Source organism: Toxotes jaculatrix, chromosome 7 (assembly GCF_017976425.1).
Source record: "Toxotes jaculatrix isolate fToxJac2 chromosome 7, fToxJac2.pri, whole genome shotgun sequence".
Lineage (NCBI taxonomy): Eukaryota > Metazoa > Chordata > Actinopteri > Toxotidae > Toxotes > Toxotes jaculatrix.
In genome coordinates, this window is record NC_054400.1 from 13,846,528 (window position 1) to 14,370,404 (window position 523,877).

Genomic DNA, 523,877 nt, shown 5'->3' on the forward strand with positions numbered 1-523,877 from the left:
GGAATGTTTGTCATTTTTGCTTCATAAATAACTTGCGTGATTAATTGCTTATCAGAATTGTTGTAAATCCATTTCCTGTGGGTTCTATGCATAATTTTTGCACTAATTAAACACAAAATTTAGTGCTCATGTGCACATAGAATTCGTTTCATCCTTTTAATTTGGACGCGTGATTATATGTGAACAGTGTGTTCTTATCAGAGCGGCACTGAACTGAGCAGTCCTGTGGTGTTGCTCGGAGTTGGCTGTGTGCTGCAGTGCAGTGTTGAGCTTTGATGTGTGTGTGTGTTTGTGTGCATATGCTCATTCCAAATCCTGTAAGAGCTGCCTGTGGGGGGCGCTATGATCAATGGTTTAATCAGCATTATGAATTACTCTTAATTCTTCCACACTTGTTGTCTCTGCTTTAATTGTGATGCCATTTTGTCCTGCCAGATTTAATTTAATCTGGTTCTTTCAACTGTTGAATTGTACTGTAAGGTGTTTTATTAAAGGCCCTTGAATGGACAAATTTCCTCGGTAGGTTGTTACCAAGACCCTTCATGTTTTACCTCAGACCAATGTATCCAATGTTCCTGTCCTTGTTTGTCGCAGTACCCCCTAATCATCAATAGGGGGTACTATCTGACCTCTGTTCCTCCCTGCTTCATGTTTCTTGCCTTTCCAATTGATCTTCTGTGACGACCAAGCATAATCTGTTTCACGTGGTTAAAAGGGCAGTATTATGATCCTTTGATCCACTTGAAATCACAAAATGGTCCGCAGTGTTCATCTATACTGTAGTAGTGCAAATACAGCAAGGGTTGTTGTTCATCCCATCATCTCATTTTGGCTGATATTGACTAACGCTGCTGCTAAAATAACTCTGCTATAAGCCACAGTTGATGGTGCAGAGGATGGCACAGGCCTGCAGAATACTGTATCTCACTTTAGACTGTGGACCTCTGCCAGCTAACACACTGGAGACTGGCTGTATTAGAACTGTTGAAGTGGATTCAACATGAGCGGCATAGTAAAAACCAGCAGCACAGTTGGCTGTATCTGCATCTGTACATGAGCTACGGCTGCTCATGTGAATATGACTGATGCAAAGCAATAAGATGCATTATTAGCTTTCCTGTCATTATGACTAATTCTGATCTAATGAAGTCTTTGTTTTAGAAATATTCTCCAGACCCATGCGCCCATGTGATCTGTCCCTGATGAGGAGGATGACTAAATTAGAGAAGGAAATGAGGATTTAGTCTCAAGAGTTTCACCTGTAGCGTGGGGTGTGAATCACTGTAAAACTGACATTTACTTTTGAGGATGACGGGCAAGAAAGTCCAGTTCAAGGACTGTGTAGTTTTCAGTTGTTAACACACACTTGACCTGCAGAATGTGGCATTTGAAGACATGGAAACTAGTAAACTGTTTGGGTTTCAGTTTCAAACTGAGACATGCCTCTGAATCTGGCTACACTTAAACATGTGTTGCATGACTGATTGACTGTATTGCTATCCTGAGGGTCTGGATTCGATGGTGAGATTATATACAGTATGCTTCCATGTGTCGAACTGGCTGTCTCTCCTGTTTCTTTTCACTGTGGTGAGTTTGTGTGTGTGTGTGTGTGTGTGTGTGTGTGTGTGTGTGTGTGTGGTTCTGTCGTGTCCTATCCACTGTTTTTAGAGGAGCAGTGGAGCGGTTAATGTGCTAGTGGGTGCTGGCCATCACGCTGAAGAGAGCTTGGGCAGTAGCTGTGTGTTTTTTTCTCCTTCTAGGTCCACACAACCTGTCCCTTTGTGTCCCAGGCAGGACCACCCCAGGGACTGTCTGTATACACGGGGTGTGCTCTGAAACACAAAAACAGACTTACATGTGGTTTTAAGGTCAGTTCCAGTGGTTTTGAAGGTTTTCGTCTCCTATATTCTAACAAAGAAAATCAGTGCATGTTAAGAAAAGAATCTCAGCACAGTGCTGTTTGTGAAACATGACATTGCCATGATTTGAGATCTATGTATAAACAGTACGCTTAAATCACTTTTGTGAAAAGGGCTTCTGGAGCTTTCAGTTACACCACATGATCTTCGTTAGCAGATGGAATTTGCTGAGTTGTCATTGAATTTAAGCTGTTCTAATTATGTTCGAATTTCTTTCTTTCTTTTTTTTAGTGCTTGAAGGAGGTTCAGTGTTTATTCTTGACCTTGGAGGAAGCAGGTTTTTTGCCAACATGGATGAGTCCTTAAAGTACTAAAACTAGTAGTGGTAAAAAAAAATGGAAATTTTAACATTTAAAATACCATGAGAACAGGGCACCATCTGCTAGATATGTCTGAATTCCAGAGGCCCCTTGCACAAAAGCAGTTGTGAGCACCGTTTACATTCAGATGGTGGCAATGTCACATCTCACAAATGACACACACTCACAAAACATTAATAAATTTGGTTTGACAAGCAGTTGCATATATGGCATTTTGTTTAGATAGGTGAAATGAGTCAAAATGAAGAGGAGAGGCAAATCATAGTTTACATTTAGCGAGTATCATTTTGACTCACTTCTGTTATGTTTGTCTTGTTTTAATTAGACTGTAACAAGCTAAATATCCTTGACGGTTGGCTGATTGGTTGGTTGATCCTCTCGTTAGATGCCACTGGTTCCTATGGCTGACAACAAACAAAATTCCAAGATGCATAAATGCATCATTTTTGTATTTTATATTACTACCCTCCTTTTCCAAATCAAACCATATGTTTTAGATGGATTTACTAGCCACTGATTTCCATTAAATTTCAAGATTGAGCAGTAACTTGCATCACAATACAACGCTAGTTACATCACTCACACATGATATCACAGTTGCAAACAGTGAGTACTTTGAAAACGTATCCTTGCCGGTTCAGCCATAAATCTGACAGGGATTTAAACAGATGTTTGTACCAGGTTGTTCTGTTAAAGTGTCTCTCTGACTATTAAGGTTCCTTGCGGATCAAACCATCAGAGACTGTAGGTTTGTTGGTATGTGATGGGTGTTGGACGCCCTGTTCTCCATAGAGGCTCTCCAGGTTCAGCCCCAGATGATCTTGTTGCAATAAGTGGTCCCACCAGATGTGTTAAAATCCACTGTAAAACTGCCCCTCCATTAGCTCAGCAAGAGCATATCTTAACAAGACCAATTTAGTTGGCTAAGCAAAAACCTTCTTATTACCAGTGCAGTCAGTGCTGCTGGTGATTCATTTAGGCACATTTCCCAGGAGTTCGATATTGTGATGGATCTCTTGCCACAGAGCTGTCAGCCCGTCAGTATTTGTGTTTGTTTGTGTCATAGCTAGGCCACATGAGCAAGTGATTTGTGTAGTAGCATTGCAGACAGAAGGCAATATCACCAGTCCTATTCATTAGTATGCTGCAGTATAGAGAGGGAGCTGCTATCAGATCAGGGGAAGCCTTGGCAAGAGAGCAGAGGAAAAACAGAAAGAGAGAGAGAAAGAAATAAGTACAGCAATATGGACAGGAAGCAGCAGTGGATTATGAGTGAAGTGTACAAAGAATGGCCCAAAAGATGGAAGCAGTCTTAATTTTGTAGCATCATTTTGCCATTACATAATAAACAGCCTAGAATTGCTCTAATTTCATTCACATTTGGCTCAATAAAACAAGTCACTCCACTGATAACTGTCAGAAAAGATTTAACAGTTACTGTAATAATAGGAAAAGAAATTACATATTGAAAATGTGTGATAGGGGACAGTAATATCCTGCTTGTTTTTGTACTTTCTGTAATGAAGTCATCTGAAATAACTAATGAAAGACAGTGAAAATGAGACAGAAATTAAGATGTGACTGCAAAATACTCTGATAACAGGTATTCTCCAACTGTCCCTCTTTGTGTGTACGTGTGTGTGTGTGCGTATACACTGAAGCACGTGTGTTGGCATGCATGTGGACTGTGTGTGTGTGTGTGTGTGTATGTGTGTATGTTTGTGAGTCTACAGTATCAGTATGAACTGTACGTGTGATGTATAGTGAGCCGGGCAAAGAGAGATGTTAAAGGATCTTTTTTGCCTGCGTCAGCAGCATTGCAGGGAGGAGAGAGGGAGGGGAGGGGAGGAGAGAGGGGGAGAGAGGTGGGGGGAGGGGGGTGGTGAGAGAGAGGATACAGGAGAGCAGTACCAGTAAACAGGTGCTGGCTCTATCAGCACCTCCCTTCGTGTGGACCTCTTTTCCCCCTGTGCACACATACATTGTACATGAGTAGTACACACAGAAACCGTTTATATTATAATACATGTATTAATACCACCCAGTGTCTTTTATTGTATTCAAAATTATAACTGGAGGTGAGGGAAAGAGGAGAAAAAGAACGCAGGAAATCAGAGGAAGAAGTTAATTAAGCAAAACCTTTGATGATGTTACTGTATCACACTTTGCAAGAGACGGTCAGGGAGTGATATGGAATAGCCTTTTATTGCTCACAGGCTCACCCTAATATACACAAGCACACTGCACCAACATCCTTGCATGGGTACCAATCCTGTCTGCTGCAGCGCCTGAACAGTAAAGAGGGAGGAGGGCGCAGAGAGAGAGTGAGCGAGAGGGGAAGAGAGAGGGAAAGAGTAAGCGAGAAGAGGGAGTTTTTTTTTTCCCTCATGCATGTTTTAGATTTTTTTTATTTCCTCTGGTATCCTGGCGTGTGTGTGTGTGTGTGTGTGTGTGTGTGTGTGTGTGTGTGTGTGTGTGTGTGTGTGTGTGTGTGTGTGTGTGTGTGTGTGTGTGTGTGTGTGTGTGTGTGTGTGAGAGGAAGTGAGTGATAGCGTGATTGGCTGTGGCGATGACGGGTTCCCTGTGCAGCCTAGCGATCCTCCACAGATGGACACACAGCAGGACTATGAGATACTGAGAAATTAAATACAGGAAAAGGAAACAAAATCAATGCAATGTGAGGAGGGAGAGCTGACTTTGATTTAAAGCTGCTCAGGCTATTCCTCAACTCACTGTCAGTTCATCCCTTTTTAATCTTTGTTGATGGGGAGGTGTGGGGGGGGGGGGTCGAAGCAGTTTTACAGCATGTTTAAGCAGTGAAGGGAAGGATGATGTAGAGAAGGAAGACAACTAAAACAAAAGGAAAAGCAGTTTGTTCACTGTTATTTATCCATTTTCCTCTCCACAGCAAAGGAGGCAGACCAGAGAGCAGAAGAAAAAACTGAACGAAGGAAGTGTACATGAACGACTGAGAAGGAGAGTGTGCATTGGAGAGAGTGAGAGAGAGAGAGCGAAGGAGAGAGAGCGGGAGAGGGAGAGAGAGAGCTGCGCTGCAGTAGCATCTCACAGCAGACGGCTGAGGACTGCCGGTGTGTTTGTGACTGCACTGCTGAAGAGGAGGAGGAGGAGTAGGAGGCAGAGGGTGAGCACGCTCGCAGACTCTGCAGGGCCATAGAGGAACGCACAGCAGCAGCGGCAGCAGCAGCGCTAGTGTTGGCCCGAACCAGGTAGAAGTCCCCCCCAGTCCACTGCCGTAGGATCTGGACACGCCAACGCCGCCCAGACCCCCGCTACCAACACCATGGCACAAGCCGCCAAACATCTCCGCAAGAACAAGGATTTAGAAGCCCAGGCAGAGCAGGAGCGCAAAGAGAAGGAGGAGGAGAGGGTCAAAAAGAGGAGTCGCTCGCGGGATAAAAAGCGCAAGGTACTGGGGCTAATCACAGGTGGGGTAGTCAGGGGTGGGGTGGTAGGGTGGGGAGGGAGGGGCGGCTGGAGAGGGGGGCAGGAAGGTTGAGACGCCCCCCCCCTTCTTTCTCTCTCATGCTAAGCTGTGGTCAGGGGTGCCGGGGCACACATGGAAACCCAGTCATGAGTGTGTTTCTACTGTGTGTACACACAGTCTCCCTGGCACACATGTATGTCCTGCACATACAGACAAACGGTACAACACACTGCATGCTTTCCTACTCCTCTCGACTGCTTTATACCTGCTTTATTGACTGTCCTGTCTAAGCCGTCTGATAAGGCAGCGTAGTACTCTTCCTCTCACTGTGTCTCTGTCCCTCTTCACATCTCTGTCTCGTCCCCTCTCTCTGTCTCCTCTCTTTCTTTGTTTTCACACTGCGGTATGGTGTCAGTGAGAGAAATCTCACTACAGCACAAATCTTCCACGAGGACAGTGAGCTTGCCGGTTTCCGCAACGGTCCATTCTCTTCTCCTCTCAGCTTTTCCTCCGTGCGGCATTGTCATGACCGCAGAGCAGTACCTGCAGGCTTCTTTCTGTCTGACTGAGAAGTCCCAAGCAGAGCTGGAGCGACCGGCGGGGCTCATTGTAAACAATAAATCTCTGGTCCGCCAGTCACCGACTGCAGGGACGTATCATCAAGCTGCCGAGTCTACTTTATTCCTCTGGCTGCTCGTCGCATTTCACTCAAACTCATTAATGAAAATGAGTCATCTGCAGATTGTGCTGTTGTGTATTGGTGGCAAATTGGTCCTCAGCAACCGAGTATGAGTCCAGCCGCCCTGTGAGCCTGCACTGTGCCAGGCTGGCTGTAAACCAATCTGATGCTGATGCAGTAGAGACAGTGTTATGGACAGACACACAGTACAGCCTCCACTCTCCGAGAGAGGGGAGGCAGGGTTGAAAGGCCGATACAGGGATTAGATTTTTCTTTTTCGTGTGCTTGTATGAAGTAGAGTAAGAAGGGTTTAGAGGGTGTGTTTGAGCAAAATCAAAGGAAGAAATGAAAGACAGCAAGAAGAGAGGGAAAGGTGGTATGACTCAGATACACCTGGGATGGTTGTCTCTCAGCAGGGGTTTGCTCTTCAGCTCTTTCTGTCGGAGAGTCAGACCCAATCCTTTCATCACAGACACACACATGCCACCGCTCTGTCTGCGATGACTGACATGAGCCAGCGACTCCAATGAAGTTAAGGTTTCTCCATATTTCTCCTTCTCTAGCCCTCTACCCTCTCTAAGGGACAGATCTTATCAACCTTTTGCTTTTGCTAAAAAAAACCCAGTGTGTGAAAGATGGTGAACATATGCCTGTGAGTAGTATGCATGTGTGTGTGAGTGCAAGTCTGGTAAGATGAGATTCAAGAAGGGAAAACCTGCAGCTCTGACAGTATGAATGTGACCAGGATGAGATTTCTGATGAGGGTACCAATGCAGCCCAACTTTGACTGAAAGTGTATGGTTTCAGAGGATCCCATATCACTTGCGTAACCACGTAAGTCTTTTAAATAAGCTTCCTGACTCCCCTCCAGCTCCCCCTCCCAACCTCTCTTCCTTTTTTAACACCGGCTTACAGCCATTCCTGGTTTCTGGAGCAGATGTTAATACTGGGGGAATTCTCTCTCTTTATCTCTCTTTCTCTCCAGTGCCCTCTTTGTTTCCTCTCTGATGCCTGCAGCTACGATGTCAAAATTTTACAGACTGTAATTCATAAATTGACTGATTGTATCTTCTTATTTATGCATAGAGGTTAACATAGCCACCCTCGCACTTGGTTTGTTTTCTTTGTTTGCCACTCGACACCTGTTTTTCGGTAGTTGTTCCATCAGCTGTCTTGTGTATCGACCTGCACCTCGGGAGTGTCCCTGTCCTCGCAGTGCAGGCAAGGTCAACACTTCCTCTGTGACAGAACCATATTTTTAAATTTAACCACTCTATACATTTTGCTCACACATGTTAACAATCTGGCACACTCACCAGTTTTTTTTTTTTTTTCCTGTATCATTTTGTTACCAGCAAGCCAGGCTTTTGTTATGTAAGCTTCAGTTTCCCTCTTCACTGGAGACATTTCTATCATTTTTCCTGCACAATTGATGTGTTTTGAGTTATTTGAAGAATCACTCGTAACTTGTTTTATTGATCTTTACATGTCTTGTACACTGAATTGTTTCAGCTTACACTGGTTGATTTATTGTTGCTCAGGTATTTTTAGTCACAGTAGCAGGAGTATAGGGCCTTAAAAGGATGGGGGTGTCAGTTGGTCAGCCGGCTATATAGACCTTCATCTGGCTTAGTCTCCTTTGGTCCAGTTTGGTCTAATGAATATTATGGCCTCTAGGGGCTTCTAGCTAGTGTTTTAGATTCAAAATCCTTAGGTTTTTTTTAAAAATTCATTTTAATTTAGGGTCTTTTGAAGACATTGCTCACCCTTTTGCTGAGCCTCTTTATTGTTTTAATCCCTTTAATTTACTGTTTGTGACTAATGTATGTTGGTGTTTTACATGATTATTTCCATCCCTGTGGGGACACGAATCAGTGTCTGCTGATGAATGTCCACGGTCATAAAGGTAACAATTCATCATCAAAGGGTGAAAGTGCCATTTTAATTGGCTTCATGGTGTAGTGGTATTATACAGCACAGGTCAGTTGCTGAGCAGTGGATAATGTTGTCCTCAAATTACTTTTATTGATGAGTTTGCTCCTCTTGAAAAATGAGCATTGTCAGGATCTGAACAAAGCCCTATTGTCCTAGTCAGCACCTATTTTCACCTCATTCTGTATGTGCGTTTGTGTCTACATCTAACGCTGCTTTGGAGTGAAGTTGTTTACCTGGCGGCAATGGCCCTGAAGTATGAAGTAGTGCTTTGCTGTGTGCATCGTTTGTCTCATATCAGCATCAGGAACAAAAAAAAATGGTAAAAAATGTCATCTAGTGCAGTTTTCATTTTAGACTGTTTACTTTATTAAAGATTCAGAACTGTTTCAAGGTCACATGAAATGTACACCTGCTATTTATTTCTAAACAGGCTGTTGGAAAATTGAAGATATGTTACCACTCCAGGGCCACAGTATTTTGTTTATTCTGACTTACTATTGTTATTTTGGCACATGCGTTCTTAACATACTGGTAGCTTAATTTTGGTGGCTGACAAATGAAAGCTTTTTCTTTCATTGCAGTTATTCTTAGCTTCCTCTATTATGATGATCTGCTTTAAATCAAATGTAGAAAGACTAGTTGGATTGTGACCAGAAAACAGAGCCAAGAATTCACCAATATGATCAACGCTTTCTTTTGTTACTCATTATGATGAAAAAAATCAGGACATTTACCAGTTGTTTGCTTTTTAAAGAAAACTAGTCCAACTTAATATTTAGTATCTAATTGCAAATTCTTAACAAAACAATAAACTACAATTGTCTTGTAAGCTGGTATTAAAAGCCATAAAATAATTTCCATTGGCCTCTTTATGACCATATAGAGGTTTGCTTCCTCCTGTTACCATTTGTTTTACTGCTACAATGTGTGATCCTTATTTGGTGAGCCTTCGGGCTATTTAACAAATCCAATAGTCCCATTCAGGATGTATGTTCAGAGCAGTATTTTTGTGTGCAATAATATGGATTTCTCTCCGGTGTCATTTGCCTTTTGCTCATTTGGTGGAATGAGTATATGTAAGTTTTGTGTTTCAGTGTGGTTACATGGGACTGCTTATGCAAATCTCTTTACATGCACCTGTTGTAATTGTTCTTGTATTTGGGATGCAACTAAGGTTTTTTTTTCCATATTTATTAAATTGCTTATGTGATCCAACCAACAGTTTGTTCATTTTACAGTCGCAGAAGATGAATTAAACCAGCAAATTTTAACAGCTAGAACCAGTGAATCTTTGGCATTTTTGCTTTAAAAATGACTTAAACAATTAATTGATTATCAGACTTGTTGCAGATTCATTATTGGTTGATCAACAAAGGCAAAATCATCCAAATATCTTCAAATTGTAATGAATGTAAAGCAGCTTTTTTCTCCCAGCAATTGTAACACTACATGCTCTGAAAAAAGATGATTCTTCCAAAGCATGAGTTAAAATTAAAGTTGTTACTCCTCCGTGAATTGTTATTAATACTGTCAGGCTGCAACTAATGCCTATTTTCAATATTCATTAATATGACTAATATTTTCTTGATTAACTAGTTGATCGTTTGATGTGTAAACAAAATCTAACAAAACATTAGGGCTATAAAATGCCAGAAAACCTGCACGCTTTCTTGGAGCTGTCATGACAAGCAACAGCAAAAGTTACTGAATTGATTGTAATGTCAGAAAAAGCACCAAATCCTCACATCACAAGTTTTTACAATTGACTATTGTTTAATCATAGCTATATAATACTGTATTGATGAAAGTATGTGAAGATTATTGGAGTAAGTCTGTGTGGTCATCATTAGTGTATACATATGGCTATTGATGTGTCAGACTGTTACCTGCAAGGCAGTGAAGTGCAGAGAAAACCAGTCATGGCATGGGCGGACCTATTAGTAGTTCTGGTACTCAGACTCATCAATACAATAAGTCTGGTCAGGATGCACTATGGCTCCTCTGTTGCTGTATATTGTCTGGCACTCAGAGGTGCTGGCTGCAGATCACAGCCCATCAAGCATCTTAAAGGTAAAAATCAGTTGTATAGACGCTCAGGTTTCTAAACAACAACTGTGGTGCAGGACTGTGCAGCTAACATGGCTGCCAGCGAACATTGCAATGGTGAAAGTACTATCTAAGTGCTATCTCCATCTTCATTTAAAGCAGAGGTGGCAGCAGTGGATCAGCATTCCAGCCTCATCTCTGTCTGCCCTCCAAAATCTCTTACCCTCCCTGCCTGAACAGGAAGCAGAGCCTTCACTGAGGTTAATGTGTTGATGTCTGAGACAGATTGGTACTGTAGTGCTGTCAAGGTGTTGTTGCTGTGTTTATGTGTATGTAAGACTGTGTGTGCTTGAGTGTGTGTTCAGGTTTGGTGCAGTGGATTAGGGGTGCTGCAGCAGTGACTAAGCCCATCAGAGCCAACTCTTAGCACCTGTCTGCTGATCAGCCCTGCCTACCTGCTTACCTGCACCCTCGGTGGCTGTGACTAAGGTGTTGAATTTTAAGTTAACCATTCTTCAGGTAGGTGGTAGCTGGTTTCATTATTGGCTAGTACAACATGTAGATAGTTAAAGGTTTTATAGGTGGCGCTCTTTGTCTCTATCTGTTTTGGGCTTAAGACAAATGAATAGTGGCCTCTTTCTTCCCCTCTTGTGTGTGTCAGTTGGATATTGGCTTGTCCTCCCAACTAGGGCGACATTATTCTGATTGTTTGGCTGATAAAGTATTACAAAATGAGACATTGCTTGTTTTGTTTAACCAACAATCCCAAATCTGAGCATATTCAATTTGAGGTGACATAAAACAGAGAAAAGCAACACATTCTCACAGTTGAGAAGATTTACTTAAACTGTTAATCAATTATCAAAAGTCTTGACAATCCATTTTTCTGTCTGACCAATCAATTCATCAACTAACCATTTCACCCCTTCTCCCACCTCCAGCAGCTGAGTTTAACTAAGGAAACATGACCACTCATTGCTGTCTTGACAGATGTTTGGGAAAAAAAAAATCTCAGTTTGGACGACAGAGTGGAGCTGGGGTAGAGCTGACTAAAACATCATGGCTGTGTGAGTGTGATAGGCTACGACACCTGTCAATCAAGGAATCCTAAATGCTCCAGACATACTTCAGTTTGAGCCTTCTTCAAAACCAAGTTACTCATAAGAAATAGAAATGTGCTGTCTTTGTGCTAAGCTAGGCTAACCTGTAAGTGTATCTAAGTGTATTTTCCAAAATGTCAAACTATTCCTCTGAACCTGTGTGTGTGTGTGTGTGTGTGTGTGTGTGTGTGTGTGTGTGTGTGTGTGTCAGCGTGTTGCATCATAACACATCAGCAATTCAACCAGCTAGCACTCTGTTCATCTCACATCTCTCCGCTCAAGCTTCACAGATGTGTATATGTGCTAATGAATCCCACATCATGCATTTGTGTGTGGCTGCAGCCCAGGTGGCCCTGTGGAACCCCTCAGACAGATGACTCAGCAGGCCTGGCCAGGGCACTCACTCATGTTGATCGAGCCTGGGAATGAGGCTCAGTGAGTCCAGCTCCTGGCTCTACAGTAAGTGCTGTTGGGGCATGTTGGCCAGGAGCTGCAGCCTCTACTCCTTTAATTAAAAGCGGGAATGGAAGGCACACGTGAGGCCAGTTCTCCAACCCCCACCCCCCTCCTCCCTTTTACCAGAGCAATAGCAGGTCTTTATTTATGAGCCAGTAGAGACTGAGTGATTTTCTAAAACAGATACCCTACCACACCCTTTTGGGCTCCTTTGATTAGAGAAAAAAAATCAGTTCTTTGTTAAAATAGACAAAATAACGAAATAAACGAGCAGAACATCAAGCATCCAGCAGGCCCTCCCCCTCTGCGGGGGTTAGGCTTCCCCAAAACTCCAAAGCCTGAGGATATTTTTAAATTGTTGATCAGTGATGAAGATGCAGTGATTCATTCTTTCATTTTAAGACTGAAGCCATAAGTATTTGCACCTGCTTATTTCCTGTTCTTATCTCTGTAATAAACAAAAGCATGATGCATGATTTTGATAATCCTCGTAAGCTTGCGAGACACAGACCATTTATCTGGTGTGTTTTCCAGCTGATGATTGTAAATGAAGCTGAACTGACAAGTAGGACTGCAGTGCTTTCAGCAAAGCATTAGGTCTCCAAGACAGGTTTGCGTAAACCACCAAAAATATTAACATTAGCAGCATCTGTCTGTGCTTGTCCTCCCACTGCACAGTTTAATCTTTTCATTTATGAAACAGCACGTGAAATGATGTGTCATATTTAGAGGGGCTTCCTTAGATTTTCCTCCTAGTGCCTCCCTCCCTCCCTTCATCTTCCTCTCTGTCTCTCTCCGTGGACGATTGCGCTAATCTCTCCTCCCAATTGTTATTCTGATAGTGCGGCGGTTACGTAACTCACTGAAACAAGAATTGAGAGATCAGGGTTATTGAAATGGATCCTCATCATGCCCAAATAAAAGAGAGAGAGAGAGAGAGGCAGAGAAAGAAAATGAGAAATGAGGATGAGGCAATATCGTCTTAGAGGAATTTGATAGGTCATTGCTGGACAGCTTGTTGTGAAAAAAGGAAAGCTTTTGGTGTCTGTTACCCAACCTGAGCTCTTTCCCTTTAAGCTCCTTCTGGCCGATGAGCGAGGAGACAGGAAAGGACAGGAGGAGGGATAGGGAGATTAGTGTGGTTTGATGTCCAGGTACTCTGAGTCTTGCCTTGATATCCTCAGACTCTGCAGCATCTCTTGGACTGATATGTACCATAGTTAAGAGCCTCTGCAGTGTTGCAGCTTACCATTTACTGTATTGATTTGCCGTACTTTGCTCTGTAGGAAAGAATGTATTCGTCCTGTGTGTTCGACCTTAAACAATTGGGCATATCACTTGCAGGTGTTTGCAACTGCATTTTCCTTTCATTGACCTAATGATTTTTTTATTTTCATTTACGTTTCAGAATGAGAATAAATGAATAGATTAGTATGAGTGATGACTTTGAATTTGAGGAGATCTGCTGTTTTTTGACCATGTTTGGTTAGGTTTGATGGAATGCCATGAAATTTGGTTCAGACGTTCATGTTTAGGAAGAGTTGCAATAAATGTGGTGATACAGGGACTTCTCATTCATGCTAACACCTTAAACTAAGATGGTGAACATAGTAAACGTCATACATGGATAGCACCAGCATGTTAGCACTGTCATTGTGGGCATGCTAATGTTAGCAAAGCACTGTTGTGTCTTCAGTACAATCTCACAGAGCTGCTAGCATGGCGGTACTCTCTTAGTCTTGTTGTCTTAGGAGGCAAAATACAGACAATTTTGCACTTCAAGTGCAATTCTACATTTCAGAGCATGTATTTTGCAAGTTTGTGTGTGTGCTTGCGTGTTCAAGACGAGTATGCAGTGTAGGACTGCATTTGTATGTGTGTGGGAAGCACCTTATGTGTTGGTGATTGTATGAGAGTGTTTGGTGTGAGGATGAACGCACAAGCTGAAGGAGTATAGCCTAGAGGTAGAGCCGTAGAAGAGGAGAGAGAAAGCAAGAAGGAGTGAAATATCAGAGGAGAGTGGATGACCCCAGGGTGACTCTGCACCCTTCCCCTCTGTTTTGGGTGACGGGTGTCTTATTTACCTGATTGATACGATGATTCCTTTTTTTTTTCTGTCTACCGGAGAGAAGAGGAATAATTCAATTCAAAACTCAGCAATACAGTAGGTCATTACAGCAGCACATCTTCCCGGCTGTAATTCTCAATTCCAGTTCTCTGAGTGCGGACAATAGAGAACGTCTGATTCATTTAATGCGATGGGCAGGAGAAGATTGAGTTCATGATTGGAGTCTGAATTTCCTGACTGAGTAAAACCTGCAAAGTCCAAAGTCGTGTCCTGAAAGGCTGTATATATGTTACAGTAGCTTAGTTATGCTTTTAAGGAGGAGATTCAGATTTAGTTTTTATGACTTGAACAGTCCTTTTGGGTTACATATGATGCCATTACAAAACCAGAAGTTTGGCCTCAGTTGATGCCTTGGAGTATCACTCTGTGCTCCCTGATGACAAATCTTACTTACTGGAGTGCAGATTTCTTGAGTCATCTAATCCTTGTGTCAAGTGTCATCACAGTGTCGTAGCATCATGGGTCTGTTATTAAAAGCTTAGCCATTTGTAAACCCCTTCATCTGAATCCCCTGGAGGGAGAGGTGGTGTCACTTTGATTTGATCCTCTTCACTTCTCATCCCACCCAGCATACACAGCGATGCTCTGCTCTCCGGGAGGACGGCCAATAAAATGTAGATCAGTTAGAGGATAAAACATGGCACAGAACATAGTAAGACCTTCATTTTCATTCATCCATGCCTATGATGAACAGGCAACATCTACAGTCACACATGTAAACATTGGTATTTAATTGCCTTGTCTGAAATATTATGTTGCTTCTTTGCCAAGTATATAACTAACAATTATTTTAGTTAACAATTACTCTGGCAATGTTTTCCCCACTGCAAAATTCAGTCAGCACAGTCAGCCTTTTTTTGGAACAGTTTCAGTTCATTGTACTCAAGTCTCAAACTGGTAATGATTTGTTGATGTTGTTGAATATATAAGAACATCAGCGCAAAGTTCACAGCTATTCTAGAGCTTGTTAGAAAGAGGTTCCAATCATTCAAAGCGAGGTTTGTTATCCACAGTAACATGGACATGGAAAGAAATGTAATTTTCAATGCAGAGTACTGCAAACAAAATACATTACAATACCAGAATTATATGTCTGTTCCATTGGTGTGGAGGCAGGAATTGCAGAAATGCAGATCGTAAAACCAAATCTATGTACATGGCTATGCACAGGCATAGTTGTTTCTGTCAAAGGTTGAATAGTGCCCACAGGAATGGGATATGAGCACTCTTTGGTCATTATGTATGACAGTCATTCCAGTGATGTTTTCTTGCCATTAAATAATTACACAAAAACGAGTGGTTTAACACTTCGGCACATCTTCCACTATAGCAGGTGACCCTTGGTACTCAAATCCGTAACCGTCCACATTTAACAGTCACCGGTGTCACTGTGTTTAATTTTTTTTTCCTGTGTGTGTATGTGTGTGTGTGTGTACCTTCACAATTGTTCTGTGTATGTCTGTGTATGAGCTCACACGTTCATTGAAGAGAGGCACGTGGGTTGTCTTGTGGCGCAGGATTTACTAGCTAGCTGGGAGGATAGTGGTGTCACCCAGCCTCTAATTGGCTGACCCTAGAGATTTTTCTCGAGCAGATGCAGAGCCAGGTGCCCAACCCCTTCCCTTTCTCCCTCCTTGCTAGAGTACATTCCTCCATTCCTCCGATAATCAATTCTCCTGCTTCAATATGGACTACAACTCCTTCCCTCTCCCCCACTCTCTGCCGCAGTTACTTGCGGCACATTGCAACACTGCAAGATCATGCTTTCAATTCTTAACACCTCCCTCTCTTCTCTTCAGCCTCCGACTTTGCACTAAACACCATGGATCCACATTTAGAGAGAGAGAGAGAGAGAGAAACGAGAGAGATTAAGTGAGCAACAGTGAGAGGCAGGAGGGGGGATGGAGCATCAGTCATTTTTACTGTTCCAGAAGCCTAATGTTTTCAGGCAGGAAAAGAAAAGAAAAAAGGAGTGCCGAGTTGTTAGATATGGAATTATCAACTTCCACCACACACACTTGTAAAACCTTTGATGAATTAGACAGACATTTGTTCAGATAATGTTTCAGCTGCGTTTTCCCCCTACGTATGATATCAGTTTGGATCGAAGAGGAGGGGGTCAGTCCTCTGGGACTGGAGCAGTAGCAGCTCAGGATGAAGGAGAATCAGCGTGTATGCAGCAGCTTTACAAGGTCAACTGCACCTCGCGCTCGATCACATGTAAGCACACATGTATGTAGACTTGGCACACGCACGTCTCACTGTCAGCCAGCCCTTAGTCAGCACAGTGTTGGCCTCTTCTGTGGGAGAGTTGGATGTCGCCACCTAGTGTTAACACAGAGGAATCTCTAATCATAATATGAGCACTGACATCATCTCATTTACTCTCTGCTGTGTCCTCTTTCCTCTCCTTCAAATGCTCAGCTTTCTAGACATACGACTACATAATCTCTCTGTGTAATCATATCTTCTGTAACAATAGTCTGAATATGTCTTGTCATGTTTTAAATATACACATATTAATGGTCTTTGTGCATAATTTTCCAGCTGTTTGTGAAAAAAAAATCCTTCTTTAAAAGAGTTCAGCGTCCACTGTAGATGAGTTAGAAGAAAGCAGTGCAATACTTTGATCCGTCTGCCCTTGATCCCTGTGCCACTCTGAGGCCATGTGGAACAGTGCGTGTGTGTGTGTGTGTGTGTGTGTGTGTGTGTGTGTGTGTGTGTGTGTGTGTGTGTGTGTGTGTGTGTGTGTGTGTGTGTGTGTGTGAGAGTGAGTGTAGGGTATACACACTAACCTGACCCCGCTGAGCGCCAACAGCTGGCCCAGTGCTGGCTCTTTTTATCTCCCTCAGAAACACAGAAACGCTTTCCTTTAAATGTAGCCTACACACAAACAGTATACAGTATGCTCTTACGCACACTGAAAATCTATTTTAACATTATGGATCAGGTCACCACATGAGCACCGTGTCCTCTTGTCTTTGGCTTTTCCAACCAAGTTTGGTCAGAGGGGACATGGACAGGCTGAGAAAGATTACTTGGTAAATTATTCATTTTTATTGATGACTGGCGTTAGATCCCGACTACTTTGCATTTGGCTTCATTCATCATGTCGTCATCTATTTTTCTGCCTCTTTTCTAGCCTACTCATACAATAGCACTTCCTCCACCCCTCTCCCTTGCTCTTGTGGCCACTCTTCTTTTCACCCATTTCCCCCACTGTCTCGCTGCATAGTCTAAGTGAAGGAGAATATATAGTGGGGCTTGAGGCAGTGCAGGACAGTTAGTGTGCTGGTAATGGAGAAAATGTTTGTCAGAGCATAGAGCACGGTGAGTTTGGCCTCAGCACCCCCTTAGGCACAGACCTTTAATTGCCTACACACACTGGTGGAACGCTTCTACGTTTGACGCAAATGTGTGTGTGGAGAATGAGTGAGAGAGCATGTATGTGTGCTCATTGTGGGTTCCTCTTTGTATGACCATATTACAGCCTCTGGGTTGTTCTGTGTGCCTGAAATAACTCCTGGATCAATATTTTGCCTGTGTCCCTTTCCTCTTATTTAAAAGAAATCCATGAGAGATTTACAGTAAGTAACTACTTTGTTTATCCTGCACATCTGAATGCTTAGATGATTTTGGTCCATAGCTTGCTCTCAGTCATATAATAGCTGAGTTAACTTGTCAGTGTAAAAAAACAAACAAACAATCTTTTTAAACTCTGGCACTAGTTAAGCAGTGTCCAGTCTGGGGTTCAGCTTTAAGCTTTTCAGTACATATATTGTGCATAAGCTCACATATAAATTGTCAGTGTGTATTTAAAAAGAACTGCAGCTTCATAGCTGATTAGTCAGTCAATAGAAAGATAATTAACAGTTTTGATAACTGATTAATTGTTTAAGTGATGTCTTAAGGAAAAAAAAATATAAATAAATTAACTGATATCAGTGGGGGGTGGGGGCTTATTTGTCCTTGTTCAGGAGGCTGAAGGTCATCATAAAGCAACTTCCTTTAAAAGACTTGCCGTTTTCCCATCATTCATCAATTTTCTTGCCCCACATTCCCTCCTGTCAGTCCATTCTAACCGTTTTTGCATTCTTGCTTCCTGCTGAGTCGATGAAACTGAATCCACTTCAACACTTACTCACTGTTTTTTTTTTATTTCCACCCCCCTTCCATGAGCCCTCATGCTCACTTTGCCCATTTTCCATTCTTAAAGTCATCGTCATCTGATTAACTTGACCATATTTAACAGTAGCAATCAAGATTTAAATGTAAATGTAATTAAAGTAATTAAAGGTTGGGAACTGTAATGTAATCATATAAAAAGCTTTATTTCATACAGTTTAAACGTATTATATAAATATTATATAATAACATTATTATTAAAATTATGTTATTATTATATAAATATAAATGTATACTTTTATAATTATGTGAATTTATACCTATTTTATTTCATTTGCTTGTAAATGTTATCATTCCAGTTAGGACCTACATTTTTCTGACATGGTTGTTTAGCTATCATTCATTTTAACAGGGTTATTTTTGATGTTTCTGCCTGTTTTTACACACTTGTAGTACCCTTAAACTTTACCCTCAGTTGTTATGTAATGTGCTCAGAAATATCCTGACACTCAGCAGAGGTGTATGTGTGAGTGTGAAAATTTGGCTTGTGTGTCCAGCGAAGCGTTCTCTTAAGTGAAAATCGTTTTTTATTGAGCCTTAACAGTTTTAATACATAATAACCACTATGTTAGTTTACGCATTGTTGGCTGTGTCATGTGGAACATTCCTTTTTTCTCTCAATATTTCTCTTAACTTTGCCAAACTCACTAGTATACAGTATATTCCAGCCAGAAAAATCCTTATTTACTGCAAAGTCTATCAAATACATAAACCCACGACAAGGTGACTCTTGTCAAATTGTTCTTTTTTTTAATGTAGTTTAATGTTAAGTGCTTCTTTACAGAGAAGGTTCCACATGGTTCAGCTGAAGCAGGCACTGTATCCTCAGCACAACATTTGTTCTCTCTCAAATTAATGTGGCCTCATTGCCCCTCATCGCCTCTGGATACAAACTGCACACAAACTGGAACTTATTTGGGTGCAAAATTGAGAGTAAAAAAAGATATTTTAAGTTCAATATATGCTGTGTGAATTGGAATTAGCATGCATATTTGTTTTTTCACCCAATGTATGGCTCAGCACAGTCCTCCAGATGTCTGTTTTCTGCAATAGGAAGATTAATGAGAAATGCAAAAAAAAAAAACAAGAAAAAAAAAAAGCTGCATAGCCAAGTGTGAGAACAATAGAATTTGGAAAGAGAACTGTATGGAGATGAATGTGGTGTCAAAACAAAAATGTCCTCTGAGAGACTGGCAAGCCAGCCAGACTTTGCTCTTGGTTGTCTTAAAAAACAGAAATTGGATTGTTAACAGATGACGGATGAGGTGGTCTTAGCTCCCTCTGCTGGTCAGAGCAGGGCCAAATCTCATTTATATTCAACTTCACTGTGACTTCGTCAGCATCTGAGCAGCCTGACAGCACAGCATGATGCAGTCAGTAAGCTGACATTTGGTTCAAAGGTCATCCACAAGACATGGACGTGTCCTGAAGAGAGTCAGAAGAGAGAGGAACAGGAAGTGTAGAGGACGTAGCATTCCTGCTATGTCCTCTACACTGCCTTCACAAGGAATTGGTTGGATCGTGTTGTGTTGTGTGGTACGCCTGGAGGACTCCATCTTTATCCGACACACACAGAGTCACACAATGCCCCAGATACCAGCCGAGTGTGCAGTACATACACAAGCTGTGTTCACACCCGCCTCTCCCTCTGATCCAGTGCAGCAATTCAATGCTGTTCTGCAATACTGTTATGCAGAGTCATCAATTATTCATTAAGGATTTCTGCACTTGTTCAGTGACTGTTTGATAGACAAAGATGGAACTGAATGGTGAAGAGGTAAAAAAAAATTATATTATTTCCCTAAAACCTCAATGAAACAGTATATTTAGTCACAGTTACTCTAGAAAATATCATTATCCCTGATGTGGTTGATTGCACTAATATTATCTTAATGAATCTGTTATGCTCAAGCATAGGTCAGTGTGGGTAGATACATATGATTCAGACCATCTGATTTATTTGTCATGTGGGAAACATCTGTTGCGCTGCCAATGAAGCATCTCTGTCTCTGCGCCTGCCTCATAAACCCAACACATGGCTCCATTTTCTCTGCAGATAGATAACTTGGACTGCACAGAGTATATTATATAGGACTCACCGGGAGTTTTATTAAGTAAAAGTTACAGTGAGAGTCCCCTGATTCCCAAGCTGACTTCTGTTTGCCTAAGGACAAAATTTGGCGAAGCAGCTTTTTGAGGACGGAAAGGAATTTGGAAGTTCATTTATTGTTAATAGGTGGAGGAACATTTTGGTCAGGAGAGGGAGGATGATGTCTGAGGGAACCCCCTCTGCATAGGAATGGTTTCCAATGTGCCCTGTCACACCCTCTGCGGAGCTCATGAATATGGACACGAGGCTGATCGATGGTGCAGGGAGTGCCCTGCAGAGAAAGAGACTATCAGAGAGAGGAGCAGATTTAGACATATTTTATGGATTGATACTGCCACTGAGGGCAGCAGAAGGATACAGGTGTATGGAGCTGGAGCAGGGAGACAGATAAATATGGACTGTCTGAGTGTTTGTGAATGTGTATGCCTGCTTGGATGAGCATTTGTAATTGCTGTTTGCAGAGGCTGATTTTAGTGCAGGGCTTAAAACAGTGAGTCTAGTGGTGTGTGTGTGTGTGTGTGGTGTGTGTGTGTGTGTGTGTGTGTGTGTGTGTGTGTGTGTGTGTGTGTGTGTGTGTGTGTGTGTGTGTGTGTGTGTGTGTGTGTGTGTGTGTGTGTGTGTGTGTGTGTGTGTGTGCATACTGTCAGAGTGGAGACACAGATTGGTGGAGGCAGGTCTGGCACTGTGTGGTCCACAGCACTGCAGGGTCATGAATGATTTAATGGCAGGAGAGGTGAGCTCTGTCCTCCAGCTCTCAAGATGCACACAGGCATTCATGACCCGCAGGAGTGATTCATTTTCATGGCTGAACCAACTATAGTATCGATATTCTGAATAAATTGGATTTCTGTCGGTTATATTTACAATGATATGTGTTTAGACGCAGTTTTGCACACATTACTGTATCTGCTTTTTGCTGCAGTTTATCAAGAGATAGAGTTCACTCCTACAGTCTTGTGTTGATGTTATTCTTGCACATTTTAAGCGTAGAGTTATGTAAGTTTCAAAAAAGAAGAGGAGGATCTGCAGGCCAACTTTCTTGAGTAGTATGTTACAGATATGGTGTTCATATATCAATATTTTCCTACAATATAAAACCACACATGCTGTATTGTTCTTATATGATGGTCAGTGTCAGATGTCCCTGAGCTCATATGGTATATGGTAATACTCAAGCTGCTCTTGGACTGCAACCAGTGAGCATGTTTATATACATTCATGAACACAGCTGTGTTCATGTGAAAGGTTAATTGAACCTCTTATTCCACTTACTAAAAGATTAAGTAAATTCCAGTTTGTCCTCTCACTGAAGGGCCAAAGGTTAAAATACCTCTTTACATCCTTTTCTTACTCAGTCTTCATTTCATCATCCAGTCCTTTACGTTCCTGGCTTTTCCTCTTCTCTCACCCCCATCAGTTTTTGAGTGATACAGGTTATAAAGATCACAGCAACAGTGAAGCAGACCACCAAATGTACATCCAAATGCCACCAAATTGCAAAGAGAAATACCCTCCCACTAAATAATTATCATTCGGCTCTAACTGAGGCATTAATACATATAGATGGAATCTGAATGACCAAACTACCTGCTCACAGGTCATGTCTCTAGACAGTGTTTGATGTTTAATGCATCACATACTTTTCTGCTCACATTGGAAAAGAAATCAACAAACTCCAATATTTGTGCTTTTGATTTTTTTAGTGGCAAACACTATTCAGTACACATCAGCAGAATTTGACATTTGTTAAAGGAGGATGGGAAAATATTCTTACTGACAACAAATCCCGTATAAAGACAAAAACCAAGTCTCACAATACTTCCCCAGTCTCTCTGCAGGTATCTATTCAATCCTACAGACAATGTAAATCTCATGAAATGTGTAACAAATTTATAGTTTCATTTAAAAAGTGGCTAAATAATTTCTTTAAACAGCTGGGCACATTAGATTTTCGTAAAAGTTGCTCAAACCAAATCAGTTCGTTGTTGCTTTTGCTCTTTTCATGGGATTTGCTGACAATAAGAAAAACAGAATATCTCTAGACTTAACCTTTATATTGGATTTAAATATATGCATTGAATATATATTTGTACTGCTGTTGGTGTTTGGTTAGTTGGGACATTTTGTTTTTTGTGTACATGCCACGTCACACAGGCAACAGGACTATTGAAACACGAAGGACACCTTTGTCAGAGCTGAAGTGTACCTGTGAGAACGCAGACACGGCATCACAGGAGGAAGGACGAGTGTGACAGAGAAGGCATTTGAATGTGAGAAAGGAATAAACAGAGAGAGGGCGGTGGAAAGGTGTGTGCGTGTGTGTTTTGTGGCAGATTGAAGAGGACGAAGGGTGGTGGGTATCTAGCTTGGCACTTCCTTGGCTGTTCATCCCTCTTTCATGCTCCATTTATTCAAAATGGGAGCCAATCTGCTGTCTGAGGTTGAAACTATTTTGAGGCATTGCTTCTGGTCATAGACTTTGTTTTTCACATGCTGATAAGGCCATTTTTGAGGCTGTTATATACATTCAGCACTCTTGAAGCTGTGTGTGTCCCCTTGTCCTTTCTGGTAAGAATAGTGCCGCAAACATTTTTACACAATATGGTGTCCTTTGTGGTACTACACTATTGAAGATACTGTACACTAAAGACGGTTTGATGTTTAATTCATTTTTCATGTTCATTGTTTTTTGTGAATTCTAACTGTATTCTCACTCAGCAGCTTTATTGAATGGGACACTCCTGCTTTGATTATTACACAAAAGTGACATTTGTTTTGTGGTACTGTGCTTTTTTTTTTTCCAGAGCGCCCTGTCTTCTCTCGCTGCAGATTACTGAACAAATTGTTGATTTGTCAGTCCTTCTTACTTTGATCCAAAATCTTTGTACTCCGTAGCCCACCTCTCACTGATGATAATTTATTCTCAGTTTTTCCCACACACTCTTCCTCCCAGTACAAACATGTTCCTTCAGTAGAGCCAACAGTGTATCACCTTTTCACTTTCTGCTTTTTTTCTCCCTCTTGACCCCCCTCATCGTGTACAGCTTCAGTTACAATGTTCGCTCTCATCACATCCAAACCTTTCCGCTCTCTCCTCTCCTCTCCTCTTGTGTATGTCTTTTCTCTATTTCTATCCAGCTCTCCAGTTTTCACAACGCTCACATTTTTTTACTCTCTTCTGCTTTTATTTCTCTTTAGTCCTTGAACTGACCTCAACCTCTCCATGTGTGCGTCTTTGTATGTTCTCAGCTTTGACAACCCCCTTGAGCCACTCTCACCCATCAAATCCCGACTCAAGTGCTCTCTTCCTGTTTCAGAGGGCTTCTCTAAGGGTTAGGGACTTCTCTGTGGTTGGTATGTGTCTCATTTGGAGAGAGCACACATGCTTTGGGAGAACAGAGCTGTGTTTTTCTCAGGCCACAGGTGTGCAGCAGTGGAGAGTTCTTATTGTATGTGTCTCCTCTTGCTCGAACAATGCAAGAGGAAAGTTAATTTTGATGTTGAGTGACAATGGGGTCAAGATTTTGCAGGATTTACACCAACTCAGAGACTGTAATATACCACAAAAGAGCTGGAACTGCGATCATCATACACACTATTTGAGGGCTCAAAAAAATAAGGATCCTGAGTGTTTGTTGAAGGGGTTCTTTTTCCTTAAAGCTACCATCCTAAGGACATGTTCCTGCAGGTGTACACACTGTTCAAAAACAGAAAAACAAACATGGACACTACAGAGATAAAAGAATTAAGAGGCCAGAGCAAGAAAGTGTTGATAAACAGTTTGACACAGTTTTCCAGAACATTTCATCCAGCCAGACTACCCTCAGACCTTTCAGACTGTCGCTCTGACAGCATAAAATGGATGCTCTTCATTTTTACGGAAGTAAACTTCTTCAAAAGAGCACCGTCAGCCAACTAGTTTTTTGTCAGATCATTTTTCAACATTAGGTTTACTAACCTACTTTTAAAGCCCATTCACATCTAGGGCCGGTGCTGTGCGTTTAGAAAGTGACTAAAACTTTGTTCCTTCCCTCTGTGCAGGTGTGTATGTGTCGTCATTATAACCTATGTTTAACAAACTGTCCCAAAAATAGGGAAAGGAAAAGGAAAGGAAATCTTCTGTTAGTTTTCTTAATAATCTTATTGAAGACAATGTTTCAAAATATAAAATCATTTCAAAAAGTCATGCATAAGTCTTAGGACTGTGACGTCCTGCATGACTTATTTTTCCATCTGCAGTGCTTCATTCTCAGGTTTAGAGCTGAAAGGATTTGCCAATTAATCCTTTAGCCACTTTTTCAAGCAGCAGTTAACTAGCATTACATAGTTCCAGCTTCTTCAGTTGTGGGCATTTGCTGCTTTTTTGTCTTGCGTGATACGTCTCCTTGGACTCTTGGTAACAATGATGAGCTGACAATTTTCTGACTTACTTAAATTGAGAAAATAAGGTTAGTGGTTAATGGAAATGATTGTCAGTTGCAGGTGCGAATCAGATTGCTGCTAATGGCAGGACTTATAGATCACATATTATAGTGATGCAGACATTACCTCATTAACCAGCTTTTTCCTATAGGAACCCATCTTCTTGATGAAACTGCAGAAATTAAAGCTAGCTATGTTTAATATCCACTGCAGCGGTTTTGACAGCAGCGTGTAAACGATGAGCACTGTGGAGATTCTGCTCTCTCTCACATTTTACTTTTGTTCTTCCCTGTGTTGTTTCATCATCTCATTCCTCCACTTCTTTCATTTTCACTTTCTTAAAAATCTTGTTTCATCTGCTGTTAGTTACGGTTGATGTCATTACATCTTCGGTATCAGTGGGTCTACTCTGCCAAGATAAAGGTTCTCCTCTGGGATGTGTCCTCCTGTCCTCCTCCATCTCTTTATCTTCACACTGTGGTGGGTGTCACTCATCAGCGCTACCCACTAAGCAGGCAGACTGAGAGAAAGAGGAAGAGAGGGGTAGGGACCTAGGGATGCAAGACAGAAATATCAGAGAGTAGAGATGGAGGACAATAATTGAAAAGAGGGTATGAGGAGGGTATGACGGTGTCAGTGTCGATGGGGAGGTGAGGAAAGCTCCATGAAAGCGGCTTGACTGTCCACCAACTGAATGAGCCCCATGCTGCTGATAAGGACGATGAAAGGAATAATGATGGCAGTGGGGGTGCCAGCGGGGTGCTATTTTTAGATGCATTCAGCTTGTCTGCTTTGTATGACTGTGTATGAGAGAGTGAACCTCTCTTTACATGGACCTCTTTGTGTGTGCTTGGGTCATATGTGCAGGCATGTGCAATGTTCTATTAATGAAAGGGTGTATGTGAAGGTATGTCCAAGGGTGTGTGAGTGTGTGTATGTGTGTGAAAATGTGTATGTGTTTATCTTAGCTCCTGTCCTAGCGTGCACATGGGTGTAGGTTTAAGCCACGTGCCTTTAGTGCTGACTACAGAATCAGGGAAGAGCTGCAGTAAGGAACTCAACGTGCCCTCCTCATGCACACACAGAAGATGGCTTTTCAACAGCTGTGTGTGTGTGTGTGTGTGTGAGAGAGAGAGGGAGAGAGATTAAGGTGTATCAGTGCTGTGCGTGTCAATACTGCGGATAGATGGAAATGTAAAAGGACTGCAGAGCTGTGTGTGTGAAAGAAAGTGAAAAGGACATACATATGATTATGTCCTGTTTTCAAGCAAATAGAGGAGAGATGTATCTACAGTGTCACCATTTTCCACCTATTGAAAATTTCTAAATTTTTGATCCAAAATACAAAGCACATAACAAAGCTGCAATAATTTTACTGCTTTTTCATTAGGCCTTTGAAACTCTTAACTTGTTGCAAAGTCTGTGCCTGCTGTAGCATTGTCTTACTGAGTAATAGAAATGGAGGGATGGCAAAGATGTTGATTCAGTCTCTAGTGTTCATCTTGACATCCTCCTCCTTTCTCTCCTCTCACAGTTCGCTGTATTCCTACAGGAAAACACCTGTAAATGTGTGTGTACATTTTTATAAAGTAATCCCATAGCGCTACAGCACATTTGCCTATACACGCAGTGTGTGTATATTCACACACACAAACCTTTACCATTGGCAGCAGAACTCCAGCCCCGCTGAAACCAAGCCAGGGCCAGCCCTCATGGTGGAGTCTCCCTGAGAGCTGAGTCAGCAACAACAGAAGGAGAAGAAAGACAGAAAGACGGAAACTCTTAACATCGGCTTTCCTCTTTTCCTGGCCAGCTAAATAGCATATTTCAAATCAGTCAGCCATAACACTACTATTCTTGTCCATGTCTCTGTGTCTTTAACGACATGACATCTGTGGTACAAGAGAGCTTGCTGCCATCTTTTGTCCTTGTCCTTTACAATACATGCTGCTAACATTAATAAACTAAAATGCATAAACTTCGGCATAGTCATTGGCTTCCTTTGAATCCAATGTATGGTGCGTACAAACCTTCACACCAAGCTTGTAGGCGTTACATTAAAGCTCTTTAAATGTAATTTCCTCTCCTCATCACAATTTCCTCTTGTGAGAACCCCACTCTGTATGCTTTTGGAGGCCTTTCTCTTCCTAAAGGTTTGGAAGACAAATCCATTTTTCTGTGGGATTTTAAAGGCTTAATGCTTTGTCTCTCACCCTCACAGCTCGTTGGCTGCTGTTTTTGTCCCTTACCCTCCTGAGAATATTACCCTTCAGATTCAGTCCCCCCATGGTGAATCTAATCAAGGATGCTTGCAATAAAGTTTTCTCTTAAGAGCTATGCCCTAGCCTTCTATGGTATTTTATTGCCTATCCACATTATGTTCCCACAGTATGAACAGTCTCAGTACTACCTCTTGAAATTTCCATCATTGGGTTAGGGTTTGCTTTAGGTACATCTGAAGGGGAACTTCATCAATGGTACATGTCAAAGTCTCTTTGCTTTACTTCTTTTTTGTATGAATAAACACTTTTGCCTCAAGTGATGACATTTGAGTCAGTGTTGGCCTTGGCTGAAGACCACAAGTTTGAAAATGAAAAATATTTGGAGTTAGAAAGAAGTGAGCTTATCAGGCAACTGTAGCCTGCCCTCATTTATATTTGAAGCTAGCATCCTAGAGTTACATTAGCCACTAATTGCATAGCACACCTGAATCTAGGGCCAAACTGACAACGGTCATGTTCCATTGTGGGCAATGTAGGTAGCAAGGAAGAAAAAAGATATCTCTGGCTCTGCAGCATCAATTTTGATTATCGTCCATCATGAGTCTGACAGTGTGCAGACGTGTAGTGCTAAATTGGGGCAGTACAAAATACAAACATTCTCAAGTACTAAATATAATGCTTGAGAATCTTTGAAACACTTGAAATATGTTTTTCCTAAAAGCCGTGACTCCAAAGCTTATTTTAGAGCAACTGCGTATATGTGTGAATACCTGTGCCAGAGAATGTGTTTACATATGCAGTTGTGATTGTGCCTGTGTAGTGTGTGTGTGTGTGAGTGTAAACGATTACATACAGGTGTGAGTCGGAAGAACACTGACTTACCACAGCAAAGGCGCTTAATGAGCGCTACATGTACAAGGGATAGAGGGGGCATCTGTTTTGGTGTCCCTGGAGGGAGCTGGAGAAAGTGAGAGTACAGCTCTGATAGATGACCACCAGAACCTCCAGCTCTATTCTGCCAACTGCTGAGCACAGACACACACACGAACAGTATACAGTATATACACACAAAAGCAAGCGCACACACTTAAAAGGAATTCTCTTGAACATCGTCCCCTAGTTTGTGTGTGAGATCTAAATGTGTTTGTGTTATTTTGCATATTAAATCTGCATTGGCTGGATTTTTGTTCCCTTTTTTGTTGAAAATAGCTGCCTTTTGTGGTTTCTACATGGACTCAATAGATCTATTGTTAAAGTGAAACTGTTCATTAGAGCAGTTTTAATAAAGGGTTGTTTGTGTGTAATTCTTATGGGTGTTGTACTTTCATGAATAACAGTGACACGAATGAAGTTGAATTTATGTGTCAGAGTAATGGAATGGTTATCAGGACTGTGAGGGTGGCCGAGAAACCCGGTATAAAACAATGAGTTGCAGCAGTCTGGAGCAGTTCCCAATTCCATTTTATTTGTCAAAATGAGAGTCTTGCTCAGACTCCAAGGTAAAAATTCACATTGGGCAACTAGAAAGAGAAAAGTAAGCAAAAAAAAAAGAAAAATAACAAAAAAAACCTCACTTCTCAATCAAAGTAATACACAACAAAAGAATTCACTCTAAACTGCCTTCCTGGCTACACCCTTAAAACTCGGGCCCACGGCAGGAGCTACGTTCGGGAGCTGTGCTTCTCTTCTCTGGCCCCCGGCCACCACAGCCTCCTGACTTTTATACTGTTGGACTACATCTTCCCAAGCAATCAAAATCAATTATGTCGTCCAGCACACTTACAATAATAGCAATATCAAATAACACATTATCACATGGAAGTTCAGTTAAACTTACTTTAAAAACACATTTCTTTTTAAACAGGATACTTATACTGGTTATTTCGGCACAAAAGACAAAACACCCCTTCCACTCTACCACACTTTCTTCCCCTGTGAACCCCCCTATTTAACCAAATGGACTGCTCCAACCCAAGTTTGGCTGTTCCTGGTTTGAAAGAGGAAGACGTGAAACAAAGGAGACAGGTGAATACAATTTAAATTCAATACACAATCACTATGCCTCTTCTCTTGTTCACCCCTTCATCCAAATGTTCATACCACACACATCACCACCAACAATTCACACCAGAATCGACATTCTGATAAAAAGAGTGAGAAAGAGTGTGTAGTGCATGTGTCTTACTTTAGGGCACGGGATCTCCCCGTGACAAGGACTAGGGATGTGCCCGATTCATCGATTCATAGATTAATCGTGACGCGACACTTGACGATTCAGAATCGATTCATAAATGTTCAAAAATCGATTCTTTTAATAACGGAAGGAAAGTGCAGCGGTCGGAACGAAAAAAAGTAGCGCGTGCCCCCCGGACATATTATGGGGCCCTATGATTTCCGCGATCACTGAATCGCAGAATTGGCCGACTAAAACGGAATCTATTTTTAACGCGGAATATCGCGGAATTTGACATAATTTGAGTGCAATGCTGTTTTCGTGTGGAATAGGAACGTGCGTCAGGGGAAAACTGCACGGAGGGAAGCAAATCTGGGTGGCACAACAAGCCCCTTCCACAGACTAAGCCCCTCCGCCTTCAAAACAATGCAAGCATGGCGAAGCGGCTGCGTACGGCTTTGTGTTAGTCGGCGAAAAAACTGCGAAACTCGACGCGAACTGCTCGGCTCTGTACTGAGGGGTTAGCGCGGAGTGTCGCATATTCTGTCAACACTCCGTTGACTGGAAACGTAAGAATACGCGCAGTGACCACATAGTGTCCAAAATCCATATGAGAAACAATCTGGCTGACATGCACATATAAAAAGATTTAAAAGGATTACTTTCTGGACATGTAAATCAAGATATCAGATTGTAATAGAAGTGGAAATATTGTCAATTTCCTTTCCCTATTTTTTTCTTTTCTGACAGATATTTTTTTCATGTACATGTTCATAATAAAATAATCAAATCAGAATCATGTCAGTACAGCCACACAATATATATTTTTAGTATTATTATTATTGTTTTTTATCTACATCAATAAATGAAACAGGCATTACATGTGCAAGCTAATGTTTTTTTTCTTCTTTTATCAGAGGAGTTTGAAAAGAAAAGAGAGAAAGGTGTTTTACTTCAATGAATGGATATTTAAAAATATACATTATTTTACAAGTAACTACAGAGTGAGAAAAGAAACATTCTGTGTGGGAAAAAAAGGTTAATCGAGATGCATCGAAAATCGGGGAATCATCGAATCGTAGCACTGTGAATCGTAATCGAATCGAATCGTGAGGTGACTTAGATGGCACACCCCTAACAAGGACTATTTCTTTCTGCATGTAATGAGTATTTTAATGGGTGAAAAGAACATTTTTTTTTAAACCTTTGCATTCTATAGCAATTTTGGACTTTACATTCTTCACCAGGTGTGTTTATCAGAATCCTTTCTTAATCTTCAGAATGCACGCAGATCTCTGTATTGTTTGAAAATGTATTAGTACAGGTCTAATGTTCAGCAAAGAGACATCACATGTAGTGTTTGTGTTTCAAAAGCACACGGTGACCTCAGGCTTTTCAATGACAAAAGAATTACTTGTATCACTTCTAAACGTCTAATCTTATTGGCGTTCAGTTTTTGAGACATGATGCTCTGTGTGGCTAGACTATACACTGCATGCTGATTAACAGTGGATAGTAATATATTTTGTCCAGTACTACTATGCCCTGGTTTAAAGACCTAGATGTATTGTCCACACTGATGTCTGGGGCACAGCAGCTGTTCCTGTTGGTTTAGTCTTGGCATGGCTCTTTGGCTACACTTAATAAAGCATGTAATGTTCATGCTACACTTGGCAGGGGCGTTTGCTGGACTGGTTGGTGGTTCTGTCGAAGTGTTGACGTGAGTCTGGGTAATCCACCGGCTGCTCTGTTATGCCTGTGCACAGCTCTGGGCTGGCCCCATACAAAAGAGCAGACCTGAAAAGCACCATAATGAGGCACAGGCTGAAAGAAAAGGCATGTCTCTTTCCATTTCTCTGAGCGAAAAGAAAAGAGCAACATAAAAGAATAAAAGACAAGAAAGAAAGATGAAAATAAGCCTCTCAAATCCAGGTTTTTGGCTGCGCTGTCTCTTTGAGTTTATCTTTTTTTTCATGCATGTGTTTTATTATGGTAATGAAATCTTGGATAAAAATAGTCTGGGATGGAAGAGCAACGGTATTCAATGGAGGGAAGAGAAAAATAGGAGGGAGGGGTGCCGGGGGGGTGCACCTAAATGTCATTGATAAAATGCATAAAGAAATTTCAGCTGGCTTCCCTCTCTCTCTCATACTGTCCATTTCTGTGTCTTCTCTTTCTTTTCATCTCTTCTTTCTTTTACAGCACTTAAGTCCACACATCACACAAGTCCCAGGGTTCACACAAAACATTAAAACAATGTTCACTCGGTGTCATGTTGTAGTTGAGCTTCACAGTGCTCCCACCACAGTAAACACTGAAATTTCATTGTAGCACTCTCATAGAATCACATCATCCTTTGTTGGTTTATCTGAGTTTCTTCTCTTTCATCTCCTGGTCTATTTAAACTGAGTAACATAACATGACTTGTGATTCCTCACAGAAACTTTGCCACATCCCCATAAACTTTTATATTAAGTATACTGGTGGCAGTAGGCACTCATATCCATGCTCTCAAAAAGTCCTTTTGTTAAAACAAACTCTTCCACTCACTGCCTCGACAATCCCTCGATAAGTATTCTCTGAGGAAGACGAAAAAAGGTACAAACAGAGCTAAAGATCAGAAGAGGCTGTACTTTCTCTCCACTGCAGAGAACATCAAAGCGGTCTGTCCTTTGTGTGCAGTGATGTTAATCTTTCTGCTTTAATGACCTCTGACCTCCACAGGCTCAGAGCACAGGATGGGGACTAGGATTATCCAGAAGGGAGTGACAAAATAACAGGAACACCTTAATATGTAATACCATCCAGTTCCTTGGCCCCTGCGTAATTTGTTGTAAATTCAGTTATTGAAATGATTGAGGTTTGCAGTTTGTGGTGTTTTTAAACAGACAGCGTGTAAGAATTGTTGAATTCATGCTCCAAACAAATAGGGGGCAGCATTTTACCAGAAAGTTGGGGGCGTCCACCCCAATCGTAAGAAACAAAGGAATGCACTCTTTGGTCCCTCCTCTCCCCTCCCCTTCCCCGTGTCATAGTTGGACCGGCCAACAGGCAGGACGAATCCCAGTGGGCCATCACATTGTTGGTCCAGTGGCGCGTCAAAAAATCCATAGTCTTTTACCGGCCCTGTCTGTGTACCTGTCATTCAGGGTGCGCATGAGACTGAATGCTACAGTGACCAGCTATCGCCTCTTGAGGACCAAGGTGGTATTACAAGATGGGACGGGCTGGGGCCAGCTGGTTTTCTCCACGTTCTATTGACAATCTTAGTTCATTTTTGAATATTTTAAACTAAAATACTTATTGCCCCTTTAAGCAAATATCCTGTTGAGGTTGCTACTTGGCTGTCTGTGGTTTGGTGCTGGGAAGTTAGCGTACAGTGTACAGAGGTTTTTTGTTTTTTTTTTGCTGAAAACAGCTGCCTGTTGCTGCTGAAAAGCTGTGAGAGGTGAGAGTAAACAGAAATAGTAAAGTTGTGTGCCAGGACACCAGCGGTGAGTGAAAGTGAGCTGAAAGATGCTGTAATGGTCTGTACCTACAGAGTCATGTGACAATGCTCTTTGAGTTTATTTGGCATACGCATAGTACTTTGCTCAATTGTTAAGATAACAATAGAAAAACAACATTACAGTCTTTAAAATAACTATAAAGTTGAGTCAGCATCCTTCAAAAGTTTTAACAATTTGTTTGCACATATTTCAGAATTTTTATGCTGGATTGCATAAGTATAGATTCAAGGCATTCCAGTGATTTGTATGTGTCTCCTAGACATCCTTATTGCTAGTGCACACCACTGCGATGGCCCCCTTACTGTGAATAAAGACTGAACAAGAGTGAAGACACAGGTAAAGGCGGGGTAGACAGTAAAGGATGAAGATGGTGGCTGCACATGCTCATACACAAGCACGTACCGGACATGCAGAGAGAGTTGGACAGGGAGTGAAAGAAAAAGAGGGTAGAGGTGATAGGTGGAGGTGACTGCGCCATCCTTCCCTTTCATCCCAGCTGGCGGTTCCACCTGTGCCCCTCCAGAAACCACCTCTCCTCTGCTGATGGAGCTCAGGCTGGTTGCTGCTGGGCACAGAGCTGGCAGCTCTCAGCCATGCATTATTAATCAGGCTGGGATCTGCAGAGCTCTCCTGTTCATTCTCACTCTCTTTACTCTCCTCTTCCATATCTGCACTCATTTATGCCTGCTTACACATAAAACCTCTCACCCATTTCAGATGTCTCAAGCAGTGATGTTTTATTTATATGTTTTTTTGGGGGGGGGGGGGGGGGGGTTTACATAATGCACTGAAGTTTTTCTAACCTATTTAGCTGAATAACTTTCCACGCAAGGATTAAGTTGTTCTATACTAATATATACCAGAGAGATTTCGCAGTATGAGTTGTGGGTTCAGAGATCAAGATTTTTGGCTCTTCTTCCACATGACACATTCAGTCATGACTTTCCTCGTAAAGACAAGGAAAGATGCAGCTAATACTTCATTCTCACACTCAAACCACCCATAGTGCTGCGAGTGCTATGAAACGTGGCAACATTTTTTTCCTTTAAGTGCATTTTTATTTTAATACTTCGTCTTGTCTTGTGTATGGCTGTGTGGTATGTCTGTAATCATTGAAGATATACCCCATTTGGTGTTTTGATGATGGTAGAGCAGAGCGCTGACTAATACATTGGTCCAAAATCTACCATAGGTGTTTGATAGGGTTGAGATCTGGTGACTGTGAAGGCCACAGCATATGATTCAAACCATTCAGTGACTCCTTGTGCCCTTTATAGAGGCATCTGCATTTGCTGTGTTTCTCCACTCATTTCAGAGTTTTTCTTTAATTTGTCACTCTTCTTTTAAATGGTAATGATGGGGTTAGGTTTAGGGTGGACAACCTTTAACAATATGGGGCTTATAGTTTTTCTTTTTATATTTATATTTCTCAACTTAAGCTATCTGAAAAGTGTTTGTTTGGTACAGATACCATATAGCCCTGCTGCTAAGACATGCAGATACTCCAAGTTCTTTAAGTGCTTGACCTTTCTTAATTTGTTTTTAATGCACTTTTCTAACAGCCTGTTCAGCTAACAGACACCACCATCGTGTGTTCAGTGTGTACTGTTTAGGTCTACACACAAATTTGTCTTCTTTAATCACCCCTGTAGTTTATCACATCAGGCGAACATCCCCTGTGCTTTCCTGATGTGTTCAGTTAAGTTGTGTTGAAATAAGAACCAGAGGCCAGATGAATCAGGTGTTTTATGGGATTCTGAGATGGGCTCTCTACGGTCCAGCACCTCAGTGAAGATGCTATCCTGTTCTAACTCCACTTGATTTTTTTTTTTTTCCTCAGGAGTTGAATAATTTAGTACGGTTCCATTTAGTTTAGATACTGTGTCAGCCTTTCACAAAGAACTAGCCAGGCATTGGCCTAGTTTGACTTATGACATTAGAGCTTGATTACTTGATGCTTGTCCTGCGCTTGATGATAATGGACAGGAAGGTGGACAATCAAGAGAGAAGTTGATGCACTTGAGGACTAAAACAAACTCGACTGATGAATAGGCGTTTTGAGAAAGGTGCTTGGTTCTTAATGCTACAGTCGTTTGTATATCACGGCTCCTCTGACCCTTATTGTTCTCACTGTTCTCATAGAGGGACTGTGAGTTATTGAGGCAGTGCAGGTCCATTGAGCAGCCGAGAGCTCTTCTTCCCCTGTGGAGTGCTTATTCTAATGAAAGCTCTGTGTGCACTATAACAAACACCTTTATGTATTGTGAAGTAAGTGTATTCTTGTCTTATGGTTAACTGAAGGACAACTAAATCCGAACATGTGTGGTGTGTTTTTAGGTGACATTGTTGTGGACTGCTTTGGTATCGTGTTGTTTTATCAGTGCTTACTTATTGTGTGTGCGTTAAATGTGATGGGCTGATCTGGAGAGTACAGTAACCATCTCTGGTGAGCCGCAGCAGATTCTGTTGACTGTCAGCACAGCAGTATGTTAATGCAAAAACTAATTTGATGGTGTTTAATTTCACACATTTGCCTCTTTACGTTTTCTGTGGTTTCATCGAGTCAAAGTTCAAGTCGAAGCTCAGTTTCTTTTCTGTTCCAATACTTTTCTGATTGGAACTTTCTCGCCCATTTCTCTGGTCCATCTGAAGTCATCTGTGTCAACATACAACAAATGATGCTTGTGACAAATGAAACACAGAGACAGCCTTGTTATGTGATGTTTCACCAGTGCCTCTTTCTCAGTGGATTACTCTCTAATCATTCTTCCACTTCTCTCGCTCACACTCCTCTTTCTTTAATATGAGACTTTCTTTAACTTGCACTCCTCTCTCTTTCGACTCTGTCCTCAGTTCTACCCTCAGCGCTGCTTCAGTAGCTGACACTGTGAAGGATAAGCTGCAAATGTCGAGAGGTAGCAGCCTCCAGAGTGGCCCTTCTCCAAAGGCCATCATGGTGGTTTAAAAGCCTATAAAGCAAACGGAGACAAAATGATGTGTCCTTTTTCTGTTCTGCTGTACATGACTCATGCTGGTTGTCTTATGCTTGTCTTGGAGTTTGATGTAATGTATACCCAAATGCCAAGAGGCTGCTAGTTAGTTGTCCAGAGACTATAAGTGTTATCCCTTTATCCCTCTAATCTGCAGTGTAACGGTTTGAGTTCCCTCAGCGTGTCTGTTCACTGCCGAGAGGCTCCCAGAGGCTCCGCAGCAAATGGCCTGTTACTCTTATCAGCACCTCTCTTCCCCTCTGCCTCACTCTGTTTCCCCTCCTCCTCCTCCTCCACCCCGTCACCCCTCTCTCCCTGTCATCACTAGCCGTCTGCTCCTTAATCCAATTATTCTTTTAAGCTGACACGCTCTGTAACTCACCACAAACTCTACGGATGACGCCGCCGTGCATCACGTACACACATCCACACACAAAAACACATGCACACACCACCCGCTTCACCCATGCAAAGACAGTGTTACTAAGTACTGTTACTACAAACATTTCTCACAGATGAAGGTCATGCAAAGTGCAAATTCCTGCTTAGAAAGTTTAAAAAAAGGATCAAATGTTCCACATGCATTACCATTCTCTCTGGTTGTACCTTGTAGTCGCCTTGTTTTGTCTATTTTCGGGTGTCCTAACAGAGGCTTTGGCCTCTGCTGTCACCCTCTGATTCACTGTACCCTTGAGGTGACTCCGTTTGTTTTCTGTGTATTGTCCTCCACTTCCCTGCTATGTGTGTACCAGCTAATGCATCTGTCTTTGCAGACACACCACCTGACATAGAAGGTCCTGCTCCCTCTTTGTGTATGTGTGTGTGTTTCTTCTATCTGTGTCCTCATGAGGATAAAATGTCCTCACAAGTGTAGAAAGATGATGAAAATCCTCAGAGAGGATGTCATTTTATCTTTCCTCACCAGTTTAAAAGGATTTTTCAGGTTGTTTTTACACTTAAAAGTAGAATTGGGGTTAAGTTTGTATTAGGATAAAGTTTAAAGGACCCAGTATACATGGTCGGGCTATGTGTTTCACAAACCTTTTCATGCAGTTAGTCTTGTAGTAAGTGCAGTAGTAGATAAATGTGTGTGTGTGGATGGTTGAATCCTGGAACATGTGCGCAAGTAAAATCCTCATTTTCCCTCATCACATTCTGTGTTAAAGAAGCCAATCTACAGTCTTCTCCTTCACGCAACAATTCACGTGCTAAATGGTCCTTCAGTGTAAAAATAAATGTTATTTTGCAATGTCAACACATGACAGCCCGCATCACTGCATCTTAAAAACATAACACAAGTCCTGTAAGAATGCTGGCGTAATGTAAATAGTAAATGTGCAGTAGCGGCCATGACAGGGTAATTAATCCTTTGGATTCTACGATTTCACCCCAGTGCAAATCTTGACAAGCATTTCTGCCGCAAAGGGGCAGCGAGCGTCACAAAAGGAGCTGTGTTTGGTTTTTTTTGGTGCTGACACAACAACAGTCAAGAGTAACAGATGGGGTTTGTGTGTGTGCGTGCGGGCGCATGGGTATTTGTGTGTTTCAGGGTGACCGGGACTAGAGTCCACAGTATGTATTTGATCTGAATCTCAGCTGAGAGAGTCTGAGCAGACCTGGTCTGCAGCTGTCCCTCTGTCTGTCTGTCTGTCTGTCTGTCTGTCTGGAGAAGTTTGGGAGGTTGTTGTTGTTTTCTTTTAATTGTCTGTCTGATTTGCTGATGGGAGCAGACAGTTGTTTCTGGGAAAAAAAACAAGCGTTACTTGATTATTGTCTGGAGCTGACAGACTTTTGTTGGCTGTTTTTTGTATAAATGACTGTTTAAACCATTCTTGCTGTTTTTCGTGACTATTGTGTATTTATTGCTGTCGCTCTGCATACTGTATTATAAAGAAAATTGTTGTTTCTTTGCTACAAAACAGGTCACACTTGGCCCTCTTGTATGTTTTTATTTTTCTTTCTGTTATTGCATTAACAATATTTTCATGTTGTGTATTTTGTACTGCACGTTTGTGGTTGCACATTTCTATGTATGAATTCTGGGTAAGTACACTACATTTTGTGTCCAGATGCCACTCGGACAAGCGTGGTATGACGGACTCACTCTGACGTGTAGGTGGCAGATTTCCACAGAGACACAGCCGATCCATGTGTGACCCGCAAACCATCAACACCAGATTCTCCTCTATCACCATCAGTGTGGCGTTGCCCAGCGATCACCACTGTATGTGTGATGTCCTCGTGTCGTGCAACATCGTGCTTCCACACTCATTCCACTCATCCTAACCTGACCTGCTTCCTGCAGGGAGATTTCTTTAGGGGGGCGGAGGGAGGCGTTTGCTTGGGATGGGACAGGGTTGGGTGAGGTGGGATGAGGTGGGGTGGGGTGAGGTGGGATGAGGTGGGGTGAGGTGGGGTGGGGTGGGGTGAGGTGAGGTGGGGTGGGATGGGGTGGGGTGGGGTGGTTCCTCTTCCTGCTCTCTTTCCCCTCTCTCTCCCTTCTCCCTTCTCCCTCCTTCCCTCATCCACCTTTTCTACCTGTCTCAATATAATGTTCCCCTTGTTCCTCTTTGAATCTTTCTCATTTCCTTGCCATTGTTTTGTGTTTTCGCTCTGTTGCTCTCCTCTCCCCCGCCTCTGCTTTTCCCCTTTCTGTTCTTTCTCTCCATCTCTCCGCTTCTCACTGTTGCGATTAACTGGGCTCTGTCTTTATGTCGTATGTCCTTTTAGGCCCACGCCGTGCATCGCTGGCTAATCGATCAGGACAGTAGTGTGAGCTCTGAGATGCCGGATGGCCAAGGAGTATGGCACTATGATGATGAAGTAAATATCAGCAACACGTATATCTGGCTTTTCCTATTTCTATCTATATATCTATATGTATATATATTCTGTATTTATGACCATCTTGTATCTGTCACTTAAAGTTTGTGTCACTGTTGTTGCTCTGCTGTTGTTGTTGTTTTTATCTTTATCTCTCTTGTTTTTGTTGTGTGTTGCTTATGGTATTGTAGTTCTGGTTCCTTTGACTTTCTAGTGTTGCTGTTGTGCTGTGAGCTGATTCAGTCAGGTGTCGTGGGATCAGGCTGGAGCTTTTTCTTTGTTCCTGTTCTTGCTTGATGTATCGTACTAACTTGCTGATTTTAATTTTTTTGTTTGGTGGTTTTTCTTGTTTTGCGTTCTTTCTTTTAGTTCCACATATTTATATATAACATGTGTGTATCTGTATCTATATTTACATCTATATCGGTGTCTGTGATTTCTCTGAAATTAATGTTCACAAGCAGCATATTACATGGCAAGAGTCCACGGGCAAAATATAGCTTTGATATAATTTCCATAGAATCGATAAAAGTTTCAAGTACGTCTGCGGTTCCTGCCACACAAAGTATTTCACACAACACAGGTTTACAGTAGTGATAATAGACAACAGTCCAAGTATTTTTCCTGTGGGTTCTTCTGATTTATAAAATATGCTTGTGTCATTTGTACCACTGTGTTCGTGTTTAGGATTAAATTAAGGTGTGTGTGTGTGTTTGTGAGAAAGAGAGAGAGGAAAAACAGAGAAAGAGAAAGAGAAAGAAAAAGTGAGTAAGAAATGTGTGCGTGTGTTTTTGGGGAGGGAGGGGTCGGCCTCTTAATTCTTAGTGTGTTTGTGTGCATGCTTTGTTTCTGTCCTTGCATGGCTTCTGTATGTGTATTAGTATAAAATATGATTTGAATGTCCATCTATGTTGTGTCTGTGTATCAGTCTGTGTTGTGTGTGTGTGTGTGTGTGTGTATTTTCCGTTGTGGTCTTCCTATTGAGTGCAGTAGATGTTGTGGTTCTGCCTTGCCTTTGCCCGTGCCTTTGATGTGCCAGTGTTGTGTATTGTGGCTGTTGCGTATTTCCCGTGTCAGTGGTGTGTCATGTGCTCTGCCTGTGTTTTGTCTGGTTTTATCTGTTTAAACAGTCTGGGATACGTTTGCCAAAGGTTTTATTGCACCTATCCAACAGATGATCTTGAATCCGTTGTCACTCGACAGAGGAGAGATCATCTTAAGTGCAATGCAGCTGCTGGGAAACTTGTTCCAGACGACTCTTGCCCCTGATGATTTCCCCTCAAATCCTAGCCTCCCCCTTGCGCTCATGTCAAATTCCTAAACCTACTCTCCCGATCTCCATATTGCTCCCAAACACTCTGGAGCATTATTGGGTCAACCTTCACTGAGCAGAGTAAACCATTTGAAAGTGCAGACAAAAGAACAAAAGACTAAAAAAGATGGGGTGAACACATTTAGCACAGAATGAAGGTAACAAGCAAGTGGATCATCAATAACAGTTTACCTTGGCCATTGGCCCAACACACAACAATATGGAGTATTGTCTTTCCCTCGGTGATGCTCATGAATGCGTGTGCATTGGGCAATTGTATTTTTGCTTTGTTTTGAATTTTCTTTTTCCTTTTGTGTGAATGGGTGAAAGAGGATATTTTTATTTGTTTATTTGTCTGTCAGGACTGTAAACATCATCCTGTTATTACCACAGACCCAGTCCTTCTGGGACCATAGACGCAGTCTAATGTTCTTCAGGTTTCCAAACAGGTTCATCAACATAAAAGTCAGCAAATGAGTAGATAGAGTAGACTATAGAATAGGATGGTCCTGGGTCATTTTGGAAGGGAAATATGGCGATTGCTGAGTGTGACAAACACTTTGTTTGTGCCCAGAGCACAGAGAAAGGGAGTGGTGCAGTGACAGATCGTCCTGAAGAGCCCAGTCCCCCTCACTGGCCCTTAGCCAACACAGCAGTGGACAACAGCAGCAGCATAAACCAAATCCTGAACAAGGTGTCTGCTTCCCTAACTAGTATTTACTAGAAAGTGATTCAGTATGCCCCTCTGTCTGCAGCTGTCTGTCTCAGCTTTGTCTTTCACTGCTCCAGTCCTGCATCTTTAAAGAAAACTATAGAACATTGTGCCAAAGCCACTGATGAGATCTGGGAATGGAGCAAAATTGCAAAAAGCATGAAATAGTAACAAACATGAACGGTCAGATGATCATACAGGTTGTAAACAAGGTGACAGTTTAGTCTGATTATCCAGATGTCTTAATTTTGAAATAAAATTGCATGCAGCAGTGTCTGCAGAGCCGTTAATAATCCCTCACTTCACAGGAAAACTGCGTGCACAGCTGATAACCACAGCAGTTACAGTAGGTAAAGTCTGAACCAGGAAGGTAGGATATTAACTGCTTGGACGGCTGACACGAGAAAACCGTGTCAGGGTCAAATACGACTCTTTGTATTCTGAATTTGTAATCCATGGAGTTTTAATCAATGGAAACGGTGATAGATGTTTACAGCGGACAGTTTGGGTAATGATTTTATCGTTTACTTTTATTTTCACTTTGAGACAGATTTCACTGACCTGGAAGTTTTTTTTACATCCCGATTGTCTGACTGCTCCTGTTTGTTACCCAGTTGAGGTTGCAGAGTACAAAGATCTTAGCAGTTAATGTTGTGAAGAAAATATTATCATAACCAAGAAGAACCAAATGACCAAAGCTGTGACAGTAAAAATCTGAAACACCATACATGCACTTAATTTTATTGTTCCCAGCTTTGGGAACGGGAAAGGTTCAGAAGCATTTAGTATCATGCAGATTGGCCAGTCAGCATCTTAGTGACTGAAACTCTCACCACCCCTCAAACTGGTCGCACAAACCATGACTCTTTCCCTGAGGGCTGATTTAATTTACACAGAAATCTAACGCTTCATCAAATGCCCCATCCAAGCCCGCCCCCTCCTGTAACACAGCATTGTGAGATGTCAGAGGTCTGTGTAAAGGCGCCATCCCCTTTGCCACCGTTAATACTTAGTGGGCCTGAAGAATATCCCTTATCATCCCACAGCTCTAATTACCCCTCAGTGAGTCCTCGGAGACAGATGCTCAGGGAGCCAAGCCCCATTCGTCACAGTACGGCTGCATGGCAGACTCAATATGAAAAAAAAGCAAACTGTCACACTCTGCACTGTCACATAAATTCTCCCCCGTCTCAGTTTCTCTGTTCCAGCTGCTCCCCAGCCCACTGTAGATGCAGACTACATTAGGAAGCCCATTCATGTCCAGCCACCAGCAGTTGGCTGTAATTTGTTTCGGCTAGGGGGGCAGAGTTTAATTTACATGAGAAAGACCACAGCGTATTCAGATATTGTAACTCATTTTTGTCCCAGGGTTATTGATACCAGCTTCACAGAATTCAGATTAAAGGTAGAAGGGGCTTTACTGCCATTGTGAAACACTGCAGAAGTCGTGTAATAATGTCTTGGTTGGCCAGATACCCAGTACAGGAAGAAGACAGGAGAGCAGGATTCTCCTCGTCTTGCTGACCCATTAGAAACTGATGTTTTCTGGCTTATTGCAACAGTGAGACACCTCAAGGGAACAATATGGCCTACAAAGAATACTTTCAATAGAGCTATCCAAAGTAACTATAACCTAAATGCCTTTATGAATGCAGACCACAACTATTGTGCACTACCGGTTTGTGATACCGGGTTGAAAACTCCTTGAAGAGGGTAGATTAGAATTCACATAGCATTGCAGGTGAACAAAATTGCACAAGCACATTTCACTGATGAGAGCAAGCTGTCTTAGTTAGCACAAGGATAAATATACAAACCTGATCTTGTCACAAATGAACCATGAGAGGGAAAATATAAAGAGAAAAACTTTGCTGCCTTTGTCATATGAACAAACATGTAGTTTGGATATTACAAGTTCAAACTGAACAGCAACATCCATTAAACCTTTTCGTTTCAGGATTATAGTTATGAGTAGAGAGTAGAGAAGAAAATGTTTTTGTGTTATCACAAAGCATTGTGAAGCTGCACTGAACACACTAACACAGGAGGATTTTAAGGAAGCCATGTCCAGACTTTCTCACTTTTCCACAATCAGATTTTAAATTTTTGTTTTTGTTTTTTTATTCATCTGTTACCCTTCTTAAACTCCACCTTAGTCACCATTTTAATTTCACATTTCTAATGTATTTTATTTATTTTCATCATTTTGGTCAGTTTTATTTGCCTTCAGTTCGTTAATGACTTGTGTTCCTTTATCCATATTTTAAACTTCTAAGTTTGTTTACTTGGCAGTTTTTGCTTTGGTTGATCTTTAAATAGCACAATTTCTATTCCATTTAAAAACTAAGGCACTTTTCTTATCATCAGTTTTGTGTGTGTTTAGTTGACAAAAAGAGAGAGAAAGAGAAACTGAGTGACAATCAATGTGCATGCATGCGTGCATGTGCATGTGTTTTAGGTGAATGCTCAGAGTGCATGATAAAGGTGGAAGTATACTCCAAAAGAAGTGCTGGTCGGGAAGTCTGAAAGCTGCAGAAAACTTCCTTTTAATGGACAATCTTTCATGCCCTCTTTCTGCACAGATTGGCCAGGTGTGTGGCAGTAGGTGTAAAAAAGTTCTTTACAGCTTTTGTTCCCCATATTCCTGCTTCCACCCTGTCGGCACTAACACTCATGAAGACCATGCTGACTGTCGGATAATTGAGATAGAAGAGTCTGATCGAATCAAGAAAAAAATCTGGACAATGGCCAGGACAGATCAGCTCAGTGTTTCACGTGTACTTGCAATATTTTCTCATATTTATATTTTTTTAGTTTGATTATTGGCAACGGTTAAAGAAGATGACAGTTTTACATTATCATTATTTTACAGATTTCCTTTTAGATGGTTTAATTTTAAAGATCACACAGAGTTTTCTCGTGTCTCGTATTTTAAACAAAAATCTCCAGAGCCTTTTAGTGTCTTTTAACATGGTAGAATAATGCTTTATTTTCATGCAGCTTTTCACCATTACACCTTAAACGAAAGGTGAATGTTGGTAAACCCTCATGATTTGTGGCGTAGCTATGAATAGCTGTTAAAGCAGAGTAACTGTAAATCCCATTCTGGATTTTAATGCAGCCCAACACCTTGAGCCCCATCAGGCTTGGGCTAAGTTGCGCCTGTTACTCTTCTACTCTTTCAGTGTCTACTATACCTCCAGTTAATAATTTGCCCACCTCACTTTGACGACCAGCTTCTCACATTCTTTTCAAGTGTCCTTAAAAAAAAAAAAAAAATCACAAACCTGGCCTCCCCACATGGTCGGCCGACGAGTTGCACGACCTTGTTCGGTTTGAGTATACCGCTGCCTGACCTGTATGCCTGCATATGGAAGGTTGCTGTGAGCTGCATACATGTGTGTTGACCATGAGCGAGTGTGTGTAATGCACCTGCATGCACTGCACTGTAGGTGAATGCGTGAGTGTGTCGATGAGTACAAGTATGTCTGCATATTTCTGAGTGTGTGTTCGAATCTGTATGTGTGTAAGGCAGCATTAAAGTAACTGAACGGAGGCAGTTGAGTAATTGGCGCCAGTTTTATATCATCTTTATTTTGACTTCCCTTGCCCTGATTGATGAGAGCATCTCCCTTAATTGCTTATATTTAATATTTATTAACATGTCAATCTCAGATACAGCAGGCAGCTCAGCATCTGGCCCCTGAGGCAGCGAATATTAACTGTTCAAGTGGAAAGCGGCGTGGTAGATACATGAAATATGTGTTGATTTGTTAATTAAGAGCTGTTCATACGCCGAAGTCCGAATGGGTCCCTCTTTACTGCAGACAGGTCACTCCGCTTGAGTGTAAATAACATGAGGATAGAAGGTGTGTGTGAGAGAGGAAGGAGGGGATGAGAGCGAAATCAGGTTCTGACTCAGCAAAGCTGTGCAGATGAAGATGCCATCATTCTGTCAACACAGCGGTGGAAAAAGACCCCGTACACACAGCCACTGAGGCACACGCTCAGTGAAGCTCCCCAGGCGTATTTATCTATCATCACAGTTGCCGCTCTGCCCAAGACGTCCAGCCTTCTCTCCGCGGCTCCGTGTACCTCTTGCTTTTTCCATCCATCTCGTCTTTCATCTTTTCATTCGCAGCCTGTTTCCTCGCCTCTTCCGCTCTTTATGGTGAGAAATGAGGCTGGTGCTGCACTGAGGCAAGAAGAAACAGATGTTCGAAAATGCCACTGTCCCCCATAAAGATAGTAGTGACACACTGTAAACTGGAAAATAGACGTAATTTAGTGCACTGAGAACAATAAAAGGGTCATCCACAAGGTTTGTTTAAAAAAAAAAAACAATGGTTTCTTGCAACGAACTTTAGGTTAATTCACTCATGTTTGTATTTGTTGATATTTTTTTCCCTACAGATTGCAGCTGCTGTCTAATTGGATATAACATTGAGATATCTGCAGTAGAGCCAAATCAGTACATCAGCCAGGCCAATATTGTAGACTGATTTTATCACTGATATATTCACATTGGTGTATGAGTACTGTCAAAATATGTTTAATATTCAAATGGAATACAAATGTGCTTTTTGAGTAAGGGGTGCTGAGCTCACGGTGTTGCTATCGCTGTAGCTTTTACATTTCTAAAAGCGTTGTAGAGAGATAATGTGTAATAATTAAACAGCAGGGTGATGTTTTTCTTTTTGCTGTACTTCCTCCTCAAAGAAAACAGTGCACTTCATATTCTCGGAGGACTTGTAGTAGAATTGCATTATGTCCCAGTTTAAGAAAGTCGTACCGTCAGTGGCAGGTGAACTCCTAGTGGAGTTTGAATCTCGTAGTTTCAGGACAGTACATTAGATCTGAATAGAGTCTGAAAACTTGGGCTACTTCAGCTCTGCGCGTATTAACCAGACTGATTGAATTATGGTCTGGCTGCTCAGATCCTGTCTGATGCTGACTCAAGCCCAGTTGTGACTGATGGTTAGAGCCTTTGTTTTAAATTATGGAGTCTGTGCTCTCGGCTAGTGCTCAGATACTCCCAACATACAAGAGAGGGAGACATGGAGAGTTGGGAAAGACAGATTTTCTGCACAGTGATGCTCTCTCTCTCTCTTTCTCTCTCTCTCTCTCTCTCTCTCTCTCTCTCTCTCTCTCACTCTCTCCCCTCTTACACATCTTCACTCTGTATTTTCCCCATCTCTGCCTCTCCACTTATGAAGATTAATGGGAGCCTGGCCCTTTGCAGACATATTACTGCTGTCATTCTTCTCTATTGCCATCATCTTTTCTGCTCTCCTCCCTCATCTGAGTATTTCTAACTCCCTGTTTTTGTCGTCCACAGGTCAGTCTGCCTTTGTCACGCTGAGGCACATGTGCATTTGTTCAGGCTTCTTTATGTACCGTATGTATTATAATGTATATATATGTGAGTGAGCCAGTGTGTGTGCTCTGGCATGTGATATGTAAATTGCCTGAAGGCCCGCTGCTAATACTCAGTTAAACTGCGCCTCTGACAGTTCAGAAGCCAGAAGAGCTTAATGTAGTTTGTGAAGAGGAGCTGAAGCACTGGATAAGGGGTTGAATGTGTGTATGTGTGTGTTGTGTGTGTGTATTTATGTGTCTGTGAGTGTGAGTTTTGTGCCAGGGCTGCAGTAATCAGCCCAGCCCAGCCCATACTCTCTTTGAAGCTGCTGCAGGCCAATACTGCAGAGCATCACACTGCCACTAGAGGGCCATTATGCCAAATTGAACAACCTCACATAGAAACGTCATTAACAGATTTGAACTCAAAACCTGGCAGTGAGGACGTTTACCAGCAGGATGAGCAGCACAGAGTTTCATGCTTCCCTCCCCCATCTTTCCCTCCATTGAACAGTCAAACTGGCCCAGCCTTCATCAGTTTTGCAGCAAGATGGAAATGATCCCCACCTGGCTTACCAAACTGGAACTGTGCTAATGTGATCAGCTGGAGCATCAAGCAAAGCTCGAACTACTGCGTCTTGAACTCGTGCGACGTGTGGTGCACTTTGAGACCGGGGTGCTGGATGAGTGATTTTTGTCTGTGCCTCCCAGATGTTCCTTTTATGTTTGATACTTAAAACCTTAAATTTATGTTTGTTTCATCTGTGTGGTGTTAGGCAGCACGTGGCAGTGAGAATAGGGGCCAAACAAGGGCAAAGAGTGTGACAGGTTGAGGAAAGACAGCTGACACACAACCAGTGTTTATGTTGATTCCTCCCCCATCTTTTCAACTATAGTCTCTGTTCTCTGAGACATCAGGACATGGGCAATAAACCACCACAAGCAGCACACGTGGACAGCTGTAGCCCTTTATCCTGCCAACAAGAGGGGCTCGACACAGGGTGCAGAGGGCATGTCTGTCCCAAACCTAAATCAACCCTGTTACAAAATAGGAGTGTGGCCTGAGCTTTCTAATAGTCTGCAACCACACTGGGCCACAGACAATCAGTTAGACTCCTGTTTATTCAAGGAAATATATGACACAGAGTTGATGTTATGAGCTTTAGTCCAGCCCACCTGCACTATATACTGAATGTTGTTCTCTGTTCCATCTCCCTTGTAATGCCCAATAATTTTCAAACAAAAAGGTGAAAAATTCATTTTTTTTGAGTTTCAGAACTTACAGTCCCCCTCCTAGAGATGTTTTTTTAATGACATATATCCTTTTCCATATTCTGCTTTGAAAGATAATTTGTGCCTAACATTTTTTCAGCAGAAATTACATTGATAAAAGTTATGTTGTGGAAGTGATGGAGAACAAAATCCAGAGTCCTTGTTCTGTTCAAAAATGTATTCCAGAGTTTTCCAGCATTTTGTCCCCTATCACTTACACTGGAAGACTGGTTTTAGGAATGGATCTCTAAATGGCTGGTGTGAACAGAAGGAACAATTACGGCAAGAAGAAACTGTTTTGGTGTGCACATGGGCAAAATCAAAACTATCCTTGCCTATCTAAGATGTCTCCTTCTTCACTTCAATGTTGATTCATTCTTAGTGTACATATACGTTAAACTCAGATTTAAGGTGAGCACTGAGAAACTTCTTCCACAGATGAATGTTAAAACAACCTTCACATGTCAAACACTCAAACATCTAAGTGAAGTAACATTAACCAATGGAGGGGGGCTTTAAGTCCTTGACACTTAGTAAACACCTCCAGAGAAAATCTCCATCATCACTCACTTGATCCTGCCACACCTTAAGAAGGTGTTATCACTAAAGATCTGATAAGTTATCATTCTTCTCCTCACATGAGTTGAGTTAGTCTCTACAGGGTTAGCCAGAGGAGGTGCGTGTCAGAGGGGAAGTCTTGCAGACCCCTTCCATGGAGGACCACAGGATAATTTGTCATGTCTTCATGGACATTAGTGTCCGTAGTCCCCTGCCCCACATTCTTTGGCAGCGGAGCTCTCGTCCCTGTCCAAACTCAATACTGTGGACAGGAGGGACGTCCCACGTGATGTTTTTGCCCAGGTCACGGTCCAGTGGCACTGAGTAGTGCGTAGCCTTCTTTCTACATTGCCCCCTCCTTCCCCTCTCCTACAAGCATTTATCTCTCTGCATGGTTTTGGCAGCGATGTGCTTTTCCCAGCATTTAGCCAGGAGAGGGAGAGAGGAGGGGAGAGGTAGAGAAAAGGAGGCCTTTTCAAGCGGGGAATGACGGACGCTTTATTAAAAGAGGCAGGGCCTTTTGAGAGGCTGGCCCCTCCGTCCTCCCCCCTCCCCGTGTGTCTGGCCCATTGTCACGGGGCGGTGGCAGCAATCCCACCCCCCCCACACCAGGCGCTTTGTCACTGTAAGTCACCTCACAGACTGAAACAGACCCACTCCGCAAAAACACACCCATTCTCCACAGTAACTCTGCGCTATTCTGGTATTGCCTGGTCCGTGAAAAAAAATGATTGTCTTGCTGTCACAAAACATACAGGGCACAGAGACGGGCGTGACGTGTGGGGAAGAAGGGACAGGAGAAAGGAGGGATAAAGTTGGGGTGACACGGAGTGATGGGGTGCAACAAAACCTGAGAGGTGGAGAGGATAGATGAGGTGGAGAGCAGAACATAGAGTGTGATGGAGGATAGAAGAAGAGAAAAATGGAGATGAAGGAGACAAAAATAAAAAGGAGTTTGAGGCTGAGTTAGAAATATCGAGTTAGAGAAAATTTTAAAAAATGATCCAGGATGTAGGCAGGAAACCCTTGGTGAGAGTGTGGGGTACCCATTTGTTTTTGGCTGTGTGTGAAATGTGTGTCTTTAGATACAGGCAGCATTCCTCCAGAGATAAACCCTTGGGCCCCCGTCCCCTCAACCCCCACCCTCTCCAGTCTCTCCACCCACCATGCTTACTCAAGTGTGTGTGTCTGGGCGTGTGTGTATGTGTGGTGTGTGGTGTGCGGTGTGTGTGTGTTCGTGTTTACGTTGGACGGGGGTCTGCGTGCCCTGTACCGCAGAACTTGCAGGGGGCAACAGAAAAGACAGCTGTGTGTTTGAGAGAAACAGAAAACGTAAGAAAGAGAGAGTGGAGGGCCAACAGGCATGCCAGTCAAGACCGTCACTTTTGGAGTGAGTACCACAAACTCTGCTGTTCTCCGTCTCCTCTTCACCTTCCGCCGTCTACACTCTCACTTCAGCTCTTTTCCTGTCACTCTCTCTGGCACTTCACAGTATCTCTCTCTGATTATACCCTTTTCCATCACTCTTATTTTATTACTATCTTCTTCTTTTTTTTTTTTGCAATATTTTGTCCTGTTATAAAATCCTCGATGGCATTTTCTCAGATGTAATGCACCTGCCAATGCTCCCTGTCTTTATCTTTTCACATCAGACTGTGATGGGCCAAGACCTCTGTCACTGGCTTTGTTCCCTGTTTTAAATCCATTTCTTTCATATGTATTTTGTTTCTGACACATGGATATTAATGTATTGGTATTTATTCTTTGTCCATTTTGTTAAAGCTCCTTTTTTATTCAGTGCATGCCTCTCTGTGTTTGCTCTCTGTTTTAAGTAGATTTCTTGTTCTCTGTCCCTTCACATCCACTGTTTTGGAGACTTCTCCCTGCTTCTGCTTTCATCGAGCGTTCTTGTTTTTGGTCCTGAATATGCCCTTGTCTGTCAGAATGACACTAAAAATGAGAGACAAAGAAAAAGACGGAGATGCAGGTCATGGTGATGTAAACATTGGTCCAGCTTAATATGAAAGTGATGTGCCACTTTCTTATTGCAGACTAACTTAGTATGAATGTACTCAAAAGTCTAAAGAAGTAATGGAGCATTAAAAACACATAGCAGGTCATTGCTTTCTGACCCAAACATAAACTCTCTTGATCAAACTCATCAGACGGAGCCTCCCATAGGGAGGGAGCTTGATTGCTTGGGAGTATCTTTGAAAGTTCAGATGCATGTGCATCCAAGATTAGTGTAAGTGCGTATGTGTGTGGGTGTGTGTCATGTTCTGTTTTGCTCCTTAATCTTGTTTTTGACTTTATTTGTCCCTCTGTTTGATGTTCAGATTGTATGATGTCAACCAGGATTAGCCGTGGTAAGTAAACTAGAGATCAGTAAACTGATTAGTAGGTCAATTAATGAGATTTTTTCAGCGCAGCTTCACTGAAGACTATAGACTATTTAATCTACTGAGCTAACAGAGGTAATGGCAACATAGGAGCATAGGAGCACATGATCACGAGGCCCTGCTGTGTGGATGTGTACAAACTGTTTACCTGGGGTAATAGAATAAGTGAGGGTTTGCTTTATATGATGCAACATGTAGAAATGTGCGTATTGTGTTTGTAGTTTATCTGAGGACGAACTACAGTCAGTTTACTTTCAATAGAGTTTATTAATCTCAGAATCCCCTGTCGCCTAAAATGTTTTACTTATTGCAGCATTTCTTCACTGCTTTTTAGTTCCTTCCAAAGATAAGACACATTTGCAAGTAAGCAGACCAGCTTGACAACAGGAAAAATGTGGCCAGTTTTCGATTGAAATATCCAGAACAGCATTTGGTAACTGAGAAGAACAATGAACAGTAGTTGGAGACATACTCTTTATTTAATTCTGAATATTAAAAAGTAAAAGTACCAATACTGCAGTGTAAAAACACTTTAAAGATTTTAAAGATAAGTTCTGCATTCACAGTTTCACTCTAGTATCGTAAAGCATCAAAAGTAACAGTAATGATGCAGTATTTATTATCACAGATGCTTTGACAAGCAAACAACATTTTAATGTTGCAACGGGAGGAGTTGGAGCTAGGTTTAACTACTTTTAATTTTACTGTTGAGTAGTTTCATTTATAACCAAACATATTTAATAAACTAATAACATCTTATGAGGGGAAAATCTAAATCTGAAAAAATAGCGAGTCACTACAGCTGTCAAATAAATAGAGCTGAGTAAAAAGTACAGCGTTTCACCCTGAAATGTAGTGGAGCAGTTGTGTAAATAATGAAAAGCACTCAAAGACGGCAAATTACAAGTACCTTAAAATTTACTAAAGTGCAACACTAGTGCAACTGTACTTAGTTACTTTACACCACTGCAAAAAAAGGTGATCACAATACCTCTGAGCATTCACTGGGTTTTCTTTACTTGCTTTAGCAGCTGCAATACTCAATAACATTGACTAAATAATATTTAATTTACAGCGTAGATATGCCACCAGTTATATGAAGTTCAGATGTTTATTTTTACAGTCCTAGACTTTAATTTTAGAGATTAAGATCAGCACTATCTGGGCAGAAGTTTCTTATATTCTGATATATTACATATTCTTTCTGTCCCTCTAAACGGTTATATTCTGTATAACTACTGTTGTGTTACTGTGCAGTAAAACACAGAATGTTTACCATATCTTGATCCTATCCTCCATAGGTTTCAAACCCTATCTCCACTCTATGGCTTTCACCCTCTTTGTCATTCCCACAAAAGATCACAAAAACCATGACAATCTCATCTACAAGCGCAGAGGCTACAGCAGGGCAAGATATAAAGAGACAATCAATGAGTATGGCCGGGACAAACAGTGGGATACAGAGGGGGGTGAGGCTGGGAGTGTGAGAAAGTAAATAGTAAAAATGGGACAGGGAGCTTCGCCACATACAGGGAAGAGAGGCAGACAGACAACTGGTCCGACAGACAGGCGGATTTACATACAGGCAGACAGTGTTGAGTGGGGGAATGTAACAGCTTCATCCCAGTGCCCCGCTCGCTTTCTTCCTGTAAATGTGTCCATAGCTGAGCGGTCCCTCGGGTCTTGGTCTGACTGAATCTACACTTACTGCATCTCTGTAGCCGGAAACAGCCTGCTGCCTGCTCAGCCTCTTCAGGCAGCCTGAGAGATGAAGGCAGGGATGGAGGCCCAAGAAAAAAAGGACAGAGAAAAAAAAAATCAATTTCTAGAACAAATGCAAGTCAGCAGAAATGGGTGATGAAATAGCTGTTTAAGCACTCTGTAGGAATTTCCATATCCGCTGTTCAGAGTTTCCCTAAAATGTACAGAAACCGCCCTTTCACAGTGTTTAGTTTAAATACCTTAAAATATTGAGTTTAGCAGGGAAAAAACAGCAGACAGAGTTTGGTGCGCTTGCACTATTTATTTTGTTTAAAGTTCAGGCAATTATTGCAAGTAAAGCAGGACTTGTGACATGCTGAACATACATACGTGCGTTATTTTCACCTTTCTGCTGGGTGTACAAAGAGCTGTGGTGGCACGTAAAATATTTATGATTTGCACCTGGTGCTGTGTCTGCAGATTCATGTTGTGTGTGTTTGTGTGTGTGAGAGAGGGAGTGCGAGAAAAGGAGACAGGAGGATTCTCTGTTTTGTGAATTTTATGTTAATTTTAATAGAAATGCTGAGGGTTCTCTGAAGCAGATAATAGTTCCATATCCCCGAAAGATCACCCTGATCTTTGGCAGAGAGATTCTCCCATTGACATTCAGTGGAAGAGTTCCAGGATTTGTCTCTCGATTGCGTTGGTGAAATAGTCCTGGCTTTTCTTTCCCCGGCAATGAGACCTGTTCAGACGTAGACAATCCTGTCTAGACTGGTAGGAAGAACACATTTAAACAAGTGGTTCCCAAAATAAAACTTAGTGGTTAAAAAATAATTAAAGGAATTAGCAATATATGTATCTGTGGCACAAAATTCTGCCATTTTTTATACAATAGGCCTATTTTTCTCTTTCTGCTTTTTTGGAGGTTTTTTTTTTTTTTGTCTTGCATGGTGAAAAAATCTTAGGTCGACCTGCACACGTCCATATGTAGGCCTGAACCTGTTGGCTTATTTGAGGAGTTCAGAAGCAAAACAAACAAAAAAAAAAACTGACTTAAACTATGGCTCCAAGTGCAACAACTCTACTTCTGCTTGATCCATATGAATATAGTAATAGTTTTAAGAAGATAGATCAGCAATTAAATGAGCTAGGAACTGTGAGTAATTGTATTTTTAACAAATTGTAAATTTGTTAAAGCCACAAGAAATGCCCCCTGAAATTTGTTTAATTCCAGCTGACATAATGATAGAAATAGGTAAATGAGTTATCTGTTGCTGAGGTGTAATGACTCTAATGATCCTCTTATTAAGCCAGGTTGTTTTCCACATTGCAATTAGATCAACAAAAGCAGATGAGAAAGAGGTTACTGTGATTGGAAGTAATCTTGCAGCAGCGTGCATATAGCCACTGCAAAGAGATAGAGGGGGAACAGTTTGAACAAAGATTTAATACAGATGGAGAGATAGCATACTGACAACATGTTCTCAAATCCTGATCTTTACAGTTAGATCACAAACACAGTTGTAAGACTGTCAGAGTCTTGTTACTCTCCAGTATCCTGCCTTCCCACTCATGCCTCACATTGTCTTATTTCTCCCCCTTTACACACACGAACACACACACATTCGGTGAGATTATTCAATGCAGAATCATCACAAACACATCATTGATCTCCTGTGAAAATGAGGATTCTCCAGGTCAGGTCGTGTGTTGCAGAGGATCGTCACAGCCGGGATGTTGATCTCAGGCATGTCTCCTCGTGCATACATGCATACATTCGCACACATATGTACACACTGAGTTTTTGAACACTGCAGTCCACCAGCGAGGGGGTGATGTCATTCTGTCTGCTGCAGCACCAGCAGAGGAGGCAAGCGAGGGGGGTGGGGGGATGTAAGAGGCAGGGGATAGAGAGGGAAGAGACGGCAACAGGAAAGAAAAACTGAGATAAAGATGAGAAGAGGATTTTCTGTGATGAGATAGAGGAAGGATTTTACTTGGTAATTCTGAGCTTCATTATGAGGAGTCTTGCACTGTCTTAGCTTGAGGGCAGTTGCATGCACACTGCAGGACAGTGTGTGTTGATATTGCTAATGTTAACTGTGGAGCTGCTGAGCAGGTTATTGTCTAGTTTCTTTTGCTCCAAACCGTATGATTAATGTGCTTGCTCATTTTGTGCTCAGCCTCAGAGTCCAAAGCTTGTCTGCTCTCTATGGGAATAATCAGAGAAGGACTCATTCATCTAAATCATACCAGAGTCCAGCAAAACACAGCAGAGGAATTACCTCAGAACATTTTTAGACTGTTCAGTGTGTGTGTGCTTCCACTGGTATGTGCTGTATGCATGTTCACCGTACCTGTTTACGTCTGACTTAGTGGATGGGTGTGGTCCCCCGCATCCTTATCTCACCACACCACACTCTCACTTCTTGACGCAAGCAGATACACACAGAAACATGCAGACACACACATGAAAATGCAGGAGTGACCACTAGGAAACCCTCACCATGGAGAGGAAGAAAATTTGCCGCAGCCACAGACGTCTCACTGAAGTCTTTTCTGGGGGATTATAGAGCGAGTTTCTGGCGTCTTGTAAACTTGAGCAGGCTGTTTCTGTGGTGCAGAGGATTGAGTCCAGGGGGGTGGGACGCCTGTAGAGGGGCCTCAGACAGGGTCACCATGGTGTTACCATGCTGCCATTTGCTTTGAGACCATGCATATTGTGTTAAGTTGTGGGTGTCTCTGCATCAGCTGTATTTGCTCCATCTTTGATGAAAGGATTTTTCTTGTCTCACCATGGCACTGTCTGCAAACACCTGACACAAGAGTCTACACTCTGCTACACTGTGGGTACACTGTGTCCTCTTTTATTTATATTTATCTTTTGCATACACAATGCATCCAGCAGTTTAACAAATTGAAAGTGGTCTGTATTTTCAACTATGAAAATTAAAATCCATTTATAGATGAGATTCACAGAGTTTTGTGAAAGCATCACTAATATGAGTAATTAAATTGGCCATTTGTATACAGCCCAACATACAGGCTGCAGAATATGGAAATTTTGGTAAAAAACTTATATCATGTGAGTTCTCGCTTGCTATCCGTAATCACATTTAAGCACACATGTACACACACATGTACACACACATGTACACACACACACACACACACACACACACACACAGTTAAACACACTCATAAAGATTAATATGACAAAACAGTGCTGTTGGTTTATTCCAGTGTGGTGATCGTAATTCTTGTGACAGGTGTATGTGTGTGTGTATACTGGGGTCAGTGAGTTGCTCTACAGCAGACCAGAGGGAGGAGGTTTGTAGGTTATCATCTTCTTTGAGTTGAAAGTGAATGAGAAAGTTCATGGGAGGAAGACAATAGAAAGTAATAACACAGCTTAGCAACCGTAAGTAAATAAAACCGAACTGAAACACTGAGACGAACTAGAGAGAGGAGCTCAGAGACTTTACAATATGCACAGAAATGCTCATATATGTTTTTATACCTTTTTTTTTGTTTTGAGTGTTTACCTTAGTATTAAAGCAGTCATCTAAAATTCATATGGTAGGTTTATAAATACAGTTTTTTCCTTTTCAGTACATCAAATGTTCTTATATTTATTTATTTATTTTTGTGTGTGTGTGAATGTTCCCTGTCAGCATTTGTGTATGTGAGTAGTGTGACTCAGAGGCTTTGTACTGCCGAGTAATATGCCTCTCAATTCTCTGTAAGCAAAAGCTAAAAACAAAACCATTTATTGGAGAGAATAACAATGACTCAGAGGCAAGTGGCTTTGCATGAGTCAGTGTACTCACACAAAAGCCCAGGATTTATTACTTTACACACAGGATGCTGCATACTGTATGAAGTTCATCTGATAAGTGGAGACACTGCCATTGTATAAATTTCATCTCTTTACCAGATATGAGTAACAAGAATCACAGACTGTCACTGTTTTGCTATTTCAGTTAGCTGGAAGCAATTGTTCCTTTTAAAGTTTTCTGTTTCCCTGTTGTTGCCCCTACTTTTTTTTTTGTGACCTCTCTCTTTGCACAGCGCTGTGCCACTGGTGTCATGCTGAGTGTGTGTTGTGTCATTTGTTGCTATGCCTTTTCTCCAGGCATGTGGATCTTTACTCTTTTTTTTTTTTTTTTACCCAGGCTCACTCCCTCCCTGTCAAAAGAGGACCAACAACCCTGTCACAACAATAGACAACACAGCCTAAAGCAATGTGTTATGAAGTTGAGAAAAGCAGTTTCTTTGGTGTGTGATGGCAGCATTTAGTGGTTTTTCTTTTGGAACAGAAAATCAGAGGTTTGAAAATGAATTTGTGGGTGAAAACATGCGCTGAATGATTGGATGGCTGTTGATTTTCTTGACCAGCGTTTTGAGATAGCTGGTTCGATGGAGAGAAGGGATGATGTAGGGAGGGGATGGGTATGGGGAGAGAGGACATTATGTAAATGAAATGAAAAGGTGCAGGGTTTGCCGCAGTCGAGTTTCTCCCTGTGGTTCTCCCTCCGACGCTAACGCTTCTCCTCTCCTCTCCCTCGCTCTCCCCCTGTGCCGCATGAGTGATCCTGTTTCAGCAGCACCCCTGGCTGCCTGGGAGAGGCATGAAGCCCTCAGACACAAACAAAACACAGACAAAAACACTAGACGTGCCATGTGCCGGCCCGTGAGCCAGGATTCACCAAACCCTCACACTCTCTCTCTCTCCCTCTCTCTCTCTTTCTCTCTCATTTCTCCATTCACCTTGTGTCTCTTTCTCTCCCTTTCATTCACACAAACATAAACTCATCAGAGACTGACACAGTTAACATAGAGACTGTCGGTATTATCACACTTGCCTTAAGTACTGAGCAGCAGCTAGACTAATGGTAAAATTTTCAGAGGTTTTGTGGAACCAAGAGATCAGTTTTGCACTCGGAGGGGGGTCCATGAGCTCATGGGGAGTCTATTTACTTCACTGGCGTGCCCACCGCACCCTCTAACACAGAAATTTCAAGGTGCAAATGCAGATTTTCAAACTGCACTGTCCATATACCGGGGGAGGAATGAAATGAGAGGAAAACTGATGGGTATCTGCCATCTTGCTACTGAACGTTTTCAGTCCTTAAAATGCTCTTTTTCTTTCTAAAAATAATAACCAAACTCTGTCTCCCTCTCCATTTTCCCTCTCCATTCCTCTACTTTATGTGTCTCTCACTTTCTCTTATACCCCTTATCCCCCTCTCCCTCTTCCCTTTCTCCCTTTTCACTTGTAGGCAGATGCTGGCAACAGTTTTCTCAGAGCGGCCCGTTCTGGTAACTTGGACAAGGCCCTGGAACACATCAAAAATGGCATTGATATAAATACAGCCAATCAGGTGAGAGAGCTGCACATTCCCCACATTGAACTGGTTGAAGTTGTAGCATCTGACTGGCAAAATCCCATCTAACCATCAGCCAGTGGTTTTTATTTATACTGTACTTGCCACTTTTGTCTTTTCACGTTGCACATTTCTGCTTATGTGTAAAAATGAATCTCAGTTGTACTGTATAATAGTGCATGGCAAAAACAGAAACAGAAACATTTGAGTATTCGTTTGCCCACAGTAGAATCCTGCCAGGATTTAGTCTTCTGTCTCCTTATCTGCTCTCTAACTGATTAAATTAAAATTCAGAAGGTGGGTGTGCTGCCCACTTCTTATTCCACAAAAAAAAAGAACAGCAACGTGTGAATGGAAAAGGCAGTACAATTTTGCTAATGGCTTTTCCAGTCAGTGAAATAATTTGCCATTTTCATCGATGTAAACAGAAAAATGACCTGCAGTGCTGTTACATTCATCCAACAGTTTACACAGAAAGGATAAGTTATATAACAAATATATGGTTTCATTTGGGATCTAATTTATAATTATTTTTCATTATGTCCTGCTCAAATATTATCTTTGTATACCGCAATTTGTTGTATCATTATTTCTATATAAATGTGCTTTGAGTGTGCAGTTTGCATGATGTGTGAGTTGATCACTGTGCTGTTATGCACCCATTCATCTGCCTGTGCACCCAGTCATGCACTGGTACTGTATGTACATGCTCAGGTAGACTGTTAATCAGTGGCTGGAGGTGACAGGTAGAGTTTACAGGGTCTCCGGGGAAGGTGATAAATGGGGCACGGTCTTCTCCTTCGCCCTGTCTCTTCCATCCTGCCTTCTTTACTCTGACGGTTGTTCCCAGAGTGTCCAGGAAGAGGCAGCGCTAGTGGGCTAGGACCGCTGCCCTCAGGCTACTGAAACTTGGCCAAAAACTGTATGTGTGTGAGAGAGATTCCTCTGGCTCATTAATCTAACTTAGTCATGGTTTCCCTTCCATTCACTTCTGCTGTTCTCAACATTTTGTAATTATTGCTGGTAATGCTTCTGTCTGTGAGGCCTATTCACCGGCCTCATAACAGACCCCACATAACAATAGATTTATTCATGTAACGTGACACTGTACAGTGGCCATTGCTGGCAAACGCCTTCATGATGATGAAGGGAGACTCCCCATGGATTAAAAATATAATTACATCCAGAAAAACATACCAGAATTTTTTTTTTGACCTTCAAGATGACTTCTCTTGATTTACATTTCATTGTTTTGTTGATATTTGTCCTATGAAACTGGGTTATTATCAGTGTTTGGTGTTAACCGAGTTAAAGTGATGATCTACAACGTACGACTTGTTTTACTTGAACAAGGTGACACACATATTGCTTTCCAGTTTTGCACTTAAAGCTCCTCCATGTGGAACTGTTACGCGATTATAGTTCCAAGTTAGTCCTTTGGCTTATTGTTTAGAGAAAAATACAAACATTTCTTGTGTAAATTTGAACAGTCTATTGTAATATGTTGCTTTTAGTCCAGCTACACTGCCTTTTTCTATACTACCACCAGATGGCAGCAAAATTAGAAATTTTCAGATCACATAGTGGCTTTAATTTTTCCCAAGTTCAGTGCAATAGTAAAGACAATTTATTATGGCATAAAAAACCACTGCAGATTATCAACCAACTAATCATTTCATTGACACTGTTTTTTATAGTGCTACACTAAGTACCATACAAATTTTTGTCTGGTGTTACAGAGTGACGTGAAATAATATTTGAAGACAGTTGTAGGCTGTCACTTTAACGCTGGCAGTGGGAGTATTGTTGTTCTGGTTGTGTGACTGTTTGTCCTGAGGCTGTAAGTAAAGTCTGATGTGTTGCTCTAATGGGAGTTTGGCCAGGTGGAGGGTTGGCTGTGGCAGTTGTGTCTCTGTTTCCTTGTCTGAGTGGATACCTCTGCCATGGTTCGCTCACCGGCACGCTGCCTCACTCCTGCCCTCCCCTTGTTGTGTTTTCCCTCCCCTTCTATCCCTCTCAGCCTAACAACTGCTCCACTATCCTCTCTCCTCCAATTGGTTTACGGGTTTACTAACTCACCTCCCTGTTTTGTTTTTTGTTGTTTTTTTTTCCTCCTCCATCGCCTCCCTCTCTGCCCTCCCTCTTTCTCTCCTCTGTCTGCAGTAGAGTGATGGTGTGCTGTGGTCTCCCCACTCAGAGGAATAATATCAGTGGTGTGGGAAAGGTCCAACCTCACATGTCCTGTGCGGCTGAAGGAAGGCTGTGTGAGGTCAGACCTATTCCACACGGCTTGTATTCTTCCCAGCCACGAGACCAGCGGCCTGCCATCCCCCTCCCGTCCTCCTCTCCCTTCTCCTCTTCCTCCTCTCGCCATCATTAATCAAATGAAAATGTTCACCTCCTGATTTTCATCCCTATAGACGTTGATTTTGCTAATGACCACTTTGATACTGAGAGTTCTGCATGCATGGTGTCTAGTGTAAGTATTTGCCTGCTATGGTTTGTGAGAGCTTCTGTCACTGTGATAACAACCCCAGTTGTTTCATTTGGCATGGCCTACATGTGTTTGTGTGTATACATGTGGTTATTTCTTTAGGATTAGGGAATATTTGTGTTCATAGTGTGTTTAGGACCCTTCAGTATGAGGTCTGCTCTGCTCTCTCACTCAGAATGGGCTCAACGGGCTGCATCTGGCCTCGAAAGAAGGCCATGTCAAAATGGTGCTGGAGCTACTCCACAATGGGATTGTACTGGAGACCACCACAAAGGTAAAGTCCCCTGCAAAAAATCCTACTACGTAACAATTTTTGTACCAACCAAAAAGTGTATCAGAACTTGTGAAGCACAGAAATATACAGTATGTAGTCTTCCTTACCTCTTCTTAGAGATTTCCTAATTTAAATTTATATTTTGGTACTAAAACTATCATCAATAGAAAATTTTCAAATCATACCCACCTTATGCTTTACATGTGAAATGATGCTATTTGTTTAACCCATTAAAAGTGATCACATGTAAATAAAGCACTATAGATCCATGTAATGTCAGAATACACCGTGAAAGATTTGTCCACGTACAAAAACCAGATGCACTTTGAATATGCATGTGGGATTTAGTCCTTGTAGTGACTGTGTATCTGTGTTTAAACAGAAAGGGAACACGGCCTTGCACATTGCAGCCCTGGCAGGGCAGGAGCAGGTGGTCACAGAGCTGGTTAACTACGGGGCCAATGTCAATGCTCAGTCCCAGGTGAGATACAGTGCTGCTCTCACAGCTGTGATCACAGGACACACTGAGGCTCCTCGTCAGTAGTTACTATGTGAACTTTACTGTGAAACCACTGTAGTTAACTATTGCAATTCCATCTGTTAACATGTGTCTTTGTTCCTATATTTCTGTCTGTTGGTGTTACCTTTCTGTGTACATCCTTGTGCGTGCATCTGTGACTGTCTTCCTACCTTTCTGTTACTGTGCTTGTGTCTCCTTTGCTGCTGCTGTTGTGCGTGTGTGTGTGTGTCTGTTGTGCGTCTTTCTGAGACAGAAGGGTTTCACTCCACTCTACATGGCTGCGCAAGAAAACCATCTAGAGGTTGTGAAGTTTCTTCTGGAGAACGGAGCCAATCAGAGCATTCCAACTGAGGTACCAAAGAACTGAGAGAAGTTTTCAAAGAGTAATCTCCCAAATTCCTCAATTCCATACTCGCTGATCCAGACTCGCTGTGTTTCCATTCTGTTTCATTCTCATAAGCCTCTCTCCTTGCATCTCTCCAATTTTCTCTCAGTAAATAAACAATTCTCCTAACCCTCTCCCATGTTCTTCAGGATGGATTTACGCCTCTTGCCGTGGCTCTTCAGCAGGGACATGAAAATGTTGTAGCCCTGCTCATCAACTACGGCACCAAGGGAAAGGTCCGCCTCCCTGCGCTGCACATTGCAGCACGCAACGACGATACACGCACAGCCGCAGTGCTTCTGCAGAACGACCCCAATCCTGATGTACTCAGCAAGGTGTGTGTGTGTGTGTGTGTGTGTGTGTGTGTGTGTGTGTGTGTGTGGTTGTGTGGTTGTGTGGTTGTGTGGTTGTGTGGTTGTGTGTGTGGATGGCTGCAGATGTATTTGTACCCATGTACAGCACATGTACAGTAGGAATGGATGGCACTGTTTGGTGTCCTTGCTTGGTTTGTCTTTGTGTTTCGAGAGTGCAAAGGTAATGAGAGTGACGTGTACTCACCCTGATGTGTCCCTGCAGACTGGATTCACACCCCTCCACATTGCTGCACACTATGAAAACTTGAACGTTGCTCAGCTGCTGCTCAACAGAGGAGCCAATGTCAACTTCACCCCAAAGGTAGGGAATAATAGGAGGTTAATCTCTTGTCCTTGCCCTCTGTTCTCTTTGTGTATGTCTAAGTGCGTCTGTATCTCTCTGCAGAACGGCATCACTCCACTGCACATTGCATCCAGACGGGGGAATGTGATCATGGTCCGACTCCTGCTGGACAGAGGGGCGCAGATCGATGCCAAGACCAAGGTACAGCAGACATCTATCCTACTGTTTCCTGAACTCTTTGATTCACTGACTGTCTTTGATGCATCATTAACAACTAAATCACTAACAATCGTCTCTCTCCAGGATGAGCTGACTCCTCTGCATTGTGCAGCCAGAAATGGTCATGTCAGGATTATAGAGATCCTGCTGGACCACGGGGCCCCCATCCAGGCAAAGACCAAGGTAAACCATTTGATGTAGATACACGTAAAGAAAATTCTTCACTTCACTAATCCACCAGCCAAATACAACCATGTAATTCCTCTTGCTGTTGCTTCTTAATTTGATTGTTTTCACTGCAAGACAATTTGCTTCCTGTTTTGCAAAGGATGAGAGAGTCAACATGTTTTCTATTTTTTTTTGCAGAATGGCTTGTCTCCAATCCACATGGCAGCACAGGGGGACCACATGGACTGCGTCAAGCAGCTTCTGCAGTACAACGCAGAGATTGATGACATCACAATGGACCACCTCACCCCTCTGCATGTGGCGGCGCACTGCGGCCACCACCGCATGGCCAAAGTACTGCTGGACAAAGGAGCCAAACCCAACTCTCGGGCACTGGTCAGTGACAAACTCTTTGATGAACACACAGTTAATTTATCAGTTCAGACAAGCCAGAGTTGCTTGTTTCCTTTGTGGTGATGATAACTGCTCCTTTGTTTTCACAGAATGGCTTCACTCCTTTGCATATTGCTTGTAAAAAGAACCACATGCGTGTGATGGATCTCCTGCTCAAACACTCTGCATCATTAGAGGCTGTGACTGAGGTGAGAGGTCAGGAGGGAATAAAATGAATGAGAACCATTTATCTAAAAAAGGGTTCAAAGTAAAAGCCGCTCAGTCTATTTAGGTTCTTCAGTGCATCTGCTATCGCACAAACGATTCACAAACTTCTAATTCTGCCCTCCTTTTGAACAGTCTGGCCTGACCCCTTTGCATGTGGCTTCATTTATGGGTCATCTCAACATTGTCAAGATCCTGCTGCAGAAAGGAGCTTCCCCCAGCGCCTCCAATGTGGTGAGTTCCCATCTGAAATTCCAAGCAACACAAATAACTCTATTATTATAATATATAATATATAATAACTAATAATATTGTAGTGTTGTTGTTAACATGTTCACTCTGCCTGCGTGGTTTGTCTGTTTGTGTGTGTGTGTGAGAAGAAAGTGGAGACTCCTCTCCATATGGCATCTCGGGCGGGACACTACGAGGTGGCAGAGTTTTTACTGCAGAATGCAGCACCTGTGGACGCCAAGGCCAAGGTAGAGATTTCACACAACACAATCTGCAGACCCGTGGACTCATGGGAAAGAGTTTGGTTATGTCATATACGAAAGCGTTGATTTAAAAAGTGAGTTCAGCAACTGTTTCCTGGCTGATGAAGCAGACAGAGCTTTGATTCTAGAAAGACAGAAATTAAAAATTAAAACAGGAAGTTTCAAAGAGTATGTACATTTCCAAAGTACTCTCTCCTCCCTGACCAGGATGACCAAACACCTTTGCATTGTGCTGCTCGAATGGGCCACAAAGAGCTTGTGAAGCTGCTGCTGGAGCACAAAGCCAATCCCAACTCTACCACAACAGCAGGACACACACCGCTACACATTGCCGCCCGGGAAGGTCATGTACAAACTGTCCGCATACTACTGGACATGGAGGCTCAGCAGACCAAGATGACCAAGGTAAAGCATCTATTCTGCATATTCTAATCTGTTCCCTGATTTGGATTTTAAGCATCAGCACTTTAATTTTGTGTCCCAATTCCTTTTGGTGCCTCTGTAGAAAGGCTTCACTCCGCTGCATGTGGCCTCCAAGTACGGCAAGGTGGATGTAGCAGAGCTACTGCTGGAGAGAGGAGCCAACCCTAATGCTGCAGGGAAGGTAAGAAAAACAAAAATAGATCTTTGATGTATGGGAGGAACAATCAAAAGATTTAAAAAGCAACACATGTTGTTGTAACACATGCTGATGAAGTTTTGATTCTGTTTTTACAGAATGGTCTGACTCCACTGCACGTTGCTGTACATCACAACAACCTGGATGTTGTGAACCTGCTTGTCAGCAAGGGAGGATCACCACATAGTGCAGCCAGGGTACAAGAAAAAGAAGACAAATCCACACGATTAATCCTGAATGATTTATTATATTGTTTTCCTGACCTCTACTCATGTCTGTGCTCCAGAACGGCTACACTGCCCTCCACATAGCATCCAAGCAGAACCAGGTGGAGGTGGCTAACAGCCTGCTGCAGTACGGCGCTTCAGCCAATGCTGAGTCACTGCAGGGAGTGACACCTCTCCACCTGGCCTCGCAGGAAGGAAGGCCAGACATGGTGTCCCTGCTCATCTCCAAACAGGCCAACGTCAACCTCGGCAACAAGGCTAGAACTGCATAAATGATGAAATAATGACCGAAAAAGGGATATATGTTTGCATATATGTGATTTGTGCCATATTTGACATTTGTCCTTTGATTTTTGTTGCCTACAGAGTGGATTAACCCCACTCCACCTGGTGGCACAGGAGGGGCATGTCGGCATCGCTGATATCTTGGTGAAGCAGGGAGCCTCAGTCTATGCTGCCACACGGGTAAAACGTCTTCGGTCTCATGGTCATATAATCAAAAATTTAAAAAGAAATGTTTCCGCTATTCCAGTTGAGAGAGTTTCACCTTGAACTGTAGTCTGGGTTATTGAAGTCTTATCAGTGTAGAAACTACTTGTGCAGTAGCAGATAGTGTCTAAGCTGCGTAGCATAAATAACCTGATGATCTCATGGCAGAGGGTTATATTACCATCAATACAAGGCACAGTTCAGATCACTCAGAGCTCTGGTGCTTTGGTTTTACAGCTGTCTTTTGACATGGAGATATATCAGATTAATAGAGATGATAGTGAAAAGTTCAATTTATGTGTGGAATAATATAATGTGGTCAGTACAACAGCACCACAAACTACAGTCTTAAACAAATCAGTCAATAGAAGTGGTATTATTTGTTGTAAGGCTCTTGTATTTTTTTATTATAATCTTGAGCTGGTGTTGTAATTGGCGGCGTTGTTATTGTTCCCATCCTGTACACAAGAAACAGTGGTTTTGTGTCATTCCTAAATTGCAGCCAGAGTGCAATTTTTATCACTGCTGTCTTTTCAAAATAATTTTACTGTGTGAATTTGAACCATCATCTGATGTAATATTTATGAGACATTCAACCTCAAATAGGATCAAATCTACATAATGTCAGCAAATTAAAAGGTCATTAAGACACTGAAGTTATGCGACTTTGGTGGGGGTTTTTTTCAAAAAATTTTCTCTCTCTTCTCTCAGATGGGTTACACACCCCTCCATGTAGCGTGTCACTATGGCAACATCAAGATGGTGAAGTTCCTCCTGCAGCAACAGGCCAATGTTAACAGCAAAACGAGGGTGAGTGCCTCCCTCTGGTTCTGAATAAAACTACAACAAAATCAGCCTGGGCATGAGTCACAGTTACACTGTGTCTACTGTCTCTGTCTGATTCATCAATAAATACAATTACAGTACATTACACAGTTAAAAGCACAGGTGACTGTAGCAGGATGCCCCAGCTATTAACACAGGCCTTTTTATGTAATGGTTTGTTGGAATGAGGGTACTTTACCTCTCTAAAATGTTATATACGAGCCTGTGTGTTTCAATGCCATATATGAGTCTTAGATGCCATGTTTCCTGTAAATTCTTTTGCACGTTTTGGAGGATCTTGTTTTGGAAACATGATTTTCTGTTCATTGCAGCAACAGTTGCAGTTTGAAACTGGTACTTGTTTATTTATATTTATATGATCATACATGCAAAATGTGTTGTAATTAAAAATAGTTTATTCTAGAAGGGTTGTCTGAGAGATGAGGTCACCTGCCTGTATTCGTGACCTGTAAAAATGTCAGAAAATTTCCCAGAGCCCAAGTTGACACATACATACATGTTGCTTGTTTTGTCTTGTTTCTTGTCCCTCTTCCAGCTTGGATACACTCCTCTACACCAGGGCGCCCAGCAGGGACACACAGACATTGTGACACTGCTGCTGAAGCATGGAGCCCAGCCCAATGAGACCACTACAGTGAGCATGAATATGTCATCTCTTCCCTTAAGCTCATTTAAAAGTTTGGTCCCCAATGATCTCTGAAATCTGCTCCTCTCTCTCTGTTAGAATGGTACTTCGGCCCTAGCCATTGCTAAGAGGTTGGGCTACATCTCTGTGATTGACGTCTTGAAGCTCGTCACCGAGGAGACGGTTTCCATGGTGAGAAGTTAAGAAATGCTATTAAGCCCCTCTTGATACAGTACTGGCATTATGTGGCCATGATAGTCACATGGAAACACTATTAAAAAATTCAAGTTTAAAACTTTTTCTCTTGCTGTCATTGCTGTAATCTGTTCTTTCACTTCCCTCTATGCCCTGCAGACGACCACAGAGAAACATCGCATGAGTTTTCCTGAAACAGTGGATGAGATACTTGATGTTTCTGAGGACGAAGGTAGAGAAACAAAACTATTATTGATCACATAAAACATTAAGAAACAATGTGCAATCGATTGTCAGTGTTACTGAAATATTACTTAATGTTTACTAGGCTGATTTTATGATGTTTGAACTGCTCAGAAAAACATTCCTTTTTTAAATTCTTGTTTTGCCCTTTGCCCTTTTTTTTTAGGAATTGCACAGCTAACCTTAGGTATGAATGTCTCTTTCTCTCTTTGTGCGGCATTCATAGGTCGTTGTAATAAAGTGTGTGGCTCCATTTCAAGCTCACTCTCTCCATCTTTATCTCCCTGCCTCTCTCTATCGTTCCCTCTGTAGTGGTGCTCACTGTGATGGTGGCTCTGGTTTCTCATTGGCATGCACCCATAGCACCCATGTCTGTAACCTCTATATGTCCCTTTAATAACACCCTCGTCCTCTAACTCTCCACTTGTCTTTTTTCCTCCATGTTAGGACAGCAGTCCTTGTTTTTAAAGTTATAGTTATAGTCAGTACATAAAGACCACCCTATAAGTACTAGATCCAGAAGTAATTGTTTTAATATAAAGTAGTGTCTGCATTTAAATATGTCTCCATTGTGCATCGTGTGTTCCTGCCATGTGAACTGTGTTTGTTGGCCAGGAGTTGTCTGGGTCAATGGATCGTGTGACTACTTGTATATGAAAGGAGTTGCACAAAGTCTGATAGCAAAGTTCAGCTAATTGCTTTGGTTTCTTAGCCTGCAATGTTACATTTTTGGTTCACTCACCGTTATCAATACCTTTCAGTCACAACAGAGAGCAGTTTTCAGAGAAAAGCCTCTGTAACCAACCATGTTGCTCTGTATGCACTGAATGTATAAATAAGCAACTGTTTGCTGACAAGTTTGTCAAATCAGCTTTAAAGTGGCATCAGCTCACAGTTCACCGTTTGTTTTTGCTGTCCCCAAGTGGCCAAACACTTTTTGCAGGTTTAACATTTAATACCTAAAGTTTACAACACCACTGACAATGATGTCAGACAACATTATGTCTTGATATTTTTAGTCCCCTGATAATTTAACTGACAGATTGTCACCGTTGCTCTAATTATAGAAAGTAGCTGAGTTGCTGTCTTAAAGACACATCTCATATCCGGAATGGCAAAATGATACTGGCAGGTTATCCGATGCACACGCTTGCATATGGTAACACTTCGCCTACCCGACATGGCACACATGCATGGTACACAAGACAGAGAATATCTAGGACATGAGCTGACTCATATGAACCTGTGGGAAGTGCACTCGCAGAGTCAAGCGTAGTGTAATGACACCTACGACATCACTTTGGCTCTGCAGAGCATACAGACACCCACTCACACAAGCTGTGCTGATACGGTCACAAATTAATACACACAGGGAAGACTTACTTTTGTTGCTGGTCAATTCTTGAAAATTACAGCTGTTTTGGGGGGGTAAGTAACCAAAACCCACCTCCGCTCACATCAAGATATACTGTGCTGTGCGTTCAAAGTGGAGTAAAGAACAGCTTGTACTGTGTGTCGTTGTGTCCTGATGCTGTTGTGATTGTCTCTTGTGTGTGTATCCATGTGTTTTAGAGCAAATCTCCTCACACATCACTCTCTGAGGCAGACCTCTAAAACCTCCAGTTCAGTAACTGTTTATTCACTAGACAACAAATCTCTGGAATGAGATTATACTGATGTATGCTTTCCCCAGAGATAGTGCTCTCTGCACATCTATAATGCTGCTGTCTCTAACTGAGCCTTTATGGGTTTTCTAAAACTCCAGACTACATTTATACAGTGTCCTCTCTTATTTCAATGTAGTAATGTTTAAGGGGGCTGAATCAAAAGTGATGGACTCAGCAGCCTGAAATTACAACGCATTACAGAGACTTGCTTTTATTCTTGTCCTTGTACCCTATTTTTTTAAGTGTTTCCGGCGTTCTGTAGAAGTGGCTACATTTAATTTTTTGCCATTGACTAGCAGTATGTTCAACATTGTCACTAATGTCTCATTTCACCTGTCTAACCCCTAAATCACAGAGCCATCACCTAAATCCTGGGTTATCATGTTGTCTAACCCTTCTAACCTCTGATTAACAATCTTGTTCTTTTCTTTCTCTCTTTCTCTCGTGCTGTTTCACCAACCTGACCACGGTCTGTTCGCTCTCTTTGGCATGTTGTTCTCTGAAGGAGAGGAGCTCTTGGGGACAGAAGGGGCCAGGTACATGAAGATGGATGACATGAAAGACCATGATGACGATTTCCTCTCCCCCAAGAAATCACTGGAGTACGAGAGAGGGCTGGGCACAGCGTAAGGGGGGCTGGGCGGGGAAGCAGGGGAGAGAGCCAAGCTGGTAGCCACATGCTAATAGGTGGATGGATAGAGGGGGATGCACCATAGACACTCACCAAACACCAGGGATGAGCACTTGGGAGGAGGTGAGATGTAAAGAAATTTCTTTAATCTGACTTGTGTTTTTCCTCTTTTCGAACAACAGAAATTACTCGCCAGCCATTCCCAGGATCCCCCGTGTCTCTCCAGAGACCGTTATCCTGAAAGAACATGAGATAGAACAGGTACTGTACTGAGCATTTTTGTAGTTGGACCACTATTTCCAAGGTCAAGAATCAACCCTCACAATCAAGTGATGTGTTTTTAAATGTGATTTTATTTATATGAGGGGTTGTGCATTGAGGACATGTTTTAATCGAAACACACCCAACTGCAACATGATGCAGTTCTTTTAGCTTCACCCTTTTTTTGTAACACAACATCATTGTAAATGAGTAAATGAGAATCCCTCCTTGAAGGTCTTTTGAAGTTTAATGATGTACCTTCTCCATTATCCACTATCCACAAAATAGCACTTTAAAAATGAGTGCGTAGTCATTATCTTTTATCATAGTCCTCTCCATATCCTTTCCATTATAAAGATGATAGTGTAAGTAATACACTTTTGGGTTTAAATAAAACATTATGCTAAACAGTGCTCTTGTGACAATGTCATGACAGTTTTTTTTTTGTCTGTTGTAGCAACATACTCCTCTTCCACTGCCCAAAGAATACGATGAGGACTCACTTATTCCCAGCAGCCCAGCGACTGAGACGTCAGACAATGTCAGCCCAGTGGCCAGTCCCATACACACAGGGTCAGCACAGCAGACAGTGCAGACAAAAATATTTTATTTCATTATCTGATCTGGCAGCTGATTATCACAATCTTTGCCCCATGAAAGGTTCCTGGTCAGTTTTATGGTGGATGCTCGGGGCGGCTCAATGCGAGGCAGCAGGCATAATGGTCTGCGTGTCATCATACCTCCGCGGACCTGTGCGGCCCCCACCCGCATCACCTGCCGTCTGGTGAAGCCGCAGAAGCTGACCAGCCCCCCTCCTCTGGTGGAGGGAGAGGGGCTGGCCAGCAGGATCATCTCCCTGGGTCCAGCTGGCATGCAGTTCCTGGGGTGAGGAAGCCACTGGATAACACTTTACTTGAAGGCCCCCTATTTTATCTTAATTATGCAGCAGCCTCTTCTTATGGGTGTCTGCCTAAATCTGCTTACAACTGCATTATAGCGTGTGATAGACCTTTTCTTACGTGTTCATATACTGTTTATAAATGTTAAATGGGGGATCTTAGTGTTAACAGCAACTGAAACTTTCTTCTCGTAGTTCACCTGGAAATAGTTAAGATTTTTTATTTTGTCTAAATGCAAAAAAAACCCCATTAAAATTCTAAATTCAGTTCAGTTAAATAATAATTCAACTTATTACTACTTAAGGTCATTACTGACAAAAGTAATACCCTTTTACTTTATTTTCTTTTTGATTATTTTATATTTTTCTAGTGATTAACATGATTAACATTTGTTCGTGTGTGCTTCCATTTGTGTGGTGTTGTTCAGACCAGTGATAGTGGAGATCCCTCACTTTGCTGCTCTGGGTCGTGGTGACCGGGAGCTCGTGGTGCTGAGGAGCGAGAATGGCTCCGTCTGGAAAGAACATCGTAATCGCTACGGTGATGAGGTGCTAGAAACAATCCTCAATGGGATGGATGAGGGTAAGAGTTTGAGTGCATCATGCTTGATGTCAGGCTGATGCTCAAAAAATTGTCACTGGGTGGGATCATCCCCTTGAGCAATTTGACCTTCTCTTTCTCTCCCCAGACTTAGAGAGTCAAGAAGAGCTTGGGAAGAAGCGAATTCGCCGTATCATCTCTACCGACTTCCCCCTTTACTTTGCTGTTGTGTCACGCGTCCAGCAAGAGAGCGACTTGATTGGTCCAGAGGGAGGTTCGCTGACAAGTAAACTGGTGCCGATGGTCCAGGCCACATTTCCTGAGACGGCAGTCACCAAACGAGTCCGCCTGGGGCTGCAGGTGAGATGGGACGATGTGGAGAAGGAAGGAGAAGAAAGACAGAATCGTTAATGCCTGTGTTGCCTGAAAAAAAGCATGTTGGATGTATTTTGATTGATCTTGGAATGATCTTGGTCATATCAGCACTTGTGTTGAGTTTCCCTGATTTAGTTTTCTGTTTCTGATTGTTTATTTTGCTTTTCACATTTTTAGTGGACCTTTTTGCCTTTTATTTAACACAGTGCATGCACTTGGCACCTTTATACAATTATGGACTGCTCATTTAGTGCTGATATGCTGTTGTTTGTTTTATCTTTAGTGATGTCTTTCTTACTAATGTATTTATGTCACTGGCAAAGCCCTGTATTTAGTATATTTAACACATTAATTTGAGATACCTAAGTCAAACATTATTTGATGGGAAATCTTCTCAATCCTTGGTATAACAAGGAAAGACTGTGAGTTTATACTTATTATGGTCCGGTGGTTCTGGTATCATGAATGTCTGAAAATGTGCTAAAATGCCTTCCTTTTTTTTAGAAGAACAGAAGTGTTTTGCCACACAAACAGGGATGACACCTGAGCACCTGAGCTTCAAACCTTCTTAATTGTAGTTATATCACTGTTTTTTGACACTTTTAACCCCTTTATGTTCGTACAGCTACACTTCCCAAGTCTCAGGTTCAGGTTTCCTCAAACTCACACACCAAAGACAACAGAATTTTTTTTTTAACCACGCTTAGTTATACAGCAAGTACCTGTTTTTAAGAGGAAATATTTATAAGGATCCTATGAAATAGAAAGATTTTTCAACAGTCTCACCCTTCTGCCTGTCCTATCAGATCAGACTTTACACAAGCATCTATCTATGATTTATCCCTAACTGTTTCACTGGACTATTAGCTGTAAGATCAAAATCAGAACATTTGTATTTGGATTTGTATTTTTGAAGGTTAAATATGCATATAAAAATGCATATTGCACTCTCTAAAATCAACAACCCAGTCATCACCCAGTTTCATCATCCAGTTTCAGTTTCCAGTCATTTCAAACATTTATCAAAGTCTTTAAACTAAAAGTAGATTAGATATCATCCTATATCATTTTGTGCCTTCATAATTCTTTGCAGTATTTGTTATATAAATATGCACCATTTTCTCAGATTTCCTAATTTGGAATTTCAAGGTCCCATTTGCATGTGATTTCATTTTGATAAATATACCCACTGTTAAGAAATCCAGTTCAAGACTCTGCTTGCACTGATTCTTGTTTTTAAGAAACTCTAATTCAAAATCCTTTATGAATATGTAGGTAAGCAACTTGTGAATTTTAATCATCAGAAGGGAACTTGTAATTCCAATGTCAGAATATCTAACAGTAAACCAAAATATGTGTGTCTTGATTCAACACCTGCCATTTAGACACATGAAAGAATTCATGAGCTAAATGCTTCTTGTAAAGTAACACACTACCACACATGCCATAATCTTTAACCTAAAAAAAAATAGTAAATATAACTGAATGTAAATATAAATAAAACTGAATGTAACTAAAATAGACATTTTAATTTTCAGTAATTCCATCCACGGTTCTATTTTAACTATTTAATCATTTCTAATCATCATGTCTAACTAATCATGTCATGAGTGGCCTTAGGTAAAAACCACAGAGCCTTTTTTTTTTGATATCCTTTTTGTATTAATGATTGTAAAAGCTTCTTGTTAACACACATTGTTACATTTCACAATAAAAAATTATTATTAAGTCCTACCAGCCAATTTGTGTTGCTATTGTCTTTTCAGATGTGTTGTTTAAAAAACAGTATTTTATTCACTGTGGGATTCTCTCTCTCTTTTTCTCTTCAACTTTAATTTTTCCCCATTTGGCTGTCCTCTTTTTGACCCTTTTTTGCTCATCCATTGCACCATCATCTACCTCTTATTATCTCATTCTACCCACTGTCCTGTTATTCCAACGTCTCTTTTTAAATCTCCATCACCTGTTTGCGTTTATGTCCTTTGTCCAATTTTCTTTCTTTCTTTCTACCACATCATCAAACCTGTGCCCATGTTACATATCCCCTTTCTCCATCATTTACTTTCAACCTCAGGCTCAGCCAGTTCCAGATGAGCTGGTTGCAAAGCTGCTGGGTAACCAGGCAAACTTTAGCCCTGTTGTCACTGTGGAGCCTCGGCGGCGTAAATTTCACCGACCCATCGGCCTGCGCATTCCCCTGCCCCCGTCCTGGAGGGATAGCCCACGAGACTCTGGGGAGGGTGACACCACCAGTCTGCGTCTGCTTTGCTCTGTCATAGGTACTGCATGCCATGACTGGGAGTTGTGTGGGTGGGTGAGTAAGTGTGTGTGAGTTTGTGTTGATGGGAGAAGGTTCCTTCCCTGGCAAGGAAAGGTTTATGTGGCAAAAATGCTGATTTGCAGTGGTGGTCAGTGTCAGACCCATAGTTGAATGAAAAAAGTTTCTGGTCTTACTTTGTACAAACACTTTTACCACCAGACTTCTTCTTCGTGGCCTTTGCTAAAGCTAGATTAACCAGTTTGACCTTTCTCATCCTGCCTGATTCCCAGGTGGCACAGCCCCAGCCCAATGGGAGGACATCACTGGCACAACCAAGCTTATCTATTCTAATGACTGTGCCAGCTTCACAACCAATGTGTCAGCACGGTAAGTTCAGTTGGCAACACATATAACATATACAATATATCAGCTATAATGCCATAAAAACTAAGTGTAATGCAAATATGTGCCACCACTGGCTTACAAATCGTTTTAGCAATCAACTGAGCTGTGACTTTGAAAGACAAAGATTTATGTACAATACTGTGATAACGTCATTATTTCCTCAGATTCTGGCTCGCAGACTGTCCTCGGACAGCTGAGGCTGTCTCCTTTGCCAACCTGCTCTACAGAGAGCTGTCAGCTGTACCATACATGGCCAAGTTTGTGGTGTTTGCGAAGATGAATGAGCTCCGTGAGGGCCGCCTGCGCTGCTACTGCATGACCGACGATAAGATGGATAAAACCCTAGAACAACATGAGAACTTCACAGAGGTGGCTCGCAGCAGAGACATTGAGGTCAGTAAGGAGACAAGGGCAGTGCATCATACTGATATTATAAAACTGTATTTCTAAGTACTAAGTATTCAGAACAGAGACCACAGGTACATAAGGGGCCCTGCTATGCGTTTCTAATGTAAGTTCATTCCACTTTGGCTAAAGCCTGTTTCACATCTTGCAGGTGATGGAGGGAATGCCACTTCACCTGGAGTGTTCAGGAAATCTTGTGCCAGTGAGGAAGGCCACTCAGCAGCCTCGCTGCTTCAGCTTCCAGGCCTTCAGAGATAACCGACTTCCTGTCTCTGTTAAGGTAAGGTATCACCATTTCCTCCTCTTCTTACAAATCTTTTCTCAGTTTTGTGTTCTTTGTTGCTCATCTTTACACCACCAGTTCTGTCTCCACTGTACCTATGTGTCTTCATTGCTTTCCTGGTGTCTGTGTATCTAAGGTGAGAGACAGCAGTAAAGAGCCCACTGGATTTTTGTCTTTCCTGCGCAAGTCCACCAAGTATGAGGACAGCCAACATGTGCTCTGTAACCTCAACATTACCATGCCTCCATGTATCAAGGTAAAACTCTCAAAGTTAGCTTAAATTAGCAAGACAAATTAGGTTTATTTATTAACAGCCATTTTCTTTGAGATGTCTGACAGTGGTGTTTGCTTGCAACTGGTAGATTGTTGGGAGTGAAGACCGGAGGAGAACTCTGACCCCGCTGGCTTTAAGAGAAAGATACAGCGCCCTAAATGAGCCTGCAATGGGTACGAGGGTCTACGGCTCTATTTCATATATAGAATCCATGAGTGTTGCGTTGCAGGGATAATTTCAACTTTTACATTAAACAGACTCAAATGTTGAAGTTTCAGTTGTGCTCTGGTTTCTGCAGCATCACTCAGTGCCATGGAGAGGACAGAGCTGAAAATGGCAGTGATTGCAGAACAGTTGGGACTGAGCTGGGCTGGTAATATACTAATATATACACACCAATACTGCTATACTATATAGTAACATAAATTCCATATAAACATATACTAAAATCTAATATAGATTCATATACTGAATCAGTTTTTATGTGCTGTAAACCATCCATGTTTACCTTATGTCTGACAAGCTTGCTTGGCTCGTTGCTGATTTAACAAAGTTATAACATGGAAACCAGCCAATGAAACTAATTATTTACTGTTTTCCTGCCAAGAGCCATAGCTATTTTACAGACAGAATATTCCTCCTCTTCTGGTTAGAGCTAATGTTAAGCAGTGTACCATTTCAAGAACAAGACCGTGTTTCAACAGCATGACTCATAGGCTAAATGATGTAAATATTTCCCTTGCTTACTTGATCTTCACCATCTAACTTTCTAAACAGAGTTGGCACGTGAGCTTCAGCTCAGTGTAGATGACATCAATAAGATCCGTGTGGAGAATCCAAACTCCCTGCTGGAGCAGAGCTCTGCACTGCTCAACCTGTGGGCTACCCGTGAGGGCAAGAGGGCCAAGAGTGAGTATATGTGATCTGAGATTGCTGTGAATTTCTCTCATCCCCCCTTAATCCAGTCAAAGTCAGGTTTGTGTTGTAATTGTATCGCTGTTTGTCCTGGGAACCCTTCTCCTCCTTCCCTTTTTCCTTGCCTGCCTTCCATGTGTGTCTCCATCATGTGCCTTCACTGCAGTGGAGAGCTTGTACACAGCTCTGAAGAGTATTGACCGTATGGATATTGTCAGCATGTTGGAGGGCCAGCCGCCTCAGCCTGCGAGACAAGGCTCCCGTGACCTTAGCAGACGCCGACACAACGAGAGAGACCACCTCTCCCCTGGTATGACCAATGGTAAGCTCCCTCCCCAGATCCCACAGTGCAACCCCTTCCCCATGTCCCTTTTGCCCTGAGTCACTTTTCCAATAAAAATACATCCTATTTCCCTAAAATCCCCTGAAGGTAAAGTGAAGTTTGTGTCCCTCTGAATTCTCTGTGTTGTCCCCGTGTCTGTCTTATTTATTCCCCATGATGTTGTTGTGTATGAAAGCTGCCACAAATGTCAAACATTTGCAGGACTTTACCCCGAGCAACATGCAGAGGGACTCAGGACACTCCTACTGTACTACAACCTCTGTAGTGCCTTTGGTCATACATTTTATACTGTATTTACTTACTGTGAAGGTAATAGAGAAATTCAGTGAAGTATGCAAAAAGGTATGCTTAAATGGCGAATACCTGGGGGTCAGTGGTGGTTTTGTAGACTGTCCTTCAGTGGAGTGCTGGAGCTCGAGAGTTTGAAAGCATCCCCTCCTGCTGAAGTGCCATTGAGTACAACACTCAAGCTCTACACGGTATAGTTAGTCCACATAGATAGATAAGATAAATTAAGATAAATAAACACTACCATCATGAAAAGTTATAGATTTATTAGTGTTTTTATTGTTACTTTTGTTGTGTGTTCACTTTGAATTAGATCAGTCAGCCTGTAGTAATAATAATAGTTTAGATATTTATATACAATTTTACATTTAGATGGGCTACATTTTAGCTTGGATATTTTGTATATAAAACAGCACCTTATCATACATGACATATACATGATACATGTCCACGTAGATCATAAGTGTAGCCTAGCACAACTGGCCTTCTTACCAATTGTCAGTCCTCAGTCTTTTACTCCTTTTCCTCATGGTTTCCTTCACACATGCATAACCTACATCTTATTGACTCCATTTTCACCTCTGGACTGGTGTGAACCCCCCCCCCCCCTCCCCCCTCTTACTGGACTGGTTTCTCCTCTTGGTATCAAATGCAGGTGATGAGTCAGTCCAACAGGTGACAGGTCCTCTCTGTGAAAACTGGAGCAATAATTAGAGATGTAACAATGCATACAGACATGACCATGAGGGTCAAAGGGGGGAAAGGGAGACGTTCAGATCACAGCTGCAGTGAATCTGATAACCGTGTATCTGTGTTGTCTGTCTATCTGTCTGGCTACCTGCCTCCCAAAGGCCGTTCCTGCTTTGGCATTTTGCGTAAAAAACATGGTGGCGTTTTGAACACTTGGATATTGTGTCTTCTGCTTATTTCACAATGATCATAGCGACGGGTTTCAAGAGATTTATGACTTTCTGTTACCAACTTAATAATTTAGTGCGTCTAGTTTTTAAGTGGGAGACCAAACTTTTTAGGCCATAAATAAAATAAGTCAACGAATAAAATGGTCAGATATATTGAAAAGTAATCAAATTAAAAATTAAAAATAAATACAGTGGGGAAAGAAATGAAAAATAAGGCAAAGAACCTTAAAATAAATAAATATATGTGAATTTATTTTTGATTCCATTTACTCTTTTCATATTAAAGGAATAATTTGATATTTTTGTGAAAATGCTGATTTGCTCTCTTGCCAAAAGTGTTTGTCTGTTAAATATAAAGCCACAGCCAACAAGTTGCAAACGTAGCTTAGCAAAAAGACTGAAAACAGGGAGAAACAGCTAGCCCAGCTCAGTCTAGGCTCCATTTTTTGGCCAGGTGTAGTACCTTCCAGGAAGTGTTTTGTGGGTTTTCTGGCAAGAAGTTACCATACCAAGAAATAGTAAATAGTCCATCATATAACCTCTGTAAAACCACTGATATAACAGTCTTTATGCTAAGCTAAGTTAACCGGCTGCTTGCCGTAGCTTTATATTTACTATACATACATGAGAGTGGCTTCCATCTTCTCATCTAACTCTTTGCAATGAAAGGAATTATATGTTTTTTCAAAAATGTCAAATTATTACTTTAAGTCAGGTTTAGTCCTCCATGCAAAAGAAGCCACTTCTTATTATCAGCAAAATAATGTTTTTTTTTACTCAAGAAGTTTCACAGAAAAGGCACAAAGAATATTCACTAGTGTAGAGGAATAAGTTAAACTGCAGCCTTGATTCTATCTTTCTGTCTTTACCTGTCTTTCCCTCTATTTTGTCAAAACATTGCCTGTAGGATTTTACTTATCAGTTTTGCTTCATAGTTTTAGTTCATCTCTAATTTCTGAGGTTTATTCAAGATCATTTCCAGGTTAGAAAATAAAAAATACACAAAATGATGGAGTAAGAACACTTCTTTTAGACTTTTTCTGTGAGGGCATTTAAATGCTGTCTGCCTGTGGTTGCATGGGGTAGTTTGAGTCTCTTTAGGGCTAATGTTGGTGCACTGAATGTCCTTTTGGGAGCCCTGTTTTCATTCCCTGTGAATCTGTCCCTCTTTCTGTGTTTCTCTGGACATGTCATCTGCAGCCTAGCCGCCCTTCTCTTCCTCCTACTCACTCCTCTCCGAACTCTGACCTCATGCCGACCTCATGTTGACCTCTGACCCACATCTTTATCTTTTAATTTTTGGCGACTAGTCGTGCATTTTCTTTGTTTTTGTATTCTTGAAAACCCCACCTTTTTAAGTGTCCGCTCTGTGACCAATACCCCTCACACAGACTGCGTACTCAGCACCCACTGGGAGGGGGGAGGTGACCCTCGCTCTCTCTCACTGTTTCTGTCTGTGTTCATCACCCTATTTTATATTCCTCTTTCTCTCTTGCTGCCCTTCTCTTTGTCCCACTCTGTCCTTTCCCTCTTTTCCCATTCCTTCTTTCCCTGCCCTCCTGCCTGATTGCATGTGCATGAAGGCTGACTTTCATCGCTCATCTCCCCCTGTGTTTGCATGTATACACTGGGATGAGGGGCAGGAGTAACACTGGCTTGCTGGAGATTATGTCTCAAATACTGCACTGGCATCTAATGCTGCTTGATGGACACACGTGTCTTTGCATGGCATGCATACTGATAATGACACTACAACCTGTCTCTGTTCCTCCTCAGTGATCTGTCCTATGGGGGGTAAAAAAGGCCACAAACCTTTTTTTGTGAACTGTGACTTCCGTCTGCTCTGTTCATGTATGAATGTTGTGGTTGTTTTGTATGTCACTGATTTTACGTAAACTGTGTCCATCTGATGGTTTATTTTGTGTGAAATATATGTTTTTAATGTCTTTGTGATTGTTGTACAAGGGTCAGTTTGATATTGTCCCTCCCCTTATTGTAAATGTGCTTATTGTTTAACGTGAAACTCATGAGTCTGTGTGAGTGTATCAGTGTGAGTGTCTTTATGTATGTTTTAAGTTGTGTTTTGTGTCTTCCATATATGTGTGCCCATTATAACAGTGTTTAAGTGTAAGGGCGAAATGAGTTAACATATACATGTATTTTTATGTGAGCTTCACTGCTTTGTCTGTATTTATGTCTTTGAATCGGGGGGTCAGGCAACAGCCACATTTTTCATATTTCACTCTTACCCTTCCCTTAATTTCTATCTTTTCCAAAGCTCTTTCTTTCATTGCCATTGCCTCATCTACTAACATGATGAGAGAGGACTGAAAAACTCATTTATTATTTTGCCACAGTCATGACTCAGATTTCCATCTGCAAGTAATCAGCTTGTATAAGGTCTCAAAGGAAAAATAGGACTGATAATATTAAACCTATAACTGTATTTGCTGTAGCTTATATTACTCATATTAAACTCCCAGTGTACTGACAGATATAATTCAGTATTTAAAATGAAGCCAAAGGACAATAAAGCGTTTGTGAATGGGACCTCTAAACTTTAAAGGAACCTGAGAGAAAGCAGATATCTTGACGCAAATAAAGAAGGATTCATCAGCAATTGACATCAAAAGATGCAGTCAGTATTGTTATTTTTGTTTGTTGTTTTTTTAATGATTAACAATTTCTATAGACAAATGACAGTAGTCCAGAGCTGAAAGAGAGAACAGAAAGTAGGACAAGAGGTCTTTTTGGCCGCTTGGTGTCACAAATATCTCCTGCACTCTCAGCAGTAGTCAACAGCAGCACTGCCAACCATGAATCAAGTTACACCCTGCGCAGGTCTACACTTATCACTGTACAGTGTACACATACAGTCTCTCTCTCTCGCTCGGTCTCTCTCTCATGTGCATGCACACATGCTCCTCTTCTTGCTCTTGGCCTTCACCATATCTCCTATTTCATCCTCTCGTTAATATACCTATTGGTCCTGGACAGTAATAGTACCACTCGCTCGCTTTACATGCATTGCCATTCATCAAACCTTTCACACAAACTATTCATTTAATATGAAGGGTAGGTGGTCCTTTTCAGCATAATTTATTCAGTGTGATGAGGATTATTTGTATATTTGCATAGTAACAGCGCACTCTTCAGTGTCTTCAACTGGATTTTTAAGCAATGGACAGTTATTATCTCCATTAAAAAAAAATCATTCTTGCTGCTGTGACATTTTGCTCTATCGTGCCAGGTCTGCCTAAAAAAATGATTAAAAAAAGATACTGTCGCAGAGGGTGTTCAAGAATCAGTTGTAGGAGTGACCTGAGTCCACAGCACATTAACAGTTTTGCTAACTGGTATAACCTCATTTGAAATACTAATTCAAAAATATGTTTGACACAGTAACCATGTGGCTACTGTATATGTGTTTACTATGAGTCATTTGTTCATATACACTCAGTTGGCAGTTTATTACATACACGTAGCTATAACTAATGCAATCTACTTCAACAGTCCTGCCATAAATTCTCCCCCACAGAGGTTATGATGTTCAGTTTGTATTGAAACAGTTTTGGAAAGGCGTTGATTCAACTATATGATCATTTTGGAGGCTGCAGTTTATAGTCCTGTTGAATTGTATTGTGTTAAACACGCAGGTTTTTGTTATTTTGTCTACCTCATTTAAATGACAGAAAAACCTGTTTGTTTAATGCAAAACAGCACCACAAACCACAGCCTCCAAAATGCAAAATGATACAGTTAAAGTAACACCTCTTTGAAACACTTTCACTGAAGGAGGATTTAGTGCAGGACTGTTGTATTAAACTGCATTAATTTTAGCAAAGTGTGACTAATAAACTGCCTACTAAGTGTAGTTGTGTTGTATTGAGTGCATTATAATAAATGTATGTCAAAGAGAGAATTGGCAGCTGTGTGAAGTGAGCTGATGTGAATGTGAACATGTGTGTGAGGAGAGAATGGGATTGCCTGCATGCATGCTCTCCAGCCTGACAACAATATTAACCTGCCTGTTTTTGAGTGGGTTTGAATGCATGCATTTATGAGTGTGTGTGTGTGTGTGTGTGTGTGTGTGTGTGGTAGTATGAGACAGAGAGTGAGAGAGTGTGTTTATGGCATGTGTATGTGTGACAAAGAGTGTGTCACTGTTGGACAGGTGTGTGTCCCAGCCCCGGCCTGGGGCAGAGGCAGTAATTCCTGTCCATTTCCCTGCAGGTGGCAGCCAGCAGAGCAGCACCAGTCACTGCTGGGTTCGAACCTTAGTCTCAGTTTCTCGGTCCATCTGGCTTTGTCTGCTGCTGCTGCCGCTGCTGCTCTCACCGTCAGCGCTGGCTGATCAAGCTTGACAACCCCTCTTCTAAAAGTTGCCCTTGCTCTTGTCCTAAGCTCCTTGCACCTTTATTCCAGCTCCTATTGTCTTGGCCCTCCCCTCTCTCCTTCCCCACTCTCCCATTTGTCCCTTCAACCTCCTCTACTCCCCCCCTAGATGCCCAGCTCCTGGGCAGGGGCACTTACCCCCTCCCGGGGTCCCGGTGCTGTGGGGGCGAGGTGGGGAGCGAGGTGGGGGGCCGGGTGTCAGTGTGCCTCTCTCTGTCTCGCTCCAGGTTATGGGCTCGCGCAGGAAGAGCTTCTCTCACCGGCCTCCATGCAGTACAGCCTGCCCTCTCCGCTGGGCGCTGAGCCTTACTGGCAGGAAGTCTCCAGTCTGGACTGTGCACCCATTGCCACCACAGAAGAAGACACCCTCATGGAGATGTCTGATGTGCAGGTGTGGCCCTCAGGCAACAGCCCCTCCCTGGTGCCTGTGGAGGACTCCTCGCTGGAGTGCAGCAATGCTGATGATTCAGAAGGTCTGCTGGGGCTGCCATATGGAAGTCTGGGTCGACCGGCCAGTCAGGCCAGCGCAGCCAGTGGAGGGGGTGGGGTGCTGAGTGGCTCCATTGAGCTGCCCGAAGACGATTCAGAGATGGGCGTTGACTCGCTCAGCACTGCCACGCCAGCCTCGCTTGGGGGTACCATCGCTGGGATCAATCTTAACGGGCTGAACAATGGTCAGGGGTCAGAGGCAAGTTCTGAGGTATCAGCCATCACCAGTACGACTGGTGGTGATGGGGCTGGAGGAGGAGGAGGAGGAGGAGGAGGAGGAGGAGGGACGGGCTCAGAGGAAGGGATTTCTCTTGTTGCAGGACAGCAAAGGGTGTATGCTCGGCTGAGTGAGTCACCAGGTCTGAGCTGTGTTGCAGATCGCAATGGAGACAGGTGAGTCAGACCCCTGTCTGCCTCTCAGGTGACAGTGCAAAGTCACAATCCCGTTTGCAAAAAAATCTGTGCTTATATCCCATTTAACTTTACTGCATGTCAGCAAATGTCAGTGGTAAAGCGGAGTTGTTTTGAAAATTCCATGAAGAGGAAGTGATCGCGGAAGTGATCAAGGTTATGAAAGTTGTTTTCCTTTCCTTGCAGTAAGCATACAGTTCGTGCTCCATCTCCTCACTGATCCGTTCTCTCCTTACAGGTCAGGTAATGGTGGAAACGGAGGTGGTGGAGGCTCTTTCCTTTCCTACCTGCAGGAACAAACAGGCCCAGGGTGGAGCCCTGTTACTGACCCTCAGGCCTGGGTGGGCAGCCAGTCTAAGCCCAGGCAGGCCATGGACACCATGATGTCATCAGTACGTAACGCTGTGGACGGAGACCCGTCCCGTATGTCCCAGGAGGCCTTGCTTCAGCCCGTGAGGGACATGGGGCACTCGGAGATCTTACGGGGGCACTTTAGAGGTACCCAGCCATTTGAGAAGGGTTTGGGCTTCCCACACAGAGTACCAGAGCTACGGGCCTGGGACGACGTACGTCTGAAGGGCCAGGTGAGTGTGTTGCTCCTCCTATGCAAAACAAGAGGAATGCAGTGAAGTAGTGAAAGAGCTGAAAAGATATTTTCTAGGTTACTTTGGCAGATACAAAATAGCAGATTTGCCATCAAGTTGATCAAACAGTAAGCAGACATTTAATGCACTTTGTCAAGTTTCTAACTGCCTCTCCCATAAGACACACCTTGAAGACAGACTTAAAAATAAATTCTGCATTATATTATTCATGATAGATCCTAAAACCAGACAGCAAACACACTAAAATAACAAAATAAACACACAGACAGACACACATGCACAGTCTAGGGCCCAAGATGGGCACAAACAGCATGTCCAGCCAAATATAGCAAGCATTCCCACTGTTGCACTCATGTTACATGATCCCCACCCCAGTCATTCCCATGTGTTAACATTCTGGCACAACACAGACACATCACACTGTAAAAAAAAACAATCTCTGCCATGAAACTGTGAGAGAGCAAAAATAGAGTGTTGCGTTTAGGGCCTTTGTGGGCTTGATACTGGCTCGAAACTGGTTCATATGGGGGATTAAAGAGCCTACTTTGACTTTGTTTGGATGCTGTGTGTGCTGCATAATTGCATCTGCATAGAGCTATCATTTATTCTGAAGAAATATACCTATTGTGGATCATAGGGAATGACAAATATTTTTTTAGAGTAAGAAATACATGAGGAAAGTCAGGGGGCAAGTTTCTTAATGTTTTTACCACAGCATACAGAGCCACACTCAAGTAGACAGAGGTATTTAAAGCCCACAGATCACATGACAGAGAGAGAGGTGGGAATAGAAGCCTCCCAAGGTTGCTTTTTGCCTGGATTTGTCATTGACTGGGTGCTCCTGAACAGAGAGTGGGAAGGAGAAGGAATAGAGAACTGGGGAAAGGGCCCACTGCCCCAGCAAGAAGAGGATGGATATGGACTAAAAGAGACAAAACCAGTTTGATTGAACCAGTTACAAAAGGCAGAGGACTGCAGCTGTTACCTGCTCTCTTTGCTGAGAGAGGTGCTGTGTGGAGAAACAGGAGTCACTGAAGGCTGAGGGGCGTGAAGCCGGAGTCGAGCATTGTCGTGTGCAGGCTGCATTGATTTGCTGGGTATCAAAGTGGGGCAATGTGGGCCCTGGTGACGGAGCTCCTCTTCAGCTTTGTGCTGCTGGCTTTCCTGGTAATCAGCTGTCAGAATGTCCTCCACATAGCCAGCGGCTCGGTGCGGTCTGTGCTCACCTACATACACGTTCAGCTGGACCGTGAGCTTGGTGAGGTGGAAGGAGTGGCTGATGAAGAGGAGAACGTCACCACCAGAGTGGTCCGCCGTAGAGTCATCCTTAAGGTACAAGGAGACGGACAGAGGAGAGTCAAGCTGAAATTTGGAGAAAAGGATATACTGGCAGGAAAACAGTGATGAACGGAAAAAGAAGGAGGGAAATGTTTGGTGAAAGATTTAAGAATGCAGGAGTGATAAAGGATAGGATTGTTGGAAAAAGGATTTTATTGCAGTTCAGTGGACATGATGAAAGTGACAATTAAGGACACTGTGTACATGAGGAAATGAGTTAGCCAGCAACAAAAAATATGAGTCAAATCAATACAAAGAATAATTAACCTTCTAATAATTTTATCAAATTACTGTGAGAATGTGGCTAAACTTAACTTCTGCTGTTACATATGTAAATAGATTGTCTTGGGCTCAACAAGTTTGGACTCCAGGTCTATAAAAAAAATCTCTTCCTACTGTATCTGCACACAATGACTTGTGACTGTAAATTTTTAAGTTTTATTCAGGCATTTCACAAGCTCAACTGACCCTTGTCCTCAGCTCACTTGTCTGGCTGCAGGAATTTTCTTTGAGCTTATAAATAGCTGTGCAGACACGCTGCAAATTATTAGGGGCTATAACAGTATTGTCATGAACTTCATGAACTGTAATTATAAGTGTTGCTTCCACAAACAACGCTCTAACCCGTCACCCATATGTTGCTCATCTGCTTCTCTGTGTTTCCAATTAGTGGATGAGTTTGTGGCATGCATACAGTTACACTGTAGTGGCAACTATTTAAACATGCTATACATCCATAACTTACTGAGTGCTAAGTACTGAGTGCTACTTGTAAAGTCATATCTTGTAGCAGTATCTTATCCAGTGCATTCAAGAAGATGGAAGTGCAACTTGTGTTTTTTTTTTTTATATTTATTTAAGGGTGCAAATTCTTTTCACAGGGTGACGAGGTTGAAGATCTTCCTGGGGAGCAAGTAAGCGAGGAACAGTTCACGGATGAACATGGAAACATTGTCACAAAAAAGGTTAGTCAGCATTTTCATGCTATATTCTGAAACTGGGGTCCAATTATTTTTCCCCTTATGTCAGTGCCACAGTACTCTCACAGCATCTCTCCACAGAATGATTATTATACTAATAATCATTACATAAAGTTAATCAACATTCATCATATTCAACATTACACTGTGGAGATTCTCTATGTATAAAAAAATAAATAGATTTGAGATTGTTTTTTTTTTCCATGTCCATTTGTTTATATTTCACCAACTCTTTCCTCATTCCCACTCTCTGCTTTCACCCATCACTCTCTCCCACCCTCCTGTGTGCGGCTGTGTGTATGTGATAGATTGTGCGTAAGGTTGTGCGCAGAGGGAAGGGTTCAGGTGAGGAGGGGGTTCAGGAGGTGTGCATGGAGGGTTCTCTGCAGGATGCCAACGAGCTGGAGGTTGATGCTGAGCAGTTCATGAGCTACGCCATCCTGGGCCGGGACAGCAGCAAGGTGGGATTCTGATCCGCAGGCAGCTCTCTCTTGGCCGCAAGGCCTCGCAACACCTGAGGCTCCTGTTATTAGCTAAAATGTGCAGGAGGCAGTGGACTGAGGCCCTGTTTGATTTGAATCCTTGTAGCAGGTAGTTTATAGTAGACAGGGGACCCTGCAGTAAGCTTCAAAGTCTCACTTCATTGTGGTTTTCCCCCAAACAGTCCTTATGTAGCTTAACCTGCATGAGCTTCGGTATGAAGTACTGACAGGCTGAGAGCACACTTTGTGTTTCTTAAAAGCAATGTCCCTGTTTTATTATTTCTCAGTCCTAAATTACTACAGAAGATAGAGTGAGATGTGTGTTTGGTTAATTGTTTGAGTGCTGACTTCCTGTAACATAAATTTCCACCCAAATATTTCTGCCTCATGTTCATTTACTGCATGCAAGAGGGAACAAATGAGGCCACTTTGCTCTGGTGCTGTTATTGCTTTGGTTGAGGTGCTCACAGTTCATCAGCCCACTCAGGGCATCATCCTTTTTAGTCACCACCAATCTGCACCTACAGTTCATATGTTTGTTTCTTGCATATTAATGACTGAATGAACTGACTGTGGCTCCTTACAGTGGTTATATTTTCTATTCTCTCCCCATCAGTTATCTCAATGAGTGACTCTTCTGTCTTTCTGCGTTCATTAAAGTTTATAGTCCTTCAACTGTGACTGTGTGCTGTATCACTCAAGCCTACAAGTCTCTCTGAATCAGAGCTGGGTCAAATACTATTTACAGTTATTTAATGTTGTATTTTACCTGCAGGAAGCAGCAGGGGATTGGGGTTTAACACATCAAGATAATTCAGGCTACCTGGTAGTCTCTCTAATTGTGTAAATCTACTTGATATTAGTGAATTGTCTTATGTGGTTTAACCCCATCCATTTTGGAGCTTGAAAAAGCTAATCAAAAAAGTATTTGCAAATATTTTTTGACACCACTCTGAATCCCAAACACTGTAGATGTTTCTGATGCCATCTTATCTTCAACTGCCGCCCATCACTTCTGTCCTTGCTTGACTGTTTATACATAATTTCTTTCTTTTTCCCTTCTTTCCTCTCCCTTCACGCATTTGTCCCTCACATTTCTGTCATATCTCCACTGTTGTATTTCCTGTTTTTGTCTTTCCCTGTGGAACTATTTTCTTCCTCTGCTGTTCTTTTGCTGTTTTCCTTTCTCGTCTTTCTGTTTCTGTCCCTTCTCCTTTATTTTATTCTCCCTTACTAACATTCCCTCAACCTCTTGTTCTGCTCCTGTCATCCCACTTCTTCTCAATCCCTGCACCTTTTCTGCTGTCAACTCCCTTCCCCCTGATGTAGCCCGATACTGTGGATGTGAAGAAAGGTGCTCAGATAGTGAAATGTGCCAGTCTGCGGAGAGTTAAGCAGTGAGGCAGACTGAGTGCTGCGTCCCCGCAGGTACGGGACTGACCCACAGTGCCTCGTCTGACCTGTGGGCTAGACCATTTAATCCAGTCTCTCTGGATTAAATGCATCTGAATGTACCTTTAATTCAGTACTAATGATATGTAATGTGAGGCTGGCACAGCAAAATGACAATTCAATTTTCAGTATTAAAACATAAATGACGCACAAAAAAATAAAATCTTCAGGAAATCTCATGCTAGAAAAAGAACCTGCTAAATCATGACCAACATTAAGTTTGTCTAATATAAAATTGATTTTGATATTGTGAGCTTCAGTTGGTATTGATGCAGGTGATATGAAGATATATGTGATCCTTAATGCTCCAAGGATTTTATTTTTACCTCATAAGCTTTAAAGAGTACATATCTATTTCTTTCAGTTTTTAAAAATACAATCTTTTATAACCTGGATAAACAATAGAAATCCAGGCTGCTTGCCTTCAGGCAAATGCTTTGTCATGTTTGCTTCATATGTATGGAGTTATATATGTAAATGTATTGAACACGGAATTAATTTTTGAAATACAATTTCTCTGTTCAAAATGTCCCATCGTGCACTCGTGATAGATATATAATTCCATACAGATGGGCAATGCAGGTTTGATGCAGATAGATTATTTATTTTGCAGTAAATCATATCAGATCAGGTCATTTGGTTTCCTCATGCATGTTGTGACAAGCTGGAAAAGGGTTGGCACAATGTGCACTCAGCAAAACAACCAACCAAGAAGAATCTTGTAAAGTGACAGCTCTCAAGGTCAAAGATGCAGAGCCAGTTGTCCAGTGAATTGCGATCTGGAGCCACTTTGGTGTGTGTATCTGTGTGAGTGAGTGTGTGTATATTTGTGTGAGTGTGTGTGACTTGCCCTTTCTAACTTAAAGGCCACGACATTACTGCGATTACTGATATTTCAAGCGGCTCACTGCTGAATGTTAAACCACTTTTGCCAACCACTTTTTGCTCGAATGCTACTGCAGAACTAATGTGCTGTGCTATAGTTTTACAACGACTGATTAAAACAAGAGAAGCATCTGGTTGATATATGAGGATCAAACCTAAGGGAATTTTAAAGATGGACATTTTAGCCAAGGCCATTTTAAAGACTGTATATAGCAGTTTGCACATATGAGACTCAAAAATACTCACATTTGCCCTGACTTATTGCAGCTTGCATGCCAGCTGTTGTGTAGACTCCTCTGATCTGTTGTACAGACAGACAAATGTGTGGCCTGTTGCTGAATCAGCATGTTTCCCTCTCTCTACAGAGTTCCCCACAGGATTCAACCCCTTCACCAAAACCATCCTACATGGACACATGACCAGCAGCAGCTGACAGGAGGAAGAACACATAAAAAAGGCAGTTATACAGAAATGAACGGCAACAGACACCAACTTAATGACAACCACAGCGGCTATGCCGACTATCAGCACGCACCAGAAGGGAAGGATACGGATTTACTTGTAGTTTTTATTACCTTTTTTTTTTAAGAAACCGTGGAGAAAAAAAAATGTCTACTACTAGGCTAGAAGCATGATTTCGTATAAAACAAAAACCAAACACAAACAAAAAAAACTAGCAACCAAAACGTGCTTCCTGTTATCTGTATCAGCATGAGTGACTGCTGCCGCATGGCCTGTCTTTAACTACAAATACTGAGGGAATACAGGGGTGGGTAAAAGGGTGGGGAGGGATGGGGAGGAGACACTGCTGTATGGGACAGGCATGCATTGTAGGGTATGGTCAATCACTGGCCCATTTTCTAAACCAACAGGGAAAAATTTAAGAAAAGGGGAGACTAAAATAATGAGAATGACATAATCTCTAGGCAACAGATTACTCCCCCTCCTACCTGCCACACTCTTCTAGCTAAAGAGCATCACAAGCTAGTTTTAAACCTGTCCCAGTGCTCTCGAAGTCCAGTAAAGCTACACTTATCACCCAAGGATATTGGTGTTGTACATAATATCGTATGCACTAAAATGCTCTACGTGACTGTGTGTTACGTGTGTTGTTTATGTTATAAGATCCCTATGCGATGCCACTGATGCTGCTGTTTCAGGTACATAAGAAATTCCTCCCTGTTTTTCTTGTTTGGTTCGTTTGGTCTGAACCTACGTAATATTCTATATATCTTGAGATCTTTGTGGGTACAAGAACATACAAATGTTGTGTCGCTCTGCCTGTTTTAAACGTCCGATTTTTGTGTGTCAGGCTGTTTGTTTCTTTGTGCTTTTCATGTGCTTTCACCCTTTGCTTTTGACATGTCAAACTGTAGAGGGCAGACATACTGTAAGTCATTTACTGTGCTGTGGGTTTTCGAGCTTTGGGAGGCAGGTTCCTGCAATGAACCTGCCTCCCTGACGTTCCCTCAGAGTGGTTTGCCTTGTGGAGAGGGTGACAATGAGATATATGATGGGTGACAGATTATCATGAGAGATTAACCTGCTCTACCATCTCACTCCTCTGCCTTTTTCTTGTCCCCCGTGTGCTGTATCCTTGTGAGGTCTATGTAAATCAGATGTCTGTCTGAGCCAAAATCCCAATGCCTCTTTTCACCCTCAATCTTGCCCTTATCGCCCTACCTCCGCCTCTCACCCCCTCGTCCCTCCAGTCAGCCTCTCAGAGTAGATGTAGCAGTCCTGTCCTCTTCCAGCAGGGGGCAGGATCCCACCTTCAGCTCGTAGCAGTGTCAGTTTGACCTCATCATGCAGTTTCTGGTACCACCACCCATGAGGTGCACTTGCAGACCATCTCACCACCACCACCAGAAGATGTCACTTGATGAGGGTAAAGTAGCTGAAATGCTGGTAAAAATGTAGCACTGGTTTTACTGGTAAAAAACTAAGAATCATGTGGAGAAAGGACAGTGTTGTGTCGAGGGTCAAGGATGTGTTGAGCTTTGATGTTTGTCTCCTTGGTAATTCTTTGGAGTGTAGCAAGGAAAGTCAGTCACCAATCACTGTGATGAGAAACTGTAATACTGACCCGCAACTGTGAGCCTGACCCTTCCCGAAGCGTGTCTCTTGTTTCACTCCTTTCTTTCATGTTATGTCTTTATTTTTCATGATTTACTGTCTTAACTGTACTTCAGAAGAAGCAATAACTGCTTACAAAAGGAAAGGATTGTTTGTGTGAGTGTGTTTGAGTGTGTGTTTGTGTGACAGAGAAAAAGGGAATTTTAGGATCATAGTTCATGTTCTTCCTAAGCTTGGGCTTTCAATCTCTTAACCACGGCTTTAGGCTACTCCTCGCTATACTCAGAAATGATGTCAGTACATTAGTATCCCACATTTTGTCACTTTGTCTCTTTAGAAAAGAAAACTATAAAGTTTAAGTTTTACACTTAAGATCAGGCAAATATTGGTATGACTTAATACCAGCCATCACATCTGCAACATGCCCAGTGTCTGTTTTTGTTTTACTCATCAGGGAATGTTGGTGTGTTTAGTCATAGTTTTTAAACCTTAATAACATTCATATGCACCTTGAAAGAAATTGTATTGTGTGTGTGTGTGTGTGTGTGTGTGTGTGTGTGTGTGTGTGTGTGTGTGTGTGTGTGTGTGTGTGTGTGTGTGTGTGTGTGTGTGTGTGTGTGTGCGCATGTGTGTGTGTGTGTGATTTTAATATCACATATTCAGTCCTGGATTTTGGGACATGTCAACGTTGTGATAATATCACAGGAAGTAATACTGCAAATGGACAAAGAGCAGCAGCTCTCAGATTATACGTGTAATTCTAATTCACATCTTTTTAGAAGTTGATTTACCTCAATAAGCGCACCATCTCACGTGATATCAATAACCTTTATCAATATCAGTAACCTCAATAACCGTTTCTTTCCAACATTTCGTTAGACATTGAATGCTTTATTATGGAAAAAAGATGTAAATCACAAAAATGTTGCAATAAGCACCCATCAGTAAGTGTTTAGAATGGCTTCATGGCCAGAGATGATGAATGTAAAGTCTTGGTATACTGTAAGTCTTGTTATAAAGTAGTCATCTGTGTTGGCTCTGTACTTTAGTAGATAATAGGGTATTCACTCTGCTGTTTCAACTCAGTATCTGCTGTTGTTCATCAAACATATGACTTAATTCTCATTTCATAACAAACATACATACAACTCATGTAAGAAGACAGATTTAAAGAGAGAAGCCTCAAATGGGTTTTTTGACATTTTAACAACTTCATCAGATATTGTTTCTATTTTATTATCTTTTTTAATAACCACAAAAAGTTAGATGTCAATAAAAATTACACAGCAGTGTAATGGTGTAGTACCCCTTACATCATAGCATATGGTTAGCTCTGTAAGGGCTCATAATTATGGTATGTTTGCGTTGGTTTCTGAAGCAGGGGCTATTTTATAAACCCACTGCTGATGTCAGGGTTAGAGCAAGGGGGGGCAGGGGGAGTCTGACGAAAAGACAACAAGGGGGAAAACTTTGAAGTTACATGGAATTGTGGGGAGCCTTGGTGGCTTCGATGGCTAGTCTTTCAAGATGACAAGCATTTTTCCTCAACACAGCCCACCCCTGATCTATTTCTGCCCCCTTACCAAATATATGACTGAGCCGATTCTAAGGCTTGCACATGGTGACAATGTGAACACAGAGGGAGGAGCTGTTACATCAGAAAAATGTACAATGGAGAGCCCTGCACTGAGGGACGACTGAGATGATGCCATGCACCAAGTTCATGCAAAAATATTACTGTTGCAAAAACTAGAGAACACATGTATATTCCTTTAGAATGGATTGAAGACATTATTAACGCAATAGCATATTACTCAATACTAAGGAATGCAACTGCGCACATGCACAGAAAATGTTTTTAACATAAAAGGCTATATATATATATGAAATATATGAAAATATATATATATATTTACTTAGAATGCTATGCACCCTTACTTGTCAACTGGGATTCTAGTTATGTTATGGATGTACTTTTAGCATCATACAGCTGTAGCTACCAAGAGACTGTTGAGTTCTGGGTAATGCCTGCAACCTGGGGATAAATAGGGGTCTTGTGGGTATTTTAACTTGTTTTGTTTGCTTTTTTTATTGTTATGGAGAGTCAAACATGAATTTAAAATATACATGTAAAAGCCTTTTAATCCAATCAAATCCTTGGACATCTATTGACAATTTACTCTGTACACCAGCTCAACATTTACAAAATTAATAAAGAAATGAAATGTCGTTGTGTGCATACTTTTGTGTGAGACACTTAAATCCATGTGGTCCTAACTACTTATGATCATACTGTAATTTTGAACAAACCAAATCTCTGTAAAAGCAATACATATAAATAGACAAATGAATACACCAATGACTAGACCCTGTCATTCCCCGTATCCGTTTAATAAATGTAGTTCTACAAAACCAGCAGGCATTGTTTGTGTTTACCAGAGGTTAAGGCTAATTAAACTGGTGGCATCTTCTTGAGCAGGGTCCTAAGAAGTTGAATTGATCCCTTTAGCCTAATTTGTCTTTGATGGACTTCCAGATCATAGATCATAAGATGACATGGCTCTATTAAATTCATTTTAGCAAGCAAGTTTCAATGTGAGGATTAAAGCCGACCTGGAGTTGAACTTTGCCAGTGCACAGGCATTTTTGTGCCAGTAGGGGGCGGAGTTGGTCCATGTTGTGCAGCTCTGGAGCATTTTCCCCTGCAGCCTGTCTGCTGCTGTGTTGTTTTGTTTGCATGTGGAGGGTGAGTGGCAGTGGAGGAACGTGTGCTCGGGTCTTTTTTAACAAAGAACCCGGAGACAGTCTGTGTGTGAGGCTGCATGTTGTGATGTTAGATTCTGCCTTTCATCATTTGCACTTATGAGAAGGAGGTATTTATTTTTCTTTATCCGAAAGTAGCCATTCTGTTGAGCCGAAGCAATATCTGAAACAGGCACGGTGTGGCTTTGTTATTTTGACTTTCTGCCCGTTTCACGTTATTTAGTTAGCTAGTTTTAGTTTATTGTAGTTGAGAGAAGATGTCCACTGACTGCCAGAAGACCATTGCCAAGGCCATCCCGTCGACCAGGAGGGTGACTGTCAACGACGCGGAGCACATGCCTCACGACTACTCCACAACTCCCGGGGGGACCCTGTTCAGCACGACCCCGGGTGGTACGTACTGTCCTTATTCATCATGTTTACTTCTATGTGCTTATAACAGAGAGAGGGAGATGTGCTTTTACCCACGGCCACACATGATTTATAATCTTACGCACTAAATGGCTGCATTGTGGGCGAATGCAGGCACTGCCCAGGCTAACTCCATGAGGTCGACTCCTGTCAAACGCCACCGTGCACATCCAGCTGCTAGCTTCGCCTCAGCTAACTGCTAACGCTGGCTAGCATGTGTTTGGTTGAAAAGACAGGAGGAGACGTAAAGAACTGCTGACTCTGTGGCAATAACGTACTTGTAGTCCAAGATATGTGAGTGGTATATATTTATATCACTGCGTTTTCATGTTAAAGGGAAGTGATTGCGGGTTTGATCAGCTGATTTTGGGACGTTAGCGACTCCTACTGTCCACTTTTACGTCACCGACAACTAAAGCTGTGATTGGTTCTTTCCGGTGTGAGCTCACTAATTCTGTTGCAATTTTTTGAGTGAGCTTTAAGTGGTATCTGTATGTAAACATGACGAACTTATCTAAACAGTAATACCTTTCTGCCTTTCATGGATGGTGTGTGCACAGCTGACATACTAATCCAATGAGAATTTTTTAAATAATTGTCGTTAGATTTTGGGATGCATTTCTGTTAAACTAGTGTTAAACTAGTGTTAAACTTCTATCAGCGCTGCTACTGGTAATATGGGTAATTCCGCACAATACGAGGGTAGATGTTAAAAATGCATTGTAACTGCTTTGTGCAAGCACTTTTCGCCTACTCAGTGTTTGATGGTCAGATTTCAGACGTCATTATTTCACTGGTCCAGTGTAGAGCTGCAGTGATTAATCAGTTAGTTGCTCATCAGAAAAATAATTCGCAATTACTTTGATTAATTTGTGATTCATTGTAATTTTTCAGGCCAAAAGGCCAGAAACTGTTGTTTTCAGCTTGAATACAGAGAATCTAGGATGGATATTTTCACATTTCATAGACATAAATGGTCCGTTGATTAACCGAGGATTTAATAGGCAGATTAATTTCTCCATTAATGGCAGCCCTACTCTAATACTTAACCAGTTTAATCGTGATAAGTGTCAATTTAAAAAATGGATGTGCCCCACACTCGGAGCATGCTTGAAGCAGCAGATGCCAGTCAGCTAATACGAATGGGACCTTATTGGTGCTCCATCTGAGTGAAAGCCATTTCTGATGGTCATCCCTCGCTTTTCCGGCGTGTTCACACACAAGGTACCAGGATCATATACGATCGAAAGTTCCTCCTGGACTGTCGCAGTTCCCCGGTGGCCAAGACTCCTCCGCGAGGTCTGCCCAATATTCCAGGAGTGACCAGCCCTCCCTCCAAAGACACCAGCGAGAAACCCACTAATGGAGAACTGCTAAACAACAACAAAACTGCACCTGACAGTAACAACACTGGTAGGTTGACATCTCAGACACACATCACAGGGTGGCATTGCGAATGAAGGATTCAGTCCTAGGTTCAAATGTTAATTCATAACCACTGAAGACTAAAACGCTGATTTGAACCTCTGTTATGTCATTTGTATCAATTTAAACCATCAGACCATACAACTGTTTTAACATTGCTGCACTTTTCTGTATTTGATGGATGATAGAGGGAGGTCATTTGTGGCTATGTTGCTGAGTTTGTTTTTTTGCCCTAACCCTAATCAGTATCTAGTGATACATCCGTTCCAGCTGTCTCAGAAGCAATGAGCAGTTAACATTTTTCACGTTGTTCAAAGAAACATTCAGATTTAAGAGTTATTTCTTTGTTTCTTAAGTTGACTTGTGCAGTGGTATCCATTTCATCTGTGCTTGTCACCATTTTTGTCGCATTTTTTCGTCGCAATTTCCCTGGCTCCAGAACAAGGAGATTACGTCCCAAAGCTCTCCATTGCCTCGGTTGCTTTTCCAACTGGGTAAACAAGTGTTACTGAGCACCTGGAAACACCGGGCATATTTTAATCTCTCAGAAATATGTGATGTGGGCTGCAACTCAGAAGTCTGAGTTATTGTAGCATGAGACTGTTGAAAGATTAACTCTAATGCAGTGTGGCAGTTTATGCTCTGTTTGTAAAATAGGTTTGTCTTTCTCTTCAAGGTGATGATGCGCAGTTTGAAATGGACATCTAGGTGGCGATAGGATGAGCATTAAGATGTCAGACCAACATGATGCTGTGAAGAAAGCTTCAGGAGCACTTTCTCTTTTTCCATCATCCATTCCATGAAGACAGAGGTTCGCCTTTAGTACCCACAGCGTCTTAGTGTCTTCAAATCTGTCTGTCAGTTTTGTTTGCTTGTTTTGCCCAGAACAAATCTGTAATGAAGCCTTTTCTGTTTGCCTCAAGGCTTTAAACCTAATTCATGTGCGACAAAGCGTGCCTTCCTGTAGTGGCTACAAGTTTGAAATCAACACTGGGAAGTACTTAACACCAACAAAGCCTCAACCCTCACTGCTGAGAGAAAATAGTGAAAATAAAGATCCAATTTTCTGAATTTATAAGCATTCCAGAAGGATTTGTCACTTGATGTGCTTTTATTTCCACACATTTCCTGATGCCTCTCTTCAGATATTGCCTTGAAATGTTCACGTTACTGTATAATTGATGTTTAGTTGATCATGCGCTTAATTTTAAAAAAGTACTTCACCTGAAGTGTCATACAGAGAATGTAAAATTTTGAAACAGATTTTCACATGGTTTGTAGGGTGACAAAAAAATAAAATAAAGCAAACAACACTTCTCTCTGTCATGTATTTTATTCACTGTGTGATAATAGCGAGTCTCTTGCTGTCATGTAATTTTGGAAATGTCTTCATGTTCGTTGGTTCACTGTTTTGAATACCCTCTTGCATGGTGCTTTTTTTCTTTCTTCTGAAAGAAAAGAAGCTACATATTTTCAGTGATAAAATGAAGTTTTGATTAACATAAGTTAATTATTTTCACTTCAAATGTCAGTGTAAGTGAAAAGCTAATATACATTTTGAAGTGATTATTCTTGACTTGGACGGCAGCCTGTAGCACTTCCTGTTCTCCCCAGATTCAGTGCAAGTCATATCAGGAATTCCTTAAGGAGTTCACTGATAACCTCAGTCAGTGGACTGTATAAAGAGAGGTCAATATGCAACTCTACATAACTGGGAGAAGCTCCTTCCTATCCTTCCATTCAACATTTACAAACCAGACCTTTGTGGCAGACACTAATATGTAAGACTAACATATTGCAATTATTCCTGGTACAGTGAGACAGGGCAACTGTCTGACTGACAGGGTCACGTCTGTTCAGGATGAGTTGGATGTATAGGAACTGACATGATTTGGAGGTGATGACACCAAATTTTTGCTACTGTGTGGTTTGTGCTTTCTGTACTGACAGTGTCAGTGTCCCACATGGCCATTACCATGTTCAGCAATCCCACACAGTTGTTTAAATATGGGTAGGAACTTAAAGCTGAGACTTGGGACTTTAATATAACATTTTTTTTTTTTTTTTTTTTTTTATTCAGTGTGCTGAAGCACAAAAAATGTGTCTGAACCGTTGTTTAATTATTTTTAGGGAAAAAATGAGGGAACTTAGTCTGGTCTTGTCTTGGCTTTCATTGTGGATTGAACAGTTTCAGCTGATCAGTTCCAGTCTACCCTGTCCTTCCTCCACTGTAACCTCAGCATCCAGACGTTGACTCTCCCCATTCCCTCACGCTGCTCTCCGTTTGTTTGGGGTCTAAGTCCCCTTGTCACCTCTGCTTCCTGACACCCCCACCCCACCTCCCCAAAATAAACAAGTGCTACTGCTTTTTTCTTCCCCCACTGATCCATCCTTCAGTATACTTTTTGAGGTGTTCCACTCATCGTGCCTGTTTGATCACAATCAACAAAAGAAGCCTGGCCAGAGAGGAGCTAATAACCACTGATGATGTGTGCACTGTAATCAGACCAAGGATGTGGATTGGAGGCGAGGAAAGCAAATACACTAAACTGTTTGCTGGTCAGCAGTCAGAGAAGACAAGTGGGATTAAGATGTAAATGAGTATCTATGAGCAGGTTGATCTTGTGAAGAGTGGTTTTTGTTAATCTAAAGGGATTCTGTATAACAAGGTGTGTGAATTTATTCTGCACATTAGCTGCTGCTGAAAGATTTAATATAGCAATATAGTTAAAAACTAACATGAAGTAAACTCTCTCAAGCTCTATTTATTTTATTTAAGAAATTGTAAATCATTAAGTTGTGTATGGAGTCAAATAGAGGTGATAAACTTTTAAAGCTTATAAGTAAATTTAAGTTGAAACTTCAATCAATAGTAATGAAATATTTCACTTTGAAAATCATCTGAATTTATGTGCATTTACGTGAGTTCCCCTTTTAAGTGTTTGTTAATTTAAAGTTCTGTTTTGAAAAACTTTATTTTACGTATACAGTACCAGACAAAACTTTTAGAGCAGAAGATAAAAGCAAAGTAACCTGTGTAACATATCCATAGCAACTTCTGCAACAATTTTGAGATGGACTTTCTGAACAATTTTTAATTTCCATTATAGAAATATGAAAAATCGTGAGTTCAGTTGCTGTGAGTTCAGTTGCTGAATGAGTCAAAAATTTAGATTAAATTTAGGATTTTAGTTTCTGTTATTCTTTTATTTTAAATGTATTTCATTTATTTGTTCTGTCTTAATTTCAGAGTACACTGAAACAATTACTCTTTAAGTTTCAGAAACAGCTGATAAAATGAAGGCGTTCCAAAACCTTTGGTGGGTAATGTAAATATTTTTAGGGTTCACAAATTCATTCAATCTTAAAAGGAGTACCCAGTATTTAAAATGTATATACAAATTCTCAAAGGCTGAGTGTTCAAAAAGCATAAAACACCACGTTTGTCAAAATAAATCATTTTAATATATTTTATGTACAAAATATACATGAGAATGTATAAATAGATAAAACATATAACAATTGCATAATGGAGCTTACTCCATACTAAAGATAGAAAATGCTATAGTGAACCACCCAGTATGGATGAAATATACTATGAGTCATTCAACCTTAACAGTCATATCTTGTACAAAATTGTTATAAAGGCCATGACTATAAACTCTCAGTTTAATATTTGAACATTAAAGTTTACATGAATACAGTAAAACAATAGTTGAATTAAAGTTCAAGATAGTTCTCAGTCAGTAGCTGCTCTTGTGACTGCAGTGAAACCTGCAGTGAAACCAGGTGATGGGTGGGCTTTCAGTGACAGCCACACTCTTCAACAATCATGTCCTCGTGATGCCGCAGGGCCAAATCGTCGTTCTCGTAGTACAGCATGGAGAGCGGACTGAGGCGCGTTGGCACGCAGGACGGGCAAGTCACTCTTTCCGGCTGGTGATGTCGCAAGAGGCTCTGAAAAAAAGATGAATAATTTGCATGAACAAGAAAAATCACTTGTGATTGTTTAAGATTCTATAGAATTAAATTGGATTAAAAACTGAGTTACCATCTTACCTGCATGTATGCATGGTTGGTTGGATGGAAGGAGTCGTCCAGTGGTGTAGGACACTCTCCCTCACAGCGATATGCGTTGTAGCGCTTAGGGTGGACAATCCACTCGTCCCAGCCAATGTGGTCGAAGTCCACCCACATGTCTACCTTCCGACACAGTGGCCTCTGGATTGGCTCTGCTGCTGGTGCAGCAGTGGGTGTAGCTCCACCAGCCACTCTCATCCTCTCCATTCGGTTCCTTTTGTGGCGTCGACTTTGACTGTCTTTGCTTACTCTGTCCATAGTAACATACTTGGAGTTCTCCACAGTATGAATGAGACTGTATGCTGTATGGCCTTCCTGAGGCTGGTTCTGTTTGGAGAAGATGACCAACATGACCCGGTTCGTGGTTTGATGGTGTATTTTTCTTTGCCTCAATCCCAAATTTTTGAAGAGGGACTTGCCACTTATATCCCCATCTTCCCCAGCACCGCTCCCGTGGTCTGCTTCAGACTCTCCTGAGGCCTCCTGGCTTGACACTCTATCTCCTTGGTACAACCAGTATTTTAACAGAGCAGTCACATTAAAAACCTTCCAGGAAGACTTTGTGCTGCTGGGTGATGTACCAAAGCTCCCCAGGAAAAGGCTCTCATCCTGGCATGATGTGCTGCCCAGGTCACAGCTCTGCTTTCGGGAGTGATATAAATCCACTGTGGCATGCTTTGAGGCAGAGAAAGCTGGTAGTCCGATCCGAAGTTCTGCCAGCTGGACAAGTTCACTGGTAGAGATAGTTGACATGTCAAATGTGACTATCCATCTTTCACCCACTTGCTGGCAACCTAAAAGCGACACAAGGCATGTAAATGAGAACTCAAATTCACACACAGCACAACAGTCAGCAGTCTGGATGATTCTGGGCAAACCAGATTCCTGGACAAATGTCAAAACACTGGGGGGGGGGGGGGGGGGGGGGGGGGGGCAGAACAGAACAGGATGTGTATTGAACCCCCCTGTGCAAGGACGTCTGAGAGCTAATATACACACCCTCTCACATAAAACAGAGAAAGCCTTTAAAGTTGAATAAGCATTTTGACACTTGCTGGGCTGTAAAAAGGGAGGGTCTGATAACAGATAGTGCACCAGCCGAAGAACTGCTGGAGAATAAATTACATTACATTAAGTAGAAACTAACATTATGCAGCACATTATAACAGTACGTAATATGGTTGATATCCAGTGATGTTTATAAGCATTGTGAAAAACAATCAACTGTTTACTCACCTCTAGCCATCAGACTTAGGACAGAGTCAGAACTGTGCGCTGATGGGTTGTCACCTTGTGTAGTGATGGTGTTGACAGCTACTGATGATGAGAAATCAGCAGTCCTGAAGGAGCGGTACAGCTGCATCATGTACAGAGGGTATCTACTCCGATGATTAATTGAGAGATTTCTGAACGCTAAACTGGTCTCGAGTCCCGTGTGATACCTGTGGCCGTGAGTGGAGAAAACAGTTCCAAAAGAGCCAAAGAGGAGTGTGCAGAAAACTGTCAGCACCCTGGCTTCCATTTCAACCGAAGCTCACAAAACAAAATCTACACAAAGTAATGACAGAGAGACAGAGGCACAGATCTCCTTCCTTCCTTCCTTCCTCCAGCTGGTCTCAGGCTGAAATGATGCTGTGTGCAGACAGAGCTCCAGACAGGCCCCTTTATAGTGGACAGCTGCCCTTTGATGACCCCTGACCACTCCAGGCATCTCAACGGCCCCTCTGATCATCAGAGCACATCAGAGGGGCAGAAAAAAGAAAACATTTAGCCAAGGTCATTGTCCTGTCAAACAGCCTGGCTTTTTATATGTATTCATTCAGGAGCCTAATCCTTTTGAAATGTAAAAACCCATTAACAAATAACACTTTAAATCTTGTACAGCCATTAGTACCTTTCTGTTTCGTAACAGTGGCACGAGCAGTGTAAAGCTTCATAGATCTTAGATAATAAAATGGACAATACATCACAAAGGAATTTATATATGAATGAATGTTTATTTTATTGAAGGACAAATATACAATTTGTCTTTGTTTGCTAGTTCTAGCCATTCAGGAATGTATAAAATAATATCATGCACCGAAACTGTGTGATGTTCAGTAAACCGTGTAGTGATAACACAGGCGTAGTTTATAATTTACACAAGCTTTAAAATCACTTAACTGATCAGTGTTTCAATCACTCGTATTTGTGAATCACTGTGTCAGGCAGAGCAATAGTTCTTAAGTGGAATAAACTGTAACATAAATAACTTTTTTAAGTGCCCACTGACCCTAAAAACTAACAAATAAATAAGAAACCAACAAAATGCTGTGAGGTAATGTAACAATCTAAAAGTCTCTTTCGAAGAACATTAGTATGTAGATAAAACTGAACCGGTGTGTTTCATGTAAAGGCAGCAGCTTATCAAAAAGAGACGTATCCTTTCTCTTACTTTATATTTCCATCACTCTGATAGGCTCATATGTTATATTTATATGTCAGTTAACACACTTGACTGAATGAGGTCTGACTGGTGTCATCTGTTTCCCACTGCTGATGTAAGCTGATGACTGTGGTCTCACAAAGCATTGAAGAAGTTCTTGACCTGTGTATGAAAAAGGGTACTTTAGGATCACAGTGAATCAGAAACATGAAAGACATCAAACATCAGATCAGAAAACAGAGATGAGCCAGTGTAATGAGTTCTCATTAAATCAGAGGCAAAACTGTAGGGATAATAGATGCCTCCTCAAACCTTACAGCGACCTCGTGTGGTTAACTCTGGCACAGCAGCTACTAGATCAAACTCAATAAAGAAACATACCTTTGTAATAAATTGCTCCCGCACCTCTGGGTCGCTCTGAAACTCCACACTGGCATCGAGTTGTAACACAGGTAACTGTTTCAACTTCTCAAAATGTATCCTGAAAAGAGAAAGTCAAGCTATATTAGACACTTCATCACAATCACAGCCCTGAAGTCCACAGACCACACACTGCTGACGGTCATCTGTTCACAGCTGAGCAACAAACAGCTGCGAGGAAAGGCATTTAAAATGGTGAATGTCAAACAGGAATCAGCACTGTAATGGCTGCCCCCCTGCTGGTGTCATTCATTTCAGTTTTAAAATTCATTTCATACCAGATTTTGGTGGGACAGTTTACAGGTCACAACAGCTAAATGCCACATTTGCATTAATGAATGTACTTATATATATTGCATGTAAACACTGTGCAAAAATAGGTCTTTACAGGAACCACGTGATTACAAAGGTGCCTAAATAATGATGAGCCATTACTGCTGAAATGAGCAACTTTAAATGTCTCACCTCAGAGGTTATGTTTAGATAATTCAAAAAATACATTTTGGTGGCCACTGAAAATATTCAAAATGTAAGGGTCTGAAGAGGATGTGATCTCATCTTTACTCACTCAGTGCTCTTCTCAACAAGCCACTTCTCATGTTGAACGTGAAGCTTTTCCAAATAGTCCAGTTTCACTTCCTTCTCCTCTGACCGTCCCCGGTGCTCCAGGCGCTCCATGCATTTCTGAGAAATGCAATTTATTTGTACTGTTTTAATTTGAAATTGAACAGTTGTCAGTGACTGAACTATTAAAATATAAACAACCACAAGTTAAATTTGTGCTACAATTGTATGTTGTTGTCTTTTAAATCTCAACTCTTGTTGTCATTGTATTGTATTGAATTCAGGACATCAAATATTTTATGTTCATACCTCTGGTGGGGCTCTGAGGTAGATGATGCCCTCCAGCGCCACCTGGTGTCCAAACTGCTCCACCAGGAGGGAATGCCAGTCCTGGTAAACTGCCCACTCAGTAGAGTTGATACAACCCAACTCAAACATGTTCAGGGCAAAGATGTACCTGAGAGGACAGCGAGTCATGTTTATTTTTATGCAAACAAAATAAAGACGAATGTATTTGCTCAGTAATCTATCTTGTACATAAAGTACATATATCTATTTCATACTAGTTCTATCCTGATTATGAAAAACAACAATTAAATAATGATAATGTTTGATAGTGGAATAGATCTATGGCACTTCAGTCTGGTTGAAATGGTTTTGGTAAAAAGAACACCGTCACGCCCATATTGGATAATCATGGCTCCCCAAACTCCCCAGACAGGAATTCATTTTAGCTTTCCCATCCTCCCTTGAAGCACTTACCTGTCGCTGTAGACTGAGCGCTCATACACCTGGACAGGTGTTCCCTCTGAGCTGAGCAGGCGAGCTGGGGGAGGCTGCAGTTGAGTTCTTAGTCGGCTCATACACGAATGCGTCTGGAACGTGTACGACCAGCGCTGGGGGTCCTCATACATCATCTGCAGCAGGTTGCTTACTGTCGTCTCGGGGGACGTGTCTGTCCCCTGTGAAGCACACGGGCAGAGATGGTCAGCTTCGCTTTCTTTGATTTTTCTTCCAAAAAATTTACAGAGGTCAAGAAATTTGTGCACCTTTGAGGTCTCACTCTGAATGTTCTGCCACTTGCTGACAGGCTCCGCCATCACTTCCCAGTCTAAACAGGCTGTCTGTAAGAGTCTTGCAAATGTCGACTTTCCAACAGCTGATATTTAAGAGCACATAAAACAAGGATCTTACAAACTAACAGCACTTGCAATAACAATACAACAATAGGTATACAGTCAAGCCCCAAAACAGATTGTAGTGTTTGATCTTTTGTTACATGTACAAGTTTGAATGAGTCATGATCTTACCTATGTTGCCTTCGATAGAAACTCTCTTCACTCGATCTTTTCCATCTAGAGCTGAAGCTTTACTTGACAGACACCTCGAACAAAAAACGTTCATCTTGTCTGCCTTACTAGCCATGGTACTCATGTTAGTTGCTGTCTGTGTTATGTTTGTGTGTCCAGGTGTCTTCCACTGTGGAGGAGGCGCATTGTATTCAAATCTCAAGAGCTGTACCAAACCGGTTTGTTTTTGTAATTTGGAAAAACGACTGAACGGGACGCTTCGATACAGAGCAGACATCACGACAGACATCAGGTACAATAACACAGGAACTGTCACATTTATCTGAAAGTCACTTGGTGCTTGCTAATGCGGGTGAGCAGTTATGAAATTTGACATTACCGTAGAGTTAACCTCATGGTAGCTAGCTAGCTCATCCTCTCCATGATGTAACAGGCACATTCGTTAGGTATAATCAATTTATAGCTAATTTTACAAACACTGCTACGTTTATAAATCGCGTTATATTAGTGGAGTCGATCCTGTAATGTTCACACTTTTGCGTTTTGCATATTTAGGGTTGGTCAGTAATATTACTGATGTAAGTTTATGGGACAATGTGCCTACACGCTACAAACAGTAGCAACAAAAATCACTTCCGGTACACATTCCGTACTTTCACAATAAAAGATTTTTGACAAAACATGTTCTGTCTGTTCGAACCAGGATTGAACAGAAAATGGACGCCAAACGGAACATTAATACCTGCGTGATTTCACACGCTTAAGTGAAAAATATAATGACCAAGTTATGTGTAAATACATCATAGTTTGACGGCAGGTGGGCGTTTGATTGACACCCCGACTTTGGCCACACGATTTCCCCATGGATACCAGGTCACTTGTTTGTTGCTTCATTAAGTCTATACAGAAAATAAGATCTACAGTAGACAAAACCCTTAAATGATTTTTCATTTTCACAGAATCTGATGTCTCATTCTTATTTACGAGAGAGAGAGATGAAGAAACTCACTATCTAATCTTCTAATATACATCACTAACATTATAAATCTTATGAAATTTAAGGTACTGCAGCAACCACACACATAATGTCTCCACTACATAATGTGGCTCCTGTGTTAAGTTGTCCTAAATTCATTGATAAATTAATAAATAAGACCACTTTTTACTTCCATGATTTTTCAAAATACTTTGGTGTGGGATTGCATTTAAGGATGTTCGTCATCACATAAGAAGCATTGTTGTTTTTACCATTTACAACCGTATTCGTTAACATTTAACCCAGCCATCAGAAGAAAAGTGTTAACAGCCGTGTCCGTTTGGACTCCAGTGGAAATGCGGGAGAGTTACAAGTGTCACTTTTTTCTCAACCATGTGACTTTGAAGACATTCAGAGTTTTATCTCAGGCTTTGATCCTGCACTTATGCCACTCATTCAAAGAACTTTTCAAACTGCTTGAGAATATCAGGGACTATTCTGGTCTGACATTACTGTATGTGTGACAATGTCACTTAACATTCATAAAGCATAATGAAGGTTCTTTACATACATGCATTAAAAGTCTAATTACACCCAAATTGCATACTTTTTTCTTTGATTCATATTTTGTTTGAAACAAAAACACAAGCTTCCAGATACTCTTTATTTAAAAAGCCCAATCATTACAAGCTCAATCTTTACAATTTACATACAAATATTCACAGCAAAGTTTGTTCAGTTAGGTCTAAATTACACTTTTATTCAAGCTTCAAACCTACTTGAAATGCAAAAATTCTTTGAAAGCATTATGACCACTTATTCAGAGATTCACAGACGATTTAGGTGTAATCACTGGCTTAACAACAAAGGACAGAAGAAAACATTGAACTTTTTTGATTCTCATCACTCTCAGTAGCTTGTATTTTTGATGGTGATCTTTTGAGCCGCTTCAATCTTGAAATCATTGATACCTGAAGGAGCAAACAGGCAAGAATTAAATAAAAAGGATGCTCTTTTAGCGAGTTACAGTGTAATATATGTTATGTGCGTGTCCTCACCCTGAGTGAGTGCAGTGCCATCAGAGGAGAGGTGCCAGTATCTGCGGTCACTTTGTCTGGCCTGTTCTCCATTCACCACACTTAGGAAAGGTCCCCACAGGCTGGACTCCTTCTCAAACCTGCCACACAGAATCAGATAATACTCAGTGTATACAGTGATATAGGACTTAAAAAAAAGCTAAAAATTGATGTGCATAAAGGCACATTATATGCACTCACGTGAAGCCAACTTTTTCCCCACTGAGAAGTTCAAGGGCCTCCAACAGAGAGCTGCCCTTTGGCACATCAACAGAGTAAACAACAGATGCCCCACTGGATGTCACCACCTCCACCATCACAGTTACTGTGGTCTCGCTTGGTAAAACAACCTCAGGATCTATGGGCTGCAGCACCAGAGTGTCTGGAGGAAGGCATCAGCCATTACAAAAAAAAATGTACCACAGTGACCACAGAGGGTAGAAATAGTGGTGCACATACCATCCTCACTGAGACACTCTTTGCTTTTAACTGTCAGGTAGGATTTCTGCTGGAGAGCTGGAAGGATCTGAGATATGGCCATGGGGTTGTGGTATGTGTTGCTTCTGGCGTCGGTCCTCATGGCCTCCATTGAGGCAGCACACTCTGCAACCTGGCTTCCCATTGCCAATAAGGCCTTGAATGCAACAAATAAATACATTGAAGCTGCAAAGAGTTTGTTCTACAAGGTGAAAGAGACAAAGGGAGTTGAACAAAAAATAAGGAAAAAGATCTTTACCTGAACTGCAAGGCCTGTGCTGAACTCATTACCAATATGGCCATCGGCCCTGCGAGAGGCCAAAAGCTTCTGCTTGATCTTACTAAGGGCTGTGTCCAGCTCCGCAGCATTCTGCACATGAGAACCAGAGTCCTTCACACACTGGAGTGCCATCCCAGCCATAGCATAGGTATCTAGGGAGAGAAAGTAGGATTAAATATGCATATTATATGCAGACAGAGTTTAATTTGAAGCATGAGAACCTGAGGTGTTACCAAGGAAAAAGGTTACTAGATTCCTGTCACATATAAACCTGCTATGTTTATTGCTTTCCCACCCTGAGCCTTAATTCTGGCAAATGTCTGTGGGTTGACCTGCTAGAAAAAATTCATCTCAGGCAACTTTATGGAATTTACCTGTCTGAAATATGATGGTAAATTTAATGCAACAAAACAGCACTGATTTTATCTGTCATAATAGCTCACTCCATCATGGCTATGAGATTTGAGATGCATCCCTGCCTGCATACTACCGGCACGTTTTTTTTTCTTTTTTGTTAACAGCTAAAAGAAAACATTTAGGCAGGGTTTCACTCACCGGTACTCTCAGTGTCTCCATGTTTGAAGTGTTCGTGATCCACTGCCTTGATGAGTTTGTTGCTGACATGGTTGTTGACCCTGATGCCACTCGCACAAAGAGCGAGCACACCCAGAGAGTACTGGTAATAGTTGGTCAAAGGGCGGTGGCTGACTGCGTAAAGGAGAGATGAAATAAAAGAAACCAAATTATATTAAAACATAACTTCCCTGTGATGGTCAAGAAATTTTAAAGTGCTTTATTTTCAGCAAATTTTATTTCAGTTTGGATAGAATTAGTCAGTAGATGGTCTAATGACTAATTCCATCAAAACTAATATAAAAATGTGTCACTGTAGAGTTGGTAGAGTACGAGAATCTAAAATTTAACTGAAACATACTCAGGAGACATCACAGGTATAAAGCTAATTTACAGCCGTTATGAAATAGCCTGAACAATAATAATTCCTAACTGGCTTTTCGTTTTGTTGAGATTTTACTCACATTTTGTAGAATTTCCCTTTTGAGGAACTATCCGCAGTTTTGTAGCTTAATGATAAGCTATATGGTGAAAAGTTTTTATGACAATCACTTGCCTCCAAAAGGTCAAAGGAAACTTACAGGCAATATGCTCTTTTTCTTTTTCCATCTGCTTCTTCAGGTGTGTCAGCAGCGTCTCACTCGTTTCACTGACAGTGAAGGTGACAGTGTTGAGGTCGTAGCAGGAGGACTTCAAAGCCAGAGTGTACAGCGCCAGAAGTCCAGCCACAGGCTGGCTGTTAGAGAGAGAGCTGAGAAAGACACAGGAGGTGAAGGTTCAGGTGAGAACAGCAAGGGAAAAGATAAATTCAGCGGACATACAGATATTACTTTGGAGAATTTGTGTATTTGTAAACACTGCGTTACTTTTGTAAGTCATTGTGCAAATTAGTTTTCAGTTTAATCAGGTGTTCGCTCTCCTTGACAAGGTTGTGGTGGTTAGAAAGTCGTAATGCCAAGTGCACACTGGGATTGGGGAGTCCTTCCTGCCTCTCCAGAGAGCGAAGCAGATCTCTATTGAGTGACAGGAGCAGCTCGTTGTTGGATCCTTCAGTATCTGAATTAAAATATTTCAAAAGAAAAAAATCTTTATCAGACATTTTGAGAACAAGCATAAAAGTGCTTCCGTAACTCTCACTTGCTGACATCAACATGACCTCTCGAAACACTGCAAAACCAGAAATGCAGCATCAGCAGTCACAACGAGTGGAATCAGCTTCCAAATATATCTTAATGCGTCTCTTTGTTTTATCCTCAGCGCTACAGAACACAAATATGCCCTCATTCTTTGTTATTTGACAATTGCACAACTTTTGTCAATGAACAGGCAATATGAAGGCCATTCAATGTCACGCAGCAAGTAATTGCAAAATCTGTAATAGTCCAGACCAGTGAGTCAGTGTATTTGCAACCTGGGTTTTTTCCCCCAGAGTTGGCACAGATTTAGTAAGAACTGTGAGGGTTTTTATATGAATGGTGATAGCTGAATTTATTTTAAAACGTACGTACGTACCACATGGTTTGCTAGAGGCAAAAGCCAGTAGGCATAATATTATGACCGAAGACAGCATTCTGGATAACCTGCTGGATAATAGAGACAATGGAATTAATCAATATATTTGCCTATAACGTCAAATGAACAACACAGATGTACTATAAAATCAGGAGACCAAACAGCTTTGTATGAAAGTTTTCAGTTCGTGAGAAAAGCAGGTACACATTTGTCAAACATTAAATGTGAAAATAATAGCCATATACGTTTAAATTAGATAAGACTATTCAGCAATGTTAGGTAAATATCATAGGATCGCCGTTATAATATTGTTATAGCTGTTTAGTATTTAGCTTGTTAGCTTTTTTTGAAATTCTGCAGTAAACAGCGGTTTGTTACCTCCTCAGAGAGATACTCCAGTAGGAAGAATCAGAGCTGAGTAAGGAAACAAGCAGAAACAACAGCTTCTAGTATTTCACTGTCACATGACCCGTCATGTGAGATGAAAAAGCCATGAAAAAAACTAGAGGGTCCTTTTTTAAGCAGCTGTGGGCCATGCCATAAACAGTTAGAGATAATTATCTTGTCCACAATTTGTAGTCTTTGGTAAGAACGACTCAAGAAAAGTAGGCAGGTGTCTTTCTTGTTTTACCAATATCATCTTCCGATCGCTGCTTGCGCCCTGCTGTCACAACTGATATTTTCAAACGACGTAGCTAAAGCAGGTGTTGACAATACAGCAAAAAACTTCACTTAGCTAACTTTATTCCTCTATCCAACCGACTGTTTTGACACAAACGAGACTGTGTAGAAAGTCGCTTGTCCATAAAAACTACAATTCCCACAATTCACCCAAAGTAGTACACGTAGTTTCTCGAACCTTGACGCACCTTCTGGCGCCGCTCACTTTTTCAGAATAGCAAGCTAACGTCAGCGTAACACAGCCTGCCTTTCAAGCTGTTCACACCACAGGGACCTTCAATTTGGGATCTATTTCTGTTTGGAGGTGGTCTCTTGGCGTTAGAGTTAAGAGCCTGCTGCTGCGTGCTAATGGGAATACCCCGAAGGAAAACATTGTGAACTAAACGGGGGCAAGCTAGCGAAACACCAATATCAACAACAACAACATCGAGGGGCAGGGCAGCTGCACAGGCCGGTCTGTGACACTAACTTGATATGTTTCTGGTTAACTTATGCAAAGTTAAAATTAAGCGTAGGGATGAAGCTGTCGTTGTGTTTTGTCGTATCAAGTTACAGTAATATCTGTAACGCCGTATTGACGCTAAGACGCAACACTGGCGTTGTAGCTAGCTAGATAACCAGCTTGCCAGCCCCATGTAAACAGATTTAAAACTCGCTGTGCGTCATGTAGGTTACAGAGAATACCTTCATCAGCTTATCTAAGTGGTGACAATATTGATCTTTCTGATCAGATCCGTTTGTAGTTGCCTACAAATTATTCGTGTGTCTCTTCAAATCATTTCATCGAGTGGTCCACCATGCATCACTCCGCTCCCTCAAGCAGTGAACTGGGGTTTCTGCCAGCCATGTATTCATTTTCAGGCCCTACTAGCCTTCCTGAATTTGACCTCGGTTCTCCAAGTACGTCTGGCCACCTACAGAGAGCAACAGTTTCTAACAAGTGAGCAGCTATTGATTTGGGAGTTGTTAATTCACTGCACACATTTGTGAGAAATACACTGGCAACACTTGACATATCTTTTTGTTGTTAGCCTGACATGTATTTTCTGTTCTGACAAATCTGTGTCTGTCTGTCTGTTCCACAGCAGCTGGGAGACAAGATGCCTCAGGAAGCACAGAAGGAGAGTTGATGATGAGTAAGTGAGAGAGGCACAGAAAAAGCAGTGTTCCTTAACATTTGACAGTGCCTGGAATACTCACATAGGAGTGTGTTTTCTCAGGGGATGCAGTGCCAAAAGGAGGAGGTTAATGGTGGAGGCAGAAGTGGACATTTCAGAGAACTCAAATGCTTGCACTCGTCATTACTGGCCTACAGCAAACAGCTGCCCTCCCCTGTCTGCACAGCAAGCCTGTCCTTCACTTTCACAGCCCTGTCCAGAGTCTCAGCCCTTGACTTTGCCGCACCCCTCCGCTGCCCTGTCCCGGCCTGAGACAGAGAGCTCCTGCATGGAAATTGAAGCAGCTCAGAGGAAACTTCAGGAGATTGAAGACAGGTATGCAATATACAGGGTGTGCAGAAATTTACAAAAGCTGCTTGCCAGAATTAGACTTCACACTGACACCTCATTACCAGAAACCCTCATTCCAACTACCCATCCTGCAATCTGTTGTTTATTGGTAAACCAAATGGGAGAAGAAATATGTAGATGAAGTATACAGTTGTGTTCAAAATAATAGCAGTGTGTTTAAAAATGTGAGTAAAGCTCAAAATCCTTATAATAGCTTTTATAATATATAATATATAATAGCTTCTTTTCCATACATGCAAATGCATTGGGAACACTGCACATTCTATCCCAAATCAAAACATGAAAAAAAATGTATCAAATTTGTTATTACTTTACAGAAAGTGAAGAAAAAGGAATATTATGCTGTTGAAAAAAATAGCAGTCTGCATTTTTCTTTACAAACTCAAGCATTTACTGTATAAACTGAAAAATGCTTTAAGATTCAGCTTTCCTTTGTATCACTGAACTAATATTTAGTTGTATAACCACTGTTTCTGAGAACTGTTTCACATCTGTGTTGCATGGAGTCAACCGATTTTTGGCACCTGTGAACAGGTATTTCAGCCCAGGACGATTTCACTACATTCCACAATTCCTCTGCATTTTTGATGTGACCCCACAAGCTTTCTGTTGGATTAAGGTCCAGGAATTGGGCTGGCCACTCTATAATGTTAATCTTGTTGGTCTTGAACCAAGATGCTGCTCGCTTACTGGTGTGTTTGGGGTCGTTGTCTTGTTGAAACACCCATTTCAAAGGCATTTCCTCTTCTGCATAAGGCAACATGACCTCTTCAAGTATTCTGATGTATTCAATCTGATCCATGATCCCTGGTATGCGATAAATAAGCCCGACACAATAGTAGGAGAAACATCCCCATATCATAATGCTTGCACCACCAATCTTCACTGTCTTCACAGTGTACTGTGGCTTGAATTTAGTGTTTGGGGGTCGTCTTACAAACTGTCTGCAGCCCCTAGACCCAAACAGAACAATCTTGCTTTCATCAGTCCACAAAATGTTGTGCCATTTCTTTTTAGGCCAGTCAATGTGTTCATTGGCAACCTGTAACCTCTTCAGCACATGTCATTTTTGCAACAGTGGGACTTTGCGGCATCTTTTTGCCAATAGCTTGGCTTCACATAGGCGTCTTCTAATTGTTACAGTACTTTGTTCACCCTGGAGCTGATCATTGGCTGAGTCTTTTGGCTATTCTTCGATCCATTCGAATGGTAGTTTTCTGTTTTCTTCCATGTCTTTCTGGTTTTGGTTGCCATTTTAAAGCATTTGAGATCATTTTAGCTGAGCAGCCTATCATTTTCTGCACTTCTTTATATGTTTTCCCGTCTACAAACATTTTTTTAATCAAAGTACACTGTTCTTCTGAACAATGTCTGGAGCAACCCATTTTACTCAGATTTTCAGAGAGAAATACACTATAACCAGCATGTACAACATTTGCTGCCTTCATCCTGAAATAAAGGCCACCTGTTTGACACCTGTGTTTTCAGAGAATGAATGACCTCACTGATTGAACTCCACACTGCTATTATTTTGAACACGCCTCTTACAACTAATGATTCAATAACACAGAATCAGCAGCATGCATGTCATGGCTGTTGGGTCTGTTGGTTTTCTATTACTCTGTTACACCTACTAATAAATTATTTGCCATGTAGAAATATAATTTCTACCAAAAACAGTGATTGATGTGGTTAGTGATGTTGGACTGCTATTATTTTGAACACAACTGTATGTTGTCCTATTTAATCTATGACTATTTAGACATCCTGTGTTAATAGAGGGTACGTATGTGGTATCACTGTATGCAGAAGTCGCCACAGTCACTCCCCTGGGTAGCAAACACAAACAGTATCAGTATCTGTTAGTGATGCATTTACAGGGAAAGAAAACATACAAGACACTGCCAAATTATTAAGTGCTGTGCTGTGGCATTGAATGCACTAATTCAGATTCAGAAATAATTCAGGTAAAAATTTTCAGAAACTATTCAGAAACAACATGAAGCGATACTTTTCATTTTGTTTATCCTGTGCAGGTTCATGGGGGGCTGGAGTTTATTTCTGCATGCATTTGGTGAGAGGAGGGGCACACCCTGGACAGGTCATCAATCTGTTACAGATCAGAATATACACAGAAGTGGCTTTGATTAGGCAGACAATTCCTGCTTCAAAATTGACCCAGGCTCTAGCCTCTTGTATGCTTTAAAGGTTTGCTTAATTACTTCCATTGTGAGGAGCTATTTCAATATGGGTGATAGTTTGATATTATTATCATTTACTGTCTTGTGACATTTATAATATGAAGTTACTGTGAGTCAGTGTTTTAATGTATAAATGAATGAGAACATGTTGAAATTTATCATCTTTGGTAAACATCAGAAGTATTTGAGAAAACGGTATAAATGAATCCACATCACCCACCACCTGCATATATATGTATTGTATATGTGAGGAAATACTGTGTCTGTCAGATTTCAAATACATTCCACAGACTGTGTGACATTTTCGGTTGCAACTGATTCCTAGTGTTACAGCTCTCCTTGTTTATATAAACCACAGCAAGTTCCTTTTGTCTCTCAGTGGTAGTGACTGATTTGGGAATTTGTCAAATGGTGAAGTGACATCAAAACATACTGTACCCTCTATACCTTTAAGTGAATACTATGATATTGATGTATCACAGAATAACCTTGGAAGATGACGATGACGATGAGGATCTGGATGTAGAACCAGCCCCGAGACGGCCAGTGTTGGTGATTTCAGACAGTTTGAAAGAGGGTCTGCAGCGCGGCATCAGCGACATCCTCCCCCACAAAGTTGCCCAGTCTGTGTATGTTCTCCTTATTTTGTTATTGGAACATTTAATGTTGAATGAAGAACCAAGTTTAAGTCATGACATCAACTTGAAGTAACATGACCTGTGTTCTGGGAAGGATTTTCCTCCTTGAAAAGTTCTAGACATATATATATTTTTTTTTTTCTCCTGATGGTTATTTTTGTCTCACCTGCTGTCTCCTCATACTTTTAGGAGCCATTCTTGCATGGAGTTGGTGTTGTGGCGGCCACCTGATGACCCCTTCTTCTGTCGGAAGCTAAAGGGTTCGTTACAAAAACAACGTAAACAACAGACAGTATCTCGGCATCCCCCAACTCCGTGTCCATCTCCCACCCCTCACAGTCCCCTGAGCCCCTCCAGTCCACCTGCAGACCCACGCTCTCCTCTGTACAGCTTTCCTGTGGCCCACAGTTCAGGGGAGGAGGACATGGAAATGTAATAGTGCTTAAAGACTTTAAAAGCCATGCCAAAGTAAGACTGGACACATATTCACATAAAAGGCTATAAAGGACCCAGAACCACTTTAAGTCAGGCAGTTTGGCAAGGTATTTTGGCTTTACATGAATATTGTGCTGTTTTAGACGGTTTGTGAAATACATCTTTTACTTACGTTCACTCATGGTTTTCTGACTGTAATCCCAGGCAACTATATATAAGATTTAACAATAACACTCACCTAATTAATCTGCTTTATTCATGTAAACCCTCTAAGGTAACTGTCATTATTTGAAGACTTTGAAAAGTTCTGTAGACAGCCTTACATAACCAGTTTTATATAATCTGGACCATTGCCCTTAGAAATAAGGTAATTTGTACAGATTTTTGCCAAAGCCTGGCCAGCACACTGATGCACTGTAAATATGACTTTGTTCATTGTGAAACATCAGTGTGCAACATCTTAATTTTGTATATTTTTATGTTCCGGTTCTGGGCATCATTAACAGGACACTAAAACTGGTTCCTGTGTTGTCACATTTGCACTCAGCATAGCTTGCAGTTGTACTTGATGTGGTAGAAAGATGATCTTCCCATAGTGTTTAGCAAGTACGCCATCAGCTTTGAGGAATTTGTAAAGAAGTCACTGAAATGCACCTTTTTATGATTTGATTGTATTTTCGTACATATGTTACCAGAATTGCAAAGGCCATTGAGTGTTATTACTTTATATTTGTTTTTAAATAAACTATTCAATTGTCAATGTAGAGATTCTGCATGGGATAGCTGATTTTCATTGGATAAAATTGTGCTTGAATATACTGAGTTGGGTGAACAGTGTGGTGCTTTTGAAAAGTAAGGGTCTCAGGATTGACCCACAAGTGACCACTCCTTAATCTGATCTAAGAGCATACATTAATTTTAAAAGATACTGTAATAAATCTTCTCCACATGCAAGTACGAATGTATGCATGTATGTCCCAAAAGGCAACTTGAGGCAAGTATAAGGTCAAAAAAGAAAGTAAGAAAAACGGGAAATCCTGTTAACAGTCAGTATTTATTAAATTCAAGACAGATACCCATAAGGCAGGGGTGGGCAAACTGTTCCACAAAGGGCCGGTGTGGCTGCAGGTTTTTGTTCCAACCAATGAAGAGCACACAGTTTGACCAATCAACTGTCTGAAGACTGAGATCAGTTGATTAAATGAGTCAAGTCTGGTGTGCTGCTGCTTGGTTGGAACAAAAACCTGCAGCCACACTGGCCCTTTGTGGAACAGTTTGCCCACCCCTGCCATAAGGGGTAACCTTCTTTTAGACTACCCCTCTCCAAATAAACTAGAAATAAAAAGGGCTACTTGCTCTGATCAGCACAAATTAAGTATACTGGCTCTTGTAGCAGCAACAAATCAATTTTTCAAATCTCAAATATCCTGAGGGGCGGAAGCTCACTCACGGTTAATTTTCTTCCTGCTGTACCTAGAAGGGACATAAGTCTGCGAGTAATATATTGTTGGTGTGTGAATTACCCGTATGACTTTCCTGTTATGGTGTCCCGCTTTGGTTTATCGTTTGTGTGTAAAACTTATTAGCGCGACCGATACTAATGCGTTAGCCCATCAATGGGATTCTCCATATTATGTTTGCATCAAGTTAATCGATACTTATTGACGCCTTTTGACATGTTTTGACATTTTGAGGTCATTCTAAAATCCAACTTTTTTTGGCATATTTTGACGCCTTAGTATACTATGACGTGTTTTATGACATTTTGAGTTCATTCTAAAATACAACTTTTTTTGGCCGATTTTGACGCCTTAGTATACTATGACCAATTTTATGACATTTTGGCCGATTTTGACGCCTTACTATACTATGACCATTTTTATGACATTTTGAGGCTAAAAAAATGTTTGACTTTTTTTGGCCCATTTTGACGCCTTAGTGTAGTATGACCATTTTTATGACATTTTGAGGCTAAAAAAAATTTTGACTTTTTTTGGCCCATTTTGACGCCTTACTATACTGTGACCATTTTTATGACATTTTGAGGCTAAAAAAAATTTTGACTTTTTTTGGCCAAAAAAAACGCCTTACTATACTATGACGTTTTTTTATGACATTTTGATGTCAAAAAAAATTTTGACTTTTTTTGGCCGAAAAAAACGCCTTACTATACTATGACGTTTTTTATGACATTTTGAGGTCAAAAAAATTTTTGACTTTTTTTGGCCGAAAAAAACGCCTTACTATACTATGACGTTTTTTATGACATTTTGAGGTCAAAAAAATTTTTGACTTTTTTTGGCCGAAAAAAACGCCTTACTATACTATGACGTATTTTATGACATTTTGAGGTCAAAAAAAATTTTGACTTTTTTTGGCCGAAAAAAACGCCTTACTATACTATGACGTTTTTTATGACATTTTGAGGTCAAAAAAAATTTTGACTTTTTTTGGCCGATTTTGACGCCTTACTATACTATGACGTTTTTTATGACATTTTGAGGTCAAAAAAATTTTGACTTTTTTTGGCCGATTTTGACGTCTTATTATACTATGACGTTTTTTATGACATTTTGAGGTCAAAAAATTTTTTGACTTTTTTTGGCCCATTTTGACGCCTTACTATACTATGACGTTTTTTATGACATTTTGAGGTCAAAAAATTTTTTGACTTTTTTTGGCCCATTTTGACGCCTTACTATACTATGACGTTTTTTATGACATTTTGAGGTCCTTCTAAAATACAACTTTTTTTGGCCGATTTTGACGCCTTAGTATACTATGACCAATTTTATGACATTTTGGCCGATTTTGACGTCTTACTATACTATGACCATTTTTATGACATTTTGAGGCTAAAAAAATGTTTGACTTTTTTTGGCCCATTTTGACGCCTTAGTGTAGTATGACCATTTTTATGACATTTTGAGGCTAAAAAAATTTTTCACTTTTTTTGGCCAATTTTGACGCCTTACTATACTATGACGTTTTTTATGACATTTTGAGGTCATTCTAAAATACAACTTTTTTTGGCCGATTTTGACGTCTTACTATACTATGACCATTTTTATGACATTTTGAGGCTAAAAAAATGTTTGACTTTTTTTGGCCCATTTTGACACCTTAGTGTAGTATGACCATTTTTATGACATTTTGAGGCTAAAAAATTTTTTGACTTTTTTTGGCCCATTTTGACGCCTTAGTATACTATGACCAATTTTATGACATTTTGGCCGATTTTGACGTCTTACTATACTATGAACATTTTTATGACATTTTGAGGCTAAAAAAATGTTTGACTTTTTTTGGCCCATTTTGACGCCTTAGTGTAGTATGACCATTTTTATGACATTTTGAGGCTAAAAAAATTTTTCACTTTTTTTGGCCAATTTTGACGCCTTACTATACTATGACGTTTTTTATGACATTTTGAGGTCATTCTAAAATACAACTTTTTTTGGCCGATTTTGACGTCTTACTATACTATGACCATTTTTATGACATTTTGAGGCTAAAAAAATGTTTGACTTTTTTTGGCCCATTTTGACACCTTAGTGTAGTATGACCATTTTTATGACATTTTGAGGCTAAAAAATTTTTTGACTTTTTTTGGCCCATTTTGACGCCTTACTATACTATGACCATTTTTATGACATTTTGAGGCTAAAAAAAATTTTGACTTTTTTTGGCCAAAAAAAACGCCTTACTATACTATGACGTTTTTTTATGACATTTTGATGTCAAAAAAAATTTTGACTTTTTTTGGCCGAAAAAAACGCCTTACTATACTATGACGTTTTTTATGACATTTTGAGGTCAAAAAAATTTTTGACTTTTTTTGGCCGAAAAAAACGCCTTACTATACTATGACGTTTTTTATGACATTTTGAGGTCAAAAAAATTTTTGACTTTTTTTGGCCGAAAAAAACACCTTACTATACTATGACGTATTTTATGACATTTTGAGGTCAAAAAAAATTTTGACTTTTTTTGGCCGAAAAAAACGCCTTACTATACTATGACGTTTTTTATGACATTTTGAGGTCAAAAAAAATTTTGACTTTTTTTGGCCGATTTTGACGCCTTACTATACTATGACGTTTTTTATGACATTTTGAGGTCAAAAAAATTTTGACTTTTTTTGGCCGATTTTGACGTCTTATTATACTATGACGTTTTTTATGACATTTTGAGGTCAAAAAATTTTTTGACTTTTTTTGGCCCATTTTGACGCCTTACTATACTATGACGTTTTTTATGACATTTTGAGGTCAAAAAATTTTTTGACTTTTTTTGGCCCATTTTGACGCCTTACTATACTATGACGTTTTTTATGACATTTTGAGGTCCTTCTAAAATACAACTTTTTTTGGCCGATTTTGACGCCTTAGTATACTATGACCAATTTTATGACATTTTGGCCGATTTTGACGTCTTACTATACTATGACCATTTTTATGACATTTTGAGGCTAAAAAAATGTTTGACTTTTTTTGGCCCATTTTGACGCCTTAGTGTAGTATGACCATTTTTATGACATTTTGAGGCTAAAAAAATTTTTCACTTTTTTTGGCCAATTTTGACGCCTTACTATACTATGACGTTTTTTATGACATTTTGAGGTCATTCTAAAATACAACTTTTTTTGGCCGATTTTGACGTCTTACTATACTATGACCATTTTTATGACATTTTGAGGCTAAAAAAATGTTTGACTTTTTTTGGCCCATTTTGACACCTTAGTGTAGTATGACCATTTTTATGACATTTTGAGGCTAAAAAATTTTTTGACTTTTTTTGGCCCATTTTGACGCCTTACTATACTATGACCATTTTTATGACATTTTGAGGCTAAAAAAATGTTTGACTTTTTTTGGCCCATTTTGACGCCTTACTATAGTATGACGTTTTTTATGACATTTTGAGGTCAAAAAATGTTTTGACTGTTTTTGGCTGAAAAAAACGCCTTACTATACTATGACGTATTTTATGATATTTTGAGGTCAAAAAAAATTTTGACTTTTTTTGGCCGAAAAAAACGTCTTACTATACTATGACGTTTTTTATGACATTTTGAGGTCAAAAAAATTTTTGACTTTTTTTGGCCGAAAAAAACGCCTTACTATACTATGACGTATTTTATATTTTGAGGTCAAAAAAATTTTTGACTTTTTTTGGCTGAAAAAAACGTCTTACTATACTATGACGTTTTTTATGACATTTTGAGGTCAAAAAATTTTTTGACTTTTTTTGTCCGAAAAAAACGCCTTACTATACTATGACGTTTTTTATGACATTTTGAGGTCAAAAAAAATTTTGACTTTTTTTGGCCGAAAAAAACGCCTTACTATACTATGACGTTTTTTATGACATTTTGAGGTCAAAAAAATTTTTGACTTTTTTTGGCCGAAAAAAACGCCTTACTATACTATGACGTATTTTATGACATTTTGAGGTCAAAAAAAATTTTGACTTTTTTTGGCCGATTTTGACGCCTTACTATACTATGACGTTTTTTATGACATTTTGAGGTCAAAAAAATTTTTTGACTTTTTTTGGCCGATTTTGACGTCTTACTATACTATGACGTTTTTTATGACATTTTGAGGTCAAAAAAAATTTTGACTTTTTTTGGCCGATTTTGACGCCTTACTATACTATGACGTTTTTTATGACATTTTGAGGTCAAAAAATTTTTTGACTTTTTTTGGCCGATTTTGACGCCTTACTATACTATGACGTTTTTTATGACATTTTGAGGTCAAAAAAAATTTTGACTTTTTTTGGCCGATTTTGACGCCTTACTATACTATGACGTTTTTTATGACATTTTGAGGTCAAAAAAATTTTGACTTTTTTTGGCCGATTTTGACGTCTTATTATACTATGACGTTTTTTATGACATTTTGAGGTCAAAAAAATTTTTGACTTTTTTTGGCCCATTTTGACGCCTTACTATACTATGACGTTTTTTATGACATTTTGAGGTCAAAAAATTTTTTGACTTTTTTTGGCCCATTTTGACGCCTTACTATACTATGACGTTTTTTATGACATTTTGAGGTCCTTCTAAAATACAACTTTTTTTGGCCGATTTTGACGCCTTAGTATACTATGACCAATTTTATGACATTTTGGCCGATTTTGACGTCTTACTATACTATGACCATTTTTATGACATTTTGAGGCTAAAAAAATTTTTCACTTTTTTTGGCCAATTTTGACGCCTTACTATACTATGACGTTTTTTATGACATTTTGAGGTCATTCTAAAATACAACTTTTTTTGGCCGATTTTGACGTCTTACTATACTATGACCATTTTTATGACATTTTGAGGCTAAAAAAATGTTTGACTTTTTTTGGCCCATTTTGACGCCTTAGTGTAGTATGACCATTTTTATGACATTTTGAGGCTAAAAAATTTTTTGACTTTTTTTGGCCCATTTTGACGCCTTACTATACTATGACCATTTTTATGACATTTTGAGGCTAAAAAAATGTTTGACTTTTTTTGGCCCATTTTGACGCCTTACTATAGTATGACGTTTTTTATGACATTTTGAGGTCAAAAAATGTTTTGACTGTTTTTGGCCGAAAAAAACGTCTTACTATACTATGACGTTTTTTATGACATTTTGAGGTCAAAAATTTTTTTGACTTTTTTTGGCCGAAAAAAACGCCTTACTATACTATGACGTATTTTATGATATTTTGAGGTCAAAAAAATTTTTGACTTTTTTTGGCCGAAAAAAACGTCTTACTATACTATGATGTTTTTTATGACATTTTGAGGTCAAAAAATTTTTTGACTTTTTTGGCCGAAAAAAACGCCTTACTATACTATGACGTTTTTTATGACATTTTGAGGTCAAAAAAATTTTTGACTTTTTTTGGCCGATTTTGACGCCTTACTATACTATGACGTTTTTTATGACATTTTGAGGTAAAAAAAATGTTGACTTTTTTTGGCCGAAAAAAACGCCTTACTATACAATGACGTTTTTTATGACATTTTGAGGTCAAAAAAAATTTTGACTTTTTTTGGCCGATTTTGACGCCTTACTATACTATGACGCTTTTTATGACATTTTGAGGTCAAAAAATTTTTTGACTCTTTTTGGCCGATTTTGACGCCTTACTATACTATGACGTTTTTTATGACATTTTGAGGTCAAAAAAAATTTTTTGACTTTTTTTGGCCGATTTTGACGCCTTACTATACTATGACGTATTTTATGACATTTTGAGGTCAAAAAAATTTTTCACTTTTTTTGGCCAATTTTGACGCCTTACTATACTATGACGTTTTTTATGACATTTTGAGGTCATTCTAAAATACAACTTTTTTTGGCCGATTTTGACGTCTTACTATACTATGACCATTTTTATGACATTTTGAGGCTAAAAAAATGTTTGACTTTTTTTGGCCCATTTTGACGCCTTAGTGTAGTATGACCATTTTTATGACATTTTGAGGCAAAAAAATTTTTTGACTTTTTTTGGCCCATTTTGACGCCTTACTATACTATGACCATTTTTATGACATTTTGAGGCTAAAAAAATGTTTGACTTTTTTTGGCCCATTTTGACGCCTTACTATAGTATGACGTTTTTTATGACATTTTGAGGTCAAAAAATGTTTTGACTGTTTTTGGCTGAAAAAAACGCCTTACTATACTATGACGTATTTTATGATATTTTGAGGTCAAAAAAATTTTTGACTTTTTTTGGCCGAAAAAAACGTCTTACTATACTATGACGTTTTTTATGACATTTTGAGGTCAAAAATTTTTTTGACTTTTTTTGGCCGAAAAAAACGCCTTACTATACTATGACGTATTTTATGATATTTTGAGGTCAAAAAATTTTTTGACTTTTTTTGGCCGAAAAAAACGTCTTACTATACTATGACGTTTTTTATGACATTTTGAGGTCAAAAAATTTTTTGACTTTTTTGGCCGAAAAAAACGCCTTACTATACTATGACGTATTTTATGATATTTTGAGGTCAAAAAAAATTTTGACTTTTTTTGGCCGAAAAAAACGTCTTACTATACTAAGACGTTTTTTATGACATTTTGAGGTCAAAAAAATTTTGACTTTTTTTGGCCGAAAAAAACGCCTTACTATACTATGACGTTTTTTATGACATTTTGAGGTCAAAAAATTTTTTGACTTTTTTTGGCCAATTTTGACGCCTTACTATACTATGACGTTTTTTATGACATTTTGAGGTCAAAAAAAATTTTGACTTTTTTTGGCCGATTTTGACGCCTTACTATACTATGACGTTTTTTATGACATTTTGAGGTCAAAAAAATTTTGACTTTTTTTGGCCGATTTTGACGTCTTACTATACTATGACGTTTTTTATGACATTTTGAGGTCAAAAAAAATTTTGACTTTTTTTGGCCGATTTTGACGTCTTACTATAGTATGACGTTTTTTATGACATTTTGAGGTCAAAAAAAATTTTGACTTTTTTTGGCCGAAAAAAACGCCTTACTATACTATGACGTTTTTTATGACATTTTGAGGTCAAAAATTTTTTTGACTTTTTTTGGCCGATTTTGACGCCTTACTATACTATGACGTTTTTTATGACATTTTGAGGTCAAAAAAATTTGTGACTTTTTTTGGCCGATTTTGACGCCTTACTATACTTTGACGTTTTTTATGACATTTTGAGGTCAAAAAAAATTTTGACTTTTTTTGGCCGATTTTGACGCCTTACTATACTATGACGTTTTTTATGACATTTTGAGGTCAAAAAAATTTGTGACTTTTTTTGGCCGATTTTGACGCCTTACTATACTATGACGTTTTTTATGACATTTTGAGGTCAAAAAAATTTTTGACTTTTTTTGGCCGAAAAAAACGCTTTACTATACTATGACGTTTTTTATGACATTTTGAGGTCAAAAAAAATTTTGACTTTTTTTGGCCGATTTTGACGTCTTACTATAGTATGACGTTTTTTATGACATTTTGAGGTCAAAAAAATTTGTGACTTTTTTTGGCCGATTTTGACGCCTTACTATACTTTGACGTTTTTTATGACATTTTGAGGTCAAAAAAAATTTTGACTTTTTTTGGCCGATTTTGACGCCTTACTATACTATGACGTTTTTTATGACATTTTGAGGTCAAAAAAATTTGTGACTTTTTTTGGCCGATTTTGACGCCTTACTATACTATGACGTTTTTTATGACATTTTGAGGTCAAAAAAATTTTGACTTTTTTTGGCCGAAAAAAACGCCTTACTATACTAAGACGTTTTTTATGACATTTTGAGGTCAAAAAAAATTTTGACTTTTTTTGGCCGATTTTGACGCCTTACTATACTATGACGTTTTTTATGACATTTTGAGGTCAAAAAAATTTTTGACTTTTTTTGGCCGATTTTGACGTCTTACTATACTATGACGTTTTTTATGACATTTTGAGGTCAAAAAAAATTTTGACTTTTTTTGGCCGATTTTGACGTCTTACTATAGTATGACGTTTTTTATGACATTTTGAGGTCAAAAAAAATTTTGACTTTTTTTGGCCGAAAAAAACGCCTTACTATACTATGACGTTTTTTATGACATTTTGAGGTCAAAAATTTTTTTGACTTTTTTTGGCCGATTTTGACGCCTTACTATACTATGACGTTTTTTATGACATTTTGAGGTCAAAAAAATTTGTGACTTTTTTTGGCCGATTTTGACGCCTTACTATACTTTGACGTTTTTTATGACATTTTGAGGTCAAAAAAATTTGTGACTTTTTTTGGCCGATTTTGACGCCTTACTATACTATGACGTTTTTTATGACATTTTGAGGTCAAAAAAATTTTTGACTTTTTTTGGCCGAAAAAAACGCCTTACTATACTATGACGTTTTTTATGACATTTTGAGGTCAAAAAAAATTTTGACTTTTTTTGGCCGATTTTGACGTCTTACTATAGTATGACGTTTTTTATGACATTTTGAGGTCAAAAAAAATTTTGACTTTTTTTGGCCGAAAAAAACGCCTTACTATACTATGACGTTTTTTATGACATTTTGAGGTCAAAAAAATTTGTGACTTTTTTTGGCCGATTTTGACGCCTTACTATACTATGACGTTTTTTATGACATTTTGAGGTCAAAAAAATTTGTGACTTTTTTTGGCCGATTTTGACGCCTTACTATACTTTGACGTTTTTTGACATTTTGAGGTCAAAAAATTTTTTGACTTTTTTTGGCTGAAAAAAACGCCTTACTATACTATGACGTTTTTTATGACATTTTGAGGTCAAAAAAAATTTTGACTTTTTTTGGCCGATTTTGACGCCTTACTATACTATGACGTTTTTTATGACATTTTGAGGTCAAAAAAATTTGTGACTTTTTTTGGCCGATTTTGACGCCTTACTATACTTTGACGTTTTTTGACATTTTGAGGTCAAAAAATTTTTTGACTTTTTTTGGCTGAAAAAAACGCCTTACTATACTATGACGTTTTTTATGACATTTTGAGGTCAAAAAAATTTTTGACTTTTTTTGGCCGATTTTGACGCCTTACTATACTATGACGTTTTTTATGACATTTTGAGGTCAAAAAAAATTTTGACTTTTTTTGGCCGATTTTGACGCCTTACTATACTATGACGTTTTTTATGACATTTTGAGGTCAAAAAAATTTTTGACTTTTTTTGGCCGAAAAAAACGCCTTACTATACTATGACGTTTTTTATGACATTTTGAGGTCAAAAAATTTTTTGACTTTTTTTGGCCGAAAAAAACGCCTTACTATACTATGACGTTTTTTATGACATTTTGAGGTAAAAAAAAATTTTGACTTTTTTTGGCCGAAAAAAACGTCTTACTATACTATGACGTTTTTTATGACATTTTGAGGTCAAAAATTTTTTTGACTTTTTTTGGCCGAAAAAAACGCCTTACTATACTATGACGTATTTTATGATATTTTGAGGTCAAAAAAATTTTTGACTTTTTTTGGCCGAAAAAAAACGTCTTACTATACTATGACGTTTTTTATGACATTTTGAGGTCAAAAAATTTTTTGACTTTTTTGGCCGAAAAAAACGCCTTACTATACTATGACGTATTTTATGATATTTTGAGGTCAAAAAAAATTTTGACTTTTTTTGGCCGAAAAAAACGTCTTACTATACTAAGACGTTTTTTATGACATTTTGAGGTCAAAAAAATTTTGACTTTTTTTGGCCGATTTTGACGCCTTACTATACTTTGACGTTTTTTATGACATTTTGAGGTCAAAAAATTTTTTGACTTTTTTTGGCTGAAAAAAACGCCTTACTATACTATGACGTTTTTTATGACATTTTGAGGTCAAAAAAAATTTTGACTTTTTTTGGCCGATTTTGACGCCTTACTATACTATGACGTTTTTTATGACATTTTGAGGTCAAAAAAATTTGTGACTTTTTTTGGCCGATTTTGACGCCTTACTATACTATGACGTTTTTTATGACATTTTGAGGTCAAAAAAATTTTGACTTTTTTTGGCCGATTTTGACGCCTTACTATACTATGACGTTTTTTATGACATTTTGAGGTCAAAAAAATTTTGACTTTTTTTGGCCGATTTTGACGCCTTACTATACTATGACGTTTTTTATGACATTTTGAGGTCAAAAAAATTTTTGACTTTTTTTGGCCGATTTTGACGCCTTACTATACTATGACGTATTTTATGACATTTTGAGGTCAAAAAAATTTTTCACTTTTTTTGGCCAATTTTGACGCCTTACTATACTATGACGTTTTTTATGACATTTTGAGGTCATTCTAAAATACAACTTTTTTTGGCCGATTTTGACGTCTTACTATACTATGACCATTTTTATGACATTTTGAGGCTAAAAAAATGTTTGACTTTTTTTGGCCCATTTTGACGCCTTAGTGTAGTATGACCATTTTTATGACATTTTGAGGCAAAAAAATTTTTTGACTTTTTTTGGCCCATTTTGACGCCTTACTATACTATGACCATTTTTATGACATTTTGAGGCTAAAAAAATGTTTGACTTTTTTTGGCCCATTTTGACGCCTTACTATAGTATGACGTTTTTTATGACATTTTGAGGTCAAAAAATGTTTTGACTGTTTTTGGCTGAAAAAAACGCCTTACTATACTATGACGTATTTTATGATATTTTGAGGTCAAAAAAAATTTTGACTTTTTTTGGCCGAAAAAAACGTCTTACTATACTATGACGTTTTTTATGACATTTTGAGGTCAAAAATTTTTTTGACTTTTTTTGGCCGAAAAAAACGCCTTACTATACTATGACGTATTTTATGATATTTTGAGGTCAAAAAATTTTTTGACTTTTTTTGGCCGAAAAAAACGTCTTACTATACTATGACGTTTTTTATGACATTTTGAGGTCAAAAAATTTTTTGACTTTTTTGGCCGAAAAAAACGCCTTACTATACTATGACGTATTTTATGATATTTTGAGGTCAAAAAAATTTTTGACTTTTTTTGGCCGAAAAAAACGCCTTACTATACTATGACGTTTTTTATGACATTTTGAGGTCAAAAAATTTTTTGACTTTTTTTGGCCAATTTTGACGCCTTACTATACTATGACGTTTTTTATGACATTTTGAGGTCAAAAAAAATTTTGACTTTTTTTGGCCGATTTTGACGCCTTACTATACTATGACGTTTTTTATGACATTTTGAGGTCAAAAAAATTTTTGACTTTTTTTGGCCGATTTTGACGTCTTACTATACTATGACGTTTTTTATGACATTTTGAGGTCAAAAAAAATTTTGACTTTTTTTGGCCGATTTTGATGTCTTACTATAGTATGACGTTTTTTATGACATTTTGAGGTCAAAAAAAATTTTGACTTTTTTTGGCCGAAAAAAACGCCTTACTATACTATGACGTTTTTTATGACATTTTGAGGTCAAAAATTTTTTTGACTTTTTTTGGCCGATTTTGACGCCTTACTATACTATGACGTTTTTTATGACATTTTGAGGTCAAAAAAATTTGTGACTTTTTTTGGCCGATTTTGACGCCTTACTATACTTTGACGTTTTTTATGACATTTTGAGGTCAAAAAAAATTTTGACTTTTTTTGGCCGATTTTGACGCCTTACTATACTATGACGTTTTTTATGACATTTTGAGGTCAAAAAAATTTGTGACTTTTTTTGGCCGATTTTGACGCCTTACTATACTATGACGTTTTTTATGACATTTTGAGGTCAAAAAAATTTTTGACTTTTTTTGGCCGAAAAAAACGCCTTACTATACTATGACGTTTTTTATGACATTTTGAGGTCAAAAAAAATTTTGACTTTTTTTGGCCGATTTTGACGTCTTACTATAGTATGACGTTTTTTATGATATTTTGAGGTCAAAAAAATTTGTGACTTTTTTTGGCCGATTTTGACGCCTTACTATACTTTGACGTTTTTTATGACATTTTGAGGTCAAAAAAAATTTTGACTTTTTTTGGCCGATTTTGACGCCTTACTATACTATGACGTTTTTTATGACATTTTGAGGTCAAAAAAATTTGTGACTTTTTTTGGCCGATTTTGACGCCTTACTATACTATGACGTTTTTTATGACATTTTGAGGTCAAAAAAATTTTGACTTTTTTTGGCCGAAAAAAACGTCTTACTATACTAAGACGTTTTTTATGACATTTTGAGGTCAAAAAAATTTTGACTTTTTTTGGCCGAAAAAAACGCCTTACTATACTATGACGTTTTTTATGACATTTTGAGGTCAAAAAATTTTTTGACTTTTTTTGGCCAATTTTGACGCCTTACTATACTATGACGTTTTTTATGACATTTTGAGGTCAAAAAAAATTTTGACTTTTTTTGGCCGATTTTGACGCCTTACTATACTATGACGTTTTTTATGACATTTTGAGGTCAAAAAAATTTTTGACTTTTTTTGGCCGATTTTGACGTCTTACTATACTATGACGTTTTTTATGACATTTTGAGGTCAAAAAAAATTTTGACTTTTTTTGGCCGATTTTGACGTCTTACTATAGTATGACGTTTTTCATGACATTTTGAGGTCAAAAAAATTTTTGACTTTTTTTGGCCGAAAAAAACGCCTTACTATACTATGACGTTTTTTATGACATTTTGAGGTCAAAAATTTTTTTGACTTTTTTTGGCCGATTTTGACGCCTTACTATACTATGACGTTTTTTATGACATTTTGAGGTCAAAAAAATTTGTGACTTTTTTTGGCCGATTTTGACGCCTTACTATACTTTGACGTTTTTTATGACATTTTGAGGTCAAAAAAAATTTTGACTTTTTTTGGCCGATTTTGACGCCTTACTATACTATGACGTTTTTTATGACATTTTGAGGTCAAAAAAATTTGTGACTTTTTTTGGCCGATTTTGACGCCTTACTATACTATGACGTTTTTTATGACATTTTGAGGTCAAAAAAATTTTTGACTTTTTTTGGCCGATTTTGACGTCTTACTATAGTATGACGTTTTTTATGACATTTTGAGGTCAAAAAAAATTTTGACTTTTTTTTGCCGAAAAAAACGCCTTACTATACTATGACGTTTTTTATGACATTTTGAGGTCAAAAAAATTTGTGACTTTTTTTGGCCGATTTTGACGCCTTACTATACTATGACGTTTTTTATGACATTTTGAGGTCAAAAAAATTTGTGACTTTTTTTGGCCGATTTTGACGCCTTACTATACTTTGACGTTTTTTGACATTTTGAGGTCAAAAAATTTTTTGACTTTTTTTGGCTGAAAAAAACGCCTTACTATACTATGACGTTTTTTATGACATTTTGAGGTCAAAAAAAATTTTGACTTTTTTTGGCCGATTTTGACGCCTTACTATACTATGACGTTTTTTATGACATTTTGAGGTCAAAAAAATTTGTGACTTTTTTTGGCCGATTTTGACGCCTTACTATACTTTGACGTTTTTTGACATTTTGAGGTCAAAAAATTTTTTGACTTTTTTTGGCTGAAAAAAACGCCTTACTATACTATGACGTTTTTTATGGCATTTTGAGGTCAAAAAAAATTTGTGACTTTTTTTGGCCGATTTTGACGCCTTACTATACTTTGACGTTTTTTGACATTTTGAGGTCAAAAAATTTTTTGACTTTTTTTGGCTGAAAAAAACGCCTTACTATACTATGACGTTTTTTATGACATTTTGAGGTCAAAAAAAATTTTGACTTTTTTTGGCCGATTTTGACGCCTTACTATACTATGACGTTTTTTATGACATTTTGAGGTCAAAAAAAATTTTGACTTTTTTTGGCCGATTTTGACGCCTTACTATACTATGACGTTTTTTATGACATTTTGAGGTCAAAAAAATTTTTGACTTTTTTTGGCCGAAAAAAAACGCCTTACTATACTATGACGTTTTTTATGACATTTTGAGGTCAAAAAATTTTTTGACTTTTTTTGGCCGATTTTGACGCCTTACTATACTATGACGTTTTTTATGACATTTTGAGGTCAAAAAAAATTTTGACTTTTTTTGGCCGAAAAAAACGTCTTACTATACTATGACGTTTTTTATGACATTTTGAGGTCAAAAAAAATTTTGACTTTTTTTGGCCAATTTTGACGCCTTACTATACTATGACGTTTTTTATGACATTTTGAGGTCAAAAAAAATTTTGACTTTTTTTGGCCGAAAAAAACGCCTTACTATACTATGACGTTTTTTTATGACATTTTGAGGTCAAAAAAAATTTTGACTTTTTTTGGCCGATTTTGACGCCTTACTATACTATGACGTTTTTTATGACATTTTGAGGTCAAAAAAATTTTTGACTTTTTTTGGCCGATTTTGACGCCTTACTATACTATGACGTATTTTATGACATTTTGAGGTCAAAAAAATTTTTCACTTTTTTTGGCCAATTTTGACGCCTTACTATACTATGACGTTTTTTATGACATTTTGAGGTCATTCTAAAATACAACTTTTTTTGGCCGATTTTGACGTCTTACTATACTATGACCATTTTTATGACATTTTGAGGCTAAAAAAATGTTTGACTTTTTTTGGCCCATTTTGACGCCTTAGTGTAGTATGACCATTTTTATGACATTTTGAGGCTAAAAAATTTTTTGACTTTTTTTGGCCCATTTTGACGCCTTACTATACTATGACCATTTTTATGACATTTTGAGGCTAAAAAAATGTTTGACTTTTTTTGGCCCATTTTGACGCCTTACTATAGTATGACGTTTTTTATGACATTTTGAGGTCAAAAAATGTTTTGACTGTTTTTGGCTGAAAAAAACGCCTTACTATACTATGACGTATTTTATGATATTTTGAGGTCAAAAAAAATTTTGACTTTTTTTGGCCGAAAAAAACGTCTTACTATACTATGACGTTTTTTATGACATTTTGAGGTCAAAAATTTTTTTGACTTTTTTTGGCCGAAAAAAACGCCTTACTATACTATGACGTATTTTATGATATTTTGAGGTCAAAAAAATTTTTGACTTTTTTTGGCCGAAAAAAACGTCTTACTATACTATGACGTTTTTTATGACATTTTGAGGTCAAAAAATTTTTTGACTTTTTTGGCCGAAAAAAACGCCTTACTATACTATGACGTATTTTATGATATTTTGAGGTCAAAAAAAATTTTGACTTTTTTTGGCCGAAAAAAACGTCTTACTATACTAAGACGTTTTTTATGACATTTTGAGGTAAAAAAAATTTTGACTTTTTTTGGCCGAAAAAAACGCCTTACTATACTATGACGTTTTTTATGACATTTTGAGGTCAAAAAAATTTGTGACTTTTTTTGGCCGATTTTGACGCCTTACTATACTATGACGTTTTTTATGACATTTTGAGGTCAAAAAAATTTTGACTTTTTTTGGCCGATTTTGACGCCTTACTATACTATGACGTTTTTTATGACATTTTGAGGTCAAAAAAATTTTGACTTTTTTTGGCCGATTTTGACGCCTTACTATACTATGACGTTTTTTATGACATTTTGAGGTCAAAAAAATTTTTGACTTTTTTTGGCCGATTTTGACGCCTTACTATACTATGACGTATTTTATGACATTTTGAGGTCAAAAAAATTTTTCACTTTTTTTGGCCGATTTTGACGCCTTACTATACTATGACGTTTTTTATGACATTTTGAGGTCATTCTAAAATACAACTTTTTTTGGCCGATTTTGACGTCTTACTATACTATGACCATTTTTATGACATTTTGAGGCTAAAAAAATGTTTGACTTTTTTTGGCCCATTTTGACGCCTTAGTGTAGTATGACCATTTTTATGACATTTTGAGGCTAAAAAATTTTTTGACTTTTTTTGGCCCATTTTGACGCCTTACTATACTATGACCATTTTTATGACATTTTGAGGCTAAAAAAATGTTTGACTTTTTTTGGCCCATTTTGACGCCTTACTATAGTATGACGTTTTTTATGACATTTTGAGGTCAAAAAAAATTTTGACTTTTTTTGGCCGATTTTGACGCCTTACTATACTATGACGTTTTTTATGACATTTTGAGGTCAAAAAAAATTTTGACTTTTTTTGGCCGATTTTGACGCCTTACTATACTATGACGTTTTTTATGACATTTTGAGGTCAAAAAAATTTTTGACTTTTTTTGGCCGATTTTGACGTCTTACTATACTATGACGTTTTTTATGACATTTTGAGGTCAAAAAAAATTTTGACTTTTTTTGGCCGATTTTGACGTCTTACTATAGTATGACGTTTTTTATGACATTTTGAGGTCAAAAAAAATTTTGACTTTTTTTGGCCGAAAAAAACGCCTTACTATACTATGACGTTTTTTATGACATTTTGAGGTCAAAAATTTTTTTGACTTTTTTTGGCCGATTTTGACGCCTTACTATACTATGACGTTTTTTATGACATTTTGAGGTCAAAAAAATTTGTGACTTTTTTTGGCCGATTTTGACGCCTTACTATACTTTGACGTTTTTTATGACATTTTGAGGTCAAAAAAAATTTTGACTTTTTTTGGCCAATTTTGACGCCTTACTATACTATGACGTTTTTTATGACATTTTGAGGTCAAAAAAATTTGTGACTTTTTTTGGCCGATTTTGACGCCTTACTATACTATGACGTTTTTTATGACATTTTGAGGTCAAAAAAATTTTTGACTTTTTTTGGCCGAAAAAAACGCCTTACTATACTATGACGTTTTTTATGACATTTTGAGGTCAAAAAAATTTTTGACTTTTTTTGGCCGATTTTGACGTCTTACTATAGTATGACGTTTTTTATGACATTTTGAGGTCAAAAAAAATTTTGACTTTTTTTGGCCGAAAAAAACGCCTTACTATACTATGACGTTTTTTATGACATTTTGAGGTCAAAAAAATTTGTGACTTTTTTTGGCCGATTTTGACGCCTTACTATACTATGACGTTTTTTATGACATTTTGAGGTCAAAAAAATTTGTGACTTTTTTTGGCCGATTTTGACGCCTTACTATACTTTGACGTTTTTTGACATTTTGAGGTCAAAAAATTTTTTGACTTTTTTTGGCTGAAAAAAACGCCTTACTATACTATGACGTTTTTTATGACATTTTGAGGTCAAAAAAATTTTTGACTTTTTTTGGCCGATTTTGACGCCTTACTATACTATGACGTTTTTTATGACATTTTGAGGTCAAAAAAATTTGTGACTTTTTTTGGCCGATTTTGACGCCTTACTATACTATGACGTTTTTTATGACATTTTGAGGTCAAAAAAAATTTTGACTTTTTTTGGCCGATTTTGACGCCTTACTATACTATGACGTTTTTTATGACATTTTGAGGTCAAAAAAATTTTTGACTTTTTTTGGCCGATTTTGACGCCTTACTATACTATGACGTATTTTATGACATTTTGAGGTCAAAAAAATTTTTCACTTTTTTTGGCCAATTTTGACGCCTTACTATACTATGACGTTTTTTATGACATTTTGAGGTCATTCTAAAATACAACTTTTTTTGGCCGATTTTGACGTCTTACTATACTATGACCATTTTTATGACATTTTGAGGCTAAAAAAATGTTTGACTTTTTTTGGCCCATTTTGACGCCTTAGTGTAGTATGACCATTTTTATGACATTTTGAGGCTAAAAAATTTTTTGACTTTTTTTGGCCCATTTTGACGCCTTACTATACTATGACCATTTTTATGACATTTTGAGGCTAAAAAAATGTTTGACTTTTTTTGGCCCATTTTGACGCCTTACTATAGTATGACGTTTTTTATGACATTTTGAGGTCAAAAAATGTTTTGACTGTTTTTGGCTGAAAAAAACGCCTTACTATACTATGACGTATTTTATGATATTTTGAGGTCAAAAAAATTTTTGACTTTTTTTGGCCGAAAAAAACGTCTTACTATACTATGACGTTTTTTATGACATTTTGAGGTCAAAAAATTTTTTGACTTTTTTGGCCGAAAAAAACGCCTTACTATACTATGACGTATTTTATGATATTTTGAGGTCAAAAAAAATTTTGACTTTTTTTGGCCGAAAAAAACGTCTTACTATACTAAGACGTTTTTTATGACATTTTGAGGTCAAAAAAATTTTGACTTTTTTTGGCCGAAAAAAACGCCTTACTATACTATGACGTTTTTTATGACATTTTGAGGTCAAAAAAATTTGTGACTTTTTTTGGCCGATTTTGACGCCTTACTATACTATGACGTTTTTTATGACATTTTGAGGTCAAAAAAATTTTTGACTTTTTTTGGCCGAAAAAAACGCCTTACTATACTATGACGTTTTTTATGACATTTTGAGGTCAAAAAAAATTTTGACTTTTTTTGGCCGATTTTGACGTCTTACTATAGTATGACGTTTTTTATGACATTTTGAGGTCAAAAAAAATTTTGACTTTTTTTGGCCGATTTTGACGCCTTACTATACTATGACGTTTTTTATGACATTTTGAGGTCAAAAAAAATTTTGACTTTTTTTGGCCGATTTTGACGCCTTACTATACTATGACGTTTTTTATGACATTTTGAGGTCAAAAAAAATTTTGACTTTTTTTGGCCGATTTTGACGCCTTACTATACTATGACTTTTTTTATGACATTTTGAGGTCAAAAAATTTTTTGACTTTTTTTGGCCGAAAAAAACGCCTTACTATACTATGACGTTTTTTATGACATTTTGAGGTCAAAAAATTTTTTGACTTTTTTTGGCCGAAAAAAACGCCTTACTATACTATGACGTATTTTATGACATTTTGAGGTGAAAAAAATTTTTTGACTTTTTTTGGCCGATTTTGACGCCTTACTATACTATGACGTTTTTTATGACATTTTGAGGTCAAAAAAAATTTTGACTTTTTTTGGCCGAAAAAAACGCCTTACTATACTATGACGTTTTTTATGACATTTTGAGGTCAAAAAAAATTTTGACTTTTTTTGGCCGATTTTGAGGCCTTACTATACTATGACGTTTTTTATGACATTTTGAGGTCAAAAAAATTTGTGACTTTTTTTGGCCGATTTTGACGCCTTACTATCCTATGACGTTTTTTATGACATTTTGAGGTCAAAAAATTTTTTGACTTTTTTTGGCCGATTTTGACGCCTTACTATACTATGACGTTTTTTATGACATTTTGAGGTCAAAAAAAATTTTGACTTTTTTTGGCCGATTTTGACGCCTTACAATACTATGACGTTTTTTATGACATTTTGAGGTCAAAAAAATTTTTGACTTTTTTTGGCCGAAAAAAACGCCTTACTATACTATGACGTATTTTATGACATTGTGAGGTCAAAAAAATTTTTGACTTTTTTTGGCCGAAAAAAACGCCTTACTATACTATGCCGTTTTTTATGACATTTTGAGGTCAAAAAAATTTTTTGACTTTTTTTGGCCGATTTTGACGTCTTACTATACTATGACCTTTTTTATGACATTTTGAGGTCAAAAAAAATTTTGACTTTTTTTGGCCGATTTTGACGCCTTACTATACTATGACGTTTTTTATGACATTTTGAGGTCAAAAAAAATTTTGACTTTTTTTGGCCGAAAAAAACGCCTTACTATACTATGACGTCTTGTATGACATTTTGAGGTCAAAAAAATTTTTGACTTTTTTTGGCCGAAAAAAACGCCTTACTATACTATGACGTATTTTATGACATTGTGAGGTCAAAAAAATTTTTGACTTTTTTTGGCCGAAAAAAACGCCTTACTATACTATGCCGTTTTTTATGACATTTTGAGGTCAAAAAAATTTTTTGACTTTTTTTGGCCGATTTTGACGTCTTACTATACTATGACCTTTTTTATGACATTTTGAGGTCAAAAAAAATTTTGACTTTTTTTGGCCGATTTTGACGCCTTACTATACTATGACGTTTTTTATGACATTTTGAGGTCAAAAAAAATTTTGACTTTTTTTGGCCGAAAAAAACGCCTTACTATACTATGACGTCTTGTATGACATTTTGAGGTCAAAAAAATTTTTGACTTTTTTTGGCCGAAAAAAACGTCTTACTATACTATGACGTTTTTTATGACATTTTGAGGTCAAAAATTTTTTTGACTTTTTTTGGCCGATTTTGACGCCTTACTATACTATGACGTTTTTTATGACATTTTGAGGTCAAAAAAAATTTTGACTTTTTTTGGCCGAAAAAAACGCCTTACTATACTATGACGTCTTGTATGACATTTTGAGGTCAAAAAAATTTTTGACTTTTTTTGGCCGAAAAAAACGTCTTACTATACTATGACGTTTTTTATGACATTTTGAGGTCAAAAATTTTTTTGACTTTTTTTGGCCGATTTTGACGCCTTACTATACTATGACGTTTTTTATGACATTTTGAGGTCAAAAAAAATTTTGACTTTTTTTGGCCGATTTTGACGCCTTATTATACTATGACGTTTTTTATGACATTTTGAGGTCAAAAAAAATCTTGACTTTTTTTGGCCGATTTTGACGCCTTACTATACTATGACGTTTTTTATGACATTTTGAGGTCAAAAAATTTTTTGACTTTTTTTGGCCGAAAAAAACGCCTTACTATACTATGACGTATTTTATGACATTTTGAGGTCAAAAAAATTTTTGACTTTTTTTGGCCGAAAAAAACGCCTTACTATACTATGACGTTTTTTATGACATTTTGAGGTCAAAAAAAATTTTGACTTTTTTTGGCCGAAAAAAACGCCTTACTATACTATGACGTTTTTTATGACATTTTGAGGTCAAAAAAAATTTTGACTTTTTTTGGTCGAAAAAAACGCCTTACTATACTATGACGTTTTTTATGACATTTTGAGGTCAAAAAAAATTTTGACTTTTTTTGGCCGATTTTGACGCCTTACTATACTATAACTTTTTTTATGACATTTTGAGGTCAAAAAATTTTTTGACTTTTTTTGGCCGAAAAAAACGCCTTACTATAGTATGACGTTTTTTATGACATTTTGAGGTCAAAAAATTTTTTGACTTTTTTTGGCCGAAAAAAACGCCTTACTATACTATGACGTATTTTATGACATTTTGAGGTGAAAAAAATTTTTTGACTTTTTTTGGCCGATTTTGACGCCTTACTATACTATGACGTTTTTTATGACATTTTGAGGTCAAAAAAAATTTTGACTTTTTTTGGCCGAAAAAAACGCCTTACTATACTATGACGTTTTTTATGACATTTTGAGGTCAAAAAAATTTTTGACTTTTTTTGGCCGATTTTGAGGCCTTACTATACTATGACGTTTTTTATGACATTTTGAGGTCAAAAAAATTTGTGACTTTTTTTGGCCGATTTTGACGCCTTACTATCCTATGACGTTTTTTATGACATTTTGAGGTCAAAAAATTTTTTGACTTTTTTTGGCCGATTTTGACGCCTTACTATACTATGACGTTTTTTATGACATTTTGAGGTCAAAAAAAATTTTGACTTTTTTTGGCCGATTTTGACGCCTTACAATACTATGACGTTTTTTATGACATTTTGAGGTCAAAAAAATTTTTGACTTTTTTTGGCCGAAAAAAACGCCTTACTATACTATGACGTATTTTATGACATTGTGAGGTCAAAAAAATTTTTGACTTTTTTTGGCCGAAAAAAACGCCTTACTATACTATGACGTATTTTATGACATTTTGAGGTCAAAAAAATTTTTGACTTTTTTTGGCCGAAAAAAACGCCTTACTATACTATGACGTTTTTTATGACATTTTGAGGTCAAAAAAAATTTTGACTTTTTTTGGCCGAAAAAAACGCCTTACTATACTATGACGTTTTTTATGACATTTTGAGGTCAAAAAAAATTTTGACTTTTTTTGGTCGAAAAAAACGCCTTACTATACTATGACGTTTTTTATGACATTTTGAGGTAAAAAAAAATTTGTGACTTTTTTTGGCCGATTTTGACGCCTTACTATACTATGACGTTTTTTATGACATTTTGAGGTCAAAAAATTTTTTGACTTTTTTTGGCCGAAAAAAACGCCTTACTATAGTATGACGTTTTTTATGACATTTTGAGGTCAAAAAATTTTTTGACTTTTTTTGGCCGAAAAAAACGCCTTACTATACTATGACGTATTTTATGACATTTTGAGGTGAAAAAAATTTTTTGACTTTTTTTGGCCGATTTTGACGCCTTACTATACTATGACGTTTTTTATGACATTTTGAGGTCAAAAAAAATTTTGACTTTTTTTGGCCGAAAAAAACGCCTTACTATACTATGACGTTTTTTATGACATTTTGAGGTCAAAAAAAATTTTGACTTTTTTTGGCCGATTTTGAGGCCTTACTATACTATGACGTTTTTTATGACATTTTGAGGTCAAAAAAATTTGTGACTTTTTTTGGCCGATTTTGACGCCTTACTATCCTATGACGTTTTTTATGACATTTTGAGGTCAAAAAATTTTTTGACTTTTTTTGGCCGATTTTGACGCCTTACTATACTATGACGTTTTTTATGACATTTTGAGGTCAAAAAAAATTTTGACTTTTTTTGGCCGATTTTGACGCCTTACAATACTATGACGTTTTTTATGACATTTTGAGGTCAAAAAAATTTTTGACTTTTTTTGGCTGAAAAAAACGCCTTACTATACTATGACGTATTTTATGACATTGTGAGGTCAAAAAAATTTTTGACTTTTTTTGGCCGAAAAAAACGCCTTACTATACTATGACGTTTTTTATGACATTTTGAGGTCAAAAAAATTTTTTGACTTTTTTTGGCCGATTTTGACGTCTTACTATACTATGACCTTTTTTATGACATTTTGAGGTCAAAAAAAATTTTGACTTTTTTTGGCCGATTTTGACGCCTTACTATACTATGACGTTTTTTATGACATTTTGAGGTCAAAAAAATTTTTGACTTTTTTTGGCCGAAAAAAACGCCTTACTATACTATGACGTTTTTTATGACAATTTGAGGTCAAAAAAAATTTTGACTTTTTTCGTCCGAAAAAAACGCCTTACTATACTATGACGTTTTTTATGACATTTTGAGGTCAAAAAAAATTTTGACTTTTTTTGGCCGATTTTGACGCCTTACTATACTATGACGTTTTTTATGACATTTTGAGGTAAAAAAAAATGTTGACTTTTTTTGTCTGAAAAAAACGCCTTACTATACTATGACGTTTTTTATGACATTTTGAGGTCAAAAAATTTTTTGACTTTTTTTGGCCGATTTTGACGCCTTACTATACTATGACGTTTTTTATGACATTTTGAGGTCAAAAAAAATTTTGACTTTTTTTGGCCGATTTTGACGCCTTACTATACTATGACGTTTTTTATGACATTTTGAGGTCAAAAAAATTTTTGACTTTTTTTGGCCGAAAAAAACGTCTTACTATACTATGACGTTTTTTATGACATTTTGAGGTCAAAAAATTTTTTGACTTTTTTTGGCCGATTTTGACGCCTTACTATACTATGACGTTTTTTATGACATTTTGAGGTCAAAAAAATTTTTGACTATTTTTGGCTGAAAAAAACGCCCTACTATACTATGACGTTTTTTATGACATTTTGAGGTCAAAAAATTTTTTGACTTTTTTTGGCCGATTTTGACGCCTTACTATACTATGACGTTTTTTATGACATTTTGAGGTCAAAAAAAATTTTGACTATTTTTGGCTGAAAAAAACGCCCTACTATGACGTTTTTTATGACATTTTGAGGTCAAAAATTTCTTTGACTTTTTTTGGCCGATTTTGACGCCTTACTATACTATGACGTTTTTTATGACATTTTGAGGTCAAAAAATTTTTTGACTTTTTTTGGCCGAAAAAAACACCTTACTATACTATGACGTTTTTTATGACATTTTGAGGTCAAAAAAATTTTTTGACTTTTTTTGGCCGATTTTGACGCCTTACTATACTATGACGTTTTTTATGACATTTTGAGGTCAAAAAAAATTTTGACTTTTTTTGGCCGAAAAAAACGCCTTACTATACTATGACGTTTTTTATGACATTTTGAGGTCAAAAAAAATTTTGACTTTTTTTGGCCGAAAAAAACGCCTTACTATACTATGACGTTTTTTATGACATTTTGAGGTCAAAAAAATTTGTGACTTTTTTTGGCCGATTTTGACGCCTTACTATACTATGACGTATTTTATGACATTTTGAGGTCAAAAAAATTTGTGACTTTTTTTGGCCCATTTTGACGCCTTACTATACTATGACGTATTTTATGACATTTTGAGGTCAAAAAAATTTGTGACTTTTTTTGGCCCATTTTGACGCCTTACTATAGTATGACGTTTTTTATGACATTTTGAGGTCAAAAAAAATTTTGACTTTTTTTGGCCGATTTTGACGTCTTACTATAGTATGACGTTTTTTATGACATTTTGAGGTCAAAAAATTTTTTGACTTTTTTTGGCCGATTTTGATGCCTTACTATACTATGACGTTTTTTATGACATTTTGAGGTCAAAAAAAATTTTGACTTTTTTTGGCCGATTTTGACGCCTTACTATACTATGACGTTTTTTATGACATTTTGAGGTCAAAAAAATTTGTGACTTTTTTTGGCCGATTTTGACGCCTTACTATACTTTGACGTTTTTTATGACATTTTGAGGTCAAAAAAAATTTTGACTTTTTTTGGCCGAAAAAAACGCCTTACTATACTATGACGTATTTTATGACATTTTGAGGTCAAAAAAAATTTTGACTTTTTTCGTCCGAAAAAAACGCCTTACTATACTATGACGTTTTTTATGACATTTTGAGGTCAAAAAAAATTTTGACTTTTTTTGGCCGATTTTGAGGCCTTACTATACTATGACGTTTTTTATGACATTTTGAGGTCATAAAAATTTTTGACTTTTTTTGGCCGAAAAAAACGCCTTACTATACTATGACGTTTTTTATGACATTTTGAGGTCAAAAAAAATTTTGACTTTTTTTGGCCGAAAAAAACGCCTTACTATACTATGACGTTTTTTATGACATTTTGAGGTCAAAAAAAATTTTGACTTTTTTTGGCCGATTTTGACGCCTTACTATACTATGACGTTTTTTATGACATTTTGAGGTCAAAAAAATTTGTGACTTTTTTTGGCCGATTTTGACGCCTTACTATACTATGACGTTTTTTATGACATTTTGAGGTCAAAAAAATTTTTGACTTTTTTTGGCCGATTTTGACGCCTTACAATACTATGACGTTTTTTATGACATTTTGAGGTCAAAAAAATTTTTGACTTTTTTTGGCCGAAAAAAACGCCTTAATATACTATGACGTATTTTATGACATTGTGAGGTCAAAAAAATTTTTGACTTTTTTTGGCCGAAAAAAACGCCTTACTATACTATGACGTTTTTTATGACATTTTGAGGTCAAAAAATTTTTTCACTTTTTTTGGCCGATTTTGACGCCTTACTATACTATGACGTTTTTTATGACATTTTGAGGTCAAAAAAATTTTTGACTTTTTTTGGCCGATTTTGACGCCTTACTATACTATGACGTATTTTATGACATTTTGAGGTCAAAAAATTTTTTCACTTTTTTTGGCCAATTTTGACGCCTTACTATACTATGACGTTTTTTATGACATTTTGAGGTCATTCTAAAATACAACTTTTTTTGGCCGATTTTGACGTCTTACTATACTATGACCATTTTTATGACATTTTGAGGCTAAAAAAATGTTTGACTTTTTTTGGCCCATTTTGACGCCTTAGTGTAGTATGACCATTTTTATGACATTTTGAGGCTAAAAAATTTTTTGACTTTTTTTGGCCCATTTTGACGCCTTACTATACTATGACCATTTTTATGACATTTTGAGGCTAAAAAAATGTTTGACTTTTTTTGGCCCATTTTGACGCCTTACTATAGTATGACGTTTTTTATGACATTTTGAGGTCAAAAAAAATTTTGACTTTTTTTGGCCGAAAAAAACGTCTTACTATACTATGACGTTTTTTATGACATTTTGAGGTCAAAAATAATTTTGACTTTTTTTGGCCGAAAAAAACGCCTTACTATACTATGACGTCTTGTATGACATTTTGAGGTCAAAAAAATTTTTGACTTTTTTTGGCCGAAAAAAACGTCTTACTATACTATGACGTTTTTTATGACATTTTGAGGTCAAAAAAGTTTTTGACTTTTTTTGGCCGATTTTGACGCCTTACTATGCTATGACGTTTTTTATGACATTTTGAGGTCAAAAAAATTTTTGACTATTTTTGGCTGAAAAAAACGCCCTACTATACTATGACGTTTTTTATGACATTTTGAGGTCAAAAAATTTTTTGACTTTTTTTGGCCGATTTTGACGCCTTACTATACTATGACGTTTTTTATGACATTTTGAGGTCAAAAAAAATTTTGACTATTTTTGGCTGAAAAAAACGCCCTACTATACTATGACGTTTTTTATGACATTTTGAGGTCAAAAAAATTTGTGACTTTTTTTGGCCGATTTTGACGCCTTAGTATACTATGACGTTTTTTATGACATTTTGAGGTCAAAAAAATTTTTGACTTTTTTTGGCCGATTTTGACGCCTTACTATACTATGACGTTTTTTATGACATTTTGAGGTCAAAAAAAATTTTGACTTTTTTTGGCCGAAAAAAACGTCTTACTATACTATGACGTTTTTTATGACATTTTGAGGTCAAAAAATTTTTTGACTTTTTTTGGCCGATTTTGACGCCTTACTATACTATGACGTTTTTTATGACATTTTGAGGTCAAAAAAATTTTTGACTTTTTTTGGCCGAAAAAAACGCCTTACTATACTATGACGTATTTTATGACATTTTGAGGTCAAAAAAATTTGTGACTTTTTTTGGCCGATTTTGACGCCTTACTATACTATGACGTATTATATGACAGTTTGAGGTCAAAAAAAATTTTGACTTTTTTTGGCCGATTTTGACGCCTTACTATACTATGACGTTTTTTATGACATTTTGAGGTCAAAAAATTTTTTGACTTTTTTTGGCCGAAAAAAACGCCTTACTATACTATGACGTATTTTATGACATTTTGAGGTCAAAAAAAATTTTGACTTTTTTTGGCCGAAAAAAACGCCTTACTATACTATGACGTTTTTTATGACATTTTGAGGTCAAAAAAATTTTTTGACTTTTTTTGGCCGATTTTGACGTCTTACTATACTATGACGTATTTTATGACATTTTGAGGTCAAAAAAATTTTTGACTTTTTTTGGCCGATTTTGACGCCTTACTATACTATGACGTTTTTTATGACATTTTGAGGTCAAAAAATTTTTTGACTTTTTTTGGCCGAAAAAAACGCCTTACTATACTATGACGTTTTTTATGACATTTTGAGGTCAAAAAATTTTTTGACTTTTTTTGGCCGAAAAAAACGCCTTACTATACTATGACGTATTTTATGACATTTTGAGGTGAAAAAAATTTTTTGACTTTTTTTGGCCGATTTTGACGCCTTACTATACTATGACGTTTTTTATGACATTTTGAGGTCAAAAAAAATTTTGACTTTTTTTGGCCGAAAAAAACGCCTTACTATACTATGACGTTTTTTATGACATTTTGAGGTCAAAAAAAATTTTGACTTTTTTTGGCCGATTTTGAGGCCTTACTATACTATGACGTTTTTTATGACATTTTGAGGTCAAAAAAATTTGTGACTTTTTTTGGCCGATTTTGACGCCTTACTATCCTATGACGTTTTTTATGACATTTTGAGGTCAAAAAATTTTTTGACTTTTTTTGGCCGATTTTGACGCCTTACTATACTATGACGTTTTTTATGACATTTTGAGGTCAAAAAAAATTTTGACTTTTTTTGGCCGATTTTGACGCCTTACAATACTATGACGTTTTTTATGACATTTTGAGGTCAAAAAAATTTTTGACTTTTTTTGGCCGAAAAAAACGCCTTACTATACTATGACGTATTTTATGACATTGTGAGGTCAAAAAAATTTTTGACTTTTTTTGGCCGAAAAAAACGCCTTACTATACTATGACGTTTTTTATGACATTTTGAGGTCAAAAAAATTTTTTGACTTTTTTTGGCCGATTTTGACGTCTTACTATACTATGACCTTTTTTATGACATTTTGAGGTCAAAAAAAATTTTGACTTTTTTTGGCCGAAAAAAACGCCTTACTATACTATGACGTTTTTTATGACATTTTGAGGTAAAAAAAAATCTTGACTTTTTTTGGCCGATTTTGACGCCTTACTATACTATGACGTTTTTTATGACATTTTGAGGTCAAAAAATTTTTTGACTTTTTTTGGCCGATTTTGACGCCTTACTATACTATGACGTATTTTATGACATTTTGAGGTCAAAAAAATTTTTGACTTTTTTTGGCCGATTTTGACGCCTTACTATACTATGACGTTTTTTATGACATTTTGAGGTCAAAAAAAATTTTGACTTTTTTTGGCCGATTTTGACGCCTTATTATACTATGACGTTTTTTATGACATTTTGAGGTCAAAAAAAATCTTGACTTTTTTTGGCCGATTTTGACGCCTTACTATACTATGACGTTTTTTATGACATTTTGAGGTCAAAAAATTTTTTGACTTTTTTTGGCCGAAAAAAACGCCTTACTATACTATGAGGTATTTTATGACATTTTGAGGTCAAAAAAATTTTTGACTTTTTTTGGCCGAAAAAAACGCCTTACTATACTATGACGTTTTTTATGACATTTTGAGGTCAAAAAAAATTTTGACTTTTTTTGGCCGAAAAAAACGCCTTACTATACTATGACGTTTTTTATGACATTTTGAGGTCAAAAAAAATTTTGACTTTTTTTGGTCGAAAAAAACGCCTTACTATACTATGACGTTTTTTATGACATTTTGAGGTCAAAAAAATTTTTGACTTTTTTTGGCCGATTTTGACGCCTTACTATACTATGACGTTTTTTATGACATTTTGAGGTCAAAAAAAATTTTGACTTTTTTTGGCCGAAAAAAACGTCTTACTATACTATGACGTTTTTTATGACATTTTGAGGTCAAAAAAAATTTTGACTTTTTTTGGCCGAAAAAAACGCCTTATTATACTATGACGTTTTTTGACATTTTGAGGTCAAAAAAATTTTTGACTTTTTTTGGCCGAAAAAAACGCCTTACTATACTATGACGTTTTTTATGACATTTTGAGGTCAAAAAAATTTGTGACTTTTTTTGGCCGATTTTGACGCCTTACTATACTATGACGTATTTTATGACATTTTGAGGTCAAAAAAATTTTTGACTTTTTTTGGCCGAAAAAAACGCCTTACTATACTATGACGTTTTTTATGACATTTTGAGGTCAAAAAAATTTTTTGACTTTTTTTGGCCGATTTTGACGTCTTACTATACTATGACGTATTTTATGACATTTTGAGGTCAAAAAAATTTTTGACTTTTTTTGGCCGATTTTGACGCCTTACTATACTATGACGTATTTTATGACATTTTGAGGTCAAAAAAAATTTTGACTTTTTTTGGCCGAAAAAAACGCTTTACTATACTATGACGTTTTTTGACATTTTGAGGTCAAAAAAATTTTTGACTTTTTTTGGCCGAAAAAAACGCCTTACTATACTATGACGTTTTTTATGACATTTTGAGGTCAAAAAAATTTGTGACTTTTTTTGGCCGATTTTGACGCCTTACTATACTATGACGTATTTTATGACATTTTGAGGTCAAAAAAATTTTTGACTTTTTTTGGCCGAAAAAAAACGCCTTACTATACTATGACGTTTTTTATGACATTTTGAGGTCAAAAAAAATTTTGACTTTTTTTGGCCGATTTTGACGTCTTACTATAGTATGACGTTTTTTATGACATTTTGAGGTCAAAAAAAATTTTGACTTTTTTTGGCCGAAAAAAACGCCTTACTATACTATGACGTTTTTTATGACATTTTGAGGTCAAAAAAATTTGTGACTTTTTTTGGCCGATTTTGACGCCTTACTATACTATGACGTTTTTTATGACATTTTGAGGTCAAAAAAATTTGTGACTTTTTTTGGCCGATTTTGACGCCTTACTATACTTTGACGTTTTTTGACATTTTGAGGTCAAAAAATTTTTTGACTTTTTTTGGCTGAAAAAAACGCCTTACTATACTATGACGTTTTTTATGACATTTTGAGGTCAAAAAAAATTTTGACTTTTTTTGGCCGATTTTGACGTCTTACTATACTATGACGTTTTTTATGACATTTTGAGGTCAAAAAAATTTTTGACTTTTTTTGGCCGAAAAAAAACGCCTTACTATACTATGACGTATTTTATGACATTTTGAGGTCAAAAAAAATTTTGACTTTTTTTGGCCGAAAAAAACGCCTTACTATACTATGACGTTTTTTATGACATTTTGAGGTCAAAAAAATTTTTTGACTTTTTTTGGCCGATTTTGACGTCTTACTATACTATGACGTATTTTATGACATTTTGAGGTCAAAAAAATTTTTGACTTTTTTTGGCCGATTTTGACGCCTTACTATACTATGACGTTTTTTATGACATTTTGAGGTCAAAAAAATTTGTGACTTTTTTTGGCCGAAAAAAACGCCTTACTATACTATGACGTTTTTTATGACATTTTGAGGTCAAAAAAAATTTTGACTTTTTTTGGCCGAAAAAAACGCCTTACTATACTATGACGTTTTTTATGACATTTTGAGGTCAAAAAAATTTGTGACTTTTTTTGGCCGATTTTGACGCCTTACTATACTATGACGTATTTTATGACAGTTTGAGGTCAAAAAAAATTTTGACTTTTTTTGGCCGATTTTGACGCCTTACTATACTATGACGTTTTTTATGACATTTTGAGGTCAAAAAATTTTTTGACTTTTTTTGGCCGAAAAAAACGCCTTACTATACTATGACGTATTTTATGACATTTTGAGGTCAAAAAAATTTTTGACTTTGTTTGGCTGAAAAAAACGCCTTACTATACTATGACGTTTTTTATGACATTTTGAGGTCAAAAAAAATTTTGACTTTTTTTGGCCGAAAAAAACGCCTTATTATACTATGACGTTTTTTGACATTTTGAGGTCAAAAAAATTTTTGACTTTTTTTGGCCGAAAAAAACGCCTTACTATACTATGACGTTTTTTATGACATTTTGAGGTCAAAAAAATTTGTGACTTTTTTTGGCCGATTTTGACGCCTTACTATACTATGACGTATTTTATGACATTTTGAGGTCAAAAAAATTTTTGACTTTTTTTGGCCGAAAAAAACGCCTTACTATACTATGACGTTTTTTATGACATTTTGAGGTCAAAAAAAATTTTGACTTTTTTTGGCCGATTTTGACGTCTTACTATAGTATGACGTTTTTTATGACATTTTGAGGTCAAAAAAAATTTTGACTTTTTTTGGCCGAAAAAAACGCCTTACTATACTATGACGTTTTTTATGACATTTTGAGGTCAAAAAAATTTGTGACTTTTTTTGGCCGATTTTGACGCCTTACTATACTATGACGTTTTTTATGACATTTTGAGGTCAAAAAAATTTGTGACTTTTTTTGGCCGATTTTGACGCCTTACTATACTTTGACGTTTTTTGACATTTTGAGGTCAAAAAATTTTTTGACTTTTTTTGGCTGAAAAAAACGCCTTACTATACTATGACGTTTTTTATGACATTTTGAGGTCAAAAAAAATTTTGACTTTTTTTGGCCGATTTTGACGTCTTACTATACTATGACGTTTTTTATGACATTTTGAGGTCAAAAAAATTTTTGACTTTTTTTGGCCGAAAAAAAACGCCTTACTATACTATGACGTATTTTATGACATTTTGAGGTCAAAAAAAATTTTGACTTTTTTTGGCCGAAAAAAACGCCTTACTATACTATGACGTTTTTTATGACATTTTGAGGTCAAAAAAATTTTTTGACTTTTTTTGGCCGATTTTGACGTCTTACTATACTATGACGTATTTTATGACATTTTGAGGTCAAAAAAATTTTTGACTTTTTTTGGCCGATTTTGACGCCTTACTATACTATGACGTTTTTTATGACATTTTGAGGTCAAAAAAATTTGTGACTTTTTTTGGCCGAAAAAAACGCCTTACTATACTATGACGTTTTTTATGACATTTTGAGGTCAAAAAAAATTTTGACTTTTTTTGGCCGAAAAAAACGCCTTACTATACTATGACGTTTTTTATGACATTTTGAGGTCAAAAAAATTTGTGACTTTTTTTGGCCGATTTTGACGCCTTACTATACTATGACGTATTTTATGACAGTTTGAGGTCAAAAAAAATTTTGACTTTTTTTGGCCGATTTTGACGCCTTACTATACTATGACGTTTTTTATGACATTTTGAGGTCAAAAAATTTTTTGACTTTTTTTGGCCGAAAAAAACGCCTTACTATACTATGACGTATTTTATGACATTTTGAGGTCAAAAAAATTTTTGACTTTGTTTGGCTGAAAAAAACGCCTTACTATACTATGACGTTTTTTATGACATTTTGAGGTCAAAAAAAATTTTGACTTTTTTTGGCCGAAAAAAACGCCTTATTATACTATGACGTTTTTTGACATTTTGAGGTCAAAAAAATTTTTGACTTTTTTTGGCCGAAAAAAACGCCTTACTATACTATGACGTTTTTTATGACATTTTGAGGTCAAAAAAATTTGTGACTTTTTTTGGCCGATTTTGACGCCTTACTATACTATGACGTATTTTATGACATTTTGAGGTCAAAAAAATTTTTGACTTTTTTTGGCCGAAAAAAACGCCTTACTATACTATGACGTTTTTTATGACATTTTGAGGTCAAAAAAAATTTTGACTTTTTTTGGCCGATTTTGACGTCTTACTATAGTATGACGTTTTTTATGACATTTTGAGGTCAAAAAAAATTTTGACTTTTTTTGGCCGAAAAAAACGCCTTACTATACTATGACGTTTTTTATGACATTTTGAGGTCAAAAAAATTTGTGACTTTTTTTGGCCGATTTTGACGCCTTACTATACTATGACGTTTTTTATGACATTTTGAGGTCAAAAAAATTTGTGACTTTTTTTGGCCGATTTTGACGCCTTACTATACTTTGACGTTTTTTGACATTTTGAGGTCAAAAAATTTTTTGACTTTTTTTGGCTGAAAAAAACGCCTTACTATACTATGACGTTTTTTATGACATTTTGAGGTCAAAAAAAATTTTGACTTTTTTTGGCCGAAAAAAACGCCTTACTATACTATGACGTTTTTTATGACATTTTGAGGTCAAAAAAAATTTTGACTTTTTTTGGCCGATTTTGACGCCTTACTATACTATGACGTTTTTTATGACATTTTGAGGTCAAAAAAATTTTTGACTTTTTTTGGCCGAAAAAAACGCCTTACTATACTATGACGTTTTTTATGACATTTTGAGGTCAAAAAATTTTTTGACTTTTTTTGGCCGATTTTGACGCCTTACTATACTATGACGTTTTTTATGACATTTTGAGGTCAAAAAAAATTTTGACTTTTTTTGGCCAATTTTGACGCCTTACTATACTATGACGTTTTTTATGACATTTTGAGGTCAAAAAAAATTTTGACTTTTTTTGGCCGAAAAAAACGCCTTACTATACTATGACGTTTTTTTATGACATTTTGAGGTCAAAAAAAATTTTGACTTTTTTTGGCCGATTTTGACGCCTTACTATACTATGACGTTTTTTATGACATTTTGAGGTCAAAAAAATTTTTGACTTTTTTTGGCCGATTTTGACGCCTTACTATACTATGACGTATTTTATGACATTTTGAGGTCAAAAAAATTTTTCACTTTTTTTGGCCTATTTTGACGCCTTACTATACTATGACGTTTTTTATGACATTTTGAGGTCATTCTAAAATACAACTTTTTTTGGCCGATTTTGACGTCTTACTATACTATGACCATTTTTATGACATTTTGAGGCTAAAAAAATGTTTGACTTTTTTTGGCCCATTTTGACGCCTTAGTGTAGTATGACCATTTTTATGACATTTTGAGGCTAAAAAATTTTTTGACTTTTTTTGGCCCATTTTGACGCCTTACTATACTATGACCATTTTTATGACATTTTGAGGCTAAAAAAATGTTTGACTTTTTTTGGCCCATTTTGACGCCTTACTATAGTATGACGTTTTTTATGACATTTTGAGGTCAAAAAAAATTTTGACTTTTTTTGGCCGAAAAAAACGTCTTACTATACTATGACGTTTTTTATGACATTTTGAGGTCAAAAATAATTTTGACTTTTTTTGGCCGAAAAAAACGCCTTACTATACTATGACGTCTTGTATGACATTTTGAGGTCAAAAAAATTTTTGACTTTTTTTGGCCGAAAAAAACGTCTTACTATACTATGACGTTTTTTATGACATTTTGAGGTCAAAAAATTTTTTGACTTTTTTTGGCCGATTTTGACGCCTTACTATGCTATGACGTTTTTTATGACATTTTGAGGTCAAAAAAATTTTTGACTATTTTTGGCTGAAAAAAACGCCCTACTATACTATGACGTTTTTTATGACATTTTGAGGTCAAAAAATTTTTTGACTTTTTTTGGCCGATTTTGACGCCTTACTATACTATGACGTTTTTTATGACATTTTGAGGTCAAAAAAAATTTTGACTATTTTTGGCTGAAAAAAACGCCCTACTATACTATGACGTTTTTTATGACATTTTGAGGTCAAAAAAATTTGTGACTTTTTTTGGCCGATTTTGACGCCTTAGTATACTATGACGTTTTTTATGACATTTTGAGGTCAAAAAAAATTTTGACTATTTTTGGCTGAAAAAAACGCCCTACTATACTATGACGTTTTTTATGACATTTTGAGGCTAAAAAAATGTTTGACTTTTTTTGGCCCATTTTGACGCCTTAGTGTAGTATGACCATTTTTATGACATTTTGAGGCTAAAAAATTTTTTGACTTTTTTTGGCCCATTTTGACGCCTTACTATACTATGACCATTTTTATGACATTTTGAGGCTAAAAAAATGTTTGACTTTTTTTGGCCCATTTTGACGCCTTACTATAGTATGACGTTTTTTATGACATTTTGAGGTCAAAAAAAATTTTGACTTTTTTTGGCCGAAAAAAACGTCTTACTATACTATGACGTTTTTTATGACATTTTGAGGTCAAAAATAATTTTGACTTTTTTTGGCCGAAAAAAACGCCTTACTATACTATGACGTCTTGTATGACATTTTGAGGTCAAAAAAATTTTTGACTTTTTTTGGCCGATTTTGACGCCTTACTATACTATGACGTTTTTTATGACATTTTGAGGTCAAAAAAAATTTTGACTTTTTTTGGCCGAAAAAAACGTCTTACTATACTATGACGTTTTTTATGACATTTTGAGGTCAAAAAATTTTTTGACTTTTTTTGGCCGATTTTGACGCCTTACTATACTATGACGTTTTTTATGACATTTTGAGGTCAAAAAAATTTTTGACTTTTTTTGGCCGAAAAAAACGCCTTACTATACTATGACGTATTTTATGACATTTTGAGGTCAAAAAATTTTTTTGACTTTTTTTGGCCGATTTTGACGCCTTACTATACTATGACGTTTTTTATGACATTTTGAGGTCAAAAAAATTTGTGACTTTTTTTGGCCGATTTTGACGCCTTACTATACTATGACGTATTTTATGACAGTTTGAGGTCAAAAAAAATTTTGACTTTTTTTGGCCGATTTTGACGCCTTACTATACTATGACGTTTTTTATGACATTTTGAGGTCAAAAAAAATTTTGACTTTTTTTGGCCGAAAAAAACGCCTTACTATACTATGACGTTTTTTATGACATTTTGAGGTCAAAAAATTTTTTGACTTTTTTTGGCCGATTTTGACGCCTTACTATACTATGACGTTTTTTATGACATTTTGAGGTCAAAAAAATTTTTGACTTTTTTTGGCCGAAAAAAACGCCTTACTATACTATGACGTATTTTATGACATTTTGAGGTCAAAAAAATTTTTTGACTTTTTTTGGCCGATTTTGACGCCTTACTATACTATGACGTTTTTTATGACATTTTGAGGTCAAAAAAATTTGTGACTTTCTTTGGCCGATTTTGACGCCTTACTATACTATGACGTATTTTATGACAGTTTGAGGTCAAAAAAAATTTTGACTTTTTTTGGCCGATTTTGACGCCTTACTATACTATGACGTATTTTATGACATTTTGAGGTCAAAAAAATTTTTGACTTTTTTTGGCCGAAAAAAACGCCTTACTATACTATGACGTTTTTTATGACATTTTGAGGTCAAAAATTTCTTTGACTTTTTTTGGCCGATTTTGACGCCTTACTATACTATGACGTTTTTTATGACATTTTGAGGTCAAAAAAAATTTTGACTTTTTTTTGTCCGAAAAAAACGTCTCACTATACTATGACGTTTTTTATGACATTTTGAGGTCAAAAAATTTTTTGACTTTTTTTGGCCGATTTTGACGCCTTATTATACTATGACGTTTTTTGACATTTTGAGGTCAAAAAAATTTTTGACTTTTTTTGGCCGATTTTGACGCCTTACTATACTATGACGTTTTTTATGACATTTTGAGGTCAAAAAATTTTTTGACTTTTTTTGGCCGATTTTGACGCCTTACTATACTATGGCGTTTTTTATGACATTTTGAGGTCAAAAAAAATTTTGACTTTTTTTGGCCGAAAAAAACGCCTTACTATACTATGACGTTTTTTATGACATTTTGAGGTCAAAAATAATTTTGACTTTTTTTGGCCGAAAAAAACGCCTTACTATACTATGACGTCTTGTATGACATTTTGAGGTCAAAAAAATTTTTGACTTTTTTTGGCCGAAAAAAACGTCTTACTATACTATGACGTTTTTTATGACATTTTGAGGTCAAAAAATTTTTTGACTTTTTTTGGCCGATTTTGACGCCTTACTATGCTATGACGTTTTTTATGACATTTTGAGGTCAAAAAAATTTTTGACTATTTTTGGCTGAAAAAAACGCCCTACTATACTATGACGTTTTTTATGACATTTTGAGGTCAAAAAATTTTTTGACTTTTTTTGGCCGATTTTGACGCCTTACTATACTATGACGTTTTTTATGACATTTTGAGGTCAAAAAAAATTTTGACTATTTTTGGCTGAAAAAAACGCCTTACTATACTATGACGTTTTTTATGACATTTTGAGGTCAAAAAAATTTGTGACTTTTTTTGGCCGATTTTGACGCCTTAGTATACTATGACGTTTTTTATGACATTTTGAGGTCAAAAAAATTTTTGACTTTTTTTGGCCGATTTTGACGCCTTACTATACTATGACGTTTTTTATGACATTTTGAGGTCAAAAAAAATTTTGACTTTTTTTGGCCGATTTTGACGCCTTACTATACTATGACGTTTTTTATGACATTTTGAGGTCAAAAATAATTTTGACTTTTTTTGGCCGAAAAAAACGCCTTACTATACTATGACGTCTTGTATGACATTTTGAGGTCAAAAAAATTTTTGACTTTTTTTGGCCGAAAAAAACGTCTTACTATACTATGACGTTTTTTATGACATTTTGAGGTCAAAAAATTTTTTGACTTTTTTTGGCTGAAAAAAACGCCTTACTATACTATGACGTTTTTTATGACATTTTGAGGTCAAAAAAATTTTTGACTATTTTTGGCTGAAAAAAACGCCCTACTATACTATGACGTTTTTTATGACATTTTGAGGTCAAAAAATTTTTTGACTTTTTTTGGCCGATTTTGACGCCTTACTATACTATGACGTTTTTTATGACATTTTGAGGTCAAAAAAAATTTTGACTATTTTTGGCTGAAAAAAACGCCTTACTATACTATGACGTTTTTTATGACATTTTGAGGTCAAAAAAATTTGTGACTTTTTTTGGCCGATTTTGACGCCTTAGTATACTATGACGTTTTTTATGACATTTTGAGGTCAAAAAAATTTTTGACTTTTTTTGGCCGATTTTGACGCCTTACTATACTATGACGTTTTTTATGACATTTTGAGGTCAAAAAAAATTTTGACTTTTTTTGGCCGAAAAAAACGCCTTACTATACTATGACGTCTTGTATGACATTTTGAGGTCAAAAAAATTTTTGACTTTTTTTGGCCGAAAAAAACGTCTTACTATACTATGACGTTTTTTATGACATTTTGAGGTCAAAAAATTTTTTGACTTTTTTTGGCCGATTTTGACGCCTTACTATACTATGACGTTTTTTATGACATTTTGAGGTCAAAAAAATTTTTGACTATTTTTGGCTGAAAAAAACGCCCTACTATACTATGACGTTTTTTATGACATTTTGAGGTCAAAAAATTTTTTGACTTTTTTTGGCCGATTTTGACGCCTTACTATACTATGACGTTTTTTATGACATTTTGAGGTCAAAAAAAATTTTGACTATTTTTGGCTGAAAAAAACGCCCTACTATACTATGACGTATTTTATGACATTTTGAGGTCAAAAAATTTTTTGACTTTTTTTGGCCGAAAAAAACGCCTTACTATACTATGACGTTTTTTATGACATTTTGAGGTCAAAAAAATTTTTTGACTTTTTTTGGCCGATTTTGACGTCTTACTATACTATGACGTTTTTTATGACATTTTGAGGTCAAAAAAAATTTTGACTTTTTTTGGCCGAAAAAAACGCCTTACTATACTATGACGTTTTTTATGACATTTTGAGGTCAAAAAAAATTTTGACTTTTTTTGGCCGATTTTGACGCCTTACTATAGTATGACGTTTTTTATGACATTTTGAGGTCAAAAAAATTTGTGACTTTTTTTGGCCGATTTTGACGCCTTACTATACTATGACGTATTTTATGACATTTTGAGGTCAAAAAAATTTTTGACTTTTTTTGGCCGATTTTGACGCCTTACTATACTATGACGTTTTTTATGACATTTTGAGGTCAAAAAAATTTTTGACTTTTTTTGGCCGAAAAAAACGCCTTACTATACTATGACGTTTTTTATGACATTTTGAGGTCAAAAAAAATTTTGACTTTTTTTGGCCGATTTTGACGCCTTACAATACTATGACGTTTTTTATGACATTTTGAGGTCAAAAAAATTTTTGACTTTTTTTGGCCGAAAAAAACGCCTTACTATACTATGACGTATTTTATGACATTGTGAGGTCAAAAAAATTTTTGACTTTTTTTGGCCGAAAAAAACGCCTTACTATACTATGACGTTTTTTATGACATTTTGAGGTCAAAAAAATTTGTGACTTTTTTTGGCCGATTTTGACGCCTTACTATACTATGACGTATTTTATGACATTTTGAGGTCAAAAAAAATTTTGACTTTTTTTGGCCGATTTTGACGCCTTACTATACTATGACGTTTTTTATGACATTTTGAGGTCAAAAAATTTTTTGACTTTTTTTGGCCGAAAAAAACGCCTTACTATACTATGACGTATTTTATGACATTTTGAGGTCAAAAAAATTTTTGACTTTTTTTGGCCGATTTTGACGCCTTACTATACTATGACGTTTTTTATGACATTTTGAGGTCAAAAAAATTTTTGACTTTTTTTGGCCGAAAAAAACGCCTTACTATACTATGACGTTTTTTATGACATTTTGAGGTCAAAAAAAATTTTGACTTTTTTTGGCCGATTTTGACGCCTTACTATACTATGACGTTTTTTATGACATTTTGAGGTCAAAAAATTTTTTGACTTTTTTTGGCCGATTTTGACGCCTTACTATACTATGACGTTTTTTATGACATTTTGAGGTCAAAAAAATTTGTGACTTTTTTTGGCCGATTTTGACGCCTTACTATACTATGACGTTTTTTATGACATTTTGAGGTCAAAAAAAATTTTGACTTTTTTTGGCCGATTTTGACGCCTTACAATACTATGACGTTTTTTATGACATTTTGAGGTCAAAAAAATTTTTGACTTTTTTTGGCCGAAAAAAACGCCTTACTATACTATGACGTATTTTATGACATTGTGAGGTCAAAAAAATTTTTGACTTTTTTTGGCCGAAAAAAACGCCTTACTATACTATGACGTTTTTTATGACATTTTGAGGTCAAAAAAATTTTTTGACTTTTTTTGGCCGATTTTGACGTCTTACTATACTATGACGTTTTTTATGACATTTTGAGGTCAAAAAAAATTTTGACTTTTTTTGGCCGAAAAAAACGCCTTACTATACCATGACGTCTTTTATGACATTTTGAGGTCAAAAAAAATTTTGACTTTTTTTGGCCGAAAAAAACGCCTTACTATACTATGACGTTTTTTATGACATTTTGAGGTCAAAAAAAATTTTGACTTTTTTTGGCCGATTTTGACGCCTTACTATACTATGACGTTTTTTATGACATTTTGAGGTCAAAAAATTTTTTGACTTTTTTTGGCCGATTTTGACGCCTTACTATACTATGACGTTTTTTATGACATTTTGAGGTCAAAAAAATTTGTGACTTTTTTTGGCCGATTTTGACGCCTTACTATACTATGACGTTTTTTATGACATTTTGAGGTCAAAAAAAATTTTGACTTTTTTTGGCCGATTTTGACGCCTTACAATACTATGACGTTTTTTATGACATTTTGAGGTCAAAAAAATTTTTTGACTTTTTTTGGCCGATTTTGAAGTCTTACTATACTATGACGTATTTTATGACATTTTGAGGTCAAAAAAATTTTTGACTTTTTTTGGCCGATTTTGACGCCTTACTATACTATGACGTTTTTTATGACATTTTGAGGTCAAAAAAATTTTTGACTTTTTTTGGCCGAAAAAAACGCCTTACTATACTATGACGTTTTTTATGACATTTTGAGGTCAAAAAAATTTTGACTTTTTTTGGCCGAAAAAAACGCCTTACTATACTATGACGTTTTTTATGACATTTTGAGGTCAAAAAATTTTTTGACTTTTTTTGGATGATTTTGACGCCTTACTATACTATGACGTTTTTTTATGACATTTTGAGGTCAAAAAATTTTTTTGACTTTTTTTGGCCGAAAAAAACGCCTTACTATACTATGATGTTTTTCATGACATTTTGAGGTCAAAAAAAATTTTGACTTTTTTTGGCCCATTTTGACGCCTTACTATACTATGACGTTTTTTATGACATTTTGAGGTCAAAAAATTTTTTTGACTTTTTTTTGCCGAAAAAAACGCCTTACTATACTATGACTTTTTTCATGATATTTTGAGGTAAAAAAAAATTTGGACATTTTTTGGCCCATTTTGACGCCTTACTATACTATGACGTTTTTTATGATATTATGAGGCGAAAAAAAAATCGGAATTTTTTGACGCCTTACTATACTATGACCATTCTCATGACACTTTGAGGCTAAAATTTTTTGACTTTTTTTTGGCCTATTTTGACGCCTTACTATACTATGACCATTTTTATGACATTTTAAGGCTAAAAAAAATTTTGACTTTTTTTGGTTCATTTTGACTTTTTTTGGCCGATTTTGACGCCTTACTATACTATGACGTTTTTTATTACAAAAAAGTCAAAAAAAAATTGTGACTTTTTTTGGCCCATTTTGACGCCTTACGATACTATGACCATTTTTATGACATTTTGAGGCTAAAAAAAATGTTGACTTTTTTTGGTCCATTTTGACGCCTTACTATACTATGACCATTTTCATGACATTTTGAGGCTAAAAAATTTTTTGACTTTTTTTGGTCCATTTTGACTCCTTACTATACTATTGATGTGGCTTGTTCAGGCTGGGTGGCAGAACCCCGTCAAGGGCCAGTTGAAGCAGGGTTCAGGTCCAGCTGAGGCCCCACACCTTCTTCTTGCAATCTTTTGTTCTTTTGTCAGATTCTGAGTTTTTTCAGATCTTAGCCAGAGTAAATGCACAGAGTCAATCAAACACAGGAGATCAGAGAAGTTCAGTCCAGGATGCTTTATTCCTCAAGCACAGAGTTCAAAGGCATGAGCAGTGCTGCAGGAACAACTGAATTTCTCCAAATGTACATCACATTTTATACGGTGGGCTGCTCCTGTTCTATGGGACATGTCTGGGCGTGTTTTGGCATGTTTGGGCATGTCCCCTCCCATTTTATTGATCAAGCTCAGCGAGTTTTTACTGGTGTCAGCGATTATCACATCAACTCTTGTTTTTTCAGGTACTTTCCAGGTCTGATCTTTAATGGTGTCTTTTCTACCTCGCATGAGTCATAGGCTCCACCTGTTAGCTATATCCTGGTCATATGTTTTCTAATGGTGTCAGGGAGTTTCATGATTGATTTTTTAAAAACTTTCCAAGCTAATCCCTTCCTCAGTTTACATAAACAAGCTTTAATAATTGCACCCTTTAGGTTCAGCAGTAATAGACAGAGTGGTACATAGAACAGCTGGTGTCCATCAGGTAAAAACCCTTGTGGAAATCCCCGTAACTCCCCATATTCTGAAGCACACAATTAAGCATAGACGGTAAAGCATAAACAAGTTTTCAACAAACCACTCAAAACCCCGTCACCACACTATGACCATTTTTATGACATTTTGAGGCTAAAAAAATTTTTTGACTTTTTTTTTGGCCCATTTTGATGCCTTACTATACTATGACCATTTTTATGACATTCTGAGGCTAAAATTTTTTTTGACGTTTTTTGGCCCATTTTGACGCCTTACTATACTATGACCATTTTCATGACATTTTGAGGCTAAAAAATGTTTGACGTTTTTTGGCCCATTTTGACGCCTTACTATACTATGACCATTTCTATGACATTTTAAGGCTAAAAAAAATTTTGACTTTTTTTGGTCCATTTTGACTTTTTTTGGCCCATTTTGACGCCTTACTATACTATGACGTTTTTTATGACATTTTGAGGCGAAAAAAAAATCGGAATTTTTTTGGACGATTTTGACGCCTTACTATACTATGATGTTTTTTATGAGAAAAAAGTCAAAAAATTTTTTGACTTTTTTTGGCCCATTTTGATGCCTTACTATACTATGACCATTTTTATGACATTTTGAGGCCGTTCTAAAAAATGACTTTTTTTGGCCCATTTTGACGCCTTACTATACTATGACTATTTTTAGGACATTTTGAGGCTAAAATTTTTTTTGACTTTTTTGGCCCATTTTGACGCCTCAGTATACTTAACGTGTTTTATGACATTTTGAGGTCATTCTAAAATCCAACTTTTTTTGGCATATTTTGACGCTTTACAGCTGTATGACTTGTTTTATGACATTTTGAGGTCATTCTAAAATCCAACTTTTTTTGGCATATTTTGACGCCTTACGGGCGTATGGCATGTTTTATGACATTTTGAGGTCAATCTAAAATCCAACTTTTTTGGCATATTTTGACGCCTTAGTATATTATGACGTGTTTTATGACATTTTGAGGTCATTCTAAAATCCAATCTTTTTTGGCATATTTTGAAGCCTTACTATACTATACTATGTCGGTTTTTTATGACATTTATATGCTCATATGATGATCCTCTCATAGCGCCCCCTGCTGGGAGGGGGCCATGTCTTTTCTGTTGCTTTATACTGCTGTGCTTCTCTGGGAAGAAGAGCAGGAGAGAGGACAGGACATAGGAGGACTCTTGTGGGTGGCTGCGACTCACGTGGCTCGCAAGGGGTGCGAGGGACCACCCATCGCTGCTTGCAGCTTTAATTTACGTTTGTTTTCTTGGAGTTGGAGCTTCTGGGAAACCCCCCGGGTTGCCCTTGTTCATTTAGAGAATAAATATAAACTTGAGAAACAAATAAGTATCGTCACGTAATCCATTTATTTCAAAAATGTAACTGTATTCTGAATACTATCTATTTAAACTGTAACTGTAATGGAATACAGTTACTCATAATTTGTATTCTGAATATGTAACGCCGTTACATGTAGGCTATTCCCTTACTCCCCAACACTGCTGACAGGTCAGTTTACCGATGGGCGAATTTACAGACAGGTGAATTTACCGACAGGTCAGTTTACAGTCAGGTCAGTTTGCCAACGGGTGAATTTACTGTCAGGTCAGTTTACCAACGGGTGAAATTACTGACGAGTCAGTTTATTGTCAGGCAATGGAATACAGTTATTCATAATTTGTATTCTGAGTACGTAACGCCGTTACATGTATTCCGTTACTCCCCAACACTGCTGACAGGTCAGGTTACCGACGGGTGATTTACTGACGGGTGAATTTACTGACAAGTTAGTTAATTGTCAGGCAGTGGTGGAGCAAGTACGGAAGCTTAGTACTTAAGTAAGTACAAATATCCCGCAAAACATTTACTCAAGTGGAAGTGGAAGTACAACATCAAGAATCTTACCTAAGTAAAAGTACTAAGTAGGCTACTTACTTTTAAATTTACTACTAGTATTTTTTTTTAAGTAAAAGTACTCACGCAATGGGTTGTTTCAGTGTCGGGGCTGTGCCATATTTTTAAAATTACTTTATTGATCCCTCCTGGGGAAATTACTCTCTGCATTTTACCCACACCAAGCATGCACATGAACTAGAGGGGCAAGGGGCTGCCCAGTGAGGCGCTCGGGGAGCTGGGGTGAATCGGTGCCTTGCTCAGGGGCACCACAGCCACGGTCGCAGAGGCAGGGGAGGCGCGTCTACTTCACCACCACCGTATCCGTTTTTTTGCGCTTGGTCGAGTGATCAAACCCACGAGCCTCCGACCTCAGGCCGGTCCAAAGTCTAAAGCCGCACTCTTAACGTACTGCGCCCCCAAATTTTGATAAAGAACGTAGATGTACTGATTTATGCCTCTGCCTATGTCACTGCTCACAAGCAACTATACAATACCTGCTTAAATACGGCCAAAGATGGCTGTCTGATTCTGAGCTGGAGAGCTCAGGCTCACGCTCAGCCGGCGTTGGCTCTGGGCTCATGTTGATGTTACATGTCGTTTCTTCGCGCCGGAATCAGGCCAGTCCACCAGCTCGTGCTGCCACCAAACACGCGTACTGATCGTTGGAGGTAACAGAGCCACCTGATTGGTTGGCAATGGCAAACAACGCCTCAGCGCAATCAGTCTTTTTTTTTTTTTTTTATTATAAAAGATTTTAAGGAAATGATGTTCATAACATGTAACGAGTAACGGCATAAATTGTATAAATGTAGTGGAGTAGAAAGTACAGATAACTGCTGCAAAATGTAATGGAGTAAAATCAGAAGTATGCATTATTATTTTTTACTTTAAGTACAGATATGTAAAAAACTACTTAAGTGCACTAAGGAAGTACAAATACTTTGTTACATTCCACCACTGTGTAGTTAAACATGATGTAACCTTTATGATTATACAAGGGATTCCCACAAAGAACTGCCAGCTTTATGAGGTTATCTGACGTAACTCACATGATCTTCAGTCTCCAGTAAAATGTCAGTTCATCAGTCATTCACAGTTCACTGTAACCTTAAGCAATAAAATTTGACTGCCTTAACACAGAGGAATGTGAACTTGATGACTAAATCTTCAGTTGTGTCATTTGTCACTGTGACCTCTTTGTTAATATGCTGTCTTAAGCACATCTGACAGTAAATGATTCATCTCCATCGTTTGAAAAAAAAAAAAAGCTTGAAATGCTTGAGGCCCAGATTTTAATAAAGTCAGACACACAATAAAGTTTCATTTCCCTAACTTGAAACTGTCCTGATTGCTGACTGGCTTTGAATCCCAGCACTGTCTTGACCTTGGGTGATCTGTGAAGGGCACAAAATATATATATATATGTGGTGTCGATGATGCTACATTTACAGTAGCATTGTCCTTGTCCTAACAGCTTTAGAAATAATTTTAGAGCATATCAAATCAGATCCTGTGCCTCTTTCAAAGGAAAAGTAGGTAGTTTGTGATAATGAGATGATCCTGGCAAATCTAAAGGGACAGTATCTGGTGGAGATGGGCTCCATGTATAGGCCTGGTTTTCTAGACGGAGCTGCTTCACCCTTCTCTGGAGGTAATGTAGAAGCTTAAATGATGCGATGTCTGTGGGGCTGTGGGAGGCAGCAGAGTCCTCAACATGGAGAGAGGGAGGGCAAACTGAATCCTGAGTTTCCTGATGGAAGGGAGACACACGGGCAGAGATGTAGGATGTATTCTTTAGTTTTTAAGTTTCAACAGAATAAGGTATTAGGTATGTGTATTAGGTATGTGTAAGAGCTTGATGTTAATGATCACACAGGAACAGTCAATAACATGATGAGATGAAGATTTACCTTTGCACTAAGCGTCATCTCTTCTTCAGGCCTCTCAGAATTTCTCTGCCTCTCCCCGTGAGTCTTTGATGTTTTTCTGGAAAACAATCAAACTAACATTTGAAAGGTTCTTAGGTTTGAGTAACCAGATGAAGAATGTATGGGTTTACACTTATAGCTAATGTTACATCTATGGTCTAAACAGCATATCACAGTGAGTTGAGGTGAGATCATGCTATCGCAAGGACAGACAGCTGGTTAGTATGTCATCTATGTTTCACAGACACAGGAACCAGTTACCTGTCCCTTAACAACTTTGCCTTGCACCTGTGGGATGGCAAACATTAGAGCTAAACTTAACAGCGGAACAACAGAAGTTACTGTTTGATTTGGTTGTGTGGACCAATAAGATTTTAAATGCCATAATAATTGCATATTGGCGTAGTGTGGAAAATACAGTTTGCATATTCAGCATGTTACCTCTCCAGTTCAACTGTCAGTTCCTCTTCAAACTTGAATGCCAGGCGAGCTGCAGTCTGTTCCTTCCACTGACCCATGCTCCTCTGAACCTGCCTGAGCTCCAGGTCTTTGGCCCTCAGCTGCTTGCGAAGAGATGCTGCTACTCCTCCTCCCTCAGCTCCTCCATCGCTCATATAAGCCCTGCTCAGACTGCTCAACTCCTCAATGTGTTCCTGCACAAATGTCACAGGGCACAAGATTTCTGTAATACTGAAACTGATGCATTTTTTGCCTGTCTGCACAAACATGAGTTAAACAAAGTGTGCAAGTTTGTACCTGAATAAGACGCCCCTTAAGAGAATCCAAGGCTTGATCCCTCTCCATCCTCAGCTGCTGCCTCTGGATGCTCAGCTCTTGCTCCTGAAAATAATGAACCTTTAATGTGCTGTATTTGCAAGCACCAGCCACAATGAAATATGTAAAGTCCAAAGTATACCTTGTCTTTTCTCAGCTGCTCAGTGGTTTGCTTCTGTGAATCAAGCTCCTGGTGCAGATGGCTAATCAAGTGCTCCAACTGCTCTCTTAGTGCTCTCAGGTTTGAAAGAGCCTCAGGTACAGTGGGACTGCACAGTACAAAGGCATCAGAATTAGAACCAAATCATCGAACGCACAATGTTGCCAACAAAGTACCAGCTTCTTTCTAAACCAGATATGGATGTGAGCCAGAGCAGGACATTATACCTGGCAGGCAGTTTCACAGCACTTTGTTTGGCTCCACTCTGTTCCACTAAGAGGTGTAGATGCTGGCACTCTGCTCCCAGCTCCTGGGCCCAGTGCCTGAGATGCTGGTTCAGCTGAGCTGTGATTTGGTTATGACTGGTCTCCCTTTCTTGTAGCATCACCCGGAGCCCATCAGCCTCTTTCTCTGCCAGGTGAGCAGCCTGCTCGTGCCGCAGCACTGTCCTCTGACTCTCCTGTGACCACAGACCGCACCATGTCAGCTTTCTATAACAGCATATCTTTTTATGTACCAAAAATTTATTACTTTCTGTGGTTTTCTTGCACCTGTGCCATCTGTTTCTTCAATCTCTGCAGCTCAGCTTGGTGCTCCTCTTTCAGCGATTTGCAAAGAACAGCCAACAAAGACTTCTGCTCTCTCTGCTGTGTGCAACTTTCACTCTCCAGCTCCTGCACTCTCTTACAGATAAAAAAAGAAAATCAGAATGAATGAAATTTTATTTGGGTTTATTGAAAATGGTAATGATACAGATCATGGTTGTGAGCCACCTTACTGTTTTTAATTCCAAAACTTTATGTTGAAGAGCCAGTGCTTTACGCTTCTCTTGCTCCATCTCACTCCTCACGCTTTCCAGTCTCTTTCTGTTCTGCTCTTCCAGTATCCCACAATGCACCTGTACAGCTTCCACTTTTTCTGCCTCCCACTTCCTCCTCTCCTCCTCTACTGCTTTGTGCACCTGAATGGGAGTATATTATCATGCAATCGTGTTGAAAAAGATTGCACATTTCAGGCAGAGGATTATCAGAATACCTTTTCAGAGGCTTCTACATGCAGCCCTTCTTCACGGTTCTTTGCCTTCTCCCTCCACTGCTCCAGAGATTTCCTTAGCTTCTTTGCTTCTTCTTCTTTTAGCTGCCAGAACAAGAGAAGATCACATCTTTAAATCTACTGTATAACCAAGAGAACAACAGAACAATCTGAGTTTCAATAGTGGCATCCAAACTTAACATACAATATAAAGCATTTATGGCAGTGCAAGGTACTTTGGATAAAATAGTTCAATAGCAGTAGTGGATTTTAAATGTTCAGTGTGACACACTGACTTGAATGGAACTTTGCATGGACTCCATGCATCGTGTGAGAGCCAGAGTCTGTTCTTTCAAAGCACTTGCTTTCTCCTCTTCAGCCCGCTGACTAACCTGAAGAGGAATTAGATGAAAATCTGTATTTTAGTTTTTCAGATTAATTTGTCACCTTTTGGATTGACTGCTCATAAGCCAAAGGTAACTCTTTTCTCGGCTGATTTAATGCTGCCTCCACAATGAAAGATAGAATAACCGCAGTAACTTATATATATTAGAAAAATGACCTGTAGAATTAAAAAAAACCTCACTCTACCTCAGCACTTACCATCATTCTATAGGCTTGTTCCTGGGCTTCCTTCAGTGCTTTGTGGTGCTGGGTTTTCAGGTGTTGTAGCTCCCCCTTCAGACCATCTCGTTCGGCTTGTAAGGCCCCACGTTGTTCCTGGAAGTCTAACAGCTGCAGCTCCTTCTGAGCCAGCATCTTCTCCAGAGTGCCCACCCTGATCTTACATTCTCCCAATTCTACCTGTAGCTCACTTACTTGAACATCAAGTGCCTAAAAGTGAGAGGGATAGTAGGGATTATTAGAAAAGAATTATAAGATTTTTTTTTGGTCTTAGAAATTAGGATGATGATAGAAGGTGAAACCTCAATTTTCTCCTTTTTCTGGATCTGTTTCTCCTCCAGACAAGCACACCTGTTCCTCAGTGAGCTCTCTGCCTCTGTGGCCCTCTGGAGTTCCTCACGAGTCTCCTCTAAGCTCTGCTCAAATATCATGAATATGAACACGTATCCAAAGATATTTTAAAATACAGAAATGAAATATGCATTTTACATAAAAACAAATACCTTCGCCCTGTAAAATGTCACTGGATAGGGTCATTCACATCTAAACAATAACTATAGAAAACAGCATAACTAAAATTATACATTCATAACAGTCATATCTGTGTTGAAAGACAATCTGTGACCTAAATTTAAACACAAGGCTCACTACAAAAAAAGAAAAACAAGTTTACAACCAGCTATTACATTGGAATTGATCGACAGATCTTTTGATAAACTAAAGTGACATAAAAAAAAAAAAAAAACTTTGATGCCGTGACACGTTTGCAATGTGCACACAGTAAACAGTCATTATTGTTGTCTTAATAGTGTACCTCTTGCATGGTCTCTAGCTTCTCTCTTGCACGTCGCTGCTCAGCAAACAGTTCTGTTTTTGCACTATCCAGCTGTCTCTCCATCTCCTCCCTCTCCAGCACTGACATAATGCAGTTCTGTTTGTGGAACAGTGGAATGAGGCGTATTAAGAACAAACCCAGCATATGAAAACATGCGAATAACCAACCAACCAGGAACTAAAAGACATATTGCTTGTGTCAGGTTTCATCACCCTCTCTGTGAAGGATTCATCCTTTGGACTCTTTTTACGTTGACTCAGAGTTGTAAGTTCGTCTTCCATGTCTCTGATCTGGTGGAGACAGGACTCTCTTTGCCTCTGCAACTTCTCCACCTCGCAACTGCAGCACATTCATTGTAATTTTACTCTTTAACATAACTATGCTTTATAAAGACCAGTATTATGTCGATGCAGTGTGATGTTAACCAGGTTGATGCATAAGTCTCTGTATGTTACAGTTAGTAGTATAGAGTATTAGGATACCTAATAGAGTCCCTCTCTACCCTGCTGTCACTCAGAACAGACTCCAGAGTCCGCTTCTCCTTCTCCATCTGTGCTGTCTCTGCAGTCAGGCGCTCTAATTCCTGCAAGGCATGCTGGGGCATAAACCATAAACTGTGAGTATTAATGAGACTTTACAATAAACTATACACAATTTTCTCTTGACTATGCTGCAGATTACCTTTCTTCTCTGCCGAAGTTCAGAGAAGCAGAGTTCAACGTCTTTTAACTGAGTCCTCTTCAACCTTAGCGTTTCCTCCTCTTTTTCACATTTCTAAACCACACACACAAACAAGTTCAGTGATATCTTATAAACTTCAACAAAGAAGAATTTCTCCTGTTGATGTAAAAGCATTTCTCAAATTATACAACATAATTTACTAAAGTACACTGGGAGATTCATTCTTACTTGTCTGACGTTAGTGAGCCGCTCTTTCATCTTTGCCCAATCTGACTGCATCTTCTCTGATCTCCTCTCAGACCTGCACCTCCCTCTGAAGTGGCTAGTTTCCTCATCTGTGTCCTTGTCATTGTCACCCAAAGAAGACACAAGTCTGGGAGACACAGAAATGCACAGCATACAAGTCTGAAATATATTCAGAAAAGATGTTTTTTTAAATGAATAAAAGCCTGCACAGAAGATAAAAATGCTCAGCAGGTTTTAAAATGTTCCATTTGGTTTACCTATAAGTTTCTCTCTTTTTATTCTGAGCTTTACGAACAGAAGGACTTCTTTTTTGGACACTTCCATCAGGGGATCTGTGGACTTTGTGAACAAAGAAAGGAAAATTCTTTTAAAGAAAATTTAAAGATGAAATGTTTTTATGTTTCTGTGGATAAAAGACCATACAGTCAGATCTTGCTTTACCTGAAATCGATTGCGGTTCACTTTCTTCCTGTGTGGTTGTGTCATTGTCACTCTGGTTGGTAAAGTAATCATCCATGCCTGTGACAGATTGAATGATCGAGCGCCATCCTGAGGGGGGCATTAACGATGTTAACTTTCAGAATTTCATACATATTGTTTGTACTTGTGTTAGTAGTATTTTCTACATTTAAAGAGATGTCTTTAAACATCTCTTTTCTCATTTCATGAATTTTTGTCTTTCATTATCAGTTTTTTCAGTGCTATCTACTGGCTGTAGAAATGGTTATTTTAAATGGTAACATTTCATATATGAACATGTTTTGTCATTTTAAAATAAAGCTCACGTCACCTTCCTACACATTTTCTGCAGCCTCTTACCTGGCCGCCTGTGAATGTGCTGTCTGACTTCCTCTGTGCAGACTGAGTCAAGGTCGCTCGCAATGGACACAGTATCAAAACTCCTCACAGGTACTCCTACAAAAGAGACAAACGGTCATCATCCCAGGATGACACCCAGCATCTCTATACACAGCAAACAGTCACTGTTTGCTGTGAACAGATGTGCAAGAGGATTAGTTGGATTGTGCTTGCAAATGCAGAGTAATCTGTCTGTGGTACCTGCCAAGCACCTGGCCTTAGGAGAACAGCTGTTGTTGTGCTTTTGGTTTGCAGGTTCTGTTACAACCTCTGTTTTCTGAGAGACTGAGAGGGAAGTGAGAGAATCAAGAGATGTAACAGGGCTGTAAAGGGATCAAGAATAAGATTCTAGAGCCAAACTGGCAGACCCCATAAATATGCTATGCAAATTTCACTGTAATTTACCTATTAGCTTATATTTGTATTAAAATGACATTTTCAAATAAGGTCAATGCAAAAGCTCATGTCCAAAATAGAAAGGTTTCATCCTCTGGGGGTAATGAATGCGCTCAGTATTTTTCAAGACAACTTGCCCATTAATTGTAGGAAGAGGAAAGATCTGTGAATTAGATTTACTGGTCTGGGTACAATGAATATCACTGTTTTTGAGATATCTGGTTAGTGCTAGTTGAACGGAAATTTTGACATGTCTTTTGTTCTAAAAGACAAGTCAGTGTCTATAAAGCCTGTGGGAAGAATCCCTGGAGCATAAATATCAGCACCAGTCTAATGGCAGCCTGTCAAGCAGTTGTGGAGTTAACCTGTTCAGGATCAAAATGTTGGACACACAGATGAACAGACAGATGGGAGGACCTATCAGCAGACAGATGGATAATTTTTCTCTTAATCCTCATCTGTTGAAACTATCATAATGAAAGTTTGAAGCATGTTTGACAGTCTCTCAATGAAATGTACTTACTGCTGCTGTCATCATCAAGCCTCTGTGGTGGTTTATCACTAATGTGCGATATGTTTACTCTAAAATTGCCAGAAAGACATTTCTCCGGTTCCTTTTGTTGACCTGGCTTGTTTGACTGGGAATAGTGTGAAGCCACTGCATCTTTACAGCTTTTGCCAGGTGTAGGTGTTCCTCTTCTCTTGACATTAAAATCACTTTGTCCTTCTGGTTCACTTTGGCAAATGTCACTGTTGGAAATATCTGCCCTTTCAGTCTTTTCTTCTTTGTCCAGCTGCATTTTACTCTCTGGCAATCCCAATTCCACCATCTCCTCTCTGAAGCGTCCAACAAAGTCCTCAGTGCAGATACTGTCTGAAGGAGGGTGTGTTTCTCCTCTCATAATATCCTCCTTACAGGTGTCTCCAAGCAGCCTCTCAAGCCTCCAGATTACTTGCTCCCTCCGAGAATCTATCTCCTCTTTTTCTCTTGTCCTTCTGTCTGACCTCTTCTGAGCTTCCTCGTGAGTGTCAGGACCTCTGTGGCAGCCTGCGTTCCTCTCTGGGGTAGAGCAGTGGAGAGATGCTGTATTTTTGTGTACAAGAAAAAGCTTGTCCTGTTACACTAAGGAGGCAACACTTTGATAAAAACAAATGTTACCCAATTAAGACATCTGGCTTATGTTAGGCAAGTTACTGGAGCATGAATACATCTTACTTATTCCACTTTTTGTTTTTGTCTCTGCAAACTCAAGCACACACAATATGTTGACAAAAACACTGTTATTTCCCTAACAGCCTTTTAAATTAGCTTTTTGAGAAGACTTTGGCATGAAAACAGTTAGAAAGCACAGTTTTTTTCTGTAATGATGATGATTGAAATATTACCTGATATTTGCTCCATCATTGGCGTGTGTATCAAATCAAAACAAGACATGGGAGTGTCATTTGTTGGAGTTGTACTTCCAAGTCCTGTGTCTTTGCTCAGAGACTGACTCCACTTAAGAAAAGCTAGAAAAAAAATCCAAAACACATTTTATCACCTTAAAAACCCTCCAAATTTGGCACAGGGTATGACGTAAATTACCTGCATCGCTGCAGTCCCGCTTTCTGAAAGTTTCCAAACGTTTCTGGGGCTGGACCTGCATTTATCACATTACTCCTTAAATTACACATATTTTAAATTACACAATTATACATACATACATACATAAAGACAAGCAGACAGACAATGACGAGCACAGACCTGCAGCTGACCAAGCTGAGCATCGATGGCATCTAACAGGAGGTCACAGTGGTCCAGTTTGACAGGCTGAGGGTCCAGTCCAAACATGCTGCTGTTGTCATTTAAATCTGTGAGGCCAGGAAAGAGGGTTAACAAGAGCGGGAACAAACTCTAAAGAGAGAGAAATATATATTGTATAGCTGTACTACTGATAAAACCTCAGACCAGTGTAAAGAAGCTCACCAGTGTCCTCTGTATCTCTCTCTGCTCCGACATGACTTCTCTCCGCCATGTCCTGTTGTTGCAGACAAATGCACAGACATTCAGCAGTACCACACAGACACAACATCCCCAGTATCTACCAGTGGTGAAGGCTGACTGGGCAGACATAAGAAGTGGGGGGTTTATGTTGCTCAGTTGTCCAGGAAACCAAGACAATTTAGCTTGTTAGCAGGCCAAACTGACTTCTTTTCACTAAGAAGACTATAAATTCCTGTGCCTTCCTGTCTCTCCCTCTCCACAATGAAGATCAAGAACGGGAGCTGAGCAGGTTAAACCCACTGTAGCAGTGTAATGCAGGATTTATCCTCGCAGACGTTTAGCTAATGTTAGCCATGATTCAAATGCCTGAAAACAAACCTGAGTACCAGTTTTTTTTTCCTCCGCCAAGGCTACTCAGAAGAAATTTCCACACTATTTACCTTTATCATTAGTGGGCTTTAAAACTGGACTGACAGCTACAACAATTGAATTTAGTCGAACTAACCAGGAAAAAAACACGGTTAACGTGAATCACAGAAGCTAGTCTGTGTCAAACTAACTCTCAATTACATGAAGTCATATGAAGACAAAAAAAAAAATCACATTTAAAATTCCTAAATCTTTCTACCACCACCGAGCTGCCTCAAACATCCATAACTTACTTTGAGGGGGACAAACGCGATGCTGAACATGTACTCTTCACAGCTGAATCACACTGTAGTAGTAGCTCTGAGTCTTGATTGACAGGCGCTTCACTCGGTTGCCCTGGAAACGGTCAAACAGCTCGCGACCCGCACAGGAGAGGTGAGCGCCAGGTGGAGGCGCGCACAGGGGCAAGTTTAGCGCCAAAGGGAAACGCATAGTAAGATTTTAGGCCATGACCCGGCTTTAAGAAAGATTTTAGAAAGCCACAGCCCCTAATAAAATTGAAATAATAAATAACATAAACAAAATAAAATTAGGTACACCGAGCTAAAACTAATGGAGTCTAATACACCAGTCTTTTTTTCATCCTTTCAGTCTTTTATCTCCATCCCACTGCGCAAAGACACGTCCAAACGACGTCGTTTTTGCACGTCCAATTTTGGTCCCCTGAAGGTGCAGACTGTGACGCCAGAAGACGTCTTTTTTCCGACGTCTACCGAACGTCCAGTATTGACGTCCACAGGACCTCTGAATAAGGGCTAATTGTAGTCCAAATGTGGTCGTTGTGGACGTCTTTTCAACGTCAAATTTAAACTCATTTTAGACATCGTTTTTATACGGCTTCTAGACTGTGTGCACGATTGTAGCCCCATTTCAGAAGGTGGCACACTGTTCCAGTTCATTTTCCTATAGCTTCATTTGATTGTCTCAGCAGCAGGTGACAACTGGAAACGCATACACAGGTGTGATGCATTTCCAGTTTAAACCTGCTGCCGAGCCAACGAAGCTACAGGAAAATTAACTGGTACAGGAAACGGGTCCTCCACCTTTTGGAAACACATGGGACTACAGTTATACACAGAGGTTTACAATAAATCACAATTCAACCCCGACTTATTTATTTCCATTTTTATTTTTGTCAATCACTGGCACAAACATGTCACTAATAAAGCTTTTGACTTCTGTTGAATTTCCTGCCAACTACCAGTAAAAACAAGGAACATGAATTTCATGGCTTGCATGTGGACATTACATCAGTGTTCATCAGTTGAAGCCAACTACTTTTGATTGTCTGCCAAAATTAAATGAAAGTGATAGCCAATAACTACCAGTAATAGAAAAATGCAAATAAATACATATAAAAATAATAAAATAAATTACACAGCTTGTTTAGGTCTGTATCACAAAAAATAAACATACACATACAACAATAGAAATTTAAAACAATAAAAATTAAAGTGCTAAACAATGTGTTCTGAGGTAAACAACAACCAGAACCAATTATACTGAATACAGAAAAGAAGCCAATGCACAAAAGCTGTGACAACGTTCTCCACAATGGATAATCAGTCCTGAGTGACTGCTGTGTATCCTCCACCTCCACTTCTTTGCGGTCCTTTGCTTCATCCTCTGTCCTCTGTGTCATCAAATTTCAAAAATCCAACTGTACGAGCAGGAAAAGAAAAATTATTAGAAATATGTAAAGGAAATCTGCAGTCATACTGTACTGCTCTCACCCCGCGTACCCTTACGCAAAAATACGGTGACTACATAAATACACAATTTACATTTACATTAAACAACAGGACATTATGCAAAATGTAATGCGACTAGCAAACAAACTCCACTAAACAATGCTAACAACACAACACAATAAACATACCACTTTGAAAACTACACCCACACAATACTTACAAACTGTACGTTCCCTGGCTGAAACGTGTGCAACCACATTCAACTTTACGAGCGCATCTCTGTGTAACTGACCAAACTTATTGACTGAAGAAACGGAACGGAGCAGAAAAACATTAACAAAAAGAGCGCTCACTCTGACGCCGTTTCCAAAAACTAAGAAAAGTACACTGCACTCACTCTGATACCATTTTCATGAACCAAAGGAAAATACACATTTTACATTTTTATACTGTTTAACACTTTTAACTTATGAACTTTAAATATTACTTTTAACCTTTAAAGACAGCACACGTACACCAAGTCCCCATATTTGCTTACAAAAATATGTTATCTTTGTGGCTCGCTAGCATGTAAAAAGCATATTCCCTGCCATGAGAGAGCCGCTAGATATAAAGTTCGCAGCTTGTTCTTTTCGCTAGCTTAGCGAATTTAGCTTAGGCTAGCTACCAGCCTAGCTCTGGTTCGTGAGCAGTGACTTAGCGACTTAACAATGCTTGTTTACGTTAATGCTTCAGCTAACGTGAATATTTTTAGGCACCGTCGTTTTCAAAAGCAATTCCAATTCCATTTAAACTATGGCCAATGTTTAGCTAACGTTAGCTGATACGATGACATGCAATGCCAATTGTAGCCACAGCAGTTTTAGGTAGTTTAAAACAACAAAGCTCGAACAGCTAACACTATAAATACATAAATGAACAGAAAATGAACAAAGATGACCTACTTACGTTCAACTTAGTGGAAAACGGTGGTTTTGGTGTACGCTGAACAGAGCCGAACGGCCACTTACTTCCACAGAGATGAAATCAGAGACTGAGAGAGGGTTGATGAAATTCGAAGAATCGCGCCAAAAGCTTGGCGTGTTGCCTCGGCCAATCAGGGTACCGTTTACTGGTTGGCTTATGACGACGTTTTGCCTCAGCCAATCAGAGTGGCGTTAACTGGTTGAACTCATTAGAGGTATAAAATCAAGGTTCCTATACCATGAAATTATTTTCTGAAGCCTAATTTCCAACAAGTTGCATTTCCAAATAAATATATGAATAAAAACATAAACAAATAATACATACATAATTACTAACAAATAATGTTTAATCACAAATAATCTATAATCGTATTCATTAATCATGTTGATAACAACAATGTTGATATTTGTCATTAAAAAATTACATTCATTAATAATGTCAATTTCCTGCACCTGTCTTAGACGTCCACGTGACGTCCAAAAAAGTTACCTAGTCCGATGTTCAAATGTTGATCTGCATATTGACGTCCAAGTGGGGTCGTGGTTAGACGTCCAAATATCGGACCTAGTTTGTACGTCGTGTAAATGTCCAGAACTGGTCATGGACCGACGGACGCAATATAGACACGATCTGCACGTCCATCAGACGTCTAATGTTTAGTGGGATCAGACTGGGGGAAATGGGCTTCGATACCTATATCACCATACTGGGTATCCAAAATGGCCTATAATGCAGCTGCACTCAACAGGATGTTTATTTTGCAGTGCTACAAAAAAAAAGCTTCTGAAATGAGGTTCAGGTTCTTTTAAACCTGCTACAGCTCCCCAAATTTATGCAGGGCTTTTGTAATATGTAGTTTTCTTTATAGTGACGTCCCACTAAAATTGTACACTATTTTTAGTTCTGGATGTAGTAGTGTTACAATGCTTCTGCTGCTATTATGTCTCACATTACTATCTCTGCTGTTTTATAAAGGCTTGTTACTCACTGAAGTGAGAGTCACAATCTCAAATATGTCAGTTAAACTTATCCCATCCTTCAACAGCCACTGAAAGAAAACAAAGCAGACAGATATTCAGTGTCAACAATAACAACTTTATTATCTTCTTTTTTCATTATTGTGTCTTTGTTGTTTAAAGACAATGTTAAACAAGTATAAATTAGGGAAGAAAATACACAATTTAAAAAAAAAAAGCAAAACCTTGGTTGAATCTGCAGTTACACTTGAATACACCTAAGTGTATCTGGGGACTAAGAGAAGTAGTCAAGGCAGGTCAATAACCCCTGACCTCCTGTACCAGGCCGCTGTTGTGATGTGTTTCATAACTTTCACCATGATACAGATTATTACCAACACCGCCACCTCACAACAAAGCTGTGAGCCACAGTCCAAGGAGAAGCAGGGTTCAGTTTAGACAAGGCAAGAAAAATCTCCCCACATCTTCATTAGTTTACCTCTGCCTCAAAACTGAGCAGCGTCAAATGAGAAGGAAATGTGTGCCACGCATGCACACAAATCAAGCTCATTGTGCATACAAACAGTATGAAAACACCAACATAAGAATAATGGCACCCATGATAAGATAGAAATCAGAACAGAAAATAAAAGCATAAAAATTAAAGCTAAAAAATCACACCATAGTGAATTAAGAGTTGGGTGAGATGAAATGAGAGAAATGAGGAGAGGGGGTTTACATTAGATCCCTCTGAGATAGGGAAGGCAGATGAAAAGTATTTTTTCTTTTTTTTTCTTTTTTTTAACGTCTACAGTACACTCTCCATTTACACTTTGGTTGTTTTATCCCCTTTCTGCATGAGGCAGACAACTGTTTGAAGCAACAACAGCCATTAACTAACAAATCTACACCTCACTGCGTTATTGCTACAGTTGTCTGATACTGTACAGGCCCTCAGTGGGGCAACTTCAGTAGGCTAGTCACCATCAAGTACTGAGGTCAAGTTATTTGGAAATATATTGATTAAAACATACAATGAGCTCTCCATTATCATTCAAAATATAATATGTATTCTCAAATATAAAATCATCTCAAACACAATATATTAAAGTAAATCTCTAGTGAACTTCATTTTGATCGCCAAAAAAAGGAAATCACAACCCAACTTTCCATTTGTACAGTTTCTGCACCGCCACTCTGCAGTGATCTGTGTTCTTTCAGATGTCATGACCGTGCGTGATGATACAGAATTAACTGCTAAAGAACAGTATTCAAGATAGCAAAAATGAAACATCTTGCTGCAGTAGTGTCCATCCTTAGATGTGACACCCTTGATATGATTTAAAGTGTGCACAACCTCAGCAGCTTGTATTCATGTACGTGCAGGGGGAAGTGTTTGAGTATGTGTGAAGTGGACAGACGAGATGAGAACCCAAGCAGTACAGTAAGATTAAAGGAATCTTTTGACATTTTTGGGAAATACGCTTGTTTTTCTCTTGCTAAGTTAGATGAGAATATTAATACCACTCTTATTGCTGTCTGTTCCACAACAGCAAAGCTTCAGCCAGTATATAGTTAGCTTAGCTTAGACTGGAGACTGGAAAGAGGGTTCTGTCCAAAACCTAGTTACACGCAACTTTAAAGTTGACTAATTAACATCTGATTTGTTTAATTTGTACAAAACTCAAAGTGTAAAAATTACAAGTTGTGGTTTTATGGGGAGCTGTGTGCAAGACAATTTTTTGGCTGGGAGCTTGCTTCCTGAAGATTAAACAAACAAGATATAACACGTTGATTAGTGAGCTTTAGAGGTGCTGGTATACAGATTTTTTACCTTTGGACAGACACAGGCTATATGTTTCCCCATTTCCAGTCTTTGTGCTATCCTAAACTAACCGGCTGCTGGATGTAGCTTGAGAAATGAGAGAGGTACCAATCTTCTCATCCAAAAAAAGACATATTTCCAAAAATGCTGAATTACTCCTTTTGAATGTGATTCTAGACAAGAGATTTAGTGATGATCAAACCGTGCTCATGAAAACCACAAATCAAAAATGCATTAAAACCTTCGATGTAAATGGGTAAAAGAAACATCTTTTGTGCAAAAAAAAACCCCATCAATCATCATTCATTTCATTGTCAAGTCATTAGTTCACTGATAAAGACTTAAACATTTTACATTTTAAGAGCTCATAATATCAAACTGAAAACCTCCTTCACTCTATCAGCCAAATACCCAGCATGGAGGGGTACTCAATTGTGAATGAATTTCTTTTCCAGTGCACTTTTCACATCTTTATGGCCTGAACATCAGTGGAAATTATACCTGAACCACAGTTACTAATGTGCTAGTATCAAGGACTCTATAAAAATTATTTTCAGTGTGTTAAGACAGTTGATGGAAATAGAAAAGATGAATCTGCAGCCAAGTTGCGGGTGCCTCAGGATTAACTTCCATCTTCGCTGAATTAATCTGAATTAAAAAGTAAAATTACAGCAAATCCTTCAGGCTCATTCAGTTGTTTTTTTTTCAGATTTGAACTATGCTGTACAGATAACTTAATACTCAGATTAGTATAGTTATTCTTAATTTTACAATATCATTGTTTTATCACAAAATATTCACAGAAACAGACTAGATGGTAGATACAATACCTCCAGCCTTGAATTCTACATTCCTAACATTAATTACAAAAAAATACCAACTGGTTTTCAAAACTCTTGTCACCGTAGACATGTAGTGCACAGGTCAGAGGACTCTTTCCCTTGTTCAGTCAATTAAAGGCAAAAGACTGAGGGTACCTTCGTGAGCTGATCCCAGATCAGAGTGTCCACAAACAGTGAATGAAAGGTCTACACGTGAGCTGTAGTGAATCTGGAGCAGCAGCTGGGGGAGTCTTCTTTGGCTAAAGCTGACTGCACAGTGGTGTGCTACAGGAACCAGCCCTGACCTCCTGTCAGCTGAAGCCACCCTGGACTCTTATGAGAAGCCACTCCAGTCTCATGTGGAGTAGTCCCACTGGAAACGTCTGAACTTAGTGACTGATGAGAGGCTGTGGAGCGAGTGCAATGCACACTATGGAAACCAACATGTTCCTGAATGCACTGGGTGGTAACTACTGAATGCCTCAGTGATTTGGCGCAGGCTTAATACTTTGTACGATCAGTGAGGATATGGTATGTGTTGCTATGGGAGAGCACCATAGGGCAAGGTAAAGTACATGTACAGAGTGAAATTTACTCAATATCAACAAAGAGATATGTACTAATCTATGGTCAACCACAGTGAAAAGTGCATATTAGGGTCTTTGATGGAGATTCTTGTTAGAGTGATATGAATGTTTTGAAGTTTCATGTTGCACTTTTGTGATTGCACTCGTGTTACAACTAAAGGACTGACTACTGTAGAATTTTGCTAAACAGAATCACAAATGGAAAATGTCAGAAGCATGTTTAGTTGACTAAAATGCACTGAAGCATAGAGGCATTTCATATTCAGAGCATGAAATGGATAAGCAGCTATAGCCTCTACATGGACTACAGTCTAACTGACTACTGAACTACTGAATTGTAACTTGAGGGAAACCTCAACATTCACACCAAATAAAACACAGGTCTGCATTGCTGCAAATACAGATTAAAAAAACAAAAAAACAAAACATTAGCTGTTGATCATGAGCACCCAAATTGTTGAAAATGAAATAAATATAACGAAATGAACCTAATCATATGGATAGATACAGACAAAATATATAAAATACCAATAATAAAATTGTGAAATAATCATATACATTGAAAACATAGCTTATTGCAGCCAGTGATATTTCTTTCTAGCAGTTTTTATTTGAAATTGTCTTTTTTCCCCCAAAGTCTGTATTTGGCCGGTTCTGATTCACAGACTTTTTTGAAGCTTTTCTTTTTTTTTTTAAATGTGGAATTATAGAAAATAAAACTGTTGAAATGAAACTGCAATAAACTCTATTACTACTAATAAGCAGCAAGAGATAACATTTCTTGTAAGTTGAGTTAAAAAAAACATATTTGATTATTTCACAGTTTTATGGTTATATTGTTTATCTGTAGTTATTAATATGATACATTTATTTAATTTTGAACACTTTGGGCCTCCACAAGTTTTAGCCAGTTCCAACAGACAGAAATTTCCAGACACCATATTCAGGCCTTAACCTCGATCTTTAAGCAACTGAAAGGGGCAGATATGAGCACTTGAAATCATTCCTGTGACGAGAAACAGGGAACTAATTTAAAATTTATAAACTAGGCCCGGTATAATCTCAGCTGTGCTAAATAAAACAGATGATGAGGACACGCTTCTTGTAACCACATAAATACTGACGTATATTCAACACTGTTGTGTTTCTATGTGCCTCTTTATGTTTTTGTCCCTGTTAGTTGTCAGCCTGTCGTTATGAGCTGCTTTGATGTGGGCTTCTATCCAATTAGTAAAACTCTGTAATGGGGTGATCACAGAAAAGTGCATTGTGGGTAGCATTTACGGAGCACCTGATCTCAGGAGTGCACAGGTGCCTTTATTGTGTGATGTTACAACTTCAACTGTTATCTCACATCCACACATTATCTCACAGCTGTTTCAGTATAGTGTCAAAGAGGACTACTCAGAGAAGAAGCCTTCCTTTTCCCCATAGTAAAAACAGAGTGAGAGTGTACATTTGGAGGTACAGTGTAATCCGAGAGTGTGTGAAACATACACATTCTCATGCTCACAAAGGTCCACATAGTGCTCCTAAGCCAGCCACGCCCCCCCTGCGTAAGGACCAGAGGCTGAGCAGTTCCCTGTCCGATGAGGTTAGGTGTGATCCGGGGTCGGTTCTTGGGTTAGAAGATGTCAGGACACATGCTCCAGTCCTGTTTGTCCTTTGCCTCCCAGTAACCTCCCTTGTACACAAAGATTGTCTCTCCAGTCACTGAGTCCCTCCTCTGGTGAAACCACAACGGCTGGTAGCCTTCATATTCTCTACCTGCGGGAAGAGGCACAGGTGTTACTTCAGTTGTTGTCCTTTAACTCACACACTCTAGTGGAGAAGCCACACTTGCAGGCAATTTACTGAGCGATGAACAAGTGTAACGGTGGACAAGTTGACCCTGCATCGGTAAAATACAATTAAGTATTTTATGTACAATGCAAAAAATGTCATTTGATCATGGTAGAGGAGAAAATTACAATCGCAGTTTTGGGACTTCAGAGCCAAATGATCCATCTGTTTATTAATACAGGAATCCAGTTAAGAAAAGGAATAGACTGCAGGTCTTTGATATGTGAACACTTAATGAAATGTAATGGTTTCAATGCAGTACATTAGGATATTTGTAACAAACAGCTCAAGTAACTGTTGCAGCTTTATTTCATAAAATCATAATGTGAATTTCATTTAAATTTCATTTCATTTAAACAACAGTTTAAAGTAACTTGTTTACTGCTGGTAACCATAAATGTGCCCACAAGCAGTATAGGAGACAGGATGACAGTGCAGTGCAAATTAATCACTTGCTGATGTGGCTTCCCCATAGCACACAGAGAATACTTGTAGATTTTAAAGTTGTATCTGTTATTGCATGTAACATATTATTGAGGCCAGACCTGAATGAAAATGTCACATGTATGCAGGAAAAAAATCTTTTTTTTTTTCCTGAGTCTTTATCTGGAGAAGTTGACATGAGAGGGGCATCATGCAATTCCCACACAGAGGCAGACCACACAGAGGACACACAGAGGATGGTGTGTGCATGTGCGTGTGCGTGTGTGTGTGTGTGTGTGTGTGTGGGAGTGATGAACAACAGAGGGGCACAGGGCAACCCCCACTCACCAGAGTCATAATCACACTCTGACCACCAATAGAGGGAGGAAAAGAAAGACAAGTCATGGGTACATTGAATACATTCTAGCCTACGCACAACACACACACAGGAATGCCGGAAGGATGAAAAGTTTCTGCTGAGTTCTCCATTCAAGTTCAGTCTGGCTCCTACTACAGCAAGCTTCTTTTAGCTCTGACCTGCAACAACTGTTGTACTTACTGGAATAAGCAGAACCTCTTGAGTCTGAATCATCCACAACTATCCATTATAATGAAAGATACTATTTTTTTAACTTAGCAGCTGCTGTTTAATAATAATTTTGTGTAATGCTTTGGTTTGAGGTTTGTCTTGGCCGCTTGTCCCAGTAATAACTGTCTTGACATGCAGCTGTAAATGGCCTCTAACAATAAAAACAGCGTTTGATAGATAAATATGTGAAGCTTTATTGCAATAGAGTTGCAAAGGGAGGAGGAGCTGCTGGTTCTGGAAGTAGTTTTCTCTGCTATAAATTTCTATTTCGAAGTTTTCTTGGATATGTATAGTCACCAGTTTATTACAACACTCATGGGCCTCGGCTAATGTTGCTACAGAGAAGTAGCTAGTTGTAGGTGTGAATCAAAGCTGTTGCAGATCTGTTCTTGCAATTGGGAACAAAACACTGCACCAAAGTTGCAGAATCGATCCACAATTGACCCAGAATCTGAAAGCAAATTGATTAAAACTACTGAATGCATTAAGTGGTCTGCACAAAAAAATAATATTTAGCTTCCACACGACATCATTTCAGTTTAGTGACTTTATGCTTTTTGCTGAAATGTTTCTTGCTTGTAGTTAATTTCCCTCCTTCTGGTTATGTATAGAATCTTTGATTGTTAGTTATTTAATCAAAGAACCGGGTATTAAGTTAGTTGCTTATCTTTTTTACTGATGATAACATTTACTTACAATGTCTTAGAATTTTTACTACAGAAACCTTGAATGCCCAAAATAAGTCCTCCTACTTCACAACTCTACACCCTTTCCCTCCCTTTATTTCTTCATCCCTACTTGTTTCTATCTTTCACTCAGCACCTCTTTGCCCACTAGACATCACACTTCCTGACTTCCTGTTCTCCACTTCATACTGTACCTTCATCCTGTGCATCCGAGGCCTCTGCTTCCCTCCTCCTTCTCACAGCTCTTTGTTTCTCCTCTAGCCTCTGTTTTTCTGAGTTTGCCTCATCCCATCGCCCGTCCTCCATCAGCCTCTGGTCTGGTCTCAGGCGGCTATCGGTCAGCCCCACTCCTTCCTCCAGCTCATTCAGGGTCAATGCCAGAGCAGAGAAGTAGTACATGTTCTCAGCGTTTTCCCTGAGAGAGCAGGAAGAAGAGTTCCACTCTGTTTTATAATCAATGATATTGACTGAACACTGCAGCTGTTATACAACAACAATGACGCATATATTGCAATGTTCTTCCTTTTGAGGCTGCTGAGACAAGCGCTTACGGGAGAGGGTATTTCTTCCACAGCAGTTTGGGGGTCAAAGTCTGATAGACGGTCTTCTGCTTGCCCTCTGATCCACTGCCCCCTCGGCTGCTCTGGATGATCTTGGCACTCTCCATCTTATCGTCCCACGTACCAGAGAGGATGTAGTGAGCCTGGCCCCCACTGTCTGCCACCACACCTGTCACCTGGAAAAAGCAAGAGGAAATCAGAAAATGGGCTTATTACATAGATACTAAAGGAATTAAGACACTAAAGCTAGTTATCTTTCTGTGAGTCCATTTGAAGTTACTTCACTCAGATGCAACCTCTTACAGTGAGCTTCTGATCTGTTGGTACTGTCCAGCAGGAGGCAGCATTGCTCAAATTAACCCCACACTCTATGACATCATACCAAGGTTACGTATCAGCAAAGTGTAAAGAAGAAAGCATTTACCTTCCTTGGAACGTCCCTGGAGAAATAACTGTAGGGAGAGAACTTGAGTTGGCAGGTCTCCTTGGTCCTGTGATTCACAATCTCAATGTCCCCCGACTGCACGAAAACAGAAATGAACCGACACAGGAGTGAGAGAGACAAACACACAGAGAAAATAATAGCATATTTGATCTTGTGGATTTTACCATTCCACTGTGTTTACAGCAGAGGAAAACAATCCATAACCAAACATTGTTAAAAACATGACAGACCAGCAAAACTCAGTAAGATGTGATTAAGGTTGTGTCGTAAAGGTCCTTAAAACCTGTTTCCTTAATCAGTATGTAGTAAATTGTCCTACCCTAAAAACATTATTCGGGTGCTTTAAAGGTACAAAGTGGAGTTTCTGACTACTAGTGCTGCTACAGAGCAATGTTTTGATAAGCAGGTCACAGTATTGTTTCTATACCAGCATGTGCGAAATACCAAGCATGCATGGGGGGTGGCTTACGGCATCTAACAGCCATTAAATTAAAATCTCAAGGACTGTCCTACAGTCAAACCAATTATAAAGTGATTGCTCTCATTCTAGTCCAGTAACAATATATCTAATGCCAAAGCCATGCAGATCACTGTCTCTAGCTTTAGTTACTGTGCTCCTCACAGCATGGTCTGCCTTTGCTGCAGCCAACAGTAGAAAAGGTAATAGTAAAATAGCTGGTATGGGGGTTGTTTGCCAGAGGGCAGAACCCTGGCAGAGCACTGCATGGAGGCGGTGGTAGAAGAGGGCAAACTTATTGAATAAAGAAAGCAAAACAATAATAAGTAGAAAAAAAAAGTTGGAGAGAGCCGCTTGTTTCATCGTCAGCATCTCTTTTTCTAGACTATTTCTACATGCTATACAATGGAAACTGGACTTGCTTGAGATTCTTGAAGACATTTCACCTTTCATCCAAAAGAACTTGAACTGTTTAAATTTCAATAAAATCAGGAAATATTCTGAGCGGCAGCGTACATCTGCATGAATGAATCTTAAACCAACACTGGCTATTTGTAAATGATTCAAAATCGTCAACTCCTTGTGTTTTGATATATGAATCCAATGTTGGCATTCTAATTAGACTCTGTAGCCAGGACATCAACTTCACATCTGCACACCAGTGTGCTTCTGAGAGCGATCATTTAGAGATGTAAGTGATTTTTTTTTTATATTCTTCTATTGCCCATGAAATATGCATGTTTACTCTTCAAGGTCTCAGAGAAGCACACACACACATTTTGACAGAGACCAATATGACACACAAACATAGGCATGTGTCATATCAGGAAAAAAATACTGGAAAAAAAAAGGTGGAGGCAAAAACAAGAATCACACTTCTGAAGAGACAGGCAGATGTGTAGCCTGCCCCTCCTACCCCCCATATAACTGGGCCATCTCACAGAAAGAAGAGGCTGTTATTTTAGGGTGTTATTAGAGATCAAAGCTAAAGATAAATCCCTTGAGATCGTGAAGCTCCTTATTCATGTGCTGTGAGGCTTTGCTCTGATTCTCTTCTTCACAGGATGGAAGAAGGGAATCAAAGCTTTCCTGGACTGTACCACACACTATTGTAACACAGGAGGAAAAAATATCTATAGGCTTCTCTGGAAGGTCAGAGATGTCAAGGCAGGGTTACTGGTTTGGAGCTATGTGGTTGAATGGTTACCAATGAGAAGTGCTTGCAAACAAACCTGGTCAATCCACAGCTTGCCCACAATGATGTTGTGCACTGTGGAAGTGACCTTTCTCCACACATAGTGGTTCCCGCTGGAGTGGAACTGCAGGTGAATGGCACCTGGGGAGGGACAGGGGACAAAAGGCTGAAAGAGGACATAAATATCACAGCTTCTGTTGTTACCAATCTGCGACTGCAGACCTGAAAGTGATGTGTTAGATTGAGGACTTGCTTTTTGTGATTCTGTATCCCTTTGCTAACACAGTCAATTCAACTTGTAGCTGCTGAAAAATGCATCATCTAACACATTTATGCTCTGTGCACAGGCAACACATCTTCACCTATTTTGACTGTGACTTAACCCCAAACGATCGATGCTATACATTTCACCATAAATACTTTCCACTTAAAGCAACACTAAGTAACTAGCAGCGGCAATATCGGCCTCTGCTGCCACAAGTGGTCATTTGCATTGGCGCATTTAATTCTGTTGGGCTCTTTGTCTGAGCGGGGAACTGGAAGCAGCGTGGCACTAGAAGCTAATGGCTCATGTACAGAAAACAAAGACTATCAATCTCTCAGGCAACTTACATAAAATCCTCATCTCAATACAAGCCAGCAATGGTGCTTTCCACTCAGAATTCAGCTAATCTGATTGACGGGAAACATATGAACCCACAGCAGTTGTGTGCAGAGTAAAATATAGATGTTAGGAGCTAGTCCAGTGGTGTACTAGGAAAGAAACTCAACCTGGACTGCCGGGGCCAGCGCAGATGGCCAGTACACCACTGAACTAGCCTCTTCGCCTCTGCCATGGCATCTGTATTGGGAATACCGTGCTAGCTTCTTCTTATAGCTAGCGGAAGACCCATGGTTGGTGTGTGACATAGTGCCGTAAAGCATTACTCACTTCTCATGGGAGATCATACCCGCTCAACCCAAGTTAAATAGAGCAAGAACAGCCATTCAGGGGCAAGAAGTGGGAATTAAAGAGGCACCATTCTCCCTATTACAAGTCAGTGTACCAAAAAAATAATTTTGAAGCTGTTATTTTAAGCTAAAATAATTGCATAATGTTGCTTTAAGCGTTTTTTTTTTTCTATTATATGTCACCTCACAGCAGACGTATAACAGGAAGCAAGGGAAGCCAGAAAAATATCGCTGCATCCCTTGGTAGATCCGCATCTATCAAATCTCTCATTTATCATTTCTCTGAGCCAACAGACCCCCGCTCTCTACTGTCCCAGTGCAATAGAGACTTCCCTTTATACCCATACTTTATGTATGTGTCAAAAGGGTCATAAAACCCTCCTGATTCATTCTCACACCCTTTCCTCTGGCTTCAGATGGTGTGGGAGGCAGATCAAAGGTTTACTACTCTCAAGTGGGATGTGGAGTCTTCCGTCTGGTGCTGTGGCTGTTCAATTAGCATGATGGAGCCTTTATTTACATATACAGTTTGTTAGCTTCCCAGCTGAATGTGAAATGTCTTACCCAGAGGCATTATGGAGAGGTATTTGCCACGGAACTTGCTGGCAATGGTGATTTCCTGCCACAGGGTCCAGCCTCGCTGGGAAATCACATGATGTGCAGCTGCAGGGGGGTGATGGCTCACCTTAGAAGAAAGACAGACATACAGGTAAAGTAGTATATAGGAAATGTATTCATATAAGCAGGACCTGCTTAACAACTTGTTCTGAGGACACAGTCTAACTTCGTCTATGTCAGTTTGTGTGTCAGTGAAGTGTGTAAACAAAAACTCCTTGTGGCTGTGCTGTTACCTGCTCACACAGCGAGCGGTAGCCAAACTCCTCCCGGCGATCGAGCTCGTAGGTCTCGCCCAGGAGGGGGTTGAAGGGCTTGGCTGTCCGATGGACCGTGGTGGAGTAAGAGGAGACGGAGAAGGCAGCGACCAGGCACATCTGCTCCAGGGAGGAGTCACAGCGTGCCGCCTTGTCCAATAGCTCATGATACTCCAGGTCCTCAGTGAGACGCTGCAGCATCGACAGAGGCTCATTGAAGTTTACCTGAATGGAAAATAGAGAAGGAGAGAAACTCATCAGATATAATTCACACAGATTTATTTTAACCTGTCAGCAAGGAGGAGGACCATGCCTCAAACACTTACAGGCATTGGGATTTTAGAGAGCTCCTTGCCAATGCAGTTCTTCATGATGCTCCATAAATTGAGGGAGTAGTTGGGCTTGTCAGGGATATGAGTCCGCCTCTGTCTGCGGGGCTGCAGCTCCTTCCCTGACACATCATTACAGCTTGGAGACATCTGTGATAAGGCGGGGGGAACTTTGTATAAAAAGAATATTCGATATATATATACAAGTTTGTGAAATACTTTCAGCTTCATGGACAGCTTGGCAGCATATATCATCACACAGTGACAGAGCATGTGAAAGACAGGAGGAGAGGGAGCAGAAGACACAGATGTGTAAGAAGAGGCAGCAAAAGAGAGGTGAGGGAAGAGAAGCGCAGATGTTTCACTGGTAATTAAGATTTAGTGGAGTGATGTAGCTGTGTATCTTTGGCACCACAGGGGTGACAATGAGAACACAGGAAACTCAGACAAAAGCTGTGTGTGTCTGTGCGAGCATGGGAAGAATGTAGGGTAGGAAAGAAGGACTGTGACAGCAGCAAGTGAGGATGGTTATATAAGTAAATCAATGAGCTGCGTGCTCTCCGGCAGCACAAATGAATCTATACTGAGATTACAAAAGTCAGACTAATGTCAGTCCTATTAGTCAGACTTGTTAGGAAGACAGACACTTACATGGTCGTCCTGGTTCCAGTCATTGGGGTGACCTCCACTTGCTCCGCTCAAATTACTCTGAGATCGCCTGGAACAGAATGAAAATATTGGTGTGGAGTGGGCACTGGACACATACGCAGACTTATTGGCCATTTCTCTCTATCCTTTACCACTTGAACACACACCCAATACAAACACAGCGCACACAAGGGAGCCAAGAGATTGCTGGGTATTACAGATGAATGCTGTGTAACGGTTTCTATCATTTTTAATGGTGCAACTGGAGTCGAGGGATATGTTGCAAGAGATGAGCCATAAAGAAGAGATGAGGAAGAAAAGACTATGGGCATTTCAGGCATTTTTTTAAAAAGTAAAGACTGAAGCTATATGCTCTAAGTACGAATATAAATTCCTTCCTTGTATTTGTCTTTCATTTGCCCTTATCTTTCAAGTATTACTTAAAAAAATACCAATGAGCATGGACCACATGAATCCCTGTGTGAGACTGACCTGTGCTGTGTGTTCTCAGTGGCAGTCACTGTGATAAATGCAGGGGAATCCTCCATGGCATCAAAATATTCAGTATCCTCATCTTCATCACTTGCCTCTTCTTTGAGCGGCCTCTCACTTCCTTCAGTCGGGACATATGCATTTGTAAGTACATACAGACAGCATGCAGCACAAGCCGAACCATCACATCACATGTTGGTGAGTTTGTATTCTACAGAGTCCAGGACAGAGCGGCATATAATCACATACCCATGGCAATTAATCAAGGAATAATCAGCTTAGTAAAATTGGCAATGTTCCTGCTGGTTAACTAGCCTGAGTGATGCAAGTTCCTGAGGGCGTGCTTCTCAAAATCAATGAGCTCCTTCCTCCAGGAGCACATTCCTACTCTTGGCGGAAGGAGCTCATTGTACACAACAAATTTCTTGTCAGCCTGGCTGTTTGGATGGACAAACTGACAGAAGAGACCACATGACCTGCAGCCCTTAGTGGAGGCAATTACCATCTCTAACTTAAGTATAATCCAATCTCTCTGACACAACTTCAAATTTCCTTCCTCCACATGAGGAATGCCTATAATATTGAGCCTGTGGCCACACATGACTTTTAGCCAATAAAGTGAGGTCCACACTGAGGCCCACAGGAGTAAGTAACACACAGACATAGTCTGTCTCACCCTTGTTGGTGGTAGGGGCACTGGGTGTGCTGGAAACAAGCGTGGGTGCTTCTCTCCACGCTCGCTCCAGGCTGTTATGCTGCTTGGCTAGCTGCTCAATGGTCTCCTCTAGATGAGTACGCTGCTCTCGCTCATACTGCAACGCCCGCTGCCATCTCCTACTGTGAGTCTCTGCTAGGTCCAAGAAGTCTCGACACACCTGGGGAGCACACAGAGTTTCATTTCTATAACATACAGTCTAAAACAAATTGATCTAAAACCAAAATCTGTTGTGCAGAATTCTCAACAAGTTGCCAAATTACTTTCCACTTGCTATGACTAACAGGTCAGTGTCCTCAAATAACTCTTCTCTTGACTGAAATTATTGGGGATTTTGAGAAAAAGTGATGTCTGTTTGTTCAGGTTCAAGTCAAGTCTCTTCTTTAAAATAAAGCCATTAAAAAAAATCATAAAAAGCCTTTATGTATGTTTGAGTCAGCAAATAACACCACGCAGAAAAACATTCATCAGGATGTAACTTTTCCTGACAACACACAATATGAGAGAGAGAACACTGGGTTAGAAACGGTGCACAGACGTCTGCGTCAATCATTGTAATCAAGGCTATTTATCACCCCTGTTTCAAACAATCATCAATATGTTAATTAGCTGTCTGTGGCACATTTACTGGGTGTCCCTGCTGTGTCAAATGTGCCTCGGAGCAAACTAAAAGCACAGAAAACATCAGCGAGTGATGAGCTGATTGAATAGCAGGCTATATTTGAGTCAAGAGGGGGCATCGTTGTTTCTGCATTGGTTTCACTACTGAGACAAAGAGGTTACTTCAGATCAAATATACACTGCATGTCAGCACTTGTGGGCACTCAAATGTCCAACAGCTTTGCCTCGTAGTGAGCTCAAAGGTCAATGAACCTAAATAACACCTCGCGGCTGACTACATTCATGATGAAAATGTCATGTGACAGTCACGGAGCTGTCAACGAGTAGGATGGGTTTTGGAATAATCATTTTGAAACTGAGACACATTACTATTAAGTATTTTTGTAGCATTTTGTGGGGGCTCTGTTATTGTTCTTTCCCACATGAGTGGAACAGCACATGATTACTTAGGATCCACTCGGTATTTGCAGCAAATGTCTCTTTAGTCCCAGAGCCAGAGGGGCTGTTGAATGTAAGCTTGAACCACTAGATAAAGTTGTGGCTGCAGGCTTTGAGCTGGAGGGGTGAATGTGTCACCCCACTCAAATAATCTCTGTTCTCTCACACAATGAGAACACTGATACACTATTATTTGGCACTTGATATTTAAAGAAAGGAAATTTTTAGTGAAATGTAAAAGCTATTTCTAAAAATTTTATATTATAATAATTATAATTAGAATCCTATTTTCAATACGTGAAACAAATATTTAATCATACCAAGTAACTAAATTAATGCTTTAAATTTAACAGTGTATCATTCATTGTACTTTTTTCATGATAGGTCCATATGTATTATTTTGTGATATTTAATTTTAATAGGTAATATACATAACCTTAATAAGTTTACTTGTTGTCAGGCAAAACGTCATTGTTGATATTTCCACATAACTAACCAATGAGAAAACAGGGAAACCAGGAACAGAAAGAACAGCTAAAACTACAAAGGAAGATATGTTATGACTATTAGGCACTATATGTCTATTACAACAGCACCAAGATTTCAGTTGCTAGGACCATTCACTTATCTTTGCACATGTGCACATATGTCTGGAATTTCTGATCCTGAACACCTGAGATTATTTCTGGAGAATTTTAGCTTCACTGGCAACAGACCAAAAGTCCAGATATGGTTTAATATCAAGATGTCTATGAAAAAAAAGTTTTCATTAAAAAAAAAACAAAAAACAAAAAAACAAGCAAACATGAAAATGGTTGACATGTTCTCCGGTAATACTAATGCTTAATTTAATTAATTACATTATTCAATCAAATCATTAACTAGTTTAGGTTTATCGCTTATCTTGTTGCTGCTTAAATGAGTAACTGATCTGTACAGACTGAGAGATTATAATGGTTATAACAGTATGTTAAAAACATATGTATAGTAATGGTGCAGATATCATACATCCTTACCCTTTATGAAGGTTACACTTCAATAGCTTTAGGTTTTAGATAAGAAAATCCATGACTTAAACTCTATTTTTCACAAGACGCTGTATGGAAACCACAATGTGTCTAACACTGAAAATGTTACTCGACCTGTCTCTAATCTCTCTCTTACCTTAAGCAGTCTTGCATGAAGTGTCTAAACATCACTGCCTGAGCATCAGTTTAAATGTTAAATGCGCATGTGATGTTGCGGTCCACTTCCTCAGACATAACCATGATATGAAACTCGACACCCACTTGAAAATGTATGATAGTTCCACTTTTTTTATGCTGACTCTCCAGTACACACACAGACTGCATGTGATGTCCGGTGGGGCAAGAAAGAAAGCATCAAATTAAAAGTGAAATATGCAGAATGAGCGATGTGGTAAAGAATGAAATAAACTGGGGCAATATGATGTTAAACCATAAAAACCTCAAGTGGTGGATGTGCAAATGTGTGCATGCACAAGTGTTACCATCACCACTAAATGAACTAGAACGCAAACCTCTCCTCAGGCCAGGGTCAGATCACTGAGAGCATGCAGTTGTGTCTTGCCATTATGGCCTCGTTCTTCCCTCAACCCCTCCTCTCTCAGCTATTCCCCCCTTACACATATAGCCAAGGTTCTTTGGAGAAGCACATAAAAACTAGATTTATATTTTAGAGCAAAGAACAGGTCTTTACAGTGTCAGAACCCACAGCTGCAGAAATCCAAACACCCATATCCTGAGCCGCTCACTTCTTGAAGAGTCATTTACCTAACCCTATGGCAAAAATGTCTACAGGGAGTTTATGGCAGCACTTCTTTCTCATTAGAAGCACATTCATGGCAAACTTGGTGGCCTTTTAATGAGTTAGGCAATCCAAGAGGGTCTATTTTATTGCTTCTCCAGTAAATTTCAATTTCCCCTACCATGGGTCAAGTCTCTTAACACATAACCACATTGTGAGTGATAATCTCTTACTGCCTCATTTCTAAACAAATTTTAAGGTAAACAAAAACTAGCAGTTTAACCAAGACTGAGTCTGACTAGATTATTTTAAACTTAACAACCAGACAAGCAACATAAGAATAAGTCAGACATGCACTACAGGCAAAAAAAAAGCATTCTCTGACCCAAAAATAGGCAAAGCTACCAACAATTCATAACCATCGAGAGAAGCAGGAGGAAAGACAAACCTTGTATGATTGTTTAGCTTTAGTCAGAGCAGGTCTGTCTGTCTAGCTGTCTAACTGCTAGTCCAGAAGGCTCTGACATTCCTCACCAAGCAGGGAGGGTCAAGGTTTTGAGAGAAGGGGGGGGGGGCAACAGGGGCTATTCCTGTCCCCCCACCCACCCACTATCATATCTTGTATCACTCCCTCAGGACCTAAACCCTCCCTGAACTCTCGTCCACCACCAACATACTGTAAAGCCCATGGTATTTACCATTGAGGAGACTGGAACAGGGCCAGATACAGTAGAGCATTTCTTGTTATGATGCTAGAACTCAGAGTCAACGCATCTGACACAGTGGCAAATGAAACCCTGGTCATATTGGTTGTTGTTATTTTGTTAAATGTAGTTAACAAGTTGAAACTGTTAGCTAAACTGCAATATGTTGTTAGGAAAGATGGTTATTCTGTTGCTGTTCCTGAGACCCCCCCCCCCCCCCCCCAAATAAAAATGACTTCACTTGACTCATTCTAACAACAACAGGTAGTAGTATCCTTAACAATAAGCTGCAACTACCATCACCTCTCCAGCTGTAAACCACCAGCTTAGTTTTTCACAAACATGAAGTTAGAGATGGTAATGTTTAACAGGATCTGGTGTGGTTTAAAGCTGTTTCTCTAAACCTGCAGTCTCTGCGCCTGCAGCTCTGTGGCTCTGGTTTAACATGCCACAATGTGAAGTGATCTCATCTCTCCTCACTCACTAACCAGAGCATCATAGATGACTGGCATTCCTGTCACACTGATCATGCCAGTGCATGCAAACTGCAGATTACTCTCTGCTCACTGCTGCTATGTCTTGTAGCCTGGTCTGCCCCAGCTACTTACATTGATCATAGCATTGGAAGTGATGCGGAAGAGGGTGGCTCGTTCGTTGACTGCCTTGATCTTCTCCCCTCCCTCCACAGGGACTTTCAGACCCTCGAGTTCACTCAGGGAACGCTGCAAGGCCGCCCCATGCTTGGCGATCAGGTCATTACACGTGCTGAGGTCATCGAGCTTGCTCACGAGTATCTTCAGGGTGCCCTGAATCTCGCTGCGGTCCGACTGAGACGTGGGCTCCTCGTCTCCTGAGTCATCTGGAAGGGAGAGGTCAAAAGTCACACAAACTATTTTGAACAAGTGAGAAGTGAGAGTACTGACTGTGGGACTTGTGAGTACCCAAACCATAAACAGAATATTAATAAAGACAAATGATGTACTCATACAACATATTTAAATGCATAGCTGCTGAAACGCAAAATATGTGCAAACACCGTCCTTTTTTAAACTGATACTTCCCACTAGAAATGCATTGACTTGGCTTGACTTCCACCATGGGAAACAAATATCCATTTACTGCATTGCTCAGTAACCTCCTCTGGCAAACCTCCATCACACAAAACTTATTATACACTTAAAAAAGTAAGACAGTCATAGTGTTAAATTGATAAAGACAGGAACCCACAGTACAACATTGTCTTGTTTATCTATTTCTGTGTATTGTGTTGTTCATTAAAGAATGACAAAAAGTCAACTTCAACTACTTTGTCACCACCACAACAAACCATTTAACAGCGATTCTTTTTTCCAGTGATGAAGTTAGTGTTAATTGGACAGCCATTAGCCAGATTTTACAGATGGCTTCCTTTGACACACACAAATATTCCTATAAGACAATAACCCACTAATCACGACTGCTTTCAGTTCAAAAATCCTTGAAAACTTTTCAGATGTAAATGTGAGCTGTATTATGACATTTGAATACAGACAGTTCACTCATACCCATAGGCCTTTGCTGTAGCAGCTGCCTCTCTGAATGATGTCACTGAGCAGAGGTTACTCAAGGTGAAACAAAACATACAAGACAAGTGTTGCAGCATCAGACACACGTGTATGCACACTCACACTGCAAGCACAAGCACACATGCAAAGACATAAATATACCAATGGTAAATTACAGGTCCATAAACAGCCCACTGTGGTAACTATAGTAAAAGGAAAAATCCAAAAATAAAGCAGAACTACACATTTGCTGAACTTAAGTGGATGTATACACAATCTTTTTTATAAGAATATATTCTACTATTTCTATTTCTATTATCTTTATATAGCAAAAAACCAGGGAACCGACATGTTGGATTCTGATCTCAAGAAATGTGTATCAAAACTGAATTCACACACAAAATATATTTCCCCACATAAAAGCATCAGTGTTTGTGTGTTTTAATAAATCAAGCTGGAAAAACAAGCCCTTTCTGGCATGTTGAAAAGCACCCAAACAACCACAGCAGAGGAGCAATGTATAAAAAAAAAAAAAAAAAAAAGATGACGAACAAGGAGGAGGAGAGAGAGGTAGAAACAGGAGAACATGAAGAAAAAGAAGGAAAATGAGGAGGAGGAGGGTGCTGTTTATCTCAACATAACATACATACAAATATATTTCTGTAACAGTGAAGTCAAAGGTTCATGAGTAGCAAGAAAGTCTGTCTACCTTCTAATCCGCCCTGTTGACCCTAAAAAGCTCCAATGTCTAGAAAGAGCTGTTCTGCTGTCTTGTACACCCCAGTATGCAGGGTATGCTTTGTCACATTGAAAAGGTGTGTTATGTAGCTGATAGGGGAGACTGTCACGGTCTTGGTGAGAGGCAGCAACACAACAACACTTTCTCCTGAGAACATGGCAGCTGGCTGTGACCTCGCAGTGAAAGAGACTATCACCTCTGTCAAGCCTATTTACACCGTGCAAGTATAACATGAATATCAACCAAGGGAATGCTGGTAGCCCGGACTACATCATGTAACAGCAATATACTGAGGTCAAATTTGACTGGGACCTTTGTCCAGAGGAACGTCCAGCTCCACTGAGAAACAAGCACACGGACAAAACCACACAGGACTAATCTTTCAGTAGAGCTGGTACTTGATATCCAAAAATAATGACAAAACGGTTACAGTGTTCTCAGAATCACTTTTTTCAGTGCAATGGTAGCACATTGGAGAATTAACTGACATCCTTACAGAGTCCCACTGTAAGAATCTACCATTTAGAACCAATAGTTTCAATAGTTTTTGACTGACTAGCCAAAGCAGCCATGTCAGTATCCAGAGTAGAGCAGTGAACGGAACCTCGAGTTTGAGACCAAACAAAATATAAATATTTGATAGTTTAAAAAATTGTGATAACAATATGACTTCTGATATATGTTGTTTACCATGAAAATATAGCGTTAACATCTTTGAGAGGGATTTTCTCTTTATTTTCCTTATCAAAGAACTGGTGACCTTGATTTTCCCCCTAGCGCCACCATGAGGTTGATATTTGTGTGCAGGACAAAATGTAATTTTTCCTGTGACTTTTCATCTAGCACCACAGTCAGGTCCAATTTTTAACATGTTCAAAATTTTATTTTATGACCAGATATTCACAAAACTAATAATGTTCTTATCAGCCTCAGCTGTAGTTTGTTTGTTAGTATTAACAAGCAAATGTTAGTGGTTACATCAAATAACATCAAATTACACATGCTAAATATCAGAGTAGTTGTTCGAATAATAACTGAGACCACGATAGAAGGACTTCAATCAACAAACCCAGATTCCCAGTATAACCACAAAAGGCAAGCTGTATTTAGGAAAAACATCCTGTACTTTAGCATAATAATTATTGGTCATATATAGAGGGAGTGAATTCCTCTCATCTGAAAGGGCACCAAGTGGAGTTAATTTAGAAAGAAGGGGAGCCAGGGAAGGGTGAGCAAAAGGGAGAAAGAGAAGGGAAGAAAAAAAAAATCTCTCACCATATTTGCATGCCTGGGCATCCATTTTCACCCAAAGGTAACCAAAGTTCAGCCAGGAAGCAGCAGCACACACACACAGGCCACTGAGCTCTAGCCACAGAGGTACTGTGTGAACATGCTGAATAGGCTTTCAGAGAGACACAACTGTCTGGCCATTAGTGGAGACAAAAACAAAATAGTCCAGCCAAAAGACAACCCACCAGCTCTACAGTGCCAACAAAACCCAAAGAGAACCCGGATCAGAAAATGACACCACTATGCACCCATTACCAGCCAGCAATAGGGTCTGATTAGACTGAATTTCAATAAAGTCACTGCGGAGACGGGAAGGTAGAGAAGGTGAAAAAGCTGACGACGTAAAGTCAGAAAATTAACTGGAGTGTGTGTAAAGAGATGAGCAGCTGCAGCGCAAAGGAAAGCAAGAGACAGTAAAAGTCGTGAGGGAGAAAGCCAAAGCACAAGTTCAGAGAGAGCTGGACAGTTGGATAACGAAATAAGCTTTAAATTGGTAAAGCGTGACAGATAAGTTAGTTGCCGAGTAGGTGCAGTTTTGAACTTCCTCCCACGAGACAACAATAAGTCTGCCCCCCACCACATTTGATTGAATACATTTATGTATACGCCCTAAGTTAAAAATGAATCATCAAAAATATTTTAAGGTCTTCAAGAAAGAGAAAAGAGAATATTTCTTTATTGTACTTTTTGGACATTTTATGACTTTATTAGGCAGCGATGGAGGAGAGACAACAGTAAATGAGGAAGACAAATGGAGAATGATATGCAACAAAGGTCTTACTCAAACCGATCACTGCCTTAACCTCTAAGTCACAGCTTCCCAAAGAGAGAGGGAAAACCTCAAAAATCATCTTAGACATTTCACTGTTTCACTGCATTTATTTTAATAGAAAACACATGAAAAACTACTTTTGGAGATACTAAAAATGGTGACCAATCCTTTTTGTCAAATAAAGACTACCAACTGTCATGAAGTTAATGTTACAGAACTGGGATTACTGGATATGAGGACCGAAATCTCATCTAAATTGAACCTGCAGCTTTGAATATGGCAAATTATTAGAACTTCTACTTTTGATCTGTACTTGTCAAATAAATCCAATTAGTGCAAAGTTTCAAAGGCCAAACGACAGTGGTGAGAGGTCTAATCAGTGTTAACAGGAGATCAGCTGTCACACATGGACAAACAACTAATCAGTGTATATTAAATCTAAAATGTCAGAAACCAACAAGTTGGTTTCTCTGCCAGTTGCAGGTGTCTCGATAAATACGGCTATCTGTACAACAACAGGCCATTATTATGAAAGTTCATTTCTAATGCATTTCCTGCCATCAAGTTTTTTCAAAACCTTGAAAGTTGCGTAACCCCCTCAAGGAAATCAAAACAAAACATCTTTTTTTCTGATGAAAAACCGAGATTACAGAATGGCAAAGTCATCACTGACTGAGTTACAGTGAATTCAACTCCAGTGTTTTGCATCACGTCCACATTTGAGAGTAGGGTCTGGATAATATCAGGATAATATGCAGTTCACTGTTAAAGGGTGGTACTGAGACATTTTACAGGTAGTACTGTGAGAAAAAAAGGAGAATATTTAACAGTTTATATACCAGAGCATTGCTCAAGCTAATCATTTTTTTTTCAATGTTAAATAACATGTACAGTTGGTAAACTAAAATAAATGGTTATGAGAAGACATTTGCAGCACTGCAGTGAAGGCTTGCTCATATTATTCACCCTCATTCTGCCAATGAGTTCAGCAGCTCTAAGCGATGCCACTTAAAAATAAACTGTCACATGTACCAAAGCATATTTGTTTAGAGGAGACTCTGCTTACAGCACGTCGTCTGCAAAATCTAATTCTCTTTCCAAAACCTCACTGAAACGAGCTGCAGGAGCACAGATTTTGGCTATCAGCCTAACCCTAACCCTAGCAACTACGAGGAGACACCGGGATACAAAGCTTTCTTCAATCTAAAATGAAGTATATCACAAATACTTTCTGCACTTTTCACTGTTCACTGAGCCAAATCCATAAAGCATCGCTAAAATGTCAAGAACTTACAGATAAGTTTGAATACAAGAGATGAAAACCCTTCACAATATCTACACACGTTCTATCAACTGTATATCACTCAGACCTGGAATAAAAAGTGAATACTGGGATTTACACTAAACCTGTGTCAATAAATAGGCTTTCTATTCCCACTGCATCAGTGTCACTGCCTAGCTTGTTCCGTCAAATCTCCAACCCCTTCCCTCACAACAGCAGATGTAGATGGATGGCTCTCAGCAGCAAAGTCGACACCATGAGGCAAGGCCAGGAGCCCATTACCACCCTCGTCATGCCTCAAGGGCGGATAATCTCCCCCCTTCCCCCACAGTCTACCACCTTGAAGAACACCCTCTATCGACACAAATGCAAGTGTGTGTGTGTTTCCACCGTGTATCTACTGCACTCTCCTCCTGAAACGATGTAATTTAAGCAAATATCTGTATCTGAAGCAAGCAGAGATACAAGCTTGTAGGTCACAGCTCTCGAAATCACAACATTACAACACATACTCCTTCCTCGGCATGTGCATAGCTTCTTTGATTCTTAGTTCCTTCCTTATTGTCCATCTCAGAGTTGAGCACAAAAGAGCGAGGCAAGGAGAGAGGAAGCAGGAAAATAGGCAGTGAGAAAATGTAATTGGGAGAGCAGTGCACTGCTATCCCACTGTCAGGGCTCGTCTCTCTGCTTGTCCCTGAGGACAGGCTGTCAGTTCAGTGGAGCCAGGCCTCCGGCTGACAAGACGTCACCCTGTGGTAGAGAGACGTGCATGCCCAAGCAACCGAGCACATGGGAGAAATGTTCGACCCTTCTGGATTAAAGATGGTATTTAAACATAGCAAAAGGCCTAATCAGAGAGAAAACTAGTGTCAGAAAATGTTCAGCAACGAGCTTAGTTTGATTTCTAATGTTAATACAGTTCATTTTACAGGTCAGAGTCACCATGGTGCTGTGGACTGTAGAGCAAATTCATATGTCAGCAGCATAGCTGTGAGGCAATTATATCTGCACTGTATCTGAGTGTGGTCAAAGGTTATTATGGTTTACAGCATCAATTCTATAAATTATATCTGTTCTTTGTTAAACTACTGGAATTCATATTATCTTTAAAATACTATTTTTTTTACTAAAACTGTGGTGAATACTTTATCATTTGCCTTTAACCAAATGAACACATATTAGGACGCAAGAAAAGCTACGAAATATACACACCTACTGTGACATACTATATATCTCATTAAATTAAATTATTTTTAGTGTTTCATACTTGCGGCTAGAAAATTATTCTGTCACTGCTCACAGCAGAGACGTGTTTTGCAGTTGACTGTGCACAAGAGAAAAGGAATCTATGAGAAGTATATCAGAAACAGAAGAGAGAACAAGCTCGATGAAGAGCGAGGATGAGTCCCAGGGGATGGGAGTGTAATCCTGGCCAGTAATTGCTAACTGGCTCCATACCTCCCGTGAGATACATCACAAGGAGACAAACACAGAAGACAGCAGGTTAAACCCAGAAACACGGCGCATAGCTCTACACAAGCAAATGAGGAACTGTGCAGTGCAACTCATCACTGTCCCCAAAGCTCTGCAGTACAGCTCTGGCAGTGTTTCCAATCGAACACTCTCAGTAAGCAGCAAACAACAAAAGAAAAGATTAACAGCAAACTGCAGCAACTAGGCGATGAGTTTTAATTCAGTAACATTTTATCATGTGCTACGATAGACAAACAGAAAAATGATCAGTCTGCTGACTTCTACGCTGTAGATTTATGTTCTGGTATGCTGAGTAAATTTTTATAAATTCTCAGCCGGCGTCTCAAAACTGTGAGAGGAAAATAGCTCTTGCTTACTGCACAACTCCTACAGTCTGAAGGTTGAGGTCATTAATTATCCTACAGCCTCAGAATACTAACGTAGCTCATCTACACAAGTCTGGTCACTGTGATAGGATTTCCAGGATGTTACTGCAGTAATAAAAAAGCTTGTTACTGTAGAGAAACAATGGATCACAAGCAAAGTGTGAACAGCAGCAGTGAACAGCCAGCAGTGATCTTTTTATCATAAAAGGCAATCGTTTTAATTAAAATCAATGTATACATGACTGGTAAGCATGCATGAACTAAATGCACGCTCACATGCATACATTTTTTATTTGCATGCATGCAAACATCTGGTCAGGCTATGAAGTGCTTATGTTTTTATATACCAGCCCATGGTTCATGTCCATGGGCTGGTATATAAAAACATAAACATTAACAGTTTAAGTGTTCTTGACAGACCAGTCTTAAATAATTCACTTGTGAGTCATAATTTTAATTAGCACCTGCACACAAAGTCATTCAATGTATTTACAACATGTTATTACTTGTGTGGTGGTGGTTTTCAGTGTTAGTGCCAAAATCTCATAATGTGGAAAGTGATTTAAAAATAAATAAATAAATAAATAAATAAAAATTAGGCCCCACCCCTTTAACCGGATCCACGCCCCATCGCTCCACCAATTCTGGTACAAATTAGTTCAGTACTTTTTTGCATCATCCTGCTGACAAATAAATAAATAAACAAACATAACCTCCTTGGTGGAGGTAATTACAGTGACAGAGGACTTTATCTGTATTGCCGTCTTAAAGTCAACAAAACTTAGAATTAAGAGGTTGACAAGCATTTTTTTAATCTCCTATTTGACAAGACACGCTGGCTATTGATAAGAACTCACTGCTGAGTTACTGTTACCATGTGTCACTCAACACCCTGATAATGTAGACAGATTTAGCACGATCATGATCGATGAGTCAGTAACCTCAGAACACAGCAATATTGTGATCCATCATGCTAACTGTCCACAGGCCAACGGTGCAAGATAATGAGCTGTGAAGGTAACCATAAAACCATAGCAGAGGTTACAGCCATCTCAGAGCAGTAGCAGAGGTGTCTCTTAAGTACTCTTAAGTTACGTGCATTAATATTTGAAAAATTAAACATGATGAGAGCATTCCAGGAGCTCCAGGGGCAGACCCCGTGCTCTGACCCTTCTTAAAAATGCATACAATATGTGTAGGGAATATGTGTATTTATAACTGCGGAGAGATAAAAGTAAAATGTCAACTGTCTGTGTGTACACTGACAAAGTTTTCACTCTCTATTCTTCAACGGAAACAGTCGCGGAGCAGAGACACAGACTTCACTAAGAACTGATTAGCAGAGTAATGTAGAATCTCACATGGTTGTGCAGCTCCAGAGGAGGTTTTACACGTCAACAAACCACTCAAAATAAGTCTGTTCATCATAGCAGCCTGAGTTCACCAAGAGTTTTCCACTGGAACAGGAGAACATTTTCGTCGTCCGACTACAGATGCCTCTGATTATCAATGACTTACCCTGCAAATTCATAAATACAGTGCTTTCTTGGTCAGGCAAAGATGCGTCTACTAAAAAATAGATGAGAATGAAGTGATGTGTGCGAGACCTACAAAATGCGGTACAAGGGCAAAAGTGAAGACACTTTGCAAGAGCAATGCAGTACAAGAGACAGACATTCTCTGTGTCTCTGAATTTTACATGACTGTAGTGCAGATATGTGCACATAGGACTTTCACAGCTGCATGATCTTTTAAATTTAATTAAACGGGTCACAAAATGAGGCTTGTCAGATTCCAATCAGGTTTGTTGGCACGAAAAAAAAGGAATTATTAAGGAATGATTGTACTTTTTCTCTTCCTTGTGCTGCTTTCTGCTTCTGTCTTTTTTTTTTTTTTATAAATCCCTGTGCCTGTCTAAAACTGGAGCACTGCCTTCATGACAGTGACAATGGCACAGCTGTCAACCAGACATGATTGTTTGGCTCGTGTGTGCCTTTCAGAGTTCTCTATCATGAGTTGTGACACTGTAAGACATCTTATTATTCATGCTGTTTATTTGTTGCTTTTTTCAGCAGTGGTCTGGTTGGAACGGTGAGCTCTCCGATTTACTGAGCTAAAGTGGTTTCATCTGGCCCTGAGCCACCGCTTAACTATTGTTCCTGAACTCTGCAAGTAATTAAACTATGTTCTATCAAGAACTGGTCTTTATTTTGATTGGTACCAACAAAGGTTGATTCCGTTGCTTGGTAACAAGAGATGGCTAATTTACATCATCTACATAGTTTATGTTAGTCTGTCTATGTATCATTATCTGTGTCCATGGATGCAATGGACCTAGAGAAAGTGGAAAAAGCTATTTAGAAATCTTCTCATAACAAATAAATGACCAACTCCAGACTCCTGGTGACATTTAAATTACATACAGCTCTGCAGCCAATTCTCTGTAACAAGTAAGAAATACATTTTTAGATGTCCATTGCTTCATGGTTGTTTTACAGCCCTTAAAAATGACAGTAGCTGAAAGCTATTCATGTCTTATACTAGTTAAAATTCATGTATCATATCAAAAACACTGCTCTCCAACCACACCGACTGAGAGAGCTACTTTTTGTTTTAGCAATTATGCACACAGGACACTCTCACATTATGTTGTGACAGTTTAAGAAAACAGCTAGTATTACTTAGTCCTTGGAGGATTTCAGGCTGTTGCCTATTAGATAAATATTTAGAGCTGTCATGTTTTGGCTCTGACTCACATTCTTTGTAAAACTTCATCACATCCCAACATTCATGTTCAGGAGAGTGTGCTGAAGTTGTTTTAAGAAAAATCTTAAAACAACATTGCCTATACTACCTATGCCAAACTCATTTCAGTGTACAAACAGGCAAAGCGAAGAGACAGGGAGCCCAGGGCTTAAGAGCACAGCTGTTCAACTCCACATTGTCCAACTCTGCCACAGGCAACGAAACGATAGATGAAGTGAGAGCGGTGGGAAGATAGAACAGGATGGGAAGAGACAGTGACAGGAAAACGCTAACACATTTTTCACTGTTCCTCCAAAGATAATGTAATCATATACAGACAACATGAAGTACACTCTATAGGATGCTATTAACCTGCCATGAGCAGTAATAGAATATAGATTTTTTTCTGTGCAAAATCCTTTATCATTTGAACTACATGTTAGCAAGCTGGTATTTCGTGTGAGCGGACAGTGCAAAAATCCTATTGATCTGTAGTCCTTACATACTGTCCTCACCACTCCATTATATGAACAATTTCACTTGTGCTGTCCTCCCAAAGACAGGTTCTAGGACCCCGGGATATACAGCACCCCCCATTCTTACAGTTTGTGATGGTGCAATAAACCCTCCACACGTAATATGCGTACACAGATGCACGTTGCAAACATAACACGTAGGCCTAGCAGGCTCCGACTCATGCATATGCAAATGTGAGGTGGAGCAGGCGCAAAGGAGCGAGAGGAAATGAGTCTGAGCGAGAACAGCACGGGAGCGAGAAGGGAAAGAGGGCAGGAGACTGCATGCAGTGAGGAGTGCAGGAGAGAGGAGTGACGCCGACGCTGCATTGTTAAAGGAGGCTGCAGAAATGTGAGCATCCATGGCGACAGATGACAGATGCCACAGAGAAGGAGACGAATGCAGGAATGACAGCGACCTCTCAAACATACGATGAGGAGGAGAAGGCAGGATGAAGAAGGTTTTGTCGTTGGACAGATGGACAGGAGTGTGACAGCTCCGTGCTCCTGTGCTATAGCTTTAGCCATAGCTGTACTGACCCTGGTTGAGTTTACTCAGGCAGCCCGAGTTGCAGAGGGAGCGGACCGTCCCCGGTTCCCAGCAGCTCCGGCCCTTCATTCCACTCTCTGTGGGCCTGATCCCACTCCACGCTCCCTGAGACACGACACTGCCCTGGGCCGCTACATAATCCCAGTAAGGGGGGGGCCGAGGCAGCGACCTTCTCTATTCAGCATTGCAGCGTGCACACACAGACATGCATACTCGCACACATACTTACAGTACATACATACAATGATGTGGGGAGCAATGCAGGCGCACCCTCTTGAAATTCCTATCTCCTCTCCTGCATTGCTTCCCGTTCTCCTGGAAACACACAGACACACACACTCGGCATACACACATTGACAGAGCTCGGCACATTTACAATTCTCCTCCACATGCTTTTCTCTCAGTGCAGTGCAGATTGGAGAGGGAGGAAAAGAGGGAGGGAGGGAGGGGGGAGGGAGTGAATGAGTGAGTGAAGCAGAGAGGAGATAGGACTCAGCAGCCAGAAGTCATCTACACAGCTAAGAAAGCAACGCATTGCTTCCTCTATGTTAACCCCCTGCCACCCCGACTCCACCCCATCTGCTGCTTCATGGAAAAAAGTCAACTATTTCAGGAAAGTTAAACAGCAGAGATGGTGAAAAGAAAAGGCTATGTCTCTTCAGAAATGACACCATGACATGAGGGAAGAAAAGATTTCACATTAAGTTATAACATATTAACTCAGAGTGGTGCCAATAGGTAAAGGGCGAAAGGTCAAATCACCTCTATTTCCGCTCCAACTGATTGATGTATACCTCCCCCGCTGTCCTCTGTCAGAACCTCTCGATAGTGCTTATCACCATCCGCTGACAGATCACTTTAATTCTGACCTCCCACGGAGAGGTCAGGGTCACTGTACCAATACAGCACAATTCATGCTGTAGGTACCCCCAGGCTGCAATAACAAGCCTCACTCCCTCCCTTTTCAAAGCAGGTGAAGGCTTTCATTTCAATACCAATGCTGCCAGAGAACATATCACACTGTACTGTAACTCAAGGTTACCTTGGCCACCTGAACCCATGCCCCTCCCCTAGATTTAGATGTGGGCCTTGTGAAAATACATGTTATGGGATATCGAGGCAGCACTAGCTTTATTATAGCATTTTTTAAAAATTTCTGCTTTGAACATCAGCTTGGTTATTTTAAATGTAAATGTGTGCTTTGGTGTCCATGATAAATCGATATCTGAAAATATCCTTAATATTATCATGATAACAATTTCAAGTAGCTGAATTACCAGTGCTGTGAATCTCTTACTTACCTAAATTAACTGTCTCTGGTGTTTTAATAGGTTAATAGTCCCAAATGAATCACATGGGATTAAAAGAGACACAACAATCAGTGACATCTAATTGTGTGTCCAACCAACTAACCAGCTCAAAGTAAACTCCAGAATCTTTCACTGGTCATAATGTAATTCCTCCAGATAAACAGACACATTGGTCAGTGACATAAATGTGACGGTTTATTGTTTTAGATCATATCGCTCATCAGCCCTGCCCAGTTAAAAGTGATTTCTGCGTGAGTTTGAAAATGTCATGAGCCAGGTTTCTGACCACGGCTGAAATCAAAGTGTCCAGCTTTTGTTTTAATTACCTCCAGTAATGTTAAAAAAAAAAAAAAAGATCTCTGTAAACATGGTCTCCAGGGGACTTGTTGCTTGAATGTTTTTATGCTAACTGTAATTTTTTTTTAAATTATGTGAAGGCCATTGCCCTCCCAGGAGTACATCCTCTTTAAAGTATAATTAATAATAATCAGAGTATTTTTTTTGTTATCCAGCACATCCTTCACCTTGTGTGTAACAGCACATAAATATTAACCTTTCTCTATTCCCAGATCTATGTACACTGAAACAACTTACATTTACCAGTAACGCTATAAATATCTCTGAACCACGGCTTCAAGAAAAGCATAGAGTGTGTCTGCTTCATGATGCAACGCCAGTTCCTTCTTCCATGGGTAGCAGCATGGATAAAATACACAGAAACAGCTGTGCACATTAGACCAACAATATGCTGAGCTCCCCCTTGATTAAAAACACATGACACTATTGTCATGTCCATGCTGCAGTGATTCTATACAGTGTATTATAACAGCAGAAACAGGTAACAAGGGAGGGCGGCTGTGGACTGTAAGTGAGGTGAGAGAAGTGCTGACAGGGGAAGATTGTTGGACTGTTAATAAATAACATCGCCTAAATGTCCCGGGGCATTCGTTCGGGGAGGCAATGAAGCATGAAACTTCAATTAATTTCGTACTTGACCTTCATCATTTCATTTCTTCACTACAGTACGTTTAACCATACAGAGCAAATCTGGAAAGTGAACAGCAGGCTTTGTGTGATGTAACTGCTCATTTTAACATGAGCATTTTATCATTTCTAAAATACGTAATCTTTTTGGATGTATTTTCAAGTTGTTTAAACAATCAGCTCTTCCTTTTATTTTGTTTTCAGTTATTATCTCTATATCTCCATGAGAGGCATCAAGTTTAAAAACAGCTCTGGACTCTGGAGTGAAATCTGAGTAGCTCCTAATATCACATGATATTCTTTTGAAATCCCAGAGTTAAACAAAGTTACGCAGAAATTCAACTCCACATTGCCCTGTTTATTTAATGGAGGAGAGACAGTTGAAGGCCAAACCATCTGAAAGACAAACTAACGAGTAAGAGAGTGTTTAAAGAACACGAGTTACAGTGTCATTAAGCCAATTACAGCATTAAGAACCAGGAACCCAAACAGTGCCCACAGCCTGAACGTACAAGCACTGAGCTCATTAAAACCAGTCAAACAGCTCAGTTCAAGGGAGAAAGCTGTTTCATCATGGGAATAAACTCTTTTTTTTTTTTTTTTGGTGCAATAATGTCATTACAAAACAAGTGAAGACAAGTACAGGGACACATAAACAGCCAAAACTAGTGCCAAAGTCTTTCCCAAGTGAGAAAGTGGTCTCAGACTTTTGAACCACATTGTAAATAGTAATAACTGCGTTAATTAAGAATAGTAATAATGAGATAATACTGATACATGAACACATTTGATCCTAAATTAATAAAATAATAATACCAAGAAGTAATAATTGTGGTCACACCCTCAATAACTGCATTAATTACAGTAATAAAAATAGAACTAAGCACCAAGGAAAAGAGTCAATTGGAAAGTGAGAGTCTCGATTACAATGAACAAAACAGTAGGAATATAAATGTTACTGACCCATGCCAAAACACCACATTATACTAGACACTACTCTGCCTCACTGTCAATGAGGCAGCAGAAGACCACTTGCATGGAAGAACCAGAGAGACAAAAATCTACTTCAGCGAAATACAAGCCGAAAGTGAGGTCTCCTAATGGACTCCTCCTGTGGTGATAATAACCCGCTTATCCAAAGGAGGTGGAAGATCTTTAATTAACCACAAATGTAAGAGTAAAGAGTAATTGCTTCCTGCATCAGCCTGTGGTGGCTTATAGTAAGAGGACTATGCATCAACTTGATGATTTAGTAATCACAAACAAACAACACTTCATGTGAAGGCCCCCACACAGCAGAGTGAAATTACAGCTGACTCTCAATACGCTGGGGCGATGAATCATCCAGCCCTGCATGGGCTTACTCATCACTGACAGACAAACTCAAGCCCAGGTAGCATCTTTGCATGGCAGCTGCTGGTGCTGGCACTGTAAATTCCTCTGTGAGCTAGGTCTTAGAAGTTTTGATATTTGAAGAGTCCTAAAAAATATTGCTGCACGTGTCTTAAAGCAAGTCACAGTAATAGTAGTTAAAAATATTTTTTCACATTCATATGCAAAGGCAGATACTTGACAGAACACATATCCTATATAACAATGTGACACCAGGACTTCTCAGATATGTTTTACAAACCCTTGAAAACTGCCTTGATTTCAAGATTTATATAGATCAAAAAAAAAATAAATAAAAACAACAGGAGTAAAACTATATTTTTTCCTACTCCTGACTGAAGATCTCTCCAAAGCACCAAGACCCCTAGATTTTAAAAAGTATGTGTATTTTACATTTAGGAACCTCAGCCAAATGTTTCCATGGCTGCCGACCAGAGCTGGAGGAACGAGCAGTATTTTGAACCACTGCTCATTAAAGAATAGTTTCAGTTCAGTGATATTTGCAGAATGTCTTGCATGTCACAGTTTAATAGGCTTAAGGTCAGGACTTAGACTTTCCAAACAGCAAAATTTAAGCAATCAAAACCTGAGGTGGAAGGCTTATTTCTGTGCTGGTGTGATTTATTATCACATTGTGTGGCCTCACCTCTCTATAAGATTCAGACCTTAAACACAAACCTCTATGTTCTCCTTCAGGGATTGCTAAATGTGCTAAAATTCTTATTTTTGTTGCTTTTATTTTCATGACTGTAAACTGTTGGAGGTCCATGCGGTTGTAATTCATATGTGTCGTTACAGAAATCAGATCACCTGACTTAAATTGCTACTCCTTTCATAGAACCTGTATCCTACAGGCTCGCACACATGATGCCTTGACTGTAAAAATCTTTAATAAAACCTGAAAATGTACGGCTGTTATTTACATTGTTTTTTAACCAATACAATCAAGATCAGATCACATTTTTAAAAACAATAATGCTGGAAAAAACTTTGCCCAAAATATTATAATAATGTTGACCCATGTCCCAAGCTTTTTTTTGTTTTTTGTTTTTTTTGTAATTGAATAAACAGCATAACTGTACCTATAAACCTGATTCACATCACCTGTCCTCACCCACCTGAGTGACATGTCCTCCATCGGTCCCACATTCCTTATTGCCAACTTTAGTGCTAACAGCGTCCATTATGGACACTGTTATACGAAAAGATCCAGACAATGCGAGCAGCCATGGAGACCAATCCTACGCCTGGTGCAAGCTGCTACAAACCCTAATCTAAAATGAAGCAAAGAACATTGAAACAACTAAAAGCACTAAACACTATATATAAAATTACACTACATTAGCCTTTCCCCCCTCTTTGCTGATGCTTTCAGAATTACCATCAGTTAAAGAGAGCCTGTAAGTCACAGATCACATGACTCTTAACATTGGTACAAACAAAAATGAGACTATTGAACATAGTGTGCACCACTTACTGTTCTGAACCAAGAGCTTGGCTAAAATGAACACTTCATTAAACAATTAGGACTTCTGTTTTCATCTCTCACGGCCCTTAGTATGAGATGCAAGACAAACAAGTTAAAATTCACACTGTTCACAGAGAGCTGGGCTTCCAACAGCGGTGGCCTTTAAACAAGAGAAAAACAGTATGAAACCCACTGTGTGAGATTATAGTGCTGTGAGAAAAACACTCTTGGCTGACTGTGGAGAAAAAACCAGAAGTTGGCACAAACAGCTTCACCTGACCAGGGAAAAGAGGTGTCACAACACAGAAATCCACTAAGCGGATGAAAAAGGAGGAAAACGGAAATCCGAACCTAAGAACTGAGCCACTATTGTCCTAGCTGACCGCCTTGCACAACATTCGACAAATTTATATTTTAATGACCTGCCTGTATCAGCGTTCTCAATTTCTCCACTTCTCCTCACTGCTGATGAAGCAGAAAAGCGACAGAGAGAAAATGTGCGTGTCGACTGGGACACAATGTGAGCTTAATAATGAGTTCAAGTTTCATGCAGCATACCGCAGGTCGCTGTGCACACTCGAGCCACACAGAGCCATTCACAGCACACAAATCCCTGCTACAACAAAGGACACCACAATAATGCGAATCATGTAGTGTGGACTGTGTAACAATACAGTGCCTCAATAGCACTGTCCACCGACTGTATGGAGTCGTGGTTAACATAATTCATAGATCCATTAAACTGAGTTAACAATGATCTAATACCAAAACACCCATGTAAGAAACAAAAGACAAGACTAATACAAGCACAATGTTTAAACCTAATTATCTGGCTTAGACTCCCACACAAACACACACATACACACACAAACAAGCAAGCAGAAAGATGTGGCCTGTCTTTAAAGGACAATTCCCATTATTTTCAACTATATTCTCCTACCTTTGGTCCGATCAACTCTGATCTAAGTGTTGCATGAAAACTGTTGGTTATTGTGGGCAGGAGGCCGATGCCTGCTGTTTGTTCTTTCACAGAAAATGGAGGATGTGGTCAAAGCATCTATTGTAACTTCTCAAACCACTGCTGTGACATGATACCAGGAGGAGGGTGCTCTAACACGCAGTGGCCAACACATGTGCTTGTGCCAGTGCAGTGGGTTTGGTCTTAGTCAAGAGAGCTCTCTTTAATGTATTAGCATGAGAGGGGAGTGCCATCCCTGAAGATTCAAAGTCAGATTGGTGGCATGTAAGCCCAAGACCTATGTGTAGGCATACTCATCAGTGGTGTGAGGGATGTGCAGTTCATGGAGAGATAATGAGTACAGAAAAAAAAAAAATCAACTAAGAGGAAATGTTTGATTTCACAGGGACACTTTCCTTTAACATTCACAAGGGATTTCAGAGACAGATACGGAAGAAAGAAGTTAAATATGGCAGAAACACGTGACACAAAAAAACCAAAAACTGACTACTTGGACAGCCACGGCGTTTATGAGCTCTGCAGCGATGTTTGTTATGTTACAAGACTGAATCTGACTCTGATCTCTTTGTCTCCATCTCACTTTTCAGTGGGGACAGAGCTGAAACAGAATATCGACCTCTGGCAGCACACGCTTTTACATCCAAGACAAACAAGGACAAACGATTTGATATGCAGCCGCTCCAGAACTAATTGATGAGGTTGATAAGCATGCCATCTGTCATTTCATAACATCTTTTCATGAGCTCAGACGGTAACACGTCACACAGGATGGGTCCTTCTGCAAATGCAGCAGCTGCAGATTATTTCAAACTGTATAAATATTTATTATAAAGGCATAATGTCACAAAATTTAAGTTATTAAAGACACTGTTTTTTTGCAGTTGATAAAATACATTAAGGGAGGGTTTGTGAGTAGGTTTTATCGAATCTATCCTCACAAAATATTTCTCACTTTATTGGTAAATCATAAAAATAATGTATGAGTCTTGAATCTATTGATGGAAAGGAAGCTACAGTTACTGTACACGTTATCTGAATTTATTGCCATATAGACTGGTGTAATAAAACTAACGCACACATTATATACTCTGTCCTACAATCTGAGTCTCCTGCTCTGCCAAGAAAGATTAAATCACCACCCTCTCACAATGGAAAATGTATTCAAAAGAGCAAAATAATAAACAGTACTTAATGAATTTGGACCAAAAGTTTTCTATTTTCTGCTGATGGTGAAAGTGAAAGTCTTTCTTCTCAATTCACTTTAGCAGTTTCAGTGGCACAATCTACTGTACAGTATACAGTGTACAGTGTACAGCCTCTCTGTAACACTGAAAGTAGAGATACAATTGATTTGTCCCCTGTAAATCAGCCAAAATAGACTTACATGATATATGATAGAAAATAAATACACAACAACATCTAAGCATCTTTACCAGATACACATGTATGCATGCAAACAAACACACACATTCCTGAGTACAACATAACTGCAAGAAAAGCCATGTACTTACAAGGAGACTCTGCCTTATGCTGTTTCTATTTTTTTCCCAGACTTTGCAGGACAATAGCAATGTTTTAAAGCAAAAGAAATGGGTGAAGAGGGGAGAGTGGGACAAAGAAGAAGGCCATTCAATTCAGAACTAAAACCCCGCTGGAAGAAAAGCAGAGTAAACGGCTTACTGAGACAGAAAGGGAAGGAGAGGGAGAAAGAGGGAGGGGGCGGGAAAACCAGACAGCGAGTAAGAGGAAGACTGGAAGAGAGAGGAAGAGCGAGTGACTGAGCGAACATAGAGGGTGAAAAAAAAAAAAATTAGGAAGACAGCCGGGACCAAGAGATAGGGAGAGAGAAGGAGGGGTGAAAAAAAAGGACAAATGAAGCATGTTTAAGGAGACATTCCTAACCTGTCCTCACGTCGTCCTCTTTGATAGCCCTACTGTTTCAGGACCATGGACAGAGCAATACCTGTCACTATAAAGGAAGAACGGCGAATAAAAGCGTAAAAGAGACTGGAAGACAATGGGATTTAAAAAAAACTATTACACAAGCAAGAATAACTGAAACCCTACGTGTAGATCACGTGACTACCAGCTTACTCTCACAAATGACCAGAGTCAGTTCAAGTAAAACCTCACCCAAGGACTGTCAGATTGACTTAGTGATCAAATGGTGATGTAGATCAATGCACTTTTGTTCAAGACCTCAAGATACACATCAGAGTCTGGGGCTGTTACTCTCTTGCCTGAACTCAGATACACCCAGAGAAACCAATTATTGGATGAATGGTTCCAGCATCTATGAATTTCTCTTTTTTTTCTTCCACCAAAGCATTCCCATTTCCGCTAAAATTCTCCTTCTAATCAAATTTTCACTTGTGTTAAATTCAAATAGGAGCGCATGTCAGGCTCACAAATTCAAGCCACCGCTGGAAATAGCGATTCGTCGGGCTGTGATCCCACTTTCACAAGCAGTGGCAAAAAAAAGGCAGGCATGAGAGAGGTCATGTTGAAGTGAGGGGAAACACTGCCATCTGCTGAATGTTTATGCCTCAGACTACAGCGAATAGCTTCAGTCAGCTGTTAGAAATCCAATCTAAGCCTAAATTAAAACAAGACGCACTCATGGAAGGAAAGGTAATTTACAAGGGAAGGCTTATAAATGGGAAGGCTGCAGATGTGACACAACTACTAAAGAGAAATTCAAGTAATTGGATCAAGGCTCTGGTCAGTTGTTCACAGAAAGAATCTGATGGCTGACGGACAAAAGAGACTCAAGAGTCAAATCAAAGCGGGAGTTTTACAGTATATAACCAGATGTATTTTAGAAATGGCACTGTCTTCCAAAGCAGAGGATACAGGAAAAAACATAAGGATATCAAATTATAACTTTGATCTCTATCAAAACATATGACGTGCCCAGGGTTTACACTGTGCTCTCCAGAAATCGATAGAGATCGATAGGAGCTCTTTGTTCCACTGACAGAGCGAGGGAGGGCAGGTTAATGAATGTAGGCACCTTGTCACTGATCCATGTCATGTCTAACGCCATGGACAAAGAATCAGCGGCTCTGAAAAGGCCCAATGGCAAAATTATCCATAAATGTAATTTTGATAAGAGCTGACAACATTTTCACTGACATATTAAAGCATTACTCTGAGCAGCAGCTGCATTAGCAGATATTTAATTTTGTGCAGACAGACTCACGCAGTGTCTCTTTTCTCACATTGTCTCTTAAACCCTCCTCCCACAGATAGATTAGCTGTGAAAGGAAATGTTAGAAAAAAGCAGGAACATGTATTCTTTCTCTAAGCTTTAAAGCATTTACTGACTCAAAGCTTAAACAAAGTACAACTAATTTACTGCTCCATAAAATAAAAGTCTAATGTATGGCAGGCAATTATAGCACTAATGCAATAAATGTTAGAGATTTTTGTTTAGTAAACAGTTTAACAGATTCTGACTGACAGAGTCACCTCAGCCTCGACTTAAAATTTATAACAAAACGCCTGCAGTACAAACTGGAGATGTGGGGTTGAAAGTGGTGGGCACCTTGGCCTCTGCTGCTTTAATTTTGACAGTTCATTTTTTAATCTGTCTTTCATGAGTCCACCAGCTTTACTGAAAAGCAAAGTTCCTACAGCACATCTTTAAATGTCAACAGTTTACTGAGAATGGTGCGATAAAGAAAAACTGCTGAGTCAGTGACAGACCTGTGAGGAATAACACCTCATTCAAAAGGGAATAGCAGCAATTCTTCAAACAAACATGTTGGTGACAACAGGTTAGCTCAGGGCGTACCACTGAAGCAAACTTATCTGGGCAATGAGCAAACAGACAAATGGTAACTGACAGCTTGGGGAATGAAAATAAATTAACCATATTGTAACCGGCCTTCTCTATTTTAATGAAAAGCTAATACTTCTGTCATTATATTGGATAAAAAAATTGGATGGTTATACTGTAGCTTCATAGATGGATCTTTTTTATGGTAGACGGTAACTGGACTGCACTTATAAAGCACCTCTTTACCTTTTACTGATTTACAGAGCACTTAACAATTTTGCCCCTCATTCAGCACTTCACACATGCACTCACGTGTCAATGGTGACTGTGATGTTTTTATAATAACTTTTATGTTCTATTATTATTATTAGCTTTTGACAAAAGGTTCATTTTAACAGTACCAGACTGCAAAAGCAAATATATTCCAGCTTTTGCAATCTTAGATGAGATGTCTAGACTACCTCAACTGAGGCCGCTCTGCACAAAGGATTTTTCAGCATACTGCTGCTTTTATCATTAAACTGAAACCGTGGATTCTGGAATGGACCCAGGAGAGAAAACTGATGCCAAACTAAAAGAAAAGGTAAGCATGTTGACATTTCTGTATATTCCTCCTATTCTGGCTGGTGAACTACTTCTCTTTTAGCATACCAGGCAAAACACATGGCGCAAACCATAGGTTAAATGCACAAAGAAAGCAATGTTCTAGCAAGATACATTATATAAGGCAGGACATCAAATTGTTGTGGCACAAGAGCTGTAGCTGAACATCAGTACACTTGAATTTGACAACAGACCATGCTGCCAAAAACACACACACACACCAAATAATGTGGGCTGTTCAATAGCTGAACCTTTTCAAAATACAAATATACAAGTATTCCTCTCCTGCTTACTGGAAGTGGTGCGCTAAAAAGCACTCACATTCTCTCCCAGTCTATATTTAGTGATCTGACTTTCAAATGGAGGCCAGAGGAATATATAGCCTGTCTCAGTCTCTGTAGACGCTGTCTGCAAAAGACTGGGACAGAGAGGCTTTGGGATGATGCCAGGGTGAAACGTGTAGAATACGGTCCTCCCAGGCTTTTCCCACAGCCTTTGACCAGCAACACCTAACACAGCCATACAAGAATAAGTCCCCTTGGAAAGGAGAGTGTTCTGTTGTCAGGAGAAGGATGAATGGACGCTCAGTTCTCACGGTACCATTAGCATACTCCAGTTTGTTTTCCGACTCGACTGGGCAGACAGCGCTGCCCTCTCCTGGCTCACACTGGAAGCTGAATTGCATTAAAGAAGGAGGGCCTGAGTTGACACATGCTGTGCTGAATATCAAATGCAAGAGGACACTGGAAACCAGAGGCTGGAGGAAAATCAAATATATACAAATTTTTTTGACTGGTCTGAGAACCACACTGCACATGTTGAATCAGTACTGAACACACCTTTCACCATGCAGGGATGTTAATAACTAAACTAACAATTCAGTTCAGAAGATAAACACACTCTTGCGCGTTTGCCAAGACTGTATCAGCCCAGCCTTTATTAATCAAGGTTAGATTCTGAACATTAATGTCGTGCACCAGTGCCTCAAGGGTGCAATTTGCTCTTGCAGCTTGAACTTCCACTATACAAGGCATGTCATGCATCTCAAATTTTCCATATAAGTAGCTGCTTGCTTCAGCTGCTCTTACCAGACTGATCATTCATCATGCGGATGGCTTTAGCTTTGGCCAGCTCCAGTGCTGTGACCCATCTCTGCCGCTCCACTTCCGTGCTAGCCTTCAGGTGGTAGGTGCGGCCGCCACTGCTCAAGACAATATTGCAGGCGTCCTCTGTGTCGATGTGTGCCGTGGCTAAGTTGATTGTTCCACGACACGTGTGGGCCATCTCTGCCTGCGTCCTGCAATAAACCACCGGGCAGAAAGAGAGACAGAGACATACAGAGAGAGAGAAAGACAGGCAGACACAAGAAAGAGCTGAAGACACTGGTCTTGGACATGAGTTAATTGTCTTATGCTCACAGTATTTGTCCTACAAAAAGTCCATTCATAAATATAACAATTTACTATAACAATTATTTGTACAGTTCAGCAAGGTTGTAGCTAGGACAGTGCAACTGACATTCCCATGGCCAATAAGCACAAGCAGAAAGGCGGAGGAGGGGCAGAGGACGGCCACAGTGATCAGGTCAGGAGTCACCTTGAAAGCCAAGCAGCAGTGGAAGTACCTGTTCATTTGAATGAACACACACCATCGCCAAAGCACAGTCATTCATGAAACCTAAACCTGCATTAGCAAATGTAAAACAAGTGGGATCGTTTGAACTTCTAATTAATTTAGCGTGACCTGCATGCCCTGTTGTGGTTGTGCAGAATTGTGGGTATTCTGTGTAGCCTCCACTAAGACCAACTGTTGCACATTCAGTGGGCCACAGTAGTCTAGATAACAAGGCCATTGTCTGGCTCCAAGCCTGTGTAGTGAACAAAACCAAACAATGAATAACAGCGTGAACAAAGAGAGAACAGAGTGTGAGAGGTGGTAAAAAATGAGAGAGGGAGATAGCAGGGGAGAGAGAGCCAAAGCAGCAGGGTAAGAGATTAGAACAAAGAGGAAGGGCAACAGAGTGCTGTATGTGTCTGTGCATACTGCATGAACTAAGTCTATGACAAAAGTATATACTGTATACATATCTGTTTACAATGAATTCTCTTGTATATCAGAAACATGTTGTTGCACATCTTCCAAAACAAATACGGGGAATTTATTAAGTAGAATAATTATGAGACTGTTAGTCTACAACCTGACTGGTTTTTAAATGAGGCCCTTGTTGGAACTGCATTAAGAGAAACAAGAGAAACATTACATTTAGAGTTCTGTGGTGAAAAGCTGGCTGTCTGACATTCTGTCACAGTTAGACAAGCTAAGCTGCAGGGCAGGGATGGACCATCATGTCCCTAAGAGAGCTGAGTGTATGCAGGTTTTCAGTCCAGCCACAGACAGCTGATTCTGCTGATTATTACCTTTAGCCAGAGGGCTGCAGCAAATCAGCAAAATCACATGCTGTGGTGGTTAAAACAAACCCCCAGCCCTCCAATGTCATGACTGCTCGTCCATACCCTTGGAGACAGCCACTTTGAAGCATGCAGCCATGCAATCATGTGGATCTGTCTGTGCTAACATCCATTCATCCATCCTAAGCGAGCCCTCACTGCCACGAGCAGCTGCCTCTCAGCAGCACTAAGCTCTACACCAGCTCCAGGCTCAGTTGACATGGACAAGGTGGCTGCCGCCCTGTTAAGTCAGAGGCTGAAGTGTATTTAAACGTTCTGCCAGGCAGCGACTTCCCTCGCACTGCCTCTACTGGCTGAAGTCAAGTCTTGTTATGATGCCAATCCAGAACAACGCTCCAGTGTGCAACTCTTCTGCTGGCGCTTGGTGCACATCAGTTGTGCAGACAAGACCGCACTGGGGCCATGCGAAGCCATGAGAAGGGCGGGCAGAGATCCGGAACAGCCCAGTTTGCAGCCTCGCCCAGCAGATCTCAGCTGCAGAGTCCTGCCTGTAAGTGGGTCAACAAACTGAATGTGCTGCAAATGAGTAAGATGAGATCCATGTGGATCGCTCCTGCCCTGTGGAGAGGCGAGGCCATGCAAAGGCCATGAAATTATACAGTCAAGGAAGCTACAAAAGCTGGGAAAGAGAGGGAAGGACTACAGGGGCATTAAGGCTCTAGTAGGGGAGGGGGGGGGCGAAGGTGAGGGCATGAGAGAGGGTCCTGCATGTTGTGCTGAGCCAGGAGAGAATTGCAGTGCTTTACCTGTCAGTCCCCTGTGCACAAATCCTCATAAAACACAAATCCACCGATCTGGAGCATGTAATGACAGAACAACAACCAGTGAACAACACAGAACAGTCAGCCATAAGCATGAGGAGACATACGCAGACAGGCAGAGGAACTAGGACACAGTACCCAGAGTAAGAGAATGTAGATAGGTTTTGTTGTGGCCGGGGGCTGAAATATCACAAGACATGGAGGAAGAGAGCCAGAGAAACGCTGGGGAACGTGCTGTGCTGAAGACAGAAAGGAAACATAAGCCAAGAAAACCAAAGGAATGATACTGCAACATGGACAGCATGACCTGCTGAAATACTGAGGCAATGAGCTGGTGAGAATGTGGCCAGACTCCCTACTCTCCTTAACGTCACTCTGCTGCTCTCACCTTCACATTAAAACACAAAGACCACCCGGACAGGCTCGCACAGAGAGACACTTTTACCTACACACACACGCGCACACTGTAGCCTGCTGCTGAGACCAACGCAGTGCCCATTAACAAGATTAGATCACAGCATCCACATCTCTTGCTCCAGTCACTCAGCTGATCTGCCAGGCTAATAAAAAGGGTTCGGGCTAAGGATTTACCCTGCAGCTGGGCCCAAGGTTGGCCAGCTCACCACTCTCCCACCCCACTTCCCTTCACCCAGGAGCTGAGCATGCCAGCAGTAAGACCATAACCTGACTCTCCAAAGGGACAACAACTGTCCTGCAGCTGAGAGGGAAGTGTGACAGGCCTAGTCTACTAAAAAAGACAAGGCCAGATTCACTGATATGGCAGCTCTAATGGCACTCAAAGCTTTAATGCCCTGTAATCTTCCCTAAAGAACCAAGTCCGATTTACTTTAAGCGGTGAGCAAGTAGTGCTGAGAGTATTAAAACTGGGAGGAAAAGTCAATTAAGAAATTAAAAATGAAAGACGTTTAGTGAGTGAGGGAGGACGAAGATCTTGTCACATGTACTGGTGAGATCGGCACAATGAGGCTCTTTGGGTGATTTGAACTTAAAAAAACGAGGCGCAAAGCTGATGTGGAATAAAACACAGTCAGCCTTGCAGCGTCAGAGCCAGAAGTAATCAATAACAAGTGCAATGTTGAATCACTATAAAACTCATTACAATTTAACAGGCGTAAGTGCTGAGTGTGTCGATTGGTCCACAGAGTCGAAGCATTGATTATGGTCCTCCACTGCCCTTTGGTTTCTCAGCTGCAAGTTATAGAGAACTAGGCCTTTTCTTTGACAACAGCGGGCCTTGGGACTGAAAGTGATCCCTTGGGTTATTGGCTAAACCTCTAATTGGCAGTCAGTCACTATTGATTGATCAGAAATATAAACTGACCTTTTAAAAAGGGCAAACAAACATTGAACACTGCAGATCAAACAACAGATCGATCCATGCCGGGCTACATCTGATGTGACATAATGTTTCAACTTGGTAACTTAAAACGAATGTGTGAATGTAAAAGCAGCAACTGTAAACAAGTTTTATTAAAACAGTGAGCTGCAAGGCATATTTCTCTGTGTATTATAATTGTATAACAAGAACAAAAATGTGCTAAAGAAAGTGCACAATTATCATTTGACATACATTGAAGGCACATTAATTAACATGTCCCATTTGTCTGACTGTTTTCCTTCTACTTCACTCACAGGAGAAGAGCAGATATTCGGCCAGAGAAGGCAGAGGCACACAAAGCCTGACGTCAGACACACACAATGTGGTCTGCCAGGAAGACATCAGCGGAGGGGACAGCTCTTGCGCTTCACTGCCTCTGTGCTCAGATGTCGACTGGCTACCTTTACCTCAGGGATGGCAGTCACCTTACAACATAATGGACTATTAATAGAGGGTAGAGGCAACAGGCATCTTTCCTTTCACCGCGAGCGCAGGCGGGAGTAGAGCTTTGGCTACCATACCTCTGTGTCAAATAACATTTTGCTGACAACAAAAGACAATCAAGCTGCTTGACAAAGTGCAGCGCTAGGGTGTTGGGCAAAACCGTAGCATGATGAAATGATGAAATGAACGTCAAATGTGGTTTTGATCACATTTTTCTTCAAGCACAATCAGTAAAGTGTTCTCTATCCAATCTGAAAATTTGTACTTTTGCAGATTGCATTTATGACTGTTAGAGCTGCAGGGAAGCATCGTGAGTCAAGATGTTTCCTTGCAGTCAGAAGACCCAGATTCAAACTCTCGTACTGACAAGAATTCACCCTGCAGAACAGACTTAAAACAAGACAGTGAATCCCCTCCTGCTTCAGAGCCGAATTTGCAATCTAACCTCCCAGTGAACGATGACATTTGAAAAGACAATCATCCTAGAGGGATCAGCTTAGTGTCACATTAATTATTTTTATTACTGCAAGCAATTATAGTTTGAATTAACACATTAAGCTTATAGTTAAAGATTTATTTAATAATTTCTGATTTGTGAAGGCATTTTAAACTTTACAGTCTGAGCTCTGACTAATAGTAGTGTAAGAAGAGGAAGGTGGGTGTAACGCTGTGAACCATTTAATTAGGAAAACTGGGTCAGACAAGGTGAACAACTGTTGCGACAAATACTCTATCTCTCCTTTTATGTGGACCAAGCGTGTACATGGGTGGTTCCGGGCTTCCTGCTGAGACATCATTAATTGCTTCATGCCCATCCCACAGTGCAAAAGTTCCAAATGTTGAGTCTAGTGATTAATAGATTTTCTTGGCAAGAGAGACACTTTGAATCTCAACAGAGCAGGAATCAATATTAAGTTTAAATAGGCAAATGTGCACCAAGGACAGGGTGACCTAGAAGGCGACAGAGCAAAGTATTTCAATGTTGACCAAAGCAGTCAAGTGGTGGCGAGCACGCTGATTAAACATGCAAAAGCCATGAAATGAAAGCAATGAAAAGAGTCGAGCTCTCGCGTGACAAGATAATCACAACCCAGAGTTCCACTTATAGCTTCTTCAGAGCTTTCAACCACATCTCACCATCTCCATCAGAGAATGAAGCTGGCTCAGGCGAAAGCTCTGTAAATGGGAAAAAGTGAACCTTAGAGCTGAGCTTCTTTTGTCACACATACTGTTTCCAAGGTCAAGACTGGACTTCCTCAGACTGGACCGCGGGACAGTTAATTCACCTGCTAGCAAGGTTGGGTGACAATGAAATTATTCAGTATATATTAATAAAACCTTGTTGATCTCAAGTTATGAATTAAAGTTGTATTCATGAACCTTTACAGTAGAAAAGGATACTTATGTGTTGTTGTCTTGAGGCCTAAATATGTGTCACCCAGCGCTTAAACACTCTTTATGATCCATTCAGTGTTTTCATGTTGTGCCTGTACACCCACACCTGTGGAAACTTGACTCCCCTGCGAGAAGCACCTGAGCCACAGGTGTTAGGCTGTTGTATAGCCGGCCTTGCGACTGTGTGATCAGACTGAAGACAGACTGATCGTGACAGCGACCATCTCTGGAAACATTATCTCGTTACAGTGATCACACTGAGCAGCTCGGTAACGTTAAGCCAATGCCATGAATGAATGAATGAATTTCTAAAAAAGTGACATGACGCTCATAAGAAATAAAATTATGAAACAGTGACATTAATAGCTTAAGGCGATAATTAAGATGCTGGCTCTGTTAACTACACGTTAAAAGAGCAGTGCCTCTTGTCGTGTTAGTGTCACTGAGGACCGGACAGCTGGATCTTCAGCTGTCAGCAGTCCACCGACTGAGGGTAGCGGGCTAGCTTAGTTTGCTAGCTAACGTCGGTACTTGTTGTGGCCACATTTCTGTTACTTTACCGAGTCAGAAAGCCTCGGTGCTATCGCTGCTGTATATATATCCGTCTGTGCTGGTGCCTGTCCGCGACCCACAAGTCAGTCAAAGTAAAACGAACCCGTTTTACCACTGTCAGCTTGATGTAAACAGCCTGCTTTAGCCCGCTGCTAGCCAGCTGAGGCAGCCAGCTGTAATGATGAACCGACACAGAAATATGACTCGACTGGTGCGCGTTGATTTCGAGAAATGTTGCACTCGTCTGCAAAATTTACCTGTAATATGAGAGCAGGCCGTTGCTGAGGACAAACCATCGCCGCTGGTACCCTTTCAGATAGTTGGTCCATTTAAAAAGCCAGCCTTTGTAAGTATCCGACCCTGGTGCCGGGGCCGCGGCAGAGGCGGATGCCGAGCCCTTCCCTTGCTCGCTCATCCTCCGCTCCGCCGCACGCCGAAGGGTGCAGGATAAACCGGGGACAGCGGGGGCACAGAGACACTACCCCACGGGGACTACCAGGGCGAGGACGTCGGTGCTGACGAATGAGCTCGACGGAGGAGGGTCCGGTCTAGGGCGAGAGAAGCCACCGTGAAGCCCTTTCACATGACGCCGGAATGGACACCGGAGGAAGGACGAGAAGTGATGCCAAGACACTTTGCTGATGCAGACTGCAGAGGATTCAGAGCACAGATCTGCACTGGGTAGAAAGGAAATTCCTTACATGGCGTCCATATAATCTGACAAGACTGTCACCAAACAAACGGCGATTTCTGTGACCACAGAGCCAAACCGTTTATGGCTGTAATTTTAGGAGGGAGCGGCTGCTAACCTGGCCTTTCACGTAGTAAATGTTTGAATGGGAATGGCCGCTCTATCAATTCAGGTCTATGACTCAGACCTGCACCACGTGATGTTGTTATCTAAACATTCCTAAACATTTGACATGCGGTTTGGCTGCTGATTTCAGACCTAGTCAGGTCATCAGACAAATGCTGCGTAGACCAATACATGCTATGTGCAGCAGACACACACAGACATAAATACGCACATTGATAGCAGTGCACAAGGTCCTTCATCTTATCATTAAGAGAGGGAAACCTGAATTCATTACAGTATGGGGTCACATTAGGGGTCAGGTCATGAACTACATGATCAGTGGGATCCATGTCTGGATTACCCACAGAACTGGATTACCAAGCAGGGCCCAAGACCTCCAGGGGCCCTAAATACCCTGCAGCCATACCCTGTTGATTGATTTGTGGTAGTGGTAATTGGATTGATCTTAAGGCTCTGTCTCGTAGATAGGATCCTGTCAAAATTTTGTTAATATAGTGCTCATATGGTGCATATTCCCAAATAAAACGTTTTTGTATGTAAGAACTTTAAGCAAAAATCCAATAACTGGAAGAGATTCATGTGTGATGCCTGATCCCTTGTCTGCCCCTGATTGGGCTCCTGATAACATCTCTTTACCACAAGGTGGCAATGTTGTCAAAACGATGTTAATGTGGTGTGATTATTGCACAGACTTGAACAGTAACCAGAGAAAGACTGCTGTTCTCAAATGCATTTAATAATTCATCATGTGTCAAGAAAAAAAATACTCACAGTACTAACACAGTAAAAATAAATACAAGTAATATTTCTGATAAAAAACTGTAGCCCTTTTTATTTGGAAACACGCACACAAACAAACTGATGAGAACCCATGCTACACACAGTTGCTTTCTAGTGTATCTCTGCTACATATTTCCTTTTTTCATTATTTCTTTGTTTTTTTTTAAATTTAACTAGAAAAACAAACAAACAAAAAACTAACACAGCCATCTGCCCTGATTGAAGGGTTCAACACTACGTCTTGGAGAGGATCATGAGCTTGTGCTCTCACATGTCAGTGAAAAACGACCACATTCACTCCACTCAGCTGTTCATTACAGTGTCTGAAAACCATGTATTACAAAAAAATAAACACAATATCACATTTTCACATCAGTGCAATTAAACCCTGACCCGTTGGCTCTACCAACAAAAGCATGCAAGTCAATTACTCTTATATACAATAGGTCTGCTAACTTTCAATGCAGCCATATTCACAAAGTACCTAGCTAGGCCTAATCAAATGAAAAAGCAAATATTAATCTCACAACATTACCAATTAGATACTATTCAGATACTGATATGAAAGCTTTATTAAGGTTCCCTGTGTGTCTGTGTTGCACTCATGGGGTGTTTTGTGGAAGCCATTGAGTTCTACTTCCTTATTTCTGCAGGATATCTGAGCATGAGTGGATTACATCTACTGTGTGTGAGGCTTTTTGAATATTATATGGTTGTACATATAGTCAGTCAGGACATCCCTGTGGGATTTTATTGCTCCTTCCTAATCCAAAGCTTCAACATCTGTCTCTTATTTTGCTGTGTCTGTCCTTTGCTTGTCTGAATGTCAGCTATCAAACCTGCCCCTCTCTGTCTCCCTCTCCCCCACTTGCACACTCAGACACACACAGACGCCCACACATCCACAGTGCATGTACAGTACATGTTCTCGTTTCAGGCTCCGCAGCCTCCTGCCGGTCCCCAGTTCCCTGGATTTAATGTATTCATCAGAAACAGACACTGAGTGAGGGGAGGGAGCAGATTAAAGTCCTACAGTACAACATGATAAGGGACTGCAGTATTTTCTGCTGCAAGACAACCTTAAAACAACCTTCATCTGAGCAAACAGCTTTTACCCTAGGCAAAGTTTGTAACAGGGACATGAAAAGAAAAAAATGTAGGCTACTGTACCACACAATCTAAAATTAAATGCCATCTAACTGTACCTGTACATGTCCAGATAATCTCTCCAGAAATTAATATTTTTTGCTCTTTATCTGTTCTGTCTTGTTCACCATTGCCTTCAAATAAATCTAAATATGCCAAAGGCCAAATATGTCAGCTGTTGACCTTACTAAATATGACAAATTCAAAGGAAGACTCGATGATATTGCTGCCTCTCCATTTTGAGTCTTACAAACACAGCATCCATCCTTTCAGGCCCAGCTACAGCCACAAGACAATCCTCAACAAGACCTGCTGCTGTGTAATTTCGGGAAGCACAGCCTCAAATGTCTAGCTAACACGAGAAAAATAACTGTGCTATGCTAATCGTATTCATTTTCACCTGCCTCCTCTCATACTTCCTTCCTTGCATCTACACATCTGGCAGAATTTGACTAGGAAGTGGTTGGATGACCATGTGTGAAACTTTAGTGTCTTTTACAGTGCAAGAGTCTAATAAACCTCATTATGAAAAATCAGCTCAGTAAAGCAGGAGGCCACAGGGTATTTTTCCAGCCATTTAGATAAAAAGTCCTTTTCTCCTCTGCCACTCCACTCCTGAGGTAAGAGGGGTGGAGGGAACTCTCAGGGTCACATGATGGTGCAGCGATTCCTCTGTAGCGCCCCCTGCAGACGGATGGAGGTGTGGTTCTGGCGCATGCCCCGGGCCACAGCAATGCCCAGCAGCTCTTTGAAGAGCAGGACAACATGCCAGTTAAATTTGGCAGAGCACTCCACGTAACCACACTTCCAGGTCTTCTTCACCAGGACAGACACTGCCCTGCGAGGCATGAAGCGCTGCCGCTGCAGATCTCTCTTGTTGCCCACCACCAGGATTGGTACCTCACTGCTGCTGCCCTCCCTGCAGGCGCATGTGAGAGGTAAAAATGAAAAAAGGTTAATTAAAAAAAAAAAAGAAGCAGTTATCATCTTGGTGTTTGTCACAGTGGTTAGCTATGCATGTGCAAAATGTCTGTGTGCCGTTTTTCCTTCCTTCTGAGGTGTGCGGGGGCGGACTGGAGGATTAGAGCTCACAGGCTCAAGGGGCCTCCCACCACACTCTGCAGTGGCTGGTTTACAGCATTATGGAGTGTGAAACTGTACGGAAAGCCAGAGGTAGGCATAAATTAGTGGCTGTAGACTTGTGTTTGTAATGCTTACACCTACAGTGTTAATGAAAAACATCAACATCTAAGGGAACATCATCAAGTCTAACCATTTTCCAGTAACACCTGATTGGTGGTGGTTTGGAAATAAAATCTGAAAATCTACTTAAAAAGGAGAGAATGACAGCTTACAATAGCAATGTTGAAAAAAAAGTAGTTGCTGGAGGAAATCTAATTTGTTTGTAGAGTAAATACTATGAAAAAAGGGGTTGATTATTTAAATAGGATTTCTAACAATGAGATTAATTTTTACTCTTTAGCTGGGAGCCAGAGTCACTGGAGCTGGAATCTTTAATTATTTTTCAATGAAAATAATAACATTAGCATATGAGTCATATACAAAAACTGTAGTAGGTCAAGTTGAATTCACTAAGGACTAATAAATCATTGTTGAAACTTGAAGGAGCAGTGATGTGTGCAAGCACAAGGCATCTGCTGACGTGTTGAGCTCAGTGTCAGCTGAGGTGTAACTTGTTAAAGCTGCTGCGTTATCAATTCATCACTTCCTCTTATAATGAATGAAGTTTTCTTTTTGTAACATCGTTCCTCATCTTCTGACAAGGACTTGCATACATATGCATATTTTCACGTCTGCCTTGACAGATGGACAGCTAGCTCACCAGAGAGACAGACACAGAGAGAGATACGAACACAATATTTTTAAGCCCTGCGGCAACGTTCTCAAAGGTCCCATATTTTACACTTCTTCAGCGTTTTATTTGAAGTTTTGATACCCATAAAGAGGTATATTTGTATTTGTTTAAAATGTTTCAATATAATTTTGCATCTCCTCTCTCTGGAGCTTGAGTGTCCATTTCTGAGCCTCTCTTATGATAGGTCAACTGTTTTCTGATTAACCAGGCCAATCACAGGTGGTAGCTGGATGGTAGCCTACTCCTGTGACTTGGTAAAGCTCACTGGCAAATGCAATTGACAGTGGTCAGTCTTTGATAAAATGAGACAAATAGACAATCAAAATTGGATTCAAATGTTCCAGAGTTTCAGAAAAAATAAACTTTAACCTATGGTTTCTAATATTGCTTCCTTGGGAAGCATTTTGATGCTTTCACAGTATTTAGACCTGTTTTATAATTAAAAAAAGACATGGGGATCTCACTCTCTACAATATGGTACCTTTAAAGATGCAGAGTTGAAAAACACTGTGGTAATCATTTCACTTTTCTCCTTTTCACAGGTTGTGCTCACATAACAGACTTAAAAATATCTCAGAGCATATCTGCACAAGCTTGAGTGTTTTAGCAGGACGAGATGTACTGTATGTGCAAGGGTGTGTGCATGCATTTGTTTGTGAGAGCTGGGGGAAACTATTCAAAAAGTAATGGAATGACACAACACTGGCATAGACTTCACTGAACTGAAGGTAGGAGGGCTAAAAAAAAAAAAAAAAAAATAGAGCAGAAAAAATAAGGTTGCTTCATTTTTTATCAGATTTTGGCAGAAGTGCTTTCAGGAACATTTCAAGTATTTTAAGCACATATTTTAAAGTAAAGTAAAGTAAAACAAATAAATAATTTTTTTATAGTTGACATCTACAATTTAGCCACCCTGTGCTGCAATAGCCTCCATTATTCATGGTGTCTGTCCTTTCTCTGCTCCTTCCTTTCCTCCTCCATCCTGGCTTCAGATCTTTGTCTTCTGATTGCAAATTTCTTCTGTTTTCCATTCCTCTTGCATTCACCCTTCCTTCCCCAGCTTCTGGTGATAATGGCTTTCTGTCATGAGCCATAAACATTCATGGTGATAGATTTGGAGCTTCAGGAAGGTGGGGATGAACTGTGCAGTGTCAATTTCGTTATGTACAACATAGCAGAACAAATGAGGCTACTCACTCTACCTTTCAATATGTAAATATATGCAGGTATGCCAACAGCAAGGATGATAGAGTAGGTGACGCCTTTTCATTGGTCTTTTTTTTCGCACTTGTGTTGGTTTGAAGCCAGCCAGGAGACCTTTACTATGTGTTATCTCCCCCTGGTTCTCAAGCCTCCTGTCGTTTACTGCTGCTGTCCAATAAAAGCTGAAATATCCTAAAAATAATCTTCAAATCAACAGTGACGTCTAAGGCGGCTCGCATGCAGCAATGCTAGAATCAAATGTTATTACTGAAGTGTCAGGATGCAGGGAGGAGTGCGCTGAATTAAAAGATCACCACAAGCAGACTATCCGTCACTGTCACAAACGTGTAATTGTACGGCTTTGTGGCAGGGCAGGGAAATTGCATGCTGTCTCCAGACGGGTGACATGGTGCTGTCATTAGAATTCACCAGCGAGGGTTAACAAGCTGTATGTCATTGGGGGTACGTTCAGTAACTGGTCGACCCTACCTGTGCTCCACTATCTGCTGTCGGATCATTTTGACATATTCAAAGCTCTCCACGCAGCAGATGTCATAAACCAGGATGTAGGCGTTGGCATTGCGAACACCTCTGCAGCGTAGATCCAGCCACTCCTGAAGGAAAGAAGGAGAGAGAAACGTAAAAACGTAAATATACAAATAAATAATTAGATACTACACTATGGCCCACTAGGTTAAAGCCCCACTAGCAGCATGGCTCTAGGGATGGTCTGTCAGTTGGTCCACCACTTTGGTCCAACAGCTATTAGATGGATTAGATGGACATTTATGGTTCCCAGAGGATTAATCCTACAGACTTTAGTGGTCTAATCACTTTCAATCTAATCACTTTGCTGGTAATGCCACAACATTTGATGATCTAATTCTTTAGTTCATGACAAAATACCTGCAAAACGAATGACATTCTCAGTAGCCTCAGCTGTACTTTGCGTTCAGTGGTAATTAGCATGCTAACACCCTAAACCACAAGCTGAACAGCATGTGGCATGTGTTACTATGGTTACTGAAACACCTTAGCTCAGTGTCAAAGGTCGCCTGTGTTTGCTGCTTATCCTCTGTGAAAAAGTGCAGAGTCAACAAAGTCCTGGCACTGGCATGGTTCTGAGATTCTCACAGCCCAGAACAAAGTCATAAAACATGGTGGCGGCCCAACGGAAAGCAGGGCACTGTGTCCTGACATGTTCAAGGACAGTGACAGAGGTCATAGCTTATAAAAGATAAGCAAATACACAGCCTTCTGTTAGGAGAAGAAAAATGAACTCAAACCAGTGTTACTGCTGCTTGGCTAAGCTTTGTGATGCGGTGCACATGCAGTGGGGCAAACAGCAACATTTGTTTGATGGTAATGAGTTAAAAAGCGTAATTAAAGCGCATGGCAGTAGTGGGTAGTTTGCACCTCACTGCGGTACAGTTGTAGAAACACAGTGACCCATGCTTTTGTTCATACTGTTTCTTTCCCTGAGCTCTCACCACCCTCACCGCCTCTGACAGCATGCGATGAATTTATAAGCATTTGATCAGATGAAAGAGGGAGAGAAAAAATAGAAGAACTTCAGGGGGTGGGAAGAAAAGATCTGCTGAGGGAGGGAAATGAGAAAACAAATGCAGCCCTGAGAGAATGTCAAAAAAGATGAAAAAGGCAGCGGTGGATCAAGGGATGAGTAGACAGTGTCAACATAACCTCTGGTGTGCCCGCACACCGCTAATGTAAGCCTTGTGGGTGCAAAGTTGTGTGTGTATTCTTAAAAGAACATGCAAACCCTTGAGCTTGTCTCGTCTGCCGAGCGACCAGACAACAGGACTGTCCCCCTCCAACCAACTTGAACAATAAAAGCTGTTCTCACTGAGCGTACAATAAAGTACCATACTCACAATGGCACGTGTTGAATATTAAATGCATTAGACTGTATCAACCAACAAGTAATTAAAATATGGCTAACTGGCTAATATGGCAGCCTGTCAGTTGTGGTTAGTTCAATTTGATTGGTTCGATTCAGTTTGTTCAAATTCATTTTATTTTAACTCCTTTCAGTCCCATTCAATTCCACATGATTTATCAAACAGTGGACACAATGCTCTGTGCAAGAAACAGTAATGTAAGGCTTTTTCAGTGCTAACTGCTGTACTGCAGCACTTTTGAGATATACAGAGGTTAGACACAATAGAATAATAATAAATCTGTCTTCCAGCACCTATTAAGCTCACCAATTCACTTGTTACATGCAATTTGTATAATTTTTAAGTTTTAGAGGAGGTTATATGCTGGATCATTTCTTCGTGACTTGTCATCATTAATTCAAATTCTAGGCAAGAGTCTTCCCCAAAATGTTGATCCATTCCTTTAACTTTGAAGCAGTTAAATTATGAGGATTTATCAGGTCTCCTTGTTGCCATGGCATTGTGTTTGTGTCCAAACTCTGAGCATTGTGAATCTTTTTTTGAAAAAGATTGAATAATTTCCCTGCAAAATATAATTTCATTTCAAGTATTTTCCCATCACACACTCAGAATTTAGACCCAGATATAATTCCATATATGACCAGTGCTGAAGCAGCTTATTTCCCCATGATTTTCAAAGATTTTCTGCTTGATTTAGTAAATATTTAGGCCGTGTTTTTTTGGGGTTTTTTTGATGCACCTGCAGCCCAGGCACTGATGATTTGGCCTCTTTGGAGCTCTGTTTGTTGCATCATTTTGCTTTGAAAACTCAGATATCAAAGTGTTGATTGTCAGACCTCTTCTTCTAATTAGCATCCAAGCTGATATGACCCTCGTTAGTGGCAGTGTTTGCAACAATGATTGATTTTCCACAGCGTTAAAGTCATTTTCCATGTGATATTTACATTAGTTCTTCTACCTCCTGCAACAGCTTGTGCAACTTGAAACAGGAATGCGAGAAATCTAATTACATTGCTCTCAAGGTTGTAGAAAATATGCTTTTCAAATCAACACACCGTAGACAGTCTGTGCAAATAAAATCAACTGATAATTTGTGACGGGGAGGCTAAGGGAGCAGGCGATGATCAGTGTAACTTCTAATGATGATAACGCTATCACGTCTGTGTCTGCGAGGAATAATTTGCCTTCATTTGGTTTGGAAGAGGGCATATGTGGGTTTGCGTCTAGGTGAGTGTGAGGAAGAAACAGCCTTCCACATCAGCGAGATCAGGGAGATAATGAGGCCGATCAGGCATGGAGACAAACATGTGGCACGAAGATTGCTGCCATCAAAAGTGAAAGAGAAGGCAGATGAAAGGAGGAAGTATGGGGGGCAGAGTGTTGTGAAAACTGGTAGGAAGTGTGATTATTCTCTCTGTCTCTATCCAGGTTGAATCAGTTGTCAGAGACAGTGAAAAACATGTCAGGGACAGTATGATTCCTGCTGTAACTTCATCTTGATGCTTTTATTGTCAAGTGTCCAACACAATTTAAATCCAAGTTCATGTCAAACAGGCCTCAGGAAACATTTGCCTATTTTTGCCAAACAATCAAGACATATCCCCTGTCCTAACGCAACATACCATCACAGCTCACCCTTATCTGATAAGTGAGGCAACTGATGATGTGAAACACACACGGTGGTTTCAGTTGCAGCTTCATATCCCCGAGGCTAAAAATAGCAGCTTGTGTTCTCATCCCATATTTCGTTGTCATCCAAGTCCTGTGTTTTTAAATGTGGAGGAGGGACTAGAAACAGCAACACCACTTCTCTACAACACAAACAAGAAACACAGGCAAAACAAAGCAATGAAGAACCACAGTGAGCAAGGGAAGACAAGGCAGCAAGTGCAGCAGTTCATGGCTGATGAACTGAAATCAAAGAAATTTAAAATGCATGTGTGGGCATGTTTATTTGTGTGTGCTTACAGGATGTGAGAGTGTGCTTGTGGGAGCGTGAATGTGAAGTGTGGTGCCACTGTCTGTATCCTCCAGTCGGTCTTCTTAACACGGCGCAGAAAAAGAGCATCTCATCCTTCACTCCTCAAGAGCCAAACAGAACATGTTTCCCTGACAACTGCAGGCCATGGTCAGTTTTGAACAGGCTATGACAAAGCTGTCGTGTCTCCTGATATTACGGGAGGCAGCTTAATGGTAATGAGTGGTTGTGATGGATCAATACTATACTCAAGCACAGGATCCCTCCACCGGTGTGACCTGGTGGGGGAAGGGTGCGGAGTAATTAGAGATATGTCGCAGATACGCCACGCTGGCTGATTTACTATTAAAATCAATTACATCCCCTGGGGATGAAATAGCTATCAGTCAGTGATGAACTGTACGGGAAAAACCATTAAAATCTGTGGGTTTTATTGTCCTTTCGAGTTATTCATTTTGTTTGAGGTGACATGGAGAGGATCTTTAAAACAGAAGCTAACGAGGATTTTAGACAGGTCGAGGCGACTTTAAAGGAATAATTTGACATTTTCAGAAATATGCTCATTTGCTTCCTAGCTGAGATTTAGATGATAAGGTTGATACCACTGCCCATTAGATACTATGCTAGAGCCAGTTAGCTTAGCTTAACATAAAGACTGGAAGTGGGGAGAAACAGGTATCATTGCTTATGAAACAGCTCTCTAATAAACACACTATATATCTTTTTCTTTTTTAGATCTGAACAAAACAAAGTGTTTAAAACAACAGTTTTGCAGAAGGCTATGTGCAGGTCAGGTTTTTGGTTGAGTGTTGAGACAACTTTGTTTTTAAACTTTTGTTTTGTTAATTAATGACCTTTAGAGGTGCTAGTGGGCAGATTAAGCTATCTTCTGACAGAGCCAGGCTAGCTGTTTCCCCTTGTTTTCAGTCGTTTTGCTAAGCTAAGCTAAGCATCTCCTGGCAGTAGCCTCATTTTTAGTGACATGAGACTGGTATCAGTCTTCTCGTCTAACTCTTTGAAGCAAGGTAAATTAGCCTATTTCCCAAAATGTGGAATCAGTCCTTCAATTATGCTTGTATATTTTTCTATTCACTGAGCTGTAAATTGCTAAAAATTCATTTAAATATTCTCTCTTCTAAGAACAGAATTATTTGTTGCACTCAGTAACTTCATTTATATTCAGTTAAAATTAAAAGTCAGAATCAAAACTCTCAACAAGTCAGAAAAAAACTTTGCCAGACACACTCAGTGAGCTTGTAAAACCTCATGCACTTCATGGATACACACTTCATATTTCTAACACATCTGTGAGAGTCAAAATTACACAACGTGTTACATGAAAAGCAATAATTTCCAGCCTGTTATCACAGACTGTATCGACAGAACTAACTGAGAAAAATGTCCAGAGAGAGCAGGGAAGGGAAAGGGAGCATTTTGTGTGGGAGGAAGTCATGGAGATACATTATGGCAAGAACAAAAAAAAAAAGAACAAGAAAAATCATTGCTAAATCCGCTGTCAGGCTTAAATCCATCTGTCATCACATCCTATTGACACACTGTGACAGATGCTCTCTAAACGCAATACTATCAGCAACAGACAGACATACCGCAAAGCAAACAAATCATTACACCATCACAGCCTCAGAGTAAAATAATAGAAATCTTGCCTGTCTCCAGCATCGGAAAGGATAAAAATGGGTGTCTGTGTGGTTGAAATGGGGTCACAAGTAGCCTGCCAGAACATTACTGTTCTTCTTTCAAATATAATCTGAACTGATGAGAAACTGCCGCGCTGCACAAGCATGGAGGCGTACTGACTCACTCCATTCTGCAGCTTATTCATCACAAATTTCAGAGACATTATAAAACCTCATTTGGTAACCCTTACTTCGACAGTGTCCATTAAACTCTGTGCAACCTTTCTAATTGAGTGCAGCAAATTCCTACTGTCTCCTCTGTTGGTCTTTTTATTCCCAGCTGTGTTCTAGCAGGGAACCGTGCTTTAATTCAATCTGCTGTGTACTGCAAGTAAATTTCAATCAGGTTTCTTTGTGTTGGCGCTACTCGCCGCTCACTGTGTCCACTGCCCCCTGACCCAGGTTACTTATCTCTGCCCACGGGGGTAAATACAGAGCAAGGGGGTGAGTCAAAAATGCCCCATGTTTCATGGCCGCTCTCACAGTGGATAGAGGACGTCAGCAGACAAAGCAAGAGAGTGAGCTTCAGAACAAGCAGGACATGACAGGAGCGGAGAAGAAAAAGTACAGCAGTCCTCACAGGGTCATTCCTCAGTAAATGAGTAACCATAAATCTGTCTGATAGAAACGTTGTGGCAGCACTCAGCTAATGGTTTTCTCTGCCTGTATACCTTCCACAAAGGACCCGCCAGAGAGGCGCCTTCTCACTGCTCTACCACCTGAAAATGAGCATGAGATGTTTTTTTTTTAACAACGTGATACAGCATGATATCAGATGAAAGCTGTGTGAACATATTACATTTCTCATGTGACTCAACCTTAGGGACACACACACTCACACTCCCACATGTAAACTCATGAGACTCATCCTGTTTTATCCCTGCTTTCTGCTCACACCTACCAGCTTGTTCCCTAATGGGGGTTAAGCACCATTTAGCAGAAGAAAGAAAAAACTCAATCAGCGTCTTTACAGAGGGTCTCTGTGGGCACAAAAACAATGAAGCTCTCTGCAGACCTCTTAACACTTTCCGATGAAATGTTAAATCTGGTAGAACAGCTTCATGTGATTCTGCAGGAGCCTGACAGGATGACGGCTCTGGCCTCTCAGCCTGCCTGTCAGATGTTTTCTGTGTTAACGCCAGGCTTCCTGAGCGCACAGCAAAGCAACACTTTGTGAGGTCTCTCACTCAAGCTGCTGTGTTTTTGTGCCCTCCTTGGTCTGAACTCATTTTCTCAGTGGCACCTCGTCTGCATAGATAACCACAGCTGTTCATGAGAGGGCTATGTGTGACACCAAAGGGGAGAGAAAGAGGGAAATGTTCAGCAGCAGCAGCAGCCGTCAGCTTGGTGTGGTGACCTTGGAGATATCTGTCTTGAAAGCATCACAGCCTCCCCACCCTGGCTACAATGGACAGGAGGCAAAAACACACCTAAAACCAACAAAGACATGGAGTTGGGCATGTTCCCTTAATACCTTTCACAGTTATATACAGACACACACCACATTCAGACGTTTTTGTACTTTTTCAGCTTTTGAAGAGGAGGAGAGAATTTTACCAAGATTAGTTTTTGTCTTTTTTTTGTTGCCTTTTTTTTCCCCCAAATCTCAAATCATCATTTCCAAATCATGCTCATAAGTGCACAAAAACAGGTTTTTATCACTGTAAAATCACACTGGCCTTGAAGAGATCCCAGTTTCAATCTATGTGACAGGAGACAAAAAGTCCTCATTCTATGCAAAAATGTATAATTTCAGCTATCGCTAATATGAGGCTCTTATTAAGAACATTTTAGTTATTTTTTAACTATCCTTTAGAGAAAAACACTTTCAAGGCAGGAAAGCTGTAAGAAGGTCTAAGATAATTCCTCAATAGCCCCAGTTCTCGACAAAGAAGAAGACTCGGCTACAAATCTGCTTTGCAAAGTGACTACAAACCACAGGCAGTGCATTTTTGCAACAATCCTGCAATCAGATGTGTCTCCAACTAATGAGGCGTGGCATATGACCTGTGGTCATGAATAAAAGGGCAGCCTGTTCTATTTTTAAACTGGGAGTTTAACCAGGTGCTGTGGCAATGCCTGCAGCACAACCCTGCTATTATTTTCTGTGCAGACAAGACCGATTCAACACAACCACTGTAACATAGAGTTATCAACTCCGCTGAATATATCTGACACTGCTCTTAGTTAGGAGTCTGCAGAAGACATGTTATGATTAATAAACAATATGCAAGCTTGCATTCCTTCCACATGAGGGGCGGTGGGAGAGAGAGAGAGAGAGAGAGAGAGAGTTTACAACGTCAAAGTGAGGCTCTCTAAGGCTTTAAGTCAGTCGGGTCTCCATAGCAACTAGTAGACTAGGGACATCTGATAGTGATAGAAGAATAAATAAAATTGCTGGTTTTGTTTTTGAGGATTGTCAATGGCTGTGAACACTTGTAAAATTAAGTAGAGATTAAAGAAATGAGAGGTGGATTCAGGCGACCAACGTTTGTATAAATCCTTCTCTAATAAAGTGAAATCGTTCGGAAGATCTAAGTCCTGAGACAGGGACACGGTACCTGGCTGGAGCTTGATGGAAAAGAGGAGATTGGCGGGACGTCCAAAATCTTCAGCTCATACATGTTCCCGTTCAGTATGACGGAGGGTCTGTACACATATCTGGTCCTGGTCGGCGTGTACACCTCCGAGAAGTCGTTATAGATGAACTGGCGGATTATAGAAGTTTTCCCCACTCCGGGAGCACCGATGACTGCGATACTCAGCGTCTCCACCATTCCTGGAGCACGAGTTCAGCACCATGGACAGCGACGACAACAACGACAGATGTGACCGTCCAGAAAACACAGCTGGCTGGCCGCTGTTTGGTTTGCTGCTCTAATGGAATTCAATCCACCGCTGCCCCTTTAACCAGCAGCCTCTAAATCACCTTAACCGGGTTCAACTGTGCGCAATTAAAAGGAATCAGTGACCGAATAAATCATCCAGCCGTCGAGCAGAGAGAAGAAACTTTATCTCCCGGCTGGAGGTGAAAAGAAAGAAACCGCGCAGCTTGGAGAGATTGTCTAAAAATGAAGCTCAACCATGATCATGCAGATGGAGGGATTTTCGCTGCCTCTGCAATCCAACGCGCAGAGAGAAACTCTTGGTTTTCAGGGGACATCCCCAGGCGACCTCGTCCCCCGAGAGGAAGCGTAAAAGTCCGTCCTTGCTGTCTCCACATGGACATAATCTCATCCAGGCTAGACTCTGACCTTGCCCAAACGCACGGGAGCCCTCGGTGTCTTCATTGATTATCTCCTCTGCACCTTTCACACAATTCCACCGATGCACCACCGCCGCGCTCCTCCATCACAGGGAGGACGGGCGCGCAGTCGCCAGCCTCGCAAATAAGCTTTCCACGTGTTCTGAAATCTGATACAACCCCATAATCTTGGCCTTTTTTTCGATAGCAGAAAGATCAGTTTGTACCTGTGCGACTCAAAAGAGAGAAGGCAATCCACACAGCCAGCGGACGTGCGTTTTCTGTAAAGGCATCTGGAGCCTATTAACGAGCATTGTGTGTCTACCGTTGGAGAGACATGAGCTGCTGAAGACTGCTCTCTCTCTCTCTCTCTCTGTCTCTCTCTCCCTCCCCCCCTCATCACTTGCAATATCCCCTGCCCTGCTCATCCAATAGGATCATGTCGTGCGCAAGGCGTGTGAAAGCTCAGAGCTCCCATACGCCGCAAATAAATGGCAAAGGAATAGGCCACACACACCATACATCATCTCAGCGTGAGGGTCATGGAGAAGCGGCGCAAGACTGAACATCATATCTCTGAGGGACACGAGTTATTATGGGAGAGGGTCCTGAGGCCGGGGCAGGGCCGATGAGTCCCATCAGTCAATGGCGGGCGGCACCGGCACACAATGACCACAAATCCACTTAAGTGACAAGTCTGAGGAATAAACATTACACACTTTATGGTCCCTCAGAATAACTGCAGATGAGCTTGTAACCTCGGGAACAGCCCTATAAGATAACATTATACATATACTGTATATATATATAAAGGGTTTACAGCCTACATGTTACCTAATTGCTTTATTAATGGCTAATAATTCTTTTTTACTAAGACTTTATAGCTTAGTTAAAAGCTACTAACGAGACATGACATTGAGGAGTCGAGGGTGTAGACAGTCCTTTTGGTTGGATTATAATCAGGCAAAGAGATCGACTGCCCTGGGCCTCGCAGGCCTCAGGGGCTCCCTACGCCCACAAACTCAATGTGTGGCAGTTACTTTCTTGTAATTTTATCAGTCGCAATTATTTCTAACCCTAGCCCAATATAAAGTGAAGCACATAGTAAGGTTTAATCCACACCTGCTGTTTTATGAAGTTTGGTAATCCATTAACAATCAATGATGGGTCTCTCAGCTTCTAATAAGGTCTGCGGTTATAAATGTTAGTCAAACTTAAATAAAGGGTTTTTGCAACAATCCTGAGAGTCTGCAGGTGTAAATGTTTAATAAACTGTTAATACATGAATTTTGGACCAGATTCTTTGATGTGGTCAAACAGAGGAGGGGTCCTCCTTATTAGTTATTTTTTTATTAATTGCTTATAAAAGTTCTACAAATCATTAGTAAATAGTTTATTAAATGTTAAAATACATGTCATACAAGGTGCCTCAGTAGAAAATGGGCCTTTAAAGCTCACAAATGGAGAACTTCAAATGTTTGCATTGGTAAGGCCTGAAAAGCCACAATGGCAAACACCTTTATGTGTCAAAGGAAAAAAAATGTGATTGATTTCTTTTGTTGTCAGCTGCGACCTGAATTTATGAGCTTATTCCCAGATATGCGTGTGTGATGGACCTGGTGTTCTATAAATACACTCAGCTCCACAGTCTGTTCTTTCATGCTTTAGTTTTGCCTTTAAAGACTGGCTGGTATCACATAGATCATTTACTGCAGTGAATATTTTTAGCCTTCAGAACTTCATGATGTACCGTACCTAAAATGAACCGAGCTCTGAGTTACACTCGGGGACCTAGAGGACATTGAGATCATGTTCTCTGTAACTCCTCTAAAGACAACTTGGAGGAAGTTTACATTTTACAGTTAGACATATTTTGGATTATTGCAGCTGTGTTTTACTACAGTAAATAAAGTGTTACTGTAAATTTGTTTAATTTTAGGTCAACAAATGAATGAAACAGTATTTAGCTTTTCAGGTTTGGAATAAAATGAATAAACTGTACATATACTTGCTTAACTGAATAAAATATGTCTGGTCAAAACTTTCTTGGACTCATGTCTGCGTCCCTGGTTACACTGTTGTAAATCTGTTTTACGGCGTTCAGATACAATAATTACTTTCTCGGTGTCTTTCTCGGACTGAGCCTTTACCAAAATGCAATGCAGGGGCTCCCCCTATTGGAATGCATTCATCACATAGGATCAGTATTATAGATCATTCATTAGCAGGCAAGCCAGAGACTTGCCACAGCTTTGCACTGCTGACTCGTCTCTGGTCAGTGAGTCTGCACCTTTGAACACGGCTGACTACAGATCAGAGACGAGAGGTGTTTGTGTTCCCCGTTAGGTCATGCGGTGGAAATCCTGGTTAAGCTTTCCCAAGCAGCTCCGACTTAAAAAAAAAAAAAACACCACACAGTCACCACCTCAGAGGAGCTGTTCTGCCTTACTTACTACATACACTCAGCTGTGGATAAACCTCAAACTTCGCTCAAGGCTCCAGGCTGAACGGCACACACACAGAGCCTGCTGACTTTGTATGCAAAAGCTGCGATAGCTGTTCAGTCTGTTACACTGGAGCAGAGCTGAGTAAAACCCGTGAGAGAAGGGACGCGAACACCTCAAAGGTCATCAATGATTGTGAAGTATGGTGTGTGGAAACAATGCTCACTGACTTCCAGGGACTTTGCGAATGTGGACTTTAGACAGCAAACAAAACTGAGATAACGTTTTGCATCCGGTGACACTGGGACTTAAGCATTAACAGGATGTGCCACAAAAAGAAAAAAGTTCTCTTTGCTCTGGATTTCTAACTTTTCTTTTGTCACAATGTCTAAATAAAGAAGGAAAAAAAAACTAAATGTGAATTTATCAAGACTTTTAATAGTTTGTTTTCAAATGATGTACACACAATGAACGAAATCATGTCAATCAAAAACATCTGATTAAACACTTGATTTTTTTTTTTCCTTTACAGCATTTCGTATGAATCAGCCGTCACCACACACAAAGACACACACTCAGAATACACAACCACCTCTGTGACAATCTGCAAAAGGTGTTAGCGTAGGTGCATACATCCCACAGAGCCGATAAAAAGGGCTTCAGTGTAATGACTCAGAAAAGGAATCCAATTAATCTGTAGAGTCTGTGGGTAAAACAGGGACACAATGTTGTTCTAGCCTTGTTTCAGCTAAGACAGAGTGCGCTACCTACATGTATACTTATTACTCACAAGTGTTACAAACCATGACATTGTACATTTAGAGTTATCTCACCTGAGCCTTCATCTCAGGTGGCCATGGTGCTCGGAAAGCTGCGATGAGGATACAGAGCAAAGTGGCAGAGATAGCGCTCGAGTGGCTGCCACTGACGCGGGGGGGGGGGGCAGCAAATCCTCAACACCTGAGGCTCCCAGTTTGCCACATGTACACTAACAAGACTATGAACACAAATTAAACCATGGAATGACTAAGTAATAGATCAGCCGGTGGACAACTGCTGCTAAGTCTATAAAATGTCCAGATACTGATGTAAAAATTAAAAGAAACACACACCAACAAACAGTTTCCATGCACACAGCACACATCAGTCAGACATTCTGCTTCCAGGGGACAGCAGAGGATCTGTTCCTGCTGCTAACCACAGGTACTAAAGAAAACTGAAAATGACAAAGACAACAACAATGTAGTTTTTAAGTATTTATGTGTCTCTTCTAAGGCCCAGACAGCCACCTTCCACTTCACACACAGGAGGGGGGTTATGAGAGTTAAAGCCTTTTTCTGCTGTATTTTAATTGAAAATACCCCAAATAAATATGCCCACAGTAATGATTCACCTGCTGATTGCAGACGCTAAAAATAGACTCCAATTTGCAGAGAAGTGGGGATAGATAATGATTAAAGAGCCTCATGCAGAGAAAACTGTCAAGTCATACAGCCGCCTGTCCCCAAAAGAATAAAGGTCGTCACAGGACGGCTCAGGCGGGGAAGAGCGGAGGGCCAAGTGCTCATTCAGACAATTTATCACGAGATAATGTCCCGAAACATTATCTCATGGTGTGAACAAAAGCGCAAAGGCTAGCCAAGAAAGTGAACCAGACACCTCTACAGTCTTAGAAAAAACGTGGAGAAAACATGGTCCAAAATGAGAAAGTAGATCATTAACCATCCTAATTAAACAGCTGGATGACATACGGGGTTCAGTCTCCAGGCCCAACACGGCAGGAAGTGGATCCTGCACTGTGTGTGGTTGTAATACGGTCCGTGGGTCAGGTGATGGAGAGCAAGAGGAGGTGCCAGAAGTCTGTGAGGACAGCGGCCAGGTGGACGTCAGGGGGGGTGGTTCAGTTCTTCAGCACGGCCTCGTAGCTCTGGAACACACACTGGGAAACCTCTGGAGCTCTGCACTTCAGAGAGATCTGGAGGGAGAGAAGAGTCCAGTAGGATTGAATATGATTTGAGTCGTAAGCTTCTCTGTTAAAATTCAAGGTTTAGAGAGACACATCAAAACTGAGCAAGTTTACAAATGCCCCTTGTGGGACACAGAGTACACAAGTTACCACAGGCAACAACAAGTTGCGTAAACCTTTAACAACAAGCTACACAGGAGAAGCTGATATAATGAACTTTAAATTAGCTGTATTACAAAATTAAGATGTGAAGCAGAATCGAGTTAGTGTCAGTATGATGGCGTAATTACAGGCTGAGCTGATGTAGCGATTTCATTTTTAATCTTTATTTTCTTAATTCAAATCTTTACTGAGCTGTAATAATTGAGCATGAATGGCACAAAGGAAACAGGAGACGAGGGTTTGTCTGCACACTGAAGTTTCCAAAAACGTAACGATGCAACGTACCTACAAGAATTTCATCGGGCAAACTTCAGACGTGAGCATTATTATTTCTTCTTTAGCTTCATATATTAATGGGTGTAAATGAGATCACAGTAAATAAATCAGAACAACCTCACTGTCCCTTTAAAAGCCCCTTTTCCCTTTTTTTTTATCCCCCAGGAGACAAAGTTAATTATTTTTCAGTTGGGAAGAAAAAAGCTTTGGACTGAAAGTGGTCTTAATTTAGTCTGATCAGACAGAGACATAGATACATAAATTCCCCTTAGAAAATAGAGGCAGCCTCTCTACTCTTTGATCTTAGTTTCAGCTGGGGATAGGTTTAGGATTTGATACAGCCACACACAGTCAGTTTTCTGCCCCCCCCCCACCTCCTCGTCACACTACAGACGTTATTTCCTTAGATACAGACACACTCTTCACAGGTAACACAAGGCAGCTGGAGCTTTGGAATAATTATATCAGGACAGATACTGTCATGATGTTGCATTTATCGCTTATTAATAAACACAAAAGATAATGATTCTGAATATTTCAAAGCGTTTCACTAATTAATTGCTGTCGGCTGTGTTTTCTCCCGTTACAAATGGAAGCCTTAATAACCCACATGTCTCTGTGAAGTTTAAAAGTCAAGAAAACAACCTGCATTTTTCTTGCCCTGACAGCAACACCAACACACTCGCATCCTTGTTTTACTGAATTCGTGGGGACACGTCCTTGGCATAATGAATTCCCTTACCCTAACCTTACCCATCGCAACTAAACACCTGACACCAAACCTTACCCTTACCCTAACCTAAACCTAATTCTAACCTGAACCCTAAAACTAAGACTTAACCCTCAAACAGCCATTTAAACCTGTGGGATCCAGCATTTTGGTCCCCACAAGTATAACGGCCTCCAGTTTTTTGGGATCCCACGGATATAGTAAAACAAATCTACACACACACACAGAGCAGCCCTGCCTCTCACAGTGTTTGTTCTTTCAGCTTTCATCAGCGTCATTTCTTAGAATCGTATTTGTTCCACTGGAAAATAGTTTGGGGGAATGGGTCACGGTGTTAGTTTGCTAAAGATAACAAGTACAGACCCTTCATGACACAAACAAGGGGAAAAGTTGTATAATTGCCTGCAGAGTTTGAAAGATCTGTACCTTTATTTGATAAATTTAGCTTTTATTCCAGCGTTTTATCTTTCATTTCCTTGACTTTCTAGTCAAGTATTTTGGGCTTTTTCTGCCAATTATAAAACAGAAGACAGCAGAAAGTTGGCAGGAAGAGTGGAGGAAAAAGATGGGAATGACATATAATATAACAAAGGTCCCTGGTGAGTACCTTAACCCAAATGCCACCAGGATACCCTAATTTTCTTCAAGCATTCATCTGACTGAGTTTTTTTGGTTTTTACCTAAATATTAATATCCAGTATTTTTCCTTTGCACTACTTGTTTTCATTCACGTTTGTTCGTTTTTAAGCCTTGAAGCGTCTTTGCTGTTTGAAGCAGTGAAGTTGCTTTCCATTGTGGCACAGAAAATGGAACCTAATACCAATATTCTTCAACATACAGTGTTTGATATGCCAGTATCGTGACAAGACTATGATGTTTTTTCTTTGAGACTGAAGCCATTATTCCCGTGATCAGTTATTCAGCAGAAATTTGGTAAGTCACTGGTGTGAACTTCACGCCAGGCCCCTCCTCAGCTCAGTGAACTCAAAGATCAGTCGAAGGTGATGGAGTGTGTTGTGGAAGATATCACAGAGCTGCAGTGGAATAAAGCAGTGATATTGCACAGCTCTTTAAGAGATGCCTCTGTACACTCAGGGCTCGTTACTAATGCATGCTGTTGCTGGCAACATTTAGGCAGCCACACTCCTGTCAGCATGGGGTAAGATGTGAGAAAATGCAGATGCTCTAGCTGCTGTGTGCAACCTGCTATTAGCTGGAAACTGCGGCATTCAAAAAAAGGAAGTGGGAGCTACAGTAATGATGGAGGAGGATGTAATCACCTGAGGGTGTGTGTCTTGTACAGAGTGAAAGACAAAAATCCTCTTATTATCAAGCTTTGTTACATCATCCCAAGATAACGAACGTACAAATTTCCAATGTGATTAAATGCCAGTGTGCATGCATATTAGTCATCATGCAAGCAAAGAAAGAAGACTGCTCTACGCACGATCATATTTTGATGAAGCGATGTGTCTTAAATTTGATTTACTTCATGTTTAACGAGTGAAGAACAAGTCAGATGGTTTAGACCTTGTCCCGTGTAATTATATTTATCCTTTAAATGTCAATTGTATGTGCTAACTGGGGGTAGGAGTGCATGAAATCACGCCACAATACATATAGTTTTATATTGATATGTACTGTGATATAGTAAGTGCTAAGGGAAAACAATTAAAAAACATTTATGAATAAAATAACCTGACAAGTGTATGTGTTTTGGGTAATCCAGTTAATTTAATACCTGACAAATTAAGGGACTTCATCACCTTGTTGCAAAAAACAATAACAGCAAAAAGCAATCCTTCTCTCTGACTTGTAACCCTGCCCATAAAGGTCTAACTTTGTATTAACAAATTTAAATAGTCGCACTGTACATATGTTCCTAGTTTTTACACAGAAACTTGTGAGAAAGCATTGACTGTATTAACTCTGTTGTGTGGAGGGACAGCAGATATATGTGTGTGTAGTGAAGCACTGTGGTGTCCATTTCTGTGTTGAAACTCACTTTTAGCAAATTCCTCTGAATTACCAGCTGAAGATGTGAGAAGACAAAATCAGCCAACATCACTGGTCACATAGTTGCCATGGGGACAGGAGATGGCAAATGAGAACTCCATGCCTTCATATCAAAAAGATAAGCGGTGTCCCAGTTTTCCACCGTAAACACTATTACATATACATGAGCTCAGTGGAAAGCCAATGAAGTTTGAGAGCTTTTGACAATTTCAAATTTCGAAACTTAGAGCAGCTATAATCAATATTTTTATAAAATGTGTCGTTTTCGGCACTACCTGTCCAGCACCAAACAACTGACAGACACAGGATTTAGCCACTAAAGAATCAGATCTGTCCCTCAGGAGTTGGTTGAGACCAAAAATAGAGCTAAAAGAAATACAAATGAAGGGTGATGACATGTCAATGTTACGTCCACAGTTTGTTTCTACTGCACTTAAGTGGCAGAAGAGGTTAGGTAGAGTAGTTGAGGTTTCGGGAGAAGGCAGAATGATATTGAAAGATAGAAATTTCTTAAGATCTTCAATGAATTGTTTTACTACTGTTCACCACAATTACATTTTCCAACTGTGAATTCTATCATTTCTGTCGCACACTGCATTGTGGGACAATAGTGTCCATTAACCTCACATGCTTTCTCCATTTAAATACAAACACCAAGATCTTTCAGTCAACATAGTCAAACCTAGCAGGAAGATGGAAGCAGTATGGAGTGTGGAATTGGGGCACAGCTATAATACTCTAATATAAGTAGGGAGGCATCATGGGAGAGCAGAAGCCATTCAAGTTTTGAGATACCAGAAAAATAGGCCAAGCCATGTTTAAACCTTAAACAGCATGGGTAAGCAGCAGCAAAAACCAAATATGCGATCATGCATCTCCACTCATTGCGGTGAATAATGACTGTTTTTCTGTCTTATCTTCTGAGGCACAATAAAACCCAGAAGACACGTGGTGGCAGGGCTTTACTTCTTCAAAGTCTAAAAATAGCTACCGACAAAAGGCTTTGGCAGCTTGGCTTTAATGTGCCGTGCCAAGAGTGCAGGGACCGTGCAGCAGCCAGCATCTCACAGAGACGGGCATCAGAATACACACTGCACATGCAGCACAGTTAACTTTAAAGTCTAGTCTTCTCTTCACTAAACTATTTATGACCCATCTGCAAAAAGGGGAGCCTTACCAGCCACAACGAGGAACAATTTGAACTTGAATATGAAAACAGAAAGACAGAAGGAGCACCGAACAGAAACAGCTGAAGGTGGACGAGAACAGCCTCCTGAATTAATGATGTTACATCACAAAAAGGACACACAGGGGAAATATAAATGCAACAAATCAAGACTGAGGAAGAGAAAAACGCAAACCGCCTCCACCTCCTGCTATAAAAAAAAAAAAGGCATACAAAAAAAATGCTCTTCAAATAATAATTAGGGGAAAAAAAACAGCTTTCATTTCACCCAAAATCGTATTTTCTTAAATCTCCTGTATCAGGTCAGACTATGTGACACATGAAAAGACTAAACTGGGGAAGATGTGAACCAGTTTAAAATTCATAAGATTTCATGAGTGAGGGCTGGGAGACTGACAAATTGACTAGTCTAGGCAGGAGAAAACAAAAAGACAGTTAATGGCACCTTATAAATAAAAACATGATCTGAAAGCAGAATGAGTGATGAGCGGGGAGGAGAGGCACACCAAGGTCATTGTTCTGGACCTGTCATGCAGAATTTCTAAGCCTAACACAATTCGTGACCATGGCACGCTGACAAAGCAGAGACATGCAACAACACAAAGGACGCAAACAAATACATGTGCACACTCACTGACACCCACACGCACACACAGACACAGATGAGTCACCAATACTAGTGACACACTCCAATCACTGCACAATCAACCAGTTCCCCCCTTCAGCACGCTCACCACTCATTATTTCACATCAATTTCCGTCATGTCTCTTCTTGTTCAAATCAGCCACTGCTATGTCATGCGCCTCTAACCATGACGTGCAGTGATGACAGTATTTTGTTAACACCATCACATTGGCTTAATTCAATAAGCAGGACTGTAATTTGGGCTGAACTGCAGAACGGAAGTGAGAATACTCCTATACGATTTGTGGGAATACGCAACACTGAGACCATTCTGGATAAAAAATCATGGAAGTCCTCCATGGATAGTTTAGATTCCTGATTCATGTTTATCACGGGATCAATCTCAGACACCAAACATATCAAAATGTGCTAGAACCAGTTATTATGCTATGATAAAAACCTTCACTAAAACAAAAACATTGGTGAAATTGAATTGTAAAAGTATGATTTGCACTGGAAACGTTCCGCCATTCTGCAGATAAACTTCTCTGTCACTTTATGATATAAAAAGCAGACATAAAATTATATAAAAATGATTTTAGAAATCTTTCTTCCCTATTCCAATAAAAGCCTTTATGACCTATTAAAGTTCTGATGAATTTGGGCATTTCATCCCAGGACAGGTAAAATCAAGTTCAGCATCTTTAACAGAAACAGTGGTTCCTGCCCTATGTGGCAGGTATGATAATGCTGTCAACAATAACAATGTTAACAAATTGTATATACACACATACAACATATGCTGTCATATTAAATCTCTCTTAATCAGGAACTGGCATTACAAACTGTTGCAGAAGCACTTACATCAGTTCAAATCAGACAGTAATGGTGTCGCTCAGCTGTCACTGTTTCTCACTGACTTTTTGTTTTGACAGTAAATAGTTAATACAGCCCTACTACTACAATTCAGCTCATACAACTAGTTCAGGACTCACCGTGTAGTTTGGGTTTCCTGCCTGCACCCTCAGCTCAGCCAGGACCCAGATGCCGTTGCTGAGTTTCGTGGACTGATACAGCATGTCCTGACCCTCCACTGTACGCTTGGCTATGGTAAAGATGTTGCTACCCTGCAGTTTGTTGGAGGCTGCATCTGTTGAAGGAACATAAAGAATGTAAGGCAATACACTCAGTATTTGAATTGTTGAAGTGAACTTATACCGTCTTATCTGAACAAGCTACTGCTCATTTTTAGTACTTAGCTTCTGTGAATAAACACTGTTATTATGCAGTATAGAATGTCACTCGCTGACTCCTGCCATGCTCTATGGTGATCTGCCGAAAGAGTCATTAAATGAACCAGACCGTGGAGGATTTCTTTTACACCTATCATCCCCCAAAATTTCACTCCAGGCCGTCTGTGCAGCAAAGATACAGTCCCTAATTTGGAATGAACTTTCCTCCTCAGCCTCTGTCTTACTGCTGCGCCCCAGTAGGATGTGAAAGCCTCTCTCTTTGTTCATGAAGAAGAAATGTAATCTTTTGGGGGGGAAATCTCCATTAAGCTGTCATTAGGAATTCTTCTCCAGTTCAGCTGCACTCGCGCTTGTCTAAAACTAAATTATCACACGTAAATAGGGACTGCAGCTGATGAGTTCTCTCATCAAATACAATTTGCTTCATTAGTGAGGATCTGAATTTCAGATTGCCGCTGCTCTGCTGGACTACTTTCACGTAAAAAGAAGCTGAGGGATATGGCTGCAAAGTTATGTGTTTTTTAGCTAGTATACCCTCTGTTCTCTGTTCCTACTTCTCACCTGAGTTGAGATGGCAGTCTTTGATTTGAAACTGGGACTCATTGTCATTAGGAATGTCTTTCCATGTGGCGAGGAACACCTGTCGCTCTGTGGAGGAAGAGACACAATCACTGGATGAGGCCAAAAAGCAGAACACACACTTAAATGTGCACAGAATGAGGATGATAATAGGATTTATGGTAAAGACAAATGCACACACTGTAAGTAGTGTGCAAGTTTTTTGATTCCACACTAGACACAAGGTTTCCTGCTGTGGCTTAGGCTCTGGAGCATTAGCTCGCAGCCTTTGGCGGACGTCCTGCTGCTAGTCCCATCAGGAAGCTCCACGGGGTGAAATGCCAACACGTTCTCACAGAATAAATCAAACAGCAACATGAAAACAAAAGAGGAAAAAAAGGCCCCCCAAAATATGGTAGTGGTGTACAATCTAAGAGCAAGTATGCAGCCCCAAGATGCGAATGACTTCAAAGGGGTGGAGAGTCACAGGCACATCTACGTCACACACTTCTTCACATGCTCTGAATAGTTACAGTAATCTTCAGTAACCCACAGTGAAGAACTGACGTATTGTGTTTATGTTATTGACGTCAGCAGGGTTTTTGAGGCTTTTGAGTGAAGAGATTTATCCAAGACCCACTCACCCATCTTCCCGTCCTCTACAAATAACATGCTGATGGGGTACTGGCAGCTGAAGTAGAATACGTCAATGTTGTTCTTAACAGCCACCTGTGAGAGTGATTACATCCAAGGAGGGGGCAGAGGAGGACGACAGGAGGAGAAACAAGAAGCAATACATGGGTAATTACTTTTCAAGTGCCGTTCAAGGATGGGCATTGTTGGTTTATGTGTGCTGTTTACTGAACAAGAGGGCTCCGGTCCTCTGGGAATCTCATTCTCTCACAAACACACTCACACATAGACAATGTCATGTCCTACAGTATCATCACTGGTATTGTTCTTTACAGGTCTCCTATCAAACTGTATTTCACAGTTAAGCAAGAGGCTTTTATATTTGCTAAAGAGTATTAGCAAACATTACCTACGAGCTAAATATATCGAAAAAGTTCATACAAATGGCTGTCAGAAAATCAATGAAGATGAAAACAGAAGGAGATAAGAATAGCAGAATGGTTAAAAATAAAACACCAAACAGAAACGATGGCCCACAAACAAGACTGACAAGCAGGAGAAAGCAAAAAATAGCATCTAACAGCAGGTCTACATAAAAAAAGAATTAATTTGTTAACCTAAGCTTCTCACGCAGGACCTTTTACAGTCTATGAACCCTGGTGGCAAAAGTACAAGACACTGAAACACAAGAACAAGTGTGGAACAATGGGAGCACCTGAAGTAACAAGAAGCGAGGAGTGATATTGATCAGGTTGCTCAACAAATAAGTGCCGAGAGAAGGACAGTGAGTTCAACCACAGGATGGCAGAAGGATGACTCGTGAATAATTCATTAGGGCATTTTAATCCTGGGTGCAGTGCGGGCCTGCCGGTAAGACGATGAGACATACACAAACTATGTAAAGCTTCAAACTAAAAGAGCTCGATTATAAAGGGTTAGATGACTAAGAAGAGGAGGTCAGAAATCAACAACTGAAAGATATAATTTAACATATTTTTGCAAGTCTCCTTTGCTGTCATGAGTGAATCTACTTGCACTCTCCATTTTGTCCACAAAATTTCTCAAACAATAACTGGTTCCACCTTCTCATTTTTTAATAACTGCCTGTTTTCTTTGTATTCAATGATAGTAAATTATATATAAGTGGATTTTGGACTGTTGGTCTGCCAAAACAAGAAATATGAATTTGTCAACTTGGGCTTTGGAAACTGTGATGGACATTTTTAACTACTTTCAGATGTTTCATGGACCAAATGACCAAATGCAATTGAGAAAATAATCATAATAAACATTTGTTGCAGCTGCACTGACTTAAGAATACCACACTAACATCAGAAGAAATTTTTATATTTTTATTTAATATGCTACAGGGAAAAAGATCAGAGGCAGAAAAGGCCATTCTTTTACTGAGACAGCTGTCAACCATGTCATCATTTAACTAAACTGATGACCAGACAAGATGATCTGTCTGATTCGTTTATCAATATCAAAAAGAATATTTACTTGTCTTTTTAAAATTCTTTACAACTAAACAAGCATACTGTATCTGATCTATTTCCGTAAGCAGCAAACCCAACAAAGTCACCACTTTTATGTTAAAATTAACTGCTGCGTCATTGCAGGAGGCCCTGTGGTGGCAAAAACAGCAGAGAAAACTTGTACCCAGCATTAATAAAGCATTTCCCTTGACTGTGCTGATTTGTGATGAAAAGGTTTTAGTGACTGTGGCGGTGCACAGGCATCCAAAAACTGCAACCTCACATCAGTATCTAAAAGAGTGCTAACAATGATATTCTGGTACAATATCTTCCATCAAGACAAAAAAAATAACGCAAAAACCTCTCAAAATAAAAATATCTCAGAATATGTCAAAACACACAGTCGTAGCCATCAAAGCGGGGCCTCGAGGCAGCAGAGTAGAAAGGTTAGCGGGGCTGCTGAGGCCAGGAGAAACAAAGGAGTCATGTGTTGTGAGATCACTAATGACAGCCCCCACCTCCATCATCCCCCACCACACTCTTATCTTCTCTCTCCAGCTGCACACAGCACCCAACTGCCATTCTGCCCAGTTAAAAGAACCACCCTGATCAAAAACAAGCCTGCCTCTGTTGCTCTTTATTTACAAATTATCAAAACCTCTCTGACGGCTGTTTTATGTTTTAATTCCGTTTAATTCACAGCATGGGAATTCAGCAGTATAGGTGAATAACGGTGAGGACGCATTACTAATCCGTTTAGGTAAACAGGATTCATGATAAATAGAAGCAGAAGCAGTGTAAGAAAGTTACTCTTCATCCAAAATAAAAACCTGCACACTCACATTACATTTAAGAGAAATGAACATTGTGTTACCTGCAAGTTATTGAGAGGCTCCATCTTCATGACGGGGCCCACAGTATTGAGGGGAAGGGTCACTTCAATACTCTGGTTTGGGCTGAGAGGAGTGAGAACCTGGAGTGGACCAGCTGGAGCCAGACCAAAGCTACAGAGAAACACAGAGGGGGGAAAAAAGTGTCACAAAATGCGTAAATATACAGACAACTCAGCATCCATAGCTTAGTAGTTGGTCTTACCTGTTTCTGTTAAACTGGATGGCAAAATCAGTCATGACACTCATTGCTTTATTAGTGAGGGTCATCTCCATTTGGATGACTCCGGCACGGCGGGCAAAAGTGCCTGATATTTCCAGACCCTTGGCCTTCATGGCAGGAAGCCAAACCTAAAGAGACAGCACAAGTTGTTTTATTAGGGATGCCACCACTAGTGTTATATCATTCTGTTCTATGGCTCATCCCAGCGAATCAAGACTCACCGCCTTAGGGGGGCTGTAGGATCCCATCGGCATACCAACTCCACCGCCGAGATCAAACAGGTCATCCAGACCAGTAACAGGGGCATTGAAAGAGGCCGGCATTGCAGCTGGAGGAGCACCAAAACCAGCCCCCATCTGTGAGTCACAAAGCAACACGTTACCCTAGCACATTCAGAGTCACCGTGTATCAAACAAGGCCCAACAAAACCTGCCAAAACAAAATGACTTACAGCAGGACTTCCTCCAATGTCTCCGCCGAGCTGGGGGGGGGCAGACAAAAAATTCAGGTTATCTGTTGTTGCAACATTAAATAATATTCTGGGAGGTTTGAAGAGGATGGATGGAGGGGTGTGAGGGTCAAAAATGTTCAGTGATTAATGACAGCTATGGGGTTTACACTATTGACAAGTGACTTCAGGGAGACACGAGTGCAGGAAAATTGATCATTCTATGAAACTGTCCTTTTACTGTCCACATAAGTCCAGCTGCAAGCCTACTGAAATCCAAAAGGTTTTGTTCAAATGCTACTCACTACATGTGTCGTGGTGATGAAAAGGTTGGGGAACAGTGAACAGAAATGGTAGTGAAAAAAAAAAAAATATTCCAGAGACCAGTGATTCCACACAGTGACATAGCTAAACTATTGTGCATGGAAGACATTTTTTTCTTTCACACACAAAAAAGCAAGGTTTACTAACTCTCACCTAAATGGAGCAGTAAACATAAAAAATGTAATACAAAGTGCAAACAGGCACAGATCAACTGCTGGGGAGGACTATTCAGAAGACACAGTGGTACAACAGGGGACAAGAGGGGGGGTTCTAAGCTGGTGCTGGCCTTTACTGGTCCAGTGTGGTCCCCTGGACCAACCTCAGTGGGGCTGTAATCTGGGGGCGATGGGGACTGATGTGGGAGCTGAGGTGACTGAGGAGTGTCCGTCCGCAGGGGAATGGGCGGCTGATTGAAAGATGAAAAACAATCGCAGAGCCCAGAGATAAGAAAAGAGATGGACTCAAGGATTTAACAGCATGCGTACTGTATATATCATGATAATAACTGATGATACATGACAAACGAAAATGTCAGACTGATGTATGAGATCTACAGTAAAACAGCAGTGGTTGAATAAGTCCTCTGAAATGGCCTGACATGGTTTATAAATGTTGTGCCCTCTCCCCCTCCATGTAGTTACCGGCTCAGACTCATCTCCCATCTGCAGGTGCAGCATTGAACAAAGAAACGAAAACACACAAGGGTCAAAAGAAAAAAAAAAGAAAAGAAAAAGCAAGAAAAGATAGAAAAAAAAGACAAAATATAAAGATACACTGCCACCAGTTGGCCCCATTGACATTTAGCCTATAACTGAAATCAACTAGGATGTGTTATACCAGCCTTTCTGAACCTGAAAGCTTCACTGAAACAGTGGTGTGCAGAAGACCTACCAGACTGTCCAGTCCTCCTCCAAGAAGGTCCATAGCTCCCATCTGCATGCCAGAGGAGGGGGGTGGTGGTCCTGTAGTGGTAGGAGGTGTCAGGTCCAGATTAAGCAGATCCCCCAGGAGGTCACCCTGGGATGGGATGACAGCAGGGGGTGCCTCAGAAACTCCAGCAGCAGAACCTGTGTCCGGGCTCTCAACACTCTCCCCACTAGCGGAAATAAAATGAAACATGAAAAAGAAAGTGACATTAAGTCCTCTGAGAACAATGACAAGTAGATGTGATGAGCTGTACTGGAAGGCAGGAAGGAACAAAGAGCTGCACAGCTTGACATTGACTGAGAGTGTGTTAGTCAGCAGATTTTAAGGAAAGCATAATAGCAGAGTCAGGAAACCAGGTCTACTTAAGTAAACAAACCCCTTTGTCTGCAGTGTTTTAAAGAAAAGTGCACAACTCACGATCCAGCACTGCCAGGGAGTCTCTTGTGCTGAACACCACGGCTGCCCTCAACAAAGGCACTCGGTGGCTTGTGGTAGACAGAGGCCAGAGTACCAATGTGGCAGATGAGCTCCTCCAGCAAAGTGGGCTCAATCAGATCCGTCTCCTCAGAGATCAGGGGCTTCTCAGCCAGAACCACCTCCTTGGCAGCCACAGGGTCTGTGGAGAGCAGACGCCAGTAGATGTAGCCGCGGTCCCTGAGATCTGGGTTATCGGAATCCTGCAGAAAGGGATGAAGGCATGAGGATGAGGGATTATTATTTATGGAGCATGTTTAATAAATACTTAATGTTAGACTCTTCTCTGTCTTTGCCCCAGTATGAGAGGCTGAGCAGCGATTCGAAGATCTCAAAAACGGAGTCAGCCTTGGGGTAGCGCTAAGATTTGGATAATGTATGAGGCAACCTGACACTGCACTTTATTAGTGTGTTTATGTATGAAGTAATTTTTTCTTTAAGTACGAATTTGCTGATTTCCGCCAGCTTGTGCAGCAGCTAAATGCTTGTGTTTGTACATCTGTTCTATCTAATGTTGTTGTACAAATACACATTTACCAGTTTTTACCTTTAGATACATCTATGCACACTGATGGAATACCACACACAAGCCCTGTAATAAATTCTTTACATGTGAAGTTTATAAACTCAACCTTGCCTCAACTCTAGTCAATTCTGAAACCACAGTAGTTGGTGGCATTGCATTAGACTGCACCATAATGAGGTGTTTGTTGTAGTCTGTCATCCTCATGTACAAAAATGCCTGAACTACACTTAAAATTGAACATTTACACATGTTAAATGGAGGCTTGTCCCACCTTGCATGGACCTTGGTAAATGAAAAATACAAGCATAGTTTTATTTAAGCCTTCAAACAAACACACATACCACATGCAGAAATGCTACACAGAGTTTTTGTTTTGGAATGTTTAGGTAATTATTGACAGAATGAAAGGCACTAATATAATTTGATAATCCTAGATCGATTTTCCACATAATGTGTTTGATTTTTTAAAATCAACTCACTACCTCAAACCATTAAAATGCAGTTGGTGTAACTGCAGAGTAAGCTCAAACCACTGTAGGCATTACTACGTTAAGTGCAAGGTTTGGATCTATAATGCCATTACAATACTCCAGCGTCTCTATAATGATAAAGTAATGAGGAACACTTTGGAGAAGATACAAAGATAAGAGCTAAGAAGCAAAGTTAAAAGCGATGTTGATGAAAAAAAAAAAAAATCCTCAAACTTAATGAAGAAGACATGCATGGCGAGTTCAGAGTAGTAGTAGACAGCCAAATGATGTTTGTCAAACATCTGGAGACTGAGATGTTGGCAAGAACAGGAAATGGACAAGTCCAACTGTGTCCCCCCCCCCCCCCCCCTCCCCCCTCACCTGTGTGGCCAGGCTCAGCACCTGCTGCACCAGCTCCTGGGTCTCAGTAGGCTTTTTTAGGAACAACTTGACAATTGCAGTCAGTAGCTGCAACTGCACCTAGAGGGCAAAGTGAACACACAGTATGTTACAACTGCTCGCATACTCCTTCTAAATGCAGCTAGTGAAAATACAATTTTGTCTGAAACTGTAATAAAGTTGCATGGTGCATCTCAATGACCGTTTAAGAATGCCCTGTGCTGAACCACAATAAACACATAATAAACAAACAAGGTTTTAACTCCTTTTTCTTCTCAGGGCTTCGGTTTCCCATGGATGCCACACCCTGCTTAACAGTAAATATTCCAAAAGCTAGTCTAATCTGCTGTTACAAACAGCAGCACAAATTTTGTGTTTTATATTTTCTTTCTCTCTACACATTAAATCACTTCATATAATCAGAAAACAACTCTCCAAGGCAATAATATGGATCTATTACTTACAGTGAGCCATCTAACCAAGTGCAGCTTGGTTTAAACCCACAATGAACTGCAGCAGAATGGTCCTCAGAGTAAAAGCTGGCTTCTCTACAAAACGTGCCTCTGAGCCACATATGAAAAGTGTTCCAATTACTGTAGTGTCTTCCCATTAAGCAGCGGTTACTTTCAGAAAAACAACAAATTTTACTCATCTAAGATTCTTTGATTTCTCTCATGGTTACCACATTTTTGTTCAGTTAAATAAGACCAGTTCTCTGTAGTACCTGTGCGCTTGTGTGTGGCATGTCACGTCCATTTTCACTGCTTTGCAGCAACTAACCAATGGCTTGAATAATTTCCAACAACAGAAACCAAAGTGTGTGACTTCATGCCTGCACTGACTGCAAATTATTCGTGCTGCTACCTTTAAAAATGCACTTCACATTTTCGAATTAACAACCTCTCTGCACTCTCCTAAACACACCTGAGTGCTTTCATCGTGGAAACCCTCCAAAAAGCTCTCCAGCAGCTCGTCAGCGTTGTCAATGCGCTCAGCATATTCTCCCACAATCCAGATCATGGCAGCACGTGCCTCCGGCTCATCCAGAGAGTCCAGGTTTTCACACAAAGTGGCAATCACACTCTCATACCTGGAAACAGGCACACAAAACAACATGCACTCAAATTTTGATAATGTATTAGGAGAGACAAAAAAAAACAATGACAGTGACAGTGTGAATTACTGTAATTTACTTAAAGCTGTCTTAATATATTTTTGGCCACTAGTGACAGCAAAAACAACAGCAGCAGACACAGACCAACATTAGCATTACTCTAGAGCTGTGTTTTCTGGCAGCCTGACAAATGTAGATGCAACATTCACTCTTTGTTTAGATCTGGTTTGGTCTTTGGGGCCTTTGCTTGCTGGCTGTATAACCTACCTTTCTAATCTGCATAAAATGCCTGATAATAACCAATTCCATTTACATAATGCTTTTCCTACAAGATATGCTTGTAGATCGTAAAGAAAGATTTAGTTAGAGTCTAATTAATCGAAAAAGCAGAAGTTTGTCTGGGCAGTGACTCATACAGCTAACGGCCTGAGCCATGCCGAGGTGTAAGCTTTGCAAAGCTGCTTCCCTGGAGACTCACGACTCCAGGGTGACGGTCTACTGCTGTGCAGCAGAGGTTTCTGTCTGGCACATGTATCCACTCTGCTGGAACCACAGCAGAAGTCGTGCTGCAGCTGAATCTGCCTGACCTTTGACCAGGTGCAATCACAGCAAGGTGTTGAGTGCTGTCCGCTCAAAACACACTCTGTGCTACTGAGGACAATTTTCTTCTCTGAAGAGTCTATGCACGACTTTTGGGATAAAGACCAGGCTGAAAACACTTCTGTGTAATGAGCTTTAAACCAGCCCATTTAAAGACCAAGAGAATATAGTCTGAGAGTCAGTTAAGTGGAACAGTGTGAGTATATGTTTGTGAATAGTAGTTTGTGTCAATATAAGACAGCAATAAAACACTGTAATAGGTCTTACAATGTCATACATCTAAAAGTGTCTCAATGTGAATGGCTAGCCATTGGAATTATTAAGACTGAAATCTGACAAAGTACATCAGGTGCTGATGAAAAATGAGTACACTGATGTCTAAGAGGGAACTTACTTGTTGGGGTACTTGCGGAAGATGTCCTTGATGACCACAATGGCCTCCTGCACCACATAGTTGACCTTGGTCTGGATGAGGTCCAACAGGGTGCTGACACAGCGCTCTGCAGATTGCTGATGGAGAGAAAAATAATTTGTCAATATAAGCCTGCGCATTATATAAACAGAAGGCGTATAGAGTAAGTACATAATATATACATAATATATATAAAGCCTTTGACACTGCATTGAGCTGAATTTGTTTTTTCAAATGTGGGTTACCAGGAAAAAAACTTGTTCAATATCTCAAATCCTTTTAACTTGTTAATCAGTCACTTCAAGCCAGGCAGACAAAGTTCTATATTATGATATATAATTCATTTAGTCAGTAACACACAGCACTGACATGACGACAGAGCCAACTTGTATTCATGGAAACACTAAAAAATAAACCTCAGTGGTGGCCTTTTATCTCTCACAGTGATGGGATCTGATTGAGTCTAAATACCAGTAAACATAAGCAGTTCTATTAACTGTTGTTTTAATATTGAACTACACAGTTGACACAAGGATTTGAACAACAAACCATCTGATGACAGTATTACATCATATCCACCCACCTCTACTTTGATGGCACAGCGGCCGATGGCTCTGACCGCTTTACGGACAAAGTCCACGTCCACCTCAGTGGCGTACTCCTTCAGCTCTGCCAGCACCTACAGCAAGATGGACACGCATCCATGTCACCCACATGATCTTGTTAACAATATCTTTTCTTTCTTAAGAGCACCCAAAGACAATAACTGTTATGTTATGTAATAAATATTATAGCTGAGGGTGTGTTACCTGAGCAATGTTGGCTTGAGATGCTAGGCGAATCATGATGTCCAGCTTTTCAAGTTTGACATATATTGGGTCATTGTACTTTACAAAGAAGACCTTCATTTCGTGTTTCAGGATCTCTGGGCTAAAAAAAAGGACATCAACATTTCTCATCATTTGTGGAAACTGACTTAGATTGTAATATAACAGAAAATAAAACAAAAGGAATCGAACTGCGAGATGTTCCATGCTATAGTAAATGCAACTTTCATTAGGAGCTACTATTCCTAAAGTATGAAGAATAGTAAAGAGACCCCCCCAGGTCACCTCCCCAGACTTACCGTCTCTGTACAATGAGATTGATGTTTCTAAGTGCCACGTATTGCAACTCAGGCTCAGCGGAGAGGAGAGTGACCAGTGGAGGGGCGAGCTTCTTCAGCAGGGTGCCATAGTAGTCCAAGTCTTTTGGCAGCATCTCCATGAACTTCATTAAAACTTTAACAGCTGACAGCACCACTGCAGAGTTGGCATGTGAGAGCCTTGGGGTCACACGCTCACAGATGCTAGCAGATGTTAATGATATTGGGAAGGAAAAGACCAGAAAATGAAATAGAGTTTACTGAGAATATGTGTTAAATGACATAGAGTGTTAATGAAGGCAGTGTTTGCTTTTACCTTTGGGACTCACGATCATCACGAGGTGTGTAATTGGCCAGGCAATCAAGAATGAATATCTGTCCCCACTCTGTGCACTCATTTAAAGCTGTCAGCAACTTGTTGATGGTCTGAGGATTCAGGTCCAGGAGATTACTGTTGGGGTGGGACTCTGCTATCTCTGACAGCGCTGCCACTGCGTTTGCTACAACCTAAAGATGAAGACAAGAGAACAGATAAATGCTGGCAGAAAAAGCTGGAGCCAACAGCTATATTAAGATATAATAGAGAGGTCATTGTGCTAACACTATGGTTCTGGCATCATACTTGAACATTTGTATGCCAGTAAAGGGCTTATCTGCAAAAAGCAGAGCTGGGGTGTGTAGCCAGCTGTGTGACCCTGAGCTAGAAATCTGGCTGGCTCGATAGCCAGCACATAGGATGCCAAAAGGAGTCGTACCATGGGGTTGGAGTCAGAGATAAGGTCTTTAAGTGTGTCCAGGAAGCCTTGGTCCTCCACCAACTGGGCATTGATGTCATGGAGCTTTGCTACACACACAGCAGCTGTCTTCCTCACATATGGGTCTTCGTCCTTCAGACATTTCCTCAGTGGTTCACAGAGGTACTCAGTGATCTTGTCCACACGGATGCAGCCCATTGTACGAACAGCAAGGGCCCGGATGAGAGGGTTGGGGTCTTCACAGTCCTAAAGGGGTGGACAAGAGAGGTGATATGATATGTCGCAAATATTTGATTTATTTCTGTATCATCCCACATTATCTGAGTGACATTTTGATTTCATTTAACATTTGATTGCATTAGCATTCTGTAAAGTATAACATTATCATATTCATATATTGAAGTGTCACTGCGTTTGTAGGCTGATGAAAGGGAATAAAGTAAAATGCATCTTCAAAGCCTGCAGATGTCTGTATTTGACCTCAACTGATACCTTGAGGTTTGGTAATCATCTCATTGATGTCAGAGATTCAGGGGTGGAAATAATGACTTTAACCAGCTGGCCAAAACAGCATGCATCAGTAGATTAAAACTGGCAAGGATAATATTTATCCTTCCAATCCAAAACAGTGCTGTACAAAGCACCTGTATATAACAACATTAACATTTCTAATTATCATAAAATTCAAAATATTTACATATTTTTCTGATAATTTTCCAGAAAAAGAAAGACTTCCTTTTTTAAAACTTTTATGTCTAAAATCACTTTTGACAAATTTGAGGATTGCGCATTCCCTTTTATTTCTGCACTTTAATCATAAAATACAAACTGATAATTTCACACAGTTTCTACACATTTATGACCGACTGAGCTTTACCTTGACAAAAGTGTTAACAGCCATGATAGCCATGTCTGGCTGACTCTTGGCATAGTTCATCAGGTAGAGGTAGACCAGCTTTTTCAGTTCCAGGTTGTCCGTCTGCATGCAATTCACAACATCTGGGAACAGAGCGCTGAAGGAGGGACAAGCTGTTATGTGAATGTGAATACTGACTCAAAATGGAAGGTGATGAGTCACAGTACAAAAATCCAGTGTGGATGTTTCTGACATTATTTCCCCTTGCTCACCTGACATCCTTGCCAACTGTCATAGATGCAATGACCTTCTTGACAGCCTCTTTCTTCTTCTCCTTCTTATCACTGTTCAGCTCTGCCTTGAGCTCAAAGATCTCCCCTGCACACACAAGGGGGAAAAGGGAATCATTCATCATCTAATCCATTTGTGATGTAGAGGGTAGACAGGGGTACTGTGTAGCACTGCTCTCTCTGCACACATCACAATGTGCAAACTGGCTTGTGGATACACTGACATGTGATGTACAGCATCGTCTTATCTAGCAGAACCCCAGTGGTTTCTGATACTGGTGGCTGGTATTAGTTATCAGGGGTTTAAGTGCTGCTGCTTCTACCATTTTTCCCTTGCAATATATAAAACAAAAACCTTTCCATATTTTGATGTTTCTGTTAGCACATCACTGACTTTAGTCAAAAAAGAGACAGTTCTAATAGCTGCTGCAGACTATAAGCCTTCTGGTGGTCCAGTGATGTGTGAATGCTCTTATTTTAATGCCACAGCAGGACATGCATTATTAGCAGCTGAACAGCAGCAGGCTTAATAGCGCCAATAAAACAGCAAATGGAAGTGCAGGAGTCATGTTACCTAAAACGGTAATGGTAAATATTGAGATTCTTTTGTGTGTGTGCGATTTGTAGATGCAGTGAATGACAGTGGAGTAAAACTCAATGCACTGAATATCTCTCTGATTATATATCTATCTGACTATTATATTTTGCATATCTTTGTATCTTTATATATAATCAAGACCTGACTTCAACCACACACCACCCAGTTAGGCTTGTAGGCATTGTTGAGAAGGAGGTAAAGATAAGTAAGTATGGGGTCACCAGTTTCTCTCTATTATAGTGAAGATGCCAATTGTTCCAATCATTGTGACTGTCCAAAGACATAGTGGCATGTATACAGCATTCTTTTATCTCAAAATACTAGAAGATAAATTACTGCCTTATAACAATTAATTGATGACGCTTTTTCCTCACTGCCTTAAATAAAGCAGAATCTAAACTACGTGTAGGTATTGAATAAAGCATCATGTCACAATGTGAACCTCTCTGGAAGTATGTTTCCTTTTTTGTTTGTTTATCTATTTGTGTTGCCTTGTGCTAAACAAAGAAAATGCATATTTATTCAGTTTATATCTCACTGCAGTGCACAAACTAGACTTTATAAACATGCACTGTCAGTGAACTGTCAATTTTGGGCTTAAATTTGAATGTACTTGCTAAGAGTTTCCTAGGTATTGTAAACCGTTAATCACTCCCAATCTCTTCCAAGATGTTAGCAACAGACTGCACAAAGCAACACTGGGCTAATCCACAGAAAAAGCAGATACTGAGAGAAACATGCTCTTACAGCATGTCTCAAGAAAGCCAAAACAAACATAAGGAGTCTATACACCATCACTCATAAGCACCTGTTTGCATTTTTAAGCCCTGTGTGTGGGAACATGCACAGTTGTGGGATGTGTGAGAGGATCCACAAAAATACAACAGAGGGGCACAGACGGACAGTTAGCATGTGTAATCTGATTTACAATAACCAGAGCTGTTAAGTTCTTGGCAACAATGTTGCTACACAGATTGATTGATTGATTGATTGATAACATCTTTTTCCAAAAAGTTTTCAAGCTTTAGTCAAGTCAGTTAGGTGTCTTCGGCAGCTCTTAATCAAAATATGTATTCATTTTGAGCTCTACATCTTGAAGTGGGTAAACATCTTTGGCTTCACTGACTGCATGACCATGAATGTGTAACACATCGTGTTCCTTGGAATATATCCAATTTAATTTTCTGAAATCACTGAACAGCTTTGAAGTAATTGGACAACATTAGCAACCTGACAACAGTCCAGGTCTCTCTTTCAGAGATAATTCCTCAGCATCATCCAGCTGACCGTGCTACAAAATCCACAAAAGCACTTGATTAAAAACCCTGAATGGACGCTAGCAATACCTGAGGACTTAAATAATAAGAAAAGTGTAATTTGTCACTGAGGTGTTTTATATGTGAAACCATTTATCTTATGAATTAACAAACAATAAGCTACCAGACCTTTCTTGGTGGTGGTAAAGTACTTGGAGTCCGTCATCTTGGATCCAAATTGTCGATTCTCCTGCAGAAGACACAGACAGGGAAAAAGATGATTGTGAAATCTTTTCCTGAGTGGAAACTTGGGAGCATCACAAGAGCAACAGGAAGTACTAGAAGTGCAAGTACAGGGAAATAAAAGGAATTCCTGTCTGCTCCAAAACAACTGGCAGTAATCTATAAAAACAGAAAACAATGGATTGTGGTGAGAAAACAGACACTAATGTCTCCTCTTTCTTAGTCAGCAAAATCTCTTTTACTGAGACATGCACATCCTGTTGTTGATTTCCACTCTCGATCCAGCACCTCTCTGCAAAAGATATTCTCCCATTTATATAACAGTACTTCCTGCTATAAAATTTGAGCAATAAAAATTCAGCAAAATGTTGAAACATAGTCCTGTTATAGGAAAACAAAAGCTGGACTTTTGACCATGATATTTTTTTTTGTTTTATGGACTGTAGTGTAGTTTTAAGAAGCGTATGCCTAGTGCACACAATCATTACACTTCATATTATGTTTTAGCCTTCCCTCACTGTTATAAACACCATGGAGAAAATAAAGAAACACCTGTTAGTTTACCACAATTCAGAACCACAAACCACATCCACCAAAATTATCATAAAGTTGAATCAGCGCCTCTGAAACAGACTGTACACAAACTGCACATTATAACCTTCATGAAGGGAGAACTTATTGCAGGACTGTTCTATTAGACTGCATTAGTTTTAGCTTGGTGTTCCTAAACTGTCAACTGAGCACATATGATGATTATGATCCTTTATTACCATAATACAAATACTGACATGTTTCCTGGTAGTTGTCCACAATCTGACTGACCTTCCATTAAATCAAATTATACTGTACATGGTTCTTTGCTAGAGAGGAATCTTTCTAGACCATAATCCATACCCGTTTATAACACCAACTGTGTTTAATGGATAATATTAATGCTGAACATTGCCTTTCTCAGTTCAGATATACATTATCATCGCAGCTATTTACTGTAAATGAAATAAGATTCAACTCAAAGAAATAACTTGCAAGAACAACGCTGCTAGCGGAGAGTGGCATTAACTTACTTTCTACCAAATTTATGTTTGTGGCTGAGGCCTGTTAGTTATTAAAGTTAAGTTGCTACTGGTGACAATGACAACGAACGGGAGCCTTGCAGCGTTTCATCAGTTTAACAACATTATTCATTGAGCTGAAAACATCCGACAGGTTGTCAAGACTCGAGTTAACAGATACGATGGGTGAACACAACACAGCAACAGCGACGCTGAAGTTAGCTTCCCACTAGGCAGTTAAGGTTAAAGTTGAGGGAAACGACTTCTTCAGTTCTGCTCTTCTTAGTGTTGTGAAAGGGTGTTTATGAAACCAAGAAGGCAGATTTCTCTGACTATATCGGAAACCCACTATTCTGAGACTTGTGAAAGATTGGTAACACCTTCATTCTAATTTAACTGTTTTTTCCACATCTAGACCACATAACCCCGTGTCCATTTCACAACTACTACACTCGTGGTCTAGATGTTGAAATAAAAGCAGTGAAATCTCAATTTCAATTGTGTTTTCACAAATATACACTGTGTTTTACACCAAGTGTTTGACGTGTCTGGGATAATCTAGTCCAGATCCAACAAGTGGAAATGTAGTGATTCTTTATCTAGACCTGGTCCAATGTAGTCTTGCCCCTTTGCTGCTTCCATACCTAAAATCACGTTATCACAAATTTGAGTGTGAGTTTCAAAAAATGTTAAGGCTTTAGTGTTTTGTACAGTTGTTAGCTAAAATATCTAACACCCTTTCACAGCTGTTACAGCAGCAGAAAACGGAGACGTTTCCCATTAACTTTTCCCTTTAACTACCGACTGGGAAGCTAACTTCGTCCAGCAACACTAAATAGCTGATTACAGTACGTTTGCACGATAATTCACGCTGCTATCATGTCATTCTGACACATAACTAATAGTGTACTCTTACATAATTTGAAAACTAACAGTAAACACGATCCACATTTGCTGGCTTTCACTTAGACCGCTAACTTAGCCACGAAGGTTGGCTAGCTGGCTAGCATCATGCTACAACGACGTTAACGTTAGCATAGCCGGAGGTTCACTAAAATAAGTAACGGTAACCTAAAGTTGGGCCAATTGGTACCGATAGTTCTGCAATTCACGACGCTACTCGATCAAATTACTCACGCATAGCTGATTCGCCCATTCCTGCATGTTTGCAGCTGTTAGGTTTAGATGAATGAAACTGGTGCTAAAGGCTAGCTTGTGTGGTGCAGGCTGCCTGTCAGTGTCAGCTAGCGCCCGGCCACTTCTCCAGCTAGCACAGCTGAGGCATGACCTTCTAAGTAGAGGCTTAGGGAAGCCTTTGCCGGGATAGTTAAGCTCTTAATCTATCGGCCCGGTTTAAACCTTACCCAGCGAATTAGCGAACCTTCTGGAGTTAAAATTAGACTCGCCACACAATGAATTTGGAGAGAAAATCTCCACAAACATCTTACCGTAACAGGCGTAGAAGGAGCTGTGATGGCCTTCGTCCCCTCCCACTTGATTTACTTCCGTATTTCCACTAAAAGTCGTTTGCAAACAGACGAGCAGCGTCAGCTTTCATTCAGAGAGGGCTGTCCATAATGCTGGCAGCTAAAGTGGTTCAACAACTCCATCAGCATTATGTTCTTTAAAGCTCTGTCCAGGAAAGCAGAGAATGCAAGAATAATGCAGGCTACATAATATATCTGTTAATGACATAAAGAGTGGTTTATAAAATAATAAATGTCAACTGTTTGATTGAACACAAAATTATGAAACAGACACAGTTACCGAAAGTAGTCATGGTTCTGTAAATATAGTGGTAACATATTCACTTGCCTCAGTTCATATCTAATCCAGTCTAAACCCTGCAAATCAACTGTGTCGTACTTTGAGGTGTCTTCATTATTTTATCCATGTCTTTCATATGAGTTTACACTGTGTTAAAATTAGAGATGTTCCTCATGTTTAATTAGATGTCAATGTCCATTTGTCAATCTATGTAAATCTCGAGGTAGACTAAATATTAACAACACCTCTAAAATGACGATTAAGTTGAATTAACAGCCCTCTCAGTCAAAAACACACTGGATGATTCCACACAGCATCTTACATCCAATGCGACAAAGAAATTTAGTTTCAAGTACAAAAAGTTAGTAAATCACATTGTGCATGAAGAATTAATTTTTTATTACCCAGGTTCACATTTTAACTTCTTAAAACAGGAGATGCAAGATTTCCCCCAAATCCAAAACCAGTCTGTTCTCCACGGTGCTGCAACCAAAGCCCTACAGGAAAAACTGATGAGAGCTAATGTACAAACTTCAGAGGAAAATATTTATTACAAGAACAACTTGACAGCATTTTCAACTTCAAAAAACAGTGAAATCTTGCAGTATTGCTATGTCATACATACAAATTCCACAATGTCAAGCAATCTGTACATTTAACTGAAGAAAATAACATTAGCAAACAAGGAATTGTCTGATCGTGAACATTCAGATTTCGCTGGCTGGAAAGAGAGAAAAAGAGAGTTTCATGAAATTTGCAAAGGACGAAAAGCAAAATATGTAAAGACAATAACTCTTTGTGATTGATTACCAAATGTAATGGTATGTCTGTATGCAGTCACAGCTCACATAACTGGAAGATTTTAAAAACCAGTTGATCAAAAATGGAAATGTCTTCAAATAAGCCAAAACAAATTTAAATTCAAAGCAATTAAAATACATGTAAATAACTGTTTATACAGGTGAAACTGATAACCGGCTACATACTGGATCAATGTAGCTCTAACAATACTGATACATCATAAATTATTTGTAGCAATGAGGAGTCAGCATTAAATCAAATTTCTGCATCTCTGAATATTGCAAAACAATCCAAATACATTTAATTTGTCTGTGGGATGATTCCAGTTTTTAAACTGGCAACATTTTGAAGGATTATGTCTGTTTACAGTAAACAGTTGAGAAAATTGAAAAAGCTTAAAATGCCCTGCCTCATTTGGATTTCCCTAAACACTTACTCACTTACAGTACTTGGGACAAAGATGTCGCTTGAGCCCACCGAGACTTGGTTTCATAAATAAATAAATTAGACCATCACTCCCTTCTTCACCCCAACTCTGTACATCTTCTCATACCGTATGTACACAAACATATGCACACTCTTTGTTTTTAGCCCATTCACCATGTTAGTGTCCTGCAAAAAAGATTTTAGATCATTTTTTTCTTTCTCACTGACATAGCTTCCACAACGTCTATGGAAAAAAATATTTAACCTCTTCTCGTAACAGACATGTTAGGGGAAGAAGTTGAAATCTTTTTTGAAATTATGGGCTTTCTGCAGGACACCAACACTACAAGTCCTACTTTTCCACTTTCAAATATATTTTACAAAGTCCACATCAGTTAAATACCAAAAACTGAAGCACTGTAGCTGGAGTCTGGCTTCTCATACTGATGACAACCGTACAAGATCTTAACAAGAGAACCTAAATCTCCAGTTACAATATCTATTATTCATGCACTGTTGCACACATGCAGTCACTCAGGTCAAACTCATTCTTCACCCATCAAACTTCACCTTATCATGAAATTGTTATTGGCTCTGATCAGCACCAGGACATGTCATTTTAAAAGTATAGAGGAAATATTACTGTTATCTTTTTACTTGTTAGCTAAAATATATAATTTCTTTAGCCACTAGATGTCACCACATATCATATCTTTGAAATCAATCCACTTAGTAGGTTATCCGGCTTCTCCTGTTTCAAAACAACTAGAGGCAATAAATTATATGTCTTGATCATGAATTGTACACCTAAATCAAGTATAATTTATAGTAAAAATTGGCAATGCATTTCCTTGCGTTTTTCCCACATTCACACTCAAACTCTCCAATTACTATTATTCTAAGCAGTTAATGATGGCAATGTAGTGTTACCGAATAGATCTTAGTGATGTTGAGCAAAAACATTCAAACACTAATCTGTGAATAAATTTTAAGGCAAAGGGAATTGTCAAGGCATTTCCAACACCAATATTGCATAGCTAAGGCAGCATAGAACTTAATACAGTGACTATGTACATTAAACTGTATGTATATTCAATGCCTTTTTATATACAAAATACCCACACAAACATGTATTTACACATTCATTCTCCTTAGAGTTTGACTTCTGCACATATATTATTTAGTATTGTATTCCAGAGTACAGTTTGGTCAGAGGAAGAACTCTCAACATATCTGTTTCAGTGACAATGACACAAAGTAATATAACTTTCACTGCTCCTCAAGCTTTTACACCTAATCCACTTAAAAGTAGAAGTTAAAATGTTTTACTGCATTAAACATAATCTTGAAAACCTGTAACACATTAAGCATTTTAAAAACATGTTATGTATCTCCACTACATCAACTTATCGTGAAAAGCTGACATCGTACATTAATAATCATCAGACAACTGTACAGAGATTGGTAGTGCATGTAGTGTTCATAAAGTCACAAGAATGATGGGGGTACCTTTGTCTATGTTACCTATTAGTATATTGTAAATGTGAGTATATACCAAGTCATATATGAAGACCATTAATGCGGAGAGACTGAAAATGTCACAGTCATCACACCAGTACTTTGACTATCAAGGCAAGCAGAGATGCTATGGCAAAACCACAAGAGGGAGCTAATCGATGTGACTGAAGGATTAGTGTTTGCACAGTTTACAGAGTTGCAGCTTTAAATCTCTGGCACTTTACCATGCCCCTCAGTGGGGCACATGGCAGCACATATGCTCTCTCTCTCTACCTCGCTGTATTAACCATAAGAGTCTTGCAAAAAAAAAAAAAAAAACACCTCCTGATTGGCAAAAGCATCCCCATGCAAACATTAAAATGACAGTAAAAGTAGTATTAAAGACCATTCCTTTGGTAATAAATAATTTGGCTTGAGTGCAAATTAAAAGCAATGTGAACCCCGCCCCACCCACAGTCAGTCAGGGGAGAAACTAAGTGAAAAAGAAGGAGTGTTTGACATGCAGTGAAAACAGTCTATAGCCCAGTCTTAAGTCTGTTTTTTTTTTACACAGTAGTCAAAGTTCATGACAACAACCCCCTGTGTCATACCCATCAGTTTTGTGCTACATCCAAGCTTCAGTGTCCAGGCTTCCTGACTGTCCAGGGTAGGAGCAATCTTTGTTGCCCATGGCTGGGGAACGTGGCTGAGGATGGATCATGTCCGCAAAGGCCTGGTGCAGGCTCTTGCATGTGGCTGGACGACCGGTAGAATGAGAGCTCTGAGGGGAAAGCGGTGGGGTGTGGCAGGGGGAAAGAGTGCCATGAGCCTGCAGGTCTCTGTAGCTGACCGGGGTGGGGATACGTGAGGGGCTGTTTTCTGGTCTGTTGTCAATGCGAGGCCTGATTCTGGCTCTCAGCTTGTGCTTCGAGATAGGCGCTGCCCTGTCTGCCTTCTTCTGTCCTTTCTTAGTCTGCAGCACCTCCCTGTCTGTGTCCCCGTTGGCCAGGGGTGAAGATGGTGGGGGGGACTCAGAGCGGGATTCACTCAAGCTGAAGCACATGGAAGAGTTTTCACTCGAGGAATCCTGGTAGGAGCAGTCTTCAGAAGGGGGAAGGGGCACAGGTGATGGACAAGCCTCTGGAGGTGGGAGGTCATCACTCACTTCACCATTTTCCAGGTCATAAGGTAAGTTTGGATGGTGATTCTCCAGAGGAACATCTCCTTCAGGCCCTGTGCCCCAGCCAAGCTGACCCTGCTCACCTGTTAGCCCCCCTGTAGGAAGACAACCTCCATTCATATTCCTACAGTGGAAAGCAGGTTGTGAGGGGACCTGATTCATTAAACTGTCTGTGTCTCCAAGGCCAGGCAGGGAAGATGGGAGTTCCCTCTCCTCTACGGAACTAGAGATGGCTGGGAGCTTCTTAAGACCCCCTGCACGCTCCCCCCAGTGTTCAGGCTCACCTTGACGAAAGTTGTGTGGTCCTCCGAAATTGTGTCCATAGAGTAAATTTAAGGGGTCCTCGGGTGGGAAGTGACGGAGGTTAGTTCTCTTGGATTCCCTGAGGTCAGGCAGAGTTCCTATCTTTGCCCCCACATTCAGGGAGGAGGTGGAGGAGTTAGAAGAGGAATAGGCAGAGTCAGTGACATTTGGATCCGTGAGTGTTGGCACTGAATGTGTCCCAGCTCCCTGAAGGGTCATTCCTCCTGGGGTTTTACTAGACACCCCTCTAGCCTGCTGTGTATTGGCCAGAAACTCAGCTTCAAAGCTGCGATACAGGTCCTGCTCCCTCTGAGGGTCTAATGTTGGCAGCATCTGGAAGCCAAAGCCTAGCCCTTCCTCCTCAGGCTCCTGGCGCTCCAGGCCAGGCCAGTTCCTATGGTGGCCACGCCCAGCAGAGCGAGGGCCCTGTGACACCCGAGGGGAGCGAGCAGCGTGATGGTGAGAGTTGCGGGGAGATGAGTGTGGTGAACGTCGACCTCCTGAGGTTACTGGTGGCAGTAGTCTGCCTTTTCCTATGGAGGGTGAGCGAGGGGCAGGAGGTCTGGGAGCTGTTATAGTTTTCTTGCTGGGACTGCTGTTGTTGTTGTTGTTCTGGACCCCTTTAATAGGTGAGTTAGAGCATGAGGATGACTGCCTCTTGGTGAACCCACCACCTACTCTGGGAGAGGATGGGGGCACTTGTTTGGCCCGAAAGTCCTCTCGTTTGTCTGAAGGTGGGGGCTGAGGGTCTCGGAAGCTGGGAGCGGGACTCGGGCTGGCATCACTGGACCGAGTACGGCTAGATAACTTGCTCTGGCTGTGGGAACGTGGAGCATGGAGCCTCCTTGGGCCCTCATTTCCGAGGGAGCGGCCCCTCTCTGTACGAGACGTCCGTGTTCCATCTGAGGATCCTTGTGGTGGGCTGGGCTTGAGTATTGGAGTGAGTGCAGCACGTTCCCGAGATTGGCTGCGTGCACGGGGCAGTGACGGACGCAGGGATGCCATCGGATTTCCTCCTCCAGGCCTCTCAATCACATGCTTCCCCTCCTTGCGATTGACAAGCAGGACTACCTCTTCACCAGAGCGCCGTGAGGCACCACCAAGAGAATGCCGCCCCCCTCCTCCTCCTCCTCCCCCCTTAGATGAAGCTGTAGAAGAGTCACTGTCTCCAGACAGACGTCTTGTCACTGGCAACATTGTCTCCTTATTCCTATAATGTAGGGAGGAGACAGAGAGTCATTTATATTTATAATAATTCCACATACATAAAAGCGATAGTGCAGACTTTGCAGTTGTTACTCATATCACCATAGGTGGTACAGAGGCAAAAATTTTCTTCCTTTGTACCATGAGGTGACACTTAATGTGCGATGTTGAGGATTTGGGAATATTTCCAAACCTGCCACCGCCGCACACAGACAGTATTTCTGACCTAAGGCTCTGTGTTTCTTGGAACAGTGGGCAGTGACAGCCAGGGGGATTACATGGAAGATAAGAACAAGTGGGGGCAGGATTAAAGGTCCCGTAGATTTTCTTACCCAACACACAGCACTGTCCTTTCTCAACCAGACACCACTCCACTGTCACGCACCAGCAGAACCATCAGGTTTAACTGTATAATCAGCTCTGAGTTCACTTACAGGAAGACCAAAACCTAGATAGATTTGATGAGTACAGATCAATAGTGTGTACTGACCTACACATACATAAAAGGGATAGTGCAGGGATATTTAAGGATTCAGTAAAGGATATGTTATTTGTGTGACTATGAACATTTCAGGTGTACTCAAATGTATAATTTGATATGTAGGTAATAAAACAGCATCTGCTCAATTTCTCAGCTAATCATGATAGAGTTCAAAGGCCCTTTTTATCAAAAGGTTTGCAAATATAAAGACCTGTCTGTCAATTTAAGAATGATGGCATGCTGCTGTCTTGTGTTTTGACTTTTGGCAGAGAGGATAAAGTTTTGTTTTCATTTAATCACAGGCTATGACTTTAATTTGAGTTTTTTTTATTTTTAGACTTCTAAAGTTATCTTCAGAAGCGAGATTTGTATGTCTGCATAGAGCCCACCTGTTGACCTACTTCCCCAGTTAGCTGTGAACAGTTGTCTAGGGATAGTTGTCAGATTAGTCTTCATCTAGTCTGGCGCACTTGAAAAGGGATGCCCCACCCACACAGGGTTAACTCAGATGAGCTGCTGCCTTGACGTCTGGTCTGAGCCGTCACTCAATGCAGAAATGAGCCACACATTGGCTGGAAGCCAAAGTAAACCACCATTCAGCTCCTAATTGTGTTAAACAATGGTGCCTTCTCGCTCTGACATAGAGGGAAGGTATGTGACCGACTAAACCTGCCAGGTTCACAGAGAGCATAAGCAGATCTTATTGTCATTAAATCCCATAGAGGCATTTACCTAAAAAGATCTTAACATGTCACTACTCTGGCTCTGATTCAACCAACCTGCCCATCATTGATATGCCACTTCATGTCATCAGAGATGACTGATGTGTGGTTTCATTTGTCACTGGTTTCATACTAATTCAGACCATCTGTTTGCCATGGCAAGAGAAGAAAGGCTTTGGCAACAGCTCTCACAGAATCCAAGCCATGATAGACAGTAGTCAAATAAACTGAATGAAAGTAGAAGAGAGAAGAGTGTAGAGAGAGGAGAGATGTGTAAATATGTTTGGTGTCTACCTTGTAGCCACTGGGAGGTGCTGTAGGGTGGCTGTGTGAAACAGATTTATCAGGGCAATGTCACCTGAGATTAGATAAATCTGCTCTGCTCTAATCTGTGGCTTCCTGGCATGTGTATTTGTTGTGTATATGCCCCCGTCTTTGTGAGTGTGTGTGTGTGTGTGTGTGTGTGTGAGCCCTGTCTGCCTGCCTGTGTGTGGGCAGGAAAGAGCAAGTGGCAAAACCTGGCATGCCGTGCCAGGCTACTTGTGAGAGATTAATTTCTTATCATGGTATCACACTTATCCACACACTTATCCGCATGCTTGCGTAGACACACACGCTCACCTGAGAGGATTAAAGTGGCGGGGTTCTGAGCGGTCCCGTGGTGGCCGGGGGAGTAGAGTTCGAGCTGCACCGGAGTCAGGCTCAGTGTGGACAGAAGTATTCTGAGATCGGCCCGACCGTGTGGAGGAGGAAGAGCCACATGGGGCAGAGGGGGGCTCCATGGAGCGCCTGTCCGGAGGTTTGTAAGGTGCTATGCCATCATTTCGCCAGTGTGGACCAGGGCTAGTGGAACGAGAGGAGTGGGCGCTCGAGGACTTGCTCTGGGCCCCCTGACCTTGGCCACTGGCTTTAGCCTGGTGGTAGCGGTGGGCTGTGGAGACAGATTGATAACAAGCGGTTAAGGCAGACTTATAACTAACATTGTCAGACAGCCCGCACAATCACCAGGGATAAAAGTCAATTAGAGATTCCAGAAATACATCATAGCTAACCACATCAATGCCATCAAATTCTTAGATAGCAGCAGTAGATAAAATACTGTTGCTGCTTCCCTGAGCCAAAGAGATGGACCTTTACTGAAACACAGCCAATCAGAGAAATGCTGATGATCCCACCATTTAGGGAGAACACAAAAGGCATATTTCCATAATCACTTAATACTGTATGATCTTCAACATGGCCTCTTGTGGTTAGAAATGTAACACCAGTTATGATTTCAGCTAGCGTCAACTGTCCAGGCCAGACGGTCAGCCGCTGACATCACCACTCCAGCGGCAGTTTGGATAAGAAGGGACAGTCTCACCCAGCATAGTTATGAGCGTGTATCACTGTGAATGGTTAGGTGTTCAGTCTTTGTGTTGAGATGAGCTGCTACACAGATGTGTTGTGGGGTCAGGTAGTGTGGAAGAGAAATTAATGAGTCAGAGTGATCACACACTTTCCATGACCAGCTTGCATCATTTTCCAGGCCTAAATTTCTTGGCTGGATGTTATGTTGGTCAGGGTTCAGTATGATGCAGATTGTTGCTGGGTGATTTAACAATAACAAATCAGTTGACTGCAAAAATAAAAAATAAATAAATAAAACAAAGGTAAAATGACAGAATTTAGAATTGTATAAATTATTGTTACATGTTTGCTAGGGCTGAATGACAAACACTGTTTCTCAGTGCTGTTGACCTTCACAGCGTCTGCTCCTAGTCTGAACATAGTACATCAGACATGAATCATTCGTTCATAATCTTAAATGTATTATGAATTATGCAACACTAAGACACAACAGTGAAGTTGTTTTGCAAGGGCCTGACGGGGAATAGGAAGTGACCTCACCAAAAGCAGCGCAGCGACACGGGTCATGCTTGTCCAAATAGTGCTCTAATGTGTCCCAGCCCCCTCCAACACGCACCATCACATGAGTACGAAGGACCTGAGGCAGGAAAAGAGAAAACAAAGCTTCAATAGATAAACAGAAAATAACATGTACATTCACACACAAATAAAATGGCTAAACCTTTTGATATATCGCACAACCATACACACTGCACAGGTCAATAGATATGCAAATTCCACCGGTGGGGCATCTTACTGAGGACTGGCTTGCCCTCAGTGTTACATAACATCTAGATGCACCCCTGCCTGTGCCCCCTGCCTTTCCCTCCCCCACAATCCTCTTTCTCCCACATCACCCCCAGCTGCTGCCATTATGAAGGCTGTTCATTGCCATGCCAACTCACAATTAAACAGAGTAGGGTAGCATAATAAAGAGCCAAAGTGCTGTGAAAGACACTTTTTTTCTGGCTTCTCTCTCATGCCTCTCAGCTGGCTTCCCCGTGTTTTCAGAGGGTAGTAGGGTGAATTAGCATGGTAACAACTCACCCCTGCTGTCCTCCCTGCCCCTCAGCTGAGAGTTCAGTTATCAGGGAGAGGAGCAGAGATGGAGAAGGGGCTTGGATAGCCATAACAGAGGTGGGGGGGATATGTCACTTCCCACTCTCGTCTGCTCTTTGAGGCACACACATCCACAAGATCAGACCAAAGAGTCGCACTGCCTCCAGGCACTGTGCCTTCACTGAAGCAGTACACTTGCCTGATGTGACAGCCCTGTGGATGCATCCCCTGCCTTGGGTTGTGTAATAGGGTCTGCCAGCCACATGTTTTAAAGGTTGTACCCGTGGATCTGAGGGCTGGCAAGGCGAAGCCATAATGGTACATCTGTGTGGGCTGGCGCAGTGTTTATTTCCCATCAAATCACATGTGACACGGCGTCTCATCTCTGGATCCCTGACTAGAGAGTGATCAGAGAGAGGCCACAGACAAGCCATGTGCACCAAAGTCTGACCCCACCTTCTCTCTAATACAATCCCTGCCAATCCACTACAAGTCTTTTCACTGGCCTTGCTTCCCTACTACATCAAATCCATCAAAACAGCTGATCTGCTTATCTCTATCAGACCTGAGAGTATCAACTGCTTAAGCTCCACTGCTCTGGCCTTATGTCAGTAACAGGTTTACTGTTTGGCCCTCATGAGCCAACAGTGCTGAACAAGTTTCAAATTATATTTTTAGCATAGTGTATTATAATTCCACAATAAAACGATCTCAAAGGTCTGCTAACAAACAGCCACATACTGTAGAGGTATAAAGTTGCAACAGGGGGAATAGATCCCCTTCAGCACCACAGACATACTTTGGCTTAAGCAGTTTACAGAGTACATCTGCTGTCACCACTGACTCTCACTGTGATCACTTCACTGTGATCACTTTTATCTTTTGCACAGTGTATGGTGTCCTACAATAGCGTTGTTGTTGTGACATATAAAGGCATTGCTTCATATCTGTATATAATGGATTTTCTATTGTTTTTGACTGTGGAGGAGGAGTAGCTGCCATGATGTTAACAGCCACTGGGAATCCAAATAAACAAATGTCTCATTGCAGTGCGATAATTGCATGATTAAAAAGAGTCGTCAAGGGTTATAAAACGCTACTTGCACAGTACTAATTTCCAGACTGACAGCTCATTCAATTCGCTGCAGTCATCTAACAACAGACCCTCTTTGTTAATTACAATCCCTATTTTGTGTGATATGAGAGATTGACGTACAAAATCTGCCATCACAGAGACTGTAGAAAACAACACAAACATTAGACTTTGTTGACAAAGGTGACAATAAAAAAAAGCAGAAGTATATTTCAATTTAGAGGTGCCACACCATACATTTCATGGGCTTCAACTTTAAACAGAAACTGAATGATCAATTAATCAAAATTACAGCAAAAACACATGTAAGATTACATCTTTCCTTTTTACAGGTTTCATATTTTATGCTGCAGCACCACTGAGGAGTCTGTTCAGACTGAAAAGATGCTTTGGGACCATGTTTCACATCAGACCTGCAGCTAAACAGCCAGATTTCCCAACCACTGAAGGGGTATCACAGTCCTCATGAGTGCAGAGAGAGAGAGAGAGAGAGAGAGACCCAATCCCTGTTTCTATGGCAACAGCGAACAGAGAGACTTCTTGTCATCATTGTGGGGGCGTGTTGAACCAATTTCTCCTTAAATCTTGCTGGTGAGTTCAAAAATTAAGCTCATGGTTCATTTCAGCTGTTGAGCCACTACGACTGAAGGCATCTCCTCCCTTTAGGAAGCGATCTCCCTGGGGACAAAGACGCCTTATTAACTTCCCCCTCTGTTCATGTGGACCCGTTCGCCCATTTGCTTTCTCCACTTCATCCCCTCGTTCAGCCTGAGATCCTTGTCACAGCTTTGACAACTGAATAGGGGTTTGTTGGCTTTCAAAGTGGTTGCCCGCTTCCTGCCCTCAGAAGAATAAGGGAAGTGTGTAGGGTGCACTTGTAACTGCTTGGGCATATGCATAGCCACTGTCATCCCCAGTGAGGAATCAGGAGAGGGCGGAGACGGAGTATGAAGAGAGCTAATCTGACAAGTCAAAGGCTCCCAGACACACACACACACACACACACACACACACACACACACACACACACACACACACAGCCACATTTAAATATTTCTGTCATGTTAAAATGACTGCTCCAACAGGCAAACATGAGCGTCACGCTCTATCTTAAGGACGGTATGAAAATTATAAGGGGTGGAGTGGAGGTCAGAAAACAGGGAGGATTACGTATTTTTATTTTTGCTGGGGGGAAGAGCAGTGAAGGTTTTTTTTGTTTGTTGTTGTTGTTTTTACATTTTGCTTTTTTTCTTACGCCAATTTTATGCTTCAGCTCTCCCTTGCTCCCTTGCAGGATCTTTTTTTTAAAAAAAAAATACATATTCACAAATAAAGGCTTTTGCATGAGCAGTGAGTCATAAAGGTGCCATTTGCAGAGGATAACAATCCTGTCTCTGTCTCAAGACTTTAGAAACGCTGAATATATTAGATCCTAATTGTGACCTAACATTTCTAATATAGTGCTTAAATGGTATCTCTGCTAATATTACTGCATCTCTCAATGCACCCTGCTTAACAAAAAACAAACAAGTTTTTTTTTTATTTTTTTAAGTTGGCCTATATCATTGGTCAGGTTCAACCTTTTATTTTAATTAGAATGGCTAATGGCTATGTTAACCATAAATGTGGAAATTGCTATTTCCTCTTTCAATGTGTCTATTGGTGGCTAATGTGAAAATCATTAATCTATTAGTATATTATGGGTTAAATTACATCACACCATCTTGAATTCTTTATGCTTTTGGTAAAAAGAGTCAAAGAGTGTACCAACTCCATTCTACATTTTAAGCTATGGGATGGAGGATGTTGGGTTTTTTTCCAAGTGCTAAGAATATAAATATATAACAATATTAATAATCCCTAGTCCAATAATTTTCAAACAGTCCCTCACAATTACTTCTGCTAAATTCAGTACACATGAAACACTAACTTCCTGTATAAATGTACAGTTCAGTATGTAGAAAATGTAGACAAAGACAGGGCTGTGCCAAACATTTTAGCATGTTGCACGTATCACATCTCCCTGTCTGGACAAAGTGGTGCCTCTCAAAGTGAAGAAATATTGACATTACTGGAGGTTAGGCAGCCTGATCCTGTAAATGCAGGCAACTAGGAAAGTCACCCAAAGAGTACATTAATCTGGCTGCGGTACATTTTAGGTAAGTGAGACCAAATCAATCCCTGGTATCAACCAGCCTCCCTGCCCAGTCCTCTGAGGCCTGATGTGGGTACTATGGCAGCTCTTAAACTGAAACTGAGACAAACAGTCCAGCAGAAACAGGCCAAGATAAGAACCAACTCAGGAAATGACCTAAAGCTCTATTTGTGTCTCAGTGGAAAAAAGTACAGTACTGGGAGTGGGCCAGATGAAGGCAATGTGTAAACACTTACATGAGAGAGAGAAATAACAATGCAGTTACACACACTGTACAGTGTACTAGGCTTTGATTCAGCCAAGGAGCTGAATGGTTTATCTGTTGCTACTGTTCATCACCCTGCTCTTCTTGAAACAACATACGATGCCATATGCCTGCACTGTATGGTTCCATGCAATTACTGCAGGCCTCACAGTCTTTTGTGCTACTGGCCAAAATAGCCCATGTATAAATTCAGCAGAAGTACACACATAGTGTAAAACTGACTTAAAGGATAATTCAGGTTTATTATAACTAAAGTTTTTCTTTTTTTTTTTGTAGTTTTACAAAGTTTATCGGTTATGATAATCTTGAACTTACAGAAGTGACTTCTGTGATGTGGTGATGTTTGGATGATTTGAAGAAATTCAATCTGATTTTAAAGCATGCATAGACATGTAACACCTTAACAGATACTTCTACTTGATGTTAATGGTTCTGGTGGTGCAGGCTCACCCTAATGAAGATCAGTGCACTGGAGTCTCCCACTTTGTACTTGCCCTCTGACACCTTGATCATAGGAAACTGAGCTGGACAGGAACATCGGCCCAGAATCTCACGCACCTGAGGGGGAACAAAACAGGACATTTTAACAGTCAGAGCACACAAACATGACACATACATCTGAGAGGAACCTAACAGTGATCCCTTCCTGTTCTTGAGGTCAGTGCCCCCACATGAGATCATGTTCAGACACAAAACAGGGCTGGTCCTGAGAGCAATGTGTTAACAACAACACACAGTGACTCTGTTTCATGGTGTAAGAAATGAGCAGTCTTGGCTGCCTGTGCGTATGAGGGTGTTGGAGTGTTTGTTCGTCATCTTCCTTTCAACTTTTCTCTCCAAGCACCTTCTGAGTGACGAAATTCCCCGCCCCACTCTCTAAACCACATTAAAACCCCTGCCTCATCTCATCTCTCGAGAACATTTTGGTAATTTAGTTCACCATGAAGTGTCACAAAAGCACAAAAATACATATGGGGACATGTTAATGAATACTCTCCAGCTCTCTAGGCTGTTACATGACAATGTTTCTGCTTATGACGTCACAAATTGAGGAGAAAAAGAGCTCAGAGACCAGACTGGTGGTGGTGATGATTTCAGCCGGTCTGTGCTGCCAGCTGGGTTTTGAATCGAGAGCCGGTGCCCTTGCTGTGGTTGGGGGTGCTTATTAGGCAACTGGAGTCAGACACAACTGCAGGGTGGAGCGATATCCGCCTGTGTTGCACAGGCCCAGGCTCTCACAGGACTGGGCAACTTTGATGTTTTTCTTGGCGTCTCACTCAGACAAAAGCCTGTGCGTACTTGTCGACCGGGAAGGAGAGAAAGTCAAGCAGCAAAGCGACAGAGGAAAGCACAGGAGGAGAGGAAGAGTAAAAGCTTCATAATTGTGTGTGCAAGGGCAGCCATTACGAAGGGCAGGAGTGTATTTTATTGATGTTAAAGCGATCAAATGATGTGTTAGAGGAACATTTCAGGTTGTGAGCTCCCACCCATTGGCTGTTTAGAGTACCTTTCATGCTGTGTACATGGCTCAAAGGCTATAGCTTGCTAGTGGTGTGTGTGTGTGTGTGCTTGGCCTACAACACCTACATTATGGTGAACTCAGAAGATTAAGGAGCCACCTTGTTATTTTCTTGAAATAGCAGCCTTGTTTCTTTCCCATGCAAATTAAAGAGGCAGGAATCAGCACTAAGCCACTAAGCATCTCACCTGCCACTCTGTTCTCCCTCTCACCTGCCTCTGTCGAGCCTTCTTCCCTTCTTTTTCCTCTCTCATCTGCTTTGTTGTCTTTCAGCCTTTATTTTTAGCCTGTGCGCGAGCTGACCAGACCTATATTTGTCTTTTTTTGTTTTGATTACATTTCTACATCTGCTTGTTCGCTCTCTTTTCTCTCCGCTCTGTCACTCTTTCTTTCTGTCAGTAGGTGGACGAGCCCCGTTTGGAAAAACCCCAGCCAGTGACTTAATGGAAAGATTGCTATGGCAACAGACACACACATGGGCTTACCCTTCCCTTTTTAACTGTACAGTTTGCCTTTTTTTCTCATTCTTGCTATAGTAATGCCTTTCTCTCGCCCCAAAACATCCCCCCAACCCCCACCCCAGAGCTGTTAAGCTTAGGTCATAAGCTTTCCTCCAGAGGGAAGGTGTAGGACTCACACACTGTCTCTCAAAAATAGTTGAACCATGGAGTGTTTTAACAATAACCTAATCAATAGCAGCCCTGACATTTGAAGTATTTACTCTTTGGAACCTTTGACATAAAATGTGTACGCTTCCCATGTCTTCACTGTGTCAACAATGGGTACGCTCAGAAATACTGAAACCAAAACACACGCTATCACACACAAACACACACAAACACACACACACCGCAGAAAGAGATAGAAAGAGGAGGAGCGAGACAAGGTCACACAGGAAACATGCGGAAGTGGAGCTGGAACACTGAGAAAATCTGAAGGATGAATTATGGATGCATGCTGGTCACATTCAGCAGGGAGCTGCAGATGTTTGAGAAGGAAAAGAGAGAAAAAGCGACTGAACAATCCACAGCACGCCCCTATGCTGGGAATCTGCTGCGTCTATCTTAAGATAGGAATGCAGAGATGTTTGTGAACAGAAAGGAGAAACATTTTCATTATTAAAACACTGTTGTGGCGTTCCTGTTGTACTAAGCGTCTGAGTTTGTCTCCAAGCAGTATTTAATGTACAAGAACATAATACAGTACATATTCCTTTAACGATCCCACTGCTCAGATCATGTGAGTCAACAATCTCTTCATTCTTTTCCTTCCTGACCTGCAAACATCTGAAAGGGCATTCGTGGAAGAGATAGGCTGAGACTGAGGTCTGAGCAAACCCTGGGGATGAAGAGAGGAAGTGGGAGGGGAAGAGATAAAGATGTTTAGGTTGGATTCCCCATTTTCTTTACAGATTTTTAATGTGGACTGAAATGCTACACCATGACTATATACTGTAGCTTAATATTATGGCATCACAACAAGGGAAGGTACAATGCTGCCAATATTGTTTTATTGTATTAAGTGTAATTCGCTTGGTTGTTATCATGTCAATACACAAAACACAGCTCTGGTTTTAGTTTTCAAATTTTCTTGTTTTCTGGTTCAGGTTTTCAGAGCAGGATACAAATTTCATAAATATACAAAAGAAGCCACATGTTCCATTTGAATACTTGTTTGTTCTCCTCATGACTCAACAAGCCGTGTACAACTGCACAGTTTGCTCCAGAGCCTTCATCAAACATAGGTGTGCTGGCCTGCTGTAACTGGCTCCTTTTATGATCGCTGTGCGAAGGATAATTATTGCAAAACTCCAACAATAAAAACTGATCATTACAACAACTAACTCCACAGGAATTTACATGAGGGTGTTTCCAGGGTTTGACTTCTATGAGACAATTGTAGAGTGGAGGAAGTTTATGGCAGAATACATAGTGCTTTCAAAGTTAAAGAAAACTAGGAGGAATAAAAAGATTATATGGCACAGCACATACAGGGTGATTTTTTTATAAATGACAGAACAAAATAACTCTTATATGACATCTTCTGTCATGACTGGAAAATTCCCAGAATGAACCAACCTTGCCATCAGATAAGCACAGAGATGAGAAAACTAGGCCACAGGGGGCGACTGCTTGGCAGGATGGAGATTTTTGGATCTTATTGCTCCACCACCCACAAGTAAGCATTCCTAGAGCCTGTGGACCCACACTGAAAACAGCTACATATCAGAGTCTATCCTCCTATTAAACTGCTGGCCTGACAGCCTGTATAAACAACTCCTCTGTGGCCAACCATGCTCATCTCATAAACATGGAACAGCCTCCTTTGCACAGATTATCCCTTTAAATAACCTGAGAGGTGAAGGGAGGTTATGAAAGACTGAATGAATGAAAATTATGTTTTCTAATTATGTTTGGACCAGTACCCTGAGGGGATGAACTGAAGAGATCATGGAAATGTAAGTATTTAGAGGCTTTTAGCAGCTGGTCCAACAGGCCAGACTAGCCGAGACAAGACGGAAAAACAGAGTTGGATAAACGCCTCAGGGTCAGGGATGTCAGTTAATGCTGGTAACACGGAGAATACAGGGAACACGAAATAATATTATACGTGGGCAATTGCAGCAAATGAAAAATGCATAAGAAGACTGTTACCATTGTCGTTGTCAGTTAAATATAACGCTACAGCCAGCAGCAGATTAGCTTAGTGCAAAGACTGGAAACAGGGGGGAACATATGTCCTGCCTCTGTTCAAAGCTAACAAAATCCTCCTACCAGCACCTTTAAGACTCATGAATTAACAGGTTGTATCTTGTTTGTTTGATTCCTTTAAAAAACGTGAAGTATGGCCGAGAGCAACAACTTCCCAAAGTCTTAACTATTTACACAGCAATGTATTTTCAAAATGTTTAACTACTCCTTTAGTGTGTTATCTTAATAATAACATGCTTTTTAATAAATCTTGCTGTCTGTTTGATCGGGGTGAAAAATGTAATCATATATGCTCCAGAGCAGGCATTATCCACCACCTGAAGAAAACCATTCTCTAAAAATCGATACCTATCTTCTGGCCACATGACAAACAGCCCATCTGAGGCTGGGAGGATATAAGAATCTAATGGACATAAAGAGCTGTAAGGTGAATAACTCCATTATTCATCTGTTTCACTCAAACAGCAATGTAATCACTCAGTGCAGGGAGTTAAATATCAGGTCAGTGTCTAACTCAGTTGCCTGTTGGTTTTGATGAGGCTCAACAACACTCAGCACTCTCTTTCCGACAAGCAAGGTCAGGGGAATTGATGTCCTTTGCAGGACTCACTTGTCATTCTGACAGTCTCCACCTGAGACCAGCATGAAGAGACTTGCAGGCATGTGCAGGAAATAGACAGACTACTCACACAGACAGAAGCCTGCTCAGATAGACACCAATTTAAATGATAATCATGCAAAACATCAGCTGATAGCATCAAACACTGCAATAAAGACATAAAGCGGGCAATATGCAAAGTGTGGACTCAGCTCTTTCCACATGCACCCTGCTGCATGGAAAACAATAGAGTGAGATCAGGTCCGTACTGTTACCGTGCAAAGTCTAGCGGGAAAAATAACCTTTAAAATACTAAAACCCCTAAAAACATGGGTGCATGTGACACATGAGGGAGAAACACTGAAGGATGCCACGCTCTCTCAGCAAAGCGTACAAGTGTGACCCAATGGAAAGCACGATGACCTACTTTTCCCTTTCACTCTATCTACTGTAGCTCTGCTTCCCAAAGCAACATCCATTGCAGTCAGGTTTAACAGAGTGTACAGTAAAGTCACTCTAGGCACACTATCGGTCCTCTACTCTGCTTTTTGTTTACTGAATGCATGAACTGGACCATAAGGTTAATGGAGCAGAGTGGCCATACAGACACAATACACACATTTTCTCTCTTTATCACCCTTCCCCCTCTGCTCTACTAGTTTTTTTTTTTCATCCAAAGATTGAGATGTCAGCCTGTGATTACCTCGCTGCCAACAGTGTTGGACTATTTATTTCCTCTCTTCCATGACACCAACAAGACATATTGTTCTGCTCTTTGCTTTTATCATCTCCAGTGGAGACAGAGGCGGGGGATGGGAATGAGGGCTCGCACATATATGAACTAAATAAGGGCTGAATGTTGAAGCCTGGGGTGAGAAGAGACATGAACCGATTTGTATGAGTGAGCAGGAAGAAGGAAAGATGGCAAATGAAGGAAGGCGACAGAAAGCTCTCACGGTCATGTTGTTTATAAGCTCAAACATTGTACTGTATAGACGCCTATGCATGGAGTGAACATGAGAACAAATACAGTATCCATTAAGGGATCAGAGGGTCAAATTTTAATTATATATATATGTGTAGGTTTGTTAAGCTACTGCATGTGTTTTTACAACTAAGCCCAGGGCCTAAATGAAAGACCTAGAAAATATACAAAAAGGTTATTTGTGAAGGGAGCTGACCATGCTCCTTTGCCTAAGGCTCAATGCAACATATAGAAATATACTGATTCAATCGAAGTCGCTGCCATAATCCCTCTCTATAGGTGATGTGAAAGAAAATCCCCTAATGCAAAGGATAAACTTTATCTTTATGGCACAAATAGTATGCATCGATGTAAACCAAGCGACTCAGGAATGGGGAAAAAGGAACTTTTAGACTCATAAGTATCAGTGACTCAAACTGTGATGAAGGAAATGAGACTCTGGCCACTTCCTCAACCTTAGAGTGGAAAACCGTCCCACGGTGAGATGAGTAAGAACATACGTAGCTGTGGATCAGTGGGAAACACAGTGGTGGTGCGTGTTTAGGTGAGAGGTGTAGCCAGGAAAGTAAACAGGATAGATAGGATAGCTTTACTTAAGATTTAATACCTATTATATCCAACAGGTAGTTGATATGACACAACACGTCATTTTACTGCTATATAAGCCAAATATTCAGGGTCTAATCATAACAAGTAATAACTGGTGACACAAGTTTGCTTTGACCAGATGTCCTAAGGAGGAGTTGTACTTAGAGTAATCACTGTCTGTTGGTGTTGTTGTGAGTTGTTATTCACTAGAATAATGACATGTAATCCTATTATCACTACGCTTTTTATGTCTCAACAAGAAGATTAATTTAATCCTCCAAAAACCAAACAATGTCTAGAATAATACAGTAGAGTTGCTAAATGTATAACTCTCAGTGAGAACTGCATGAGAAACAAATACCAAACTTTTCAGGATAGTGCACCAGAATTCAAAATTGCTCTCAATATGTGATTCTGAATGTTTTAAATGACTAAAAACATAAATAAATCCTATTTTCAGTAGCTGTCTAATCGAATTGCCTTTCTCTGCCTACTTGATAGACTGAAATATAAAATATATATACTTATACTATAGCTCACATTTCTAATTGAGATTTGATTGTATATGAGCATATGGGGTCTACACTGATCATAGATAAATGTTTTTTCCTTCACCAGTTCTTGGATAATATGAAAGATTTTGGTAAAGAAAATGTGATCACTGTAAATGGAAGCTTTACATTTGTAGCATTTCAGTTTGCACAAGCATCTGCGGCTGCTGTGCACATCTCTGCGGGAGTTAATGGCCTGGTAATTAATTGATGACATTTCATCGATAATGCTACTGGTTATGAATAGGCAGACAGTTCATGAATAGGCTGAATAGGTTGATTTTTTTTTAAGCATCTTCAAAATTAAGTCATCAAGAATGGCATTTCAATACATTTATTTTTTCAGACAAAAATCAGTAAATAAAACATCCATCTTGAATGATGCAGGAAAGTCGGCTTTGCCTGAATGAGTGAGAGCAGCAGACGCACTGTACTATTTTAATATTGCTGCCTCTCATCTTAGTACCACTGTGGTTTCCAGTTTGTAGAGCCTCATGTTACTGATGTGGACTGTTCTGCACAGAGTACATCCAAGCAATTTTTTTGAGGGTTGACAGGGAGGATGGAGGAGATTTTATTCACCAGACACATGATGACTGGGAATGCCACATCCAAAATCACTCAAAGGTTGTCACTATCCGACAGATGACACTGTGTGTGTGTGTGTGTACGTGTGCTGAGGGATGTGTTAGGGCAAATGACGGAAAAGGAGAGACAGGCATACGCTCTGTAGCTTCCCTGTGATCTTTCTGTCCCAAAATGTGGTCGGCTTGTATAATCCTCAGCACTCAAGTCATATGAGTGAGAGTGTGCGGACTCAGACAGTCTGGATACGAACAGCGCACATCCTCCTCCACATGCTCTCCTATTTCTGTCTACAGAGGTCACACTAGTAGCGCCTTCCCCTGCTGCCTGGCCAGCATAAGTGTGACTGTCAACTGTCTCCCCTCCTCCCTCTCTGCCATCCCCTCGTGTCTGCAGCGTCAAAGACGAACATTGTTCTTCTTAGCAACATGAAAATATTAACTTCTCCCCCGCTCACAACCCAAGAATGTGTTCCCCGGCTCTGTCTGTCTGTCTGCTCATTAGCTTTGCCCTAACAAGTCCTTTGCCTCTCTGGTGTGCTCATGTCCGGCAGGGCCTGGCAAAGGTCAACCAGTTCAGAGGGACACATGACAAGAGTTGATGTTTTGAATTCCACAGGACAGGAAATGTATTAGAACCAAAATGCCAAAAGGGCCATTCTTACTGGTGTAGATAAAGGTGCTGCAGAAGTAGCACACAATTGACAATCTTCCTCACCTGCAGGGATATTGTATTGATTATTCTAGAAGGACAAGCTAAATGAAAGAGGCTGAAGATGACGGTCAACAGTGATAAAATCATTTCAGTCTCCGGCAGCCTCCTGTACAGGCAGGGCTGACATTTGTATGTGAATGCATGTGGAGAAATGTCACTGAGTTGACCTGTGACTTTTCAGAGTTCTTCTGTGGGAGATACAAGAATTTAGGAGTCAAATGTGCACTGACCCTACAGGTGAGCAGGAATCTAACACCTCCGTCTAAAACAAACCTATGCACAGATGCACACCCACACCATGGGGGGAACTATAAGGTGCATGTCTTTTTCATAACACCTACGTGATCTTTCCAGAGAGGGTGCTTCACTTTTGACACATTTCTGTGTCTCACTGTGGGGGTGACTGGTCTCCTATCAGCTGCTTCATGCTGTTTAGCACCAGACAAAATACACTGGACGATATTTACTTCTGACCCAAGGGCAGAGGGAGAGACGCCTGAGGCAAATCTACTGTATTTGTGTACTTATGTTGTGGATTTCTATGATGTACACTAATATACAGAGGCTTGAGCTTTTATCTTTCATTGAGAACTCACCAACTCATCCAAATTTCGCATGTCACATAAAACTCTCTTCTGCTGCCAGATGAACGGCTCTGGATCAGGTTCATCTTCATCCTCCACACTCTGACTGCTCTCCTTCCGACTGTAACACCTGCTGGGCGGGCTCTGCTCAGCTGGCTCTCCCGCATCGATCCGCAGGCTCTCCTGGTCCCGGATCTCCTCCTCGATCTCCTCCTCCAACTGGATCAACATGGGGGCCAACATGCCAAACTTGGACCCACGTCGCGCCACTTCAAGGAGACACAGAACAAAATTCTTCTCGTTGCATCTCTCCACCAAGTCGTTGGTCTCAAACATGAGGACGTCCTTGATCCAGAGCTCCTGCCTGCACCAGGTGATGAAATTGGACACATTATCCCGCGCCACAAACGAGCCGGGCACGACGTTGCGCGACTGAAAGACAACATCTTTAGATGGTACTTTCATGGATTGTGCAGCCTCCGGGTTATCCAGCTGGAAGTCCTGCGCGGCCCGGTTCACGTTGTTGGCGTGCCGACAGAGGGCACAGCCCGTCTCCAGTCCGTCCATAAAGGTGTCCGCAGTGATATCTAGGTCGTACAGGGTGTTCAGCCATTCAGCCAGATCCTCCTTCATGGCATACAGGTATTCTTCACTGGATTTAAAGGGCCGGATACTCTTGGAGGCGGCGGACTGGATGTTGCTCTGATCAGCCATATTGTCGGATTATGTATCAATAAAGTCTATTTGATTATTCCCGGTTGTCTCATTGCACATCTGCGCTCCAAAGCCTCATCCGCAAAATATAGCGAAATAACCGTGTTGACGCACCCATGCCGATTTGCATGTGTGGTTTCTTATCGGAGCTTCTTGAAGCCAGGCTTTGTGTTGTCAGAAGCATTTCGGGATGCGGAGTGGCCCTGGCGCATGGATGCGTTTTCCGGATGTCTCTGCGAAACCCGTTTCCTTTAAAGAGCGCATCGCCGGGTCCCGCAGTGAGAACGAAACCGGAGCAGTCCTGGACGGCGACACACACCCATGCGTCGTCCAGTTAATCCACCCGGTGGCCGGTGTGTGCTCTCGCCCGCAAAAATCCACGTGTCACCATGTCTGTGCCTCTGAGGCGGTCAGTCAAATCAGCTGCTCATCGATGAAATCACGACCACTGTGCCGCACTGAGTCCACGGCTCATCTTCCCTGCAAATAGGCTCAGCCCATGTTGCGCCGCCTCTTGCGCTGAATATGTTGACCTGCTGTAGCTTAGACCAGCGGAGCGACTCGGTGGCACATCCCATTATGAGGGATAAACGCTCGGCAGAGGAAGAAAACTTAACCCCATGTTCACCAACTCAACATATACCCTTTACTCTCCAATAAACCTGAAATACTTCACCACTGCAAGCCCACTGCAATAGTAGACATTAAACTCCAAAACGAACAAAATAAAACAAGGAAATACCTTACCATCTTTGCTACCAGCGATTACTGGTCATCAAAAGTAATATGTAAAAGTCCATCAGCAACATATACTTTAGGTACCAAAGGTAAAGTATTCAGAGCGCAGAATGGTTCTGAATACTTTGAAATGCTGATCATATGTTTCATGAAAAATCTGAATCTGAAAAGTAACTAATGCTCTCAAAGAAGTATAGTGTTGTAATGATTTCCTTCTGAAAATTTAGAAATGTAAACACTTAGTAAAGTACAAACACCTCAAAACTGTACCAAAGTACAGTACTTGCAGGAAAGAACAAGCACATATTTGTGGAGGTTATTTTGTTCCATTTTTGTTGAGTCTGTTGTGAGTTGTGAGTCAACTGTATGGTAAGATTTTGAGCATATGATGTTGTTGGATTGATTGCATTGTGTATTCATATTCTTTTGGTTTGTGAGAAAATGGGCGCTATTTATTTTTTTAATGATTTTTCATTCGGGTCAACACATAACCTGACTTCATAGTCTCTCAATAAGGGAGTCTTTGTGTGGCCTTTTTACCAAATACCCTAAAGTGATAACGCCCTTTAAAATCCGGTATCTCAGTATCATAAGACAGCCAGTGTGCTTAGTGCAAGAAATTCCATTCCCACTGTATAATCTGACCAATGATTAAAGGATATAATCAGGAGGAAACACTGCTACGCTATAGTTCAGCTTTAACAGCCTTGTCTAAAACTCTTGCATGTTTTGTAATGAATGTGTGATTACTGGTTGGCTGTAAGAGACACTGCACAAATCAAAGACGTCACACCTGAGAGGACAGAGCCTGTAAATCTTGACACGTCAGGATATTAGGGGGATTAAAGGGGGGAAGATAGTGGGATATACAGTTGATGGACAGTGTAGCCAACTCAAGAGCACATGATTCAAATGTGTGCATGACAGGAAATGTGTGTTTGTCACATACAGCACAACAGGGCTTTTGCTAGTGCAGGACAGGTTACGCATTAACTCAGCTACATTAACTCAGGATAATATGTTAGATTCCTCTTCTCCTGCTATATTAGTTAAAAAAAATATCAAAGGATAAAGCAAAATGAAAATGCAAGACCAACACCATGTGACAGTTAAGAAAGACTGTTCTTAATAGAATTGGCTCTTCTGTTCATAAGGTTTGAAACTTGGGACAAATGCTGGTGACAGAGACCTGACTTTCAGGTTTTGATGGTATGTTAGAATTTTGAAAACATCAGGGAAACTTGCTTGAGGTTTTAAAGGCACAGTCTGTGAGCTAACTGTAAACAGAACAGTAGCCTTACAGCCAAAACTTGAAGCACAATAGGAAACTGCAATGACAACACAATGATAATACAAACTCAGCTTAACCTGAGTTTTTAATGTTTTCTGATACTGCTGAAGGTTGGTTTGCAGTGTTTTCATGCCTATTTATATAGGCTTTTATTATGAAAATTGTTGGGAAGCACAGAAACAACTTTAACTATATGTGGATATACCTGTAATTTATGTTCAAAAACTTCTGACTCTGCCTTTAAAAAAATCTTTTCCACCATCTCATTTCCCCTTTAAAACAGGATTTTTAAACAGTGGGCTCTCCTCTATTGGAGCAGCTCATGTACTCTCCTCATGTGTGATTGTTTGAATTAAAGTAAAGCCCACTGCCAAGAGGGTGGGCTTGTTTTCTTTTAAAAAGAGGCATGTGTCTGTTTAAGAGAGAGCGCAAGAAAGAAAGAAAGGAAGGGAGGGGACGGAAGAGAGAGAAAAAGAAGGAGAGAGATTGGGGGGGGGGGGGGGGGGGGGGGTTGATGAGATCATGTTCTGGGCCTGGATGAATCAGCTTTTCTGTCAGTAAAGAGAGAGGGAGAGAATTCAGCACTCTATTAATCCTCATGAGCAACTGGTCGCAGCAAATGAGAAGTATTTCAAAATGTCAGCTGTGACCGGGTTTCCCAGAGGGATAACTTCGTCTTAAGTTAAAAAGAAAACAAAACGAAACATGCATACGGACATGAAACGTGATTACTATATCTCATCAATCAAAAGATTGCGAGGTCGGACCACTTCTATTGTACCAAGATGTGAGCTGTTAATGAGTGTTTCAAAAGAGAATAACCTATCAGCTTTTTCTAATCAAGAAAAGACTGTTTAATTCTTGGATTTTTTCCCCTGTGCTCTGACAGGGAGGTCAGAGTACAGCAATCCTGGAGCTGGAAAAGATTTTATGTCCTGATCTAAAACACTTCCATGGGGCTTAAACTCAGGCGGTCTGAAAGAAAGCCAGCTGCCGTTTTCACAATGTTTTTTCCACACAGGTATAGAAACATACAGACGTGTTTACTGCCTGTACGTTTCCCACAGCGCAGCAGAACCTTAAGTGTTCAACTGAAACGATGTGTAGACAAATACTGCTAAATAAAGAATACTGCAAATGATGTATCATACTGTCTCACCCAATCAGACAAAATCCTACAACTGGATTATCCAGTGGTAACACAATAGGTGTACAAAAAGAAAACATCAAAGAGCTGTAGGATGGTTTTAACAGCCACATGTTTGACAGATGTTACAAATAAAATATTCTAAGGATCGACATCTGTAATTAATTACAGCACTTAATTCAACTTGACTGCCTCATAGGGCCATACCACTCAGTTTCAGACAGTAATAAGACCCAACCTGAATACAGTTAAAATGATAGACTGAGAAGAAAGAAGAGAAAAATGTTCAAGGTATTTGTAATATCTAAACAATGGAGTTACTTTTCTCCAGTTCAGGGTTGATGCCAGTGTAAAGATCAGGTCATTGTGTATTTTGTATCTGGCTATGATAATTTTATTGCTGTGCATGGCACCAGAAAGTGACAGAAGGTAGAGACTGGGTTACTGTCACTTAGTTTAGACTGTTAAGTCTAAAGGGTAAAATTGAATTAAATAATTCATACAAAAGAATTGAAATCCTGTATGTTACCATTGTTTTGTCAGGTCAGTCACTTCAGTCTTTAGCATGATCAAGGACAAACAGTATCACTGATGCCAAAATTCAGCCAGTATTATCTGATTCAGAGCTGCAGCACCACCTATTGGCAAGAAACAAAATGGCATCTAGCATTTATCTAAATCTGTGGTGAAGCAAGTATCCAACAGATAAAGTAATGTGAATGTGACAGAGAGGTCAAACAATGCAAGTAGGAGCTTCACACTGCTTTACACGCATTGAGGACAGTTCATAATCACTACACTGGTTATACGCCCAGTCTTAACATCAACATCATCTTAAAATTGTTTGTTTTCACTATGTATTATCTATGGTATTTTCTCGACTGTAAGAATAACCTACAAAATGTCTTCATCAGCAACATAGTCACTTTACTACAGGACGAAGGGGACAAAAACACAATGCCAACTGCTGCTGTGAGCTCCCAATTCATGTTTCAAAGAGACTGTATAAATTACCTGTTCTGACTTTTCCTGTATGACTTCATTGTGTAAAGCAAAAGCCCACATCTCAAATACATCAAATCAGTAAAATTTTATTTCCCAAATTCGTCATAATACAATTGTCAGTTATGGGAATGGGGAGGCAATTATGTTTATGAATGAAAAATATTAAATTTAACAATACAATGTCAAACCTAATCTGCGTATTTAAAAAAAAGCAACAACAAAAAAACATGCACAATACAAGATGCAGCATAAACATGGGTAAACTAAAATAAAAAAAGAAAAATGGAAACACGAGTTGACTGAAACTGCACAGGATGTTTGACAGCAGTTCTAACCATTGAAGTACGGAATCATAAATTAAAAATTCTCGTCTTAAAAATCGAATTCCACAAGAGGAACAGTCATGAAGTTGTCCTTCAGTATGGTCGGTCTCTGCGTTCCTGGCGATGGTCCCTTTAAAAAAAAAAACAAAAAAACAAACAAAAACAGAAAAGTAATATAAATGACAGATCTCTGTATCCATCTCTTTCACACCAACATTCAAATCATACACTCTGGTCACAGATTTGCAGTCGCTGCATCTAAAATTATATAATTCTACCCAATGACCAGTTTCAGAAAACATGTAATTAGTTGACTGGTTAAAGGAACTTAATCCTACCTCATATCCATCTTGCCACCTGGTGGACCCATTCCTCTTCCACCTCTTCCACCCATTCGGTCCATAGGTGGTCCTCCACGCCCAGCCCCACGAAATCCTCCCCTATCCATTCCACCACGTCCTCTGAACCCACCACGGTCTCCTCCCCAGCCACCACGGAATCCTCCGGGGCCACCTGGGCCTCCTACTCCCGCTGGCCCACCGCGATCCATACCTCTGCCTCCACGCATTCCCATTCCACCTCTGCCTCGGTCACCTCCAGGGGGGAATGGAGGGCCACCACCCAGCCCTTCTGGTTTGGGAGCTTTGCACTGGTTACACTCCATTCTCCAGGCAAAGTTCTGGTTGCCACAACCCCTGAGAAGACAGACCATTAAATTAAAAACTCATCTTTGACTAATAAAAAAGAAAATAAAATTCAAGAAAATGTTGCACTGGAAAAGTAACACATACGGGTTAGGACACTCCCAGTCCCCAGCTCTTTGCTGCATGTTGCCTCCTGTGGGTCCACCTCGGCCCATACCACGTGGACCACCTCGTGGACCAAACCCTCCACGGTCTCCTCCACGGCCCATCATACCTAATAAGAAGAAGAGGAAATGGTAACTGGTTATTTAAATGTTTATTTAAACTAACGCTGTTTTAATGAAGCCAAAAGCTGCACATTTTATGACGACAAAGGTCAGAGGAAACCTGGGAAGGCTCGGCTGACATTTACCTCCACGACCCATCATGCCATCTCGCATGGGCATGCCACCTCTCATTCCACCCATCATGGGCTTTCGGCGTGCCATGGACACCTTAAGCCTTCGGCCTTGGAACTCCTTCCCTGCAATTAAAAATATAAAAAATAATATAAAACTATTCACAAGATATTTTAGTTGGATGCATTTTAACAAATGCCATAAGATTAATGATCCTTTTTGGGTCTGATGTGCAGTTAATATAACATACCATCAAAGTGCTCCACAGCTGCTTTGGCACAGATTGGCTCCTCATAGGACAGAGTGGCATCTCCCTTGGGCTTTCCTGTGTCCTTGTCTGTGTATATGTTAATGGCTGGCTGGCCAAGTCTGCGGTTAATCTTAACACACAATGACAATTTCGTTTAGATTCCATTTTAGTTTTGCTTCCATCAACATTCAGAGTGGAAAAACTAATCTTACCCTAATTGGGCCGACGTGTTTAAAGAATTCGGCCATTTCCTCCAGGTTAGCCTTCTCAGTCAACCCTGTGATGTAGATCGTGCTGTTCTCAGAGTCATCCTGCTCTTCGGGGCGTCCTACAACAAACAGAAAAAAATCCTCAATATGCAGCAAAAATACAATCTTTCCTAATACCATTTCATAAAAGTATTCAGCACGTGAACCAGCAACATCAACGAGTAATAAGGGGTTTAAATGAGAGACTACTCACCCATATCACGCTCGTCGCCGCTCATTGGTCCTGTAGTCCATCATTTGAGAGGAAGAGAAACAAATTGAGAAAAGTCAGTGTGTGCAACTGAAGGTGAGTGTACAACACCTGAGAAGTACTACAACAGATAATCCAGACACTCCCTTATAGACACAGTCAGACATATTGGGAAGTTCAAAATGGCACCTTTTGGTACACAATTCCCACAAGTGATATTCTGAATTGAAAATAGAACACCTCAGACCCTTTGGCAAATAATTGTGTGTCATTTGAAAAGCCTCTAAGACCAGTAAGAAATCCTCAGAGGAAAAAAAAAAAGACCAAAACCCAGGAATTCAGCTCGTGAGATTTGTTAAGGCAGTAACAAACACGTTTGAGCAAAAAATTTGTCATTAACCTGTCAAAACTCTTTGTCAAACCATAAGCAGTGACTGAATTATACCAAGTACCCCAGAGAAAATGGTCTCAGGCATTGAAAAAAAAATATTCCCCAATATTTTCAAATATGTTCATGTAGATAAATTTTGAATACCACAAAGACACATCAATACTCGAAGCATATTTGCTCAAAAAGTTTAAGGCTTTTAAAGGACTAACCAGTGTAATTCTCGTTAACTTACCACCAGGCTTACTGAAGCCACCTCTGTCTCCAGCGCTGCTATGGGGGAATAAATGGAGATATGAAGGCGTTTTCCCTTTTACAGCCACTTCCATGGCTCGAGCAAAGTGGCTTGATTGAGGGAGTAATCAAAACATTCTAACTAGTTGAACAGCAACTAAAAAACTCCCCAGAATTATAAATACACAATCTAAATCGAGGGGACAAGTGTTTTAACTATGTGCCATTCCTTAGCTGAGTACAATCTCAGTGACAGTTTTCAGCAGTGGATACATTTGTGCAAAATTATTGGCTAACATATTTTCACTGCCTTTTAAAACGTGACAAAACCCAAACATTTGTACACAGGTAAAGATTTCAGATGCATTGATGGCATACAGAGTTGTACCCAAACAAGCCAACACCCTAACAACATTAGCTCTAACAAAAGTTACAGCTGACACGTACAAGTGTAAAAACACAATGCATCTGAAACTGCACAAGATGAGCAGGCGATCACATTAATCAGGTAATAAAAAAAAAACAAAAAACAAAACAAAACACAATTATACAATGTTCAAGACAAATCAACACCAAAAAGATTTTTTACAGTGTTTACCAAGGTTACGTTAAATTAAAAACAAAGACTTGGTCAATTAATATACCCATCATGCTTATAAAAACCACCATCCTCAGTTCTTGAAAAAAGGCAGACCCCGAATCTTTGTTTAAGCTCCCTCCTGTTGCTTAAGCTGGCGGCTCTGTACTGAGTACAGATACTTTTTAGAGAATAGATGGTTTTAAATGGCTCTCACTGTTACCTGTACGGTATAAATGTGACAAAGCATGTTAAAAAGTGCTCAAAAGAATGTGATCAAACATTTGTATTCCAAACCACAAAAACAATTTCAAACATTTCAAAATGACAATATGTGCCCCCCCCCCCCCAGAAAACACAAATATACCTGTGCAAAGCTAAAGTTAAGCTAAAATGAAAATTTAAGTACAAAGCATCTACTCTACCTATGAATGTATAAATGTATTTAGGGCTGTATTCCTATTTATGCAAGTTGTTTTATGTACTTTGGAAAGACTGCAGAGTTGCTTGGTTAGAGTCCTGTATTGTAAAAAAAAAAAAAAGTCTAAATATTTCATTTCTGCATGTGTATGTGTTCACTGTACCAAAAACCATAAGAAACATGTCATGAAGAACTCTATTATTTTAGAGAGGTTGACACTGTTGAACCAGAACAGATGAAATCCTCAAAATAAAAGACCTATGCATTTCAAAGAACACCTGAAACAAGAACCGATGGTCCACGTGCCCTTTCTGACCCACATCTGATCAATTAGTACTTTGAAAAAAGTTCTTTCCCATACCAAACCCTAAAAAAAACTTATGTTATCAAGATCTGTACTGAGGATTGTTTCTGTAGTATTTGAGAAACCAAATATGCTGATTGAGCAATGTTATGTTTTTCATCCTTTAGTTTTAACACAGTGAAATCTAAACAAATCTAAACCAAAACAAATGCACCTTACAACCTCTGATCACTTTAATACCCCTGGCCTTTCTCTTGGTAACCATTTCAATTTCTTTTCAGGGGAACTGGATATCTGTGAATGTGATTTGGAGTTGGATCAAACCATTTCCAACTACAGCGAACAGTAGACAAAGTGAACAAACTGTTCAAATGTCCCTCTGTATCAAGTGCAGATTTGATTGGCATCTCAATAAGGGTACCGGAGTGAATATGTTAAGGACCAGCTCAACTGAGTTCTAATTTCACCGTCATAAAGGATACACATCTACAGAAGAGACACAATATAAAGAAGTGTAATACACCTGAATGCCAGTTTTTGTAACCAGGCTGAGATTCGACTGGATCACACTACACCAAAATCCATGGACTGAAGGTCTCTGCACTAAGACAAAACCTAGAGTACTATTAAAATGTTGTTAGAGTAAAGAAATATTGTATGTCTGTGCACACGGTCTTAACAATTCCTGTATTTTTCCCAAATCATTTAACATAACTAGATCAGTTTTTTCCCTCTAACTTTGTGAAGGAGATGTGACACCACAAAACACTGTCAGTATGTGGTAGGCAAATAAAGACAGTGGATGAGTTACAAAAATAACTTGCATCAAACTTACTTTAAATCTGTTTTGATCTTAACACAATGTCCACTGATGAATTTTGGATGGATATTGCAACTTTGACCACAAAAACCCATTAAAGAGACTGAACAAAAACTTTCAGTACAACAGATGCCATAAATCAATGACTTCAGATCACCTTCTAGGACCAGAAAATTCACTGAGAAAGATTGTTCCTCATTTTCTTTGTCTCTCTGTAGTTGGTGCTATATTTTACTGAGGTCTTATAGTACCTTTAGCACAATGACTCCATTAATTTTATGGTGCCATTTGTCCTCTTAGTGCTACTTCCTCAGGCCAGTCAAATGAGGGCAGATACTTATTGCTAGTGACAGCCTTGTTTTCACAAACTGAAAACACAAATGGATGATTTTAAGTTAAAAAAAAAAAGAAAAAAGAAAAGAAGGAAAAACCCTTTTCAAGAAGCACACCGACCCAATATATCGCACGTAAGTATGCGTGAATATGTATATGAAATGCAACAGGATGGACTGCATGAGGCTGGTTTCTACGATTAAATTCCTTAAAATATCAATTCTGTGTTATAAGGTTTTGCAGGACAAACTAAATTTAGTTAAGGACTCCAGCACCACAAAAGTTTTAAAATATCTGCAGGATTTATGCTACATCTAATTGCATTCTTGTACCAATGAATGATGCACCATGGTGTGAAACTGATTTAAAGGGGTATTACTCAGACAGTATTTGAACCTACCTTAAGGAAACCCATTGTAGTTTTGATTATATGATAAGATTTTCTTTCAATAAAATTTTATCACATTTTCTGATCAATTATGGATTCTGCAATTTCTGTTACCCTAAAACGTCTTGATTTTGGCTCCTAATCGAATTATGTTCTAGGATATACGCTGTTCAACCTAAATGTTTATGCACAGGTCTCTAATCATCTTAGATTAAAAAGGGACTAATCTTTTTCTTACCTTTGGCCAAAGAGAGGCAGGGCTGAGAGAAACTGGATGCTAACCCTGCACAGTCATTATAGGAGAGACCCATAATTTACCAGCAGTGACTGCTGATAATTCAGGATCTTCTCATTTTTTAAGAGAATAAAGTTGAATAAATTGATGGTGCATTACCTTGAATTATTCAATCTGTTTCTAATGGGTACTTGTCTCAGCCCTGCCCCAAGTGGCCACAGCACCTGTAGAGTCAAAATATATGTGAGGTTAATTACTACGGAAAGACGCTTACCCCATGCCACGGCCCATGCCACGGCCACGATGCATCATTCCACCCCGATCAAAGCCATCCCTGCCGGGGCCCCTGCCTTCCCCTGGCCCTGGGTACCTTGAAGGCTCAGAGCCAGAGTAACCAGAGCCTCCACCCTGACCATCCTGTCTGTAATTACCTACAAAAGAAGAGCACAAATGCATAGTCATCAATGTCCATTTACTACAACATTAAACTGGACAGTATAAATTAACATAAGCAAACAGCAGTTTAGCAAGGATGAAAAGCAAAGCTTACTGTAATGGTTGGACTGGTTGTAGCTGGGTGGTCCACCTTGCTGTCCATACTGGTTGGCTGGAGGCTGCCCGTAGGAACCAGCAGCCTGAGGAGGATAAGCAGGAGGAGCCTGTTGCTGTTGCTGAGTCTGCTGCTGGTACCCCTGCTGCTGGCCATAGCTTGCCTGCTGGGCCTGGTAACCAGGCTGTTGCTGGCCATATCCTGCTGGTTGGCTGTAGCTATTCTGGTTGTAACTAGCCGGCTGGCTGTTAGCATTGTAACTGATAGAGACAAAGTAAGGCAGAGCATTAAGTAAAAAGATAAGCACATTCTTGTGGAATTCACGTCTTATTTGTTTTCTAAGCACAGAGTACATACCTCTGTGGTGCAGTGGGAGCAGCCTGCTGGCCATAACCAGGGTAAGCAGACTGGGCAGCATACCCTGGCTGAGAGCCATAAGACTGGGAAGCAGCTGGGGCAGCAGCAGCTGGAGTACTGTCATAACCACTGGCTCCGTAGCCCTGGGCTGACTGTGAGTAGCTGTGAGTGGTAGACTGGGCAGCTGGATATCCAGCTGTGGAAAACACATCAATGCCAAAAATTCTTTTGTGTTTATTTTGGATGCAACAAAAAGAATCATAAACCTAAAACTTGAGGGAATTCTGAAATAACAATGATAAAAATCAGACTTTATGGGCACAAAGACTGTCCAGACTGCACAAACCCGATGGTGCACAAAAAGTCAAATTGGCGTGTTTAGACATAAATATTTAAAAATGTTGTAAAGTTAAGCAACAAGTTGCACACATAAAACGTTTTAAATATTGGGTAACCAGACTGTAAGACACCTGTATCAGATTTCAAAGGCCCTGTGAATGTGACTTCTTTTGTGTCTAATCTTGAAATTAGCTTAATTTTGTTCAGTCCAACCCAACCCAGCCCACTCAATATCATTCAAAGCATAACCACAACAAAATGAGTCAAATGTCTCTACATTAATAACTGACCTGAAGCTGGCTGACCATATGAGGACCCATACTGCTGTTGCTGCTGAGTGTAGCCTCCAGCAGCAGGTGTTGTCTGGGTGTAACTGCTGTCAGCAGCAGCAGGTTGGGCATATGACCCATAATTCTGCTGGCCATAACTCTGCTGAAAGGAAAGAGCATACTTTAACTACCAGCTAGAATAAACAACTAAAGATGAAGACTGAGTAATCATTTTCCAGGCTTAAAAAGACATTAAACTTGAACACTGATTACTGTACCCATTTTAAATTACATTCTTAAATTAACTTCCCATTCCTAGATCACCCTCTTAAGTGTTGTAAGCACAGAGTGCTTACAACACTTATTTATTTTTAAATAAATATATTTTTAATTTATTTTTGTACATTTTGATAAACAATTTCAGTCTTTTGAATCATTTAAGCTGAAATGACAACCATCACAAGCTTAAAAAAGGCTGGCTAGAATTAAGCTATAGGCTACAGCCAAAATTCTACCCAGCGATGTTAAATCTCACCTGTGCAGATTGTCCATAACTTTGTGAAGGTTGGGCAGCATAAGAGGCATACCTGTAAAAGCACAAATCAGTTTTAGCTTCAGAAAATAAAGGGTCCACCTTAGATCTAAACATATCATACAGTCTTTCTCAACAGTGCAGTGAGGCCATAGACTCATCCGCAGTGGTGGAGGAAGTACTCAGAGCCCTTTATTACGTAAAAAAAAAAGAAAAAAGAAAGAAAAAGGGGCAAACACAGCAATTAAAAAAATACTAAAAACCTAATGGAGTACAGGTGGGAAAGCATCAACAGTAGAAGTACGCTATTCTGACAATACTAGACTGTTAACTGTGATGTTTCAAAGCATAAACAGCATTTTACTGTTGTAGCTGCTTGAGATTAGATTAGATTCAACTTTATTGTACGCATGTACAAGGACAGGGTAACGAAATGAAGTTTAGCATCTAACCAGAAGCGCAAAGCAGCAAGTGCAGGATATATACAGATACATTATGCCTCTAAATGGTATACAGGTAGATAGGTAAGATGAACATACTATACAGGTAAGTTTTGTAGTACTTTACAGATGAATTGTACTGCTAAATATATGTACACTATAAAGAGAAGAAAACTATGAACATAATTTACAACGAGTGCTCTAAATGACAGAACAATGGATGAACCTTTATGCACTTTATATACAGTTAACCAGTTAATTTATTGGGTTCTAAAACAAGAGGTCAGGGCCCCTCCAAACTGTCAGCAGATAAATCTGAGGGGCGCTGAGATGATTAATGCGAGAGGAATAAAGAAGAATAAACAAGGTTCTGATACACAAAAATTTGACTTTCTGTGAAATAGTGGATTGTTGAAAATATCACAAGCCAAAAAGGTTGGGAACCACATGTTTCCCTTGTAAGATCTTAATCTGATTACTACAAACTATAGCACTAGTTACTTTTCCACCATTGCTCATTCGATGCTTACAAAAACCTTGAAGAAAGAAAAAACTTTTAAATTCAGGGAGTGCAGTAAGAAGATTGAGTAGTCTTACCCCTGCTGGGCGCTGGTCTGGTTGTAGGAGCTGTAATCTGTTAAACAACAGTGTGAACGTTAGTTAGCTCATTACTCAGCATGCGAACAAAACATCCTTTGCGCGCGAGCAGCACGTTAAGCAGACCGGTCGTTAGGTCGCCATTCAACGACTCCACAGCGACGCTCTATAAGCCACTCATCAAACAACACGGTCTTTCAAACTAACTGGAAACCATCGGCGCATGTATTCAATAAACAAGTTTGACAAAATATGTAATTTGACCTCTGTTTTCAACATCTATGCGCAGAAATAATCCGACAAAATATCGCAACGACTCGATGAGCTAACGAAACTAGGCCTTGTGCCTAGCGGTGGCAAAGCATCACGACGATTCATTGAATAAAAGCCGAAAATGGCTTATGCGTGACACAATCTCTTTTAAAACAACCCCATCAACTTTCAGTTTAGATTAAATAACGCAATTCCTTTAAACTCCGTTTAAATTATCACAATGCTTCACCTACCCGGAGCCGACGCCATTTCGGTGTTCCTCCGCAAGACGACTAGATAGAGCTGGCTGCTGGAGAAGTGCTCTTCTCTTCGCAGAGACCGCAAAATATCGCGAGATTTCCGAGTGCTGTCATGAGCAGTGACAGTGCCTGAATGATAGTAACTTTGAAGTTACATTAAATAACCTAAAATATTAAAACGTTGAAAGTTTAATTTCAATATCACAATATATCAATATAAACATCTACATAACGTATAATTCTGATACTCGGGGTTGAGTTCATCGTGGGACTCAAATTGACTGTTTTGTCACACCAACCATCCAAAACCCACAGATATTCAAGTGTCTCTAATTTAAACAGAATAAACCCTTACATTTTAGAAGCTAATACCAGTTTGGTAGTTTTCTTGATAAAACATTAACCTTATGTTGACCAATAAATAGATTAATTAACAAACGGTTTCAGCGGCAGTAGTCATATGTTTAACGGTTGCATGAAAAAAGAGGTATGACAGACGAAATAACGAATTTGCAGTGTGGCCTGTTGGTGGCGGTAATGCGTCTTTACTCTGAGTTACCAACGGCCAATAAACACTAAGAAGAACACTACGTAACATAATAGGAAGTGGGTATGTTTTTAGCTTTGAAAACATTTTCACACCGGGAGTTTTCTTTCTTAAAAACATCATTACTCATGTTTTAAGAATATAACTATATTTAGAACATCAGTTAAACTCGCGAGTCTCTTCGTACGAGTTCAGTGTTGTTGGCAGAGAAGACTTGACAGGACAAATCGTAGAGGACTTTGTAGCCAGTTGTCGATTTATGCTGTTATTGTAGACATCAGCTCTCTATTTGTATACGCTGTCCTTGTTATGTCACCAGAGCTGTGCCACAAAAGGACAAGCGTGTGGAGAAACTACAGCTAATCTTAAATAATGCTTGGTCGCATGTTGTCAGTATGGTTTTGGTTTGGATCAGACAGTCCTGGATTCTGTTTGGGAACATCTTCATTGATAACACTCATGCTGCTGATGTATGCTGGGGGCATCCAGGCAAGTCTCAGTTTAGGTCCAGGTGGAGACTTCCCAAGGTTCAGAGGTAACTGTCCTGTGTGGTTTTACATGCAAATCTGATATTTCAGTGCTGGAGAAATCAAATTATGTAAAACATTTTCTCCCCTCTCTTCTTAGATCTGTTCCTGTATGCTCTCAGTCATGATGAACTACCCTCTCTGCTGGTCAGTGTTGCTCTCCTGCTGCTGGTTGGACCATGTCAGGAACGTCGATGGGGAACAGTCGCCTTCCTCGCTCTCTCCATCCTCTCGATGACCATATTACCTCTTCTTTACACTCTGGTGCTCTTTGTTGGTGGTGGTGAGGCGAGTCGGATCTGTGGTTACTCTGCCATTCAGCTGGCTCTGTTTACAGCGCAGTGTCGTCAGGTGACACAGAGGAGGCTGCTGAGGTGTTTGCCAGTCTGGTTTCTCCCCTGGATTCTTCTGCTTATTGGTTTGCTGCTACTTCCGGGGACACCTGCCCTGCTTCACTTCTGCTCAATATGCATTGGACATAACTGTATCCTTTCCTTTTCAAGCATAGTTAACCTTTATTAAATGACAATGTGACATCTTACTCCTGAAATAAGGAAAAGTCATTGCATTTCCAATGTAATCAACCCATAATATAGGCGCGTTATATGTTACTGAGGGTTTGAACCCAAAGTAACCCAGTGGTTCTCTCAGCTCTTTTTTATAATACTTAATATACCTCAGATCGTCAGCCCCTCATTGGGATGTTACAGGAGCTGGAGGAGGCCAGGGTCATGGATTTCATTCCTGACTGGGCATATGTTCCCACCTCAGCGAGGTTCAGATTGCCCACCTACACTACCTCACACAGGTGTGATTCATCTCATTCACAACAAAAGTCTCCTTGAATGTCCACAGTGGCAGATCTGATCATTTTAACGTAATCTGTTGTCACAGATCTAGATCTCTTTCTGAGATGATGCCTGTAGATCAGGCAGCTGCTCCCCCCACAAGGGACCTCTCTGTTTGGAACCACCACCCACAGATCGAGCCATTGCCTGCCTGGATCATGGAGGAGTCTGCTGCGCTGTCTGAGGCAGAGGTGTTGGAGGAGCAGATGCTAAGGGCAGGGATACTGGCCTCGCTACAGGACGCTCCTGACGACCCTGATGCAAAAGTGGAAGTTCCTAAATCATCAGTTTCCTCGTTGCGGTTAGTAATAATTTAATATCACCAAGCATATCATGTTTTTTTTTTAAATCTCAAAAGTTCTCACATTACATAAAAATGCAATTTTATTTACATGATTTCAAGTAAACATTCACAGTTGACTAAAAGACAGATCTTTGCTTTCAGACTCCAGCAGCTGGAGAAGATGGGCTTCCCCACAGAGAAAGCCGTAGTGGCATTAGCAGCCTCAAAACAGCTAGATGGCGCCATCTCTTTGCTTATTGATGACAGCGTTGGTGAGCAGGCTGTGGTGGTTTCAAAGGGAAAGAGCCTACCGCCACCACAGAGCACCTAGACAACCTCATACTCCCGGACTGAGTTCGTAAAAACTGCATTTGCACTTATGCAGCAAACTGGACATAAATAATGCTTGGGTTCTGCTGAGCTTTAATATTGTAGATTTTCCCTGTGGGCTTCTTGTTGAACAATTTTAATGATCAGAATTCCTGGGTAAAAGTGGGGCAGAAAAGACTGAGTTGTTCTGCCTCCCCCAGTGTGAGTCTAATTAAGTGTAAATGCTGTTTGAGACAGCTTCTGTGTCTGCAGATAAAATGTACATCTGAGAGAGTGGATGTAATTTATTTATTTGACAGTGTTTAAATGAATATTGTTGGAACACAAATGAAGACAAGTGACATGTTAAAAAAAAACAATGTACATTATTTTATTACACCGATCAACTAGACAAGATTATCTTAACACAATAACACATTTGCAAGAAAAAAAAGTTCAAAATATGAAATGGTTACACAACAGCATACAAAATAAACTACAATTGATCATTTTTAAATAGTTTCACAATAAGTTTGATATAAGATGAAAAAACAATAATCAAGTCTTCTCATCAGGACAGTTTAAGCAGTCCAAGTTTACCAACACAGCAGTGGTAAAAATATGTTCAAGTTCCATTAACAGTTTTACTCTTTCCTATGTGTGTGCTTGTGTTAAAGATCTTGAAATGGACAGCCAGTTTTATGTCAACGTATTTTGTTTCCATAATGCAACATTATTTATGATTGTTTCCACTGATATTCAGCCAAACCCAAATGCAAATGTTTGTGCATGTTTTGCACAGATTACATGTAAATATACTAATGTATAATAAATCACTTTATCAGTGTGTACTTTAAGGGGGGAAAACACTCACACCAGAAAACTACAAATCACGGTTAGCAACACATATCTCAGTTAGAGTAAAGATGACTTCATTTTTTTTAGTGCACTACATAACATTGAGTTAAACAATATGATAGATGTATAACAAAATTAATACTAGAAGAAGAGGTTTGTTTGTGTAATTGTGTCCTGCAAACTGTACATGCTCAATATACTTAAATAATGGAATCTCTTCAGATTGCAGTTACATTGTGAAAGCAATACAAACTCAAATCCAGTCTCTTTTCTCTCATCTGATCTCTCCTTACATTGATTACTCTAAATGACCCTTATTGTCCAGAACTGTTTGTAGCTTGAGGAGCATCGACAGAAGATTATGGTTTTCCTTTTTTTTTTCCACATATCTGAGGCTTTAGTGCTGTAGCCAAAGAAAATGAGACACGGAGGGAGCTGCTGGGTGTATTATGTATAGGTAAGTGTTTTGTTATGGCAATAAGCGGGGGTCAAACTAGTTCTCAGGTTCCCGATGGAGGAGGAGCATTGTGGAGTATCAGTGGAGTTTCCCTGAGGTGTCCCCCTTCCTAAATCTGACGGTAAAGCCCAGAGAAGTTATCAGATAAGCTTGCAATCTGTTGAGTGCCGATGAGACCTATAGGAGGGGGGTCAACCCAGCCTGTGATCCTCAGGGTGAGCAGGGGGAGCTACTTCCCTCGAACCTTGGTGTCGGAGGATAGAGGCGAAGCAAGTCGATATGGAAGCGCACCTGCTCGCTTATCTCTGTAGAAACTAGGGGAGGCTGTGCCAAATGGTCCATCCCCAGACCCTAGATCAGGCTCTGTTGAAGAAAGACAGCAGTTGGAACGGGGCCTCCCTGTCCATCAGTGTGTGTGGGCATTTGCTTTCTGTAGTCCTAATTTAAGTCTACTCTAACTATGCTAGTGGGATTCTTATTTTGTAGTTTTTTTTAAATATTAAATTTATTAATCATCGAACTAGTCAGAAGGTTCAAAGGACTTCAAATTGACTGTTGTGTCCGACCACAAGTTCAAAACAGGACACAAATTTTTGCTTGATGAATGACTTAAACAATTCATTGATTCTCAAAATTGCAGCACTACAGGCTAGACTGAAATACTTTAAATCTATTGGTACACATTAACCTACAAAGCATGACTGTACAAGATTAATCTTGATTTTAAGATTTAAGCCCCTGAAATTTTGTTTAAAAAGTTTAGTTTATTATTTCACTCTTGAGAACTCAGCTAATCTTCTTCAGCAGGTCTGTTTGGGTGTGGTTTGATCATATTTGATTGATAGTGCTGGTGACACCAGCAACCAAACAAGTAAACTGTCATCTGATTTTGATTCAGACATTGCTAAACCCTAATTTGGTGTCTCAAAGTATGTGATATCATCATTTCCCAGCTGACTCCATCCACAGAAGAGCACAGAAAAATGCACAAATACAGAAACAGCTCATCTGAAATCACCAAAACCTTAGCAGAAAGACTGTTCGTGTAGGACCACATCTCTCATAGTAAGACGCTGACTGAGAAAATTAGGTTTTCAGGACCTTTAAACTAATATCTGTGCTGCCATGACACTGTAGGTTCACCATAACCAAAACAATTCATACATAAGAATATATTTCTAAAAGACATCTACTTTTCAGTGATTAGATCAACAGTGGTAATCAGAAATGTTATGCTTCTAACACTCAATCAACATTTTCTAGATCTTGTCAAAAAGGTCAGTGAGGGCTGGCAGAGCTGTGGGTGAGGATGTCTCAGCGTTACCTGGCCAGATGATAGCCTCCAGCAGTGTCACCCTGCGAGCCAGAAGCTCAAGGTCTGCCTGCAAGTCGTGGAACATCTGCAAGCTAACGTCCTATCAGAGAGTAGTGACAGGGGGGACTGTGTGAGGGGGTGGAAACACCAGCCCGAGTCCTGGGGCTGCTCGCTACTGTTCCCACTCCCTGTCCCAGCAGTGAGGTACAATGGGAGTTTGAGCCCCCACCGCCCCCACCTCCCACCTTTGACTCCTGCCTAAAGCTGACCCTGCCTCAGGCCTCCTACTCACCATGAATACCGATCATAGTCTCGAGAATTAAAACCCTCTCGGCTAAGATCTTCAGCGCCTCTCTGATCTGATGTATTCCGTCACCCTGTGAAGATAGATACAGCCGTCAAGGTAAGGAGCACAAGCCAAAGAACTGCTCGCCAAGATGCAAGTCATTTCTCTCAATACAGTTCAGCAGTTAGAAGGTTAAAACAGTCCACATATCTGCCCAGCACTCTCAGACATGATCTGTTCCCTGTATTTCTCTGTATCTCCCTCATTCTCCTGCCATGCTGCTGTATGAAAGTCAGTCTCTGCCATGCTGGACTGGGCAGCATCAGCATGCACATTACAGACCAGCCTCATGTTGGTGACATAACACAGCTGAATTACACTCTCCCAGGATTTTGATTTGATCATGCCATCTGCATTCTTTTTGTTGGGTAGCAGTTATGCCAGGCAACTATTTTCAGCACCACAGTGTTCATTCTTAACGCTGTGGTCACAAAAGTTACCCATTATTATCTGACAGTTTGAAGCCAGAGGAGATTTATGTTGACATCTGATTTGTCTTTTGTTAAAGCATAAGGCATTGGCTTCATGAGTCATACCTTCAAAAATAACAAACATAGTAGAGCAAGAGAAGTAAAGCAGACAGGCAGCACCACTACAAAAGAAGGCATGCAATGAATAGCTGAAGCTTTTGGTGCCCACGTGAGCGATATCCACTATGAAATGCTCTGATTAGTAAGACAAACCAAGAACGTACTTAAATGTTTGAAGAAAAAAGGCAAAGTCTCACAGAGTCATACAGTTACTGTTACAGTTACAGTTTATATTTAGGTTCTAGGGATGAGCCTTTGGTTAAAACCAAAACATCTCAACAACATTAGAATGAATGGCCATAAAATTTTTATCAGGACATTCATGTTGTTCAGAGGATGATTGCTACAGACTTTGGTGACCCTCTGATATTTACTGTAGCACCAAGAGGTGGACATTTGTAGCTTTTTAGTGAAATACCTTGACAGCTGTTGCATGGACTACCATGAAACTCAAAGATATTCATGTTCATCTCAGGATAAATTCAAATCAGATATTGTGATCTTCTGACTTTTCGTCTCGCACAATCTTCAGGGAAAAAATTTTAATTCATCCAAGTTTTTTGTTTATTGCCAAATACCTACAATACTCACAATAGTAATAACAATCCTAATGGGAATTTAGAGCTACTTTGCCTTATTTCTGTCTTATCACCACTGTGTTATTTTACTCATTAGACACATTTTATAGCTGATTTTCACATCTAGAAAAGAAAGTTTATGTAGTACAGAACTTAAAGATGAAATCATGCAAGGTTGCATTGTGGAATAAAGAGGATAGCTGTATCCACTCCACTCACATCAGAGCACACCACCTCTAAGCCCAACAGGACCCACCACTGACACATATGGAGTGATTTGGCATATACATTTCACACGTTTTCTTTGTGGGTCATTGAAACATTTTTGAGCCTGTAAAATTCTGAAATTGATTGGATGTAAGACAGCAGGGCTGAATTCAATTAAAATGGCTATACCGTACATTTTCCTTTAAAGGGATTTTACTATATTCTGCATTGTTTCGCTCCATCGGAGCAGGTGCATGGTGTTGTTACAAGACTGACATTGCTTATTGTATTTTGTATATGTAGATGTATATGCCAAAGTCAGATGCTGAAAAAGTGACTGTGAAAGGTAGCCATGGGGACAGTAGCTTGCAGAGGGAGTCAGACAGCTTTAGGGTCAAGAGGACAGTGTCGTGACAGGGGACAGCAGTCCAGAGCACACCCCGAGGACCAACAAAAACAAGAACGCATTAACAACAACACATTTCACACACAAAATCAGACAGCTAAATTCATATATATTCAAACAAGAACAACAATGTATAACAGACACTATGACTGTCAGTAGGTAGGAAAGTATGGACTTGAAACCATAACCTGAGATGTAGGTCATGGTTAGACTGAATTCAGGTCACTGAATAGATTCACTGCATTGCAAAATGAATACATGATGACGTAAATAAAAATATCTTACATTTAGATTGCTCTTGTAAAACGAGAAAGAGGTAAAAGAAAAGTAAGGGTTAGACAGACACAGTGAAAACATTTAATGCTTAACAAAGGAATCTTAAAACTTTTAAAAAATGTTTTTTTGTTTTCTAACTACCCCTGCTTTCCAGGCCCTGTGACACCATACGAACTGTGAACTACAACCAACTACTTTCTTACCGGCAAGCCCTTCTCCCCTGGCTCTCCCTTGGGACCCGGTGCTCCCTGTGAAGAGGTATTATCAAAAATTGAGTTTGACTGCAAAACATTAATGAACACTGTGCAGCAGTTTACTCCAACAGAAGGAGCTCATTCTCCCTGAGACTGAGTTGTCACTGGTCAGTGTGGTTTGCAGCGCCGCTGCTGGATAGTGTAGTTTACAGAAATATAACCAGCTATGACATTTGTTGATGTTTCCCCCTATACACTCATTTACTCAGGCCATAATCTTAAAGCCAGTAGGGTGGAGGTGGCTTACCGGCTCGCCTCTGAAGCCCCTCTCTCCTGGGTAACCTAAAGGACCCTGAAAACCAAAGGCATGTCTCAGAGAGTTTTGTTTAAGGACGTAGAGTTAAATGAAGAAAACCTACTGAACACTATAGAACTGACTGTACTCACTCTCTCCCCTCGTTCTCCCTTTGGCCCCACAGGGCCCTGTGTTCCAGGAGCTCCAGGTTTCCCCTGTATTGAATCAGAGAAGAAATTCAAGACGACAAAGATAAGTCTGGACACGAACAAATCAGACAGTGCTGAACTCAGCAAGTGACTGCATTGCACCATTGTGCTGCAAGTGAGCTTACATTCTGTCCTGCTGGGCCAGGTGGTCCTACTGGGCCTTTGGGACCTGGGGGACCTGCAAAATACATAGAAAGATTCATATTAGCACCAAGTACCTTCACATGCTTTGAGGAGGTGGTGCTATTTTTTAACTGTGTTTTGCCTGGTGAAGAGAACTGAGCTCAGCCTGACATATATACATTACCTGTGTCTGACTTTATAAAGCTCAAGTGTGTTGACTCAGCTTTGAGCAATGATTTGTGTTCGGTCCCCTGGTTCAGAATAAGCATATTTGCATAGAAAAATCACAAAAAACTGAACCTACAATCCTCTGAAAGAAGAAAAATTAGACTAAATAATATCTGGTTAGCACAGTTGTGTGCTAGAAAAACAGTGTACAGTAGATTATACCCAGTATCAGACCATCTACGGTGTGAATCAACTGTATTTTGTATGTAAAAGCATTTTACTAGAATCTTTGAGTCTATGGAGAGAGGTTTCTCAGACAGAACACAAACAGCCTGTGTGCATTTAGGGATAAACACAACAAAGAGACAGATAAACACTCACCAACAGGCCCGGGAGGGCCCTGAGGTCCTGGAACAGGTAACCCTCGTGAGTCATGGAAAGTGTTTGTGAAGAAGGGGTCCTTCCCACGAGCTGGAGTTAAAACAAAATGCATGTGTTTAATGGGATGTAGAAACTACTCTCTGGGTTATGGACAGTATTTGCAAACAGGAACTAAGCTGATAAATCTGTGATAATAACCTGTCCTAACTTTGTGACAGAACATCTCATTTTGTGGCCTCACTATTCAGACAAACTATATAAGGTATGTATTATTGTATTATCCATGTATTATTTAAGTCTCTAAGTGTGCAATGTTTTACTTTTGTCATCGCTGGTGTATGAGGCTGCTGTCAGAAGCAGCTGGTAACCTTACTTTGTTGCTGCTGCCTGAGAAGCTTGTCTCAGGGCTACCTCTAGAGGGCAGTGTTTTCCAACAAATACTCAAACCTCATCTAATGACTTCAGCAGGAGAGTAAACTACACTTAAATGTATTCAAAAGCCCTGTCAGTAGTAAGTCAGAGTTTCACATTCATTAAAAATATTATGTAATATTCCATAAAAAACTTATACTACATATTCACTGTGTAACCACACTGACCAGGCGTACACAGCAACATGAGTCTACAGTGAAAAAGACAAGAGGAAGAGGGTGGTGAACGTGTACGCCAGAGAGGAAGTGTGTGGTCACTGGGTCATTTTATACTGACAGGAAACACAGATCCAATCACAGCATGACTTCAGGAGATACAGAGAGGAGGAGGAGGAGGAGGAGGAGATGACAGCCAGAAACATCCTCCAGCTGCCAGAACATAGCACACTGCTAACAGATCAGGACCAGAGGTGACATCCAAACCAGGGCCGTTCTCTCTGTGTCTGTGTCTATTTCAACACACTCTCTTCATTCCCTGCTAAGTACGCACTGGGATCTCTGGCTTAATGTGACACGAAAACACGTGGGGGCACTCAGCAGTACTGAAATCATACTTTTAAATAACCGAACAGTCCTCCTCTTCTCTGCTTAACGTTCTGGCTGCTGCCGGTTTAGGGACCCTCTCCTGTTCTGCAAAAAGGGAATTCCAACCTCCTGATGCAGATGTAAAAGCCAAATAAGTCAGTGTTTTCCAAAGGAAGCTCAGCACAGAACCATCCACCTCCACCCCCACCCCCTCCTTATGCTCCCTGCTGTTGCTTTGATGTGAAAGAAATGGCTCGCAGTCTCGGAAATCACCGTGCCAACCTCAACGTACCCACAGCTTTCTCCACACAGGAACCCAGAGCTGACGAACCAGTGTGCTGCATACTTTGTTTTACCACTGAATCCGCATATAAAAGCCACCGATGCGTTGACCTTGAAAGAGCCAGTGCAGGCCCCCATCTGTCTCTCACACTCCCCCTCAGCTGTCTGAGCGGCCTACATCTGGAAGTTGTTGAGTGACATCAGTGGTGGACAGGTTCTCATCCCAGCATGTGAAGTCTGTGTCAATCTCAGACCGTCTCTGCCTCCATTTAATACTCTTTGATTCTGTTCTACTTGGCTTTTAGACAATACGGGGCAAGTAGCAGTTAAAGGATTACCGTCATCCTGTCTGTTTCTCATTCTCTTTGTTTCTTTTGTTTACCATTAGTCCTAAAATTTGTGAGAGCTCTCACGCAGCAGGAGAGAGAATGTCTGCTAAAGACACATGAATAGCAGCAGTTTGAGGCGTCAAGCTAGAAATCTGTGAAACCTACGTCACCCTCCCTGAGAACAAAGGCTTTGATTGAATTTGTGTACATGTACTCATGCTGGGTTCACGGCAAGCTGGTTTTGTTTGGACATGGGGTCACAATGTCTGGTCTGGCCCAGTAAGAAATCTCTCCATGCATTGAGGAGGTGGTGAAAGTGGTTGTCTGAGATGAATATACTCTCCATCTGGATTTTTGACACTTCGGGACAGGTCCAGGTCCATAAAAATAAAGTGTGAGAATTATAAGCTGAACCATAGCAGTCGTCCAATTTTTATAAAGCCACAGAAGGAAAAAGATGACATTAAATTTGAAATTAAATATACAGGAAAAAAAGGGCACTGATTTTACACATCAAAGTCTGCTCACAGGTCTTGAAGAATACTACTGTATATATATATATGAAAACACTGCATAAATGTAAATATTCACTTGGTTCTGTGTTGGTTTGGGCTGAAGACCACAAGTTTGAAAATTAAAAAAATCTGGAGCTATGGAGTTAGAAAGAAGTGAGCTTACCAGACTTCTATAGCCTTCTCCTCTCTGCTTGAGGCTACATTAGCTGGTCTTAGCATAACACACCCGAATCTCTGACTAAACTGTGGGTGGTTGATTTGTATTTTAAGTAACATAGGTTCCAGGTTTTAAATCAGGAGGGAGAATGTAAGGAATAGTACTCTTCTGAGACAAACGCAAAAAGTTTTCTAAACTATGGGGTGTGGTATGTGTGTCATGGTGACTGTATGAAATCTGTTAGTTATCCAGGCTCTTACTGTGATCTGGTTCTGGGATGTGGGCACTGGCCGGCGCGGGAGGCCCTGGAGGCCCAGGCGGGCCTGGTAGACCCCTCTCTCCTGGGAGTCCTGGTGGACCACGGGGGCCTGAGAGGAGGGATGACAGAAATAGCACAGTGGTGACAGATATACTGTACTTCAGAGCTATATCATAGTAAAATATGATCTTAAAGTGTCTTCTGGAGAGGAAAGGCACAATGTCAGACTGGTTATGATAAATGACTGTGAGTGATGTGATGATCGGAGGATAAACTATGACAAAGACCAGAGAGGAAATAGATTAGATAAAGTGCTGAACAATACATCATAATAGTGTCTGGCAGGAGTTAGTGTTTTGTGTCTGTGTATGTGCACATGTGGAGTAAAATCAGCAGTTGGGCAGAGGAGGAGAAGTGCTGTATGAACCGCACAACGTTTCTCTGTAGTTAACAGGAGGAGGGTCTTTAATGGCCCGGTGCTGGGAACTTACTAAGGGACACAGGAAAACTCAAATAAACACCATTAAATTGTGCAAAGTCTTACTGGTACAGGTTCATTGTGAATCAAATGCTCCTTGCATACACTTTGCTAGCTTTAGTACATGCATGTGAATCAGTAAGAGCTGGTAGCCATGGGCTGGTCAGTGAGAGTGCCCTTCCTCCTCCCTTAGCCATCTTTTTTGAAGGTGGAAAAACTCAAAACACCATCACAACTACATCTGACTTCATTGTTTGGACTCTCCAGAGGTAATGCCGTCCCCTAAACATCACCTCTTGTCCTCCCACAGACCCACACTCACCACCTTTCTGTTTATGTACTGATGCAACTGACAATGACAGTCCGCTGATTGCTGCTTTGCATGGTAATGTTATTACAGCTCTGATCTGACACCTCTGTGGGCCATTTTCACTTAGCCTTGGTAAACACTGCAGCATGACCAACTGTGTTTTGGCTGCTTTGGAGAGACTGTAAGCTACAACCTGCGGTACAGTGGCTCAAATGGCAAGTCAAAGTGGCCCTTTAGAGTCTATGTGACATGTTTGGGAAAACAGTTTTCTTTTTGCCTGCAGAATAATGGTTCCCTAGAGCAGCTGGAGGATGCCCCGTCAAAATATGAGCCACAGTTTGTAATACAACTTTCCTGTAACCTATTAGGACTCATCAAAATGCAAGTGTCACTTCTCCTAACATCACAAGTTAATGTTTTCCCAAAACTTTCCCATAACCCCTGGCTCAAAAGCATATTTGTCTACGTTTTGCCTGACACTGGACACATTCCAACTCTGTGTTTATCTTTCGTTTTAAAATGAAAAAATCAGCACAATAAGGAAAACATAGCTTTGGATGCAAGACATAGCACTGGCTTTGGGTACTTATGAAGTAATGGAGATAGAAAAAACAATAACACCACAGGCATATGGAAATCATAAGGACCTGGGATTTGTGTATATATAGCTCATGTTCATTTCAGATTGAAGTCACATGGCGCTTCTCGGAAAGTGGGTTTGTAGTTTAACTTTTGCTCTAAATCTCATCTTTACCCAGCAGCAGGCACAGCGCAGGGGTCAGATGTTGGCCCGAAAGGAGAGGCACTCCCTTCATGATACAGAGCAGAGGAATAACAGCCTATAGCGAGAGCAGATGTTGTGACAAACTTATACCACCATTTACTTTATTATCATTCAAGTCACAGCTGCGTGTGGATTTACTTGTTTCCACCAGCTCATTTATTATTTGTACATAAGCACTGAACTCTGAACAGATTTATGCATCTGTTTCTGCTCTGGCTGGTGACCATGAGCAGCAGCACATGTTTGGGGAGTTTATATGTAGTCTGAAAACAAATGCTTTTGCTGCCCACTAGAGCAGTGCTTTTAGAAACAGGATTTAAAAAGCCAACCAACAAAATGCCCAAATTCCAGTAAGTTACCAGCTGGCCTCAGGGGCCGCTGGAACGCTCTAACATTTACCGCTGGAGGGTCTGTGGGTTGACTGTGTGGTTTAAGAGAAAGACAAACACTCTGGAGCAGGACACCCCAGGTCAGTCTTTTGTTAGAGATCACTCTGATTTCTGCACTTGTTTCCACAAGTCTTTGGTCAATAGTAGGCAATTGTTCTGCAGACAATAGGTAAAGTGGATAGACAAGTATACAGCTCCCCTGCAACACACTCACACATCTGTCTCAGTGACGCACACACAAAGCTTCACGACAAACTGTGTGAAGATCTATTACGACAAAGTTAATTTCTTCCACTCTGCTCACAATTGTCTGCTAACAGTCTGCTGTGTGGATTTCTACTTTTAGTCCTCTCTTACCTGCTGGTCCTGGGGATCCCTTCAATCCAGGGGCTCCAGATGGGCCCCTTGACCCGGTCTCCCCCCGAGGCCCACTGGGACCTGGCAGCCCCCGAGACCCTGGCTTCCCTAAGAGGAGGAAACAGTCATGAGTAATCATGAAGCCTTAACTGGTTTACATCTCAAATGGTTTTACAGTGACTGAAAGGCAACTATGATTACAATTTACCATCTCTGCCAGGAAGCCCATCTCTCCCTTTTTCACCCTGAGGACCTGTAATGAAAACAGAGAGACCGCTTAATTGAGAGATGTAGCTCTGTAAGCAAAATCTGGGCTCAGACCACTTGGAGAAGAGGCAATGTAAAATCCACTGAGGGATGAGGTGCAACTACCTTTTTTTAAAAATGTGTTTTATGTTTCAAATTATGAGAGTGGATCTTATTCAGTATATTGTGTCCTAAAAAATTCCACAGTGGAATGAAAAAAGGAGCGTCCATGGCATGGACACTACTTTCTGCTGACAATCCCACAATCCAGTGTCATATTTTACAGATAAAAACAATCACCATTGTGTGACTCCACACCCGTCAGTTATGAGGCTGAAGTCACAATTTACTTTTAACTATAGAGCAAACTATTGAGCCTCTTGTTATAAAGGAAGTAGTGATTTCAGACACCACATGGACTGAACCCATTTTCATTGGGATCATCTCATTTTTCCCCAAATGAAAACTTGTGCAGTAAAGTAACTGTGCATAGAGTGAAATATTATTTAATCCCACAAAATTCCTCCACATAGCGGCTACATTTTGATTTCACTGGTACACATTTTTTATCTTCTTCCGACAGTGCAGCAGGGTTGATGAACTCTGTGTTTCTAGCTGCAGCCAGCACTGGGCTTGACGCCAGGGAAGGAGAAGACTTTCATGCTCAGAAGCGCTCGTTTTCCACATAGCCACAGAGCGCTGAAAGTGAGCGGCACAGACAACTGGGCTCTTAGTTTTGCTAAAGGAAATGAGTGTGTGTGCAGAGGAGGAAAAGGGATATGAGCTGAGGTGAGCAGGTAGAGGGCAGAAAAAGAGCTGCGGCTCGCAGTGAAAAACTGCGAGGAGTGATTTTTGACTCAATTATCAAAACACAAAACCCTGGACTCCCCTTCATGGAAATACGCAGTATTTTTCAACTCAAAGCGTACCCATGCATGACAGCTGTGGTATACCTACCTGCAGGTCCCTGCTCACCAGGAGCTCCCTGAGCGGGCACGGCCCCCATCAGTAATGAGGCCTCTGGTGAAGTTCCTCCTTTACTCTGAAGGTGGCGATGCGATACGGATGCCGGGACAGTGAGTAATTGGACCTGATACAGGGAGGCATAAAACACGTGTGGGCAATTAAAAATTATGTTAGTTTAATGGAGGCCTCAGATGCTTATCAGTGATTCAGATCCTGTGGCTGAATGAGTGACTTCAGACAGCAGCTCTTACCTTCGCCTCCAGTGAGTTCAGTCTGTCACTCAAAGCTGTGATTCGACTGCAGTTGAGACAGTCTGAAAAAGATTTTGTTTTGTTTACCTTCAGGAATCAGACACATGTAGTACACCTCTGCCATTGTGTTGTATAGTCAAAGTAGTAACATGTTCGTAGCTCTTACTAGAGATCGCTTCTCCTGTGCGCGCAGGCGGCCGGCGGACCGTAGAAGGTTTCCGTACTGCCTCCTGAGCCACAAGCTGGTTCCCTGCATCTGTAACAGAAGATTAAAAGACAGAAAAATGTAATTTCTGTGATTCTCTGGTTTTATCTTCTTAAATTGAGGATTTTTAAATTGGGTTTTGCAGTGTTGTTCACAGAAAACAAGACATCTGAAGACATCTCAGGTTCTGGGAAATTATAATTTTTCACACTTTTCTGACACTTTACAGACAAAACAAATGATTGCTTAAACGAGAAGACCGGCATTAATCAATAGATAAAATGATTATTAAAATAATCGTTAGTTGCAGCCTTAGCTGACAGACAGTATGGAGGTGATGCAAATACAATAATAATCCATGTATCCTAGGAATTATGTGACAGTTACAGTGACTGTGGACAAACAACAACATAAAGAGAATATCTTTCTATGATTCTCAACTGATTCAGCTTCTAAATACTCACTGACAGGCCTACAGGTGTCAGTATGTCATGTTAGGTTTACTGTAATGTCATCACTCCAGTGATACGGAAGTTAGAAAGACTGTGCTGTGGGTTGTATGAAGACATTTCACCAGAAATCACCTCTGTGCTGGGCTGCCATCCTCCAGGTGAGCTAGCATTAGCCAGAAAGAGCTGACAAAAGGCTGACGACGTGCAGAGAAGACAGAAATGGAAATCACTAGTTGCAGCTTTTGTCTCTCTTACATTTCTAAGAGACAAACATTGTGCACGCTGCATCTTTGCCAAGTTGTTTTCCTTTTGCCTTGTTTCTTTATGGAGTATAAAATCACAAGGCCTGGGAGAGAGGGCGTGTAAAGACAAACAATGGTTTCCTTGTGCAGAGAGAATGGGCAGTCTCGGCTCACATTATGTCTTGCTTTCACTTTATGAAGTGTGGGAGTTTGTGTCCCTGGATGGTGGATGTTTTTGAATGGGCAGAACTTGGCGGAAGTGCTAGACCGACTCCCTCGTCTGGCATGTTCTGGCTCTGGTCAGCCCAGGTGCTCCTGATACAAACAAGAGTCTGGGTTCAGCACCTCATTAGCCACCGGGGCGCACGTCTTTCCATTCAGTGGCCAGTAACCACAGTCAACAGTAAGTGCTGTACTAAAATAAGCCATGAAATAGCACCTGCAGCTCTGAGCTGGAGCAGGAGAACGATTTTCTTCTTAAACAGCCTCATTTATTGTAACATCACATGTCATGATCTGTCTCTATTCACTGCTGACCCAGAAAGGGAAAAGGGAGAGCTTATTGTCATGAAGAAAAATAAACATTTGGGAACTTAAGACAGGAAAGCATAGCGGGTTGAGTGATCACCCAAAGAGGAGGGAGAGAGAGGGCAAAGGAGGGGTATGAAAAGTACACAGAACACATGGTTTAGGGTAAATTGAGAGCGCTTCAATAATTCTCCCTCCTCAGCCTCTGTGCTCATGATTTCACTGTTTTGGGTTCTGGGTATTTCTCAGAGGATTACAAGTGTAGATGGATTCAAACCATGTAAGGCCTGAGACTGAAATGTTATGGCATGCACTCTAGATTGTAGAAAACTCTTCCACATTTCGATAACAATATAAACCTTGCACAGAGACCAGGAGAACACACACTTTGAACTGTTCTTCACTCGTCCGTGCTGCACTTCAGCCCGCAGGGGGGGAAGAGTGCGGAGACAAAGAGAGAGGTGGGTATGTGAGTGCATGTACAAGCACATGCTGGGGACGTTTTCTCTGGAGCTCGGCTCATGTAGATGGCTGCATTCAATTACAAAGGGGGCTCTGGATAGGAAATCTAGCTCTCGCCCCTCCCCTCCCAACGGCACCTCTTCTCCCTCTAAGAGAAAAGAACATTTAAGCGCCAAGATCCCCTCACCCACACTTGAGCTATTGTATGAAGCATTAAGCCAGCTCTGGCACCAGGACAACTGTCTCCCACACACACCTCTTGCACACTCCCTCTCTCTGTCTTGCAGCAATAAATTTAAAATCCTGCAAAACCCCTCTTGTCTTCTGCTTTCTCCTGTGACAGTGTCTGTTAACTACAAGGCCTGCGGTGTGTGTGTGTGTGTGTGTGTGTGTGTGTGTGTGTGTGTGTGTGTGTGTGTGCGTCCAGGCTGTGTTGAAGTAAGACCTGAAGACAGAGGATGACTTGGATGCCTCAAGTGTGATCCATTGCTCGCTTGGCCAACAACAACATCATCACAGTAAATGAATGCCCCCTGATGGACACGGTTCCTTGTATCCACTCTTTGTTCTCAGTGGGCTAATTGCCCCAGTAGGGGGGTGGGAGGAGTCAAAGAAATGTGTGAATGTATTTGACCTTTTGACCCCACGTTGCATTGGGCCCTAATCAGTGACTGAGTCAGAGCTCGTCATTAGAGAAATTCCCCCGCAGAGAGTTCAGAGAGCCATAGGCCGTCCTGACATCAGCTCCGTCTCTGGTTCTGTTTTTCTATCTCATACACACTCACACACATATACAGAGTGTTGTCATTTGTTTACAAACACTATTTGAATAATCTTTGCCCCTGCTTGCCCAATAATCGCATGGGAAAAGGAGGAAGATATGAACCAAGGTCACAATGAGAAGGTTACCCTTTCCTATTTAATAACAAGTGTGTGTATTGAGGTGGTTATGAGGGATGGCCTAAGGGATTGCTTCTGCTTGAGCGTGAGATGATATTGTATCTAGAGGTATTTTGTAGCAGCAGGAAAAGATGTTAAGACTCTGGGAGTGATGAGGAGCCTCTAAAAAGCAAATCGGATTTTGCAAAACATCTATTTCAGACTGAATTTATCTGATTTTATCATGGAGCTCTGAGGCCATCCAAAAGTCTATGGGAACTGTAACAGCATACAGTATTTGTAAGCATATAGCTGGAGGCTAGGGTTAGACACAGAGAGGAAACTGTTTGCCGAAACCTGGCCAATAGGTCGGCCAAGCCACACATGTTGCCCTGCAGGCCTCAGATGAAACCCAGACAGGACTTTTTCCTCCCTCCTTTGTTTCTCGTCATTCACTGAAGGTGAGTAAACTGACAACTATCCTGTCAAATGACAAGAAAATACTGTCTTGTCAGTGTAATTCAACCATAATGTAAAAGTTTGTTTAAATTAAATTGCATTGTCTAATGCATCAAAACTACACTGGCTCTATTCAGACTTTGTTTCTTGTATCCAAACAGTGTCCAGATCCAGCACAGACAAACTGCAGTTCACATGTGGTGATAAATGTGCCTTAAATGTGTACAGAGTGATGTCTTGTTGTTGTATTCACTTTTCCACATTAGATTTTACCAAGAGGGGAGTTGCAATTTCTGCCAGAAATCAAACAGGCAGGACTGAAGCGGATAAAAGTTCCAAAAACGTTAAAACAAAAGTGAGACACAGCAATTTAGTCAAAAGGAAAGTGAATGTGAGCCAACACCAGAGACACATTTATGCCAAGTGTGAACCGTGAAGAAGAAGGGAACCCTGACACTGAACCGGGTGCACTCATCTGAATGCAGCATTTTTGATTTGGATTCCACAAAAGCATTAAGAAACTTGCTACTATCATAAAAGTATTACATTATTATTATGGCAGCTTTATTCAGATCTATTATTATTGGACCCAAAAGCCCACTTGGAGCTCTGCTGGTACCACCAGAGTCACAGCCAAGGGCACAGTGACCAGGACTGCAGCTGCACCTCTCATTCTACAAACTGGGGTGTGTGTGTGTGTGTGTGTGTGTGTGTTTGTATGAGAGTGTGCATGTGCTCTTGTGTAGGGTTTTGTCTGACACACATATACACACACGCACAGGTTGTATTATTAATGGGCCAAGGTCATTCCTTCAGTGATTCTCTCCCAGTGAAAATAAACCAGAGCCTTCATGCTAAGAGCCCAGTGAGCCCTGCCAACCAGAGCCTTAAACACACATCTCACACTCAGCTGCACTGACTGCCTGATCCTTGAAGCTCATCACCTACTGAGGTTTATTTGTTCTCTGCTTCTGCAGAAATATTCAGCAGCCTGCAGACAGGCCCGCCTTATGGAGCTTTATGGATGCACGAGTGAGACTTCTGTTGTCCTCTCATATGATCTGCAGCAGAGGGTGGATGAATATATGAAGACAGGCCTGAGGCACAAATTATGTTACACAGCCTCTAAAGGTTTATCTGGACTGTTTTCTTGAGTGTAACTGTGTTATCTCAAAGTTTGAAGTTCCTGTGGGGAGATACAGTACAGGTCTTGGCAGCAGCTGTGAACGCAAGCATCAAAACACACACACGCATACACACACACACACACACACAGACACACACACACACACACAGCAGCGAGCAAACACAGTAGAGTGCAAGGTCCTGATCCATCTCTGTCTGGTCAATTAGCTGAGCTCAGCGCTGCAGCATCATTAGTGACCAGGTGCTGACAGCCAGCCAGGGGAGGCGTTTGTCTCTGTCTCTGTCTCTGCGCTGCCTCAGACAGACTGAAGACTGCTGCTGCTGCCTTACACACACACACACACATAGTGTCCACTCATAGAAAACACTGTACTCCTCAAAATAAGCCAAGCCAAGCTGGACAAGGTGGCTACTCAGAACATATGTTTGCTGAGCGAGTCAATTCTTTTGTCCACTTTTGGATCCAAAAAGAGACAAACTGAGGTGATGTGAACTTGGTACTGTTTCATTCTGCTCTCCTCCCTTTCACTCTCTCTCTTTCTCTCTTTTTCCTTTACTAATACCCTTTTTTCCAAAAACAACCATATTAAACCCAGTTGAGGCATACAAATTTTAAATTTTGGGGACAACTATAGCACAATTATCAGATCAGTGCTATGTATCAGCTGATAAACTCAGCTGAGGTATTTCCATTGATATCGGAGGAGAAAAAAGATGGATCTGTGCATCCCTGTCTTCTACACAGGTGGCTAGACCAGGGGAAAAACTTTTCACTGGTGGTGGACTCAAATCAATCTCAGCCAGTAATAAAGCGTATTAAACCACCCCACATGCATGGGGGGTGGGGGGTCTTAGTCTCATGTCTTATGGGTCTCATGGGTCTTAGTCTGGTCATCAGTATTTGGTGCTTTGCCCAGTGCAAACCTGCATCTGAACCCCAGTGTTTACTGTGCTTTCCCAGGCTCACAGGTTTCTTTTATTAGGTGACTGACTTAAAGGGTGGGACACACTTCATCATTTCCTTCCTTTGCCTCCCCACCTCTCAGCCTGAGAGTGGGGCAGGCCACACACTGGACAAGTTCAACTGTAATTACAGGTGAGAAGGAAGTGCGGTCTGGCTAATGCAATCGGTCAGACAATTGATCCCAGAGGAAAAGGTAAAGCTCAGCGAGACTGAATCCTCACCTTCACACTGTGGTTAAGCTGAAAACAAGTGCACCGAGGCAACCAGTCTTACATCTGCTCTGATTTACAAGTCTAGGTGAGGTGTCGCAAAGACCTGCTGCAAATGAAACCATGCTATAGCCTTTAGGACCCTGAGGTGAGAGCATGAAGGGTCAGAGAGGTTCTCACTTCGTGCACACAAATCTCACCTCATCAATCAGCACAGACACTAAATAAGCCAAGACAGCGTACAACAGAGCGCACACTCTCCACACCACATCCTCCACTGAGCCAGACCTCCATCAGTCACTACCAAGGTGAAAATTAATTACATTTAGCCCGGTTACTGCACCTGAGGAGATGATTTATGTACTTGTACTGTTTTTGGCGTAGTTTTCAAGTCAGTGATTCTACAACACACTGGTCCAAATAACTAATTCTTAGTTTGCTGTCTTTTCTGATTGACATGTGCAGATATAAAAAGAATCAGTTGTTCAGGAGAGCAAACTCATAAAGTTCAGTTGTACAGTTGCAGTAGTTGTGCTGCATTAAGATCAGCAAATCTGTTCCACTTTGACTTCTACTTGAGGAAAAAAGAAACCAGACTTTTGACTTGAGAGGGACATTGTTACTTGAAGCTGTCTGAAACTGACAAAAGCCTGTGATCAGATTCCTACTCCAGCTGTTAACTAGTGGTTTTTGAATGTGTGTAGATATAACTGTGGTGCACAAACACATACACACACACACACACACACATAAATCCTGCAGAGGCCAGTTCAGTGTGACCAGCAGTGTTTCTTCACTAATCTTCTTCGTTTTGGCTCTGGTTCTGCTGATTCTCACATCAGTCCTTTCAGCTCTTCCAGCCCATCCAGATGTGCTCACGCACACAGTCTCTAATCTTTCACAGGAAGGAGGAGGGTCTCCTGCCTTTCCTCCCGCCTCTCTGTCCCAGACAGGGCTGTCTTTACCTCACCTTCCCTTTCACTCACTCTTCCTATCTCTCTCACTCTCTGTTTTTCCAGCACATGCCTGTAGTGATGCTGATGGCAGTGACAGGGTCTGCATCTCAGTCTGGCTGGCCCCCTCCCACCCATTCCCCAGCAGGCAGTGGTGTGTAATTACAGAGCAGCGCCGAGCTGAATGGTCTGACTGGTGGGGTGACTGCGGTCTGCTGACAGAGGTGTTTGTCTGGCCTAAAGACATGTGCTCCCATTGGCATTCTGGGACAGGAGACTGGCCTCACTGGGCACAGACAGCTGTGGGGTAGACCTTTCTGCACAGGATGCAGCACTCACCTTCCATAACCTCCCTCCCATCAGGCTTCCTGGTTATTGTATTTTCCAGAAGGTTTCATCATGACTGGACTACAACGATCTGCCCTAAAGAGGATAAGTCCAGACTGTGGAGAATACCTGCGAGGCACTCGTAGATACTAATTACAGGAAAATTGAGCTTTGTTTCAAAATCACTCAGCACCTTCACCTCTAATTACTAAGCAGAGCAGACCTGCCTCCACTGTTTATTAACTGCTTGTTTTGGAATGAAGGAGTGCACTGTGCTCTGTACTTTTATCAAAAGCCCGAGTGACTGTTTCACTGTCAAAGTGGGCAGCGCGCTGCCTGAATGCCCACAGCAGCAACAGAGGCGGTTTGTGTTCGAAGGGAGAGCCACAAAACAGAAAGAGAATGTGGTGTTTACACAAAGTTGAGAGAATAAACCCCCAAGAATTTTAAGTAAATTTAAAAATGGAATAACTCCAATTTTCTGCTGTCTCAGTAGTATCCAAAAACAAAAACCTTCTGTATATGGAAAAATGGAAACAATTTTCTCTGTGCCATGAAAGCAAACAATGCTGTGGTCTGAGGAAAGTGGCTAAAATTAGTGGTGGGCACATCTGTTGAATTGCAGCGTGCTGATTTGAGATAGCATGTGGTCGGGACAGGCTACACTACAAATCCACCCAGCGGTCTTTAAACATTTCCTCCACTTGAAAGCAGCAGATGTCTAATAAAAGCGTGTGGCAGAGGCTGACGACCCAGCTCACACCCTTCACTTTTATTAAGAGAGACACAATAACACAGAGACCCAGCTCCTCCCTAATGACCCTGGTTGACCCAAATAAAAGCTGCTTTGCAAGCTTTTCCTTGCCACTCTCCCTTTCAATGAACTTGGTTGGCATCTTATCCTGTGATGTGTAACCTTTTTTCCCCGTCGCTCAATCTCCGTCTCTCCTGCGGTCGCCAAGGGGAACAAGCAAAAACAAGACTGCAGAGCTGCAGGCTGGGACTGACTGGATAAAAACCACACACTCCTCTGTTGCTGCTTTAGTGTGGCAGGGAGGGGTCCGTCTTGTCTTTGACCTCTCCTTATAAAACACTCCCCACACACCGCAGTAATTGAACCCCACTCCTCTCAGCCAACACACCACCGCAAGTGGCCAACAAACAATAGCTCTAAAAACAACCGGGACCAGAATTAGACCTTCATGCACACACGTACATGTACAATAACATATTAACTGCAAGTTATTGCTGTTGACTACACACGTTTTCAATATCATGCACTGAGCTGTTTAACAGTTTGCACTTTATAAGCCTTTGTGACTAAAATAGGCAACCCCAATCAATATTATGCACAGATGTTTTTCCTTTGAAGGATAATTCCGCTTTATTACATTTTGGATCTTATTTTTATCCAAATTATCATTTCTGTCGACTGTGACATCATGGTACTCATCAAAGTGACCGCCGAAATGTGAAAACAGTGCGGCATTGCTACGGTGAAAACCAATGGGGAAAAAAACAGGGAATAAGGATGTAGACAAGATCTTAACAAGCTTAACTTCGACTATCTAAACAAGTTTAAACCTGTAGGTTGCAGATGAACCAAGAGTCAGTTTGTAAACTGCAGTGGATGGTTATCATGGGCAGTGTGGGAAAAAAAATCATCCAATCACAATCAAACTTTTATTGCTGCAGTGAAGTCATGTTCAGACATCTCATTATCACAAAGTGATACTCACTAAGTCATTAACTCAGTGAGTACAATCTCATTACCGAAAGAAATGAAGGCCATAACTATAGAAATAACAATGTTGGGTAAGCAACTTTAAAAAGATCAATAACTTGTTACTCTCTGAAAAAGTTCAAAAGTAATTTTCAAATTGCAAAAAAGGTTATGGTTCTTATTACTCAGCCCCAGTTCCTACGAAGTGCCTAAATCCCTAAATCCTCTACACATCACATATTTTGTAATTGGAAATAGAAAAATATATTTTTTTCTGTCATTACTAAAAAAAAGTAACTTGTCCCCTAAGTTCTGTTACTGGCCAACACTGAATAAGATCAAAGTTGTAATAAAATGGAAGATGAGATGTTACAAAAAGAAAGTTTTGGAGGATCAAAAACATCTAAACAATAGATTCCAAAGACTAAACAATAAAAATACGTTGAACCCGACCAACTGCAATAGGGAGAGCGGTGGAGAAGTAGAGTTTACACACTGCTGGTCTCTGCAAAAACATGCTGCTGAATTCCTGGCCAACAGACCCTTCACTCTGACCCTGTTCATTAGCATACAGAGGTTGACAAGCGCTCCAGCTCTCTGCCCACAACTGCAGCCAAGCAGAGTGCAGGCCAATCCACAAACCTTCAACTAAACATCCTGCCCCATGTCTTCTGATATACACACTCAGCACTGGGTGAGTAAATCTTTTGCCCTCAGTGTTTGAAGGACACGTCCAGTCCCACACACAGTTGATTTGTCCAAGGCTGGTCTGAGGGGTTCACTTATTACAGCTCCGAGGTCTGTTGGCCACACCAGCCAAATGTGATTTCCCTACTCTGCCGTGATTTGTGTGCGAGTACACATGAGACTACATCTTGTTAAGCAAAAGGTTTCAATAGCCTATATTTTTCCTTAACCACCCATGTGAACAACAAAAACAATCGAGTCCCCTCTGACAACCGTGCAGGAGGATCCATGACAACCAAACAAAAAAATCTCCAGTCGAACACAATGACTGTGTGATAGTGACTGCGCTTGTCCGTCCAGAGCCAAGACATGATTGCCAGACTGTAGCCGTTCCAGCTCCCCTTAGGACGATATTCTGCTTCAATAGCAAACCATAAACCTGCCTCCATCTGCAGGGCTATAAATGAACTGAGAGCAGTAGACATGTGTGGTAAGAAGTAGGCCAAATCTTTCTTCACCATTGTTTCAGTTTTCCTCATGATTCAGCTTCTCTCGGAGAGCATTGTCCATTTCCTCCACCATAACAAATCATTTGATTTGTCAGTTTCCTTTGGGACATCTCGTATAACACCCTAATCTCCATTTTGCCTTCATAAGCTTGGATCAGTTTACTGTGGAGGTATTCAGCCCTGCTCAGAGGGATGTCAGGGTGAAAAATGTTAGATGTAACATACTGAAATAGCCGAAGACCACTGTTTCACCGCACACTCTTAAACGGGGCCGAGACAAGTCTGTGAGAAGAAGTTTTATTTGCAACCTCTTCTCATCAGATATTCCCCTCGTCGTTGTAAATATGCTTGATGGCCAATATAAACAGTCTGCAAAAACGTAAACTGTTGAGTCAAAAGCTCTCTCTCTATTTGAGTGTCACAGTTTCAAGAAAGAGCCGTTTATTGTCTTTTTTAACTGTTGTTGAAATGAAGGAATTGTGTTTATCTGAAATGATGGTGCAATGATGGGATCAGGAAACATTTTTTAGAAACTCAAAGGTGAAAAAAAAAATAAGATTTTGACCATAATCAAGCTGTTCTCCATCAAAACGCTGCAAAGAAAACTTTGTGATGAAGCGTTACACAAACTAATTTCTTTTAAGAATACCAACCCCTTCAGGGTTCATAGGGTCTTGCAATATATCACTACAGAGACACTGTACCATATCTGCACTTTGGGCAATAAGTGCCATGACAGCGGATACGTTCATGCATGAAAGGAAAGCAGACATGGAAGTCTGGCTGATAAAACCAAGGCCGGCTGTGTCTGTGTGTTCGACATGCTGCATGTTTGAAGAAGCCCTTTGTTGTGGACCTGGCTGAGTCGCATACAGTCTATTACTGTAGACACAGACCTGACTGAACAGCAGGGTTTCAAAGCCCCTGATTTAGACGGCTTGTGTTCTCTCCTCAAATAAAAACTTCGCTTCGAGTCTAGAGCAACAGTAAAATCTCAGAAAACCACAGGACGGAGCAGTTACTACAAATACTCCCAGGTAAGAGAGCAGGAAAAAAATCATAAACTAATCTGACATCAGACGCACATCCCTTCCATTAGATCACATGAAATTTACCCACTGACGCGCTGTTACGTACACCCAGTCACATATGGGTAAGCTCTCAAAGCAGTGGCAGAGAGCCAGGATCAACATCACTCCCTCCACACTCCAGGCTCAGTGGAAGATTGATGAGTCTGCTGCCTCATCGTCTTCACCACCAACTTAATGCCAAATCTGAGCATCACTCTTTACATCATTATACATTTCTGTGCACCTGTTAAAACACACACACACACACACACAGGGTGGAGACAGACCACAGTGCTGTGTGCATCTGTGACATGAGTTTGAATAACACAATCATCCACCTGATACTACTGCATCCCTCCTCTCAGCGCGCTGACAGACGGGGCCTCCACACTCAGTATTTCTTGTAGACACACATAATCCTGCTGCTGCAGAAAACGAAACTCTAACTGAGAGGCAGCAAGTTTACGTTTTCAACTCTCAGCTTTCTCCTTAGAGGATCAACGGAGTATCAAAAAAATACCAGTTCAGAGGAGAGTCGGTGTGATCAAACTGGAACGGCGATCTGCTGATGTTGATTTCTGGGTTACAGATGTTTATAAAACTGCTTCAGGCTCCAGACTGACAAATTAACAGACAGTTATTTCATTACTGAGGAAACAGGGATTAACCTCAGACATAATGCGAACTAGCCAACGTTTCCGTTATGTCCTCGTTCCTCCTTTTAACCATTTGGCTCAAATTGTCATCATTTGCAAGAGGGCTGTGCTGTAATTAAATAACATTATACTTTGTCAGCTTTCAGTGGCCTCACGTCATGATGGTATGAACATATTGAATTAATGTCTCACAAAATTCTTCTGTCAAAATGAATGACTGAGTTATAAACTAACCAATGAGTAAGTGAAAGTTTAGTTTTACATGTGTTTGGTATGATGGAGTGAAACAGTGGAAGAGAGCTGATCCTGCTGAACATCAGTGTGATTATTTTGTATGTGATTTTGTCATACATTTGTCATGATATACAGATGGGTAAAAAAAAAAAGAAATAAATAGGAAAAAAGTGTCTTCTTACAGTGCTGGGACTGTCTGTGCATTCATATTGGAAAAATAATTGTATTAAAATGATGTCACCAGGCCCTAATTTAGAGGCGGGTTTCACTTGACACACTAATTTTTTTTTTTTTTTTTTTTTTATTGGACCAGCGCACCCTCAGCCTTGGCACAGATTATCTGGCCTCTGTGGGGCTCCTGCTGCTCTGAAAACTTACACAGGCCTTAAGTATCAAAGAGCTGATCGCCAAGCCTTATTTTTATTACTGGCAAATGCTGCTAATAAGAATTCAGCATAATATGACCTGGCTTTCTGGCAGTGCTAGCAAAGTCCTCTTGAGGTTTTGAGATTATATTGTCCCCCTGTATGCATGCATGCAGAATTTGCATACATGTACATACGCACGCTCACACCACAAACCAACACGTATATACGCGGAGTGAGTGGAGTAAATGACTGCGTGAAGCTGAGCTCCTCTCAGTCTAATCCCTGGGTGAATGGTGTGCTGTGTGCCAGGCATTCCTCTGTGTCTTTCTAAGGCTTTCTGGGGATTAGACCCCACTTACTTCCAGGGGCCGCAGGGTGGGATCAAAGCTGACTGGGTTTTTTGGGTTCAAGGAGATAGCGTGTGGAACAGTGAGCCTGTGCTCAGGTAGAGTCGCAGGGAGGCATCGGGGAACACGACACCTCAGGCGAGACGTGAGACTCTGACACAGGTCGCACACACCTGGTGGGGGTCAAACCTGCTCTAATCCAGCACAGCATTCACCAGCACTGTGCTGATTGACGGCTAGCCCGCAGGAGGTACGGCTTTAACTTCCCAAAATAATGCAGGTATGCCGCACCTTCGGCTCACTGAGGTTACAAAAACACAAAACGCAAATCACAAACGTGGGAGATTTTAATCATAGCTTTACCCTGTCATGCCTACAGTTTACACAGTATAAGAAGCCTTTCATGAGGAAGACATTAACGAAACATGTATGTGACAGACTGTGAAACAATCTGGACTTCATTCTCCTGATCGCTCGCACAGCACCACAGGTTTTGTGCTGGCTAAACTTACATCGAGCAAAACAGAAGTCAGACAAAACAAACATGATGACTGATCTGAAGTGACCTCAGAACACCTCAACACATCCACGCAGCATCCGACCTTTACCCTAGCAGAAAAAAACAGGACTTTTTTCTTTAATCCTTTTAAGACAACCCAGAGGAAGTGGAGGAAGTCTTCATCATGACACTACAATGTGTAAAGTATTTAAATTACCCAAACAGCCCACAGCAAGACAAAGACACAGAGGTGGCAAAGAGCTCTGAGCTTTGAGATACAACAGCAGGATTAACATGGCTAACATGGCAAGATCCTCTTGGCACACTGAAAATAAACGGAGCATATCCTCAAATATACTCAGATGTTAATGGGGAAATGAGTGTGTCTGTGCATGTGAAGCACTCAGGCGCGCACACACACACACACACACATACACACACGCACACACACACACACACAGAGGGCAGTCAGTGGATGGCACTAAAAACTGCACGCAGGAATTTCAAAGGCTAATCTGTGTGTAGCCAAAGCTATCTGTAGCATCTCAATCCTGATGACAAACACTTACAGACAGCATGTTTTGGAAACTTGCTCTGAAATAAACAAAATGACCTTCAGAGGATTTCAGCACCCTGCAGATAAACATAATCATGACAGGCAGGGTCTGGCAAGCAACAATAACAACAACCAAAAAAAAAAAAAAACCAACAATGTTGATTGTGTGTGCGCGCCACTTAAGCTGCAGGGAGTTATCTTGATTCCTGCTCTTTGTTCTATCAGCACAGATGGAAGATTATTACCCATGAAGGCCCTTTGTGTGCCTCATGTGCCCTCAGCACAGGTGTCTTTTCGCATCTTCTCTGCTCTGTCTGGAGTTAACACCAGTGACTACACCTCAGGTCTGGGCAGTGTTACTCCACCAAGAGGTTCTGTCTCATGTCTGCTTCCTCTGACAGATGGAAATAAAGTGGGCCCTCATGCACACAGAGGCAACGGTTTGTTTGTGTTTTGCTCCATTGGAGATAAGTGTGCATGCTCTGTGTGCTCTACAAAGGGATGATAAGCTAAGGGATGATGAACATCCAGAGCTGAGCAGTGGCAGAGTACAAAAATGCAGACACCGGGGAGAGCGGGTGTTTTTCTACAACTCGGTCTCCAGATCACGATCCTGGAGTGCTTAGGCACAGGAGCAAAGGACAAGGCATAAAAAGAAAAGAAAAGAAAAGAAAAGAAAAGGAAAGAAAAGCAGCACTTGCTGTATGAAGAACAACTTTGTTGTAAGACCAACACTTGTGGCCTTCATCTGGGTCATCATACTGTACAACACAATGCAAAGAACGTACAAAATTACTTACATAGGACAAACCCGGAAGAAAGAATTCAAAACATTTAAATAAATATAAAAGCATATACATCAGCCAATGGGCCATTCACACATGGATGTGTAAGAGTGGTATATCATAGAGGAGGTCTTTTCCCAAAAAGTGCTTCTTTTGTATGGCCTACTATGAAAAACACCACACAAAGTGCTAAACATATTCACTGAAAGCTTAAAGTTTATATGCGTTAAGGGTTGCTGGAGTTTTGTGTTTGTGAATTATGTTTTCATCCAAAAAATCTCAGACATGAGCAATCTAAACGACGTTAATCACTTTTTTAAAAATACGAGTACTGCTGCTGTTTGGTTGATTTAATAGTTCAGTACAAACAACACGGTTTGACCTGTCATAAATATATATCAATACAATAAAATGTAAGAAAAATTGTGTAACTCAAACCACCATCAAAGAGATTTAACACCATTCGCAATCAAAATAAAACTACCGCAAATTCTACTCTGAAATAAATACAGCACCGATGGATAATATAAAAATTAGTTTGTGGGAATGAAATGAGCTGAAACATTAAAATCAACAGTGTTTCACTTGAGGATATTTTATGCTTCAAAGGCAGATTTATTAACTGTAGAATGAGTTCCTCGAGTTATAGAGCAGATGTGGGGATTGCTCGCGTTTTGGCTATAAGACACCAGTGGAGGCCACTGAATGATTCAGCCGAGGAAAGCTCTTAGTGATGCACTATTCATCCTTCAATGTTATTTTATGTCCAACTCTTTCTCTCCCTGTCTCCGTTTGCCAAATGCAGAGATGCTGCTAGGTGATGGAGTGCTGCAGTGTTAATGTGACATCCATTCTCCTTCACTCTCAGGCGATGGGGACCTAGAAACTCTCCCACAGTTTGCAAGTGCACTGCAATTTACAGCCTCTGCTACAGATCACTCAGAGAGAAAAATGAGAAAACTGCTGGGAAAAATGAACAAGGAGTGAAGATAAGAGAGGAGAAGAAAAAGGAAAACGGAGGGAGAGGTGATGCTTCTTATTCACAGTGTTTTCACTCCCTACATCCTCCACCCTTCTGCCATCACACCAGAATGAGGGTCTTATCTCTGAAAGGTACTTCAACACAACATGCCCACAGACAGACTGAGTGAATACACGCACACAAGGATGAAAGCACACACATACCGAGGAGAGGCTTCCATGCAGGGGAGTGGAAGCAGATTACAGGATCAGAGGAGCGAGGAAGCACAGATCAAAACGTGGCAAAACCATCACTGCCTTTACAGCAGAGAGAAACAACAGGGCCAAACGAGAAGAGAACATCAATCATGTTGCTCCTGTCGGCCAATAAAACAGACTGTGTGATCACAGTTTCAGGTCAACGGGGGTCGGCCGACCCCGCGGGGCTCCAGCAGGGGCTGACGCGGTGGATGTGGCCCTTATCTCAGCAGCATATTACAAAGGAACACAGGCTCCCCTTCAAACTCCTCCCTGTTGGCATTCACAAAGTTTTTCAACAACTGCCTTCCCTGCACTCCCTCACACCCACACTGCTGAGAAACTGCTGATCAAGGAAAAGACAAAACTTCAAGAACTCCACAGTAAACACTTTGGTAACATCAGTGTTTTCTGTAGCTGTACCTCTAAAAAAAAAAAAAAAACTAAGGCTGTAAATTATTACCAGCCGTGACACTGGGGCTGGTATTGTTTTCAACTTGTGTGTCTGTGTGGGTGTCATCATGGCAAAATGTCACTGTGGAGACACCTACTGTAGCAGGAACTACCACAGAGGTGGTTTTCAGTATTCTGGTAGGTGTTTATATGTCTGTATGCCTGTGGACCAATTTTGTTGCATGATAGTGTTACAACCTGGCCAAGATGTCATAAAATTTTACAGGTGTGAAGCTGAGATTGAAATTAAGGAAGAGTTCAAAGATGGGTGTGGTCCGGCCTAAGAGTACTGAGTTCTCATGGAATAATGTAGTAATGACAGCCGAGTACTCATGGGTCGCAACGTCAACATGTTGGCGGGTGTCCCAGCTGGTGTAATCCCATCGCAAGATGATCTCTAGTTATTTTTCATGGTTGATTAAGCAATTAATTGTTTGGTCTATAAAATGAACATAGTAAAAAAAATATATCCATCAGAATTTTCCAGAGAACAAGTTTTGTCTGATCAACAGTCCAAAACTCCAAACTATCCACTGTCATGGGAGTCTAAGAAATAACATCTATATTCACATCTGAGAAGGTGGAACCAGTAAATTGTTTTACTTAAAAATTTTGGTTAATCTAACATCAAGAGTTTCAGCCCTATATATAACTAAGTATATAAACTATATAAAACTATATACTATATAAAACTCTAGAGCTAATCTGACTTGAATCATGAATTCCCATAGTGAAAACAGTCCATCACAACTTTTCACATGGTTTTTTTGTCCAACCAAAAGTCCAAAGCTCAAAGTGGCTATTCAGTTTATAGCAGAGGTGGGACCAAGTCATTGTTTTGCAAGTCCCAAGTAAGTCTCAAGTCTTGGCCCTCAAGTCCCGAGTCAAGTCCCAAGTCAAGACAGGCAAGTCCCGAGTCAAGTCCAAAGTCAAGATTGACAAGTCTCAAGTCAAGTCCAAAGTCCTACACTTTGAGTTGCAAGTCCTTTCGAGTCCTTTTAACCACACAGCAATAATATATTATGTAAGAGGAAAGCATATTAAACAGATGTCAGAACATCCCTTATAGCCACACATGAACTGTATTGAAACTACTCTTAATTACTCATATTATTAATATCAATCTTAACATTGTGTGATAATATATTTTGTATTTTAGTGTGTTACGTTGCAGCACGTAGACCAGCAACTCACGTGTGCAAGCTAACTTGTTTTTTCGTCAATGGACTGCTGGAGAGTAAGAACAACGAGCAGTATAACTTTGTTTTCCTGTCGGAAAAATCCGTCTGACAGAAAGCTAAAACGGTACACATATTCTTAATATAGCGCACATTTAAAGTGACCTTGATTTTATTAGGTTTGCCTCTTTGTAGGTGGCTAAAATATGCGTTGCTGCTAACCGCCGTCTACTGTGTGATACCTTGACTAATGTTATGTATAAGTACCTCAACCATAGCCCTGTTAAAAAAATACTTAACAAAGGTATGAATAAGGGAGTGAACTCGCAGTAGACGCAACAAATTACCGTGTTTGCAATGATTTAGCTACACAGCAAAGGAAAATTAGCTACTTAGCCAATAAATGCAAGCTTTCATTCAGAACTTACCTTTCTTTGTGCAACTTCAGATGTCGAACGAAGTTCGAAGTTGTTGCGTCTCCATCTGTAATCTTCGAGCCACATGTTTTGCATACTGCAATTCGTTTTTTATTGACCACCTCGTAGTTTTTATACCCGAACGAAACTATCTTTGGTATCATTTTTTCCAGCTAGCGCGCTGTTTGACAGTCCGTCTTCATTGGTTGTCCTGCAATTTGATTGGATGGATGCTGTCGGATCAAAACAACGTTGATCTAATTTGATTGGATGTTGTGCCGACAGCACATACACAGACGCACACATACAAAGAAAGATACAGAGCGTTCCTTAATAACATCCTTTTTAATCTTTGGGTTTTTGAGGAAAGTAGCAAGTCTTGTCGAGTCAAAAGGCTCAAGTCCAAGTGAAGTCACAAGTCATTGATGTTAAAGTCCAAGTCGAGTTGCAAGTCTCTTTACATTTTGTCAAGTCGAGTCTAAAGTCATCAAATTCATGACTCGAGTCTGACTCGAGTCCAAGTCATGTGACTCGAGTCCACACCTCTGGTTTATAGTGCTATAAAACAAAGAAAAGCATCAAATCTTCATATTTGAGAAGCTGAAACCTGAGAATGTCTGAATTTCTGTCTGATAAATGGCATAAAAACATTACCAGATTATTCTTTTATGTGTTCATTGTTGCTGATTAATTAATAAATAGTAGCAGTGTAGCTCTGATATGTGTCTTACAGTTGCTCTGAGATTTGAGGGACTGTTTCCAGGTCGCAGATTAAAAATTACAGCATCACATCCCCGTTCACATGTGACACATTCAAAAAGTCTTGAGAAGGACTGAAAGGATGTTTAGGTGCTGACAGCTTCACTGAACTAGACTGAACTACATGATTAATTTGATTATGATTTATATGCAATTGTTTGGCTTTTTAATCACATCCAGTAATCAGCGACACAGTGTTAATCAACATATCAACACAGTTTTGTTACTTCAGTAATTAATCATTAAACTGACATAAAAGTGATTTAGACATGAGTGGTGACGTTTAGACCGTCAGAGAAGGTGAAGATAAAGTTTCGTTAGTTTCAGAAAACGACTCACAAGGGAGAAGTCAAAAGTCTGTGAAAGACTTACGGTGTACGGGTCTTTTATGGCTTTTCAGGTCTAAATCACGTACAGACGAGACCCCCCCCCCCTCCCCGCCATGGTCAGCGTTGCGTAATTTATCAGAGTGTTCCCGGTCACAGCAGCCATGGCGACTGGCCGAGCAACACTCCTCCGTCAGAGTGAGCAGTGTGCTCTGACACATACATACTGAGATAAAACATCTGGTGTGTCTCGACTAAATATGTCTCCCATGTGTGTGTATGTTTGCAGTGTCTGTCTAGAGTGTACACGTATGTGTGTGTGTGTGTGTGTACGTGTTTGTGTGTGTAGTCCAAACATGATGTGTGTATCCTCTCTGTCCTCCCCTCTTCATCGCTGATATCTGGCAGTGTGAGTTGTGCTCTGGAGCAGACCTGGAGGTCTTGGCTGAGACCGACCTGATCTCTCCAGACGTTTGGTGCTGTAGTAGAAATGGATGGATGTGTCCCACCGTCTGACTCCAAGCCCAAAAATGTCTGAAGTACAGTTTATCAAACGGTGACACCTCAAGATATGGAGAGAGAGCGCAGAGCAGAGCGCAGAGAGTTGAAAACAGACAGAGGTTAAAGTGCAGGGCGCTATATTGAGGACTTCAAGATGCAGTGGTAAACCAAAACCATCAACGGCACCTCTTATGAGCTCCTGATTCTCTTACTCACCCTCTATTTATCATGCTTTAATTGATTCATAAAAGTCACTACTGAGAGATTAAGTTTCTCCAGCTACACATGAAACATGAAGGCTAATTGCTCTGACTTAAGGGGGCTGTTTCTGTTTTATCTGCAGACTGTTAAACTACTTATGAAAGCTGTAAAAAAAAAAAAAAAACAATCACAAGTGACGATTTAGGGCAAATCAACCTTTAAAACTCATTATACACCCATCTACATAAAACTATACAGCAGACCACTATAAAAGAAAGTATTTCAGTTTAAAGCTTTATGAAAGCTTCAGAATTACACATGATGTCACTCGGTGGTGAGATGATAAGACTCAGCACAAGTGGAAAAAAGTAATTTCATACTGTTATTGCGCTTAAGTCATCCTCCCTATTTTTGTGAAGTTATGAGGCTGAAAACCCAGAGAGCGTTACGAGTTATCATAACTCATACATGAGATACAGCCAAAGAGCCTCAGGGCTGATTTCAGAGTGACAAAGCTCAGTGATGATCCCACTATCTGTGCACTGGCTGACCCATTATGCACAGTCAGGGTAAAATACTTTACCTGGAGAGCTGGCGTGATAGGTACATAGTATTTTGTCACAAAAACTACAGAATAAAGCACATCTTTAGGGATTTAAACAAGCAATCATTTTATGTGAGATTTGAACCTATGTCCTCTTTATCCTCTTGGTTTCTCTGTATATATGTTTTTCAGTGAGGAATCAGTGACAAAACTGTGCAAAGTTGATGGAGCAAAAAAAAAAAAAAGCTAGCATTGCTCAAAGTACTTTTTTTTTAAACTTCAGGGTTCAATATGGCCACAGTCTGACTCATAACTGCAAAAACTTTTATAACAGCAACCATCAGCAAATTTGGGGCAATACGCATCAAACAACCACATGAAGGCAGCCCTTTCCCTTCCTCTCATACAATCCTAAACTCTATTGTACTGAATCTTGAAACGTTCTGCAAAAGAGATGACGCAGACAGATATAAACTCTGTGCTCCACAACTTCCCAAACAGGTTCAGTGATATTAAGGTTTTGTGAGTGGAGATGTCAAGGATGAATTTCTGGTGCTGGTTAAAACAGCAAAGCAAAGTTTAACAACACCTCTGGGGACTTTTTTGTCTTGGAATATGGAAGAAAACGTATTCAGTCTCTGAATATTCCTTAGCCAATAATCATGTCTCTCTTTCTGCACCCTGCGCACAGTGAACTCTACCTCATTATGCCATTGCCTTTCAACGTCTACAGTTTTCATCATCAATTCAATTCAGCAAGTAGAATCAAACTGCTGATGATAGCCATCCACGCTCCACCCGTCTGATGCACAGCCTCTCAGATCAATCCTTCAGGCACTTCCGGAGAAGAGGGCGGCTGCCTGCTGCTGACAGAAGCTGCCTCGGTCTTGACTGAGAACCTCCTGAAAAGCTCCAGCAAACTCAGCTGCACTTTTGGAACAAAAAGTGAACTGGCGGCAGCTCGGGCTAAAGTTTCTGCACTGTCAGGTGCAGCCAGGGGAAAGGAATTCCAGCTTGGCGAGAAGAGCTGCTCTGATGGATGAATGATCCAGAGCAGTGTTTGTAATTCATCTCCCAGCGTGCCCTCTCCTGTCCCTACGCGGATCAGGGAGTGTGTGAGGCCTCCATCACAATTACACATCTCAAGAGAAAGTATTAGTCCGAGGCTGAGACTTCGCCGTCACTCATAATGACCTCTGGAGTCTCTGCATCTCTGGCAGGTATCCATGTTGGCCAGCTTTCAGTCTGACAGTGTAGATGAGGAGAAAACAGGGGAACAAAGGACAGTTACACCACAAAACCAAATAAAAAAAACCCGAATGTAACACAAATTGCACTGAGATATCCCTGGATATCTCAGTCAATCATCTTCCTAAATGCAGAGGTACTTGCTCAGTGCTCTCTTTGGCTTTAATCTTTCTTTAGATTTACTGATACTCAGGCGCTAAAAGGGGCACATTGTACTGCCTTAGCATGACCAACTCACAACATGCAGCTCTGAAGTGTCTCAGAAACTTAAGACTGCGTGAGCCGAATGAGGATGTCAAGAAATTTTCTATGATAGACTTGATCCAGTGCTGCCACTTAAGGAACAATACTTGCCATTATTCTGCAGCAAAGCACAAACCCTGCACCCCTCAATTCTCTGCCCTTTCACCCCTTTGGCGTCCCTACAGCTACCCACCCACACCCAGGGGGTAGCGATGCGTGGACTGTGAGAGCATCAGACAGAGCATAGAAAGGCACTGGAGACTCAAATCTAATTTTACTTCTAAAGTTTAGTTACATTATGAAATGATAAATGACCTCAAAGGAACATTGTGGTTATGGCTCCCAGAGAAAGCATGAATGATGCTCATCATGGTTATTACTTCAGTCTGTTCTTTGTCCTTTTAACAGTAACATGAACAGACCGTTCCAGTTAAGAAAACCCCTCCATTTCCCTCCTCTCTCCATGTCCTTTATAATATTTTTCCTTGGTCTGGCTTAAAACAACAGTGCCATCTCATTTCTTTGCAAGTGTCAGCTTGTGACAACAAGGGAGGAAGAAAAACACGTCCTCTTTTCCGTTCTCGCTCTCGTTGCCTTTTCTACCAGGCAGCACTTGGGGAAACGTGTCCCACTGGAGCTGTGCCACCCTTTCACTAGTACAGCCATTCTCGTTTTACACACTCATCTCTTTCCCCATCTATGAGCGAGGGAATAGATTATCCCCTCCCTCCTCTGAGGGAGGCCAGGGGGATAAAAGGGGGTGAGAGCTGAGCTCGGACTTTCGGGACAAACTGTAATTCTCCACTTTGTCTCGGGGTCGAGAACCCATCTGGCCGCAGATTTAGTAACTCTGCTTCAATAGGGCTCTGTTTACTCGAGTAGCTAGGTTTACACAGGCAAAGTGAAGAGTTCATATAAAACGCATTAACTGAGAATAATCCTTTTGGTCTTTTGTAAATAGGATGTAATGATGGGGGATGTCCAAAGAGGGTAACCATTCTGAAAAGGCTCAGAGAGGCCAAACTGTGTACAGGCAGTGGTTCAGTACCAGATAGTCTGAGCTGTACAACTGGCATATCAGTATCAGCATTTACCTAATTTCAGATAAATACTGATTTAGGTATTTTCATTCAACATACACAAAAGAGAAAAACTACAAACTTAACAAAACTAAGCCTATATTTTTCTTCCTCATTTTCTTTACATCCAATGTGTAAAATGAGAAGGATAAGTTATTTGGTTCATGTTTTTTTTTTAGTAGTTAGTTTGTAGTTGTAGTAGTTTGCAGTACGCTACCTGCTCACTACAGTGCCTTTCCTAAAACCCAAGCTGATGTCTTCAAATAGTTTTTGTGTGATTGACAGAGTAAGAGCCAAAAATGATCAATTTATTTCCTCATGACAAAGAAAAAAGAAAACAGCAGATCATCACAACTGAGAAGCTGAACTTAGGGAATGTAGCATTTAGCAAGCTGATGAAAGGCTCAGTTATTACCCTTCTTTTCAGTAACATACACCAAGCAAAGCCATTTCTACAACAAACCTTCTGCTGGCTATTATTATATCTCCCTATCACAGTGAATGAAAGATTATAAACACATTTACTTTGGGGAATACAGTTAAAGCACAACACGAGCTGATAACACAATATAAATCCACATTAACACAGACCAACAGAACAGCAGAGCAATAGAACTAAAAAAAAAACCCAAAAACAAACCACACCGTATCTTTGTTTTGTTTTTTTTTCAAATGATTTGATGATTGTGGCCGTCTGCCTGTCTCCACAAACCTGACTAGACAGGGCCTCACGGGACCACATTCGGTCCCCATCAGGTGAGACAGAGCCCTTTAGGAAGACAACATGGAGGACGGCCAACTGAAATAAAAGTACCATGACATCATCCTCTGTCCATTCAACCCACAGTCAATGATAGCAGCAGACAGAGCTTACACAGCTCCAACTCTGGTACAGTAGCAGTGATTTACTGCCCTGTCAGTCTATCATAAGGCCCACATGCAAGTGATATACAGTTTGTGTGCAGGCGGAAACAGAAAGAGACAGTGAGCACGTGTCTGTTACCCTGTATCAAGTTCACTGATTACAGAAACTCAGCAAGTTCAGCTCCCATTTTTTTTTTTGTTTGGTTGTGCAACCCGATTCATCTGTGGTGCAAATATATAAGTTTAAATTTAGTGTGCGTCACATGTCTGTCTGTAAATACAAACTAGATGTATGTGCCTGAGCCGGTGAGAGCAGGTGTTTTTGGTGCCTTCAACGTGTGTGCATGTGTGCGAGTGCGCATGTTTGTTTGCTGCCAGGCTCTGACTGTGAGCTCAGCGTGAACCCGTGAGAGAGAAATAAACACCTGAGGAAACAGGAACACACAGACGCTCTCTCTGGACTGTATTTACGGTCCTGATTGAGGCGGGGGAGGAGGCGGAGGAGGAGGAGGAGGAGGAGGAGGGGGCGGTCGTCATGCACAGCTCAGCTCTAGCTGTGGCGAGCGTCCAACCAAAACACCGGGGCTGTTAAAGCCCCCCTGGATGAGTCCCAGGGGGCAATGGAGCGGACGGAATGCAGGCCTGGGTTTAGAGGTTCAGGGGTACGTCCTGTTGTTAATGAGCTCACCTCGCTGGGCCTCTCTGACTCTGAGCCCCCGACACTGCCTCACCAGCCACACCAGCGCTGCCACAACCTCTCCCTCCAGCCACAAAGACTGGACCTGGACTACTGAAGCATGCCACACTTCCTGCACACAATTCTGTGCCCCTGAGATGATCCCAGAAGATGTGCGTCTCCAAGAGAACAAGAAGATGATGAAAGGAAGTGCCGTGCCATGTTGAAACAGTCTGTAGAGCGCTGCAGAATGAAAACACCTGAATGTGTTTGCAGGCCCATGAGACATGACCCCAGACGATGAAGGAAAGCAAAGGAGATACGAGCTCTTTCTTAAATGATGCATGTCTTACATGCTCTATTAGTGCAGGGCAAACAGCACTCTGCATACATGAAACACACACACACACACTTTCTGTCCAGCGCTGAACATGACTAAGTTTGTCTTTAACACATTTTTGTGCACATAAGCAATTCAACATGTTTTATAAAAAGCATTAAAAACATTACATAAGAAATATAACAAGAAACATAAACCACGTTTACAGAAGGGAGCTCAAGATGCAAGTGCAAGGTGGAAAATAACAAATGCGTAAAGTTTAGCTGAAAGTTTTTAACCAGTTTTGACCTGGCCGAGGATAAACTAACATCTACATGATCTCCTGCCTCAGTGTGGCACCATGACTGGATGATGGATTAGGCACTGTACAAAAATTTATTGCAGAAAACTGAGCCTGGATTTGCAATAAATTACAGCATCTAATCACTTTTTAGCTCAGGTCTTGTGAGACAGCCACTGTTGCCACTCATGGGCGTTCTATGGGACTGTATTTAACAATATGTGATTGGTATGGTTAACCTGTACCGTATTTGCTCATGTGCTAGAATTCATAGCGTTTCCTGTAGCCTGCCTAATGAACTGTAGTCTGAGCCCATTGCAGTCTACTTAGCGTTAACTGATAGATGTAGTATGAACCATGGCACGAACATTTGGCATAAATTTATATACAGCACGCCGCAAACTCAGGTCCGCATGCCCTGCAGTCTGGACTTGATTGTACAATAGTTAGCCCTGAATTTCTTTTTTTTTTGCACCTGGCAACACTGTCTAAACAACATACTAAAAACACACAAACCAAACTCTTGCAAACAAACTTAGTAGTAGACTTCTCACAGCCCTCTTCTTGTCTGTGACTGTAACACCAGTACAGCTTCCTGTGAAGTCCCACTTTGCCAACCGTGTATAGCTTCAGCTTTTTATATCAGACATTTGATCTCCGGAGGCAAATTCTATTATCCTCTACTCTTTCCTCCTCTAGCCAATCAAGTGAGGTCATTTCTCTTTGGTCAAGGCGATTGGTTCCTTGAGGGGAATGCCTGCTCCTCTGTCAGGTTTGAGCTATGAAAGCCAACCAGGCATGTCTCTAATTAGACCGGCTGCTGGTGCAGCTCATCCAAACCTCCGCTCCACTCTCGTCTTCAGTCCAGAGCTAATCACAACCATCAGCACCACTCCCCTCATCCCCGTATCATCCATATGAGCAAATGGAAATATATGCAAAGACCAGCTGAAAGCAGAGCTCAAAAGTCAGACAGGGGCAACGACTTTAAAATTCTACACCTCATCCAAGATTGCAGCGTTTAAAGGCTGGGAAACTGAGACTGAACCAGAGGAGTAGGGGGATGTTTGGGAGGTCTGTGATACGAGAGGCCATAAATGATGTCACCACAACACACCACAGCAAGATCTCTGTGATGTGGTGGTCTGTTTGTGGTTTAGTGTACATGGGAGTGGAGAAGGTTTCAAGGTCGACATCATAAAATCCCCACCCACGGAGCCACAACACTTGAACCTCTCTTATGTGGTGTTGTATATGTTTATGAACTCATAGCTGTGACAAATGAGCAGCTAGCTCATAAGGACTACTGGGAGTGTACAGAAACCACAGACTGATACAGTGTAAGAGAAAAAAATATCAAATACAAAAGCAGTTGTGTTCATTGTATTTTTATGTTCTTGTGGTCCAGAATGTGGATATAATTGGGGATGAGCCAGAGATAAGGTGGAGACATAAATTAATTTCACGGAGCAAGAGAAGGAAAGAGTGAATTTTTGAAGAATCGAGCCTAAAATCGATCACATCTTTGCACTTCTTCAAAGTGGCCTCGATAAGATGGTTTATTAATAACTTGTGGCCTTATTTATATTATGAAGAAATAAACTTTTTTGTGTAAAAGCAAGAACTGGTAAAGAAAAACACACTGTATACCTTTAAAAAGCTAATTAAAGAGGGAAAAGGAAAATTAAGAAAGAAAAAAGTGGAACAAGTGGATGGGTGACTTGAATTCAGACAAGAAATGGTGATCTGCAATAAGTCCGGGGTTGCGAAAGAGATGCTGGCAGCAAGTGGATCCGTTGAACTCATCACAGCTGTATGGAACCAACAAGACCCTCGCCATCAATGCTGCCATTGTCTCAGCACTGACGTCAAAACGCCAAATATGCTTCATTACCTTCTCAGAGCTTACCTAAAGACAGTAGCTCTGTGTTATGCAGTACCTACATCACGGCATTCTATACCTGCGAGCTGAGAGACGGTGATATGTTGAAGGGCAGGGAGCAGACGGGTTAATGCAGCTTTAATCACACAAGTCGCTCAGTGGATCAGAGAAGAGAGACAGGAGGTAGAGCCCACACTCTCTAGCCCTCTACTAGTGAGGAGGATTTAAAAAAGCTCAGGATTTCAAAGGTTTTTCTTTATCTTCCTACATGATAAAAGTTATGTGTGTTACAAGTTCACTTGGCCTTATCTCGGCCAGGAAGAGAGTGTCTTTCTTCTCTCTGCTCCTGATTGCGTGATCTGTCAGGCTGTAAAGAGCCTGTTTGTGGGTCACTCCTCAGTCCACTTAAACGACTGGGTGAAGGGAAATGCCTCTGCTTTATTGGGGACAGAAGAATACACCAGCTGCCATGGCGTAGGTGTGCATGTGTGTGTGTGTCTATTTTCATCCCTAAAAGTTGTTCTGCGCTGCTGACTCGGCCCACTTTATTTCTTTCTGACTGCAGGAAAACTAGTTTTCAATGCACTCCCCAGGGAAGTCTTGGGAAATAATAAATAAATCAGTAAGCAGAAGAGGCATTTCCAGTCCAGGAGCCAGATACATAAAACTTAACTCAGATTCAAGGCTAAGCTTGTATGAAACTTAAAAAAAAAAAAAAAAGGATTCAGCAAAAGACCTGCATGTCTGTGTTTCTTGAAGTTTGCTGCCATTTATTTGAGAGAAGAACAGACTAAACTCCAGAAGATACAGGTCAACAAATGGAGCGTAAAGCATGAAATCAAATGTGGTTCTTTATGTATAGACAGGATTTCACATAAATAAAATAGACATTATGACAAATAAAATGTATAGTCATATCTCCTGTAAGTCTAAACGAACCAGGCTGTGCTAGAAAATGACATTCTACCATTACTGTGCCTGCCTTTTGCTTTGGCCTTCTGATAATGTGGGCAAACATAAACCATAAAGGCGTAGGGAGTTATAATTATAATTCTTATGACTCCACCATTTTTATTCCAAAGCCTGCAAGGTTTGTGCTGCACAGTGTGTGCTCTGTTTGTGGTTTGCATGGAACATTTCAAAATAATGTCAAAATAATATTATCATAATTATTAGTATATATTCCAATTTAAATAACTGAGCCCCTCTATGAAGTATAACTTGGAGATTTTTCATAAAACTGATGCACATACCAGCACACACTTACATAAGAAGACGACAGTATGAAAAGAAAGGCAGACAGGAGAAGAGAAGAAGAAAAAAAAGACTTCCCTCCACTGTTTGCTTTAGTTAATTTTAGGTTAGCTGGTTGGTATTTTCAGTGGTGTTGTTCGTTAATTAATGACTATTATGACAATTCCCCTGAGAGGAGCAGTGTGGGCTGAGATGGCTGGATGCTCCCATGTCTAATCTCATCGGGGGCTCTCAGCCCAGTTCGCCTTAACTTCAGCTGTTTCCAATTTGGGCTCAGCACTTGTGCTGCTCTAGCCATTTACATAACCATGAATATCAGCTGCTTTGGCCTTTCCTGCACACTGGCTGCAGGCTACCTCCCTGAATGTATGCAATTCACCTGTCTTTGTAGATGTCTTCTCATGAATGCATAAATACTCTGGATGTGGGAGGGAATGCAGCTAAATCTGACATCAAATCTGTTTGTTTTTTTTGTGAATGACCTGGAACAAGAGAGACAAACATATTCAACGCCTGTTAATGCAAACACGAGGGAATCCAGGATTGTGGCTAAGAAAAGAGAAGGGTTGAATGCAAAGGTGCCTCTATGTTTTGTCAGTGTAATGACTTTGATAATGCTGCTCTGTGTGGTCTAAGAGGTGTGGGAGTGGAGGTCACCTGCTCTTGTTCAGCTCCCTCCCCTCTGACCTCAGGCTGGGGTCCCTCCACTCACAGCTACTAAAGCCTGCTGCCATTAAAAGCAGCTAATCACACTGAACAGCTGCATCCCTCACTGTACAAATCCTCAACACCTCGCTCTCCCACCCACGCATTCATTCTGGCAGTCAGACAGACACATATACCGACGTCCACGCACTCCCACTCTTCCTTTGCTAATGGCAAGCTGCAGCCGATTGATGTTTAAAGCACAGGGTTTAGCGTGTAGGCCTGTGATAAGCTGCGCCGAGCTGTGAAAACACAGATTACATTTCTGTGGCTTATTACAGACAGCGTTCCTCTGCCTCCCAGCCATACCGTAATTGCAACCCAAAAACCGCAGCCTCCGCTTGGCTGCGAGATATGGCTTGACGGGGACCCCCGGCAGGGTTTTTGACAGCCGTGCTAATTCAAGTCTACGTTCCCCCATATGTTTTGCTGCACGGTGGCCCCCTCCCGCGATAAGCTACAGCCATATTTCTTTTAAGTGCTTTCTTCCATAAATCAAATCAGGGCTGAGATGTCAACTGCTGTCTCTTAGTGTCATCTTCGCACTTTTAAGACTCCATCAAAATTAGCAGACGGAGGGCAAAAGTCCAAATTGCCTATGAATTTTACAGATTTTCACGACTGCTGAGTGTGCAGTCACATTTTATTGCTGTGCTGTACCTTGATGCTGATGCAGTCTGTATGTGATAGAGTCTTTGAGAGCCAGCTTTAATCTAATAATGTTGCTTTTATGGGTTACATTTGATATTCCCATATCACAAAATTGCCTCTAAATGAAGTATAATTTTGATATGTGTGTGTGATGTTGCATAAGTTGGGATATCCCATCTGAAAACAAGCATTTACTTACTTGGAATGCCAAAGCCAACCAGGCATACATTAAATCCCTGTTTCTGGCAGGCTATGAAAGTGCCTCCATCTGCAAATACTTAGCCTTTTTTTTTTCTCAGGCTCAATCAGAGATAAAGACCATTGTATTCCAGGTCCAGAAGTAAGACAATATCTCCCAAACCTCATAGAAAACAATTAGGACCCAGTAATTACACCATTGGCCTGGAATTCCAGCCAAGTCCTGAGACTGGGTTCGGGAAGTAAGCAAAAGAGAGCGAATGTGAAAGGTGCCTGTCTGATGCAGTGTTATCTTACTCCGCTTGAACTCTGATGGAGTAAGTTTGTTTATCTGCCTGGGTGTGATGTAATGTTTTGCTTTTGGAGCCCACAGCTTGAACATGATAGGCCAAAAATCCTCACAATCCTGTGTATGACTGGGTGACAGCATTGCGTGACCTCTTCCCATAATGCTCTCTCATTTATATCTGCTCTCTGCACACTGATGCTTTGGAAACGCATCATCCAAAACCTAAACAGAGACACGTTATCTTAGCTTCACATCCGACCTGTTGATTCACGAATGCTGACTAGTCAGCTGGCAGGCAGAGGGGTGAGAACGGAGAGAGACAAGAGAAAACAACTCCCATTTCCATGTAAAATATAACCATATCAATAACCGTGCTCTCAATTTATGATGCACTTCCTTTCCTCTCTTCCACCTTAAAGCAGCCCCAGCCCCAAAGTCCTGCTGGTATGGATATCGTTCAAGATCTGCTGTAAAGCCTTGGGAGTCAGACATGGCCGGGGGCTTTTGAGGTGGCCTAGAGAGAGAATAGTGGAAGTAAAAGCAGGGCAACGTAAGTAAATGAGCGGATCATACACATTTTCCACAGTCTGTGAAAAGCAGACAAGCAGAGGAAAAGGGATGGTGGGAGCAAAGGCATATGACCAAATCTGGAAACCCCTCCCCCAAAAAAGGTCTTTAAACATACATGTATCCGGTTTTAGCTATTCATGAGATTTTTGAGATCGAAAGAAATATGTTCTTAAAGTCTGACCTAGACAGTAGATTTGGAAAAGTGTAGTAAGATGATAGCTGTTCTTTTATAAGAAAGAGTGCTTCATTTACTGAGCCTTTTTAATTCAGCCTTACTCAAGGTCAAACAAGAGCTAACAGCTGTCTGGAAATTCACAAAGTAATGCGTTGAGATTTGCAGATGGAGCCACACACAGGTATTAAGATCCCGGATTTGAGACTTGCACCCACTGAACTACGAATGCAGCTTTAACTTCACTTGGCAACTCTATAGCAACAGATTTAAGGACAATCCGGTCTCCAGCTTTGCCCGTGTGGCAAGCTTTTATTTCTCCTTAAAGCGGCGAATGAGGCAGACAGCGGCGGGGTATCAGGTTCTGGGCTGGCAAGAGGTTCTGCTCACGCGGCAGGAGGAGAACAAAGCGCCGGTGGCCCTGGATAGAATCCATGGTGCCGGAGAGTAAAGGCCCTGTGAATGGGACCTGTCACTTCCACTCAGCACCGCCTGTGATCTGAACCACCCGGAACGACGCTCAGATAAGTGGCTAATCCCAGCATCCCTGTCGGCTCGGCAGCCCCCTACTGCCATGACAACCGGAGGGGAATCTCCTCCAGCAACAACTTAATTGAATAATTTCCTCCCTGTTTGACCGTGTGTTCCTCTGCTTTTGTTAACTAAAGTCTGGTTTGTCTGACTGTGAATGCGTTTCATGACTGTGAGAATGGGACAGGTCTAAAATGCACATGATTTTTCAGGTAGCTTTGACGTGTGTCATGAGTGAACAAGCAGGAAGATGGGAGAAATTTCTCCGCTTGAGGCCACACTGTCGCAGACTACAGGCCGCTGAGAGTTGCTCTTAGCTCACCTGGGAGTGGGAGCATAAAAGTGAAAAACAGCCTCTGCTTTCAGCACCACAAAAAAGTGCCCACTTTAAGCACTGTAAATATTTATTGTCCTTTACGCCACCAAGCCCAGTGATTTATGTTACACCCAGTCAAGACCTGGGTCCCGGAATAAACAGACGCTCCACCCTTCTCCCTAGACTGCCGAGACACAGGGGCCAGTGCCAGGGGAAGTCATTATACACTGGGTGTGTGTGTGCGTGTGTGTGTGTCTGTGTGTCTGTGTCTGTGTGTGGTGGGCAGCTACTGTAGTCGAAAAATGAAAACAGCAGTGCTAGCATGGCACTTTAAGAGGATGAGAACTGGGTCCAGCTGGTCCATAAAACTCAAAACCACACAAAAGACGCAACCCTTACGTCGCACAATGACTCTTAGAATGAACACATTAAAACTGATTAATAAAGTGGAGCTATCTGACTCACCCTGAAGAGGCTGGGCGATCCTGTTTCTTAACTTCATTTTGAGGACAGAAGCAGCCTTATGTAAGCCTAATGGAAATCACTCCTGTTTATAAGTATTACTTGTGCATGTGTATTGGAAGGCACATCCGCAGGCTATAAGACGGCAATGCAGAACAGAGGGATGCAGCTGGTGGTGAACAAATAAGCTTGAAGAGATAAATAATCATTAAAAAAATGGAAAGAGAATGGGCAGATGAAGGAAAGAGAACACAGTGAGAGAAAGAGAAAACTGACAGAAGTCAAACTTGTTGAGAGAACTTGTTTTTCTAAAACTATTTCTCAGCCTTATTGCAATGTGGCCCCCCGAGAGCCCTGACTGCTGTTCAGTTCTATCAGCTGCTGTTTAACTATTGTGTGCATGTGTCTGTGAATCCATGAAAACCCTCCTTCTCTCTTGACTTACCTTCTTCACAGGCAGCGCCACTGAACCCTGGACAGCATTTCCATTCCAGCGAGGTCACTGTGCGGTACACCACTTTGTAGGACGGTCTGACCACGGTCTTATAGCTGAAAAACAAACACAAACTCTAAAGCCATCACATACACACAGCTGTCAGAGGATGGCGTGAATGTTTGTCCTTGCTCGCTTTCCCGTAAATATGGTCTAAACAATATGACTTGAACCTGGTTTTGTGTTTAGAAAAGGTGCAAAATACCAAATAACAAAGGCTGAACTTCCATGTAAGTGTTTAAAAATGGGTTCTTCTCTGTAAAAGGGTTCACATTTCAGCAGTACAGCAGAAGCACTAGTGGTGAGGCCCCTTAGTTTTCTCACCTGCCTCCTGTACATCCCTGTGGCCAGCGGCAGGTCTGGTAGACTCGCTGGAGAACTGTCCCATTCTGCACCTGGCACGTCACCGTCTTAGTGACCGTATGAGGACACCAGTTCCTGAGAAGAGAAGTAAAGTGAAGTGAAAGTCAGAAAAGCAGAGTTTAGAATAAAACAACAGTAGGATCGCCTAAAATTTATTATTTTTAGACACAGAGGAAAATCCCATTTTCAAAGTAAATAATTCAAGGAAGAGCCGTGTATATTTTAAAAACACCTTCAGACAAGTGCACTCACACTAAGGCGCGCTCACAAAAGTAAATTAGCCACGCAGTCACATTCAATACGCTGCTGTCTTCCCGAGGGTTTTGATTCTTCTTTCCCTTCCCCCCACCCTTTTGTTTTGAAACTTCTTTATGGTGTTTACACGGATTTAATCAGCCACGAGATTTGCAGGAGTGCATTGTAGGCTTTATTTAAACTGCAGCCTCTCCTCTGTCAATACACATCCGTTTGCATGCGGACCCTCAGAGGAGGTAAAGTCCCTCAGGAGGGAGTAAAGAGGAAGACGAGGTCTCATACAGAGATTAGAGATTTTCAGTACGGGTTAATACTGGGTCACGAGTCCACTCCCTTTCCAGAGAGGCCTTACAAGACTTTGGATTCACTGAGGCTGTTAAGAAACTGACCTGCTTATGCAAAAGTTTAGAGGTTAAGATCTGATAGTGAGGATATGAGCAGGACAAGTCAAGTGTACTCGCTTACATTCACCCATGAGTTATTTCTTAGGTTCTCTAGAAGCACAATCAAATATTTTCATTCAGTAAAAAGGTCCAGTTATAGCACATTTGTGCCACCATTAGGCTAAATGTCATCAAATTTTGTACAGGGTGACTCATTTAAAGAGACTGAGAGCTAATTGGCTTTGTTTAATCCTCACTGAGAACTCAATGAGCCTCCTAACAGGAGTACATACCGTGTTCCTGATGGGAAAGGAGAAAAGTTTAGCATGAGAGGCCAGTTTCATCTCATTCCTCTACTTATCAAATCGGGATAACACTGTTAGGTGGTTACCTGGCTTTAATATATGGAAAACACGCTGAGGCTGTTTACGCTACCATATGTTACTATTATTTTATTAACAATGAAGAGTATAAATACCCTGATTACCATCATATGGCAATAGCTGGAAGAGAAACAATTACTACAGCCTGTGTTTACACAATCAATAGATGTATAGAGAGGGGGCTCTGTGTAGAAACCACAAAGGATACTGTGTGGCTCACAGCACAAAACTACACTTTGTGTGTTCTGCTGCCAATGTGTTCGCAAGGAGTGGGAGGGTGCTCCCACCAAAGTCTGTTTGTCAATATGTGAGACCATATGTTTGTGTGTGTGAGAGACAGTTTACAATAAAGGAAACTGCCAAAGGCGGAGGATGCGAAGCAGCCCTGTACCAGCTCCCATTAACAATCCCCACATGTTGTGGTGGCCGCACACACAGACCTGAACCAGCTAGCAAGGGGGGGCACCTATGAGAAATGTCTGTGTACTACTGCAGCTTTTGGGGCATTTTTTTTTTTAAAGTTCATCTGCCAGAAGAAGTTACAAGTGAAAAATAGTTGAGTTGAGGACAACATATTCCAGGGACTATTAAATAGTAAAAGGAACCGTGCAAAAGTAAGATGCAGTTTGAATTAATCATAAACTTGTCAAGAAAAGAAAGAAAAACGAGAAGGGAATTCATCTGCCACACATGCTATTTAAATACAGGCCCACCCTTCATGTATATATCCATCAGCCGTAAGGCTACAAAAATGAATTTGGATCTATATGATTACCCTATGATTGCTTTCCCTTGTCTAAAAAAAAATTGCTCTAATCATCGGTGGAAAATTTCAGACATTGAAGCAGCTGTGGTCAGGTAGAGCTGGGGGGTACTAACCCCAACTCCTCCCCACCACTTATCCTCCAGACCTAACAGATAAACATCTGACTTTCCCAGGCTGAGAGGAGGTTTCACCTGGGAACAGCTCAGATTGTCACCAGGGGGTACCAGGAGGGGAGTGGGGGTGAGTTTTACGGTCTCCCCCTCCACCTCTTTGCATTGTACTTATGCAATTACAAAGAGGAAATACCAAACACCGCTGCTTCAGTGACTGAAATAACAACAGAGTTTACAATTTCCCAAAGGGCTTGACAACCAATACCTGCATTACCTACATAACTTGCTTAAACTGATTGACAAATTACATAGTAATTACAAGGCAGTAAGAAGAACACTTGGTCCACTGCAGAGAGGATGTAGGGATGATGATATATTCCTTTGATGCCAAAAGATAAATGTATTAAATGAGTACAGGTAACATCATTATCTCCTCTTCAATGTAAAAGACTTAAAATTAAAAATCGGTCATATTTAAGAGCTCTACAACAATAACTTTCCTCATATTGTTGCTCACTATATAATGGTCTATTCAATTTTGTATGGCTTTATTCTTAAAGCAACACAGGTGCATGGTGCGCTCAGTCCTTCGCTCTGAAATGTCTCATAGTCAACACCTTCTTCTTACTAGAGGCGCCCTTGTGGTATGAAGTGTGAAACCCACCAGCACAGTGCTGTTTCACTGGCAAAAGCACCAAGCAGGCCCTCAGTGAGTATCGGGTCTCTAAGCACACATGGCACACTCTGAATGCCGGGCCCAAGCTAAATAAATCATCAACCATCTCTCACAGTCACACATAGGCATAGCCAACAGTTAAGAAAGAAATCCACAATTTTAAAGTGACGGGAGAAAAAAAAAAAATCTCAGCTTTGGTCCATCTGGTCCTCAACACTACGGATGCCAAGACAGTAAAACACTGGAGGGAAACAAAAACATGCTGAACAGTAAATGAATGCAAATGCTGACAGAGAGCTCATGAACTTGTCAAAAGGCTTATATTCTAGTTACTGTGTGTGCCCTGATTTCACTTTGGGCGCTGTGCAGTCTGCATCTTTCATGATCACGCTACCGAGTAGGTGCACTTTCAGCAGCAGACTGTGTGGGGAGGAAGAATCCAGGAGTTAAGGCGTGTGAACTGACAAGAGGGCTGACGAGGGCAGGACGCTGGTGAGACTTTGGTGAAAAACGTCTCAGTAACTCCCTTTCCGTCCACCCGTCCATTCACGTACTGTGGGAGGAGGAGGGCTGAACAGTCAAAGATATGTTTGAAATGCAGCATGGATAGGAATCTAGAGGAATTTCTCTAGATTTCTGTCTGTGGGAAAAAATACTAAGGGAGAACAAAGGACAAAAGACAGATGTGGCAAAAGGCCAGACAGAGGAGAGGAGAAGAAGAGAAAGGAGAGAAGAGGAGAGGAGAGGAGAGGAAAGGAGAGGACAGGAGACAAAGGTCATTTTATCATAAGGGTCACACAAGGGAGCTTCCCATGGGAACAGGGAAGTGGAAGGAAAGACAATTATGAAGCAGTGTTGGTCCCACGGGGTATAGAGGAGGCGTAAAATAAATGTGGTGCAACAACAAAAGACAAAGAGAGAAAGAGAGAGTACAGTGGCAGTGAAATGAATGAAGAGAGAGAGAGATACGACATTCCTGGAGTCACAGTCTGCAGCTTCTAGGAAAAACAGAAAGAACCAGGGAAGCCTACAAGAGAACAGCGTAAAGCAAACCGCAATAGAAAATGAAAAATAAAAACTGACAAGGTGTATGTTCAGACTGCATCTGGAGAATTATTGAGTAAGATAATAGAGAGTGTTAGTGCTGGTGGGATATCATATTGCAGGTTCAAAGCCGCAGTGTGTTTTCCATGTGCGGAGGACAGTGAAGATCATGAAAGCACCACAGTGAGGCCCTGAAGGTCAGGGCTAAGTGACTCTTTGCAGCAGCCTCGGAGGGACGAGCAAAACTCTCATTTTTCTTTGTCTGTTTTGAGCTTTCAGGCCTGGACACCTGTGAGCTTTGAGTGTGTCTCTGGGTGTAAACAGGCAGTAAAAGAGCTGCTCTGCTGATCATGAATGAGACTTTGTGGACTGGTCACTTCCAGTGCATGTAATTGGGACACCGGTATAGGGCTGCAACTTACAATCACTTTCATTATCGATTAATCTAATTATTTTCTTGATTAATCAATTGATCATTTAGTTTATAAAATGTCAGAAAAGAGTGGAAAATGTCCATTACCATTTCCCAAAACCCAAGGTGACATCTTTTTTTTTCCAAAACCCAAAAAGGTTTCAATTTACAATCATGACAGACAAAGAAAACAAGTAGAAATTCACATCCGAGAAGCTAAACCCTGATTATTTTACATTATTTATTTGTTTGTTTTCTTTAAAAAGGTACTGCTGCAACTAATGATCATCTTCAATTAATCTCTTAATTATTTCTTTCATTAATTGTTTGGTCTATAAAACATCACAGTCCAAGGTGTTGTCTTAAGATATTCAGTTTACAATGATATAAAACAGAAAAGCAGCAAATCCTCACACGATTATCAAACTAATTTATAGTTAATTAATTGCTGCAGCTCTACACTGGTTTATGTTCTCACTCCCAGAGACCAATCCTGATTACTATATCTGCCATCACTAATTATTAATGGAGCCATTTCAACTGGGGACTGCTTCCTAATATCCATGAACAATTCTGATTGAGCTCATGCATTAACTGAAGTTATCTGGATGGTCAAATCTAAAGCCGTGGTGCTTTAAGCCACTCAGGGCTCAGCCCACTGGAATCTCTGTCTTCTTCATTCCCATGCCTAAAGAAAACGTGGATATGGTTAAGATGGGTGCAGGAATGAGGGCGGCCACAGGGCTCAGACTGCCTGTCAGACCATGACAAGTCCTCCGAGGGGGGATAAAGAAGCGGGCGAGACAAGAAATAAAGAAGCAGCTACCTCCGTAACCCCTCAGTGTGCTGAGCTCATATAGTTGTTAAGAACGCCAAGGGTGAATGAACACTTTATCAGCTCCTCCACAGAGCGACCGCTCCAGTCAAGAAATTACTCAAGAGCCATTAATCCCCTTTGATTTGGGTAATCACTGTGTGAAGACAGACTGGTACGGGAGGATAGTCCTAGTGAAGGTTTTCCCGTGGCAGAATCCTTTCCCAGTCTGCTAAAATTAATATTCATTTTCTTTTAAGTGCCTGAACCTCAATGACAAGTTAAGTCTCTGTCAATGAATGTCAAGTTGCTAATGTCCCTGAGAGAGCCTTCTGTTCTCTGAGGTCCCACTGCCACTGTCTGGCTTTGTTGACACACCATAAATTGCTGCTTTCACGGATCAGGCCAGACAGCAGGTGGACTGCGACTTTCAGCTCCTCTCATGTCACCTCAAACCCGCTGACCTCTGAAGACATCACAGTGTCTGACTCACTGACTCACAGCAGCAGCAGCTTCCCCTCTGTTTGTCCTGCCATTCCTTCGCTGCCACTTACAAACAGCAGCAAACCGACTGTAAACTCATCTCTCCCTCCCAAAACAAGTCCAGATGCAGCGGAGTTCCAGCTGCTTGTGTTTAGTAAACATGTCCACAAACTCTCTGGCCGTGAGTGACAGGGGGGAAGCCGAGCGGGGAGGTGAGTCAGAGGAGCGAGGCTCGGGAGAGCTGAAAGCCACCTGGGCACACCCAGGAGAAAGGGCCACATCAGAGAGAAGTGGCTTCAGCTTCTGGCCAGGTTGAGCCCACGCACTGTAATCTGCACACACACACTCACAACCTGACAGCATAAATATTTGTAAGATGGGAAACGTCCTTTGAATCATTAAGCACTGGCTAGTCTCTGAGCTAAACACTGTCCCTGTCCAGGAGGGAAGCAGAACTGGATCGCGCTCTGGTCTCTGTGTTTAGTCTACAGATTCTCCTTCAGAAACCCCCTCGTCAACAACTCACAGAGGATCAATCGCTTCATGAGACCATCTCATGCCCCTTTTCATTCAGTGACCTTTACTTAAGCTATTCATCTTGCTCCCTCTTTCACTGTCTAACATTTATTGAAGATACTTCCTGTCTTCCCCACTGGGACCCACACAGGAGCAGCTTCTATGTGGACAGATGTGTGGTCTAAAAGGTGGTGCTTTGAAGAGCACCCCGAGAAGGAGCATATGATGCGACTGAGGGGGACAAAGTGCAGACAACCCAGCCTCAGAGGCAGTGGAGGTGCTCTAAGAAACCACAGAGAGGGAAGGTGGGTGAGCTGGGAGCAGAGCACTGTGTGCTGCCAGCACAGGAAAAAGGAAACCAACTGTTAGGAAGACAATAGGACCTGGTAGATGGATGGAGATGGGAGTAGCTCTGCAGAGTCATGCACTGACGAGAAGTGAGGTTATTAGGTTTGAAAATAGACTGTAGAGGCAAAGAAAGGTTATTTGATTGAGGATTAACATACAGTGCAGCGTGTGCAGGTATCGCCATAAAATAAAAGTGCATGCTTTCCTTACCTTTTCTGATAGACTGAGGTGTGAGAGGCTGCTGTCTGGCTGCTGGGTGAGTAGGTTCTGTAAAGTCCCGTCTTCCAGGTCCCGTCAACAAACGTGGACAGCCAGAGTATCAGCACAGTCCAAAGCAAACTTTTTCTGCAAAGCGCGGACACGCTCTCCCGTTGGCGCGGTCCCATTTCCGTGGCATTAAAAGTAGGGCCAGAAAAGTTTTAATGAGCCCAACTTCCCCCGGGTTAGAAAACACACCGGTCAGTGGATCCAGCTCGCGGGGGGAAAATGTGTCAAACAGCACCGGGTCGAGAGGAGAAGACGCGCATCCTATTCACTAAACATGCACTTCTATGAACTACTAAAAAAAATCTGACTCGTTTCTTTAAAAAAAAGAAAAGAAAAAAGAAAAGAAAATTAAAGAAAAGAAAAAGAAAAATAATAGCTTTTCTTTTCTTAAAATCCTAAGTGAGCTAAATGCCGCCCCATAAACTCCCTCTTCTCGTTTGTCTCTACCTATGACAGAGATCCGACATTTGAAAAATAAACCATGAATACTGTGTGTGAGTGAGTGCTGATAATAGTGTGTGTTGTCCTCCTTTCTCTATCTGCTTTGCCTACCTCCGTCTGCCTGTGCGCATTTCGAGCCGAGCCTTTTTACAGCAGCGGGCATGAAACCCGTTTTATAGTCTCCTCGGGTCTTTTAAAAGCACAGCCTGCTGGGTCTTTTTCACCCTGCCCCGTTTCAACCTCTCACAGAGGACAATGCATCTATGCTCAAGGCGACGGCACGTTACGCACTGTATTTGTTCTAAATGAATTATGGGGCTGCTGCTTCTCCGAGGGTCCTCTGAAATCACTGGAGCTGCGCCGGTGATGAGTAATTGTTTTTTTTTTCTTTCTTTCTTTTTTTTTTCTCTGGTCAACACAAGAGGCTATAAAACAAATTATGACTAAGTTCTGGCCCTATAGGATTCGAAAAGTTATATTTAAAAGCCCGAAGTAAGGTTCATCACTGTATTGTTACCATCACATGTGCCTAAACATTTCCGCCATCTGTTATCTGTTATATTTAAAAGCTTACCGAATAAAGATCATGTATATTCTTCATATCAAATATGCTTCAACACCTTATACAGTCTATGTTCAACACTGACAGTATCTATCTACAGTGGGGTCCAAAAGTATAAGACCACATTGCAAATCTCAAATTATATTTTCACAAAAACCTGGAAATAATCAGAAAGTTTATGGATTCAAAAACATTTAAAGTTTAAGACACAATAAGTTATGCCATGTAAAACGAAGAGGACATATTTGAGGTTCTGCTCTATTCCTAGGTCAGCAATCAAATTTAAGCAAATTTAAAGATTTGACCAACTTAACTCCTTTGTAGGAAAGGTCAGATTTCCTTCCACTGAAGCTTGAGTTCAGAGGACACTCAGGTGGATTTGATCTACTCATCAGTTCTAAATGAGGCTGTCTGAAGTTTCCAGAAGATCATTGCTCACTAAGTAGCACTGTGATAATGGGAGAAATGGCATCAGAATTAAGTGAGAGGTCAGAAGTCAAAACATTAGAGCAGCCTTCTCTTTCAAATCATGACTAAACTAAAGGTTTCTAAGGGGGCAACGCACAGAACTCTAAAACACTTTGAGGAAAATGGATCAGTTGTATCCGAAACACAATCAAAAGTGACCACACCATCAAGAGATCAATACATCTAAGCTCCCAAAGAGATAGAAAAGCAATTTCACATCAGATACAGAATTTGCTAAATAAATAACACAAGACTCCAATCAGCAAAAGTACTGTCCAAAGAAGCCTGTCCTGTACTGGTCTCAGAGGATGAGTAGCAGTTTCTAAACCACTTCTCTGGAAGGAAACAAGGCCAAACATTTGGGGTGGGCTAAGAAAAGCCAGCATTTCACAGTGGATGACTGGAAAAAGGTCAGATTTACGGATGAATCCAAGTTTAAGATTTATGGCAGTAACAGACGGGTTTATGTAAGGAGACGAACAGGAGAGAGAATGATAACGTAGTGTATCAAACCCATAGTGAACATGGAGATGGGAATATTCAAGTCTGTGGTTATTGGGGTTGCAAGATAATGACCCCAAATACAAGAACAACCTGAAAACCAAACAAGATCAAGGAGTCCTGACTGTTGCGGACTTCAGAGTCACCTGACCTCAATCCTGGTAAACAAATCTGGGGGCACTTGAAGACTGAGAAAACCAAGCATCCTGTGACACCACATGCAGCTCTTTGGAACACTGTCAAATCATAACATGGGTCATCAGGTTTACTCATTTGTCATGAAAAAAAATCAGAATTACATTTGAAACAAATGCAAAATTGATGTATCTTGATTAGTGGCCTCAAATTTCTGGACCCTGCTGCATCTAAGATGTTTTTGACCAGTTGTTGCCTTTAGCAGCTGTTGTCTGCAGCCTCCCTATCAAAGCCATCAGTGCTCCGGCGGACAGTGGCAGGAGAATAGTTGAGGTTACTGTAACCTCCCTCTGCCCATGCATGTAGGACATGTAGGTTTACAGTGCAAGCAGCCAATAACCACAGAGCTGCAGTCCTGCTCCAAACTAAACACCTGGCACTGCAACCAAAAACTGCGGCCTGAGATGTATATCTGTGGTTGGGCTGACTATACCTCTCGGGTCCCCATGGGCTGAGCTGCAAGTCTCTCCAGCTGCAAAAGATGCTGCAGGTTGCAAAGAGTAATTATGCAGCTGCCGAGTATTCTGTAGTTTTGGTTAAATTCTCAGCTAATGAGAGATGGGATTAACAGTTTGACATTGACAGAGGGGCATTCTGACTGGCACTAACCAGCCCCCACCCCCCGACAATACAGGGAGAAAGCAGCAAACAGTGCATACACTTCAATGGGGACTGAGTAAGACCACCTGCTCTCAATCACGACAAGCGGAAACTGTTTGGGATTGGGGTTTTGGTGGGGAAGGCTGGAAAATGATGTGTCAGAGTTTTTTGTTTCAGGGCACCCTTGGCATTTTATGAGGCCACTCGGTGCAGGCAGCGGTGCAAAGCAGGAACTGGAGCAGCGTAGGGTTAATGTAAATCCCTCCAGTCACGAGCAGCTGAAAATAATTTGACCTCTGAGGAGAGAGAGAGAGACGGGGGTCGGTCCCATTGAGAGGATTTTTTTTTTCTTATCTCACTTTTCTTGAGAAGTTACTCTCCTGCTTTCAGAATTTCTTCCCCTTTTCCCACTTTGCAAACAGGAAGAGCTGGATTACCTATTGTCTGTGTAGGTATGTGCTTACTGAGGTATGTGTAGGTTCATTAAACAACACACCATTCTTCCCCTCTTTCCAGCAGGGGAACACAATTCCTCCCCTCCTGTGTTCGGTCATAAACATGTCCTGATCTTCACTCTTTATGTTGGTCGTACCAGTTAAGGCTGAGAAAGAGCCTGTCTAACCTTTACCCTCTGCCATTCAGAGGAGGCCCTTTTAGGCTGCACAATACAGTAATGTGACGTATGACAATGATCTCATATGAAGGTAAGAAGTTTTAAGAAATAGAATTAAGTAAATTTTTCATGTTGCTTGTTTGTCTTTTGATGATTTCTGTCCACAGTTTAGTCAGGCCAGCACGCCGCTGATTACAGCTGCATTCTCATAACTACATGATGTATCTGTACACGTTATGTCTCAAAACCATTGCAGTTTTTATTTCTGTTTTTCAGTGACCTCACTGCCACACCAGCTGCCAGATCCTCCAGAGGCTCTCTGACTTTTTAGAGTAAACTTCACCTGCTTTGGCATGCTGACCTCAGCAGCCTCGATTACTCAGTGCTGCACCAGATCTGTTTGTTAAATGTTACAATAAAGCACACACTGTGACCCATACTGCAGAGAAAAGCTGAAAAGCTACTTGGGTAAAGTGGAAAACTTTAGCAACCTTTGGTCAGTGTTACATTTTCCACTGCAGACAGCAGCTTATGTTCCTCTTACAACCTCGGCCGAAATGTTCAGCATCTGCTGTCCTTTTTAAGAACAGACAATTCTGAACATTTTTTTAAGAAAGAAAAAAGTTGATTGCATTGAGTTGTAAACAGTTATTTATTACCAAACAGTAGCAGGCTTTTATGCTTGAAAGAATCTGACCCACTGTAGCCTACTGGCACTTAAGCCCAATGTGAACACAAGAGAAATCCCTGGAGCTGCTGCCCAGAGTGAAGAGCTCAGTACTGTTGTGTGCTGCCCTCTAGTGAGTAAATAATGAAAACAATGAGGAAGAAAATTAGTCCCATCAAGTTTTCTAAAGACAGTTCATTTTTGAAAACTTGCAAACTCTTTGATCATAACTTACTTGTTTTCACAATAAGTCTTTTCTCACCCTTATTCATTAACATGCCAGAACAGACTGTGTGAAAGCTAAGCAGCTCAGTGAGGCTGAGGGCTGTCTTTTAGTCAGGATTGAGGCATAAACAGACTCCCTGGAGCACCCAGTGGGAGATGTGCATGGTGGTGAACAGGTCTGCCTCAAACACCAACCCCACACCCATTGCATTCCTCCGCAAGGATGTTGTGTAAACTGGTGTCCGTAGCGTATTCTGTGGTACAAAAATACACACGACTGTTAGGGAAAAACATCAAAACTGTGAACTAAAGTATAGTATGGAGGTATGTAGTGCCTGTGGTTCACACCTGTAACCTGAGGCGGCGTGCCTCTATGGGTATGACTTTGAGAATGGGCAGTTCAACAACCAGAACTTTTGGTTTACTCTTCACAAGGCAGCCCTTCTCCATGTCCCAGTCTGCTCCCTCAAGATACAGGCCAGACACAAAACAGCCTGCAGGAAAAAAGACTTTATCAGTCTTTAATAGCTCACCATTAATCATTCTGCAAATGGTTAAGTGTTATTTCATTACCCTGTCCAGGTCTTTCACTGACTTCTTCCTCACTGCGGCACTGGGTCACTTGTGTGTACAATGTGGAAAGATCCAGAGGCCAACCATTTTTCCTGCAAGCAGCTTGGACCAGGGCAGTCAGGTAGGACTCTGGGATATGAAGTCCTGATAGCCACATTACCTTTGGCTCTCCCTCGTCCACCTGGTGGACACAAGACACACAGATACATCAGACATGAAAATATTTTCTCAACTCATTAGTTATCTATTCTGTAATTCCAAAATAATGCAGAGGGCTACATGTAAGAGGTTATCTGTGACAATGAGTGTCCGTCCTCACCCAATAGCTATACTGTTCATAACGTCTCTTGAAATGGCTCATCCAGTTGCCGAGTGACTTAAGCGTGTCAGGTGCCAACTTCTTCCAAATGGCAGGGATCTGACCATTAAAAAGGGCCCGAGCAACCTCGTCCAACTCATTGCTCATACCCACTTCACCAGCCAAGGCCTGTGGGATACAAGAGAATTAGAACGAATCCAAACCTGTTTGTTTTCCAAATATCTTGTTGTGGTCTGACCCTCCTCCTCACCCTCTGCAGCTCAGCCAGAGAGCGCTGCATCCGGACCACTAGTTTGTTGAAGCGTTCTAGTTCTTGAAGCAGCACCACTGAGGTCGGGGAAATGGCGGTGCCAAACTTTTTACGGATCACGTCCATGTCGAATAACTTTGGAAGTTTGTTCTGAATGTCCTGGGCCACCTGGCTGATGTACTCATCCCTGCTGATGCTTCCACCAGATTCACCTGACGCATAAAAGTGTGTGCACAGGCAGTAAGAGAGAAAGCATTTGGCAGAATAGTAGAAAAGAGAATAAAGCAAACACCCATCATTAGTGTGGAACCTTTTCCTTCTGAAAAATAAAAAAACATTTCTTCCAGGCATGCTCTTTGGCTTTGAACTCTTTGAGTTCAGTGTTGAGGAGGGAAATCAGCCATAGAAATCAAGAGGCGAGAGACATGAAAGATGTCAAATCATACCTGTCTGAGGCTGCAGGTCTATTAGGTGAGTCCACATGTCTTTAGCTGCCTGTGTGTAGTATCCTATCTCTGCATTAGAATGAAGGCCCAGTACCTCTGGTGTGTTTACCAGTGGCAGGGTCTCAATCTCATCTGTAACACATGACAGGGATATTAACTTAGTAAGAGAAGAAAAAGTAAGAGAATGTAAAGTAGTGAAAATAATAATAATAATAATAACTGACCAACATATACTTTCTTGGGCCCATTTGGAGGGATCTTGTAATCTACATCCTTGTTGCTGAAGAAGTGAAAGTGCCGAAAGGTGTAGAAGAGAAAGTCTCCAAGGTACTCATCCATGTAGACAGTGAGGATCCTGCGGTCAAAGCTATCGATGGCTCGGCCACCATACATCACCTATGAAATATTACAAACACATATTAAGCTTACAGCATCAGCCTGCTGGATAACAGATATAAAGTTTATTAAAACACAATGAATTTAGTCTAACCTCCCCAATAAGGTATTTAAGACTTCCCCAGGGAATATTGCTGTCTCCCTGGTTGTGAGCTTTGGTCAGGTATGTGTTCAGGATCTCCATACACACCTGTTGAGCACAGTTACATTGTTTAAATAGTTAAAAAGTGAAATTTAACTGATATTATAGCACTTAAATAGAGACTAACAATCTAACTAAATCAATTATTTCCAACACATTGTAAATGACTCCTGTTCAACTTACAAAGAAATCAGACTCGTTGAAGTCATAGGGGACATTCCAGCCAATCTTGCCGTATTTGCGTCTCTCTTGAACCACTGCATGGAAGAAGCCCAGCACATACACCAGGCTACGGAAGGCAGGGTGTGGGCATTTGGTCAAGGTTTCATGGGAGATTTTAGAGTATGTGGCTCTCATGTTGAGCTTGAGTCCATTCGGGGGCTCTGTCACTACCTGCAACATGTAAACACACACACAAAAAATATTTATAAAGATAACTCATACACTCAGATGTTCCCAGTACAGTTTCCCTTGTTTCAAGATTTTTTTTTTTTTTTTTTTACAAATAAGTGTGAATGTGTTCAAACAAGATGGGTTAAAGGAGCTACTACACCTGTTTCCATAAACGTATTTGATAAGTACTAGAAGTATATGACTCATCAACTCCCAACTTGTAGAATAAAAACACTTAAATACAAAACCTATTTGAGGAAATCCTGGTGCCCACTACTGAATCTTAGAGAGTTAACCCTGCCATTTACAAACAATCTAACGAAAACCCTGCTGAAGGCAAAGAAGAGAAAATGTTTTTCACCTTCAGAGACTTTTGCAGGATGCCAATGGGGAAATCCTTTATGGGGTTGGTGGTGACCCACAAGCGGAAGTTGGGATTGGGCTTGGTGATCCTCTCTAGGGCCTTCTCCAGTTCCTTTAGCCACTTTACCAGCAGGTGGCAGTTCTGTAGCATCAACCACTGACCGCGGGACACCACTGTCTCCAGCAGCTGTAGTGCTACCTTTATCACAGGTACAGAAGACAATTACACTCAGCTTCTTCACTTTTTGTTGTTGCTTATTGTGACTACTTATAGCTACTTATAAGCTACTTATAACTATACTTATTTCACTTCATCACTCTATAAAGCTTCATAGCTGTGACATGTCAAAGAATTCTTCAGTACCTTCTCTTGGCCTTGACCCATAGCAAGGAACTTGAACTTGTTGCCTCCAAAGCCTGATCTCTCAGCTAGTTTCATGAGGTCACTGGCTGGGTCAGAGCCAGGGCTCAGGATGAAGACAATGGGGGAGGAAGGTGTGCTCTGTTCATAGATTGCATCAAAGCTGATAACAGGCGGCTGGACATATCTGAGCAGAAATATGGGAAGACATGTTGAAACTCAGGGCTTGAAATATATATGATACACACACCTACACACACACACACACACACATATATTTTATATATTTATATGTACAAAAACTGCAATACTGTAATAGAAACAGTCTCACTTCTCGCCCATGGTGACAGTGACGTAGTCAGTCACAGCTCTATAGACTCTATCAACACGGAAGCAGCGCAGCAACAGCAGCTTCTGAAAGGCTGACAGGTCCTTCTCATATTTCATGGGGAATGGAGCTTGCTCTGGTCCATCTAAGTCATACCACTGATGTGAAAAAAAAAAAAACCAGAATGTGGTTTAAACTCTCAACCGAATAAGTGAAATGCACACAGTGAGTCTGTCTCTGTGGTCACTTACAGACTTCCAGTCAGTAGAATTTTTTTCCACGTCATCAGGCAGAGAGCCAAACTGCTCAGGAAAGAGCTCTGCGAGTTTCACTATGTCTTCCCAGCCCTGGTCTGGAAGCCATTCACAAGGTTTTTTGCGCTTGCTCTTTTCCAGGGATAGATTACCTTCACACATCAGGTAGAAAAACATGAAAATTTGCTTTGAACATTGAATGCATACACGTTTGTGATCACTTAAATATTCGATTTAAACATTTTACAGGAGTTCAACTGCTCTGGATATCTCACCCTTAATAAAGAAGTCCAACTCTTCTTGAGGTGCTCTCCCTTCTGCCTGCTCAGTCTTGATGGTCATGTTAAAGGAAAAGAGCAGCTTGTGTCTCTCAAACAGACCTAGGGATATGCAGGCACTTCAGGTTATAACATCAACAAAATAATAATAAATGCTGTGCTTTATTATAAGAAACTGGAGTTCAGTATTTTACCTGTGCAGCCATAGTTATAAACACTGTATGTCAGAGTGTTCATGATGTTCTTCAGTCTTTTGGGCAGAACAGCGTCTGGCAGAGATTTGCGCAGTGAAAAGTCAAACACTTCCAGGTAGGAGGCTAGAGAGTACTGGTACATGCTGTTTACCAGAGCCATTTCTGTCAGTACAAAGAAGAGAATAGCACCGCGCTTGGCAGCAGGTCGGTAACCATCTCTGAGTTTATCAATGTCCACGGATGTCTTCTCAGCCAGCTTCAGTTTCTCAAATACCTGGTGAAAACAACATCAAACAGGAAAAATTAGATTAATGACTTGAGTGAAACTGTTGTTCTTCCATGTGTTCACTGATCCTTACTGTTGTCAAACTGACCTCACTGGCTTTTGACTTTGTTTCCTCTAATGTGTAAACAAGTTCTGTGTTATCCAACATGCTGCCTGTAGATGTGGCCAGCTCTCTGAGCAGGGAGTTCCCGAGGTTCTCCAGCAGCTTCTTATTGTCGCTTGTCTCTTGGATCAAACGCTCACGCTGCTCCTCCAGCTCCTTCTTCTCAAAGCCCATGATAACACTCAGCAGCTGGTCCTCCAGACCCTTAAGGGTCACTACATGTAACACAGATGCAAAAAAAGGACAGACATAGATAAAGTATTTAATACACTCTGTTCAAAACTTATAGACACAAACTATGGTTGCCATGGCAAAGGATCTTACCAGCATAGTTAATGACCATGGCTTTTCCAAACACTGATGGGGAATATTTGGGGTTAGCCAGTTTGGTGTTGAGATACAGTTTAAAGTTGGGATCATAGTCCACCTCCTTGTCACCCAGCATAATGACCTGTCTGCCCTCTGCTCCCTTCACATTCCTCTCCAAGATATTATCAATCACAGGGTCAATGTACTCATCCACATCTTGGAAAAGGAAAGGGAAACCATATTTGATGGCCATCTCTAGCTGCTTCAGGAAGTCTGGATCATTGAAAGATGAGATCTGGGGATAAAAGGATGACCACAATGTCAGGACCTCATGTCGTGACTCTTTGCAAAGTGCTGATTCTGGGGATGTCAGCAGTGGGAATGTAACATGGGAACACATAACCTATATGAGCATGAAACTTTTTGTACCTTGAGGTTATTGTTTTCCTCCTTCTTCTTAATCCAGTTGAAGGCTTGCTGTTGAGGGTCAATACACATGGGAAATCGGCTCCCTCTGGTTGTGAGGATCCCATTCTGCACTGACAGCTCGTCTGGAGGCAAGCCCTCTGAGACCCATCTGCAGATTTATTTAACACATACTTAAACCCACAGTCCCCTTAATCAGAGTCAAGTACTGCCAAAATAAAGATGAATCCACATATTTGCAATCGGCTCCTGCCCTGTTACCACAACATCTGATTCTTGATAGGACAAATCCATATTGCAGTATTGTCTTCTCATGTTTCGATTTTCAAAATCTGTTGTGAGCACACACGCCTTCTCACCTGCTGATTTCTACTTCATCAGTAAGAAGGTTTTCCACTTTGAAAGGCTGGCTCAAGGGGATGCCTCTCTCTTGCACGTCCTTAACCCATACTTGGTAAACCATTTCATTCCTGAAGTCCCAGCTGAAGGCTCCTTCATAGCTCAGGAAAGCAGCAGAGATCAAACAGTCACCCAGGAGACGCACGCGCCTCTGCTTCAGCTCCTCCAAATCTTCTGTCCACCTGAGTGGAGACAGTTGAAAAGAGTGAGTGGTAGAGACATAAAGGGATGAAGGAAAGGAGATTAAGCTCATAGTGGCAAGTGTTGTGACTCCATGTGTTGTGTCTCTTACAGCCTCACCGTTCATTCTCAGAGCTCAGGCCTGAGATGAGTTTGTCGGCAGCCACCAGCCTCCTCTCCATGAGCTCTGCCTCCTCCTGTAGCAGTTGTTTCTCCTCCATAGCAGCTTGGTACTTCTCTCCGAGAGTTTGCAACTCTTGCTGGATATTGCTAAGCTCACGCTGAATGTGCTCCAGCTCCCGCTTACTCTGGAAGAAGTTCTTCTCTAGACGTGCCACCTAAAGAAATGTTGGAAATATGGCTGTTTAATCTGTGTTCCTTCTTATAGAGCATGATATAATTGCACTTTCAAACCTTACATTACCTTCTCTCTCTTTGGCTTTATCTCCCTGGCAACGTCACAGTAACCCATGATAGCCTCGACAAATTTGAGCATTCCTGAGCCAGCTTTACTGATGGCTTGCATCTCCTCAAAGCTCGTCTGGAGGTTCTTCAGGAAGCCTTGCCAGGGGAAATTTCAAAGAAAACAACTGTGGCATACTTGGAAAATGCAAATGCCACTGTCATATAGCCTACACTATCTGGTTTTATTGTTTGCCGTTTTTTATGGTGACTTTCTGCTGTTCATGAAGCCGACTTACCTTTGACAGTCCTGACCTGGTTGTTATTTATGGAATCACAGTCCATCTCCATCAGCGAGCGCAGGAAGTTAGCTTCTGACATCATCCCTTTGGCTGACTGCCAGCTGATCTCCTTGTAGCCACGCAGCACCAAGATGCACTCGCAAACCACCTGCACCTGTTTGGGTGGCTTGGCAAAGGATCTGCACAATGGACCAGCAGGAGAGGCAGACAGAGAGAGAGGATAGAGTAACAGATGGTGTAAGTTTGTTTTTTATTTTTTTTTGTCAGGTATGTTAAGCCCCGGTTTTTGCAAAACTGATCAGTTGCTCGATTAAAATTCTAAAATATTAATCAACCTCCTATACAGTAAGTTTTGGGCTACCATCTATCATCTTCCTTTGCAGAGGTTTAGTATGAGTGTCTGTCCTCATTGCTAGCTTTTTCAACCACAGAATGAAAACAATCTGAGTATTTACCGGATCTCTGTGACATCAGATTTTTCTAGGTCTTGCAGGGCGTTGCGGGCAGCCTCTAATGCTGGCAGAGCCTCAGCCAAGGAACTTTCAGCTTCTTTCTTCTCAGCAGCAATCACTTTGTTCTGCTCCTCAATCTCTTTGGCTTTGTCTTCTGCCAGCTTCTTTTTCTCCTTGGCTATAAGGAAAAGGTAATCATATGAGGTTTGTGACAGCTGCTTCTACTTTAGGAAGCCTGCAGTACACTGTGTTTATTATAATCGCAGGTCAACAGATGCAGTAACTCACCTACAGTCGTGTTTGCAGCCATTTCACTCAGCAGGGCTTCACAAGCTGTGGACTTTTGATCGAGGACCACTTTCTGCTCTGCTAGCTTGACATTCAACTCAGCTAGCTGCTCGCTAGCCTCTTTCAGTTTATCCAAACCTCCCTCTAGATGCTTGCACTGAGCTGGAAGTTCACAAAACAAAGTGCCTCAAATCATCACAAACATGTTACTGCATACCCACGTAGCATCTAACCCTCCCCACAGAGGCACCTAATTTATAACATGTTCCATCCTCTCACCCAGGATATACTGGTCCTTTTCTTCCAAGAGGTTACAATAGGTGTTAATGAAGTCCAAGTAGTTCTTTGGAGTAACATAGTTACTACGTCTGAGTTTCTGTTGGAATAGCTTGCTGTAGTCACCCACAGAAGTATGGACCATGCATACATGAGCTATCACTTCTGCAGAGTGTGCCTCAGGAATCATTGGATTTTCACCTGTTAAAAAGAAAAGAATTAAAACAAAACTTTGTGAATACTTAAAAAAAAAACATCTAGATTTAGGGATAATATTTCAGGAGAATTATAAACTGTCTCATCACAACTAAAGAAAATAAACCCTTAAATGGCAAACATTTCCATAACAAATGCATTTTAAAAAGATAGAAATGGCCGTAATGACACACCGAGGAAAGACTGAGCCACTGCAAGTAATGCCTGTGGAGGCCACGGCAGGAACCAGTCTATCACAGTGTTGTTCATCAGTCCTGAGAAAAAAGTATCCACAGTTTGTAAAACAAAATCAGAAATTATCTTACAATTAATTGAGGCCTGACACCATATTTCACCTGGAAAGTTCCTGCAGCGTGTCCTCAGGGTGTCTCCAACTGGAGACATGCCTAAAACAATGTGTAGATTGTTGGCGCTCTTGTTGACAAAGTACTGCCACACACTTTCTTTAGAAGGGCCTGCTCCCATCTTTAGAGCCTCATCCCGAAGCTGGTTGAGAACTGACTCCTTCTCATCATCAGGGAACAACGCAGGAACAATGCCTAGAGAGAGAGAGCAAGATGAGAGCACTACAGCTGTAGCTTTTAAGAAAGACAAACGTACTGTGAGCCAGGAAGTTAGGGTGATATCCAACCTGAAGTGAGCATGTTGTTAATGAGCTCCAAGAAGCCTTCCTCAGCAACATGGGCATCAGTAAAGAGGAACACCATCTTCTTATTTTCAATGCCAAGCTTCAAGTACAGTGTCTTCAGGTCTTCACGGAGGTTTGACTCACTGTATCCTCTGCTTAGTGTTATCTCAAACACCTGAGAAAATCAGATTCCATTACTGATTGCTGGAAATTTCTTTGCAAATATAGTTAAATGCTGCTCAACCTCTCAAGCTCCTTAAAGTCAGAAGACTACTGTTTCTGCATTGTATGTTGCAATATGTTAATGAAAAGCGTAACTGTAGCATTTATGACTTTTTTTTCTATAGTAAGTAATTGAAATGTATTCATCACCAGGAAACATTTGCCCTTTACCACACAATCATGTGTTTTACAACCTCACATCCAGCAGTGAAGGCAGCGAGCCTGGTGAGGGACTGCTTGCCAGAGCCCCCCACACCGACGAGCAGTGCATGGCCTCGCTCAATGCGGATGATGCGGTGCACCCGGGTCAGATGTTCCAGAGCGTCATCAAACAGTACTAGGTTCATCCTTGTCTTGTTCTCATTGTATTCTTCTAGAATTTCCTGCAGAGCACAAAAACACAGGTCTTTCATTATAGTCAAAGACAAAATGTACGAGTAGATAACTGTTACAGCTGTTAAAAAAGTACTGTCATATTATTATACTATTACAACTTGGCAATACCTGAAACAGGGCTTTTGAAGCATCATAGTCCTGTATGTCCTCATAGACCCTTGGTTCAGTATCACTGAGGGTTGTCCTGTAGTCTCCAAAAAGAATTGGGTCCCTCATGACTGCTTCCATGTCTGACTTGAAATGCTCCTCAACCAGGTTCTTTATGTGGCCTTGGACCTGATGGCAAAAACACACATTAGGTACACTGGTTTGAAAACTGAAATCCAACACCACAAAGCTATTTTCTAAAGTAGATTATACAATTACAGCTGGAGTAACAGTTACACGTGATGTATTTGTCCCTGCAGTCAATACAAAGAAGAACCTACAGTAAATATCGACTGTTACAATTACTAATTATTACCAAGGCCTTGTCAGTTTCATCAATGAGTCTGTCATGGAAGATTCTCAGGCACTCATTTCTCCACACTCGCACAAATTGGGTGACAGTCACAAACCTGTTTGAGAGGAGTCAGGTAAAGCAAAAACATTTTGAAACACAGACCTCCAACTGCAAAACCTCCGTTGACCTGTTCATAGAGTAAAAGTGCTTGATCAGACCTGTCAGGTTTGGTGAGGGTCAGTCCATTGTAGACTCTTGACAGGTCCCTCAGGTTGAAGATGTAGTGGAACTTGGAGGGAGTGGGTGGCATATCTTTGATGATGTTGTTGTACAGTTCCAATGTGCAGAAGGTGACCTTATCACAAACCTTCTGTATGGCGTCTTCAAACGGCTAAAATATTTGATCAGATTTATTAAATTTGAGTGACTATGTATTAATGACTGAGATTCTGATAGGGCTTGATTCAGAGATACTCACTCTGGTGTGGCCTTTGATAATGGAAGCATAGATCAGGTGCAGTGACTCCATGGCAGGGAAGGGGATGCTGAAGACACTAAAGAGCGAGATGAAGCGGGGATCCACCTCGTTCCTCCCTCCTCCTGCCTTTCCCATGGCAGCAATAAAGCCAAGGTCCTTGAGGATTTTGTAGTTTAGCTCCTTCCCTCTGTCATATATGCCTCCTCGGTCCAGTAACAACTTCAGGAGTGCGATAGGCTGTTGTGTGCCATAATTATCCACCTGGACAAGCATATAGTATTACAATCATGTCAAGCATACAAGCGCTGTTACTAACCACAGTACAGGGAAGTACGAGACTTGGTTGAGAGGTTGGAGCAGGTACCTTTGGCATATTCATGTCATCAATGAAGACCAGCAGTCTCTTCCCCATAGGAGGCCCATAGGTTTCTTTGGTCCTTTTCTCCACATTGGCCTCCAGGTTCCTCTGCAGGTCCATTGAAGTCGTTCTAGATGAGAAGTTGATGATCAGAGTAATCTAGAAGCAGAAGGGAAGAAATTTAAAGAATTTAAACTCAAATGACATAATGTTCTAAGACATGGATAAGACATTAGATAGTAAACGAACCTTTGAGTCTGAATTGAGGTTCTTAAGGAAGTTATGAATGGTGGCAGTCTTGGAAGTGCCAGACTCTCCAACCAGAAGCACTGGCCTCTTTATCTTCACCATCTGCTCCAGGATCCAGCTGGCTCTCGTGGTGTCGATAGTTGGTACTAAAACAAAGATGGAGGTTGAGGAGGTCAAAGTGGAGGAAGGAGCTTGGGAGGGCTAAAAAGTTTAAATCCATATGCATGTATGCAGGACACTCCATTTGTCCTCACGGCTCACAGAACAGATCTTTACCTAGGATATCGGCAAACTTTGTTTCAGGGCTGTGGATGTATTTGGCGACCAAGGAACTCCAGGGAACCCATTTCTCTTGTGTTCCATCAAAATGGAAATCATACAGAGTCGGGAGGTATCCTGGATGGATGCAGGCATTTTGTTATGAATAATAAGAGAGAAAAGTGACACAATAAAATGCACTTGAACATCTCCTAACCATGTTCTCTAGTATATAATATGAAATATTGACCACAATCAAGCTGTACCTAAAACAATATATTAAAAATGCATAATCTTGATAATGCCTGCTAATTTCATAATTATATACATATAAATTCTTGCTTCTTACCTGGGATCTCACCAGGTCCAGCCAGGGCTTTCTCATCATGCACTGTGGTGAAGCAGGAAAGTCTTTTGATGAACTCATCAAACTTGATCCTGTCACTCTCCAGCAATGTGGCACCTAGTGAGCAATACAGAGCTTCCAGGAAGTAACACTCCAGGACCTCAGCACTGCTGCTCTCAGTCTCAAGCAGCGCATCCAGTGTCAAGCACAGCTGCGTTACCTGAACATACCAACAACACAAGCACCATTAATGCAAGCAGCCTGAGGATGGGATGATACTAATCTACATACAATCCTTCACGCATAACTACATCAATTCAGGTATTGGAGTCCATGTGAGATGGATGAGATTAACCTACCATGTTCAGATCTGTCTGAGGGACAACCGTCTTCAGTTTCTGGCCCTGTTTCCCATCAACAATACCATCCACAATCATGTCAACAGAGCTGTGCACATATTTCTCAAACAGTTTGTTGAGCACCTCTTGTTCCTAGAAAAAAGGGCAGAGTTGAGATATTATTACATTTTAAGCAATTACAGTTATTACAGTGTACATTTGTATTTTTTTTTTCCCATACCCTGTCTGTTCTGTAGTTCACCCATCTCTGCCAGTATGGGGTATATCGCAGGTTTTTGGGGTCAACAAAAACCATCCCACAGCGTGAAACAGTAGCAGGAGAAGCATACTGCAGATCTCCAACCTGTAATGGTGAAGTTTTTTTTTTTAGTTCTCTGAATGTTGCCTTTCAGAAAACTGTACAGGAAGGTATTCTGCGGACAGCAATGTTGAAATTCAGACAAACCTCAAAAAGCAGGGCACAGTGACCCTGTAAGCGGATCCGTTCTCCATTGGCTAGAGTGAGGAGCTTGTTGTCATCCATCACTGAATTCATATTCTCAACCCACAGAGCATCCACATCCCCATCAAACAGGATGTACCTGTGAGTCAAAGTGCATCCACAGGAATTCTTTCTTCTTCTCTCAGTGTATGAGTGAATGACATCACTGGTATATTGCACATCTTTATAAACATATTCATTAAATATCTCCTTTAAGTTTTTTTTTTTTCTTACCTTCGCTCTTTTTTGTCAGTAGGCTTGTTGATGTCACGGAAGATGTTGGATAAGATCCCATCAGTCCAGTCTCGAGTGTCAGGGTCCAGAACACCGTAGAGTTCAATGACACTCATAGCTTTAGGGTTCAGGGGATACATCTTGGTTTGCAATCCCAATCTAATGAGGAGATAAATAAAGGTTACAGTTGTCCAAACAAAAGATCAGGAAGGTTGTGTGAACTGACACTGACTTGGTCTGAGCTTGACATAATGTGCTGATGACAACCGATTTCCCTCCACCTGTTGGGCCCACAACCATAGTTGTGTGTCTGGTCATCATTGTCTCATACATCTGCACCACTTTGTCCACCTGAAACCACAGAGTGCATAAAGAATAGGGTATATTGACATCTAACCACTCATATGCTGAAATGAAATCTTTGTCACTGAAACTCAACAGTCTTTAATTTGTGTAAGAAAGTCTGAATCTCAAAGAATCTGATCTAAGAGGCTGATCACACACCTGGTTAGGCAGCATGACATATTTGTTTTCTTGCAGGATTTCTTCCACGGCATCATTGAAGTTGGGATAGCGAACACGAGGGCAGTCCAGCCCAGGGAACAGGTCTGAGATCAGCCCGAGGAACAGAGGCACGTCCTCAAACACAAACTTTGGCAGGTTCATGTCCCTGAGAGCACGCATCAACACCACATCCTGTGGACAGAAAAGATGAAAATAACAGCAAATAAACAACAAAAAGACTACAAATGATGGACAATACCTGAATCTTTGTCATAAAATCTTATCCACACCTTGCACTGGGTAATCTAAACAAATTCCCAAAATATTCTCAGTAGTAATCAAGCTTCAGTCTATACCTGTGGGATCACAAATAACTCCTTAGTTCCATACTGAATTTAAGCCAAAGGGAGAAGTTTTCTATTCGCTATATGAAAATGATTCATGAAAAATGTTCTTTGGTCTCTACCTCACTGAGGTCTGGTGAGCCTCTCTTCAGCTCTCCTGCCATCACTAGGACAGACTTCAGAGCCCGCAGGCCAAAATCATAATGTGACTGCTTGGACAGCTGCTCACGAGCCAGCTTATACAGTACTGTCATCTTCTTTGCCAGAACCTGAATTGAAAATAAGTGAAGAGGCATAATACTCGGTAAGAAACGTACACGTGTGGGTAAGCAATAAGCAATTTTCACCGTAGAGTTACAGATTTATTGTTGATTATATGAAAAATTGCCTTTTCATTCCTAAAGTAATTCATTAAATATGATTCTCATATTTATAAGCGCATCAGCTTAATATCAAAAATGACATTTGAGTTTTGTGTGTGTGTCCCTCACCTTGGCCATTAGGAAGCCCTCAGAGAAGAGCATGATCTCACAAATCTGCTGCAGGTCAGGCACAATGACCACCACAGGCCTGAAGAGGGCTTTGACTGATTCTGGCAGCTCTGTGCGTCCTGCATAACCCGGGTTCATGGTGATGAAAATCCCCATGCGGTCATCCAGGCTGATCTCTTGGCCTTCAAACTATGTGCATAGTGAGAAGGAGGTGGTTTAGAGGGAATCAAGGTCCACGAGAGAAAAAACTGTCTATCTCTATTTATCTTTAATATGTTTGAATTCATATGAAATATAAATTGGTATAATTTGGAATAATTTTGAATGTATTCATTACTGATTCTGTATGACTACAACAGACTTACATGAAACCTTTTAAGGTGCAGAATGAGAGCATTGCGGATGGTCTGGATTTGAGAGGAGATAACTGACAACACGGAGGCATCGATACGATTGAACTCATCAAAGCAGCCCCAAGCTCCACACTGGGCAAGGCCAGAGAAGATCTTACCCACAGCCTGCACACAAAGAGAGCAGGATGTTTTTGTTTTTCTAGCACATGCCCAGAAGCACATGAACATAAGTGCACAAGCCTAATTACAGAAACCACACCTCTTGTCATTCAAGAGGTGTGGTTGCATTTTTTACATGTGACATACACAGAGGAGTTTCAAACAAGGTATTTCTAAATACATTTGTTTTATAAATTAAGGTATGTATTTATTATTTGGCCAAAACCAACACACAGTAATATCTTAAATGTGAAATATTATGTAAACAATTTGATGCCCTTTCTCAGGAAAATGTCACAGAACAGATTTTAGATACTAAGATACAGCAGCTGCTGGCTCTTCAAGTGTAGGCTTCTTACCATGTAATCCATGCCCTCACCACAGTTTGTAACCACACAGAGCAGGCCTAAAGCCTTGGCCAGATCTTTGGTGGACTCTGTCTTTCCTGTACCAGCCGGTCCAGCAGGAGCTCCACCCAGGTACATGGAGAGGGCCTACGGCGCAAATACACACCCACATTCAGCAATGTCCTGTTATTAAAAGAAGCTGACAGAACAATTTCCATGTGTGTGCTTGGGCGTTTCATTAATTTGTTTTGTTGATACAAGTGTGCAAAGCTTCTCAGACCTGGGTGAGGGTGAGGTAGATCCGGTCTGTCAGAGGGGTTATAACCAGTCGGCCATTCAACCCCATGTATTCATATCCGTAAGAGAACGAAGCACTGCACTGACGCACAAATAGGTTGTCGTGTTCCCGGATCCAATAGAACCTTAGCTGGCTTTCCCATTCAAACTCTCGAGCGTCCATTATACTGGAAAAGGAATTCGATTTTTTAATTAAAGTTAACTCTCAAACTCATGAATTACACTGTCATGTGCATGAATAAAGCTAAAACTGGCTGAGGTTTACCTGTTTAGAACAAAGCTGTCGACAATGTCTCTTGCATGGACATCGATGATAAGCACGGTGTTGATCTTTCTTCTGTCATTTTTCTTCATAGGCTGCGTGATGCGTGTTACCAGCTCATCAATCTGCTGGTGCATTTTCTTAGCATAGTTCTTCAGTGCGTACTTCCCTCCTTTCTTCACATTTTGAAAGACATCCTCTACCTCCCAGGTCCACCACACTTGATTGGCAGCCAGCACCACCATGCCCTGGTACAGCAACATCCAATCCACCCTGAGGTACATGGGAATAACACACTTACTGTGGCTCATTTTCACACACACACACACACACACACACACACACACACACACACACACACACACACACACACACACACACACACACACACACACACACACAGGCAAAATTGCCCACATATACACAATCTGTCTACACACACCTGCTCATGTCTTCACAGTAGCGGAAGATTGCTTCCTTGGTGATAAGTCGATTAGTCCTCCTCATCTCCAGCAGCACTCCTGTCATCCACTCCTCCACTCTGCCCTCCACTGGGATGGGCTGCCTCAACTCCATCACCTCACCCTCAGCAGACACCATGGCTCCAGCTACTGTCTCCCCGCTGCTTTCCACATCAAACCTCAGAGATGCTATGTTGTCATACATCTTGAGGAACAAAGAAAAGAAAAATATTAAAGAAAGTGTCTCACACACAGAAAACATTATTTTTGGCAACTCTGAACAAGTATATGAGTATGAAAAGTGTCATTTAGATGATACCTTGATCATATGTTCCTGGACACAGGTGGGGTCACTACTCCCCAGAATGCTGAGCAGTTCATCATCAGAGATGAAGAAGAAGCGAGGGAACGCATTCCGCTTAGAGTCTAGGTAGTCATTAAGACTCTTCTGGCACCTCTCCAGACCATCACTCAGGGCCTGCAGGTCTGCTAGTCGATTGGGAACCAGGCAACACCGCTTAATGTTTGGGCCCTTCACTGCGTCACTCATTATCTACACAAGAAATTAAGGAAATTATATTAGTTTTGAGATGTTCATTAAGAGAGTACTTTGCTTCCATTAGGGTAGAATCATGGCAACACTCACTTCTTTAAACTTTTTGTCAATGTTTTCAAATTTCTTGGCTTCTTCAGGTAACTGTGAGCTTATGTCCCCACCAATGAATATGCTCTCCAGGTACATCCATTTTCGTTGTACCAGCAACCATACCTGTGCAAGAAAAAAAATGTCAGAAGGGTTTTTAATGGAGCAGCTAAAGTGTGAGGAGAGATTTGGTCACTGTCACTGACCTCTATGGTCTCACTAATAAGGGACAGGTCTTTTTCCCATTGTTGTATGGTGCCAAGGAAGGGTCCAACAAAACGACTGCCCGCCATGCTCTGTAAGTTCATGGCATCGTTGTCCACATTCTGCAGGATCTCGTCCACTGCACCCAGAATAGAACCAAGCTCCTGAGTCCCTTTAAGATAGGCCTGCACACTGAACTTCATGTTTTCCCAAGTCTCCACCACCTCCTTCACTCCCTGGAAGCACACACCCACACCCACGTAAGATAATATTTTTTATAAGTAATACAAATATTTTTGATTTCACTCATAAACTGATACAACTGGTCACTATATCCTGATTGAGATCATTCACACCTTCTCAATACTGAGCTCTTTTACAGCAGAGGTGACAATGTCACCTATGACATTTGCATGTTTGTGCAGCTCCATAGCAAACATGTTCTCCAGAGTGAAGCTGTCAGGGTTCATCTCAAAGCTAGTGCCAGTCCTTTCCATCAGTTCCTTCCAGTGTCTGCGGCGTAAAATATAAAAATAAATGTATTTTTATCCTGGTCAACATACATTTTCAATATTTCATTTACTATCATTAATTTGAATTTTGTTTTCTGAAGAATGACCTGTCTCTGAGGGCCTCATTCTTCAGGTCCAGCAGAAGAGGAAGAGACTCTCTGAATTCCTTCATGCGTCCTTCCAGGAAAAAGGCCACAGGCAACCCCCGCACGTCTTTGGGCAGCTGCCTCAAGCTTTTGATGAAACCCTCAATGCCCTCCTGTAGCATCTGGATGTTTAAATCTGCCCACAAGGTCTGAGACCACTCTGTCTTTGCGTCCTGGAAGATTTGAGGACAGACATTTAATATTTTAAAAATTACGTATTAAAAGTTGAACGTTATTATGTGTCCAAATATGCTATTGAAATTTTTAACTGACAGCCACCACATCCCACCTTCTGAGCTTTGTATATATTATATATTTGTCTTAAGCCCTTCATATCCTTCTGCATGCTGATAACTTCTGGGTATGCAGTGACTGGTAGGTCCAACAGCTTCTCAGCATTAGCTAGCTCCTGTCGTCCTGCTACTATATTGGCAAGGTCTGTCTCATATTTTTTCATAATGGTTAGTCCTGCAAAGAACAAAAGAGAGAGACTGGTTCACCCACTACATTTTCAGGATTTAATGCCTTGCATTATTATTCTGGATTTAAAGGGTCAAGTAGGCTCAAGTACCTTTCTCCAAGTCATCTCCCACAGCTCCAGGACCATGCATATTGAAGCTCTCAGCAAAGATGGACAACTCCTGCTTAAACTCTTCAATCTTGTCCTTTGTAATCTTTGGGTGTATTGAGGGAGAACAGGAAGAGGACTGTAAATGTAAATGTAAAAAACAGTACTTTTTCTTTTGTTTAAGCAGATTGTGTGGGTTTGATGTCTTACGTGAGTAAATGATTTCTTGACATCTGTCAAACTTCGATCCACTTGTCTGGCTTCTGAAAACAGGTCACTCCACATCCGGCCAATATTGGCTACTAGCTCCAGCTCATCATCTCCAACCTATGGATAGAGTGCACAGCACAACTTCAGCAACAATAACAATAACAACTTATGCTTTCAGGGGACAATAATTTAATATTAAATACACAGTACCTCCACTTTGTACATGGCCAGTGTTCTGTATCTTTCCTTGATATCGATGAATCTCAACTCCACATCTAGAGACATGTCCCTGATGTCTGAGATGGTACCAAGGACTGACTTCAGGTCTTCAAAAGTGTCGGGGCTCTGTTTCAGCTTTGCAGAAAGTTGCTTGAGAATAAAATAACCATAAGGATAAAGCACATATGAAAATCAAAGAATAATTACTATAAAAACATATGACAGAAACTATGTAGCATGATTCAGTACCATGAGTTCATCTCTCAAATTGAAGAGATCCTCTTTGGTAGGCTTGTTGAGCAGGCTACCTAGTGAACTGATCCAGGACTCAGCAGTCTCATGGACTGTTTGAACCAGAGGCTCCAGGTTTAGATGGATGATGTGGTCATTCTTGAACAGGGGCTCCAGCATCACCTCCTGCTTGATACGTGCAAGGAACTGCAGCTTATCATCATACATGACACAGGATGGTTTTCTGGCAGCAAACCTTTCACTGACAATGGTTTTGTTTTTTTCCCAAAGAAGCCGATAGCGTTTCCAGTGGCTGAGGTACCGATCCACGGAGAGGAGCAGGTGCTGGATGTTCTGGGACACTGTCATGACACTTTCATTTATCTGAGGATGCTGCCACACATCGCTGTAGAAGCTAAATGTCACCAATTCATCTTCACCACTCACACGTTGTGGAGGGCACTCAATGCAGGTCCCACGCATCCAACGCACAAATTGCTGAAACACAAAATTTGGCCAGAGTTAACTCCTGCTGTCAGTGTCAACATGTTACAAATAATATTTTTGGAAAATGCAATGATGCATAAGAGAATCACGATGATCCCACCTTGGTGCTCTCTACACAGTCTCTGATACACTGCATGATCAGCCCGTAGATCTCATTGCTTTGGGGCTGCAAAACAATCTTAGGGGCAGACAGGATGGCATCAATTTGGAAAAGCGCGGTATTTCCCATCAGAGCCATGTTGAAAGCCTGAATACTCCTAAATGTGAAAGTTAACAAGACAGATGTTAGAAAGGTTGACACAGATATTGTACAGAATGTCAAAGGACCAGTGTTTAATACTGCTCACAAATACTTCAAAAACATTAGCATCATGTAATTACCTCAGCACCATCTTTATAAGGGAGTCTAGCACCTTGTGCTCCCAGTACACGTAATAATCTGCCATACATGTAGCCTTGCCACTGCTGGTTTCCAAAAACAAATGTTCTGTTTTAGTGATGAGGGGTCCAATGTCTGCATACTTCCTGCTCAGCAAATTCACAGTTTTAACCCGCTCTCGTTCAATGCGTTCACAGAACTGCTTGATGCCTTAGAAGAAAAAAAAACAATTAAGTTAATGAAAATAAGTTGGAATTATTATATCCAATAAATAATATTGTTCTAGTGGTTCTACCTGGTAAGTCATTTGATTTATCTGGGACTGGATATTTCAGTAAGTTGGCCATCGCCATGGACTGCAACTTGGAATCAATGTCGCTCTCGTTCTTCTGAATCTGATTAACAACTGACTCAAATTTAGAGACAGTCTGAATGGCTCGGTTGATGAAGTCGGGAATACCTAAAACCAAATAGCACGTTACCTGATTTCAGTAAACAAAAACTATTTTCATCAGACCATGAGTGTCCATGAACGAATTTGCATTTCAGCCTCTGTGTGCACCATACCTGAGGAATTCCAGTTGAGTCTTTTGCACCCAAAAAGCATCTCCTTTTTGACCACTTTGATCTGTTCAGCCAGCATTATGAACTTCGACTCATTCAGGCTGTCCATTACAGAGTGGTAGCAGTTGACAAGGTTGTTCAGATCATTAACATACCTAAGATCAAAGATGAAACAGGTCAGGTAAGAGATTACGTTAATCAGTGATTTTGTTGTTTGGTGTAAACACTGCATTAAGATACACGTGAATATCATTACATGATGAATTTGTGCTCCTGTAGGGCAACATTTTCAACCAGATAAGGCACAAGGTAGCCCTGGGACACAAGGTTGTGTGTTTCAGAAATGATTTCCCTGATCTCCGGAGCAAAGTTCACAAGGTATTGCACACCCCTCTGTAGGCTGCCTTCGGTTGTTGAGACATCCTTAGAGATAGCCTGAGAATGAGAAAAATAAAAACAAAGGCAGAAGAAGATAATAAGAATATGTATTCTGCACAATACTGAGTAAGAGTTATAAGTAAATAGTGAGAGGTAAATACCAGCTCTCCCTGAGTTTGGTTTTTGGTGGTCATCATGACCAAAAGGGGTCTTTTCATTAGCAAAGGCAAGTTGCGTTCTGTCTCAGCCTGCCAGTGCTCATACTTCTTCACCTCGTAGTCTCTGATCTTCATTGCCATTTCCACATACTTGTCCTTGGCCTGAGCAGAATGCAGCAAAAGTTACATAAAGGGTTTCAATAACATATTGGTGTCTCAACAGTTTCATATTTTTACTGACCTATACAGCTGTGCAACAGTTAAATCACTCACCACTTTGCTCTGTTCACTCTTCCACATGTCTGGCTCTCTCTGGAAAGGAAGGATGGTGTGTTTGATGCGGTAGAAAAGAGATCGGACCCATCTGATGGATCCTGCCACAGGTGGCTCATTCTTATTTAGCGGTGGTTTGTCTTTCTTTGCCTCAAAGATTTCATTTATGCTGTCCACCTACAACAAAGACATAAAAAGACTTAGGCTTTTCCTACAAAAGAGCTTGTGTTAGTCTATACTCACTCTATTCAAAATTTTAATAATGAAGTATCATTTTTAATTGTATGTTTTAAACAGTGTTGAATGATGAGGCTGCCTGGACAGTAACTACCAGTTCAATAAGCTGAACCTGTATCAGGTTGATGATGATGTATCAAATGTATACAGAATAAATCTCATAGGTAATTACTAAATTTAGTTTGTTGCAATGCAGTTTAGTTTGTTGCAAGCTATTTAGGTTTGTACCATTCCTTACTTTCATCACATTCCAAAACACATGTATGAACCCACTGTTCCTCAACAGAAGCTTTCTAATGATCTGATAGTATCGCAAACTTTGATAGTAATTCAAATTTGACAGCCAAGTCAAATATTAACCAGCACTTTTTCTTAATTTCACAGTGCACTACCTCTTCGCAATACTGAGCCAGGATGTTGTTAAACTTTCCCATCAAATGGTTGTTGATGGTCTTTCTGGAGCGGATGTGTTTGAATTTCTGGAGCATGTCAAAGGCACCAGCTGAGGAGCGCAGTGTCTTAAAAGACTGATCAATGAAGTTAATGGCCTCTCCCTCAATGGCCTGAACAGACACATGTAAAAAGAGAAGCAGCTTGATAACTGAGGTACAGCACACAGAAAATCATGCAGTTGAATTGGAGCTAACTGACAAGCACATTGATACTATCGTACTTAATTAAACATTTTTTTGGATCCAGAGCTCACATTCTTCACAACCTCTGCATTCTACGTGTCCTAAACTCACCTGAACTGTAGTGTTGAAGTCTTGCATGATAATTTTCCAGCTGCTCATCTTACGGACGCTGAAAGGATTAAAACTGACCTCCTCGATGGGTAAAACCAGACCCTCCACTCTGCACAGCACTTCATCGATGCGTTTTGGGTCACCGGTCACACCTTTTAGCTCTGGGCCAAAGATGTTATAGAACTCCTCCAAAATCTGCACAAAACAAATCCAGAACTCTCTCAAAAAACTGACCTGCTTTTCAGCTATTGAATGAGAGGTCAGTATTTATGAAGCGTATGTACTCTGACCTGCAAAACGTTGTTCAAGTCCTGGCAGACAGAAGCCATGTAATCAGTCCTCTCAAACAGTCTCTTGCGGTCAAATTCCCAGCGCGGATCCCTTCCCGATTCCTCAATTTCAGCACGCACCTCAAAGTAGGACGATTTCCACCGATCCAAAACCTGTTTAGCCTCATCCACCCTGGCTTTGGCCTCTTCCCTTTCCTCTCTGCCCAAAGCACAGCACATTGTTAAGTTTTATTAAAACTACAGTACCTAGCAACCTGACTACTGAACAACATTGGTGTCTTGAACTACGATCTGAACCTCCAGTGTAAAATTTAGATGTATCCACACATACTTGAATAATGTGTGGACATCAATTGCTTGAGTCACACGTTCACACAGCTGCCAGGCGATACGCTCCATTAGAGGGACCATACGCTCATTTGTGTTATAGTGGAAAGAGATCATCCACACAATTTGCAGGCTGTCCATCAGAGGAGGGATGGTCTCTAGGATCACGCCAAAATTTGCTCCAGTAGCAAGATTCTGCAACAGACAATGGTAACTTTGAAAGTGGTGACGGTGATGCTAGCAGAAAAAATCCATTATCACATTCCTATTAAAAAATATTCTTGGCAAGAACAGAGTAAGACATAAACATAAAGAGTATTCAGTAATGGTGCAGTTATAAGAAGTGCAGCTCACCATGAAGTGTCTTTCCAGTGTGCTGAGGAAGCGTAAATTATCGTCTGACTCCACACGGTATTTAGTAAGCTCAGCAACCGTTCCTTCCAGTGTTCGAACAATGCCTGCATCTGCTTTGGTCATTACCTCCAAGATCTTCTTTACCACAGGCTGTTTGAGCTGCTCAATCCAAGCACTCAGGATGGTTGCACATTCCTGCCAAAAAGCTATCTCAGCCATAGGACCAGGTGCCTGGAGGAAAAACGAAAGTGAATGTTTCACATTGGAATATGGATATCTCTGTGTATGTTTTACGCTTTGACATCAAGCCAAGTATGGGTTCGATACTTCCAAGAATGCCTGGGTTGAAACTCAGAATACAAGAAGGGTCACAAACCTGTGGCTTTTTGTTTTGCAGCTCCTCCATAACAATGGTAATCTGAGTCTGCCAGTTCATCACACACTGCTCCAACTTCTCTACCACCTCTGGATTAGAAAGCAATACATCCACGTCCGGCTCCAGGTCTAGTTCAGGGATGTGAAGCATGTTCTCATCTGCAACAAAGAGAGCGACTGTTAAATTGGACTGTTTATTATGAAATGATATGCAATGAGTATTCAAAATAAGCAGGAGTGCTATATTATTATAAGGCTTACTTATTACTCTGCAGAGTTCAATAATATTTTACCTACTGTTATTAATAGTCAAATGCTGACAACTTCTTGAAATCAAAAATAATGAGTCCTTGGTTTATCAGATAAAACAAACCTTGAATTTGAAGGTGCTGGAGAGTTGTGTTGACCACTCCCAAAAACTTGTACATCCTGTTGAGCAACTCATCACGAATCACAGCTTGCTTACTTGACCTCGCCGAACTCTTCTCTGCAACCTCTCCACCGGTCTTGTCCTGAGAAGAAGCTGGCCTTCTTTGATAGCCTGCAGCAGTTATCTTCGTCTGGGCAGTAAGCAAGGGTATGTACATCTGACAAGGAACACAGTGAAAATATGCATCATGCACTCAAAAAAAAAAAAAAAAAAAAATCTGAAATTTGTTTTGAAATACAGGATTGATGCTGACAGCTTTACTGTAGTTGTTACAGTAGGTTTTTGTCTGTGGTTGGTTGTGCATGAGTTATATTTGTTTTACATTGGCAAGTTTGTTCTGCAGCACTTGAAGAGGGTCTCCACTATGCATGCCGATGTCAAATAGCCTGGGCATCAGAATATTGGTTTCATTCATGTCCAGTGGTTGAACAATGGTCTCTGTTTAAAACACAAGCAATAATCTCATGGTTAATCCTTTTCATATGCATTAGAGGCTTGAATGTGCTTTACTGTAATGACACTGAACTGTCTTCTCACCCTTTGTGTTCCTGATAAAGTAGAAGACACGGGATTTCAAAAATCTCTCAGGGTATTTGTTTACTGCTACATGAAGCTCAATGTGATAGACCACTTGAACCTCAATCCTCTGAAAACACAAAACCAGAAATGTTTTTTTTAATCATCTCTATCCTCACCACTGCTAATACACTGATAAATGATTTCAAAGTCACAATGTAAAATTAATTAGTAGAAGAAGGAATGAATTAAAGTTTGATCTCACATGGCTGGGACTTTCTTCATTTGTCTCCTTTGAGCCGGAGATTATCTCTGCCCCACTTTGGATCCAGGAATTCTTGTCGGGATCTGAAGAGTCTTTCGTGCTTTCTGAGGTTATAAACATTTTTAGTTAGATGAAGTCTTATAATTCACATTATAATTCACATGTCGACAAACTTCAGACTACTGTACTAAAACATTTCACAGGTTTGAAAATGGATTTCAAACACGATCTCACAACAGGAGGAAGTGCAGAAAAACGGTTAAGGGTTACGGTTAAAGTTAAAGTTAACGTCAACGTCGTGCCAACTTACCGATTGGAATTTCAACTTCAATTTCAACTTCAATTTCCTCCTCTCTTATAGTTTTGAAAAACATAAGACACGATGGTGAATCTTCCTCGGAGACAACGTTCAAATACCGGATAATTTTCTCCTCTTCTTCTCCATCTCCCCGGATGAGTAGTTCGTCGAAACAGCTGGGATTGTCCCATAAATTGAAACCGGCAGATACCCGCTGCCGGATCCACTCTACTCTTAAATCGTCGTGGACCATTTTTTCCCCGAATAACCTGTTGTCAACATTTGGAGAACTTAAAAAAAACTTGAACGATTTTCTGGTTCACTTGTCTCCATATGACCCTTTATCAGTATTAACTTACGGTGGCTTTAACAACTATCCAAGTCATGGAGTGTGTCTTAACTGTTTCACGTTGCCTTGGCAACCAGCAAACGTGTTGCGGTTACGGCTCACTGCAGAGATGCTGGGAAATTGGTTCCCACAACAATGACTGGAAGGCAGCTGAGTGACTACCTTCCACATGTGCTTGATAATCATTCATAATCAAAATTAGTATACACAATTAAAAAAAAAATCGCAAAATGTTTATACAATTAACACATAATGAATATAATTTTGTTATACTAAACAATTAATTACATTTTATATTCATCAGTTGCTCCATTTAGTACATGCCTAATGACTGTTTTGTTTATATCTTTTTGCTCAGCAACCTGAGTCATTCTTCTCACTGAGCCCACCTTAAAATAAATTAACAGATCGGTGTGTCTAATTGGTTGGTTTGTATGTTTTTCTTTTATTTTCTTCATTATTATGTTTGATCAATACAAGCCCTGCTATTACTGGGTGCTAATAGTAGTAATTAATCAAATACTGAACAATGAAATCACTGGATCAGGTTTAACTGGCTAATCAATGATGAGTTAACGAATCAAAATTATACCAAAAAAGAGAGGAATTGTTTCAGACAAATGTGCATCAAATCACATTGACATAAAGAAACATTATTTAAAAATAAAAAATAAAAAGCACAATAGGCACCTCCAAGAATTACAGACTGTACCTTTAAGAAGTGTATTACACACAAGATGTAAGTTAACAAACTTGGTCATTCAATGCTGAAAGCCCTCAAACATATTTAAAACGTAAAATGCTGCTGTTTGAAGTGGGTCAAGTGTTTTGCTGTTGACCTCCATGCAACCGATTGTATCTGGGTTCAGACCCTGATACATTAAGAAATGCAGTTATGGGCCCTGAGGAGAAAAAAAAAACTCAAACAAATACAATTTATTATTGTTATGATGAAGAGAGGATTTTCAAAAGAACTGGAGCATGGAGTGTTAATTACAAAAAACCCTTTAACCGACCCAAAACAATCTAATGTTAATTAAGGCTAATCAAAGCATAATAAAAAAATCACTCTACCCCAACAAAATAGTGACTGCCGCTTGTATCCTCAAGATGTGACACCATATTGTTCCACTTTTAAAAGGTGGTACACAAGGTCATGATTTTCAAACGTGTGGCAGTATCTCACTAAGCAAACTTTGTTGCTATTGAAAAAGTGCAGACAAGTCAATAATGTGACAGTGACGACAATTAAGTCTCCTTCAATACTAACAAATTCATAAATTAGCAAATATAACTAATGTCTGATATTAGTATGTAATTCAATCTTCTCCTAATAAGCTTTAATACAGCCCAACCACTGTGTTGAATATGGATATAAGATCTTTCAAAGTACGGGGCTCCTGACCTGCAGAGATGGGTCAACAAATAAATGATTTAAGTTTTTCCATGAATGGAATGTTAATTTGTACAGTTAAAGGACACATAGGCAACACGGTGAATGCATAAAAGTAAAAATCATACCCTATTAACATTCGTCTTTAATTCTGATGACACATTTTAAAATATAATAAATTAAAAAAATAATTCTGCAAAAGTATATACATCATTATCACACACCTGCCCGTGCACTTTTCAGTACTGAAAAGTCAAGATCCTTTGCAGTGTTTGGGTACTACAAAGTGGGAATACAAGGGAAAATTGAACAACGATACAGTATGCTGTCATTTGGTTGTACTTCGGTAAGGCAGTCAGTGCAGCAAAAAGTTTAGTAAGAACTCTGTAACTGAAAGGTGTCTCACTACCCAGTGTATGGAAAAAAAAAGTCTAAATAACTGAATTAATATACATAATTATGCTAAAATTAATGATAAAATAACTTGATACAGGAGGGAAGAAATGTAGGGAAACAAATAAAGATATGATAAAGATAGATGTTCTCTTTTCTTTTACCTTATTTAATCAGCAAATCCTGTGAAAAAAAAACAAAATCAGCAATAAATGTATCCTATCAAGTGTTGTCTGTGTAGGGAAACCCTGGGGCCAAACATCTGCTTATTACTGTTACCTTATCTCAAATTTATATTTATTCTAAGTGTGGGGGATGCAGTTTCCCACACAAGTGATAACTGTTACAAATAATGCCTCAAAAGAAAATCGACAGTTTGAGACTCACACTCACTCACCTCACAAAATGTTCTGCAGTGAAGCATACTGATCCTGGTACAAAATACCTTCAGTGACATAAATTTGCAATAACAAAAAACAAACAAAAAAAACTGTTCTTAAAACAGCTTGGAGGGCAGTGTTCAGTCCAAAGTTTGTGAAACTCACCATTCAACTGCTTCACGTGACAAATCATTAAAAGATGAAACGGACAATCAAAATCAGTCCGTGACATGTCTGGAATATGTCTGTGTGAGTCCAGAAACCTGCTGGCTTGTTTTGGCTCTGGTGTCCACTTAACATTATTATCAGATAGTCTCTTCACAGTAAGCCATCATTCTCAAAGCTGGAGGGCAAGAGAGAGAAGGAAAAGGGGCAAAACTTGACCCCAGTCCCACTGTAGAACTTATTCTGAAACTCCACCCTGAGGAATAAACAAACAGCTGCTATGAATATATGAATCCAATATGAATACAAAACAGTGAGATAATTGGATTTTGCCTGTCAACGACACAAGTACTTTAGGTGTTATTGTTATCGTACCAGTGGAGTCGGAGAGCATGAAGAAAGGCAGACAGACCCTCCATTACCAGAAGGATGGACACAGTGAGAACGGAAAACAGGCCGAACACAGGCACTAGGAATAAAACCCCGAGACCGGTGTCCATTCGAAGTCCTACTCGCATCACCATGGTCCAGAGCACCTCTGACAATTCTGTGAAAGCACATAAAAGAACATGTGCACCATCAGTTTAGGCAATTGCAACACAGAGAGACAAACAGGATATGCTAGTTACTAATATTCAGGCTGATCTCAGGCTTTTCATTGATCTACATTTGATTGGCTTTGATCTAGACTCCTAGTAATGTCACTGGTCATGACTAAAATTGAAAAATCGGTTCGGCATAATTTGAATAAATTAAACTTAATCCCTTCAGGCTCTTTCAGACACACACCTCCTTCTGAAATGTTTTGTAAATTTTATACCCCAGGGACCCCAATTCCCCTATGAACCTATTATGGGAGTCAATCACTATTGCACACACAAGGTCATGTCGCCATATTCGCGATATTAAATGGCTGCTTGGTTCTACCCTGTAACTACTTTTCCATTCGATAAGTTGTTACACAAAATGAATTAAAATCAGTTTTAAGAAACCGCAAAATACTGTGCATAAGTACATTTTCCCTTGGGGTGTATCAAAAGAAAGAAAAAAAAATTATAAATTCACTTTGTGCTCACTGTGTGCTTGTACAGGCTTGAAGGAGGGACAAACAACCTTTGTGCTGTAATACAAACTATCATACTCACGGGCATGTGCCAGGCTCAGAGCCCAGAGCCTTAGGTAGGAGGCTGTGTTTGAGATGCAACCCAGGCAGTACTCTATAGTGTGGATGGCCTGATGCAGGAACTCATCTGCAAAGTCAAACTATAACAACAACAAAGCAAACCTCAGGATCTCTGACAGAAACAGGTAAAAAACCATAAACAAAAAAACCCAGTTTGCTCATAAGGATACTTAAGATCAGTGGGTAGCTATGCAGTTGTTTCGCTCTTCTGACCTCATCTGTCTGGTGCTCCCCACTACTGGAGAGATCACTGTGACTGCTGCCCTCCTCCATGTCTTGAGCCCTCATCAGGTAGAGCTCCTCCTCACTGTTACGCCGTACACGCTCATATCCCTAAGAACACACAGACAAATGAATCGGATTTGCATATTTCCAGTCAAAGAACAAATATTTGGAGACTTTTGTTTTCACATCTGTGCACACATTCATGGGCACAGATGTGACCCTCACCCTGTACATTCCGAGGCGGTGGCTTCCATTGTGAAGCCAATAAAGGTAGACGGGTTTCCCCAGGAGTAAGACAGGCACTGAGAGAACAGCAATGACCACCAGAAATACCTGCAGGCCAGCCTGAGAGAAACATATAATATTGCATTACATTGTTACGATCTATCTGCCCCAGTGACACCCTGTAGTGTATTTTACACGACATTAGATTTGATCTGTTCAATAAGAGGAGGGACATAAGCTATACTGCTGCAGGAGTGAAGCTTTACATTAGTTTCTCACCTGTCCTGGGTAAAGGGGCTGCACGGTATCACCCTGCATGAGGAACATGTTTATGAAGTGGATGAGGATGCTCGGCGCATGTCTGGAGTCCTTAGCGGAGAAGACCAGCCACTTGTAGAATATCATGAACACCAGGTAACCAAACAGACACAGCAGGAACAGGAGCTCAGGGAGAAACACCAAGTACAGGTTGTGCCTTTTCCTAAAGTGTCTGTTTTTTTGTTGACAAAAAAATAAGGCAGGCAATTAAAAACCGCAACATCTATCCAATAAATAAATAAATAAATAAAATTTTTTACTTACAAGTGATTGTAAGTGCTGAGGACGACCCCGAAGGTCATGTGTATAATGCCCAATATCACTGACATCTTCATCTTATATGAGTTCAGAAATGTTAGGCGGTTGGATGCCAAGTTCCAAATCTTTGCAACAGAAAGACGACATACACCGTATTACACAATGAGTAGTTTTGATTGGTAAAACATTAACTACAGCAAAGCCATTTCAATCCCATGAAAAACAGCCATGTAAGGGCAGTATTATGGTTCCTGAAGGCAATCTAACATTATCATTTTCACTTATATGATCCAATAACTTCAGTGCCAGGGAATTAAACCTTATTTATTTTTACCACACAATGTGTCTGTGTGAGTAACTTTACAAAAAAATATGATTCATATTTCACAAGGCTATGAAGAATGTTATGTTATGAACGTCTCCACTCTTATTTAAGGACTTTCAATTACACCCATGTTGCCTTGCACATAAAATGATGATCCTAATCGGTTCCATGCAGCCATGTATAAAGATTTTAAATTGAACTGCATCTGACTCGTTAATGTATTAGCCAATATACTGAGTTTGGGAATCAGTAACAGGAGACAAAAAGTACAGCTGGTGAATCTACAATTCTTTACCTTGAATTCTAGCAATACATAAAATGCTCTTGCATACTTGCCAAATTAGAAATACATTGTGTGGTAAGTATATTTTAGAGCCTGACAGCCTTGATATGCCATTTCCGGAATTTATGGAGCTACTAAGTTGTTCAGGGAAATCAGTGACACGCAAAGTGCCCACTCTTGTTGTAACCAGGAAGCTCATGAGCAATTTTTATAGTTTTTGGCTATTACATACACACACAAATATACTTGTGTATGTACGCAAGTGTAGCTTTAAGTGCACATGCCCTGGTGACATAATACACGTTAGAGTGCTTTTGATTGTGACAATGAGTACGATGAAGGCTCTTGAAATCCATCACCATGATCTATGTATCTGAGATATTATTTCATTATTCTCTACTCACTGGGTCGATTCCCAGAGGATACGGTCCTTTGAAAACTCCTGTAACATTTGGATCCAGAGTAAGAACACCGTTCCCATGGAGATCAGATGTCCTGTTCGGCACAAATAAAGGCACAAGTGTGTTAAATTTATTATGAAAAAATAATCCACCAGCGTCTTCTTATCTTTATATCTTTGAACAGGTTTAACAGGTTGTTCAATATATTTCTTATCAGTAAAAATAATACTTTGGGGCCTGCATAGCTGTTTTTACTTTTTAATGAGGTGCCTCTTGTCATGAAATACTCACTTCCACACCTGCGCTTGGAACATGGCGTTCACACTCCATCCAGAACCAAAGATATTAAGGGACTTTGAGAAGCAGTCATTGTATATCAGGCCAGTGTAGATGGAGAACAGGCCCATCATTAGGATGATATAACGCCCCTCAAAGAATGTGTTCCAGATCTGCACATACACATTGAATGCATTGAAGGCGTTGGTCATGAGCGTTAGGTAAAATAAAAGGAAATAAAATAGCTTTGGACTTCTCACTCACCTCATTCCTGGTGTTTTTAAGTTTGCGGTTGTTCTCATACAGCACCATCCAGAAAGCAAAGAGAGCCATGATAAGTCCATGACCCAGGTCCCCAAACATCACAGCAAACAGGAATGGGAAAGTGATGATTGTGAAAGGAGCTAAGAATGAGTGGGAAAGGAAAAAAATGTATATACTGTAGCACTACTAAAATTTAAAAAATGTACAGTAAAAAGATGACAGAATATTAAAATGTAGAATTAATGCAAGACACATAAACAACATAGCATAAATTGAAATAGAAAAAGATAAAATAAAAAAACTGAATTCCAACCAATAAAGTTTAATGTCTGCATCTGAACTGAGTTTGAATTTAATTCTTTTTTGTGCAGTGTAGCTCATGTGAAGGTCCGATCACTGCAGTTCTAGATTAAATTTTGGTTACATCACGCATGTGTTATCACAGGAGGGAGAATTACAGAATTACAGCAGAAGGTTCTGTCACATGATGCTGCACATGCATGTGCTGTCATGTCTTCGACTTCTGATACAGTGAAGTGAGATCTCCAAACCGCTGACTTTCCATTTCAGTATGGCCCATGCACATTTTATTTTGTAGCTTCATCTGATGATGCATTTGAGAGTGGAATAAAAAAACTAAAAGATAAATAAAAGATCCCACTCACCAGGGTTGACCTCCCTGTAACTGCCCACTCCATAGGCATCCACAATGTTCTGGAAACCAGAGGTAAATTTGTTGGTCCTTATAAGGGTGGGGGGAGTGTCACTGGTGGGGATACGATTGACAAAGGAAGGAACTGTTGCTCCGCTTTTTCTCTGAAATATCAACGTCAAATCAAAAGTCAGTGTATTTCATAAAATCATTTCACCACAATCTCAGGAAATATCTGATTAGCAGAAACTAGGGAGAAAAAGAAAGTGGATTTAATAACCCGTTGCGGGTCAGCCGTTTTGGCATAATGCAATTCTTGGACAGACAGTTGTGGCACAATAATAAAAAAAAACCTCTGTCGGGAAACTTTATCGCACCCATTAGTGCATCTCTGTATTTCTCTATCCCAAAAACACACTCTGTCCTCCTCAGTTTTGAAACCGAATAAACAGTGGTCTTTCAGTTCCCTCGCCAAGTCATGGAAAATTTCTTTTTCTTTAACTAAAGAGGAAAAAATAAAAGCAATCCCTCATATTAGTGTTTGCTTTTATGATAACAATATCCCAATTCATGAAGCAACTGCCGCGGTTAAATAAACAGAAAGTGAAAGCCTCCAGTGAGGCCGAAGCTAAAACAGAACAACTTTGTTAGGAGTTTCCTCACCGATCCTTCTTCTAAGGCCCTCCGCAGGGTGGGAATGTCATTGACAGGACACCACACCTCAGCAATCAGACACTTGTTGGTAACATCAAAACTACACAGGTTCAGAATATAGTAGATGGCCTTCATCTTCTTGACCTGGATGACCCAGGTGTAGACAGATTCTGAAGCCTTTATCAGGACCTGTTTAAGGTAGTCCTCTGTCCTAAGAAGTACCTGGACACATTAAGAGATAAACATCATATTAAAAGACATTCGAGACTTTCAAGAAAGGGTAAAGTTTACAAAACTTAACATTTTTTAAATTTCTTTGATTATCTGTGGAACGTCAACAGAGGAAAATGAACATTTATAGCTTAAACAAGAGTCATTTGTGAGTGTCTGTGAATAAGAGACAGAGAGATAAGAAGGCAAGAGAAGCAGAGAAGAAAAGGGAGAGGATGAAAAAAAAGCATAAATGCAAGAGAGAAGAAACAGTCCAACTTTCAGCTGAGGTCTCATGTTGGTCATGTGCTACGGGTGGTGAGTGCAATTCTATTTTTCAGTCACAGCAGGTTAAAGCTGCCAAACGATTCATGGTGCACTGCCCCAGAAAGAGACTTGAGTCACCCTATAATTGCCAGTACTGGGTTAATCTTTTAGAAAATAAATCAGCCATTTATTTTTGTTCTTTAGCTCCTCGCTGTTTTTGTCTTCAAATGATAAAATTCTCACTAGGTGTAATGTGATTCACTGAACACAAGATTTTAATACAAGCTTGTTTTGGAAAATGTTAAATTCCTTTATCTTAAAAACCAACCACCAGGTTAAAAAAAAAAAAAAAAAAAAAAGAAAACACCTGGAGAAGTGTTTTTGTAAACCATCCGTCGTTGTATTTTAACAGGCAAGTGACAGAAAACAAGTTTAAAAGTAAACATTTAGTGAATGACAAACAGAATAACTTCTTTTTCTGTCACTAATTGAACATCTGCATAATTAGTGAGACAAAAAGTGAGACATACTGTGTGCAGGTCCTGAATGCGAGTCCTTAGTCCTTCCACAACATCATTCCTCTCCTCGTTGTTACTGGGATATGGATACAAGTGACAGTGGTAGCTGTGGAGGGAAAAAGTAAAAAAAAAAAAAAAGAAAGAAAGAAAAAGAAAATATAAACAAATGGATATCAGCCCTTTTTTCCTGCCATTTAAAGAGCAGCCACAGAACGTATTGTCGAATAATTACCAGTCACAGATCTTCTTTACTTTCTGGCCGATCTGGTCTCCCCAGTAAGAGATCAGGAACACCACACTTTTGGTGGGCTCACCCTGCAGAAAGAAAATAAGAGGATGTGTATATCAATGCTCCATTTATAACAAAAAGAGAAGTGTCTTTTTAAGCCTGGTGTTGAATTTTTCAAATGACGTTTGCATTTTATGTAAAAAAAAAAAAAAAAAAAAAAGAAAAGGTATACTTCATTACAAAATCAACTACAAATATGTATTTATATTTGTAACATCAAGCTTTTCATTATCAAAACAAAGTACTCAAGATTGAAAGTTCATTCTCGACCTTGGAAACAGCAACTGAGAAGCACTGCTTTCTCTACTCGATTTTTGAAAAAGCACCACCGGTGGTGTTTTTAGCTCACTGTCAAGCCTCCTCTTTTCACACCATTCAGCAACACATGTTACACATTGCTTGTGAATTTTACAGTGAAAGTATGTCCTGGCATTCCACTAGTGATCAGTCACAGCCCTGCGTGCCTGCCTTCTGGTCAAGCAGAGGAAATGGATAACTGGATTAGTGCTGTCACTCAGTATCAATGGTCAAGATCACAGCACGCATTGTTTATGGGAAGAGCACAAAGAACAAGAACAGACTTTACGACAGCTTCACCAGTGTCATTTTCAATGTCCCATTATTTAACTAACATAAATTTGGTGACTGTTTCAGGATTGTTCTTTACTTTTTGTCATTTTAAATGCTTTACAATACTCTGTCCTCTGTCCTTCTTAAGAAACTCCACTGTAGCACTACACAAACAAATGGAAAATACATTTTATGTTGAGGTTCTATGCAGCTGTGAGGTCAGCTATCTTTCCAACATACTTACAAATACTATGGAAGCAGAAAATATAGATTAGTCCCAAAAAATCATATGTGGACACAGAACACAGACAGGGAGCTCCTCTGAGGACCAATCTGTCCTTGGAATAGGTCCAAAATGTGTTATCAAAGTTGGTTTTTGGTAAATTAATCAAATTTAAATAAAATAATTTTGTTATCTTGTATCAAACCTAATACCAGACAAGAGCCCAACTTAGGAAGAGAGATACAGTATGTCATGAAAATGTTTCCTCTGCCTTCCTTGTTGATATTTTAATCTCGCACTGAAATGCAGGGAAGAAATAGCAAAAGCAGTTAAACTTCCCTTGAGAAACCTACCGTGTCAGGATCTTCCAAATACTCCTCGACCTCAGCATAGCTGAGGATGGTGTAGCCTTTACAGACTCTCCAAAGCATTCGCTCAAAGGCCTCAATCTTCACCCTCTGAATAAGCCCAGAGATGAAACTGCAAGAGAACAAGGAGAACATTCACCAACAGCCTAACATATAGATATACATCCATTTTAACTTAAAATTGTCACCTTTAACAGTGTTTATGTTACTTTCATAATTATATTTCAAATTCCAAAAATTCAAGCTTTTTCCTCCCTTTCATTATGAGCTCTCTGTTAGAGATAAGAGAGAAAGTGTGTGTGTTTTCATGCATTCACGTGTGAGCAGTTTGTTTAATATCACAGTGACCATAGCTCTGCCATTACCTAAACAATCTTACATCATTGGTGCATAAGCCGCCTGCTGTAGCTGTGATATTTTCTGTAAAGACACTTTCTATCAGAGATATGCAGCTGTGAGGTCGGCTGTCTTTCCTTTGAGACCTCACTCTTGTTGCACATTCACAATCAACAAAAACTCACATTCAACTGAATCTCTGTCCTTTTTATGGAGTTCACAGTATTCCAACAACTCTGGCTTTGTAAGAGCAACATGTTGTTGGCAAAGAGCCAGAGCTGCATTTCAGCTAATGTAACTCGTGAAGTTCTTGTCTGTGCGTGTGTACTGTGTATAACAGAAGACAGACAGGACACAGAAAACTATTTATGAGGAAAATGTGAATGCAACTTTGCCTCATTTGAAACTTAAGTTAAATGTATATTGGCAACTGTGCAACCCATTTCCTTTTTACTGTGGCTGGAAAATCATGCTATATTAATATTTCATTTCATAAATGTCGTCACAATTGTGAAAACCAGTTGTGTAACCCATGTCAGAGCTAGTGCTTTAGCGCCTACTGTCAACTCTAAAATAAATCAAACTCCAGAGTCTTGACACTAACATAAACATAATGCTTATACGGCTAGCAGAATTTCATCCCTCACCCCAGCTTGGCTCCTAGCCTCTGCATGCTGCTGTAGTCCATCATTGTGTCTTTCTCTAGGAAGGGAAACTCCTCATACTGTGCTTGTAGGGGCTCTCGCTAAAAGTAAAGACAAGATGCAGAGGGGTAAAAATGCATTTCAAAATCAATTCAAAGAGCAGATTCTAACTGCCATATTGCGAAGAAATTTGCCTTGTAAACGAGATGAAAATGTGGGTGTAAAGAATCTCACCCCAATCCGGCATAAAAGACTAACCTCAGAGGTTCTCTGCACAAAGTTGCGGGTGATGCGCAGCATGTGTGTGTACTCTGTCAGCTCCAGCAGGTTCTTCTGCAGCTTCTCTTTATTCCTGGTGACTTCACCCAACTCCAGTTCTAGCCTCTGTAGCTGCTCCTGTGAACACACACGGACAACCAGTGATCACAGGTACTGCAGCAATATAACAACAATGATAATAACAATAATACTACTAATGTTTAAAAAATGTTTTGGATGTAATCTACCAATTTTACACAGAGTAGAGAACAATAAAGTAAATAATCTACTATGTTAACTTAGTTACAGTGACAGTAACTCAGCACTGATTTCGCAACTACCCAGGAATACTGTCATAATACTACAGTACAACATGTTAAAGTTAATAAATGACTCATAAGCAAGTAACTAACCATTATAACCATGATGTGCTTGGGTAAAGGAGCCACTGGGTTCACATCTGCTTCTGGCAGTGAAATGTCTGCTTTCTTGATTTCCCTCAGAAGGTATCCTGTCAAAAAAATTACAGCATAATCTTTTCTAAGACACAAAAACAGTTTAAAAACGTTTCAAAGTTTCCAGATACCATGACCAGCCTTCCATCTGTAATGGATTTAAAGCAAAGCCTAACAGTGTGTTATTTGCTTCTCTTAATCTAATAATCAAGTGTTTAGTTAACTAAGAAAGGCATTTCATTCAACCAAATCTACAACCAGCTGACATTTCCCATGACCGTGGGATCTCAAATGAATTCAATGAATTCATGTATTCTGGCCTTGCTTCAACGGTCTCATCAGAGCTTTGTTTTGATGCTGTCTGAGGCAAAAGTGACCAGGGAGGGAGCCTTACTGGTAAGCTGCATGTGAAAGATCAGTGCATGCTTACCCAGGATCCTCTCCATCTCTTCACATTTTTTGATCTCGTTGACATGTTTTCGCTGGAATGCGTTAACACTGGGATTGAGCTGAAACAAGTGCAAGAGACAGTCAAACTTAATGATTAACAATCACTCATCGCTGTGACAGTGAAAAACAATCACAGATCCTCAGGACAAACTATAATAAACCATAAAGTAAGTACCTGTGCGGGCCACCTTACAGCAGCAATTCACAACAGTTCTGCTTTTATGGAACATCGATGACTTACTTCTATACGTTACATGAAAAATTGCCACATCTTCTATGATGTAAAGTGGAAGTCAGTAACAAATGGTATCTACGCTCAGCAAACAGGTAGAGTTAGACGCTTGCACTTTGTTGCTTGCTGTCTTTCGATGTTAGCAAACTCAGCAGTAACTTTCAAAGTGAGACATTACCGAGTCACACGAGCTCAAACACGATCTATTTCGGGACTTACGTCTCTGAACTCAACAAGCCCCAGCTCTCCAAGTTCACTGATGCAGTCGTATGCTGACCCAGACTGCAGAAACAGCTGGGCCAGACACATCTCTTCACTTCGGAGCAGGGAGCACATTTTGACAGTTCTGGTATTGTCCCGGCTCAGCCGACGGGCTAATGTTAGCAAGCTAACTACGGCGGTTTCCGTACAGTAAACGTCAACGGCGGTCTGTCAAGTCTCTCTTAGTCCTTTTCATGTTTACACTCCGGTGATAATACGATGTTTGACTTGCATAAAGTTGATTTGAGGCAGAAATTGTTACAGCAGAGGCAGTTCCTGATAGCTAACGAGCTAGCCGATGAGCGACGCGCTGTTTCCTAGATGAAAAACTTGCTTCATTAAGTTGAAACCGAAAATGTGGGGCCACCGGTATTAAATTCGCTAACGTGACATATCCAAATATGTAGTCACAACTATTCTCGTAGTTGGTAAAGTTTTCCAGGACGTCTGCTTATCGTGGCCATAGTTCTCCACGTCACTTCACTTCACACTGTTGAATATGATCAACTTCCACAGCAGCCAGTTTACCTTCGACCAATGACCACCGCCCGCTGGAGTCTGCGCACTACATAACACCATTCTGCCCTGAACGCTGACTGAAGGCGACGATACTTACATATTGTCCTTGTAGACAAAAGTCTGGCACCCTCGGGCCTATTTGGTGGATTTTTGAAGTTTAAAGGTTTTTTTTTAAAATAATAATAATAATAATAATAATAATAATAATAATAATAATAATACAACCTCTGCTGCAAACAGAGACTGAAATGAATACGGCCACTTTTTATTTAATGAACGTTCAAAAAAGAAAGAAAAGAAGTTGAAAAGAAATTGTGGCATATGGAAAAGTTTTGGCACCCTACTAAGTCCGAACAGCGTAACACGCCCCTTTGGCAACATGGGGGCGGGAATATTATGCTTCAGGGTTGTGTGGCAGCATGTGGTACAGGGATCCCTTCACAGAGAGGGAGAACAATGTATTCTACTAAGTATCAGCAAATTCTGGATGCAAATATCCTGCAGTGAGTCAAGAAACTGAAGCTGAAGAGAGGCTTCTACAACAGGACAATGTTGTAGAAGGAGGGCTAACTAGTAGGTTAACCAAACCTTTGCACATGCCACAACTACTATATTGTCACAGCTGGATTAACCTGTTAGACGGGTCCATGACATAATAATGAAGAACCAGGTTCTGAAGTAGGAGATACTAAGATACTAGAAAAAGATTCAAATTAGGGGAAACAAGGAGACCAGACTAATTTGATCCATTTTACTTCCCATGTCCTTTGGAACAATAACTAGAAACTCTATTTTGACCTGAGTCATCCATACAGTGAGAATAAAGACAGCAAGGGAGTCTAGAATCAGCAGCTATGTTACATTGTGCACAGGCTCTGCACAATACTTTAACAATATTGTGCTTGTGGGTGATAACCCCTTGAGGAACATCTAAAACTTGAATAAATTAAGACCCAGAATTGTGCCCTGATGCACTCAATAAGAAACATACTGATACATGGTACTGAAATCAGATTATTAGATTGCACAAAAAGCCTACCCACTTTTCAAGCCTATCATTGAGGATGTTGTGATCAAAAGTATGTGAAGGGATTGAGCCTGAAATAAATAAAAAAAATATCTTTATTACAAAATGGTGAACCCATTCAACTATTTACATTCCCACAAACATGTAAAAACTATATTATTATAAACAAAGTCAAATGGAAAAAGGTGTAATTACATTTAAGGGACATTTAAATTCATCATCTTGTTTAGCTTCTGACTCTGCTATTATCCCTCCAAATGTGTCTTCCTCTACAACAACACAAAGAGTCTTCTTAGAGAGAGGCGCTGTTCCAAGCCTGTCGGATTTGTCTCCATGGAGTCCCAAGAATGGAGGCAGTGATAAAGAAGAAAACCAAGATAAGGCCCTTAGCCAATGACTGAGAATATGGCTCACCTGGGGAGGACAAAGGTAAAATAAATCATTAATGATGCTGTCAGTGTCCACTGTCATACTGAAGCAGTGTTTCTCACACAAATATTTCACAGCTGTGGGATATGGGAGTGCCTTTTTTTTTTAATTCAGAGGTCCTCTCAGGGATCAATTTCACTCACTTTTCTGTTATACTGTTCGTCTTTTTCACTAATTACATTTTTCATAGCATGAAGACAGTTCTGAATTCCCACCTGTGTAATACTTGGTGATGGGAAAGGCTAGCTCGGGCCAACACACATCATTCCTGTTACAGTCATACTCTGTGAAGTTGATCTGAAACCTGGAGTAAAAAAGTCAAAACAGGACAAAACAATCTAGATTAGAATCAGTCAGGCCACTAATACATGAAATACTTTATTTGGCTCAACTTGACAGCTCTCTTTGTAAGGGAAATCTCGCTGTTTGAGGAAGCACCTGGTTTTTGGTGGTCCTGTGCTGATAGGTATGTCAGTAAAAGTGACTGAGGAGGTGATGGGAAATAACTGAGTTTCCGCTGGGTCCACACATGGAAAGACATCACTTCCTCCACAATCCAGCTCCCAGGTGGACAGGCTGTAGCTAAAAATGACCAAAATAGGATTCTTGACGCACAATGACTATAATACTTTGTAGTATGTAATGTAATGTAATGCAGATGTAATTTAGCATATATGGTGACTTTTAATAGCTGAAAATACAATTTACATCGTGCATCACAATGAGCAACGTGATACACACCTGACTTGCAAAGCACGGATATCCCTTTGAGGTACGCCCTCTACCATGCCAGTGATAAGACTCCAAACACGGATGTGCTGGTGGGATGGAATCCCATAACATGAACTTGCGGTGTCTTCCATAGCTGTGCTTGAGTTCAGCGTCACAACTATTATGTTGTGTGTAGCAATTAGTTAGAACCAAAAGAAATAAAAATGTGGTAGGACACTGTTAAATTTGTTTTACACATTAAAACGTAAAAGTATTACTACATGTATGTTCTCATTACACAAACACACATGGACTGAACAAAAAGAAAACTTTGTATGAATTGTTTCTTTGCACCATCTACTTACAGCTTATATTCATCCAGTCTGTCAAAGTGAGAGGATTTGGGTTTCCACTTCTTGCCACATATGTGGCTGTAGTCAAAGCTGCCTGGAGAGAAGTAACAGTCTCTCTGAAGGAGAAAGAAAAACATTATATTTTATTTCAACACAAATACACATAGACATAGATCAAACATGAACTCACACTGAGCTACTGACCTCAGGAGATCACACTGAGTCAGATTCTGTCGGCTGATGGGTAGCAGACATCCTGATGTTGAATTCTCCCCAAACAGAACTGGTTTCTTCTCATTAGCAGAACACATTCCATCATTCACTGTGAGCCAGATCAGAAAATGGTGCTGTGTCTTTATGTTAAGTTGTTTGGATTGAAATATACATAATTCACTATCATTCTCATTACATTGATCCAATAATCAACAACATAACTTAAAGGGTTTTACCTGGTTTCCAAAGATTGATTGACGTCCTCTGAATTGAGACTGTATTACTGTCCAAAGTGTCCACAGTTCCACCAATAACAGGCCTTCCCACCTGATAACCTGACATTTAAAATGTCTGTGTGTTACCCACTGCAGTAGGTACTGTGAACTATTTTCTACAAAACAGTAGGACACAACCAAAGCACAACCATTCTCAAGAAGAAGTATTTTATCTTGTTCTCACCTGGGTTCCCGGAGTTGGGCTCACCCATGATTTCTCCATTTAGAAACACAGCAGAATACCTCGTTGTTAACATCACTGTTCAGGAAACAAAAAGCAAATATTAGCCCAAACTTTATCAAACATATCTCTCAATGTGTATCACCGACTGGTGATAAGTCAAATCATGAGCAAGCATTGCACTCACTTACCACTATCATTCACAGAGATGGTCCCCACAGTGCGCGTCAGTGTGATACTTGTGATGCCATTGCCTTTCCAGTAGAATTTATAATCCAAGGCTAAGGTCACATTCTCACACTCATCTTCAGAGAAACATTAACACATTTCAGTATTAAGGTTGATTAGTTTAACTTGCTTAACTTTAACTTATTTTCAAAATATGTTGTAATCTCCATACCTGAAGAGGCAACAGCATCTGTGCTTGAAATAAACTGACTTAAGTCAGTGGCCACTTCATCAGTTACATCCACTATAACATCACCTTGAATACACAGAAAAAACAGAAACCAAAAATTAAAAACACACGGACCTCAAGAAGATATCAAAGCATTGTTAATGTACATTGAACGGGTAAAACATACCCCCTTGCCCATTCTTCACTTCAACCCGTAAATCCATTGGTAGAGTCTGTAAGGGAGATCCAGTTGGGCAGGTACGTAGCAGAGTTACACATTTGACTTTGAAATTTTTCAGAAATGCTACAGGAGCATTGTTTGCACACAGCCCAAGCACCTTCTGTGGAACGAGAATATTCAAGACATTAGTTGTTACAGCTTTGGCAACACACAGAATGCAAAATGTAATGTCAAAAACTGTACTGTACTGTAAATAACATTCACACAACTAACCTGGGGAATAGTGAAGTATTGGTCATTTAATGTTAAAATGGGACTTCCTTGAGTATAAACATTAACTGGTACTGGAGCTGACAATGGAGGCCTTTGGAAGGTTGGGCCAGGCTTGGGTGTACTAGGCAAAGAGTAAATGATAAAGATTAACACAACACAATTGCATAATCAAAACACACAAAAGAAAAACATATATTCAATCATTTCTCACATTGTGTCTCCCTGGTAAAAGAGGCCAAGGTAAGGGTTGTTTTCAGGTGAAGAATTGACACATAAAAATGGAAACCAATCTGGGGAGTTTTCAGAGGACTGCACAGAGCACTGATAATCTGGAGCAGGAGAAACCTGTCCACCAAAGGGCCCTAGGAGACACTGAGACTCAAACAGCTTCAAATCTTCAGTGGAGCAGTCCTGATAGAACGAAAGATAAAATAAATCAATGCTGATTAATACAGAAAGACATACATTTGCCAAAATGCACTGTTCTCATGTTAAAAGAATGCAATAATGTGAGAGATGTAAATACCTTGTCACAACAGCAGCGAACATCACATGATTTGAATGTAAGATCACAGGGACAAGAGCCCAGTGGTTGGTACACTTGGTTCGGAATGGATGTTTTATTATCTGAGATACACAGGACATTTATATTTATTAGAAATGTTGCACTCTATAAGTGATCCCATCCTCAGCATGGAGGCCCATTATGATGAGATGCAAGTTTCATTTGAATTACCAGATCCAGCATTAGCAGGAACCAGCAGGGCATAAATCTTGGCCTGGATCACCAGTGAAGCCTGGGGTGTGCCACCCACACAGGCAGACACCTGAAGAGTTTCCAGGACACACAGTGACTTTGGACAGCAGTCTGTGTCTGTCTCATTCTCACCACACAAACGCAGACTTTTATCCAGATTCAGATGAACTCGAACTGCAGTCTGGGGGCAGCAAGTGAAACAAAGATAAAGAAAAATGGATGTTCACACCATAAAATCAGTTCTACTGAATAAATTATAGTAGGCCTTATTTACTATAAAACCTGTCTAACTGCCTCTTACTTCAGCATTATTTCAACATTATCTGTAAATATGATTTAAAAAAAAATACTGTTCACTATAGGACTGGGCTCTTACCTTTCCCACCTGCTCCCTTGTGAGCACCCACTGTGTCGCCTCGGCCACACATGATGGAGGACCAATGACTCCTGTGAAAGAAAACAGCAAACCATCACCAACCATCTGTCCAACACGTCGACAGTCTGCATAATCACACGGCTGCCTTCCTTTTCTCGCCTTCTCACTGGTATATTCTGGCAACTAAATATATCCAGACCACGACTCTCTTCCATTAAAAATACTCAAAACCTCATCATGAAATCATCGTCATTCATGTTCTGGTGTAACATCTGCTGCAAAACAAGCCCCACACAAGGAGAAGCAGAGGCAGAGCCTTTACCTGTTGCTGTTTGTTGTTTACCTGTGCTGGATGGAAACACCGTCCTCAGATTAAGAGAGACGTCCGAGCTGTTTCCGAGCAGAAGTGCAGAGACCGCGGGTCCAGTTGCAGTGAGATAGGACGGCTGGAAAACTGTCCAAACATAAGCTCATGTTAACTACATAAAACTAATCAAAAGTGAACATAAATAGCGTAACTTTTGAGGTTAGCAATTGACAGAGAGCACGATTTTGTTACGGTAGCTAGCGAAGGTAAAGTTAGCTATGTGAATGTAACACTGGATGAATGTATCAGGAACTTACCGACAGTGTTTTGAGTCTGAGCCGAGGAAAAGAGCAGTAAGAACATATAAACCTCTTTAGCCATTTGGTTCCCTTCAGATTATAAAGTCGACATCTTTGTAAACTGTTTGCGATGTCCTGGCAACGCAGACCTTTGAACGAATCACAGCCTAGAACAGTTCTTGTTCTGGGTAAAGGCGAGAAACGAAATTACACTTAAATGACTGAGAGCGACCTCGTGTGTCCCGGAGTGGTAGAAATGTCTTTGACCAGGATCAGCGGCAAAATTTTAAGCCATTTTTTTCCGTATACTTTTTTTAATCCCTCAACTCTTCATTTACAGGTGTCATACAAAGACATGCTACATGTGATCTTTTTATCTTTTTTTTTTTTTTGGTGTAATTAAAACCTACAGGCTCCTGCCTCTAGGTGGCAGCATGTCGCTGTGATTCCACGGTGACCACTGAATTAGAGTTGTAATCACGTGACCAGCCTTACCAGCGTGCTGCCGGTGTGTCTGTCAGCATCCGCAGGAGTACGTACGGACTGGAGTTTACAAAACAATGTGGTCGTTTGAAGACCTGATGACAAGTCTGAGAGACTGTGTGATCACCGAGGATCAAGCAGCTGAAAATGTCCGCCAAACACTCAGGCTGTTTTCTGATAAACTGTCTGAATCCTCCAGGTTGGTTTCTGTCCCGTTAACACTCTGTGCATCAGTATGTGTCACGTTTGTTTTGAGCAAGGTGGTAATAACGGTAATAACTGAATAATAACGCTTGTATGAACAGGAGCAGTGTAAAAAGATGTAAGGAGCGCTGTTTAGAGGAGGCTGCTCAGCTGCTGAGACAGCTCCCAGAGGCGCAGCTTGCTGGTTTAGAGGAGAGCCATCTCCTGCTTCTTGTCAGACTCCTCATCTCTATGCAGTTGCAGATGGTCAACATTTCCACAGCCTGTCGTAAAGTGGACCAGGTCAGACCCACACCAGGTGTGTTTCTTTGCTGTACAACGCTCAAACCAAAATAGAATATCACTAAAATTTCTTCTTTGCTTGGCAGATGCTGCAACATCTGGCAAAGGTGGATGACCAGTTGGTTTTTAGAGAAACCCATAACTGCTTGCACTCCATGGTCCACACTGAACAGGTACAGATTTCTCATTCCTCTTGTGTTCATCATATATATGCATAAAGGCAGAGAAGATAACTTTTTGCCATGTCTTTGTTACAGATTTTGTCTTTTGAGGATCTGCAGAGAGGTTGGTGCCTACTCAAGACGACGTGTTATTACAGTATGTCGCTAATTTCACTTCTAAGTTTCTAAGTTTTTATCAACTTGTCTTTTAGCCTGTATGTTCCTGGAAGACAGCGCTGTTGGTCGTAAGGTGTGGGGAGAGTCATACCTGTCCCTGCTGAATAAAGTGTCCGAGTTATTCCCCATTGTACTGCAACAAGAATCCCTGAGAGATGGACCTCTGTGTTACATTGCTGTCAAGGTACACGAAGAGCAGTGTGCTTTATCTGTTGCATTCATCACAGACTTACTGTGTGATCTCTGTTTCTGACCTGAGAACTGTGATCTCTGCAGGTGTGCTTGCAGACATTTCAGCTGTTGTCCAGTGAAGTGGCTCCTCTAGTGTGGGACACAGAGCACGGGAGCCCAGCAGTGCAGAAGATCTTGCAGGCTCTTATGGACATAATACTTGGACAGGTTTCTTATTAACTGACTAGTTCGGAGTCACTGATTCAAAACATAGATATAGGTTCAATTATTACCTTTGTTTCATCTTATCAGTCAGTGCTGTGTCTTGCAGTGCTGCAACAGGGACACTCGTCTTTTGGCAGGCACTGCTGTGGCCATGCTGATCAACACAGCGTCAGAGAGCAGAGCTGGAGGAGCTGCTGCTTGGAGTCTGCTACAGGTCTCTGACTTAGGTAACTGCTGGACTTATGGCCTGAGCACATTACGTTTTTGCTATAAACTGCTATAAACACTGCAGACTCTACATCTGAGTGTTTCCTGACAGAATAGTTGTTATTCCTGTTGCTTCTCAGAGCCCTGGCTGCTGACTGTTGGCGCTCTCCAGGTGCAGTGCACTCCTACAGGGAAGGACGGAGTGGACAGGCTGGCTGTGAGCAGGGGTCTCCTGACCTGCTGTCGACCTCACATCTTGCTCAGTTCACATGTGGATGCCACAGAAGTAAATCCACATAAAGGTCACACCAAAAAACATGTTTTTACTTTTCTTCTGTTTGCTTTCATTACCAAATCCATCCTTTCCTTCTTTTCAGATGTGTTTACTGCTGAAAGGTTTGTTTCCCCTGGTCTATGCTCTGTGTGAGGAGAAGCTGGACTGTCACTACTTTGCCTTTGAAGGTAAGTAAATGCCCAGGTTGTTTACTCGTGTGCTTTAATGGCGTTATCATCTGTTCAAATATGATACATGTTGTTGCAGTGTTAACACTATGGCTGAAGAAAGTTAAAGAATGTCTGGCTGATATCTGGAAGATGACAGGTGTCCGCCTTCTGCCTGACAACGGCAACCTGCAGCAACAGCTCGTTCACATTATCTGGACCAATGCAGAAAGCCCAGTGAGTGAATTCAAAAGCCTGAAAAATCATTTACGTACAAGGGCATTTTTCAACTTTGTACACTCAGCAGACTGCCAAATAATGCAGGAGACTGATTACAGTGTGCTGAGAATTGTTACTTGATATTCTCGTCTGACCACATAACATTACTAAATAATCACATTGCAGTTTTGTTGTTTGGAGAAAACTGGATATTAGATAGATTGAGATAGATAGATAGATTGAGGATATTAGATTTTTTCCTGTCATGAAGAAATATATTCAATACCACCTATAATAACAGCCATAGCCTGAAAGGCCCATCCAGATATACAGAAACAAGTTATGTCACATAGTGGACGTCATATTTAGCTTCTAAAGTAATTTAAAGACATGGTAGTGCCAGGATTACTCAGTGACATCCGTCTTAATGTGCATTTGCAGGTAGAGGGTGTGTCAGAATTTGTGCGCAGTGCCTTTTGTCTGCTGCTGGACCTCTATAAGATGGACTGTGAGCAGTTGTGTGCCACAGAGAAGACTCTTTATTTCACTCTACTTCAGCGAATAATCAAACTACCTTGGGAAGCCAAAGCCAAATATCATCGCCTTTGTGCCTTACTGCCATATCTGGGTACTGACAAGGTGAGGATTAAGCGTTAACAGTGTTAATGATGTTAAAATGTAGTCAGTAGTGGTCACAGTGAATTTGATGTATGTTTCTTTAATCAATCAGGTGCTGGATCAATATGCTGACATACCCAATCATCTCCTGAAGTGCTTGTCAACCAATCACCTGTCACCATGTGGATCAGAGCTTTACAAGTGTCTGATCCAGCAGCAGAGACAAGAGCTATGTGAAGTCTCGCAAAAGTCTGATTCACACACTGAGCTGGATCTGGCCAATCAGTGGGCGAGGCGTTGGCAGCCCGTCCTTCACAAGGCGCTGACGTCTGATGTGACTCTTCTACAGAACAACAGCTCAACACACTTACTTCCCTGCACCTTTCAAGTCTTCCCTTCTGCTGTGGACGCTCTGCTGGCCTCTCTGGACCCATTCGCCCCCGGACACCTCTACGCGTGGGCCTGCATCATGAGCTCCTATCGAACCACAACCGGAGCCTCTCCCTGGGCTCTCTCGGGTAGCTCAACCCTAGAAACCCTCCAGCTAGCTCTAGGATCTGCAGATGACAAAGTCCGCCTCGCTGCTCTCAACCTTCTGTGCTGCAGCCCCAAGACCAAAGACACTCCAACCTCGGACGAGATGTCAATAATGAAGATGTTTATTCCTCAGAACCTAAACTGCGAGTCCTCGCCTTTTCGCCAGCATTTTCAGGCTGGAGTGAAGAGGTTTCTTGTCCGTATCAGGGATGGCTGCTTAGCACATGTCAGAGGACAGAAGGGCAAAAAGAAAGGAGATACCAGCCACTCAGAGAGACCACAGGATACACTGGAGCAGGGAATAGGTGAGATGATTGACAGCTGGTGTTTTATATATCCGCAATAAAAGACCGTTCTACTGTACAGATTGATATGTGATTATCATATTGTTTAAAATGCATTCTTAGAAACTTTCAAAAGTCTATACCGAGGGAAAACCCAGACTTTTTCTGGTAAATCTTTCCATTATTTTGCCTATTTTCTGTTCATGATAACTTTTTTCTTGTATATCATGTAGGGTTTGTGGAATGGTTGGGTCAACTTCCATACTGCTATCTAGCACCAGGACACAGTTATCAGAGGAAGAAGACTGTGTTGCTGTTGCTGTCTGCAGTGCTGGAGACCTGCACAGACACTTGGAGCCCAGACAGAAAGAAAGGACAACCTCCAGGTCCGTTTGGCAAAACCAGTGATTGGAAAACTGTTGGCAAAAAACTCAAACAGATGTTATCTTTTCATTTTTTATAGTGTTTTATATTATTTTGGCTCAGAATTTTAATGATCTTACTGAAATATGTTTTGCAGCGAATATGGGATCTCTTATTAACTGTGCCAGACAAAGAGGACAGTGGGATTTCTTCTGCAGGACAAAACAGCTGGTCCTTATCAGCTGTTTGGAGGATTCTACAAATGAGGTAAAGCTGCCATAACTTGTCTCTTATTTCTTTTTATATGGTTCAAATCAAAGATTGAGATTGAAGATAGAATATTTTAGAGAACAGATAATGGATTCTTTTTCTTTTTTTTTTTTTTTTTTACAGATCCGGGAGCTCTCAGCTGACTTACTGTTGAGATTTTTCCCACCCAGCTTCCCAGATGATATCGCTGCAGTGCTGCTCGTGCGAACCAGGCAGCTTCTGTGCAGTCCTCGGGTGCAGGAGGCTCAGATGGGAGCACTGATGATGAAGGTCCTCCTTCAGAAGTAAGCCTTGTCTCCTTCATGTCCTCATTCAGAATTATACCTGCTTTAGAAGCAAAAGATGAGAAGTTATCAGTTCTTCTATCCGTAGATCACCAGACCAGCCTGAAGATTGCAGGCTCAGCAGTGACATTACTGTCAGTGATGTTAATAACCACAAGGCCTCCCGCATGATCAGACTTCTAGTGAAGGAGCTGGAGGAGCATTATCTGATAGCTAAGGCTGAAATGATGCTTGCTGCCAGAACCAAGCCCATACATGGTGAGACTTAAGATCTGCAACACTGACGTGTATATAAGTGATGTTGAGTTCTAGAAAACATTTTTCAGTTCTGTAAATTCTGCCACTAATTACGTACCAGGTATTGTAAGTGCCCTCCAGAGGTGTTTGCTTGAGGCAGGCAGCAGCGTCTATGACATACTTGACCATAGTCTGGCCATTGAGGTCCTGGGCCTGCTGGAGAACATCTCTCTGCTGCTGCTGGGTGTTCTGTACGGAGACCATGATGCTTGTGCCACTGAAAAAGGTAACGGAGTAACCTGCAGAAACACTACAGATTTGGGCATGAAGTGCATTGTATTTTACATTTATTTATGCTATCACACAGTAAATCACTCTCTTCTGTCTTAGATGCCCCTCCTTCTTTTTGTGATATGGGAAACGCCATCAGCTCGCTGATAGCCCAGACATCTGGAGGAGGCCAAGGCGATGGCGAGGAGTGTGTCCTGCTGTCTGAAGAGCACAGTCTCGTTCTCACCTGCTGCTGGGTCTCCCTCAAGGTAAAACAGAATCAGATGCACCGTGTCTGTAATCAGATATCTCAAAATTTAGGAAGATAGCAAAAACCTTATGTTTTAACTCAGTATATTTGGTGCTGGTGTATTTTGTCTCAATATTACTTAATCTGCTTTTTTAATTAGGAAATAGGAATCTTTTTAGGTTCTCTGGTGGAGAAAGTTCTCACTGAATTCAAACCCGGCAAGCACCTTCTAGAAAAAGAGGATCTGATAAGAGCTTCAAAAATATTCAAGAATATTCTTCTTAAATGCCGTCACTGGGTAAGTTTTATGAATCCATTTAGGAACACTGAGTCTGAATCTCCTCAACTATTGTGTTCCTTTTTGAAAGACATATTTCTCTTCGCCAGGGGGCAGTAGAGGGATGCTGCATAGGCTTCACCAAGTTCTGTGCCTGTCTTTTGAGTAGCAATGATCCAGAGCTTATGGATATCCCAACGCACATGCTGAAACAAGTGGGTAGAGATGCATGATTGTTCGAATGATGCATTAATAAATGGAAAAGCTGAACAACTGGCTTTTCTCTCTTGTAGGGATTGCAGGTTGTTCAGTGCCCTCGCTCTACATCTGTGACCCGGCGGGCTGCAGGTTTGCCCATGCTCATCCTCTGTGTTGTATCAGCGGAGGAGGCCAGTAAGGCAAGGCCACTGTTAGCCCACAGTATGCAAACCTTACTGGAGACAGCCAGAACGCCTCTGCCTGAGAACTGGGACCAAACACTGGACCTGCCACAGGTCTGTAGACATAGCAGCAAGAATGAGAACGTTGGTCTTCATAACCAGACGTGGTCATGTTGTTGTCCTGTCTTCTTACAGGTGTGTGCGGTTCACACTCTGCAGGCCCTGGTGCGTGGCTCAGGTCTTGGAGTAGCTGTCCTTCAGTTTGCTCCTGCTGTAGCCATCTTGTCTCTCACTCTGCTCAGTTCTCCCTGCTGGGCCATGAGGAATGCTGCTCTGCAACTTTACAGTAAGACACAGGCACATTAAGAGCTTTACTTTTAATCTGTATTTACAGTATGAAGGATTGCATTAGGACTAGGGCTTGTTGATCAATCTGTCCATTCATTTCTTGATCATTTGTTTAATTGTTTAGTCTCTAAAAAGGCATAAAAACTTCCCATTTTAGAGACTAACTTACATGAGTCAAACTTAGGCCAGTTAGAAACTTTTTTTCTAACTGGCCTAAACTCAAATATTCACTTATTATTCATTCAGATATTCAGTTTCCTGGTGTAGAAGACAAAGAAATCTAGCAAATATTCTAATTTTAGGAAATTGATTGAGTGAGTTTTTAGCATTTTTGCCAGTGATTGAAGGATTGGAACAATTCATTCTTTGTCAAAATAGTCGCTGAAAATATAATTAATTTCAGTCTTTCGACTAATCAGTTGATCGAGTAGGTTCTCAACAATACCCCAGTCATTTAAAATCCTGTTTCCAGGTTCTCTTTGCTCACGGATGCTCGGCCAGCGGCCCAGCAGTGAGGACAGTGGCCCTACCCAGCATGGCATGTCCCCTCCTGCCTTCTTCTTCCACTACCCTGCGCTCCAGCCCTTCCTCCTAGGCGAGCTGAAAGGGGCAGCACAAGGCCTGCAGGGTGGACCTAATGAGGCCAAGCTACATCTTCAACCCTCGCTCTACCCTGTCCTCACTCTGCTATCCCAACTCCAGCCTGGTGTCCAAGACTCAAAAGAGTGATTACCGTTTACTTATCACTACACAGTTTGAAAAAAATATATATATATTTTTTGCCTTAATGGTGAGACTGAGGAGGACCACTGGTTAAAGGAAATTTCTGGTTTCCTTTCCTTTCAGAACTTTGTCAGACTTCCTGCCTCCTTTACTCCAGCTGTCTGCCAGTCCTATTTACAGTGTGAGAGTGATGGCTTCTAAGGCTTTGGTTGCCATGACTCCCCCCTCAGAATACATGAACATCCTCATCAAACTGACGGCTCAGCTGCCCAGTCCACAGGAGCGCTGCTTTCACAACCAGCTCCACGGACAGCTGCTGCAGATCAAAGCTCTTGTAGAGAGAGCTCTCTGCACAGACAGGTGAGACTTAAAAGAGCTGTTTATCGATTCATCTCACAGTTTCAGGCTTTTAAAATGCCCGGTTTATTCATTCGTCAGACGCTGTCAGGCTTTGAAATCCTGGTGTCTCTCTTTCGCAGTGCCCCATCAGCTGCCCTGTCTGAGGTGCTGAGCAGGATGGATGCCTCTCTGTGGCTGGTGACTGATGCTCAACGCTGTCCCTTAGTGAGAGCTGTCTACCTCGGAGTGGCAGGCTCACTAAGAAGATTCTGCTGTGATACCTATCTGTCGAAGCTCAGTGACACACTCATGCATGGCCTCCATACACCCAAAACAGGGCTTCAGGTGTGTAAGACACATGCTTAACACACATGTATATAAACGAAAGGAAACATACCTGCAGTTCTTCTGTCAGGTATCACAGATGTGTTATCAATACACCACAGGAGTTTAGGAATACAGCAGCTTCAATACAACCCTCAAGAGCTACTTTGTCAATTCACTGCACACACACACACACAAACACACACATGCCCCAGCAGGTATTTTTTCTAATACTTTATCTATGTCATTTCCACAGGTTGGTTTGTCATCCTTCCACCAACAAGCCATCCACTTTCTATGTGCAGATCTAAAGTGGGCATGCCAGATCTGGAACAGCTTCTCTGCAGCGAGCCCTGACCTGAAGCTGTCACTGGTTACGTGGGTGGTGGAAGGGCGAGGTTTGCAGCAGACCAGCTTGAAAGAGGTGATCCAGAGGGTGTTGCAGGTGAGACATTATATGCTCCTTAGACTTCAGCACGAAGAAAACAAACTATCCAAAAACCAGTGTAACAGCTTTCAGTATAACGACCTTCTTAGAGCACAATGTGAGGAAACTGGGGAAGCAAAGATAGGCTTAAATATAATGCCATTGGAGGCTGAAATCTGGCTAGAGATCTCTGTCTCCCTCTTACATAAAAAAGGGTGTGTCCGTATTTATTCTGTTCTATTCTGTTCTGTAGTCGGGCAGTTTAACTACAGTCAAGCTGCAGATACCTGTCCTTTTATTATCTGCGGTTTTTAAGTTCATGTAGGTCATTTAGATAACTCTACAGCATGCCCCATTATCTGGACCACACAGTTGCACCTTCCCGTGTATATCCTGTTTAGTGACTCACTTTGAAATAAGCTTGATAAGATGTGATAGTGCAAATCTACAAACAGTGGGTAAAGATAGGGATGGCTGTTCATGTGGCCTAGTTATTTATTTTGCATCACTTGTTTATCCTTATTACTTCATATAGTTGGATGTTCATGTATCTAATTTAGTTTAATAATGCTAAATATGACCTTGTTATTTTTGAAGAAACTTTTAGTGATAATACACTGTTAAGTTAAGTAGCGAATAATAAGATAAATCATTTCTGAGAATAGTCCAAATGTTAAACTTACACAGTTGTTGATGCCTGCAAAAAACATCAATCTTTACATTAGTGTCTAAAGGGTGTACGTGGTTGGGATTTAAAAGCACATCGATCATTGCCAAGTACATTAAAGGACTGTTCTAATCCTCTGTATCTCCAGTCAGACCTGATGGAGGCATTGTTGAGCCACAGTGTGGAGTACCGCAGGACCTACCTCGCAGCCCTGGTAGCAGTAATGGCCGGAGGTGATTCTACTTTACCCCAGCATCTTCCTCAGTCGCCCCCACTGGAGGAGCCAGTTCTGCCTGAGTGTCTGGATTTGTTGCTTGGGGACCTGGAGAACCAGCGAGGCGGGCCAGAGTTTCTGTCCCAGGCTCTGTGTGCTGCTAGTCTGCTGCTTTCCCGGTGGTCAGACTCCAGGTTTTCACATGTTTCATTGTCTTTTTTTAACTTCATTATGGAGTCACATGCTCCTACCTGCAGCTCTGACTTTCTTCTCATCTTTGTGCAAATTAGTCTAAAGATATCCGTGCTGCTGCGCTGGTGTAGCGTACTGGAATGCCACCGGTCCCCAGACATACCTGAAGTGCTCAGGATGGCGTGTGCTGAAGCTCTGTGTGTGGCAGGAGTTCCACTTATGAGCCACAACCTGAGAAAACACAGCACTGCCATCACGCTCAGGTATAATCAGGACAAAGGTCAAATTGTGTTGTCTATCAAGCGATGCACTCTGATGAACAGAAATTCAAAATGTTGAATCTCTCTGGTTTAGGTTGATCAACACAGGCCTTTACTTGCTGCAGGACCAAAGCCAGCAGGTGAGGATGAAAGCGGCTTGTTTTACCTCCATGCTGCACCATTCGAGAAGAGGGGAAGGCCAGAGGAGCGTCTACCTTATGCAGGTCAACCAGGCTCTGCCGCTCCTGCTGGAGGAATGCGTCGATACTCCCGGCACATTGGAGGTCCTGCTGTGTCACCTGCCTCAGTCTGACCTCAGATGTTTGCTGAGAGAGATTTCAGAGACAGGGTATGTTAACATCACTGGATCAATAAGCTATTACAAACACAGCAACCTTGATTGGGTGTTGCGTAACTGTTATTATTGCTCTCTTATCCAGGTGTTCCAGTCTGTATGAGCAGGATGAGGCCAATGTGTTTGCAGAGCCCTCTGTGATGTCAACACACGTGCTGCCTTACCTGCTGCAGATGGCTGAAAAATACTCTGAATCCTCTGCTTTGGTACAGAGCCTGAGTGCATGGGCAGAGCAGAGTGCTGCACAGGTGCCAGACAGCCTAGCAGTGTGCAAAGAGCTTCAGTCAGGTACTTCATTAGCTTCTCTGAATGTAAGAATGTGTTTGATAAATTTAGAAGCAACATATTCAAAATGTTGTTGTGTTACAGTGCGATTATTTGTTCTCTCATATGCAGAGACACTGACCCCGGCCTGGCTGGCTCTCCTCACGAACCCCCGCTTCCACAACACCCTGTGCGGCCTGTTCACCAGGGCTGCCTTCCTCCTCCGACTGTTGAAAACATCTAATGATGTGCGACACCTTTGTGATCCTTCATCCCTGCACACAAATTTACAGGAAGTTTGTGGTCTGCTCAGTCAGAACGGTGTCCACTTTCCATCTGCTTTAACAGCTGCTGTGGCTGGAGAGCTGCCACTGTGACAGAACGGAGGAGCTTTTTTTGTAACACTCAATGAGTAAAGCCTCTTGGCCGATGTGGCCCAGGATAAAATTACCTTATGGCATTTTCATGTGCTGCTTTAGTCTTGAATGAGTATTGCAAGTGCTGATGCTGCAGGACACCAGTACTTGGCAGGCTATCTGAGTTATGTAAGAGTTCCATGACTAGGACTACTTGTATCCATCGTCATATCACCTACATACTGGAGGCACCCACTGACCGTTATGTGCCAGGTGCACTTGAGGAGGACTGTGTAGCAAAACAGGTGTTCCTCATAACCTCTGTTTTTGCTGCAGTGCTTACTGAGTTTACATTTTCTAGAGCTTTATTCATTTTTAGTATAAAGCTTTTTTTAATGCAGAAGTACAACCACTAGGGTATCCCCACTTCTGTCTTTATGATCACCACCACCCAAAGCAATATGCTCATTCTTATTCCCAGAGCAATTCTCCTCTTTTCTGTTGTTGTATGCCGTTTCTCGTGTCTCAGCAGCAGCAGCAGTAACAGTAGCAGGGCTCAGACTGATGCAGTGATGTAATGCAACAGCATCTGGAGAAATTGGCTTCTTGGTGCCCAGCAGGGGAATATAGTGTACGCTTTAATGCTCCATTAGAGGCCTTTGGCCTTGATAAGTGTCCATTTACCAACCACATGAGGGCTGAACATGATTGACTGGATCTGATAGAGGGCTGGTGGTTGCTCCGCAACAGACCACACACTAGAGCAGTCTTACATCACCAGATAGCCCATTGCTTCTGTTTGAGATGGGCGGCTCTCAGTATTAGACAAACACCGACATGAAGGAGATTGCACATGGTATGAATGACCATATTAGTCGATTAAATGTAAGTTAAATGTACGTGGGACTTTTATTGTTGTATCTTCACAACCTTTATTTTCTCTGGATATGGTATTGGCAAACGTAGTTAAATCCTCAGAATGGACACTTTCTAAACAAGCAATTTATTAGAATCTAAGTATAAACCAGTGCAGTTAGTTTATTTTTTGTTTTTTCATATACCTCAGCATATAAGGTACCTCTACTTCAGATAAGGTTGCCATTGTGTATGCATGAGGCATTGTGCATCTAGATTATGCAACAGCTATGACATCAAGCTTACTGATGATTCATAGATAAAGCTTATGCAATGTATTTCCTTATGACCCATGCCAAAATTAACACACGTAGAGCGTGTAGAGCTCTATGAGATTAACAGGTACCTCAAAGGAAGCTACAAGTGGTTCTTGTTGAGAACATGACACAGAACATTAAGTGACCAACAAGGTAATCCTAAATAATGAAAACTGGACTGCTGAATCATCTTATCAAGGAGTTTCCTAAAGTTTACGCCACACTGAATCACAGCTACACTATTAACTGATGGAAAATGTCTGCTGTTGAGAGAACGCCTGTTATCAGGCAAAAACAATCAACATGCCTGAAAACAAAGGCTTAATTATAAGGAAAAGATATTTTACTTTTTATTCATCTATCAGACTCTATTTGAACAAGGTGAGCAAATGATGTCATCTGTCTTGACCCTGAAAACAAATTTTGAGAAGTGTGTTTAAAGAGCAAAGGCTGGAAATTGCCTGAAGGCAAATTGTGTATAAAACTGTAAAATGACCATCTGGCTTAATAAAAGCCTTTTCTGTCGTTACTGGGAGTGCAGAGTCTCTGGACCCTCAGTAAGGCTGCATCCTCCTAATGAAATGATTAACTATGGCAACAGGGAAAAAGGCCAAGTAGGTACAACCACTTTTATTTGGTGTGGGTGTATGTGTGTGCACGCATACAGACGTATGCACCATTTGGAGCATGAAAAAGTGTTTTTCCACTGTTGGATTCTGAACTCTTAAGGTTAAAAAAAGGTCAAGAGTGCATATTTTTTTATTCTACAAAATGGAGTTACAGAAAAAAAAAATCTTAATGAATTAAATCCATTTAAAAAGAGGTTTTTTTTTTTGTCAGTTTAACTTTACATTTTGATTTTTTAGAAATAACTGTTTATGCTGAATTTAATAAAATTTACTCTTGAGGCTGTTATTCTTCAAAAATGTTTGTCTTTCATATTTTCAGTGCTATTTTCATTAGTTTTATTTAGTCCAACCCTTATGCAAAGCTTGGAATTCCCCGTGAAGCAAACTGCAAACAAAGGCTACTGTACCACTCTCCCAACAAACATTGCTCACTTGAAGTAGTGGACACTGTAAATAATCAGCCTCATACAATGTGAAGCCTGAACTGACTCGGCTTTCAGTTTATTGTGGTTTGCTCACAAGAATGTGAGTATTTTGAAAATATAAAAATAATCCTCAGGTATGTCTCATATTTTTGCAGCTAAAGCCTCCAATCAAATTGTTGCCCAACTCTGATCTTCAGAGACTTCACTGAATCAGTGAACTTCAGCTCAGTTTATGTAGTCATGGAAGCCTATCTTAGCCTGGAAAGAATTTAAAAAACATGGATTTCAGGATTTCAGACCTTTGACTATCACATAATTTTGACTTATCATAAGCAATTTTTAAAATAACAAACTTTTTCTTCTATTTTTTTTTTCTTTTTTGATGGAAATTGGCTTTCATAGGTAATACTTGCCTACATCCCAAATGTGTTCACCCTTTAATGGTCTAGTGACTTATGATTTCACCCAGTGCATGCTGGGAGAAGCTCCTGCCCCCCTGTAACCCTGAACGACCAGAATGTAACAGAGAGTGGCAGACAGATGCTGTGTGTTTGCTCTAGTAATTGCCTGAAAAACTGGGTAAGCATCTATTTGAAAAGTGGCTTAGTGGACATTGACTGAGTCACGCGTTGGCTGCCCTCTTTACCCATCAGCCAACAATGACACAGGGCCTCGCTGCTTTGAGTATCCAGCTTCCCATGCACAGACAGATTGGAGCAAATACCGTTGGCAGCTTTCCTTTATCAGCCTCTGTAAAGCCCACTTCTGACCAAGACCAGCGGAAAACAGGCCTCATGGGGTGGAGAGGAAGCTTGGGAAACAGGAAGATTGGGTTTGGACAGATGCACCAAGCTCTTAAAGCCAGATAAGACTCTGCAGTTGGATGAGGATTATAAATGGAAAGTAAGGACTGTATTTTAAAATGAAAATTGAAAGCAGGGCAGCTATTTATAGACAACCACATAAAATACAATAAACTTGGAAATTATTGCTGGACAGGGAAAAGGAAAAGGTTGGAGGATGGATTACAGAAGTAACCATAACCCCCTTTTTTCATCTTAAACAAAAATGTGAATAAACCTCATTGACTTTCCATGCTCACTGTTCTTGACGATGTGTTTATTCTCTCAAGGCTGCACGCCATGATAAGTTGCCAGACTGTTTTGCAGTCGATGCTCTTTCCTGCATGTTTTCTGTGTGTGTGTGTGTGAGAGAGAGAGAGAGAGAGAGAGAGAGAGAGAGAGAGAGAGAGAGAGAGAGAGAGAGAGAGGGAGAGAAAGTGAAGCCGGTGAGGCTTTAGGACCTCGAGGTTGTACCGCAAAGGGCAGCTCCTCCTCCAACTGAAGGCTGTTGACTAAGAAAGCAGAGCTGCTCTGACAAAAACAAGGGCTGGGACTCCGGTGAGAGGAGCAGTGTGTCTGATGCACATTCAGCACAGGCTCTTCATCCATTTTTGACATTTTATATATATATTTTTTTTAATTTTTAATTTTTTTTTTTTCAAGAGAAAGCGACATTAGCGCACCATGTCGGTTAATTCAGCCCGTCAGCTCTGCAAAATCGTTCTCTCCTTGCACGTTGTTTTCTTCTGCGTGGCGACGGTGGAAAGCAGTGCATCAAATGGAAGTCCAAAAGGTAAAATAATACATTAGGGACATTTTTTTTAAGTTTCTCATTTGTTGTAAAGACTGCACAAAACATAGCCTGATTTATTTTAAATTACACGCACAGTAATAATACAGTTTTTCTTCCTCTCTCCTTTTTTTTCGATTGTGCAATCGCTTCTGTTTACGTGCCGTGCTCACGTGTTGTTTTGTTGTTGTTCTCAGACTGCATAAGATCCAATGGTGTGGAGTACAGAGGGGAACAAGAGAGCTCCTCTTCAGGCCTGAGCTGTCTGAACTGGACCAACTCTTCTAGAGACTATGATGTTAAAACCCATCCCGATTCACAGACAGGTAAAACTGTGCCTTTTAAAATAGAGTTTCCCTTCCTGTGGTGTCTGTTTCTGCGTCATGCTGAAGACTAGAGAGGGGGAAGGGGGATTTAAAGTGTCTCTTGATATGCACACCAGTGTTTTTAAGAGGAGAAATAAAAAAAAAACCTCAAATATCTTTAAGATTTTGACACAGTGTAAAAATACATATCTTACTAAGGTGCAAAGCAATAAGCACAGGACTGTTACTTACAACACACACTTCACATACCATACCACTAATTTTAACTAAAGCAGCTACTGTTTCCTTTCTTTGTGCTCACAGCGGCCTTGTTCATTGTAGTGTGATGAAGTTGTGTTAATGATTAATGAATCCAGTGGTTTACCCACACTGCAGGGACAGGCAGACAGACAGTCAGACAGACAGACGGGCCTGTATTTCCACGAGGCATCAGTAACAGACGTGCTGTTTTTATCGTTTTCCCCGTAGGTGTCGGAGATCACAATTACTGCAGAAACCCAGATTCCTCTGAGAGGCCTTGGTGCTACATTGCTGGCCCAGATGGGATGGTCCAGAGACAGTTCTGTGCAATTGACACTTGCAAAGGTAGGTAAACATTGTACACAACAATAATGATTAACATTTGTGGCATATGTATAGCAGCACAGCCAGAACCTCAACTGCAAAAGTTGGACCTGGCAAAGATACATATGCATATTCCAAATTAATTACAGAACAACACTGAAACAGCCTCTTTTCTCCCAGAATGCGCTGTGAGATTTTTCCAAACTCTGTTCTCTTGATCCTGGTGGCAATTACTTTTTCTTCCTTGTAAAGCTCTGATTATTTTATAAAGGGGGCTATGCTGGGGAAAAAATAATGAGGTGGAATTTTTGTAGCTATGCAAATGTCCTAATTACTCAACACACAACATAGAGAGCTTGATGAGAGAGGATTCAGCCAAGTGTTAAACTTTGATGGGCCAATTAAAAAAACAAAAAAAAAACTTAAAACTTGGTCTGTTTACCACAAATAAACCATGTGCAAGTTGTCATTGAAAATGGATTACTGACAATTTACTTTTCCCAGATAAGAGTATTAGTTTGCGGTAGGTCAGTTGGTCAGTGTTAAGCTACACTGAGAAGTCTTGTATATTTTGCCCTTTGTTTCCGAAGTCAACCCAAGTCACACAATAACAAAGCCCTGCAGTCACAAAGTTCAGTTTCAAGACAGCCGTTGGTCACGCCCTAAGACTGAGCTCATTGGCAGAAAGGAAATCTTTGCCTTGGAGACAGCAGCTAATTGGCTGCTTGAATTTATGACTGCATGCCCTTTAACTCTAGCAGAGATTGTAAACAACAACTTGCATGACGGAAATGGAAAAAGAATTAAAGAGCAGATGTTGGCATCTGCAGCTGAACCTCTCTGACTCCTGAAATACTGTTGATCATGCAGCTGTATATGTCTGGCTCATATGAAAAGGGCTTCCACTCACCAATCCTGTAACAGATTTATGTTCCAACAACTTTATGAGAGCAGTGTCAAGGCTTTCGTTGTGCTGTTGAGGTTTTTGCGTCAGCGGTAATGTTATTTGACCAACAATAATTGGAAACCACATGGTCCAGATGATGCACTTGTAGTAAAGTCAAATCAAGACTAAGTGTATTTTAAGTGCATTAAGTGTCTCCACACACTATACAATAAAAAAAACTTTAAAACAGTATGTCATGACCTGGCTCAAAGGGTCACAACAAAAAGGGAGACATGGGAGACAAGGGATCATGTAAATGTTCAATTAAATACTTTATTTAACCAAATTAAAACAAATAAGACCAAATTGAACCCAAATTAAATATTTACATTGTGGGATGTGGAAAATCAGTGGAGTCAGTACTGTAAAATGTGCATGAGTGAAAAGTGTGAGTATGCAGGTGTTGAATGGTGTAAAACAAAAACAAAAACAAAAACAAAAGCAAAAGGTTAACTCAAAACAACATAATCAGACCAAACCAAACACGTGGTGTGCCTGTGGACAGAGAAAGGGAGAGAGTGAGCAATCGATTGCAGTGGCTTAAGTAGACTCTCCACCAGAGCCCAGGTGTATTGAGCCCACTCAAGACACCAGCAGACAGGAGGAACAGACACACCCAGGGGATGTCACACATGAAGACAAGACACACCCAGAGGATGACACACATGGGGCATCACACCCCCCACCTCAAGATGGGGGCCCCAAAGGGATCCCCAAAACCCCCAATCCTGATCCAACAGGACCACATGAGAAAAACTCTAGAGGCAGCTCACTCGCCAATGGCATTCCTACCCCACAGGTGCACATGAAAGGGCTTCAGATACATTATCCTTACCCTTGATGTGTCTAATGGCTCACCTTTATGTAGCACACCCCCATCAAACAAAGACAACAAAACTACTTTTTTGAGTTCCTCTTTATGACACTTATCGGCAACAATAATATTGTAGTGATTAGCTATTTCCACTAGCTGTTCCTTCTTACAGCCCTTCACAAACACTAATGTCGGTGACTCAAAGAACTCAGCCAAGAAAGCCATTACCACCAACACTCATTCAGAAAATACGGTAATCATCGTCAAGCTGCATTGAGGCAAATACCAGCCTCTTGACAAGGAATACCTCCCCTCACTGCCTACCCCAAACTGGCTCAATCTCAACCCTAGGCTTCGTGTGATGCCTGTGGTGGGTATTTACGCACTGCATTGCCAGCAATAATCATGCAGGCAATGGCTCAGCCCGACAGCCCGGTAAAGCAACCATGAACTGGCGACCCACCTGCAGCAGCGGATGTGCCCCCGAGACAACTGCTCTCACCACGTTCTCACCACACTATACCCCAAAAAAAAACAAATGGACCCAATCCCTAAAGGAAAGTGCCCCACAACCTGCTGGAGAATTCCCTGTCTAAAAGTGCAACTAGAACAAACAAAACAAAAGCAAAAGGTTAACTCAAAACAACATAATCAGACCAAACCAAACACATGGTGTGCCTGTAGACAAAGAAAGGGAGAGAGTGAGCAATTGATTGCAGTGGCTTAAGTAGACTCTCCACCAGAGCCCAGGTGTGTTGAGCCACTCAAGACACCTGCAGACAGGAGGAACAGACACACCCAGAGGATGTCACACATGAAGACAAGACACACCCATATGATGACACACATGGGGCATCACACAGTAAAACACTTAAAACAGTGTTTAAAGCAGATAAAGTTCTATGCATAAAAATATAAAGAATGAATACTTCTAATATTATATGGTGTAATAAAGTTTAGGGGTTAACTGTTAACACTTTGCCTTTTTATTGTGCTTGGCACGAGGGTCAAAAAATCAGTGTAATTTGGTAATAGAAGAAGTGGAATTGGATAAAATCCTTTATCACAATATATTAAAGTTTTTATTATGATATATGTGCTCTGATAATCCAGAGTGCCTGGAAAATAACTTGAAATACACAGCCTTTCTGGATTATTCAGCAAATTCAATAACTGATAATAAAGATCTTTCATCACATTGATAAAAAGATCATATAAAAATCCAAACATAAAGCAGCCTTAAAGCTTATTGATTTGCAAATATAAATTAAATATATCAAGGTTTAAATGTTATGGTAAGATATCTGAAGATGTATGAAGTTATACTGGCCAACAGTATTTTCTTAATTTTGTAATGAATTTGTGTAATCAACTTTTATACTCACAGTTAAAGTTCTGGATGAATGAGGTGGACTAGAGAAATAAAAAAAAGTGACTCTAGTTATTGTTCTTGCTCAAATAAGGGACACATGGCTAATAATGACTACTGCCTGTAGTACCTCTCATGTACCTGTTTTACTTTGATATGATCTGGTCTCCATTGTCAGTACATCAACAGCAGCACAACTCAGAGCATCTTCAGTGAAAAGTCACTGAACACCGTTTAACACCGCCATTGTTTAATTGTGTTTTTAGAACAAGCCTCTACTGTGCCATCAGAGGCAGAATCCCTCGACCCACCAGGAACCACTCCCTCCACAGAGAGCTTTCAGCCAGCCAAGTCAGGAGCTTCTCAGGGAGAAGTTGCTGCAGTGCAGCCGGTGATGGGAATCAGCCAACGAGTGCGCACAGGACCAAAAAAGAAAAAGGACCTTGGCACACTCGGTATGTTGTCGTTATTCTGACAACATATAATGATATTGGTGGCGCACACTAATCTGCAGTTTGAATGAATCTTGGTTACAAGTCATGCATTCTTTGTGATGCATTTTTACCTTTTATATTCTCCTTTTGTTTTTCAGGCTTCGTCCTTGGCATTCTCATGATGTCGATTATAATCATTCTTGGAGTAGGCATCACATTTGGCTACTTCTACAAGAGGTCAGTATCTAAATCACAGCAAGATCATCAAACATCAGTTTGGTGCAGTATTTGAGGAATTTTATGAAAGAGGAGTCAGTGTAGCGCATTCGTTTATCAGGCATTTAGCCTGTTTCTAGAACGTCATTCGTACACTGTGTACATCGACTGCATCTGTGGCATAAAGCCACAAAAATGTAATGCTGCAGAGCCTTCTTGCATTGCTGTTTCTACTGGCACTTGCAGAGTTGTTAGCTTTGAGATGCGCAATACAAATGCCAGTATGTTTGGTTACATCACATAACAGCATGCATGTTGATGGTCTCTTGAGTTTAGGGCATCAGCTGTTGTTCACGTTCCCCAGCAGGGCTCTCTGTTGTTACACATGAATGTAATGCAGCCATTTTAATGCCTTTATTGCAACCACAACAGAACATGGGGAGGAGTGTGGCAGGAAACGAAGTGCCTGAGGTCTATTTTAAGCATTCTTAGTTTATATTCTTGAAAGAGAAGACAGCGTGAAGGAGGGTTTGGATAGGATGGAGAAACCCCCACATTCGCAGCAGTTATGAAATATGCAAATGACGGACCCGGTGCTGTAAAAGAGGGGCGCCCTGATTCCCTTTGGCACAGCACAAAATGCCCTTACAGATCCGTGTTTGGCTGTCAAATCTGATTAGCAGTGTCCCTGTCTTTGTTTTCTATTTTTAGGAGGTGATTATTAATTAGGAGGAGCGGAATATTATGTCAGAGGGTTTATACCTGCCCTCAGCATACAGTGACATCACCTTCAGTAATGTGATAGATGTACTACATGTATGCCCATATTCACTCTAAACTTCTCCCAGCCGGAGAACATGTAATGCACACTGAGGTTCATACTACACCCCCATTGGGAACAGCCTCTCAAACAACCAGTAGGAGGAGGTAGTTTATTGTCAAGTGCTCTGATGCCTTGCAGGCTTCCCAACCATCTGAGCAAATTAGCACCCTAAAGAGCCTGAGACTGCAGTGATGGGCCAGTGTTTTCACTCTCTGTCATTTGGTAGTTAAGCACAAAGACTTGAAATGGGGGAACAGCAACCCTGGGTAGTTTGCCAGGCAGCTAGCAGAAGTTTTTGGTTCTGGACAAGAAATAATTTGGCACAAAACCCAATGTAAACTTGAAGCTCTTGTTTTTACACTTAAATATGTGTACATATTAAACAAACAACATACAGCATGTTAATTTGTGAGCATGTGTTTTTAGAGGTGCTTTTAGGCAGATTTTGTTACTTAATGACAGAACCAGATGTTTCCCCCTTTTTTTCTTTGCGCAAAACTAGGCTGAACTTGGTACATAATGTACAGACATGGGAGTAGTATTAATCTTCTCAGTTTATCCTCAGCAAGAAGATAGTGAAAGTGAAAAACCCCCAGATACACTTCAAACTAAAATTAACCACACTCTTGTGTAAAGGGCTGTTTTGAGCCCAGCGGTACACTGGCCCATTTTGGCTCCAGATAAGTAGAAAACAGCCTCACGCTGCTTCCCATCACTGTGTTGCCTTGGAGTAGATAAACTCTTTGCCAGCTTGTCAGTTCCCTGTTCCCTTTCACCATCTGTCCCTCGACTTGGTTACAGACCAGGCAATGTTATCTACATGCAGTATGTTATCAGAAGCTCCTTATCATGAATTAGCTTGGGTGGCCCCCAAAAACAGTGTTGGACATAATATCAACAACAAGACTACTTAAGGCATCACTGTTATTTTTATCATAATAATAGCAAAATAAAGCTCTACAGAGCGTATTAGCTGCTTTCAGCTCACTGTTTTTGTTTTCTGGTCCACAGCTTTTACTCTCACATCTCTCATAACATAATTTGTTGTTCATGTTTTTAGTGGTAAATCTCTGATTAACCCTCTTTGCACCACCTGCTCAATGTCAAAGAGCAGACAGACACAGTTAGCAACTTATTGCTGCACATAGTGAAGTAGTTAGTGTGTAAAAGCCCAGAGATTTCCTTCAGGAGAAGGTGGAGACCAAAATTTAACTTAAAATGATTGGACTTAATAATGAATGAATGAATGAAAATGAATAAATGTTTTGGTCACAGCTTGTTTCCACTAAGACCATGATGAATCGCTGTTGTTTGTTGGTGTTTAGGGGTCGTGACTTGAAGAAGCAGCATGAGCAGCGAGTGTATGAGCGTGAGATGCAGAGGATCACCCTGCCCCTGTCAGCTTTCTCTAACCCCACCTGTGAGCTCGTGGATGAGAACACCATTGAAATCACTGCAGACCATGAGACGACCCCAGTCCAGGAGGGCATGGAGGGTGGGGACCCCCTCATGGGCCAACAAGCTGTTACCCCTGGAGCATGAGTAGGCGTGTAGTCCTTAAACAGGACTCTGATATTGTGGACCAAAACACTCCCATCTCCCTGTTTCTCCTTTTCGCCTCCCTGAGTGACCTCTGTTTTTTAAAAAGGAGAAGGGGAGCAGTGCTCATTCCAAAGACTTGAACTGAATGCTGTGTCCTTTGTGTCCCATCTCCGTTGGGTTTTATGCATCTGAGGCACGAAAAAAAGGTGTGCTGACACACAGTGGGTGCAGTCTTAACAACTAGAAACCATTAAGGTGAATCTGTTGTTAGTGAAAAAATTTCACAAGGTTTTTAATATTCACATTTGATTCATTTGATGGCCAACAAAATAAGGTCACGGGCTGCCCCCTTAAATAGCAGTATGGCTATCTAGTATAATATCTAGTCAAATGGACGCTGTCGAATAAGTGTTTATAATGGTGTCCGATGAGACCAATTCATTGTAAAGAGATGGTGTTTGGGGAATTTTCATAACTTTTTGTTTATTAGAATCTTTCCATGTAGAGAAGGTGCTCTTAACAGGAGTTGTGGTTACATGATGAATACATGGATGATTTCCATTAATACTGACTCACTGGCTGTGCCGAGGGAGACGTGGACAAAAAAATGTCTAAAGACTAGTTTGTCTTGGAGACGCACTGGTGACACGGATGTGAGTGTCTAAAAATAGTCATCCTCCTCTGAGATAGGATGAGGGAATGTGAAGTAAAACAGGCCCATTAACGACAAGGGAAGGCCTCCAACTCAGAAATTGCCTTAGCGTTACACTTCTGAATGTATTTATCTTTTCCCAGATTATGTTTTTTTTTTTCCTCTTTGTACTTGACTGACATGTGGTTACAAAGCATGATAATGGTCATTGGCAGACATGAAAGAGGACTTGCCCTTTTCTTCCACAGGTTAAGGAGTGACAGGAAATACACTGAGTGCTCTCAGGAAGCATGAGAGACAGTAGTTAGTCCTCAGGACAAAATAGCACTGCCACAACACAGAACAGATGGGATTAGGAAAAAAAAAATCTGAAATCTTGCCTCTGCAAAGCAAGACAACGTGTGTGTGTTGAAGTGCTTAAGAAGCCTGGTGCCTAGATTAGATTCAGACATTTGAGTTATGCACTTGATGCTTCAGGGTAGAGACAGGAGTGGAGTAGAATAGAAACAGTCCAAAGTTTGGTGGTGTTCATTCAAAAACATGAATGCATGTACATGGTTACCTGCTGTATGTTTGTATTCAGGGGCCACTTTTTGCATCTTAATAAGTAGAACTACTCATTGAAGAAGACATTTAGAAAATACCTGCCTGAAAACAGAAATCATCGTACAAAGGAGATTTTAGTTTGTTGATGCACATGATGCTTCCAAGTATATTGCCAGTTTGATTATTAATCATCACTCCTGATGATCTTGTTTTGTGATTATTGCTGGATCCACATCACTGGTAATCTTTGGTTACTGCTGCTCCATTATTTTAAGTATCTGTTTGCTGGCTGTGGTTATTTTCTTCGTCATATAAGCGATGTGTTCACAATACTGTTGTTCAGCGTTTGAATTTAGTACTTGTATTTGTATGAATGCAGATTTTCACTGCTGAGACTGAAATAAAACATCAAACACAGACATTATGGTGTGATGTAGTCTGTCTTTTAAAATGATAGAGGTAGAAAGATTTTTCCCCCCCAGCAGAACAACATAACATAGCAGGAATGCTTGGACTGTTACAAGTCTCATGTTATTCAAGGTTCTCTTGTTATTCACATTAGGAACTTTTTTTGCCGCAGCGCCCTCTGTTGGCAATTCTTAAATACACTACTTTAGTCACGGGTGTCATCTGAGAAAGCAGGTTAAGATAACAAGATGCAAGTGGCACAAAGAGATTTGAAGGAGCGTCTGAAGACAAACTAACAGCTTAAAAAAACATCAACTTTTTACAGAAGAGTTTGGATCTATTCAATTTTATTTATATAGCGCCTTCCACAATCAAAATTGTCTCAAAGCGCTTTACAGAGACCCAGAGTCTGACCCCAGAGCAAGCACTTAAGGCGACAGTGGCAAGAAAAAACTCCCTTTCTTCCCTGCTCAGGAAGAAACCTTGAGCAGAACCTGGCTCATATGGGGGACCCTCCTGCCGATGGCGAGGTTGGATGAGAGGAGGAAAAGGAGGAAGACAGGACAGCTGGGAATGGAGGAGAGGAGGAGAAGGATATGCAGCATATAAAACATGATACTAACAGGGTTGGAAGTGGACAATGTTGGAGGGCCAGCATTCAGATTACAGAACAGTTAGTGGATACTGTGTGCTCAGCAGATTGCAGTTATGATAGGAAACAGAGCACAGAAGCAAAAAGTTGTCATGACTGGTAATTATTTACAGTTGGCATAGAATATTAATCCAAAATTTATCTGTAGCAGAGTGGAACATTAAACATAGTAATGTATTAGAAATGGATAATTGTAGACAATAAACAGCAGCAGGCCAGTGGAGCCAGGACCACAGGCGGAGAACATGCAGCTCCAGAGCCAGAGATACCTGCAGAAAGGTACAGAGAAAGAGAGACCAGACAGAAACAAGCACAGGACTGCGAGAGAGAGAGGACACAGGGTTAATGACATGTAATAAAGGTTAATAAATGTGAGAGTGGGTCTGAGGATAGAAAGAGAGAAGGAATGTTCTGTTCAGTGACTGACACATATACTTTGATAGTGATGCTTTTGATTTCCTTCTAATTGTTTTGAATTGAATGAAAGGAGAAATATATTACACTCAATGAGAATCATTTTCAAGGCTTCCAATATTTTTATTAAATAATTTGATATTTTATCTTTATACCTATTTATCATCTAGGCTAACCGATAACCAACTGATTTCTTTTTCCTTTCTGTATCTGATGACCAACGCCCTGCAGTGTGTGTTTTATGGTTAACACACCTCTACAAATTATTTAACTCTGGTCCTGAGCTTTAACATCTGAAGATCTGATTCTAACAGTTTTCCTGACAAGAAAAATTGAAGATTGACAATAAAGAGGCAACTTTCTGAAGGTTTATTTATGAAACACTAAAGTGATATAAATAATAGTGGTTACAACTGGTCGTCAGTACCTTGCATGATGATAGCAAAAAAGGCAAAAACTTCCATCGTTGACGAAATGTCTAAAAATCTACAAATCTAAAGTTCCCATTAGAAAATGACGTCCAATTAGAGGCGTAATATGTACATATTTATATACACTGCTTAAAAAAATCCAGTTCTCCTGTACAAGGCAACATTTTATAGTCAGCTCTTGCATGGCTATGTCTTTTCCAGAAGAGCCTCTGCCCTGTCCTCAATAGTTTGATAGAAACTTCGAACAAAAGGTCAAAATGTAAATAGTGTTCATCATTCTAATAAATGAATTAAAATCATTAGACTACAAAGTACAGAACTATACTTGTAACTGTCTCGTCAAAAATTTGATCAGTGGCTCTTAGACACAGACACACACACATACACACACACAAAAATCTAAACTTTCCGTTGCCATCTTGTGTCAAATCTCAGAGTGATGAAAATAATTGGGGCCGGTGTTTGTTTTGCTTCCACTGCTGCCTTTTGTCACTCCTGTTTTCTTCATGCCCTGCCCTCTGTTTACTTGGACATGTCAGCTCAACTGTCAAGCCTCTTTGTTTTCTTTGCTGCTGCGGTGAAGTGAGTCCTCTTCTGGGCAAGGACTGATCTGTACATTCCACACATGGCAAACAACAGCTTCAGAGCTAGAAAAACAAAACTGCTGTCACTTGGGGACTTATCGAGGTTTTCCACCTTATACAGATGCACGTCCTTGGTCAGGGGTCAGAGTCACAGAGAGATGTATTTTGTCTTTATGCACAGTAAACATTAGCACAACCCTGTGTGTGTTGAGACGGGCTGAATAAGGTACAAAAAAAAAAAATTGTAACTAACACTTGTCTTTTTTGAAATGCGTCTTTCCACTAACATTGTGGCTGAGTGGAGCTCTCAGAGTTAAGATCCCACATGGAGAAGATTGGTCCAGCTACCTCAGGTTATCCAGTTCTATTATGGCTCGGGTTCAATGGAGTTTTCCTCTTTTTCACATCCACAGTATTAGTGCAGCAGTTCAGAGGGGTCAAATGAGGGAGGCACAGGTCCTAGGTGCCATTGTCTGTCATGCTGGAAGAGTCTGGAGAGGCTGTTGTCGGGGTTGATGGCTGATCTGTGCTCTGTGTTGGAGAGCTGTCTTTAGGCCAGTGGAGTTGACTCAGACTCTGGTGCAGTTCATCCAGTTCGGCTGGCAGGTGGATCCCCAGCTCCTGGTTGAGGGACAGAGCTTCAAACCAGTCCTCCAGCTTCTGGAAAGGTGGACTGAGGGAGGAGGAAAGAGCAACGAGGGCACACAGAGGGGTTTGAGGTTAAAACCAGACTGACAAGGTTGAGAGAAAACATGAGGAAGCAATCTGGCAGCAGAGGCGTGTCCCTGTGCAGGCAGGTTGAGATGGCATCTGAAAGTAGTTGTTTTTTCCCCCTGCACTGCTCCTGCAGACTCTTGAGTTCAAATAACTGAACCTGGACACGTTTCTCATGTGGCCATCTGAGTGACTGAAAAACACTATTATTATAGATTTTTTTTTAAAGGTTTGCTACACAGCCGTTGCATCTCTCTTGATTTTTGTCTCTCTCAGGTCAGCTAATCATAATAAGCAGTCACCTACCAGTCAGCAATTCTGCAAAAAAAAGAAAACTAAACAAAAAACACTTCTCATGTTAAACTAAGTGTAAAATTTTAACCATTACAAAAGCAGCAGATGCTCACCGGTTGTCTGGTGTGAGATCACAGCAGGCAACAGCCAGTGGAAAGAAAGCTGGTGGGCTGTCTTCGGGGAGGAACTTCTCCACAAACTTGCCAACGTTCAGGCCAAAGTCCAGCGTCCTGGGGAGGCACTCAGGGTCTGCATAGACTTTTCCAATGATCTGGACCATAAGACAGAGGAAGAAGTAAGGGTCAGTCAGTTAACAGATAGACACACTTAAGACATTTCAGGGTGAGCAGACCCTAACATTTTTTTAAACACATCAGCTACAGTGGAGTCTACTTTATGTAATGTCCTGTTATATTAAGCATATAGTTGCACATTAGATCTGTAGGGACTTGAAACTTGCTTAGTAACCTATTACTTTGTCAAGTATGTGTTGTCATGATCTGATAACACAGCTGTGAGCAGATGCTGTTCTGAAAACTTTGGTGTTTTCCTAGAAGCTTCCTCATCCGGGGTTTTAGAACGGCCTCCCAAAATGCACTGGAATCACAAGATATGTTACCGGAAAATCAGGGCAGATAATGTGGCTAAAAAACAGAATGTCCTTACCTCACAAAGCACAATTCCAAAGGAGAAAATGTCCACCTTCTCATCATAGCGTTTACCTGAAATAACATCAAGTAAAAGATAAAGCAAAAGCACACATTGACCCACAGAAAGAACTACTCTCTCTAAATCAAGTTGGTAGTTCATGTTTTTCGAAGCGGCTCACCATTTAGCATCTCTGGAGCCATCCAGTAAGGGTTTCCCACAACTGTGTACCGCTTCTTTCGGTCAATACGCCGGAAAACCCTCTTCTTTGTGGAAGGTTTCTCAGGCGGAGGCTTTACTTTCTCCTCCACTATGAGTCGGGAGAGTCCAAAGTCAGCGACCACCACAGTGTTGTCCTGTTGAAAGATGACAGTTTTAATGGTTCACCCTGAGCTCCACCCCGAGTAGTAGTAGTAGAGTCACATCAGTATAAATACCTATACATATATAAAATATATAACTCAACAAAACTTGGCTGTACAACCAACTGGGTAAAAACAAGTCAGATTTTTTTTGTTCTCTGTTGAAATAGTTTAATAGAATAAATAGTCTTGGAGGTTCTGTCGGTATCTGCTTATGTAATGCAATATTGTCTTGAGTTCACACTGAAGTTTTACAACTATTTTTCTTTCTATAGACACTTGGAAAATCACAGGGCAGGGAGAAACTATATCTCAGTTCATTAAACCAACAAATGGTTCCCACCCCTTCATTCTTATTGTTCAAATTTTCTGATGTGTAATGATTGGTAAGATGCCATGTCGCCTACCAGTTTAACCAGGCAGTTGTGAGAGTTGAGGTCTCTGTGTATGATGCTCATTGAGTGAAGGTAGGCCTGAAACAGAGAAAAATCAAAAAGAGGTAAATAAATTAACTTTTATTTAGTAAAACTTTTCAGCCCTATCCACGCATCTTCCACAGCTGATGCCATCTTTGATCCAGCTCTCGTCGAATCTCTGTTTCTCTATGCCTGTATGTGCATGTTGATACTCAGCAGTGGTTCCCAACCCTATTAGCTAGTGAGTCCTCTTAATACAATGCCATGTTGACTTATGTGGACCCATAGGGTTGTTTTATCTATGAGTCATGAGCAGTTCAGTTGAACTAAAAGGGAAAAAAACCATAATACTGCATGACTAAATTTTCCTGTTCCTTAGATTTATTTCAGCCCCAGCTCCTGCGAGGGGTTCTGTCCTCTAAGGCACATGCACACACACACACACACACACACACACAATTAAATGGCTGAAAATAGCAGCCACAGATTTTACTAATAATAATGTCTTTGCAAGAAGCCAACTCACCATGCCAGAAGCGATGCTCTTTGCAAAGCTCACCCTTTGCTCCCATGGAAAAGGGTCCTGTTCATCCCAAGCAAAGAAAAACAGAAACAAATGAGAGAAATGAATAGAAGGTTCCTCAGAGGCCATAATGCATAACAGGGGTAAAATGATTTTGCACCAAGGTAGAAAACAGAGAAACACATATTCAATAGTAACAGTAAACAAAATTAAACCTTTATGAACAAAATTCAAAACTCTCCCGCTCCCCTGCATACTTTAAATATAATAAGAGACAAACAAAAAAACCCACTCTCCCTCTCCTCCTTGGGCCATGCTCTGAGTTGAACTGCTCCTTAAAAATAGTCAGCTGTGGGAGGAGGGGAGCACAGCTCTTTAAATTTCACCTGGGAACACTTTCCACAACTTTTCTCATTCCACATCTTGGCCAGTAGACATGCCACCCAGCCCACTACAGAGCCGAGAGCCCTCTATCAGTGCAAAGTTTACTTTAGGTCAGCCACCTCCCACATGACTCTGAGCTGCAAACAGCTCTTTCTGTGGCCTCTGAGGGGTTTTTGTGCTCCATTGTGGCAGGGGAGAGAAAGAGAGTTAAGTGAATCAACTAGTTTAACTCACCGTGTCTCTGATGAAATCCTTCAGGGTGCCTCCCTCGATAAACTCAGTTATCAAATTGAGCCTCTTGTCTTTATATAGCACACCGATGAACTTCAAAACGTGGGGATGATCAAGGCTTCGCATTACTTTGACCTGAATATTAGTTGAGTGACAGAAAGAAAGAAGTTTACGATTATGACTGTAAGCAGATTATCTCTAATCATTTTCTACTAAAAGTGTAATTTAATCCATGAGAAAAATCCTTTCACACAATAAAAATCAAGCTAGGGGTTTCTCACAAGACTGAGACAAAAACCTCAAAATAACAAGGTACAAAGAGGCAATTGTTGGAACATGTGGTGTGCTTTCAGTTATGAGAATAATAAATTACAGCTCCATGCAGAGCCAGAGGACTCTGTTTTGTCTGTGAGGAAGCGCAGGCCTCCTGCTGGAGATTACCAACCTCCTTTAGGAAAGTTTTCTGGGTCTCCTCATCACAACGGATCAGCTCCTTCATCACCATCACCTCTCCTGTGGCTTTATGAGTCACCTGTCAGTGGGACAAAGGGAAATTTTTCTTTGAGCTTATTGGATGCGGAACCAAACAAACAAAAAAAGATTAAGAACCGATGGGAGTTGGGAGGCTGACCTTGATGGCCTGTCCAAAGAAACCTTTTCCTAAGATTTCTCCGTGGATGAGGTCACACGGCCGGAAGATGCGATGAGAGCAGCTACTGGAGGATCTCAGGGATTCAGAGCGTCCAATGTCTCGTGCAATAAAAGCTGGCTCTTTGGGGGAATATGGCCCAGGTGACTTGCATATGCTGTTACTCCGCCTGGAGCAGAGAGAATATGGCTGATTAAAACTTAAATACACTCCCCTCTTGCATATTACTGACCCACAATATGTAAGGTGTAATGTTTTTGGCACCTTAGTTAGGCCTAACATACCTCAAAGACCTCCTTTTCAGTGTGCCGTCATCAACCACATCCGTTCTCTCCAGGACTGCATCAGAAGGTGAGGACAGACGCATGCGGGAGGTGGCTGGGACTCCTAACTGGTTCCTGGGTGATCCCAGTCTGAGCCGATCCAAACGCTGCCTGACCGGGTCATACTCTATAAGCAGCTGCAGCGTGTGACTGGTGCGGTGAATAAGATCGTCCACCTTAATTAACACAGAGATTTAGGGTTGAAGGATTCCATGTGATTTTAAAATCATTACTTCCCCAAAATAAATGACACTATCACTGGAATTCTCAAAATGTCTTATAAATACAATGGCAATAAATACATTTATTTTAACCAAAGGAGTATGGATAACTTGTTTCTAATTTCCACATTTGTTAGTTTATGAAATAAGTATCTTAAAGGCATGCTCAAATCAGATTTCAAATTGTCATAAATTGTCCATTCAACTCTGACAGACAGAGAGGCGAAGAGTTTGATAAGTCAGCAGGACTTCATTCTATAAAAATTGGCTTGAGTTACCAGGGAAAACTAATTAAAAAGCACGACTTGATGGCAGCGAATGTAAACCAACTGAACTGGGATGTAAAATTGAAATGCGTTATAGGGTAAACAGGAGACGTGGGAACAACATAATCAAAAACCAAACCAAAATATAAGCAGTGAATGACGACTGTATTGGAATGCATGTAATTTAGTGAGGGTGAGGTTGTGGGAATGAGCCTTTAAGTGCAGTCATTCCGCATACCATCCTCTCCCAGCTGAAGTATGTATGTATGTGAATGTGAAGAATGCCAAAAATCACATGTTGTATAATAAGAACATAGCTTTGCAAATTGCACTGAAGGAATTGACTTGCCCTTAATAGGGACAGCAATTAGCTCCGTTTAAAGAATTTCACATCACGTATGACTCCATGAGTATCAGGGATTTGCACGTGGCATAAACCCACCTCCTCCTCCATTAATGTCCCCACTGGAAGGCCATTGATCTCCAGGATCCTGTCTCCAACATGGATGGCATTTCGAACCTCCGGACTAATAAGCATCCCTCTGACCCTGGAACAACACAGTACCAACACTAATATGTGAGTATTAGCACTGTAGAAAAGAATGTACTGATTAAATGTCAGTAGGTTAAGGACTACACTGCTGGTCAACTAGTAAACCAGGACTGAGGAGACCAGTGACTAAAACACTGTTACATCAACTGAACTATCAATAAGCACCTTTTCTTGCAGTGGCACACTTACATAAACATCAGTGCCCTGCTATTTAGCAAACCTATAATCAGCCTTACGTAAAGCATTACTCATGCTCTCTCCATGGGGGCAGTGAGACAGGTTCAGAGATCAGTCTCCATCAGGTGCCACTTACTCCTTGACTTGAACACTCGCTGAGCCATTGACGTCCCTCAGCACGGAGACGGAGAGGCCCCTCTTGCCGTTGGCTGCAGAGGGCATCGAGATTAGCGTCACCGTGTGGGGCAGGGAGTCTAGCACCGAGTCGTGTGAACGCTTTTCCAACATGGGTGTGAGGACCACCTGCTTGTAACACTTTCCACTGCAAACAACAGGAGAGGGAGTGAATCATTACCTGTGGGTAAATGTGCTTGTTCTTAAGTTACTGTTCAAAGAACACAAAATTCAAGGAGTTGTGGAATAATGACTTTAACATTTAACATTAACTTGAGGACACTGTTGCCTACTTATCTTCAAATTCATCTTTGAAAAATAAACTCACGTGTAAACTGAAAATTGCACATTCATGCTGATGACTTACCAGTAGAGTTTCGATCTCTCCACTAAGGCGTAGGTGTCCCTGTCCTCAATAACCACTTTGCACCTCAGACACACAAAGCACTCAGGGTGATACTTGTGTTCTCCGGCCACCTGGAACCACAAACAAAACAGCTAATCTTCACAGTGCAAAGCAGAAAGCAGAAAGAAGTCATATGTTGCCGGTGAGGCTGCCGCCCTGCTGTGCTGTGCTCTGCTTGTCGGAGATGAATGTGCTGTGCTGCGTGTTGTTTTCTGCCCTCCTCCTGTTATGAGACACAGTCGTAACACCTGTTTCACTCTCAGTCTGTCTGGAATCTGCTATGATGTCACCTCCCTCTGCAGGTCTGAGCCACTCGTCTCGCTGACGTTCTCGCTTTCAGCGATCTGTCATGTGCTATCTCTCTCATTAACGCTGCCTACACATCACTGACCGATTTCCCTTTCTGCCATTCATGTCACACTCGCATGTCATCTGGCTTTCTACTTCTCTCTCTCATGCAAGATGAGATAATGTGTCCGGCCCTCGGCAATAATCTTACTCTGCACACACCTGGGCACGAACAATGTTGATTCCAGGCTCAGTTATGAAACTGAAGTTGAAGAAATAAATCTTTTTAAATGTGGAAATGATAGAATACATGCAATGATGGATGTGAATCAAAGACTTCAGAAGGCAACTAGTTCACAAAGAAATCATGTTTTTTTCTTTAAAAAAAAAAAAAAAAAACATAGTTATGCATTGCACTGCATTGTAGGAGAATAATGTCCACACGTTTAAAAATCAAGGGCTTTACTTTTGTTTGAAAACTGAGGGTTTTGAGTCTACTTAGCTTTGTCACTCTTCTGGTATGAATACATAATATAATCAAATCCTGCTCAGAATTAGTGTGCAGAGTGGATTTGGGACACAACTACAGAATCGTTTTTCCCACATTTACCACAGGTGTGAGTCAGTGAGTCAGTGCTGGGAAAGGATTCCCTGCTGCTACAGAGAGATTAAAGTGATGTCAGCCAAATCATTGTGACATCTCAGGAGTCTGTCTGTAACTCCCTGCCTTCAAGCCAAGAGCAGAACCACCACCACCACCACAGACCGCAGTCACAACCTGCCTGAGGCTTTAACGGCAAGACCGAGCAATAAAAACATGCAGGCAAAACAAGATCAAAGTGAAGAACAATAAAGTGGGTCTCAGTGTGGAGAGGCAGGAAATGTGAAAGCAGATAAATTATGAAAAATTTGTTATCAACAAATGTCTTAAATTATAACAACCACCTTCAATGCATCAATAAAATAACTAACATAATTAAAACCAGGACAAAAACAATACTGTTCTGGACTTGAATGCCTAACAAGCAGCAGCAGTTCTGCATGACCATCCTCTGCTGATGGACCACAATGATTCTCTTTCTGGCTAAGAGGACGCAGCGCCAATTCAGCTCTGCCAAAAACACTTGGCTTCACAGGCTGGTGAAGCTGGATGCCAATACTAAATAGAGGAGTCCATTATGTGTGTTGCTTGGTGGCAAAAAGAAAAACTTCGGTCCGGCTCCATGTTAGACAAGTGACCCCGGTTGCGACCGGCAAGAGCTGCTGCCACCTGAATTTCATGTTTCAACTTGTAGATACTAAATCAAAGCAGGCTGACATTTGGCTTTTCTCTGGTGCCTGCTTGAAATTTTATAGTTAGTTCTTAGTTATTTTAAACCTACTTTGGCTCAGTGCATAAATGTTACATTAGCAGATATGGTTCAAATGTCCATTGCTCTCTACATTTGACTAAATCCAATTTTAAGAAGCTTTAGAAACTTGAGAAATCTAATTCATAGTAGGTGTGGGTCTGAAGGCACAGGTAATCAATGTAAACTGAATTCTGCTCAGTCTGCTATGTATAAAACATATGAGCATGGTTTATTGGTTTACTGCTTCTTAATTCGGCTTTTAATTTGTAGAGAGATGAAGGCGTTACCTTGTCTTTTGAAAGTTACACAGTTTTGCTTTAACAACAGATACTTCACTACATCAGTACAGATCATGAGTGGTAGACTGTGGGTAATATCCACAGATCCACTCCACCACAGAGGACTCAACATGATGGGCTTCAAAAACCACCTCATGCTCGAGCGTCTTCCCACTAGATCCTCTGTGTACTTGAGGAAGTGAGCCGTGGAGAACCTCAGTACTGAGAAGGAACAGAAAGGGGCCTCAAGGGGGGGAAACTAATTCACAAGCTAAGTCTAGGGTCCAGTCTGCTATGTTGCGCAGCAGCTTATGCAGAATATCACACATCTGTAATCCCCACAAAAGCCCCCCGCCTTTTAATGCATGTTAGTATTATTCGGGAGCAGTAGGGAGAAAGGGGTACACAGAGAGCTCTGACACGCTCTGTGGGCATTCTGGTATTATTTAAGTAGAGGGGAAAATTGTTGGCAGTTGTTATATGATTCATGGTAAGGCAGACTCTGAAAGCCTGGCAATCACATGTAGCAAGAGTGTTCAAACAGTTTAGATCCAGCTTTGCAAATCATAGCAAACAAAAACAAGTCTAAATGAATATAGCTACGCTAACAGGCAGGTGGGTTGTAATATTTGTCATACACCAGAAAATGGCATAGGCAACTCTGTTTTATTAGACTTTGGTGTGAGGTGACAAAGCAGGAGCCAACATTAAAAGAGTACTTCAGCAAGTCAATGTAGCACTTCCATTAAATGGGGTGACCTGCGAAAGATGAAAAGTCATAATCAAAGCAGCAGAGGCCAAGACATCTTGACTTTTAGTTGGACTTTTAAGGTTTAAAAACCCTGGATCCTAAACGTGACAATGCTTTTTGTTACAACCATGCCGCCTGGAAAATGGCCACATCTTTTACATGCCATACCCCCAGTTTTTAATGTTGACTTTCTGTTGTACATATGTATGAAAAAAAAAAAGCGACTACAGATATTATATAACTATTTTCACAGGCTGGGCTGTACATTTAAAATCAGTAGAGCTCCCCGTTAATCTTTAAGGACAACTGAAGTTGATTAGGTTGTGGTTCAATCCATCCAATAGTCCAATGTTTTGTACCAAAAAGCTGACACTGTCTGAAACTGTCTTGATGACAGGTAAAGGCATTAAACAATGAGAGCAGCAGACGTACCATGGCAGGTCCAGTCATGAGTAGAGAGCAACCGTGACAGAGCTCTCCAAACTTCTCCCAGTAGTGTTTGCGACAGTACAGCTTGCCATCCTTCTCATAGTACCAGTTAGTTAGGTGGTCACAGCACACAGAACACCTGCAAGGATGAAAGGGAAAAAAAACAGTTCTGGTCACGTTTTCACAGAACAAAGTACATGAACGGAGAAGAAGGAAGAGATGAGGGCTTTCAGCAGGGGCTCTAAGACAATCATCTTCAAGGTGATACAGCAGAGACTCAAAAGCCTGGTGTATTATTTCAAATAACTGTTGATAATTTCAAAGGTATGTGGGTGACGCCTGAAAGAGTCACACGAAGCACTGATTCTCCTGCTCTCATATAACAACTCTGTCTCAGGTACTCTGTCTCCATCTCGTCTTGCGCATTTTAATATGGTCCACTTGCATGTGAAGCAACAAAGTAGTGCTGCAAGAAAATTTTCCTCATCAATCTACTGTATCATTAATTATAATTTTTGATTAATCAATGAATCTTTTAGTGCATAAAATATGTGAGAAATGCAACAACTTCAAATAGCTTATTTTGCCTTTAAAATGAATTAAATAACAGACAAGCAGGAAATCATCCCTTCAGAAGCTGTAACCAAGAAATTAATATTGTTCTTTAATGATGAATTCCCAATTCCAAAAAAAAAAAATCTTTGTTTTTTTATTAATTTATTAATTGTCACTGGTTTGAATTATTAATTTAACTTGTTTCCACACTGTAAGACAGAGTTAAGTAAAAGCTGACAGCCACACTAACACTGAGAAAAGAAATGAGACAGAAGAAGGCCTGAGGGACAGTTTTAGTTTGGTGAGTTTTTTGTACATTTTTCAAAACTCATTCCTCATATTACATACATTACATTCCAGAAAACTGTGTTTAACAGTCTGTTAAATAATAGAAGAGAGATCATGTAGAAACCATCAATCATACAGCTGAAAACAACACTTTCAACTGCGAGCTTGTATAGGTTAGGAACATTAGCTAGGGGCATGTTCTTGACGACGGCAACATGTATTTTTCTCTGTAGTTAACAAGGTAAATGCCTCATTCATGAGATGTGCTGGGTTTTGCTTGTTTGCTTGCCTGTCTGTGCAGTGTTGCAGTGCAAGAAAAACAGACAGTTCAAAGAGTTATTTCACTTTAGAAAAAGAAGGATCTTCCACGCCTTTGGAGATGGTGGACTCAAGGAACAATTAGCCTCTGCACACCACTAATAAGGCAAAGGTCAAACCCTTAGCTAACTTCCAGAACCTAAATAGGATCCAGTTGTTTAAGAAAAATTGGAGAAAAACTTATAGTGACAGCAACCTATAGTGTGTTAAAACAGGCTGAAAAAATCTCTTTAGGGACAAAGTCCTTGTTCCTCACCTCATTGTTTGTTGTTCAGTTTTTGCTTGAAGTTACTTAACAAACCTCTCATTGTGCGTTTCCTTATCTAAGTTAGTGTAAATAATAAGATGTCCCATTACTCTTGAGGTCAAAGGTCCAAACTATATAACTAACATCCTGGGTTAAGTCAGGAATCTGAGTCACAGGGTGTCCTCAGCTTTCTCCCTCATGCCCCTTTCCTGTCTAATGTCTAAGTAAGGTGAAACGCTGCAAATAAAACACTTTAAAACATTTAATATTAAAAACTTGTCATACTGGATTCCTTTTTATTGCAGTTTCAATGATACTACTCCAACAGCTGATTGATCCAAGCTGTCACCTGAGAAGACACTTGGCAAATTAAGGGGACATTTATGGCTGCGGCTTTGGGACAAAATGTTCAGCGTGAGGAATGCTGAAGTTGCCAGCAGACTGGGAAGCACCTGCAGGCTATGAACGTTCCTTGAACAAGCTGCACTGGTTATGCAAAATGATGGCAGCAGGTTCGACTACCAGAATACAACCACTCTGTCAGAGATTAGGTTACTCAAATAACTGCAGTCCTATTTTTTTTTTTTTTTGTCCTTTGAGCATAGATGCTACAAGGGACTTCAGATTTAGGTGATGAAGTGCAGGCACATGAATCACAGTAAATGACATGCCAGTACTGTCTGGATATTGTTTTGCCATTGAAAAGAGGAGCAAAACAGTTCTCAGGGCTACGTTTTCTTGAACTTCACATGGACACACAGGTTGCTTTCAGGAATGACTACAATAATAAACCTTCAACTGACACTGTGCTGACTTCCTGATTAACAGCTATTTCTGATTCAGGGATATGATCTTATCCAACAGAACTGTCAGAGCTCTGCCGTGTTTATGTCTGTGATGATTTTACAAATATCACATTTACGTCTTATGCAACCATTCCATGTACGCAAGATGAAATGACATGAAAGAAATATTGCTTTGAGAGGAGATGTTATTTTTTAAAATGCATTTTTAATTGTTTGGTGCAGTGCTGGCAACAGCATCCACCTGAGCCTCATGCATCACGTAGCTCTCTGCACTGCAGGTATAGTTGATCCAGGCTTACTGACTTTGGCAAAGATTCCAGATATTTCAAAGTTTTCTGGCATTACTTAAGAAGGAGTCGTCTTATAGAGACAAGACCACATGTTTGTGTCTTTTGTGGACAGAAAAGTGGAGAGAGGGGGAAGAGCTTGGGCTGAGGCAGAGGCGTTGTTTCAGTCTTTAACATGAAGCAGCATCCATTCAACGGCCTGATAACAAATACTGTGAACAAAACAAACAGCCTGTGAATTTCCAATGAAAAAAACAAATATTAACAATGAGCATGAGGTCAGTGTAATCATGCTTCTGGCCTGATTCATCACACTGTGACATGATGAGGGGAAGCGGAGCTGAAAGTTTGCTGAGGTAAAGTTTGCATGAGTAATGGTAGCTATGCTGCTGTGGCCACAGCTGCACTCAAGACCACACATTTGTTAAAAATGTCTGTGTGTGAGAGATGTCACACAGTCTGGATGCAGAATTACAAAAAAATTCTAGTTTTGGTTTATGAAACTATTTAAATAGGCCTCTAGGCATTTAAATCATTTGTAAGGCTTTGAGAAATTCTACACAACAGCAGAGCCCAACCAAGAACCTGGTCTTTACATATTACCCTATCACAGATGTACCATTATCAGCTGACATACCACTTATATGTCAACTGAAAAGTAACAAGAAATTACAGTAATGAAATACAAAAAATACACTGTGTTTGTAGTAGTTTAGAAATGGTTTGTCCACCTGACAGCACTGACAGGTTTATTATTTTTAAGAGTAAGGATCCCACTTCATACGTACAATAGACTGGTAACAATTCTTTAATATGCAAATTTAAGGGATCCTGATTAAAAAACAGAAACAAAAAAAAAACATGTTCAATTATGCTATGCATCATGTCAAACCATAGAATACACAACAGTACTGGTACTGATCATTATCAATATCGTCTGGTGATACCAGTGCACCCGTTCGGTCCAATCAGATACGTACAAACAAAACAAAGGAGGTGAGAGAGACTTGTGAAAAGTGCAGTATTTCATCTGCTATGTATGACTTTCAGTATCTGTCCAGGTGTGGCATGAAAAAAACAAAAACTTCCACCCTGTCAGCCCTGTTCTGAACAAAAAAACATTCCAGGACAAAACCATCTGATAAACCATAATTATTGTCCATTATATCCCTATAATCTATCAAGATAAAGTCATGTAGGGGAGCTTATAAAAACACCTGACTTCCTTCTATGTGTGCTGGTCAATGGGGGGTGGGCGCACTAAACTCAGGTGGTTCTTTAATGAACAATGCAATGGTCCTGTCTGCACAAACACTACAAAGCAAACATTACTCATTTCCTTAATTCCACATTCCTGCTGGAGTGTATTCTTTTGTTGTAGTTTGAAGTAGAGATAGTAAGAGAGGGAACTTTAGCAGTGGCCTTGGAGACCTGTGGAGGGAGTGTTTCACTTTTAGTGAAACCTTATCTTGGGGTTTTTGACTGCTGTCTTCCCAGAACTCTCCACAACAACCTTTTTCCAAGAACTAAAGAATGACAATTATTTCTTCATTCATATCACAGGGACTGTCTGTAGATAATGCAATTCGTTGAATTTGCTGATATGCTGATTTTTGTCAGGACTAGAATTAGGACTGCAACAGTTTCAATTATCTACTGATTATTTCCTTGAACGATTGATTAAATGATTTTTATTGAAAATGCCTTTTACAATTCCTCAAAGCCCAAGCAAACACAATCAAATAGATAGTTTGAAGGATTAAAACTCAAGGATTATTCAGTTTATTATCATCTATGACAAAGAAACACGTAAAATACACACATTTGAGAAGCTGGAACCAACAAATGTTTGGCATTTAACTGTCTGTCAATCACCTAATTAGTTAATGGACTCGGCACTACATGCAATGATGGTCTAAAATACACAAATCATAAGATGTGGCACTAAAAAGAGTAAGCAATAAAATGTTTTTAAAAAATCAAGTCTTTCGAAATGTATTAATTTGTTTCATAATATTTTCAGCTGTTGTGTTATGTTGGAAAACCACATAAGAAAGTGATCTCCAAAAAAATGGTTCTGTAGATCTACTGCATATGAATGTTCAGAAATTTCCCATATATTTGTAATTAATATTTTACTGCAGAAAAATGAAACAAGGATAAGTCAAGAGTACTAAATATCACCCCCTTCCTGTATTGTAGAAACAACTATGAAATACAATAGTCTTTTTGTGGCCAAGTACGATGATGGTAATAATATCCGCAGTTCTATACACTTCCAGTGAAGTACAAGAATGGAGATACCTAGCTTTGTTTTGGAAAAAAGAACACAAGATTCTGTAGTCCGTGTCAGACACAGTGGACTCACACCTCTGAATCGCTGTCTAGGAATGCAGAACAGAGCAGAGTCGAACGTGTCGTTACCTATAGGCCTCAATAACACTGCCAGGTTTACTGGAACAAGGGTGACCTCAGCCTGTAAGAATGCTTCACAAGGTGGAGGTACATGGAGGGCAGAGTGGCAGCATGTGGACAATAGACAATAGGAACACCACAGGGGGTATCACAATAACGAGGACATTTTGTTTTTGTTGAGCTACCTTCTTCAAAGAGCTCAGAGATTTAGCTCTTCAAGTAAAATAATTGTGTAGCAAAAAAATGTAAGCGGTCTTCAGAGTGTCACATAGCTGCAGTGGAAGTGATACGTCATAGCTTGTAATAAAAAATACAAGTTTGAATCCAAGAGTAAAACCTCAGAGGGAAAACTGCAACATGCATAGGAGTGAGCAAAACACCTAATATCTGTATGTTTTTGAAGCCTGTGACTGCAGAAGTTTCAGACGAAGATGCTGCTTTGAAGGTGGATGACAAAACAATGTGAGGGAGTATAAATAGTGAAAAGGGAGGGAGAAGATCAATGGTGAGTAACACAGCAATGTCGAGAACTTTGCCTCTGAGATGATACAAGAAGCCGTATGTGTTATTGAAGAGTCAGCGTTTGGAAAGAGTGAAATCCCAGGTTATGTAAGGACACTGTTAGATACTGGCTCAAAACTCCAAGGGAGCTATTTCAGTTGTCAGAAACAGGCAACACAGTCAGCATTAAATTTGTTCTATTCTTAAGGCTTTTTTGGACACACCAGAAGACCTCCAGAGCCAGACTCCAGTCATAAAAACCAAAGGATTTTTGGATATGCTCTGCAGTATGTGGCCTCTGAAAAATAACCATGCTCCAGTCAGCTACATTCACAGATTCAGGCACCCAATTCTCATTCACATCTGCTTTATAATAGTGTCTGATTAGGCACGGTGACTATTGGATGCACACTCTTTTCATTAAAAATGGAGCTGCGATCCTGCAGCCAGTTCAAGCCTCACATGGCGGTTCTGACCAGCAACAGTTTGATCGAGACACGTCCTGTCATCTGCTTTTTAAAATCTCAGCCTTCTTACTTCACATTACAACAAGAGAATGTTATTGCTAACCAAGGGAAAAACCCTGTGAGAGTTATATCATGTTGGCATCCAGCCACGGGTTCACTGGCCCACACAGAGATATCTCACTACGGGGCAGTGACCTGTGAAAACCAGAGGGCTCACATGAGCTCCAGTGCGGCAATCATTAAGCCCTGAAGCAGAGGGTCAAAGTCCTCCAGATACCAGGACTGTTTCACCGAACAATCTATATTCAAGAACCTAGACCCTTCCCCATGCAGAGGCCTGTCAGCTGTGGCAGGAATGGCATCCTACATGGTGCATTTTGTGCAGGGAGGCTCCGAAACAATGGTGAATTGTTAAAAAGAAAACAGATGTAGACCCATGTTTAGGCTACAAGAAAGAAGCTTCTGGGATTATCCACAAGGTCATTTGTAAGTACACCCAAACAGAGAAAGCCGCCACCATGTTGACCAACAGCTAAAAAAAAACAATTGGATCCATGTCAGTGCAAACTGTTCCCCCTCGTCTTTCTATGGCAACAAAGCCTTCACTTATCAGACTATGACTAGCCTAACAAAGCTGTGGGTACAGGGGGGTACTTTGAGGCCTCATTAAAATCATAAACTGGACACTTACTGAAAGCAGGCGTTGTGCCAGATGTCCTGCAGGACCTTCATGTGAAACGAGTCTTGAATTTGTTCTCCACAGCCCGCACAGTAACAAATATCTGTACCTGCAAAACAATATAAAAAAAAAAAAACAAAACAATTAATTTAAATGCAAACCGCAAAATCTTCACTTAAACCTGGAGTAGCACTGTAGGTTTAAAATGTCGGCTAAAATAGGTGAGACCGGTACAAACTGTAGCTGAGGGAAAGCGAGTAAACAACAGGTTCGACGTTTCACCGAATGTGTAAAAAAAAAAAAAAAAAGAAAGAAAGAAAGAAAAAAGAAAAAAGTTAGCTTTAAACATAGTATCAGCTCACAGCGTTAAACAATAGGACTACATGCTAAACGGCAATAAGCGAAGCCTCTGCTCAGTGTGAAGTTACAACCTGAAAGTATTCCTCACCTCCTGGTTCCTCCATCTACTTTCTGGGAGCGTCGTCGAGTTTTCAGACACTTTCACAAACTTCTCATACTGAAGCAACAGAGCTGAGATGCGCCGCTTCAAACTTTCATTCTTCCCCGTCGTCCAGCCAGGACTCCCGACAAAACTCCCAACTCTATGACAGAGGGGAAAAAAAAAAACAAACCCACACAAATCCCTTTAATTCTCCACAGAAAATAAGCAACCTAACTCCTCTCGGACGAAGGTGCTCTCCTGCCGCTGGCAAGACAACTGACGTAATGCAGTCCACAAATTCCTGTACGGAGAGCGGAAGGGCTCAGATGCAGCACCTGGAAGCAGGAGAAAACCGAGGTTTGGCCCCAAACTGAGAGGGAATAAAAGTGGCGCCATCTACTGGCAAAATGACCGCACTGCACACATGTACACTGTGGTAGAAGCACATTTTAAAGCAAAATGGGAATCTGAGGCGTGCATACCTCCCCCAAGGCTTATAAGGTGCCCCCTGCTGTAAGCTGGTAGAAAACAAGGCGCACTGAACCTGAAGTTCAGAGATTTTGTCTTCAAAATAAAAGCACCAAATCCCTGTATGCTTAGTGATTGTCATCTCTGCGCACAAAAGACCGTCACAGCCCTGGTCATCAAAATTAACTGTAACTAATCTTTTTTTTTTTTTTAATTTATCATAATTGAAATAGGGTGTTTGAAATTTGCTATGTCATGGCCAAATCTTAGAGCTAAATGAAATGCTGTGTTTTATTATGTAATATGCCAGAACTTCATAAGAATCACAATGTACAACAGAAGCTGTGTTCAGGTAACCACTTTTTCGTTATCTTTCGTATAAAAGGCCTGCAGAAACCATCCTATAGATGAACATGTCCACTGTCACAAAGTATGTGGAGTTGGCAGTTTGAAGTGCTGATGGTGCAAACCAAAAAGTCTCTACCCCACTGGTATGAAAAGTGCAACTTCATGGCCAAAATGTATTTATGTGTTGCATCCAATGCAAAACACTTGGCGTTTTGGAAATCCCTCCATCTACATACTGAACATCGGTTTCAACTCGGCTTTTATTTTGGAAAAAAGGCGCGTCTATAACATCCCTGCTTACTTCACAGTGGTCGAGCCAATGAGGGTGCAAAAGGACGTCTGTAGTTATGTCACATCACACAACACTGAGTTGGCTGAATGGGGAACAGACGCGGTGGGCTCTGCGTGTGCACGTCGTCGGTCATTGTGTTGTAGGGTATCCGTACTGTCTTAATGGCGCGTGTTACTGGCTCTCATTCAAAATCATGAATTATTGTTGAGAAGCCAGATGCTTAAGAAGTTCATTGTCATGGTCTAATCATCAGAGATTTGTCTTTTTTTTTTTTTTTTTTTGTATGATTTCATAAGTGTAGTGCGATAACAAAAGACCCACCACTTTACTCTCATCATTAAGAAGCCGCAATGGAGGTCGGTGTCGAAAATTCAAAGATGCCCTCCGATGAGAGAGATCACGCACTGAAACCCTTGGATCTCAATGTGGTCGCCGGGAGGACTGCGGAGGCAGAGGCTCAGAGACCCACATGGAGTGGGCGGCTGGAGTTCATCCTGGCATCGGTGGGGTACGCGGTGGGACTGGGCAATGTCTGGAGGTTTCCGTACCTGTGCTACAGCAGCGGTGGAGGTGAGTCTACGCAAGAGGTCAAGAATGAAGGCATGCTGGTAAACAAATGTGTATTAACTGGATAGCATAATTTAAAACTGTTTAGTTATATCCCACAAACGCACAAAAACAAACAAACAAACAAAAACAGCTTTAATAGCCTTTTGGGATGTGTCATTTACTCACTTTGCCCTTAAAGCCTATAGCATTAAGAAGAGTCACATGCAGGCTACATGAATGGCTCTTTATAGAACAGTTGTAGTCTCAGTCATTACAGAAAGCAGCCGCATTCACAGCCACTTGTTAGACTGTGGAAGTTAAGATAATGCAAAATTTGCTCGGTTCAGTGTTCCTCTACCATATCATTGATTGATCATCCAACCATCCATCCATCCATTCATTCTGTAAACTACTTACTTTGGATGTCTGCAACCCATCTCCGCACATACTGTGCAAGATGAAGCAAGGTACATCTGGGCTGGTTGCCAAGTCTGTAACAGAGCTCACACATACATGTTCACACTCACATTCACACCTTCTCTTAATTTTAGTGTAGCCCCCAGGCCATCTGCATGTCTTCGGACTGTGGGGAGAAAATGGGAACATGTGAACAGGATCCACTATTTAAACCTGACGTAGCCATATTTTAGGGGGATGGGGGTAAAATATGTTTTCTTCATTTAAAGGTTGTTGGAGCAGAAATAACTTAAGTAGACTTTATTGCTTTTGTGAAACCTGAAAATATTCTCACCCCAATGTTCTACACTGCAGAAGAAGCAATAGCTGTACGGAATAACTGTACGCAAATTCTGTCTCTTAGTCATGATTTTTTTGTATTGTAAGAAGAACTCAGCAAGACTCAACATAGAAACTGTTTAGATGTTTTTAAGCAAGAGCTTCAACTTTATCAGTGCGCTTTTATATTCACTGTATTGGTGTGGGTGTGCACTAATAAGCCATCAAGCCTGCATTTATTAATAAAAGAAAGTCATTCATAAATGATAGTTGCCCAGATATGAGTATTATCCCTGAGACTAAACGGTTAAACAGCCATTGGGATGTGTTTTATCCTGATTAAAAGACAAAGCAAGCTCTGTATATTGAAGATATTTACCATGTGGGTTCAAAACCTGGCATCTCTGAAATTAGCTTCTACCAATACATTACCACAGTTTATTAGTGATTGGTTAGAATTATTTAAAAGCTGATTAACCAATTATGAAGTCACCAGTAACAACTTAGAAACCTGTTATATAGTAAGTGAATATACTTTATCTAGCACCTACCACATCACATTGATCTCTTGAGGCAGCTTTATACATACTCATATATCAACATATTCAGGTGATACTGAAAGTATCAGCTGCCCACTGTTCTTTCCTGTTCTTCTGATTCAGGCGCCTTCATGGTCCCTTATCTCACCATGGTGTTCCTGTGTGGCATTCCTCTGCTCTTCATGGAGTTTGCCATCGGGCAGTACACTCGTTTAGGGCCAGTTCATGCTCTCGCCAAAATTTGTCCTTTGTTAAAAGGTGAGTGACTCTGATGAATTTTCCTTCATCAACAGACATTTTTTAAAAATTGGTATTGGAACATGTATACAAATGCCTAAAACATATATGTGTGCATGTGTCAGTGTTGTGCTCATTTCTAAATGCAATAAATGCAATATATCACTCGTGAATTCTTACCAAGTATGTGCATAACTAACAGGTGCGTCCTCTCTTACTTTTAGAAAACAAATCTCTTTTAAACTCAGAGGTCAGATTTTATCAACAAAAGGATATTCCCAGAAATCAGGGAAATTGAAAATACGCACACCAGAGAAAGGAACTTTGTGCCATTATTTACGTCATCTTATTTAACATGAAAGGGCAATAAACTGCTTATATGGGACATGTGTCAGGGAATGAGGGTTTACTGTTTTGTTTTTTTGGGTTGACTACATTTTTGAAATGAGAAACTGTACTCATTAAAACTTTTAATAGTAAATTCCAGTGTACAGCTGTCACCATAAAAATGTTACTACAATCCACTGTTGAACAAATCATCAGCCAAAAAAGTTAATTCTTAACCATCAGTCCCAGTTGATCAACACAGAATCTAAACAAAGAGCTCCACATCATTCTTGGAGAGGACCAAGAAATAAAATAGAAAACAAGAACTAAACAAATGAAAGAATAGAAGTAGCATGCTATGGTGTACTAACACATTTTACCACAGGCATGATTGCTTAATTAATATAGTAAATTTAATGTAATAAACATATTGTGAAAGGTATCAGTAGTTCCTATACTGATGTATAGATGTAACAAAACTCATGTGTATTTGCTGTTCCCATTAACACATGGTTGTCAGAACACAACGTTGATAACTTGACAAAAGCTCTGACTCACAGGTGCATAAAGAAAAATTAAACAAACAGCGATAGTCTATATTCATTATATCAATACAGGGAGTACAGTAGATCCTTCTAAAGGGGAGGTGTGCAGTGAAATCTCGCCCAGTCATGTATTTAAAGCCAGTGTAAAGGCTTCAGGAGTGGCCTGGTAATGTATGAAGAATGTGAGAGACAAAACTGAAAAACATGTCACAACAGGTGTTGTTCATGTGACTTACTGACCATAACATTTCTCCTCTCCGCTAATGCTCAGCTTGCCTCCAGCCACAAGGCTGAGGAGGCATATAGTTGCCATGTCCTGCACAAAATGCAACAAATTCCACATCTAACTAAACAAATACTTAATGATTACTGTAGGGAAATGATCGTATTTCTGTTGTGTTGTCTGGGCCACAAAGACTTGTGCTTCCCCACATCTCGCGTAAAGAAAGAAAAAAATCTTCCGAGATGGACAAATCTTTATTCAGTTTTTAATAAACCTGCACAAATGCTGTTACAAAAATGCATTTGGATGAACTGTGTCAGTAGTAACTTGTCATATTGTAAGTGATAAAATGTCGTCTGTTTGATACATTTTTATGTATTTTTACATTTGCCAAAGGGTTTGACTGTTTGTCAGGGCATCTACAAAATGCCATCATTTCAGTCAGACTTGATGGGATGTTAGACCAGGAGCTAAGAAACAAGCCTTTTAGCTTTTGAGAGATTTTTTTTTTTCACTTTGTGAGATAGGACATTTTTGAACATTTTTGCTACTTTCTCACGACCTCCTGCTTTAATTAAATGAAAAAAAAATCTTTTATCCAATGATCCTCTGCCATTGCGTGTTTGATACTCCAAATTCCAGATGAGAATTTAAAATTGATCATTACTTAATCCCAGTGAAGGCAGGTGATGTTCTTTTTGAGTGCCTCTAAGTTTATATGAAAATCTGCTTTTTTCCTGTCTAATAAATGAATTGTTTTCACATGTTGATGGAGGAGAACTTGTTCATTTATAGTCACTACAATCGATGTCTTTTTTGACCTCTTTATTTTCAATAGTGCATTCTCTGAGACTGAATGCATTTTTAAATTCACAAGAAAGAAATGATCAGAAAATTTGACCATGAATCAATATTCTTAAATTCTGCAAATCATGTGTGGATTCAGAGAGCACTGACAGTCACGTGGCAGCTCATCAAACTTGATTATCGTCAAAATCAAACAAGAGCCCAGCCATCAACAATCAGTACTTGTGGGTGTGAACTGAAAATGCTCTCTATCTTGTTCTAACTTTTTCTCCATAGTTTTCTTATCTCCTTAAAAACAGAGATTATCTACCCGGTCAAAACGAATGGGTCCTTCACTTGATTTATCGCTCATTTCTTCCTGGTTAATGCTCTGGGCTAAACAAGGGCCAAAAGCAGGTAGCTTTTTTTCTGTATGTTCTTTTTGAATGATTTCCCTGTGCAACTGCAAGTCCAGTTTACTGTGATGTGCGTGTGATCAGTGATTTAGATGCCCGCAAATGTCATTTTAATCACTCAGGACTTTGTTGATTGTCTGCTTTGTTTCAGTGAGGGCATCAAGTGGAGAGGTGAGGCATGACAGGGTAATAGAACTAAAGACAGGAGAGGATAGCACTAAATGATTCCCTCCATCTTTGTCTGCGCTGCCTCGTTTTTGAGTCCAGCAGACCTGATATGGTTTGGCAGTTTAAAATGACACATCACTACGCCACTTGGAGTGTGTCTGATGTACCAGTCAACCATGTGAGCTAGATGTGTGGTGTGAAAGAGGAAAACAGGCAGTAACAAAGGAAGGAGCGCTTAACGTGGACCATACTCAGTGGTTCTAGTTGATCCTGGAGCTTAGAGGGGGGCTTCCTTTGGCTCTGTCATTATGTTGACACAGAGCTGTTTTTCAGCAACTTCCCCTTCCAATTTACCAGAAAGGGAAATCGGATCCAATGGAGCATAGCATTCCAGCCTTTCCACAACAAGTAGAAAAGAAAGTCTTTTCAGGAGTTTTTATATATCTCAGAAAAACAGCAGAGAGACATTCGCATCAAAGACAGTGCTTTTGTTTCAAGCACAAATGTCAAGGACAACAAAGATGGCAAAGATAACGTCATGCAAACGTGATGAAATATTTTATCTTGGATACTTCATAAGCAGCCCTCCTGTATTTAAAAAGGTTCAGGTTTAAACCTGTCTGCTCTACTGAAGTGCCCTTGTGCAAAATAATAAACCTCTACATGCTCTAGAGGCCAGGCTCTTTAGCTGAGTCATTGCTCTGAATTCCCTGAGGAGGAAACACACATATGGTACACACAAACACCCCAACCTGAAACCTGACACACAGCTTAGAACCATAGGTGTTAAAAGAGTGAATAATTTACATCTGTTGCAGGACTTTGATCTCACCTTTACTCATTTTAGGCCAGAACTTGTTATATTCACCAGCGACAGTGGAATTTTTAATCCATGGCTCCAGGAATGTCTTTTATCTGTGGCAGAGTTTGCCTCACTTCATATTGGCCCCCACTGACCAGAGATTACCCCGTGACACTGGCTCTTCTCTGTTGTCTATCTTTATGTGAAGCCCTAGATTAATATTTTTTATCCTTCACCCCAAATAATTGACTCTTCACAGCAAAACAGGGAGTTCGAGGGTGATTTTATAACAGTTTTAAGAAGCAAAGTGTGCAATTTCCTCCCCTACAGATGCCATGACTTCTGCAGAGTCGTCTCTCACTTTGTGTCTTTTCCCTCGCTGCATGTTGCTCTGCAGGTGTTGGTCTGGCCACAGTTGTTATCTCATTTGTGTTCTCCACGTACTACAATGTGCTCATGAGCTGGGCACTTTACTATTTCTTCAAGTCGTTTGGAGCGACGCTTCCCTGGGTGTCCTGCAACAACACTTGGAATGTTGTCGAAAACTGTTCCAGTGGTTTCTCCGGCAACGCCACCCATCTGCAGTCTGCCAGTCAACAGTTCTTCGAGTGAGAAGACTTCACTTCCTTTGTAACTGCAGAAATATACTGTATCTATACATTTCAGTGTTAAAATTTTCTTAAATAAATAACACTTTTCCAGTTTCCTTAAACTGAAATAATTCAGTCATGTATTTGGTGTTATAGAGAAATACTTAAAACCAAGGCTAAAATATTAAACCAAGTTTTAGTTGCTTTAAGGATACTGTAAAGGTAATCACTTTCTATTTTAACTCTTTTTTCCCCCTTTTTTCAGTCACAAACTTCTGGAGAAAACTGGTGGCATTGAAGAAGCTGGTGGCCTTCGCTGGGAACTCTTTGGCTATCTCCTTATTGCCTGGGTCATCGTATACTTATGCATATTTAAAGGAGTCAAATCCACTGGCAAGGTCAGTATAATGTTGCCTCTCTGCCACATGTGTTTATGCATAGTGGTGATGATGAGTCTTTTGATAATCCCATTCTTTGATTTCATTCTTTGAAAGATAAAGAAATTTGTACAATACACTTTTCATGTGTATAGTGTAGAACACACAAGACAAAGCAAACATGTTTGCTTAGACAACTCAGAGTTAGGGCATGATCAAATGAAACAGAGGAGAACTTTGAAGATTGAAATTGGATAATCTATCAACACACATGTTCCTTCATACAATTTCAGAAAGTTTGAGGTGATGTGATTAAACTACAGTGACTGTGCCCCACATATCATCTTCACTGTTGTCGCTGAAAATAGGTCCACCATCGCTCAACTGTCACAACTTGACCAGACCCAACAAACGCATGCACTGATCAATTTCTGCTCTTCGCTGTTTGTGTCACACAGGTTGTGTATTTCACTGCTGTATTTCCATACTTCATCCTTTTCGCCCTGCTCATCAATAACGTGCAGCTTCCTGGAGCCAAAAATGGCATCCTCTTCTTTGTGACACCTGTCTGGAGCAAACTGTTTGAAGTAAAGGTGGGATTCTGTGAATGAATGAGTAACACAACAACATGTACAAGTACACATTGGCACCAGATAGTAGAACTTTTAAATGTTCAAATCAAATTGATTATTACCTCCCACATTAGTGATTGACAATGGTATCAATTCCATATTTAACTTGACTGTGTATCTGAAACAGAGGTGAATTTAATGCAAACATCATTAATTTTCGTAGACTGCTTAGGCTGTTTTCAAAGAAAATATCCAAGTCTGGTCTAACTACAACAGGATCTCTCTTGACTCCTTAATAGCACAGGAATAAGTAAGCTGAATACTAACGGCTCTGAGACAAGTTCAACTTAGGTTGCGTACTGTAAATGTAAACAGTCATTCTGTGACTTCTGTGTCATTTTCCTGGGCCTTTAAAACAAAATGAAACAAAACAAAATTAAATGAAACAATACTAAAGCTCCTTTCCATGCTCTTCTTTATCTCCATCATAGGTGTGGGTTAATGCAGCTGCCCAGGTGTTTAACTCCATTGGAATAGCATTTGGCTCCATGATTTCGATGGCTAGTTACAACAAGTTCAACAACAACATTCTCAGGTAAATATTTTGTATTCATTTCTGGGACTCCCAGTATTGATATTATACTTAAACATGTTAACAGCACCTTCTTTATGTAACAAGACAAATACTGCAGTCATATCAATGTTGATTTCTTTGTTTTCTTTCTCTTAGTATGCATTTTAGGTCACTGTCACAGAGCAAAAACACAACTGATTTCAATTCTAAATACATTACATTAAAAAATGTCATGCCCTTCATCACAAATGATTCCAACACACTGTCCACTGTACAGTGGACAGTGTGTTGTGAACAAGGAGCATGAACAGCAAGTGCTCTCAGCTGGAAAGATTATTTATGGAAGGAGTTCCATTTTTGGTCCTCTCTTTCTAAATTTCGAAAATTTGCACTCTGTCTGCTAAAAGACATGATGAGGAGCGTTTCTGTATTGCATGTACTTCAGTTAAGTTCAATGTTTATATAGCTTAACATACATTATCCAAAGGCACATTACAGAATAAGGTCAAGACCTTAAAATATTATAGAGAGAATCCCAATGGTTCCCACCATGAGCAAACACTTGGCAATGGTGAAGAGGAAAAACTTTTAAAAGAAAGAAACATCCAACAGAACCGGACTCAGGCTGGGCAGTAAACAAACACAGGGATTGTTCTGGGCGTACCTGAGCCAGCCCTAACTATAAGCTTTATCAAAAAGGCAGGTTTTAAACCTAATCTTAAATATTAAAGAGGGTGTCTGCCTCCCGAACCCAAACTTTAAATTCTATTCTGGACTTCACAGGGAGTCAGTAAAGTGTTAAAGACCAAGTACAATAACTTCAGATGTGTCTGAATGTAGAAGTAAAAAAATACAGGTCATTCAGGACTTTCTGTGTTTCAGACATGCCTGACTTTTGACTATCAGGGGAGATAAATGCATAAAATAGACCCTGCCCTACATTATTTACCTGCCAGAGACAGATTTTACCTTCATGTCCATTGTTTTTGACAATACGAGAGCTTGGTGACCTTGTGGAAAATATTAAAACAGCTATCTTGATAATCAAATGGCTGTTTCATAATCCAGTAACTTTGTCTTCCTGCGTTTGTCGGATACTGGAACTGGATTGAAACTGTTTATTCTTTTTATCCCAGGGATGCTTTGATTGTGTCAATTACTAACTCGTGCACTAGCATCCTGGCTGGCTTTGTGATCTTCTCAGCAATTGGCTACATGGCTCATATACATAACCTACCAGTGGACAACATCGCTACAGATGGTAAGCATCAAGCCTGGACAGATCTTTGCACCACAGTGACATAGCTTTGTTTGAGTTTAAGCATCTAAACAGGAAGACAAAATCATGGCCTTGATATGTAATACATACACGCCAGGATATTTCTCCATAGAGATGATCATACAAATAAATAGATACCAAACTCTACTAGAGTGTAAGAACTTGTTTTTATCCTTTGTGTTTTTAAAAGGATTGAACAAATGAGATATAACATGTTAATCAGTGAGCTTTACAGGTGCGGGTAGGTAGGTTTTGTTATCTTTCCACAGAGCCAGGCTACCTGTTCCCCACTGTTTCCAGTCTTAATGCTAAGATAATCTAGCTGGCTACTGGGGCCTTCTCATATTTACTGTGCAGACATGAGAGTGGCATCAATCTTCTCATTATTATCATTTATGATGTGTTGTTAATTATCTAAACATTAGTGATCACTAAAGTCAGTTTGCTAATTCCTCTGGGGACCATGAATGTCCTTAGATATTTTTAGGTATTTCAGAACATTTTCATGCTCATCCTCTTCTGTAAAACTAACAACACCTTTTCTATATCATGTTTTCAGGTCCTGGTTTGGTGTTTGTTGTGTACCCTGAGGTCCTCTCCACCATGCCCGTTTTTCAGCTGTGGGCCTCTCTGTTCTTCTTTATGCTGCTGTGTCTGGGCCTGGACAGCCAGGTAAACAATACTGCATTGCATTTTTAGCAACAAATTTGGACTTTTGCACATTTGAATCTGTTTTTGCAAGAAACATTCACACGTGTATCAATAAAACCGAAGCCAGGGAGATTTTGTTTTGCATAGGCTCATAATTGCGCCCAACACACAAATGCAAGAATCTCTTTAATTCAAAACAAGTCAAAAGGAAACAAGTTTTACACATGAAATGGGATAACTGTTATAAACTATTGTATTGTGTGTGCTGTAGTTTGCAACTGTTGAGGTGGCGGTGACGTTCATAAAAGATGAGTTTGGGACCAAACTTCTGCGTTTCATAAAAAGAGAAGAGCTGCTAGCCCTGACTGTGTGCATCACCTGCTTTGTCTTAGGGATTCCTCACATTACTAAGGTACAGTAAGAAACATCAAAACTCTTTTACTTCTCAGAGGAACATGTTAGAGGATATTTGGTAAACTACATGTGTCACCAGTTCCATCACTGGTGACAGCTGTTTTCTCATTTCAGTCTTTTCATCTCTTTCTGTCTCTTGCACAGGGAGGTATCTATGTGTTTCAGTTGATGGACCATTACACCGCTGTGGTTTCCCTCATGTTCTTGGCTTTCTTTGAAGTCGTATCCATCTGTTGGATCTTTGGTAAGAGCCAAAGTCCATAAATTCAAACCCAGATATTCTGTTTACATGGTAAATACTTTAGACCTTTAATACTCCCAGAACTTGCTGTGGCTGGTTAATTATTAAATTGAAATTAAACTGAATTCTAAACATCTTTGATCTTTAAAATGTAAGGAAATGCATTAGTGGTTTGTGTTTTTTTTCCAAGTGTTAAATCAGCACTTATCTTTTTTTGTCAGGTGTCTCACGTGTTTCCTTAATGGTCAAAAGGATGCAAGGAAAAACTCCAAACATCTACTTCCGCTTCTGTTGGCTGCTGCTCTGTCCTATTTTGGTGCTGGTGAGGTTTTAACTATCTGAATACAACCTCCACAGATTCTTAATTGTAGCACAGAAATGGTCAGAATAATCACATTAATAATGAAGTTTGTGTATAACGCAATCATTTTTTTCCACATAGTGCATACTGACCTCCAGCATTGTCCAGTACACTCCCGTTCACTATGGGAAGTACACTTATCCAGTGTGGGCTGAATGGGTTGGCTGGGGCATTTCACTGATCTCAATAGTGTGGATCCCACTTGGTGCTATTCAAGAGATCTACAACAACAAAGGCTCACTTCTTCAGGTCAGTCTAAGACAAATGTGCACAATGACAATGCTAACATACCTCAGCAGGTATTATGTTTACCATGTTCACAATTGTAGTACACTGCGAGGAAAAAAACACTAGATTATAAAATAAACCAAACAAAGTACCAACAAAACAAGACAATGGATTGAATAAGCAAACCGTGAACAAGAATTGACAGGATGAGGGAAACGCTGGTTCTGCTATCGAAAGACAGGACGAACTAGCACAGAACAAAGGGAGACGCAGACAATATATAGACACTAGGTAATGGGGAACAGGTGGAAACAATCAGGGCGGGGAAGACAATCAGACTGGCAGGAACACAAGACGAAGGGCAAGCTACCTGAAACACAAAGGGAGAACAGATTGCAAAATAAAAGCGGAATGCAGTAGACAACATAAGCACAGGACAAAACATAACAAGACCTTATTCCCTCACTGTGACACTTTGTGTTAAACACAAGGTGCATTTGCTTTCCTAAAACTTGGCCTTCTCTAACCCACAGAGACTTAAAACAGCTATGACTCCTACAATAGATCTGGATGCTGAGGATCCCTTGCCAGAAAAACAGAACTTGGACAACCCAACATCAGAAGCCTTGTTGACCTCAGTGGCATGACCAGAGATAAAGCCAAAGTCACATCTGTACATCTGTGCGTATCAAACTCTGTGATACAGTTGGATATTTAATGAAGGGCACGGTTCAGTCATGTTAAGAACTATATTTACTTTGAGGTACTGATTCTTTTAGTTTTGGTTGTAAAACTAACATTTTATTCTTTTGGTTCTACCAAATGACAGTCTTTACTGTATCTTAATCCCACTGTCATATGTTACTCAAAGCATTTATTCTTTGCAGTTGGCCTCAACAGAATGAAAATATCTCTTGCATCTCTTACAAAGTGTACAATGAAAATTTGAGATTTTGTCCGTCATCTAAAGGTTAATTTATTGTAATTTTATTTAAGTATGAGTGATCATGTTCACTCTCTAGACTAATCAGGCGTTCATTCCAACCAAAGATTGAAATGTAAATGATTGTGTCCTCCCCTTTGGTTGATTAATCGGTAAAAAATACATGGTATAGGCGGTGATGTTTTCTCTTGCAACGTGTGATAAATGTCAGTGAGTTTGTGTAGTTGAAGAGTGCATTTTGCTCCTATGGCAATCAGAGGCTTATTTTAAATTAATATATCTATGGTTTGGCAGCTGAACTAATTAGCTGGTGACAGTTTTTTTCAGTTGTAGTGGTTTTGTGCAATTAATTTAGAAATGTTGTTTCTAAGCCCTGTCTTTTAATTGACCAAACAGTAATTGCAATAGCTGTGGAGAGCAAAACCTCATTGATTTTTAGTAGCTAATGGTATGGAAGGGAGCTGAAAACAATGACACTTGAGTGGGTTCAGAAATATTTTAGCCTGTGATTTCCATAATTTTTGAGGGCACCTTTTACATAAAATTAAAACTCTTAAACACACATAAGCAGAAGTATTCAAATAAAAATAAAATCAGAACAGAACCAGACAACATTTTTTGCTCAAAAAAAAAAATTTTTTTTAATACAATTTGTTGCAAAGACTCATTTGTCAATCACTTGTGTTCAGTTACCTCATGGACAATAAGGAGTTAGTGAGTGATGTGATCAGGGAAGCAGGTTAATGTTTTATACCCATGTGTACTGAGCTCAAATACGAAATATGTGACTCAGTGCTTGGATTTTGTATTCTCTCTGCGGGTTGAGGAATGGCTTGATATTTTTCAGTAATTCATTTGACATTATTTTAACTGTCTTGGAGCAGGTAACTCACAAGAGTTTTGGAGATTATAAATGCTGCCTTTGATCTACTGCCATTAAACTGAATTGGGCTAATGAGGGTAGGTAATCCACAGAAGGACAGCACTTATCTGGTAATCTGGTAACTCTCCATTCAGTGGTGCTCCATATTCCTTTGACCCAGTTAATCACTGACAGAGATGTCAAAAAGTTCGTTTTGGTGGAAATATAATTTATTTTAACTCAAGTTTTAACTTTGAGATTGGACAGTAGATTGACCTTATGTCTCAGAGAACGAGTTAGAGTTAGACTGAACCAGATCTTTTTCTCTTAAGTCTAAATTCTGTGTAACACTGGAAGAAAACGGTTCAGTTAGTGTTCAAATGGTGAGCTTTAGGTAATAAATTATGTACATGAACTATCTCAACTGGAAATAACCAGCAGAGATACGTGGGTGATGTGTGTAAAAGTCTCACTTTCCTGTGAGATTGTCTAAAAGGTTGTCCTTACTGTACAGTATGTTCATGGCCTTTTCTGTCTTACTATCAAACAAACCCTCATTTAGTAGTGCCTTTTATGCAAAATTACTGAAAATTATTTTAAAATGATGTAAGAAAGAATTTTCTCAACGAAAATGCACGCATTTTACATCTTGTGACTACTTAAAGGTGAAAATGCTGTCACACCAGTTTTGAATTTGTTTCATATTTGTTAAGGAAACTAACCTGGAAGTTGACAAAATAATGAATCTGGGGCTTAAAAAGTTCTGTTTTTTGAAGATTACACAAGAGAACCATCTGTTTCATAGAAATTAATGTTACCAGCCTCAAGTGCCTTTCATGACTTTTTTCTTAAAATAATCTATATTTAATGAGACAACCAAAACTTTTATTTAAGATATTGCATACTATTCTTGTTATAAAGTGCATTATTTTACTTTGTCATTATAATACCTATAATGTATAATAGTTTTTGTTTTTTTTAATGCGCAAGGATGATCTAGAAGCACTGTTAAAACATAAAAGGTTACTGTTTACGCTTTTTAGTTATTGAAGGTTTAATATGATCTACATACAAATTGCAATGGGCTATTAACATAATTCCGCTTTTGAAAAAAATCCACAGTGATGATCTTGCTTAGAAATTATATTTCAGTCAGCTTTTATAGTCAGCTGCAGACTCCCTTTGTTCCATGAAACAAGATTTTAATCAAATTTCCACTGTGTTATGATGTGTGGTGTATAACATTTTGTTAAATAAAAAGCCTTAATTTTTGCTCTGGTGTCTTCTGGATTACAGCTTCATATAGTCACTGGGTGGCAGCATTAGAGCAGGAAATGCAAAGTGGGACATGAGGAATCTTTGCATAACGGATCTGCTTCAGTATTTCCACCTATCAGTATCAAAACTGCCACATACATTTGAATTGAATTATTTTGTTGCAGGTATTTGAATTATTTGGTCACAAAATAAGAGTAGGAGAAAGGCGAAAATTTAAAGCATACTGACAAAAAAGCATACTGACAAAAAACATTCCAGCTATGCAATATTGCTTTGACATTATTATTAGTATGATTTGCTGCAGTGAATGTAGTAGTAAAATAGTTTAATTATTTTTTTTAAATAATGTATTGCGTGTTAATAGAGTTGATGGCAGTCGTGCAGTAGGACATTATTTCATTGAAACTGCCTACCAGCATCAGCAGTGCATATATTTTCAGAATGAATGACCCCATTGGGAATTGAACCATATCTTCTGGTGTTACTGGCTCTGTGGTCATCACACTGAGCTGCACGACGAGAGCACAGCTGAATGCAGTGCCCTAAGAGGTTTGGAAGTTAATTAGACCCTTGTCGTAGAGTGCTGCAGCAGCGCCCTTAGCAGAACTGTACGTTAATCAATACTCTCTTCCTGCTTCCCTCATGACAGAACGTATCATCGGCACTAAATTAGCGCTGGGAGCGCTGTTTGATCAATAGCCATAGACAGTTCAGCTCAAGGGGCAGTAAATTAATGGGTATACATGGCAGAGGGGAAGTGTTTGTGAGCCTGAATGGGCAATGAAGAGGGAGATGGGTCACTGTCTAAGTCCTGTTGCGGGGTGTGAAGACATTTATCTGTGCCAGGCAAAGAGTTAAACCAGCAGCTGAGCCTTGTGTTGGAGCTGTTTCAGATCTTGTCTAACCTTTCTTGAGCAAAAGTAAATTGTGCAGTGGGCCAGAAAATCCACTGGTGCATCTGATCATCTCTGCTACACACTCTGTAATAGCTGTGCCTGAAAAAGGGGGGCAAAAAACTGGCACACCGCCTGTAAAGAAATTTGAAATTTCACTCCCCCTGTGACCACTTAAGGTCTCTTTTACTCCTTCTCTTCTCCATTGTTACACTCTCTTATTTTAGTTTTTCCTTGCAGTGTACTGTGTGAAGGGAAGAGGATCCCATCTGTTTTTATTTCAGTGAGCATGCATATATGTGTGTGTGTGTGTGTGTGTGTGTGTGTGTGTGTGTGTGTGTGTGTGTGTGTGTGTGTGTGTGTGTGTGTGTGTGTGTGTGTGTGAGAAGATGATTAAGCAAAGAAAGCAGAGATCAAGGTTGATTACATAGTGCTACTGGTCATGGGTGTGGTGCAGGGAATAATATGAAGTAATACATCCACAGAGGGGCGTTTTACCTCATCATTAACCACTCCACTTCATCGTGATGATACGACTGCAGCCTCTGGTTCTTCATCTGAGGAATCTACAGCAGTTGCTGTATAATTTCTCTAAGCATATGCTTGTGAGGAGGATGCCACCCATATGTCTAAAGACAATTAAAACCCTTGTGTCTTTTGTTTTTTTCTGGAGCTGCAGTGCTTACAGCTTCTACAATATTTTGTTATTACCTAAAAAAAAAAACATACAATGGCAACATTAAAAACAATGTACATGGCTGAAATGTATTGAATCAAGCTTGAAAACAATTATATCACTGAGTTGCACACATCTGTCCAGTATAATAATAATAATAATAATTGTAAATATCACATTACAGTTATAAATAGACACATAGATAAATATAGAAAACATATATGAATATACAAAGAGTATAAAAGAGATAAGTAAGTAACAAACAAACATGGAAACAAAAACACTATGGTGTATAAAAATTAGTCTTTAAAAAAGTTTTAAAAGAAGACACTGAGATCGCTTGTCTAATTCCCAATGAAAGGCTAATCCAGAGTTGTGGAGCTCACATGGCAAGCACCTTGCTGCCCTCTGTCTCACACCTTGCCCTAGGGACAGACAGCAACAGCTGGTCAGCAGATTTGGGACTATGAGCAGAGGTGTAAGGGGTAAGAAGGTCAACAAAGTAGGATGGGGGCAAGGCCGACCAGTGCCTTAAAGGAAAGCAGTAGAATTTTACAATCAATTCAGTGCAAGGAGGTGAGAACAGGGGTAATGCTTTTCTGTTCTGTTATTTTTCTGTATTTTGTACGAGCTGGATATGATTGATCAGTCTCTGTGGCAGTCCAACAAATAATGAGTTACAATAATCAAGGTGGCTAGAGACAAAACTGTAGGAGGGCAAAGAGATCTGAGATTGAATAATGTCAGTTTTGCTAATAAAGAATCTTAAGAAACATTCACAGGTGATGTTGTCTCATGATAATTGGTCTTTGTAAGACAGAGTACTGTGTTTACTGTATTAAATAAAAGTTTGGGTCTATGGCTGTGTTTGAATATGATATCAGAAAAATATCTGGTTGTCTGCTTTGACACACTTTGGGTATTTAGCCAGACAGTATCTTAGGTGTTGGTGAGCCACTTGGAGTTTGTCTTGTTTCCATTTATGTGCTGCTCTCATGCATCTCCGCCTAACTGCACGAACTATGGACTTAAACCAGGGCTAAGCTTTGATTTTTCCTTTTCTAACTTTGTAAGGGGCAGTTGAGTTGAGATTATTACTGCAAGTGGAATTGAACACTGTGACCAGTTCTTCTGAGCCCAGACCAGCAGGGAGAGCTTTAATGAGAGCAGAGGAGAAAGCATCTGAGAACTGGCAGGCAATGAGATGAGTAACAGATCTGTAATAGTTTCCTGGTAAATTGGTGTTAAGGGTCTGGGGGCAATGATCAGATAAACTTACATTGTTTAACTGGATACTGGGGACCAGAATACCCAAAGTTAAGTCCAATTTTTCATTTTTGGAAAAGGTATAAGTATTAAATCATTCAGTTAGTAAATTTGAAAGCACATATTTTACACTGCAGCTGTCATATGTACACCATCTACAAATACATAGAAGGGAAAATATTGTGTCTCTTTTTCCTGTGACCTCTGTGGTAGCTTGTTGGGGGTTTTTTTTTTCAGCAAGTTGAATGTACATAACAGATCAAATACTTAGTGTGCAACCTCCATGTGGTTTCTGACTTGCATAAAGCATATTTATAGTTTGCAGTGACACTTCACCCCACCTGCAGTCATTAGAAATGTGCTCTCTTTTGTGGTTTATTTGATGTGCATTTAGCTGTGCAGTCTCCAGGCAGAACTGATACATCTGGGCAGTGTGTGGTGGCAGTAACCTATAGAGTGGCAGTGCAGTCAGCATAGGAAAATATGACAAACAAAGGTTTGCATTTAAACTGCAGAGGATGGGAGTGTAAACTGTTGCTGACTTGATTTGCTCTGATTTTCAACCTCATATGCTCAGCCTATTCAGGGGTTTAACATGGCAGTCTCTATACTTAATGCATACAGGATTTGTCCAGTATGTCTGAATAAGCATATTTGTTTATTTTCCATTTCAGCCCATTAAAATGCTAATGAGTATATCTTGCCAACTATTCATATGCAGATAAGAGCTTTTAAGGCTTGGATGCTACAGTGTGCCCCTGCTGCACAGTTGGCTTTGTTTAATAAGGATTTTTTTTGGAGCTTTCTTTCTGGCTGCTTGGGATGTGCATACATAACAAGTCTGTCCCTAAATAGAGCTCACCTCCTGCTGGTAATGAGGCCACAGCTCACGGCATTAGTTGGCCTTTCTCCCAAATAAGAAATGCTGTTATACGCTTACGGAAAGTCAGTTTTTTTGTTTTTTTTTCAGGGAACAGTGAGGACAGCACATCATATTGCTTACTGGCATTTTATTTTCAGTATCCAGAGGTGGGTAAATCAGTAAGATCTCACTAAATTGAGGGCTAACTAATCTGTACATCAGTCTAATTATGTTTTTCAGATGTGATTTCAAATATTAAATATTTGAATATTTTGGGACATGTTCTTCCATTCGTAATGACTGAATTGTGGTAGATGTTGTTTTGTTATATTCATTTTGGGTCAGGGCAGCTGCTTATTTACATATATACAGACTTATTTGGTGTCTGTGTATATCTCACTTAATATGCATGGACTCCACAGCTCAGAACTGATGGCTTACCAAATAATGACTTCTGTATAGAGTGAATGTCTTGCTTTGTGCATCCTGGAGGATGGTATAAAAAGCTGCAGAGCTTCTGCTCGTTCAAAGGAACTTCTGGTGAAGAATTTCATTAGATTTTGAATGAGGCTGGAATAGATGTTGTAGGTGTGGGCATACGAATGAGGAAATTCTGCCTTTTATCTCCCAAAATGTCTGATATATTTTCTGTGTCTGATATATCTTTTTTCTTTGTGTGTTTGGATGCAGGAATAAACTGCTTCTACCAGGCTAATCTAATGAGGTCGCACAGAAATTTCAATATGTCTGGTCTGCTCTCATAAAGCTGGCAGGGAATTGAATTTGGCCCTGAGGTTGATGAAGCTTCTGCATGCCTTTCTACATTTGCACCCCCTTTGGCTTGAGGATGGTGTTGTGTGTGCCTTTATCCAATTTAAATGGATCTTTGTAAAAGACCATCCTAGTTCAATCTATCTTGTTCTTTTTTCCCTTATTTCTGCTGGATTTCATACAACTCTGAAGTCTAAGCTTTCCTTGACTAAAAAAGGTAAAACCAGCTAGGGTCCTAGGATTGATACCTGGGGGACACCTCAAGAAACTATTGAAGCCTTAAGGATGACTAAATGTTGCCTGCTGACTTTGAGATACTATTTGTAGATGCTGTATGACCTGGATGATAATGGTAGTAAAGGGGCCGATGTGCTTTGCCTTCCTCCTGTGTGAGCTTGCACACACCACTGCTACTTTGTTTTTTCTATCTGGAAAGACAGAAACTAGCGGCTAGCTAGTGCTGCTAATCTTGTCATCACACATGGAAGCGCGTCAACAATGGTCATCTTCACAATATACTACCTAGCTAATTAGCTAGCTAACTAGCATAATTAGTAGCAAGAATAGCTAGCTTGCTACTAAGCATCAGAGCATACAAACTAACATATAAACAATAAACTTTTTGATTTTTAAAAATGTATTTATGATTTGTAATGTCCCTACAAAGATATTCTGTGGTCTCCAAGTCAGATAGTCCATAAACATCAGTATCAAGATCTGCTCCACACAATGCAGAAAAAATAAGCATTAATGCCAATCCAGTGTTCAGGTTGAGTGGTGCAGTCAGTCCGTTCAGCATCTGCACAAACAAACATGGTGTTGATTCCTGTTGATCCTCACTGGCTTTTAGTGGAGTTAGAGCAGCGTCAGAATGGGCAGAGAAATCACAGAAGTTAACTTTCCTTTCTTTTTGAGGTCATCTGAACTGATTTATTGTGACAGTGGCAGGAAAAGACAGAAGTGAAGGAGGATGTCACTGTGACGAATTGCACCATGAAGTGGGTCAACTCTCCTGGGTATGCACGCAATGGATGATGGTGACACAACTGAGCTGCCATTTGACAGGTCCTATAAAAATGTTTTCATTCAGTGTTACTAAACAACAGCAAAACAAAAACATTGACTTTCACCAGACACTAAAAATAATTTTTGAAAATGACAAACTGAAAGTTGGTAATTAGACACCCAAGATCATTGGGTATTGTGTGTATGCCTATGAGTTTGGGCATGTCTGTATGTGGGTGAGTGTGAGTGAATTATTTTCACGTGTGTAATTATCAGTAAAGGTCTGGTGTTCTGGGCCTGGCTAAACAATCTGACACCCTGCAATTTTCTGAAGAGACACAAACTCCAATTACCAGAATGAGGTTTTGTTACATGGCATTCAAAAACAAACAAACGCTTCAATGAGCCCAGAAAGAAAATCCTTCTCTATAAAGTAGGTTAATGCACTGTGGGTTTGAGAATGGCAAACATGTTAAAGTCAGCAAACTGGTTTCGGATCGGGAAGCATCAATTAGTTTTCACAACACATGAAGTAATCAGGATTTTGTACCTTCATTATTTTTTCCTTCATTATATTTTGAGGGATAATGTTGCAGCAGGGTTTTGTCATAGTGTTCACTTAAGTGGATTTGATGCTATTGCTCAACTTAACTCAGGAAGACAGTTATTTATTTTATACTTATTTTTAATTTCCTATCCCCAAAGGAAATTTGGAAAGTAGTTTAACACTGGATTTCATCCAGTGACACCAAACAGACTTGGATGAATTTCTGAACAGTGGGAATCCAAACAAATTCAACCCATTTCCTGAATAGTTGTGGTACTATTTGTGACTGTATGTCAGTCTTCTAGCTGTACAATTCCTAAAAGAGATCAACTAAATAGGACATTCCCTGCCATCTCTCTTACAAACACACACAGACACACACAAACATTGTCTGCAGCTCGTCTTTGTCTTTATTGTCACTTATCATCCACACTGCAGTCATTAATAATACAAGACAAGAGTCAGTGCAGACATAAGAGAAGAGGTGGAGCTTTCAGACAGTTTGGCACAAATGAGGGATTGCAACAAAGCTGCTTGAAAGCATGTGTCATAACCTGCTCATTTATAAATGCCTGCAGTTGCTCCCCAATTTTTTATGCTTTTTGTCTTTAAAGAGGAAGGAAGTAGGCTATCATCATTTACTGGCTGGTGAAAGTACCTTAGATGAGATGGCTGTTTTAAACATCTGCATACCCTGCCTTTTAGCAAGTACAAAAATGTGAAATTACAGTCTTCAATGAAACATCTACACTGAATATAGATGCTTATTGGCAGGTAAGACGTTATACACTTATACATAAATGGTAATCAAAAATACAACATGAGAATGTATTTTTCTCAAGAGTGTGATTGTGGGTTTAAGCTGACATTTATGACACAGCTGAGGAAACGACACTACTGACCAAAATATCTCAAACTGTGTCAGATGTATCTAATGAGATACAACGGACAGCAGAGTCAAAAGGATCAAATGAAACTCAGTGAAAGAATCATTATTTTTTTATGGTGACTGAAAGATGTGGGTCTCCAGTAATACTACCCTGGGCTGCAGCAACGACATTGAGACGCTTCCTGAATAGCAATTACAGTGTATGGTTGATTTCACAGCCTTTTCCACCTGCTCCTACCTCTCAGCCCCAACCTGCGTTATTTTACACTCTCGTCTACTAAATTAACTGTATCTGAGGACATTTCATCACCATTCGTCATACTATAACCCAAGATATCATGCTGCTGCCATGTGCTGTCTGAAAGAGACCTAATCAGGTTTCACAGTGTTGTGTACGTTAACTGAAGACTATTGTTGAAAACAGACATCTTTCTCAGGGGAGTCAGTGCACATCCTTCTGAACAGGACATGCTGACAATCACATGGTTATGATTCAGATAAAATCATAATGAAACAAACACAAGGACTATTGTTTGTGTTGATGGAGTCAAGGAAAGCTTATCAGTCCAGCCATGGCCCACACAGCTTCTCAGAAGGGCACAGTTTGTCTGAAAATATGTCAGTGTCTGTCACTAATACTTCACATGCAATTTCCAGTCAGTCACATAAGTTTATCCAAACTGTCCCCTATCAAAGCACAGTGATGTAGTAGTGCAGATCAAATGCTTGTCAAAATACCATGCAAACAGCTCCTCACTTCCTTACATGACAAGTATTTACCGAGTTAAACTGCATCTCAGTCTTTGTGGGTGCAGCTCCACCAAGCAGGTATATGTGACGGAGACAGGAAGTTGAAGGATGTGATTGTGTGAAACCTTATCTGAAGAACCATCTCTTGAGATGATTTGTTCAAACCGAAGACAGTGAAGAAACTGTCACCTTTAGCAGGCAGCAGGCATAAGTGCATAGCTGTTAGCAGCAGCAGCAGTGGCAACATTATTCTTTAATCACTCATCATGTGGCTGATGAGCAGAATTGCTTTGCAATGATGATGATGCTTTATCCTCCTGAGACCCGGCAATTCATTTCTGTCCTCTGTGGGGGGCACGGGTCTTATAGAATCTATCTTAATCATACTGTCCTTTTAAGTGGCCAACACAGCAAATGCACTGTCTTTTCAAAGTGGCGGGAATTCCAACTTCCACATTTTATGGTAACAAGAGAGATAAGTCACTTTTTGCAGATATCATGTTTCTGCTGCTAAAAAAAAACATGTTTTTCTTGAATATCAAAGTCTTGACTTGAATTTTGTAAGTTTTTTAAAAGGCATAATAATTTTAACCCGTTCAAAGCACATTTTTGATTCAATGTCCTTTGTAGTGGACATCAGGACTTACTAACCCCAATTTTTAATACATTAGGGAGCAGAGGGCTAAGTGAGGCAGAAAGGATTTTGCTAAGAATTGTGGAGGGAGATTGTGTAGAAAGGGAAATGAAAGCAGTTTTAGTTCACTGTTCACACTGTTGATCAAACACACACACACACAGACACACACACACACACACACACACACACACACACACACACACACACACACACACACACACACACACACACACACACACACACACACACACACACACACACACACAGAGGCACAGTACACAGTCATTTAAAAGCTTGATTTGGCAAACTGCTTACCCTGTTGATTTACATATATCTGCTAAAAATGGATTAAACTTTTATGTCTCCTTTCTTTATCACTTAAGTTTCAGAATTCATCAGAATTGGAAGCCCTCTGGCTACTTCCAACAGTACATGGATGAGAGTTTATTTGAGTATTCAGACATTCTTGAGCGTTCTGCTAAGTTTAAATTCTTGGCCTTGGCACCATGTTTAACTACCTCAGTTAGTTAGACTGAATAGTTCTAATTAATTTTGTTACATAAAATAAAAAATAACAAAAAAAAACATGTTCTCTCCTTTGGGATGACATTGTAGCCCTGATTTGCTAGTTGGCATCTTTCATCTTTGCACACAGACCAACTGACAAGTTGCGATAGTAAAGGTCTGACCGAAATGTGCAGATTTCCTCCTTCATTTAAAATGATATCCATAAAAATAGTTCAAAATTCAAGTGTTCAAATATGTATTGTTCATGTGATGAATCATCATCAAATGATTTCAGACCAGATGTCCACTACAAGGGACAGCTGAGGGTGGCCGAGGAAAACCAGAGAGCATGGGCTCTCTCTGCAGCGTGAGCAAGGGCGTGGCCAGAAAACCACGAGCGATAGGGATGTTCCTTGTAAATGGTGGCACATGAACATAATTTTTAAAGGAAATTCATACAAAAATGATTTCAGTATCATAAAATTACATCTTTACATTATATGTCAAGCAAGAACCGATGTCTACTACAAGGGACAGTTGAAAAAAAAAATAAACAATGTGTTTTTTAAAAAAAATTGCAACATGATTCTTTCAACCACAACACTTAAATTATCATAAAAAAATCACAAAGGCAAAACCTCTTTTTCCTCTGGGTTCTGAGCTCAGTGTCTTAAGCCCTGAGGGTAAACACCAAGGTAAGAATGACCGAGAATTGCAGCCATACATCTTCATCACTGTCAGAAGGAAGTGGAAGAAAAATACATAATATTTTTTGTTGTTTTTTTTTTTTAGTTTCACAAAGTAAGATTTCAAGTTGTTCATGTAATGTTTAATAAGCTGTGTATATGTAACTTCAGCCTGGTGTTTTTATAGCAGTGAGTTCTGAACATTCTTCCAGTGCTCCATACAAGGAAAATGATCATGGATGTCCTTGGATCACAGTGAAATTTAAGTAAAGTGAAATTTATGTAGCACTCAAACAAAAGACCTGCACACAATATAAGGCCATGAAACACACTTATGTAATTGCAACTGTTTCCAAAAAGCTGCCTGCAGAGTGGGAAGCAAGTGTTTATTGGTTTAAAGGTCAAACAGAGTGCACAGCAACTCCACATATTGATTGTGTTATTCCTGCATCAAATCAATGAGAACCATACCAGAAAGGAATCCTAAGGTTTCTCATCAGACAGAAATGATTTCTGCAGAAAAACTTACACATAGTCAGGCAAAGCCCTCCTTAAATGTGTCAGACTGGGGAGGATTCACTGTTGATCCCATCGAGAATCACTGATTGGTCCCATAGGAGGGCAGCTAGCACGCAGATAATAAATCAGTATGCAGATCTATAAACATGGCATGTGATTATCAGCTGATTGACATATGAAACTAGCACAATCAGCAATATCCCAGCAGAAAAACAAAACTGAATCAAATACATGTGCTGTTTGTGGAAAGAGTTAGCTCTGACTGTACTGATACAGACCTACGTAGTGTTAGCTTGATGATTATTATAGGCTGCTACATTACAGTTTCACTCTTCATGCCTAGCAGAATTTTCACACCTATAGAGAATGCATTTTGCTTGACTCATACCAAAGCATTTTTAGATGGACCCAAAAGCAATGAGTACAAATGTATTTGTGCATGGAGGTATATTTACAGTTTACAGTGGAGCTGAGAGAATTAGATGACTAATCCTTTCTGTTGACTGACAGAAGATGACTGCAGCCTGCACTTATTTTGATAATCACTTAATTGTTTAAGTCGGTTGGTCGACCCATCACCTTGATCCAGACTTAAAAATCTTCACAACAATTTGAAAGATTGCCATTAATTTTTGTATTTATGTTCCCCAGAGGATGGATCCTAATAACTTTTGGTGATGGTCTGATGTTTCCTTTAGCGCCACCAAATTGATTGCTATTAAATTTGCTACTTTGAACTTCTTGGTTCTACTTTAAAGACATGCTCCTTGAACTCTGAAAAACTGTGATGCACATCTTTAAAACTATTTTCTGACATTTTACACTCTAAACAAATGACTGATTGCTCAAGAAAAGTAGATTGGAAAGATGATGACCAGCTCGTAGGTAGTTGTGATCAGAGAACATAGTTTAAATGTGGTAAACAACTACCTTTTCCTCACTACCTCATATGTCTCCCTCAACCTGTCTCTTAACATTTATGTGAAATTTAAACACCACAAAAGGTGTTTACATGTGTTGCTTATGTCAACTTTGCTCTCAGGATGATGAGCTTGAGTTACAGTGCTTTGTTCCCGATGTGCTGGAGGCGACACTGACGTTCCCAGGTGCACTTTACCTGTTTCTGATCTCATGTGACAGTTAATAAAGGCTTAGCACATAAAAACAGCCACAATGGCTCTCTGACAATGGTGTTTTGGAAAGCTGTAGGTGTTTTGATTTTCGTTACGTGAGAGCTTCCATTAAGAAACTCGAAGCTGAATAATAGTCAGTGACGACGAGGCACATGTTGACTTCTGACATCAGTCTGAGGTCTCTGTTTCTTGCATGTGATGTGATGTTGACAGCTTAAGGGAATAGCTTTCATTCTTTCTCCAAGGGGTTGAGCATCTCTCTTTTTACCCTGTCACATTGCAAAGGCATGTGACAAATAAGAGGCGACCCTGTTTCTCATAAAAACTTACAATATTTAAACTGCTCCATTACTGTAGCTCCAGATTTCTCACAAAGGTCTGTTTACAGCACAAAAAATACATTAGGTGAACCTTCCCCTCGAACACAAGCAGGTGACATGAGTGTTTATGCATACAATTATCTTTGACAGACTTTGGTCTCCTGCTTGAGATATGTGTTGTTGTACTGCTGTGTATGAATTAATATTCCAGTGAAAGAGGGAGAGATCTGACAGCACAGTTTCACGTGCGGCTGAGTTATTTGTTGGACTGCGTGCTGTCCGTGCTCATGATTTGTTAGATCCTGACATGAAGCAGGATCATCAAACGAACAATTTAACTGGTCACAGTCTGAAAACGCAGAAGCGCTTTTTTCATCCCCCTTCATGTGGCCGCCTGTGTATTCCCATGAGAGAGCAGAGATTTTACACAGTGAGCCCCATTGTTGTCTATTTACTTCTGTCTTCTGCATCTGAGGGGGAGCTAAACCAGTGGTGGTCACACACAGGCCAGTGCACAATGCACACAATGCAGCGACTGCTGGCTTGTGATGCAGATGTTTGATGCTGTGTTGACCGGCCTGGAATTTTATCCCTTGCACCACATGATTAACTCCCCCACTTCTGACCCCAAACAATGCGTGCATGTGTGCATATCCTTGAAAAAGGACATAAAAATAGGAGAGATGTTTTGCATCTCTCTCCAACACCCTGCAGTACAATTTATCAAAACAAACTAATAAAATCCATTTGCCTTCGTCAAACATCTGCCAGAGAGTTTTAGGATTCTGTTGTTTGGCCGCTGTCCCATCCTGTCTGCCTGATTCAGCATGAGTAATATCACCACGGCACACTAGTGATTTCAAGAGTGCCCCTCTAAGTTGGAGTCCGTCGCTGAGTCACCATGTAGAGGAGGGTAATTGTAGGTGACAGTGCTACAGGCGACAGCAGAGACAGCAACCAACCCATGAATTGATGGTGCTGAAATATGCAGAGTCATCTCTGTTGTGTCAGCAGACCATTCCTTCAGGACAGACCAGAGTTAAGCTTGTAACTGACTAACTGAGTGGCCTATTCAGAGCTGCAGGAGACTAAGTAGGGTTTGACTTAACTCTCGGGTGAGACAAACCCAAAATACTCCTTCATTTACTCTTAATCTTTCGGTTAGACGTCCTCCTATATTTCAGAAACACACCAGCTAGGTGGACTGGAGATTCTCAACTCCCTGTATAATATCTGTCTGTACTTTTATGGGCCCCCTGCTTGCATGTGAATGTCTATTTGTGTACATGCCCTTTAAAGATCTGTGTAATGCAGTTGCTCTAAGCCATTGATTTAACAGCCGTGACTGTCAGGGACAGAACGATAAAACTGATTGAAGAGCAGAGTTTACACACAAAGGAGATTTGCGGTTAAACGGAATGGATGATCACCCCGAATCGACACTGGAAATCCTGCGTGCAGCAGGGAAACACACAGCAGCTGAACATCTGGAGGTGGGTTTGAGAGGGGTGAAGCAGCAGAACCGGAAGTCAGGATTAAAAGCAGAATGCAAAGCAGGCAAAAAAAAAAAAAACTCTTAGTGTTAATCAAAATGAGACAGCAGAGTGGTACATTCTGCCTCGACATGGTACATTCTATCATTCTATTCACACACACTCACACAGACTTTACCCAGTTAACTTTATCCAGTAACAAATTAATGTGCACACATGAAGTTCAAAACTGGAACCCAGTGTTAATATAAAAAATAAAAAAAACAACATTAGCACTGGGTCAAAACAGCTCATTGTCTTGGATGGTTCTCCATCCATGGGTGAAGTTAATCCAGTTATTGTTATATAGACCCAAATTAGGTCCATTTTTACCCAGTGATTTTGTGTGTGTGTAAGGACTCCCAAAGAGGTGTACAGTACCATAAAAATATTAAATAAATAAAATATTTAGCTAAAACCATTTTGTATTTTGTTAGGTCAAGTCTACACCTTGTCATCTACTGGTCCACTATCTTCCACATAGTGGAGCTGAACACTGCAACCAGTGTTCAGTTGCACTGTAAACCAACTACTATAATTATCAATATGGCTGTTTTTGCTGTTATCACAACAATATCTGTTTATATCACCTCTTTCCATTGCATCTAATCGCTGCAGTCACTGACTCTGACTCAGAGCCACTTACACTGCACTGGAAATTGACCTATTTCATGTTGGTTTAACTTTCCTTTTCAGATCAACAGTATCTGCATACTTCACACACATTTTATGATTCATGGTTTAAAGGGACATATACAGCATGGCAGCAAGCAAACCGCCACATGCGCAAACCGCCCCATCTGACTCTGAATTTGGTCCTGACTGGGTTCCTCACACGAAAACAAACTAACCGCAGGGGAGAGTGTCGCCGCGCCAAATCCCGTGTGGCCCAGAAAGCAGCAGAGCGCGAAAGTGGAGTGCGGCGGCCACTGCGCCTCTGTTTGCTCTGCTGTGTCTCTTTAAATACAGCAGGCAGTGCTGTTGGTCCGTGTGGGAGCGCTGGGCGCACGGTGCGGCGCTGCCTCTCCGCAGCGTCAAACGGGCTTCCTCAACATCGGACGGGCGACAGAACAGACAGGTCGAGCCCACCGCCTGCATCACATCCACGCTTCCACCTGAGCCGATGACTGGAGCGAGACCGCGTGATGTGAACTGGTGAGAGCACTGGGGCCATTAACATTACTCGCTCCTTCTCCGACTGAAAGGAGAAGCGCGTAGAGGTTTATCTGCGGTACAGTAGCCTACAGTATCATTGAGCCACACTGGGAGACTGCTCGAGCTAATGAGATTGATAAACTAGCTTTGGTAGTGTGCGGTCGGAAGCGCAGTAGAAAAAAACAAAACAAAAAACCCAAAACGCTGCTCTTCATATTTGACTGAAATGATCGTGGAGATGAAACATCATGCCTGCGCCTGAGAGATGACCATCCTGGGCTGAGTTGCGTCCTGCGAACTGCAGCACCAAACCATCTGCTCGAGCCTTCTTGTCTTGACTCATGTTTGAGGTAAGATAAAGACTTCTCACGCGCTATCTCTGTTTTGACGAAGATACGAAACGAAAACCTGCCTTTACTGCAGCATGTTTAGGATCAGTCCTGTAAAATGTGTGCAGAGGTCGCTTGTATTTGCGTTGCTGTTGCAGAAGTCCGGACGGTCTCACTGTATAGCTGCACTGATGACATGAGCACTGCTGGTTAACATCACCGAAGTAGACCAAAAATCCACAAACCCAGAAAACAGTTTTCCAGAATTTCTTTTAATTCTTTTCTTTTCTTTTTTTATTTACATTTTTAAAAGATTTACTGGCTTCTGAAAACGAATAAAGAAGCTGCCACTGTGATGTAGCTGCTGTAGGCTTAGTCTATTTAAAGGCCATATGTTTTGATTAGACTGAGCCTCAGGTGATAAAAATACCTGAGTGAACTAGAAGTTGAGCCCTAATCTGCCCAGTCTGGTTCTATCTTATTATTCTATATATTCCACTCCTAGTTGGATAAACCAATTGAAAGGTTCCTTTTTTTCTGTATTATTTTGACGTGTGGTGTTTGTTGGTGTTTATGTGACAGACGTAGAGCTGTCCCTGCTCTCTGCTCAGTACACTGTTGTGTTCAGTGGGCGGTAAAGAAGTATGCCTGTAACCAGGTGCATGGTTGGTGGCTAACAGACTGAACACACATTTCCCCCAAAGTGTGAAGTCTCTGGACTTCCATTAGAGCCCTCCTGCTTATTTTTAACCAGAGCTGTAAATCAGAGAGACAGCGAGGCAGAACCTAACCTGCTTTTCGTCCCCTCGATTATTTCTTTTAAATAATTTAAGTGTTTTTCTCATTTTTTCTGTCTGCCTGTGGCTCCGGCACAAACAGAACCTCACTGTCTCGGTACTCTGCTCCCATTTATTCTTTTAATGTTTTAGTCCGAGAGTTCAGCCACTTTGTCTGACAAAGTGTTGGCCTTTTGTTTTTGGCCATTATTTTTATATTTGATAAATGGTTTCAACCATTTATAAGCAAAAACACCAGTTTCCAGCTTTTACTCCTTTTTAATATAATTGTGAACCCCAGATAAAACAAGACATCTGAAGATGCCACTTTGGTCTCTTAGAAATTATTAAGGACATGTTTCACTATTTTAAAAATAATCAGGAACATAGTGGGCAAATGAATCAATAATTAGAATAAGCTTCATTTGCAGCTCTAAATTGCAACTCGAAAAGTGCATTACTTACAAGGTAACGTCTAATGATTTCAATGAAATTATGTAAATTCAGCAGCCTCCACTGCCCCTGTCTCTGATGACCTCGGTGTGCTGTAGATCACTGTATTGAATTGTTCAGTGTGAAGTGTTGAAACTGAAGAAGAAGGACACAATGGTTGTTAAGATTGATCTCAGTGCTGTTAAAATCAATTGATGAATGGCAGTAATTGCTCGTGCTGCTGCTATTTCAGCACTTGGTATGACAGTAAATAAAAGGCCTTGGTAGACCATGACAGACCTCTAGTTATGGCACATGGAACACAGCGCTCTAATCATAGCCCCCGAATCTAGACCAAGCTGAATTGATCAATACCATTAATGTCACTGTAAAATAAAAACTAAAGCTCCCCTTCCTCATGATTCTTACTTAAGCCTCTAGTAATAGGAGTTCATATGACATTATGATAGTGATTCTGTTTCAGCTGTGCAGAGCAGGAAAATCCTTGGATACTAATTTTAAAAAATGAAATAACACAGGTTTCATTGTTGCTCACAGTGGCTGTGCTCAGTCCTCCCTGAGGCAGAAGTGGCCAGACGTCAGAGAATCATGCCAGCAACTGAAAGTCATATTTGTACACTCGAGAATGAGACGATGTTCCCACTGCTGCTGTTGATTTAGTGAATAATCATGGTCAAAGTCAATGATTTCACCGTGAAGGTTGAATTCTGAAAGAAAAAAATGTTTTTGTAAATTTAATGTTGAATTTCAGAGGAGCTTTTCACATGAAATCTTAGCTGTGGCTGCAGAGTAGAAGTTGAGAGTGGCTCAGATATGAAGTCCTTTGTGTTGTGATGGGGTGGCCGGCAGTGGAGTGAGAAGGCTTTGAATTCCTCCAGAGCTTATCTCTTCATCCTCTTGGCGACCTCTCAGGGACGTGCTGTGGATCATATCCAACGGCCGTGAGCTTTGAAGATCGCCAGAGGAACTGACAGGAATTACATTTTGCATGCTTGTGCTAGCCATTACAGTGAAATAACAGTGGTGCAGTGCGAGCCGTGTGTAGGTTGGACGGTGCGCTCGTGCAGTCCTGATATATCATCATCAAAAAGGATGTCAAGATCCTCATTAGAGCTCTTACAAAAATAGCTTGGCATTAAATGCTACGCTGTTATGCCGCCAAAGACGTGCGGAAAGTTTCAGACTGTTTGTAGCGCCTGTGGTGCAAAAGCAGTAGTAGTAGTTTGACTCTCAGTGGCATCACATTCTGTTTTTGTTGACATGAATTCAAAACACAAAGAGCACGCTTTTGTTTACGCTATTTTGCAATGATTCATTTTCCTTTTCCTCGAAAGAAAAGATGATTTTAGAAAGAGGATCATCTTTAAAACTGTGTTACGCGTACACAGATCCAAGGAGTGGGTCAGCCTTGCTGCATGCACATCTCAGCCAGATTTTCAGCTTATAGGAGGATTATTCTCAACACTGGACCTCTTCCGTAAGACGCGTCCAGATAATCACTACCTAGACAGGTGGTAAGATAATACAAGGAGGCAGATATCAGACAAAGCTGGGAAAACCCCCAACCTAAACTTGAACTCAAGTCCTAGTGCTCCATTGATATATTTTAACTGTAGATATACATTTACTTCATGTATGTTACATGACTCATACACAACACAGCCAACAATGTATTAAAGTCCATCTGCTGTATGAACCAAATGCTAGGTATGAAGCTTTCCTATTGTCCTTTGTTTTCCATCCTAATGTGCAGTGTGTCAAGAAAACTTTTTAGACTTCTTACAAGCGGTTAGCAGCAACTGGAGGAAAGATAAACAGCCAATTATATTTTTGAACTCAGACCTGCTGTTCATACTTTTCTCTCAGAGAGAGACAGGCACCCTGCTGAGGACACGAATGTTGTTTAATCCAACCAAGCCTAATACGAGCCGTGAAATGGTGTGTGTGTGTGTGTGTGTTCGAGTCAGAGTGCAGTGTTGTGTGCTTACATCTTGTCTATCTCCAACCAGGCTGTGATGCAAATTCAAGGTTATCTGGAGTGTGTTTCTCTTAAAGAGAGATAGATACAGAGACTAAATTTATTGCCATCGAGTCATTAAGATCATTATTGCTGGATTTTTATATCTACATTTGATACAATTATTATGTAACAGAATAGCTGCTGCTATCTAATATCTTGTATTACCAAGTAATAATACCACAATACCATGTAAACTGAACTGAAGCAACTAGTTAACAAAATAACTAAGCCAAGTTGAATTTCATTGCAATAACATTATTACACATATACACTACACATAACATTAACAAAAAACACCAGGCTCTCCCATTATACTGAAAGTAAACCTGAGAAAAAGATAAGCTTTGTTTCATGTTTGAGTGACAATTTTCACTCAACAACTGGCTTTTCTTGCATGAGACTTTAGTTATTGTTCCTTCATTAATCTGATCTATTTGGGAACCACAGCCTTAAATCAATCTGTATCCATAATACATATTACTGTAATCAAACTGCAAGGTCCTTAATGTGATAGTTATTTAATTTATGGTATTTATCAGATATAGAAAAACATCTCTCTCCTTCTAAGACTTTGTCCCCAAACATTATCACAACATTTACCATTAAGCACGAGGGCAATCAGGGTTCTTGTTGTGCCATCAACTTTGGTTATGTAAGTCTGACCCAAACTCCTCCGTACTGTCAGGCTGACTCACAGCTGTGTGAATGTCCGACACCATCCACTCAGGGGAGTCAGAAGGCTTGCAGCGTATGTGTGTGTGTGTGAGCGTGAATGAAGAGAGGGGAAGACAGTGCGAAAGCAATTGAGAAAATGAAAAAAGATGAGGAGCAGAGGATAAGGAGAAAACACTGGATGTAAAAGCTTGCACATTCTCCGTGGTCCACGGCTGACCTTGAGACGGTGCCAGTGGCCAAGATTAGCACATCAGCACTGTAATTGCTCACCTCGAGTAGCGGACCCCTTTGACCTTTCTTCAGCTTGAGTCCCTGCTTCACAAAAAGGCCTTTGTTAGTGTTAAACTGCTGGGCTCTGTTTTCTGTACCTGCTTCACCAACAGAGCTCCAACCTGGCAACAGCCAAGCCTTTAAATAGAGAAATGTAGTTTACCAACTCCAGTTTTAGGAAACTGGAGGACAAAATGGTCTGAGTGCTGCCTGTGTGTTAGTCTGGGAAACATTTATCTTTGGGTAATGCTCTTGACCTGGACTCTTGACTAAGGCTCCATTTATACTCCTAAATGAGTTCCCACATTAAAGTTATTTATGCTCTAACAGGTCAAAGAAAAACAAACATAAGCAAAATATAAGCAAACATATAAAGGATTCTTTTTTAAGCTCCATTAGGTCGGTGAAGTAGACATTACAACCATATTAGCGAGCTGCCCTGAGGTGTGCTGAAGATCACCTCGAATAGTGTTAGTCGATCTGTGAAAACACATCCATCCACATCCAGGCTAGACTGTGAAGAATTAGACAGGCTTTTTTTTTTTTTTAAAGCGGAAGTCAGGAAATTTTGATAACCCCTCAGAAGAACCAGAAGGAGTGGAGCCCCCTCTGGGTCTGTCAGCCTGTGCAGTCAGTGTCAGCAGCAGCTTCAGATCTCCTTTCAGCGTGCTAGGCCCTAATTGGGCTGTCACACTTGCAAGAGAAATTTGTCGGGTTTCTGTGAAATGAGCTACTCGGCCAAATCAAGATGTCCATCCTTCTGTTTCTCCCCAAACCACCCATCTACCACCGTGATTATCATGGAATAATAGGATCCTCAAGCTTTTAAACAGATCAACCACTTTGCTCATTTCCTTCAGGGAATATGCCATTAAAGGGTAAATAGTAGAAGAAGCTCATGATAGTTTTGTGCTCAGTAATTGCATCTGCTGGGATTTCATCTGAAAGATGTGCAACAGTAATCAAGCCTTGTCTATTTATACACGCTTAAAGTAAGGGCTTATTATTCTTACACTCAGCCTTACATGTTGTTCCATTAATTTCCAGCCGCATGCAGGATAAGTACCTAAGTCTATCCCCTTATCAGCTACTTTTCTGAATCTGGCGGTAAGCAGAACGCATACATGAGCTCCTCCGCAGAGCTAATATTCTACCATCTGTCAGCAAAGACGTCCAGGTTGGCTGTGATGTTAGGAACGCTTACATGCAGTAAATGAAGAACACCTGGTCAACAACGAGCCCACTGCTGCACTGTGTCAGCCCTCATCACCTCCACACTCTCTTGTCGACTGTGTAGATGTCTTTCCCAGGTTGCTTAGGGGCAGGATGACTCAGCTTGAGCGCTTCACTGACTCCTGGTTCAGCCCTCTCCTCAGTGAACCGCAGCAACTTAAACACGGTCTGGCTGCACCGTTACACTGAGGCCAAAACACAGGCTGCATTATTTGCAGTGTAGTGGTTCCCAATCTTTTCTTTTTTTTAATTTTTTTGTCTGTCATACCACCACAGCACTATCAGGCAACCCTTCATTGAAGATAGGACGGCTACATGCAATTGCTCAGTAAAATTTAACCACAAAGAAAACACAGTGAGGCTGTTGTGGATGTGTTGCCCCCTTGAATCCATACAGTACATCCTGGAATTGTTGATGATTAAGCTCTGTCTTTTTACAGTTTTTTTTTTTTGCATTCATATCATGGCATTTTAACCATTTACCCATAACTTTGAGCTCTTCACTTAGACTTTTCTGCCAGCCTGCTAACTAGTTTACACAAACTCTCAATATGCAGCATGTTAAGGTGTTTTTTTCTGACTCTAGTTGGTGCAAATTGTGTCCTGTACAGTCTGCCGTAATTAATTTGAAGTCACTGCTTTGATGTCTGCTAGAGTCACTGTGTGCTGAGGGGGCAAAACTCTTTCCTTCTGTGATTGCAATCTATGTTTAAGTTTTCCACTCACCATTACTGCTATCTATCCACACAGATAGTTTCACTTACATCTATTGATGTTTTTAGATGTCTGCCTCTGAGATTTCTGATTTCCCCCACCCCATTACTGCAGAGGTGTAGGGAATTTTATTTGTGGTGCTCACAGGGTTGAAAAATGACTGAATTTGAAAAATATAGGAGAAACATATCTTTCCATAAACAACATCCTAGCTACTCAGGAAAATCCACAGACTTCACTGAGAACAGTTTTCTTTGGATCCTTTTCCTACTGCAGAAAGTGACTCTTTCTTCTTAAGTTTCAGAGGCAGAGACTCAAAACTTCTGGGCACAGAAAATCAGAACTATCTGCATGGCAAGATGCCATTAGAGGGAAGTGAGAAAATATGTTTTTTGGAGTTCAGTGATCTGACCATTTATTTAAATGGTTAGTTCACCCAATTCACTTTATACTGTACCGAGGTGCACGTATTCTGTGCCTGTATCTCACACATACACACACAGTCGTAAACAGACACTCACACACAAACACAGCCTTCTTCTTTCTTCCCTTGCTTCAGAGATGTTATTCTATGTTGCATCAGAGCAAGAGTGAAACAGTACTATATGCGCTCGTCATATTTTATTCATCTTAGGAGAGGCTGCGGCGCTGAAACTCGCTCCTTCCTGTGAGCCCAAAGCAGGCAGCTGTCAGAAAGCCTGAATCCCTAGATACTTTGCCTATTTCTGCTTCTACACACACAATCACACATGTACACACACACACACAAGTGTAGGCCCATTAAATTGCTTTGCTCCCTTGTGTACACATGTACATGTAACCTTTCCAATATTGCAGAAGTGACCATTTCTCAATTTCGCTTGACTTTTAGGTTCATGTGGTAACTGATGACAACAGTTTCAGCACAGCATGATCAGATTCTCAAATATACCACTTTTACAGTCAAAGGTATTAGAAAAAAGTATTTGAGAAATTTTGAGTTGTGTAAATTTAGAGACAGATATGGTCTTTAACAAATATAGTCCTTGGCCTAAACTTTGTTTAACATTCCTCTGTCCTATTTGGCTTTTATATAAAGAAAATAGGTCAAAGAAGGAAGTAATGGCAAGGAATAAACATATTTGTAAATGAATCAAGTGAGAATATAATAATAATGTATAAAACGTTCTTGATTAAAATAAATAAATAGAATAAAATAAGATTCCATACCCTTGCAAATAGACACAAACATACCAACATATAACATGTATCTATATATACACAGACATAAAGTAAACAAAAATATGCAGACAAAGGCCTGAGGCAGCAGTATTTTGTAATCTCACCACTTCAAGATTTGGCTTAAACCTACATTTAAGCCCACTTAGTTTAAAACACATACAAACTTAATAAGTAAATGATTACAGAGGTCAGTAATAATCTATTTGCAGTTACAAGTAGAGCAGTGAGCTTTGAACATGTCGATTTATTGTCAGTCATGGTCATCATATAGACCTGATGGGACCAATAGTGAGGACATCAGATGATGACACCAGCAACAACAACACCAACAACAACAACAACAACATCTGAGTAAAAATAGGATGTATGAGCAACAAGGCCTGTAATGATGTTCATATTTAATTGGAAAGGATGTGTTGACAGCCGGCCTCTGGTGCTGCTCGACCTTTACAGGCAGATTTGCGTGATGCTGATGTGGCCCCATGGTTCACTACACATTTTGCAAGGCATGCTTACCGAGCACCCTACTGCATACGCGCTTCATGTTCTTCAAATGAATGCATCCAGACCACTGCACCCAGCTCGCTGGCCTGGCGTGATTATGCACATGGAACAGCTCATCAAAAACAGCTAAATAGCTCGTGTACAGCAACGCTCAGAGTGACAAAGGAGCTGAGCCGTTCTCATGCGATCCTTTCACAGTCTTTCTTTTAGAAGTTCTTCCTGTTGTACCTGTGGTCTGTCTGCACTTCAGTTAGTGTTAATTTCCCAGACAGACTTTGAACAACTCCACAAGCATGGGTGTCAGATGCTTGAGATTCTGCTGTGGGTTATGTGTGTAGGTGGTGTCAGTTAATGTATACTGCATGCTAATAGTGAGAATATTTTTGCAGTGGAAAAAAAAAAAAGAGATGTGTTATGACTCAAAACACATGTTGTGGCTGCATTATGCTGCTCTATTGAGGCTACAGTCTGTGGAAAAAACTGAAAACTCTTGCTGTCTTTGCAGTTGATTTCTCCTCATATAATCATAACTATGATTGCTGTCTGGTGAGGACAGAGGCTGAATAGGTTTATTATTAAATGCTACACTTTTACAATTATCTCTAAGCATCTCTCAGCATTTCTGTCTCAACTGTATGAGAACCAAAGATGCACTTCACATTTGCAGTAATCATTTATAAAACTGTAAAAGCATCTGAAAGTGGATTATTCTGTATGCAAATCAGCATTCAATCCACAATTACCAACATACTTCATATTTCTGAGGAAAATTATACTTTTGTTATATGGATTCCTCTTGGACACTGTGTAATCTAGAGTCAGTGGTGGAAAATAACCAAGTACGCTTCCTGAAGCTTAAGTACAGTTTTGAGGTATTAAATTACTTTATACTTCCACTCCACTACATTTCAGAGTGAAATATTGTACCCTTCATTCTGCTACATGTACCTGATAGCTATTAGTTAGTAGTTTTCTTTGCAGATTCAGATTTTACACATAAAACATATAATCAACAGACACAAGGTGATTCATTTTTATAGATTAAACTACACAACAGAATGTAGAGTAGTCAAAATTAGCTCCATATTAACCAGATGCAACAGTTAAATACTGCTAGGACTTTAATGCATCATTAATAATAATGCAAGAATATGATCTATATGAAAATATAAAATAATACATTGTAAGCACTTTTACTTTAAGCACCTCTGCACTTTTACTATCTTGGCTGCAATCAAAAAGGGATGCTACACTTATCTGGTACAAGGTATAAGATGCTTATACCTGAACCAACAACTTTGTACTTCTCATTCTGTTTGAATTTTTTTTTTCCGCACAGAATCACATAACAGTGATAATATCAACTGACTACATTTGATTACCTTTCATTTTTCTCTGGACTATATCATATCAATAGACTTCTCTGTTTTACTGATTACCTACTGTTAACTTTGCTTCATTCTGAGACAGGAGCTTGCAGTTTCGGGATCCTGTATTGTCTGAAGTGATCCCAGCATGTGGTGCTGTGAGCAGGATCGCTCCTCCAGACTGCAGACAACATCTTTAGTAGCCCCTCTAATCCCTTCTTTTCCCAGCCTTATTGCTGACTTACTGAACTCTTAAGGATATGTATTGGTCAGAAGAATTTAAATGTTAAATTGTTGGACAGTGAGCTGAAAACCACAATGTATTAACAAGGCAAAGTGAAATGATTTTTCTAGCTGAGAATGGGTTCAGCTGTGTAGGACTGACCTCTGAGATCACACAGTGGTTTCCAAAAGGAGAAAGGAAACAACTTCAGGAAGTGAAGTGAGATTTTGTCAGTGCTGACTGATCATGTCATACTCAGCCATGTCTTCAGTGCTTCTGAAGCACACATTTCCCACGGTTCATTATATTGTTTTAAAATAAATATAAAATTCTCTTTTCTTCCTCTCTCACTGTCAGAGAGAAGGTTTAGCTGCAGCACAATAATGCTGGAGGAATAAGTTTCTTGCTTGCGAACACTTGAGCAGAGTAGGTACTCGCTGACACAGGAACTTGAATGCATGTCCTACAGTCGTGGATCTGTCTCCCCTCTCACTGCACTGTCAAGCACTTGGCTGTTTTCTGTCCTTCCTCTGCCCAACAGACCAGAGGAAGCCGTGTGCTACTGAAGGACAGCTCTGTCAACATCTTATCTGAGAAGATATTTCCCCAACAACCACACTGAGTTTATTTTATCATGAGAGGATATTATTCTGTCGAATCAAAATAAAGATGCTTCTTTAAGGCGATTCCTTCTAACCTTTTGGCCTGTATTAGTAATTTCTGCTGCTCGCCAAAAACTAGAATTGAAAATATTCAGATCTGTGTATCAGGACTTAAAAGAGTAGTTCAACATTTTGGGAACTATGCTTATTCACGTCTCTGAGAATGTGAGGAGAAGATTGCCACGGCTCTGGCGAAGCTGTAAACAAAACACTGATGTATTATCACCCTATAAAGTTGATATTGTGAATATATTTATTTATTTAATCCATTAATTATTTAATCCATTAAATCTATAAACAACCAGCAGTTTGCGGTTTTGTGCTGGATCTGTTACTTCGCGAGCAACAGCTTGGTGTTCAGACATTGCGCAGCTTTCTGGAATCCAGTCCCAGTGAAGTTGCCAGATTTGTGATAACTTTTATACCAAATTCTGTGCTGACTGACTGTGTTTGGAAACCTGCTCTATAGCCAGAGACACTGCCCAGGTGTGCATTACAAATGTAATGTCACACAGCATGTTACTCACCCTAAAGCCACAAATTGTGTTCAATCCATACACAGTAATGTCCATAACAGTATGTGTTAATCAGATAGTTTGAGAGGTTTTGGTGAGCAGAATGTTTAAACAATTTCTTTAACTGAAAAATACCACAGCTGAAGTACTCTTCATGACCCCCCTGTTCAGTTTCATATTTTTAGACCTGCATGCATGATCCTCAAATTAACTAATATTATCAGGTCTCACATGAATGTCACAGATTAAAATGAGATTTCTCTACTCTCTTGTTATATAGAAGAGTAGTTGAAGCTTACAAATAGTAAATACTGAGTCACAATACAGTAAATACAGTAAGTGGTTCCAAATATTACTGAGCCAAACACCCACGCTTTGGTGCTGCTGAGATTACTGCCTCAGTGAAATGTAAGTTTTCTCATAGTTCAACATGGAAAAAGAAAGTGCCTTGTTCTCAGTTAATAAATAACTGTATTTCTTAGCTGCATGTTGTTAAGATGTGTTTGCCAGTGTTATGCAGTTTAACTTAATGATGTGCTGCTGAAAATTGCCTCAAGTTCCATACGGAGGCATTTCCTATCTCCGCTCATCCTTCCTCCTCCTCACCAACTAAACATTTGCTGAAACCCTTTGCAATCCCCTCTTAAGTCTATTCAAGCAGAGAGGACTGAGATTCACCGCAGAACTGAGCTCGGAGAATTCGCTTTTAATTAAAGCCGAGAGATCCTCTGTGCTTAGTGAAGGTGGGAGAGGAGAAGGAGAAAAAGCTGCTTTCCTCTTTGAAAATAAAAAAAACTGAACTGCAGATATTCTGTAAGGCTCTGAATGAAGAGCTTTGTTAAGGTTGGATAGTAGAAGACATCATTTGATCTCCCACTGACAGCGCCTCCCCACTGCAGAATAATTGCTTCTTTTATGAAGCCATTAGAGAGGACCAATTCAAGTGATTGTTTCTCAAATGTCCATCTATGTGGCCAACTGGGATCTGCGAGTGGCAGGTACTAAGAGTGGGTCTGAAACCTACACGACAGGAATCTGGGATATTTTCTCTCTGTTTGGAGCTTTGCGACGCATCATTAGTGCCAGGACTCTGCTGGCGTCAAGGATTTTGTTTTCAGCATTTCCCTCCCCAAAAATAGTCGGATGCCTTTCTTTTCCATTTCATTTTCTTGCCCCATGCTCCAGATTTACAAAGGCACCCCGTTCTGTATTCTGCAAACAGTAAAATTGGTGCTAATGCAGGTTTTGTGCAAATGATTTGTCCAGTCTTTGTCTTTTTGATTATGCCTAATTGAACTCTGCTGCTTTGTGTCCACAACCACAATGGAGCCATTATCCCTTCACTCTCATTTTCTTTTTGACTGTTTCAGTTGCTTATCACCTTATACTGGTGGAAACGTTCATGATCATCAGTCACTCCATAACAATGCACCGGCTTAACACTACTGTGTACCAGTCAAAGAAGAGGATTACATTATTTTTAGACCCTTTAATTTACCTCTTCTCTTTCAGAGTAAAAGGTCACCATTGAGCTTAATGGACCGTGGAGTATTATCAGGATTACAATGAGCTTTTTCCCTGCCATACTGGGCTTAATTTTTAAGCTTCATAGGTTGTACCTAAAACTCTTCCTGTGTTTGGTCTATTCAGCCTTTCCAATGCCAAATGGACTGGTATTTGTAATTACCCCCAGGCTTTGGGACGGTGTAACCAAAACGGCTAAACACTGCAATCATTTCATGACCGCAAAAGTAACCCTGTCTCCTAGAAACAACTTTTTTATACAACTAAACAGCAATAGCAAACACATTTTGTAAGTTGTGTGTTCCATTTTTATTGTATGTCAAGTTTAAAGTGAGACATTTCAGAGCTGACAGTTAAACTTGTCAGTTTTCATACTATGTGTGGGCTAACAATTTAATGCAGTCACTGTTTGTAAATGACCAACTGCTCGGTCGGCAGTTTGGTGGCCAGACTTGGGGGATCTCATAAAATAAAACCACACAGGTAATCTAAAATAAATCTAAAATGAAAAGCTGGACATTCATATATCATCAACCTCTCAGCAGGCCATTAATGAGAGGTTAATGAAAGGAGAGTGGGGGCATTGGATATCTTAATCTGCAGCTTGTCCAGCAGCATAGATTTCTTTACTTTTATCATATGCTCCACATTTTCCAAACTCCCCGAGAGATTACAGACAGAGGTGCTAGTTACAGATAACCTATGACTAGCATGCAGTAAACGATAATGCATGCAATGGAAAACTGTTTTTAGAAACCTAATCACGGGGTATGTGAAGTGGCACTTATATGTGTCAACAATGAGGCAGAGATGGATGTTGTCTGTAATAAATGGTTCATAGTCGCCTTGTCGGGTTGGGAGAAAGTATAATAAGGAACAATTTGCAGCAAAAAAAAACAACAGGAGTTTAAAACTGCTTATTTAGCTTGATATAATCTGTCACTTTTCTTGCAAATATCTTTGCTGATGAGCTTCCTTCTGAGTGGCCACCAGTAATTAAGTGTATTGGGCAATAAGCCAATAACTAATGCGGGCACACACTGAGATCAAACACAGATTTAATTAAAATGGCTGACATGAAAATGGGAAGCCAGAACTGTGGCGCATACTGTGGTAACTTTTGCCAAACATTAAGCACAGAAAACTGCTTTGGCAGTGTGATCATGTTGTTATTGGAAGCAGTCATGTTCACACTCCAGTTTTCAGAGGTCATGTACTCCTAAGAGTTGGCATCTGCACTGAACATGCCACTTGATTCTGTTCTGCTGAGCAGCAAAAGTTTGGCATCTAACTGCTTTTTATTTGAACTTTCTCCGTTTTACATGTGAACTGTCGTCTTTTCCTAGACTGCGTCTCCAAGAACATTTTCTTATTGTCACAACTGCTACACTGTTTACATTAATTTAGTGTCTCGACACATTTTGTTGTTTCGTGTTTACGTATTAAAGACATTTTAAATCCTCATTCATAGATGCTCTCAACAACCTGGCTGCCTTCTGGTGGTCTTGAGATTTCTGATGGACCTGTAATGAGGCTTCGGGCAGCTTTGCGAGTAGGACGGCGTGTAACAATCTGTGTAAACTCGAACACAAGCATGGCCAGAGTTATCACTGGGGGAGGAATGTGATCTTTAGTTTGATTTGATTTGACAAACATGGCTAATGCACATTGGCAGGCCAAACACACCAGGAGAGCGGAAAGACAGGCCCCAGGGTGAGGGGAGGGTCAAGGCTGCTGCGGCTAATGCCGTTAACCCTTCTGCTGCTGAACAACCGAAGACATTCTACGTGTTACAGTACTTTTACAGGAAATGACTACAGGTTGACGGTGTGAGAACATAGCACAAACAGTGAGGTAAAGAGAAAGGGACAAAGAGGGAATAGACAAGTGGTTTCCTGTTCCACAAATGGTACTGCGGCATCAGATAACCTCTTCTTCCTGCCACTGTTACCGACCCTTTCTGTCACTGTCAGTGCTGTTTTTACTGTTGACCAAACATAAGCTCACTGACTTTTCACGATACAGTTGTTCTCCTGTAATTTTCTAACTTCTACCACAGAGAAAACACAGCAAGCAAAACCCATTTTAAACTATGGGAGAATACCACAACTAATTTAAATCAGCTGGTGTGATTTGCACTGGGGATTCAGAGGTCTCGCAGTTAAAATATCTCACCCACGTTGAAGTGAAAAGAATGCTTTTTGGCAATCGAAATAAAGGGGAATGGAAATTGATCACATATGCAGAACCAAGTAACAAAAGGGAATATTTTATCAGCTTCTTCTTGCCTCTGGATTTCAAATCTTTATGATATTTTTAGTAGATAAAAATGAATTTCATAAACATGTATCCATTGTCTTTTTCCATCTTGCATAAAGTTTCCCTATTTTTACCTCATATCACATTATCAGTTCGCCTACTTCTTGCCAGATTCTTTCCTTCACACCAGAACAAATAATACATATTCATACTGTTAAATGGCCACAGTTATCTGCTGTCTCACTCTCTGAAACTGCACGCTAGAGGAGAGGTGTCCCAGAATTGACCACATCTCTGTCTTGCTCAACCCTGTCCCTGGTCAATGAGTCCCATGACAGATATGAAGAATATTTATGGATTGACTTGTGCAGCCATTTGCCTGCAGCACAAGCAGAGCTGGCTGTCGGCCCGCTCACCAAAGATTAACTTTGACGTTTCCTCCCCTAAATCCTCCCTGATTAAATATTTGCTGGCTCATTTAATATGAATGTGAATTAATGGTCAGTCACTGTGCTCATGTCCACTCCAACTGAGTAATTGCCGTGGTCTCTTGTCTGTTGCATTTCCTCCTCTTCCTCTGCCTGTCTGTTTACAAGAGTCATGCCTGATTTTTATCCCCTGCTTTTGAACAAAGTTCATCTGTATTGGCGCCAAGGAGAAGAAATTTACAGAATGTGAATCTGTGATTAACAGCTCTGCAGACGTGTAGGGACCCAACTCTGGGAGTTTTAGCCAAAATAACTGCATGGCCGATCTGTTGGTCTACCACTTGTAATGAGACTGGAATATCTCAACAACTATTCAATGAATCACCATTAAATTTTGTACAGACATTTATAGTCATCGTACAAAGAAGTGACTGATAATTCCCTATCTCTTCCTCTAGCACCACCGTGAGGTTGACATTTGTGTTTTTTGAGTGAAATACCTCGACAACTACATGATCCCTTAGCTTTTCATCTAGAGTCATCATCTAGTAAAAATTCTAATTCATTCAATACCTAGTTTTATGACCAAATATCAGCCTCAGCTGTACTTATGATTTTTAATGCTAATCAACAAATGTTAACACGCTAATACACTAAGCTCAAAACACTGAACATCACACCTGCTAAACATCAGCATGTTTCCTGCTCCCTCATACAACATGAAGGATCCATACAGAATCCATCCACCCTCTTGTTACCGTCATTTGAAACTACGAATTAGCCGCGTGTAGAGTTCAATTTCATTTTCGGAGCTGAGGGGATGTGAATTATTAACACCAGTAAATTAACCTGTGTGTGGCCCTGTTACATTTGTGAGAGGCAGGGAGGGTAGGTGTCACATGCCCTGTATCCTTATGTCTCCATCTGTTCACCCTCATAAACCTGTTTGACTGTGTTTTCAGATCTGGAGCACCTCACTGCTTTTGAGCTATAGCTACCATCACATGACCTGTGCTCACACAGCCCCGAAACAATGCTCTCTTGTGCGTCCCTGCTCATGACCTTCAAGGATCTAAATCATAGTTGGGACCACTGCACATTTAGAGGATACGGTTTCCCTCCAGTGCATTAGGAGTGAGAGTCATGTTGAAATCTGTGGTTTTATTTTTCTGTTTAGACTTTGTAACCCTGCAGGGAACCTAACCTAGATATGATTCAATTTCTCTAAGGCAAACAAATTATTCATTTTGAAACAAAGGCTAGCTTGTTTGAGAGTTACTGCATTTCATTTTTCCTGAAATATGAATCATTTCTCCATCGACAGGGAGCAAAATACTGACACAGGGCTGAAAAATCGTCATGGTTACAGATAGAGTGTAGGAGTCACTTTTCAATATCATTTATACAGCTGTTAAGCTGTGGAAACAAATATAAAGAATTACGATGTGTAACTGCATTTGTATGAATCCCTGTGGTTTAGAGGCTGAATGCGAGAATGAAAAGAGCACCGATATTCAGTGACATTTCAGATACAAATGGTTAAAGGAATAGTTTGTGAAATGTGCTTACTTGTCAGGTAAATAACAACCTGTAAAACCACAACTTCTTGTTTTTAACATTTCTGTTTGAGTTGGGATTAAACAACCAAGCTATCAAAGGAATTTTTTTTTTGCTTTAGACAGAGCCAGGCTAGCTGCTTCCCCTTGTTTCCAGTCTTTTCGCTTAGCTAACCGGCTAACCAGCTGTTGGCTTTAGTTGGTAATTCACAAGGCAGATTGATTTCTACAACAGTATTTTCCTCATTTTGATACTGTGACACCTGGAGTCTGACCCCACTAACCTTGTTTTCTACTAACTTTGATTTGTCAGCAGCAACACCCTTAATTTTACTTCAGAACATTTAGTGTTTATCATTTTGGAACTTCATTTCACCCGAGAAAAAATGATGTGATTGTGAAATGAACAAAACCCTGAATAATTAAAATTCAGACAAAGGCACCAGTAATGAAAACCATCCTTGCAGGTATTAAAAAGTCACTGAACAGGATACGGAGGCAAAGTTTTGAGAGGTCAGATGGGATGAAGATTGTCTTTATGCCCGGACGCTACGGGTTGAAGCACATCAGCAGAATGTGATCCATGTCTCCTTGAGGGTCCCAGACTATAGGAGGGAAAAGTAGAGGGGTGGAAAGCCAATGGGGGTCTGCGGTGCCGTTGAGGTTTCACATGACAAGTATTCTGCAGATTTGTCCCAGGGCAGACAGAAAGCCACAAGGGCGAGTGTCCCCTTGAATGTTCTGGAAATTTCCCTGACCCTGAGGAGTGTTGCGTTACCTTCCTCTCAGGCACCTGGGCTCGTCCCAGAACAGAGACTCCTTTGAGAGAGGCTGCTGAGAAGTCAGGATTCAGCCACCCCCCCCCAAAAAATGCAGTAATCAGCATAAAATCTGTCTTAAATAGAATTATGATAAGAAAAAAGGCATTCCATTACAGAATATGCTCTAGATTTACTGCATGAGTAGGCTTAACTTATCTCATTTGAGCCTGTTAGCGCCTTTTCTGTCACACATTCACACAAATTATCATCACCTTAGATCATCTTGAATAATGTTTTTAATTTTCTTCAATTCCCACAGACATTAGTTCCCAAAGACATCAGTGAAAATGCCGCAGGGTAGAACTTTGTTTCTGTTTTTCCCCTCTTGACTTAACCTAATTTATTACAGATAATGTAGAACTCTCTGAGCTTGTTGAAGTTAAGCAGTTCTGACAGTTCGGTGCACAACAACAGAAATAAGTTTTCCAGACACTTAATTGCTTTTAATCCTATTTCTTGTTTTTCTTTGCTTATCTCTCCTTTTCCCATTAATGTGAGCTTGATAGAGGACAAAAAATGATGACAGTTTCATTTGTGGTTCACAAGAATTCATGTAACAACAACACTATAATAAAAACCAGACTTTAAATGGGGACTTTCTGTGTTTTCAATATTTTTAAAACTTAAAAGGAAGTTGGAGATGTGTTTCCTCACAGGAGATGCTGTGACTTCATCCTTTTGTAACCTACTCATGTTATTTCTCCTTTTCCATGTGTGAGCAAGCTTACTGAGGTGTACGTTTATTCTTCTCCTTTTTTGTGTGTATGTGTGTGTGTCTTTTCTGCAGATGGTGAGTCACGCCCTCTCTCTCGTGGATCGTCTCTGTGAATAGCCGAATGCACAAAGGTGAAAGGAACTCAGCTCAGCTGGTAAATAAAACCCTCTTCCTTCTGCACAGCGTGGGAGAAAGTGCCACAGCGGTGCTGGTGTGGCATCTCTGTAGGCTGATAACTGGAGTGAAAGCCGTGTTGAGCGATCATCTTTCACTCTGAGCCACTCACCTTTCATGCCGTGGCCCCCGGAGCCGGTTCTCAGGGCTGGACTGTCAGCGGGAACGCAGAGAGACTCTCACGTGGACACGATCTGCAGAGCTGCACAGTTCACAGGTGTAAAGCATCTTTCATGAGACTGGACAGGCATACATGGGAGAAAAAGCATGCTATTGTTTGGATCACCTTTACACAGGATTAAGACACTTTAACTGACTTTTTCTTCGTATTTGTTGGTGCCCTGTGGGGCTGTTTGGTGGGAGCAGGGAGAGCTGGTGTTGATCTCTCTGCTTTATGAGTTTTCATCACTGGGAGAGTGCGTCTGAGTGGCAGGGGGAGTCAGCATGGCCAAGGCTCTGCTGAAAATACAGCGCTATTTCCGCAGGAAACCTGTCCGGTTCTTTTCCCTCATCCTCCTCTACCTGACCGCCGGGAGCCTCGTCTTCCTGCACTCTGGCTTTGTCGGGGACAACGGCCCCGGTGGCCGAGGGAGCCGGGACTCTGTGGCTGTTGCAGAGATGGGCAGCCGGACTTCATCGTCAGATTCTCGGGGACTTGGCATCATGAGTAGAGTGTTTAAGGAAACACGCAGGTCTGGCCGGAGATATGGCCCCCCGTGGATGAAAAAGACCAGACAGGAGGTCCAGGAGACGGAGGGCAAGGGAGGAGACTACACCAGCAACTGGAACCGTGCACTTAAAGGACGCAATGCCAAAGACATGGACGATGGAAGAGGTTAAAACAAGACTACATGCTTTATTTTATTGTTGCAGTAGTATTGTTTTTAATTAGGCAGTTTTCCAAACAACATCAAAGCCTCATCAGATTCAAAATGAGTTCGTAAACTATAAAAGAGAAGATTTGACTTATGCCCCCTGTTGTTGAAATTTGTCCTGGGCTTCTCTCACTTACAAAATCTATTTAAATCAAGTACAATTAAAGAATGCAGTGCTCATTTGTACAGATCAGAAAAATCATAAATAGAATTTACTGGCAGAAAGAAGGAATTTCAACTGAGGGAATATCACAACAGTGCCAACAATTACAAAAATAATTGCAAGGTTGCAACATTAATGACTACTCTGTGTGTGATAATGAGTTCCTATGTAAATTATTATTATAACAATTATCATAGGCTAATAACAACCCATTGTTTTTGTCATAGTTGCTAATAAGAATATTCAGCAAATTATGAGAATTTAAAGCCTTTTAGTACGGGCTGATTTATCATGTACATGCACTGGCAAACACACAAGCAGCTTTTGTCCCTTCAACACGCCGTGCTAATGTGAAAGAGATCCAAAGCAATCTCTGATTACAAACTGCACCGAGAATTTCGAGTTGTAATTGGTCACGTAGGAACTCTCTCGAGAGTAGAGTGAGATGATGATGATGATTAAGTCGTCTGTCTTTTCTCAGTGAATCCTTCAAGGATCTCAACCTTTGTGCTTCGGCTGTAGCTTCTCTTTGTGCCTCTTGGCACATGTTCAGCCACGCTGGAGCTGCGGCACAATCACAACATCTAAATGAATGAGGATTTACTGTTTTATCTGTCTTTTTGTAAACTGTTTAACTACACAATTCAGTCAGAAAAAAAGGTTTACATATAAACCCCTCACTAGCATGTGACATCTTATCAAATCAAAATGTTTTGAAAACACCGGCGGAAGGACGACTAGTATCTGTCCTGAGCTGAAGTCTCTGACCTTGAATTATACAAATATCCTGTATATCCTTTACAAATGAAACATGATCAAATTAGAAGATTATGAGATCTAATTTACTCCTGGCTCGCTCCTCTCTTCCTCTTCTCTGCTTTTCTTCCCCTGTCAAACACTTTCTGCACCATTGGATAAAGTATAAATTATTAAAAGAGACAACAGTGGATCTTTCCAACATGTATTCAAGAAGACCTCCCCATGGTCAACCACAGTCATGTTGCCACAGCCTTTCCACTGTCTCCCAGTGGAACAGTGATGCAGAATGGCTCCCTTCACAGTGTTAAATATTATATATATATTAAAATGTTCACTTATCGCTGATGCATTAATATGCAATCAGCATCACAATAATGTAGGTGGTTTAGGTGGATCTAATTAAGTACTTTATATGTATTGAATAAGATAATAAGATTATATATTTCTTAAATAAGATTTCAATCGGAAAAGTAACTGGTAGCTATAGCTGTAAAATAAATGGGCAAAAAGTAACAACAGTGTTAAACATTCGGCAGTGATAAACATCTGGTCCGGATAGTCCTCAGCTGGTTTGGGAGTTTCTGTTTACTCATCTTTAACATCTTGAAGTAGACACTGAATAGCCATAAATAGCTCCATGATTTTACTATAGCTCCACTGTGATTAAATGGCTCCCTGGTTTCCCTCCAGAGTGCAGTACAGGCAGGTGCAGCATCTAAACTGCCCATAAATATAAAACATGCACCAAGTGCTTCTCTGTCTGTGTTAGTGCTTCAACAAAATGTGGCGGCTGGTTGCCTGATCTTAACTCACTTTTCTCTGAAAGAGACTCCGACCGCTTTGAGCTTGAAAAGAGTCAGACCTACAGAGAAAATAAATAAGGCTTTCTATTACAAAAACTCTGAACAACTCTCACGGTACAGTATTGTACCATGCTGTGCATCAGCATGTAGATTTTTAAAGAACTATGTTTTTTTTTTTTCTAACCTCTACAGTGTTGAACTGTTTCTTCCAAGTCGAGGGCTGGAGAACAAACATGTTTACAATGTACAATCAAGCTTAGAGTTATCTGATCAAATGAAGGTCTCTCAGTCTGACTCAGTCCTCCTCCTCCCCTACCATCCTTCCCTGTTCTGAAAAGCTAACCTTGCAGGACTGCAGCTAAACGTGATGATATAGTAATTAACAGCTTCAAAGCATTCGTTAGCTGTCATACATCCAGCACCGCTCATTACTCTGCAGTTTTAACCATCTTCAGAACCGGTTAAGAGACCCCCCCCCCTTCCCCCACACTGAAAATGCACTCATTCTCTCTGGCTCTGAATTTCATTTGGAGGGAATGTTGCAGCATAAGATGCAGACCGCAGCACATAGACAGATTTGCACTGTGTGGTGCAGTAGCACAGAAGCATACTGTACTGAAGGGAAAACAGGAGTCGCCCCAGAGAAAGAATAAACCCAAAACTCTATTGACATTCATTTTCTTATGATCCGCCAGCTTCAATGAGGTTATTCTGGAAGGTTGTATGTTAAAACAGACCAGATGATAATGATATGGACACATCAGTTGCATCTGCTGTTTCATCCTTCACCCTCATGTCACACTAAGCAGAAATATGCTGCTCAGAGTGGAGCTGCAGCCTCATTTAAATCATCATTTCCCTTCTTCATAAAGCAGATTATTTTTGAGCGCAACAATAGTTAGGAGGAAGATTATAGCTGAGTCCTGCAGCACAACACATGCAGCTGAAATGCAGGTCTTTAGACCATAACAATTAAAGTAATGCAGGGGACTAGGACTCTATGCCTCCCCCATTTAGCTATTAACAGAGGCTCAGAGGGGTAATGGCACAGCACAGATGGCGAGAGGTTTGTTTGTTAAAGGTACAGTAGAGCCCGGTCGGCTTTGTTAAACAGGGGAACAGTGTTTTAATGAGAGGCAAGAACCTGCTGAAGGGTTGCTGTATTGCTCTGCAGAGGTTCACTAAAGCCCAACCCCCACACACTTCTGAAAAATGCAGAGAGATGACTGCTACTACAGTTACAGGCCACTAGAAGGGGATGTGTCTTTATAAATAAATAAAGATTCTGCCCCAGTTTGTGCTCTGTCACTATACTGTGAAGCCTTGTGAAGTAGATACTGTTGCAGATTGTATTTACTTTATGATCAGACAGCGTTTTCGACAATTATTTTCACTGCTATATAGTGGCTGAAGTGCATCGTTATACTAGAAATCTATAGATATACTTCATATATCTGTGTATTTTGTCTTTAAAAGTTTTTCTGTATCCATGACAAACATATTTTTTTGTCTTTTTCAGCAAAGTACATCGGATGCTACGCTGATGACACACAGAAAAGAGCGCTGAGAGGAGTTTCCTTTTTTGACTACAAAAAAATGACTGTATTCCGTTGCCAGGACAACTGTGCAGAAAGGTATGATGGCAGCAAGCAACAAAAAAACACTCCTCCATTAGACATCCCTCTTTTTTCATCCTTTTATGCTCACTGACAGGCTGAGATTTAAAGTAAGGCTGATAGTGCAGAAGAGCTGATATGGAATTAAATTAAAAAAAAAAACAAAAAAAAAAAAACATATCACATTAAGAAAGTAATGTGATGTGATAGAAAGCTCCAAAACAGCTCAGAATGGGTCACTCATCAGTTTTATCATGATGTTATCAGTTGAAAACACTGTACTGAAGAATATGTGTCATGGGGAGGAGGGGCAAGGACTTGGACCCAAACGCAAAGACCCCAAAGACAAGCAAAAGGAGTGAACTAAAAGTCCTTTGATAAACCAAAAATCACTGGAAGTGTCCAGGGCCAAGAAACAAAACTCAAATAACCAAAAATCATCCACACCGGAGAAAAATACTCAGAAACAAAACCAAACGAAAATACAAAACTTCCCTACATGAAAACAGAGGAAACCAAGTTAAGTCCATGAGGTGGGGAAAAAATGCAAGGCACAGGTGCGGGAATGAACACGGGGAAAGACACAGACTCAGGTACAGACTTGGGTATCAACACAAACATGGAAACAGACAAACTAACAAGAACACAGCGAAAAGACAAGACTTAAATACACAAGGCAGTAGGCAACAGGTGAAACCAATTAGGGCGGGGCAGACAATCACAAAGGTGGGAAACAAGACAAAGACAGAAGGTAGAACAAGACAAGATACACAAGGGCAATGATTTCAAAATAAAACAGGAACTATGAACAGAACTTAACAAGAGTCCAAGAGTCCACAAAAGGGTTCAAAACATAAAAGTGTTCAGAAAACAGCCCCCTTAGGGGCTAGTCATGACAATATGATTGCTGTCCAACTAAAGTATACTATGTGGCTAGATATATGTGGGCACTCCTGTCCACATACTTTAGTGTACTTTGGGTCTTTGACTGTTTTCCATAGTCTGGGCGAGGCGACTTAGTTTCAATGAAAGGAAATTTTAATGCTACAGGGTAGAACTATATTTTAGACAATAGAGTGCTTCCAACTTTATGTCAGCAGTGTGGGGAAAGCCTTTTTCCTGTTTCAACATGATAATGCCCCCCATGGCCCTCAACAGAACTTGTTGGGGAGGAGCTTGACTGGCCTGCAGAGCCCCTGCCTGAACCCCATCCAACCACAGACAGATTAACCTCAGGGCAAAGACAAGCTGCTGGGCCCCCGATTAACCTCCCATTCCTCCCACTCTCTGTGCACTGTGCTGGAATACTACCTGCTCGCAGATTTTCTGTGTCGTAATTTGATTAAACACATTCATTTGGAAATATGCGACACACAAAAGTGAAATAATAAAGGTTTTAAAGCTAGATGATGACACTATCCAACTCTGTCTTCAAGACAGGGCTGGAAGATTACATAATAACAAACAACCCACTTTAAGGCCCATACCACATTAGCTGATATTGGGCTTTAGTGCTGCATATTCACAAACTAATTTTTAATTAAATTAGCATAAGCCAGTTGACACATGGTAAGCCTGGAGCCTGGTCTGGATCCAGCCTGGCATCCGACACCTTTGGGATGTTTTCAGTTTGCCTTTGGAACACCAACTGCGAGCCAGGTCTTATCTCCCAACATCACTAATGCTCCTGTGGCTGAATGGGACCAAATACCAGAAGCCAGGTTCCAGAAATCTTGTGGAAAGCTTTCCCAGAAGAGCAGAGGTTGTTATGTCAGCCCTGGTTATAGGATGACATGTTCAGCAGTGACATAAGGGTTTAATGATCAGGTGTCTGCATACGTTTGGTTATATCATTTTTCTAACAGTTCCTGGTGCATGTATGGGGTTAGATCATGAAAAACAGTTATGTATGTTCCTGGTTTCAAAGGATTGTCTCTCTATGCTCCTATCCTCCATTTGTCTCCCATTTCCTCACATCCTGTCTCCCTGTCTTTCTCTCCACGACTTCAACATCTTCCTCTCACCTCATTTCTCTCCCTGAGGAATACGAGGGACGGCTCTATCAAATGCATTGAATTACACCCATCACTGATTCACAGAGCGAGGAATAGGGGCAGAGAGAGATGCTTGTTTTCATCTTTTTCCTCCTCTTGCTTCTTGCCTCTTGGAGCCTGCCCGCCCCTTCTCCCAGAGCCTCGGCTTAATAAAAACAGACAAACAAATGAGGGGCAAGAGCACATACAGTAGCAGCACGTAGAGGTTTGGATTTGATTGACAGCCCAGGGGATTTGTCCTGTGTGAGGGATGTGTTAGATGTCTAATTGCATCCAAAAGGCGTCTTGGGAATCAAATCCTCCATCAAGTAATAGAAAGGAGAGAAGAGGCCTTGTGTGATGGATTCACACTCATTTATAATTGGCTTTGCCTTAGTGCCATCCAGCAAGTGAGAGAGAGAGAGATGTTATTTCAGTGTAATGTTAGCATGCGTTCTCATCTTTGCCTCAACATCCTCTGAACATCATTTGTTTATTTTTATTGATTACAGCTTATCCGGTTGCTCAGAACGATAAACCGTATTGGCTTGTGAAGGATTAAGACACATAATGAAGGCTCAGAAAAATCAGTTCCTTCCTTTACTAAACGATGCTAATCTTTCTCTTTCCTCCAGAGGATACATGTATGCAGGCCTGGAGTTTGGAGCCGAGTGCTACTGTGGTCACAAGATCCAGGCGCCCAACACTTCAGAGAGCGAATGCAACATGGAGTGTAAAGGAGAGAAGAGCAACCTGTGTGGAGGAGCCAACAGACTGTCCATCTATAGGCTGGAGCTGAGCCAGGAGTCAGCGCGACGCTGTGAGTCTTGACGCTCAGCCACCAAAAAAAAAAAAAAAAAAAAGACCCATGCGTGGTTCTACACACATTGTCAGACTTAGAGCTATCAACAAATGCAAGAAAATGCAACTGGCACATTTTATATTTGAATGATTTACTCAAACATCAGTAAAATTTTGTTCACAAAAAAAAAATGTACTTGTAAAAATGTGAAAATATGAATTTAAGTCCATGTACTGAGAAAGAGCTGAGAATTCTGGGTAACTGACAGTGTACACTGAGGCACAAACATCTAATTTTGATTCCAAAATGTAACAATGGCTGTTTTGAGGGGAAATATTAGTTTTATTTTGGGCTAATGCCACAGTTGGGAGTAGGCTGCTCTGTTGTGTTTACCACTTTCCCCGGGGAGTTGTGCTACCTGCTTAGCCCAGTCAGCCGTGGTCTGCATCCTAAACACTCGTTGCCTGCCAACAGGAAAACTGCAGTGAAGTGAAGGAAGGAGGGGCTGATTATCAGAGGTGAAAATTATCTGCGTGTCAAGGTAGTTTGTTAAAAACAGTTTAAAGATTTCTTATTGTCAGATCTTAGAAAGTCCCGTTCACAAGGTGGTGTAACTTGTCACGCTTCTTCCTTCTTTCCTTTGCTCTTCCTTTTTCTCATCTGCCTGCTGCTTTTTAGAAATAGTCTTCTGATATGACAGGTTCAAGAATTTATACGCACCTCTGGCAAACACTGAAACAACTCTTGAAACTAAGTGGTCTTGTTTTCTTATTTCAGTTTAGTGCTGTTTGTTTTTTATTATTATTTTCCTCTCTTCCTTTTTTCGTTTGCCATGTACTGGACTGCTGAGTCCGCTCTTCGTGTTTGTGTCTTCGTCTCTGACCCTGATCTGTGACATGTGAGCCCTGCTCAGAACATCAGAGGAAGAGGAAATGCGGGCAGTGTGTTGAGGTGGCTGTTGTGTGGTTTCTGTCACTTGGAGACCATTATGCTGACACAATTGAGTATTAGTAAAACAAGTTAAATTCTATTATCATCTTGCATTGGTATTTCATTCTGCATTTAATTCATGTCCCTTGTTGAAGATTTTTTATCTACTGGATTTCACTCAGCTCTGTGTTTACATCAATGATTTATGTGTTTCTCAATACCTTGTTTGTGATATATGTTGCATATGTGCAAGTTAATGGAGCACGAAAAAAAGGCATTACAGTTTGATTTGAAAAGCTCTGCCACATGTGAGGGCAAAGAGGGGCAACAGAAAGAGGACACACTGAAGATACACACTGCAGGGAAATAAAGAAAACATGGACATGACATTAAAAATGCAGCTTTTAGTCAGAAAAAAAGGTCAAAAATAAATAAAACATTAGACACACACACATTGCAAAAGCTAATTTGCAAGGAGTGTCTTTTAAAGTGTCACAGCATTGACAGTTAATACTTTCAGACAACAATCTTGCTGAGGTGCTAGTATTGTCAGTGTGAACTTAAACAGGAAGGAATACTGTAGACACATAGCCCTGTTTACATATTTTATTTAGCTGCGTTTGAGCCAGCAAGCCGTCTCCATCATGGTGTCTGTCACAGTAAAAAGCTTCAAGTGCTTGGTTTCCTCTGTTATTAGTAAGAGTCTGTTGACAGAGAAAAGCCTTGTATGTATATCAGCACAGCTGACATGTTGACAGCTTGAAGTAGATGTGAAAGATGTCTTGATTTTCTGTAGCATTGATTTAAAATAGAAGTTTTCAAGCTTTAAACATGTGATGCGCTGTGAGAAATACTTCTAACCATGAATGAAAACCGCCTTCTCTTTTCAGTCAGTTTTGTTTGATTAATTTTTTTAAGAAGCCATGAGGCTGAAAGCTAATTAGTGTCTAGTAGTTGTGTAATTATGCTTTAATGTACCTGCAGTAATAGCAAATCAAAGGTAGTTAAAATAACAAAATCAATGTATGAAACAAAACCACTTCCAGTGAAAGAGAGGAGCAGCTCTTCTCTGCTGCGGTGATTTATGGTCTGTCCATCAGACCAGAGAGAGGGCCCGAGGTTAAAGGTCATCATCACACTGCAGGGATGTGAGTGCTGATATTGGTTCAGTCTGCTGGCAGGTCAGGGCCTCTGCAGACTGGAGGAGAGTCCCAGTGGGATCTCTTCATCAGGGCTCAGTGGAAAGAGGCCAGGCGGATGGAAGCCGAGCTCAGTAACTATAAAACTGGAGTACACAGTATTTTCTTTACCTTATTGCCAAATAGCATTTTTGTTTGTTCTGTCCGTTTCAGATGGCAGCGCAATTTTCAAGGGGTGTTTCCATCGGCCGGAAAACGTCACACTGGCACTTCCTTTCAGCACAGTCATCCAGAACATGTCTGTGGAAAAGTGTGTGGACATGTGCACAGAGAGGGTGAGGGAATTTTTGATTTGTGTGTTCATGCATGTGAACATGTGCGCACCTGGGTGTGTCTCCAGTGCTAAAATGGCATCTGTATTTCAGGAGAAATCGCTGGCCGTCCTGGCTGGAGATCGATGTTACTGTGGCTTCCCGACACCTCTTTTCTCCCTTCATGAGCTGGAGGATGAGGACATGTGTCTCCACCGCTGCCATGGGGAAGAGTTCGAGAGCTGCGGGAATGATGAGTACTTTGTTGTGTACCAGACGCAGGTTCAAGGTAAAGTTTGACAGCTCACACATGCCACCACAGTCAAGGACACATTTGAACGACGGGGTGCATAGGAAACTCAAGTGTTAGCCATTTTCTGTGTGCAGGAAATACATACATTCACATAAACAGCAGAGCACCCTGTTTTTTTCATACCTCTATAGTGTGTTTGTGACCGGTTTATGCCAGTAAGGGCTACAGCCCCTGATACTGCGTTAACACACTGTACATACACAGAGCTGGTATCAATGTACAGTAAACATCCTGTTTATAGTATTTTATGTTTTATTGGTTACAATTTGATTTACATTTGACCTAGATTTTTCCCATGTGAAGTTTAACAGATTTGCAGTATTGATATATTGTTATACAGCCAATTGAGAAATTGAGAGGGATGCCTTTCTTTGTCTTAATTAAACCCTACTGTTAAGTTTACTGTTCAAATCTTATATTTACTCTTACTGTCTTTGAATATTGAGCTTTTATCATTAAGCTGAAACATTTTTTTCCTCAGATATAGCTCATATCTGTATTATAACTATTGAATAACCAAATTTGAGAGATCCTTACTAAAATTATGTTAAGTTAAAAAAGAAAGAAAGAAAGATAGAAAAACATATTAGCTGACGTCCTTATCACATTTTTATTTTTCTTAATATTGTTATCAGGTATTACTTTTTGGCTTGTGAGCAGTGTATCCTCAGTGCACCAGACAGCCGGAGCTTAGATCAGCAAAACCACAGAGTCCAGTAAATAAACAGCTGTGTATCCATAAGAAAAACCACAAAAACAAGCTGTGTTGAGATGTGAACTTCATACAGATGCTCTAGAACTATTGGCTCTCTATAGTTTTACATCAGCATGTGGGTGGTATTATGCAATTTTTGAGGAACAGAAATAAGTGAAGGATTTAACCTTTTCTCTTTCTCTAATAAGGGTAAATGTCTTCTCCACCAAACTCCAATGTTTCAGCATGGCACTTCCTTTTCTTAAGCTCCTGTTATTACAAAACCATGTTAATAAGCAGGAAGTGACTTATTTTCAGTATCTATTTGAAGCTTGATTGTGTTGAGCAACTTGTCTAATATTTTGCACTGTCACTGTCCTATTTTCTGTAATTCTGTACATACAACAAGTCAGTAATATGGCCTGTTGGTCTTTGTGTTTTGGCAGATAACCGCTGCATGGACCGACACTTCCTCCCCACTCGTGCTAAGCAGCTGGTGGCCCTCGCCAGTTTCCCCGGGGCTGGCAACACCTGGGCTCGCCACCTCATAGAGCTCGCTACTGGCTTCTACACTGGCAGCTATTACTTTGATGGCTCCCTTTACAATAAAGGTATGTCTCAACATTTATCCCACATGACTGACAAACATATTAATTCATGAATATACCTCTGTGGATTAACTATCTTCACTGTGGGACATCATTGTTTCGCAGGATTTAAAGGGGAGCGGGACCACTGGCGGAGTGGGAGGACCATCTGCATTAAGACACATGAGAGCGGAAGGAAGGAGATTGAATCCTTTGACTCCAGCATCCTCATGATCCGAAACCCCTACAAAGCCCTCATGGCAGAATTTAACAGAAAATACGGCGGCCACATCGGGTTTGCCTCCCAGGCCCACTGGAGAGGGAAAGGTGAGCAAATGAATCACTATTCTATTTAGAGTGTATTTAACAATGCGTACTGTAATCACATTGTGTACAAACAGATCGGCCTTTATCAAATTAAACCACTGCAGATATGTTTCATTTTTCAAGATTTTGTTTGTTTTATTTTACAAGGCAAAATGTAAGAATCTGTGAGCATATGGCCACAATATATCCAGCTGAAGGACAAATGAATCATGATTAAAAGTTTAACTAGTGTGAGCAGTGTTTTAATCTCAATCATCATCTGCCAGCCAACATCCTTTACACTGAGCTTTCACACATCGACCCTTGAACACGCAATGCAAAATTAAAATAAACTTCAGCTCTAGTCAATAAAATTGAAATGGAGAAGTACATTTTCCCTCAAAGTCTTCATTGAGACGATGGAATAACATTTAGACTCTTTTCAATTAAAATCTTTACACAGAAAAGGAGAAACTGAAAATAAACTCAGGGATGTTTAAGTGGTTTTGACCATATAAACCAGTGTGGCTGAGAACAAAGTTTTCAGGCTAAGCATATTACAAGTATCTGTTTTGAGAAACGAGAAATGAAACAAAGCAGTCACACAAAGTGCCAACCACTCTGGTGAGATCATGAGTGTTATCACCAGCTAAAACCAGACTGTTACCCAGAAAATAAAATGTACATATTTCCTCAGTCTGGTTTTGTCTAAAATCAACCTAAAGCTGAGGCTCGGACATCAATCTAGCAAATAAACATTATTATCCAGCTGGTGTTTCCAAATAGTAGTCTAATACTTTACATAAATAAAACAAAGTTTGAAATGCTATGTTCACAGTGGTATTATTAAAACCATGTGTTTGTGAGAGTGGTGTCAGTCTGTTAATCTACTCATTGAATAAGCATATTTCCCAAAACGTCAGTCTTTTTCTTTAAGACAGCTGTTGGCCTGTGGGAACATAACATTTTTCAGCTTTCTGCATAGATCATTTATGCTACAGTGATTTTATCCAAGTAATTTCCCTTTAAGATTATGCTTAAAAGGAAGTAAAAACAAATCTTCTGAAGGTTTCTGAAATAACCAGCTGCCTCATTTGTACTGTAGTTGATACTGATATATTTTATTAAGACAGTTCTGTATGCAGTGATATTATTCTTTTAATGATTTCATTTGCCCCTTTTTATCCACTCTGTTGTGTGATCCATTTTGACATTTTGTCTTACATACAGTGTGTCACCCTCCAATATGGAACCATTTAATGATTTGTCAGCACAATTTAGTCACATTAAATTCCTCTCGCGTCGACTTGATGATTATTGGCAGTTACTGAAAATGTCATTGTTCATGACATAATTAAGCTTTTGTGTCCAGTAACTCTTCCAACCATTCACCTAAGTGTGTCTTGGGAACCATGGCAACTGGTTTTGTCTTGTTCAATCCAATTTCCAGAGGCAGGAGAGTTGCTGACCCAGGAATTGTCTCTCTGTGTGGAAACATCAGCACATTTGGCCTGCCATTTCCCATGAATGTTTATCTCTTATGTTTGTGGGGAAATAACGCGATGACATCAGTAAAGAGAAAGGCTTTTTGACAGCTGCCACTTCGAATACAGAGGGAGGCTCCAGTCTCAGAGTCAGTGTGACATTGTGTACGGGGCCCCACATGTACAATTTGACGCATTCACCTCTGCGGGGGGAGACTGTGGGGCTCAGATGATGTTACAGACACTGGTGCCTTCCAGAATGGCCCCATAAAGCCAACCCAGGGGCAACTTATTTTGGAGGGCAGGTCATATTGCAAAGCACAGTCTGCTGTTTTCTGGTGGATTTATTTAAAGGCTCTTACATAAACGCCCTTTATTTTGGTTTATGAAGTCAAACTTGTGCTAATAAGAAAGTAACTATCTTAACTAAATTTGTTATTAAGTCATACATTGGCAGCATAAGATGTTCATGTTACAGTTTATTTTGGTCTCTTCTTATTTGAAACTCATATTCCTGTGAAAATGTGATCAGAGACGGAGTTCCTCAGTGTTTCTATACAGCTGCTTCTGCTTTTAGATGCAGTATATAATATTCTGTCCACTCTTGTACTAAAGTTGCCTCTCTCACTGGTTTCCGAGACAGCACTGCAAACTCAGCAGGCTTTAAACTTTAACGACCACCTCTCCGAACAGTAAAGATGTGCGCTAATGCAGCACAGCTCCTGCCAGCCGCTGCTTTTATGGGCCAGTAGATTATCAATGAATAAAAAGTTGCAAGCAAAGGGTTTTCCTACAGGACCTCTGCAGTTTGACTGACAACCAAGACAGTCCATTTACCTGTCCAAACATTTCAGAAATTACTTAATGTAACCTGCCATGTGGTTGACTTAATGTAACCTGCCATGGTGGTTGCATCAGACCTCTTGGGCTAAATGACTTCAGTGTTTGACTCTGACTTCCCCTTCATTAATTCCCCTCATTGAATTTTATTTTACTTCTTAATTTTTGCAGCATTTTGCATTTTAAAAGCTATTCATCAAATTTCTTACAACTTAAAAATATTCACATACAGCTTCTGCCTTCTTGTGTCTCTCATCTCTGATTGGATGTTTTTTTCATTTATAAGAGGAGCAGACAACAAGAATGAAGCTGGAATTAATTTTCTTTTTAGTCGTTTTCCATACAATTTCACTGTCTGCATTTTGTCGGTGGGGTCTGATGTACCTCATCAGTTGGAGAATTTCTTTCCTGTTCCATTAGTGGTTGGATTGTTGTTCGCTCCAGCACTGATTGCTAGTTTTCAAAACAATAAACAAAAAAGGAGTTTTAAGAATGAACAGTCAGGTAGATGTAGAGTAAATCCTTGTGTCAGATTAGCTGTTCCTGATCTAAGCATACATGCTGTTAATCATGTGATCACTTGAAAGCTTCAACATTTGTTAAACTGTATGATAAATGGGCCTCATTTATAGTTTTTTCCAAGAACTTTTTACTGAGACTTTGGAGCATTTTCAAGTGGAATTCTTAAAAGTTAAATACAGGCACTTCAGATTTCTTCAGAAGGACAAGCTGAGTGGTTGTTCTGTCTCCTATATTTCAATTTGCAAAATATCATGGCCTTTATTGAGAGGACTGGACCTGTAAGTCCTTTGTTAAACCGCTTTGTGTGCTCTCATTTGTCCTGCAGAGTGGCCCGAATTTGTGAAGAACTATGCCCCTTGGTGGGCGTCCCACACGTTGGACTGGTTGAACTATGGGAAGAAAGTCCACGTGGTCCACTTTGAGGACCTGAAGAGGGACCTGTTCTCACAACTCAAGGGGATGGTTCAGTTTCTGGGTTTGAAGGTTTCTGAGGACCGCCTGCTCTGTGTTGAGGGCCAGAAAGATGGAAACTTCAAGCGATCTGGGCTGCGAAAACTTGAATATGACCCGTATACGAGCGAAATGCGAGCAAATATCGATGAACTGATCAGAACAGTAGACACTGCTTTGAAGAAAAGGAACATGTCTGGAGTTCCAGAGGATTATATGCCAAGATGATACATGTGAATCCCTTATTTCCTGTTGTCTCCTCACTTAATTGGACTGTTCTGTTAACAGGTTTTGCACCATGTTTTGTAGGGTCACATGACTTAAATAGTTTTTTCAATTATTTTTCTGTGAAGTCTTATAGGTTCAAGCTGTAGTGAGAGGAAGTCTTTAGTGTCTTAGTTTCATTTTTATTCATCAATGTATTTTTCATTTTCTGAACCTCAGCAACTTCATGCATTAATAGAAGAGACAGGTTTAACTGAGGAGGTTTGTTTTTCTCTTTGGCTAAACGAAAAGAATGAAAAGCACTTGTTATCCTGCTCTATGCACATGTGCTGTGTAGGCATGTGCACATGCCTTAACATAAAGACGGTACAATAGCTGTGACTACAGAGATCTGACTGTGCTGGGTAATTTGTTGCCAGTGAAAAAAACATTTTGACCCACAATATATAATACAGTACTGCAAAATGTGTTGTATGAGCTTATTTTGTGCAGAGGAGAAACTGTTATGAGAAATCAAAACATTAAATTTTCTGCTGCTATCACAATTACAGAATAATACCATTTTATATATGAACTTCACTGAAAGCTTAAAAACTTTTAGCCCTTTGTCAGAGGGGAAAAAATGCAATATGCAGGCTTTAACTACCTGATAATGATACTGTGTGTTTTCCAAGTTTTTGTAAGTTATTCAACTTACTGTATGTAAGAGAAATCATGTTTTTGACGATGAAGAGGTAAAGAACTCAATTCTCAGCTCCTCGTATTCAAGAAGACGACTACTCCCTCTTGAAGGCACTGACTCAAGGAGAGAAGAGGATTTATCTCTACAGCATTTATTTATCTCTGGTGTGCAGCGCACATGTTGACTAATTTGGTTGTGAATATGTTTTCTTAACACTGGACTTGATGCAGAAATCCAAAAAAGCACTTTTCTGTGCAACACTTGCCCCAAAGATCACTGAGGAATTAGGCATTATACTCATGTTATATACTGGGAGCTACCTTTAGTAGAAGTGACCGTTATAGATTTATTTTAAGTTAATCATTCTGAATGTGAAAAATTTTTTTCTTTGTTGTAAGATGAGCTATGAAACAGTTAAAGCTGATGATAATTTTACTCTTCATGATTTAAAAAAAAAAATCTTCAAAAAAATTTGAAAAATTCTGCTCAGATTTTATAAGCAGCACGTCTTATGATACTCAGTGTGCAATGCCATATGCTTCAAAATAAATAACTAAACAAATACATGAACATATATATAACAAAACTGCTGACTGAGAGACAGAAAACATTAACTGACTTCCATTTTCAGTATAATATATATATATATTTTTATAGCGGTTGCTGACATCAAAAATATTTCTATTGCAACAGGCAAACGGGAGAAACTGTTTCTATTTTTAACACATGCTTTAAACTTTATTGGCTCTCGCTTTCATTGACAAGCAGGCACTTTCTGAACATAGGTGTCACCTTTGAATGTATTTTCTATGGAATGAATGTAATGTGATAAGGCCCAATAAATGAGTACATTAAATAAGTTGCCATGGCCTCCTCTTTTTTCAAATGCTTTCATTAAAAATGTTGGAATTGAAATGACTGGTAAAAAGCTTAAGTGTTTTTGAAGATCAAAGAAAATCTGGATCTCCCCAGGCTCCCCTGTTAAACATATTAAGCCATTGTCATGACTGAGCTAAGATTGAACCCGAAAGCACGACTCCAGAGAGTAGAATCAAAAATGAGCCCAAAAGAAGAACATAAGATCACTCAAACGAGGAAACACAAAACCACTCTTACGAGGAAAAAACAACAAACTCAAACCAAAGGCAGGGCAGTAAGGCAAAATCAAATCAACTAAGTACAAAAGAACACAAAATCTGACAAGATCACTGACAAGAATTATACGCTGGGTCACTTGACAAAAGACAAGACGAACTGGCACAGAACAAAGGGAGACACAGACAATATATAGACACAGGGTAATGGGAAACAGGTGGAAACAATCAGGGCGGGGAAAACAGACAGGCGGGAAACATGAAGGAAGGGCAAGCAACCTGAAACAAGAGGAGATAAAATTTCAAAATAAAAGCAGAAGCCACAAGACAACAGACACAAGACAAAAACAAAACTGAACATTATTTACGGACTATGACAACCATAGAATGAATAAAAGCAGTAGCCTACTTAGTATTTAGATTCTGTTATATGGAATATACCCTAACTTATGTAAATATACTAAATTAAAAGTAAATTACCACTACCTACGGTTGTTCAATGGTCCAGTGTGCATGGCACGGATTTCCTGTAAAACACAGAGGCTGTGCATCCAAGAAATAAACATGACCACACAAGCAGGTATAATATTTACCAGGTTCACGTGTTACATTAGCACAAAACACAAAGTATAAGAGGCCAGCAGAGGGACTGAAATTATGGACTGTGAAGAACTGGACAAATTAATATTTTAACATGATGATGGCACTAGATGAAACCTTAGTTAAAGTTAGTTAAAAAAGGTTTTTCTTAGCGCCTGATGAATGTAAGTCCTATGTTCACTCTTCTTTTATCTCTGTTTTGGTCTTTACCAACATCTGACTCTTTAGCTGCTAACCTCTCCACCAGCTAACCGTCCATCTGCCATTTAATGACACAAACGTGTTTCACTGTGACCCAATGCTAGTGTTTCACATAACCTTTGGAGTGTGGGTCTTCCCTTTGTCCTCCACTGTTTCAACATCAAAAAAATTACCAGACTGGTTCTGCTCGTTATGATTCCTCTTATGTTGTTACTGTGCAGGAAGTATTGTTTTCAAAGGTTAATGGTTTACATCAAATACACATTCACTGTGTCTCTAAGTGCAGGTATTATTGTTTCAGAATTGTTCACAAAATTGAGCATGAAAATATGTTGTGTAAGGAGCTCACTGTACTCTACTGACCGCCTGTTTGCAGTGATATGGGCAGTGATGGGGGGATATCATTGCACTGTGTACAATATATGTACGTACATTACCGCAAGTGTATCAGTGAAATAACTGATGCTGTCTATGAAATGCTAGTGCTTGGTTACACTTTCTGACTGCAAATAATTCCACATTAAATATTCCAGTTCTTCTAATCTGACTTAACTTTAATCTACTGTTAAAGTTCTCAGTGCCTTTACCACAGTTTTCCAATCATGACTATGAATTAATGACAAATAAACATTTTTTATCAAGAAGGGATTATTTTATTTGTTTTAGCTTCAAAAGGCAAAGAATGCCTCAATACTGAGGATATATTGAGATTAGAGAACACATCATAGAGCTAATTTTAATAGTTACAGCTTAATTCCAAAAAACAAATATACACTTCTGTACAACAAACTATTTTGATCACTTGATAATAACAGCACGGTGTGTGGTATTTACACTGCGTCATGGTTTCCTGATTACTATTCTGGATTGACAGAAAGACACAATCTCACAGTAAAGTATATCTAAAAGAGTTTGTAGCCATTTCTCTACTTCTCTTATTCTTAAAAGAACTAACTACACTGCACCTACTTCAACAACAGACCTCCACCCATTTGCACATTGTATTTAGTCCACCCTAATATAACTCACATATACAGTGTGATGCAACACAGAAATAGTTGAGTACTAAGAAAACTAACAAAACCACAGGACACTTGGGTGGGAACACCAGCTGGGGCTGAAGAAATACAACTCATGAGCTCTTTGTTTGTTTCCTTGAAAGAGTGTTAACTTCAGTTTAGCCTTTACGCTTATCAGTTTAGTTCAGAAGTCAAGGAAGAAAATGTAGACTTTACTACAATCAATTACAGAGTCAAATGAGCAACATAATACATTTTCCTTGTTTAGAATCAGAAGATATGCCTCATATTTTACAGCCCTTTTATTTTACAGCTAAAATTCCTCCTTGTGCTGCTGTACACTGTTCTGAAAACACTTCTGCTACTGGATGAGACCAGTTCCGCTGCCTCTGCAATGCAACATGACCTAAGCACATGTTTACATATTGGTTCAAGCATGCAGATTCTTCAGCTATGTTTGTGAACCTAAATGGGAGCAGATTCCTTTATCCTGACAAAGTGCTACAAAAATGCTAATTTAGTCACAAGTGTGTTATTTTGTTAATTGCATATTTAAAAACAGGAATTTTTGGTGTCAAATGAGAGTACAGAGCAAACCAGTTTTGGAGTAATGCCTGACATCTCTAGATGTGTGTAGAAGCTCTGGTGTCTATGGAGCTGGTCCTGGTAATGTATCGGCTGCTGCGGCCTTCCTCTCCCATTGCATTCTCCATCCTTGAGAACACCGAGCTCTTAAACTTCTGCTTGAAGTCATTGCCCATGAAAACATATAACACCGGGTTGAGGAAGCTGTTTGCTGCTGCCATAGAGGTGCCTACTTTAAGTCCGATGTTTAAAATATCGTTGTTGTACTTTTGGTGGTTCAGGTCAAGCAGGATGAACACGTGGTAGGGCAGCCAGCAGATGAAGAAAGTGACAACTAATGCAGTCATCACTTTGAAGGGTTTGGAGGACTTGGTCATCCTACTGGTGCGAAGTCTGAGGATGATGACAGAGTAGCAAACAATGATGACGATGAAAGGGACAACAAACCCTGCCAGGAGGCGGCTCACTGCAACTATTGCGTGACTGTATTGGTGTAATGTATAACTGTTGAAGCAAGTAGTCCTGCCCAGGTGACTGCCAACTTCCCGAAAGATCAGGGAGGGAATGCTCAAAACGACAGCCAGAGACCAGGACAGGACAACAACAATGGAGGCCTTTTTAATAGTGCGCTGGTTCTGGGCCCAAACTGGAAACATGACAGAGATACAACGGTCGACACTGATGACGACCAGGAGGAAGATGCTGCTGAACATGTTAAGGAACATAACGAAGGAGGTCAGCTTGCACATGAAGCGGCCAAAGAGCCACTCCTCCTTTGCCATGTAGGCGATGTTGAGCGGGAGGGAGGCGCAGAAGACAAAGTCTGAAATCGCAAGGCTCAAGTACCAGGTGGTGTTGACTGTCTTCTTCATCTTGAAGCCAGAAATCCAGATGACCAATGCATTTCCAAAAAAGCCCAGCAGGAAAATGATCACACTGACCACCAGCAAAGACACAGACAAGACATCCTGTGAACTCGTCGATTTGGGCGTAAAAAGTGGCTCGTCCAGTGGAGTGAAATTGCCAGTGTCACTGTAATTGTAGTCTGAACTGTACTGATAATCCGATGTGAAATCCATTTCTCTTTAAGGAGCAGAGCTGTCTTAGAGATTTCTGTGGAAAATAAAGGCAAACATTTTAAATGAGCAGCATTTTATCAAATTCAACATAATTTTCCAGTTTAAATTTTTAAATGATTATTTTTTAAAATGTGTTATATTAAATCTTTTCTAAAAAAATTCCTGCGTAATATTCAGATCATTAAACGGTACATGCTGGACAGACCTTCCACTGCTGTTGCCTTGATGGTGTCAAGAGCTGAGTGTGCACAGAGCTGAGCTGTTTCCTCTTGATGTGTTTGACACCACGCAACCAAAAATCAGCTGACTGAGACGTTTCCCAATACCTCCATCCCCTAAGTACTTTCAGTACTGCATTCTGAGGTCTTGCACTTTATGGGACATTATTTGTATTTGTGGTGAGGTTTTAAATAATCTTAGGCAATGTTTGTACCTCCCATGTAGCAAATCATTTGTAGCAGACTGTTGATTTCATTTACAATGACAAGCAGAATAAATTGAAAGAAAACCCTTTAAACTCCAGACTCAAGCTCTTAGAAATGATACTAAATTCTCCATTTGACCATTAATCCAGCAAATTAAAAAAAAAAAAGATTGCTTTGTTAAAATCACCCAGTCCTTTCCCTTACTGCTTTTGGTTCCAAGTGAAGCTTAAAATTATATTTGTGATATAGTTTTGGACTATTACAATCTTCATCCGTGCAGTGAAAGATTAATTATCACACATACACATACTTGCCAGTCTGAGTTTTGTGATATGGCTCTGATGTTTCTCTTTTCTGCCAGATGTACGCTATTGGCCAGATGTATCTTTTCAAAACAGTCAGAGCAAGAAAACATGTCAGGCCCCGGTGTTCATAAAACCATAAAGCACTGGGCAAAATGACGAGCATCTCAGGCAATAAACACACTGATTTGATATTTCAGCCCCAGCTTATGTTGCAGATGTTTCTAATAACACACAGGCCAGAGAACAGCACAGCCATCATTACTGACTAAATCAGCTTTCTATGGCTGTCCTTTTTCACAGAGTCATCATTGTCGAGGCAGATGCCTCCGTCCAAAGTGTTCTGTGTTTCTCCTGGTCACGAGGAAGCAGCAGCAAGAACATCTGCAGGAAGAAGAAACAGATGTTTCTTATTTTGTTTTGAGTAGGTTATCATGAGTGAGGAGGACAGCATCGATCCTAAACACAACACTGGATTTTTGACTCCACCTGAAACTCCCACTTTTCCAGAAGATAAAAAAAAATAAAATAATTGGGTACAGTGGGATGAAGAAATGAAAAAGACAGAAATACCTCGACAAAAAAAAGTCAATTTTAGCCTTACAGTGAAACTGATTACAGAGCTATTTTATGTTTTGTGTAATTTTTCTGTTCAACTCAACATTACAAGTGTTTGTAACAACAGACAGTAGGCCTTGAAAAAGACTAAACAAGACCCAGATGGTATTTTTAAAAAAAACAGAGAACAATAATATACCATTTTGATTTCCTACTGTAATTATAATGCGTTCAGCAGTCTTGTTATGAATCAATTTGTTAACTTTTAGTATTGCATTTATGGTATATTGAATTCAAGACTGCGATACAATCTTAACTTTTAACTTAACTCTTATTAAGATACAATATTTGATGATTTTATGCCCCATCATCGCATCTACCTGACCTTTCTTCAGAGAAAACAACATGGTAAACAGAAACACACACAGAATTCTGTCCACAAACTGTGCCCCAAGCACTCACCTGTTCAATACTAAAGCACTAAAAGTCCTCTAGTCTCTGACTGTGACAGTGTGTTATGATTCTGATGCAGCTCCAAAAGTGACAGCAGTGTCTTTACATGCATATATTTAAGACTGCACTTGACTGACATCTCCTGGGCTTTCCTCCATCGCAGACTCTGTGTGTGTGTGTGTGTGTACTGGTTAGGGTAAGGGGCTGGGGAATGCATTATGTCAATGAGTGTCCTCAAAGCTATAAATACAAGTGTGTGTGTGTATATGTGTGTGTGCTAAACAACAACATGGCACATAATTCATGTTCTATATCTATGATATTGCAAGTAATGGTATGTTGTGATTTTTTTTCTTTTAGCTCAGCAAAGGCATTTTTCACCACACTACTACTAAATGCTTAATGTGCTCACCATTTGTAACTTCCTCTTAAAGTACGTTCCATTCTTTCAAATAAAATCTTTCAAAACACTTGGTCTGAAACAAAGAAAAGCTGTAAACCTAACCTGTGAAATGGCAGCCTCAAACATAAACTGATTCAGAGATGTAATTTTGCTCTCTAAAATAATAATAATCCTGATAATTCATAATTAACCAACATGGTCATTTGCTGTTTGTTAGACTTTCATTGTGCTGTCTGAGAAACAAATCAAAACGTTGTAAATACAGCTTCCAGTTATACTCTCTACACATTTTAACATTCAGAATCAAATTAACTCAGTGCTGATGAGACTAGAGCCTACACTGAGACTGCTGCTGACAGTGTGTTCATCACTCCCCTGCGAGGATGTTGCTGCTGTCAAAACACTGAACACTACTCTCTCCAATTAGATTCCACAGTAACTGAATTTGTGCACATCGCACAAGACCCATTAACGGAGAAATGTTCACGCTTCGAAGCGAATGAAAGACCTTACAGCACCACAGTTTCAAGCATGTTTGAGAAGCAAGCTCATACCTGAACCACATACTAGCTCTCTGGTAAATGAAGGAATATTTAATTGCTTGTAGCATGCCTGCCTGCCTGACCTATTTAGATGCATTTCAGCTAAATCACTTTCACCGCAGAGGGCGCACAGGCCTGGCGATGCCCTGAAGATTGGATTTCCTAATGAAGGCTGTGGTTATAAATAATCTAACGCACGTACAATAACCAGGTATTGGCTTTCTCTGGGAAATGCATAGCAAACCCTCTGTGGAAACTCTGAGGATGTTTTGTTTTTCAGAGGGTGCCTCACACTTTGATAAAGAACTACAGGTGATCTTTGCTTCCTACTACAAAATACAGAAAAAAAGATAAAAGGACTTAAGAGGTGATTTAAATGAGGCTGGTTTAAGCATTTAAGTGATTTAAGGGAGTCTTATAAAAAAAAACTAGAAGTACCGTTGGCAGTGGCATGCCTCTGTGCGGTTGGGTGCCTGTTTGTAGCAGATGTAGAGTTAGAGGCTATGGATGTTTTGTAGTGATAATGGTAATGTTTGGGAAGGTTAGTGTTGACTGTTCACAAACAAAAGTTACACAAGATCACAGTGACCTTGACCTTTGACCTCCAATACATATTGACTCCATCATCACAAGCACTGATAATATGTGCAAGATAATAATAATATAAGATAATATGCAATATGTTGAGGAACATCACTCAAAGCATTGCAGAGATAACACATTCTCAAGCACATTTGCATTAAGCGTTCTTGAGATATCGCTCATAGAAGAATCCAGACGGACGGACGTAAGGACGGACAACTAGAAAAGATAATGCCTCCGGCCTTGGCTATCGCAATAAAAAATCTGAATTTACAGCACTACAAAAGTTGTTGGTTGAGTTTAAAGCAATCCATACTGCATTGTGACATCCACACAGAGAAAGTATTATATCCTGTGTATCTGAGCTGAATGCATCACAGTGACACTTTCAGTTCAACAGGTTGGCACAGTAAATATGTGTACGCTATCCTTCAATAGACAACTTCAGTTCAAGCACCTTCTGTATCTTGACGGAGCGACCTTGAGAAACTGAAGTTGTGCTACACTCTGACCTCTCTATATAGGAAGAAAGCTGAAAATAAAATTTCCACATGATAAATAAAGCACTGTATTATTTTTCATTCTATTGTTTCCACAACTCCTGCAGAGGTTTGGGGTATATGGGGAAGCACTACACTGCAATGAACATGACCTTAATAATATTTAGTGTTTCTCGGCCATGATGCACTGTAGGTTTTTTCTGATTTGAAATGAGCTATACACAAAATGAGGAGTCAGAATACACAAACTATATGTTTATCTTGCGAGAATCCACTCATCTGCCGTAAAACCCAAAACTCAGCGTCAGGTTATCTTACAACCTCTGGTGAACCTCTGGTGAACCCTTAAATGCCAGAACTTGGATGTACTTTTTGTGATACAGCACATTTAACAACGCAATATATGCTACATATTCTTTCATGCATTCAAGCTGCTACCACAGTGCTGCAAGAAATTAAATAGAATTGTTATTTATAGAAATGTTTTGCTTGGACTTTTTCTTGTGATGTCACTTATTTTACAAAATCTACTGGCTCTCAAATTTAAAAAAAAATGTACACAATTTTTTAACCATTCAGTTTAAAATTTTTCTACTTTCTGAAGATATCATCAGTGCTAATGTTTATTCACTTGAGATTTCTTTATAATTCTTGTGAGGCAGATGCAAGAATAATTGTATGTATTGTAAGTCACTGTAAACAGTGCCTCTCATGTTTTGTGAAATGTCTGAGTGGTTTTTCAAAAATGTCTATGCTCTGACATCAGAATGTACGTTTTCAGGCTTTGTCATGTTTTCCACAGACGCTCCCATTGTGCAATCTCTGCATAACCCTCTGACATTTTGACAGGAAGTGCGTATGGCTCACATGGGAACAAACCGGTGAGGTTTCTCAGCCGTCAACCACTCTGAACCCCACAGCAGGAAATTTCTTTCATGAAATGCAACTAAAACAAATGAACTGATCAATTATCATATCAATCTTTCACAGACATCATCATTTTCATCCCATGTTTCCTTAAAAAAAAAAAAAAAAAAAAAGTCCACGCTCTGAAATTTACGAAAGTGACTATTTCTATTTTTATAACCTCTGACATCATCACTCAAAATCTGCTGTTTCCATGACGCCCACATGGTCATAGTTCACAATAATACTAATACTGATCCAGTTACTCTGTATACATCCACCGATGGATGTATACAGTCCATGGAGTGTATTACTTATCTATTGGCTGGTTTTATTCTTTGACCAACAGCATAGATGTGTCTTCATTTTTGAAACTTGCCCATGTGAAATACCTCTGGATACCAATCAGCAACAAGCCACTGAACGCTTCTATATATTCCTGCAATCAGGACAGGTCTCCCCCTCCTTCCCTGCAGTTTGATGAAGGGTCCTCTGCTGTAGTGTATCAGGTTCCACTCCTGCCTGCCAGTGTGCCATTCGAATTGTATTTTGAAGTAACTTGAGCATTATCGCAACATTAGTGTCTTCCCCTTGAAACCCATTATATAGATTAAAGCAGCAGAGATGCAGCAGTCGACAGCATAAATCAGCTTACCTAAAATCCACCTCCACAACGCAGATTAAAATGGCCCGACATTTTGAATTACAGTATCAGAAATAGATGGTAATCATGGGCTAAAATGATCTGTGGAACAATCGTTGGCATTAAGCTCAGGAAGTGATGTTGTAGGTTCATATGTCTCAATTCTGCCTTTTATTATTAGAACTACAAGGTTGGTTTGCAGCATTTTTGTACTGTTTGCAGCGATAACATGCTTCTGAGGTGAGGAATAAAATAACATGAAATTAGCTACAGCGTGTTGAATTTTCTTGAGTAATTGAAGAACTTTTCATTTGCATCTTTATTTTGCTTTTTTTCACTTGCAACTAGCACATACTGCAACTGATCACAAAAAACAATTAGGTACAGCAGAGCTCAAACATTACACATACACAGATTTCTCTCAGTCACTAATATCCACACATAAAACACACAAAAAAAGGTATGGTTACCTCTTAAAACAGTAATGGCTGCATTCTGGTTCTGAAATTCCTTCAGGTGTATTAACCACAGGCATGGGCGAAACAGTCGTTTTAAATAATACTGTTTATTCTAACATCGAGTGCAAAATGAATGAATGATAGAGTTTAGTGACTCAGAAAAATTTCTGAAAAATTTCCCTAATGTGGTAAACCCTTCGCCACCTTTCTGTTACAAGCAGCAATAAACAAATATTAAGATTTATTTGCACAGACATATTACCGCACTCATGTCTGACTGACCTGCCCAGTGTCATTAACACAGCAGCAAGTTAAGTAGGCGTGTCAATCACAGAATCCCAGTTTAGTACTGACTGCAGAATTATTGATTTCCTCTGAATGTGACGTGGGTGTCATCGACAGCAGATGTGCTTCTTTGAAATAGGCTGGTAGTCTGATGTTGAGTGGAAAAATGCCAGCATCTACAGCTTTGGCAACTCTTATTAGCTTTTGCTTGCTATGGGAAAATAGCCATTGGCAGTGGGATTATTTTTAGCCATGCTAGTGACGTGACTCTGGGGATAACGTTGTCCCTGTTGGTTGATAGATGCACCACTTTGGTTAAGGCTCAACAACTACTGAATGAACTGCTGTAGACCTTTCTGGACCAAATGGGCGCAGGTGATGTAGCCGAAGATCATATGGAACAATTTCTGGAAGGTGAAGCCACACCGCATCAAGTTCCTCATCCAGACAGTTAATGATATCCTTCCTTGCCCATCCAGCCTGCACTGCTGGGACCTTGCAGAACGACCAGATTGCCCCCCTGCTTCCCTAAGGCTCTTGCCAGCAGTTGCTAATAGCAATAGCAGTGGCTTGACCAGGTCCTCTGAATAACTGCACAGACCCCAACACCTTCAACATCTGCCGGAAGACAGGGCTGATCAAGAACATCCAACCATTTTGTGAAATAGGGACAACAGAACACCAGAAAGCAACTGTGTTGTTCCTCGCTGTGCAGAACTGGAAGCCAAAAGCAGACCTGGGAAAGCGGCTGCAGTCACCTTCCCACATCACTGCACTGTGACCTGATATTATGCTGTGGTCTGATGCACCAAAGTATGAGGAGCTGTAGAAGAGGCACTGGAGAGCCAAGTGTTGGCCCATGGAGGTAAAGTGCCTGGGCTTTGCAGACAAGTCGCTTTGCAAGACTGCACTCAGAATAACAGGAGAGAGACGAGGGGGAGAGCCATTTCTACCACCACAGATACAGCTGAGAAAGAGTCAAGATGGTTCTAGGTTACTGCTGAGGCACAGGCCAGAGTCTGATTAACCCTGGTGGGGTCGTGGGGTCGCGACCCCACCAGGTCGGTTCATGGGACCCCAAAACACATGATGATCCTGGGTAACATCACTGATGATGGGCCCTGGTGTAACATCAAGAAGAAGTTTCTGTGAACTGAAGGGGGAAATTATGTACTTTCAGAAAACTCAGTTGAGATTAAAAGAGGCTCCAGCCATTGATGTTTATTTATTGTCGTTGTTAATCTGATTTTGTAGAAACAGAACAGGACACACACATGCATTTACATGCGTGAGCGTACTCACACGTACACGCTACACTCAGCAGGATTAGAACTGGCTGTTTGCCAACAGTAATATGCACAGATGGACCGACATGGCTGTATGTTAAACTTTTACATTAACAAGCTTTTATCCATGTTGTCCACAGAGGGAGGAGGAGAGTTCAGAGGTGCAGATGTCACTCATTCACACAAGAGACAGTAGGACCTGCACTACAATATCATCCCCAATATTATTTCAGGAAGATATCAAGATTTCTTCACTCCTGTTGATAATCAAACTCCACATACACGTAGTACTCTGTTTAAATGCCTCTGTTTACAATTTTTCCAGACTTACAGTTCTGTCACTGAGACAAACTGGAAATTTAGGCACTACAAGGAGCTGACAGATGTCAACCCTATTGCAGGAGTGGAGGTCATGTGACACAGGAGTAGCTGAGGAGAAAACACTTAAGAGCTTGAAAGGCTAAAGAAAAGTCAGTTGGTAGCTTGAGAGAGAAACAAAATAGAGCATCCTTCAGGGTGGTCAGCCACCTATCAGTCTTTGTACTATGTATACCAGTCCCAGAAAACAAAATCAATAAACCTTATGTGGGGCAAATACAAGCAAAAATATATATAAATAAAGAAACACAACAAACTTAAGAACCCAACACAAAACAACTCAAAGAATTAAATAACTAATCCATTGAAAGTAAATCCACTCCAAACAAAATAGGGCCCAATCCACAAAGATTACTGAAATTATTTGGGAAAAAAATGACTACGACATGCCCAAATCTGTCCAAGAATATCGGAACCACCAAGAACAAAGAAAAGACAGAATAAATTGTCACAGCAAACACAGCGTCACTAAATGCTATTTCAATCGATGTATTCAAAGAAATAGAGGGGTACTTAACCGCAGGAGGGGTGGAACGCGTCCCCACCCCTCCACTTTCATCCAAGGCTTCCTCCTCTCGCACCTTGCGTCTGTGGCATGGCGGTGGACTGGATCTCCATGCGGCAGCGGCTCGTGATCACTGGACTCTTAGGATAAGATGCTTTGGTGAGCGTCTGACCAGCACTCTTTACGCCCCGTTCTCGGCTGTTTCTTGCTCGCAGTCAGCTCCACTGCTTCTTCTGTCCACTACTCCTGCTGCCTGCGTCCACTAACAAAGGAAGACCCCACCACCACACACACACACACACACTCACTCTTAGTCACCCTGTGACATCTGCATTTATGAATGTGTTGTATCATAATATCATTATATTATAACTTACTGAAGTGATAGATTTTCTGCAACTGCAGAAATAAATTAATTGTAAATTAAAAAAAGATAAGCTCTGCCTTTGCTAAACATTTTCTGTTATCGGTATCACTGCAGATTATCATCTGTCCCAAAATAAATACTCTGCATCGAAACATTTGTCAGAAAAGTAGCTTTTAGATTAAGAAAATCAAACTAATGGGATTGAGCAGAAATATCATAAATTATGCAGCTTTGATAATCCAATATGGCCCTGGATCTGTGGTTTTATGTGATCATCTGTGCCGCTTTTAACCATCTAAATCCTGTTAGAGTGATCAGACAGACCCTATGGCACTGAAAAAGTCAATTAACAACTCTAATCCTCAAAGTGATCCCGGCCCATGATCATGGGATTTCTGCTTATAATCACAGTGTCATAACATTAGGCTGTGGTTCTCAATTTATATCAGTTAGATGACAATAATCGGTCCATCTGTGACATCTTATAAATTAGAGCATTAACAAGACTCTTAAACTCAACCCAGCTGCAGTTTGCAGCTGGGTTGAGGCCTCTCTGTCCTCTGAAGTTTCCAGGACTGTGAGATCATGAAGATCATGAAGCACATTTTGACATTTGCAAATGTGACACTGGAGGAAAAGGATGGAAAGCCGCTGGCTGTTTGTATTTGTTTAATATGTGGAAGTCAGCCTCCAGATGGGATCCTTGTATGGTTACCATATGGGCGCACAATGATTAATTGGACGTCAGTGGCGTTAGAGGCCTCTGGAGCACAAATACCACCTGCCAGCAACACTGATCATTCTGTCATATGAAGAAGTATGTTTGTTTTCATATGAGATTTTTTCTTTTCGTCTGATATTCTTACCTTTCTTTCTTCCTAGTAGCTCTGGGAGGCTGTAGTTAAACAACAGTGATGTAAGCTAAATAAGCTAAATGTTAGCATCAGCATGATAACGACAGTGCTAGCATTTGAGCTGCGCCATCTTGGATTTTAGTGGGAGTGTACTATCCATATTTCGCGGAGAGGCGGTTACTCTACGGGTCAGTCGGCCGAGAACCCGCCCAGTTAGCCCGGAGCAATATTTAATATTTACCGGCTTTCACCGCTGCCTCCATCCACTATCCGCTTACAGTTACAGCAGCACACAAACAACAGCAGCCGCTTACTGACGGAGCTGCTCTGTCCATGCAATGTCGGACTTTTTAAGCAGAAAAATCAGACGAAATAAAATTGTAGCCTAGTATTCCCGCAATAAACGGACTCTGAGAGCACGGAACACACCGCAGCAGCGTTCCTAACATTAGCTGCTCCGGTCCTCTATCTGTATCAGCAGCGACTATAAATCAGCAATTCAGCAATAAGCCAGCGGCAAAATATGCTAATACATGCTAATTAGTGCAAACATCCAGGTAAAATAGTGAGAAATTTACTTACCGAAAAAACTGCAACACAGACTTCTTTGACGGTCGGCGTTCACGGAGGTGGAAACTATTAATAGAGACCAAAAAAAAAATCTACCAGGCTGTAAATATGTTTTTTTAGGCTGTAAAGTTGGCTATTTTAACATGGGGGTCAATGGAGAATTGCTCACTTCTGGAGCCAGCCCCCAGCTGCAGCCGAGGAACTGCAGCTTTTTGAACGCGGAAGTGATCCTCACTGCTGAAACCTACAAAAATGATGACTGATGTATTGTGTGTGTGTGTGTGTGTGTGTGTGTGTGTGTGTGTGTGTGTGTGTGTGTGTGTGTGTGTGTGTGTGTGTGTGTGTGTGTGTAATGGCTGATTACTGACAGGCCCATTTAAAAAGCAATCCAAACAGGGGCTGTGAGAGTAGTTCTACTCAGATGAAGTGATTATTTCGGTTTCTACGACATCCTCAGCCTGCATTTGCAAAGTCTCAGAAACAAGTTACAAAACAGCTAAGAGCAAGCAATTTCAGGGGAGTACACATGAGCAAACATTGCCATTCAACAGTATTGTGTTATATTTAATCATGTTATAAGGTGCTATAATTTTATTTTGTACTCCTGTACGTTGCCAAAGAAACTAAACAAAGTCACCATCCAGTCATCTCTTGGTGGGTGAAGAAAATAATGAGCCACCCACGGTTGCTGAGTCATTGCTGTGTGTTGCAAGATGTGCCTGTTAGTGCTGGAATTGGTATATTTGACAGAGTTGGCGGCTTGCACACCCACTCCTCTGAACAGCACAGGCCAGCGTGGAAGTGAGATAATAAGTGAAACAGCAAGAAGCGCCTGAGGGAGGTCCCTGGTAATGGCTGCCCCTCAGTGGAGAGCTAATTATTTCTGTCTCCTGTCTTTCCACCAGATCATTTACTCACCTGTTGGCCCTGCTGAGGCCAGGTGACCAGCCTGAAGGACTTGACAAAGCACAGGAGACAGACCATGAGGGGCAAGAGGACCAAGACCAAAATGCCCCAAAAACAAATCATATTTCCCTCATACACAAATCATTGTCTCTGTTCATGCATTCACAAGATGTGAGCATGAATTCAGGACCAAAAAGCATCCATACTACTTTCCTCAATGTTTATGTATTTACTGCCCAGTGATTCACTAAAATTAATTATCCATGATTCCCTTCGTTCATGTATTGCTGCATTTCATTTATTCTGTATCATGTAATTTCAGTTCAGTCTTTTGTGCTCACGACTGAACTCAAGTACATTTGTGCACAACATCTTCATGAAACTCTGGGTGTGACAGATTGTTGGTAGGACAGCTTGTTTTAGGAAATGTCAGATGAGCCACAGCAGAGGTAGCAACAAGTGTTTACAGTATTTGAGCAAACATCACAGGGGAACAGAGGAAAAGAGCGAGGGTGGAGAACTAACACCTTAAATAGACAACCTTACTGTAAAGGGTGTGTGTACAATATGTTGTAGCTAGTAGAGTACTCTCATGGGTGAGTGTGGCAGCACAGCCTGAGTTGTCTGCCTGAACCACCTTTCAGGCTTTGCTGTTACACTAAGAACCAAGGGTCAAAAACATTCAGAGGGTTGCATCAGAAACTCAGAAGTCAAACTCATACATTAATAATCACAATGTATGTAAAAAAAAAAATGCATGAATTAAACTAAATGTTTCTATCATTTTACAGTCCAGTAATTTAGCTTGCAAAGTGGGAGACATAGCTTTCCAAGAGTAATTTTATATATAAGGAGGAGCATGTTGATTACAGCAAAGCAAGTATTTGTCCAATATAGAAGTCATATAAATACACTTATTTTATACGTATATACATATTTTCTATTCTCAAAGTTACATATACTGCATGAAAAAGTTTACTGTAAGAAACAAATCCCAAAATGCATCATTTTTCCCTCTATTTGGATGATTCAGACTGTCCAGATGTCACATTTTGTCAAGAATGGGCCTCCAACCATATGTCTCATTACACCACTTCAACCAATGACCAATGAAAAAAAAAGAAAAGTTATTTCTGGAGCCATGTCTTCAAAATCTGAATCTGGCTTTAAGAAATTACTAAAGCAAAATTAATATCATTTCTTATTTAACGTCCTATGTGCTATTGATGTGAAGATGAATTCTAGTTTTTATTTTGCTTTGCTGTCAATGGTTGTATTTAATGTTGGTGAGTTACATGTATTTTGGGTGTGATGGTGACATCCCAGCTGTCTTCTATAAATATTAGTTCATTATAGAGTGTCCTGTATATTTTAATTAGGTGGATGTCCAAATAGACATCATCTGTTAACACCTTCCACTAAAGCCACCAGAAGAAACTTTATCATCCCAACATGACAGTGTGGGGAACAGTGGCTCTTCTCCTTGTGTAGTGAGAACTGCAGGGACAGAGCTCCAGTAATTACCTTTTGGACACCTGGGGAGGCCTCCACAAGCATCTCTTCACTTTCCTCTGACCTACTATGAGCTCCTGTAAGGAGAGGCAGCAGAGGGGAGTCTCAGCATGCACTGTGAGGCTCACCAGGCTGCTGGATCAGAGGGAGACAGGGGAAACATCAGATTACTGTCGTGGTGAGACTGCAAAGTTTAGATGCTGTAAACTGGTCATGTTGTTGCAGGTATTTTAATCTCTCTGATTTCATGGAGGAGCTCATGGACAGGCTGAGGGCAACCAAAGACAAATTCTGTCCTTGGCCTTTGTCACCAGAGAAAACAAGACATCTTGACCTCCCAAGTCGCCTTGTCACAGAATTTATCAGCCTGCCAGTGAGTGTGTGGATCTTGCATTTTGAAACAAACCCTCCATTTAGATGAGAGGTAGAGGTATTTTGGAGGCTGACAGTTGAGGACAGTTGTTGCTCCCAGTGCAGCTCTCCTTCGCTCTGTCATCTATTTTACAGCCCCCCCTCATCCCTGTTTTCTGAGCCATCCATACTCAGAGAGTGGAAAGAGAGCCACCATCCCTCTCTCTCTCTCTGACTGTCTAACGAGATCCTCTATCGCTGACGCCCAGCTCTGTCACCCAGAACAAAGCCTCTTCGCAGACAGAAAGGCAAGCAGACTGACGGCTCCACAGAGGTTGGAGAGAGCAGAGCCGACAGGGGAGGAGGCGAGGCGCCTGTGCCAGAGGGATTTATTTCCTGCCCTGACAAGTCGTTTTTTTTCAGGTGGGCAGATGGATTTTCTACCTCTTGAAGCAAAGTTCCAGCAAGTAGTGAAAAGACAGGGTGTTATTTTAATAGCCTGTGACAGGTCATCTCTGGAGTGTGCTTCAGTTAACATGTCAGCTTGTGTGAGGATCATGCTGATGCGTGTAGCAACCTATTACTTTACAAAATCCACAATATATTCAGTGAAAACAACAGTTTTTTTCCCCCACACAGGTTAATGAGAAAACTTGTAATTCATGTTCCATGCATCACAGTCATTAAACAACACTGATACAGCAGATTAAAGCATACTGTAGGAACGCATTAAAGATAACAGACGCCTAAATTTTCAGGAGACTGTTCCATTCTGATAATAATCCCAAAGTGACATGAGGCATTTAATTGCATCAACACACACAAACACAAAGAAAAAAATAACTGCAGACTCATGCAGTTTTATCTGTTTCCACAGCTGAGAGGGTTTTAGCTCATGTGAACATATGCCAGATGGGCATAGAATTAGTCCATGATATGACCAGAGGGCCATTCATTTCATGCCATCATTTCTCCTTGATCAGTTGCTCACTCTGCCATTTCTGTCTTTGCTTTTCAACTAAAGTAGAATCTAAACTCGATTGTTGCGGAGCCTCATTTGTAAAAGTGGCCAAGATGTCACCGCTTTAATGCTTGTTTGCGGCGTAAGCAACTGGATTGCAGCCAGAGAACTGAATCCAAGAACGGAGCAAAACTGATGTCTCTCACTGGTTCATCATCCACTTATTCTGTTAACCCTCAATTTCAGGAAAAGAAACGTCCTAATTAATTTCCTCCTCACTACTGTTTTGGGATCAGCATACCAGGAAAATGAAGGTGGGCTTTCACTTTGAAGACACTAAATCACAAACAAAAAGTCATCTTCAGAGAAACCCTTATTAAGCTAAATGCCAATTAACATTTTCAAAACATGAGGCAAAATAAATAAATAAATAATAAAAAAATAAAATTCAAAGGAATCTAAAAGGCACAGCCTGATCTGGAGATTTTGTGTTGGCCACTGTCTATGTCCTGTTTTCTGCAGCTTCTTCAGCAGGTAAAGTTTTGGTTTAGCATAACTTTAAATCTAAATGTGGCTTAGTTAAACAGAGTCATATTGACCGTCTCTGACCATGTCATGTACATTACAGCTTTTGATCATGTCTTTCGTGTGTGGTTTGGTTTTCAGTGCACGTCTGCATGATGTTTGCTGCTGACAGATTAAAAACTTCATAAGAAAGCAGTTTTGGTTCTGCCACCATTCACAAGCCTGTTGTTTGTCTCAGCTCACTGGAAGCCATTTCCTCTTTCTTTTGAATCTAAATTTAGAAAATCATCAGTAGAGCTTTGATCATCCTGTATTCTTTTAGTCTTATTTTCCTCTAGTTTATCATGTGGCACAGACCTTTTTATTTTTCATAGTGCACATTTATGTGTCTTTTAAATGGAAAAATAATCAGCTATTTGGTTGTATGAGTTTGTACTGAGCCATTAAAGAACATCTTATAGGACGTGGGTGATCTTAAGACTATCACCTTTGTTGTGAAGGGAAAAATAAAAGCAAGAATCTCTTTGTGGAAATACAAACCTGTGAAGTCTCTGTCTTCTTTCTTCTCACTGCTATGTCCCTGGTTTCATGAATTATGGAGCGAAAGCTGCTTCCAAGGCAAAGAGTAATAATAAAAATATCTTGGTTCAGTGGCAAATTATACAGCACCGAGTCTGATTTGAGCCACGGATATCCAAAATGCAGAGCCTGTGTCCCACAGGCAGCAGTTGTCTTTCCACCCATCACAGTTAATCATTGGCAGCATGTTGATTAAATATTCTCCCAAGGTTTCTTTCTTTCTTTCTTTCTTTCTTTCTTTTTTTCTTTCTCAGAATGAGAAATCAATGTAAATATGCTCTTGGCTACTATAGCTTGCTATAGCCTCCTCTTTGCTTTGTGAAGTGTGTGACAGAGCGCATGAATGACAGGAATAAAGAAATCAGGCAGCTCTAGCACACTCGAACAGGCTGCTCCATTATCCTCCAAGGTGAAATTGCTGTGGGTTGGAGCAGCACGGAGGGACTCTGTGGTGGTAAATGATGTTAGTGTGCAGCTCCAGGTCACACTGTGAGTACAGTGTGCAACATGACA

The 523,877-nt window shown here is 40.4% G+C and overlaps 22 protein-coding genes across 38 annotated transcripts; 8 read left to right on the forward strand and 14 right to left on the reverse strand.

The window, feature by feature from the left end:
* The first annotated feature begins 5,540 nt into the window (after positions 1-5,540).
* Positions 5,541-92,045, forward strand: ank1a (ankyrin 1, erythrocytic a). Of its 4 annotated transcripts, XM_041042068.1 has the most exons (45): positions 5,541-5,666; positions 38,370-38,462; positions 57,060-57,161; positions 59,834-59,932; positions 60,315-60,413; positions 60,706-60,804; positions 60,987-61,172; positions 61,414-61,512; positions 61,597-61,695; positions 61,798-61,896; positions 62,080-62,277; positions 62,385-62,483; positions 62,635-62,733; positions 62,880-62,978; positions 63,201-63,398; positions 63,499-63,597; positions 63,711-63,809; positions 63,899-64,096; positions 64,206-64,304; positions 65,040-65,138; positions 65,710-65,808; positions 65,899-65,991; positions 66,154-66,226; positions 66,404-66,424; positions 68,410-68,530; positions 68,718-68,796; positions 69,254-69,369; positions 69,457-69,681; positions 70,123-70,277; positions 70,384-70,595; positions 72,685-72,889; positions 73,161-73,257; positions 73,440-73,668; positions 73,832-73,960; positions 74,100-74,219; positions 74,326-74,410; positions 74,536-74,610; positions 75,015-75,146; positions 75,319-75,474; positions 81,326-81,980; positions 82,237-82,582; positions 84,823-84,906; positions 85,230-85,382; positions 86,733-86,831; positions 88,106-92,045. In XM_041042068.1, the coding sequence occupies exons 1-44, from the start codon at positions 5,541-5,543 to the stop codon at positions 86,802-86,804; spliced, it is 6,120 nt and encodes a 2,039-aa protein (XP_040898002.1). In that variant the 3' UTR covers positions 86,805-86,831; positions 88,106-92,045. The 4 variants fall into 4 exon arrangements, 3 of the variants coding, with proteins under 3 accessions (XP_040898002.1, XP_040898003.1, XP_040898004.1); XM_041042069.1 differs by lacking the exons at positions 5,541-5,666; positions 38,370-38,462; positions 57,060-57,161; ... (36 more) ...; positions 81,326-81,980; positions 82,237-82,582 and adding an exon at positions 83,399-83,935; XR_005894296.1 differs by lacking the exons at positions 5,541-5,666; positions 38,370-38,462; positions 57,060-57,161; ... (37 more) ...; positions 82,237-82,582; positions 86,733-86,831 and adding an exon at positions 83,392-83,935 and having other exon boundaries at positions 84,823-84,905; positions 85,228-85,382.
* A 493-nt stretch (positions 92,046-92,538) lies between these two features.
* Positions 92,539-95,728, forward strand: LOC121184425 (eukaryotic translation initiation factor 4E-binding protein 1-like). Its single transcript, XM_041042071.1, has 3 exons — positions 92,539-92,972; positions 94,215-94,403; positions 95,092-95,728. Exons 1-3 carry the CDS (start codon positions 92,837-92,839, stop codon positions 95,121-95,123), a joined length of 357 nt encoding a protein of 118 aa, XP_040898005.1. The 5' UTR covers positions 92,539-92,836; the 3' UTR covers positions 95,124-95,728.
* A 2,472-nt stretch (positions 95,729-98,200) lies between these two features.
* spaw (southpaw) lies at positions 98,201-100,017 on the reverse strand. The gene is made up of 3 exons (XM_041041814.1): positions 99,732-100,017; positions 98,475-99,289; positions 98,201-98,372 (listed from the first exon to the last, which is right to left on the reverse strand). The coding sequence occupies exons 1-3, from the start codon at positions 100,015-100,017 to the stop codon at positions 98,220-98,222; spliced, it is 1,254 nt and encodes a 417-aa protein (XP_040897748.1). The 3' UTR covers positions 98,201-98,219.
* Positions 100,018-100,487: 470 nt separating this feature from the next.
* LOC121184252 (deoxyguanosine kinase, mitochondrial-like) lies at positions 100,488-103,825 on the reverse strand. The gene is made up of 7 exons (XM_041041815.1): positions 103,215-103,825; positions 102,954-103,063; positions 102,667-102,866; positions 102,214-102,361; positions 101,909-102,024; positions 101,302-101,401; positions 100,488-101,082 (listed from the first exon to the last, which is right to left on the reverse strand). Exons 1-7 carry the CDS (start codon positions 103,501-103,503, stop codon positions 101,056-101,058), a joined length of 990 nt encoding a protein of 329 aa, XP_040897749.1. The 5' UTR covers positions 103,504-103,825; the 3' UTR covers positions 100,488-101,055.
* Positions 103,826-104,840: 1,015 nt separating this feature from the next.
* Positions 104,841-108,558, reverse strand: tcn2 (transcobalamin II). 2 transcript variants are annotated; one of them, XM_041041813.1, is made up of 10 exons: positions 108,487-108,558; positions 108,109-108,176; positions 107,463-107,652; positions 107,178-107,347; positions 106,579-106,731; positions 106,003-106,175; positions 105,726-105,900; positions 105,468-105,648; positions 105,249-105,367; positions 104,841-105,161 (listed from the first exon to the last, which is right to left on the reverse strand). In XM_041041813.1, exons 2-10 carry the CDS (start codon positions 108,164-108,166, stop codon positions 105,100-105,102), a joined length of 1,281 nt encoding a protein of 426 aa, XP_040897747.1. In that variant the 5' UTR covers positions 108,167-108,176; positions 108,487-108,558; the 3' UTR covers positions 104,841-105,099. The 2 variants fall into 2 exon arrangements, with proteins under 2 accessions (XP_040897747.1, XP_040897746.1); XM_041041812.1 differs by having other exon boundaries at positions 108,109-108,179; positions 108,487-108,551.
* Positions 108,559-108,726: 168 nt separating this feature from the next.
* On the forward strand, positions 108,727-114,384 carry ccdc117 (coiled-coil domain containing 117). Of its 2 annotated transcripts, none has more exons than XM_041041816.1 (5): positions 108,727-109,729; positions 109,875-109,925; positions 110,010-110,282; positions 113,002-113,148; positions 113,347-114,384. In XM_041041816.1, exons 1-5 carry the CDS (start codon positions 109,587-109,589, stop codon positions 113,591-113,593), a joined length of 861 nt encoding a protein of 286 aa, XP_040897750.1. In that variant the 5' UTR covers positions 108,727-109,586; the 3' UTR covers positions 113,594-114,384. The 2 variants fall into 2 exon arrangements, with proteins under 2 accessions (XP_040897750.1, XP_040897751.1); XM_041041817.1 differs by having other exon boundaries at positions 109,878-109,925.
* Positions 114,385-159,486: 45,102 nt separating this feature from the next.
* On the reverse strand, positions 159,487-220,290 carry osbp2b (oxysterol binding protein 2b). Of its 2 annotated transcripts, XR_005894283.1 has the most exons (16): positions 219,105-220,290; positions 212,917-213,125; positions 190,624-190,874; positions 186,447-186,645; positions 185,771-185,891; positions 185,282-185,348; positions 184,628-184,780; positions 184,281-184,526; positions 183,994-184,114; positions 182,516-182,619; positions 180,806-180,901; positions 180,373-180,557; positions 180,016-180,236; positions 175,221-178,048; positions 169,438-169,446; positions 159,487-159,497 (listed from the first exon to the last, which is right to left on the reverse strand). XR_005894283.1 is itself a non-coding variant. In XM_041041811.1 (14 exons), the coding sequence occupies exons 1-14, from the start codon at positions 219,260-219,262 to the stop codon at positions 177,906-177,908; spliced, it is 2,274 nt and encodes a 757-aa protein (XP_040897745.1). In that variant the 5' UTR covers positions 219,263-220,290; the 3' UTR covers positions 173,185-177,905. The 2 variants fall into 2 exon arrangements, 1 of the variants encoding a protein (XP_040897745.1); XM_041041811.1 differs by lacking the exons at positions 159,487-159,497; positions 169,438-169,446 and having other exon boundaries at positions 173,185-178,048.
* Positions 220,291-220,385: 95 nt separating this feature from the next.
* rasl10a (RAS-like, family 10, member A) lies at positions 220,386-233,839 on the reverse strand. 2 transcript variants are annotated; one of them, XM_041041819.1, is made up of 3 exons: positions 232,825-233,839; positions 225,159-225,283; positions 220,386-222,509 (listed from the first exon to the last, which is right to left on the reverse strand). In XM_041041819.1, the coding sequence occupies exons 1-3, from the start codon at positions 233,038-233,040 to the stop codon at positions 222,239-222,241; spliced, it is 612 nt and encodes a 203-aa protein (XP_040897753.1). In that variant the 5' UTR covers positions 233,041-233,839; the 3' UTR covers positions 220,386-222,238. The 2 variants fall into 2 exon arrangements, with proteins under 2 accessions (XP_040897753.1, XP_040897754.1); XM_041041820.1 differs by lacking the exon at positions 232,825-233,839 and adding an exon at positions 228,224-228,343.
* A 2,534-nt stretch (positions 233,840-236,373) lies between these two features.
* Positions 236,374-261,319, reverse strand: ap1b1 (adaptor related protein complex 1 subunit beta 1). Of its 2 annotated transcripts, XM_041041809.1 has the most exons (24): positions 261,284-261,319; positions 258,730-258,790; positions 256,669-256,774; positions 256,418-256,553; positions 255,541-255,786; positions 255,102-255,292; positions 254,768-254,989; positions 254,451-254,571; positions 254,225-254,320; positions 253,624-253,739; positions 252,440-252,605; positions 251,498-251,596; positions 250,064-250,323; positions 249,611-249,815; positions 249,361-249,381; positions 249,039-249,125; positions 248,399-248,428; positions 248,169-248,303; positions 247,930-248,075; positions 247,709-247,838; positions 245,368-245,452; positions 244,727-244,813; positions 243,908-244,062; positions 236,374-237,926 (listed from the first exon to the last, which is right to left on the reverse strand). In XM_041041809.1, the coding sequence occupies exons 2-24, from the start codon at positions 258,764-258,766 to the stop codon at positions 237,852-237,854; spliced, it is 2,952 nt and encodes a 983-aa protein (XP_040897743.1). In that variant the 5' UTR covers positions 258,767-258,790; positions 261,284-261,319; the 3' UTR covers positions 236,374-237,851. The 2 variants fall into 2 exon arrangements, with proteins under 2 accessions (XP_040897743.1, XP_040897742.1); XM_041041808.1 differs by lacking the exons at positions 249,039-249,125; positions 249,361-249,381 and having other exon boundaries at positions 236,382-237,926.
* Positions 261,320-262,127: 808 nt separating this feature from the next.
* Positions 262,128-284,212, reverse strand: gas2l1 (growth arrest-specific 2 like 1). The gene is made up of 5 exons (XM_041042833.1): positions 283,027-284,212; positions 274,630-274,737; positions 270,109-270,205; positions 268,840-269,149; positions 262,128-267,019 (listed from the first exon to the last, which is right to left on the reverse strand). The coding sequence occupies exons 1-5, from the start codon at positions 283,726-283,728 to the stop codon at positions 264,952-264,954; spliced, it is 3,285 nt and encodes a 1,094-aa protein (XP_040898767.1). The 5' UTR covers positions 283,729-284,212; the 3' UTR covers positions 262,128-264,951.
* A 3,767-nt stretch (positions 284,213-287,979) lies between these two features.
* ewsr1b (EWS RNA-binding protein 1b) lies at positions 287,980-297,343 on the reverse strand. Of its 4 annotated transcripts, none has more exons than XM_041041482.1 (15): positions 297,274-297,343; positions 296,768-296,804; positions 295,734-295,785; positions 295,220-295,358; positions 294,591-294,786; positions 294,234-294,493; positions 293,958-294,114; positions 290,607-290,641; positions 289,987-290,016; positions 289,737-289,852; positions 289,525-289,654; positions 289,289-289,399; positions 289,024-289,150; positions 288,571-288,927; positions 287,980-288,362 (listed from the first exon to the last, which is right to left on the reverse strand). In XM_041041482.1, exons 1-15 carry the CDS (start codon positions 297,287-297,289, stop codon positions 288,326-288,328), a joined length of 1,800 nt encoding a protein of 599 aa, XP_040897416.1. In that variant the 5' UTR covers positions 297,290-297,343; the 3' UTR covers positions 287,980-288,325. The 4 variants fall into 4 exon arrangements, with proteins under 4 accessions (XP_040897416.1, XP_040897414.1, XP_040897415.1 ...); XM_041041480.1 differs by having other exon boundaries at positions 290,607-290,644; XM_041041481.1 differs by having other exon boundaries at positions 295,220-295,361.
* Positions 297,344-297,884: 541 nt separating this feature from the next.
* On the forward strand, positions 297,885-300,902 carry rhbdd3 (rhomboid domain containing 3). Its single transcript, XM_041041485.1, has 5 exons — positions 297,885-298,361; positions 298,454-298,837; positions 299,035-299,161; positions 299,248-299,502; positions 299,647-300,902. Exons 1-5 carry the CDS (start codon positions 298,199-298,201, stop codon positions 299,813-299,815), a joined length of 1,098 nt encoding a protein of 365 aa, XP_040897419.1. The 5' UTR covers positions 297,885-298,198; the 3' UTR covers positions 299,816-300,902.
* A 77-nt stretch (positions 300,903-300,979) lies between these two features.
* emid1 (EMI domain containing 1) lies at positions 300,980-352,000 on the reverse strand. Of its 2 annotated transcripts, none has more exons than XM_041041484.1 (16): positions 351,291-352,000; positions 344,849-344,962; positions 344,477-344,580; positions 312,582-312,671; positions 312,416-312,477; positions 312,156-312,288; positions 311,161-311,205; positions 310,953-311,060; positions 308,636-308,743; positions 306,137-306,226; positions 305,590-305,642; positions 305,408-305,470; positions 305,268-305,312; positions 304,970-305,014; positions 302,716-302,800; positions 300,980-301,471 (listed from the first exon to the last, which is right to left on the reverse strand). In XM_041041484.1, the coding sequence occupies exons 1-16, from the start codon at positions 351,464-351,466 to the stop codon at positions 301,338-301,340; spliced, it is 1,455 nt and encodes a 484-aa protein (XP_040897418.1). In that variant the 5' UTR covers positions 351,467-352,000; the 3' UTR covers positions 300,980-301,337. The 2 variants fall into 2 exon arrangements, with proteins under 2 accessions (XP_040897418.1, XP_040897417.1); XM_041041483.1 differs by lacking the exon at positions 302,716-302,800 and adding an exon at positions 302,433-302,523 and having other exon boundaries at positions 351,291-351,999.
* Positions 352,001-355,726: 3,726 nt separating this feature from the next.
* Positions 355,727-380,307, reverse strand: dnah10 (dynein axonemal heavy chain 10). The gene is made up of 78 exons (XM_041042001.1): positions 380,067-380,307; positions 379,757-379,860; positions 379,513-379,621; positions 379,298-379,413; positions 378,919-379,132; positions 378,547-378,704; positions 378,171-378,401; positions 377,821-378,011; positions 377,490-377,688; positions 377,200-377,394; positions 376,846-377,016; positions 376,217-376,393; positions 375,986-376,105; positions 375,664-375,842; positions 375,411-375,562; positions 375,139-375,303; positions 374,846-375,053; positions 374,565-374,721; positions 373,976-374,455; positions 373,718-373,876; positions 373,508-373,624; positions 373,301-373,403; positions 373,019-373,197; positions 372,691-372,902; positions 372,428-372,584; positions 372,074-372,307; positions 371,871-371,993; positions 371,544-371,777; positions 371,206-371,429; positions 370,767-371,036; positions 370,485-370,668; positions 370,217-370,351; positions 369,711-369,863; positions 369,346-369,534; positions 368,977-369,123; positions 368,511-368,702; positions 368,239-368,357; positions 368,007-368,165; positions 367,737-367,872; positions 367,512-367,634; positions 367,292-367,423; positions 366,936-367,152; positions 366,605-366,724; positions 366,329-366,474; positions 366,086-366,238; positions 365,722-365,982; positions 365,462-365,634; positions 365,265-365,358; positions 364,910-365,077; positions 364,600-364,788; positions 364,187-364,358; positions 363,891-364,094; positions 363,729-363,809; positions 363,343-363,540; positions 363,064-363,225; positions 362,779-362,953; positions 362,321-362,502; positions 362,044-362,180; positions 361,740-361,957; positions 361,400-361,621; positions 361,044-361,191; positions 360,630-360,909; positions 360,291-360,520; positions 359,917-360,190; positions 359,720-359,824; positions 359,442-359,596; positions 359,194-359,348; positions 358,866-359,049; positions 358,500-358,700; positions 357,929-358,138; positions 357,698-357,793; positions 357,432-357,603; positions 357,208-357,339; positions 356,762-356,973; positions 356,512-356,679; positions 356,193-356,373; positions 355,968-356,113; positions 355,727-355,873 (listed from the first exon to the last, which is right to left on the reverse strand). The coding sequence occupies exons 1-78, from the start codon at positions 380,305-380,307 to the stop codon at positions 355,727-355,729; spliced, it is 13,716 nt and encodes a 4,571-aa protein (XP_040897935.1).
* Positions 380,308-381,923: 1,616 nt separating this feature from the next.
* Positions 381,924-393,358, reverse strand: atp6v0a2b (ATPase H+ transporting V0 subunit a2b). Its single transcript, XM_041042219.1, has 20 exons — positions 392,838-393,358; positions 392,367-392,445; positions 391,895-391,992; positions 391,482-391,619; positions 391,227-391,324; positions 390,229-390,355; positions 389,026-389,108; positions 388,806-388,899; positions 387,808-388,020; positions 387,158-387,308; positions 386,493-386,632; positions 386,244-386,401; positions 385,956-386,046; positions 384,950-385,068; positions 384,647-384,857; positions 384,368-384,487; positions 384,131-384,250; positions 383,880-383,997; positions 383,110-383,281; positions 381,924-382,990 (listed from the first exon to the last, which is right to left on the reverse strand). The coding sequence occupies exons 1-20, from the start codon at positions 392,952-392,954 to the stop codon at positions 382,888-382,890; spliced, it is 2,550 nt and encodes an 849-aa protein (XP_040898153.1). The 5' UTR covers positions 392,955-393,358; the 3' UTR covers positions 381,924-382,887.
* Positions 393,359-394,230: 872 nt separating this feature from the next.
* Positions 394,231-399,333, reverse strand: tctn2 (tectonic family member 2). 3 transcript variants are annotated; one of them, XR_005894313.1, is made up of 19 exons: positions 399,196-399,333; positions 398,894-399,025; positions 398,572-398,642; positions 398,175-398,376; positions 397,965-398,065; positions 397,650-397,849; positions 397,439-397,559; positions 397,172-397,325; positions 396,988-397,071; positions 396,779-396,892; positions 396,591-396,665; positions 396,368-396,466; positions 396,123-396,240; positions 395,931-396,034; positions 395,596-395,743; positions 395,293-395,436; positions 395,070-395,158; positions 394,621-394,839; positions 394,231-394,496 (listed from the first exon to the last, which is right to left on the reverse strand). XR_005894313.1 is itself a non-coding variant. In XM_041042519.1 (18 exons), the coding sequence occupies exons 1-18, from the start codon at positions 399,257-399,259 to the stop codon at positions 394,718-394,720; spliced, it is 2,121 nt and encodes a 706-aa protein (XP_040898453.1). In that variant the 5' UTR covers positions 399,260-399,333; the 3' UTR covers positions 394,509-394,717. The 3 variants fall into 3 exon arrangements, 2 of the variants coding, with proteins under 2 accessions (XP_040898453.1, XP_040898452.1); XM_041042519.1 differs by lacking the exon at positions 394,231-394,496 and having other exon boundaries at positions 394,509-394,839; positions 398,915-399,025; XM_041042518.1 differs by lacking the exon at positions 394,231-394,496 and having other exon boundaries at positions 394,509-394,839.
* A 380-nt stretch (positions 399,334-399,713) lies between these two features.
* si:ch211-225b11.4 (thyroid adenoma-associated protein homolog) lies at positions 399,714-411,980 on the forward strand. Its single transcript, XM_041041433.1, has 31 exons — positions 399,714-399,859; positions 399,966-400,146; positions 400,233-400,319; positions 400,404-400,431; positions 400,520-400,668; positions 400,761-400,883; positions 400,987-401,107; positions 401,228-401,373; positions 401,465-401,549; positions 401,629-401,765; positions 402,189-402,386; positions 402,478-403,207; positions 403,420-403,572; positions 403,707-403,816; positions 403,943-404,103; positions 404,192-404,361; positions 404,462-404,626; positions 404,731-404,879; positions 405,021-405,158; positions 405,248-405,352; positions 405,431-405,631; positions 405,713-405,863; positions 406,338-406,590; positions 406,712-406,948; positions 407,068-407,272; positions 407,508-407,696; positions 408,494-408,741; positions 408,850-409,014; positions 409,106-409,360; positions 409,452-409,654; positions 409,763-411,980. The coding sequence occupies exons 1-31, from the start codon at positions 399,738-399,740 to the stop codon at positions 410,005-410,007; spliced, it is 5,610 nt and encodes a 1,869-aa protein (XP_040897367.1). The 5' UTR covers positions 399,714-399,737; the 3' UTR covers positions 410,008-411,980.
* A 1,597-nt stretch (positions 411,981-413,577) lies between these two features.
* Positions 413,578-422,493, forward strand: pik3ip1 (phosphoinositide-3-kinase interacting protein 1). The gene is made up of 6 exons (XM_041042747.1): positions 413,578-413,847; positions 414,042-414,170; positions 414,639-414,755; positions 418,130-418,318; positions 418,456-418,534; positions 420,662-422,493. The coding sequence occupies exons 1-6, from the start codon at positions 413,739-413,741 to the stop codon at positions 420,876-420,878; spliced, it is 840 nt and encodes a 279-aa protein (XP_040898681.1). The 5' UTR covers positions 413,578-413,738; the 3' UTR covers positions 420,879-422,493.
* Positions 422,494-423,904: 1,411 nt separating this feature from the next.
* Positions 423,905-441,267, reverse strand: limk2 (LIM domain kinase 2). The gene is made up of 16 exons (XM_041042578.1): positions 441,016-441,267; positions 440,580-440,676; positions 434,008-434,143; positions 430,868-430,977; positions 430,463-430,648; positions 430,039-430,144; positions 429,071-429,285; positions 428,769-428,955; positions 428,583-428,669; positions 428,141-428,272; positions 427,526-427,582; positions 426,991-427,056; positions 426,403-426,577; positions 426,240-426,295; positions 425,687-425,844; positions 423,905-425,238 (listed from the first exon to the last, which is right to left on the reverse strand). The coding sequence occupies exons 1-16, from the start codon at positions 441,029-441,031 to the stop codon at positions 425,025-425,027; spliced, it is 1,998 nt and encodes a 665-aa protein (XP_040898512.1). The 5' UTR covers positions 441,032-441,267; the 3' UTR covers positions 423,905-425,024.
* Positions 441,268-442,375: 1,108 nt separating this feature from the next.
* Positions 442,376-453,962, forward strand: si:ch211-225b11.1 (uncharacterized protein LOC561694 homolog). Of its 2 annotated transcripts, XM_041042984.1 has the most exons (13): positions 442,376-442,687; positions 444,064-444,198; positions 447,842-448,052; positions 448,300-448,432; positions 448,870-449,004; positions 449,475-449,578; positions 450,694-450,818; positions 451,396-451,508; positions 451,759-451,899; positions 452,046-452,145; positions 452,364-452,464; positions 452,585-452,752; positions 453,265-453,962. In XM_041042984.1, exons 1-13 carry the CDS (start codon positions 442,468-442,470, stop codon positions 453,376-453,378), a joined length of 1,800 nt encoding a protein of 599 aa, XP_040898918.1. In that variant the 5' UTR covers positions 442,376-442,467; the 3' UTR covers positions 453,379-453,962. The 2 variants fall into 2 exon arrangements, with proteins under 2 accessions (XP_040898918.1, XP_040898919.1); XM_041042985.1 differs by lacking the exons at positions 442,376-442,687; positions 444,064-444,198 and adding an exon at positions 444,219-446,475.
* Positions 453,963-469,852: 15,890 nt separating this feature from the next.
* On the forward strand, positions 469,853-504,382 carry wscd2 (WSC domain containing 2). Of its 2 annotated transcripts, none has more exons than XM_041041547.1 (9): positions 469,853-470,312; positions 488,300-489,236; positions 492,521-492,635; positions 495,286-495,470; positions 497,735-497,856; positions 497,947-498,121; positions 499,286-499,450; positions 499,553-499,753; positions 502,904-504,382. In XM_041041547.1, the coding sequence occupies exons 2-9, from the start codon at positions 488,846-488,848 to the stop codon at positions 503,254-503,256; spliced, it is 1,707 nt and encodes a 568-aa protein (XP_040897481.1). In that variant the 5' UTR covers positions 469,853-470,312; positions 488,300-488,845; the 3' UTR covers positions 503,257-504,382. The 2 variants fall into 2 exon arrangements, with proteins under 2 accessions (XP_040897481.1, XP_040897482.1); XM_041041548.1 differs by having other exon boundaries at positions 469,856-469,962.
* A 909-nt stretch (positions 504,383-505,291) lies between these two features.
* On the reverse strand, positions 505,292-508,868 carry LOC121184118 (chemokine-like receptor 1). Its single transcript, XM_041041549.1, has 2 exons — positions 508,719-508,868; positions 505,292-508,547 (listed from the first exon to the last, which is right to left on the reverse strand). Exon 2 carries the CDS (start codon positions 508,511-508,513, stop codon positions 507,473-507,475), a length of 1,041 nt encoding a protein of 346 aa, XP_040897483.1. The 5' UTR covers positions 508,514-508,547; positions 508,719-508,868; the 3' UTR covers positions 505,292-507,472.
* Positions 508,869-523,877: the final 15,009 nt, after the last annotated feature.

Coding starts and splice junctions, on each gene's coding strand:
- ank1a (XM_041042068.1), top strand. CDS start 5,541: ATGGCACAAGCCGCCAAACATCTCCGCAAGAACAAGGATTTAGAAGCC. Junction 64,305..65,039: donor CAGTCTATGCTGCCACACGG/GTAAAACGTCTT, acceptor CTCTTCTCTCAG/ATGGGTTACACACCCCTCCA. Junction 73,961..74,099: donor GACTTCCTGTCTCTGTTAAG/GTAAGGTATCAC, acceptor TGTGTATCTAAG/GTGAGAGACAGCAGTAAAGA.
- LOC121184425 (XM_041042071.1), top strand. CDS start 92,837: ATGTCCACTGACTGCCAGAAGACCATTGCCAAGGCCATCCCGTCGACC. Junction 92,973..94,214: donor GTTCAGCACGACCCCGGGTG/GTACGTACTGTC, acceptor TTCACACACAAG/GTACCAGGATCATATACGAT. Junction 94,404..95,091: donor ACCTGACAGTAACAACACTG/GTAGGTTGACAT, acceptor TTTCTCTTCAAG/GTGATGATGCGCAGTTTGAA.
- spaw (XM_041041814.1), bottom strand. CDS start 100,017: ATGGAAGCCAGGGTGCTGACAGTTTTCTGCACACTCCTCTTTGGCTCT. Junction 99,290..99,731: donor CCTAAGTCTGATGGCTAGAG/GTGAGTAAACAG, acceptor TGTCGCTTTTAG/GTTGCCAGCAAGTGGGTGAA. Junction 98,373..98,474: donor CCAACCATGCATACATGCAG/GTAAGATGGTAA, acceptor TCTTTTTTTCAG/AGCCTCTTGCGACATCACCA.
- LOC121184252 (XM_041041815.1), bottom strand. CDS start 103,503: ATGTCTGTCGTGATGTCTGCTCTGTATCGAAGCGTCCCGTTCAGTCGT. Junction 102,867..102,953: donor TTCAGAGTGAGACCTCAAAG/GTGCACAAATTT, acceptor TGTGCTTCACAG/GGGACAGACACGTCCCCCGA. Junction 101,083..101,301: donor GGGAGCAATTTATTACAAAG/GTATGTTTCTTT, acceptor TTTCATACACAG/GTCAAGAACTTCTTCAATGC.
- tcn2 (XM_041041813.1), bottom strand. CDS start 108,166: ATGCTGTCTTCGGTCATAATATTATGCCTACTGGCTTTTGCCTCTAGC. Junction 105,649..105,725: donor AGAGTGTCTCAGTGAGGATG/GTATGTGCACCA, acceptor GCCTTCCTCCAG/ACACTCTGGTGCTGCAGCCC. Junction 105,162..105,248: donor TGGCACTGCACTCACTCAGG/GTGAGGACACGC, acceptor TTGCTCCTTCAG/GTATCAATGATTTCAAGATT.
- ccdc117 (XM_041041816.1), top strand. CDS start 109,587: ATGCATCACTCCGCTCCCTCAAGCAGTGAACTGGGGTTTCTGCCAGCC. Junction 109,926..110,009: donor AGAAGGAGAGTTGATGATGA/GTAAGTGAGAGA, acceptor GTGTTTTCTCAG/GGGATGCAGTGCCAAAAGGA. Junction 113,149..113,346: donor CACAAAGTTGCCCAGTCTGT/GTATGTTCTCCT, acceptor TCATACTTTTAG/GAGCCATTCTTGCATGGAGT.
- osbp2b (XM_041041811.1), bottom strand. CDS start 219,262: ATGAGCGAGCAAGGGAAGGGCTCGGCATCCGCCTCTGCCGCGGCCCCG. Junction 180,237..180,372: donor TGGAAGAAATACCCTCTCCC/GTAAGCGCTTGT, acceptor CTGCTCTCTCAG/GGAAAACGCTGAGAACATGT. Junction 178,049..180,015: donor CTCGGATGCACAGGATGAAG/GTACAGTATGAA, acceptor CTCTTCCCGCAG/GTAGAGAATATGAAGGCTAC.
- rasl10a (XM_041041819.1), bottom strand. CDS start 233,040: ATGGTGGAGACGCTGAGTATCGCAGTCATCGGTGCTCCCGGAGTGGGG. Junction 225,284..232,824: donor TTCCATCAAGCTCCAGCCAG/GTACCGTGTCCC, acceptor TCTTTCCTTCAG/GAGTGGCTGGATCTACGCTG. Junction 222,510..225,158: donor CAGCAGATAGTGGAGCACAG/GTAGGGTCGACC, acceptor ATGCGCCTGCAG/GGAGGGCAGCAGCAGTGAGG.
- ap1b1 (XM_041041809.1), bottom strand. CDS start 258,766: ATGACGGACTCCAAGTACTTTACCACCACCAAGAAAG. Junction 250,324..251,497: donor TGCTGAGCCTGGCCACACAG/GTGAGGGGGGAG, acceptor CCCTTTCTGCAG/GATTCCGATAACCCAGATCT. Junction 248,076..248,168: donor CCTACAGCCCCCCTAAGGCG/GTGAGTCTTGAT, acceptor CTGTCTCTTTAG/GTTTGGCTTCCTGCCATGAA.
- gas2l1 (XM_041042833.1), bottom strand. CDS start 283,728: ATGGCTGATCAGAGCAACATCCAGTCCGCCGCCTCCAAGAGTATCCGG. Junction 274,738..283,026: donor TGCGAAATTTGGATGAGTTG/GTGAGTTCTCAA, acceptor GTTCCCCCTCAG/GTGCGTGAGATTCTGGGCCG. Junction 267,020..268,839: donor CGCCACTTTAATCCTCTCAG/GTGAGCGTGTGT, acceptor CCTACATTATAG/GAATAAGGAGACAATGTTGC.
- ewsr1b (XM_041041479.1), bottom strand. Junction 295,362..295,733: donor GTTATGGACAATCTGCACAG/GTGAGATTTAAC, acceptor CTTTCCTTTCAG/CAGAGTTATGGCCAGCAGAA. Junction 289,151..289,288: donor TGGCATGATGGGTCGTGGAG/GTAAATGTCAGC, acceptor TCTTCTTATTAG/GTATGATGGGCCGTGGAGGA.
- rhbdd3 (XM_041041485.1), top strand. CDS start 298,199: ATGCTTGGTCGCATGTTGTCAGTATGGTTTTGGTTTGGATCAGACAGT. Junction 298,362..298,453: donor AGACTTCCCAAGGTTCAGAG/GTAACTGTCCTG, acceptor CTCTCTTCTTAG/ATCTGTTCCTGTATGCTCTC. Junction 298,838..299,034: donor AATATGCATTGGACATAACT/GTATCCTTTCCT, acceptor AATATACCTCAG/ATCGTCAGCCCCTCATTGGG.
- emid1 (XM_041041483.1), bottom strand. CDS start 351,466: ATGGGACCGCGCCAACGGGAGAGCGTGTCCGCGCTTTGCAGAAAAAGT. Junction 344,963..351,290: donor ACCTCAGTCTATCAGAAAAG/GTAAGGAAAGCA, acceptor TTCTCTTCTCAG/GAACTGGTGTCCTCATACGG. Junction 312,478..312,581: donor CACAGGAGAAGCGATCTCTA/GTAAGAGCTACG, acceptor AATCTTTTTCAG/ACTGTCTCAACTGCAGTCGA.
- dnah10 (XM_041042001.1), bottom strand. CDS start 380,307: ATGGTCCACGACGATTTAAGAGTAGAGTGGATCCGGCAGCGGGTATCT. Junction 371,994..372,073: donor TTATTAGTGAGACCATAGAG/GTCAGTGACAGT, acceptor TTTCTTGCACAG/GTATGGTTGCTGGTACAACG. Junction 359,349..359,441: donor ATTCTACTGACTGGAAGTCT/GTAAGTGACCAC, acceptor TTTTCACATCAG/TGGTATGACTTAGATGGACC.
- atp6v0a2b (XM_041042219.1), bottom strand. CDS start 392,954: ATGTGCTCCCTGCTCCGAAGTGAAGAGATGTGTCTGGCCCAGCTGTTT. Junction 386,633..387,157: donor TTACAGGGAGGTCAACCCTG/GTGAGTGGGATC, acceptor ACTCATTCTTAG/CTCCTTTCACAATCATCACT. Junction 385,069..385,955: donor ATCCTCTGGGAATCGACCCA/GTGAGTAGAGAA, acceptor TCTGTTGCAAAG/ATTTGGAACTTGGCATCCAA.
- tctn2 (XM_041042518.1), bottom strand. CDS start 399,259: ATGGCTAAAGAGGTTTATATGTTCTTACTGCTCTTTTCCTCGGCTCAG. Junction 396,666..396,778: donor CATCTCTGTGAATGATAGTG/GTAAGTGAGTGC, acceptor TTTCCTGAACAG/TGATGTTAACAACGAGGTAT. Junction 395,159..395,292: donor ACAGGACCACCAAAAACCAG/GTGCTTCCTCAA, acceptor TTTTTACTCCAG/GTTTCAGATCAACTTCACAG.
- si:ch211-225b11.4 (XM_041041433.1), top strand. CDS start 399,738: ATGTGGTCGTTTGAAGACCTGATGACAAGTCTGAGAGACTGTGTGATC. Junction 404,627..404,730: donor TGCTTGTGCCACTGAAAAAG/GTAACGGAGTAA, acceptor CTTCTGTCTTAG/ATGCCCCTCCTTCTTTTTGT. Junction 405,353..405,430: donor CAACGCACATGCTGAAACAA/GTGGGTAGAGAT, acceptor TCTCTCTTGTAG/GGATTGCAGGTTGTTCAGTG.
- pik3ip1 (XM_041042747.1), top strand. CDS start 413,739: ATGTCGGTTAATTCAGCCCGTCAGCTCTGCAAAATCGTTCTCTCCTTG. Junction 413,848..414,041: donor ATCAAATGGAAGTCCAAAAG/GTAAAATAATAC, acceptor TGTTGTTCTCAG/ACTGCATAAGATCCAATGGT. Junction 414,171..414,638: donor CCATCCCGATTCACAGACAG/GTAAAACTGTGC, acceptor TTTTCCCCGTAG/GTGTCGGAGATCACAATTAC.
- limk2 (XM_041042578.1), bottom strand. Junction 430,649..430,867: donor GAGAGATCGAAACTCTACTG/GTAAGTCATCAG, acceptor TGTTGTTTGCAG/TGGAAAGTGTTACAAGCAGG. Junction 425,845..426,239: donor TTGGAATTGTGCTTTGTGAG/GTAAGGACATTC, acceptor CTTATGGTCCAG/ATCATTGGAAAAGTCTATGC.
- si:ch211-225b11.1 (XM_041042984.1), top strand. CDS start 442,468: ATGGAGGTCGGTGTCGAAAATTCAAAGATGCCCTCCGATGAGAGAGAT. Junction 442,688..444,063: donor GTGCTACAGCAGCGGTGGAG/GTGAGTCTACGC, acceptor CTTCTGATTCAG/GCGCCTTCATGGTCCCTTAT. Junction 452,465..452,584: donor TCTGTCCTATTTTGGTGCTG/GTGAGGTTTTAA, acceptor TTTTCCACATAG/TGCATACTGACCTCCAGCAT.
- wscd2 (XM_041041547.1), top strand. CDS start 488,846: ATGGCCAAGGCTCTGCTGAAAATACAGCGCTATTTCCGCAGGAAACCT. Junction 489,237..492,520: donor AGACATGGACGATGGAAGAG/GTTAAAACAAGA, acceptor TGTCTTTTTCAG/CAAAGTACATCGGATGCTAC. Junction 495,471..497,734: donor CCAGGAGTCAGCGCGACGCT/GTGAGTCTTGAC, acceptor TGTCCGTTTCAG/ATGGCAGCGCAATTTTCAAG.
- LOC121184118 (XM_041041549.1), bottom strand. CDS start 508,513: ATGGATTTCACATCGGATTATCAGTACAGTTCAGACTACAATTACAGT.